This window comes from Triturus cristatus, chromosome 6 (assembly GCF_964204655.1).
Source record: "Triturus cristatus chromosome 6, aTriCri1.1, whole genome shotgun sequence".
NCBI classification, from domain to species: domain Eukaryota; kingdom Metazoa; phylum Chordata; class Amphibia; order Caudata; family Salamandridae; genus Triturus; species Triturus cristatus.
In genome coordinates, this window is record NC_140589.1 from 1268121937 (window position 1) to 1268698652 (window position 576716).

Below are 576716 nucleotides of genomic sequence, written 5' to 3' on the forward strand. Positions count from 1 at the left end.
AATTTAAAACTAATAAACATTTTACACAAACAAGGCAATAAGAATCATAAGTATCAGGACGTGCTCCCCGGGGTAGGAAAGTCCTCCTCATATAGTAATCATGAATGGTATGCGACAGAGGAGGGGGGGGGGCCCCGGGAGTGGAGAAAAAGTCAAACTGTAACATACTCATGCCATAGCAAAATAGGAATGCTCAGCTAGGGGGACAAAGGAGCATCCAATACTATCGCAAGAGGAGGGGCGCAGATGTCTCCGCGATAAGAATTCCCCGGACCCCACACCTTAGACCATTTCCTGGGCTTGCCTCTCGCCACATACACCGTCTTTTCTCTAAACATGCACCAGTCCATATTCTCCTTCCATACCGAGAGCGTGGGTGACCTCTGAGAACCCCATAACTGTGCGATGTCGCGTTTAGCCACCATATTCCCCAGAGTTGCCCACTGCGTCTGCGCCACATCATAATCATTTGGCTCCCACACGTTCAGCAGACACATTCTAGCTTCTGGTAACAGAGCGACGTGGGTGACCTCTTCCATTACCGCATGCACCCGACTCCAAAAGCGAGCCACCTCAGGGCATTCCCATATGACGTGAAGGAAAGTACCCAGCAAACCACAGCCACGCTTACACAGACCATCCACGGAGAGACCCATGCGCATCAGGCGGGGTCCAGTGATATACACTCTGTGGAGTATCTTCAATTGTACGAGCCGAAGGCGAGCCGGAATTGCCACCTCCCTCGGGGAGGCCACCGCCGATACCCAGTCCTCATCGTCTAATACCAAACCGTCAGCTACCCAGACCTCCCTCAGGTGGGTCAACAGGTCCGCCCGGTCGTTGATAAGCTTTTTATAAATCAAGGAGATTGTGCTGTCAGGCAGGTAGCCATCTAGCACCCTGTCCTCCAACGGGGAATATTCCGGGATAGCAGTAGCATCAGTAAAAACCGAACACAACGCATGGCGGACCTGCGCATACCGGAAGTACTCCCTATCGTTCAGCTTATATTCCGCTTTCAGCATGTCAAACGTTTTAAACTTCCCTTTCACCCAAAAGTCACTCACCTTACATATGCCAATCATATCCCATTTCTCAAATCCTTTTGTTTTCCACAAACAGCCCAGCTTTTCTGAAGCATACAGCGGGGTCGCTCGAGTCAGGCGGTCCTTCCTTCCCATCGCAGAATTCGCAGCATGCCACACACGTACGGCTATCTTTGTTGGGCCTGTCAACTGCACACCAGGAGACTTTGAGTAAAGTGCCCTATTGTAATCCCCACCAGGAAATAACATTTTATCCATCGCAAACGCCGGGTTCAGGGCCGGTCCGTACATCCCGTGATTCACCGCCGCCAGTTGGGACGCCCAATAATATCGCTTGATATCGGGGAGTGCAATACCCCCATCATACCAAGGGAGTGTCAATTTTGTGAGAGCGATTCGCGATCGCCAGTCCCAGAACAATTGCCTCTGCAAACTCTCCACCTCACGGAAATAGCGGGCCGGTATAACGTCAAACGTGTTTTGTAGGGCGTACAGGAATCGTGGTAGTGACATCATTTTAAACAACGCCGCACGTCCGAGCGGCGAGAGCGGAAGCCGTCGCCAACCCAAAACGTCGGCCTTTAGTCGCTGAAGTGGGGGGAGCAAGTTCCGCTCATAACGGGCCACCGGGTCTAATGTTATGAAGACTCCCAAATATTTGAACCCCGATTGCGAAATCTGGATAGGGCAGCCACGCGGGAGGAGAGGAGCATCACCCGAGAGTACGTAGACGCATGACTTAGTCCAGTTAATGACCAAGCCGGAGTTACGACCAAACGAGGTTAGAACATCGACTAATACAAGTAAAGACTGCCGGGGAGATGTGAGGTACAGGAGAATGTCATCCGCGTAAAGAGAGATGCGGTCCTCAAATTCAGGCGTCCACCGAATGCCCCGCAATGAGGGTTCCCATCGGAGCCAGGCAGCCAAAGGCTCCAAGGCGAGCGCGAAGAGAAGAGGCGACAACGGACAACCCTGCCGCGTGCCTCTTCCCAACACAAAGGGTGTTGACACTCTGCCATTCACTACCACCTGTGCCAATGGTTCACCCAACCGATAAACCCAGGGCCAAAACCAAATTTCGCGAGTGCCGCCCAAAGATACGGCCATTCTAGTGTGTCAAACGCCATTGTCGCATCTAGAGACGCCAAAAGGGCCGGCTCACGTATATGCGCCGCTCTGGCGAGCACTCCATGGAGACGCCTCAGGTTCAGAGCCGTGTTACGGTGAGGTATGAAACCAGACTGGTCCGGATGGATCAAATCGCCAACGACCCTGATCAGACGATTAGCTAAAACCTTAGCAAGAATTTTGGGCTCCGCATTCAACAGTGAGATTGGTCGATAAGAGATACATCGATCCCGCGACTTCCCCTCCTTGTGAATCACGACTATTGTGGCAAGACGCTGGTCATAGGGGAGGGAGCCCACTTCTCGTGCTTCAAGGAACATTGCACGTAGATGAGGCGCCATCTTGTCCGGACGCAGTTTATACAGTTCGATGGGAAGGCCATTAGGACCCATGGCCTTGCCGGAAGCGACCGAGCGAATGGCCAAAGCAATCTCATCAGGCGACAACGGCACGTCCAGCAGTATCCTATCCTCCTCTGACAAAGACGGCAACGCAATATCTCTCAGCAGTAGTTGAGAGTCATCCTCAGAGCGATCCGAGACTGGAGAATATACTTCGCGGAAATAATCCGCGAAACATTCAACAATTTCCAAAGGGTCAGTCACACGCGCGCCATCCGCTCTCTCAATGACCGGTACCACTCGACTCGCTCTCTCTTTCTTGTCCAACCATGCAATCAACTTTCCAGCCTTATCCCCCACATCTTATAAGCGCCCTTGTTGCTCTCTACTCATCACCTTGGCAGCATCAGTGACCAACGCTCTGTAGTCCAACTGCCTGAGACTGAGAACGTGCAACTTGTCATTCGTAACACCCCGCTCCAGGTCCCCTTCCAACTCAGCTATTTCATTCTCAAGGCGAACCACCTCCTCAATCTTGCGTTTCTTGGTGTGGGAAATTAGGGAAAGGGCTTGCCCACGGATCACCGTTTTGAAGGCTTCCCACAACGAGACAGCAGATGATATTGACCCCACATTTTCATTAAAATAGTGTTCGAGAGACTTAACCAGTTCCGCCCGGATTTTAGGATTACGCAGGTACCAAGGGTTAATCGGCGCTACCCTCCCCTCAAGCCCGGGGGCGACCTCCCTATGCAACAGTAGCGGGGAGTGGTCAGAAATACCCCGGGCCAGATGTCGTACTTCCCGAACCATCACAGCTTGGGCCGCCGGCATAAGGACATAATCAAGTCTCGATAGACTTCCATGAGCCCCTGAGTGGAAAGTGTATTGCGCCTGTCCCGGGTGCAGTAATCTCCAGCAGTCTATAAGTCCGAGGGTATCTATAAACCCACTCAGCCAGGTCTGCGCCCCAGGGAGATCCCTGGGAGGGTGACGATCCGTTCTACCGGATACGACAGAATTAAAATCGCCCCCCATCACCAGAACCCCCCCCCGGGAGTCCCAGGACCATGCGCCCTAAATCAGCAAATGTTACAATCTGCAGTCCTGGTGGGACATACACAGAAACCAGCGAGACAGTTCTGCCCTCCCACCGTCCCACCAGTGCAGCATACCGCCCTCTGTCATCATGGATTATATCGTCCACCTCCAGCGGGAGAGAGGCTCTAACCAAGATGCCCACCCCCCTTGAGCCAGAAGTGAAACCGGAGTGAACAGCGAGACGATATCCCCGCCTATTCATAGCATGGCAAGAGTTCCCAATTAGATGCGTTTCCTGCAAAAAGACAATGTCCGGCGAGAGCCGTTTCAAAAACTGCAGCACTACCCCACGTTTAATCCTGTCCCCCAATCCATTCACATTCCATGAGAGTACTCTCAATTCCCTACCCCCCATCCCAGCCTCGCGCACGACCCCCTCCCCCAGAGAACACGACCCCAACCACCAGTCATATAGCGTTACGTTGCCTTGTAAAACATTCAAACATTCCCCAACCCCCCCCTCCCCACCAACATTCCCGTTACAACTCCCCCCTCCCTGCACCCCTGCGTGAGCCCATGTAGCCCCCCCAACTTGCAGTGTGCCTGTTGCCCTACCATTGACTAATCTACGAAAAGAAACCCCAGAGGAGGAAAGAGTCTCACTAAGCACCCCACAACCCCCGGGCATAAGAAACAGCGAACCAAAGCAGTGAAGTGTCATCGCAATGTTCAGTCACCGGGAACCTTCTGCCCCGTCAAGCCCCCTCCGTTCTCCTCAGTCTGTTCCTCTCGACTGCGTCGCTGGGGCAAAGTATCAAGCCAATCTCCAACCACCTCCGGCCGATCGAAGAAATGTGACCGATCCTCAAACTCAACACGAAGCCTGGCCGGAAAGAGCATCGCATATTTCAGCTCCATGTCCCTCAGGCGCCGCTTAACACCCATGAATCCCTGTCTCTGCTTTTGGACCGATTGTGTGAAGTCCGGGTAAAAACTTATATTAGTGTTCTCAAACTTCGTCGGCCCACTCACCCTCGAGGCCTGCAGGATAGCGTCCCTGTCCCTGAAATTGAAAATTCTGGCAATAATAGGCCGTGGGGGAGCGCCCGCTTTCGGTTTACCACCTGGAACTCTATGGGCCCGCTCGACCGCAAAACATTTACTCAGCCCTTTGGGTGCGAGATGGTTGATCACGAGGTCTTCCACGAAGAGGTCGGCCGCAGGAGCCTCCGATTTCTCCGGCACCCCTATTATGCGCACTTTATTCCGCCGAGCCCTACTTTCAAAGTCCTCCAGCCGACGGACAAATAAATCATTGGATGTCCGCTGATTACGGACCTCAGTTTGCAGATCGGACACGTCTATTGTCAGGCTCGACGATTTCAGATCCAAGGATTTGACCTTTTCATTCGTTTTGGAAAGGTACGCTCTGATTAGATTAACATCGAGCAAAACCGTGTCCAATTTATGGGCCAAGGTGTCAAATTGCTGACTAACCGCAGCTTTCATCTCGTCGATGGCACCCATGACATCCTGCAACGTTAATGCTGTGGACGATCCCGGGTCCTCCTTGGATCTCTCAGGTGACTTATGCAATCCACTAGGGGATCCTTTTGACTGAGCATAGCGGTCCATGTTATTTGCTTGGGTATAGCCTCCCCGCCTAGTCGTCTTGGATTTAGGTTTATCTCCGTCCGATCTAGTTGCCATTGTCTGAAGGCACCAAGGTTGTCGTCCACCAACACAATGAGTAATCTCCGGACAGCCGATCTGATAAGCCTCGGCGATCACGAAGTGTAGGCCAGGCTAGTGTCCAAGATCCAGTCAGGATTCCCGACCTTCCCACCATCGACGTGTCGTTGACAAGCCAGGGTCGCTCAGCCAGTTTCAGCGAAGAGACCCGAAACCGAAAGTGAAAGTGCGGGGTACCCACCAGCCCAGGTCCTGCATGCCGTTGTTGTTCACTTTCTGCCCGGGCACCACGCCAATTCGAATCCGGGGGCAAGGCCAGGAGTAGGCCGCCAACTTGAGGCCACTGCTATCCCGGTTCCTGAAGTCCGATTTAAATTTGGACAACGGGGATCACCTCCGCTTATGTTCGCCTGTAGAAGCCCGTCGATAGAATCAGGATTTATTCAGGATAGACGTGAGAGGTTGCGGAGGCCCTCGGGAGCCCTGTGCCTACGCGGCCATCTTGGTTGCGCGCTAGGCTCCTCCTCCAAGCTGTGATATTCTTAACTGAAATTCTCAAGTGAGTGCTGTGGCAATTAACTTTGAGGAGCAGATTTACAAGCCCCTTGCATCATCTTTACGACACTGTTGCCTCACTTCTGTGACACAGCGGCATCGTAAACAATGCGCCACTATGCAACAGATTTACAATGTGTTGCATTTAGTGAGATGAGTTACGTTGTAAAGCCCTGCGCTACATTATACCTGCGTCAGGTATAATGTATGCAGGGTGGGCGTTCCGTCGCACGGAAGCCCCTTAAAAGTGATGCAGTGAAATCTACAAGATTTCACTGAGTCACTTTTACGTCCATGCTGCGTCAAAACCTTACACCTGCTTGAAGCAGGTGTAAGGTGTGACGCAGCATGTTAGGTATTGGGTGCCCCTGAGCATTTCTGCAGTTGCATCGCGCTTGCAACACGACTCCAGCAATGCGCTGCCCTTACACCAGAAGATGCGACACGCATCTGACTATCCTTGCGCCACGATGCGTCGCATTGTAAATTCAACGCATCCGTGGTGGCGCAAGGGTATTCCGGTGTGTCGCATCTTTACTGGCGCATCCCTGCTAATATGCAGGGATGCGCCAGTCCTTGTAAATCTGCCCCTGAATCTTTAATACAATAACCAAATGAATTGAATTGTTGTCTGAGTCTATTATTGAGTATTGTTGGGTCTTCCATTTAAACTGTGCTATTCTAGAATTTTTTTTAATGTGTTGTATGGAGAATCAGCGAGCTCTGACAGAACATCAAGAGTTACTTCTTTTGTTTTGCGCTGTTGTGCAGAGCTGTTGGTCTGCATAATCATAACTCGACTTAACTTCTTCATGAGGTTGGGTCTTCCTGTTGCTATTCTTTATTTCTACAATATGGTTTTAAGAGTGGTGTACCTAAATATGATCTCAAAGTTGTGAGTCGGCTGCCAATTGATGATCCTCATTGGACAGCTAATGTGGTGTTTAGACAACCTGATTTCCACCCTTTTTATCGGCGGAGAAAGATTTGTCAGAGGAGCATTGACTCTGTGGTAAATGGAAGTGCTGCAGATTGTCTAATCGTAAAGGGCCCAGTACGGTTAGAATAGTAAGGAGAGTAAGGGTTACATAAAAATGTTGCCATGCTTGCACTGCAACATTATGTTCAACAAACCCAAGAAATTAACTGAAAAAAACACAAAGGTTAAATAGATATAATAGTCAAGTATAATAGTGTCCCCTAACAGTAAAAAACAAAATATAAAACAGAAATTCACTGGAAAAACGAAAGGTCAATGTGTCTTTATAGTTAGGTAATGTAAGGTGCAGCTTAGTTGTTGGGTCTACATCGTGTGTATTTGAACAGCCTACAAACCCTACATATCCCCATGGCCAGAAGAGTCTGTTGGATGTACCGGTACATTGTTTTTGTAAATTGCTCATTGCGACAAGAGGTTACAGTTGAAAACGTTGTCACAAATAGCTGGTTTTTCTACTCATTTTCATAATTTTTGTATTTCAACAGTTTATTTGGGTGAACATTGAGGGATCTACACACACGACCCTTTGCTGAACAAGAATCTTGTCTACTTTTATATTTTTTTACGAAATGTATAGCTTTCTGGGATCACCCGTCACACCTGTTTCCACAACAAACTACAATTAGGCTGAACCACAAAAAATAGAAACAAGCATTGGCATAGCCAATAGGTCTCGCCTTTGGGACCTTATAAGTATTTAGTTATGGAGCACAATATCCTTACTGCGACAACATTAACTGTTGCATGGCTAAACACTTATAAGGTCCCAAAGGCGAGACCTATTGGCTATGCCAATGTTTAGGAATTATACAAATGACTCTGAGACCAAAGACTGCGTTGACAGGGATCCCTTTTCTTCTGCTGACACATGAAGCTGCACCGTGGAAAATGTATGTGAAAACTTCGCAATATCATCCAGACTTATCCCATCTGCCCTACTTAGGAGCACCAACCGTTTGAGCCAATTGCTTCTAAAATGAATGTCTTCTAAATAATCAAGCCATAATTTGTTCCAGTCTATCATCTGAAGCCCAAAAGAGAAAACATATTAGCCTGACACAATAAAAGAGATTGAGAAATGCCTGTTTTCCTCAGCGACTTGCCATTCACTTTCCGTGGCGCAGATAGCCGTTTGACCACACTTTGATAATGTGGCATGCTAAAACCCAGCAATTTGTGTAATCCTGAATGTGATAATACTGCCTTCTTCACAAAGTGCCCCTGTAGTATGGTGCTCTTTGTGACTATAAATAGCATTTGCATAAAAGCTGCATCCCTTGAAACTAAGAGGGCTAAAAGCACTCAGGCTGTGCACAACAACCATATCTTTCAATGTGGTACCAGTACGACTCATGTCCCCTGCTAAATGTACTGCCTTGTCTTTCTAAGTCACAGCATCCGGCCATAAGAGGTGCAGCCAATGACAAAAACCTTTACCACAATATCCTATCTCTACCTGAACTTGCACCCACTTCTCAGATATGGGCAGACAAAAGGGGAATATATTGACTATTGACTGAGATGCAACTGTTCACTTTTGCACATGCTGGATAAAGCATTGTTGCAGTGGACTGTGCGCGGTGGACTGTGTAGCACACAAACCAAGAGCGGCACACTCAATTCAGTGAGAAACACTACAAACGTGTTCAGGAAATGCACAGAACCTATTTACATCAGTGCAACCACTATGTCCTTAAGAACTCTTCCCTGTGATTGCTTGGTGGAAGCAGCCCCAGAAGGAATCATGAGCTCTGCCACTGGTGTGCATTCTTTAGGCACCGTGGAAAATACCAAAGTCATGTTGGGGGGCAATGATGTACCTCGATGGAGTAAGTGCAATGAAAAACAATCTATAATGTGTTTATAAGGACAGCAGTACATTGTCTCGTATTGCAGGCTTGACTACCTATGTAATATTAGGTAGGTTGTAACAAGACAACATGATGACACTGAAAGTTGCAAAACGTAAACAATGCGAGCACAGGGTAGTAATAGCGCTGTTTTCAAAGTCCAGATGTCAAACACCCGGTGGGAAACCCGAGGGCCGCCGAAGCCTTGTGGAGACCTCAGGAAGTGGTCCTTGAAAGGTGCTGGGATCGCACGGCTTGCAAAAGTCATGCAAAATGCTGGCTGCACTCTCGTGCCCAATTTGCATAAGTTCTTCAGTGCGCAGAACGTCGCTCTATGTAATTGAACTGTTGTTTTTGCCTCTATTAATACTTATGCAAATGAGTCACTCCAGCAGCTGAGGTATTAATCATATTTGCTTCTGTCTGTCTGCCCTGCAGGCTCTGGGTCGCAGGAGAGTGGGGGTGGGAGGGGGCCACGCTAGTTCCCAACCTACAAGAAAACTCACTCATGTGATCTAAGAAGGCCTGCTAGCGAACAGCGGGGCAGGACAGCAGAGAAGGCTCTTACAGTCGGCACAGACAGCACCGGCCCTCACTTCAGAAGCAATGCTGAACAAGCGCGCGCACCTCGCGCTAAAGGTGGGAGGGTAGAGGGGAGTGCGCCCGACAGCACACAAAGCGTTTCCCTTGCGGGAGCGAGCCAGGGGCACCAGTGTTTTTAAGTTAATTACAAACATATGGTCTCAAGGAAATCGCCAAACGTGCACGCGTTGCCATTGAAGGCAATGGAACGTGTGCACATTTGTGGCTGAAAAGCCGAAGCGATTGCTAAAGGTCTTTTGCCTATGCAGCGCATGCAGCGCATGCACGCTGCGTAGGCGAGACCTAAAAAAGAACTATCTCTTAGAAAAAGGCAAAACCTGTGGTACATGTTTCATACAGGTCTGCTTATTCCTAAAAGCTAGGAAGATGGTGATCCTAGTACAGCAAATCTTTATTTGATGCCCTTTTTGCAAATAATACCATATGCTTTCTTACACAGCACTTTTTGCCCATTTTCCCATAAAAAAACAAAATTCACCTTTAGAATCTTCTGCATGTTGGACAAAATAAAGCACATTTGATGTGGATACTTCTTGTTGAAAAAATATGAAGATTTAAAACACGAGCTACCCCTAAACCAAAATAGCCGATGGTTAAGGAGCTCCCGGGCTATGGATCTCCGTTCATCGTACACCCCCAAAGAAGCCACCCCCCCATCATTCCACCCCCCCATCTGAAACGCAAGACAATGACCTTGCGATCCTGCACACCTGAAAGCAGCTGTTAACAGAGCCCAGAACAGTGTCCAGGATGACACAGTGAGATGGTGCGGATCGGAGTGAAGACCAGCAGTGATGAAAAAGCCAGTGAGATTTTCCCCGCTGGGTGCCTACGGATGGCCAACCTGCTGTGCTGTTGCGGCCCGTTCCCTCTCAGAGGAACGGCAACCCGAGCCTGAATCCTGGACCATTGGCAGGGGTTTACTCACACTGCACCAGTTTCTCCCTTTCCCGCTTATGACTTGCTGGAGCGGGTGATAGAGAGAATGAGCCGGCCATGATGTTCCCACAGCTGCCCTCCTCTGCTACCAGCCTCCCTCGGCCTGCGGTGCTGAGCTGGCACCCGGTGCTGTAAACTGTTCTCAAGGTCCCAGGAGCATTGAGGCAACCAGTACCACAAGTGAGAAGGGCATCTGATCCCATTCAGAGCGTCCGGAAGAGCAAGGTGACGAGTAAGTGGAAAAGTGGGAGGCATGGAGGGTGGAGGAGCAAGAGGTGAGCCCGACGCTGCACTCCTCTATCTTGGATACTGCCGGATCTTGACTGAAGAAGGTGATAGATGAGCGTGCAGCTCATCTACGATCGGGCTACTTTATCAGGGCTGTCTCTCCTGCCTCATGCCTCTGATACTATCAGCTGCCCGCCCCGCCTTTGTGCACTACCCAAGTCCCTCTGCATTAACGCCTTCAAGTGGCGCACCACTGGCTGGCTGGCTCCTGCTACCCCGGTCTCTCTTCCACAGCACTGTCGCCCTGCCAACCGATGACTGTCTCTCTTCCATGTACGAATTGCCCTGCACTGGCTATGGAGCCTTCTTGCCCTATAGGGCCGAGCTACTCCTCTTCCCACAACTCGGCACCCAGTACGAGCTTAAGAACAGTCCTGGGTGTCATGATAGGCCAATGATGCCAGGCCTATCCTAATATGGACGCAGGACACAGATCTAACTTTGGATCCGGGAAGGGATTTTCCCGACAGACGGCGCTTCAGGTGTACAGACCAGTCCCTTATTAAGAAGGACATGGCGGGACGCAGTGATATTAGTTTAGCAGTCACGTTGCTCTGCTGATGACATCACTAACACTGACGCATCACACACTTTACCGTTCAACCGACACTTTGGGATACAAATGATAGTAGATCTCTGTTAGCTCTCAACGACTATACGCCCTGATGAACGAAAAGCGTTGGCTGAAGCTCATGTTGTTTGATGACGTTTGAAATAAAGGATTGCCTTACGTAAAGGAATTGGTCAGTCTTTGTTATTGGAAAAGACTTTCTGGGAGTGCACCGCTCCACGTTTGTGCGGACACAGATAGCACCAGAAACATAGAGGGCTACGCACCAGAATCCCGAGCGATTCCTAGCACCTTTACTTAATACCTCAGGCCGCGCCCGGTCCCTCAGCTGTGTGTCGATACAAATTATCATAGTGGCCGCTGGCTCACTACATCCCTCCTAACCTTGAGGGATGAAATGCAAAATCTCTGAAACGTAAAACAAAATGAACTGGGCTATACTAAATCAACCAAAAAGGTGCAAGCAGGATAGTTCATACCGCTGGTGTCCACATTCTATGACGCCCTGGCAGTACTCGAACAGATGCTTCATTTTCTTTAGCATACAAAGTCTCTTTGCCGTTGACTTGGCCTCAGATTAGGTCTTAGGTTATATGGAAGTCCTCTCAGGGTTTCAGATCCTTCCTCCGGTCGTGGTACACTGTCAGCGGCACTTCTTTCCGGCTGATCTGATGGCGGCTAGAAATACTCTCCACCGTCATATTCTTCTCCATCATTCACATTTTGCTCCAATGGCACCCTCTGAGAATTATTGGACCTCCTCTTGGGTCCCATTCTTTCCTGAGACTCTAGCATGCCCGTGACCTTCTTGAACCAGGATGCATTACATGACACCCTTGCACTGCCCCTCTTGACCGTAATCATGGTTCCTTTGACTTCAACCACCACCCATATGTCTCTTTCAAATGGAGTCCTGAACTTCCATCCCGGGTGCCAGTCTTTAATCACCACGGCATCTCCCAGTCGCAATGCAGAATATTGTGCATGTCTCTTTTTACTGGCCCACACGTTGGCAGCCTTTCATTTGTTCTGTGCAGCTTTAGGTCCAGTGGGGCCGGTACCCACTCAGAGCTGACAGGCAGCAAATCCCTCACCTGTATCTTCATGATAATCTCACTTGGGGCGCATCCTGTGGTTGGATGTGGCGTTTGACGAGATGCCCTCAGAAATTGATGTAAACACACTTCCAAGTCAGCCCCTTGATCGACACCTATTCTCAGTTTTTAATTCAGTATCCTCATAAATCTTTCCACTTCCCCATTCACCTGGGGCCACTGGGGAATTATTTTTCTGTGTCGAATGTTTAGATGATGCAAGTACTCCTTGAAATCCAGGCTGTGAAATGGTGGCCAATTGTCATTTTTCACTTCATCTGGCAGTCCCAGCATCGCAAATATCTTCTCTAAGGCCGGCTAGACACACTCAAATGTGGTGGACCAGATGAGTTCAACCACGGGGAACGTTGTGATGCTGTCTATCATCACCAGAGAGACCCTTCCATCGGGGAAGTTTCCAAAGTCCATGTTGACCTTGGACCATGGTTTATCACAAGGTTCCTCTGTGATGACTGGGGTAATGGCTATGTTGGCTCCGGTGATAGTGCCCGAATGGCAACACCTCACTATTTCTTCTACCATTCTGTCCACCCCAGGAAACCACACTTTCGACGGCAGCCGGGCTTTTGTCTTAGCTAAATCTGGTGTCCTTGATGGGCTAGTTCCACTGTCCACCTCAACAAGTTCCTAGGGACTACTATATGTTGTCCCCTCAGTAAAAGTCCTTCCGCACTTTCACTTAGTTCGTTGCGGCATCTCCACAGGTCCAAACTTCTCGCTCATCCTCGATGAGCCGGCTCACACCTGTCAGAAACCGTGCTACCCTTAACATGGCTTACGTTATTTGTCGCCAGTCTCACGGTACTATGTTAAATCATGTCTTTATACCTTCCTCCATCTCCCTATAATCATGTTTTCACCCTTGGTTGTACCAATGCTTAGTGTACACATTCCTTGTAAGCATTGTACACTTGGCTGTACCAATGCTTAGTGCTTTCTTTGTATTGGCACAGGTGCTTGATTCATTTAAATACTTGCGCGAACATTTCTTGAAAGCGGCTCGGCATGTTCATGCATAATTCATGAATCACCGTGAACGTTTACACGTGCTGGCACCATGCAGCGCGTCAACGCCCAGTCAGCTATAAATAGCTGCTCTTTGTTGTCAACGACGCTTTGCTTTGTTTCCTTGACTTACCCGTGACCGCATGTGCTGCTCAGGACTCCGGCTGTATTTCCAACGCTGCTGAAGCCGTTTCCTGCAAGCGGATTGTTTCCTGCTGCCTTTCATAGAGGAACCTGAACGCAAAGGAGGCAGCTAAGTGTTTTCAGCTGTTTTCTTCATTCTTTTTTGGGACATTGCGTTTTTGGACATTTGAGAGACTGTGAATAATGCATTAGTACCAATGCGTATTTAGGTGCAAGCGCTGTTATAAATGTGTGTCATTTAATGCAAGCGCTCCAAGTGTTAATTTGCATCATTTGTTCTGAAGCATTCCCAATGTTTAATGATATTATATGTCATTTGATGCAAGTGTTCAAGGTGTTACTTTGTTTTGTGCATTTGCTTTGAGTGTTATTACCATTGTGAAATCCTGTTATGCAAAGGAGCAGAGACTGTCTCTCAGTTGTTGATTGGTACTCAGAGACTGCGTCTCCTTTTTCAGTTGTTTATTGGAATTTTGAGACTGAGTCTCATTTTCAAGGTTGTTTGTTGGCGCTTTGAGATTGTCTTCATTTTAATGTGTTTATTGAAGCTCTGGGACTACACCTTATGTCCAGGTTGTTTCTTGATGCTCTGAGACAGTGTCTTATGCCCAAGTTGATTCATTGACGCTCAGAGACCGTGTCACATTGCAAGATTGTTCATTGGCATTGTGTATAAGCACTAAGACGTTGTTCCTGGGTTATTGAAAGGTGAGCTTGAAGCTAGATAAATCCACACCTTTAAGTACTAGTATGGGGATAGCGTTCTAACCTACTCTTTGTTGTTCGTTTAGCATTCATGAGAAAGAACCAAAAGAAATACATTCACGCACGAAGTGCCAAGTTCCAATATAGAGGTATATGATGTTATATAATTAAACTGCTTATTGATGTTTAATGATAGGGTAGATAGAGCAGCGGTTATATTTCCTCCTTGTTATTGTTTTGTAGGCACACCTCGCAAGTTCCGAACAAGCCGTGGCTGGTCCAGGTGAAGGAGCTGTGCAGAGTCTTTTTCTTGTTTTTCTTTCTCTGTCCAATCCCCTTCCCCCTCGGGGCACCTGCCAGGGCTTCTGTTTAATCAGCAGCACTGAGAGGTGTTTCAAAAGGGTTGGAGAGCTATCATCACCCCTGCAGACGTTCCTGGTTTTCAGGTGAGTGCTTTGGCATACTCTAACAACACCCTTCAAGAAGTCTTTCCACCAATGACCTCTTTGAGCCTCGTTTGCTCTGCCAATGCAGGTGTCTTCTTTCGTAGCTTCCACCAACTCCTCTAAGGACAGAGCACCAGGGCACGCACTCTCTGTAACAAGCCTTACAAAATCTTCCGCTCCTCCATCTGATTGTTTTTGTGTCTTGCGTTCTTCAGTCAGCGTTTGTCTTGAAAGATAGTCGGCTGGGTTGTTTGACCCAACCGATAGGCGAACTCGAAGGTGTATTGTTGTAGTTGTACCGGCCACCTTTCAATGCGGGCGGTCCATTTCTGGCTGATTCTCTGAACAGTGGTACTAGAGGTTTGTGATCAGTTGAACTTGTGGCACACAAATAGATGTGAAAGTGCTGACACGGCCATCTTATGGCATGGGCCTCCGTTTAGATTTGGGCATACCTGGTTTCCACGGCCATCAATACTCGGCTGGCATATGTGATGGGCAACCATTCGCCCCCTTCGTGTTGTTGCAGGAGAACAGCCCCAAGTCCCACTGACTGGCATCAACAATAAGCTCTGTCTTGCCTCCAGGTTTGAAGTAAGATATGGTAGCTCCTCGAAGCAATGCCCCCTTGATGTCTTTGAATGATTGCGCGGTCTCACACGTCCACTCCATGGTGTTTCCTTCTTGGTCAGCGTACGCAGTGGTTCTGAAATTGTTGCCAACTGGGAAACGAAACGTCTGCAGTAATTTACCATTCCCAGGAAACTCTGCATTTCCGTAGGGTTCTGTAGAATGGCCGCTGCCTTTATGGCCTCAACTTTAGCCGGATCAACCTGAGGCCCTCCTTGAAGAAACAATATCTAAAGAACTTGAACTTGTTGGAGTAGAATGAGCATTTGCTTTTGTGGAGAGTGAGCCCCTGATCCACAAGTCACTGTAGAGTAGCCCTCAACCTTTTATGATGTTCCTCTAATTTGTCTGAATAAATCAACACGTCATCGCTGATATTGATGACTCCTATTAGTCCCAATAGGATGATTCTTATCGCGTTCTGGGACACCTCCCCTGTGGAGGACACTCCAAAGCTGAGTCTTTTGAATCTCCTCAATCCCACGTGTGTGGAGAAGGTAGTTATGTAAAATCTGTCTTCTTCAAGGAGCAGTTGATGACACCCTGAGTTGAGGTCAACTTTTGAAAACCATTTGGACCCATTGATGTCAGCTACTATCTCATCTATTGTTGGGGTGATGTGTCTCTCTCTTTTAATGGCCTTGTTTGGCAACCTTGTGTCCACGCACAATCTGATAGCTCCAGGCTGTTTTGGTTTCGGGGATATTACCAAGGGCAAAACCCACTGGGTTGGCCTGTTACTTTCTCAATTACTCTAGCTTTTTCCGGTTGGTCTAGTTCTGCTTCAACCAGAGGCCGCACGTGAAATAGAACTCTCTGGAGTCTCAGCGCTACTGGTCTCACTGTTCTGTCAATGTGTAATCTTACTTTGACCCACTTTAGACATCCCAGTCCTTCAAACAACTGGGGGAACTCTTCCATGATATCTTCCACATGTGACAGGTGTATTTGCCAGGCAAAAAGCACGAGCCCTAGGTCTTCGGCTGTGTGACAACTTATCAAGGTGCCTGCACTCTCATGCATGATGTAGAATCTCATATTCAGTTTAGTGAACCCATGACTCACTTCTACCTCTGCGACTCCTTGAAGCGGTATGGTCGTGGCACCCACATCGTTGTAAATTCTTGCGTTGGTCTTTGTCAGTTGCGGACACGGGTTCAGCCGTCGATACTGCCCTGCATCAAGGATGTTCACTGACGCCCCTGTGTCAATGAGTGCTGTTATGGGCGCACCACTCACATGGAATTTGTACATGGGTGAGGGTCTCTTCTGATTGTGTCACCCTGTGGACAACACAGTAAGTACTTTGCCTTCATCGTCCTCCTCTTCTTCTAGATTGAATCACCATGGCTGCAGCACCTTGCTCTTCCTCTGCTTCCGACACCAGTCTGACTCTGCCGAACTGCACGCTGCTCGAAAGTAATTATCAAACCTCCCAATCCACTTTTGCCACCTTGGCGCTGCCGTGGCTGGGTCAACTAGCAGGCTGAAGGGAACTAGTGCTGCTAGGGCTGACTGAGAGCAGTGTTTATGGGGACTCTCTTGATCTCCATTGTCTTGCACTGACATCTCTGATTGCATGTCTATATACATGTGTCATGTGCGGGGCCTGCACTGGCTGACTACCTCTCTCTTTCTGTGTATTGGTTTAGCTTATTTTCTGTCTTCCTTATTGACAACAGGATTTCCTACTTTGTTATTTTTATTTCTGGTGGTCCTTTTATCTCTATTTTAATATTATTATTATTATTGTTTGCTATCTGTATTTCCCTTTTGTTTGTGGCCCCCCCCTTCTTCACCCTTTTTTTTTTGTTGGTTTAAGCAGTGACCATTTCTCCTAGCTCCATGTGGGGTTAGTTCTCCCCCTCCTTAGCTGCTTTTCCTATGTGGCCTCTTCGCGTTCATTTTCGCTTGATATGTGCTTGCTTCCAAGTCCCTTCACCTTCACTCGGGCCTCCAATACTACCCCGCGCTGACGCTTTGCCTACCATGTTCTGCACTGAGGTGCTTCCCGCTTCTTCCTCTGCCTGCCACGTCACCTCACAGCTTTGTCACAGCTCCATGTGGCCTGCAGGTGTCCCACCACGCTGCCGCTTCACTTCTTCGGCAGCGCTGCGATGTCTGCGCCAGCTGGGCTCACAGTCCGTCGGCACTCTCCGACGCGGCTCCAGCTCTCTGTACCTCACGACCTCCTGGACACGTGCGTATTCTCCGGTGCTGTTCCTTCTCCGCATAGCTTGCTCGACACAGGGTAAGTACCCCCTTGTCGCCAATGTCGTGAATAGCCAACAATGCCAGGCCAATCCTATTATGGACGTAGGACACAGATAGCATCAGACACGTAGAGGGTTATGTGCAGGACCGGACTGGCAACCGAAACCGGCCTTGGCAAAGTTCTCGTCCGGCCCCCCGGGGGTTGGGGGTGCGGCCGAGCTGTTTGCCAGGGCCGGTTTTGGCTGATTTTGTTACAGGGGCCGATATTGCAGCTATGCTGCAAAAACGACCTTGTAACAAAAACGGCCTCCCAGGGGCCCAAAACCGGCCCCCACCATGGCGGCCCACTGGGAAAACGACCGGTGCCCGCTCAAGCCAGTTCGGCCCTGGTTACATGCCAGAATCCCTAGCGATTCCGAGCACCTTTATTTAATACCTCGGTAGCGCGTCCGGCCCCTCGGCTGTGTCTCGATACAAATTATCATACTGGCCAGCCGGCTCACAACACCGGGGTCCAGCATGCCACCTTCGCCCACCACACCTGGTCTTTTACCCTTACAGCCAGTACCAGTTCTAGGATCCCTCCAGGCCAAAGAATGCCACAGGCGAAAGTACCAGCACCCTGAAGGCCTGGCTGAATGAGCCCCAGCTAAGGTGAGAAGATAATGCTCTGTTAATATGCAATATATATTTGTCCAACCCTAATCACTTTAACTTTTCTTAATATTCACTGAAAAAACCATAGGTTTCACACATGTTATAGTTAGCTGGACATTTTACTGATAAAAAACCAATGAAATTCCCCCGTTAGAGTTACTGTAGGCAACTATAACTCACGCGACCGCAATCCTCTGCTGATGCTAATACTGTATTTAGACACTTATTTGCCCATGTCTTCTTCCATTAAATTTTAGCTATACATATATTACAAATATTTTTTTTTCATAAAGACACATATGTCATCAGCAGAGGATTACGGTCGCGTGAGTTATAGTTGCCTACAGTAACTATAACGGGGGCATTTCATTGTTTTTTTATCAGTAAAATGTCCAGCTAACTATAACATGTGTGAAACCTATGGTTTTTTCAGTGAATTTGCAAGGTTTTTTAAATGCTAATTCCTAACTATAACGTGTGTGAAACCTATGGTTTTTTCAGTGAATTTGTACGGTTTTTTAAATGCTAAGTTACTTTACGCCATTTGTGGCGTGCGCGCCCACTTAACGCAGTTCGTTCCGTGCGCGCACGGTGCGCTTCACGCACCGTGCGCCCACAGTGAGCACGCGGTGCGCTTCGCGCACCGCGTGCCCACGTTACGCTAGATGGGCCATGAACGCACGATGCGCTTCGCGCACCGTGCGCACATGGAGGACATATGATGAGCATCGTTGTGACAGGTAAAATATATGTTTTGTTTTGCTGTAATAAGCCATGCACAAATGGTGCTCTTCGGGCACCATTTGCACACGGGGTGGGGAGAATGTGGATATATATTTTTTTTTTTTATTATTTATTACCGTACGCGTACGGTAAGCGTAATCGGCGAAATTTTCGAAAAAATTAAAATTGCCTTTTTTCACTTGGGGGATCGTTGGGGACTCCCTCGACATGGCTAGGTGCTTGGGAGCTGTCTAAACAGCCCCTTTACATGTTTTTGCACTTTGTTTTTCAACCCCCTGTCAGAGTGCGAGAGAGAAAATGGCGGCCGCCGCTTCCTGGTTTCGACCGATTCGAATGTTTACTAAGATCTAACGGCCAATCAGAATCGCGCTCGCGCACGTCACCGTACGCGTACGGTAAGCGCACCGTAAGCGCACCGTAAGCTGGCTCAGATATATATATTGATTTAAAGGCTATTTTCTCAGAATCTACTGAACAGATTTACACCAAACCTACAAAAGGCACTTCCTTGACCTGAGGACTACCTCTCTGCCAAATTTCATTAAATTCTGTTCAGCCGTTCGGGCTGTAGCTCTGTCTAAAGGTCCTATGGAAAAATGCATGGGAAAAACGCGTTTTGGGACCCCCCTTTTATCTCAGCCCCCGCTTGACGAATCCCCCCGAGACTTTCAGGGTAGGAGCGGAGCTCAACGCCCCACCTATTTTGCAAATTTTGCGAGGATTCGTCGACCGGCGCCAAAGTTATTCAAAATAGAATGTTGCGGATTTCCTATGGTAAGAGGGTCCTAACTATAACTATCTACTGGCGACCGCCAGTAGATAATGTAATCTTGAGTGAATTTGCAACTTGTATATCTGTAACTCTCACTATGAGTTACTGTATCTGTAACGCTCACCACGAGACGATATACGTATTGTCACTTACTACAATATTTTTTGAGTATAGACGCACGTGTCTCGTACCTTATATGTAATTCATGTACTCTGAAGTCCTTATATAATGTAACTGGATCTATTGTAAAGTGCTCTGACACCTTCGGGTAAAGCACGCGCTATATAAAAACGCATAATTAAATAAACAAACATCAAAAAACATGGCTTCGCAACAGGGATAGAAAGCCCTAGCAGAGGTTAACGTGAACTAAAGATATCTGCATACAAACTTATACATCGCCGCACCCCTTTATCAGCATAGACGCGCCCCCTTTTCTCTCCTGCTTTGGCACCTGCGCAGTGACAACAGGGGAGGCAGCAAAATAAAGACGCCTGTGCGGGCGCCATATTGGGTGTACTTTTGGAGAGGCGGGTGTTTTACTGGTTGCCTCGCCACTCCCTGCCTTCATGGGCTGAGCAGCTGGTATGGCGTCTGCTGAGTCGCAGGGAGATACAGCAGAGCCCACAACAGTGTACCCCGACAATACCAAGGACAAGCTGCTGATCGTGAAAGGTAAAGAGCACGAGTAAAGGCAAATAGGAGAGAGTAAGGTTGTCAATTGCGCATTGTAATTTCCTGTGTGTACACAGTACGACTTGAGTAGGAAGCGTGCACAGCGGCAACGAACTGCCTACGGCTTACATTTAGTGCTGCGCTTGATGTGCGCTTCCTCTTCCGGATTCACCTGACTCCGTCACCATCAAATACTTAACAAGTTTTGCAGGTATTTTGCAAACTGGGTTTCTTTGCGTTCATCTAAACAGAGGTCGGCGAGGCTCTCTTGTAATTCCCAAAAAGCTAGTTTTTTCCTGAAATTGGACATCGAGTACGAGGTATTTCTGTGGAAGGTTCAAGATAAACGTTACATGTAAGAGCAAGCAATGGCAAAAGCCAATGTGTTCCGGCAATCCGAGAGTTGTTGGCATTGTCAATGTCAGGGGCGGCTGATGACATTTGAAAGTGGTGAGGCGTAAAATTATTGTCATACTGCACCGAGTAAGCGTAGCGAGCCGGAACAACCTATGGAAAGCTCGGGGGTTCTACCCCCGAGATTTTTTTTTTTTTTAAGTGAACAAATGGTGCATTTTCAAGCAAATTTGAGAAAGCAGGAAGGTTAATAAACCAATTGTGAAAGTGCAGTCATTACATTAATAAAGAGATGTCACTAATTCCCCATATGGTAAAAAAATACTAGTTCTACTATATGAGGGGGCCTAAAGAAACCTTTATCAGCAACAAATAGACCACCAGAGACTCAAACTAGCAGCAGTCAGGGACATAGTGAATTCTGGTGATCTTTCACGACTTTTTTAGGTGAGACAGACCTACAACTCTTTTGTACTTTATCACTAGACAACACAATATTCATATTTGCAGTTGTATACAAAAACCGTGCCAGGATTATCGGCACAGCAAGCCAAAATGCATTTTGTTCTTGGCACCTCCCTACCAGCAAAATAGTCACATATACAGCTCCCAGATGCAACGCAGTACCCTTTTGCTATCTGTTAGCACTGTAAGGCACCTGTCTTATCTCATCTTAAGGACGGTCTTTAAGTAAGGCAGGGCCTGCCCTTAAGCAGCAATGGTGGCATTCCGCTCTAACACAATCTAATATATTGCTTTGCCTGCTCATTATATGACTTGAATACATTTCAATGACTGTAAACAAATGTCAATTTCCAGATTACAACATATAAAAGGGCATTCATTGCAAAGAGTATTTTTTTGCATGCGTTAAACGTGGCTGAAAATAATGCTTACTTGACAACTGCTTTTTATTCACTGCACAGTAAAAATAATTCTAGGCCTCATAGCATATGTAGTTTCGCCTTTCTAAAAACATTCTTATCCATCAATGTTATTTATCGCTATCGACTGATTCTAAATACTTTCTTCTCTCTGGTAAGTATGGGAGGCCCAATTCTGACAGCAAGGTCAGCTCTCTGCAGAGGTGACTAAAGATTGTACATTTGTAAATACAGTACCTGGAACAGCTTTTTCCATCTCAGGGTCAGGGTGCGAGGGCTAAATCTTGTCACACGCACCATGCTGGAACTTGGTGATACTCTATCAGAATGTGGCTTCTGAGTCTAAAATGTCTAAAGTGCAGCAGACTCCAAGTTTTAAGCAAAGGCCAAGCCTGCGAGAACCCAGGAGAGCTTTCACTACCTAGGTATTCAGCAGAGGAGCTCCGAAAGCCAAGCACCTTGAGGCACTCAGCTCTAACTAAGCAAGCACTATACAAGAGTAATTTGCTGCCCAAAATAAAAATCCAAAAATGCAAAATCCTGGGCACAGCTAAAACTCTAATGGAGTGAAAGATTCAGTAAAAGATGTGAAATAAAAACGGGAACTAAATCACTGCCATGGGTCACCTGGATACTTATTACATTTATTATTGTTCACAAATTGTCAGTGTTTTTCACAGGGACCCGTTCTAAAATGCTACCGGCCCATTCAATGCCCGGCAGTGTTACTCACCAGAAAACGTTAAAATAGAATATGCTGAAACAAGGCACCGTGATGTGTTATCGATACAGCAGTGATGGTAGGTTGTGCGAATTTTGCCATACACCGTTATTTGCATTGAAATATGAAGCATACCATGTAGTTTTATTACAATCAGCGCCACTAGAATTATGCAAATTTGTACCCACTGTGATTTTCGCATAATAATTATATATTTGCCACAAGCGCATAGAAATGTGTTTCTAGTTCAAATGGTTCAAAAGTTACAAACAATACAGAAACGCGAGTTACCGCTCCGGGTAAGGCCCTTTGCCTGCGGCTCTGAAAGTGACAGCATGTAGGAAAAGGGACGGTCAGCAAGCACTATGTGAGCTCACACTCACTGCCTTTAAGAGCAAGCACTTACGTGATGGAAGTGCATCCGTAAAGGCAGCATGTGTCATCAGGGCCGAAATGTTCTGCGCAAGTTCGTAAAACACACAAATGTACATGAACTGAAAGGGTGGTGTCCGGTTTGTTGCTGCGTGTATTTAAAGTATGCAATTTAAATAAGTGCACAATTCTTTGCTGTCTTGCCTATTTAAAGCAGGCGCTTTAAATTACAGCAGCAGAAAGAAGACCCTTTGGGTTCATTTACATATGTGTTTTATGAACCAGCACAGACCCAGACAGAAGTGCGTCCTGGAGGCCGGTGTCACAGTGTGCAGTCACGGTGGCCTTAAGGTGGTCGCCACAATTTGCCCCACCACCAGTAAACGCATTCCTCGTTGCCCGGGAAAGGTCGAGCGTAGAAATACTCTGCATTCCTGCGGCAGGTCTGTTCACATGTCCGGGTCTGCGTTTACTGCCCCTGGACCGAGGCGTGGCATCATGGTCAACGAGATTAAAGGGGGGGGGGTGAGGGAGTCTGAAATATCCCAACAAGCAACAGAGCGTACCCCACAAACGGGCATAAAGGAAGGCCCTGATAATGGAGGCGGTGACACTGAGGACCACTTGTACAGATAGCAGAGAGAAGTGCTAGGTGGGCAGGAAGAATGGCACACAGAAAGACCGTACACGTATTTCAGCTGCTACTACTTCACGCCTTCTAAAGGTTGCTAATCTGATAAAAGTAAACCAACCAACCTGCTGTGCGCTCGTTTGAAACCACGGCTGCAGGCGGCGGCGTCTTTCTTTTTCCAGCAACCGTGTCCCGGAAATAGGAGCTGCCAAGTTGCGTAGCCACTCCCCTAAGGTCGCCTCGGCCATACCCAATTAGGAAGCCTAATTAACGGAGGCGAAAGGAGTGCTGAAACTGTTACCACCCCCTGCACTGTGCGTCAGCCCTGCCCCTTCCCATTATCCTGAATGGCACTCCACTGATCGCGCCCTGGGCCAATTCCTTAGCGCCCCATTTGAAATACATGCACTGCCGCTTTATGCAGCTACTCCCTCAAGGCTGATGTCACCAGCCTCCTCGCTTGCCTCGAGGGCGAGGACTATTCCTCGCCCTGCTTTGCATATGCGCAGAGGAAGACTCTTCGAGATCGAGACAAGCACAAAAAAAAGATTTTACATGGTTTCACTGAAACTATGTAAAATCTTTTTTTTGTTTCGTAGCAGTGAGCACTTCTTTTCCATGGTGTTCATTCTCTAATCTCTCCCTTTAGTTTTCCCAGATGCTGGTAGGTACACCCCTTAATACCAGCCGCCACTGGTCAATGTTATTGTATTTTAGCCATGTGTTCTGCAGTGGCATAACCTGTTGGCTTTGATTGCAAAGACGAGTATAAAAGCTTTAACAGGATGTCTAAAACAGGCAGCTCGCAAGACAAACTTAACATGTGCTCTTCTCACAGTCCAGATAGAGGAGGCAACATGATGTTATCTGTTCTTCACTGAGTGTGCTCCGCTGCACTACGCCTTGAAACAATTCACGATTGTAACTGCATTTATTTAGTGCTTTCTACCACAGATGAGGTGTTGAAGCACTTTATACTGCAAGAAGTACTCTGCTTCAGATCCCCAAGGTTAGTGTTTAATCCAGTGTTTATTAGTTAATATTGGTTATTGAAATTAGTATTATTCCAGCAAAGAAACTTCTCCATGCATTTATTCCAATTTCTTTGTGCCAAGTACAGGATTAACAAATGGTTCCTGTGACAATTAAGAGTAGCAAGATAGAGTACTTTACGTAGACCAACAAATTACGTGCATACATTGAAACAAAGCACAGTGAATTTTTACAACTATCATTCCATATGTATTGTACCATGCAGTATTTGTTTGTTCGGAGCTTGTGAGGATCCCAGTAGGGTTCCAACTCGTAGGGTAATTGATTTGAGTGATGCTTGATGTAACAGTAGCATGTAGTGGGGGTTACTGGAATAGGGGATGCAGCTATGCATCAAATTTGAGTGTGCATAGAGGTGGCTTTTAGAAGGCGTATAAAGATGAATAGTATACCCTACTATGGGTTTAAAATGTAAGAAGGGGACCTGCTGTGTCATCAGCCCTCCGAGGAAGTGAGCCCAAACCAGTTTATTGAGAGCAATTGTGCTCACCCATACAGACCACATGTTCTGGAGATGTGGCTCTGTGGAGAAAACCAAAAAGGTGCCAAAACCATAAATAAAATAAACATTGGCTTAGACATAGTGGAAAATTAGACCACAACCTGCATCAAGTCCTAACAGGCCATTGGAAAAAAAGAGTAACTGAAGATCATGAATTAGCCACGGCACAATAGAGCTACAAGAGGAAAAAAGTTGTTCAGGTGGAATGAGCACATGCATTTTTTCTGTGTGATTCTGTTTATCTCTGTAGCATTAGAAAGTAAAAGAAACACAGCACACTCCCATACACAATTCTTTGAAAGCTGCTCTTGTCTAAAAGCTTGCACGTTCATTAGGCTGAAAACAATTCAAACACTGTCACCTTCTGAACATTGCTCCTCAATGTTACGGACAACATCTTGCACAAAGTGAGGACATCCCCAAAGGAAAAAAAGCAATGACATAACAATTGAGCCACTCCGAAACCATTCTCAGCTGGCTGAGTCACACACAGAAATAAGTACTGAGCAGCCTGCGACAGAGGCGCATCATAGAACAATCACTGCCTGCAGACACGGAGAGAAGAGTCACTGTGCAGTTAACTCACGAGCGCAGACTGCAGTTTTAGACGCCAAACTGACGGTAGTGTTTGTGTGTGGGATGTGTCTGCAGCAGTCACATATGGATAGCACCATGCAAGAATGTGTCTCTGAAAGCGCTCGGCTCCAAACAATACTGTGAAGCAAAGAAAAGGTGGCATGGCGCCTGAGTTTAGACAAAAAGGAAGGCACGTGACAATATTAGTGCACTCTAATGTATCTCCCCACAATAGTGCACGCGGCAGCGAGTGCTGGAGACTAGTGTCTGGGGAGCTGCCGATCTCTTGCAAAAGAAATATGGATGGCTGGCGACATAAGTATGCCATACTTGTCTCAGAATGCAATTTTATCAGGCAGAAAGTGACTGCGGCAAACCCTGTGAGCAAGATTGAATAACAGGCACTTTGAAATGCCTGTGAAACACGAGCATTGAAATATTTTTCCAATGTAGAATTAAAATGTCTTTCTAAAAAGGCATGGTAACCAGACAAATAGATGTTTATTGTTTATGTTAAGCATTGCATGTTGGTAAAATTATTGTTTTGGGTTCTTTAGAAACAGCTGGATAAAACCAGATTATCGCAACCAAGCAACAACGGGTTATTAAGTAAACATGCGCCCTCAAACTGCGTCTAACATCTGAACTCTGTCTTTGATTGCACAGCCAGTTTGATGAAATAAGAACAATATTTACATGCTTCTTTACAGAAACGAATCCGTCAGTGAAAACACCAGTGCTTGTGTAAAGTGCTCGTCAACAAGGAAAAAAGTAGTTCCTAAAATAGTACCTAAAATGGGGGCAGTGGTTGGATAGTAATAATTGGTCCATGTTCTCTGGTAGGGCTAAAGCCGGGAAGAGGCAGAAGGAATATAAAGGTGACCTTGGAGCCAGCAAATGGGTAGCCAATGGGCGGGCTGAAGCCCACAAAGTATATACAGCATGTCTCGGAGAGACAGCGCAAGTGCTGTCTAGCCGAGACCTAATACAATCCTTGGGGAGAGACTAACCGGTTGAAAGTGGTACTAAACCGCCACTCTCCAGGAAAAATAAATTGGACTATGCATTTTAGCATGGAATTGAAACCCACACGGCTCAGGTGGCCACATTTTTAATTTTCTGAATCTGGAGTAGTGTTTAATGATCTTCACCAATATGGAAGTTAATTACCATTGAGATTCGAATTGATGGCATTTTCACAAACACTGTACATACTTTGGGATATGAACCTTTTAATTTGCACCTTTGGTAGGTTTTGGTAATGTGATCAAAACTCCTTTCGTAAAACACTTTGCAAAATGTTCATGTTGCTAGGCAATCTCACTAGTTGATACTGAGTTGCTTTGTAGGATCAGCACCAGTTGATAACCTAAAACTATGCCTCGTAGAAAAGCAGGTGTTATGCATGGTCATCCATGTCAAGAAAACAATTCTCTTCAGTGGCGGAGTTAATAGGGGAGTGAAGGGGCCATGCTGTCCTTTAACTTGCTCATTTGTTCCAGGGCACCCCTTGCCTGGTGCCCTATACCATCAGGATACTTGCATGCATTTTACAATCGAAATGCAAGTGCTTAATTTGCTTAAGCAAAAGACACACAATTGATGGACAGAATGCAGAACAAATCAAAACATTCACCCCCAGTCAAAAGATCTGGATTAAGTCCATCATTCGTTTGCTCACCATGCCACCCCCGTTTAGACCTGGCCATATGCAAATCAGTTCTTCACCCTGTGCCTCATGGGAACAGTACAGCCCGAACTGCTAAGCCATGTCCTCCCTGGACCGGAAACAAGCATCTTAGGACCGGTTTCGTGGTTTCACCCCTCTTCAGCCAGGATAGCTTGAATCCAGTGGCACAGTGAGCCTGGGACCCACGTCTGGGCATACCCGGCGCACTTAGGGCGAGGAAGCAAAAGACACACAATTGATCGACGGAATGCAGAACAAATCAAAACATTCACCCCCAGTCAAGAAATCTGGTATAAATCCATCATTCTATTGCTCACCATGAGGCACAGGGTCAAGACTGCTTTGGATATGGCTGGGTCTAAACTGGGGTGGCATGGTGAGCAAAAGAACGATGGATTCAACCCAGATCTCTTGACTGGGGGTGAATGTATGATTTATTCAGCTTTCTGTCCATCATTTGTTTGCGTAGTAATTTGCTTAAGCACCACACCGAGTGGCAACATTTTTCAAATGAATTATTTGCATTTTAACCCCTTCAGCGCTGCGCGGATTCCCGCGCAGTGCTGAAGGATCTGAGCGCGGGCGGGGCCATGACGGAACGGTTCCGTCATAAGCACAGCTGTTCTGCTTGGGTCTTCGGATCAGATAGAACCCGCTCAGCAGAGCCTCTCTAACCCAAACCAGAACGTTACCCCCTCCCTAGGGCCTATTTACACCTAAATAACCACATATATGTACCACCTAAGGACAGGGAATTCCTACTATATATACCAAGACCTACAAGTCACAGCCTCGCGGTCCCAAACGGACCCAGGACTTCCTGCCCAGACGGCAGCCACAGACTTCCTGCCCAGACGGCAGTCACAGCCTCGCGGTCCCAAATGGACCCAGGACTTCCTGCCCAGACGACAGCCACAGCCTCGCGGTCCCAAACGGACCCAGGACTTCCTGCCCAGACGACAGCCACAGCCTCGCGGTCCCAAACGGACCCAGGACTTCCTGCCCAGACGGCAGCCACAGCCTCGCGGTCCCAAACGGACCCAGGACTTCCTGCCCAGACGGCAGCCTTGGCACAGCCTCGCGGTCCCAAACGGACCCAGGACTTCCTGCCCAGACGGCAGCCACAGACTTCGTGCCCAGACGGCAGTCACAGCCTCGCGGTCCCAAACGGACCCAGGACTTCCTGCCCAGACGGCAGCCTTAGCACGAGTTCATCCTATAATTACCACGAACTATATATCAGATCACACAGAGACAGCTAGTTGAGCACAACTTGTTCCCTAGTTCGAAGGGCTCCTTTCTCCCTTACTCAGTTACCACCTACCTGATCAGGATTAACATCTGTTCATGTCAAGTCACAGCTGACTAGAAGAATAGGTTACCCTCTTACACAAGAACACGTAGCACATATTGCTTTACTACAAACTGAATACTTTATTTAGTTATTACATGCACACTCACGGAACATAATACATATCACATAACCTGCAAAGAAAAGTGAAAGATTAAGTTGTACACTCTAATAGTAAGGGGTTGACATCACCTTGGTCGTATGTAGCCTGCACTCAATGGTCATCTAGGTTCCCTTCTCGTCTGCGCCTCGGCTTCGCCTGGAAGTCACACCTCCGCAATCACGGGTTTACTCCCGTCTCCCTCTCCGAGTCACTGGGACCTCCTCCTCATCGGCTACTCTCTTCTCTTTGGAATATCTATTTCTCTGTTTTTCTCCACCTCCAAGTTTGTCATCTGTCTTCCCTGGAATAAGTAGCAGCTTTACTACTAACGGCCAGGTGCCGCCTATGGACTAGAAGCAAGTGCCAGTATCTGCCTCAAACTTTCACTAATATAGACGTGTATTTCCTCATGGAAAATTCCAGCCCGTAACCTGCCGCCCACCAAATTCTTGTACCTCCCCGTGCCAAGGACACGTTCCCAGCCGGCCGGCCTGATGTAGTGTCTTCGGCATGAAGAAAAATACAATCCTTCGATAAGGGCCGGCCTGAACCGGTTCTCTCCAAGCGAATAACACCTCATAACTAAAACATAACTCTTGACCTAGAAGAATCCCAAGCTGCCGGAGCAGAAAGAAAGATGGAGTCTCTCCCGTTTGAGGCCTACCAGGCCTGCATTCAGCACGGCTCCATGAAATACCCTCACTACAGGACAGGTTATCCCTAATACTAACGAATCTATCCCCTAGGCTATATGTGCCAGCCCTGATCTATGGGGAAGAGCACAGAATCATGTCGAAGTGCCTAGTAAATAGGCTCCATTCACTACTCTAACCCTTAGACTTGAATGGAAAGAGACTGAAGTCACCTAAATCACCCTTCAACACGATAAGACCGGAAAAATCGAGCAGTACAACAGCCCAACCGACGTGCATGACGGAACCGTTCCGTCACAAGCGTCGAAGGGGTTAAAAGAAAAGTGCATCACCATTCTTGTTGCCTGACTTGATTGAAGGGGCCGAGGCAAGAAAACAAAACAAGGGGGCAGATTTATCAAGACTTGGCATCACCACAAAATAACACAAGATGACACAAAGCCACACAACGTGTTGACTAGGGAGATTAACTTGGCCAGTTGATTTTCAAAATTCTCAAAACTATGAGCTATGTAGCACTGCGACTTAGAGTCCATTTGTCCCCCCCCCTGTGAGCTCCAAGACTCAAGAGCTGAACACTCCCATCAATGGAGAGTGTGTCTACCGCACTCTGCCCTGGCCATGGGAGACAGTGATTATGGTCAGGAGAGACATGTTTTTCTGTTCTGCATAGTGGTTTCATCCCCATGCACATTTCTTTCCAGACCTTCCTTAACTGGAGTCCTTTACCTCCATCATGGATGGAACATGCATGCAGGATTCCTCCACACACATTTACGTATGGTTATGATCAAGTGTGAGGGGTTTAGGTATGCTAAACCATGTGCAATATGGAGTCCGTTACTCTTCTCATGCGTGTCCTTTGAAATGGGGACCGGCTTTGTGCACTGCTGCCTAGAGTCTGTGTTTTGCATTCTTTCCCCCTGTCCGTGCGCATTGTTCCAGTTGGCTGGAAAGAGAACTCGTCACCTTTTTAAATTACCTTGATGTATCTGCCAGAGTGACACAATACCCTTCTCATCTTCCCACCTCACTTTGTATACTTTTAGTTCTTGCCTCGTGTCTGAGACTGATACACATTCTATTGACCATTTCAAATGAGGACTAGGCTAATAAGACTTAAGTAACTTTACCCTGACACTGGACTCTGTCAACTGTCCCCTAAAGTAATTTTGGCTGTTATCTTGAGCTAAATGCACATGTCACTCTCCAGTCATAGAGGTACACTGGCAGTTCTGAGGGTCTGTATAGGTTTCATAGCAAGTGCTCAAAACCATATCTGTGCTTATCGAAACTCTCACCCGTATATGTATTCACATGCAATCAAAATTGCCTTCATTTTATTTGCTCTGAAGAATATTTTGCAAACCCTTTTCTAAGTTGTTTGCATTGCTGCAGTTTGAGATACTGCCTGCAGCCCTATACCACATACTCAGATGGTATTGTGGCCCTGGCAGCTGGCCCATGAAGCTTTGTGAACATTGTGGTGTAATCAAAGTCTGGAAGCTGTGGAGTATATAATAGGTAGGATTATTGGATCATAGTTACAAGTAAGTAAGATGATAGTTAAGACCCTCCAGGAGCAGCACCATGCCGCTCAGCCCATAGCCAACTGACACTCTTCCACCAACACCCTACATTCCAAATCACCGCACACTCTGGCTGAGCATCAGGGGCATAGACTGGGGAGGATGCATAGCAACCAAAGCAAGTCACACCCCTCTAATGAAACAAAACGATCAACAAGTCCCACAAATTAAAAGGAGAAAAGATGCCACCATGCAAAGGTGCATATAACTCAAAAACTGGGAAAACTACCCATTCCTCACACACAACATGCACACTGGACCAACCTGTATCCTTCATAACACAACACTGGGACAGGTAGCGTTGGGCTAAAAATTACCCTTCACAACAATATAACTACACACCCACTCCTCCTGCATCACGGACAGGACCTGAGAAGGGTGGTCACACTTCACAACAATGCAACTACACACCCACTCCTCCATAACAGGACATGGGACAGGTGGTGCAATGGACTAAAACAATGCCCCTTCACTCTTAACCCCTTAGGAAGGGTGGTAACTTTGTGCTAAACAGAATGCCCCTTCACCCATAACCCCTTAGGAAGGCTGGAACCTTGAACACGGAACCTCTGCAAAAAGGGCGTCATTAAACCCATTACATTCCCCTCATACTGGGAATTTCAGAGAGGTGCAGCAAAAGGTATCTTTCAATCCATGTGTGTATCTCACACAAGGGTTCAAAGGGAAGTGTATGCTACTAGATAGACCGATTAGTCCTATACAGCTTCCAGGAATTATTATGCTCACACAGAGTATAGAGTAGCGCAAAAAGAACAAAAGAAATGGGAACAGAAGGTGGGGGCACTCCAGGTGTTTGGACCAGAACCCTCACTCACACGAGGTTGACATGTTTCATCATTGGGTTCCTCCACATACTGGGACCGCAAGGTTCCCAGTGTGGGCTACAAGTTTCCCGCAGGGAAGGAGCAGGAGTGTTTTTAATAGCACGTCTTTATGTTAATCCCTCTAGGGTAAGAGTGAGCGGCAGAGTGTAACAGAAAAGTGGCTTAAAACTATCTCAATGAGGACAAAAAAACTTTAGTCCCATCTCCTAATGGATAGAGGTTAAAAGCATAGTGAGACAGGGTTATGGATATTCACCCTGTATACAGTCAACATGTTTCTGCTATATATGACTTAGATGTTCCAGATTTTCTTCAGGGCCATAATGTAGTGTCGCTTTGCTACATAAACGTGTGTAAATTATAATACAAATATATCCAAAATATACTCCAGCCTATATCCTACCCAACAGTGCACAGCGGCAATGAGTTGATGAGTGGGTCAGATGGCCCCAAGGACAATGTTTAAGGTCCAACTCTGCCTTCTGCCTAGTCTCTTCACACGTAGAGCTCTCTTAAGTTTGGGGATCAGGGATCTGTGCAGACTCTGGCCGTCTGTACTGGATTCAATAGTACTGGAATCATTTGTCCAGATGGAAATCGCACATGGAGAACAAGCGCACAGCTTGCACTGAATAAGGATCATATCTGAATAATTACATTCAGGCTCTGTCCAAGAGCTGGATGAGTTTACCACCTTCAATGGCTGTCTATATGCTTTGCTGCCAGTCCCGAAGAAGACCCTCTGTGATGTTTTTCTAATAACACATACTTCCTCGGTCGAAAGGTCAACGTACAGCTGTCACATCTTTAGTCACTCCCCCCCCCCCCACCCCCCCTTCCCCCTGTCCCCCTATCTAAAACAATTGTGAAAGCAGTATAGGGTGGGAGTTAAACCACATTGAAATCTAAAAAAGACTGATCACCATGATTTTCGAGAAACTTTTTTATGTTGTTATGAAATAGGATCATTTTGCACGTTTGTCACTATGTCGCACATATTTGTTTGGTTTGTCTAAAAAAAAAAAGTACTTTTCAATGTTTGTTGTTATGAATTTGTTTGTATAGCAGCCATATTTATGGCAAGAAGTTCACATAATATATATATATATGTTGGTACAAGTATGTTGTGAGGTGTATCTTTGATTCATTTTTGATGAAATTGAATACAAATTACTATTGTTACGAAGTAATTGTGAAACCCGACAGAACCAATTGTAGCACGAATCTACTGTACCCAGGTTTTGAGGGACACAGGGTTGGCCCAGTTATGTAATGGTACATTTTCTATGCATCAGATGTGTGTGGTGTTTTTACATCTTGCATATGGATCTGTTACATTCCTTATTAATGTGTTATTTCATGTCCATCTTGCATTTGTTATCCATGCATTACCTTTATGTGGTATGCCCATGTTACATCCATTGATGTTTTCTTTTATTTTTCTGAAGGGGGAAGATGTGTTGTATCTTGTGTGCTGCAATACATTCTTCCCCAGTGCTCTGTTTCTTGCTGCTCAGCCAGGGTAAGTGTGATGTGTTCCTGGTTGGGTGAGAGGGGGCTGAGCAGCAGGGAGGCTGCTCCTGGTGGAGCGTACTTTCCATCTTACCAGTTATTTGGAACCAACTGTGAATTAATAAACCTTTCTCATAACCTACTTTACTGCCTACGGGATTATCTACATGCAAGGATGTTACTTCCATTACAACACATTGCCATAGAATATAGTTTGGGCTGGACTGTTTCCATGAGGAGCAGGGTCGAGACTGGGGTGGCGTAGTGGGCAAAAGAATATGGATTTAACCCAGATCTCTTGACTGGTGATTTACTCAGCATTCTGTCCATCATTTGTTGCTTTATCGCATAGAATAACATTGGCCACAGACTCCATGTTTAACCTGTTTATAGCGCTTATCACTTAAGTACTATAATAGTTTTGAGATTGGCCAGAGAGCGCTAGAGACACTTTTTTTTTTTTTTTTTGTTCTAGACCCTGTTTAGGTTTAAGTAAAGCAGTGACTTGACAATCATTTGTTTGTAAAGTGATTGTTTTACTATCTTGTTGATCTCTAACCTCCAACTCCTGGAGTAAATATTCGAAAAAGGCAGCTGGGTTATAGAGGATTGCACTGCCAGGACTAGTCACAAAGGTAACAAGATATTGCCCACCTCAGATGGTCAGCTGCCACTTGACCACAAAATTCAACATTCATTCAAAAGGGTATGAGAGGCAATATATATTCAAGGTAAATCATAAAGTATGTACAGAAAGCGAAAAAAGGAATTCCACGTTGTTGTTTATGGACCTTTATTATAGATGTACTCGGTTTTCGTAAGTAGACAGCCAACGTGTTTCGCCCAGACATGGGCTTCTTCAGGGCGATAGCAAAAAGTAGTAAGTTCGCCAGGTGGGTAAAATCGGGGCTGCATTTTATTCAAGTGTGTGTCGTGTCGGGACATTGGATGTGTGAGGAATTAACCTCTTGGGTTAGGAGCAATAGTAGTCCAATAGATGAGAGGCCCCGTGTACGGGCCGTATCCGGTGCCGTCTCGTCCTGGCGGGAGAAAGTACTTTCTGTCGCCAGGACGTGATGGCACCAGATACGGCCCGTACATGGAGCTCTTCACTCAAATACTCATTGCCTCTACTACAGATCAGCTCAACAAAGGCGGAGACTTGAGGCCTCTCATCTATTGGACTACTATTGCTCCTAACCTAAGAGGTTAATTCCTCACACATCCAATGTCCCGACGCGGACTTGAATAAAATGCGGACCTGATTTTACTCAAACCTCTATTTGATATCAGGGACCAGGTCTTTAATATAATTTTTATTTACTTATCGTAACTTATAGTAAAAAAATATTTCAAGTAGAACAAAGTTCAGGAATGTATTTATTTTTTCTCTCGCTGTACTATATTCTAGAGTGTTCTCCAGCCAGTATGAAATGTATTTACATCCAAATTTCTTTTGAATGCTTTTCAGGTGGAATTTTCCTTGCTAGTGCGGCCGTGGTTGGAATGGTGGTGGGCTTCGGTGCAACTCTCTCTCTTGCAAAAAGGAAAAGCCCCAGTTGGTTCAACAAGGTCTGTTTTATGCTAATAGTACCGTGCATTCCCTCAGATCTTTCTCCACTGCATCCGCTCTGTCTTCAGTGATTCCCACAAAATTAAAGAAGGTCAACATTGGATGTGTTACACAGAAGAGTTCTGGGGGTGGTACATCATTACAGATATTTTCGAATCTGGTGCACAAATGAAAACCTAGATTTTACCAGCAGTTAAAAACAGACTTCAGATTTTCGTTACTGGCCTGCAACCCAGATATATTCTAAATCACATATAAAGGAAAAATATCCACAGGGGGGTTGTTTGTGATTTGCACAGATACTAATATTTGCACAAATTAAATTTTGTCTGACTCATAGGTGGTGATACACTATTTGTTTGACCAATATAAACTGCAGGACCATAGAGAGGCAACCATTGGCAAACCATAGTGGCAACCTTTCCTGATGCTAATTGGTTGGTCAGTGCATAATTGCTTGCTTTTTTGTGTAAAATATATAGTGACATTTCGGTTCTGACTCACTCCATTCCTCCCATACATACGAACCTCTGAGGGAGTTGAGCTGCCATTTTATTTTTATTAATACCCTTTGTGTCTTTCCAGTTTTGGTGGCTACGATTTTTCTTTAGGATTACACCACTTCATTCGTAAGTGCCTGTCTGATATCTTCGGTAATGTCTCTAGGTTTTCTCTGCCTTTTCTTTACAATAAGTATATAATTTAGCATTTTAAAACTGATTGCTTCTCAAAGAATCCAACACTTTAACTAGCACCACAATCTTTTTTTGAAATGCAAGGGGAATCTGAATAACCTGTAGTGTTTTTGTGTTTTTTAATTTTTTTTTATAAACCTATTTGTTTTTCCTGAATACCTTATGCATTTGGAATTTTCACGTGCTCACGAAGAGCCTTGAACTCTAATCTCCTCCCTCCCCACTGTATTTTTTTAATCACACATTTGGTGACTAAATTGCATATTATCAGACGAGGTACAGTGTGGTCTGGACATTCTGTCTAGCTACAGCTCTGGAATTTCGGGTGGTAAACTTGTGGGTTTTGGGAGGAGTGTGGGGCTAGCAGCCTGTGTGCACAATGCCCAAGTGGTGTCCAAACCTTCCTCCCCACTTCTATCAGACAGGAGTTTCTAAAGCAGAGTTGACTAGTGGGTTAATAGTAACTCTGTTGATATAAAGGTAACTTTTCCTGTTGCTGTCAATTCCATTTTTTGAGAAACCCATTCTAACTAGAAAACAGGTGAATGTAGGTTTCGGTTATTTGTAAATATTCGATTCAACACTTCTTTGCAATCTCAGGCTTCTCTGTTGGACTCTAGGTTCGTGATGCCCTAACCTGGCTTTCATTGCATAGTCTGCGTTTAACTTTGATGAATGCATCCTTACAAATCTCTTGTTTCCGTTTCCTCTAGGATCAGTTAAGTTTTGAAAACTATTTTTCGTCGGATTTTTCTTTTTTTTTTTAAAGGAGCACGTGCCTTGGAGGCATGATGAAGGGGAAACTGACCTATCTATCAGACAGGCTCGTGACTGTGACCTAGTTCTCTAGGAACAGTAGCTTACAGATTCCCAGTTTCATCAATGAGATCGCATTGTCAAAGCTGTTGTGTGGCAGCTGGTTTGATGAGAGATTACTGCAGCGCTTGTCTTGAGGCTTGGTAGGGTTTGTGCAAACATCATCTGACAGCATATTTCCGACGCCACAATTAGTATTGGTACAGAACACCCTAGAGGCGCAGACGTGTGACTCAAGTTAATGTTTTTGCACTCTTTTCAGCCTTTTCTCTTTAGCACGGCGAATCTTAAAGTGGCTTCTTAAGAACAGTTTGCGTTTGTAAGTGCGAATCTACCAAAAGTTTTGGAATTTTGTAATTGCTACTTATAGCATTAAATGAGTGTCCCATACTGTAAACACAGAGCCCCATTGTGCTTCAGCTTATTGAACACTGTCCCTTCAAATGCCCACGTCCTGCAATACAGGAATCCTTTACACATGCTTGGTTTGTCTGAAGTTCTGCTGTTTCTTAATATGTAACGGTTCATGTCACGGCTGACCTCCACTTTAAAGTTGTTTACCCAGTGGTGGCTGGTGACATTTGAAAGTGGTAGGGCGTAAAAAAAGGGTCTAAATGTGTTTTGTGTCATAGCGAGCCTGACTGACTAAAGGGGAACTGCAGGACCCTCACGCCAAGGAAATTTTGAAGAACAAAAAAAAAAGGCCCAAAGGATGCAGGTTAAACCACATTTCAGAAAGCAAGAATATTTATAAAAGTAGGTAGGATATGTGGACTTGAAATAATTAAACACATTTAAAACTGTCCCATATCGTGCTTCATTCCTGCTTGCACCCGTGCCATCCATTTAGCCTGACTGCATTATTTTAAAAGAATAGGGAACATTGGCGTTAGCCGCCTGACCTTATTGCCAAAGAAAGATTAACTATATGTCACCTCAGGTCTCCATTAGGGCCAAAGATTGGGTGGCGAAAACAGTGACCAAGTCTCCATAACCACACTCTCTCAGATGCATTGAATTAGTTATATAGCGCCACTCATACCAGTGCAGGGTGTCTGAGCACTTTGCATCACACGCATATTACACACAGACATTCAATCATACATGTGTAAATCACTGTGTAGGAAATGTTACGTAAGCCAAAGGACTAAAAGTGTAGGAGTCACATGTCATCCATACTGGTAGGCAGCATAGTTTAAGAGTGCTTGGTGTGGAGAAGCACAAACTCCGAGTTGAAAAAGAAACAGCATAGTTGGGAGTTTTCTTTAATAATAAGAATCGATTTCTAGCCAAATTAACCCTTTTTGCAACATTGATCAATGTTCTGTACTTTGCAGAGTGTATGCAGTTCTAGGATGAAAGTTAATACCTCACTATTCTATATTAGGACTTTAAATTATACATTGCAAGTAACCTGCTGATCTGTTTACATCTGTAATCTACATGGTACACGTTCTCTGCAGCAGGCATATTAACCCTCTGCACTAAGTTCACCTAAGTCAAAACCACAACTAAACAAAATGCTGATCTCTCTCTCCAGGAAGATAATTAATCACACGAGTTATCTTGACATTTATGTGAGCCCTGGTAATTGCGGGGTGAAAGAAACGCTGCAGCAGGTGCTTCAAAGGCATAATAAACTTTCAAACACGGCGCCCCCAGGATTCCAGCAGCCGGTGCGGTGGCACCGATCGCACCGCCCTAAAGCCGGCCCTGACTGGCATTGATACGGCACCGGAGGGTCTAAAATAGTAATGAATGTGCATAACTATTTTAGGCCTAAGGAGGGCCTAAAATAGTTTTGTACATTCATAACTTCACAGTAACGGCCGGCATGATGGGGGTGGGGGTCGTCACGGGGGGTGGAGGCGGGTGGGTAAATTAAAGAATATTATAAAACTTACCATCCTCGTCCTGCAACATCTTCTGGATGCGTTTCAACTCCCGCTCCGTCCTGCAACACCGCAGCTTCTGGATGCGTCCAAACTGCCGCTCCCGCCGTCCTGAAGCTCTCGTCGTCATGTCGTCATCAATGAAAGGCAGCCTCCCTGCCTCCGCTCTGCCAATCACAACGCTGAGGCGCAGTGGAGAGCGCCCCAGCCGGGACCATTTTCACTATGTAGAGTGGGTGCCGTGGGCGGTGCTGCTCGAGGGCATGGGGGGAGTGGCTTGCCCACTGTTGTACATACGGACTGTTTGATCGGCCCCAGGGGGAACCAAACAGTCCCTATGCACAACAGTGGGCAAGCCACTCCCCCCTGCCCTCAAGCAGGACCGCCCACCCCCGATCAGGCACTTCTGCTTTCTCGCAGTGCGAGAAGGCAGAAACATAAATGGTAGTTATTACCATTTATGTTTCTGCCTTCTCGCACTGCAAGAAAGCAGGGGGCGGCGCCCAAACGCCCCTATGGAGGAGCCGCCACTGTGTTTACCTTTCTAGGAAAATACGTATTTCTTAACATGTGGGAGGATGTTATTTGCTTTTCTAACACTAGCCAGTGTTCATTATTAATGCCAGTGGGTCCTTTTTTTCCATTTAATTTCACAGATCACATGATTTACAAAATATGTTTACTCTGTATAAGGTTATCAAATGCTACTCACCTTTCTTTTTGCTGTATGCCAATGTATGTTTTTGGCTCATTTTATCTTCCCTTGTGCTGGGTTCTCTTACGCTGCATATACTTTTTTAAAAATAAAACCTCCAATAGATGCAATCTGTATTTAATCGCATCTTTCTGTTAGTGTGGGCAGCAAGCTTTATTTGACAGCTAGCAAGATGGCAGCCATTATTGAATGGTGGTCTGTGACAGAGGCTGGCTTGTGCCGCCAGTGGAGAGGGACAGATCATCATGTCTGTGATACAGTGTCCAAGTAGAGAATAGGACTTCCTCCAGTTTTTTTTTTTTTTTTTTGTTTTTAAAAGTTTTTATTGAACAATAATTCGATTACAAGCACGGGCCTACAACCACCAGGGCCGGCCGCTAAGTACAGAATGAAATATACATTTATCAAAACTGCAGTCGGTTCCCGGGGGTCGGCCCCGTAGTGAGTCCGGATAGTTCTAGAGGCACAGGAGACTTAGATCCAAAAAACACAGAAAACTAAAAGAAAAACAAAAGGCGAGGCATAAAGACAAACGGCGCAGGTCAGGCTTCCTCCGGGGAACTCCAGGTCAGACCATTAAGCAGCACACGAAAGGAAGGAGTACCGGGAGGCTGGGGACGGGGGAGGGGGCCAAGGGAACTGAACGTCCATATGTAGTCATTCCGAAAGGTGCCAGTAACCGTCAAGGGTCAGGGGGACATGGCGATATCGGTGTCCACCAGGGGGGGCGTACAGATACCCCCGCGATATGCATTCCATTGCCCCCAGATTCTGCCCCATGTCCCCGGCCTACCACGGGCAACATACACAGTCTTCTCCCTGAACATACACCAGTCCATATTCTCCTTCCATACTGACACGGTGGGCGGCCGCTGGGCACCCCAAAGCTGCGCTATATCTCTCTTGGCAATCATGTTCCCCAGGGCCGCCCACCGAGTCTGAGCCGCGCTATAATCATTGGGCTCCCACACATTCAGGACACAGCGACGCACCTCCGGCAGCAGCACAACCCCAGTGACCTGTCCCATAACCGTATGTACCCGGCGCCAGTAGTCCGCCACCTCGCAGCACTCCCACAGGATATGGAGAAAGGTGGCACTGAGCCCACAACCCCGCTTACAGAGCCCATCGTCGGAATATCCCATCGAGACCAAGCGAGGACCTGTCACATACACCCGGTGAAGAATCTTAAGCTGTACCAACCGGAGACGGGCTGGAATGGCGACCTCTTTGGGGGACGACAGTGCAGACTGCCAGTCCTCGTCGTCCAATTCCACCCCATCCCCCGTCCAAGCCTCCCGAAGGCGCACCAAGAGGTCAGCCCGATGATTAATCAGTTTCTTATAAATTAAAGAAATAGTGCTGTCCGGGACATGTCCGTCAAGTATGCGGTCCTCGAGGGGCGAGGAAACCGGGATCGTGGTCCCCTCTCCAAAGACCGAGAGCAGGGCGTGTCGAACCTGGGCATAGCGGAAGAACTCCCTGTCCGTAAGCTCATATTCGGCCTGAAGAGCCGCGAAAGTCTTAACCGCGCCCTTATGCCACAGGTCTCCCACTTTGCTGATACCAATCGTGTCCCACTGGTCAAACCCCTTCGTAGTCCAGAGGCTCCCCAGGCGATCGGAGGCAAACAAAGGAGTAGCACATGTCAGTCGCTCACCCCAGCCCGTGGCCGCAGTGGCGGCCCTCCAGGTCCGCACAGCAATCTTAGTAGGACCCGTAAGGGTCCGGCCAGCCGAGCGGGAGTACAGCGCCCTGTTATAGTCCCCGCCGGGAAGCAGGAACTTGTCCATCTCATACGCCGGGTTCAGGCCAGGCGCATACGTGGCATGGTTGATGGCCGAAAGCTGCGCGGCCCAATAATACCTGCGAATGTCGGGAAGCGCGATGCCCCCGTCATACCAGGGGAGAGTAAGCTTAGCAAGAGCAATACGCGCCCGCCCGTCCCACACCAGTCTCCTCTGCAGGCTCTCTACCTCCCGAAAGTAGGCCACTGGGATGACGTCGAAGGAATTCTGGAGTGCATAGAGGAACCTGGGAAGGGACATCATTTTGAACAGCGCGGCCCGACCCAGCGGGGACAGGGGCAGCCTGCACCACCGGGCCGTATCCTCTCGCAATCGCCGAAGCGGACGCAGGAGATTCAGCTCATAGCGAGCCACCGGGTCCAGCGAAACGTGTATCCCCAGATACTTAAAGCCGCTCAGTGATACCTGGATCGGAAGCCGAGGCGGTAGGAGTGGAGGACCACCGGAGATCGGATAGACGCAGGATTTAGACCAATTGATCGTGAGACCGGAATTATTCCCAAAGGAAGTCAGAACGTCAAAGAGGACGTTGAGCGACTGCCGCGGTGAGGTGAGATATAGGAGAATATCGTCCGCATACAGCGAAACCCGATCTTCAAAGCCCGGGGCCCACCGGATCCCTCGAAGCGAGGGCTCCCAGCGGAGCCAAGCCGCGAGTGGCTCCAGGGCGAGCGCGAAGAGCAAAGGGGACAACGGGCATCCCTGCCTCGTGCCCCTGCCGAGGGCAAAGGGCCGAGAGACCCGCCCGTTCACCACCACCTGAGCCATGGGTCCCGTGTACAGAAGCTTCACCCAGCCAATAAATCCTTCCCCAAAGCCAAATTTAGCCAAGACAGCCCAGAGGAATGGCCACTCGATGGTGTCAAAAGCCATCGTGGCATCCAAAGAAACCAGCACGGCCGGTTCGGAGAGGAGCTCCGCCCTGGCGAGGGCGCCATGAAGACGCCGCAAGTTAAGAGCGGTGTTACGATGCGGGATGAATCCGCATTGGTCCGGATGAATCAGATCGCACACGACGCTCAACAGACGATTGGCAAGAACTTTCGCCAGGATCTTAGGCTCCGCATTTAGCAGTGAAATAGGCCGGTAAGAAGTACAGCGATCTCGCGGCTTGTCCTCCTTGGGGATAACGACTATCGTGGCCAAACGCTGATCGGCCGGGAGGGAACCCGCCGCCAGAGACTCACGGAACATGCGACTGAGGAAGGGCGCAAGCTTGTCAGGGCGCAATTTATATAGCTCAATGGGCAGACCGTTGGGACCCATAGCCTTGCCCGAGCGAAGGGAGCGGATCGCGGTCGCTATTTCATCCACCGACAAGGGGGCGTCCAGCCGCTCACGGTCCTCAACAGACAGGCAGGGCAAGGCGATATCCCTCAGTAGAAGGCGAGAGTCGTCCTCATCCCTGTCAGTCACTGGGGAGTACACAGCCCGGAGGTGGTCGGCAAAACATTCCACAATCTCGTCAGGCTCCGTCACACACACACCATCCGCAGCACGCAACTCCGGGACCACACGATTCACTCTCTCCTTCCTGTCCAGCCACGCGATCAACTTTCCCGCCTTGTCCCCGGCATCGTACAGTCGACCCTGCTGCTCCCTATACATAGTTTTGGCCGCGTCAGTGTCCAGGGACCTATATTCAAACTGTTTCAGGCTGAGGGCATGGAGCCCGTCCGGAGTAACATTCGCCTCCAAGGCCGACTCCAGCCCCAAGATGTCAGTCTCCAGCCTCACCACTGCCTCACTCTTGACCCTCTTAGCCACCACTATCTGGGAAAGGGCGTGTCCGCGGATCACGGTTTTAAAGGCTTCCCACAGGGACATTGCAGAAGACACCGACCCCTCGTTATCCAGGAAGTATTGGTCCATAGCCTTAACCAGGCTGTCACGAGTCGTAGGGTCTCGCAGGTACCATGGGTTAATGGGAGCGATCCGCCCTGCAGACCGCGGCCCGGTGTCAAAAACAAGCCACAGCGGAGAATGGTCGGAGATACCCCGCGCCAGGTGCCTGACCTCTCGAATCCGACCAGTCTGCGCCGCGGGCATAAGGAAGTAGTCTAACCTAGAGAGACTCCCATGGGCCCCCGAGTGAAAGGTGAATTGGCATTGGGTCGGATGCATTAATCTCCAACTATCCACCAGGCCGAAGGTCTCCAGCATCCCACCCAGCCATGCCTGGGCAGCGGGGAGGGTCCTTGGTGGGTGACGATCCAGTTCACCCGAAACCACAGAATTAAAGTCCCCGCCCATGAGCAGGAGGCTGTCCGGAAGGTCAAGCAGCATTCGACCCAAGTCAGTGAAGGTGGAGTTCTGGAGGCCCGGGGGGACGTAAACTGAAACCAGGGCAAGGGGCTGCCCCTCCCACCTCCCAATCAAACACACATAGCGCCCTCTGTCATCCGAGACTATCTTAGTGATCTCCACCGGAAGTGAGGTTCGCAGCAGAATGCCCACCCCCCTGGAACCAGTTGTGAAACCAGAATGGGCCACGAGGCGGTATCCCCCCCTGTTCATTGCATGACAAACATTGCCAACCAGATGCGTCTCCTGGAGAAACACCACATCAGGAGTCAAACGACGCAAATATTGCAGTACTACACCCCGCTTGATACGGTCCCCCAACCCATTAACGTTCCATGACATAAGCCTCAACCCATCCCCCCCCATCCCCCCCAATAGATCAAGGGTCCCCCAGCCTGCAGCACAGTTCCCAAATGTGGACAAAAATCAGTACCTCGCCCTGTAAACAAAAAACACACAGCAAAACAAACCCTCCTCCCCCCCCATCCCCACCCCAGGACCAACTCCCCCCACCCTGCACCCCTGCGGGCCAAAAAACCCCCCCAACTTGCAGTGTGCCTGTCGCCCCACTAACCCCATTCTACGAAAAGAACCCAGAGGAGGTAAGGGACCCGTCCCCGCCCGCCCCCCTCACTGGTCCTGGTAAAACACAATATGCAAATGAAATAAGACCCGACTGTACAGTGCAAAAAGGCAAAATCAAGGACCAAAAGTCATTCTAAAGGGGACCCATCACCTGCGGTGCCCGCAGAGGGTCCGGGACGGCCACCTCCGTCCGGCAGAGAGTCCAGCCAGTCACTTACAGCCACAGGAGAGTCAAAAAAGGCTGTCCGATCCCCATGTTCCACTCGGAGTTTTGCAGGGTAGAGCATCGAATACTTTAGGCCCAGCTCACGGAGACGACGCTTCACCCCTTGGAATCCCATCCGTTGTTTCTGGACCAGTTGCGTGAAGTCCGGGTAAAAATTGATGGTCGAGTTCTCATGACGAACCGGGCCGTGGGTCCGTGAGGCCTGCAGAATAGCGTCGCGGTCCCTGTAGTAGAACAGTTTGGCCACGATAGGCCTCGGGGGGGCCCCCGGCCGTGGCCGACCGCCCGGAACTCGATGGGCCCGCTCCACGGCAAATAACTTACTTAGGCCAGCCGAGGACAACTGTTTCAGGATAAGTTCCTCGACCACGAGGTCAACCGGGCGGCCGTCAGAGGACTCCGGTACACCTATGACGCGGATGTTGTTGCGTCGGGCCCGTCCCTCGAAGTCCTCAAGCCGCCGGGCCATATGGTCGTTAACCACCCTGATGTCTCCAAGCGCGGCCCGCAGATCCGACACCTCCGCACCGAGGGTAGAGGTCCGTGCGTCGAGAGCCTGGACCTTCTCGTTAGTTTTGGAGAGGTCGGCCCGGATCAGGGTGACATCGATCGCGACAGTGTCAATCTTACGGGCCAGGGCCTCATATTGCGTCGCGATGGTTTCCCTGATGCCATCAATGGCGCCCATAATGTCCTGCAAGGATAGTTCCGTAGTGGCGGTCGCGCCTCCTTCCGCAGTATCCGAGGGGAGGCCAGCAGCGCCAGAGGGCCCCCTGCCCTGGGTGTAGCGGTCCATGTTATTGCTCTGGACTGCCCCCCCGCGGAGGGAAGCCTTGGTCTTGCGGCCCTCGGGACCCCCTTTGCCCCCCATGTGAACACGGTCACCCGAGGGGACCTCCAATCAAGAGGTGTAAGGCACCAGCAAGAAGACCACAAAATGTCGGTATAGGGGTTCCGAGGCGATAGGCGCTCTAGTGGCAGATGAAAGAAAACCTCATGCAGAGGCCCAGGAAGCACCTCTCCACCCCGAGCGCACCTCCCTGCCGGTCTCCTGAAGTGCAAAACCGAAACCGAAAGTGGTGGATCGGCAGCTGGCACCGCGCTGAAGCCGCTGTTGTTCAATTGCAGCCCGGTCCCTCGGGTCACCTTCACCCCGGTCACCTCCGTCGGGTGGGTCCCAAAAGTTCCGACGACGACAACTCAGGATTCCCAGGTCCGATTTGAGTTTTGAAAAGAGATATACGCTCAGCTGGTCTTTATCTCCCAGATTCCATAAGCCACGTCAGGATATTCTCAGGATAAATTCCGAGGAGCAGAGAGGGTCCGGGGAGCCCTGTGCTCACGCGACCATCTTGGATGCGCGCTAGGCTCCTCCTCCCGGACTTCCTCCAGTTTTAAGTTTTTTAAGAGGCTAAACAGTGAGGAAAAAGTGGACCAGATGTTTGAAAGCTTTCTCAAGAAGTACAGATATAATGAATGACTGAGCCTTGATGTGCTTCTGCTTCTAAAAACTGCCAGATGCAGTGTGTGTGGTGTTTTTTATTTTTTTCCTGGACTCAAGGTCTAGGATGTAGCTGGAGGCACAGCTTGGAAATGTTTTTCATCAAGTCTGTTTTCAGTAGAACCCCCCCGATCTGAAGGGATTTCAAGTGTTTTTTTTTTTTTTTTTTTTAACGTACCCTTGCATGAGTTACCATCAAGTTGATGTGGGTTGCTGAGAGACATTCAAGATGTGGTTGGTGACATGCATAAAAAAAATGATGGAAGGCAGAAAGCACATCAGAAAGCTTGTCCTGCGTGGTAGGAAATGCAGAACCGGCATTCCTAGATCATAAATGTTATATCTGTACAAATTTCCTTTATCCTGTAGCATGTGACCCACATTGAGCGGGCACGTTCAGCATGTTTCACTTGTTAAAACCTACAGGGTGCTTTCTCTGTCTGGCGTTCAGCAGTATAGGAATGTCTTGTGCTTCCTGACTGTAATATGTTCACGTTTTCTGGTGATGCCAAATGTGGGTGCGATAATCTGTTGACTGAACGCCACAACAGTGTTGTGTATAGCATCAGACATTTTTACCTCGTGATGAGTTTAAGGAAATAATTGAAGATGGTGGCCTCCATAAGAATATGCAGGAATTTTGCATCTGCTGTGGTTTCCATTGAGTATATCCTCAGACTTGGGCCTAAGTAATGAAATGCAATTCTACAGCATTGCATCTCCATTTCCCAGATAAATTTGTGAAAACTGGGGTGCATTAGGAGTGCAGTAAGGATTTTCCATTGATTTAGCCTGCAGACTGAGCCTGTGCTTCACAACCCAGAGAGTTTTCAAGACTTAATTTCTGCAGCCACATAACCTAATGCTAAACCTTCTGTGTTTGTGCATAAATGTACGCTGTACGTTGGTGTTTAGTTCTGTGGTCTGTTTATCCACTGTGTGCCTGAATTTTGGTTAGGATCCCACATGGGATGGCTGCATGAGGGGGAAAAAAGAATTTAAGAGGATGAAATGCCCTCAATACGTTTTTCTAGCTGTCCTTAAGGAAAAGGGAAGATTCTATCAAGTAATAAGGATTACGCTTATTCTATTTATTTAATGCTCACTAATAGGTCACCAAGTGCACATGACAGTTTCAGGTTTTAGTAATCAATTGAATAAGTGAGCGTGAGTGGTGCGAGTTTGATGGGGTTTGATTGTGAGTTAATTGTCCTTTCAACATATATGATCTTTTATTAAGCTCTGAGACCTAGGTTGGCTATCAATCTCAGATGAGGATCCAGTGAGTTAGAGAGGAAGGTTGCTTTGATGGTTTTCCCACAATATTTGTCTCTTTTGTGCTTTTTGGGGCAATTCAAAATTGTATTGCTAAATCTAAGCTCCTGGCCTCGTTGTAGAGGGTCATGGTTTTAATGTATTTGAGATCATTTCTTGGAACTTATTACAAAAAGAATCGCGAAAAGTTGAATTATATGCTTATTTGCACCAGTGGTCAATGGAATTCTTTAAGGGCTTAAGTAATCAACCTTCCAAACATTGAGATAGTCTTGTAGATTGCCTTTGTATTCTGTTCCTTTTTTTAATGGAGAGTATATTCCAGTAGACTAGCTAAGATAGGACCATTAATATTGCGACTTAATTATTGTGGTCTAGATGTAATAGACCCTTTCTCAGCCTCAAAACCTTTGACGTTGTGCTTGGTTACTATATTGATTTGTTGACTAAACAGAAGCTCACAGTCTAACTAGACTTCTAGAATGTACTACTATACATATCTTACTGGTTTTAGGGCATTTCTCTGTTCCTTAGGCCAGTTGAAATGTAGGCCAGAGACAGTTATGTTTCCTCTAGTTATAACCTCTGTTTTGAAGCCGCTAAAGCATAAAAAAATTCCGGTATATAAAAATATATATGGCTTAGATTGTTGGAGGGCTCAATAGATTGGTCTTGATTGTTTTGAAGCGAATATGTAAAGATGGAGTTCTAAATCTCTACTCACAAGCCCTGCACAAAGTAGTCTAATAACCACAGGGAAATCTTGTAGTTTAACACTTTTTTTTTCTCCTTTTCAAAACAGTGATGCATGACATGGCTCAACTAACCGTATACCCTTGTCTCTAGTTCTCTTGTATAGCAGTTCAGTTTCTTTGTGCATTAATAAGCTAATCTTCACATTAACCACAAATGATAACTCGAACTTTCACTTCAAGTCCACCATCAGTTGTTCTTGAGTACTTCCACTCTAACTCCTACTTCATTTTAGTGCCTTTGAAAAAGCAATCTGTGGGGGGTGTTTTGCTGAGTATTCAGTACAACTTAGTCATCAAACTTTGTAAACTTGTGAGATCCTCTTTTGAAGTAAATCCTCGGTTGGATAATCCTTTCCTTTTGTATTGTCAAATTTACTTCACAATGGCTCTAAAAACTGTGTTGGGAGCTGAACACAAGTAATATGCTTGATTAATAGCATATTACCTACCAGTAATTAAGCATCACTAATAGGCATGACGTTTTTATGTCTTAAACGCAGAGTATCCAGACGAGTTGGTTGGCATAATAAATGCTGTCAAACCAAGCAATACCTTGGTTGCCTTTTCTCCATCTGCTGTGTTAGGTGTAAACCTAAAAGTACTGATACTGGCCTATTGCATCACCAGCCAGTATAGGTGAGCAAGCAATGGAAAGTTGAGTTTCTCATAGAAATCAAACATTGCTGGTTTGTATGGGATCTCATAAATATTTATTATTGTACCATGCGTTTTAAGATATCTTGGCGCATAAATTATGTTTCATAGGAAAAGTAGGAACAGTACTATGAGTCTCTATCTTTGTCTTTTTCACAATGCTTAACATTGCACTCTCAGATGTGAAAACTCTTCCACTGGTGTACCCTGGTGATGGAACCATAAGCAACAATTGGCAGCAGATAACCTGTGGGAAGCATTTCCATGGACAGTATATACTCTGTGTATGTAAACAACTAGTGCATTACATAAACTAATAAACCAAGTTGGTCTCCTTAAAAGAGGACTATATATTAAGCATAAATCATAGGCAAATAATGCACATATATAGAAGATATCAGTGTGGATTGTCCAAACCACTTTACGGACTAATTTATGTGAACAAATCTCAGCCTAATTGCCATGTTCTCAGTCCTTTCTCTCTGGCACTCAAAATGTAAAGGAACACTTTTCTGGTTGATTGTGGCAGTAGTTGAACTCTGTTAGGTCCCCAGGAGATTTCGTGTGCATGAGTGCACAAGCAAGTGGCCATACCAGCAGTCTCTGTGTCCGTATGTTGAGGGGCTTGCCCGTCGAAGTCCAGCACCCTAAGATGCCTCTCCCTCCTTCCAAAGTTCATCATCTGAAAACTGGCAAATAGCAATGTGAGGTATTTGCAGTAGGCTCCACATATGCCTCTTCTGTACTACAGTTAGAATTGCCATTTTAGAGGTAAATATTACCCAAATACTCATGTGTGGAGAATCTGTAAGAGGTAGAAGAATGAACTTTTATTCATATTTTGTGTATAATAGTCTTTTTTTTTTTTTTTTTTTATTTTTTTTTTAACATTGCATTTCTGGCCTTTGGTTTGCTCTAAGAAGGATAGAGGAATATTTTCAAGAGCTTTAAAATGCCTTTAACAGGGAATTGGTATTTTATCTGCTGTTTTAGGCTTCTGTTTTTATGTTTCAGTTGGAGACAAAGATGTATGCTCTTGCTGGTATTAACATGTCATACCCTTGAATTCTTAGGCATGTAGTTAAACTATTGGCCAGGCAATAGCATTTATGATATTTTCTCTTTAGTCCGTTGATAGTCCAAGAGAGAGAGTGAAAGAAAGACCATCCTCTCGAGTGATGTTTCTTTCTTCCTTAGGAGTGACCAAAAGGAAACCAGCCAGTCCTAAGAGCACAAGCAAGTTTCATTCAGTGGAAAATCGTGTACCACGCCTTGGATCCAGGATGTAGAATTTTCCCTCCCCTAAATCTTCCTTACTCCCTTTGAAACGTCTCCAGTAACATCACTAGCCTACCATAGACCCTTACCCAATGTGGGAAAGGCATCCAAATCTCCTTTGTTTCCATGGTTGTTCACTTCCTGAAGCCTAGCTGTCCTTCCTATAAATCTTAGTTCAAAAGGTGCTGTGATCTGCCCACAGGCAGAAGTGTTCCAGATCAAACCATATAATCAAAAACTGTTACCTTAGCCCCCCCCCCCCACCCCCCTCTTGAGCACTAGTTGACAGACCACCATACTCCCCAGAGCCCTGTCCCACTCTGCTCAGACTTTGGGAATCCAAAGACCTTTCATCCTTGTGAGATAGCAATCCCATCCTGTCTGCCATGCCCTAATTTGGAGATTCAGTCAGAAGCTGGTAATTAAGAGGAACCAGTCCTATCCACTCATTCATGCCCATAAAGATAAACTCTAAAACACAGATCACTGTGACGTGTTTTTGCCTGTACGCGTTCTATTAGACTATTAAGTTACCATGTGGTTCTAACTGTGGATTATTATTGTGCCTCTGCTGCAGTACTATTAGATGAGAGCAGAAGAAATGCTGGAGGGTGCAAAAGTAGTGCTTCATTTTTTTTACTCCTCTGATTAGTCGGTATTGGCACCAAGGCATGCACACACTCTACGAAATAAGTACACTGAAGAGACAAGTTGATTATGCCCTTTCGCAAATATAACTACCTGGCAATGACAGTTAATTCGGTCTTTGTAAAAGGTGCGTAGTGAAACAAATAAGTGAACATGTTATCTCACAGTCCTGTAGCCTATTGCCCCATCCCAGCCTTTGGTGAAGTGTTTTATGCAAATACTGTCGGTGAACTCTTCATTGAATATGCATGACGCACGATAATATTTCCCTCGTAAAACTGGAGACATTATTTATGAGCAAAAGGTAGTCTAGCAATTACTAATAGCGCACATTGGGTCTGCAGTACCTTCCTTCATGTTCAACATCCTATACTGAATAAGTCCGAAATCGTCTTCACTTCCTAATTAATCGAAATGTCGTTTGAAAAGTTAAACCACTTACTAGCTCAGACATGTGACACTTAACAAAAACCTGAATGTTGGAACTTTTGAATTGTTCTAAGCCAGTGTTGTGTTTGCCCATTATGCCACTCCAGCCAGAGAGCAGCCAATTGCAACTGTGGGTTTTTTATTCTCGGAGGAAAAAAACGTCGAACCTGGGCTGCCAGGACACGTTCCATCGAGATGGCAACCTGGGACCGGTGTAGCTGCTTTTTCCCTTTTTAGTGAGGAGAGGTTGAGCCCCATGGCACAGTGAACTCCGAGCCTACAAAACCGTATCTCACTAGTGCATCTGTCTGTATCTTAGTGAAAATGTGGTCATGTGATCAATAGTAAAAACCTATGTGATGTGTGTGACCTGCCTTAACTCCTAGTTGGTCCCCATTGCATGGGTTAAGGGATCCCCTTTTTGTTTTTCCGAGTCGCTCACAGACGTTTAGTTTTGCAATAAACACTTTCTTTAGACTCGTCAAAAATCTAAAGTCTGTGTTTTCTTCCAGACAGTCATGGAAGTGTTTGCAGTAACCAGTACATACAGCAACAAAGGGATGGAAGGAATGCTTGAATTAATCTCAGCCAGAAAGATTGATTCATGCATTCCACCCATGACTCTTTTGCTTTCTTAAGTGTAATAGTATGCCAGACGTGGGTCCTCTGCTCTTCTCTGCCACAGCACTAAACCTATACCTCACTGACCAGGCTTAGCTGTGCCGAAACTAGTATGTTGTTGCTTGTGTTTCCATTCTTAGGGAACCTAGCCTCGGAGTTTGAGCTGGACTGTTGTGGTGATTTGCATGTGGCTGGCATGGTGGGCAAAAAAACAAACAATGGACTGGAATGCACTCTGAGTAACGTCTAGTAACTGAGATTACTCTCACTCTTTTGTTTTCATTAGTAGCCATGAAGTGTAACATGCATTCCCTCGCTAATCACAAAATTTATCACAAGATGCAGTTAGTTGACATTTCATCCCAGTTGGCCTTATATGTGTGGACGAGGTGTGCACTATGCTGCCTTGGGATGGCATGTGATAAAGAATGATAGACCTCTCAGGCGATGTCATTAACAGGCGCTGTTTCTCCTTGAATGACCTTCAGCGTGTAGTGAGGACTCCATGCAAGATTTGACAGCACTCTGAACAATTCTAAAGTTGCGGTCATAGCTCAGTGTATTCGACCTTGACCAGAGAGCGAAGTCTCCAGGCGAAAGACGAGTAGTCTGCAGCAGCGGCGGCCGCCATAAACAAAGGGTGCTGAGGCGGGTGGGGTTGCACAGGGAAAATACTTACAGCGTCACGTTATGTTGCGCGTCCTCTCCTCTTCCTGCCTGGTCCCAGCAGCCCTTGGACCAGGGAGTCTGTGCGTTTGCTCCAGCCCAGCTGCTCAATGCAGTTGGGCTGGAGAAAACCTAAGTGCGCATGTGTGTTTTGTTTGGCCTGAGACGGTCGGCCAAACACACATGAGCACTTGTGGAGTGCACCAGCTCCAATGCCTCGGCCCTGCCCCTGCCAACAACGCTGGCTAATAGCAGGCAATAACGATGCAAGAACATCGTTTTATTTTAAATTTTCTGGCTTTGAGCCAGGCAGTGGGGCGACGCTCCTCCACCATTGCGAAGGAACCGCCACCAGTCTGCAGTTGAAACTGGGATTTTCGTGACCATAATTTAGCATTGTGGTCCACCCTATGCCTCATGAGAGCAGGACAGCACGGTGTGGCTTCTTTGGTAATCAGTAAAGCTCTCTGAAACTTTATTCATAATTGCAGGTCCAGTGACTAGTTAATCTAGTGATTGTTATGTGTCTTTGCCACACAGTATATTAATAGCTTTAAGCATTTAATAGGAAGCTTTCCTCCAAACATAAACTTGCGTTCCCCTGCCTTCTAATATGGTGTGTTACAAGGCTGTGGCTCTTGGCTGTAGTCTTATCATAAGCAGGTTCAAGGGTGCTACCTGGTGGAACCAGATAAATTATTTATGCTATAAACCTATGAATGAAGACCATGGAGGTGGCCAGATCATACATTGCGACACCTTCTTCGATTTTTATTTTCTTGTAAATGGAAAAGGAGGTTAAAAATGGAATGTTAGAGAAGGCCTGCTTTAAGGTGTTAAAAGAAATGTGAAATTGAATTGAATGATCAAGTTACAGTTTTTTTTGATGTAACTGAATCTGCTTCATTTGAAGTAAAAGACTTGTGGAGAATGGGAACGTGCAAGAGATGTATGAAACATGTTTTGCTTTGTTCAAAAAATGTTTTTGATAATTCTAAACTGACTATGTGCCTCCTGATTCTAGGGTATTACTGCTACAGCGGCCTTACCGGAGAGTGGGTCATCGCTTGCTTTACGTGCCCTCGGTTGGGGATCACTATACGCCTGGTGCGGAGTTGGACTCATTAGTTTTGCTGTCTGGAAGGCACTAGGGGTTCACAGTGTAAGTATTGCACCTATGTGTAGGAACACTTCACTCAAGGTTGTACACATTTTTGCATTTGAACAACAGGTCGGTATGATGTTTAAGGACTCATCAATGTTTGCACAGCACTTATGGACCTTGCTTGAAGCTTTATACATTCATTAGACTACGAAACCTATGTCCTCTCTATATTTCACATCCTCATTTCCTCTGGCCCGGATTTGGGGGGGGGGGTGTTTAAATAGAATTATTCCCACCATGCAGAGAGATTTTAAAAGTGTCTATATGTATATATAGTGATGTCATATTTGAGGTCTTAAGTAGTGCATTGCAGGGGCGTAAGTTATAGTTAGCTTGGGTAACTATAACTGCTGAATTTCACTGGTTTTGTGCCTGTGAAATATGAGCATAACTATAACGTCCCTGTAACCTTTGATGTTTTAAAGTGAATTTCTAAGGTTTTTTAAAAAATTTTATTTCCAAACTATTACATTTGAGTGAGTGAGTGCATGAGTGTCTCAGTCGATGTGCAAGTACGGGAGTGTCTCACTGGGTGTGTAAGTAGGTGTCTGAGTGGGTTTAAGAGTGTCTTCATGATTGTGAGAGTCAGTCTGTAAATTAGTGCACGAGTTGATTACTGCCTTACAGTTTGTGTGTTATAAATACTTTACACATGTAATCAACTCTGCTTCTAGTCATAAATGTATCCCCTTTAAACACTGGTTTTGTTTAAATACATTTAGTTAAATGCACATTAAAAAATGCCATGGCATACACCTTATACGCAGATACTCGGAGTATAATAAGCTATTTATTATCATTGTTTTTTTTTTTTTTTTTTTTTTTTGTTTTTTTTTTAAAAGTTTTTATTGAACAATAATTCGATTACAAGCACGGGCCTACAACCACCAGGGCCGGCCGCTAAGTACAGAATGAAATATACATTTATCAAAACTGCAGTCGGTTCCCGGGGGTCGGCCCCGTAGTGAGTCCGGATAGTTCTAGAGGCACAGGAGACTTAGATCCAAAAAACACAGAAAACTAAAAGAAAAACAAAAGGCGAGGCATAAAGACAAACGGCGCAGGTCAGGCTTCCTCCGGGGAACTCCAGGTCAGACCATTAAGCAGCACACGAAAGGAAGGAGTACCGGGAGGCTGGGGACGGGGGAGGGGGCCAAGGGAACTGAACGTCCATATGTAGTCATTCCGAAAGGTGCCAGGAACCGTCAAGGGTCAGGGGGACATGGCGATATCGGTGTCCACCAGGGGGGGCGTACAGATACCCCCGCGATATGCATTCCATTGCCCCCAGATTCTGCCCCATGTCCCCGGCCTACCACGGGCAACATACACAGTCTTCTCCCTGAACATACACCAGTCCATATTCTCCTTCCATACTGACACGGTGGGCGGCCGCTGGGCACCCCAAAGCTGCGCTATATCTCTCTTGGCAATCATGTTCCCCAGGGCCGCCCACCGAGTCTGAGCCGCGCTATAATCAGTGGGCTCCCACACATTCAGGACACAGCGACGCACCTCCGGCAGCAGCACAACCCCAGTGACCTGTCCCATAACCGTATGTACCCGGCGCCAGTAGTCCGCCACCTCGCAGCACTCCCACAGGATATGGAGAAAGGTGGCACTGAGCCCACAACCCCGCTTACAGAGCCCATCGTCGGAATATCCCATCGAGACCAAGCGAGGACCTGTCACATACACCCGGTGAAGAATCTTAAGCTGTACCAACCGGAGACGGGCTGGAATGGCGACCTCTTTGGGGGACGACAGTGCAGACTGCCAGTCCTCGTCGTCCAATTCCACCCCATCCCCCGTCCAAGCCTCCCGAAGGCGCACCAAGAGGTCAGCCCGATGATTAATCAGTTTCTTATAAATTAAAGAAATAGTGCTGTCCGGGACATGTCCGTCAAGTATGCGGTCCTCGAGGGGCGAGGAAACCGGGATCGTGGTCCCCTCTCCAAAGACCGAGAGCAGGGCGTGTCGAACCTGGGCATAGCGGAAGAACTCCCTGTCCGTAAGCTCATATTCGGCCTGAAGAGCCGCGAAAGTCTTAACCGCGCCCTTATGCCACAGGTCTCCCACTTTGCTGATACCAATCGTGTCCCACTGGTCAAACCCCTTCGTAGTCCAGAGGCTCCCCAGGCGATCGGAGGCAAACAAAGGAGTAGCACATGTCAGTCGCTCACCCCAGCCCGTGGCCGCAGTGGCGGCCCTCCAGGTCCGCACAGCAATCTTAGTAGGACCCGTAAGGGTCCGGCCAGCCGAGCGGGAGTACAGCGCCCTGTTATAGTCCCCGCCGGGAAGCAGGAACTTGTCCATCTCATACGCCGGGTTCAGGCCAGGCGCATACGTGGCATGGTTGATGGCCGAAAGCTGCGCGGCCCAATAATACCTGCGAATGTCGGGAAGCGCGATGCCCCCGTCATACCAGGGGAGAGTAAGCTTAGCAAGAGCAATACGCGCCCGCCCGTCCCACACCAGTCTCCTCTGCAGGCTCTCTACCTCCCGAAAGTAGGCCACTGGGATGACGTCGAAGGAATTCTGGAGTGCATAGAGGAACCTGGGAAGGGACATCATTTTGAACAGCGCGGCCCGACCCAGCGGGGACAGGGGCAGCCTGCACCACCGGGCCGTATCCTCTCGCAATCGCCGAAGCGGACGCAGGAGATTCAGCTCATAGCGAGCCACCGGGTCCAGCGAAACGTGTATCCCCAGATACTTAAAGCCGCTCAGTGATACCTGGATCGGAAGCCGAGGCGGTAGGAGTGGAGGACCACCGGAGATCGGATAGACGCAGGATTTAGACCAATTGATCGTGAGACCGGAATTATTCCCAAAGGAAGTCAGAACGTCAAAGAGGACGTTGAGCGACTGCCGCGGTGAGGTGAGATATAGGAGAATATCGTCCGCATACAGCGAAACCCGATCTTCAAAGCCCGGGGCCCACCGGATCCCTCGAAGCGAGGGCTCCCAGCGGAGCCAAGCCGCGAGTGGCTCCAGGGCGAGCGCGAAGAGCAAAGGGGACAACGGGCATCCCTGCCTCGTGCCCCTGCCGAGGGCAAAGGGCCGAGAGACCCGCCCGTTCACCACCACCTGAGCCATGGGTCCCGTGTACAGAAGCTTCACCCAGCCAATAAATCCTTCCCCAAAGCCAAATTTAGCCAAGACAGCCCAGAGGAATGGCCACTCGATGGTGTCAAAAGCCATCGTGGCATCCAAAGAAACCAGCACGGCCGGTTCGGAGAGGAGCTCCGCCCTGGCGAGGGCGCCATGAAGACGCCGCAAGTTAAGAGCGGTGTTACGATGCGGGATGAATCCGCATTGGTCCGGATGAATCAGATCGCACACGACGCTCAACAGACGATTGGCAAGAACTTTCGCCAGGATCTTAGGCTCCGCATTTAGCAGTGAAATAGGCCGGTAAGAAGTACAGCGATCTCGCGGCTTGTCCTCCTTGGGGATAACGACTATCGTGGCCAAACGCTGATCGGCCGGGAGGGAACCCGCCGCCAGAGACTCACGGAACATGCGACTGAGGAAGGGCGCAAGCTTGTCAGGGCGCAATTTATATAGCTCAATGGGCAGACCGTTGGGACCCATAGCCTTGCCCGAGCGAAGGGAGCGGATCGCGGTCGCTATTTCATCCACCGACAAGGGGGCGTCCAGCCGCTCACGGTCCTCAACAGACAGGCAGGGCAAGGCGATATCCCTCAGTAGAAGGCGAGAGTCGTCCTCATCCCTGTCAGTCACTGGGGAGTACACAGCCCGGAGGTGGTCGGCAAAACATTCCACAATCTCGTCAGGCTCCGTCACACACACACCATCCGCAGCACGCAACTCCGGGACCACACGATTCACTCTCTCCTTCCTGTCCAGCCACGCGATCAACTTTCCCGCCTTGTCCCCGGCATCGTACAGTCGACCCTGCTGCTCCCTATACATAGTTTTGGCCGCGTCAGTGACCAGGGACCTATATTCAAACTGTTTCAGGCTGAGGGCATGGAGCCCGTCCGGAGTAACATTCGCCTCCAAGGCCGACTCCAGCCCCAAGATGTCAGTCTCCAGCCTCACCACTGCCTCACTCTTGACCCTCTTAGCCACCACTATCTGGGAAAGGGCGTGTCCGCGGATCACGGTTTTAAAGGCTTCCCACAGGGACATTGCAGAAGACACCGACCCCTCGTTATCCAGGAAGTATTGGTCCATAGCCTTAACCAGGCTGTCACGAGTCGTAGGGTCTCGCAGGTACCATGGGTTAATGGGAGCGATCCGCCCTGCAGACCGCGGCCCGGTGTCAAAAACAAGCCACAGCGGAGAATGGTCGGAGATACCCCGCGCCAGGTGCCTGACCTCTCGAATCCGACCAGTCTGCGCCGCGGGCATAAGGAAGTAGTCTAACCTAGAGAGACTCCCATGGGCCCCCGAGTGAAAGGTGAATTGGCATTGGGTCGGATGCATTAATCTCCAACTATCCACCAGGCCGAAGGTCTCCAGCATCCCACCCAGCCATGCCTGGGCAGCGGGGAGGGTCCTTGGTGGGTGACGATCCAGTTCACCCGAAACCACAGAATTAAAGTCCCCGCCCATGAGCAGGAGGCTGTCCGGAAGGTCAAGCAGCATTCGACCCAAGTCAGTGAAGGTGGAGTTCTGGAGGCCCGGGGGGACGTAAACTGAAACCAGGGCAAGGGGCTGCCCCTCCCACCTCCCAATCAAACACACATAGCGCCCTCTGTCATCCGAGACTATCTTAGTGATCTCCACCGGAAGTGAGGGTCGCAGCAGAATGCCCACCCCCCTGGAACCAGTTGTGAAACCAGAATGGGCCACGAGGCGGTATCCCCCCCTGTTCATTGCATGACAAACATTGCCAACCAGATGCGTCTCCTGGAGAAACACCACATCAGGAGTCAAACGACGCAAATATTGCAGTACTACACCCCGCTTGATACGGTCCCCCAACCCATTAACGTTCCATGACATAAGCCTCAACCCATCCCCCCCCCATCCCCCCCAATAGATCAAGGGTCCCCCAGCCTGCAGCACAGTTCCCAAATGTGGACAAAAATCAGTACCTCGCCCTGTAAACAAAAAACACACAGCAAAACAAACCCTCCTCCCCCCCATCCCCACCCCAGGACCAACTCCCCCCACCCTGCACCCCTGCGGGCCAAAAAACCCCCCCAACTTGCAGTGTGCCTGTCGCCCCACTAACCCCATTCTACGAAAAGAACCCAGAGGAGGTAAGGGACCCGTCCCCGCCCGCCCCCCTCACTGGTCCTGGTAAAACACAATATGCCAATGAAATAAGACCCGACTGTACAGTGCAAAAAGGCAAAATCAAGGACCAAAAGTCATTCTAAAGGGGACCCATCACCTGCGGTGCCCGCAGAGGGTCCGGGACGGCCACCTCCGTCCGGCAGAGAGTCCAGCCAGTCACTTACAGCCACAGGAGAGTCAAAAAAGGCTGTCCGATCCCCATGTTCCACTCGGAGTTTTGCAGGGTAGAGCATCGAATACTTTAGGCCCAGCTCACGGAGACGACGCTTCACCCCTTGGAATCCCATCCGTTGTTTCTGGACCAGTTGCGTGAAGTCCGGGTAAAAATTGATGGTCGAGTTCTCATGACGAACCGGGCCGCGGGTCCGTGAGGCCTGCAGAATAGCGTCGCGGTCCCTGTAGTAGAACAGTTTGGCCACGATAGGCCTCGGGGGGGCCCCCGGCCGTGGCCGACCGCCCGGAACTCGATGGGCCCGCTCCACGGCAAAGAACTTACTTAGGCCAGCCGAGGACAACTGTTTCAGGATAAGTTCCTCGACCACGAGGTCAACCGGGCGGCCGTCAGAGGACTCCGGTACACCTATGACGCGGATGTTGTTGCGTCGGGCCCGTCCCTCGAAGTCCTCAAGCCGCCGGGCCATATGGTCGTTAACCACCCTGATGTCTCCAAGCGCGGCCCGCAGATCCGACACCTCCGCACCGAGGGTAGAGGTCCGTGCGTCGAGAGCCTGGACCTTCTCGTTAGTTTTGGAGAGGTCGGCCCGGATCAGGGTGACATCGATCGCGACAGTGTCAATCTTACGGGCCAGGGCCTCATATTGCGTCGCGATGGTTTCCCTGATGCCATCAATGGCGCCCATAATGTCCTGCAAGGATAGTTCCGTAGTGGCGGTCGCGCCTCCTTCCGCAGTATCCGAGGGGAGGCCAGCAGCGCCAGAGGGCCCCCTGCCCTGGGTGTAGCGGTCCATGTTATTGCTCTGGACTGCCCCCCCGCGGAGGGAAGCCTTGGTCTTGCGGCCCTCGGGACCCCCTTTGCCCCCCATGTGAACACGGTCACCCGAGGGGACCTCCAATCAAGAGGTGTAAGGCACCAGCAAGAAGACCACAAAATGTCGGTATAGGGGGTCCGAGGCGATAGGCGCTCTAGTGGCAGATGAAAGAAAACCTCATGCAGAGGCCCAGGAAGCACCTCTCCACCCCGAGCGCACCTCCCTGCCGGTCTCCTGAAGTGCAAAACCGAAACCGAAAGTGGTGGATCGGCAGCTGGCACCGCGCTGAAGCCGCTGTTGTTCAATTGCAGCCCGGTCCCTCGGGTCACCTTCACCCCGGTCACCTCCGTCGGGTGGGTCCCAAAAGTTCCGACGACGACAACTCAGGATTCCCAGGTCCGATTTGAGTTTTGAAAAGAGATATACGCTCAGCTGGTCTTTATCTCCCAGATTCCATAAGCCACGTCAGGATATTCTCAGGATAAATTCCGAGGAGCAGAGAGGGTCCGGGGAGCCCTGTGCTCACGCGACCATCTTGGATGCGCGCTAGGCTCCTCTATTTATTATCATTGTTAAGGAGGGCAATGGGCACTTAGTAGGCACCTACTTGTGTACCATAATGGTGTAAACATGCGTCTTTATGGCATACAGCAGCAACATGTTTGTGTACTTTGGGGATAAAAAGAGACTGCTCCATGAAACAATGTAAATTATAGAATTACACAGTCTAGCCTTTATCTATGTAGACTTCACATTTATTTATGCACAAAAAACACTTGACCTCGCACGCATTATCTACCTGTACAGTAGTTTTCAGCAATCACATATATAAGGAGAGATTGCTGGCATTGTTGTGACTATTGATTTAAGCTTCTGTCTCATGGTCTAAATCACTGATATTACGTACATTGTTTGCTTCATTTTTTTTCTGGATGAGATAAGTGGAAATTCAGGATGTCCAAAATAAATGTTTCAGTTTAATGTCCAAAAATATCTGCCCTCAGTCACGTGAGCTCAGTTGTCCAACTCCTGAGTCTAAAGGGTGGTATACGCTCATTACTTTACCTCAAAAGGTTGAGGGACTTAAATATTAACACCCATATAAATATTAACACGCATATAAACATTGTGAATAGAATGCTGGGAGGGATCAGCCTATCAGAATGATTGGAATGCTGACATTCTGGGACCGCGTAAACCCTGTGTTGGCCTGAGCTGAGGAAAATAATCCTTGCATTGCATAGAAAGTTCTTAAAATAAAATTGACAAGTTGTGCCCTGGTGCATTCTAGGAGTCAACTCTGCAGGACGTGCGTTTGTCCACTGGTCTTTCTTACAGATATCCGAGCCACTTACCTGAAGTATACACACTATGAAGATTTTGTTAATCCACGGGTCTTCCAGGGTTCCAATTAGTGACCTGCAGATTACTCCTGGATGGTAACTTACTGATTAAACCTAAATCTCTACAGTAGGTACATTTGTACACTGGAATATATCTGTTTTAACCTGCTACAGGCAGTGTTTATTTATTTTCAATAAACTTCAATGGGTAAGGGAGGCCTCACGGCCCCCCTCTCTGGGCCGATTTTGGCCCCAGAGACTCCATCCCTGGGGCTCGACCTCTTGCTCCCGTCTGCCCTGGAGCCTACCCAGGGCAACCAGTGTAGTATGATGGGAACTGCAGACGGAGTCTGAATGCCCCCGCTGGCCCTGCCGGCTCATTGCCTCAAGCGGTAGCAAGCATTGCTCCTGCACGCAGGGAGCTGCTAGAAATGTAGCTTCCTGCATATAGGAGCACTCTTTCATCTGTTTCCCTGCCGGCATGAAAGCGGGCAGAAAAACTAAAGACAACTCAGTTCCCAGCAAGCGGAAGCAGTTTGAGAGCTCCCACTAGCTGGGAGTGGTGTTAGTGTTCGCTCTTTCTTGGCAGGAGCTGTCATAGCCCCCTCCAAGCAAAAGTTAACAGCTATTTACCGAGGGTGGGCTCCGCAGGTGATAGCAGGAGCCTGCCCTAGGGGGTGGCTGTCTCCAGGACCGTTAATGGCTCCAGTAGGTGGGCGTGTTCTCCCCCTCCTTCTGTTTTCATGGGCTTTTTTGCTCTGGCGGTGTCCCTAAGGACTTGGGGGTCAGGCTATTCCTACTCTGCCCCCTTTTTTGGGGGGGACTTAGCTGAGGCTGAGTCCCAAGATGGCTGCCAACACTTTGTGGTTGAAGTGTTGGCAGCCAATCCTATATCAGCACGGGGACTGTCGGATCCTCAGAGGATCTGTGTCCCTATATATGCAAATTTGGATTTTCTTCAGTACCTCCAAAAACTCCTGCACGGATATACACAAATGACAAATGGGGTGCTTTCTTGACCAAGAGCTACCTTTCTGCCAAATTTGATGTAATTCGGTCCCGAGCGTCGGGCTGTAGTCATGTTCAAAATCCCTATGGGAATTAATATGGGAAATTTGAGCACTTTTTTTTTTTGACTGCCCCTTCTTCTCAGCCCCCGTTTGACAGATTGCCTGAAACTTTCCATGCACAGCTAGAATCACCGGGGCACTTTTTAATTTTAAATTTCGTGAAGATTCGTCAAATGGTACTAAAGATATAGGCAAGTCAAAAAACGCTTTTCCTATGGAAACTAGGTCGAACTATAACTATGTACTATCTAGTGGCAGTAGGTAATATGTATGTGATCAGTTTGTCAGCAGCTGGCTTAGCTGAACAATTTAAAAGACAATATAACCTAATGGTTTATTGTGTTCTTTTGGGGTTTTTTCGTCTTCTAGACTTAGATTTTAGATTTGGCTTTGATGAGAAGTTGTGTGGTTTAAGGCACACCTCTTAATCCCCTGTTTCTCATTGGAAATGTATACTGTGCTTTCCCCATGACCTGTTATTTTATGTTATAAATGTATACAGCGCACGAATACTGAACAATGTCTTGGCGCTAGCAGTCTAGAAGCGATTATCCCATCCCATTCTGGTAACATCCTAAAAAACAAGGCCAAAGGTCAAGCGGGTTAAAATTGTTACCAGTACCCCGGAATGGGAAGTTGGACCATATAACACAATCTATATGTATTTTTTTCATAATGCATATTTATTTTAGTGTAGCTAACTTGAAAAAAACTGTTTTCATCGAAATGCAGCAATCAGTGGGCTCTGACTGTAATGTAACATGTCCTACCTATAGTAACAGAATATTTCAATTCTCTGAAGGACACAGAGGCGACGATTATGCTGATACATCTAAATTTTCCTTTTAAATTACCCTTAAACACAGCTGTAAGAACTACCTTTCCCAGAGACCATATGAAAAGGAAGTAGGAAAAATCTTTATCCAGTCACAAGTTTTGGTGTCTCTTGTCAACTCTTTTGCCCCATCCTCCTTCGTGCAGCTGTTGCCACCCCAAGCCTCCTGCTCATTCCTGTTTGGAAGATTCATTTCCTGCAAAGATAAAATACTATCAATGTTCCTTGCACCAGCCACTTGCATATAATTAGCAAAATATTATCCCTAATAACATTTTACTACTTCATGCCTTCCTCCTGTTCCTTACTTGAACATCCATTGAAATCCAACATCCTTAGATAGACATTAGTATTCTATAATAAAGCAATAATTACTTGCACAATATGTTGTGATAAACACTTATTATATATTATCAATCTGTCCTACAAGAGTTGAAATACCTTGATACCTTGATCTTCTGGAGGTATAATACTTGCCTCATGGTCCTTAATAGCATTCAAACTTTCTGTTAAGAAAGCTAGGAAATGGTATATTCTATGTCCGGACCAGAGGCTAGCATTATACTCGTTCAAAGCTTACTCACCACCAAAGTTGTCATGTTTATTACTGGTTTAAAATAAAACCTTTTAAACGTAGAGTCTGAAGAGTCTGAAGACCAATCTGCTGCATCTAATATTTCTTCCAACAGGGCCAAAAGCGAAAATACTTGAGGCCATAGCTCCGTGATCAGAATGTGCTCAAATAACTGACGTGCTAGCTTCCTGCTTAATTCGCCTAACCCACCTTGCTAGTGGGAGTGGAGACCACCTTAAAAGGCTTGGTGATGGAAATAAACGACTGCCGTTTTCCCCGGAGGACAAATCTCCTCAGTCATGCAATCATAGGCTTTAATAAACCTGACCACACACAGTTGGAGTACCACCAAAAGTTGGATATGAGACCACACTTGAATTACATTTGTTCTCCTAGAGACATTGTAAGTTACCTGGTCTGGGGTAAATACTCAACCTATAATATCCAAAGTTCTAATGCCTGAATCCTTCCTGTAGGAGATCAGGCACGGGCATGACTAGCTTACCCCATGATTCTTTTTGAGAGAGATATTAGTTGCTCCTCCAAGAGAGAACACGGTTAAGTACTGTAGTGACACCCCAAAGAGATAAATATCTGGGTTCTTTCGGAATGGATAGATGTACTCCCCTCATCAACTTCATCACTAGTGGATATTCTCCAACCGGAGAACCTTCTTTTGGGAAATGCCCAGCTGTTATGGTCGATTGGAATGTATTTACAGACCTGTAGACCGTTCCCTCCAAGGCTATGAAGGAAAGGAACTTTAGAATGTGAACAACATTTGACCCCACAGGATCAACATCCCTCTGCAAACACCAACCAATCCGGGTATCGCTTAACCATTATGTCTGCCCACGCCTTTGATAGGAGACTTTTAGCTTCTTGGGAAAGTCTAGGGTCTTACCATCATTTCCTGTAATCATCCATGCCATGAACCCTAATTTCCCATCCGTCACAAAGTGGTGTGGATTCCATTGAGGATCCAGGAAAAGTTCTTGAAATAGGTGTGGACTGATGGGAGAATCCCAAGAAAGTTCTATCAGAACTGGATACCATTCTTGTGATCTCATCCATAGGAGTATGACTACCAAATTTGCCTTCTGCCTCCTTACCCGATCTAATAATCTTGTGATCATTGCGAATGGGAGGAAATAACTATTCTGTCTCTTGACTCCAGTCTTCGAGAAAGGCCTCTATCACCGTTCTAGCGGATCCGTTCTCCCGCTGAAATACTCGTCCACTTGGTGATCCACTCTTGAAGCATACTGGTCTAAAGCGAAAGGACCCCCTTCTGTTTTCTATCTTGCTGAATACTCCTGGATCTGGTTTTCCTAGGCTCATGTCCTGTGAGTGCCTGTATAGCCAATCTGCCTTCTTGTTGGCTCTGATCCAATAGGGTTTTTGATCATGATCTCCCAAGGTGGATGATATAAGCAGCAATGAGATGTGGAGGCAACATTGTATCTTCTCTTTGGTCCAGCATTGTATTGCAAAGGTATCTGACATTAGCTCCTGGTAGTAGATTTGCAATTGATGTTCTGTGTTGACCACTTTACTCCTGTGAATGATTAGCCAGATCGGGCTTTACACTGGTTGTCGATTAGCCACGTGCACCTTTGCTGGCGTCATATGATCATATCTGGATTTGATCTGAATATTGCACTCCCTTTCCATACATCCATTCGGATGAGCAACCACCTCCTCTCTTCCTTGGCACCTTCGGTCAGCGGGAATTCCTCTTAATACATCCTGCACTTGTGCATGACCTTTTGCCCTCTAGTGGAGAAGGCCTGGTAATATGGCCTTTGTTGATGATGAAAGTTGGCCCACCACTTAATAATGTGTTCTGGTGTGCCAATGACAATTTCCTGAACACATTGCACGCGCTAGATGTACTTTTGGATATGGGATCTCCTAGACGGTTAATGTCCCGCTTGTACCCACTCTTTAAAAATATAAATAATAGACAGAGCTTCCTGCAGGACTGAGATCAGATAGGGACCTCACGGAGCTGGTGTCGGACAGAGTGGGGCGTGTGGCATGTGTACTGGTTCAGGGAGTACGATTACAAAAAAGGCAGCAGTGAAGCAAGATACAACCGCACACGTACCTCCCTAAAGCTGTTGTCAGTAAAAGAGCAACCATGTTGTCCAGTGCTACCACATATTACACCCCTGCAGCTAAAAGGTGCAAATGAGTCTGCTGCAAAAGCAAATGACTTCTGTAACATATCACTGATACCTGGAGCACATATACATTCAAAATGAGATGTAGTCATTTGTAATTTGAGTCAAAGGAAAACTCATTTGTTGGTACTATTGGTGAAATGCATTAATTTCTAACAATATCATAGTTGTCTTTGAAACTTTGATATTTAGCAAGACATAATGAACACAATTCTTCAAAGTTGCTATTTATCCACAAGCTTTAATAGTTTGGATGGAATAATACCTTTGGTGGAAATCGGCACAGCTAACGTGTTTTGTCTAAAATGACTTTTCAGGGATGTAATCTTGTAGCACCAAAGGTTGCTAACGCATGGAATATGTATACAATTTGAAGCTGAACGTGGATTAAGTAAGTATGTCTCTGAAAAATGAAGACACTGATGTGGTGTGTTGCACCGGTCCAGGATGGAAGGTGTCACAGTTGTTTGCAATTGATGCATGTCACTTGGTCAAAATGCATGTAGATACTGGACAAGTAAGTCACTGAGCAATACATCTTCTGATGTGGTGTGATGTTCCACAAATCCACAGTGAAGGAAATCACCCTAATGAACAGTAATGTAGAGTTCACTGTAAATCCCCTTGATAAGAGGTGTCTTGTTGCTGAATCCACTCGTAAGCCTGGTGCTCAAGTATACTACTTAGGAATAAATTTGTTTTTTCTCTGTCTCAAATGACTACATCTCATTTTGAATGTCTATGTGCTAAAGGCATCCGTGGTATGATTCAGGGATTATCTACTAATGCCTGCGTCGAATCGGCACACTTTTATTTATTGCACTCCGAATACCTCTCAGTGGTATATAACCAGGTGAATCGGATGCATGTCCCAGATGCAGATGAGGCGGGTGTATAATGGGGATGTCTGCATGTAGGATCATACTGGATATCGGGGGAGGAGGTGGCGGGTTAGTGCAACGGTCTCTAGGGAGACATCCATATACAGCTTGAATTCAGTCTCGGGCACTGCTTCTTAGATCTCTTTGCATACATCAAGAAACGTAAAATGCAGTACAACTTGACTCTTCTAGGATTTGTTCTGGTGAAGCGGAGACTACCCTACCCCCCCCCCCCCCCCCCCCTCATGGATCCCACACTGCACCAATGGATAGATATGTTTTTGGATGGGCGTTTGCAGACGAGAGGCACATTCGGGAGGATACGACTGATTTAAAAGGTAGAGGAGGATTGTCCGATGTGGGCAGAAATGTTGCACAGACTGATCCTGCTGGATGATGACCAGGTCTCATTGGCCACACCCTCATGTTACATCCACAGAAAACACTGGGGGCGAGTATGGTACATATAGCCAGAAGTTCCCCAAAACAAGGATTTAATCCCCTGGCAATTCAGTACCACATTCACAGTATATTGTAAATCCCAGAACAATTACATCAGAATGGGCTGGAGGACCCCAGCATGAAGATTCAGACCTTGGACCTGTAGTATTTGCATTCTGTGATGAGAGACAAAGATCTGGAAGGATGGCTAAGTGGCTGTCCAGCAAATCTGTAAAAGGAGAACACCCTGGACCTCTGACCTAGAGGGCCGCCATACCTGTCGCATGCTAACCTGTAGTTCATGCACATCCACCTAATGCATTCCAGTCCACTCCTTAAGAGGTTGTGTTCAGTACAGAAATTATGGGGTGAGGGCAGGAAGGTTGCATTTGAGATAGCTTAGCTTACCTATTCTGTTTGAATTAGCTTACCTATTCTGTTTGAACTCTGAATTCAAAATCCGTTGCTTTTCTAGGTTGTGCAGCCTCTCCCTATTTCACTTTTCAACTCTTTGTCACAAGGGCTTTCTTAATATGTGTTACTAGACCTTTAGAACGCAGTACTCCTGAAATGTAATTTTGGCCTTTGCTTGAACCTTTAGATTTCTCAGTCATGAAACATTCAGTATCAAAAATACAATAATATCACTGATAAAGGACATCTTTGAAATTAACTTTCTTCTTTCTTTTGAACTAGTGATTCAAAGGAAACTTGAACACGTAGTACAGCTTATTAGGCTGATTTTCCTCCATTATAAGGATATTTTAGAAGAGGAAATTCAGACCAGTGGATTTTATTCCGTATTAAGAGTTTTCTCCAGAGATTAGAGGATTTTCATTTTGCTGCAAACTCTATAAATGGGTCTGTAAATCTCACACAAATATGTAGTGGGTGTCCCAGGTTGGAACACCTTTGAAATTTGTTGAACATCCACTCACTTGCATGCTTTATCGGTATTTACTAAACAGTTGCAGGTACTTCAAACCTTAAAAACAATAGGGGATTTTCTCATGATAAAGGGCAGCAGTAAATTCGTTTTCATGGAATTACTCCAAAATTGATATGGGTGCATTGAAGAATTTTTCCCCACGAGATTTCTCCATATGAATGAAAAATAAAACCGCAAAAGTGAATGTTCAATTGTTACATTTATGAATGTGTAAGTGTTTAGGCATGTGAATACACATGGGACGCTGTGACAGTTAACTTTTCAGAAGTAATCCAGAAATTCTTTGCAAGTTCAAAGAAAGTTATATGTTTGCTTCAAACTTAAACATTAACTTTTCAAGGAGTACATTTCTGCTTGCTTTGTGGATCTGGCCATTAGAGTATATAAAAGGTTTAAACTATGGTCATATGCAATTAACCTTTTTTGGGGTGAACAGAACTTATTTTTATATTTAGAAATGGTAGCATACCTGCACTGAAGTCCTCTTCAGTGGGACAAGCATCTACTATAAATATGTTTATTTCATTGAATATAAAGTTCCAAAATGTACGACCTATTATCAGAAATGGTGTATTTCCAAAATAGTCTTTCTGAATTACCCCCCAAAAAACTATGGTTTGCTCTTGGAATACCTCAGTCATTGTACTGCTTCCCCATTGTAAGTGATAACGCGCCGACTATAATCGCCTACCTAGTGACTCATGGCAATCATCATTTTTGCATACAATTGAGAAAATTGGCCTCCCGAACATTATATTGCCATAAAAAGAGAAAAATAGAGGGATCATTGGTCCCCAACCCACCTGGCCGAGTTAACAGGCACTGGAATAGCTACCATTGTGTTGGCGGAGCAAGGACCTTCATAAATATTTGCTTTACGATTCAGTTATTGTCTCAAAATGAAGTCCCTGCTCTTATTGGGCTCAAAGGCTCTGCACCTTGGGCGCAGGTAAGAATTAATCAGAAGCTGCAAATCAAACCTCAAATTACTCACCACGGTTAAATTATCTTTTATTAAGAGTCCAGTATGAGATTTTGATGCGAATTTCAAGGGTTCTGTTTAAATCTTTTAGTAAGTATTTCTTTAGTAAGCAATAATTGTTTATTTTCAGTATACTACAGAACATACAGCATAAAGTGTGTTCCATATAAGCAAAATCCCTATTCTAAATAATAAGACAAGAAAAGTATCTCAAACACATAAAGAGTTCGAAATAGAGAGGTGAAGGCATGAAGCTTTAAGAAATTCAATTAGCACTTCTCATGACCAATAGTTTAGAATATTCAGTCGAGTCTCCTAAATAAAGCATAGATTCTGACAAGGGGAAATGAATGGGTCTTAGCAAGTAGCTCAGTAAAGAACTTAGAAAAGTCTGCTGTAGCGCCAAGCTTCAGAGCGCAGAGAGTCTGGGTGGTCGTAGGAAAGAAGCTTCCAGAGTGTGGAGTGGGAGAAATCTGCCATGACTCTAGTCCAGGAACATGCACTGGAATAACATTTTGATATCTACAACTAATACAAACGTTGCAGAGGTTCAGCTTTTTCATCCAGTAGGGACACATTGACTTCATGGGCATGGAAAGCTTCCATTGTCTACGTTGTCGTCACTGTCTCACAAATTCTAACTTACAAATCTTATTTATGAAGAAACATAGAAGTCAATTTTGACTACATTATTTATCGAACTATGATATTCTATAAGTACGATCTCTATGGGAAGATCGAAAACTATCTTTTTCTATTAAATGATGTTTGTTCAGCACATATTATCATTTAACTCTTTACATTACTAAAAATGTACAACTAAGGTCAGTAAATATGAAAAATTCAAACTGCATTCAGGAACATTTCTAACTGGACTTGTCTTGCTATGAAACGCAAATTGCGATTTGGGATGATAGCGCATAAGCCTGACAAAGGTGCTTAGGACCTTTCCCCTGCAGAGCTTTATAGGTTAAACAGCATATTTGGAATATCATTCATTTCTTTACTGGCAGGCAGTGTAAAGATCTTAGAAGGGAATGGAGGCCGTTCTAGGAGGCTGATTACAAATCAGCCGTGTTTTGCACCACCTGTGATTTAGACAGTAGTGACTCTTTTGCGGAGGCCAATAATGTGTTCCATAATCCAACCGACTCGCCACCAGAACCTGTACCTAAAGTCTTTCTGGCTGTCAAAGGGAGGAATGGCAGAGCTTTCCTCAGTAAAGTAACACTACAAACGGGTTCCTTTTGTGGATAGAACTTGATTTTTCATACTAAGTTCCTGGTCTACCTTAACTCCAAGGTTTTTCATTACTTTGCTTGGAGTAGGGGCCTTGCCTAACTCTGACGGCCACCAATCCAGAGTCCACATATATTGGGCGTTCTCTGTTTTCCCTGGATTCAACTGAAGAAAGTTATCCAACATCCATCCTGCAATAGCTTTCGTTCCAGCCGAAAAGCGTTCCTTCACTTTGTCAATGACTTCATCAAAGGTAATGACCAACTGTGTGTCATCCGCATACGACTAATCAAACCATATGCTTTTATAGCTTTGTCCAGGGGTGCCACTTAAATGTTAAATAGTGTAGTACTCAAACATGAATCCCAAGTACCCCACCCAGCCTACTCTTCATGCCATGATAATCTCACCAAAAAAGGGTGATGCTGAAACAACCTGGTCGAAAGCCAGTGGGTCACCTTATTTTTGAGCTGCTCATAATTTTCTGCATCCCTGCCTTTTAATTGTTGAACATTTGTCATAACAAAAACAGAAGGTGTCAAAGCTGGAGGTAGCTGAAAAACCACCTTACATGGTTTAGACTCCATGAGATCGTTCTGCAGAAGTGAGTGGCTCCCCTCAAGGGGCCAAAAGCAACAGGGGAAGTAGGGTTTGGAAGAGAATAACGGGGGGGGGGGGGGGGGGGGGGGGCGCAAGCAACTATCGACTGAGGATTTGACTGGGGGACTATCTGCTTATGGATATTATGAGAAGCGACCACTGTTAAAATCTTAGGGTTGGGTCATTTGGTCCCCAATCTATTGGGCGAGGGGGGATAGGGGGTAGGGGAGTGAGGTTACGAATCATTTTGCACAAAATGGAAGTGGGTTGAGTTCTTTTCTGAACATGAATAGTTATAGCAAATGGCTCGTATTAGCGTTGCTTCAGTGAACCAAAAATAATGCAAAAGCATACTAACAAATTGGAATGCTAGGTCGCCATTGAAGACAGTGGGTGGTGTAACAGTGGACAGATAGGGACTGATACAAGGATTCGGATTATGCATTCCAATATTATTTTGTTCCTCTATTTGTCAAATTATGGCCTCTATGGGTTAAATGTTCTAATAGCATCTTGTTCCTTTTGATTGCTGTGTTGCTTCTTTAGTGCCCCAATCTGCAACTCAAACCTAAAATTCAAGGAGTAAGCATTTAAGAATTGATTTTCCACTTCATATGATTGTAATGCATCAGTGCGGTGTACAATGCACTGAAGAATACAAAATAGACATTTCAAAGAACAGCAAAGTGGTAATTTCAATTGTAAAGAACAGCAAACTGGTCCTAGTTACTATGGATATAGGAAATTTCGCATCCTGTACATATAAGATCCTTATCTAATTTATATGATGGTGTGTAAGAATAATTGAAGAGGCTCTTCGAAATATTGAACAGTTGTATGTAAGATATTTAAATGACTAGTTCAGGATGTTTGTGTAACCAAGAAATCATCTCACTAAGTTCATTTGAAAACCCTGGAGAATTAACTGAGAAGAGTGTAAAGCAGGCAGTTCAACTCAAAGCGGGAGCAGAGGATTACAGAGCTCACAATAGAGCGGCAGTCTTCAATCTTTGGGGCGCGACCCCCAGGGGGGCCGTTGAGTCCTGGGAAGTTGTTTGCGCATTTCCAGGCCTAACTTCTGCCTTGAATGCAAAATGTGCCTTTCCTTTTGGACAAAGGCCGGGACCCTTCATTCGATCGTTAAAATGCTTTAGCTGAAGTTATTTGACTCTCGTGCTGTAAAATGGAGAGGCCTGGTAAAACAATCCTTCAAGTAAGTGTTCATGCCAGTGTGCCTGCTTGCCTGAATGACATGCAAATATGCACTAGGAGTTAATCTGCAAATGTAAAGGGTGCTTGGGAGTGGTTCTGGCTTTAATTGCTTGAATCACTCCAAGCATTGTGATGGCAAAGATGTGTTTATTTTTTTTTTGCCTGGTGGTGCAAAGAGTTAACAACTGGGCTTTGAAGTGAATGCTTTTAACCATAACTGCATTTACACAGTGCTTAGTACCCCTGGGGAGGTGTTGATGGGACAGGTATGCAAAAAAAAAAAAACCTGATTTATGGTCTTGTATTACTCAAATCTACATTTTGGAAGCTCCATTTTATTTGAAAAATATTTGCACAGTTTGTAGCAGCCTATATTATAATGTGTGTAGTGCAAGTATAAAATAACGACTTGCACATTCACTGTGCTTTCTGTCACAGGCTGTGACCTCATGGCACTAAACATACACAAGTCACTATTCTCCACTGTGCCAACCAAATTTAATTCAGTGTCTATCTGGTGACACACAGACCTCTGCAGTGATTAAATAATAGAGGTTTCATAATGTACTACAGTGCATTTCCCATTGAGTAGATTTATTTTTTATTTAAGCTACCCATTATTTCATATGTAGCTACCTGATGGTGAAAGACCTAAAAAACGAACAAAATGTTTTGGGGCTGATTTATGAGAGGCTTGTGCTGCCGGGGTGTCACTTTTTTAAGCTTTGGCGGCACAAGCATCTCAATCATATCTAGGAGGCGACTCAAAGTCCCCGTGCGTGGCTTTGCATGACCTCATAGTTATGGAGTAACACAAAGCAGCGCAAGTCACTGTGTTGCCTTACACTGTGTCAAGTAGGTGTTCCATAGGCATTACAGTGGGTGTTCTCATGCAACACCCATGGATTTTGACGCTGCCCCCGATTTGTAAAACCATGTAAACCTGGGGCAGCGCCAAAACCATACGCCTCTCCACAGCAGGCGTAACGAGGAGAAATGTTTTGATTTCTTCTTGTTTTTCCTCTTTCTATGTGTGTTCCTCTTTCTATCTGCAGCACACATAGAAAGAGGAAAACCCCTCTCAGGTTTTTTTTTTTTTTTTTTACAGGAAGTTGCCCCTTCCTGCACAAAAACAATCCTGCCTATGTTGGCGTTAGGCGACAATTTGTGTGCCAATGCAGGGGGAAAGGACAGGAATGCTCCATATTTCATATATAAGGTGCATTCCTGCCCTTTGACATTGGCATAGGGGAGCGCTGCAAGAAGACTTGCGGTGCTTCCGTACATCAGTGCCTCATAAATAAGTCTCCTTGTTTTAGCCACACCTTTGAACCCGCCTCCAAGCTCTCTTACTGACCTTTGATTTGCTAAACATGGTTTAATTTATTTCCCCGATGTAAAAATGATTTGCTGTGGGAATAGGGGGTGTTTATGGTTGTCGATAGTTGGCAATGATGAGGAGGACTAAGTTCTAGAAATTGTTTTCAGGAGGGGGGGTCCTTACGCTGAAATTTTTTGACCGGGGGGGGGGTCTCGTCATCAAAAAGTTTGAAGACCTCTGCGATAGAGTATGCTGCAGAGTTCCATTGTGTACATGATGAAATAGAAATGTTTCATGTTACTTTTCCCTATCGCGGCAGTATGATAGATGGTACCTTTGCCCTAGCTGTAAAAAATTGATCGCCAAAGCCAGCCGCTGCTGCCCTGAGTGATAGACTAAGCTGTTTTTTTTCTTTCTTAGCCAGAAAGTATTGAGCGGAGATTCTATGTAGAATGCTATGGAGTCTTTATGGTGCTGTAAGAACAAGCTCTTTTTTCCTATAGCTTTGTATTTGTGCCTCACTCAAAATTCATTTTATGTAGGTGGTTACACTACACTTTGACAATTTAAAATCTGTTATTACAGCTAAAAACTTGGCTGTTTCTTGTCAAATATTATTTATTTGATAAAGCGATAAAATAGGGTTATTTATGCTCCTGTAGGTAGTAACATGAAGATGAATGAACCTCTGATAAGATGTAAAATATTAAAGGCTGTCTCTTTTAAGGAATTTTGCGGCCGTAAAGCCTGTGATTCGTAAAATTACAGGGTTTGTGATTGCAGAATCCCCTTTTCTTATATACTGTAAACCCATTTTGTGATTCAATAAAGTTTTCAAAACTGGGTTAGTAATCGGTACCGAATAGCCAATTGAAAGGGGCATGAAATGGGCTTTCCTTCCGAATTGTGAGATTGTATGGTATGTATCAATGTTTTGTGAAAGCAGTACTGGTTGCAAACCATTGATCAGTTATCCACTCTTAACTTGTGGTAGTAACTGATTAACAAAGAAGGGGGATTCCTTCCCCTTTGACCAGGGTCGGATTGGTAAAGCGGGTACTCGGGCAATGCCAGAGGGGCCAGTGTCCAGTTCCAGCTGTGGGCTGCTTTTCTTTAGCAGTTTGGGGGGCCGATTTGGGTGGTTTCTGCGTTGTTTGTATACTGCCAGTGGCCCAGTGGGTGGCTGAGTGGCGTTTCTGGAGGTAGATGGGCATCCATTACCTCCCTTTTATCAACGAGCAGAGGTGGCACTCTCTTCCTCTCGCCGGGCCGGCCAATTAATGTGTGTATACTGAGCGGGGGCAGGGGCGCCTGAGCAGAAGTGGCCTCACTTGTTTTCAGGTCCGTTTCACCAGTGTAAACTAATCTGCATCACCCCCCCCCCCCCCTAATTAAAAAGCAGTGTTTTGCGGAAAGACCATATGCAAATGTGGGCCACTGTTTTTTTTTATTTTTTATTGTGCCCGGACCGATTTTTAATCCCAATCCAACCCTGCCTTTGACTCGTTTAGTAACCTCGGGAGTAATGGGTGGGAAGGCTGGGGGCTAGCAAGTGGTGACCCATAGGACCACTTTGTTCTCCTCCCAAAGTTTTCCCAATAGCAAACCTTTTTTTAAATGTTTTTTTAAAGCAGCCCTGTTCCTTAAAGGAACACGGGCTGCATTTTTTGAAAAAGAAAACTAAAGGGATGATGTTGTGCAGTCCTCTGCATTCCACATTCTGGTGATTGCAGTCGATCGCAAATTGCACCTGCTTGATGAATATTGATCTGACTTATTAGTACATGTCAGTTCGAAAAATGTGATCTGATTCACAAATCATCTGTGCATATTTTGCGGACTTTTATTTTAAATCGATACTTAGTTTATCTACTGTAAGCCCTATATGGGGAAACGACCTAGATTTTTGAGAATTGCTCTTTTTTTTGCCACTAGAGGGCAGTAGTGCCATTGTGAATCAGCGGACATTTCCGTTGTTAAGAATTCTGAAGTTATTTCCCGAATGCTCATTATTCTAGTGCTTAAGGTTTATGATTCTCAAACCCCAATCCAAACTGAAAAGAACATTAGGAATACTTGTGGACAGTGGCTTTTCAACAGGTGCAACTACACTAAAAACAAATGTACATTAACAAAACGCAAGACTCTCTTATCGTTTAAAAATATTAATTCAAATGGCTAGGTTTCCACTTGAGAGCTATTTACAGTAGGCACGCTCATTTAACCAAATGCAAGATGTATACATTGTTCTTGTGAGTGGCTGTACAAATTGTTCTTTACTGTTCTGTTGACACTCTTGCCAAGTTTAACATTATGGGTATTTTGCCACTTCTCAGCTCACCCTTATGTCATTTAGCTTGTGACATAAATAATGCTAGCGGAATAACGCATTAAATCGCGATACCGAAAAGCAGTAAGCGATGGACCGAGCCAGTCCAAGGCGAGGACCGAGAAGGGTGTGCGAGTAGCTGGAGACATCAGGGCAGCATCCTCCCTGTCTTGTTTAGTTTGACTACGCTAAAAGCGTTTTTATTTATTTTTAAAGGTTATATATAGCCTCTTCCTCACCTCAGATTGCAGCCGGCCATGTGCATTTCTACGAGTAAAACAATATACAAAATAAAAAAAAAAGTAAATGAAAGTTTCGACCCAACCAACACGTTATTTAGCCTGCAATATTTAAAGTAGCCACAGGAGGGTGCCGTTGCTCTGTGAATTTCAAATTGTTAAACAAAACTGAATGCAGCCGCTTCACTTGCGACACATTGTTTTTTAACGTACCTGAAAATTGAGAGAGCCGTTAACTTGGGTGCCACATTAAAGCGGACTTGCAAGGCCCTATACAGATCAACTAAAGTATTAGTGCACAGTGTGCGCTTGGTCAAATAGCAGTAGTCTAAATAACAACACCCCAAATATTTTTCTTCCACAGTCTGCGGTAGTGGATAGTGAAAACGAATTTTTCTTCCTTTTAAGAACTTAGTGGGGGAATGAGTGTGTGTGTGTGTGTGTGTGTGTGTGTGTGTGTGTGTGTGTGGCTTTGTGTTACTATCCTTGTGGGGACTTGGGTGTGATAACACACTCACGCTGTGGGGACTTGATTGCACTGTGGGGACCTGAACCCAGGTCCCCACAAGGCAATGTCCTTTAAATGATAGAAAATGGCTTCAGGAACATCTGTGTCAATTTTTACAACTTTTTAAAAAATTGTCTTGTGGGGACCTGTGTTTCATAAAGTGTGTTTATATTTCTGCTCAGCTCTGCCCCTGTAGACAGGAGGCGGTACTGCAGTCTTAAACACACTTTGCATTTAAACACACTTTGTTCACCAGGAACACAAGTTAGCAGCAGAAAGCACAGATATTTCAAAGGAAAAGCTGCAAAACCCTGTGCTAAAAAATATTTTTCATGCAAAGTAACATTTTCCCCATTTATTAAAGTAAAACTTTATTTACATGAAAATTTTGAATTTAAACTATTTGAGTTTAGAAATTGTTAGTGGTTGTATAAACATTGCTAAAAGCAATTTGGGCACGTTTTAAATCCCAGATTACGTCACTATTGCAGTTTGATCCTTATTTGCAATTAAAGAATGATGGTGCATTAAAACATGATACAATATAAACTGATCTGATCATTTTTTGCAAATTTGATCACATATTAATATTCACTTTGGAATATGTTCTTCAGATGATGGCTAGATGAGTGAGTTCCTAGAGTTGCATTGTGCTAACAGCTACGCTCTCTCAGACGCCAAACTGCAGTAATGTCATGCCCACAGCATGGGGAAGTTTAATTTTAATAGAAAAAGCATGTTCTTAGAACATTAGCTACATTCTTCGAAAATATATTCAAATGTTGCCATAAGATGAAGTTACATTTAAATCCTTTGAATTGCTTAATTTCCAAACTATTCCCAATGCTTTACAAATTAAAGCAGCTTCATTCCCAAAGATGGGTGAAGAACAGTCATATAACAAGCATTGGCAAAGCCAACAGGTGTCACCTACGAGACAGCTACTGGCTTTGACAGAGTTTTTTTGACCTGCTGTACAGCAGCGTCCCTGCTCTGCCACATGGATGCAATTGAAATTAAAACAAATTAAAAGCACTATAATGCAGCCAAAACAGACCACATCATGACACTTATTTTTATTGCTGGCAGGAGGGTGGGTTGTGTAAGGGGTCAACACTATCAACAGAGGAGGTGGGTAAAAGAAAAATCACTGATGCTGCCACTACTGATCACAGTATATAAAGAAGTTGTCAGAGCCTCCTTGGCCTTATTCAATTATAAAATGCAGGCTCTGATATATATGAACCTTAACGAAGTAGGTGCAGAGACACAGGGTCCTGGTTCACCCTAATTAGTGGCTATGTTTTAAAAGCCAAAACAGGGGAGGTGGATAGGACACCAAATCCCTATCTTGCATTAGGGCTCACGGTGCCCTTACTACTGCGTTGGCACCCACACTTATTACAGTTTGGACTTAGTGCTTCAGTTAAGGTGCAAAGTTCTGCTGTAAAATGGGCCATCTCATGTTGGTGTCCACTTCGATTTGCCCTTCCTGTGTATTTAAATATAGTTTGCCTTCCAAGATCATACTAGTTTAACTACAGCATACTGCAGTAGCATAGGCTGTGCTCAACCACCTGCCTTATGACTGAGAAGGTCTTCAAGCCGAAAGTGTGGAGAGGATGTGGCGTTATGCTAGAGCTGCAAACTTGGAACTCGATTCTTGACATTGGCTTGACATCCTGTGATTCTGGTCAAATCACTTTATCTCCCTGTGCCTAAAGAAATTGTACATGACTTAACTGGTGCTCATGTAAAGTGCTTCAAAGAGGAGTGACACAAGCACAGCACTGGTGGGAATGAGGGATTACAGAAGTATGTGAGAAGTGGCTTTTATTGCTTCACCATAAGAACTTTTGTGTGGGTCAAGCCTACTAATGCATTCACAGCTATGGGTGAGGGTGATATAGACTACTGCTCAGGTCTCGAGATCTGTCATGAGGTAGCTGCAGCCTGTGACACATCACTACTAGACATACTGAGAAGATGAACTGCCTGTGTGTTGATATTCCTTCCTCTTTCCTTCAATTGGCAATGTTACTATCATCTGCCTTGAGAAGAAACTCAGGCAAAGCTTCAGGGCAATGACCCTCACACATAACAAATTTCCCATTAACAAGTGAATACGCCGGTGCACCTGAACCTTCTTAAGTTGATTCTACTCCCATAGTGGGAGATGGGCCCTGCTAGTAAGAGCACACCTTCGGGAAGAGAAGCAGTATGTGTTGTGCCTGACCTAAGACCTTGAAGGCAACTAGGCAGGAAATGAAGGATCCAAAACAGAGGGCTTCACTGATCAAAGACATTTGCTCACGGCATTACCTACATCAATATCAAAATGTTCAGAGCACATAATGCTGTACACAGATGAATCATATTAGCTACTCAGAGCCCTTACTATGACTATACACTTATACTGTATAAAAAAAAATTACTCAATCCTGGAGAGCCTCATACTCCACCCAAGAGAAGAAAGGCTTTCACCGCAGACATCGGGTGCATAAAGAATGGACAAGTATATCACATTAAGGGGGTGAAAAGTCTCTTGTTTAGAAGTGAATTTTTTTTGGCATAATATGTTGTGTATGATCATATTGGTCAGCAGTTGGGAGCAGAGATTGTGGGATTCGCTTAACTGCAGACTATAAAGACTGTTTATAACATTTGGAGGCCTACCTTTAGCAAGGAATCTACCATACTTATATTGGAATTGAAGCATGAATGTTGCTGTAAATAGACTGTCATTTAAGGAGGGCAGCACGTTTTAATATTTTGGGTAAGCCTAGAAAATTATTGGTATACATCTAAGAAGAAAGAGCCATAGCATGGATATGGGTGCGGGCAGAAAACAGTAGATGTGTGTCTGTTTTGGAATGCAATTGCACTACTTTACCTACAGCCCATACCCTAGCATGGAAATAGTCTAAGTTAGTGGCTAAGCTGTAGATAGTATATCATATAAATCCAACCATGATTTATTCACATTTTGATCATGTACTCATGTGGCATTGAGAGGGATTCAATCAACTTTGCCACATAAAATGATTTTTGTGTCAAACGTTGACGTGAGTGCAGCACCAAATTCTCTGCTCTGTGGTGCACAAACCCACTATCAGTGTGGGAACAGTTCAAAGACAACTGGAATACGCACAAAGCCAGATCTACTCAACTAATGTGTCCTGCCTTTGCATGAAGTTATACCACCAAATGAAACCAGGAGCAAACAATGGGTATACGGAAAAGCCTAGGATATTTCCTGACACACATGTAATTTCTGCAAAAATATCCACTTGACACAGCTTACTTGACATTGTGTTAAAATTTGTACTGGAGAGCTTCATTATATATAAATACACAAAAGGCACTACTAGCTTTCCTTATCACTGTCATGCAATGCTTAGAATCACACAAAACAAACATCATTGGCATGCGACTCTTTGAAAATATGGTGCTGTACTATTTTTACTGTTTGTCCAAGGGAGTGCAATGAAAGATTACAAATGTTTTATATAGCACTGTCCCATGTTTAGTTTATCTAGATCACTGGGTGGCACCACAGCTCCATGTTTCTGAACTAGAGAGTAGCCAGAAAATGAATATACTTCCCGATTTTGAACTAAAGCTTTGATGGCATCAAGTAAGTGAGCCCAACCCGCCTTAGCTGAGCTCCCTTGTTACCTCCATCCAAGCATCCTTTCACCCTACCACCTTTTGATATCCACTATTTCACCTTTACAATGTGTCAGTCATTCATTCTTTCATCCGTCATTCATTCTTTCCCATTACATCCATCAAGCCATCCATCTATCCAGTCTGCCATCCATCTATCCACTTTGCTATTCATCCACTCTGCCATGCATCCATCCATCCACCCACTCTGTCATCCCTCTCTCCATTCTGCCATCCATTCCTTCATCCACTCTGCCATCCATCCATTATCCACTCTACCGTCCATCCATTCACTCTTCCATGTATCCTCTCTGCCATCCACCCATCCACTCTACCATCTATATACTCACTCAGCCATTCATCTAGCCATTCATCATCATCCATCCATCCACTGTGCCATTCATCTACCCACTCAACCATTCATCATCCATCCATCCATCTATCTATCCACTCTGTCATCCATCCACTCTGTCATCCATTCAGCCACCCATTTACTCTGTCATCCATTCACTCATTCATCCACTCTGCCTTACATTAACTAAATTCATCCACTCAGCGATCGATCTATCCATCCATCACTTTAATCTGTCATCCTTTCACCTGCCCATCTACCTATTCATTCATCCATCCAGCAATACCTTTACTTTGCCATCATTTCACCTGTCCATTCACCTCTCCATTGCTTTACGCTGCCATCCATCCATGTCTTACCTCTGCCATCCTTTCAGATGTTCATCCACCTATCCATTCACTCTCTCATCCATCCAGCTATTTACTCTGCAGTTCTTTCACCTATCCTTCCATTTATCTATCCATCCATCACTTTGCCATCCATCCATGTCTTACCTCTGCCATCCTTTCACATGTTCATCCACCTATTAATGCGCTCTCTCATCCATCCAGCCATTTACTCTGCGATCCTTTCACCTGTCCATCCAACTATCCATTCATTTCATGCATCCTTTCACCCACTCATCCATCAACCCACTCATTCATCCACCTACTCATACACCCATCTTCCTTCCTTTCACCCATCCTTCCTTTAAATATTCCTTCTTTCTTTCCTTTTCCTTTTTTACTCATCCTTTGTTCTTACTTTCTCCTGTTTGCTTTTCTGTTGAGGCAGAATTCCTTTATTGCATTAATTACGACATTTAGTGTGCTCAGGACAGAATAGGAGCAAAATGACTACAGCTCCCGCTTTAGCTGCTGAAGCAACACAATGCCCCTGTTTCTGAGCAGTGCTAGCTCCAGCTTATTCACTAACTTGTACTTATCAAGTTATTGCATGCCCACATAGACATTCTGGGTTAATTCACAACAGGCACACTGCTCCCTTCAGCATGATATGCTTTCTGGACTCTTTAAGCATGTAACTTGAGTAAGAAGAGTCTTAGACTGTCCACTGAACTGTGATCATTCACAACAGGTGTGTTTGTGGATTTGCAGCCAGTCAGGGAAGACTTCTCAAGAGTGGCTGAACTTCCCAATAACTACACCTTACCTCTGTGGGGACTTGAACATGTTATTAACTACACATTATTTATGGGGAGATTTGAACATTATATTCACATACTTTCTTTGTGGGGACTTGAATAAGACACAATCTGTGTGAGCTCTTGAACCGTCCTATAATCACACACTATTTGTGTGGGCACTTAAACATCATAATCTTCACACACAATAGTTGAGGTGACTTGAACATGATTACCTTCACACACAAACTCTTTGAGATCTTAAACTTTCCTATAATCACACACTATCCTCATTACGATGTCGGTCTGAAGGCGTCTGACCGACAGTCGGATTCCCCTAGACCGTGTTGGGACCCATCCGTCCAGCTCAGTCAAACAATTCTGACGGACCGATTACGATGCCCGCGATCGAAAGGTGACTTCTGAATCTGTTCCGACCAGCATTTGGAGAATCCAAGTCGGTCGGAACTGATTCTTACAGTTCAACTGTCAGCGTTTCTGCCTGACCAATTACGATGTCAGATTCCAACAGCCTTTCCGACTAGGTCTGTCTGACCCAAAAAGGCTGTTGGAAACTGACTTTGGGGGCCCCTAGCATGCCTCCCTTTATCCTGAGTCCTCCGGTTTGGGCTAGAGGGGATATCCAAGGGACCCCCTGAGAAACCATGCACAGTGTGGCAGGCTCCATGGGGTACCCGCAACAGGGAGCAAGGTTTTCCACAGACACCCATTTTCCCAATAGGAGCCTGTGTTGTCAGTCGGAACACAGGTTCTCATTGAAGTCAATGGGAGTCCTTCCGAACGGTGTCTGGAAGCATCGTAATTGGTCGGGCAGAACCACCGACCACGAGTTAGTTAGAACCGAATCCGTCAAGGAGTCGGGTAGTGTAGTTTCCGACCAACATCATAATGAGGCACTGAGTATGTGTGGGGTTGAACATGCCTATAATGCATGTTTGAACATGAACAATTGTACCTTCACAGGCTATCTATGTAAGGACATGAAGATCATCTTTAAACACTGTCACTGTGGGGACTCGAAGACTACTATTGTTGCACACTATCTCTGTAGGGACTTGAACATAATAATAAACACACACTATCTTTGTGACTGCTTGAACACCCAGTAACCACATACTATCTCTGTGGGGAGATTTGACTATTATATTCACATACTATCTTTGTGGGGGCTTGAATATGATTAACTTCACACACAATCTGTGGGAGGCCTTGAATATTCCCATAATCACACATGTCCTGATTCACAAAGGTAAACTTACATTTTTGTGTATGTTTATGACATTTTGCAATTCACAAAGCAATTTTACAAGTAGTATCTTTACAACTCCTTATCTTTTTATGTGCAGAGTCCCTGCCACGAGTTTAGAGACTCTACAGCCGTAAAGATACTACTCGTAAAATGCCTTTGTGAATTGCAAAAATTTGTAAGCTTAAACAAAAGTTTAATTTGACCTTTATGAATCAGGACCACAGTATCTCAATGACACTAGAACAGCATTTTAGTGGAGACTTGAGCATGATCATCAACCGCTATCTTTGTGGCGACTTGAACATGATTATCTTCACACACAATGGCTGTGAGGTCTTGAACTTTCATGTAATCGCTTAATTTCTTTGGGGACTTAAACATCATTATCCACACACAGTATTTTCATGCTCTTTCTTTGTGGGAATTTGATCATCATTACCTTCTCACACCGTCTCTTCGAGGTCTTGATCGTACCTATAAGCACACACAATCTTTGGAAAACTTGAACATCCCTATAATCACACACTATGCATATGCAGATTTGAGGTTCACTGATGAAATATCGATGTACAAAATATCGATATACAAAAATATCGATGCAAAAATATAGGGGCCAATTAGGGTGGCGGGTGGATCGCCCCCGCTGAGCCCGCCATCTATACCTGAAAGACCCCCCGCCATATTAGACCGGCGGAAAAGGAGCATAACATGGTGGCCGCGTCTGCAAGACACTGCCATCCCTATTACGATGCTGGCAGAAAGCAGCCTTTCCATGGCGGCATTGCCGCCATGGAAAGGTAGGCCGTTCCTGCTGTTGGGGGCCCATTGCGGGCCCCCAGGGTGTTGGGGGGTGCACATGGGGGGTACCTATGGTACTCCCCTACATATGCATGCACAAGGTGGCAGGCACCGGGCGGTGCCGGTCACATTGTGCATGCAAATGCACAACATGCCTTTTTTACATTGCGGCGGGTGGCGCTTACAGCACCGCCCGCCGCAATGTAAAAAATGCGGGATGCGCCCGCCAGTGTGGCGGGCGCATCCTAATTTGAATGGCGGGACCGCCGCAACATCGGCGGTCAGTCCTGTGCCCCGATGCGGTGGCGGGCGGACATAGTCCGTCCATCGTAATAGGCCCCATAGAGCACAAAAATATCGACTCCCTATATTAAAACGGGTAAGTACAAGAATATCAAAGAAAAAATATTGTAGTAAAAAATATAGATGTACAAAATATCGACTTAAATATATATATTACATAAAATAAATATATCACATATTATTTTTAACAAAATAAATTTAATATACATTTTAACTAAATATAACAAATAAATTTAATTAAAAACATATAAACACACAAACATAAAAATGTCTACATATACATATATTTACTTAAATATTTATTAACTATTATCTTTATTTAATTTTTTAACTTTTAAATATAAAAAAAATATACATATATCAATAATTTAAAATAAAAAAATACCCATTTTACAATGAATTCAACCAGTTAACTAAAAATTACTATTCCCACTCCAGTGAGTGCAACAGTTGGGAAAGTGCTGGATAGCGGATGAGTAAAAATTACTATTCCCACTCCAGTGAGTACAACAGTAGGAAAAGAGCTGGATAGCGGATGAGTAAAATTACTATTCTCAGTCCAGTGAGTGCAACAGTAAGGAAAGTGCTGGATAGCAGAGGGGTAAAAATTACTATTCCCACTCCAGTGAGTGCAACAGTAGGGAAAGTGCTGGATAGCGGATGGGTAAAAATTACTATTCCCACTCCAGTGAGTGCAACAGTAGGGAAAGTACTGGATGGCGGAGCGGTAAAAATGACTATTCCCACTCCAGTTACTGCAACAGTAGGGAAAGAGCTGGCTAGCGGATGAGTGAAAATTACTGGTCCCACTCCAGTGAGTGCAACAGTAGGGAAAGTGCTGGATGGCGGAGGGTTAAAAATTAATACTCCCACTCCAGTGAGTGCAACAGTAGGGAAAGTGCTGGATAGCGATGGGGTAAAAAAAACTATTCCACCCCAGTGAGTGCGTGCAACAGTAGGGAAAGAGCTGGATAGCAGATGAGTAAAAATTACTATTCCCGTCTCCAGTAAGTGCAACAGTAGGGAAAGTGCTGGATGGCGGAGGAAGAAAAATTACTATTCCCACTCCAGTGAGTGCAACAGTAGGAAAAGAGCTGGATAGCATATGAGTAAAAATTACTGTTCCCACTCCAGTGAGTGCAACAGTAGAGAAAGTGCTGGATGGCGGAGGAGTAAAAATTACTATTCCCACTCCAGTGAGTGCAACAGTAAGGAAAGTGTTGGATAGCAGAGAAACAAATTAATAATATTTAAATATTTTTAAAAATGTAAATATAAAAAATAAACAAAGGTAGAACTATTTTCTAAAATAAATACATTTATAAACAATATTTATTTAAAATAAGCAAATATGGAACATACCACATGATTTTGATTGCGGATTCGCTAAGACTGACTTTTGTGCACAAATCACTTGAACTTTCATTGAAACATTTATCATGTGCATAGGACTCTAGTTCACAGCATTGTGCAGGATTCTTTCCTTCACATACTCAGGGGTTATAGGGTGCTTCCCCTACCTTTTTACACCCCACTTATTTGATATCCAGCACACTACACGCAGAAGCAGCTAGGCGCCATTGCTTCCTATACCACTAACACCCAACATTAGAGAAGTAATGTGAATAGTTTGTACATACACAATGATTATTTTTCTCAAAATGTACTGACATATCACAATTGAAGATAAATTGTAAATAAAAAGGAAAATGTGGTTGACATAATAATATAGAGGAAATGAAATGTTATGAGACGTGAAATGCATAACCTCTAAAACTGTGCAAAGATGGCTGTCGTATATTCACCATTAGTAAAAGAATGATCAGTTTCCTATTTTGCTAATATACATTGCCAACCAATTGAAATGGCGAGTATAGGTTGAGTATGTTATGAATGCCGGTTAACCCGACAATGACAAAGGCTTATAGCCGAAACACGTTTGTCGGAGCAATTTTCATCAAGTTGCTTATTAAAGAATATTGCAACGATTTCCCTCGAGTGTGTGATTCTTTTAAGGTTAAATGAAGATGGCATGAAACTCCGCCTCACGAATCACGGTACCATCCGTGTCAAGTGGTATATATGTATCTCAAGCTGTGGAGGATCTGTGGATCCAACAGATAAAAAGATATGTCCTAATTGGCTGCCACCACATTAACAAAGATGTGGGGGCAACCCTGTCTCCCAAGGCCTGGTTGTGGGGTCCCAGAGGGACCAAGAGCTTAAAATATTAGTGTGAATTTGTGGATGATCCGTGGTAGCTATTGTTTAAAAAAAGGGCTGACTTTTTGAGAAAAAAACCCACCGGGATGGGCTAGGGCAGATTTTTCAAAATAGTTAAGAGCATGCGACTTCCCTCTCCGAGCTGCTTTCTGCCCCTGGGCCCCAGGAGCCTGACATTTATTTGGATGGGGAAGCATTGGGGGGGGGCGCTGTACTGGACCGCTGTGCGTAGGTGACCTTTCATGTTTAATGAATGAGATGTGTGTGACCAAGCCCCTACAGTGCACAGCCTTCACTTTGTACAGAAGTCTTCATGGATCACCAACTCCCTCCAGACACTCTAGTCCCATTTGGTGTCCAAAACCCTACTAATCAGTCTTTGCCCTGTACCAGACCCTTTTTACGTAGACAATCTCTTGTTCATAATCAATGAGACATGGCTGGCCAACCCCCGCTACAACACACAGCCTTGTTTTTTTTGCGTAGGGGATCTTTCATCCGCAATCTATGAGATGTGGTTTGCCTAGCCCGTAGAACGTAAAACCTTTGCTTTGTTCAAAGGTCTTCACAGAGTCCACTCTCTCCAGACACCCAGACCGCTATTAGGTGGCAAAGTTCCAAATAGGCCCTGTCTTCACCCTAAAGTGAACCATTTGTAGGTAGACGACCTCAATGAGAAGTAAGTGGTCATGCCTCTACAAAACTGGCAAAAAATATACTTTTGTAAGCTGTGGTGCATCACTCACAGAGCAATAAAAAGCAAAGAAATGAATTTCCTCTGATCAAAATACACCAAATATTTCCATCCAGGGAGCTTACATCATAAGCTGGTACTGTGTTTACTAATGCCTGCCCAGAAGAAAAGTGTAGGTGATGCTACCTTCTCCATTCAAGCCACCAAATAATGGAACTCCCTTCATGAAATGATTAGAGCTGCTGAGAATCACATAGACTTCCAAAGAGTGGTTAAGATTGAGGTTTTCCCAACATAATAAATCAGAGAAACTATATGATCTCTTTCACAACGAGTACCCTCATACATTCTGACCACTCTGCCTATAAACAGACGACACTGCAAGACCCTTTAAAATTAAGGGAGAACTAAAGCACAATACCTTTATAAACACCCCCCTTAGTAACATCAGGGGAGAACCAGATCACCCTACAAATATATCAGTCATGTGTCCGTCTCAAAAATACATAAAGAACAATAGTTGCAAATCACAGAGATCATCCCTCCTCCAAATCTCACCTGACCAACCCAAGGTATAAAAATTGGGCATAACACAGTACCTCACATTAGAAAAAGGGAAGCATAAAGTTGCAAACAAAGGAAATATTCATTCCGCTTTCCATTAACATGAACTCACATTATTGATCACACCTCCCTCCTAATAACTTAATCTACCACAAAACACTGGAGGAAACTCATGCAAGAGTTTCTTGAGAGCACAACACTAGCCGCACTAATCAAAAATAACTAACAATCCCTAATGACCACCAGACTAACCACAGACCTTGAGTACTGAAATAGTGTGCTACCTGCACAAAACACTTCAATATCTCGTCAGTGGTAGTAAGAGCTATATAAAGCAATTGAAATACAATAAACTGGCTTGGATACTTTTTGGCTGCAAGTTACTAACTCCTTTATGGTGTACTAAATTCCATACTACAGATTTCGTTGTAATACATCATGTTTGCAAGCAGATTATCTTTTATTTGAAAGAGTAAGATAACGAGAATTTAAGTGGTTTGTGAGACGAGTGATGGTGTGACCATGTATTATAAGCCATAAAGTCCTCTCTGCTGTATGTTAAAAGGATATTGCAAATCACCTTGTAATTTGAATGGCTTACAAAGGAATTTGGATTTTAGCCATATTCTGCTAAACAGGATCATGGAACTCCTTACTGATTTCCAATATCCTCTCCATGTACAGCAGCAGTGACTTTAACCCATTTAAAAACATTTTTGGTGTTCCCGCCCGACCAAATAAAATACTATCTCCTTCTATATTTCATTGCTTATCTTATGTATTTCTGTTCTATTTATATTCCAGTTAAATAAAGTCCTTTTCTTTTAACAACATAAAGTACAGACTGGATATTGATGTTATTAAGCGCTGTTCACTGTTACATACTATGGAGCCGATTCCGATCCGGACCGGAAGGGCACCGAACACGATCAGGACGGAAAAACTACGAGCCGTACGCGTGTTTTCCGGCCGACTCGTACAGCTGTACGAGCGAGCAAGTACGATGCGAGCTACATGAAATTCACCGACCGAGTCGTTTCCGGGTCCGAACCACTCCGTACGTCTCGGTCGTAAGCTAACCGTGGCGTGCAATGGATGCGATTCATGACCGAGCCAGTACGATGCACGCGTCGGACAGCCTGTGCGAGCCGGAGTGTCCGGCTCGCAAATTGTCCGGGTGGTTGCCTTTGAGGGGTCCGCGTCGGACACCCTGTCACCCGCAGCCCTATGACTCGGACACAGGGGGAGACCCATGGATCTCCCCAACACAGGCATGTACGGTGCGGATGGCACCGAAGCGTACCCACTGTAAGGGACGCACTTGTCTGCGACGTACCCATTCAGTCAATGGGAGCCCATGTACGCGTCGTATGACCGGCTCCCATTGACTTCTATGGGAGTTCGACCGAACCGAGTCCAGCAGCATACGGCCGCATCGTACTCGCTCGGTCGGACTGCAGGACTCCGGTTCGGTAGGAAAACACTCCGGATCCGGCTTAGTCGTAGTGCTTTCTGACCCGGATCAGAATCGGCCCATGAGTCTAAATTATAAAGAATGGAAAGTCCATCTCCAGTGGCAAGACTTAATTCGATTCAGGTGCTTTGCACAAATGAGCCTCTAGATTTACCCTGAGGTAAATTGAGAGAAGGTGCCCTGTGCCCTCTTTTGAATGAAACATATGTGACAGCCCTTCAGGCATTTTTTTTTATAGCAATATCTATTTAAATCACTCTAGGTGGTGTCCCAATGCCATTTCTGGTATATCAACAGTTCCTACATATCCCTTCCAAAAGGCTTTTCAGTGCTGTCTGCTCTGAGGGTATTGGAGCACTTTACATGAGCACCTGTTACATTATACAAAGTTGTGGGTCCAATACACACTGCATCACTGGAACCAAGCTATACCTGTCTGATGATCCCTTACTAGAGCGAAAACTGGTCCTGGGTTGCTTGTGTTCCCGGGTCACGAAGGGTCTGGGCCTAGCAGTTTGGGATAGACTGTTCCCATTGGAGCAGGGTCAAGGCTGATTTGCATATGGATGTGTCCAAGGTGGCATAGTGTACAAAAAATCCATTGACTGGGATGCGGCCAGAGTAATTACCAGTGGCTGAGATGAATTCAAATATTCCATTCATAATATTTTGGTATACGCTAGTGTGTTGCCCTAAAACTAGTCATAGTATGGAATATGGGAATATTTTCATTTGGCAACTTTCATGCAACAGAGTCTAGGAAAACTCTATACATATCAAGTCAGAAACTGAGCCTTAAGTTACTCAAATAATACCCATTACGGGAAAATATGCATCCTTCCACCACCTCTACCCTCCTCCCACCCAGAGAAATGCAAATTGAATCGTATCTTGTCTTGATAGTTTTCATTTGCTTGTGCTACTTTAAGGGCCTTATGTACAAAAAGTAATTTTTCCAGTTCCTATTTAGAAATAGCAAAATGTTATGTACTATGGGTCCAGAGTCTTAAATAGAAACTTTTATGATTCGTTATTTAAGAATATTTGGGGGTATATTTACTAAGATTTAGAGCTGTGTTTGCATCTCAAAAGTGATGCAAATCAACGCTAAATCTTTCCAGGGCAAATCTTGTTTTGCACTGGAAAATCACTTTAAATTAGTGCAAAGCAGCTTATTTATTGGCAATGGAGCATTCCATTGGTGGTGCATGGGTGTTCCCATGCAACCACCCAAGGTTTCTGACACAAAACCCTATTTACTTAAAAAAGTAGAGAGGGTTTTGCGTCGAAAAATAGTGGCCACTTCAACCAGGTGCTATCACTGAGAAATGCTTTTATTTCTTTTTTTTTTTTCCGACTTTGCATGTTTGCTGCACTGTACAGCAAACATACAAGGTGGAAAAAGTTTTAAAGTTAGTCTAAGCATAGTATTTTGTACTAAAAGGGTATCTTTCTAGTACAAAACATATGCTAGACTCACGCAGACACCCTTGCACTATGGTGCAAAGGTGTATGCATGGTGCACAGAAGCATATTTCTGCGCTGGTGCTAGGGAGAGTGCCATATTTCTGTAAATGTGGTGCTCTCGTGCTCGCTACTGCTCGCGCAATGCAGCATTTGCAACTGCTGCACTGCGCCGCTTGATAATTTATTAAATCTGGTAAAAGGGGTTGCAGTTTGCACATTGAATTTCACCGAATGCATCTGTATTTTGCGAACCAACCAATGTACTAATAGGTCAGTTCACATCATACAGAATCACAGTGGGTTGCAATTTGACCTACCTTATTAGTATGTATGAGCTAGGTCGCAAATTGCAACCCATTATGATTGGCTACAATCACAGAGATGGTGGCCTGCATGTGCATTTAAAAATGTTGTATGTAAGGCACCTCTTACCCATTTCACATCATCCCAAATCTATCCATCTGAACTTCCCTACATATTCTTCATGCCATTCCTGTAATTCTCTTCCTTCTCTAAAGTTCCACTAAAGCCTTGTACATATTTCTCTAATTTTAGACAGTTCTTCATATTTCTACATTTTATCCCTCTTCAAAAAGCAATCCTCAAACAGTCTGTGTCCTTCTTACGTCATGCCTCTCCGTGGTCTCCCCTTTATATGTTTTATTTTGTAGCTCTGTCACTTTCTCCTTCCCCACATCTCTCCATTTCAATTAAATGAACAACTTGACAAAACACAATTCCAAGTGTTCACTTTGTGAAGGGCTCGAGATATGAGGCCCTTTCCTCCTGCACAAAGTCATGGCAGAGATGCAGCTATTTAATTACAAATAAAATAATGTGCACTTTAAAGTTAGTTCTGGCCTTTAAAATAATAAACGCTGCGTGGAGTTTTGTCTAGCCAGGCCCTAGCTATAATTAATCTGAATACCGCCATTGTCATAAATAGAAACTCCTTAACTTCATCACTAATTCCATCATGACCTATTCCAAGCAGAATCCAGCCGGGAGAGAGGACTATCCGTATCCCAAATGCCCTATCCAAGAAATTCTCTATATCCCGAAGAAGGGTATGGAGTTGGGGGCAAGTAGCAAACATATGTATTATATCAGCCTCAGGTGCGTTGCAACGAGGGCAGTTTATCCCAGCACTGCCCCCCCATTTAGCGATTCTAGCTGGTGTATGGTAAAGCGAAAATAGAGTTTTGTAATGTTGGGATTGCAAAGGAGCAGAGCGCAGGATGGTACATCCCAATTCAAGCGACTCCTGAAAGTCCTCCGTTTCTCCCCCAAGTTTCTCAGCCCACTTGCGACTATGTTTATCCAAGTCATCTGCTTTAGTTTGAATTAATAATGCATACGCTGACCTGATTGTATGTAGACCCCCATTAATTAATATCTCCATAAAATCATTGGTGTTATATCCTGCTATACCACCACGTTTGTCTCCAAGAAAACTTCTAACCTGTAGGTATTTAAAGAAGTCTTTTCTAGACAAGTCATGCTTATTTACAAGAACTTCAAACTGTACCACTCGCTCAGAATCTCTTAGATCCCCAATTTGTACAATTCCTTTTTGGTTCCATGAGGCCATAACTGAATCTGAAAAGATTTCTGAGGGAAGCATCTTATTATTATATAATCTGACATATCTATTAAATCGGCAAAGTCCCATCCGCTTCTGAAAAATCTTCCAGACATGTATAGCTGCATTAAGAGTCCTAAACTGTTTCCCTCTTAAATACGCAAGATCAGTGTAATATAAGAAGCAATTTTCTGTCTCTTGTCCTAATAAAATTGCATATATGTCTGTAGATGAGGAAATAGCTTTCTGAAGATGTCCCACTCCTCCGATTAACCCCTGCATATATTGAAGAACAGATGCTACATAATATAGTCTGAAATCCGGGGCTCCCCATCCGCCTCTATCTCTTGGTAGAGTCATGAATCTGTAAGCCCTACGAGTTTTCCCATGGGACCATATAAATTTGTTAAATATGCCTTCCAAAATATTGAACCACTTAGTTTCAAAAATTAGCGGAATTGCTCTAAATAGATATAGAAATTTTGGTAAAATACTCATTTTAAGTACATTGGTGCATCCAACTAGCGAGAGATGTAGATTATTAATTCTCTCTAGGTCTAGTTTTACTTTCTCAACCAAAGGGCTTATATTTAACTCAACGAGAGTATCCAAGTTTGCAGTTATTACTATCCCAAGATAACTAGCGGAAAGGGCAACTCTAGTGTCAGTACAAAGAACATGTTTATTCTTAACTATCTGGGTTTTAGACCTGTTCAACCTATAGCCCGAAAATTGCCCAAATATACCAGCTTCCCTTTCAACCTCGCCGATAGCTAAATCCAGATTCGAAGTGAGTATGGCGACGTCATCTGCGTATGCCAAGATTTTGATTACCCGGCCATTTAAAACCATTGGGGGGATTTTATTGTTTCTCTCCAACCTGCGTAAAAAAGGCTCGAGAAATAGTGCGAAGAGCAGGGGAGATGAAGGACATCCCTGTCTCGTACCCCTAGAGATTACCACTGTGTCTGAATGGCCCCTGTTTACTCTAATTTTGGCCGTTGGACCTACGTACAGAGCTTGTAGAGCAGTTCTAAAACCATCTCCAATACCACACCATTTCAGAACCGCCCACAAAAATCCCCAGGCGACCCTATCAAAGGCCTTTTCGGCATCTAAAAATAGTGCTGCGATAGGGTCACCCAAGAACCCTGCGGCGTCAAACATAGTTATGGCCGTCCTGACGTGCAAAGTGGTTCCCTTGCCTGGTATGAAACCATGCTGCGAGGAACTTACTAGCTGCTCTATGTTTCCTCCAAGCCTCGTCGCCAGCATTTTAGAGTAAATTTTTATATCAGAATTCATAAGAGTAATGGGCCTATATGATCCTGGGAGTGTTGGGGGTTTACCCTTTTTAGGAATAACTATAATATCTGGCATTCCCCAGGACTCTGGGGGTGCCCCCCCCGCTGTGTATGAATCATAACATTAAGCATATCCACCGCTATAATATCCTGGAACAGTTTATAAAATTCAACCGGGATTTGGTCTGGCCCAGCAGCTTTTCCCGAGGGCAGGCCGTCCAAAGATCCCTTAAGTTCCTCTAGATGAAATGGCGCATCGAGCTCATCTCTGTCTTGTAGTGGCAAGAAAGGAGCTGTAATGTCCCTAAGATACCGATCCATTTCCATTTCTACTGACGTACTCCCCTCTTCCCCAGTGTAGAGATTAGCATAGAACTTCCGAAACTCCTCCCTAACAAGGACGGGATCAGTGACTAAGTTGCCCTGACTATCTTGGATTTCCTTAATGTCGGACATAGCTATGCGCTGTCTAGTTCTGACAGCGAGGATGTGTCCAACTCTCTCACTCAGCTCGTATGAGTCTTGTTTATGCGCTAAGTACTTTTCCGCGGCTTTTGAGCTAATGCCTTCAGTGGCGTCCCATTTAAGGAAAGTAATACTAGCTAGATATGTCTCTAGAGGAAGCCCCTGTATTATAGCTCTAGCAAGATTATCTTCCGCTGTCAATAATCTAGCCCTTATATCCTCCATATATCTTCTTTCACATTTCCGTTTAGACAGCACATAGCTCAATGTTTCTCCTCTGATCCCAGCCTTAAAGCAATCCCAGACCACGCCAGGAGGGGCAGTATCTCTATTGATCTCCCAGTAGCTCGTTATCCATGATTCCATTCGCTTCTGATAAGCAACATCCCTTAGCAGTATACGCTCAAAAGTCCACTGAGTTTTTGTAACACTTATCTGTGTAGTATTTAATGTTAAAACTAGGGGGCTGTGGTCTGAGATAATTCTAGGTTGTTTCTCAATTTTTACCTGAGTGATTAAGGAATTAGAAACTAGAAAGTAATCCAGCCTGACCAATACTTTATGCGGGGCCGAAAAATAGGTGCTACCATCTTTAAGGGGATGCAGCTTTATCCATGGATCAGTAAGGGAGTTGTGTAGAATCATGTTAGAAAGGGCTTTAAATGTCTTCCTCTTTCTCCCTAAATACCGTCCCCCGGATTCTAAAAAAGAGCTATTTGGAGCATGGATATTAAAATCCCCACAGCAATGGCGGTATTCAGATTAATTATAGCTAGGGCCTGGCTAGACAAAACTCCTCCCTTAATGCAGGTATGGCTAGCAAAACTTATTGCGACATTTAATTTGGAAAAACCTATATATGCAAAAAAGGGGAGAGTAGGGAAGGCTCTGGGTAAAAGAATATGGGAACCGCTAGCAAGATGGAGAGAGGGGATAGGGTAAATTCGTAGTATGTAAACCATCGCTCGGTTAAGATTTGGTAAGCTGAACTTTATTTGCTTTAAAAAAAGAAAGAGTAGGAAATTATGTTGTACTATTGTCTACCTGCATATATATTTTGTATAAAATGTGCACTGTTTATTGAGAAAATATTAAAAAGAATTAAAAAAAAAAAAAATAATAATAATAAACGCTGCGTGATTGTTACAATTGCAAATTTATTTGGAGATGGAGTTTCTGCTCACAGACAGCCTTTGTCTGCACGCCTCAGCCCCATCCTGTCTGCAATCACGGCCGAAGGCAGGTGTGTTAGGAGCAAACCCATCCCCCAGTCTGGGAAGGTAGCAGACTTCAGGGGTTTTCGGCCGCAGGGGTCTCTTGCGATGCTAATGACCCTTTTGTTATGCACAGAGACGCGCATTTGCAACTCTGCCATTCTGAAGTTGAGTTTCTGTCCAAGGCAGAGAGTATTCCACTTGATGTCTGGAAGGAAGGCCTTTCTTTTATCCTCTTCAGGATGCAACACAACATTAAACACTTTCATGCTTTTCACTAAAGGCGCGAAAAGCGTGTTCTTTGTCATGAACCTGTTTGGTTTTAAATCGACAAACATTCTCATGTTTGCATTACAAGCATTTTCCTGAAATCAGGGGTATTTCACTGCCACTGTTCTAAACACAGTACTTTTTTCAACAGGTCTCATATTTTAGAATAACCGCAAAAGCTATCTCAGATGTATTCAGCGCCTGAGTGCTACATTGAAACACGTTAATAATAATAATTACATTTTTGTACGGATTGTCAGGGCTTTTTTCTGATGGAAGGAGGTGCTTCCAGAGGCCCAATAATGTGAACACTTACGACACCCAAAATTGAAAACACAGTTTAAAACAAAAAACAAGACATTCCGATAAGTACACTTGTGCTTTTGTGCTTTTATTTTCTTTTTAATTCAACATTTGTTTTACACTAGCTCCTTTAATGGGGAGGATGTGGCCTATGGCCAGAGCTGCTAACGTTGGAACTGGAGATCGTGGTTTGAGTCTCAGCATCAGATCCAGTGATTCTGGGCAAATCACCTAATCTCCCATTGCTTGAAAAAAAAATGTGCTTGTGTAATGTAAGTGCTGCTCATGTAATGCGCTCCAATACCTTTGGGTCGATTTTGCGCTGTATAAAAGTTGCCAAAATAAATGTAAGAGCTTCAATGAGCAGCATTCATAAAATGGTGTTCTGGGGCATCCATGCACAAAATACACACTATTATGCTGGTAAATAATTTTATTATCACTTACTGAACTCGTTTCTTAAACCACTGCACCTTCTGCAACATTGTAATTTGTATCAATGTATGTTAAATGGTAAAAATACTAGAAATAAAGCCTCAGAATCTGATGCAAAATTTCACTTTAGATGCATAGTTCACACATATTTTGTACTTGTGCGCATAATTTGCTTTTTTAATTTCGTGAAGGCGGACATTATTTCATAGGCTGTGAGTATGCCATTTACAATGTATTCGCTTGATTCTGCAAAGTACACACATTCAATACTGATGTGGTATGAGTTACAAGAGGCGTTACACACTCTCATTAAGGGGCACATTGATTAACAAATCATGCGATGCAACGCAGCAAGCCACCTTGCTGCGCTGCACTGCTTGATAGGGAAAGGGCAGGAATGCGCTGTACTTAACATTATACAGGGCATTCCTGTCATTTCCCAGCGCTGGCGCACGATGGACTGCCTAGCACCGGCAAAGGCACCCATGCACCATCGTGCAAGGGTGCCTGCATTGTAAGCAGGATTGCTTTTGTGCAGGAAGAGGCACCTTCCTGCACAAAAACAATCCTGAGAGTTGTTAGAAAGAAGAAAAAACAAGGAGAAATGAATATATTTCCCCTCATTGCGCCTCACCTGGGGAGAAGTAGAATTTTGACGCAGTCCAATGTTTATCAGTGTTAGTAACTCCTGGAAAGTGCCAAAAGCCATGGGTGAAACCTCTGGAAACAGGTTTCGTTCAATGAACAGACTTGACACATTGAGGCCTCAACTTCCTTCTATACCCACCAATCCTGTCAGGGCTCAAGAAACTTTCTGTGTATATCCCCTCCTCGTTGAGTGTGCATCTCAGGTATCTACATATAGTTATTAGGGACAGACTTCGATTCCTGGAGTGTTATGAGATTTCCCTCTGCGAAGAGCACATCTTTTTTTGCAACATCTATTGGCATGTAAAGTCATTGTTCCTTTTGAATATTCCCAAATTTTGTGCCAGTATGTGTGAAGGGCTGTACAGAACCATAGAATATGTACAATGCCGCAGTCTATTGGTTACAAAAACTGGGGGGGGAGGTCAGGGGGGGGGGGGGGTTGGCCCAAAAGGACCAGAGCCAGGTAGGGCCGTACTAAATTGAATACAAAAAAAGGGGGAACCTGGCTCGGTTTGACCTTCTGCTCTTATTATTTTCGAGCAACAAACAGACCACTATCTTTTTTGCTTGAATGGAATTTTTATTAAACCATTCCTATTCTTTGCAATTATTTGTTTATCAAAAAGATTTTGATTGCATGAGAAGTGACACACATTTTTCAAATTAACATACAAAACATGAAAAATACATATAACAATTCACAATAGACAACGCATGAAATGCTTATATACAAACACATTTATATACAATAACGGACTTTTGCATCATAACATAAGAGTGATCCTATGGCTATCTTGCTTTTGGAGCCAAACATGTGCCAAACACGGGAAAAATGTAGAGGGTGGGCGTACGATTTAATGCAAAACCCTCACGTCACAAAAAGTTTATTCAAATTCCTCCGTGTTGAAAAAAAAAGTGCCGACGCATTTCAAGACCCAGTCCTCTGGTACCGGGACTCTCATCAGGGCTTCATGTTAGTGGTCAGCGATTTTTGATTGCCTGCTTCTCAGATAGAGATGCTGCTCTTGCTCCTATCTGCGTGATGACCAGGGACGGAAATCACCGCAGTGCGCTTCATAGTTAATGCTGGGGGAATTTCTTTCAAACTTTCACGGGTCCCTCAGAGAAAGGGATATTGCCACCACAACGTAACTTTCAGTGACGTTGTGATGGCGATAGGGATCTGGCCTTATAAATAAGGAACCCTTTCATGCTGTATTCAGCGTGACAGGGGAGGGCAATGGGTGTTACTGTGGGCGTGCTACCACAACACTTAATTGATTTTGATGCTGCCCCCTATTTACAGGGGTAGCGTAAATTTGAGGCAGCATCAAAATTAAGACCAGGGAAAACCTGGTCTTAAACAGGCGAAATGGGGAGAAGTTATTTATTTCTGCTAGTTTTGCTGTTTGTGTAGCACACATAGAAACGGTGAACTGCCTATGATTGTTTATGTGCAGGAAGAGCCCCCTTCCTGCAAGTAAACAATCATTAAAATAAATTGCTGTTTTGCAACTTCTATGTGTTCTGTATTAAGCAGCATGCATAGAAGTTACAAAAAGGCATTTAAAGATTGTTTAAGTGCAGGAACGGGGGACTTCTTGCACATAAACATCTTCCCCCTCAACACAGGCTCCCTTGCACTAGGATGCAAGGGTGCCTGCGTTGGCACTAGGCAGCTAATGTTAGCACAGTAGGCAAACGCAGGGCTGCACCATATTCTAGTAAATATGGTGCAGCCCTGCGTTTCTAAACTGATGAAGATTGTCATTATCCTTCTTGACTAACACACTTCGCCACTTTATTGTAAATATGCCCCCGCAAGTCAACAAAATGCAACTAGCATTAAGTAGACCCCGGCTCCTGGCATTTCATTTTTACCTCCATCTGGATTTATTGATTTGGGACTTAACTATTTAGCCTTCTGCCTGCTCTGAGGTTTTTAGGAATTAAACCCAGCAAGTAGCACTGCATCTCAATAAAACAGATTTATGTGTGTTGACATCCAGCATGGTTATTTTCCCTTGACGTTTTCTACTATCTCTTTCAACATTTATTCCACAGTTGAGTGTAATTTTACTCAAACTGTGTTTTTTTTAAATCACAAATCAAGAAACAGCACTGTCACTTCGTACGTATTGCTGAAGCACAGCCTGCCTAAAGAACATAACAGGTGAATGCAGGTTTCCCACTATTTGAACAAGCTCTCAGCAGGTGCACCTTAGACTATATGGTAAACCTTTGCAAACTGGAAACCTTTGACCAATGGCCCATTCACTACGTGGTCAGTCAACATATCCTGAACATAAAACAAAAGAAATCTTCCACCATGTCAGGGCCATTGATTTTTTGTTTTGCTGAAATAACTCTCGTCATTGATCATTTGTTTTAACAAAACAAAAAAACAAATTACTTTTAATTATGCAAGCAAGGAAGTTACCGAAAATTTGGAAAAATTATTCCGACTACGCCGGCGTAATTTTTCCAGGTGGAACTTCAAAATGATTACACAACATCCATGTGACAACATTAATATATTCACACCTTGTCTTTGCTTGGACATTCATATGAATACACACTATCCCTGTGGGGGTTTCTATATAATCACACACCATCCCTGTGCGGCCCTCTGTATGAACATACACTATAACTGTGAGTGAGTACTTCAATATGATCCCACACCGTCCCTGTGGAGACTTGTATATAATCACACACCAGCTCTGTGGGCACTTCAAGATGATAGCACAGAACCGTGAGAGTGTCTCAGTATAACTGGACACCATGTCTGTGATAGCTTCAATGTGATTACAATTAATCATTGTGGGGGTTTTACTATGACACTTCCACCCCTGTGCGGACTTCAATACAATAACACACCTTGCCTGTGAGGACTACAATATAATCACACGATATTTCACAGACTTCAATATAGTCACACCTCATCTCTGTTTGGGCCTTAATTTGATCACACACTATCCCTGTGGGAAATGCAAGATGATAACAAAGGGCCCTTCAATATGACCATACTCCATGCATGTGAGTGCTTCTTTATGGTAGCACACCATCTCTGTGAGAACATCATTATGATAACACAAAATCCTCTAAGAGTTCAATATGACCACACACCATGCATTTGAGGACTTCAATACGATTAAACCTCAACCTTGTGAAGATTTTAGCATGAACCCAAAACATTCAAATTAAGGTTTCAATATGATCATACATTATCACTGTGAGGACTTCAATATGATCACACACTGTCTCTGTGGTGACTTCAAGATGATAACACAGAACCCAGAGAGGATCTTATTATAATCAGACACTATGCCCATGAGAGCTTCAAAATGATTACACATCATCACTATGCGGTATTCACTACGACACACCACCACTGTACAGACGTCAATACAATAACGCACAATACCTGCGAGGACTTCAATATGATCACACAACATCCAAGTGACAACATCAATAAATTCACACCTCATCTCAGTTTGTGCCCTAATGATCATACACATACCTCTTGGAATTCCCTGTAGCGTAATCAAGCAGACTTACCAAAATATTATGCAAGATCACATGGAAATACGTGAGAAGAGTAATTTTGCATGTGTCCGTTTTCTCTTGGAGCTAAAATGCCCCCTCACATCCAAAAAGGACATAAGGATCACATTTTGCACTAAGAAATAGCTCTAAATACAACAGAACATGAATAGTGAGCGTGAGCATCTACTTGCTAAATGTGCACTTGGGGTCGGCTTTTCCCCCAAATTACTACTGGTATTTAGCACAAGTTTCTTAGCACAAAATAAACCCTCATGTCCAAAATGGAAAAGGATGCATTTTGCGCTAGGAAAATAGCTCTAAAATGCCCTTGGTCATCACCCTTAGCAGGACAATCAGATATCTATCTAGGTGTGGGCACCACCCAGTGACTGTCCTCAGGTGACAACAAGCAGTACACTCTCCATCTATAGTGTAACCTTCAATGAGGAGCAAAATAGGCATTGAATATAGAAGAGTGGTGAACTGGGTCACAACCATAGAGACACTTACACAAGGCGGGTGGGAGGACGGGTATATACATTTTGTTATCTTTTCCTTGTATTACCTTTTCTCTTTATTGTTGAGTGAAACTTAATTTTAAGAGGTGAATACACTGTACCTTTTGCTGTACTGTTAGTAGACAGGATAACCAAGGGGACCAAAACGTGTGTCACTGGCCCACTATGAACAAATACTAGATCCCTATTAGGCCAAGCACCTGGTCTTACCCAGGAGTTGGGCTGTGCGGGAGGGCGGGGACCCCAATGTACATATATCCTGGGGATATGGGACCACAATTGATTGCATAATATCTGACCTTGGTCTCCTAACACAGAGTTAAAATAATGTATGGTAGATGAGTTAACTATGTAAATCACACCAGCATCTTGTAACATGCAGTAGAGATTTTTTTAAAGAAAGGAAAATAGCTTGAAATGCTACAGAACATATCTAGCAGCGTGAGCAGCTGCTCACGCTTGCTAAATGTGCTCTTGTGGTAGGATTTTCCCCTCAAATTACTCTTAATTGCACAAGCAGGTGTATTTACATTATTATCTGTAATTCCACATAAAGAGTAATGAGGATTTATCAAAATTACTTTGATTACTGCGGCGTAATTAAAATCATTTCCAGATGTAACTTCTATATGATAACACAACATTCAAATGACAACATCAATATATTCACATATTGTCCTTGCTTGGACCTTGATATGATCACACACCATCCCTATGGAGACTTCTATATGATTACAAACAGTCTCTGTGGGGACTTCAATATGATAACACAGAACTCTGACAGGATCTCTGTATTATCATACAGCATGTCTGTGCTAACTTCAGTATGATTACTGTTAGAAATACTTTGACACATGATCACTGTGCAGATTTCAACACAATAATAGCCATGCCGGTGAACACTTCAATATGATTAAACAACATCCAAGTGACAATGTCAATACATTTATATCTCTTCCCTGTTTGGGCCTAAATATGATAGTACACTCTCACTGTGAGAAATTCATAATGATAACATAGAATCATGTAGGCACTTCAATATGAACATGCACTAATTGCAACAGAATATGAACGGCATGAAAGAGCAGCTGCTTGTTAAATGTGGATTTGTGGTAGGATTTTCCCCCCAACTTACTGATGGTATCTATCATGAGTTAGTAAGCACAAAATAAACACTTGCATCCAAAATGGACACAGAAATGCTTTATGTGGTTGAATGCTAAATGCAACACAATATAACCAGCAGTGCAAGCAGCCACTCACACTTGTTAAATGTGCTCTTGTGGTAGTATTTTTCCCCCCAAATAACTCCATCATGCTAGCATGCTAGCAGATGTAATCGCATTATTATTGCTAATTCCACATCAAAGTGTAATGCGGATTTACCAAAATCACTCAGATTACTCCAGCATAATTAAAATGACTTAGAGACCTAACTTCAATATTATTGTACAGCATCCTTGTACAGGTTTTAGTGTGCTCACACACCATTTCTGTGGGAACTTCAGTATGATCATACACCATCTTTGTGGTGACTTGAAGATGGTAACACAGAACCCTGAAAAGACCTCAGTATAATCAGACACTATGTCCCTGAGAGAGTCAATATGATTGCAAATCATCACTAAGGGGTACTTACTATGACACATCACCACTGAGCAGACTTCAATACAATAAAACACCATGCCTGTGAGGACTTCAATATGATCACACAACATACAAGTTTCAACATCAATCTATTCCCACCATATCTCTGCTAGCTTAATATGATCAGACACTATCCCTGTGGAGGGGCTTCTAAATTGTCTATGTTGGGACGTCAAGATAATAAAACCGAACCCTGCAAAGAACTCAGTATAATTGGACACCATGTCTGTGATAGCTTCAATATGATTACACATCATCTTTATGGGGTATTCACTATGAAACACCACCACTGTGCAGACCTCAATACACTAACACACCATGCCTGCGAAAATGTCAATATGATTACACAATATCCAAGTGACAGCATCAATATATTATCACCTTGTCCCTGCTTGGACCTTAATATGATCACACACTCTCCGTGTGGGAGCCTCGATATGATCACTCACCATCCCTGTGGGGACGTTTATATGGTCATTCACCATATCTGTGAGGACTTCAGAATGATCACACAGCATCTCTGTGGGGACTTCAAGATGATAACAAAGAACCCTGAGAGGATCTCAGTATACTCGGACACCATGTCTGTGGTAGCTTCAATTTGATTGCACAGCATCACTATGGTGTATTCACTATGATACACCACCTTTGTGTAGACTTCTAAATAATAACACACCATGCCTGTGATGATTTTACTATAATCAAACAACATCCTAGTGACAACATCAATATATTCACACCTTGTCCCTGTTTAGGCCTTAATATGATCACACAGTATCCCTGTGGGGCATTCAAAATGATAACATAGAATCCTGCAGGCACTTCAGTAGGAACATACCCCATCCCTGTGAGGACATTATTACAATAACACAAAACATTCTGAAGATTTCAGTATGATCACACACCAACCCTGGGGGCTTCAATATAACCATGTCATCCCTGGGCAGGTTTCAGTTTGATCACACACCATCCCTGTGGGGGCTTCTATATGATCACACACCATCCCTGTGGGGACTTCTATACGATCACACACCATCCCTGTGGGGACTTCTATACGATCACACACCATCCCTGTGGGGACTTCTATATAATCAAATGGCATCTCTGTGGGGACAGTATGATGACAAAGCATCCATGAAAGGCTTCAGTTTGATCACACAGCATCCCTGTGGGGATTTCTCTATAATAAAATTGTTGCACCTGCCAAACTGGCAAGTGTCCCTCAGAATGCACTGCCTGAAATTCAAATGGAAACATTTTAATCCATTTTATTTCAAGACATGAGGGGTTGTGCTTTCATTACTTCATGCAATGTAGTTTTCTTCTGTGTGTATCCACAATACAAATGTTTGAGAAACAACAATTGTATGTTTATTTAGCCCCAATTCATTTTGGGCAACATCCTGCCCTTCGTCGGGGGGGTTATTTCTAGAAAAAACTAAATGAATGGTGCAATGAGGCGACAAACGTTTCCTAAAACCATATATATATAATCATGTCACATTTCCAATTGCTTCTCTGGAGGATCTGGATGGATGGTGCCTGACTTGGAGCATATGTGGAATGTGCGTTTTTCACCGTCTTGGTACGGCGAAGGACCTATGAACTGCAAAAGGTGACAATATATCCCACTTGCAGAACATGAAGCAGGAATCCACCCAGCTCTCTGTGAGTGATGCTTGACTGCCTTTGGTGCTGTTTGTACAGAACTTCCATCTTCTGCTGGAACTCACTGCCATGCTAACCGTAAATTTTCTTTTGCAGGACCTGTGGCCTCGGATCTGCACTCACTAGTTTCTCCTTTTGTTGACTTTTGGTCTGTGTGATACATTGGGTTGCGAAGGCATCCACCACGGTATATACCACTTACACTTCCTGACCCGGTCCCACCCCCCCACATTCTAGGCTATTCTCCACTTGAGGTACCACCTCTTCAGATTTTGATGGGGTTTCTAATCGATCCACGGATGGAGAACGTCAACATGTTGGGCCCTGTTGACCCAGTGGTTCTGTTTGGGTTTCAGGTCCGCTTAACACATTCTTCTACATGTTCATATGTTGAGAAAATAGTATGTAAAGAGAGGCTTGTGTTGGGGTTGAAAGGGTTAAATTTAAGAAAAAGATAGTACTAGCTGAACCACTGAGGAGCTGTCGATAATGTTGAATTAAAAAAATAGGTAATACAAATTGGCTAAGTAAGTTTTTTCTCCATTCAGCCATTTGAATTCACAAAGAAAGTTAGAGGATCCGAAAGGATTTGTTTGGCTGCCACAAAATAAAAGAAAATATTGTGGCTACCGTTAGAGGACTCAGGGCAGATGCATCAAAGGGTTTTACCCATTCTATGTCCATGGGAAAATGCTCTAGTACAATCAATCCATACAGTGCGCTCCTTCATTCCCCCTGAAGCAGTAAAAACGCCTTGGCTAAACTAGACTATGGAAATGCACTATACTTAGGCCTTCAGAAACAACATATGATTAAACTTCAGCAATCCCAGAACGCTGCCGCCAGATTGCTGCTAGATGTTCCCAAATTCCAAACCATCTCCGAAGGTTTGGAAAAACTCCACTGGCTTCCTGTCTAGAAAAGGATAGACTTTAAAGTACTATGTCTAGCATACAAAGCGGTCCACGGAAATGGGCCAACGTTCATGAAGCAACACTTCACCTGTTACCATCCATCAAGGCACCTACACTCAGCACAGAGCAAACTCCTCCAAACACCAATATTCAAGAAATTAAGCTGGGGAGGAAGAAGCATTGTCCTGGGTACTGTGAGGCTGTGGAACTCGCTTCCGTCAAATATCAAAAGCTGCCCAACACTGCTTGGTTTCAGAAAATTGCTAAAGACATGACTTTTTTTAAATTAATGCACTATCTCCGGCAATCTCCTCCGCAAAGTGCCTAGACACTGCCGGGCAATCGTGTGCTATATAAATTCCAGAATCAAATCCAGAATCAAATCATACATATGGCCCTCAATGACTTGTCCCCAAATCACTGAAAACTTTCAAAAGGCAATTTATAACATGCACACATTTTTAGAATGTGTCTCTACCCCTCAACAAAACTGTAGCACCACTGCCAAGCTAACTTTCTCTGTACTTGCACATTGTGACATTAGCCACAGTCAAGACAATTGGGGCCTCATTACGATGAGTCTCATCGCGAGTTTAACTTTCGACTGCCGCATTAAGATGAAGGCAGTCGAAAGTGAAACTGGACAGTCATTACAGCTGGATTCTGATGGGCTTTAGGAGCCCATCGGCCAGTCGGAGGCCTGAGCGTAATCCCTATGGATGATGTTTCCGCCGTAGGTATTGCAATATCAGTTTCTGAGAGGCTTTCCACGTTGGGCTTTCTGACATGGAAAGCCAGCCAGAAAGCAACTTTGGGGGGCCCTAGCAGGACCCCCCATTAACACTGCGGCCTCGGGTTGGGGGCTGAGGTGCCCCCTGTCAATATCTGCACCATGTGGCAGACACCTTATAGCCCCTTCACGACCACGCTGATCACCTCTTTCAATGCAAGTTTCTCTAAAGGCTGCCCTGATTTATACTAAATAATGAAAAGCAAGCTTTCACTGTAAAGTTCTAACTTTTTTGCCGAATTTGGTGTAATTCAATTCAGCTGTTTTTTTCTGTATCAATTCCTAAAACATCCTATAGAAATTTACATGTTTTAGGACACTTCATTTCTTGGCCAAATTTTTGTGATGATTTATCAGCAAACTCCAAAGTTAGTTTCAAAACAGGCAAGCATTAGCAAAGACAATAGGCTGCTAGCCTTTTGGCTATTGCAGTTCTTATGATTTATGATTTGTAAAGCGCACAAATACCCGGAGGCGTCTTGGCGCTAGACAGAACTGTAGGGAGCAAACAAAAGCAAAATGCGCGAGAATCATTTATTAAATAACCAGATTTTAAGGCTTTTCCTTAAAACCATGAGTGAGGGTGCCATTTTCAGAGTGGCAAACAATTCCACTGACGGGCTGTAAGCCTGAAGAAGCTTCTTCCCCCCCCCCCCCCCCCCCCCCCCCCCCCATGCAGCACGCTTAAAGGAGGCAACCTTGAACAGGTTGGCGGAGCCAGATCGCAGTGCTCTGCCTGGAATATACTGATCAAAATTCTTCGTAAAGAAGGCAGGGGCTTTTCCATGAAGAGTTTTATAGGCTAAACAAAGAGCCTTAAAAGTGATCCGATGGCAGACCGGAAGCCTATGAAGTTGTCTAATAGAGGCCCTGGCTGATGTTTAGGGATTCCCAGAAGAAATCGGGCTGCTGCATTCTGAATGGTCTGCAATTTTTTAAGCAGACCTTTTGAGAGGCTAATAGGCTTTAGCAGTAGTCTAGTTGCGATGACCACTTCTTTCAGTAAATCAGGCGGAAAACATTTTCTTTAAAGTTCAGAGACAACAAAAACAAGGTGCGGTGATTTGGTTGATTAGATCTTTGTATTTTAGTTCACTGTCTAAGATGAAACCTGAGGTTTTTAAATTGGCTGGGGTGCAATACCCATAACGGATGGCCACCAGAGGGGAGACCAAATGACTGAATCGTTCCCAAATTGGATTACTTCGGTTTTGGAGGAATTAAGCCTCAAGCAATGACAGGCCATCCATTTGCTCACTGCACTCATACAGTTGGTAAATGTGGCGCCAGCAGCACATCTTTAGCCAGGGACACTATAATCGGAGTGTCATCGGCATAGGACGCCGATGACAGCCCAAAATATTTTATCAAAATGGCGAGTAGGATGAAGTAAAGATTAAACAAGGTGGGGAACAGGGAAGATCCCTGAGGGACCCCACGTGGCAGGCAAAAAGATCCTGAGTCAGAATCACCAAGTGGCACAACTTGTTGCCATCCTTAAAGGAAGGATTTAAGCAGCGCCAATGCTAGGTCTCCCAACCCTAATTCCCTCATAAGGTTAATCAGTAATTCATGGTTGACCGTATCAAAGGCCGCAGAAAGATCCAACAGAATCAGAACTGCATTGCCTCCGATGTCGAGAGATGAGCAAATTTCCTCAGTGGCTGGAAGCAGGGCAGATTCAGTGCTATGATTTGCCCCGAAACAAAACTGTGTGTCACCAAGGAGATGATTCTCCTCCAAAGAGGAGGAGAGTTGGCGGTTCAAGACTTTTTCTGCTACTTTTGGTTACAGTTCTTGCTTTGTTCTGTCATGGTTTGTGCTGAACTTTATTATTGGGGAAGCAGCGGGGCTCTCATCAATAATCATCATTGGCTCAAGGGAACAATTTTGGGGGGTTTAAAAAAAACACAAATTACTATAGTAGCCCCTGACACAGAAGGGGACTGCTTTGTGTGTTCATCTGTTCCTCATGAAAGGGCAGCATGCTGTATCTCACAGTAAAGTCAGCCCAGCCAGTAGCTGAAGTGTGCTGGCCAATTGCAACATGATGCATAATTTAACAGTGGATGAAAATGTAAATGACACAACAATAGACTAATGGCTGAAGTCTGGTTGAAACCTCCTATAAGTAGCTATGTTATACATAAACTTTTAGAAACACCAAAAGGTTTTTTGAAACATTCTTCAAATAGAGAGACTTATAAAGACAGACAGATAAGGATGCTTGCAAAGCCAAATGTATAGACAGGCTTGCAAAGACAGATACATAGGGTTTGATAGATTGATAGAGTTGTATAAATGTGTATTGTTAGATAGAGTTGTATAGAAAGAGCTGTGTATATATAGATAGGGTTGTATAGAGAGAGAGAGTTGTATGGACAGGGTGGTATAGATAGATAGATAGATAGATAGATAGATAAATGGAGTTGCATAGATAAATAGAGTTAGATAGATAGATGGACAGAGATGTCTACATAAAGTTTTATAGCTAGAAAGATATATAAAGATATAGGGCCAGATGTACGACCATTTTATTTTGCGCCTCGCAATTCGCGACTAATTACAATTCACAAATTGCGAGGTGCAAAATAAAATGTACAACAGTGTGTTTAACACTATTTGCGATTCCCAATGGGGTCGCAAATTGAGAGGCTCATTAATATTAATGAGCTTCTCGCAATCTGTGAGCCCATTGGGAATGACAGGCCCTCCCATGGTGGTGGCCTGCTGGGCTCAGCAGACCACCGTGTCTGGGACTGCTTTTAAATAAAGCAGTTCTTTTTAAAAATGCAGCCCGTTTTCCTTAAAGGAAAACAGGATGCATTTGAAAAAAAATGAAATGTTTTCGGTTGATTTTTTAAGGGCAGGCAGTGGTCCCTGGGATTTTTGCATGCATTTGCAAAGGGGAAGGGGTCCCCTTCCCATTTGCGAAATTTACATCCTACTTGAAGTAGGTGGTAATTCCAGTGTTTTGCGACCGCAATTGCGGTAGCAAAACATTAGTACATGGTTTTGAGACTTGCTATTTGGAAGGGAACGCACCTTCCAAATAGCGAGTCGCAAAACCAATTTAGTGAGTCGCAAATAAATTGTGACTCGCTAAATAGGCTTTGTACATGCCCATGATGTTTTTGCATGTGCAAACGGGTTCGCAAACCCATTTGCGCATGCAAAAATGGGTCGTACATCTGGCCCATAGTTGTATAGGTAGATAGAGTTGTATAGATACAAATGGTTGTATAGACAGAAAGAGTTGTATAGATAGATTGAGTTGTATAGATAGATAGGGTTGTATAGATGGATCAATCCATAGATAGATTTGCATAGGTAGTTAGGGTTATATAATTAGATAGGGTTATACAGGTAGATAGATAGGGTTCTACAGATAGTCAAATAGAGCTGTATAGATTTGTATTTAGGTACACAGATAGAGTTGTGATAGTGTTGTATACCTAGGGTTGTATAGATAGAGTTGTATAGATAGATAGATAGAGTTGTATAGATAGATAGGATTGTATAGATAGATAGGGTTGTATAGATAGAGATGGCTAGATAGCTAGATAGATATTCATAGATTTGTATAGATTGAGTTGTGATAGAGTTGTATAGACAGAGTTTGTATATATAGATTGGATTGTATAGATAAATGGATTTGTAAAGATAGAGTTGTTTATATACAGATAGAGTTGTATAGATAGTTTTATGGATAGAATTGTATAGCTGTATAAAGTTCTATAGATATAGTTGTATAAATAGAGGTGTACAGGTACAGTTATATACAACAATAGAATTGTATATATAGAGTAGTAATGTTGGAGGTTGATAAATGAATAGAAAGATAGATGGATAGATAAATAGATTTGTATGCAAAGAGTTGTATAGATAGAGAGCGTTGTAAAAATAGGGTATTTGTAGTTAGAGTTGTATAGATAAAAAGAGTTGTATAGGTAGAAAGCTCTATAGATAGAGTTGTATGTATAGAGTTACATAGATAGATATAAAGAGTTGTATAAATAGATTGAGTTGTACAGACAGATTGCTAGATAGGGCTGTATAGATAGATCAATATATAGGAGGAGTTGTATAGGAAGATAAGATTATATACTTGGATAGGGTTATACAGGTAAATAGATAAGGTTGTGCAGATAGATAGATAGATTTCCAAAGACAGATAGCTAGATAGATTTCCAAAGACAGCTCGATAGATAGATAGATAGATAGATAGATAGATAGATAGATAGATAGATAGATAGATAGATAGATAGATAGATCGATAGATAGCTGAGCAGCCCCCCCCAGGCTGATTTTGGCCCGGGGACCCTATCCCCAGGGCCCGGCCTTTACATTTAAAAATAAAAAAGAATAAGGGGAGGAGAGGCCTCCCGGGGAACGCATCCCCCAGGGCCTAACCTCTAGTGTGAGTGCCCTGGTCCCCTCCACTGTCCCTGCCAGCTACCCGCCTCCTGCGTGGAGACGGCATTGCTTTTACTGCTAATATGCAACTCCCTCTCTGTAAAAGCAGTTGTGCTCTACTTTGAGCAAGCGACAGCTGAAATCCACTTGTTGCTGTTTTAGTTATCTCAAGTTACTAAAACTCATGACCTAAAGTAACTATGACTTGAACCCTCGTCATGCACAGTTTTGTTATCAAGTATGTCATTTCAGATATCATTAGGGATATTATCAATGCAGTCATTGAAAATGTAATCAGTGATGCAATATGGAAGGGTAGAAGGAGTGTATGAAGGTGTCATGAGTTATAGTTACTTTAGGGTAAAAGTTACAGTTAATTTAGATAACTGCAACTAGTGGATTACTGTATCCACTCTAGTTATAGGAAGGGTTACTAGAGACAGGAATTCCTTGGATTTTGAACATTAATAATTGCTTCCATTTGATGAATCTCCGTGAAAATATGCAGACCTATTCCTCTTTCCCAATTGGTGGAGTATGAAACGTTTTGCAGAGATTCATCAATAACGTGCGAAGAAAAAAGGAGGGTCTTGAAACGTGCTTGTGCACCAATGCATTTTCCATAGACTCGTGCATATAGTGAAGACGGCTGGACGGATTTGAATTAAATTTGTCAGAATTACACATTATTGTGCACAGATGATTCTTTTGGGGACTACAGGTATTTATGGGAAGTATGTTTTAAGTTGTAAGCTATTTTAACTCAGTGATATCTGCAGTTGTCGTATTTTTGAAAACATTTTGCAGTATTTTGTAGAAGTACTGCGGTATATAATGATGACAAATCATTATATGATAGGCTAATGATTGTCTTTACAAAAGTTAAAAGATGCCATATTGTTTTTAGGTACACTTTGGCTGTCCATCAGATATAGGCAAGTATTAGGTTTGATATTTCCCCTACCTATTACCACTTTATGAAAGTGGCCATAGGTAGGGAAAAATATTTATATATTACAAAAAATATTTACAATGTTACCATGGTACTGTCTCAGGAGTGCAGCAGTACTTAAAATAAATTTACAAAAATAAAAAATACACAGTAATACACTGTATTTTACAAATGTAGTGTATTATAGTGTATTTTATATTGTTAAAATATTAAAATATGTGCAAAAACATCTACACAGTACTGTGGTAATACCTACAAATTACTGCATTGTAAAAAAAAAAAAGTAAAACAATGTGCAGTGCTCCCTTAACCCTTTGGGCGCGGTCGGAATTCCCCCACTGTGCGGGTGAATTCCACACGTGCGTGGTTTGGCCTTTTATCTTTGGTAAACACAGGCATTAGCCAATCACATACTGACTTCTCATCCGCATGTACCATGGTATGTCTCAAACTTACCTCGGTAAACCGCAAACTTACCACGGTGTACCCTCGGTAAATAAATAACTAATTTTTATAAAACGTATAACTTTAACACTACTTACACTATTCATACATACTACCAAAATGTACCCTTTACACCTCACAAAGTGTATTCCACACACATTAAATCTTCATCTGTTTTCACACGTTCATGCTATGTCTGTTTCAGTTACCAAACTCCCCTCTATGCCACTCCACTGTACATCACTCCACCCTACACTCTACGCTAATCCAGTGTACGCCACTCTACTCCACCCTATGCCACTCCACTCTACACCACTTCACTGTATGCTCTTACACTCTACTCTACACCACTCCATTCTATCACACCCCAGTCTATACCACTCCACTGTATGCCCCTCCACTCTACACTACTCCACTATACTATATTTCACTGTACATATTGCCACTCTACAATACTACAGTCTATGCTGTTGTACTCAATGGCACTTCACTGTGTGCCACTGCACTATACACCACTGTACTGTATGCTATTCCAGTGGACGTCACTCCACTTTATGCCACTCCACTGTCCGCCACTCCACTCTGACAATCCACTGTATGATGTTACATTGTAAACCACTCCATTCTACATCACGCTACTCTATGCCACTCCACTCTATGCCACTCTACTCTACTACACTCTATGCTATTCCACTGTACGACACAACAATCCACTCTACGCCATTCTACTTATTCACTATATGCCACTCCACTGTCACTACACTGTATGCCAGTAACCTCTAAATTTTTCTACTCTACACCACTCCACTGTACACTACTCCATTGTATGTCACTCCATATCACTGTTCTCTACATCACTGTACTCTATGCTATTCTATTGTACAACACTCCACTCTACCACACTTCACTCTAAGCCACTCCACAGTACGGCATAGCACTGTATGCCACTACAATCTACCCCACTGCACTTTACCTCACTCCACTCAACTGATTTCCACTCTACAACACTCCACTCCGTCACTCATCTATATGGCTGTGCCCAGTGCTAGGAACCCTGGTACAAACACCTCCCGTAGCTACACTGCTGGCAAACTTCACCTTCTCAACCCTGTACGCTGCTACGAATGCTGCTGCCGAGCTGCACCCCAGGCCACAGGGGGCCCCTTTGCCTGCTTGCATCACCACTTCACCTGCCTCCACACACCCGCTATCACCGCCACACACATACTGCACCCCTTACCAAGTCAGAACAAAACAAAGTAAGTTAAGTCCTATTTGGGATGTGGATTGAGAGCAAAGGCATCATAGATGGGAGGAGAGCCCATGCTCTTGATGGTAAAGCAGAAATGCAAAGGTGTGAGCGTGACCTCGAGGGTGTATCGAGCTTCTGAAGTTGTGACCCTATGGGTGGGTGCCTGAGACCCCCAACTGGGACCCTGGGGTTGTGAGGATAAGCACTGGGCCTGTCAGTTAGAGGAGGTTGTCTGCTGTTTGGGATGTAACCCTGGAATGCGACTCCATCTCCTGTAGGGGCATATTTACAAGCCCCTATCGCCACCAGGAAGTCACTTTTAGTGACGTTATGGTGGTGATACGGGCTTCGCCTTATTTACAAGGCAGCATTAAGCCACTTAATGTGGTTTAACGCTGCCTTGTAAATAAGGCACCGGTTCACGCTATGCTTAGCGTGAAAGGAGTGGGCAATGGGTGTTGTGGTGGGCATACCACTGTAACACCCATTAATTTTGACGCTGCCCCATATTTACAAGGGTGGCATAAATATGTGGCTGCGCCAAAATTAACACCAAAAACCTGGTCTTTGCCTGGCAAAACAAGGAAAACTGCTTTATTTCTCCTTGTTTTTGCTGTTTCCATGTGAGCTGCGTTGTGCTGCACACATAGACACAGTAAAATGCCATTGATTGTTTATGTGCAGGAAAGTGTCCCTTCCTGCACATAAACAATCATAAAAAAACTGACTAGTTGCAACTTCTATGTGTGCTGCCTTAAACAGCATACATAGAAGTTACAAAACACGAATTAAAGATTGTTTATGTGCAGGAAGGGACACCTTCCTACACAGAAATAATCATTGCCCTCAGTATACCATTTCAGTGGGAACTTTAACATTCCTATAATTACGTACAACCTGTGTGTGGACTTAAACACCATTTCTTTTAATACTCTCTGTAATGAGATCTAAGCTTTGACTTTACACATTATGACGGTGGGAACTTAAAAACAATCATCTTCACACACTATCTTGGTGGGGACTTGAGCAACACAATAGTAGCACACTGTCTTTGTGGGGATATGATCATCACTATAATAGCATGCCATCTCTGTGGAAACTTGAGGTTTACTGTATTACACACAACATCTGTTTTGACATGAAAATCATTAGCTTCACATTTTTTGTATGGGGATTTAAGCTTTGCCTTTACACAATATTTTAGTGGAGACTAAAACACAATCATCTTTACACACTATCTATGTGGGGACCTGAACATCACTATAATAACACACTATATCTGTGGGGACTTGCACATCACAATAATAACTTACTATCTCTGTGGGGACTTGAACACTCCTCTAATTACACACAACCTCTGCGTGTACTTGAACATCATTGGTTTCACACTCTTTATAATGGGATTTAAGCTTTGAATTTACACACTATTTCAGTGGGAACTTAAATACAATCATCTTCACACACCATCTCTGTGGAGATCTGAACATTACAATAATAACACAGTATCTCTGTGTAGATCCGAACATTACTATAATAACACACTATCTTTGCGGGGACTTGAACAACACTATAATAACACACTATCTGTGTGGGGACTTGAACAACACTATAATAACACACTATCTGTGTGGGGACTTGAATATCAATATAATAACACACCATCTCTGTGGGGACTTGAACATCAATATAATAACATACCATCTCTGTGGGGACTTGAGCACTCCTCTAATTACACATAATCTCTGCGTGGACGTGAACATCATCATGTTCACACTCTTTACAATGGGATTTAAGCTTTGAATTTGCACACTATTTCAGTGGGGACTTAAACACAATCATCTTCACACACTATCTTTGTGGGGACTTGAACAACACTATAATAACACACTATCTTTGTGGGGACTTGAACATCATATTCCTTGGTCCCATATGTTAATTTAGTTATGTGTTAGTTCCCTTGTCTCCTAAGATTTTAAGCACTAATAAATGAGTTAAATACAGTCTTAATTGTCTTTGGGTAATCATGATGTGATAAATTCTGACACATTAACATAATCTGTTTTTTGTGTCTACCCCTAGTATACATGCAGAGATTCATATATGAATAGATTATAATGTTGTTTGTGTATTATGTTGATAAATTAAACATTTAGCCATGTGCCATTGACTGTATTCAATCACAAATGGTGGTATGGACTAGGTCCTCACAAGGATGGTAGCACGTGTTCAGGTCTCCACAAGGATGGTTCTGTGCGCGTGATTAAATAACAATATATTTGCAAATCTGAAGCAGGATCCTGTATCATGAATTTTTTCTTGATACTTTTCTGTTATTAGTATGTTTTAAAAACATTGGGAAAGGTTAGTCCCCACAAGGCAGGTATCCACACATAGTCCCCACAAGGATGGTAACACGTGTATGTGTGTGTGTGTGTGTGTATGTATATATATATATATATATATATATATATATATATATTCCCTGAGAAAACAAAGGTCAAAGTGACGTCATAGTTCTGTGACTACGTCAGTGACAAGATTAATGTTTTGAACTAAAGCCGCAGAAATTAACTGGTTTTAGTTAGACGAGCTGACTATACCTTCCGTCCCCGACATCCACTTCTTATGACCACGCGTATTGCATCACTAATGATCTGTTCTATTACATCATTTATGACCTCACTAATGACATCACCGATGACAACACTGATTATTACATCATCCAAGCATTTGTATGCATTACTCTATAAATGATGATGGCAATAGAGATGTGGAAGTAAGTACAAAATAGCTCCCATTAATTTTAAGCTTCATTAATGCCACTCTCTATGGAGAGAGTTTACTCTGTACCACACTGTTTGCAGACAGCGAAACTCTCATGAGACATACATCACAGAGTATTAAAAACTATATAATAAGAACAGTGAACACTTTATACTATACTTGTCAAAAAAGTTACTATTCATAAAAAATAAAACAAGGTATGAAGGCGCTAAAGGTCATACTACCTGCAGCCTTCATACTAATTCCGTTTGAATTCTCATTCCGTAGGCCTGCACATATGTGAAGTCCTAATGTCTCGCACACTAAAGGTAAAGACCTGGAGTCTATAAACCTCTAGCCTTTATTTAACACGCCTGACCCCGAAATGGCGCCTACAGAAGATAGTCGCCAGGGTTAAAAAAAAAAAGCAACACCCCAAGAGATGCCCCCTTAAGCACCTACAGCGCAGTGGCTGCTGAATAGATGGTAAAAGCAGCAACAGCTCCAGCCTCTAAGGAAGACCACGATCAGCTTTATGATCAACCGGGAGAGACACCGGAGGTGCCCCGCCTGATCCTAAAATGGGAGCTGTGTCTTCCCTGGCAGCTATAACTCGGAAATACTCTCGTCCTCGGGAGGCATGCGGACACTGGCTCTGCCCTCAAGCTGCTCCTCTGCACAACAAACTCGTCCGTCCAAACCCCCCCCCCCCGGATTGTTGAGCGAATTATAAAGATGGGGAACGGCTGAATGTAACATCATTGTCCGGACCCCTTGCCCGACCCAAAGATGGCTGCCACAGTGGTCCCTTCCACGTTGTGCTACTACTATGGGACAAAAAACTTGACATCCACCAGACCTCTAACCTTTTCCCCCATCCGGCCTACCCATGAGGACATGGAATCTGTGAACTTACCCCTGACCGTGAAGACCTAGCTTTCTGGCTGATGCCTGGTGGAGCTACCTGATGGCTAAAGAGGCGATGGGCTGTGGACTCACCCCCCCCCCCCAGCTGTCACTGACCCTGCCGGACATTAGGCAGACTTTCCTTCGTCTCTCCATCATATTCTCCCGCCTACCCCTTTACCCTACCCCATTACCCCTCTACGCTCTATTTATTTTGTCCTCTATGTTCTTTAAATCTTTTCCCGTTGAGACCTAGCTATTTGGCCGATGCCCGGTGGAGCTACCTGATAGCTATAGAGGAGATGGGTTTTGGCCGGAGTACTTTTGAAATGTCTTTCTGAATGGCTTTAGTGAGTTGGACAGTGAGTGACTGAAGCTGTGTGTTGAGAGTTATTTGTTTCTAGAGGCTATGTGTTTATAAATGATCACTCTAAATAAAGTACTTCACAGTCCTTTCAGTCTCTTCAAAGCACTGAAAGTCATGGCAGAAAAATCTGCTTCGGGCACGGTTGGTGAAGGTACTGTCTGATCATGCAAAGGGGGATCGTTGTCCGATAGGTCTCCTATGTTTTCCTCTGTCAGCAGTGGACAGTGAGTGACAGGACCCGTGTGTTGAGTATTATTTGTTTCTAGAGTCTGTGTTTATTTATTTACATTGATCATTTATAAAGTGCTTCACAGTCCTTTCGGTCTCTTCAAAGCATTGAAAATCATGGCAGAAAAGTCTGCTTTGGGCACGGTTGGGGACGGTATTGTCTGATCGGGTGAAGGGAGAACTTTGTCCAATTGGCCTCTTATGTATTCCTCTGTCACTGAAGGGAGGGGGGGTAATAATTCCCAATTTCTAGTTGCACTCCTCTCTTTTGGTCTTTTCACACATCGCTAGTTGCCAGACACAATTATTTTGTGCAACTGCCCATAAGGGATAATCTGTTGCTACAGGGTCCAATGTTGTTGAAGGACTTCGTGCAGGATGCAATTACCTTTCACCATTTGGTTCACTATTGTATATTTCTTGTGGCTACCTTCTAAATACCTTTCTTACCTTTTTCTTATAAATACAGAGTAAATCTTCAACAATAGTAAGTCCGTACTTTTTAATGGTAATTGCAGTACAATAAAATCTGTCTTGAGATGCTGCTGTGAAGAGGTGTCATTGACCTAGAAAAGGCTAACAGTATACCAGGACATTCACTTATTTAAAAGAATAAATAGCAAGTCAAGAGTACTATAACATTCTGTGTGCAACTGCATCACTAGATTATTGAACAGCCTATTAAAAAAGCAGTCCAGTACTTTCCAATGGTGGAGATGTCACATCCCTCCTTCCCCCAGGCCTCTATTCATCAGGGACCCGTCTCCAGAGTTTTCCACTCAAAGCAATGCTTGCACCATATGTTTACCAGAAAGCCCTTGGCCCACCCTCAGTCCCGCCCCCCTGGGTATAGGAGCACTGGACATAACAACAACAAAATGCTCCCATTTGTCAGGTAGAGGGGAAATAATGAATAAACGGGGACACCGTTGGCATCACTTCATCTTGGCGCAACTAAAAACAAAAAAGTTTACCTGACAATGTCTAATGTAACTGGTGCTTTTGTAAAGCACTCCAATACTTTCGGGTCAGACAAATTGGCACTCAATAAAAATGACCCAAAAATTCATCTGACCTTGTGTTGTGTAACTAACACTCATGTCAAGCGCTTCAACACCTTCGGGTCACTTGAGTTCACAATATATAATAAAAAATGTCTCAAAGTCGCTGGGGAGCTGCAGTGAATGTGCTTTGAAATTAGAACTCTGAGAGGAAGAGGACGACGGGAAGAGGCCTCGGGGTGGGCATGCAACTACATGAGAGGAGATGAGAGAGACAAATGCTGCTCCCATTTGTCTGGTAGATGGGTCACTTGAGTTCACATTATATAAACAAGTGTTAGAGAAAATGCGACGAGTTGCACAAGCCTTGCCCTTAACTATGCTGCAGGGTTAGGCTGCTGATGGTCAGGTGACCGAGGTTCGCTAAAGAACTAGCAGCGAAGCAGAAGGAGTTTGGGGGAATCCTTTCACTTTGAAGTCGGAGCAAATTAAAGAGGCGATTTCGAAAACCGCTTCTGAATCATCTGACATTTCATCTCCGTATTTGGACTGGAAGATTAAGTGACAGGCGCCGAAGCTGAACCACTGAAGACAGGCAAACCGTGACACAAGCAGAAATCAAAGAAAAATGTAGTCCCCCCAAATGAAAACATAAAAACAGAAGCGTAATGTTAACAATAATTGGGCTGCACTCTGTTGGAAGAAACCAAACGCAAAAAGGAGGAACAAAGAAGAAGGATTAAACGCTGGCAAGCAGCATTTTTGATTGACAATCGAAGGGATGAATAAAAAGGCAGTGGCCGGGCTGTATGCCTACAGAGTGAATACAGCATGCCTCGAAGAGACCACACATGTGCTGCCTAGGCTTGACCTTAAAAGGGGATACCTAAAAGGAAATTTCATGCGAACTATAGCAAGCCAGGTAAGGGTTGTCGCTTTTAGCAGTGCCTTCCATGCAGCCTCAAACAAAGCACATGTGAGAGGCAGATGGTATTGAACTCTCCTCCCCTTGTATGCCCAGTGTGTCTGTGTTCCCCTGATTGCACTGCTGCTCTTATATTGCCAGATTCAGCAATGGGAGAGCTGTTGATGAACCTGTCACTCTCCTCCAAATCTGGTGGTGCAATGGCCCCAATACCCACCCACTTCTGCTGGATGAGTAATCAATTGTAATGTCTGATTTAAATATTTTGAATGTAATATTGTAACATGGGGGCATATGTATCAAACTCGCCTTTAGCGAATCTCAAATTGCGAGATTTTGCGATTCGCAAAAACAGATTCGCTAAACGGGATGTATAAAATAAATCGCTAATCATTTGCGATTCCTTAAAAATCGCAAATAATTCGCAGAATCCCGTATTGCGATTTCTTAATAGCGAAATTCGCTAAATAAGAAATCGCAAAAACGGGAATCTGCAAGCCTGGTGCAGGCTGATGACATCACAAACAGGAAACTGTAGTGATTGCCTGCACCTGCTCACCTGAGCCACACCCAGAGGCTGCTTGTGGAGTGTGAGGAGGCTTTCCTGGAGACAGCAACCAGCAATGGATCCCAAACAAAACCAGCAGGGCAAAGATGCAGAAAAAAGAAAGAGAAAGCACAAGTTTTCAGAAAAGGAGCAGGAGGTCCTCATTGAGGAGATGGTCTGCAGCCATGAGCTCCTGTTTGGGAAGAAGGCACTCAAAGTCCCAGAGGCCAGGAAGAGGAAAATCTGGCTGGAAATACAGAGCAAGGTGAATGCTGTTGGAGTCACCACACGCACCATCGAGGAGCTGCGCAAGCGGGGGTATGATATGCGCCAGAGGTCCAAGGAGAGGGTGGCAGCCAGACTCAAGGATGCCACTCAGACTGGAGGAGGACCATCCACTGCAGAGCAGCCAACCCCCCATGAGGAGCTCGTGGAGTCAACCCTCCTGCCTGAGAGCGTTGGTGGTGTGGCTGCAATCGACAGCTCCGACCCCTCATCCAGCAGACAAGGTAAGATGCATGCCAAATCACCCTGCACTCCTCCCCATCCCTTGCACACTCCCCCAAATGCGCATAGTTAACTCCCAACATGCCAATCCAGCCCAGGTCTTACAGCACACCCAGCAATGCATCATGGTACTCGTAGTACTGTGTCTGACTGTGTGTCCATGACACCATCACAAGTAAATGCAACATATGTGTTTTGGGGATCATTGAATAGAAATGTGTCAGAGGTTAGCCGTCAAAGATTTGTAACTTTATTGAGTGCCACATGCAGACAGTAACACAAACTCATATAGTCCCCTTTACATCCACAGCACACGCCATGCCACAAGAAGACAGCGCTGAGGGAGAGGAGCCTGCAGACCCTGCGGACTCCAGCGATGAGACAGAGCAGCAGCCAATTCAGCGCAGGAAGCGTGCACATGTGCCCCCACTGCCTCCATTTGAGGATGAAGTCCCAGCAACAGGCGATGACACCGACAGGAGAGAGGGGAGTCAGGGTGTGACAGACATGCCCCGTCATGACGCACCAACACCAAGGCAAAGGGAACAGGCCATTTCCAGGTCAAGGCCACGGAGCAGCACTGCAACAGAAGGAGAAGGCACCGTGTTCTCCGGCTTGGAACAGTGCATGTTGCAGGAACAGCGCCTGCAAAGCAAGGCAATGCGGTCAATGAATCGCCAGCTAGGCCGCCTACATCAGGACAATCGCAACATGGTAGCGGCAATACGAGAGCTCTGTGCCACTTTGAGGGACACCCAAGCTGCCAATGACAGGGCTGGACGACGTGCCAATGCACGGCTACACAATTATACCAAGGCAGTCAACCGCCTCTGCACCACCACCAGCGCACTCACACGCAGATACCATGCAGGTGGACATGGCACATTGCTGCCAGGACATAGCGCGAGGGCTGGCGCAGGTGACCACTGCTGTGGAACAGCTGCAGACAGCCAATGCAGGTGGCAGCGCACTAATGGCCTCTGCTGAGAGTGAGGACACATCGAGTCGCAGCAGCATCACTCCAACCTTGCCAGGTGAAAGACGCCGCAGTGGCAGACAGGTAGCAGGCCAAGGGCGCACCATGGGGGTCAACCACCCTGGACGGCACCGACGGAGGTGATCATCTGCGGGGACACTGACTGCAACACGGGTGCATTAACCCGCTAAAGGCTGTTTGCCCTATTTCTTGTGCCTTCTCTGCACTGTGTGTACAACATGTGCTGGGGACAATTACAATTTCTTTCATGTTAAGTGTGATTAAACACTTGACACATCATCAGGCTTTGTAGTCTCATTTCCTCAATACTCACCTAAAAGTAGTTTTGTGTGATCTCAGTCCGTCTCTGGCGTCCAGCAGCTGCCCCAACTCCTGGTGCTGGTCTGGCAGGGGGAGCAGGGCGCTCGTCATCCGATGTGTCTGTATCGGTCACATCAATTGTGGTGCCTTTCCTCATTGCCATGTTATGTAGCATTGCACAGCTTGCCACGATTTTACAGCAGGTCTCAGGGCTGTATTGCAGTGCGCCTCCACTCTTATGCAGGCACCGGAAGCGGCTCTTCAGGATTCCGAAGGTTCGCTCAATGACACAGCGTGTAGATCTGTGTGCCCTGTTGTAGCTCCTCTCACTTGCATTTGCAGGATCCAGGTATGGGGTCAGGATGAAGTCGCGCACTGCATAGGCACTGTCACCTGCATGGAAAAAAACACAATAGGTGAGTCAATGTCCCCCCCCCTCAACTGATGTAGTGGATGTATTGATGTGTGCAATGTATTTACCGAGCAGGTACCCCTCCCCAAACTCTCCAGCACTCAGACGTCTGTGTATTCCACTGTGTCGGAAGATGAAGGAGTCATGTGTACTGCCGGGGTATTTGGCTACGATGTCGGTGATGTGATACTTAGCGTTGCACACAATCTGTATGTTGAGGGAATGGTAGCATTTCCGATTCCTGTAGACATATTCAGTTTCTGCTGGGGGTGTGATGGCCACATGGGTCCCGTCAATGCAGCCGATGACGTGGGGGAAACGTGCAATCTGGTAGAAGTCCAGTATCGTTTGTTGTAATGCCTGTTGGGTGGTGGGGAAGTAAATGTGATGTGGGAGCCTCAGTAGCATTGCATCTAGGAAGGCATGGAAGAAGCGCGAAAGTGCACTCTGTGACACCCCACCAACCTCCGCTATGACCCGTTGAAAACTCCCTGACGCGAGGAGGTGCAGGGAGCACAGGACCTGCACATGTGTGGGAATTGTTTGTGTCCTGCGAGTAGGGTGCTCCAAGTGGGGTTTCAGCTCCTCAATCAGGTCCATTATGGTCTGTGGGTGCAGTCTGTACTTGTCATAGATCTCCTCTTCAGTGTTCTGTAACAGGGTGATGCGCAGCCTGAAGATACGTTCCTGTCTCATTCTCCTGTGTGCAAGGGCCCGAATACGCAGCCTCCTGGCTATCACGTACATAGCAGCCATTGTGGGTGTGTTTGTTGCATTGTGGGCTGGTTTTTGTACCTTGCACCAGTTTACCACCTGCAAGCAATTGGTGTTAATAGCGATTTCTTAATTAGCGAATTTCGTGAAATCGCAATTTGAGATTTTTTCATACATGTGTTTGCGATTTCTTAGCTAGCGATTTCTTGTTAGCGATATTCGCAACGCTAAGGAATCGCAAATTAGGTATTCGCTGGGAAATTCGCAGTTTTCTTGTTTCGCAGCCTAAGAAATCGCTAATTTAGCGATTTCTTATTTTTCAGTTTGGAAGTGTGTCATACATATGAAATAGCGAAAAATCAGTCGCAAACGCTGTTTTTTTGCGAATCGCAGCGTTTGCGACTAATTTTTGCTTTCATACATATGCCCCCTAGATCTTTGTACAACATATCAGATCTTAGCCTTGTTCTAAAGATGGCTGATGTCTAATGTCTACTTGGGCCTTGTTCTTGTTATATGTAAATAACCAGTAAATTAAAAAAAAAAAATTCTGTACAGTGAACGGAGTGTAGCTGGGCATAAGATGCTGAGGGGTAGCTAAGAAGTCAAGGATGGAGCCAAAGGAGGTGATGTAATCATTACAGGGGCAACAAACAACCAGGGACGAAAGCTGAACAAAAGGAATGAGATGATGATGAGTCCTAAGTGAACCAAGAAGTCAAGGGATGGGGCCGCTGTGAGAAGCCTCGGACCCAAGGAGAGCAAAGTGCTAAAAGTAGAAGCTTCTTTTCCCTCCTGTGCTTCAGCTTATCTTGGGGCCTGGGGTTTGGTTTCGCTTAGGCACTGGGAATATGCATGAACACAGGATTTTTTTCTGAAGCCACCTTTGCACGAACACCCTCGTATCACCAGGCAAAGTTCACTGACGGGGAAACTTTTTCTTTTGTGCGGATAAACTCACTGGTCCCCCAGCCAGTCCCAGCTGATAGTTTCTGGTCATTTAAAGGCCATCATGCATTTACCACAGTAATGGGATCAGTTTCAGCCATATTGATTGGTTGTGAGCACCAGAGTTCCACAGCTCTGGGCCTGCTTACATTATTTCAATGTGTTTTAGTCTTTTTGATATAATAAAAATTAATACTTGTAGTCCCTAATGATAAAAAAAAAATATTCAAGTCTTGGGTGTCAGACATTTGAATTCCACATACTTACCAGAGTGACACAATTGTCTCTGAAGTTGGAGTTAGATCACCGGTCCTAAAGTCAGCAATTTAGTCACTATCCTGATTATATGCCAATCCTTTGACTCCTTGATCATGCACATCTCTAAAGATGGGAGTTTATTCAGTGTGACTTAGTGTGCACATTTTTCTGTACCCTTTTGAGTATCTCTCCATTAGATTTTGCATTTGGGAGAGCATTCGTTATTGCCGTAGAGGTAATGTGTAAAACGTCCTGCTCCTTTTAAATTTTTTTTCTCCATTTTAAAAAGACGACGGCATCAGCAGCCTTAGGTAGGACCTATGAGCCGATGGGAAGACGTTCTAGGTACAGGAATTCATGTTAGTAGCTGTACATTTTACTTTGACTCTATATAACATAATATAGTGTTAGTGTGGGGCTTTTCTATCCTTTGCCAACTATCTTGCATCTCGTCTATTCCCTTTTCCTGTTTAAGTAATGTGTATATGGCAGTCGCCCATACTAGTCAGAATTGTCTGATGCCGAGTATAGTTTTGGAATGGGTTGAAGATGATTGGTTATAATCTTCTACCTGCTAGGCAAATTATTGTAAAATTGCAGCAGAAGTAATGCTTTGGGATACTGTTTACTTTTGACTCTTCTAATGTATTGCTTTACTTTTTTTTTTTTTTTTTTTTTTGTAGTTGACTGAATTTCGGGAGCAAATGCAATCAAAATTTCCAGCAATTCCAAAAAATCAAGAGCAGCCTGCAATGCCAAACTCCTTTGATTGGGACGAACTATTCAAATCTAAATAAACAGTGAAGAAAGCTTGTACACCTCTCTCATTAAAGCAGCATTGGAACGAAAACTACCAACACAGTACTGATTTCAGCTGTTCGTCTGTTTAGCTGAAACTTTCTGAAGTTAAATCTGCTGGCAAAGAAAAATCAAAAGGGAAGCAGTGATGCGAAATCCACTGACGGAGAGATTAACATAAGATTAAAGAAAATCCATGAAATATTGGACATCTATGTTTGTACGTTGTGGTGCATAACACCTTTGCCAGTCATCATGGACAGAAGATGCTATGGTTGTGCCTCAAAGTTTACTGTCTTCAAGAAAGAGTGTGGGTGCAAGAACTGTGGCAAATCATTTTGTTCTGGATGTATTGGGTTTAGTGCAGTTGTTCCTCGCTGTGGGAACACCCAGCAGAAAGTGTGCAAACAGTGTCACGTTGAGCTAACTGGAGGAGTGTCTCAAAAGAACAATACGACAAAATGGTCTCCACCAGCGAACTATAAAAAACGGGTGGCTGCTTTAGAAGCTAAGCAAAATCCGCCAAGTGGTCCACTGTCTGGTCCAGTGAGAGCCCCGGGAGTACTGGATTCAAGATATAAAGGCCTTAGCAAAGAAGACAGAGCTATTGCGGAGAGGCTGGAACGATTGAAAGAGGAAACCAAACCCAAAATAGCTGTGTCTGATGCAGAGATAGAATCCAGGCTTGCCGCCCTCAGAAATAACCCTCTAAAACCTATTCCCACCACTGAGGAAATGGAAGACAGGCTTGCTGCATTACAGGGGGTAATTCCTCCATCGAAAGTTCTTAAACCAGTGCACCAGCCACCAGATAGCAGAACTGAAGCACAAAAGGCTGCAGACCTTTTAACACAGCTCACAGAGGAGGTGGCCATTGATGGAAGATTTGAACCAGCTACTAAGCTTGATGGTGCCGCACTTCCAACCATGAACAATCTTAGCCAAGCAGGTGGGAATGAAGTTTGGAAAAACCTTTCTGTGAACCTAGATCCAGAGCAGCTACAGGAGGAGAAAGAAAGATTACTAGCTGAGGCTGCTGCTGAACTGAAGAATGAAAACACCAGGGATGAGAAGATCCTAGAAATTGGAAAGAGACTAGCAATTCTCCGAGGTCAAAACCCTGATGATGTAACCATAGATGACTATAAGCTGCCAGACAGTGATGATGAAATAGAAGAAGCAGCCATTCAAAGAATACTTAAACAGCTTACTGAGGAAGCAAATCTGGATGAAGCTAGTGGCTTCAATATCCCAGCAGATAACACCAGCATAACAGATCCTGCAAAACCGAACCCTTCTAGAAGGACAAAAGCGAAGGCCCCTGTCCAGCCCACTGCAATTTTTACAAAAAAACCTGTTCAGTTGAACAAGGCAATGGACAGTGATGATGAAGAACTGCCATGGTGCTGCATTTGTAACAATAATGCTACTCTTCGATGCCATGGCTGTGATGAAGACCTCTATTGCCAGCGATGCTTCCTGGAAGGGCATGATAAGTTTGACCGTAAGGAACACAGAACATCCAACTTTCAGCCTCCTCGTAGGCAGTAATAAGACCTTAATCTCTCCTCTTGGAAGAATCTATAATCTGGCTATGAGGGAAGAAATGTTCCAAATCTAGGTATGATGGGAGTTCACTTGAACTGTTCATGAAAAGGTTACAATGCTGCTTTAATACCTCTTCACGCTTTTATGTTTGCTTTTGTTGTGTATGCTTTTCAGGGTCTCAATTACTAGTAGTCTTTCTCTAACTGAATTGTAAAATTCAAGGAAAAACGCTACTTGGTGGAAGACTTGTAAATGAATGCTTAATCACTGATTACTTGTTAACCATGTACATTTTCCAGCATGATTTAACATGGAAGTGCACACGCATTTCCTAAAAAACGCATGTGCACATGGACATGCATGGCATGTCCTAAGTTGTTTTTTCTTGACGTTTTGGTTGGGAGCTCCAGTGCATATGACATAAAAATAAACACGGCACTGAGTACCTTACACCCTTTCCCCAAGTGCAATAATCTAGCTGGATGTGCAAATCACAAGTGGGAAATGGAGCCCGCACTTTTTCTGGATTAGGATATTCTTTTGAATAAAGTTTATTGAAATATTCATTAACATGATGTTATCTTCTGTTCCATTGAAAAAGATGAAGTTGGCTCATTTAAAAAAAAAGCTTTGATATTGGTTAAAAAACATAATAAAATATCATTAAATGGAAAAGCATGGGAAATTAAAATGAGAGGCAGGACTGAATGAATGAGTTGTAAATTGCACAATAGAGCACTATATCTAGGGCACGCTTGATCTGGTGCTAGAAAAGATTGTAAAACGTGAGTGCAAGTTTCAAAGACCACTTTCCTAATGCGTTGAGACACTTGGGCGTGTCTACCTTGCATTTTTGTACCATTTGAGTATATTGTCGTTTCAGTTAATTGGTATTGCAAATAAATTGGCTCTGATTCATGTAAATCTTTTCCTAACTAAAGACTATTTTGCAGACATAATATGATCACAGAACACACTCTAGCATGTTAACACCTTCATTCAAGATCAGCTTTGAGCCAGTTATTACCAATGTACAACTTTCGTGTAGGAAGGTTAGAAATGTAATGCTCCTTTTTGGAATGCCACAGCTTCACTCTCCCTAGGAGACTTGCTTGGTTCTTGTACGTTTTCACAAAATTATTCTGATAAAAAGGAGCCTTGTTATTTGTGAGTAAAGGTGCCAAAAGTATTTTGTGAATTCTCTCACAAGTGTTTAAGACTACTGTGTGTCTTTTCAGATATACTATTGTGTTAACATACATCATATGACCTAGTAATGTGCTATCAACCTATAATAACTATCCGTATACTTAGTATACATGTAAATGAAAACAATAAACCGAATCATGCACACTAAGATACATACATATAAATGATAATGTGCACACAAATAAATGCATTGAGGGTTCAAAAAGGAGGCAAACAGCAAAGCACAAGACCCTCCTGGATTGTTCACACAACACTCAAGTGAATATATATGAATCATTCTAGCACCTGCATATATATGATTATGCATATCCAGGTGCATTGGTAAATGATGAAGCTAAACAATAGCCAGGAGCGTAATTTGACTATGATAAAAATAAAAAATCTGAAAAGGATCAAAAAGCAACCGATGATACAGAAAGACCGGTAGAAGCAGCTGATCTTGTTTCTCATGTTTAACTGAGATATTTTCATTCTGTTAGTGATCGCATATCAAAAGGTCAGACTTCCAAGCACAATAGTGTTGAAGAAGGTAGACAAGATTAGAGTTGATTTAGTGATACAAACCATTTTGATACCAGAATATGCTGGAGGAATTAATTGCTTTAGTAAAATCATTGAAGTTGATGAAGATGCAGCACAAATAGAGAAGTCGTAGACGGTGCAGGTGAGACATCAGATTTTGCTTCCGGTCAAAGTTGATGGTGCAGCAGTCACAGCGAGAACCAAATGTGAAGAAAAACTTGGCACTTCTGTGAAAGGCGAAACCAGTGATCTCGCATACAGTGGTTGTGACACATGCATTAGATACTCAAACGAGCACGGAGTATAAACAATTGCATCACATAGCAATATGCTTCATGATGCAATACTGGCTGATTTAGCTCCTAATGGTCCACAAGTATCATGTTTTTTTCAGGAGAAGAGTCCAGATGACTGTGATTGGAATTCATGCACTGAAGGGGTGGTCTCACATAAGGTTGTTGAATCTTATGAAAGCACGGAGTCCAATGTTCATTACGATGGGAAAGCAAGTCTCCACCCAAATAAAAAGCGTAGCCTGGCAGATGTGATGTTCAGTTGGATATGCTATGTTGATATTCATGCTTATAAAGATGATTTTTACAATGACACTACAAATTTGAAAACAGTGCACCCAAAAATGCAGGTATAATTTTAAAAATTGCTTTAAATCCAGCCAATAATCCAGAGCCAAATCTTTTGCTTATGTGTGAAACACTAATTGTATTGGAAGCATGAAACACAGAATCAATCAAATAAGCAAAGTCACTTGGGAACTGAGTGTACAAAAGCTGCTGTGTTTCTGATGCAGAGCGTGCAGATTGAAAGGCAAGTTTCTACAACAGGGGCTATAGGAATCTCTTTTTATGTTAGAATTGCAAGAAGCGTACTCAATTTATTGACACTTACATTCAGGAAATTGACCCTTGGCCATGTAGCAATATCAGAAGCTTTTCTTGGAGTAGGATACAGTGTGACTCCACAATTTTACAATTCTCTGAACACGTATGAGAAGCATGTCTTGGGCTGAGACCACTAGAATTAAGCTTGTGTGCAAATAACAGCTACCGTTGTTTAAAAGAGTGTGGTTAAAAATGAAGAAAAATGCAGGTGCATCAAGTAACTTGAAAGTACAACTAGGATTGGAGGAGATGCAAGCTCCATGACTAGTGATCTTGTTCCAAAGAAGTGCCTGTCCCAAAGAATTAGTACAGGAATATGAAGTTCTGAATAGAACATTCCCTTCGGTGAGACAATGCAATTCGAAGGAAGTTAGCAAGAAGTTTGAAGAAATGTATTGGTCTGGGTTGCAAGTTTCCGCTGTGGTATAATACCCACATGCTTCTGCACCTCCCGGCTAACCGATTTAGCTATTTTCATAAATATTTTATAATCCTTGTATAGGAGCGTGATGGGGTAGTATGAACTGCATTTGAGTTTTCACACGCTTTTATAAACACACAAGGAGGCTTTTATTTAAAAGAATTTGGCAGCTCTCCATTTCTTGAAATATGGTTGTACACTTCTGGCAGGTAAAAAGCTTATAATTTGGAGACTGGTTTACCTAGCACATAACAAGATGATGGACGGAGTGCTGAAATGTTTCAAACACTCACCCAGTGCCATATCTGGGTTAAACCCATCGTTTTTTTGCTCACCATACCACCCCAGCTTGAACCCAGGCATTTGCAAAGCAATCTTGACCTTGCTCTCCTTGGGAACACTCCAGCCGGAACTGCTAAGCCAGATCCTCCCTGAGGTTTTATCTCTCACAACACATAGCACCGGCCCTGAAATGTTACCCATGGGTAAATCAGAATTCTATTTATTCTGCCTATAAGATTCCTTTGAAGAAGGACATGGCTATGAGCCCTGCTTATCCTGCCCCATAACCCTCTCCACCATCTTCTCCACAGTTAATAATCGAGGATCCCTTACACATTACACCTCGGGGATCTTCACATACAGATCCAGATGGGGATCATATTGATGCAGACACTCATTTGCCTGTAGATCCATGGAATGATTACACCATTGACCTTCCATTAGATAATGACCCCGACCTTTACCCTTCAAAGCCATAACCACCAGACGATAATATGGCTCAACAACTCCTTGCTAGAGCAGCTGAGTATCATGAGCTGGCCTTGCATAAATAGTCTTTAGAAGAAAACTTTTTATTTTAAACACTTGAGTCCACACACATGTCAAGTCAAACACTCCCCATGCTTAAAGGCATGATGAGGCATGCAGAGGATATCTTCAAAGACCCTGTAAGAGCAGGTATTTTAACTCGCAAGAGTGGATACAAAATATAAACTCTCACCATCCGATCCTGTGTTTAACAAAGGACAATTACCTCTCGACTCCCTAGTAGTGTCCAATGCTTGCAAAAGAGCTAATTCACATACCTCTGGTGATGCACCTCCCCCAGACAAAAAATTTAACATTATAGATGCCTCGGGAAAACAAGTGGCTGTTCAAGCCGCCAACCATTGGAGCATCGCGAATACACAGGGCCTACTAGCTAGATACGACCGGGCACTGGGATGAAATGGAGCAGCAGCTCTAATACCTCCCAGAAAAACACAAAGCCAAGGCACAACAGTTAGTCGAAGAGGGAAAACTCTTCTCTAAGTCCTCAGTCAGATGTGCTCTAGAGGCAGCTGACACCGCAGCTAGGGAGATCAATACCAGCATTCTCCTTAGAATGTATGCATGGTTTAGGATTATGGGGTTTAAGGCTGACGTTCAACAGTTCATTTTAAACACCCCCTTTGACAAAGAACACCTTTTTGGTCCTGTAGTCAACCAGTCCTTCGAAAAAATGAAAAAAGATACTGAAGTGGCAAAGTCCATGGAAGCGCTCCAGTCCCCATCAAATAGGGGCTCCTTTCGCTGCACCTTTTACAGAGCAGGGTCTGAAAAAGCATCCTCAGACCCAAATGCTCCTCTTATTAAAAAAAACAATGGATCCTCTACCTCTAGAGGTTTCTATAGAGGAGGACATAGAGCAAACAGTTCCAAAGGTATCGGTAAAGGTGCCACACCGCCTAACACCCCTTTTTCCTAACAAACAGTGACTTGCCCACACTGAGCCCCCCCCCCTCCCCATCACTTAACACCTGTCGGGGACAGACTTCTACAATTGCTCCCCATTTGACAATTCATAACAACTGACAAATGGGTAATCAATATTTTCCGACATAGTTATTGCCTGGAGCTTACCACCAATCCTCCAAACATTCCACCATGCAATCACAAGCTGTCGTCAGACCATTTACAGTTACTCAAACAAACAGTGCAATCTCTCCTAGGGAAAGGAGCCATAGAACCAGTTCCATTACAGTGCCAAGGTTCTCTATTTTCTAATCCCCAAAAAGGTCGGCTCCTTAAGACCAATTTTGGATCTCAGAGCGTTAAACTACTACATACTGTCAGAACACTTCCATATGGTAACGCTTCAACAGGTCTTTCCTCTTCTACAGCAAGGCAATTTTATGTCTACAGTAGACTTAAAAGATGCATATTTTCACATTCCCGTTCATCTAGCTCATCGCAAATATCTCAGAGTTGTGGTAGCAGACAAACACTACCAGTTCAAAGTACTCCCATTCGGAGTAACTACAGCTCCCAGAGTATTTACCAAATGTTTAGCAGTAGTAGCAACTCGTCTCAGAAGACCACAAATTCATGTCTTCCCATACCTAGACGACTGGCTCATCAAAGCCAGCGCACACCAAAAGTGCCTAGAACATGCTACACCTACTCTACCAATTGGGTTTCACAGTCAACATGCAAAAGTCTCACCTACAGTCTTCACAAATACAATCTTACCTAGGAGCCACTCTCAACACTCACACGGCTCTAGCCTCTCCCAATGCAGCCTGAATTTGCAATATCCATACTCTATTGCTGCAGCTCCAAACCTAGCCAGCCAGGACTTTTGTGTGGCTACTAGGAATGGTGGCTTCAAGCAAGACTACACATGCTTCCACTCGTCCACTACAAGAATGCGTAGCACGTCAGTGGAATCAATCACAGGGTCAATTAACAGATGTAGTGTTGGTAGACCGCCGCACCCATTGCGCTCTGCAGTGGTGGAACCCACAAAATGTATTAAAAGGGTGGCCTTTCATTGACAATGTTTCCCAGATCGTGCTAATAGAAGACGGACTTCTCACAGGTTGGGGTGAACATCTCCTTCATTACACAATTCAGGGTCTCTGGGACGACAAACACAAACGTCTCCACATCAACTATCTAGAGCTTTGAGCAGTATTTCAAGCACTGAAAGCTTTTCAGTCTCATCTCACAGGCAAAACGGTCCTAGTCCGCACAGACAATATGACAGCGATTGTACTATGTACAAAAACAGGGAGGGACACATTCTCTCCAACTGTCACGCCCGTCTTGGACAGTTTGGAAATGTGCAATCCATCACAAAATTCACCTTCTGGCAGAACACCTTCCAGGTGTGAACAATCAAATTGCCAACCTCAGCAGATGGATGCAGCAAATACACGAGTGGGAACTTCAACCCCAAGTTCTCCTGCCATACTTGCAACAATGGTGATACCTGCAAATAGAAGCCCAAACTTCGCCTCCAGGTTCCCAGACCCTATCTCCAAAGGCAATGCCCTATGAATGAATTGGTCAGGGGTATTTGCCTACGCTTTTCTGCCTCTCCCACTCCCTCCGTTTTTGGTTCTGAAACTCAGGCAAACATCACTCACGCTGATTTTGGTAGCTCCCACATGGGCCCGTCAACCATGGTACCCCACCCTGTTAGAGCTGTCGATAGTTCCGCATCAAAAGCTACATCTCACATCCAGTCTTCTCACTCAGAACCATGTAGAAATCAAGCATACAAATCCCAAGGAGCTCAACTTAATGATTTGGCTCCTGAGGTCATAGAGTTTTAATATTTACATTTGCCACCAGACTGTATGACTGTTCTGAGAGAAGAAAGAAAACCTACGACCAGAGCTTGCTATGCTGCAAAGTGAAAACCATTTGTTGTCAGCTGTAACAACAACAAAATTATTCCTCAACATGCATATGCTCAGAACATAATCTGTTACCTTCTGCACTTACAGCAATGTGCGCTAGCTTACACATCTATTAGATTCCACCTGGCAGCAGTAGTTGCATTTTTGCAGAACAGACAGTTTATTTAAAGTTCCTGTCATTAAAGCCTTTGTGGAAGGCTGAAAAAGATTAATACCACCAAGAATCCCTCCGGCACCAGTATGGAATCTTGACGTTGTACTTAGACATATGGGTCCACCCTTTGAACCATTACACAATTGTCCATTACAGTTTCCTTCATGGAAGGTTGCTTTCCTCATTGCAATTACTTCATTAAGGAGAATCCCAGATTCCTGCCCAAAGTAGTACCTGTGTTCTTTCCTCAAACTGATTCAGTAGCACAACGTGCTCTTCACACTCTTGATATCTGAAGAGCTTTATTGTATTATATCGAAAGGAAAAAAGATTTTCATAAGACAAAGCAACTGTTTGTTTCATTTGCACCGTTACGCAAAGGCAATCCTATTTCTAAATCTACAATTTCAAGATGGATTGTTAAATTCATTCAAACCTCCTACGCAAAAGCTAAACTAACCTTATCCATACCCCTAGAGCGCATTGCACTTGCAAAATAGTACATCAATGGACTTTTTAGGTAACATTCCTATAGCTGACATTTGTAAAGCAGCAGCATGGTCTACACCACACACATTTACCCAACACTATTGTGTGGATATACTAGCACTCCAACAAACCAATTTAGGGCAAGCAGTGCTAAAGACACTTCTTCAGACAACTGCAACATCTATTGGTTAGCCACCGCTTTGGGAGAGTGTTAGATCTGGGGGTCTCTAGTTGGCAGGGTAGGTACCACTGTCCAAGTAGGGACCCTTGCTTCTAGTCAGGGAAAGGGGGATACACTGTTAAGATAACCCCTGCTCACCCTCTAGGTAGCTTGGCCTGAGCAGTCTAGGCTATCAAAGGCAATGTGTAAAGTATTTGTACCAACACTCACAGTAACACAGTGAAAACACCACAGATTTACTCCACACCAGTTTTAGAAAAATAATGTATCTTTACTAAAAACTTCACAAGACCAAATACTACAGACAAACCAACATATAATTCAAAAAGGTTACTTCAAAGATAGTTCAGAGTTTGCAGAAAGTACTCCAGGATGTAAAAGTCAGTGTCCTGCACAATGCGACTCTCAACGCACAAAATGCGACACTTTCGTGCCCAACAGTACCTGTAGTTGCGATAAGGTTCCCAAAAGCTATAACAAGGAAGCTTGCAAAGGCGATGCGATACTCCTGAGATCCTGGGGAGGCTTTGCAGCAGCCCTGCTTCACGCAGCAGAGGTGGATGCGCCGGCTCCGATCTGTAAGGGGAGGATGCGATGACTTTGGCCTTCGTTGCGTAGGTTTCTTAGGGGGAAGCTTCACGCACAGGTTCGATGCGACACTCTTCGATGTGGTGCGATGCGTGGCGCAGCGTTGCCTTTTGGCGCCGCAACTCTCGATGCGCCACGGAACGGGACTCTGCGTCGACGCACGCAGCGACTGGAGTCTTTCCCGCACCGGCAGTGGTGCGGCTCGCAAACTGGTTCTGCGACGACCCTCGCAATGTCAGGAATCTTCACGCTTCGGGACGATGCTCGACGCACTCGGCGATGCGGGGACCCTGCGTGTTGCGATGGTGCCGCGATGAAATTTTCCTCGCACTCTCGTCTTGCGACACGCAATCGGATGATGCGTTGGGTACCAGTCACTCTTGTTCACGCTTCTGCTTCCCAGCTCCCAAACACAGCAAAACGACCTCCTGAGGCCCCAAGACTGGGCAAGCACTCCAAGGCAGGTCAGAACTCTCTCAGCAGAGTTCCAGGGGAGCTGGTGGTGAAGTCCTTTTGTTCCTGGGACTTCTTAACAGGGAGCCAGCTCTTCTCAGGCCCTTGGAGATCAGAATCAAAAGAAGGGGACACAGCAAAGTCCTTCCCCTCTCCTTGGCAGCAAAGCAAAACAGCAAGCAGGCAGTCTTCTCCTCTTCAGTCCTTTCAGCTTTCTCCTTGGCAGAGGTTTCTTCTTAGTTCCAAAGTGATCTAAAGTGTAGGTGTCTGGGGTCCTCTTCTTATACCCCTCCAAGCCTTTGTCTCTCTTTGTCCCAGTGGGGGGATTCCCCTGCTCAAACCGGTTCCTGGGTGTGCTCTGCTCTGGAGCACCTGGTTCCTTTCAGAGTGAGGGGCAGGGTCGTTAGACGCTCAGCAGGAGGTGGAGCCTTCTTTGTGCCAGCAGAGGCAGAGTCCTCAGCCTGGCCAGCAGGGGGTGGAGCCAGCTTTGTGTTTGGCAGGGACAGCCCTATTCAAACCCAGGGACTACTCCTCCCACCCATCTAAAGCAGATCTCCCTATTCACCCTGCTGCTGACTCATCCAGGCTCCTGGAGCCACCTAGCCCATCACATGACACCAGTCAGCCAACCAGCACACAGGCACACAGGAAGGTTAAACAGGAGAATAGCTACTTTCTAAAAAGTGCTATTCTCACACAGTGAATTTAAAAACCATCTTGCTAAAAAGATGTGTAATTACATTCTGAACACAAAGATACCAAACTTGGATTTTCTATCTTGCCCCTATGGGAAGATAGGCATGTAAACAGCCTTCCCCATTCTATCCTATGGGCAAGATAGCCTCTCAGCAGTGAAAAACGAAAATGGCTGTAATTCACTACCAGGGCATGTTACACACCTCAGTACATGCCCTACCTTTCAGATACACTGCACCCAGCCCAGGGGGGTACCTAGGGCCACCATAGGGATGCCTGACATGTACAGAAAGGGAAGGATAAGGCCTGGTCAGTGGGTGCACTGGCCAGGTCGACATGGCAGTCCTGGACTGCACATAGGCACTGCAAGCAGGCCTAAGACATCATTTTAGCGCTACTCCTGTGGGTGGCACAATCAGTGCTGCAGCCCACTAGTAGCATTTGAATCACCAGCCCTGGCGCACGCAGTGCACTTTACTAGGGGCTAACAGGTGAAACAAATATACCAATCATGGATAACCAATCAATATCACAATTTATACAGAGAGCATATGCACTTTAGCACTGATCAGCGGGGGTAAAGTGCCCAGAGTCTTATTGCCAACAACCACGGGTCAGAAAAAATGAAGGAGGAAGAAGCAAAAAGTTTGGGGATAACCCTGCAAAAAGGGCGGTTTCCAACACGACCCCCTTCCAGCCTAAAGCCAGGGTAGACCAAGCGATACCTCGATGGGAATCCCTGCTTAGGGCGATAGAACACGGAAACTGGCCCAAACAGCAGGGCACTATTCCTGTTCTACGCCTTCCTGAACCCGGTTGGGTCTCTCCATCCATACTCTCAGGGTCCACCACGCCAACCCATGTGGAACCCTTCTCCTCACCTGTGGACACCACCTGTGCAGCACCTAGCCTTAACTTGCTCACAGGTGTGTCCCAACAGACAGACAGCAAGCCGCAGTGACCACTGACAGTGGTCAGGGATGAGACCCAGGCCTTATGCCTCTCATGGTCCTCAAACCCCTGTGGCGTCAGAAGGTGGGGGGCAGTAGCCCCAGGTGCTTGGCACCCTTTGTCCACTTCCTTTCCTGTCAGGTCGGATCTGACAACCTGGCACTGGCCCACCAGCCCCGGGCCTGTATCCGGTGGCTGGACAGGAGGCTGGGGTAGGCTTTTCCATACCCAGTCCTCCTCTTCCTTGGGGCTCTGTACCCTCCCACCTGGAGCGGTACCCCCTTCTAGAATAGTCAGGGCACCTGTGGCAGGTGTCCTGCACCATTCGCCCACCAGTTCAGGGGTTCTATCCTGCAACTGGGATCCCAGGTCAGGGGGGACACCCCGGACCTGGCCCTCCAACCTAGGGTCTACACCCTTCAGGTGAACCGGGGTCAGAGGCGAGGACTCCGTCCCTCTGCACCCCCTTCCAGAGTGCTGCACCCTCCCCACTGGAGTGGTACCCCTGGAAGCCAAACCGGTCAGGACACAGATTACAGATGTCCTTCCCTCCAGGTCAGGCAGATCCTGAACCTGGCCTCCCAACCCAGGGACTAAACCCTGCAGTTGCACACCTGCCTGGCATGCCAGGACTTCTGGGGACTCACACAGTATCTCCCCGAGGGTGACACATGACTCATGTGTCTCGTGACAGTCTGCCTGGCGCAGACCTCCCGGCACCTGTCCACCTGACAGTGCGCGAAGATCCCCCAGGACAAAAGTGGTGTCACCATGGTCACTCCTAGGGGACTCAGCCCTTCTGGCTGGTCCCTGACCCACTGGTTCTCCCACTGGGGATCACATCCCCCTCTCACCCCTCAGTCTGGACTTCTGCACCCTCCCAACTGGAGCGGTACCGCCAGATACCAGAACCACTGGAGCTCTGTTTACAGAGGCTCCAGGTTCTCCTGACACTAGGAGATCCTCCTCAAATGGCCTACTAGCACTGTCTAGGCCCCCAACCTGGTGTTCCATTAAGGAACCCACCAGGTCCTGAGACTGGGTTTCAGGCACCTTGGGACCCACAGTCCCACACTCACCCCTTCTCCACTGAGACAGGACGTGAGCCCCTACACCCCTCCCACTACACTGGGACCTAACCGGGCTACACTGAACCTCTTCCACTTCACAGGTCTGGAAGATATCCGGGCCTCTCCTTTTGGGATCACTCCCCAATGCCTCTCCAGACCTTCTGGCATCCAACCAAAGGTCTGCCTCCAACGCAAGCTCTCTGGAACCAGAGAACTCACACTCCACCGGGTGTTGGCATAGCTCTGGAAAACAGGGACTTAAAATATGCTCTCCAACAAATGAATCACACAGACCCCCACAGTTGTTAACCAAGCTACCGTTTGCCTCAGCCTCAAGTGCCTCACACAAGTACCCCACACCACTCTCCTGAGATTGGCAAGACAGTACCTGACTGTCTCTGTCACACAACTCACACTCTTCTGGGCGGTCTCCACACTCACACACCAAGGTTTCTACCATGGGGGAACCCCTCTCCCTGTACCTCTCATCTAGGGTCAGTAGAGTGTCCCTCCCACCACTAGGAATATGGTCCCCTGTGCCAGTTCCCCAATCTACTTCAGGGACACTGCACTCCACTGGAACTACATCATAAACCTGAACCCCCTGGTGTATGTCAACCCCCTCCTTCAAGTTAGGTGCCACATCTCTGGGTGTTTGTACCTTTCTCTCAGCACTAGAAACTAAAATCTTGCTGCCACCATCTGAGCTGGACTCCACCTCCAACTCAGCAAAGCTCACTTCTTGAGCTACCCATTTTTCTTCTTCAGCTGAGACCCTCATGGCCTCAAGCCTCTCGAGCTTCAAATCAAGCTCCCTCATCCTTAGTTCATGTGCCAAGGTTAATTTCAATTCTTCCAGGGCATTCTTTTTCTCCTCCTTTGCCATTTCCATTTTCATTTTCATTTTCATTACTTCCAGCTCATGTTCTCTGATTCTTTGATTTTCTTGTAACTCCTCTGCTGGAATGGTGGCTCCCCGCCCTGCTGGTGGGGCTGCCCAATGGCAAATCATCTGCCCCAAACCCATTCCCTTCATCCTCATCATCTGTTTCCTCAGCCTCTTTAGCCTCCCACCATGTTTTCAGAACCTTCTGTAGCTCTTCCTTTCTGAAGCTGCTTTTTATGGGACAACCAAAATCCTTGCAGAACTGCTGGAGCTCTACAACTCCGTATGAACACAGATCCTCAATGGAAAACTCCAATTCTGCCTTCTCACTTGTTGCCACCTGAGACATGATGCTCTTGAAGAGTTACTCAAAAATAGAATCAAGAAAAAAAAATATAGTATGTGGTTGTCTATTGGCCTGCACTCCTAGTGATGTACACCAATTACTGTGGGTCAAGTACAAATACAAGTTCAATCCTCACCGCTGACCACCAATGTTAGATCTGGGGGTCTCTAGTTGGCAGGGTAGGTACCACTGTCCAAGTAGGGACCCTTGCTTCTAGTCAGGGAAAGGGGGATACACTGTTAAGATAACCCCTGCTCACCCTCTAGGTAGCTTGGCCTGAGCAGTCTAGGCTATCAAAGGCAATGTGTAAAGTATTTGTACCAACACTCACAGTAACACAGTGAAAACACCACAGATTTACTCCACACCAGTTTTAGAAAAATAATGTATCTTTACTAAAAACTTCACAAGACCAAATACTACAGACAAACCAACATATAATTCAAAAAGGTTACTTCAAAGATAGTTCAGAGTTTGCAGAAAGTACTCCAGGATGTAAAAGTCAGTGTCCTGCACAATGCGACTCTCAACGCACAAAATGCGACACTTTCGTGCCCAACAGTACCTGTAGTTGCGATAAGGTTCCCAAAAGCTATAACAAGGAAGCTTGCAAAGGCGATGCGATACTCCTGAGATCCTGGGGAGGCTTTGCAGCAGCCCTGCTTCACGCAGCAGAGGTGGATGCGCTGGCTCCGATCTGTAAGGGGAGGATGCGATGACTTTGGCCTTCGTTGCGTAGGTTTCTTAGGGGGAAGCTTCACGCACAGGTTCGATGCGACACTCTTCGATGTGGTGCGATGCGTGGCGCAGCGTTGCCTTCCGGCGCCGCAACTCTCGATGCGCCACGGAACGGGACTCTGCGTCGACGCACGCAGCGACTGGAGACTTTCCCGCACCGGCAGTGGTGCGGCTCGCAAACTGGTTCTGCGACGACCCTCGCAATGTCAGGAATCTTCACGCTTCGGGACGATGCTCGACGCACTCGGCGATGCGGGGACCCTGCGTGTTGCGATGGTGCCGCGATGAAATTTTCCTCGCACTCTCGTCTTGCGACACGCAATCGGATGATGCGTTGGGTACCAGTCACTCTTGTTCACGCTTCTGCTTCCCAGCTCCCAAACACAGCAAAACGACCTCCTGAGGCCCCAAGACTGGGCAAGCACTCCAAGGTAGGTCAGAACTCTCTCAGCAGAGTTCCAGGGGAGCTGGTGGTGAAGTCCTTTTGTTCCTGGGACTTCTTAACAGGGAGCCAGCTCTTCTCAGGCCCTTGGAGATCAGAATCAAAAGAAGGGGACACAGCAAAGTCCTTCCCCTCTCCTTGGCAGCAAAGCAAAACAGCAAGCAGGCAGTCTTCTCCTCTTCAGTCCTTTCAGCTTTCTCCTTGGCAGAGGTTTCTTCTTAGTTCCAAAGTGATCTAAAGTTTAGGTGTCTGGGGTCCTCTTCTTATACCCCTCCAAGCCTTTGTCTCTCTTTGTCCCAGTGGGGGGATTCCCCTGCTCAAACCGGTTCCTGGGTGTGCTCTGCTCTGGAGCACCTGGTTCCTTTCAGAGTGAGGGGCAGGGTCGTTAGACGCTCAGCAGGAGGTGGAGCCTTCTTTGTGCCAGCAGAGGCAGAGTCCTCAGCCTGGCCAGCAGGGGGTGGAGCCAGCTTTGTGTTTGGCAGGGACAGCCCTATTCAAACCCAGGGACTACTCCTCCCACCCATCTAAAGCAGATCTCCCTATTCACCCTGCTGCTGACTCATCCAGGCTCCTGGAGCCACCTAGCCCATCACATGACACCAGTCAGCCAACCAGCACACAGGCACACAGGAAGGTTAAACAGGAGAATAGCTACTTTCTAAAAAGTGCTATTCTCACACAGTGAATTTAAAAACCATCTTGCTAAAAAGATGTGTAATTAAATTCTGAACACAAAGATACCAAACTTGGATTTTCTATCTTGCCCCTATGGGAAGATAGGCATGTAAACAGCCTTCCCCATTCTATCCTATGGGCAAGATAGCCTCTCAGCAGTGAAAAACGAAAATGGCTGTAATTCACTACCAGGGCATGTTACACACCTCAGTACATGCCCTACCTTTCAGATACACTGCACCCAGCCCAGGGGGGTACCTAGGGCCACCATAGGGATGCCTGACATGTACAGAAAGGGAAGGATAAGGCCTGGTCAGTGGGTGCACTGGCCAGGTCGACATGGCAGTCCTGGACTGCACATAGGCACTGCAAGTAGGCCTAAGACATCATTTTAGCGCTACTCCTGTGGGTGGCACAATCAGTGCTGCAGCCCACTAGTAGCATTTGAATCACCAGCCCTGGCACACGCAGTGCACTTTACTAGGGGCTAACAGGTGAAACAAATATACCAATCATGGATAACCAATCAATATCACAATTTATACAGAGAGCATATGCACTTTAGCACTGATCAGCAGGGGTAAAGTGCCCAGAGTCTTATTGCCAATAACCACGGGTCAGAAAAAATGAAGGAGGAAGAAGCAAAAAGTTTGGGGATAACCTTGCAAAAAGGGCGGTTTCCAACACAACCCCCTTCCAGCCTAAAGCCAGGGTAGACCAAGCGATACCTCGATGGGATTCCCTGCTTAGGGCGATAGAACACGGAAACTGGCCCAAACAGCAGGGCACTATTCCTGTTCTACGCCTTCCTGAACCCGGTTGGGTCTCTCCATCCATACTCTCAGGGTCCACCACGCCAACCCATGTGGAACCCTTCTCCTCACCTGTGGACACCACCTGTGCAGCACCTAGCCTTAACTTGCTCACAGGTGTGTCCCAACAGACAGACAGCAAGCCGCAGTGACCACTGACAGTGGTCAGGGATGAGACCCAGGCCTTATGCCTTTCATGGTCCTCAAACCCCTGTGGCGTCAGAAGGTGGGGGGCAGTAGCCCCAGGTGCTTGGCACCCTTTGTCCACTTCCTTTCCTGTCAGGTCGGGTCTGACAACCTGGCACTGGCCCACCAGCCCCGGGCCTGTATCCGGTGGCTGGACAGGAGGCTGGGGTAGGCTTTTCCATACCCAGTCCTCCTCTTCCTTGGGGCTCTGTACCCTCCCACCTGGAGCGGTACCCCCTTCTAGAATAGTCAGGGCACCTGTGGCAGGTGTCCTGCACCATTCGCCCACCAGTTCAGGGGTTCTATCCTGCAACTGGGATCCCAGGTCAGGGGGGACACCCCGGACCTGGCCCTCCAACCTAGGGTCTACACCCTTCAGGTGAACCGGGGTCAGAGGCGAGGACTCCCTCCCTCTGCACCCCTTTCCAGAGTGCTGCACCCTCCCCACTGGAGTGGTACCCCTGGACGCCAAACCGGTCAGGACACAGATTACAGATGTCCTTCCCTCCAGGTCAGGCAGATCCTGAACCTGGCCTCCCAACCCAGGGACTAAACCCTGCAGTTGCACACCTGCCTGGCATGCCAGGACTTCTGGGGACTCACACAGTATCTCCCTGAGGGTGACACATGACTCATGTGTCTCGTGACAGTCTGCCTGGCGCAGACCTCCCGGCACCTGTCCACCTGACAGTGCGCGAAGATCCCCCAGGACAAAAGTGGTGTCACCATGGTCACTCCTAGGGGACTCAGCCCTTCTGGCTGGTCCCTGACCCACTGGTTCTCCCACTGGGGATCACATCCCCCTCTCACCCCTCAGTCTGGACTTCTGCACCCTCCCAACTGGAGCGGTACCGCCAGATACCAGAACCACTGGAGCTCTGTTTACAGAGGCTCCAGGTTCTCCTGACACTAGGAGATCCTCCTCAAATGGCCTACTAGCACTGTCTAGGCCCCCAACCTGGTGTTCCATTAAGGAACCCACCAGGTCCTGAGACTGGGTTTCAGGCACCTTGGGACCCACAGTCCCACACTCACCCCTTCTCCACTGAGACAGGACGTGAGCCCCTACACCCCTCCCACTACACTGGGACCTAACCGGGCTACACTGAACCTCTTCCACTTCACAGGTCTGGAAGATATCCGGGCCTCTCCTTTTGGGATCACTCCCCAATGCCTCTCCAGACCTTCTGGCATCCAACCAAAGGTCTGCCTCCAACGCAAGCTCTCTGGAACCAGAGAACTCACACTCCACCGGGTGTTGGCATAGCTCTGGAAAACAGGGACTTAAAATATGCTCTCCAACAAATGAATCACACAGACCCCCACAGTTGTTAACCAAGCTACCGTTTGCCTCACCCTCAAGTGCCTCACACAAGTACCCCACACCACTCTCCTGAGATTGGCAAGACAGTACCTGACTGTCTCTGTCACACAACTCACACTCTTCTGGGCAGTCTCCACACTCACACACCAAGGTTTCTACCATGGGGGAACCCCTCTCCCTGTACCTCTCATCTAGGGTCAGTAGAGTGTCCCTCCCACCACTAGGAATATGGTCCCCTGTGCCAGTTCCCCAATCTACTTCAGGGACACTGCACTCCACTGGAACTACATCATAAACCTGAACCCCCTGGTGTATGTCAACCCCCTCCTTCAAGTTAGGTGCCACATCTCTGGGTGTTTGTACCTTTCTCTCAGCACTAGAAACTAAAATCTTGCTGCCACCATCTGAGCTGGACTCCACCTCCAACTCAGCAAAGCTCACTTCTTGAGCTACCCATTTTTCTTCTTCAGCTGAGACCCTCATGGCCTCAAGCCTCTCAAGCTTCAAATCAAGCTCCCTCATCCTTAGTTCATGTGCCAAGGTTAATTTCAATTCTTCCAGGGCATTCTTTTTCTCCTCCTTTGCCATTTCCATTTTCATTTTCATTTTCATTACTTCCAGCTCATGTTCTCTGATTCTTTGATTTTCTTGTAACTCCTCTGCTGGGGAGAGACCCCTGCTGGAATGGTGGCTCCCCGCCCTGCTGGTGGGGCTGCCCAATGGCAAATCATCTGCCCCAAACCCATTCCCTTCATCCTCATCATCTGTTTCCTCAGCCTCTTTAGCCTCCCACCATGTTTTCAGAACCTTCTGTAGCTCTTCCTTTCTGAAGCTGCTTTTTATGGGACAACCAAAATCCTTGCAGAACTGCTGGAGCTCTACAACTCCGTATGAACACAGATCCTCAATGGAAAACTCCAATTCCATCTTCTCACTTGTTGCCACCTGAGACATGATGCTCTTGAAGAGTTACTCAAAAATAGAATCAAGAAAAAAAAATATAGTATGTGGTTGTCTATTGGTCTGCACTCCTAGTGATGTACACCAATTACTGTGGGTCAAGTACAAATACAAGTTCAATCCTCACCGCTGACCACCAATGTTAGATCTGGGGGTCTCTAGTTGGCAGGGTAGGTACCACTGTCCAAGTAGGGACCCTTGCTTCTAGTCAGGGAAAGGGGGATACACTGTTAAGATAACCCCTGCTCACACTCTAGGTAGCTTGGCCTGAGCAGTCTAGGCTATCAAAGGCAATGTGTAAAGTATTTGTACCAACACTCACAGTAACACAGTGAAAACACCACAGATTTACTCCACACCAGTTTTAGAAAAATAATGTATCTTTACTAAAAACTTCACAAGACCAAATACTACAGACAAACCAACATATAATTCAAAAAGGTTACTTCAAAGATAGTTCAGAGTTTGCAGAAAGTACTCCAGGATGTAAAAGTCAGTGTCCTGCACAATGCGACTCTCAACGCACAAAATGCGACACTTTCGTGCCCAACAGTACCTGTAGTTGCGATAAGGTTCCCAAAAGCTATAACAAGGAAGCTTGCAAAGGCGATGCGAAACTCCTGAGATCCTGGGGAGGCTTTGCAGCAGCCCTGCTTCACGCAGCAGAGGTGGATGCGCCGGCTCCGATCTGTAAGGGGAGGATGCGATGACTTTGGCCTTCGTTGCGTAGGTTTCTTAGGGGGAAGCTTCACGCACAGGTTCGATGCGACACTCTTCGATGTGGTGCGATGCGTGGCGCAGCGTTGCCTTCCGGCGCCGCAACTCTCGATGCGCCACGGAACGGGACTCTGCGTCGAAGCACGCAGCGACTGGAGACTTTCCCGCACCGGCAGTGGTGCGGCTCGCAAACTGGTTCTGCGACGACCCTCGCAATGTCAGGAATCTTCACGCTTCGGGACGATGCTCGACGCACTCGGCGATGCGGGGACCCTGCGTGTTGCGATGGTGCCGCGATGAAATTTTCCTCGCACTCTCGTCTTGCGACACGCAATCGGATGATGCGTTGGGTACCAGTCACTCTTGTTCACGCTTCTGCTTCCCAGCTCCCAAACACAGCAAAATGACCTCCTGAGGCCCCAAGACTGGGCAAGCACTCCAAGGCAGGTCAGAACTCTCTCAGCAGAGTTCCAGGGGAGCTGGTGGTGAAGTCCTTTTGTTCCTGGGACTTCTTAACAGGGAGCCAGCTCTTCTCAGGCCCTTGGAGATCAGAATCAAAAGAAGGGGACACAGCAAAGTCCTTCCCCTCTCCTTGGCAGCAAAGCAAAACAGCAAGCAGGCAGTCTTCTCCTCTTCAGTCCTTTCAGCTTTCTCCTTGGCAGAGGTTTCTTCTTAGTTCCAAAGTGATCTAAAGTTTAGGTGTCTGGGGTCCTCTTCTTATACCCCTCCAAGCCTTTGTCTCTTTTTGTCCCAGTGGGGGGATTCCCCTGCTCAAACCGGTTCCTGGGTGTGCTCTGCTCTGGAGCACCTGGTTCCTTTCAGAGTGAGGGGCAGGGTCGTTAGACGCTCAGCAGGAGGTGGAGCCTTCTTTGTGCCAGCAGAGGCAGAGTCCTCAGCCTGGCCAGCAGGGGGTGGAGCCAGCTTTGTGTTTGGCAGGGACAGCCCTATTCAAACCCAGGGACTACTCCTCCCACCCATCTAAAGCAGATCTCCCTATTCACCCTGCTGCTGACTCATCCAGGCTCCTGGAGCCACCTAGCCCATCACATGACACCAGTCAGCCAACCAGCACACAGGCACACAGGAAGGTTAAACAGGAGAATAGCTACTTTCTAAAAAGTGCTATTCTCACACAGTGAATTTAAAAACCATCTTGCTAAAAAGATGTGTAATTAAATTCTGAACACAAAGATACCAAACTTGGATTTTCTATCTTGCCCCTATGGGAAGATAGGCATGTAAACAGCCTTCCCCATTCTATCCTATGGGCAAGATAGCCTCTCAGCAGTGAAAAACGAAAATGGCTGTAATTCACTACCAGGGCATGTTACACACCTCAGTACATGCCCTACCTTTCAGATACACTGCACCCAGCCCAGGGGGGTACCTAGGGCCACCATAGGGATGCCTGACATGTACAGAAAGGGAAGGATAAGGCCTGGTCAGTGGGTACACTGGCCAGGTCGACATGGCAGTCCTGGACTGCACATAGGCACTGCAAGCAGGCCTAAGACATAATTTTAGCGCTACTCCTGTGGGTGGCACAATCAGTGCTGCAGCCCACTAGTAGCATTTGAATCACCAGCCCTGGCACACGCAGTGCACTTTACTAGGGGCTAACAGGTGAAACAAATATACCAATCATGGATAACCAATCAATATCACAATTTATACAGAGAGCATATGCACTTTAGCACTGATCAGCAGGGGTAAAGTGCCCAGAGTCTTATTGCCAACAACCACGGGTCAGAAAAAATGAAGGAGGAAGAAGCAAAAAGTTTGGGGATAGCCCTGCAAAAAGGGCGGTTTCCAACAGAGAGTACTGCCATAAAGTCTATGCAAAGCATGTGTATCTACAGCACACATGCCTCAAATGGATTATGCTACGTACCCAGTAAGCATTTGTTCTTGGCACGTAGTGCTGTAGATTCACTTGCGCCCTCCCACCTCCCCGGGCACCTGTAGTTATTGCAGTGCTCATTATTTACATTATCTACACATGAACATCTCTTACTACACTGACTTACTCCATCCTCACCCTATTGAGGGAAAACAATCTAACAATGGAGTTGATGCCCATGCTCATCACCGAAAGGAGGAGTCACCTTACCTTGTGACTGGAAAGACTTCTTTGAAGAAAAACAACTTGCAAACATCCGGACCCAACACTAGATGGCAGGAGTATGCAAAGCATGTGAATCTACGGCTCTACATGCCAAGAACAGATGCTTACTGGGTAAGTAACATAATCCTTCTGAGTTTTTTTAATCTTGTCGAGTCCCCCGATTCCCAGATATCTGCCCCGTACAGCGCTTCGCCCAAAGCCACTACTCTAAATACCTCAGTTACTGCAGAAACCGCTGTGTTGACCGATGTTTTATGTTTCCGGGTGATTGCCGCTCATCTATAGGATAAGAGGGTTTGGCTTTTTTGGAGTTGCATGTCCCAAGTTAGTTTCTCCATGAGCCTAATACCTAGGCAATCAAGGCTCCTGACTTGGTCTAGCTTGGACCGGTCTACCTTCAAGCTGTTTCTAAATAGACTGTGTGGGTTTATAATCATGAGCTTTGATTTACCTGGATTGATCTCCAGACCCCTAGATTTGGTAAAATCAACAACGTTGTTAAGGAGATGCTGGAGGCCCATTGGCGTGCGAGATAATAACAAGGTATCGTCAGCGAATAGCCATACAGGGATGTGAGCACCACTTTCATGCTGGCAGTTGGTCAACACTTCCACCACAGTAAACACAACAAAATTGTACGGTGTCTATGATGCACAAGAAACAAGGGTATATCTAGAGCCTCAGAATATGGGCTCTGGTGCAAGTATGCCCAATTTTGAGCAGAGACCTCTGATTCCTAACTTATTGGGAAGTCATCCTTAATAGAAGAGGAAACCTCACACAATCACAAAAACCCTTAAATGCGAGAATGGATACAACCATCTATAATTTTCATTTACGAATATGAGCCTTTTCTTTTTTGTAAATATAACATACGCAGCATTGATGAAAAGACCTAATATGTAACTAAGTTTTGTTTACATAAGAAATCATGTAATTGTAATGTTACTATGCAAGTTTGTGGCCATAATGTGATTTTAACTTAAATATGGTATCAAGGTCAAACGACAACACGGGAAATGCGAAACTCCAAATACCAAAATGCAATAGACGGCCTTAACAGGAAGTTAGGTCATGACTGTTAAAAATTGCGGAAATGTAATGGCGCTCTGTGTTTGTCGATTGTTCCCCGTGAGCAAGGTCTCAGCTGAGACTGAAATGCGTTGGGATTGTGTGTTGGCAGCTTTTTGAAAATTAAAAACACCCTTGAAATACCAATGGACGAGCGATGATTCATTGCTTTACATAAGCAAACGGAGCAGCGAGTGCGATGAGGTAATCCCTTTTCAAAGGGATAGTGTGGCGATATATATTTAAAAGAAGTCCCACATGATCACGTCCAACACGATGACCCATCACATGGCAGAAATTAAAGATAATTATTGAGAAGGTGAATAACAATAGACACCTGGCGATATCTCACAGAAGACGCTGTGATACCAGACAGCAATGTAACCAGTGCCTGTCTTTAATGTACTAATAACGTTTTTTGAATCCAAAATCAGGATAACAAATGTACGAGCAAACCATTAAGCTTGAACATGACTTATATCATGACTATCATTTGAAAAAAAGCAGGAAAGCACACGAGGTTAAGAACATGGTTTTGTGACCTCAGTTTCCCTCATTTTTTATCCCGGTTGGCATATCCACCAAACATGACTACTACTCCCAGAATTCGTGAATTCTTCCCCTTGATTCCTATGTGATGACGAGGTCGGGGCCAGTCGATGCAGACACGTGAGCGGAAGCGTCTTCTCATATCGCAGCCCACCATAGCGCCAACCTGCATTTCGGAGCAGAGCGGGACAAAGAGAGGTACAATGGCCCTGAGGTACCTTTTGATGAAGTAAGTGGGGGCCACCCAAGCGGAGGGGACTGTAGTGAATTAAGTTCAAGTGTGACAGAGAAGCTTTACTCCCGAACACCTAACAAGTCCACAACTCATAGATTCGATTTTAAAAGTGAATGCGAGATGTGACATAATGATGAGCAATCTAAATTAGACAATCGTGAGCGGCCAGATTTGCGTGAATTTATTAACTAAACTTAATGCATTTATAGCGCTAATTTACAGATGCCTCTTCAAATGTCGGGAGAGAACTAGGAAACTACCACCACACAACCACGTAAATATGGGGAGAGAAAGAATAGCGCCGATGAGAATAGTACTGTCTGTGGCATCACGGGCCTTTTTTTAAATAGTAATCATTTCATTTGCTGATGTACCCCATTAACAACAGGATTTATGGGACATGTTACACACCAGAGCTCTACTAAGACAGTGAGCTCTTAAATTATTAGCACATTTAACAGCCGAGTTATTACTGGTCACGTCTGGATGAGTGGGAGCCCTACGGCTACAGGGCACTATAGCCAGAACAAGTAGAAATGTTGTGCTTTCTCTCCCGTTCTCTTTCATTTTCAATTTTAATTTCTCGATGTCAGTGCACAATAACGGTTCACTAGATTGCATTTGTTTTTTTTTGTTTTCTCCTTATTTTCTGTGACAGTGTTTGACTACAAAGGGCCCCCGCCCTCTCTGTGTCCCTGAGGATGTTAGTACCCTGACTAAGGGGTAATGGATATGTGCTTGTTTTTAGACTAGTGATACTAATCACGATAAAATATTAGAAGTGGTGACACATAGGCTAGCGGCACTAACACTATAGAGCACGAAGGATTTATCCTTTTTTTCTAAAAAAAATCCAAAGTCTAACAGAATGTAGGAGTGGTCCCCTAGTGATAGCGACCACAGGCATCACACAGACCTTAGATGTCCAGAGCCTAACTAGACACAAACGATTAGATGTATGGTTAAGGTTTGAGAATTATTAATGTACCTTGTACTGTACTGTTCTTTACCTATTGCAGAAAACAAGAACAAGTGTTCCACATACTGGCAGGTAACTATGATAGGACTTAATTAGTACTCCACCATATCACTATCCAATGACTTCCAATAGGAACCTAGTATAGGTATTTCCCTAGGGATCCGGTGCCCTGACGAATGCCCCAAACCGCTTAGGCTAATTTTAGTGGGCAGAAGCATGTTGGCAATAGTTTGGGGGTGAGACATTGTGCTCCAATACTCAAATGTATTTTTTGTTTTTAATCTTACCTAGTGTCCCACAAATAAAGGTAATATTCCACTGGGAAACCTAAGGTATTTTTAAAATGTTCATCTGGATCCCATGTTTTATGGAGTTGTCCAGCAAGATTTATGCAAGAACTCCCTCCTAACTACGCAGTCTTCGAGGAGGTCGAGTCTGCCCAGGTGGCATTGTCCCACCAGGGTGGGGAGAGGATTCCTATGATGAAGCATGACATGAATAAGTATGTGATGTTTCCTCTTCCATTAAGGATGACTTCCCAACAAGTTAGGAATTTGAGGTCTCTGCTCAAAATTGAGCATACTTGCACCAGAACCCATATTCTGAGGTTCAAGATACACCCTTGTTTCTTGTGTATCATAGACAAGTACAATTTTGTTGTGTTTACTGTTTGAAAAGGGAAGTACGGTATCTTACCCTTCTTTTCTCCTAATTGTGTTTTCAACACTTCCACCACTCAATTCATAACCAAGGCAAAGAGCGTGGGAGGTAAGATGCAACTCTGTCTCACTCCCAGTTCAGTTAGGATCCGGGAGGATAAACCGTCTTGGTCGTTTCAACTGGCCTGTGGATACGTGACTGTGTGTAGCCTGACCAGAAGATGGTGAAGGTCCTGGGGCAGCCTTAGGGTATGTCTCAGTACCAGATCAAATGCCGCTGTCATGTCCATAAAGGTGACATACAGATGATCTTTCATAATGATGGCATACCTCCAGGTGATGGTCATGAAGTGGAATGTCTGGCCAATTGTTCCGGTGTTCCTTCCTGTAGATGAGCCAAAACCTTATGCTCCTCCATCCACTCCTGCAATCAAGATAGCATTTATTTGCAGAAGATATTTTGAGTGTTATCTATTAGGCTGATTAGCCTGTAATCAGCAGGGCTATCTTTAGTCCCCTTTTTATGGATAGGAACAATTATGGCCCCCCTTGCCATGACTCCGGTATTGAGTGGACTTTTGCTTCAGCAATAGTTAACATATTTAGGTACAGAACCTAGAAATCTGACTCTGAGTGGAATAAGTCCACCAGTATACTGTCAGAGCCAGGTGCTTTTTCTTACTTCATACGAAGTAGAGCAGATTTAGTTTAATCCAAAGTGAATGCTAATTAACTATTCCCAGTTGGAGTTGAATGAGGGGAGGCCAAAGGATATAACGCTGCAGGGATCACTTCTATGGTGGAATCTGGACACATGTTATCAGTACTACTATACAGGGTTTAAAGTGTTCAACCTAATAGTCTACTGAGACAAGCACTTCGGGAGTAGAGTTCCCCCAACCACTACCCACGGCAACAGTTTTCCAAAAGGTTCCATATTCATGCCAAACAAGAGCCTCTAGCATCTATGCTCATTGTTCCTCCCCCCAATCTCTTGCTTACTTGTTTTGTACTTCTTCCTAGCCAGTGCTATATCACTTTTATAACCTTATTTAATAATCTTTATCAAACTTCCATTGGCGGCTGACAGCTTCTGTATACCGGGGCATAATGTGGTTTTAGCCCGCGACTCAGTTGCTTCCTTTGTGAATAAAACTTTAAGAGATTCAAACAAATATGAGTGTTTAGTGCTAAAATTAGGGATGCTTACATTATGTTGTAAGATAGATTCAACGATTCGACCGGCCGGGCCAGGTACTACAACTACAACTCCAAGGTGCCCCTGGGCTAGGACGCTATCCTGATCACGCGCTAGGCGGCGCATAAAGCCCCACCTGGTCCCTCTCCCCGCAAGGACGCGCGCGGGATGTGCCGGGCTAAGCTCGGGCAAAGGGCGGGCCGTCTGTGGCTGGAAGTGGCTGGGCTGGGCTACCTCCCTTTCTTCGTATCCATTAGACCAGTGAGACTTTCATAATATATGTTAATTCAATTGAACAGCCGTTTTTGCTATTCTGCTTTTGATCTATGGTCTAGGTGTTCAGTGTTTACAAACTCCAGTGCCACCTATACATTTAGGAATACTTTATCATGGCGCTGCGCCTTATAAATGGGAGGAAGATTGTACCAAACAGCTTCGGGGGGTCTGTATCTGGAACTCTAGATCGGTTCATTACTAGAGCAGCAAATGTTCTTGAAAATGAAATTTTATCTACAGAAAAAAGGCTGTCCCTAGAGCTGTTGTCCAAACGCTCCTCCTTGGGTACCATCATGACCGCAGTCACCCCAGAGCAACCCCGGTCACTTGACGCCACTAGCTTAGGATCACGTGTGGAGCGAGTAGGAGTGGGTGGGTCCACCATCATATCAACCAGCAATTCTTTCGACTCAATCTTAGATAGCATATCTATACTTCCAAATAGTCCTACTGACCCCAACACTTTGGCTGCCCTTACCCTGTCCCATATAAATGTACCAAATTCTCCCCAAACTGGGAAAACCAAAACCAAACAACCCCAATGTACCGCTGGTAAAAGAAAGCGAGGGGGAGGGACACAAAAGGGTAGAAGTGCCAAGCTAACTAAAACTATTACCGTAAATACATCCCCCATCTCTAAAACGCACTATAGATCTGCCACCATTGCCTCAGGCATAACGTCACCTAAGTTAACACACTGTTGCCCTGCTGAAAACCAACCCCCAAATGGTACTCTAGAAATTCTAGAGCAACTTCTAAGATATATGTTGCTTCCCCTATTTGAGAGGGTTAAACTTATAAATGATTCCATGGCTAAATTGGAAAGTGCCGCAGCGGCAAACTCTGCGACCCTCAATAAAATAGTGGAGCTCTCACGAGCTACCGGGCTAAAACCATCCCGGAGTGTGATCACTGATCCCCAGAGTGCCATAATAGGAACTCCCGTGGAGGTATTAATTAGCCCAAATACTCAATTACATCCCAAACTTTCTATAAATGCCTCATCCCAAACCCTTTCCATCGGTTATATCAGGGAGGGCGCAGCCAGAGAAGATAGAGAAGGTGGGGAAAAGTCAGCGCACACAGTATGCGGTGGTCGCCCATTCTCTAGAGAAAACCGTGAACCTGGGGTGGAGGCACAGCGAGACAAGCTTCCTTGTATAAACCTCCCCCCTGAATCTGCACCCTACACCGTTATCCTGGCTAATGTCCCTGAGATCCAACATGATAAAACAGAGACCCACGGGGAATTGAAGAACAAGGTGATCTATTGGCTAAACAAAAATCGTCCACTCCCACAAGAAATAAACGCGGAGATTTTGCATGTGAGAAGGGTGAGCTGGCTGGGCAGGAGATATAGGGACCTAAATGGCGATTGTATAATTGTCAATTTCAGGGATCCTAGAGTGGTTAGGCATATTTGTTATGAATGGGAGATGCAGGGCAAAGTGGGAATCCAATCTCTAAGCTTGAGCTATTTTTTCCCAAGTTCACACTACAGTCATCTTCCTGTCATGCACAATGGGTGGGATACAGCACCTAGATTCCAACATATTGCTTCAGGCAAGGATCTCTTACCCCCCCGGGCCAACCGTCCTGAGTTCCCTAGTGGCTTGGAGGGGGTTGATTGACTGGGCTCAAGAAATAGGAATGGTAGTGCAGGTTGGCAAAAGGTCAACAAGATTGTGGCTCATGCAGCGTCAACAATTGATATTGGTAATAGTACTAATTGGGTACTTTTGGGGGATAGCTACGTGACACCCTCCACAGCACCCGTTCTGCACCAACCTATTGCTCTAAGAAAGAATCTTAAAATTACTGCTGCCCCTATTGTGGGTCCCAGAGTCCCAACCCCCTCCGACTCACCTACACCGTCCCCCATGGTAGGGGCATCTGTTCAGACTGTGGAGAAACCCCATGGAGCACGTACGATTGAGGACACTAGTCATCCCAAACTAGGTTGTTGTAATTTGAACCCATCTGGTACTAATGTTTCCCAACTGGCATTGCCTCTCTCTTCTACTATTTTCGGTGGCGGCACTTATTTGCACTCCCTGGTATCCTGGAATATCGCAGGTCTAAAGAGTAAAATCTCCACCGCAGAGTGGATTGATCTGGTGGACAAATACGACACCTTGGCATTCCAGGAGACCTGGGCTGCAGAATCAGTACATCATATGGGGTACCTTAATTTCCACAAAGTTGCAGTCTGTGGGACAAAAGGTAGACCGTCAGGAGGTTTAACCATTTGGATCAAACAATCTATGAATTACCTAATCAAGGAACTATATGTTGGTAGCCCAGACATCCTTGCCCTAAAGCTGCACCAGTTAGATGGTTCAGAGCTCTATATTATCAATGTGTATAACAGAGCTAAGCCGGCGGGCGTGGCTCTGACACTTTTCCAATATTGGACTCCTTTCTGGACTCCCTTAGACCCAACAGCAATATAATAATTGTAGGCGATTTAAACTGTTTGTTCGAGCCCCTAAACTCGGACGGGGAATTCCTTACGACGGAGGATGATGTTGTGTGGAGCATCCCCCAGTTAGACCTCACACCCATTAAGAGATAGACAGAATCAGCTCTGCAGCGGATGGGTCTCCGCCTTGAGCGCGGCTTTAGGGCTGCCAACGGGCGATCTGCATCTGATAAAATGGGTAGGGCCACCTTTGACAATGGCCGCTACAAAAGTAGAATTAATTACGCCCTTATAAAAATCGAGTACTGGCCCATACTAAATGACATGGTGATTATGGACCGCCCAGAGAGTGATCATAATCCTCTTATACTGGGACTCCTGTTAACGGTGGCAAGCACAAGCCTACAGCTAAGGTTGCCACCGCTGACGCCCTGCTTACTAACAACTTACGCAGGGTGCGTTGGGCTAAGATTGCCATTGACCCCGAGGTTTTGGGCAGGATTTCTATTAGGCTAACTAGGACTCTGGGGGTTTTGCATTCACTTCCAACTCAGGTAGATATAAACAGAGAGATAATTAATCTCCATGAAGATCTTTTTAGTGACCTCAGATTGTATTTTAAAAAACCTGACATACTAAAGAAGACTCTTGGTAATCCACTGTGTAAATCATGGTATAATAAGTCGTGTAGGGAATCCTATAGTAGATTGGCTCTTGCTATCAAAACCAAAATAATCTCTAATATTAGGATAGCAAGGCTTAACTACCATAAAGCAAAAAAGAAGGCTAAACTTGATTGGAATACCCAACATTGGCAGGACCTTTTAGCAGCCAGTAATCATAGAAATATAACAAAGTTTTGGCATTTAGTCAAATGGGGCAATGGCAGTGTTTCACAGGTTCCTGCTAATCATGTACCGAGAGAAGTCTGGGTTGAGCATTTTGGGTCCCAGTTTTCTGGGGATAACTTGACTGATATTAGTATCATTCCCATTCCTACCCCCGAGGACACTGCCCATGATTTGACTTTTGCAAGCAGTGAAGTTGAGGCGGCGCTAAAAATGATCCCCAGCGGCAAGGCACCAGGTATCGATTGTGTCCCTGCCGATCTCTTTAAGCACGACAAAGAAAACTGGATCCCTTATATAGTCTATCTGGGCAATGCAATAGCAAAGGGGGCTAAAATTCCTGATTCTTGGCGTGGAGCTGAGATTCTCCCGATTTATAAGAAGGGGGATCGTTCCAGCCCGGGGAACTACCGACCGATCAGCCTGATTGATGCCATACAAAAAATCATCGCTAGGATGGTTTTGATACGAATCCAGAGTTGGATCGAACTGGAGGATATATTATCACCCCTACAGGCAGGGTTCAGGTCTTGTATTAGTACAATAGAGCAGGTCCTTAGGTTCCAATTGCTCTATTGGAAAGTTGTTAGTTTAGGCGGAGGAACTATTTACGCTGCTTTTGTTGACCTAAAATCAGCGTTTGATTTAGTTCCCAGGGGTAAATTGTGGGGGGTGCTAAGGGCTCTGGGGATGCCCCCGGAGCTCTTGAATATGGTAATTAAGTTGCATGAAGCTAATTTTGCTCAAGTCCTTTGGGGCAAGCAAGGGCAGGTCACTAGAAGATTTGCTGTGTCCAGGGGTGTTAGGCAGGGCTGTGTACTAGCACCAACCCTGTTTTTGTTATTCATCAACGGGGTGGTGCAATACTACTCAGCCCTTCCGACCGATGCCCCCTCTCTGGGTGGTATTAAGTTTCCGCTACTCATGTTTGCGGATGATACCCTTCTGCTATCGCAGACCCAGGTAGGCCTACAAGCGGCACTGTCTACATTTGAGAAATTTTTGTCATGACCATGACTTGCAGGTCAATATCTCGAAAACTAAACTTATGGTGTTCACCAAGAGCAGACCCGCGGTTGGCCATATTAAAATGAACAACATCAAGTTAGAACAGACAAACATTATGACCTACCTCGGGATTGTTTTGGAGAGTAAAATGAGTTGGAAGCCCCAGATTGAAGCCTTGTCGCTCAAGTTTGCCCAGCTCACGGGGTGCTTGATAAGAGAACAGAGAAAGTCTGAGACCAAGAGGATAGGCCCAGCCATGAAGATTTACAACACTAAGATAGGCTCTGCGATCCTGTATGGTGCGGACCTCTGGGGTTTTGCTGACCTGTCTGTTCTGGTAAAAATACAGAACAAATTCTTAAGAAAATTGACAGGTCTCCCCAGCTCTAGCCCTAGGATACCTTTATTAATGGATCTAGGTTGTCATGCAATAGATGACTTAGCTCACTATAAGCCATTGGCTCTGTGGAGGAGGCTATGGACCACCCCCGAATTAGCGGCTTATGCCAAGGCCACTATGGATGTAAGATCCATCCTGGGTAACATCCCTTGGTTCAAAAATCTCAAATTATCACTTGAGTCAATGGGCTTGGGTAATCTGTGGTCAGATCCTGTCAACAACCTGTTTCCCCCCAAAAAAGTTTATAAAAACATCTATTGGGCAATAGTTTACCAGAAACTCGCCTGCCAAATTCCATCAACATCCCTGTCAGGAATGTTTCTGGATCTCAAATCTATTCCGGCCCTAGAAGAATATTGGGACACAGTAACAAAGCCCAGTGATAGAAAACTCTATCACCAGCTATGGGTTGGCTGCCTTCCAACGAGACTGTTTGCAAAAAAATGGAAAGGTCAGGAGTCTGATCGTTGTCGTAGATGCCCAGAACGCAAAGAATCGATTGCCCACATATTCTTTGAATGCCCTGTTTATGCAGCTCCTCGGGCCAAATGGCTCAAACCAATTTGTCGTAACTTGTCAATAAGGTTTGGGTCTGAGGCACTAAGACTTCTTAAGTCGGATACAAGCGAACCGATTGTTATGGCTGTATCAAAATTTTTGGGCTGGGTGTGGATCCTGAGGGCTAAAAAGGACCTAGTGGTAGGTCTTCCTAACGATCTGTTCTGATGGCTCAGAAACTAATTATGGTATTTTATCCTACTTTTGCTGTAGGTTTTAAACTCTATTTTTATTGCTGGTTTTTATTCAGATTTTATATTGGTATTTGTTTTAAAATGAGGTTTTAAGCATGGTAATGTCTTTTATGATGAAAATTTCGAAATAAAGACTTTTTGAAATTGAACTTGATTCAACGGGTTCAAACTTGGTCACTAGAGATTATTTTTTAGATATCGGCCTTAGTAAGTTAGATTCTCCTAATAGTAACCCATTTTATGACCTTACAAATATTTGTAAGGTCTAATGGGGTTAAAAAAAGACCATTGGTCTGTTTAAGGGGCTTTCCTAATAAATCTCCGGAGAACTCTGCAACAAGGGCGTTGTGATCACTATCTGGTTTGATTAACATATCTATCAGATAAGACCAGAGTCTCAGATCCAACAATATATAGTCTATATGATTAATGTACAAACCTCTTTTGAAGGTGGGACATGGACAGTGGTCTAACTTGGTGCACACATTTGCGGTTTTAAGGCCGTGATCTCGGCAAAATGAAAAAACCGGGAGGCCACTTTTGGCCATTTTGTGGCCGGTTCAAATGCAAGATTAGGAAGGCCCCACTTGGTATCCTCCCCCTTCGTTATGGCGGAGCGTGAGTCGAGGGGTTCAAATTTAGTGTTGCAGTCTCCTGCAATTATCATAAGCCAGGTGTGGTGTAGGCTGCTCTCAACTAAGTGGGCTAATGCATGTAGAGTTGGTTAATTGTTATCTTGGACAGAACAAATATATATGTTCAATACCACTATCTGTTTATTTAAACATCCGGTAATCAGATATATACACAGTATTATATCTGATCCCGTATCAAGGACCTTCATCTTAAACGTACAAGCTTTTTTAATCCAAATTATTAGGCTCCCAGAGGCACACCCAGATTTAACTGGGACGATATTCATATAAAAGGTGAGATAACTGGTATATATATGGGGTTTCTTGCCCATGTTTCCTGTAGCAAGATTATTTGGTGAGCATCAATCAATTCTCCCCTCTCTAGATCATTTAATTTAGCCTGCAATCCAGCCACATTCCAAAACATGAATCTAATTGGAGGCCTAGGCATGGAAATGTTTGCAGCAGTAGATAAACTCAAAGCCAGGTTGAATGGGGTCATGGAGGGATTTGTGCAGAGATTTGTTTGAGCAACAGTAGTATTGCTAATAGCTCTTTTCTGCATGGGCACACGTTGTTGGCAGTTTGATTCTGTTGTTTCTGGGGAGTTTTGAGATAAATCAAAGTCAACCTGACAAGTTAGATCCACTGGTTGGCAGAGTCAATCTAGCTCTGACAGAGCCCCGGAGCTTGTCCTGACTTCTTTCTGCTCCAGTGGATTTCTGGAAAGGATATCAGATCTTATGATGGTGTTACAACCAAGATAAGCTTCCAAAGTTGATGTAGTTTTGATACGTATGTTAGTGGTATGGTGCAGGGAGGCTCAATGTTCCAGGGCAATTGGGCCTTCATTTATTTTATTGTTGAGAAATCTTTTGCCAAAGTAATCTAATTCATTGCAATTAGAACAATATCGTCTGACTACTATGAATTTGTTCCTAATTACTGACCTGCAACCACAAGCTTTGTACACCCAATGGATAACTTTATTAGTAAGGGTCTCTCTATTTAGTTGATTGAATACCTAATATGTGAGGATGGAATGTTTACTTTTTGCTTTCTCCTTCTTCCTTTTTAGCACCACGGTGGACCCCTTCCTATATTTGGGCCACCTTCTTGGCTTCTGGATCCTTGATGGGCCAGTATTAAGATTTACTTAAAATATTTTCTTTGAGAGCACGTTTTTACATAGTGACTGAAACAACTGAAGGTCCTGATGAATGCCCTGGAACCCCGTGAGGGGTCCGTAATTGGGCAGAAACATGTCGACCATGACCACTAAGAGGGTTTTATTTGTTAGAAAACCCTAGTCCTCTTTTTTAACCTACTCCTTTGGACCTACCTAATAAAAATATTTTGGCCCCTTGGGAGTAGTTTTATCCCACTTAACACATCACATTTCTTGAATACACTCTGTCCCTCACTTACTCTATATCCATCGCTCATCTGAAAACACCTCTGCTCCTCCCATTGTGGGAGTTGTAACCCACACCACAGACCTTGCAGTTCGGGTGTGAGGAGAGGACTCAATGATGAAGCATGTCACCTTCGGGTGAGTGAGGGTTCTCGTCCTTAAAATGGACTCCTTCCAAAGAAACTACCTTATCACCTCACATACCATCCTAAGAACTCTGAACGGATATATCTGGAAGTAAGAAACGATCTTTCAGCCCTCAGCTTTCTACCGTACTGGACGTACTTTCGTGTGAATTTGGTGCTGTTTGCAACCATCTTTTCAGCATGTAATTCTTTAGGGTTTTTGACTCACCCTGCATACAGACTATTCATGCACAAGCAATTTTGTAAGCAGTGATGTGAAATGTAATGTCACTTTCCCAGGCACAGAATTATATTTATTTTTCTTAGAGTTCTGTATCACACGGTTTTAAGGAGACTGAATGTTCCCAAGCCCTCACATATTGGGATCCCAGTGATTTCTCATATGAACTTGTCCTTGTAGGTTATGTAGCGCCATTTGTATTAGCAATTTAGGTGCCTAATGGCACCAGGGATGGGAGCTGGTAAATGCGAATCTGTGGGATAGTGAATAAAAATATGATTTCACAAACTGTATTGTTCGTTCTATAACTTGACTGGTTCAAACTATGTCACTCTTGCACAACTGTATGTATAACTTCCATTGTAAAACAAAATATAAAAGAAGCCCTTTCATGAGGGTGTGTCATGAGCTTAAGGAGACAAACTATGTCTGTCTGACCTTTCATTTAGGACTTATTTAGTTGAGTTGAACTATATTTTGTTATGCTATTGTTTTTGCATTTTGTTCTGAGCTTCATGCTATTTTTTGATTTAAATGACTAGTTGACTGATTCTAACCATTTATTTGACCCTCTGTTATGATTTAAACCTTTAATAAACCTTCAATGGTTCTATTTTAATAGTTGTCTTGTTTTCATTGTAAAACCTAATGCTTTACTATTTTACATTGCAATTTATATTGAAATTTGTTGACCAGGCCCAGTTGAGGACCCTCAAAATACTGGGGGATTAGCACTGCTCTCGTTCCGTCAGAAGCACTTTACATTTTACATTATCAGAAAAATCTCTATCAATGTACATGCGCTGGACCTCTGTACTGCGCTAATGCACCAGACATGTGTGCAGTGCTTAATTTGTAAAATATTAAGTGCGAGGGCCCTGACCTGGAGGCCACTGCAGCTTGCACCACCCATCGCCCTTGTCATCGCTGCCAAAACAACTACTAACCCTCTCTCTAGGATGTAAATGCGACAGTTCAGAATATTCCAGGTCCCCAAAGCTAAAGGAATGGCTGGGGAATCAGGTATTAGTAATTTTGTAATGTATATTGGTTTCCTTAACAACTGACATACTTCTCATCTCTAAATTACATGAGCAGTGCCACCTTGTGGCAGACTGCCCTAAGTGTGGTATTGACAATTAGGTGCCGAGCACCGGAAACCAATTAAGTGCCGGTGCTCAGTATCGGAAAGCTCCGGCTCAAATTAAGCACTGCATGTGTGCAATGGAATGTCAGAATACCAACCTTCGTCAACAGTAAGTGCGGCTGCTACCAGTGAGTTTTTTTTGTTTAAATTCCTTCTTTAAGTTGTTCCACAAATAATATTTTCACGTACAATTTTGTTTTTCTTTCTAATGCAGAAATGAAAGGGATAACAAGCGTATCCCATCAGCACACTGTGGAGACTCCCATTTTAGCTGTTGCAGTACTGCACATAAAGTCCTGCTAAGCTGCAAATGAGTTTGTTCCCAAACTGTGGGTTCCAGTTGCTATGGCTGCAGCTCTTCACCCCACTCCAGAAAGGTTACAACGCTCAGATCAGTTGCCATAAATAATAATTCCTTTAGCAGCCCCAGGAGAGTAAAGCAGTAGGCCTCCCTCAGTTCTCCCCAGCAACTGTCACCCCACAGAATGTTCCTACACCAGACATCTAAAATGAAACTCATTTACAAGGGAGCTATCATAGCTCTTATAGTCCATACTAATTCAAGAGAACACAGTACTAGAATACCCACTGCGACAGATTACTGGCCAACCATCCATAAAGAGCTTTATTATTCATGTACTTCCTTCCGCATTTTCAATCTTTTTTCAGGAAAAACATTATCATTAAACCATTTAAGAAATTTGGACAATATTGCATAGACCTCCCCCTCCCAAACAATTCTAAACGTGGGTGATATATCACTGATAAAATGTATTCCACCTACTATGAGATTGAGGCTATTGTGAGATAACTAGTATCCTTTCAGTTCAAAGATTCTTCTTATTTGGAAATATGACCATATAGCCTACTATTTAGGGCTATACTAGTTGTTAGGGGTCCTGTACCTGACTGGCGAGGTTCTATAACGAGAGATTAGAGCATTTCATCCAGATGGGAGAATGTTATAGGTTATAAAAAGGAGAAACGCAAAGATGAGCATTGGAATGTTGGGGCAGAAGGTCTATAGCAGCCTTTGGTAGCCCTGAGCCTCTCAATTCGCTTCAATGGAACTGTCAACATTCCAATGTTCTAATCTGGAATAATACTGGCTTTGCCAGACATTACCATGTAGTCGAGATGGCCCAGGATTCACAACTGATTGCAGGAAGCTACATAACAAAATAAAATATATAAGTTAATAATCACAGCTACAGCAATCGCGTAGAAATGATTCAGAAAAGGAGACATGCCATAGGAGGTCTAGACTCCTTTTTAAACACTACAAATTTGGTGTTTGGGGCGAGATAATAGAATGAGTCTCTGAGAGTTCCTTGTTGGGGTTTTATACAGGCTCTCGCAAATGTATAATTTGAGAAATGTGAGAAATGATCACAGAGAGCCTTGCTTATTGAATTGTCTCTATATTTGTATCTTTTTTTTGTTCAATAAACTTTATTCATTTTTTATAAACATTGCTATTGGGTGCTCCAATGCAGACTGCCCGGCAACAATCTCCTTATGCGTTACCTGCTGGTTTAACACATGCTGTCAATGATGCTGCTGAAAGACTGTTTACAGCCATCATGTTCCAATTACCCTTAACAGTTGCTGCAGCAAATTTGATCTGCTAATGAAAACGCTTATATTAGTAACCTGCACAAGTTAAGAATTAAAATAAAACACACTAAAATGAAATTTTTGTAGGTGGTAATCACACTTGAATGTTGTTGGCCTGCACGTAACTAAAGGGCAGAATTAAGTTAGCCTAACTGTCAATGTTAACTGGAAAATAATGCATTAACACAGAAAGGCCTGTTTTCATATTAAATAAGTTGTTTGTACAAGATGTTTTTCTTCTCTTGCTGCAGATGTTGCAAGCTCAGAAGACTACTGTTAGCTAGTGAGTAGACATCTGTTTTGTATTATACATCTGATTGTGAGCGTCTCACCCAGAGGAGATGAAAACTACAGGAAGGCTTATTCATGGGAAGTAGTTTTGGTCCACAAGAAATACCACTGTAACCTTTCAAGGAGTAATGTCTGAAAGTCTACTATGCTCTGGTGGGATCATCAATCAAACAATTAATCAATCAATCAATCAATCAATTATGTGGCTTGTAAAGCATAAATACTCACCCCTAAGGGTCTGAAGGAGCTTGGAGGGGACTGCTAGTCTGTTGAAGATGCTGTGGTTCAGTCGAAGAGCCAGGTCTTGAGGTCCTTCCTGAATTGAGGCAGTGACAGTGATTGCCTGCGGTGGAGAGAGAAGGTGTTCCAGGTCTTTGATGCGAGGTAGGAGAAGGATCTTCCTCCGGCCGTGATATTGCAGATACGTGGGACCGTTGCCAGGACCGGTTGGGAAGACCAGAGGTCTCTGGTGGGTGCGTGGAATGCAAGGCGGTGGTCATGGTATGGAGGCCCCATGTCATGTAGGGCTTTATAGACATGTGTGAGGAGCTTGAAGGTTATTATTTTTTTTTTACTGGAAGCCAGTCGAGGTCTCTCAGGTGGCCGGTGATGTGGCTGCTGCGGGGGATGTTGAGGATAAGAATGGCGGAGGCATTCTGAATGTTCTGCAGTTTCTTGAGGAGTTTCTGGGTGATGCCGGCATAGAGTGCTTTGCCATAGCCAATTCTGCTGCTGATGATTATGTGGGTCACCCTCTTTCTGGACTCAGTGGGATCCACTTGAAGATCTTTTGGAGCAGGCGTAGCGTTTGGAAACAGGAGGATGAGACAGCGTTGATCTGGTGACTCATGGTGAACGAGGAGTCCAGGATGATTTAGTTTTTTTCGAGTTGTCTATGGCGGGTTCCAAGTTCTGCGGGCCACCAAGAGTCATTCCAGGTGGAGGGGGTGGAGCCCATGATGAGGACTTTGGCCTTCTCTGAGTTGAGCTTGAAGCAGCTATTCTTCATCCAGGTGGTGACAGCATTCATCCCATCGTGGAAGTTCTTGGCAACTGTGGGTTAGTTGGTGAGGGAAAGAATCAGCTGGGTCTCGCATGCATAGGCATAGGATGTTGAGTCCATGGTTCCAGACGATGGCTGCGAGCGGGGCCATGTAGATGTTGAAGAGAGTGGGGCTCAGGGAGTAGCCCTGAGGCTCTCTGCAGCCGATCTCTTTGGGTTCAGAGTGGAACGGTGGTACGCTGACTCTCTGTGGTTGGCCGATGAGGAAGGAGCAGATCCATTCCAGGGCTTTGTCGCGGATGCCTGCGTAGTGGAGTCTTGTGCATAGGGTACGCTGAGAGACTGTATTGAAGGTGGTTGAGAGGTCCAGGAGGATGTGGGCTGCAGTTTCGCCTCAGTCGAGGAGGGTGAAGATGTCATCTGTAGTGGTGAGGAAGGCAGTCTTGGCGCAGTGGTTGTTTTGGATGCCGAATTGAGGTCCATTATGTGGTTCTCTTCGATGAGCTCCGAGAGTTGGACGTTGATGGCCTTCTTGATTACCTTGACTGGGAAGGGGAGAAGGGAGTTAGGTCTGAAGTTCTTGAGGTCGATCGAGTCGGCAGAGGGTTTCTTCATCAAGGGGCTGATCTCTGTGTGTTTCCAGTCTTTTCAGGAAGGTGGCCGAGTTGATGGTGCAGTTTATGGTGCCGCAGAGTTCATGGGTGATGTTGGTACCGGCTCTGTTGAAGATGTGGTCTGGGCAGGGGTACGAGGATGCCCCAGAGTAAATACTTTTCATGATCTTGAGGGTGTTGTTAGCGGTGAGAGGAGTCCAGCTGAGTAGGGTCTGTTGGCGTCCGTTGTAACTGGGTGTGATGGTTTTGCTGAGGGAGGTGGTGAGCTGTTCTTCGGTTACCTTCTGTGAAAGTAGCAGTGGGCGTGGTGGTGTATGGTGGGTTTGGTGAAGGAGAAGTGGACGCGTCGGTGATTGGTCCACAGTAGCTCAGGGTGTGGCTGATTGTGTTGGTGTCACTTGCGGAGAAGATGGGGGTCAACCGAGTGTCCTGCTGAGGGGTTTTGGGGAGTTGTCCAGTTGTTTGAGTCAGGGATGAGGAGTTTTTGTTGTTGGAGTTGTTCAGCTGAAAGTTGAGGTCGCCAAGGAGGATGCAGTCTGTGAATGTGGGATGTGATGATGTCCATGACTGAATCGCTGAAGGGTGGGCAGGGGCTGGGGGGGGTTCTGTAGATGAGGGTGCAGTGGAGGGTGGTGTTTGGGTTGATCTGGACCTGGAAGTGGAAGTGCTCCATGGTGGTCGAGTTGTCGTCCTTGTGGGTGGTGAGGCAGAGGGTGCTTTTGTGTACGATGGCGATGCCTCTCCCCAGTTTGTTGATGTGGTCCTTGTGAATGATCTTGTAGCCATCTGGGATGGCAGTGGCTATGTCCAGAGTGGAGGTGAAGTTCATCCAGGGTTCCGTGAGGAAGGAGATGTCGGGGTTGACGGAGTCAAGCAGGTCCTAGATCTCCACGACGTGTTTGTGGAGGGAACGTGTGTTGAGCAGGATGCAGTTGAGATGGTCCAGTTCTGTATTTGTTGGTCATGCGGTGGGTGGGGCTGGTTGGTGTGTGTTGGCAGCCGAAGGTGCAGCTGCAGTTCGGGCATGAAAAAGGGCCCTGGGTGTCATTTGCCGATGTCTGGCGACAGGTGGTTTGGCATCCGGTGTTGAGGGCATAGAGAGTGCTGGCGTCGTAGTGGTGGATGGTCTGAGGACAAGGGTCTGTGGCGCGGCCACCTTAAGTAATGTGAGGGGAGGGCTGGACAGCTGGGAAGCAGGAAATTGGGAAGCGGCACTGGAGGGGGGAGGGCCACCGGAAACGAGCATCGGCAGGGACACGGAGGGAAAAAGGTGCAAACAGTGGAAAGAGGCAAAAGGGAAAAAAAGTGAAAAATTGAAAAAAAGAAAGTGAAAGGAAGGAAAAAGAAAGGCAAAAGGCAGAGAGACTGAGGGCAGAGCAGAGCAGAGAAGCTCCCCACTGGACCACCAGGGGTGAGGGTGGAGGAGGGCCTTGAACTGAGACCAGCAAGGGGCAGCAGCTACCTAGACAGAGCTGTACGGGAAGGGAAGCAGTTCACTGACAAGGTCAGTTAGATTGCTCCTTTCACTGTGCAATAGCTGCCATAAGTAGTGTGAGGGAGAGGGCTGGACAGCTGGGAGGTGGAAAAGCAGGAAGCGGCACTGGTGGGGTGGGCCATGGGTGATGAGCATGGACACAGGCAAAAAGGCACAAAAAGTTGAAAGAGGCACAAGAGAAGAAAACGGGAAAAAAGTGAAAAAAGCAAAGGAAAATGAAAGGAAGGAAAATGAAGGGCAGAAGGCAGAGATACAGAGGGCAGAGCAGAGAAGTTCCCTACTGGCACACCAGGGATGAGGCGCAGGCAGGTGCCTGAGGAGGGCCTCAAACTCAGACCCTCAAGGGTCAGGGGCAGCAGCTACCTAGGCGGAGCTGTGCGGTTCACTGACATGGTCAGATCATGGGGAGTGATCCTGTCCCCGAGAGTCTGCGGATATTCTATTGGTGGATGAAGAAGAAGAAAGAAAATAATGTTGTGACATAGACTTTGTTTGTTTATTTTAGTGCGTGTTCTTAGAGTAGGCAGGCCAGATCTTACAGATTCCTTCCTTGACTCTCTGTCGGAAACTATTCTTTTGAGTTTCTGATGCCTTTCTTCATAAGAGGCTGCTTTCTTAGATTTTGTCATGAATTGTCTGCTCACTCAAGTCCCGCTGCGTACGTTTGAGCTGAGAATACTTTCCAGCTTATAATACTAAAGCTTTATGCTTATACCCTGATTTTGACATCAGTACTCTTTATGGGTATCTGAACTGACACCTTTTCTCTCCTAATCCCAAACTAATTTACAATAGGTCGTTTTTACTTTATGAACACACTTTTTGTATAATTTTTATACTGACTGTGATTTTAGGCAATATTTTATTCTATTTTATAATCAAATATTGATTAATGGATTATATTAACTTTTACAATTGAAATGTATTTTTAATGAATAATTAGATGCTCAACTAAACGATTTGAAAATCAAATATTTTAAATCACACTAACTCTCTTTATTTACTGAATATAAAGTCTTTAATGATGTGTTTATGTAGATGATTGCGCCTCATTTTTTGTCGTTGACCGTCAAAGATCCATATGCCCACTGGCAGGGGCTATTTAATGATTACACCCGAAGGTTGAGATACAGAAAACCCTTCTCCATCACAGTGGAATTCATACAGGAAAAGCCCAATAAAGAATCCTGTTGGGCAGGGAAGTCTCAAGCATGAAAACAATGAGTCAAAAATCTTACCAAGATTCAAATTGATCTGTCTCCCGTTTTGCTTGATTTGGTCATTTTATCTACTTCAGTTTTTCAGTTGTTTAGTGTTGTGATACAGAGAGCCTTTTCAGGGATTGCAGCAGATAATATTCCACCACATCAAAAAACCTAATTAGGCCCTTGACTGGAGTTGAGTTAAACCAAACAGCTTATTCTATTTCGCATAAATTAAGACAAAAATGAATGAGACTCAATTGAAAGAATCCAAATTAAATTTCACACCAGAAACATCTAAAGCAAAAGTAATATCTTCAGAGACTTCTAGTCAATGCAAAGTGTGGTAAACCAGTGGGCGAAGGTAAAATGTGCTCTTTCATAGATGGAATATTAAGGTTTGTGGTTATGTTGCTGTGTCAACGGGAAATATAACTTGAAAGAGATCTATGCCACTGACTCTGGCATATTGTGTCCTAAATTATTCTATATTGTACGTCGCTAATGAGGATGAGTGTATGGAGGAAATGTAGGCCAACATAAGACAACAAGATCAATCCACTACTACCGCAACACCAACTGAAGCAACCATTATAAGTTTAATAAATGGTGCAAAACATTCAGGAGCACTAGACCCGGAGGTTAGTGACCCCCCCCCCCACCCATTTGATAAATAAGGCGGTTTGTGACCAATAAAACGTTTTTCTAATGTACTAAAATCATTTAGCAATTTGAAAAGTTTTTTCGCCAATTACTAAATTGCTTTAAAAATTATAGCTGATTCATAATTTGAAATGAGTATGTATAGGGTGTCCCTTCCAAATTGTGGATCGGGTAACCTACGTATCAATGATTAGTTATATAAAGCGTTATTGTACAGTTAATAAAAACCATTACAAAAATTTGAAATACCTGAATTTAAAAAACAAAAAATGAAAATTCAACAGCAAATAGACAGGTAATGAATCATAAAATTTATAAAAATTAATCTCATCCTTAATAAATTGCTCTGTCTAGGACAGGGAGAAGGTTCATGTTTGATGTACGAGTTCATGATGGGGATTAGGACTTTACCAGAGTTCCTCTCTTTTTCTCAAAATTATTTATGAATTGGACTACTCTGCAAATTAGTTGAGGGTCCACGGAACACAATATTTGTGTTACAGCGGACCGACAGGTACATACAACAATTTCATTGAACTTCACCTTTAGTCTGCTCCGACGTTCCAAATTCATGGCGGGACAGATGCAGATCAAATGAATTAAGTCCTATTTTCTTGCTCCACACAGTTCGCACCCTTTATTTTCTTGCATCCGCCATTTTGGTTGATCAAAGTTTGTTGGTAAGTTACCGAGCCTCAATGTGAGATATCTAGATTTTTTATATGCTGAGAAGGCAAGTTGTAAATATGCTGCTGGAACCAGCTTTTTATATGATTGTATTGTCATCCAGGCATGTTCACGATGACTCAGGGCTGACTTATCGTTAAGTAACGAATGCCTGCTGGCCGCCTTCTTTGCTGTTTGTTTAAACAATGATACCGGAAGCCTGGTTTCCCAAAGTGGAGCCAATTGTGTTGATTCTAAAGAGGTTTTTACAAATTTGGCATACTGAGAGTTAGGACTATTATGAATTGCTTCCCACATGGCACAATAAATCTCTGTTTCCTGGTTCATCCAGACATTGTACCAAAATTTGACAGTCTCATATTTTTTTAGCAGTACTTGTGATTGCAGGCCAAATTCAAGTCACACTTGTGCGGGTGATGCATTAATTGGCAAACCAAATACACGCTTGTAGATTTTTGTTTGTATTTTTTCTATGAGCTGTGCACTTATCCCGTGATGTAATATGCTCCCGTAAGATATTGTTGGCAATAACTTTGCTTTCATTACGTTTAACTCCTTCCGTGCTCATGACGGAACCACGCCGTCATGAGCCACGGTTGCCGTGTGCTCATGACGGAGTGGTTCCATCATGCAGCGGCCGTTGGCGGCCGCGCCGCCCACGCGGCGCTAATTCCCCGCCTGTGCGGGCGATTAGCGCTGTGGGCGGAGTCATGACGGAACCACTCCGTCATGAGCACAGCCCAACCGTGGCTCATGACGGCGTGGCTCCGTCATGAGCACCGGGCCACCGCGCTGCCCCCCCGCACCCCCAGCGCTGCGGCGGAATTTCCGCCGCAGCAAAGGGGTTAAGAGCGGATTGAACATTGGGCCTTTAAGTTTGGTTGCTAGATTGCTAAAAGCGTCTAACAAGGCAATCCCCTTCTTTTCGATGGCATTCAAATGCGTTACAAAGTTTAGGCGCTTGTCTAATTGTACCCCCAGGTACTTATAACTTTCCACCACTTCCAATTTGCTCTTATCTATTGCGAAAGCTGGTGGCACTTTATGCCGGCGAGTTATAACCATAATCTTTGTCTTCTTGCTGTTTATTTCTAATTAGTTTGCTTTTGTGTATCTGGTCAGTTCTTGCAATAGGCATTGTAAGCCAATTTTTGTCTGGCTAAGTAAAACCACATCATCGGCATAGGATAGGTGTGTAACGCGCAGGTGACCTAGCCGTGGTGGATGGGCATTGATCTGATCCAAGTTTGTTGTTAACCCCTTCGGTGCTCATGACGGAATGGTTCCGTCATGACCCACGGTTGAGCTGTGCTCATGACGGAACCATTCCGTCATGACCACGCCCGCGCAAGATTCCGTCAGCACAGCGGCGGAATCTGCGCAGCATCGAAGGGGTTAAATCAGCCACGAATAAATTGAAGAGATGGGGTGCCAGCACGCAGCCTTGTTTTAAACCATCATGGGTGCTGATCTTTCGAGTTAGCCGCTGGCCGTCGTCAATCTTTACCTGCATCCAGGTGTTAGTGTGCATGTCAATGATTGGAATTAGGATTGAGTCAGACAGGCCCTGCTGCTTCAGTTTGCACCAAAGTAAATGCCTGCTAACACGGTCAAAGGCCGCCTTGAAGTCTACGAAACAGGCATAAAGTGCTTGGTGATTTTGTAAACTTTTTTCCGCGATTAGGCTCAAGGCCATTATGTTTGCCATCGTGCCTGTACCGCGGTGAAACCCTGTCTGGTTTGTCGGGATTTTATTGTTGGTTTCAGACCATTTTGCAAGATCCGCTAATACTAGGGATGCGTAGTATTTAGCTAATGCATCAATGAGAGCTATCAACCGGTAATTGGCCGGATTTTTGCAATCTCCGCCTTTGTAAATTGGATTAATAATTGCTCCCCTCCAACTTTCTGGGAGCTGACGTGTGTTGTTTATGGATCGGAACAGGTGGTTAAATTTACCAGCCCAATATTGTGGATCCTCCTTGTAGATTGCCTGCGGGATGCCATTCGGTCCTTGTGCACTGTCTTGCCTACTTCTTCTGATTATTTGTAATATTTGAAGTTCGTCGCTTGTCCGCAATGATTGGACTAGACTTTCCTGTTGGATTTTGTACTTGTTTGGCCAGTCATAAGGCATGTCTTTCAAGGTAGCTTCTGGCAGCTGCAAGATTGATCCTATTGAAAAGGTCTCAGCTATGTGTTGGACCCATGCGCTTTCGGTTAAACAAGTCATACCTATAACTTGTGTCGATCTGCTCAGAGAGTTGACTTGCTGCCAAAAGGCCCTGGTGTCAGATTTTTTTGTGTTATACAGAAGTTTGGACCAGAACTCATTGGCTTGATGTTTTTTCTCCGTCCAGATTAGCTTCTTATAGAGTTTCCTGATTCTCCTAACTTCTTGCCAAGAACTTGAATTTGCCTTTTGGCCTTGTGCTCGTCTTGTGGATTTCCGCAAGCGTCTTCTCAAAGTAAGTGTGGCTTTTGAAAAGGCAGCACTGTATGTTAAATTACCCTTCTTTTTGGTGTTGATAGTTGTCCTGGGTAACTTGTTTAGATAATTAGTCCAAGTCTCAGAACACAGATCTTTGTCTGAAACTAAGGATTGGAGTTCCTTCTTGGCATCCAGCGCTATTTGTGGCAGAGTGGTACTTGTCCACCTCAATCGCTTCAGATTGATTGTAGATACTTCGCCTACCATTGTTTGTACTTTTTGGTACCTTGAAGGTGTCAGTTTTATTTCAATATGCTGCATTGAATGGTCACTATCTAATGAACTGATTATTTGAATTTTTTTTATCAATCTTAGCAATGGTAGTGTAACTATAGTGTAGTCCAAAATTGAGCTTGTTCCGTGACCTATATAGGTTGTAGAAGGTGGTTTATCTTGCTCGTATCTTCCATTTAACACCCTTAACCCAATATACTCAAGGTCCCACATCAAGTGCCTACCAGCTGTATCCGTCTTCTTTGCGGGTGGAATCTCCTGGGGTTCTACACACCACTGCTCATTTGCTATAATGATGTGATCCTCTTCTTCCGGACAATGCAGAAGATTGGCATTGAAATCGCCTGTCAAGATAATGTCCCATTTTGGTTGTTCAAGGTGAAAGTTGGAGATGACATTATTGATGCGTTTAAAGAGCTCTTTTTTAGATGCGTATTTCTGGTGGGCTTATACATTAATTAAAATAATTGTTCCAATTTTACTGCGGGAAATCCCATCCAGTTTAATAATTTGCATATCTGCTGATGATGGGGGCAGTTGAGTGGCCTTGATCTTAAGTGCGGTGGATATGTATACTGACAGTCCCCCCTTGGCACGCCCGTGTCGCTGAGTGTGGGTCGCGATAGCGTGGAAACATAGTCTACCTGTTACATCAATTGGCTCCATTAGCCATGTTTCCTGGAGGGCTATGATGTCATACATGCCCCAAGTGATTGTTTTTCTAGTATCATTTAGAATGGCTTTTGCTCCTGCAATGTTCCAGGAGAGGAGTTTGATCGAATTTCCCTCTACTTTGTCTGCCGGGTAACAGATTCAGTCGTCATTAATGCGCTGTATCGGACCCCGGCTATCATTGTTGTCATTATCTGCTCCCCTAGCACCATGTAGTACAGAATGAGTGAGTTGACTTGCCTGTGTGTGATCTTCTCTTTTGCCATGTTTCCTTAGGAGGGGAGATGGATATCCCGGTTTTGCTTCTTCTTTCAGACTGATTCCCCACTCCTCGAATTTGGTGGTTTCAGCAAGAATGCTCTTAACGATTCTCTCGTTACTCCATGTTGTCAATGTGCCTTCCTTTGCTACATTGTCTCTGAGGGAGATAAATTCTATTGAAAGTAGATCAGCTGTTGTTATTTGACTGAGACTTGTGATTGTAGATATCAGATGAAGAATGTTTCCTAGGTTTAAATAGTCTTGTGTACCATGTACTTTATGATTTGGAATGAAAAGTAGCCTTCCTACTGTTGCGGTTTTTGTGTCTGGTGTTGGTTCGTAGGTGAGGCGTGTTTTATCGATTGGCCCGGTACTTCTTATTTTTTGACTTCCGTGGTCCTTTGTGTCAACACGCGGGTGTTTTATAATTTGCTTATTAACATCCTTCTGAGACTGTTCGATTGGTGTTCTGCCCTTGGAAATTCCATCCTTGCAATCTCGGGTTTGGCCGACAGTTTGTGTATGGTACCCTTTTTCCATAGCAACAGACATGGGTCTGGGTCCAAGTTTTACTACATTTGTTGGTTCAATGTTTTGTTGTGATTCTTTATTCCCTGAAGTTAGTATTTCTTGTAATTATTCATGACGGCCCTTATCAACCTTGGCTGTGATTGTCCTGATGTTTTTGTTATCACTTTTGCCTGACCTGCAATTAGCATTTGGAATAGTGATCTGAATGGGCGATGCCTTCTTGTTATTTTCCGTGCCTTGAATGACCATCCTTTGGCATCCCTGATTGGTGGCCTCGCGCTTATTTTGATCAGGCTCATTAATGTTGAGTTTTTTGCGCTTCTGCGATGTATACGGTTTTTGATTAGTGGTGATCATCGTATGATATGAATCACTTTGTGGACTCGCTGTGTTCTTTTGTTCTGCTATGTCATTGTCCACTTGTTCCATGGTCCAATCCGCACTACTTGAGACAAAAGATGAGGTCGTTAGGTCGATTGTGGTACCTATAGTTTGTGGTTGTGCAATCCCCTCACAATTCGTAGGTATTTTGGATGACACCCTATGCATCTGGTCAGTTGATCTTTTGGGCGTGGTTTTAGATCTCTCTTTTTGGGGTGTATGCTTCAGGTCTTTACAATCGATCTTTGCCTTTGTTGATGGTATCTGTACTCTCAGGTTTGGATCGGTTTCAGTTTTAATTTTTGTTTTTACACAATTGAAAATGGGGTAGCTAATCAACACCTGCTTCTCGGCAGGTAGAGAATTTGCTAGATGATTTCTGTTTTTCTTGCTCGTTTCTTTTGTCGCTTCGTTAGACCTTTTTGATGGTGAGCAGTCTATATATCGACTTTTTAATATCGAGGGACATAAATATCGAGTCAAAAATATCGAATGTCCAAAATATCGAAATAGCTAATATCGATGTGAAAAATATTGTTTTTTTTTTTGACTTATATGTCGATGTAAGTAATATCGTTAGTAATAATATCGACATGTGAAAATATCGTCATTGTGTGTTTAGTAAATATTTTGAAGTTGTTTGTATAAATAGTTAAAATGTATATAATATGAGAAATATTTATATTGTTTTAGGGGCGGGATGTTGGGTTATAGGGGATAAGGGTGGGGAGTGTTTTAAAAAAGTTAATTTATTTTTTTAATATATTGTAAAATTTAATTAGTAAATTTTATTTAAAATGTGAAATGTATATTTATTTTAGGAGCGGGATGTTGGTTTATAGGGGATAAGGGTGGGAAGTGTATTAAAAATGTTTATATATTGTTTAATTTAAAAAAAAAAAAAAATTAGAAATTGTAAATTAAATGTAGAATTTTAAAAATAATTTTAGGAGCGGGATGTTGGTTTATAGGGGATAAGGGTGGGAAGTGTTTTAAAAATGTTTATATATTTGTACATTTTTAAAACTAAATTTTTAGAAATTGTAAATTAAATTTAGAATTTAAAAATTTTTTTTAGGGGATAAGGGTGGGAAGTGTATTAAAAATGTTTATATATTGTTTGATTTTTTTTAAAATTTATTTAGAAATTGTAAATTAAATTTAGAATTTTAGAAATAATTTTAGGAGCGGGATGTTGGTTTATAGGGGATAAGGGTGGGAAGTGTTTTAAAAATGTTTATATATTTGTTAATTTTAAAAAAAAATAATTAGAAATTGTAAAATAAATTAAGAATTTTACTAATAATTTTAGGAGTGGGATGTTGGTTAATAGGGGATAAGGGTGGGAAGTGTTTTAAAAATGTTTATATATTGTTTAATTTAAAAAAAAAAAAAAACATTAGAAATTGTAAATTAAATGTAGAATTTTAAAAATCATTTTAGGAGCGGGATGTTGGTTTATAGGGGATAAGGGTGGGAAGTGTTTTAAAAATGTTTATATATTTGTACATTTTTAAAACTAAATTTTTAGAAATTGTAAATTAAATTTAGAATTTTAAAAAATTTTTAGGAGCGGGATGTTGGTTTATAGGGGATAAGGGTGGGAAGTGTATTAAAAATGTTTAAATATTGTTTGAATTTTTTTTTAATTTATTTAGAAATTGTAAATTAAATTTAGAATTTTAGAAATAATTTTAGGAGCGGGATGTTGGTTTATAGGGGATAAGGGTGGGAAGTTTTTTAAAAATGTTTATATATTTGTTAATTTAAAAAAAAAAAAAAATTTAGAAATTGTAAAATAAATTAAGAATTTTACTAATAATTTTAGGAGTGGGATGTTGGTTAATAGGGGATAAGGGTGGGAAGTGTTTTAAAAATGTTTATATATTTGTTAATTTAAAAAAAAAAAAATTTAGAAATTGTAACTTTAATTTAGAATGTTACAAATAATTTTAGGAGCGGAATGTTGGGTTATAGGGGATAAGGGTGGGAAGTTAATTTAAAATGTTTATATATTTTTTAATTAAAAAATAAAAATATTAGGAAATTTAAATATATTTTAGAATTTAACAAATCCCATAATTAAATATAGATTTCAGTCAGAATATTAAATTAATTAAGTTCACTGTCCAGCACTTATCTTAATGAAATATAGACTGGAGTAGGAATAGTAAATTCATTAAGTTCATTGTCCAGCACTTACTGTAATTTAATATAGTTTGGAGTGAGAATAGTAAATTAAGTTTGTTCAGTGTCCAGCACTTATCTTAATTAAATATAGATTGGAGTGGGAATAGTAAATAAATTAAGTTCACTGTCCAGCATCTACTCTAATGTAATATAGGTTGGAGTGAGAATAGTAAATTAATTAAGTTCAGTGTCCAGCATTTATCTTAATTAAATATAGACTGGAGTGGGAATAGTAAATTAATTCAGTTCAGTGTCCAGCACATACTCTAATTAAATATAGGTTGGAGTGAGAATACTAAATTTATTAAGTTTAGTGTCCAGCACTTATCTTAATTTAATATAGACTGGAGTGGGAATAGTACATTATTTTAGTTCAGTGTCCAGCACCTACCCTAATTTAATATAGGTTGGAGTGAGAATAGTAAATTAATTAGGTTCAGTGTCCAGCACTTATCTTAGTTAAATATAGTCTGGAGTGGGAATAGTAAATTAATTAAGTTCATTGTCCAGCACCTACTGTAATTTAATATAGTTTGGAGCGAGAATAGTAAATTAATTAAGTTCAGTGTCCAGCACTTATCTTAATTAAATATAGATTGGAGTGGGAATAGTAAATTAATTCAGTTCAGTGCCCAGCACATACTATAATTAAATATAGGTTGGAGTGAGAATAGGAAATTAATTCAGTTCAGTGTCCAGCACTTATTTTAATTTTATATAGACTGGAGTGGGAATAGTAAATTAATTTAGTTCAGTGTCCAGCATCTACCCTAATTTAATATAGGTTGGAGTGAGAATAGTAAATTAATTAAGTTCAGTGTCCAGCACTTATCTTAATTAAATATAGAGTGGAGTGGGAATAGTAAATTAATTAAGTTCATTGTCCAGCACCTACTGTAATTTAATATAGTTTGGAGTGAGAATAGTAAATTAATTAAGTTCAGTGTCCAGCACTTATCTTAATTAAATATAGATTGGAGTGGGAATAGTAAATTAATTCAGTTCAGTGTCCAGCACATACTATAATTAAATATAGGTTGGAGTGAGAATAGGAAATTAATTAAGTTCAGTGTCCAGCACTTATTTTAATTTTATATAGACTGGAGTGGGAATAGTAAGTTAATTTAGTTCAGTGTACAGCACCTACCCTAATTTAATATAGGTTGGAGTGAGAATAGTAAATTAATTAAGTTCAGTGTCCAGCACTTATCTTAATTAAATATAGAGTGGAGTGGGAATAGTAAATTAATTAAGTTTATTGTCCAGCACCTACTGTAATTTAATGTAGTTTGGAGTGAGAATAGTAAATTAATTAAGTTCAGTGTCCAGCACTTATCTTAATTAAATATAGATTGGAGTGGGAATAGTAAATTAATTCAGTTCAGTGTCCAGTACATACTCTAATTAAATATAGGTTGGAGTGAGAATAGTAAATTAATTAAGTTCAGTGTCCAGCACTTATTTTAATTTAATATAGACTGGAGTGGGAATAGTAAATTAATTTATTTCAGTGTCCAGAACCTACCCTAATTTAATATAGGTTGGAGTGAGAATAGTAAATTAATTAAGTTCAGTGTCCAGCACTTATCTTAATTAAATATAGAGTGGAGTGGGAATAGTAAATTAATTAAGTTCATTGTCCAGCACCTACTGTAATTTAATATAGTTTGGAGTGAGAATAGTAAATTAATTAAGTTCAGTGTCCAGCACTTATCTTAATAAAATATAGATTGGAGTGGGAATAGTAAATTAATTCAGTTCAGTGTCCAGCACATACTCTAATTAAATATAGGTTGGAGTTAGAATAGTAAATTAATTAAGTTCAGTGTCCAGCACTTATTTTAATTTAATATAGAATGGAGTGGGAATAGTAAATTAATTTAGTTCAGTGTCCAGCACCTACCCTAATTTAATATAGGTTGGAGTGAGAATAGTAAATTAATTAAGTTCTGTGTCCAGCACTTATCTTAATTAAATATAGAGTGGAGTGGGAATAGTAAATTAATTAAGTTCATTGTCCAGCACGTACTGTAATTTAATATAGTTTGGAGTGAGAATAGTAAATTAATTAAGTTCAGTGTCCAGCACTTATCTTAATTAAATATAGATTGTAGTGGGAATAGTAAATTAATTCAGTTCAGTGTCCAGCACATACTCTAATTAAATATAGGTTGGAGTGAGAATAGTAAATTAATTAAGTTCAGTGTCCAGCACATACTCTAATTAAATATAGGTTGGAGTGAGAATAGTAAATTAATTAAGTTCAGTGTCCTGCACTTATTTTAATTTAATATAGAATGGAGTGGGAATAGTAAATTAATTTAGTTCAGTGTCCAGCACCTACTCTAATTTAATATAGGTTGGAGTGAGAATAGTAAATTAATTAAGTTCAGTGTCCAGCACTTATCTTAATTAAATATAGAGTGGAGTGGGAATAGTAAATTAATTAAGTTCATTGTCCAGCACCTACTGTAATTTAATATAGTTTGGAGTGAGAATAGTAAATTAATTAAGTTCAGTGTCCAGCACTTATCTTAATTAAATATAGATTGGAGTGGGAATAGTAAATTAATTAAGTTCAGTGTCCAGCACATACTCTAATTAAATATAGGTTGGAGTGAGAATAGTAAATTAATTAAGTTCAGTGTCCAGCACATACTCTAATTAAATATAGGTTGGAGTGAGAATAGTAAATTAATTAAGTTCAGTGTCCAGCACTTATTTTAATTTAATATAGACTGGAGTGGGAATAGTAAATTAATTTAGTTCAGTGTCCAGCACCTACCTTAATTTAATATAGGTTGGAGTGAGAATAGTAAATTAATTAAGTTCAGTGTCCAGCAGTTTTCTTTATTAAATATAGAGTGGAGTGGGAATAGTAAATTAATTAAGTTCAGTATCCAGCACCTACTCTAATTTAATATAGGTTGGAGTGAGAATAGTAAATTAATTATGTTCAGTGTCCAGCACTTATCTTAATTAAATATAGACTAGAGTGGGAATAGTAAAATATTTAAGTTCAGTGTCCAGCATCTACCCTAATTAAATATAGATTGGACTGAGAATAGTAAATTAATTAAGTTCAGTATGTAGTGGGAGTAGTATGTTAATTAAGTTTGGTAAATAGCAAATATTAGAATTAATTATAGAGTTGAATAGGAACAGTTAAATTAATTGGATTTAATTTACAAAAAATCTGTAGATTTTAGTTTTGGTTGGATAAAAGATAGAAGTTATATCAGAATGCAAATTCCAATTTTTTTTAATTAAACAGTAGAAAGGAAAATAATATTTATTTTATAGTTGTTGGAATGTATATTCATTAGAGAGAAAATTTTGTTTATTATTACGCATATTCTAATAATTAAATCATTGAAATAAACATGTAATAAAATAATTAATATTTAACATTTGTATTATAGTTATAATTTTTTTATAATGGATATATATTTGTTTAATGTATATTTTGGACATGAATATATGAACACACAAAATAAATAAAAATTAAAAAATCAGATTTTTATAGCTGTATAATATTTATAAATTTATATTGTGTACTCTGAAATTTTTTAGAATTTATTTGAATTTATAAGAAATTGTATGTTTTGAAATATATGACTAATATATTTTAATTAATAATATTTATATTATATATTTAATATTGAAATTGTTAACATTTTAGAATATGTATTTTTTAAAATATTTTTTGGGTATGTTGTAGATACAATATATTAATTATATCATGTTCATCTATTTATTTTGTTAATATATACTGTTTTATTGATATATTAATAAAAATATTTTATTTATTATATTTATTTTTATACGTTAAAGAATTTTCACGTAGAGACAAAAATTAGGTATTCTTTTTGAGTATTGTATTCTAATGTTTTACTAATTTTTAAAGTAATGTGTAATGTTAAATAAATAGTTAGGCCATTTATTGGTATTTTTTTAGTTGTTATGTTTGTTTGGGTCTTTTATTTTGTAACCGCTCGCTGTTGTTTTGGGTTATTTTGGTCGAATCCAGGTCGCGGTCCGGAGCTGTTTCGCGTTTGAGAAGGTAAGAGTTATTTTCTTTATTATTAAATAGTTTTAAGTGTTTTGTGGAAGTAGTAATGTTGTAATAAGTGTGTATTGATTGATGTTTTAGAAGTTAGGGTGTTAGTAATAGTTTGTATACGGTTTTATAATTTACGTTGTGTTCCGTGTTTGTGGCTTTGTTAGTGTTTTGTTATTTCGGTGTGTTAAAGTTTTATAGTGTTTGAATAACGTTTGTAGTGATGTTTTTAGGTGTGTTTTGTGTGTTTGTGGGTGGGTGGGAATGTTTGTTTCTCTTTTGTAGGTTTTACGGAGAAGATATTTTCATCGGTTTCAAACACCTTATTTTTTTTAAAGGAAGTGTGTATTAGTTGTGTTTACTAATGTTTATTTTACACTTCCTTTATTGTTCGGGTTTCCAGGAGCGGTTATTTACCTTTTTAATATTTTTCGGGATTTTTATGGTTAATGGATAGTCGTTTTTTTGCGTAGACGTTGTATTTTTACATTTTATTGGGATTTTTTTTTGGGATACCTATGGATTTTGAACTCCCTGGATTTATTTGGAAGGAATGTTATTATCCCATTGGAGCAACTACACAGGTAAGTTCATTTAAATATTTTTATTGTTGGTGGCCAAACCTTATATATTTAATATTGTTGTTGTGTACTTGGTTTGTTTAATTATGTTGTCTAAATATATGTCCATATAATTGATGTATATATTTTAGACCACATAATTAAATATGTGATATAATAAAGTGGTTTATTTATGTTGTGATAGTTGTTTTAGTAGAATTGTGGGTTAATATTTAGGAAAGGGTTTAGAAGAGAGTTTGAGCTATTATATTTAAGTACTCAAGTCCTCTTGTGGATGGGCATAGCTGTACCTGTTGTTGTAGGTAATTATACATTTGAGTAGTTTGTCTAGACTGTTTTGGTTTTAATTGTAGGACAGATTGTTGCATTCTTAATTCTTGGAAACTTTGTTCCTTTTGTATGACAATTAGTAGTTTTTGTAGTGTTGGAGTTGTTCTCCCAGTAGAAGTTAGGAATGCATTATGCCAGCCCTCGACGGCGTTGTTAGTTTTGGCTTGTTGGTTGAGTGTACTTACATATACATTCCACCAAGGTATTTGGAACTTGGGCTGACGTCTATGGCCTGATCTGTGTAGTCTCCCCACCCAGGTATCCTCAAAATAATCTAAGAGGGGAGATAACTTTACTTCATTTTGTTTGTAGAATGGACTTTCTAATAAAAGATTGTAATGTTCTGCAACATCTGTGGTTGGTACATAAGCTAGGGCTGTTAGAAGTTTTATTTGATGTGCAAAACTTATGTTAGTGGCATATTCTACACTTAGGTGCCGATCACGATCCGGTAAAAAATTCCCCCGTGCGACTCGTATCGGGTCTTTTTACCGTACGAATCGTACAAGTGCCGTACGAACTGGCAATCACGATTCGCATGGTAAAAAGTCCATACGAACCGCACTGGGAATCATTCCCCACACGTCCCCGGGTCGGAAAATGTGTCCGACACGTCCTCGGACGATTTACCTTACAAACGTGAAAAACCAAGTCCGACCTAGGAATCACGATCCATCCCGTGCGTCCGAGGTTACAACTGTATGGAAAAAACACCGTCCGCACCGAACTCCTACAGCAACCATGGAGACATGTGCCCGCATACGCGCCCAACACTCCCCCCAGCCCCCGTACGTCCGACACGTACCCCCCGTATATGTATACCCCCACCCGTCTAGGTACACCCCAGTACGTTCCAGTCGAACCCCCACCCCAGGACGTGTCATAGCCCCGTCTACCCACACCCCAGTATGTTCCAGTCGTACCCCCACCCCAGTACGTGTCGTACCCCCCGTGTACCTACACCCCAGTACGTGCGAGCCACACCCCCACCCCAAAACGTGTCATAGCCCCGTCTACCCACACCCCAGTACGTTCCAGTCGTACCCCAACCCCAGTACGTGTCGTACCCCCGTCAATGTACACCCCCCCACCCCAGTACGTGTCGTACCACCGTCCATGTACACCCCCCCACCCCTGTACGTGTCGTACCCCCCGTGTACCTACACCCCAGTACGTGCGAGCCACACCCCCACCCCAGGACGTGTCATAGCCCCGTCTACCCACACCCCAGTACGTTCCAGTCGTACCCCCACCCCAGTACGTGTCGTACCCCCCGTGTACCTACACCCCAGTACGTGCGAGCCACACCCCCACCCCAGGACGTGTCATAGCCCCGTCTACCCACACCCCAGTACGTTCCAGTCGTACCCCCACCCCAGTACGTGTCGTACCCCCGTCAATGTACACCCCCCCACCCCAGTACGTGTCGTACCACCGTCCATGTACACCCCCCCACCCCTGTACGTGTCGTACCCCCCGTGTACCTACACCCCAGTACGTGCGAGCCACACCCCCACCCCAGGACGTGTCATAGCCCCGTCTACCCACACCCCAGTACGTTCCAGTCGTACCCCCACCCCAGTACGTGTCGTACCCCCCGTGTACCTACACCCCAGTACGTGCGAGCCACACCCCCACCCCAGGACGTGTCATAGCCCCGTCTACCCACACCCCAGTACGTTCCAGTCGTACCCCCACCCCAGTACGTGTCGTACCCCCCGTGTACCTACACCCCAGTACGTGCGAGCCACACCCCCACCCCAGGACGTGTCATAGCCCCGTCTACCCACACCCCAGTACGTTCCAGTCGTACCCACACCCCAGTACGTGTCGTACCACCGTCAATGTACACCCCCCCACCCCAGTACGTGTCGTACCACCGTCCATGTACACCCCCCCACCCCTGTACGTGTCGTACCCCCCGTGTACCTACACCCCAGTACGTGCGAGCCACACCCCCACCCCAGGACGTGTCATAGCCCCGTCTACCCACACCCCAGTACGTTCCAGTCGTACCCCCACCCCAGTACGTGTCATACCCCCGTCAATGTACACCCCCCCACCCCAGTACGTGTCGTACCACCGTCCATGTACACCCCCCCACCCCTGTACGTGTCGTACCCCCCGTGTACCTACACCCCAGTACGTGCGAGCCACACCCCCACCCCAGGACGTGTCATAGCCCCGTCTACCCACACCCCAGTACGTTCCAGTCGTACCCCCACCCCAGTACGTGTCGTACCCCCCGTGTACCTACACCCCAGTACGTGCGAGCCACACCCCCACCCCAGGACGTGTCATAGCCCCGTCTACCCACACCCCAGTACGTTCCAGTCGTACCCCCACCCCAGTACGTGTCCTACCACCGTCAATGTACACCCCCCCACCCCAGTACGTGTCGTACCATCGTCCATGGACACCCCCCCCACCCCTGTACGTGTCGTACCCCCCGTGTACCTACACCCCAGTACGTGCGAGCCACACCCCCACCCCAGGACGTGTCATAGCCCCGTCTACCCACACCCCAGTACGTTCCAGTCGTACCCACACCCCAGTACGTTCCAGTCGTACCCCCACCCCAGTACGTTCCTGGCGCACCCCCAACACAACCTCCTAAGTACGGAGCGCACCCCATGCCCCAACATCACAACCGCATGTACGAGTCGTACAAAGCCACACACAAGGACATAATCGTACAACCAAATGGCCCATGTACACACCGTACACACGCTCAAAACGCACGTACACAACAAGGACAAAACAAAACAACACAACAATACACCATTCGAAAGGCACACAGCCACTAAACATGGCCAACAACCACTAAAATAACACAATCACTGACCTGCAACTGTCAAAAACAAACAGAGGCCCAATACACCACCACTCCTTATAACACACCCACCCAAAATTCAAACACTGCCACACCCACCCATGGACCAATGAAAAGGGCCCACACACACAAACCATGAGCCTTTGCAACAGACCCACTGCTGCCAGACACCACAGAACCAGACTACAAGCGACACCACATCTTACACTTGCACACCTTCACACGACCACCCTCACAAACACCCTCTCATCACATTCACACACACACACAACCATCCACACCCCCCCCAACATCCACACCCCCCCCACACCCACACCATCCCCACCCACACCCCTCACCATGCCCACTACCAAGAATCCAAAGTTCAGTCACCGAGAGTTGGAGGTCCTTGTTGATCAAATCCTCAGAGTCGAGCCACAGATCTTTGGAACATTGGTCAGAAGCACCAGCCAGGCAGCCAAAACAGCCATGTGGCAGACCATCGTCGATGCTGTGAATGCTGTTGCGGACACCAGGAGGACCAAGCAGGATTGCCAGAACAGGTGGTACGATCTGCGGAGGAGGGTCAGAGCCAAGAGACAGGAGGAACACGACCAGGCCAACGCCACCAGAGGAGGGCCCTCCCGCAGAGCCGTACAGTACCATCCCTGGGAGGAGAGGGTGATGGCCATACTGCCGGTGGAGGCAGTTGAAGGAGTAGAAGGACTCCGAGACCCGGGTGAGTACACAAACAACGCACCTCACATGGGGGGAACTGCAACCACAACCAAAATTAATAACAGGCACGCAACCACCACAAGCCATCGCATTACTCAACCACACTCCATGAGCAGGCACATGCCACTGCTGCCACCATGCCCCATGCACCCAGCTGGACAATGTCAAGTCACAGGCCACAGAAGACAACAACACATGACACGGTAACCCGGATGGCGGGAGGCTGGGCACCAAGAATCACATAGTGCGACTCCAAAGCAGACAACAATGCCCTCTGCCCATATGGCCTAGGTCACAGCCAGACAAACACTGTGTCCCAACACAGGAATGACTTGCCAGCAAATGGCGGACGCCTTGCATCAACACATGGGGGTGAAGGCACTGTTTTGCACATGCCAGCAGCTAATGAACAGCCAACAGTGTGAAAGAGTGGCAGCACACACCACCACAGCAGCAGCGCACAGACACACAGCAGACAAAATGGGTGCCTGGAGATCAGAAACAAACTCACATCAACAGGCCAAGGGCCACTCAAAGATCTGCTAACAGTGTGTGCCCAGGAAGCTGGGCCAAGGTGACAGAGGGTGACACACGGAGGGAGGGAGAGGGGGACACAGAGGGAGGGAGAGGGGGACTGAGAGGGAGGGAGACGGACAGAGGGAGGAGGCTGACACACAGAGGGAGGGAGAGGGGGACAGAGAGGGAGGGAGAGGGGGACAGAGAGGGAGGGAGACACAGGAAGATGAACAGAGGGAGGAGGCTGACACACAGAGGGAGGGAGAGGGGGACAGAGAGGGAGGGAGAGGGGGACAGAGAGGGAGGGAGACACAGGAAGATGGACACAGGGAGGAGGCTGACACACAGAGGGAGGGAGAGGGGGACAGAGAGGGAGGGAGAGGGGGACAGAGAAGGAGGGAGACACAGGGAGAGCAAATCAGTCCTTTGGTGTGTGGGAATGTCTGCTCGTCAGCAGGTGGACTGCGTGCATGTAGGCAAGGGTGGCCAGTGCCAGAACCCCCCCTCTTCATCATGGCAAAACGCAGGGCCATGTCACAACCTGTACACGAGCACAAGGACAGCCACCTGCATCATATAAGTGTGTGGATCCACTCCATGTGCACATGTACAGTGCTACAAGGAAGGCGCAAATGCATAGCTCGGCACACATGCACACTCCACTGCTGAGTGCAGTCACACTTGACGCAGCAAGTAAGACTGTGCCACACATAGTTAAAGGGGCCAAATTGGTGCCCAAGGGACACACACATGCACAAGTGCACTGTGAGTGGAATGCAAGACAGATCCTAATTCCAAGAGGAAATGTGCCAACTTTGTAACGGATGAAACATGGATGTTGCATGGATCCAAATTAACATTTTCTCTCTCACACACAGGTCAACGTCGTGCTGCACCCCCCAACACTGGGGGGGAACACTCACAGGACCCGGATCTGCAGGAGACCGATCCCACCGGCAGCGACCACTCTCACCACTCTGCGGACGACCCCGACCGACCTGGCCCCTCTGGTGTCCAACCACCTGCAGCACCTGCGTCAGGTACAACCGTGCCAACCACCACCCCCACTCCTGCCACATCCCAGGAGACACCCAGGATCCCTGCCCCAACACCACAATGCAGCCAGGCTCGCCAGGAGGGACACGGTGTCCCGGGCACCCAGGAGGAGGCAGGCGACAACGCCAATGCCACCCCTCAGGGGTCCCGGAGACCCGATGTGCCCACAAGTGCAGGCCAGACGCAAGTGGGCAGGGGTGGTGGGAGAGGAGGACGGCGGAGGCGCGAGCCTGACCAGTTGGCTGGGGATCCGGTATTTTCCCATGTCCGTAACATCCTGGACTCATACCGGCAGGACACCACGGGCATGGCCCAGGTTGTGTCCGTCCTCGAGGGGATCAAGGTCCAGCAGGCCCAGCAACATGCGGAGCTAATAGCCTGTCTACAGGTACACCAACGGAGGATGGAGGACAGACAGGCTGAGCAAGTGACGGCGTCCCAGGGGATTCACGCTGAACTCCGTCGGATGGCCGACACCATGGCCGACCCTCCCTGTGCCAGAAGGCGGAGAACATCACCACCCACAGGGAGGGATCATGAGGAGGAGGAGGAAACATCCGACGGAGCATCCCAGACGTCGTCACGGCCTGCTGCTGAGGTTCCCCGCAGGAAGCCGGGTCGTCCACGGAAAGGACCGTGAGGGTGGCTGCTACATCACCATCTCCCAGGACACCTGGCCTGGCACCTGGCCCACTGGAGCAACAGCATCACAGCATCAAGAGACATTCTCTGCCACATGGCCCTGCTGGTCACTGGCTGACCAATGTTGACAAAGACTGTGGCATGGACTCTGAGGATTTCCAATGGCAAGGACACCAACTCCCCTACTGAACTTTGGATTCCCTAATCCCGGAAAGCCCCTCACTTTGTCCCCCCCCCCCCAACAATAAATCACACTATTAAGAGTAGATGCCTGCTGGTAGCATTATTACCTAACATGTGTCTTGTACAGTCTAAACATGCCTGAGTCATCTGTTCACTTCAACCAACCACACCCTGGGGCCTGAGTCTGGCACAGGACACATGGGTCACAGTTTTTTAGGCAAGACAGACATGGAGCACCATACACACCCGTGATGGTCAGAACCAGCTGAGGGGGTGGCCGAACAACCGTGCTGACAGACACATTGAGTACAGCAACAGTCATGCGCAGAGGTCAGGGATCCTGGCCCGTGTCCTGGGGGGCACCCAGGTATGTGTAGACAGGTGGCAGAATCATGTCCTGCAAGCTTGAGTCCGGTGGATGCAGAGAATGGGGTCATGGACAACGTTGGATGCATGGGGATGGCACATGTCACAATACCCACACAGTCATGGACATCATGCCCAATACACAGTCTCAGCACACACACACAGCTTGCATCTTGCCACTCGACACATTGACACATAGCCACAATCAGGGAATACCATGCCAGACATGCAGGATGCACCGTGGCAACACACCAGCATTGACTGAGAAGAGGCACCTTGGAGGCATAGGGACACCTTTAATAGTCATGTTTTTGGGATTGCAGAGGCAACTTGAAGTACACATGAACACATCATGTGGAGTAACATGTGGCTCCAACACTGGCACCCCCCTTCTGCAGCACAAATGCGTGATAGCCATGGAACTGGCACACAAGTGTCGGCTAACAGCTAAATACCCACAGCTGCTCACGGAGAGACTGCCATACACCATACATCCGCTGATGTGGAAGTCCCACGCCATGTCAAGACAATGTTAACCGTATGTGTCCGAGGGCAGTGTCACACACATTGATGCCTTAATCACAATCCACTATCCCATCACTGATGACTGACAACCAGGCAGCCCATCTATTCAGGTGTACCCAGCTGCATGTCGTGTCCCATGGGGATGCCACATGTCTGCAGAGGAACCAAACCCCGACCGGGGCAGTGTGCACACATCGTGAACAACTGCCACACCCAATACACCCCAGATGCATCCCTTACCCCATGGAGACTTCCAAACGTGTCCGTGCCTGTAACGCTGAGTCAGCCCACGATGCCATGTCCATGAGGAATAGCAGTGCCACAACAATGCAACCAGAAGACGGCATGCGCAGGTACCTGGGGAAGAGAGACACACAAGAAGTCAGCCACAAAAAGCACAGCCACTTGCATGTGCATTGACTCGACACATGTATGGATGACAACATGCTAGGTCACAATTATGAGTGGGGAAATACTACCATCACTGCCACCATCACTCCAGTGACACACCCACACACACCTCTGACTCACGTGCCATACATGCAGGTGGAGACACGCATCACAACACATGCCACACGGGGACCAAGGCGTGCACACTCAGACACTGGTACTCACCACTAAGCAAAGAAGTCGCGTATGAGCCGAGTCCGGATGTCCTCTTGCGGCTCCACATCCTCCACATCACTAGCCCCATTGCCAAGCCCTTCGTCCTCCATGGGTGGATGGTCCTCGTCATGTTGATTCAGGATGAGTGGCACAGCTCTTTCAACTGCCATGTTGTGCAGCATGCAGCAGACCATGAAGATCTTGCAAACCTTTGCCGGGGCATATGGGAGTGCGCCGCCGGTCTTGTGGAGGCACCGGAATCGGCTCTTCAGCATGCCAAACGTCCTCTCTATCACTCGCCTTGTCCGGCCATGGGCGGTGTTGTAGCGGAGCTGGGCCGGCGTGATGGGGTTGCGGAGAGGTGTCAGCAGCCAAGGCATGTTGGGATAGCCAGCGACCCCTAAATGGAAAGCACATGGATATCGTTAGAACTGGCGAAGCGGTAGTGCTGCTCAGCCAAACAGAATACAGGACAGACAGACTGTACCCACCAACAACACATGCCCGTTCGTTGCGCAGCTGCATCATCATATCAGGCATCCCGCTACGCCTCATGATGTAGGCATCGTGTGCTGATCCTGGGAAACGAGCACAGACATGTGAAATCACCATGTTGGACAGACACACCACAAGGGCATTGATGGAGTGGTAGTGCTTCCGATTGCGGTACGCCACCTCCCGTGCGTGTGGTGGTACCAAACCTACATGTGTCCCATCTATGGACCCAATGACATGGGGCATCCCTCCCAGGGCATAGAAACCACGCTTGACCTCAGTCATCTGTTCAGGGGTTGGGAACTTGATGAAGTCATCCAGGTGAATCAACATGGCCTCCAAGAAATCATGCAGCACACCGCTGAACATGCTCTGGGACATGCCACCAACATGAGCTATGGTATTTTGGAAGGTACCCGTGGCAAGGAAATGTAGGGCAGCCATTACCTTCAGCTGGGGTGTCAGTGCCGTAGGATACCTGTGCTGCGGTTGCAGGTGTGGTGCCAGTCTCGCCGTCAGCTCCAGAATCAATGGTTGGGTGAAGCGGTAGAGCCGGATCCTGTCATTCTCCTGCATGGTGGCCAAGTCTGGAATTCTTCGGGCAACAGGAGGCGCTCTGCAGTAATTTGGAAGTGACAAGGAAGAGTGAGTGCACTACGAGAACAACTCATGTCTACTGAGCACATGTAAATCTGGCAATACACACATGCCACATAGGGAGTCAGGCATGTGCTACATGCCCAGGACACGTATGGATGCAAGGTGACACTCCTTCCAAGACCCAGCTACACACGGTGATTGAGAACCTCCCCATGCCACGCCATGGAAATAGCTGTGTCCCAGTGCAAGTGCACTGCCCGACGCAAGACAGGAGTGACATACACCCACACATCAGCAGAAGTGTGATGCCGATTGCAGAGACTGGCAGCGGAACACTTGAGCCACAGGTCACATGACATTACACTAGTCCAGCCCACACACCTTGCCATGAAGGTGCACATGTCATGACTCACCACACATTCCTTGTGAGTTTGCTGACATGGCCTTGTCACGCTACTCCGTGTCCCTTGCATACATGTGCACCTCACATCCGATAACACATGTGGCATGGTGTTGGGAACAGTGTGCAATGACAATCTACACACAGCCACATGTTGGTTGCTGCAACGGCTGCAGCTTTTGAGGGTGCTACAACATCAACCTGATGTAAATCCCGGACACATATATGGCATAGTCACATTGTGCACTGTGGGTAGTGACAAGTCATGTGTCATGACCCCTGTACCGGGCATCATGGGACACTTCCGTGTGTTGGTGTCCGTGCCATGCCAGTGACGCTCACCCCAAGTGCGCAGTCCCACATGCACACATGTCAAAGGAGTCAAGGGCATGCCTGGCACACATTGCACCCTCACACAGTACACATGTACACATCTCATCATACATCTGGTGCCTTCTCCACTCAGGAGGCATGTTCCACATCACAGCCTGTGACACCTGTGCCCCACACATGTGGTAATGCACAGACGATGCCTTGATGTCCATTCCTGGACAAGTATGTCCATCCATGGACAAGTATGTCCGCACTATTCCTACATGTGTGTCGCCTATCACCACAGTGATGTGTAAAATCCGCCGTACTGCTGCTGAGAGGGCCTGTGCATGTTCCCAAATCACTGTGGGAGTGCTGCCGTATGTGTACCCATCGTGATGGCGAGCGTAGATGCGAGTGTACGGTCCGTACCACTACGGGTACGCATACGCGTGCAGACCCATAGTGATAGTGAGCGTAGATGCGTGTGTACGGCCCTATCACTATGGGTCTGCACGCGTATGCGTACCCGTAGTGGTACGGACCGTACACTCACATCTACGCTCACTATCACTATGGGTCTGCACGCGTATGCGTACCCGTAGTGGTACGGACCGTACACTCACATCTACGCTCACTATCACTATGGGTCTGCACGCGTATGCGTACCCGTAGTGGTACGGACCGTACACTCACATCTACGCTCACTATCACTATGGGTCTGCACGCGTATGCGTACCCGTAGTGGTACGGACCGTACACTCGCATCTACGCTCACTATCACTATGGGTCTGCACGCGTATGCGTACCCGTAGTGGCACGGACCGTACACTCGCATCTACTCTTACTATCACTATGGGTCTGCACGCGTATGCATACCCGTAGTGGTACGGACCGTACACTCGCATCTACGCTCACTATCACTATGGGTCTGCACGCGTATGCGTACCCGTAGTGGTACGGACCGTACACTCGCATCTACGCTCACTATCACTATGGGTCTGCACGGACCCATAGTGATAGTGAGCGTAGATGCGAGTGTACGGTCCGTACCACTACGGGTACGCATACGCGTGCAGACCCATAGTGATAGTGAGCGTAGATGCGAGTGTACGGTCCGTACCACTACGGGTACGCATACGCGTGCAGACCCATAGTGATAGTAAGAGTAGATGCGAGTGTACGGTCCGTGCCACTACGGGTACGCATACGCGTGCAGACCCATAGTGATAGTGAGCGTAGATGCGAGTGTACGGTCCGTACCACTACGGGTACGCATACGCGTGCAGACCCATAGTGATAGTGAGCGTAGATGTGAGTGTACGGTCCGTACCACTACGGGTACGCATACGCGTGCAGACCCATAGTGATAGTGAGCGTAGATGTGAGTGTACGGTCCGTACCACTACGGGTACGCATACGCGTGCAGACCCATAGTGATAGTGAGCGTAGATGTGAGTGTACGGTCCGTGCCACTACGGGTACGCATACGCGTGCAGACCCATAGTGATGGAGAGCGTAGGCATGCATGTACGGGCCGTTGCCATGCATTTGGGGTGCCCTAGGGCCCCCACACGCACCGTACCTGTGTGTGATGCTCCAAATTACATAGGGGACAAGTATTAAGGCCTACATGCATGCTGGTTGTCATGGAGACCAGGTTCAAAATTCGAAATTGTTCTGGAAGGTGCACAGCAGAAGTCAGTTGGAATTTGTCTACTTTGTTGCAATGTGTTTGTGGGGCTGACATCATGCAGGAGAATGAAACCGATAGAGAACCCACAGACTGCTAGGTTTGAAGGGATTGGTGGAAACATAGGATGCAAATGTGAGTGACCAATCTCTCTGTACTCCTGTGCATGAGACTGGGCAGAAGGGCACATATAAGGCAGCCAGGTCCCATGAGGGAGCACTTGCCTGCACATCTTTGCATTCGTCGACCCAGCTGCTGCTACTGATTCCCTGGAACCATGTCAAGGGCTGTGGAGAGGACACAGCCATTCACCCTGGAGGAGAACATGGCTCTGCTGGATGTGATCCTCCCACAGTACTCCATGCTGTATGGGCGACCAGGGTATCAGGTGAGTGCATAGGCCACTGCCACAGACTGTCCCTATGTGGTGACTGTGACTTCTGCCATTGCGTCCAGGTGTAACACACATGCCATGTACTGTCGGGGGGGTCCCAGGGGGGGGGGTGCCTGATGTCTCCCAGCAGTGCCCTGAGACAGGAGGGGTGGGGGACTATCACTCACAGCAGTGCCCTGAGACAGGAGGGGTGGGGGCCTATCACTCACAGCAGTGCCCTGAGACAGGAGGGGTGGGGGCCTATCACTCACAGCAGTGCCCTGAGACAGGAGGGGTGGGGGACTATCACTCACAGCAGTGCCCTGAGACAGGAGGGGTGGGGGCCTATCACTCACAGCAGTGCCCTGAGACAGGAGGGGTGGGGGACTATCACTCACAGCAGTGCCCTGAGACAGGAGGGGTGGGGGCCTATCACTCACAGCAGTGCCCTGAGACAGGAGGGGTGGGTGTGATGCACAGTGTGAGCCTTGATCATTGATTGTGACATTGCCATCATTCCACCTGTGTACCCACTGTGGCACGTAGTGCTTTTTCCCTCACCAGGGGATGATGTCCCTATGACAAAGGTGCAATGCGTTGGCTGCATGACATGCCTTGTTGTAACCAGCTAATTTGTACCCATATGTCTCTCTGTGACATGTGGCTGGTGTATTGATGTGGTGTCACTTGTTCCTCCTCACAGGTAGGCGCCACTGCCAAGGAGCAGATCTGGCTGACCGCCGTCAGTGCCGTGAGGGGTGTGGATGGTCGGAGGCGGAGCCTGCCCCAGGTGAGGAAACGCTGGCAGGATATCCGGTGCTGGACGCGGAGGATTGCACGGCTCCTGCTGGGGGACTCACCTGAGAGCCACAAGAACCGCGGCCGCCGCCGTCTGAGCCACCTCCACAGGCGTGTGCTGCCGGTGGTCTTTCCAGACCTGGAGAGGCGCTTACAGGCGATGCAGCAGCCGGAAGGGGGTAGGTACATGTGTGTTTGTTGTGTGTCACCGGCATTTGTAAGGGCACAGTAGCATGAATTCACTGGCAGGGTTTAAAGGTGCTGTGCAGATCCTGTTTGCCCCAGTATAGCGCTGTGCCCCTGCCACCCTTCCCCTCCTTGCAATGTGTTCCCTGGTCTGTGTGTAGTCACTCCTTCACAGGGTAATGTAGGCTGGCGCTTTGTCCACGGGAACAATGACTGTAGCATCATGTGTGGGGGTGGTGTGTAACAGGTTGTGGGACCTTGCCTGTGCACTGTCAAGTTCACTGCATGTGGGTTCCATGTCAGTTGGCACTGATGCTGACTCCAGACATGGGAGTTGGTCTCTCATGTGTCATGCCTTACAGCGCGCATGTCCCATGTAGTGGCCTGTGACATGATGTGCATGAGTGTGCGATACACATAGTGCAGGGATGGTGACGTGTGTTGCAGTCATTACCATTCAGTAGCATGTAGTTGCGTGCCCACTACTGTCCCCTGGGGCACCTTTTCCTCAGTGGTGTATGTGTCATCATAAACGTGGCCACTGTCAGTGTCTACAGCGTAAGTTGTGCTCTGTGCCATTGTCCCCTGTCACCATGTATATAGACGTGCTATTTTGTACAGGTGTCCACTGTGCAGCCTGACCTGATTGTCCTTCTTCATACTCACAGTTGCCAGTGCCTGTGTGTCTTGTTATACTCATCTGAGGATGGGCACTGGTACCTCATTATTTGTACAGGCGCACCTTGGCTGTTTGGCATCCAATCTTGCTTTTTGCCTGCCCCTGTGTGTATCACCCAGACTATGAGATGTTGGTGCCACCTGTGTCTCAACAATTTGCCTCGTGTAGGGTCTTGTTGGGGCGGGCAATGCCTATGTGTTAAATCCTGATTACCACTTGCTGGGTCTGGGCAGTGTGTGATGTGTCTGGACACACACGCAATGTGCAGTGACCGAGTCATGTTGTGCATGTTTTCAGCATTACCTATGCAGCATGTGTCTCAAGTTCATGGATATGGTCCCTGGTCATCGGTATTTTCGCCAACGCTGTGTGGTGCAGATGCAGTGCTGGATTGTCCCCAGGGCCTGGGTGCTATGTCAGACTCCGTTTCCTGTGTTTAGCTATTGTCTCATGCTCTCCATGGTATTTCAGTGGCATGGTGGCTCAACCAACTGTGTGTTTCATGCCCTACATCGGTACCCTGTTCAGTAGATGTTAGGTGTTGGACAGGCCACACAGAGGGCTTGCTCCCTCCCCGCACGACAGGGCCCGAGCTCCGGCCCACCAGGAATACCCCCGCGACAAGCACCTGTACCCCGTCTCCCGACGGATCTTCTGCCCTCGGACCACTACTCATCACGGGGTCCAGCCCCACCGGCTTCCCCGGCCGGGTCAAGCCTCCATCTTGGGCCCTGCACCACGCGGCCGCGTGGCCTCACCCCGACCCCAACCCCGGGCCTGGCCGGCCCCGACATCCCGGCACCACCATCCACCCAGGAGGTGAGCGGACCACTTGGCAGGTCAATGGGAGAACGAGGTGTCAAACGCTCTCCCCCGCCAGGTGCCGATCGCCCCCAGCTCCCCCAGGCACTGGCTCCACCCCCTGCTGGGTGTCTGGACACCTTCATCCCGGACCCTCCGACCTCCAAGTGCGAGGGTCCGGACATCAAAGGGCACCAGCCCTATAACTGGGGCAGCTCCGGAGCAGGAAGGCAGTTGTATCCTGGAGTCGAGAGACACCGAGTGAACTCAGCCTTGACGGTCTACTGGCGCTGCCGTAGCCCGCTCTTGTGACCCATCGTTCTGCCTGCTGGCGCTGCCGCGGCCTTCTGCAATCTCCATCTTCCTGGGACCTGCTGGCGCTGCCGCGGCCCGTTGTAACAACCATCTTCACCGGGACCTGCTGGCGCTGCCGCGGACCGTACATCGACCATCTTCCTGGGACCTGCTGGCGCTGCCGCGGCCCGTTGTAACAACCATCTTCACCGGGACCTGCTGGCGCTGCCGCGGACCGTACATCGACCATCATCACCGGGACCTGCTGGCGCTGCCGCGGCCCGTACCACCTAAACCATCAAGCTCGAGGATTGTGAGCTCATCATCTCATCCGAACTACCTGACTGGTAAACAGACTGTCCCGCTACCCCCTTTCCTACCTTGCGAGACTCGAATCGAGGGGACCCCTGAGTCCAGACCTCCTTGTACCATTCAACCGTACCTTAAGAAGTGCTTATAAAGAACACTGAACCTTATCCGTGTGTGGTATCTGTCTGTGGGGGGGAAGTTACTTGTCTGTACGATCGCTGGAGACGGTTCTCCCCGGAGACCTCTCCTCCTGACCCCGGCCGACCCTCCCGGTCCGTCTACCTTTTCTAACATTGGTGGCCAGCGGCGCGATCCGAATCAACGCGTAACCGTACAGAGAGTAGCTCACCCCACGACAAAAACACGATGTCGACCAAAGATAGCAGCCCCACCGAGAAATTCCAAATGGAGGAATTAGAAGAATACAACCACCGCGAACTGAGACAATTTTGCATAGAACTTGGCATTGCTACCACCGGCCTAAGTACCAAGGATGATCTAAAGCGCGCCCTTGAGTCATGGACAGAAACTGGGGTCGCAGGACCCTCCGACCAAAGCAGCGTCACACCAGACCAAAACAGCATCACACCAGAGGGGAACGCCACAGCTCCCGAGGAGCGGGGAACGGGCCTCTCACAGGAGGAGATCCGAGAAAGAGACAGAATCAGATTACACGAGTTGGAGATGGCACGACTCAAGATGGATGGGGAACTCAAGTTAGCTGAACAGAAACTCAACCTCGAGCACATGCGGCTCCGAGATGAACGAGAAGAGAAGCAGAGACAGAGAGAGCTGGAGGAGAAAAAAATCACGCTCGAGCACGAACGCCGACTAGCGGAGATAGAACTGCGAAAACAGAATAAGGAACTGGGGGTGCCTGAGCGACCACACACCCCGGGGCCAATTGAGAAAAAAGTCCATATCCCCAAGGATGTTGTCCGCGAGTATGTCCGAGAAGACGACATACAGCAATGGTTTAAAGCCTATGAGATCGCCATGACCTCCCACCGGATCGACCGGAGTGATTGGGGAGCCGGACTTTGGGGGAGGTTTATCAACGAGGGTCGCGATGCCCTACTGCAGCTCCCAGATCACCAAATGTCGTCCTACGACCACATGAAGGCTGCCCTCCTCACCCGCTACGGCCTCACACCCGAGATGTACCGCCAGAGGTTCAGAGATTGCACCCGGATCCCAGGTACAACTTGGGTAGAATACGTGAACTATTTCAGCCGTGCCTTCGAGGGTTGGATCAAGGGGAGTCAGGTCACCACCTACGAACAACTCTTCAACCTTATGGTATGGGAGCACCTGTCAAACAACTGTTTCGTCGAGCTCAGGCAGCACCTCCTCGACAGTAAGCTGACTGACCCCCGGCAGCTCGCCGCCGAAGCTGACCGATGGGAAAGCACCCGAGTGGGCCGGAAAGGGCCACACGACCAGAACAGAAGCAGCCAAGGCCAGCACCGTCCTCGGGGAGGAGGAGGGGGCCAGGGTCGAGGGAGAGACGCCTTGCCAGCAACACCCGTGGCCAGCACCCCGCCTCCGGCCGGCCGGGGCAACCCCCCGTTGCGGCCCGGGTTCCGAGCCAACGTCACGTGCCACCGGTGCCAGCGACTAGGCCACTACGCCAATGACCCGAGCTGCCCGCTAAACCAAACACCCAAGCCCCGCCAGGTAGCGGCCGCCGCCCTGGGGGAAGAGCGATTATCGGAGGAACCCGAAGAGTATGAGCCGGCCCAGCAAGGGTGGGAACCGGCCGCCATGGTCCTGGCGTGCTTAGGGGGAAGAGACATGGTCCCGCGGGCTCCCCTACCCGCCAACACCAGGAAATACGGTCAGTGGGTGACCATTAATGGACAAAGGGCCGAGGCCCTGCGTGACACCGGCGCCAGTGTGACGGCCGTCCGCTGTCACCTGGTGAAGCCCGAGCAGATCCTGCCGAACATTCTCTGCCCCGTCCGCTCGGCAGATAACTCTGAGAGTATGTGTAAAATGGCCTGCGTCCCATTCGAATGGGGAGGGGTCTCCGGCCTGCTGAAAGTGACGGTCCGGGACGATGCCCCCGTGGACTGCCTCCTGGGGAATGATCTCGAGAGTTCCCCGTGGGCCACCGTCGAGAGAAGAGAGCACCTGGGGATGCTGGGCCTCCCGGACTGGGCCTGCATAACCACCCGGTCCATGGCCGCCCGTGCCGCCCCCCGAGCAGAAGAACCCGAATGGCCAGCACCGCCGCCCCCGGTCGCCCCAGTAGAGGGCAACGGCGAGGCCGGCCTCCCGGACCCGACGACCGAAGAGGACGCGCAACCCCAGGACCTTCCGGATCTGGCTCAGTGGCGTCAGGAAGGGGGGCCCACCCAAGAACAGTTCCGCCAGGAACAAAAGACCTGTCCCTCCCTCGAGGGACTCCGCCAACAATGCGGGGTCACCTACAGATTCACGACCCCCTATCACCCCCAAGGGAACGGACTAGTGGAGCGTTTTAACCGCACTCTCAAGGGGATGATTGGGGGATTGGAAGAGCCCCTCCGTCGCCAGTGGGATGTACTACTCCCGTGCCTCCTCTTCGCCTACCGGGAAGTTCCCCAGAAGTCCCTCGGTTTTAGCCCTTTCGAACTCCTGTACGGGCACCCTGTGCGAGGGCCCCTCAGCCTAGTCAAGGAAGGTTGGGAGATGGCCCCCCTAACAACCCCTCCAGACGTCTTCAAATACATCCTGGCCCTACGAAACCAGACCCGGCGCTTCAGGGAGATGGCCAAGGCGAACCTCGAGGCCAGCCAGGAGGACATGAAGAGGTGGTATGATCACAATGCCTCCTCCGTTGAATTCGAGCCTGGTCAGCAGGTATGGGTGATGTCCCCCACCGAACCATGTGCCTTGCAAGATAAGTGGACGGGGCCCTTCAAAGTGGTCGAGCGCAAAAGCCCCGTCACTTACCTCATCGACATGGGGACCTCCCGGAACCCCCTTCGGGTCCTCCACACCAACCGACTCAAACCACACTTTGTACGCTCAGAACTCAGCCTCCTGATGGCTACGGACAGTGGGGCAGAGGAAGACTCCGAACCCCTCCCGGATCTTCTGAAGACTCGGGAGAATGACGGCTCCGTGGACGGGGTCCGGCTCTCTGACGCCCTCACTTCGGAGCAACGCCAGGACTGCCGGAACCTCCTGCTGCAGTTCGCTGCCCTGTTCTCCCTCACCCCCGGGGTCACCCCTTGGTGTTTGCACGACGTAGACACCGGGGACAGTCCCCCTGTCCGACACCGGGCCTACCGCGTACCAGATCGGGTACGGGCCTGCATACAGGAGGAAGTGGCCAAAATGCTCACGATCGGGGTCATCGAGCCCTCGGACAGTCCCTGGGCCAGTCCGGTTGTATTGGTTCCCAAAGCCGCTGCCCCCGGCACCGCACCTGAACTGAGATTCTGCGTCGACTACCGGGGCTTGAACGCTGTCACCCGGACCGACGCTCATCCCATCCCCCGAGCAGACGAGCTGATCGACCGGCTGGGGGCCGCCCGCTACCTTAGTATCTTTGACCTAACAGCGGGCTACTGGCAGATCGGCCTCACACCCAGGGCTCAGGAACGGTCAGCCTTCTCTACCCCCGATGGCCACTATCAATTCAAGGTCATGCCCTTTGGCATGAAGAATGCCCCCGCCACGTTTCAACGCCTTGTGAACCAGGTCTTGGCGGGGCTCGAGGAGTTCAGCGCTGCCTACATGGACGATATCGCTGTATACAGCCGCCACTGGTCCGACCACCTCCGTCACCTCCAAGAGGTCCTACAAGCCCTCCAGCGGGCCGGCCTCACCATTAAGGCCGGCAAGTGCCAAATTGGCCAAGGGTCTGTGACCTACCTTGGGCACCAAGTGGGGAGCGGGCTGGTGGCCCCCCTACAACTTAAGATTGCGGCCATCCAGTCCTGGCAGCCCCCCGTCACCCAGACCGAGGTCCGAGCCTTCTTGGGGCTCACCGGCTACTACCGGCGGTTCGTGAAGGACTACGGCAGCATCGTGGGGCCCCTCACGGGTCTCACGTCCAAGAACCAACCGAAGCGGATTAACTGGACTCCTGATTGTCAAGCGGCCTTCGAGAAGCTGAAGGCCGCCCTGTGCACCGCCCCTGTGCTCCAGGCCCCCGATTACAGTCGGGAATTTGTGGTGCAGACCGACGCCTCCGACCACGGCATCGGGGCCGTCCTCTCTCAGTTGAACCCCGAAGGTCATGACCAGCCGGTGGCCTTCATCAGTCGACGTCTCCTGGCCCGAGAACAGCGTTGGAGCACCATCGAGAGGGAGGCATTTGCAGTAGTGTGGGCCCTCAAAAAGCTCCGACCCTATCTCTTCGGTACCCACTTCCGGGTACAAACCGACCATCGACCCCTGCAATGGCTGATGCAGATGCGGGGGGAGAACCCAAAACTCTTGCGCTGGTCCATTTCCCTGCAGGGAATGGACTTCACCGTGGAGCACCGACCAGGCCAAGACCACGCCAACGCGGATGGCCTGTCCCGCTTTTTCCGCCTCGACGAAGAGAGTCCCCAAGGAGATGGGTGACTCTCCCCGCCTTCAGCTGGGGGGGACGCATGTTGGACAGGCCACACAGAGGGCTTGCTCCCTCCCCGCACGACAGGGCCCGAGCTCCGGCCCACCAGGAATACCCCCGCGACAAGCACCTGTACCCCGTCTCCCGACGGATCTTCTGCCCTCGGACCACTACTCATCACGGGGTCCAGCCCCACCGGCTTCCCCGGCCGGGTCAAGCCTCCATCTTGGGCCCTGCACCACGCGGCCGCGTGGCCTCACCCCGACCCCAACCCCGGGCCTGGCCGGCCCCGACATCCCGGCACCACCATCCACCCAGGAGGTGAGCGGACCACTTGGCAGGTCAATGGGAGAACGAGGTGTCAAACGCTCTCCCCCGCCAGGTGCCGATCGCCCCCAGCTCCCCCAGGCACTGGCTCCACCCCCTGCTGGGTGTCTGGACACCTTCATCCCGGACCCTCCGACCTCCAAGTGCGAGGGTCCGGACATCAAAGGGCACCAGCCCTATAACTGGGGCAGCTCCGGAGCAGGAAGGCAGGTGTATCCTGGAGTCGAGAGACACCGAGTGAACTCAGCCTTGACGGTCTACTGGCGCTGCCGTAGCCCGCTCTTGTGACCCATCGTTCTGCCTGCTGGCGCTGCCGCGGCCTTCTGCAATCTCCATCTTCCTGGGACCTGCTGGCGCTGCCGCGGCCCGTTGTAACAACCATCTTCACCGGGACCTGCTGGCGCTGCCGCGGACCGTACATCGACCATCTTCCTGGGACCTGCTGGCGCTGCCGCGGCCCGTTGTAACAACCATCTTCACCGGGACTTGCTGGCGCTGCCGCGGACCGTACATCGACCATCATCACCGGGACCTGCTGGCGCTGCCGCGGCCCGTACCACCTAAACCATCAAGCTCGAGGATTGTGAGCTCATCATCTCATCCGAACTACCTGACTGGTAAACAGACTGTCCCGCTACCCCCTTTCCTACCTTGCGAGACTCGAATCGAGGGGACCCCTGAGTCCAGACCTCCTTGTACCATTCAACCGTACCTTAAGAAGTGCTTATAAAGAACACTGAACCTTATCCGTGTGTGGTATCTGTCTGTGGGGGGGAAGTTACTTGTCTGTACGATCGCTGGAGACGGTTCTCCCCGGAGACCTCTCCTCCTGACCCCGGCCGACCCTCCCGGTCCGTCTACCTTTTCTAACATTGGTGGCCAGCGGCGCGATCCGAATCAACGCGTAACCGTACAGAGAGTAGCTCACCCCACGACAAAAACACGATGTCGACCAAAGATAGCAGCCCCACCGAGAAATTCCAAATGGAGGAATTAGAAGAATACACCCACCGCGAACTGAGACAATTTTGCATAGAACTTGGCATTGCTACCACCGGCCTAAGTACCAAGGATGATCTAAAGCGCGCCCTTGAGTCATGGACAGAAACTGGGGTCGCAGGACCCTCCGACCAAAGCAGCGTCACACCAGACCAAAACAGCATCACACCAGAGGGGAACGCCACAGCTCCCGAGGAGCGGGGAACGGGCCTCTCACAGGAGGAGATCCGAGAAAGAGACAGAATCAGATTACACGAGTTGGAGATGGCACGACTCAAGATGGATGGGGAACTCAAGTTAGCTGAACAGAAACTCAACCTCGAGCACATGCGGCTCCGAGATGAACGAGAAGAGAAGCAGAGACAGAGAGAGCTGGAGGAGAAAAAAATCACGCTCGAGCACGAACGCCGACTAGCGGAGATAGAACTGCGAAAACAGAATAAGGAACTGGGGGTGCCTGAGCGACCACACACCCCGGGGCCAATTGAGAAAAAAGTCCATATCCCCAAGGATGTTGTCCGCGAGTATGTCCGAGAAGACGACATACAGCAATGGTTTAAAGCCTATGAGATCGCCATGACCTCCCACCGGATCGACCGGAGTGATTGGGGAGCCGGACTTTGGGGGAGGTTTATCAACGAGGGTCGCGATGCCCTACTGCAGCTCCCAGATCACCAAATGTCGTCCTACGACCACATGAAGGCTGCCCTCCTCACCCGCTACGGCCTCACACCCGAGATGTACCGCCAGAGGTTCAGAGATTGCACCCGGATCCCAGGTACAACTTGGGTAGAATACGTGAACTATTTCAGCCGTGCCTTCGAGGGTTGGATCAAGGGGAGTCAGGTCACCACCTACGAACAACTCTTCAACCTTATGGTATGGGAGCACCTGTCAAACAACTGTTTCGTCGAGCTCAGGCAGCACCTCCTCGACAGTAAGCTGACTGACCCCCGGCAGCTCGCCGCCGAAGCTGACCGATGGGAAAGCACCCGAGTGGGCCGGAAAGGGCCACACGACCAGAACAGAAGCAGCCAAGGCCAGCACCGTCCTCGGGGAGGAGGAGGGGGCCAGGGTCGAGGGAGAGACGCCTTGCCAGCAACACCCGTGGCCAGCACCCCGCCTCCGGCCGGCCGGGGCAACCCCCCGTTGCGGCCCGGGTTCCGAGCCAACGTCACGTGCCACCGGTGCCAGCGACTAGGCCACTACGCCAATGACCCGAGCTGCCCGCTAAACCAAACACCCAAGCCCCGCCAGGTAGCGGCCGCCGCCCTGGGGGAAGAGCGATTATCGGAGGAACCCGAAGAGTATGAGCCGGCCCAGCAAGGGTGGGAACCGGCCGCCATGGTCCTGGCGTGCTTAGGGGGAAGAGACATGGTCCCGCGGGCTCCCCTACCCGCCAACACCAGGAAATACGGTCAGTGGGTGACCATTAATGGACAAAGGGCCGAGGCCCTGCGTGACACCGGCGCCAGTGTGACGGCCGTCCGCTGTCACCTGGTGAAGCCCGAGCAGATCCTGCCGAACATTCTCTGCCCCGTCCGCTCGGCAGATAACTCTGAGAGTATGTGTAAAATGGCCTGCGTCCCATTCGAATGGGGAGGGGTCTCCGGCCTGCTGAAAGTGACGGTCCGGGACGATGCCCCCGTGGACTGCCTCCTGGGGAATGATCTCGAGAGTTCCCCGTGGGCCACCGTCGAGAGAAGAGAGCACCTGGGGATGCTGGGCCTCCCGGACTGGGCCTGCATAACCACCCGGTCCATGGCCGCCCGTGCCGCCCCCCGAGCAGAAGAACCCGAATGGCCAGCACCGCCGCCCCCGGTCGCCCCAGTAGAGGGCAACGGCGAGGCCGGCCTCCCGGACCCGACGACCGAAGAGGACGCGCAACCCCAGGACCTTCCGGATCTGGCTCAGTGGCGTCAGGAAGGGGGGCCCACCCAAGAACAGTTCCGCCAGGAACAAAAGACCTGTCCCTCCCTCGAGGGACTCCGCCAACAATGCGGGGTCACCTACAGATTCACGACCCCCTATCACCCCCAAGGGAACGGACTAGTGGAGCGTTTTAACCGCACTCTCAAGGGGATGATTGGGGGATTGGAAGAGCCCCTCCGTCGCCAGTGGGATGTACTACTCCCGTGCCTCCTCTTCGCCTACCGGGAAGTTCCCCAGAAGTCCCTCGGTTTTAGCCCTTTCGAACTCCTGTACGGGCACCCTGTGCGAGGGCCCCTCAGCCTAGTCAAGGAAGGTTGGGAGATGGCCCCCCTAACAACCCCTCCAGACGTCTTCAAATACATCCTGGCCCTACGAAACCAGACCCGGCGCTTCAGGGAGATGGCCAAGGCGAACCTCGAGGCCAGCCAGGAGGACATGAAGAGGTGGTATGATCACAATGCCTCCTCCGTTGAATTCGAGCCTGGTCAGCAGGTATGGGTGATGTCCCCCACCGAACCATGTGCCTTGCAAGATAAGTGGACGGGGCCCTTCAAAGTGGTCGAGCGCAAAAGCCCCGTCACTTACCTCATCGACATGGGGACCTCCCGGAACCCCCTTCGGGTGCTCCACACCAACCGACTCAAACCACACTTTGTACGCTCAGAACTCAGCCTCCTGATGGCTACGGACAGTGGGGCAGAGGAAGACTCCGAACCCCTCCCGGATCTTCTGAAGACTCGGGAGAATGACGGCTCCGTGGACGGGGTCCGGCTCTCTGACGCCCTCACTTCGGAGCAACGCCAGGACTGCCGGAACCTCCTGCTGCAGTTCGCTGCCCTGTTCTCCCTCACCCCCGGGGTCACCCCTTGGTGTTTGCACGACGTAGACACCGGGGACAGTCCCCCTGTCCGACACCGGGCCTACCGTGTACCAGATCGGGTACGGGCCTGCATACAGGAGGAAGTGGCCAAAATGCTCACGATCGGGGTCATCGAGCCCTCGGACAGTCCCTGGGCCAGTCCGGTTGTATTGGTTCCCAAAGCCGCTGCCCCCGGCACCGCACCTGAACTGAGATTCTGCGTCGACTACCGGGGCTTGAACGCTGTCACCCGGACCGACGCTCATCCCATCCCCCGAGCAGACGAGCTGATCGACCGGCTGGGGGCCGCCCGCTACCTTAGTATCTTTGACCTAACAGCGGGCTACTGGCAGATCGGCCTCACACCCAGGGCTCAGGAACGGTCAGCCTTCTCTACCCCCGATGGCCACTATCAATTCAAGGTCATGCCCTTTGGCATGAAGAATGCCCCCGCCACGTTTCAACGCCTTGTGAACCAGGTCTTGGCGGGGCTCGAGGAGTTCAGCGCTGCCTACATGGACGATATCGCTGTATACAGCCGCCACTGGTCCGACCACCTCCGTCACCTCCAAGAGGTCCTACAAGCCCTCCAGCGGGCCGGCCTCACCATTAAGGCCGGCAAGTGCCAAATTGGCCAAGGGTCTGTGACCTACCTTGGGCACCAAGTGGGGAGCGGGCTGGTGGCCCCCCTACAACTTAAGATTGCGGCCATCCAGTCCTGGCAGCCCCCCGTCACCCAGACCGAGGTCCGAGCCTTCTTGGGGCTCACCGGCTACTACCGGCGGTTCGTGAAGGACTACGGCAGCATCGTGGGGCCCCTCACGGGTCTCACGTCCAAGAACCAACCGAAGCGGATTAACTGGACTCCTGATTGTCAAGCGGCCTTCGAGAAGCTGAAGGCCGCCCTGTGCACCGCCCCTGTGCTCCAGGCCCCCGATTACAGTCGGGAATTTGTGGTGCAGACCGACGCCTCCGACCACGGCATCGGGGCCGTCCTCTCTCAGTTGAACCCCGAAGGTCATGACCAGCCGGTGGCCTTCATCAGTCGACGTCTCCTGGCCCGAGAACAGCGTTGGAGCACCATCGAGAGGGAGGCATTTGCAGTAGTGTGGGCCCTCAAAAAGCTCCGACCCTATCTCTTCGGTACCCACTTCCGGGTACAAACCGACCATCGACCCCTGCAATGGCTGATGCAGATGCGGGGGGAGAACCCAAAACTCTTGCGCTGGTCCATTTCCCTGCAGGGAATGGACTTCACCGTGGAGCACCGACCAGGCCAAGACCACGCCAACGCGGATGGCCTGTCCCGCTTTTTCCGCCTCGACGAAGAGAGTCCCCAAGGAGATGGGTGACTCTCCCCGCCTTCAGCTGGGGGGGACGCATGTTGGACAGGCCACACAGAGGGCTTGCTCCCTCCCCGCACGACAGGGCCCGAGCTCCGGCCCACCAGGAATACCCCCGCGACAAGCACCTGTACCCCGTCTCCCGACGGATCTTCTGCCCTCGGACCACTACTCATCACGGGGTCCAGCCCCACCGGCTTCCCCGGCCGGGTCAAGCCTCCATCTTGGGCCCTGCACCACGCGGCCGCGTGGCCTCACCCCGACCCCAACCCCGGGCCTGGCCGGCCCCGACATCCCGGCACCACCATCCACCCAGGAGGTGAGCGGACCACTTGGCAGGTCAATGGGAGAACGAGGTGTCAAACGCTCTCCCCCGCCAGGTGCCGATCGCCCCCAGCTCCCCCAGGCACTGGCTCCACCCCCTGCTGGGTGTCTGGACACCTTCATCCCGGACCCTCCGACCTCCAAGTGCGAGGGTCCGGACATCAAAGGGCACCAGCCCTATAACTGGGGCAGCTCCGGAGCAGGAAGGCAGGTGTATCCTGGAGTCGAGAGACACCGAGTGAACTCAGCCTTGACGGTCTACTGGCGCTGCCGTAGCCCGCTCTTGTGACCCATCGTTCTGCCTGCTGGCGCTGCCGCGGCCTTCTGCAATCTCCATCTTCCTGGGACCTGCTGGCGCTGCCGCGGCCCGTTGTAACAACCATCTTCACCGGGACCTGCTGGCGCTGCCGCGGACCGTACATCGACCATCTTCCTGGGACCTGCTGGCGCTGCCGCGGCCCGTTGTAACAACCATCTTCACCGGGACTTGCTGGCGCTGCCGCGGACCGTACATCGACCATCATCACCGGGACCTGCTGGCGCTGCCGCGGCCCGTACCACCTAAACCATCAAGCTCGAGGATTGTGAGCTCATCATCTCATCCGAACTACCTGACTGGTAAACAGACTGTCCCGCTACCCCCTTTCCTACCTTGCGAGACTCGAATCGAGGGGACCCCTGAGTCCAGACCTCCTTGTACCATTCAACCGTACCTTAAGAAGTGCTTATAAAGAACACTGAACCTTATCCGTGTGTGGTATCTGTCTGTGGGGGGGAAGTTACTTGTCTGTACGATCGCTGGAGACGGTTCTCCCCGGAGACCTCTCCTCCTGACCCCGGCCGACCCTCCCGGTCCGTCTACCTTTTCTAACATTGGTGGCCAGCGGCGCGATCCGAATCAACGCGTAACCGTACAGAGAGTAGCTCACCCCACGACAAAAACACGATGTCGACCAAAGATAGCAGCCCCACCGAGAAATTCCAAATGGAGGAATTAGAAGAATACAACCACCGCGAACTGAGACAATTTTGCATAGAACTTGGCATTGCTACCACCGGCCTAAGTACCAAGGATGATCTAAAGCGCGCCCTTGAGTCATGGACAGAAACTGGGGTCGCAGGACCCTCCGACCAAAGCAGCGTCACACCAGACCAAAACAGCATCACACCAGAGGGGAACGCCACAGCTCCCGAGGAGCGGGGAACGGGCCTCTCACAGGAGGAGATCCGAGAAAGAGACAGAATCAGATTACACGAGTTGGAGATGGCACGACTCAAGATGGATGGGGAACTCAAGTTAGCTGAACAGAAACTCAACCTCGAGCACATGCGGCTCCGAGATGAACGAGAAGAGAAGCAGAGACAGAGAGAGCTGGAGGAGAAAAAAATCACGCTCGAGCACGAACGCCGACTAGCGGAGATAGAACTGCGAAAACAGAATAAGGAACTGGGGGTGCCTGAGCGACCACACACCCCGGGGCCAATTGAGAAAAAAGTCCATATCCCCAAGGATGTTGTCCGCGAGTATGTCCGAGAAGACGACATACAGCAATGGTTTAAAGCCTATGAGATCGCCATGACCTCCCACCGGATCGACCGGAGTGATTGGGGAGCCGGACTTTGGGGGAGGTTTATCAACGAGGGTCGCGATGCCCTACTGCAGCTCCCAGATCACCAAATGTCGTCCTACGACCACATGAAGGCTGCCCTCCTCACCCGCTACGGCCTCACACCCGAGATGTACCGCCAGAGGTTCAGAGATTGCACCCGGATCCCAGGTACAACTTGGGTAGAATACGTGAACTATTTCAGCCGTGCCTTCGAGGGTTGGATCAAGGGGAGTCAGGTCACCACCTACGAACAACTCTTCAACCTTATGGTATGGGAGCACCTGTCAAACAACTGTTTCGTCGAGCTCAGGCAGCACCTCCTCGACAGTAAGCTGACTGACCCCCGGCAGCTCGCCGCCGAAGCTGACCGATGGGAAAGCACCCGAGTGGGCCGGAAAGGGCCACACGACCAGAACAGAAGCAGCCAAGGCCAGCACCGTCCTCGGGGAGGAGGAGGGGGCCAGGGTCGAGGGAGAGACGCCTTGCCAGCAACACCCGTGGCCAGCACCCCGCCTCCGGCCGGCCGGGGCAACCCCCCGTTGCGGCCCGGGTTCCGAGCCAACGTCACGTGCCACCGGTGCCAGCGACTAGGCCACTACGCCAATGACCCGAGCTGCCCGCTAAACCAAACACCCAAGCCCCGCCAGGTAGCGGCCGCCGCCCTGGGGGAAGAGCGATTATCGGAGGAACCCGAAGAGTATGAGCCGGCCCAGCAAGGGTGGGAACCGGCCGCCATGGTCCTGGCGTGCTTAGGGGGAAGAGACATGGTCCCGCGGGCTCCCCTACCCGCCAACACCAGGAAATACGGTCAGTGGGTGACCATTAATGGACAAAGGGCCGAGGCCCTGCGTGACACCGGCGCCAGTGTGACGGCCGTCCGCTGTCACCTGGTGAAGCCCGAGCAGATCCTGCCGAACATTCTCTGCCCCGTCCGCTCGGCAGATAACTCTGAGAGTATGTGTAAAATGGCCTGCGTCCCATTCGAATGGGGAGGGGTCTCCGGCCTGCTGAAAGTGACGGTCCGGGACGATGCCCCCGTGGACTGCCTCCTGGGGAATGATCTCGAGAGTTCCCCGTGGGCCACCGTCGAGAGAAGAGAGCACCTGGGGATGCTGGGCCTCCCGGACTGGGCCTGCATAACCACCCGGTCCATGGCCGCCCGTGCCGCCCCCCGAGCAGAAGAACCCGAATGGCCAGCACCGCCGCCCCCGGTCGCCCCAGTAGAGGGCAACGGCGAGGCCGGCCTCCCGGACCCGACGACCGAAGAGGACGCGCAACCCCAGGACCTTCCGGATCTGGCTCAGTGGCGTCAGGAAGGGGGGCCCACCCAAGAACAGTTCCGCCAGGAACAAAAGACCTGTCCCTCCCTCGAGGGACTCCGCCAACAATGCGGGGTCACCTACAGATTCACGACCCCCTATCACCCCCAAGGGAACGGACTAGTGGAGCGTTTTAACCGCACTCTCAAGGGGATGATTGGGGGATTGGAAGAGCCCCTCCGTCGCCAGTGGGATGTACTACTCCCGTGCCTCCTCTTCGCCTACCGGGAAGTTCCCCAGAAGTCCCTCGGTTTTAGCCCTTTCGAACTCCTGTACGGGCACCCTGTGCGAGGGCCCCTCAGCCTAGTCAAGGAAGGTTGGGAGATGGCCCCCCTAACAACCCCTCCAGACGTCTTCAAATACATCCTGGCCCTACGAAACCAGACCCGGCGCTTCAGGGAGATGGCCAAGGCGAACCTCGAGGCCAGCCAGGAGGACATGAAGAGGTGGTATGATCACAATGCCTCCTCCGTTGAATTCGAGCCTGGTCAGCAGGTATGGGTGATGTCCCCCACCGAACCATGTGCCTTGCAAGATAAGTGGACGGGGCCCTTCAAAGTGGTCGAGCGCAAAAGCCCCGTCACTTACCTCATCGACATGGGGACCTCCCGGAACCCCCTTCGGGTCCTCCACACCAACCGACTCAAACCACACTTTGTACGCTCAGAACTCAGCCTCCTGATGGCTACGGACAGTGGGGCAGAGGAAGACTCCGAACCCCTCCCGGATCTTCTGAAGACTCGGGAGAATGACGGCTCCGTGGACGGGGTCCGGCTCTCTGACGCCCTCACTTCGGAGCAACGCCAGGACTGCCGGAACCTCCTGCTGCAGTTCGCTGCCCTGTTCTCCCTCACCCCCGGGGTCACCCCTTGGTGTTTGCACGACGTAGACACCGGGGACAGTCCCCCTGTCCGACACCGGGCCTACCGCGTACCAGATCGGGTACGGGCCTGCATACAGGAGGAAGTGGCCAAAATGCTCACGATCGGGGTCATCGAGCCCTCGGACAGTCCCTGGGCCAGTCCGGTTGTATTGGTTCCCAAAGCCGCTGCCCCCGGCACCGCACCTGAACTGAGATTCTGCGTCGACTACCGGGGCTTGAACGCTGTCACCCGGACCGACGCTCATCCCATCCCCCGAGCAGACGAGCTGATCGACCGGCTGGGGGCCGCCCGCTACCTTAGTATCTTTGACCTAACAGCGGGCTACTGGCAGATCGGCCTCACACCCAGGGCTCAGGAACGGTCAGCCTTCTCTACCCCCGATGGCCACTATCAATTCAAGGTCATGCCCTTTGGCATGAAGAATGCCCCCGCCACGTTTCAACGCCTTGTGAACCAGGTCTTGGCGGGGCTCGAGGAGTTCAGCGCTGCCTACATGGACGATATCGCTGTATACAGCCGCCACTGGTCCGACCACCTCCGTCACCTCCAAGAGGTCCTACAAGCCCTCCAGCGGGCCGGCCTCACCATTAAGGCCGGCAAGTGCCAAATTGGCCAAGGGTCTGTGACCTACCTTGGGCACCAAGTGGGGAGCGGGCTGGTGGCCCCCCTACAACTTAAGATTGCGGCCATCCAGTCCTGGCAGCCCCCCGTCACCCAGACCGAGGTCCGAGCCTTCTTGGGGCTCACCGGCTACTACCGGCGGTTCGTGAAGGACTACGGCAGCATCGTGGGGCCCCTCACGGGTCTCACGTCCAAGAACCAACCGAAGCGGATTAACTGGACTCCTGATTGTCAAGCGGCCTTCGAGAAGCTGAAGGCCGCCCTGTGCACCGCCCCTGTGCTCCAGGCCCCCGATTACAGTCGGGAATTTGTGGTGCAGACCGACGCCTCCGACCACGGCATCGGGGCCGTCCTCTCTCAGTTGAACCCCGAAGGTCATGACCAGCCGGTGGCCTTCATCAGTCGACGTCTCCTGGCCCGAGAACAGCGTTGGAGCACCATCGAGAGGGAGGCATTTGCAGTAGTGTGGGCCCTCAAAAAGCTCCGACCCTATCTCTTCGGTACCCACTTCCGGGTACAAACCGACCATCGACCCCTGCAATGGCTGATGCAGATGCGGGGGGAGAACCCAAAACTCTTGCGCTGGTCCATTTCCCTGCAGGGAATGGACTTCACCGTGGAGCACCGACCAGGCCAAGACCACGCCAACGCGGATGGCCTGTCCCGCTTTTTCCGCCTCGACGAAGAGAGTCCCCAAGGAGATGGGTGACTCTCCCCGCCTTCAGCTGGGGGGGACGCATGTTGGACAGGCCACACAGAGGGCTTGCTCCCTCCCCGCACGACAGGGCCCGAGCTCCGGCCCACCAGGAATACCCCCGCGACAAGCACCTGTACCCCGTCTCCCGACGGATCTTCTGCCCTCGGACCACTACTCATCACGGGGTCCAGCCCCACCGGCTTCCCCGGCCGGGTCAAGCCTCCATCTTGGGCCCTGCACCACGCGGCCGCGTGGCCTCACCCCGACCCCAACCCCGGGCCTGGCCGGCCCCGACATCCCGGCACCACCATCCACCCAGGAGGTGAGCGGACCACTTGGCAGGTCAATGGGAGAACGAGGTGTCAAACGCTCTCCCCCGCCAGGTGCCGATCGCCCCCAGCTCCCCCAGGCACTGGCTCCACCCCCTGCTGGGTGTCTGGACACCTTCATCCCGGACCCTCCGACCTCCAAGTGCGAGGGTCCGGACATCAAAGGGCACCAGCCCTATAACTGGGGCAGCTCCGGAGCAGGAAGGCAGGTGTATCCTGGAGTCGAGAGACACCGAGTGAACTCAGCCTTGACGGTCTACTGGCGCTGCCGTAGCCCGCTCTTGTGACCCATCGTTCTGCCTGCTGGCGCTGCCGCGGCCTTCTGCAATCTCCATCTTCCTGGGACCTGCTGGCGCTGCCGCGGCCCGTTGTAACAACCATCTTCACCGGGACCTGCTGGCGCTGCCGCGGACCGTACATCGACCATCTTCCTGGGACCTGCTGGCGCTGCCGCGGCCCGTTGTAACAACCATCTTCACCGGGACTTGCTGGCGCTGCCGCGGACCGTACATCGACCATCATCACCGGGACCTGCTGGCGCTGCCGCGGCCCGTACCACCTAAACCATCAAGCTCGAGGATTGTGAGCTCATCATCTCATCCGAACTACCTGACTGGTAAACAGACTGTCCCGCTACCCCCTTTCCTACCTTGCGAGACTCGAATCGAGGGGACCCCTGAGTCCAGACCTCCTTGTACCATTCAACCGTACCTTAAGAAGTGCTTATAAAGAACACTGAACCTTATCCGTGTGTGGTATCTGTCTGTGGGGGGGAAGTTACTTGTCTGTACGATCGCTGGAGACGGTTCTCCCCGGAGACCTCTCCTCCTGACCCCGGCCGACCCTCCCGGTCCGTCTACCTTTTCTAACATTAGGGATCTTCCTTTTCAGGCCATGCAATGTTACCTCTGTAGATTGGACTCATGTGACAGATGTGTACAGGTGTCTGATTAATTTCTGTCTCTCCACCCTGCCCACAGCATCGTCGGGGGACACAGAGGGAGACATGGACACAGACCAGGCGGAGGGACCGAGCACCAGTGCCAGCCGTGACATCGGGTCTGGCACATCGAGTGGGACAGAGGCGGAGGAGAGTGTGGCCGAGGACCTGTCGACTGGCACATCAGACTACGAAGCTGACAGGTCCGGGGACGATGTCTCCGAGTGGGCGGAGGCTGCACCAGCAGCTGACAGCGGAACAACACCTCGCACCGCCCCCTCAGTTTCCACCAGCCGCCTCCCACTTGCTCGTGTCCCTTCCCAGCGTGCCCGGTCACAGCATGTCTCCTTCCTGCCAGGCACCGCACCCCCTGCCCCTGTCTCCACTGCTGCCGCCAATGCAGAGTCTGTGGACATCCAGCGGCAACTGCAGGTTGGTCAGGCTGCGATCCTTAATGTCCTCCATGCCCACGGCAAAACCCTCACCAACATCGAGGCTTTCTTGGAGGGCATTCATTCATCGCAGGCTGACCAACGCAACTTGCTGAGGTCCATCGACTCCACACTGACTGCAGCAGTGGGTCTCCTGCAGCGCGACCTCCCCCCACCTACCCCTGCCCCATCCACACTTCCCACTCCCATGCCTGTCACACGTACACCCAGACGTCGGCATGCACCCACATCAACGGACACGGGCACCACACCAGCAGGGAAGGTCCACCGCACTCCTCCTGACACGCACACACAGGGTGAGGTAGGCACACCCACTGGGTCGGGGGGCAAACGTGTGACACGCAGCCATAGTGGGAGTCCGCATTCCACCCAGTCCACTCCCTCCAAATCCCCTCCCCTCAGCTCTCCTGGCCACATCTCCCCCAAGGACTCCTTCATGGCCGCTCTGTCCCTGAGCCCCACAGTTACACCACCACGCAAGCGGTCAAGGAGGTCCCCGGTCAGGGTGGTTGAGTCTCCCCCCCTGTCTCCACCCTCCCCCGGTGGCGCTGCGACCCATCCCTCTGACCCCCCCCCCTCCTTGGGGCCTGAGGTCCCTTCGGGTGCAGGGGACTCCCTGGAGGACCTTGCAAAGGTGTGTAGTGCCATCCTGGCCTCCGCCTTTGGCACTGACCCACCCCCTGTGGTGGAGTCCTCCATCCCTGCACCCACAACGCCGCCCCTTTGCCCTGATGTCCCTGCGGTGCCTGTTGCTTCCCCCCCCCTGATGCCCTCACCAGTGTGGAAGACGATGCCATTTGACTGTGCAGGCAAGGTAGGGGACACGCATCCCACTGTGTCCCCCATCCAGCTGAGAATCATTGACTGCCCTATGGGCTTTGTGAAGATTGAACTGCCTGCGATCCACGGACATTGTGCTCATGCTGAATAAAGCTTAATTTTGTTTTCATTATCACACTACTGCTATGCTGGTATTGGTGTTGGTGGGGCTGCTACATGGTTTTGGGTGGTGTGTGAGGGTTTGGGTGTGTGGGATATGTAGTAGTGTACTGCTCATTGGTGGGACCCTGTGATCTGTGTGCCATCACAAGGTGTTGGCTAACTTTCTTTGTTCATGTAAGCAGTTACTGCATGGTGCACTTGTCCCAGGGTGTATTCCTTCCTCTGTGTACCCAGCTTTCTTCCCTGCAGGGTGTTCCCAATGTTTAGCGCAGAGCTGTGTCTACATGAGCTGTGTGTGTGACGGAGCCCTTCTACTTTGGCCATGCATGCAGGGCCATGTCTCCACCTGCAACAATCGTGGCATCCTTGGTGATCACTGTACTTGTGTGTGGAGTCTGTTGACATGAGTTCATGGGGACATGTTCCCTTGTAGCCAGTATGCATGTGGATAATTCTGGCCTCACACACATGTGTTACACCCCTCCTGTCTCAGGGCACTGCTGGGAGTGATGGGCACCCACCCCTCCTGTCTCAGGGCACTGCTGGGAGGACTCTGCACACACCCCTCCTGTCTCAGGGCACTGCTGGGAGTGATAGGCACCCACCCCTCCTGTCTCAGGGCACTGCTGGGAGGACTCTGCACCCACCCCTCCTGTCTCAGGGCACTGCTGGGAGGACTCCACACCCACCCCTCCTGTGTCAGGGCACTGCTGGGAGGACTCCACACCCACCCCTCCTGTCTCAGGGCACTGCTGGGAGGACTCTGCACCCACCCCTCCTGTCTCAGGGCACTGCTGGGAGGACTCTGCACACACCCCTCCTGTCTCAGGGCACTGCTGGGAGTGATAGGCACCCACCCCTCCTGTCAAAGGGCACTGCTGGGAGGACTCTGCACCCACCCCTCCTGTCTCAGGGCACTGCTGGGAGGACTCCACACCCACCCCTCCTGTGTCAGGGCACTGCTGGGAGGACTCCACACCCACCCCTCCTGTCTCAGGGCACTGCTGGGAGTGATAGGCACCCACCCCTCCTGTCTCAGGGCACTGCTGGGAGGACTCTGCACCCACCCCTCCTGTCTCAGGGCACTGCTGGGAGGACTCCACACCCACCCCTCCTGTGTCAGGGCACTGCTGGGAGGACTCCACACCCACCCCTCCTGTCTCAGGGCACTGCTGGGAGGACTCTGCACCCACCCCTCCTGTCTCAGGGCACTGCTGGGAGGACTCTGCACACACCCCTCCTGTCTCAGGGCACTGCTGGGAGTGATAGGCACCCACCCCTCCTGTCAAAGGGCACTGCTGGGAGGACTCTGCACCCACCCCTCCTGACTCAGGGCACTGCTGGGAGGACTCCACACCCACCCCTCCTGTCTCAGGGCACTGCTGGGAGGACTCCACACCCACCCCTCCTGTGTCAGGGCACTGCTGGGAGGACTCCACACCCACCCCTCCTGTCTCAGGGCACTGCTGGGAGTGATAGGCACCCACCCCTCCTGTCTCAGGGCACTGCTGGGAGGACTCTGCACCCACCCCTCCTGTCTCAGGGCACTGCTGGGAGGACTCCACACCCACCCCTCCTGTGTCAGGGCACTGCTGGGAGGACTCCACACCCACCCCTCCTGTCTCAGGGCACTGCTGGGAGGACTCCACACCCACCCCTCCTGTCTCAGGGCACTGCTGGGAGGACTCTGCACCCACCCCTCCTGTCTCAGGGCACTGCTGGGAGGACTCTGCACACACCCCTCCTGTCTCAGGGCACTGCTGGGAGTGATAGGCACCCACCCCTCCTGTCAAAGGGCACTGCTGGGAGGACTCTGCACCCACCCCTCCTGTCTCAGGGCACTGCTGGGAGGACTCCACACCCACCCCTCCTGTCTCAGGGCACTGCTGGGAGTGATAGGCACCCACCCCTCCTGTCTCAGGGCACTGCTGGGAGGACTCCACACCCACCCCTCCTGTCTCAGGGCACTGCTGGGTGGACTCTGCACACAACCGCCCGATTTCAGGATATGTGCGCTTGGCACATACACGGTGGGGGTACGCTCAATGCATTCGAGGTGAGGGTACGAGTCTACTGACACTGGTGTGGTGGGGGTACGCTCCGTACGTCCGCGGGTGTGGGTACGGGTCGTACTTACACTGTTGGCATGGGGGGTACGCTCCTTGCATTCGCGGGTGGGGGTACGGGTCGTACTTACACTGTTGGGCTGGGGGGTACGCTCCTTGCATTTGCGGGTGGGGGTACGGGTCGTACTTACACTGTTGGGCTGGGGGGTACGCTCCTTGCATTCGTGGGTGGGGGTTCGAGTCGTACTTACACTGTTGGCATGGGGGGTACGCTCTATGCATACGCGGGTGAGGGTACGGGTCGAACTTACACTGTTGGCATGGGGGGTACGCTCCTTGCATACGCGGGTGGGGGTACGGGTCATACTTACACTGCTGGGCTGGGGGGTACGCTCCTTGCATTCGCGGGTGGGGGTACGGGTCGTACTTACACTGTTGGGCTGGGGGGTACGCTCCTTGCATTCGCGGGTGGGGGTACGGGTCGTACTTACACTGTTGGCATGGGGGGTACGCTCCTTGCATACGCGGGTGGGGGTACGGGTCGTACTTACACTGTTGGGCTGGGGGGTACGCTCCTTGCATTCGCGGGTGGGGGTACGGGTCGTACTTACACTGTTGGGCTGGGGGGTACGCTCCTTGCATTTGCGGGTGGGGGTAGGTGGGGGTACGGGTCGTACTTACACTGTTGGGCTGGGGGGTACGCTCCTTGCATTCGTGGGTGGGGGTTCGAGTCGTACTTACACTGTTGGCATGGGGGGTACGCTCCATGCATACGCGGGTGAGGGTACGGGTCGAACTTACACTGTTGGGGTGGGGGTACGCTCCGTACGTCCGCGGGTGGGGGTACGGGTCGTACTGACACTGTTGGCATGGGGGGTACGCTCCTTGCATACGCGGGTGGGGGTACGGGTCGTACTTACACTGTTGGGCTGGGGGGTACGCTCCTTGCATTCGTGGGTGGGGGTTCGAGTCGTACTTACACTGTTGGCATGGGGGGTACGCTCCATGCATACGCGGGTGAGGGTACGGGTCGAACTTACACTGTTGGGGTGGGGGTACGCTCCGTACGTCCGCGGGTGGGGGTACGGGTCGTACTGACACTGTTGGCATGGGGGGTACGCTCCTTGCATTTGCGGGTGGGGGTACGGGTCGTACTTACACTGTTGGGCTGGGGGGTACGCTCCTTGCATTCGTGGGTGGGGGTTCGAGTCGTACTTACACTGTTGGCATGGGGGGTACGCTCCATGCATACGCGGGTGAGGGTACGGGTCGAACTTACACTGTTGGGGTGGGGGTACGCTCCGTACGTCCGTGGGTGGGGGTACGGGTCGTACTGACACTGTTGGCATGGGGGGTACGCTCCTTGCATACGCGGGTGGGGGTACGGGTCGTACTTACACTGTTGGGCTGGGGGGTAGGCTCCTTGCATTCGTGGGTGGGGGTTCGAGTCGTACTTACACTGTTGGCATGGGGGGTACGCTCCATGCATACGCGGGTGAGGGTACGGGTCGAACTTACACTGTTGGGGTGGGGGTACGCTCCGTACGTCCGCGGGTGGGGGTACGGGTCGTACTGACACTGTTGGCATGGGGGGTACGCTCCTTGCATTTGCGGGTGGGGGTACGGGTCGTACTTACACTGTTGGGCTGGGGGGTACGCTCCTTGCATTCGTGGGTGGGGGTTCGAGTCGTACTTACACTGTTGGCATGGGGGGTACGCTCCATGCATACGCGGGTGAGGGTACAGGTCGAACTTACACTGTTGGGGTGGGGGTACGCTCCTTACGTCCGCGGGTGGGGGTACGGGTCGTACTGACACTGTTGGCATGGGGGGTACGCTCCTTGCATACGCGGGTGGGGGTACGGGTCGTACTTACACTGTTGGGCTGGGGGGTACGCTCCTTGCATTCGTGGGTGGGGGTTCGAGTCGTACTTACACTGTTGGCATGGGGGGTACGCTGCATGCATACGCGGGTGAGGGTACGGGTAGAACTTACACTGTTGGGGTGGGGGTACGCTCCATGCATACGCGGGTGGGGGTACGGGTCGTACTTGCACTGTTGGGCTGGGGGGTACGCTCCTTGCATACGGGGTGGGGGTAGGGTCCGTACATATCCGTCCCCACGCTATGTGATGTTTGTGCGGCCCGTACCCAGGCCTTTGCCACGTGGGTGCGATCCGTCCCGCCATTGTTGGGGTGACGTGTGTGGGCGTGGTCCGACTCGTACCCACGCTCTTCAGGCGTGGGTACGGGACGTACCTGTCTGGTTGTGTTGCCGGTTCGCGTGGTGACGGACTTCCGTTGTGGCGGTCGCTGGCTTATCAGGACACGCCCCCACCCCCTCGTGGTGACCAGGGCATGTGAGTCAGGTATGTCCAGGCCATGTGTGGTGTGTGACTTATGTGGTTGTTTTGTGGCCTGCCCTGGTCGTGCCACCCCCACCCCACCCCACTTTCCCACCTCCCTTAGTTATTCTGACCTTCTGCGGCGTCTGCGTCGTAACCTGTAGAGGAGGTGTACTGCTATGAGGGCAGGGATGACTCGTAGGTTCGGGTCCATGTCTGTCCGTCGCGTACTGGTACTCCTTGCTCGCGTCGTCCTGTCGCGTACGGGTTCTCCTTGATCGCGTCGTCCTGTCGCGTACGGGTCCTCCTTGGTGGCGTCGTCCTGTGTGTCCGTCACGTACTGGTCCTCCTTGTTCGCGGCGTCGTCTGTCCGTCGCGTACTGGTGGTCCTTGTTCGCGTCGTCCTGATTTCCCGGCAGTTTTTGGCTGCCGCAAAATATTCACCGTGCGGGGTGATGTCGGTGCGAATCGTGATTCCTGGGTCGTGAATGGCTGGCTGCGAGCGTCCCGACGTCAGGTCGGCGCTTTCCCGGATCGCATTGGTAGGTGTTTTTTGTTCGGTCGGGCTTTTTTACGAATCGTACGGTAATGGTGTACCCGTGCGAATCGTAATTCCTTGTTTGTAAAAATTGACGACCGGGTACGCGTCGGGCGGAGATTATGCTCCGTCCGACGGTTCGTACCCGGTTTTTGCCGGATCGTGATCGGCACCTAAGTGAAGATTTTTGTAAATGTCTCCATATACATTGGTTTAGATGGAAGTAACATCCTTGGATAGCTGTATGGGGGTACAGTTTTTTTTTTTTTTGATAAACAAATTTTTATTGTGTTTTGCGGCATAAAGAACAGTATCAAGAATGATATACAGCAGTGCATTAAACAAGGCATCAGTAACTTCCATCGGGGAAGCATCAATAAACAATTGCAAAGACCCTCCCATCCTCCCCCATCCTCCGTCCCCACCCTCTGCGCCCCCACCCCTCAAACCAGGCCCCCCAGCCATTTCCCCCATATCTTGCGGAATTTTTTGGGGCAGCCCCGTGCAGCATATAACGACCGCTCCTGGGCCGCACACCAATCCACCCCTCTACTCCAGGTAGCCACTCTGGGCGGGTCCGGCTGTGACCACACTGCCGCTATATCTCTCTTAGCCACCATAAGGGCAGTGGCGAGGAAGTACTTCTCGTTACGGGACCCGTCCATCCCGTCCATGATGCCCAGCAGGGCCATTCTAGGCTCGTGGGGAACCTCCCATCCCAGGACCTCCGCTAACTCGGCTTTGATCGCTGCCCAGTAGTCCTCCAGACGGGAACAAGACCACACCATATGGAAAAAATCCGCCGGAGCCACCCCACAACGAGTGCAGGAGGTGTCCACACGGAGGCCCGCCCGATACAGGCGGTCCGGAGTCAGATAGGCAGTGTGGAGGTAGTAGATTTGGATGAGCCGCAGCCTAGCGGAGGTGGTAAGCGACCGAGGGCCCATAAGAGCGTCCCTCCAGTCCGCCTCATCCAGGGGCCCCACCCAGGCCTCCCATCGCTGTTTGAGCCCGCTCCAGTCCACCGGGGTATTGTTAATCAGGGATTTATAAATGCGGGATATACCCCCCTTCCCAAGATACCCCAACATCACCTGAGCCTCAGGTGGGCTATGGGAAGGCAGCCTGGAGTCTAGAGGGACGTGAGCCCGGACCGCGTGGCGCAATTGAAGGTAGCGGTAGAATTGGGAGGGCTGCAGCGAGAAGCGGGTCTGAAGCTCCTGGAAGGAACACATGCGGCTCCCACGCCATAAATCGCCCAGACAGGAGATACCAAGAAGATCCCACTGCCGAAAGCCCGCTAGTCCCACCACCTCCCGCAGCCATGTCCCGTGCCAAAGCGGAGTGAGTTGCGTGGACGTCCCCGACCATCTAGTGTGCCGCAGGGCCGCGCGCCACGCGAGAAAGGGAGCCCGCACGACGCCGGGGAGTGACAGGGGGACCGTTGTGCCATAGAGCATGTTTTGGATGGAGGAGAACCCGAGGCAGTGCACTTCGAGTCGATAAGCCAGCCCCCCGAGAACCAATCATGGATCACCAGTAGCTGGGTGGCCAGATAATAAAGATAGAGGTTAGTCATGCTCAGGCCGCCGTCATAGGAGGGGACCCTGCATCGATCCAAGGCCAGCCGAGGCCTACCGCCGCCCCAAAGGAATTTGGTCACCATTTTATCCAGTTCTCGGAACCACGGGCGCGGAAAAGGGCATGGAGTGTTTTGTAGCATGTAAAGAAACTTGGGGAGGATCATCATCTTATATAGAGCGACTCTCCCTAGCGGATTCAATGGGAGGGACTGCCACCGGAGCATATCTGATCTGGTTTTGTTGACTACTGGAGCCACATTGAGGGCCCAGCAGAGTTCCGGAAGGAGGGTGACCCAAATCCCCAGGTACTTAAAGGAGAGTCTCCGGAGGGGAATATCCGATTGCCAGTCGAAACATTCCCGCGACGGGTGTAGCGGGACTAGAACGGATTTTTTGGGGTTCAGATGAAGACCCGACGCTTGGCCAAACCGATGGAGGATCTGGCGGACCTGGGGTCCCGAGGTCGCTGGATCCGAAAGATAGAGGAGGACATCGTCCGCGTATAGGGCGATCTTGTCGGGGGCCACATCTGGCCATTCCCATCCGCGAAGAACGGGATCCGCGCGAATCAGCACCGCCAGGGGTTCCATCGCCAGAGCGAAACATCCCTGGCGCGTCCCCCGACCTATGGGAAACGGGCGAGATAGAGCCCCATTGACCAACACACGGGCCCGCGGGTGCGCATATAGGACCGTTACCATGGCACGGAACCGGGGACCGAAGCCCATACGCTCCAGGACGTCACCTAAGTACGCCCATCCCATGGAATCGAAGGCCTTTTCAAAGTCGACCAAGAGGAGGGCCAGATAGGGGGAAAGGCTGGGAATAATAGTCAGCGAACGCCTGGGCTATCGCCACCGAGGCCGTGTGGACGCCACCCACAGGGTCCGCGATGGCTGGAATGATCCTGCCCGCCCGGGGATAGGTCGCCAGGCGGTGGAGAAGAGTGCCGTTTTTGTCTCCCCAACCGTACACCCGGGCCACCGAGGAGCGCCATAGAATCTTCGCCGCCTCCAGGGAGTGTAGGCGAATCTCTTCCCGCAGGAAGGTCAAGCGACGAGACCGTGCGGCATCATCTAAGTCCCCCAGACTACGCTCCAGTTCCAAGGCTTGGGCCTCGCATTCCGCGAGCTTCTGGGATTGAGCCCGCCGTTGGCGTTGCAGATGCCCTTTAGCGGCGCCCCGAACAGTCGCCTTGCCGGCCTCCCACAGGACGGCAGGGGAGATGACAGAGCCCTCATTGTGAGAGTAATAGTCGGCTATCTCGCCCCGACCGCCTTCCGAAAAGCCTTGTCGTGGAGGAACCAGGCGTTCAAACGCCACATCGGACGGGCAGAAAGGGGGGGGGGCCGAGAGCGAGGAGCACTGGCGAGTGGTCCGAAAGGCCCCTCGGGAGAATGCGCACATCCCGCACCCCCGCATGGGGGTACAGTTTTAGAATGGAATTTATCATGGCTTGCTCAAAGTCTATGATAATTCTTTGAGGGTAAAAATCATTTGATTCTTGTTTTAGTTTTCCTAGCATTTCATTATATGTTGTGTTTTGTTTGTTAGGTAATAGTGCATAAATTAAAGGTATGGAAGTGTTGTGATATTGACCGTGTATTGTGTAAAGCTGGTAGAATGGTTTTGGGCATATTGTAAAGGTGCCATCCATCATCCATGTTTGGCATTGTTGCAGTTTAGTTATATTGTTTGCAGTAGCAAACATTATGATTCTTTTTTCTGGGCTTTTGTTATCAAAAAAAATAAAAGGTTCATTATTGTGGGTGATACTTAATTCTGGTGGAATGATGATCTCTTGAAAAGTTTTAGGGGATGGTATAGTTGTCGTGGTTGCTTTTTTGGTCCTAGCAATAGTTCTTTTTATAGAAGCAATTGATGGTAATTGGCCTCTTGCTTCTTTGGGCACTCTAGGTAATAGTTCTTTTAGGATTACACTTGTAGCAGTTTGTGAACCTGTGCTTAATTCTTTGATATTTTCAAGAGTTGATCTGACTTCTATTTCAGAGAGATTGGGTGGATGGTTATGCTCTCTTGTATATAGTACAGATGTTTCTCTTGTTGTTGCTCGTCCGTAGCATTTGTTAGAATAATATTTAGTACACTTCCAGTTCACTTTTCGGTCCGTCTGCTTTTCTTGGGTGTATGTGTAACCCATGTAACACAATAGGAATTTTCCTTTCTGCGAAGTTATAAATTGGGCTTCTTCTGTCATCGTGATGTGTTACAAATCTGGAAAAAATGTATATTAAAATATATGCAATAGTACTTTATATATTTAAATGAAAATAGCAAAAAAGCATTTTTTTATATATACTTACCAAGTGTTTTTGGTTGTATTTGAATGAAGATGTTGTTTGTAGACAAAATGTTGTTTAGTTGATGTAGTCTCTGAAAGTTAAAGAACATTTATTGTTGTGGTTGGTTTAGTTTTTTAAGTGGGGTGGTATTGCTGTTTGGTATAGACTATATTTTTATTGTAGAAACGTATTTTATTGTTTTACAAATTAACAACTCAAAAAACATTCCCCCGCCTTCACCTGTCCCGGAAGTACCACACATTTATCATCAAGACCAATTATTCAGGAGAATGAACAACCTTTCCACCCAGTTCTCTACCCCCCCCTCCCCCACCACATGTCAATGTACCCCCGTCCCCTATCCCTCTTACTATGTGCCCCTCCTGCCTAATAAATAAGATGCAGTAGCCTAACCTCTCCCTAAGCAAACAGAGCCTACCCTCATGCCCAGTGGTATAGACTATAGGTGTTAATTTATACAGGTTTTTAAAAATTTAAAAAAGAGAACATGGATTTGTTTAGGGGTTTAGGATGTTTTGGGGTTTGAGTAGGATTTAATTAATATTTTATAAAGTATTTTGATAGTATACTTACTTTTTAGTGAGTCTTTTCTGGCAATCTTCAATATTTTCTTTAGCTGTTTGGAGTAATATCTGTAGTGGAAACATAAAGAGATGGAATATATAAGTTAGTTATTTATTTGAGTAAAGATAAATTAGTGTTTTAGTTTAATTTGGCAGTTTAGTTAGAAAAGAATATTTACTTACGTTTTTAGAATAGTAGTAGGATGTAGGTTTCTTCTGTTTAGTAGAGTTTCTTCTTCGTTCAATGCTTTGGTTTAAGGCACAGTAGAAGACTTGTTTTAATTGGTTTATATAGTGGTTTCAAATTGTTTCTTGAATGTTATTGGTTGTTTTCTGTATGTGGCCTTTCTATTGGATGGTGTGAATTTTTTTTAGTTAATTGGTTTCCTTTTATGGAAAATGCTAAGTAAGAGTATATTTAGTTTTAAAGGAGGAGAGTTTTAAATCATTATATATAAAAAGATTGTTTATAATGTGTAGTAATTTTATTTAAATGTGTTCGAAATGCCAATGTGATAATTATTTCAGTGTTTTTTTATTATGTTGTTAAATATTGAGATCGCTATAAATGTTATGTTTATGTTTAAGTAGAATCTCATTTGAAAATGTATGTTTTGGGAAAATATTGTCTTTATGTTGTTGAAAGTATTGGTTTTATTAATATTAGAATTGTCGATATATTTAAAAAAAATGATATTATTGATGTCTATATTTTGGTTATCGATATTTGTGACATGTGTCATATTTATTAACTCATGTCGATATTTAGTATTGCGATATTAATGTGTGCGATATTTGTGTGATCGATATAATTGTATTACGATATTGTAGTGTCGATATTAGTGTAGTTTTTTAAATAAGTATACAATGTCGATATTTTTGATGCGATATTTGTGTAGTTCGATAATGTGTCTGTCGATAATATGTCAGAGATCCCTTTTTGATTTATCTGATTTTCCATCCCGCCCAGCTCTGGTTGGTCTTTCTCAATTGGTTTATGACAGTTGGAAAGTCCGACAGGGGATTTGGTTCGTAAATGTTTTTATTCTCTCTGATGGAACATCATTTAGCTTTATTAATTCATCATTTTTAATTCTTTGATCCAATATTTGTTGTACTAACACTTCTGTTTTATTTTTATTGCTCTTTTTGGGTGTGACTGTATCCTTGATTAAAGGGTTTATACATTGCACAAAGGAAATTAGGTCACTTCCATTTAGTGTACTGGTGGTACTTTGATTGGCGAGCTTGCATTCTTCCAAAATATCCTTCAGTATGGATGGCAGATCTTTCAATTTTTCCAATATGGGGTTGCAACTACATAACTTGGATGATCCCCAAGAACGGATTTGCTCCTGGATCATATCAAATGTGATGACCATAGTATCTAGTTTTTTATTTATAGTGGATATGTATTCAGCCATGGAGCTCATTAGTTGTATTTGTATATCTAATTTGTCAGACTGCATGTTTAGGGTTTTAATTGAAGTTTCCAGTATACTTACCATTGCACTGTGTAGTGTGATTATTGATTCCAGATTTTTATTTAATTCTTGCCTTTGTTCTTGCTGGCATTGGTTCACTTTATTATGAGTTTTGTCAGATTCCCAAAATGCCTGATCTTTGGGGTTCCTAACTGTTTTCGGCTCCTCGTCTTTTTTGTGTGATTTGCCTTGACTTTTTGATGTAACTAGATCAATCCCCGATGAAACACTTGAGATTTTTATTACAGATGTTTCCTTAAAGCCCTTTACACTGTGGCTTACGGGTGGGTGTAGGGACACATCCGCGTCCTCAACGTCTACACAATGATTCTGCCTACTTGATATCTCAATTACGTTTGTATTTAGGGTTTACATGATTGATATGTTATTTACATCTTTAAATGTTGCTCCCTGAAACTCCACTTTCGTTGCTAATAATTTATTATGGTGTTGTGTTTGCTCCGAGTTAAGTACATTTAATTTATCATCAGGCTAAACATGTGTATTTGTATAATACTTTTATTATCCGTGGGCTCCCCCCAAGGTAGTTTATGGTGCTTTCTCTCTTTATTGAGATTTATCGCTCCCAGATTTGGGTGTGGTTCGTGCCTTGGGGTTGAGTGACTGTTAGGATATTCATTGTGTACTTCGTTGTGGGCACTGGTGTTACACTGCCCATCATTACTGCGAGCGACCTCTTGACTTTCAACCATTAATTGATCCAGATTTATGTCTGATGTTGGTGGAACAAATAACATGATTGTACTTTCATTTATGTTCTGTGTTTTACTTGTTTCCATTTTGAAGAGGTCCCTTCGCTTGCATCGTCCGTAGTTCTATTATTTGCTCTTAATGATTTTTGACGTTTTACTTGTCCTAAGTCTGTGTCATGATTTTTATTTTCCATGTGCACTTGCGCTTGTAATTGTATCGTGTGTTTTGTTTTTCCCCAAGCCGTATGTACGCAGTTACTTATTTCCTCCGATCCATTTTTCCTCCCTGGAGTCAAGTTAGAACAAGACTGTGATGCCTTTGTGTCTGGTATCTTTGTTGGTTTGCTTGGAGACATTGGTTTTTGAAGACCATTCAGTGTTGCTGGAATTGTATACATTGCGGATACAGGGTCTTTTAAAAATGTGAATTTGCCGGTAGAATTCATTGTACCGAAGATGGAGTAGACCGGGGGTATTAAAGTAGTCACCGTGCTATCCTCTGTAGAGGAAGTAGAGGTTTTTGTCTTGGCTTTCTTTTTTTTCTTTTTTGCTATTTGTGGGGGGTTTCTTCGTGTCCTCCCCGACCTCATCTCTTAGCCGTTGATCCCTTTTTTTTTTCTCCTTTTTTTTTTCCTGTTAGTATTTTACTTTGATTTGTTCTGTGATTTGTTCGTTGGTGACACCTTATGTATGAATGAGGGCTTCTGAGGGCTTCTGAAGGCTTCTGCCCCTTCTTTGTTCTTCTTCCTTGACAATGATATTATTTATTGTTGTTTAGTGCAGTCTGTGCTACTTCAGCTACTTCAGCTCACAGCTCACAGCTCATTAGCTCTCTGGCACACTCGACTGAACACACTGTCTCTGCCCTTCCTGTCCTGCTGAATGAGTCCACAGATGCCGTGAGTGCAGTGGTGGGCAATGTGGGCAGTGGGATGAGGTAGTGCTCCGCGGAGGGTGTAGTGTGCGGATATGGGTATGGGTACGGGTACGGGTACTTGTACTCGAGGTGCCACTTCCCCCTCCGCGCTCCGAACACCAACGAACACCAAAAAAAACCCCCAAAAAAACTTGCACCAACTCACGCCAGCTCGGACTCCGCTCCGCTCCACTCTGCTCCACCCACTCCGCGGGACGTGTCGCGGCCGAAAGCCGAAAGCGACCGAAGCGACCCCCCGGGACCGAGTTGAATTTTGATCGCGTCTTGGTCGGGTCTTTCGCGGCTCACCACTCGCCACCCTGCAGCGTCTCACCTCACGTCTGGCGTCCTCCCGCAGTAAGGCGGAACCGGAAATTCAACCTCCGTTCACCAAACAGTCCGCAACTAGAACACTCTTGATATGACTCAGACTAGTGACTCAGTGTACTACGTATCAATGGTTTGTGGCAGGAATCCCGGACCTAATTTGGGGTGGTAACTGATTCACATTTGCACCTCTTCCCCTTTGACAATCATGGTGGCAGGTTCAGGGGATCAGGCAGTGATTTCACCAAAGCTTATCAAAATGGAAAACCTTTTTGTTTTAAGCAGCCTTGTCTTCTTTAAGAAATTCATGCTACTTAAAATATCAATTTTGAAATACGTGCACTTGGAGGGTGAACTGCTGTGCCTTGCGGTCCAAAAGCTTGAGTGAAGGTTACGTTGTTGTTCACTCATTGAACCTTTTTGCAATGGACCAGACCTCATAAGAGACACATAACCACGAACATTGTAACATTTGAGCGCATAGCGCTTAGCCACTTGGCAACAAAACACTCTTTACTAAGATGGTTTGAAACATAACTATGACATTTGATCCCAAAACTTTAGTCATTGTGGATCCATGACTGAAGGCGGAGTAAAGAGGAGAGGGTGAAGTAGCATGGATCTTTGTATATAATACTCTTTAAGTTACTCATTAAACCTCTTTGTAATGGTCCAGACATTGTAGGAGCTACATGACCATAGAAACACCAAGGCTTGAACCCTTAATTTTCACACTGAGGGGCATATTTACAAGCCCCTTGTGCTACAGGAGCGTCACTTTTTTGATGCTCTGGTGGTGCAGTGTAATGACCCATATTTACAAGGCCACACAAAGCCACCCTGCGTGCCTTTTCATGGACTTGGAAATATGGCCCCCTTTCACGCCTTACTATGCGTGAAAGGGGCATTCCATTCCATGTGCAGGAAGGAGTCCCTTCCTGCACAACAACAATAATCCCTGCTATGCAGGCACCCGTGCAAGGGTGCCTGCATTGGCGCCAGGCCGACTATTGTGTGCCAGTGCAAAGGAAAGCACAGGGATGCATCGTATTGTAAATATGACACATCCCTGCACTTTCCTAATAACACAGCTAGGTGCCACAAGATGGCTTGCAGCGCTATGCTGCGTCATTAGCTTGTAAATTTGCCCCTTGCTTTCCAGCACTAAACTTGTTTAGTGCTAGAAAATCTCTCTGAAGTAGTGCACAGCGCTGCTTTGTATTCATTAGCGCCAAGAAAGTGTTTAGCGTGAGAAAGTAGAACCCATTTTAAATAGGCGCTATGAAGGGGAAATGCTTTCATTTCTCCTTTCTTTTCCGGTGCACTACACTGTACAGCACACATACATAGTGGCAACATATTTAAAGTTAGTCTAAGCTTCGTATTTTCATACAAAACCTATGCTAGACTCACAGAGACAACCTTTCACTATGGTTCACAGGTGTGTTTGCGTCAACAGCATCATATTTCTGCACCACAGCTATGGGGAGGAAAGCAGAGTGACATATTTCTGTGAATATGGTGCTCTCCCCTTCTCATGCACCGTAGCATTTGCATCTGCTGCACTGCACTCCATGGGAATCAAGTAAATCTGCCCCTCAATCACTCAGGGAGACCAAAATGCTGCTGCATGCCTGATTTTGGATCTAAAACATGATATTCTATGAATTGGCTTTGATATGCAAGAAAGCCAATTTCTTGTCTCCTTGGTGCACTTATAAATAGCTGAATGGCCAAGCCACTGTCTTTTTAGCAGAGAAAATCAGGCTGTATTATTTGTCAGGTGCTTTGCTCGCTACAGAGTTGCAGGTTTTCTGTGATCTCCAAAACAAGATGGACAACCAGGCACATTCCCAAGTTTACAAAACCTTGTCAATCTGGGTATGCGTCAGGTTTCCATGGATGTTGCGTAGGAACACCCACAGCAACACCCATGGAACGCCCCCTTCACGCAGAGTAATGCGGTGGGTCATATTTACAAGGGCATGAAAAGCCACACAGGGTGGATTTACGTGGCCTTGTACATATGGACAAGCACACTGCGCGCAAGGGGCTTGTAAATAAGCTCAGAAGTCCCAGACCCCGAATGAAGAAAGAAAACACAGACTGCAATATTCACCTGTGAAGCAGCAATGCCCAAAACCCTGCAGGATTGGTTCATGGGCTACATCAGGCACAGCTTAAAGCAAGTAAGAAACAACATCTTTGTTTCAGAAGCAGAAATGAAAACAGTATTGGGCTGCAGCATAGTAAAAGAAACTCACTATTCACATAGACTTTTTACGGCATGTGCAAAATGGGTAATCGCCTAGGGACCCCGCATTCCAAGAGGGCCCCTGGGAAAGTAAACTGTTTCTCTTTTTTCACATTTTTCCTTATGTTAATGTCTCTGTCTTTAGCTACACAGTGTCATAATAAGGATTTTTGTGGCCTAGGCAAAATATTTTGTATGACCCTGTTACCAAACGTTTAGCATATGATTAAGCGTAGATTAGCATCATAAAATTCCAAGTAGCTCCAGACTGGGCCCTCAATACCTTAAGACGTCACTGACTATTCATCATCATGGGGCAAAATATCAGTCTGAACATCAACCTCTTACATGAACCTATGGCAACAAAGCACAAGAGCATTCCTTCTCTGGACCCAGAACACATCACAGTATCATTTGTGAGATACTGACATGTAATTTATAGTTACACGAACATGTTTATTCACTCTATAGGACACAAAAAATTTTTAAGACGAAGGGGCTTATTTACAAGCCCCTTGCGCCGCAGGTGCCTCACTTTCTATGATGCTCCAGCGGCGCAGAGTGCAGACCCATATCTACGAGGCCACGCAAAGCAACTTTGCGTGGCATTTCATGGCCTCATAGATATGGTGTAAGGCAACGCGGCGCAAGTCGCTGCATTATCTTATACTGCATCAGGAAGGATTTCCATGGGCGTTGCAGTCGTTGTTCCCACGCAACACCCATGGGTATTGATGCATTCCCAGATTTACAAGGATCTGTAAACCTGGGAATGCATCATAACCGTACATCTCCCCAGGGCAGGTGTTACGGGGAGAAATATGTTTATTTCTCCATGTTGTTTCCAGTTTCTATGTGTACTGCATTTTGCAGCACACACAAAAAGAGGACAACGCTTCCACGGATTGTTTTTGTGTAGGAAGGTTTTCCTTCCTGCACAACAACACAGCTGCGGTCCGTGCAGATCACAGTGGTGGGGCTGGGTGGTGGGGGGGGGAAATTTCGAGGGACGATGCTGAGGGAAAATTAAATAAATAATACATTTTCCCTTGGCATCGTCCGTTGGAATCCACCCCCACCCGGCCTCACCGCAGTTACCTGCACGGACCGCGGCTGCAAAAACAATCCTGCCAACAACACAGCCTATATTGGCTCTAGACACCATATTGTGCCGGCGCTGGCTGGTATCTCGTAAATACGGTGCATTCCTGCCCGTTCTATTTTGGCATAGGTCAGCGCAGCAAAAACACCTGTGGTGCTGCCCTATGCCAAATCATTGTAAATGAGGTCCTTAGTACTTTAGCGTAGATTGCGCTTTCATCGACAACAGTTACACTAAGTAATTGGTTATTCGACAACATTCACCAATCGATCGCTGCAGTTTTTTACCTCTGAAACTCCCAGCTATGCCACAACTCTTGACCATGCTGCTGATTATGAGATTGTGATTTGATGTGGATTTTCACAGCTCTCTGCCAAGCCTGCATGCAGCCTGATGGGCATTCCACTGTTTCTCTGCAAGACATCTATTTCAATTATATTCATATAAAACAAATGTAGCCTTTAGGGGCCATTAAAAAGTAATTTCCTTAGCTTGGGAAAGAAGAGCTCAAGGTTTTCACGAGACTGCGAGACCAAAGGCTCCACGTTTCATAAACCGAGGCAGCTCCTCGCATAATGGCGCTGGTTCACCTTTCAGAGGGAAAGGCAGCTGCCTGGGAGCGATTTTGATTGGCATATAGAAAATACATTTGGAAAAGCAACGGTATACACTGCTATTCCTATTCCGCAAAGTGTGACGAATTAAATCACACCTTTTATTTTCTTCTTTGACAATAAGATTTAAATATTACGGATTATGTTGAATCCTGGGATTGTGCTGTACCCTAAGACCTAAAGCCCTCAATATTCGTTCTACCCCTTCTGGGGAGCTGATTGGGGGTTTTACCCTCATTCCACCCTACGGGGTGGGGGAGAGCAGCATGGCTGCTAAACATCATGACAGTTAATCTTTACATAATAAAAGGATTGGGGGCCCACATGTCCAGTCATTGGGTCCTTAACACCACTCCTAAAGACAAGAACAGTCTTTCTGGCAGAAGGCCTAATAAATGCCAGGATATTTAAAAACAAAATCAAGAATGAGGTCAGTGCCAGCCCGTCCTGACATCAATCAGACCGTAGCCCCACTCCTAAAGTCACAGAAGCCTTTCTTCTCTCCTTATGGGAAAATTAGAGCCATGCTCTCCATCCCTAAGGCACCAGCAGTCTGTATGACCCCCCCCCCCCCCGCCAGGGTTGAGGGGGAAAAGCCCACTGGATGACAGAGATTTAGTTTATAAAATCAGGTTGGAGCACACCTGTCCTGGCATCCATCATACTTCCCACTCCTCAATCCCCAACAGTCGGTTGCTCTACCCCATGGGAAAGGCCGATATGAGAATTGCCCTCAGTCAGTCCTCTCCAGGGGTGATAAAGCCAACTTAATGACAGGAATTGACTCAAAAAATGGGCATAGGGTCTGGCCCGTCCTGGAATCGGGAAATACCCCCATCAATGCAGCCCCAGCATTCTTTTTGCCAACACTGAGGCCTAGAACCTGAATACTGTAGCCAAACCCATGACGAGAAAGAGGAAAGTTGGGTTCTTTTGCATTTAATTTGACATAACAGTGAACAGAGAGGGGTTAACTCTCTGGTGGGGGATGCCGTTTAGTGCCAGAAAGGGCAAGCACCAACCCCCTTTTTGTTTCTCACTCTTTTCTCTGATGGCCTGGTGGGCTTTCTGACTCCCCTAGGATGGGTAGCTAGGTAGCAAATGCTCTGGTATGCCCACCAGGGGCGCTGAAAGAGTAGAGAGAAAATGTGAGAAGACTAGAACTGGGTACCAGGACATCTTGTCATTGAGCACCAGGTAGTTCTTCCTCCATGGAAAGCAGATGGGGAGTTTTACCCTCTCTCTTCCAGCCCAAATTTCAAAACTAAACTCAAAGAAATCCCATTTTCCCCTCATATGGAATGGCTGCACTATTCGGGCTCTGAGTCAGCCAGCATCTAGGGAACTGCACCAACCTCAAGGGAATCCAGGGTGGAGTGGCTTGGATGGATCCCAACACATTTTCCAAACCCTAGAACACTGTAAACGTAAAAGTACATTGAAAAAAGGCTATTTTTCCCAGTTTAATGTGCCTGAAAACTCAGAAACTTTCTGCTGATGGCCAGAGACATACAGTGGAAGAGGTGTGGCTCAGTGGCCAGGACGACTGCCTTCGGATCCTGGGGCTCACGGGTCGATTCCTGGTGCCAGTGGCAGATCAGCCCAGCACCATGTGACTCCGGGCAATAGCTTGCTTAATCTTCCCGACGGCCCCCAGCGCCGGGACACCTCTCCGGAGATAGCTGTGCGCTTTACAAATACTGGACATTTACATTTACAGCTATGCTTTCTCACACTTCTCTTGATTGTAAATTGCTTCCTATGTGTGGGGGGACCTAACGCACATCATAGGAACACACCAAAACTGTAATCGTTTGAAGACCGTATTGAAACCACATTGACTTAACATGGTCCAGGTTTTATCTGGTTCCTGGTGTAGGCAATAGGCCCCCTACCTAAGTGGGGAACCGTTTGTATTAGGAGAAGGGTGGAAACACTGGAGGGTAGGAAACCTGTAGATCCACACACAATCTAGAACTTTCCCTCCCAGAAATGTGAGGAAAATGTTTGATTCTAGCCATATTCTGTTTATTTTGCATTATTATTAAGAAATAGGAGTGGGATCCATACACGTCACATCACCTCAGTCTCAGCTTGGTGTCTACTTATGAGAAATGTCTGGGCTTGGTAGATTTTCTAGGGTGCCAATTGAGCCTGAGCCCTAATACTGCACTACCCACATCGCCAGAATGAATTAATTTCAAAAGAAAAATCTTGATCTTTTAACATTGCATTTTAGGGGCATTTCCTGTCGCAGGCAATAGGCCCAGCTACACAAGTGGGGTACCATTTTTATTGGGTGAAAGGTGGGAATGCTGGATGGTAGGAGTTTTGGGCAAACACACAGAAACTGGAATTTTCCCTTACAAAAATGTGAGGTAGATCCATGTTTTTCACCAACGTTTGACATTTGCAGGACATTCTGGGTGAGAAAACCAAGTAGGTTCAACACAGGTCAAACCAACTTGGACTCCCCAGGGCATTTGTTTATCAGAAGAGTCTTGGCTGGTAGGTTCCATAGGTGATGGCCAAGTCCATGTCCAAATGACACAGCTACCCTCATTGCCAGAATGAGAGAATTTCGAAGTAGAAATTGTGATGCCTCCACTTAGCATTTTGGGCCCTTTCCTGTTATGGGCGATAGGCTCACCCTCAAAAGTCGGGGACCTTTTTAACAGGTGGTGTCTGGGAACTCTGGTGGTAGGAATGCTGGCAATTCACTGAAGGGGGAGTTGGATCCAGGACTTGGCTGCGAGGTAGGAGAAGGAACGGCCTCTGCAGTGGCTCTGGCGGATGCAGGGGGTGTGGGCCAGAGCAAGGGAGGAGGAGCGGAGCCCCCTGGTGGGATGATGTAACGTCAGGCGGTGGCTTATGTAGGAGCGGCTGAGGTTGTCGAGGGCCTTGTAGGCATGAGTAAGGACCGTGAAGAGACATCTTTTCTGATTGAGGAACCAGTGGAGGGCTTTGAGATGGTGGGTGGTGCTGGATCTTGTGGGGAGGTTGAGGATGAGTCTTGCTGCGGTGTTCTGGATGGTCATTGTTAGTTGGCTGTCTAGACAGATTCCTAGGTTGTGTGCCTGGTTGGAGGGAGCAGGTGCAGGGCTGAGAGTGGTGGGTCACCAGAGTCATTCCAGGGGGAGGGATTATTTCCGAAGATGAGTACCTCTGTATTTTCTGAGTTGTGTTGTAGGCAGTTGACCCTCATCCAGTTGACAGTGTCGGACATGATGCTCTGGAATTTGGCTCTGGTGGTGTTGGTGTCGTCTGTGAGTGAGAGGATGAGCTGTGTGTCCTTGGTGTATAAGATTGTGTTGAGTTTGTAGGTATGGGTGATGTCTGCTAGAGGAGTCCCGTAAGTGTTGATGAGGGTGGGGCTGAGGGAGGAGCTCTCAGATGATGTTCTTGGATTCGGAGGAGAAAGGTGGTAGGAGGATCCTCTGTGTTTGGCTGGAGAGAAATTTGTGATTTCATTACATTTCCAGCAGGGTTGGGTCGGATGTTTGGTCAGAGGTACTGGGGAGCTGGATAAGCCGGTGAAGTGGACAATGCTGTGGTACATCCAGGTTAGTTCTGTTGTGTGGGAGTACTTGATTCTGTTACTGGAGAAGAAGATAGGGTCCAGTGTGTGTCCTGCGATGTGCTTGGGAGTGTAGACCAGCTGAGAGAGGCCGTGGTTGCTCTTGGTCTCTTGAAGGGAGGTGGAGTTGGTGTTGTTGGGGTTTTCGAGGTGGAAGTTTAGATCTACCAGGAAGATGTACTGTTAAGAGTCGATTGCCAGGTGGGCTATGAAGTCGGAGATGGCGTTGCAAAAGCTTGGATGGGAGTCCGGAGGCCTACGGGCGAGGGTTCCTCTGATGGTGGTTTTTGTATCGAGTCTGATCTGAAAGTTGAAGTGCTCCATGATCAGCGTGATGTTGTCATCTGAAGCTGTGCATTGGAGGCTGTCTTTGTGGATGATGGTGATGCCTCCGCTGTGTCTGCCGGTGTGGTTCCGGTGTAGCAGGGGGCATCGGGGTGGCAATATCAGGTGCCAATGAGAGGCTGAGCTAGGTTTCAGTGGTGAACATGACGTTGGGGCGAGGGAGGTTATGGTGTCCCAACGTCCCTGGTGTGCTTGCTGAGGGATCGGACATTGAGTAGAGTGCAGATGAGCTTTGGGTCCGATCAATTGAATTTCTCTCTTCTTTTGCCTTCCAAATATATCAGTGTGTAACAAACTGCATTTTTTAAAATGCCCTCTGAACCACATATTATGGGTAACTCCAAATTCTAGTTGCACAAATAACTACCATTCCTAATCTCAATACCTTGAGGACATTTCAAAAACACATCCCTTCATTTTCTTTCATAAGATTTAATCGTTCAAGACAATGTGCAATCCGTACACAATGAAAAATCATTATAAGCTGCGTCTCAGTTGTTGAATTTGGGTAAAGTTTGTTTTTGAACAATTAATAAACACTATGGGCCTGATTCACACACTGCACTTTGTAGTACTACTAAAACCTGGTACAAATTGCAATTCACAAATTACGTGCAGAGCTTTAGGCCTCCGTGTTACCTAGACCTGTGTGTGCAAAGTTGTTTGACCCCACTGTGGAGTCTCTGGAAACGTTAGTATAGATTTTTGGAGTAAATGTGGGAGCGAGCTAAAGCAGTGGCTTAAAGAAGGGGCAGATGTATTACAAAAAGGGAGGAGATTAGGGAGAAGTACAAGGTGTTTAGGGAGGGTCAGAGAGAGGTTTAGGGAGTAACATCACCCATCCACAAAAGAGTAAGCCAATAGCAATACTTGGGGGGTGAAGACATGTTATTTTCACTTTTCTAATAGGTTTACACTCAGAGTCTATGAATAAGGAATGGAGTAAACTTTCTCCAAATTGTGAACGTACTCAAAAATGTAAGTTACCTTTTGGAATCAGACCAAATATATCCTTGTGACTGAAACAGTGTCAAGGATGGTACTGTGTATTACTTTAGTAGATTGGCAATCAGGGCAAAAAAAGTACAGATTAAAAAATTGCTTCAGATTTCTATTTTTTCCTACTTACTTTCAGTTATTTTTTATTTCAATTGATATTTTCTGTGGGAAATCACGAGTGATCTTTGTGGATGCACCCCTGTTTTTCATACCTGTTTCCACATCAAGCTGCAAGTTGCTGGAAATCATAGAAATAAGAAGAGTTGACTACCACTTGGCGAATTGCAAAAACTGCAAACAAATATATTTTTTCACAACTCTGTCTGTTTATTTACATGTGAGTAAATTTACACATGTAAACCTTCTCTTACATTTTGTAGTAACTTTACTACTTTTGGCAATTCATCATTTCTGAGTGTAAAGTTACTTTCATGTCCTACTGAAATAGAGAACCTAATTTACAAGTATAAAGGCACTAAGATGAACTTTTCACATGAAGTTGCATATCTCAGCCATCGGGGCAGAGGTTTTTCTTTGATAATGTTTAAAGAAAAGTTTAGATCGCTCAGTAAAAATATTTTTTATGTTAAATATTATTTTTTAAAGATTAAATAAAAAAATTCCCACTAAGGGTCCGATTCCGGTCCGGGGCGGAAGGGCACTGAACGCAATCCGACCGGAAAAACTACGAGCCGTACGCGTGTTTTTCGCCCGACTCGTACAGCTGTAGGAGCGAGCAAGTACGATGCGAGCTACATGAAATTCACCGACCGAGTCGTTTCCGGGTCCGAACCGCTCCGTACGTCTCGGTCGTAAGCTAACCGTGGCGTGCAATGGATGCGATTCACGACCGAGCCAGTACGATGCACGCATTGGACAGCCTGTGCGAGCTGGATTGTCCGGCTCGCAAATTGCCCAGGTGGTTGCCTTTGAGGGTTCGCGTCGGACCCCCTGTCACCCGCAGCCCTATGACTTGGACACAGGGGGAGACCCAAGGGCCCCCCCCAATACAGGCATGTACGGTGCGGATGGTACTGACGCGTACTCACTGTAGGGGGCGCACTTGTCCGACGTATCCATTCAGTCAATGGGAGCCCATGTACGCGTTGCACGACCGGCTCCCATTGACTTCTATGGGAGTCCGACCGAACCGAGTCCGACAGCATACGGCCGCATCGTACTCGCTCGGTCGGACTGCAGGACTCCGGCTCGGTCGGAAAACACTCCGGTTCCGGCTCGGTCGGAGTGCTTTCTGACCCGGATCGGAGTCGGCACCTTAGAGTAAAATACAATATTTATTTATTATTTATTGAAAAATACTAAAATATTATCTTTAAATTAATGTAATTGTTTAAAAAATTGGTTCATACATTTTAAAATGAAAAAAGTTTAGTCAAATATTTTATAATAAAATATTAATTAGTTATTTTTAACATTAAATTAAAGCAATCTTTGCTTTTAAAAACTCTATGTAAATTAATTTCTTTTAGCATTATTTCTAGCACGTAATTTACTTTCGCATTATTAAGCAAAATTATTCGAAAATGCATGTAATTACACAACGTGCAAATCTGTCATTTCCTACTATATTGTAGACCAAAATATATCCTTGTGTTCAACTTTTGGACACAATAACACATTTAAACAAAAGTCCTGCGACCAACACCCACTCACGTTCTGTTGTTCCAGTGCATTTGTGGTGAACTTTTACTATGAATTGTGCATTTACAGTAATTTTTTACAGTGAGTGGCAAGTAGTTACATAAAGTGGCATAATGTCACAATTTCGGGAATTTCATGTAACAAGTGTAACACCAAATTCCTGAAATTATGCAAATTAAGCCAGCATAATTTAAATTTCACTTGGGCCTAATTATTCCCTAAGGTTTTTGTTATAATCTCAATGTAATTGTTTTCCCCTGGTGGTACATTCTGTTCCCCCCCTTCTCTGCCCTGTTCCTTAGAATCTTTCCTGGGAGTTCAAGATAGAATATTGATGACAGTGTCTGAACTTATGAGGAGAGTGGATGATCAGAATAAAGGTTCTTGTTCTTACCTGCCTTGGAGTCTGCCCATTCTTCTTGGACTTCAACACTGGTGGCGAACTGCGAGGGGGCAGCTGATCATCTCCCCTTTGTGTATGCTCTCCTGGTGCTTGTCTTTTTGCGGAGACCATGCTTCTTCTCTGACCATCTCGAGTACCTGCTGGATCCTGTGACCGTTCGAGGCTGTGGGAGTGCCACCCGCGGTGTTCTCTTTCTGGCGTTCCTGTGATGTTTCGGACAAACCAGAGAATTGTTTCCCAGGACTTGCTTTGAACTTCTGCCCAGCGTCTGCAGGACTTTTGAGGTGGTATCCTCTGAGGAGCTTTTCAAGACTTGCCTTGTCCCCTGCTGTAGCAGGACACTGCTGGAGCCTATTGTTGAGATCTTTTCTCAGGTTGTTGTGAAAGAGACATTAGAGGCATTGGAAAGACGTCCCTTCTGGGCTTCTGTGGCCATCTTGTTTGTCTGCTGCCTCACGTCCCTTTTTGCGGCTGGATCTGTATGGCGGTGCCTCCTTGTCGCCTGCTTTGAATTTGCCTCAGGCAGTGACTTTTCATGGTCCCGCGTGCCCAAGTGCTGCCGTGAACTCCCTGTCTTGGGGCGCCAGCTTCGGAGGTGTCTCCTGCTACTTCTGCTTCCTCATCTCCTCATGCCGTGGGGCTTTCTCCTGATCCCTTCGGGGCTCGGCCGCTGGTCTTCAGCTGTTTGGACTCCCTCTTCTTGGTGGGGCCTGCGTGGCTGCGCCGGTGTCGTCTGCCTCGTAACTGCCTCAGGCGGCGACATTTTCTTTGGACTCGCACGATCTAGAGCAGCACCATTCCTCAGCCTCCATCAGAAGTGCTGCCTCCGGGGTGCTTTCTTCATCGTGTTGCTCTGGTGTTCCCCGGCCAGCGGGGTGTACTGCTTCTGTTATCTTCCTTCCTGTCCTCGTAGGCTACGGCGCATCAGCAGGCAGTGGGCCGGCCTTCCCCTGGCAACTCCTGTGCATCATCAAACAAGGGGCTGTCCTTCCCCCGGAGGCTCCGGCGTATCAGCAGACAGAGGACCGTCCTTCCTCCAGTGTTTTCCCTCGACACCCCAGCCTCAAGTAAGCCAGTTCCTGGCTTGATGTTGATTTCCTCCTGTGTGCACTGATCGTCACGGCGGCGCTTCACCGGCACTCAGCGCTCCAGTGTCACAGGGGCCGGATGTTTGGTTGTATCGTGCTGTCAATTAAGATTTATAGTAAAGTACTTTCTGGGGCCAAGATAACTGCATGCTTGTGCATTCCTTATTGCTCTTACTCTGTGACACGCTCACACCCTGCGTGCCACCCTTTTCATTTCTCTATCAGACTATTCGGTTTGCGCTGTTTAGAGGTCCTCCCTGGAGCATCCACATTGTGCGTTACACTCGGTGATGCACACACCTTCTCTTCAAGTTTTCCCTGCGTCAGTTCAGGACATCGCCTAACTCATTTATCTACTGTTAGTTTCCTTTAATCCTGTCTTCAATATCACTTTTAATTGTTCCTGAGATCCTTTTCTCACAGTTTCTCCCACGTGCCATACTTTTCAACTCTTCCATCTTTCAACCACCGTCCTTCTTGAATGAATGTAGTGACCCCAAAATCCACTGGAAGGATTGAACTAAATTGTTTGAATCATACCTGATCGCAATGGGAGGGGAGAAATTCCCAGCGTTGCGAAAACAACATATACTGCTGCATAACTTGGGTGTTCATGGGCGTAAGGTGTATGAAACTCTACCTGAAGTGGATGATGATGACGATTTTGATGCGTATGATATCACACTCATGAAGCTAGAGACACACTTTGGGGACAAGGTCAACGTGGTGCTCAAACGCCACAGAAGAATGAATCAATAAATAATTATATCGCAGCTTTGAGAGGTCTCACCCAGTTATGTGAGTTCGGGGATCTCAATGACTCTCTCATAAGAGACCAACTCGCCAGATGCACGAACAACAGCAGGGTTCAAGAAAACTACTCGCTAAAAACCCCACACTTAGAGATGCCATTTCTATAGCACAGTCGATTGTACATACGGCGAAGTGTGTAAAAGAAATGAAAGTTAAAGAAGAAATAGTGGCTTCTGTACAAGTAGAGGCCACTAACAACGAAGTACTTAAAGTATCTAACAATGTGGGCACTGGGGAGGAGCCAAGATGGCGACCGGGACGGCAGCGTAGACTCCCGGCTCCGTGAACCTCCGCATCCCGCACGGATATCCTGCACGAGATCCTCAACCTGTGCTACGCGGTTGTGTTTCTGAAGGAGAGTGGCACCCGACTGTGTGACTCTGAGGTTTCTGGCTGCGGTATTGCCGGAGAAACGAGCATTTGAACTTTGCGGCCTGTGCGGCCCTGGAGCCGGGACCTCAAGTGGACGCCGTGGCCGGGTGGCAGTTCAACAACAGCGGCCTGTTGTGACTGGGCGGAGGCGGTCCACCGGAGCGGTGCCAAACTCGGCCTACATTTCGTCGTGGTCGTTTCTACTGTCAAGTGTAGCGGTCCGGGTGCATGCCCGTGGGTGCAATTCTCAGATCCTCCGGTGGCTGCCCCTGCCTTTGATGGTGAGCTGCCCGGCTGCCGCCCGTATCCTGCCCTGATCCTTGCGAGCCGCCCCCGGCTTTTTACGGGAGCGGGTCCGTAGTGGGGACGACTGTTGCCCGTGACCACGCAACGGATAATTTTTCGCCTGCCCCCGGAACCCGGTCACCAGCGACGTGGCCATCGGGACGCTTGTCCCAGGGTCCCGGCCCCGGTGGGGGTCGGGCGTACTTGGCGGCCATCTTGTTGCGATGAAGCCTACCATCCTGTCCGCTGGGTCGCAGCGGGATTGTGAGAGTGCGACTTTTGGGAGTGTGGCGGCGCGATCGCAGAGAGCTGTGCTGGGGTACGGCGACCTCCTCGAGGCCCTTGGTGCTCTTCACTCCTCCTTGATTCATGGTGTCGGGGTCTTGGGGAGTAAGCTCGACGGTGTGGCGTCGGCGTTGGGGCAAAGGCGGCCCGCCTGTCCGCACGTACATAGGGCCTACCCACACTGCGCACAGGGGGACACTTTGGCGGCCACCCCTGAGGTTAGTGCACGGCTGGACACTCAGGCCAGTATGCTACAGTGTGTTCGTCCAGCTGAGGGCCTGATCTGTCCCGGAGGCGTCGGACCTGAGTGGGGTGTGGTAGCCTCGTCCCGTACGTGCCCTCCTGCGACCCAGGGACAACTCCAGCAACTATTGTCTGCTTTGGCTGCTTCTGTCTTCCTGGACCTTGAGTGCAGTGCATATCCTGGGGCAGCACTGGGAAGCCTGTTTCTCCACGCTGCGGACTGTGTTGATGCTCAGAGACTTCCACCCCACCTGTGTGTGTCGCTTCTCGGACGTTTTTGGACAATTCTCTACCCTGGAACGTTGGATATGGTGCTGGGTCGAGGGGTAGGCATGGGCAGAATTCCAAAGAGTGGTCAGGGATAAGGCTGATCCTTCAGGGGTGGTCATCTAGTGGACGGGCGGGCTCAGGGGTTGCGTGCTCTCCTGGCATAGCTAACAGCATAATAGGTGCATAGTGCTCCCCATCTTGTTTTGAGAAGATCGCTTTTGTGCTGTTTATTGTCCACTTTGGGGGAAACTTACCGTGCGGGAGGGAGAAGCCGGGGGTATGTTTTGAAGGCCCTCCTCCAGTTTATTAATACTTTCTCCACCCCCCCGTCTGGTGGGGTTCTTTTCCTACTTCTTTTTCCCTCTTCTCCTATATTTCGGGTCTGGTTCCAGGGCGACAGGCACACTGCTGGGGGGGGGCCGTACTCATCTGCAGAGGTGCAGGGTGGGGGGTTGGGGGAGGGGATTCTTTCGTCTTTTATCTCTTTTTCCATGGCCTCCTTTTTCTTCTCTGATTCTTTTTGTTTTTTCTTTTTCTGGGATCAGTGTGATACACCTCCTTTGCTATGACTCGTTGCCGCTCCATGTGTACCACAATTTCCGGGGTGCTCTCCGGGAGTTCTGGCCGGGGACTGCAGGCGCAACTGCTTATGATACTCTTCCTCATCCTGATGTTCTTGTGTTTGCGCCATTGACCTAATAGATTGCTGTAAATCGTTTACTTCTATTACTCTGCGTACCTGTAATTGCTGTTTGAAAATTGTCTGGCACCTGATCCTTCTGCCTTGTTTCATTATAAAACGAAAACCTTTTTCTCCTGGTGCCCTACCTACGCTGTTCACAGTATTAGCATCACGATTCTGCTCCCCGATGTGCTGCCTGTGTTTATACTTGCCTGTTTTTGCTCTGATTGCTTAGCGGCCGGCCCCGGGGGGTTGTAGGCCCATACTTGTTCTCTATTGAACTGTCAATAAAGGTTTTAAAAAAAAAACCAAACAAAAAAAAAAAAAAACAATGTGGGCACTAAAGACGTACCGTCCACTAAATCTACTAAAGAGGGCCATGGGTTAAAATGTTTTAGATGTGGCAGCAGCAACCATCTTGCCAACAGCCCCTTTTGTACTGCGCAAAGTGTTTTATGTAAAAAATGTAATAGGAGAGGGCACCTAGCTAGAGTGTGTAGAGATGGTGTTAGTAATACTGTCAATATGGTCAATACTAATGAAGAACCACAGGCTAAATTTGTGTTTCAATTAAAAGACAGTGATGCAGACTCCAAACCTAATTACCCCAAGTGTGTAGTACTCTTTGACAACAAACCATTAGAGGTATACGCTGATTCCTGTTCCCCGTTCACGTTGGTAAATCTTAAGGACTTCGAGAAGTCTCTGGGCCGTAACAAAGCTACGTTAAATCCTCCAGATATCTCACCAGAAGGTTACACCAGAGACCCTATTCCTCTCGTGGGCATGGTAAACAGCCACATAGACTTTGAAGGTAGATCCACGGTAGGCAAAGTATATATAGTTGAGAGTGGAGCGAATCTTCTGGGATGGCAACATCAGAAAGAGTTAGGTATCATTTTGGACCCCAATGACAAAAACCAAGTTATCTTAGTTGACATTCCCAACAACAACAAGCCCCTGCAGGAGGCATTTCCTAATCTTTTCACGGATAAGCTAGGTAAATTACGAGACTTTCAACACAAAATCAAAGTTAGACAAGGTGCCAAGCCCATGGTGCACAAGACACGACCAATACCCCTACGCCTTAGTGAGACTCTCATAATGGAATTGGATCGATTGTGTGTAATGGGTGTCATCCAACCCATAGAAGCTTCAGAATGGCTAGCGCCATTGGTTCTTGCATCTAAGGCCAATGGACAAGGTATTCGCCTTTGTGGACCTCCGCTGTCTCAACGAAAACATCTGGGTAGAGAGATTTCCTCTCCCCAACATAAACGAGATGTTAAGTACCATGTTTTAAGGCATGTTTTTTTTCAGTCATCGATCTATCGATGGCCTATCATCAGGTAGAACTTCACCCTGAGTCAAGACCGCTGACAGCATTTACCTCACCTTTTGGGGCCTATATGTTTGTAAGAATGCCGTTCGGCCTTGCCTCAACGGCTTCCATTTTTCAAAAAGTAATGCAACATATTCTTAAGGGCGTCAATAATACCCTCTGTTTCCAAGATGATATACTGTTGTATGGGGCGACGGAGGAAGAGCATGATGTCACCCTCAACACGGTGTGCCATAAACTCTCTGATGCAGGGTTAACGGTGAAACTTGACAAATGTAAGATCAAAGTGACGTCAGTTGACTATTTGGGACATACCATTTCCAAGGATGGTTTTAGGCCCAAGTACAGCTTAATCCAAGCTGTCAAGGATGCTCCGTATCCATCGAACAAAGATGAACTCAAATCTTTTCTTGGACTAGTGGAATATATGTCCAAGTTCGTAAGGAATTTCGCTGATCTATGTGATGGATTACGTGATCTCCTCAAGAAAAACACTGTGTTTGAATGGGAAGAGAAACACAATGAAATGGTTGAAATGATAAAACAACGCATTCTGGATTCTCCTGCTTTAGGTACGTTTGACACTCGAAGACAAACCGTACTAACTACGGATGCATCTGGTAAAGGGTTAGGAGCCATGCTCTCTCAAAAAGGAGAGGGTGAAGAAACGGTCCTAGCATTTGCATTCCGGTCCCTCAGCGCCTCAGAACGGAACTACTCAGTCATTGAGAGGGAGGCTTTGGCATGCTTTTGGGCAGTGCACCATTTTAAATTTTTCTTGTGGGGCATAAAATTTGTTATACGCACTGACCACAAGCCGTTAACTTACATGTTTTCATCCAAACATACCCAAAATGTGTCTCCACGGATAAACAAATGGGTCCTAGGCCTTGAGAACTTCTGCTTTAAAGTAGAATACCTACCAGGCCCTGAGAATGTGATCGCAGACTATTTATCTAGGTCACCCCTCACGTGCAACCACAGCGAGGAACCACTAGATGTCCCCATTTTTTCGTTGCATCTCCCCTCACTAACAGAAGATGAATGGGACGAGAATATGAAGAAAGATAAAGTCATGGAGGTACTCAAAGACTTCATCATCAATGGATGGCCTAAAAACCTTTCTGAAGTTCCTGATATTGTCAAAGATTATTGGGAAGTGAGACTTGAAGTATTCCTCATGTCTGGTCGGATACATCGGGGTGATAAAGTCATTCCACCCATGGATTTGAGGAACAAAATAATCGATCTGGCCCATGAAGGACATTTAGGTAGGAGCCTCACAAAAAACAAGGTTAGAAGTTGCTTTTGGTTTCCTAAAATGGATTCGATGATTGAACTCAAGGTCAAAGAATGCACCAGCTGTGCTAAAAGCGACAAAAGCAAAGTCCTTCACAAAGCTCTTCTATCTCCTGTTCATGTTCCGATGGTACCATGGACCAAACTGGCCATAGACATAATTGGTCCTATGGAGGCCCTGGGTCCCCAGAAAAAGTTCATGTTTGTTCTCGTCGATTACACCTCTCATTGGGTCAATTTCATGTTTACGTCATCCACCACGACAAACAATCTCATCTCTTCCAGCAACCCTCGTAACAGACAATGGAGTGTAATTAGTTTCTGAGACAATGAGAGAATTCTTGGAAGAACTAAACATAAGACACGAGAAGACTGCACTCTATTGTCCGAAAGCCAACGGTCTGGTAGAGAGGGTGAATCGCATGATGAAAGAACACATTCAACTGGCCATCACCAATGGATTCAATGTCGAAGATTCCCTTAGAGAGTGTATATGGGCATACCACACCACACCCAACTGCGTCACTGGAGTGTCTCCCTTTGTGTTCCTGAGAGGGAGGGAACCTAGCACAAAAATGAACCCCAGTTGGTTGGAGGGTGGGAAAAGTGTTTTGCCTGATCTAGACCAGAGCAAGGAGAAAGTATATCTACATCAACAAAAATACAAGATTTGGTATGACAAAAAACATGGAGTCAAAGACCTTGATTTCAAAGCAGATACTCCAGTTGTAGTCAAGAAACCCACTCATGTGCAACCCGGGTTGAGCAAGTACTATTCCCCCCTACGAGTGGACAAGGCAGGCAAGAATGTAGTTCGCCTGGAGAATGGACAGACGTGGAGTAATGATAGACTCGTGGGCATCTCATAGAAATGACTCTGCCTCACTTAATGTTCCCCTATATAAGGAGATGTGTTGTAATCTCAATGTAATTGTTTTCCCCTGGTGGTACATTCTGTTCCCCCCTCCTCTGCCCTGTTCCTTAGAATCTTCCCTGGGAGTTCAATATAGAATGTTGATGACAGTGTCTGAACTTATGAGGAGAGTGGATGATCAGAATAAAGGTCCTTGTTCTTACCTACCTTGGAGTCTGCCCATTCTTCTTGGACTTCAACAGTTTTTGAAAAAATTCTCTGCGACTTTTATTTTATATATGAGGGAGTAATAACGTGTTGTGCTAAAATTACTTCAGCTCTGAGCTGATTTAACGTCTCAAATTCCCAGTTACCTCCGATTTCATGCCCTGCCATCATAGCCCATGAGGTAAGCTGTAAATACTTGAATCTCGCGAGCCTACTACCTGTCCTAATATTTATATATGAGACCATTGTGCCTTCTGATGTTAGATCGCCCCATTTTTCAACTCCTGCCTGTTGTAGAGGTAGACTCAGAGCATTCTTGAGACATTCCAGTGTCCCCAAGGAGTTCCATATTTGAGCGAACTCTGAGAAGTACCCAATTTTGAGAATTCATTTTATTGCCACCCATAGGCTTAAAGCAGTTCTCAATACTTTCAGTCTTACTTTTTAAAAATATTTCTGAGCTCCAAATTTATATAAAAAAGCTCCATCAGTCTCTTTAGTCATTTCACTCAAGATTAAGCCCCACGTGGTAGTCTCTGGTTCTCTGGCCAACATCCGAAGGTTCTTCCATTGAAAGGCCATACAATATAACCAAATATCTGGTAATGCCAGTCCCCCTTTTTTTAAAGATCTTCTAAGTTTTTTCCAGGACAGTCGTACTCCCTGTGAAGCCTAAATAAATCTAGTGATCTTCCCTTGGATTTTTATGACTTCTTCTTTTGGGAAACTTAGTGGAATACCGTTAAAAAGGTAGGTTAATTTTGGCAGAACTGACATTTTAATCAAATTAACCCTACCATATATAGAGAGTGGTAGGTTTTTCCATCTGGCCAAATTCCTTTCTATTTCCTTCATCACTCGCTTCAAATTCACCCGGGGGATCTCTTCAATCTTCTCTACAATTAATATCCCTAAGTATTTTATCTCCGAGGAAACTCTGCCACCCCATCCATCCATATTCCAACACATTACTTCAGTTTTTTCTAAGTTTACAAAGTACCCTGAAAGTGAGCCAAATTCAGCAGTCAGTTGTTCTAATGTTGCCAATGTTCGCGTTGGATCTAAGGTATATACTACCAGGTCATCCGCATATAATGCTATTTTACTGTGGGTCGGGAGTTGGTGTATGGGAATGATCTTGTAATCCAACCTTAATTTATGTGCAAGAGGTTCCATATATATATCGAAAAGAAGGGGGGACAGGGGGCACCCCTGTCACGTCCCCTCCTAATTTCGAAACCTCTTGTTAGTACCCCATTCAGCAGGATTTTCGCCGTGGGCTGTTCGTATAGTTTTTGTACTGCACCAATAAAGTTGGAACTAAGTCCCATTATGTCTAACGCTGCCCACAGAAATGACCAGTTAACCCGATGAAAAGCTTTGGCGGCATCTATTGTGATCACCGCCAAAGGAATTGATCTTTCGACCGCTAAATCTATTGTTCCAATTAATGGAAGTGTCAGATCTTGTATCTGTCGCTTGAGGACAAAGCCTTTCTGGTCGGGATGTATCAGTTGTGCTGCCACCTTTGCTAATCGCCTCGCCAGTATACCAGTATATATTTTTAAATCCACATTTAATAAAGATATTGGGCGATACGAGTCAGGGTTTTTTGAGTCCTTAGCAGGTTTTAAAATTAACATGATAATAGCTTTGTTTCAAGACTTTGGAATTTTTTCCCCCTCCTTATACATAGCATTGAAAAGAAGCATCATTTCTGGGACTATCTCTTCTGTTAGTAACTTATAGACCTCAGCCGGAATTGAATCCAGGCCTGCCACTTTTCCATTCTTCATATGTTTTATTTGATCCCTTATTTCTACCTCGGAGAACGGAGTCTAGCCTGTCCCTCCTTTCTGCTGTTAAGACTGGCAAACCGATGTTACTCAACCAGCTCTTTAAAACCTCTGCATCTGGTCTTACTGGCTCAGAATAGAGTTCTGTAAACAATGTTATCATTCTTTCCTGCATTAACTCCTCATTATTAGATACATCCCCTCAGGAGTTATAGCCAACTCTCTAATGTGATTTCTTTCCCTTTCTGCCCTTGCCTTCCAGGCTAAGAGAGCCCCTGCTTTTTCCCCATATTCAAAATGTTGCTTACAGCTTGCCTCCCACCTTTCCCTACCCGTAGTCTCCAATTACAACCTATAGCATATTCTGGCTTCATCTAGGTTTTTACTGTCTCATCTGAAACTACATCTTTCTGCACTATCCTTTCCAGGGTCTCTATCTCCTTCTCCAATTCTTGCAATTCCGCTCATTCCTCTTTATTTTTATATGCAGCCTGATTTTGCAATACCCCCCTAAGATATGCCTTGTAGGTGTCCCATATAATACTTATTGGAGCTGAGTTGGAATTCATTATAAAGAATTCCACAGTTTTTTCCTTCATAGTGGTGGCAACTCTTGGATCTAACAAAACTTCTCTCTTCAAGGTCCATCTGCCCCATTTCCTTACCGAAATCCCTTCCAGTGTGATACTGACCAAAGTATGGTCCGATATATGTCCAGGAGATATATGTACATCTTTTATTTTCCCTGCCCATTCTCTATCTACCAGTATGTAATCTAACCGAGAGAAGGAGTGGTACTTCTCACTATGGAAGGTGTCGGCTCTTTTACCCTTCCTTAAATGTCTCCATGCATCAACCATTCCTAGCTCTATGAGCAGATGTTTTAGAGCCTGTCTTGTTTTTGAAGTTTGTACCTGTGTCCCCCTTCTACTCTTCGAACTGTCTACTGATGGATCTAACAATGTATTAAAATCTCCTCCTATCACTATAGGGAATGATTTCTCAACTAACCTCATATGTAGATCCACTAGATATTGGGGGTCATCCATATTTGGGCCGTAAAAACCAACACATATAAACACTATCCCTGAGCAGTCTAGCGTTGCCATCACCCATCTCCCTGAGTCGTCCGTACTTGAGGCTTCTAACTCCACCCCTGATCCTTTCCTTAATAATATAGCAACTCCTTTTGTATAGTCAAGGAGATTGGATGTTGTGTAGCTTCCTATCCAATTATATTTCGAAAACACCCCTCTACTCTCATCTGCTGTTACATGTGTTTCCTGTATAATACATATTTGAGCTTTTGATGCTTCTAAGTGACCCATTACCATCCGATGTCTTCTTTTTGATCTTAGTCCGTTTACGTTCCATGTTATAATTTTTAATTCATTATCCTTGTGACGGTGCCCCTTGTACCAAAGGGATTTTTGATTTCTCAGTAACCAATTGGACCCATATAAGCTATATGTTATCTCTAATCTGTCTAATGAGGACTTATTTTTTATTTTATCCCACCTCACCCCACCCCGTGCAACCTTGCCCCCCCCCCCCGAGAACCCTCCCCATACTTCTAGGCATAAAGCCCTACATTCGAACCGTCGGAGGGAGACGCTCAGTCAAAAGAAAAAATATATAGTACCTCCCCCCTACCCCCCAACTCACAAAACGTAAGTGATACTAATATTCTCTCATATTGAGTATTTTTTATGTGCGTAAATACTATGAATGTTTTGAAAATGTTTTATGTGCGTAAATACTATGAAAGTAACGTTTAAATCTAACCTCATCCCTACTTAAACTTTTTTATTCCCTATTGTGATATTTTAGACATATTTTATGCATATCTGAATTTCGTCCAATGAGCCTCACAAGATTAACAGGCTTAATATTTTGATGTCTCTCCTCCCCTAATGTTGTTTATTGGCCTATCTGCTTCCTCTACTTATATTGCTCATTTGATTATTCCACATTACCCTCAATGTGTCCGGAAATTTTAACTGAGCTTTGGCACCCAATTTATTCAGTTCCCCCATTTTATTTCCAGCTCCCACTGTCTCTGGGCGGTAGTATGGCATATATCTGATGGCGAACTGAGTATCTCAAAATGCATAGGGGCCATTTTTTAAAGCAGATGTCAGGATAGCCTCTTTAACCAAATAGGAGAGGAAGTTTATGAGGATCTTCCTTGGCTTTAGGCGCTGAGGATTTCTCTTGAAGGGGTCTCTATGGACCCTCTGTATTTCTGTATTTAGGTCTATATCCAATCTGCCCTTCAAGACTGTCTCAGATAACAATTTGATCATATATTCTTTAAGATTTGAGCCTTCTTCTGCCTCCGGTATATTCAGGATCCTCAGATTGTTCTTCCGGGAATGATTTTCTAATCTCTCCAGGTCATCCCTGAGACTCACATTCTCTTTTGTCAGAGCTTCTACTCCCTTGGTATTCTTTAGAACCTCACTCTTCAGGGCGCCAATTTCTTCTTCCAAGTTACCTGTTTGAATTGCCACCTCATCCAATTTTTGGGCAAGTGCTGAACATGATGCCTGTATGTCGGCCTGATTAGCCTCAGACACCTCAAACCACCCTCTCAGCTCCTTTTTCATTTCCATTAACAATGTAGCTAATATTGCCCCTGAGTTTTCTGGCGGCAATAACTGGGGCTCCACTGTGCCCGTCCCTGATGAGCTTTCTGGGTCTACTTGTGGCTCAACATCTCCAACTCGCAGTGCCTGCTCTTCTTCCCCAGGGTCCTTCCCTTGTAGGGCATCAAACATGTTCTGAGTTATAATTTGGAAGCACGGTGCGATGATACTCCCATCTTGAGATTCTTTATTTCCTTGTGTCTCTCCACCCTTCAGGGATTTATGGGAGCTAACCACGTCCACCGCATCCTCTCCACTCCCATTCTGCCCATTCTGTCCAACATCCCCAGACGCCATATCCTGTGATAATACCCTGTAATATGCTTTTAAGGAGGGGTTATCTTCGTTAATAGGGGTGAGATCTTTTTACTTCCCCCCTCAGGCTCTTTACCTTGTTCTTTTTTTCCTTCCCCAACTTTTGTGGATTTTGAGAGGGGTTTACTGACCGAGAGATGCCCTTCTGTACTGATAGGAGTAGAGGTAAAGCTTAAATTTGCCCCTTTGAGGCTTTTCACAGCTCCTGGGGCACGAGTGTGGAGGGTATACCTCGTAATTGAGTTAGTACGCGCCACCGGAGCCCCCCCCCCGGTTCTTACCCTCAGGTGGGAGCCAAATCTCCTGCTCCGAGAAGGGCGGGACTCCACTTACCCCATCCCCCTTCCTTCGCTGTCCACAATTCTCAGTGAAATCCCTTTTGCTTGTCCTTGAGGAACCTATCCTCCGATAGAAACAATAGGAATCGAGCGCCGCATTGAAGCTTGTGTTTCCTCTACCGCGCTGTGCGCGTGCTCCCCTCTGCCGCCGTACTGCCGCTCCAGCCTTACGCCACGTTGTCTCCAGCGTGCCCCGTCCAGCCCGTCTCGCATAGCCCGGAAGCTCCATCATACCTTTCAATCCTTGGCTTCTCTCCCCTTCACGGGGCGTCGAGACACTGACTCACCATCTCAAGTGCAGCTCAAGCACAGGTACTTTGGTTGGGGCTGAGAGGGGGTGCGGGGGGGGCACAGACTCACTCTACAGCAGCATCTCCTCTCCGGCGGTCCACAACCGTTTACCTCGCGGCCGCCATGTTCCCCCCCGGCAAGCCAGACATTGAAATATCAGCAGACATGTTCTACCCCATGTTTGGAAGGTTCTAGGAAGAGAAAGAGGAAAAGGTGCTATCAGACTGGAAGAGGGTTATAACATCAAGATCCCCAAGAAAGGTGACCTGAGTTACTGCTCAAACTATAGAGGGATAACTCTTCAATCAACTTGGACTGGCCGCCTGTGAGGAGAAACACCGGTCCAAGAAAAATCAACGTGACAAGCACCAAAGTCAAGCATTGTCCAAAGATCAGACTAAATGTCAATGCTTGTTCAATACCTTTCACTAGCGACAGTGGTGCATCAATAAATATTATTCCTGAGGAGAAATATAATGAACTCTATCCATTGTCCTGGTTTTCGCAACAAAGCGAAAGTGTGTACGTGGGTTGCATCAACACCACTAAAATGTCAAGGTCCATTTGTAGCAACAATGAGCAAGTCAGTCATTAACTTTATTTAGATCAGCCAAGAATCATAAAAGTACAAAGACATATTAAAACTATCCAATCAATTTCGGTGGGTGTCATAGAAAACAAGAGTCTCAGTATTAATGTTGTACACTTTGAAACACGTTATTTCATACAAGGCATTATTCAGGTTGCCCTATTCCCCATAACACAATACAAGGCCTGCATGAATAAACAATGGCTTAGTTCAAAACACATAATACCAGCATGGAAGTATACCTAGGAGCAAGTTGGTCCATCCATCAAAAAGGTAATGTGTGTGGAAACAGGGTTTGATATGTACAACCTATCCTGCTGGACCTAGACTCATCTATACACAGTAGTATGATTGTTTGAATATAGTGCTATTGCTTCTCATGTACACATATGTCCCCAGTGTATTTGACCTTGTGGACTCAAAATAATGTGCAAATTAGTAGGCCACTTTGCAGCAAAGTGCAATTTTCTGTTTGGGCTCTTCATCAGACATGTGGTACAGTACCACTAGAATAGAGTTAAAAAACAATTAAAAAAGATTACAATTAAAATTAAAGTTAAGAATACAGCAAATCCATAAGTAGTACAAAAGGTTAAAATAAATAATAGATTATCCAAAAGTAATATAACAATATTTGACAAGAAAGGAAGAAGGCGTGTCTACGGCTTCCCACGTGATTATCATGACAAATCTTGTTCACTAGTTCTGACATACTTTGAGCGCCCAGTCCAAGCAGCCAAGAGGTATCTCACTACAGCGAATACCACCAGCCTCGAACTGTACCTCCTCTACATCCTAAAAACCTTCATTTGTCTCCTAGTTCCCAGATTTCTGCACAGGGGCAATAACCATATTTTCTTCTGGTGGACATAAGCAGGACAAACAAATAAAATGTATGGTTGGTCTCCGAATACCCCCTGCACACTGGACACTCATCACCCGCATATTGTACTTTTGCCCACTTAGAATAAAAGGTTCTAGTGGGAAGAGACTGATGAATAAATTGCAAAAACAATTTCAAAGCCAGAGGGGGAGTGATTTCATAAATTGTCTTTTTATACACAGGGAGCCTTTTGAAATTAGCAATTTTGTGTTAGCGTACCTCAGCTGCTGCAAATAATTTTCACAGATACACTGATTTAAAGTCTCTTTTAGATATGGAGTTAGATTCCTCCAGCCTTACCCAAAGCTTCTCCAATCCCAGCTTCCTTAAGGTAGTTCTACTGTGCATGAGCCGTGGGATTTTGAGGGCAACAGGTGTGGCCACAAGATCCCTTAGGGGTTCCCGAAATGCTTCTACAGCAGATGAAGTCCAAAGTTTATACCAGTAAAGCAAAGGCCTATACTCAGTTTTCCTAGAGAATTTCCTAAATGCCATGTGGAGATGTATTGGGGTTAAAGGCGAGCTCTTAGGAAGAGGGATGCACTGAAATTGTTTTTTGCTAGTGTTACAATATTACAGTTGGCTCTCGGAGCCATACAAGACAGCTTCCAATGATTTCGCATTTTAGATCTCAGTGGCAAGAGCAGCTCTCTTTGAGCTGTGTTTGTGTGAATCTTTAGCATTCTTTTCTAGTAGTGACTCAAAGAGCAGATATATTTTTGTACTTCCATTAATCAATCAAGGTTTGGTGTTAATCGTGTGCCTAGATAGTCAAAGGTGGAAACTAGCTATATTAGGGTATTGGAATACAACTTGCATTTGATGCTTACATGTTTTCGGGATTAAATATAATAAATTTCATTTTGGAGCTAATAAGCTCTTGCTTACGCTCTTTACTAAAGTGATCAAAATTATTCAGGAGCTGCTGTAGACCTTTGAGTGATTTAGCACACTGGACACTCATCACCCGCATATTGTACTTTTGCCCACTTAGAATAAAAGGTTCTAGTGGGAAGAGACTGATAAATAAATTGCAAAAACAATTTCAAAGCCAGAGGGGGAGTGATTCATTAAATTGTCTTTTTATACACAGGGAGCCTTTTGAAATTAGCAATTCTGTGTTAGCGTACCTCAGCTGCTGCAAATAATTTTCACAGATACACTGATTTAAAGTCTCTTTTAGATATGGAGTTAGATTCCTCCAGCCTTACCCAAAGCTTCTCCAATCCCAGATTCCTTAAGGTAGTTCTAATGTGCATGAGCCATGGGATTTTGAGGGCAACAGGTGTGGCCACAAGATCCCTTAGGGGTTCCCGAAATGCTTCTACAGTAGATGAAGTCCAAAGTTTATACCAGTAAAGCAAAGGCCTATACTCAGTTTTCCTAGAGGATTTCCTAAATGCCATGTGGAGATGTATTGGGGTTAAAGGCGAGCTCTTAGGAAGAAGGACGCACTGAAATTGTTTTTTGCTAGTGTTACAATATTACAGTTGGCTCTCGGAGCCATACAAGACAGCTCCCAATGATTTTGCATTTTAGATCTCAGTGGCAAGAGCAGCTCTCTTTGAGCTGTTTTTTGTGAATCTTTAGCATTCTTTTCTAGTAGTGACTCAAAGAGTAGATATATTTTTGTACTTCCATTAATCAATCAAGGTTTGGTGTTAATCATGTGCCTAGATAGTCAAAGGTGGAAACTAGCTATATTAGGGTATTGGAATACAACTTGCATTTGATGCTTTCATGTTTTCGGGATTAAATATAATACATTTCATTTTGCAGCAAATAAGTTCTTGCTTACGCTCTTTACTAAAGTGATCAAAATTATTCAGGAGCTGCTGTAGACCTTTGAGTGATTTAGAAATCAGCTGAGTGTCATTTGCAAAAATGACCCTGCCTGACCCCCTGCAGAATTCTTATGGGGTCAGTGAGTTGCCCCTGCTCCCTCCTCCTGACTCTTGTGTAGTTGACTTCGTGAAGCCAAACAAGGATTGCTAGTAGGTTTGGCAAATGTCCATCTTATCTGGAGTTAGGAGGATTGCCCTAGGGACTAGGTCAAAAACTGCACGCAAGTCAATAAAGGCGACAAAAAGCCGACCCCTGTTGACTGCTATGGCCTTCCAGAATAAGCAGTTGAATCAGAAGATCTGATTGACTGTGCTAACACCACATCTCAGCCCCGCCTTTAGTTCAGACATAACATTATTCTCCTCAATCCAGTCCAAGAGGTGCGGTAAAACGTGCATACAAAAGATCTTCTGTGAAGCATCTATTAAACTAATTGGAATATAGTTACTCTGCACACTGAGTTGGCCCTTCTTATAGATTGGAATAATCTCAGACGTGAGCCAGGTGGTGGGGATCTTCATAGCCTTTCAAATAGAGTTTGAGAGATGATTCTTATATGGGCACCGAACTTCCAGGTGGGAGTTGAAAAGCTCATTTGGAATCTAGTCGGGGCCTGGAGCTTTTTGCTAGGGGACTAGATCTAATTGCCTCTACGGTCTCCCTACATTCAAATTCCATGGGATTTTGGTCTTTTAGCTTGGGAGCCAACAAAGGATTGATATCCACCCATGTTGGATCCTTGCTACAGGAATACAAATTGCTAAAATGGGACACCCAATCCTGAGGTTGCACATACATTTCTACTGCCTTCCTACCGCAATTGTCTCTCAATGTCAGAGTGTATCAGAACCGTGCATTGTCCTTGACGTTTAAGGTGGAGGACAGCTGGTCTCAAAGAGCATTTTCCGAGTTCCTCTTGGCATTTGTCAGTTCCTTTTTATAATTTGCCTTACACAACACAAGCTGAGCTATAGCTGCTAACAGAAGCCCTATTTTAGCCACTTTAAAGGCTTTGGTGTACCAAGGGGCATCCTTCTGGGTCGTCGGCCTGTGCTTATTATCCTACACCAAAAGATCTCTTGTATTGGTAAAGAGCATTTCATAGGACTTTTCCAAACTCGAACATCTCTCCTCTGGGGCACAGGCTATCGAATATCTCTACCTACTCCTTAACCATAGTAACCTTAGGATCTCCAGGTGCTTTTCAACACATCCCCACCTGATGGCTTTTCCACAGTTTGAAAACGTAACATCCCAGAACTTGGGCACAACTTTGGGTACAAGGGGCATTGGCTAGGGTGCCCAGCAGCAACAGACTAAAGTCATTATTGTCACTATCAGCCCTATCAATGACCAACATGTTTTCACAAATACCCATCCCTTTACTACTACTAGTGTGACCTGGTCTGTTGAATGTATATCTGCCCTAAGTGTCTGACATAGTTCTCCCGTTTGCTGCTCTAAGATGGAATTTTTTGAATTAAAGCGAGTAGCTGTGCTGCCCTCAGTGTCCACTTCACTGTAGTAAGGTCAATGATGAAGCATAAGAAAACAAAAGTACAAACACCCATTTGGGTACTTCAAGGTACGGCGTCAAGTGCCTGTTTACTCAAATTCAGCACAGCTACTGATATTGGACTGATATCTGTGCAGTATAACATGAACGCTCATCAGAAAATAACAAGTCAATTACCTTCGTTTTTTCATGCGTTGGGAAAACACAAGACTTTGAAAATCCAATTACACATTGATAAGGACATCCGTCTTATTGCTCAAAGACAAATTACCTTTCACTTACAGGAAGCTGTTGAAAAATAACTTGAATCCTAATTCAAACACTATATCACTGAGCTTTCAATCAGTCCAACTCATAGGTTTCTCCCATAGTGGTATTACCCAAAAAAGGACAGTGAAGGAGCTGTACGCATCTGCGTGGATATGAGTCAAGCCAACAAGACAATTGAAAGAGAACGACATCCAGGCCCGCTCATTGCTGCCATGCTTGGACTACTGAATGGTGCGAAGGTATTCTCTTGCTTGGATCTGAATAAAATATATCAAATCCAGGCCCGCTCATTGCTGCCATGCTTGGACTACTGAATGGTGCGAAGGTATTCTCTTGCTTGGATCTGAATAAAAGATCTCATCAGTTGGAACTCAAGGAGAATTACAGATACATTACAAGCTTATTTACACACGTTGGCCTGTTCCATTACAAGAGATTATGTTTTGGTGTGTCATCAGCTGCGGAGCTATTCCAAGATGTCATTCGATGTATCAGACAGCTTGTCATGAATGCTTTCAATTATAGTGATGACATATTGATTTTGGGAGCTACACAGAAGGAGCAGGACAAACCTCTCACACAAGTGTGTCCTTTGCTCATTGACGCCAGGTATAACTTTGAATTTCACTAAATGTGAATTCCATAAGACAAAGTCAAAATTCTCTGGCCATATCTTTTCTGATGAGGGCATGACACCCAATCCAGCTAAAGTGCAAGCCCTTTCAACAGCCAGTCTCACGCAGGATGGTTCCATGTTACGTTCATTCCTTGGCATCGCAAGCTGTTGCTCCAGATACATACAACACTTTGCCGCTGTCAGTGCACCATAAAGAGACTTGACAAAAAAAATGTTTCTTTTATTTGTTCACATGAATGCGAGCAAAGCTCCCAGAAAATCAAACAAGCTATTGAGAACGCTACTGAAATGGCATATTTTGATCCAATGCTTTACACTGATGTTGTTGTTGACGCTAGCCCTGTCGGGTTGAACGCCATCCTTGTCCAGCTCAGTAGACACCCAAATGCTCCGAAACGTATTGTGACGTATTGAAACATACTTATTCACAACAAGAGAAAGAAAGCTTGGCAGTGGTGTGGTCTTGGAAAATGAAAGCCTATGCAGACAAGCCTCAACATGCAAAAGATGTCATGTTTACTAGAGGAGATCGAGTGCTTTTTCATCAACATAGAAAATGAAAGTCTGATGCTCATTTTGATGAGAAACCATTTCATGTGGTGACCAGCAAAGAACACATGGTTCCCAACCTGCTGGGAAGTTCATTACGTGAGACTCCTTGCATTTTTGATGCGTGGCTCATGGATCTGCAGGCACTGATGTCATTGTAGAGACTTGGTCTGAAAGGACAAGTGAAGAACCCATGACTGCTGCTGTTTCTCCATCACCACCGCCAGTCATGGACATTTCTTTTTTTTTTAAAGAAATGTATTTGTTTTAGATAGGCAATCACTACAGTACAAACATTGTACATTGTATTGACACATTCCAGCCTTCATCCCATATATGTCCTAAAAGCAGCAGTAATTCTAATAGAGGGACCATTCATGTACAGAACAGCACAGTAGGATAAATCACATGTTGTTCTTTCTCGCCCAGATATCTGCCCCCCACACCACAGTTGCTCTAAGAGGTTAATCCTTTGATTCCTGTCTATTGTGTGCGGTACTTTCCTCAATTTCACCAAAGGTAACAAAAGTCTCTGACCATCTTTGCAAATCCTCCTGTGCATGGCCATCTCTCCTACACTGACAGAGTTGCACCTCTTCGGCCACTGCCCATTGCTTGACATCCTTGATCCCCCCTGTTCCCTAGGTCCTAACGGGTTCGCCCATGAGATGGCAACTCGCCATTTTGCTTATAGTATGGCCAGGCGCGTGAATTTCCATTCCATTTTCCTACCCTTGCTTTTCTTGACCATCCCCAAGAGACATGTTGCTGGGTCTAGTTTCACGTATATGCCCTGAATTTCCTCTAATCGTCTGACCACCAACTCCCAATAAGCATGCACCAGGGGACAGTACCAGGCTAAGTGAAGAAATGTTGCAGATCTACCTTGACACCGGAGGCATCTGTCAGTTCTAGTGGGGTCAATTCTATGTAGGAACACCAGGGTAACATATGTGCGGTGTATATAATTGATATGCACTAATTTGAACTGCGCAATGCTCGTCCCTTGTTAACAAGTACGCAAGCACCTTTCCAGTGTGTGTCTTCTAGTGGTGCACCCAATCCCTCATCCCACATCTCTCTAGCCTGAAATATGATCCATGGTTTGTCCGCATTCATGGCTCTGTATAAATGAGAAATCAGGGGGCATATTTACAAGCCCCTATCGCCACCCCAATGTCACTTTTAGTGATGATGTGTTGGCGATAGGGGCTTCACCTTATTTACAAGCAGCGTTAACCCACTTAACATGGCTTAACACTACCTTGTAAATAAGGCACTCTTTCCCACTGGACATAGCGTGAAAGGGGAGGGCAATGGATGTTGCGGAGGGCGTTCCACCGCAACACTCATCAATTTTGACACTGCCCCCCATTTACATGAATGGCGTAAATAGGAGGCAGCGCCAAAATTAAGATCAGGGGAAACCTGGTCTTAAACAGGCGAAAAGAGGAGCAATGCTTTATTTTTCCTCTTTCTTTGCTGTTTCTATGAGTGCTGCCTTGTGCAGCACACATAGAATCAGCAAATTGCCATTGATTGTTTATGTGCAGGAAGGAGACCCTTCCTGCGCATAAACAATCAAAACAAAAAATTATGTTTTGCAACTTCTATGTGTGCTGCATTACAAAACGCCATGAATGATTGTTTATGTGCAGGAAGGTAGACCTTCCTGCACATAAACAATTGAGACCTTCCTGCACATAAACAATCATTTCCCCCAATGCAGACACCCTTGCACTTTGGTGCAAAGTTGTCTGTGTTGCTGCTAGACAGTTGAACTCAGCGCCAGCGCTAGAGGGAACGCAGGGGTGCACCACATTCTTGTAAATAGGGTGCATCCCTGCGTTTTCAGAATGAAGAAGTGTGGCATTAGCAATGTTTTCTTAACTCCACGCTTCTCCATTCTTTTGTACATATGTCCCCAAGTGTCTACCTCCACCATATTCTAGTAGCATTCTAAACAGTTCAGAGGAGGGAGGGATGTTTAGGTATGTGGGCCAGACCTTTTGCACTATGTCCACAATGCTTGCATAGGTTAAATACTGGCCTTTCCAACTCCAAAGGTGCCCTGCGCTGCCTCAAATGTGATAAATGTGTCATTGGGGTAAAGGTTACCCAGAGTCAAGCACCCCCCAGCACTCCTGGCGCTAGTATCAACTGCGCCGGATAACATGGGGAACGCTGGTAGATTCCAAAAGCAAAACTCGCATGCAACGAGGGCACGTCTGAGCACCACATTCACCGCCCTCTCCCATAGCGATGAAGTATGTGTAATTAGATATGGCAGCATGGGGTCAGCCCTCTCAGCATGGTAAAGCAACTGTGACAAGGTTTCTTTTCGTAGGTTATCTCTGAATAATACCCTTTCATAGTTTGCCCCATCAGCCAACCAGTGTGCTGCGTGTTGTAACTGAGATAGTAGTTTTCCATATTGGGCAATGCCAATCCCCCTTCCTCTAATGGGAGGTGCAGAACCTCGGTTGCGACCCTGCTCCGACCACCCGCCCTCACTAACGTTATCATTAAAGAGTGTAGGCGCTTTAAAACTGCCTTAGGTAGTGTGTCTAAAGAGTGCTGTAGAGTGTATAGACAGCATTGGAGGATCACCATTTTCTCCACTGCAACACGTCCTGTGAGCGAAAGGGGGAGGGAGTTCCCAGGGGAAATAATAAGGATTTAGCCACATTAAGGCGCATTCCGGAAATGTCCCCGAATATGTCAAACTGCTCTGATAGTGACTCTCTCAGAGCCATCAGATATGATCTGTAGCTTCCTCTCGAATTCCCCATCTTGCCATGTCTCTCCTGAGTCTCAGAGTCAATGGTTCCAGTGTCATCGCGAAAAACAGGGGCGACAATGGGCACGCCTGTTGCGTGACCTTAATGACCGTGAGAGGGATGGAGTAGTGCCTACCCAACCTAACCCTAACTGCGGGCTCGGTGTATAACAGGCTCACCTATTTTCTAAATCGGGGACCCAACCCCATATGTTCCAGGACCACTAAAAGTATCTTCAATTAATGGTGTTGAATGCCATAGGCAATGTCAAATGACACCAGAGCCAGCTCCACCCTCTCTGTCCTCCACTTCATGTAGGTCATGCATTAACCGTCGAATATTCATGATAGTACTCCGTCCGGGGAAGAACCCACACTGGTCTGGGTGGGTCAGCCTGCCAATTTCTGGGGCTAGTCATAATGCAAGGACCTTACACAATATTTTCCTAGTCATGGGCATTTCTACAGCCTGTCCCCAGTTTCTGAAGAGCTCTAATTGTATATATTGTAAAAAAAAAGTTCTTTTTTAAATAACAGAGGGGGAAAGGTAGTGTCGTTTGAGTTTGTAATGACAGAATATTTCTGGCTCCTGATGGACTCCATAGACTGGTGATGTAAGCAATAGAGCATAGTGAAGTGAATGCAGGTTTAGAATGCTGAGTTCACAGTTACATGCAGAAGAATAAAGACGTGTTATACTAAGCTCCGTGAGTGGCGTAGTCATTGGCGAGTACCCGGGTTGGGGAGGACGCTACACAATCTATGATGGCTGCTAGATGCAGATCTCAGTAGACTTCTTTCAAACCAACCTGAAGAGGACAACCTTCTTTTAAAAAAAAAAAAACTTTTTATTGACATACATCAGCTTATCGATTGCAGTACAGAGGAAGTGATCTCCGGCATCACAGGAGACAATAGGTAAGATCAGGTACTTCGATATACACTTGGAAGATATAGGGGGAAGGGGGGTCATCATAACTGACATTGAGAGGCGGTTGACAGATATCCCCCCGATAGGAATTCCACAAACCCCATATGCGGGTCCACTTCTTAGGGCACTTCTGAGCCACATACACTGTCTTCTCTCTAGACATGGACCAATCCAGGCCCTTCTTCCAGTTTCCCACTGTAGGAGGATGTGACGCTCCCCATAACTGTGCGATGTTTCTCTTAGCGATCATAAGCCCCAGAGTGACCCACTGTGTCAGGTAAACATTCAGATCAGTTGGTTCCCAAATATTCAATAAACATCTACGAGCTTCAATGCCGAGTTGGGTGGAGAGAACTGTGTTGATGGTGTCATGTATCTTACGCCAATAGGGTTGAATGATGTCACATTCCCAAATAATGTGCATAAAAGTACCCAGCTGACCACATCCCCATCTACACTCCCCCCCATCTACTTTACCCATTCGCAGCAGCTGGGGTCCCGTCAGATATACCCTATGAAGGATCTTAAATTGTACTAATCGAAATCGCGCTGGTATCGCCACTACTCTTGGCGAGGAAATGGCCTCCTGACATTCTTCGTCATCCATCTCAATACCATCCCCTGACCATTTTTCCCGGAGTGAGTGAAGAGGGTATGGCATATTATTTATCAATTTTTATAAATCAGAGAGATAGTTTTATCAGGGAGGTGTCCATCTAGTACCCTATCCTCCAACGGGGAAGACTCGGGAAGTATGGTACCACGCGGCAAATGGGAGCGCAAAGCGTGTCGGATCTGCGTGTAGCGAAAGTATTCTGTGTCAGCTAGTTCGAATTGTTGTTGCAGGGTGGTGAATGGTTTGACATCCGACTTTTCCCATAAATCACCTATACGTGTGATACCAATAAGGTCCCATTTATCAAACCCCTTAGATTTCCCTAGGGCACCCAGCAGTTCTGAATCCCATAACGGAGTTGCAAGCGTAAGTCTGCGATCCCAGCCAAGGCGTTTAGTGGCAGTGTGCCAAACGTGTACCGAGTGTTTAGTGGGGCCCGTAAGTTTAGAGTGCTGAGGTTTGGAGAAAAGGGCTCTATTGTAGTTCCCACCAGAAAGAAGCCATCTGTCCATCTTATAGCCTGGATCTTCCGGCTGGGCGTAGGTACCATCGTTGATGGCAGCGAGGTGGGCCGCCCAGTAATACTTTTTAATATCAGGGAGGCTAATGCTCCCATCGTACCAATTCAGAGTAAGCTTACTGAAAGCAATACGAGGCTTTCCATCCCACAGCAAATCCCGCTGAAGGCCCTCTACCTCCCTGAAATAAGACGACGGAACAGGATCTAGGGAATTCTGCAGGGCGTACAAAAACCGAGGCAGGGACATCATTTTAAAAAGAGGCGCTTTACCCAGGAGGGAAAGGGGGAGATACTTCCAACTATTTATATATTTCCTCAATCTGGTCAAAGGCGGGAGCAGGTTCTGAGTGGACGGGACGAAACTAAGGAGAGAAAGATCCCAAGATACTTAAAGCCCTCCGTGCGTATTTGTATAGGGCACCCCTGCGGTGGGGTAGGCGGTTCTCCCGCTAAGACAAACAGCAGGGATTTACTCCAATTGATAGAATACCCAGAAAATCTACCGAATATAGCCAGGATGTCCAAGACGACAATCAGGGACCGTCTCGGGGAGGACAAATAAAGTAGGATATCATCCGCGTAGAGTGAGATGCCGTCTTCCTACTCTGGGGACCAACGCAGTCCCCTTACCATCGGGTCTCTGCGTATCCAAGCGGCTAATGATTCCAATGCCAAGGCAAACAGGAGGGGGCAACGGACATCCCTGCCGGGTCCCTCGGCTAAGCTCAAAAGTGGCCGACTTCTTATTATTAACCACCACTTGTGTCAGAGGTTTAGCGTATATAAGCTGTACCCATTGAATATATTTCGGGCCAAACCCCATTTTTTCCAAAACTGCCCAGAGATATGGCCATTCAATGGTGTCAAAGGCCATGGTTGCGTCAAGGGAGACTATTATAGCTGGTTCTTGGATGGAGGTTGCCCTGTCTAGTACCCCATGCACCCTACGCAAGTTAAGAGCTGTGTTGCGATGAGGAATAAAACCAGATTGGTCTGGGTGGACCAGAGACCCAATAACAGTGACCAGGCGGTTAGCCAGAAGCTTAGCCAGGATCTTGGGCTCGGCATTCAAAAGAGATATCGGTCTGTATGACGCACAGTCAGTTTTGGGTTTCCCTTCCTTGTGGATAGTGATTATAGTGGCTGTCCTCTGATCAGCTGGAAGGATCCCCCTGCTCCTTGATTCTTCAAACATGGATCGGAGATAAGGGGCCAGTTTGTCCGGTCGAAGTTTGTACAGTTCGATCGGAAGACCATTAGGACCGGACCCCTTCCCTGAGTTTAAGGACCTGATTGCTTTCGCTATTTCGTCGTTGGATATGTCGCTATCTAGAAAGTTACAGTCCTCTACAGGGAGCTTGGGCAGTGTTATGTCAGCTAGGAGGTCACGGGAGTCCTCTACAGAATAGGGAGTGACGGAAGAATAGACAACGCGGAAATGGTCCGCAAACATGTCCACAATGCCTTGCGGATCCGTGAGAGGAGTGCCCACCCTCCCCATACAGTTCCGGTACTAGCCTGCTCGCCCATTCTTTTTTGTCCGACCACGCTAATAATTTCCCTGCTTTATCTCCCAGATCATATAACCGTCCTTGCATAGCCCTCCCCAAGGTTTTGGCCTGTTCAGTCGCTAATGCCCTATACTCCTGCTGCCGGAGCTGAAGATAGTGAAGCTTGTCTTCCATGACCCCCTGATTTCAGGTCAGTCTCTAGTCGGCTAATCTCAGACTCAATGGCCGCTATCTCTTTCTGGTGCTCTTTCTTTGTTCCGGAAATCAAAGATAAGGCTTGACTCCGCATCACCGTCTTAAAGGCCTCCCATTGTCAGTAAAGTAAGCATCTATGGCTGTGAGAAGTTCCTTGCGAATTTTAGAATTCCGGAGATACCATGGATTGATAGGGGCCACCCTTCCCACCTGTTGATAAGTAAGAATCAACCGAAGCAAAACCGGTGAATGGTCAGAGATACCCCTGGCCAGGTGCTTAATCTCGTGAATATGTGTGGCCTGAGATGCAGGGTTCAAAAAGTAGTCTATGCGCGAAAGGCTCCCATGGGCCCTCGAATGAAAGGTGTGCTGCACTGTGTTTGGGTGATAGGCCCGCCACCCATCAACCAGCCCCATGGTCTCAAGGAATTCAGGGAGCCAACACGCTGTTGAACCCAGCGCCCGGGGGGAATGACGATCTAGCTCGCCCGAGACTACCGAGTTTAAGTCACCCCCAAGTATTAGCAGGCCCTCTGGAATAGCAAGCAAAATAGTCCCTAGGTCCCTGAAGGTGGTGGCTTGTAAGCCAGGCGGTATGTAAACCGACAGAAGCGTGATGGCGTGCCCCTCCCTTGTGCCCGAAACCCCTATATACCTACCCCGGTCATCTGACCAGGTGGCCTGTACCACCAGCGGGAAAGATTTTCTCATCATGATACCTACTCCTCGCGAGCTGGAGGTGAATCCCACATGAGCCAACATGGTGTAACCCCCTCTATGCATGGCTTTGCATGCATTTCCGATAAGATTTGTTTCTTGAAGCAATACAAAGTCAGGGGCCTGACGCTTGATGTATTGAAGGACAACACTGCGTTTGATTTTATCCCCAACCCATTGACATTCCAGCTTAGGATTTTAATCCCTCTGTCCCCTGTGTAGCCATAACGGGTTAGAAAATGCCCCTACTTCCTCTAAGAGAGTTGCAGTAAACGTTGCTGATGCAATAATTACAACAAAAACCAAACAACACGCCCCCTCCCACCGACCCCCCACCCCGCTGGAGGGGTAGAGCGCTCCGCTTCCCTATCCCCAACAGACTCAAGTGTACTTCCCCAAGTAAGTAGATATGTCAAGTCCGTAGGTGTCCACCACTGCAAAAGACCAGAAACAAGATAACCCCCTTCCCGAGCCCACCCCGCTCCAGGCCCCATTTACTCAGTTCAGGTGCAGCTGCAGGCTTGATCCCATCCTCAGGAAGTCCGATTAACTTCACCTTTCCTGTCTTTGCGGTCGGTTGGGCTTCTAACACCCCGATGTTCAATCCAATCTGCCACTGCTTCCGGATGTTCGAAGAACCAAGCTCTCCCCTCTGCTTCGACCCGGAGACGTGCTGGGAATAACATCGAATATTTCAGGCCCCTTTCTCGTAGATCTCGTTTCACTGCGAGGAACGATCTCCTCTGCTTTTGTACCTTCTGTTTGAAGTCTGGGAAAAAGGTTATGTCTGCATTTTCGTAGCGTAGGGGGGCCCCCCATCCTGGCATTCTGGAGGATAATATCTCTGTCTCGGAAGTTCAGGACTCTAGTTAACATCGGTCGTGGGGGAGTACCCGGCTTGGGACGGCCGCCCGGGACCCTATGAGCTTTTTCAATCACAAAGAATTTGCTGAGGCCTTTAGGCTGCAAATGTTTCAGGATAAGGTCTTCAACAAAGAGGTTGGGGGACTGTCTCTCCGACTTTTCCGGAACTCTCAAAATTCGCAGGTTGTTGCGCTGAAGGCGGCCTTCATAATTGTCCAGCTTTAATTCTGTGAATTTGCGGAAATCTTGTAAGTCATGGACTTCTCCTTGGAGCTGCTTGACATCCCCGACAAGACTGGTGGCAGTGATTTCCACCTGTTTGACTTTCTCGTTCAGTTTAGCCAGATCAGCCCTGATGAGAGTCACGTCCATTTTGTGCTCTAGGGTGGTTTTGACTCCAGTAATGGCGACCATGACATCCTTCAGTGACAATTCCTGCTCCTCTTCTCCCAGGTCGCCCAAGGAGGAGGATAGTGTGTCTTTGGGTACAGTGTAGCGGTCAGGTTTGTTGGTGTGCGCCGCCTTGATCCCCCGGGCCCCTGAAGCCTTGCCGCGATCCATTGTGCTGCCAACCGTTGACACCGACCCTTGCCAGGGTCAAACAGGGCAAGTGGTGGTCACTGCACCTCACCGCACTCCCACGGTCGGCGATCCTGATTGTTTACTGACCCCAATGTCCGGATGCAAGGTGAACCAACCCGATTTCTGTCCCTCCCAGGGACTCCTGCCGCTGTTTGACTGGGCCTCCAGCAACCGACGTAAACTGGCACTCAGGTCTAGGCCTCTCCGGACCAGGCGGGCGGATCTCTGCGGGTGCCCGGCCCTGTCACAGCACGGTCTGCCCGGCGGGGCCTCTCGCACATCTCCCAGCGGCGATGGTCCTCCAGGTCCCGCTGCACCACGGGAAACAATCCGCCAAGCCACGTCCCTTCCTTGGCCTCCGGCAAGACTGTGGGCCCCGGCTCCATCACGAGGAGTAGGCCCCGATCCGCAGATCCCCGCAACTGCACCCCCGACTTCGGCTGCGGGTGGGGGGAGCAGAACAAGGTGCCACTTAGTCCCCAATGCCCAGCACCACTGTCAGCTAAATTTGTGCCAATAGGGTGAGGATGGAGCTCAGGTCCGGGTCCCTCCTGCCCAACCGGACCCTCCTCACCGGAGTTTTGCTGGTGCTGGGTCGCGACATGTCCTGATGTGTGCGAGGAGATCTTGCACTCCTCCCGCGATGGCTATCACCCCCAGGGTCCCGCGTCACCGCGGGAAACCATCAGCGTGGCCGAGTCACTCCCTCGGTCTCCGGCGGCACTGTGGGTCCCGGCTCCCGCTCCACAAGTAGGCCTCACCACGCCGGTCCCGGTAGCTTCGGCCCCAGATGTCAGCTGCGAGCCGGGGTGGCAGGGATAGTCGCTGCTACTTTTCCAATGCACAAAACAGCCTGCGGGAAAGTCGGATTATGGATGCGGATAGACGTGGGGAAGATTAGGGTGACGGAGCTTCACTCTACGCGGCCATCATGATTCGATGCTTCGCCACGCCCCCGAGGACAAACTTCTTGATACTTTGACCAAGGCAGCGGAACAAGGACTTTAGGGGCATTCTTACTAATATATGATGAAACGCTGTGCTGCATTGTATGAATGGGAGAGAGCTGAACAGTGCCATATTTACCAAGATATGGAGCTGTTCAGCTCCCTCTATGTGCTGGCGCATGTGTGGCTGCCTAGTGCCAACGCAGTGACACTTGGTGCAAGGGTGCCTGTGGAATGGGCTTGATTGATTTTGTGCAGGAAGTGATACCTTCATTCAAATAAACAAACCTCAGAGGCATATTCCTCTTACTGAAGGCAGCACACATAGAAAGAGGAAGTAAAGAGGAGAAAAGAAGAAATTTATCCTCATTACGCTTCTCTTGAGTAGGCACACAATTTTGGCACAAACCCAGGTTTACACGTCTTTGTAAATCTGGCTTTGCATCAAAATATATGGGTGGATGTATGGGAAGGCTCCTGCTCCACCCATGTAACACCTACTCAACACAAAGTAACACAAGGCAGAGCTATGTGCTACTTTGTATTTACTAAACCGCTCAAAGCTACGCAAATCTACTTTGTGTGGCTTAGTTAATGCCAAAAGGAATTTTGTGTTGGGGCTGCGTCAGTACTAAAAATCTTAGTAAATCTGGGCCTACGTTTGGTCTTTTAGAACCCGCCAAGATGATCGTCGACAGCACACCACTGGACTTTGTGGAACCAGAAGAACTGGGTCATTTTCTTGATCCACTGGAATCCAACCCACATATATGGACACTCAAGTGTTGCTTGATACACCCAAACCTCCTCAAAATAAACATGACCTCTTCTGTTTGAATCACCATCTGAGATAGACTAATCCAGTGCAAAGACGCTGTGATAAATACAGATTACATTGAGTCAATCATGGATAACCCTAGGTGCTTCAGATATGAACAAGCAATTGGGGACTGGATGCATGTGGTGTTCACATGTACCCACCTAATGAATTTTTGGAAAAGTGTCTTTACGGAAATAGGAAGAAGCCTGTCATTCAATCTCTGCTTCCCTTTTAGGGAGAGTAGAGGGTTGGGAAGAGCTCACTTTCGGTCACCGACCGTTCATTTTTATTGCCACCTTGGTAGCAGGATCGCAAAATCTTGCCAACTGGAAATCGGAGACCATACCGACAATCTCCCAATGGTTAATTAAAATGCAAAGGGTTTTTAGGTGGGAAACTACATATGCAAAAAGGGTGGGCTCAGTAGTGAAGCTGAATAGAATACGGAAGGATTGGAATTGATTAATTTTAGCGCTGGGTAAAACACTTTATGATTAGATAAGAGGAACTTAAGCACTTTACTACCCGTGATGAATTGTGTATGCACTTTTTACGTTTATGCATTACTTAATAGTATGAATTTCAAAGTATATTACACTTCATGTAAAATTGTCTCATAAAAAACGAAAAAGATAACTTTTTTATTGAAGAAGGAAAAGTTATGAATTATGCTACATTGAAAATAAAGATTTAAAAAATCATGGATAACCCTTATGTATGACCTGTACTCTTGTTATCTTGACTTTGGTAACTCTTTACACCCCCCTCTTGGAGTTTATTGAGCACTCTACACATATCCAAACACCATGATCCACACCACCAGCCTACTGAGGATATCCACCCTGCCCCCTCAGAGAAAGATTAACTTAACATGATGCCCTGAATGTGCCTGATACAGTAAGACCTCCATTGTTAGCCCACTGAACTATCTAACCTCTTCTGGTGCCGTGACAGCTGTGGGCCCGAGCTGAAGTACAGCTCGATGATTTTTGCAACAGCATCTATCCCTTGGAATGAGTTCTTTACACTGAACTTATATACCCTAATCAGTGAGGCAGTGAAATAATTGTTGTCCCTGTTGATCTGCTGGTTCATAACATTCAATCTGGAGTAAGGCCACTACTCACTCCAAGGGGTCTATTTACTAAATTCTCACTCAACACAGCGCAGCAGCCAAAAATGCTACGTTACATCCATTGAGAAGGAGAGAGCAGGAAAGTGCCATACCTGCACAGGTATGGCACCCTCCTCTCCCTAGCATTGGCGCAATATCAGGCTGCTGAGCGCCAAGTACACAGCTACCATAGTGCCATGGTGTCTGCATGAGTCTGGTTTATGTTTTGTACTGTAAGGATATCCTTCCAGTACAAATGTCTATGCTTACAGTCACTTTTAAACTTTTCCTACATTGTATGTGTGCTGTACAGTGCAACACATAAGCAAGGTCAGAAGAGAAAGGAGCAATAGAAGCCTTTCTCCTTGATAGTGCCTATTTCAAAAGGGTGTTATTTTTTCATGCAATGTCTTGTCTACTTTTTTTAAGTAGAGTTGTGCATCAAAACATAGGGGTGATTGCATGGGAACACCCATGCACCACCAATAGAATGCACTTTTGGCACTAAGTAATGCAAAGCAGCGCTGGAAGGGAAATTGGAAACAAAAAGATTTTGCATCGATTTGCATCACTTTTGTGATACAAACAAAATGCAAATTCTTAGTAAATATACCCCAAGGTTTCTGTTTTATTTGTGACATTTTCCTCACTTCCTACCCCTCCCCATACAGTTTCACCTTACTAGTGATAGTCTAAAGAAAATTTCCGGATTTTAGTGATACCTCTCCCTATCCTTCGCCCCGCCCCTACCACTTCTGCTGCAAAGACCCTCAGATTCATACTCCATTGCACCTGGACCTATACATGGGACTTTCATTACATATGTCCTAATTGATATCTGTACCATCCTCTGGACCCTGACACACCCTCTAAATATCATTTCATTGAACGTTAAATGTGTTTCACGCTATTTTAAGAGACGGAAGATCTTTAAATGCCCATCTATCAACACACAAACATTGCAGGAGACACAACTTACACTATGGAAGCTGAAAAATGTAAACAAGAACTGGTTGGCAGAGTCTTGGGAAGGTGCCTCACTTAATCAGACTAGAAAATCTCTTAGGCCTTCCAACGCTCTAACAGGTTTGTGGTACCTATACTCATTATGAAATTCCTTGACTTACAGAGTGCTCCAGACCTGTCAGGATCAACAGGGTAGGCATACTTTTGTGAAGATAAAAAGCTCCATTAACACAGCATAGATTTTGTGTACACCCTTAACTATACAAAAGCACCTTTTCTAGTGTCCCTTAACAGACTTCTGGAAGAATATGGATACCCAAAGTGATGATGGGGGAGACAGTAATCTGGCCATTGACCCAATCTGGACAGGACTAGCCCCTGGACAAATTGAACTCCTCAGATAGGGCACTCCTAGGGGATATCTGAAAAGACCTGCCCTGGTTGACATCTGGAGGCCAGAGCCTACATTTACAAAGATTTTGCTTCACCCATGGTGCAAGGGTACTTGCAGGAAGATAGCTGAGGAGCGCCATATCTTAATAGAACATTGGTATGTTGAGCGCTCCATTGCAAACAGTTGATTGCTCCGGGCTTCTAATGGCGGGTAGAAGCCCAGAGGATTAACATTCTAATGCTTAAAAAGGCCTCATGGAGCCCAATGGGATTTTAACCCTCTCTAACTCTGTGAAGCCTTTGTTTTGACAAATAAGAACATTCTGCGCTCTAGGGGTGGAATGTTCTAATAGCCTTAGAGCCCTTCGGGTGGGCTCTACCGGACATTAAAGGTCCGCTCCTTGTTAAAGCGGGTCTTTAATGGCTGGTAGACCTCACTACGGCAGGCACTAAGGCTATAATAGATATGGCTCTTTTCTTCTCTCCCATTCAACCAATGCCTTCCTCTGTCACTTTGTTTGAATTCTAAATAGTTCTGCCCCTATTTCACCCAAAAGACAGGGTATACTTTGACTTTGACTTTGGGTTACACTGTATGGGTTTTTTTTTGTATACAGGCTCTTTGAAAAACGTATATGTGTCTACAGAGATCTAGTATGCTGTGAGTAGTCTATGGTGAGATGTTGCTCACCGGAGCTACACCAGTCACTATGAGTTTAATGCTGTGACTACACAGTTTTTTAATTTCCTTTTTCTTGTATATTGATGTCTTCATGGATGTTAGTATATGAAATGCTGTTTTTTTTCTATTTATTGTGCTATGTTGCTGGTTGTTTTGATTTCTTTCCCTTTCGGTCTCATGATGTACTTGTTATCCACTGATGCATGGTTATATGGTGCGCTCCTTTTGCTGTTGTGTTCTATTAAGTGCGCCGGGTATTTATGCTATGGAATTTAGTTAGGCTATCATTGATTTCTAGCCTATGTGTATTGTACTGTGTTTGGGTGCTGAATTTCGTTGTGTTAAGGGTCTTGCTCCCTGGTACTGCATTGTGATGTTATGAGCTTGGTACTGAACTATAGAGTTATGTATCCTTGTGCTGTGAGTAGGGTTGTGTACTCCGAGGTGTTTTGCCTGAGACTTTAGGTCCTGTCACGTGTACAGCGTAGTGTATGCATTATAGAGTTGATTGCCCTAGAGTTTACTGCATAGTGAGTGCGTTGCCTGAGACTACTGCTGTATAATAGAGTGTGCTTTGCCTGAGACATTTTGTCCTGTCAGGTGTACAGTGTAGTGTATGCGTTATAGGGTAGGGTGCCCTAGAGTTTACTGTGTAATGTGTGTGTTGCCTGTGACGGTAGTTCATGTCAGGTGTACAGTATAGTGGGTGGTGTGCTTGTATCTTTGCTCCTGTGCGGAAAGGGGATGGGTGAGAGCGATTTCAAGGTATTTATCGCTCTACGGAGTAGTGCTTTTTTATTCTTTTCATGATTTAATGCCTTTTCATAATTTAATGCATTCATGAATTCAGGAATGTCTATTTATAAGTTGGTAACTTTATTGCATTTAATGTTTTAGCAATTTTATACTTATGGTTTCATGATTTTAACGTAGTGTTCTACCAGTTCTTTTCATGTTTTAAAACTAATACTACCATTAAAATACCCTTACAACTTGATGGGTTCACTACCATAGCCTTTAGCATTGATGTCAGGCTTATGTAGTACCACTTTGGCTCTCAAGTGTCCATCAAATACCACTCTGGGAATTAGTGTGATTTTCGCTCCAGAGTCAAACAACATCCGCACTGGAATTTTCTAGATGAGTACTACATCGAACAGGTCACTTATTTCTCCCTAACTAATTCTCAGAATGATCTCCTCTACATCACACTCTTCATCACACACTATTTCTTGGACTTTCTTTTTTACGTTGCCACTGCAACAACACTTTGACACATGACCTCTTTTTTTACACTTTTTTCATGTGGTCTTCCAACCAATACATTCTTTAAAACTCGCAACATGACCACACTCGCCACATCTATAACACGTTCCCTGGAACTTTCTAGAGGAACATTCATTTTTACTACTACCACCTCCTTTATTTTGTTGCAAACTCCCACCACCACTTTTGTTCTGTTGAAGGAACATTGTGCTGCTTTGTTTATCCTTAAATTTTGAACCATTTGTACATTACCTTCCTTCCACACCTCATCATCTTTTCTTTTTAATTCTTCCACACATGCTTTGGTATGTGTAGCAGGTAAGCACCCAAACGAAATATAATCGTAGAGAAAAGGTTTATTGTAGATCAGGTGCTGCGCAGCAGCCTGCTGAGACAGCAAACAACAGCAACTCAACCACGCAATTTCAAACAGAACATTCTATATTCTAAAGCAGAATGCCCTCAGCCAGAACATCATGGAATGAGCATTCTGACAGGTAAAGTATAAGGAGAAGACCGCTGCATTATCCTTCTCCTCAGAAAAGAAAAGAAACAAGAAAAGAAAAAGAAAATAGAAAATAGAAAAAATGAAACAAAGCAAAAGAAAAGAACAGGAATAAGAAAAGAGAACAACGAGAGAACAGGGTGAAACATAAGAAGAAGGAAAGGAACTAATGATATCTGGCAGGAACAAAACATTGTCTATTACTCCTGTGCAAACTCTCTGCCATAGAGTCTCCCGAAGGAGAGTCATCAGCTTCTTCTCTCCGTTCACAATGCAACTTATTACTAACACAATTACCAGGAATTTTTACAACTTTTGATGCATTCCACCAATGTTTGGTATTAACCCTGACAGCATTACCACAAACTTTATCCACCACCAAAGGATCAGTGAACTTCACGTCACCCTTCCTGCTGTGTACGGGGATCTTCACACGTACCACATCACCAACAACAATTGAATGAGGAATGGATCTTATCTTAGCATCAAAATATAATTGTAGAGAAAAGCTTTATTGTAGATCAGGTGCTGCGTAGCAGCTGGCAGACAGCAAAAAACAGCAACTCAACGGCTCTATTTCAAACAGAACATTCTATATTCTAAAGCAGAATGCCCTCAGCCAGAACATCATGGTGTGAGCATTCTGACAGGTAATGTATAAGGAGAAGACCACTACAGTAGGTTCACACGATTTAGCTATGGTGATAACGTTAGAGAGAGATGGATTATCCTTCTCCCAACATGCTTCTTCACCCTTGTCCAAAGTGCAACCCAACATAAATTGGTCTCTTAATCTTTCCTCATAGTTAGCCCCAAAATTCCAAGCAGAGGCTAACTCTTTAACACAGTAACATATTCTTCAGCACTCTTCCCCAACCTTTGCATTATTCTCCCAAAATTATGCCTTTCTAACACTGTTGATACTCTAGGTAAAAAATGCAAGTCAAGTTTCTTAAGACAGATTTCGTAATCATTCAAATTGTTTACGCATTAGTTCGAATCCCATCCTCGTCCCCATTGTAAAAGATTACTCCAACAGCAAATGGGTAACTTTAAATATCCTTTATTAAGATGGTCTTCACACCGCAGCCTGCTAATCCAGTTCCAGTTCATCCAACCGTCCTGTCTTGAATCATAACATTCTAGACATGGAGCTTGGACAACCAGAGTTCTGTCAAAGGTAATGACAAGCACTAAACATTCTACCCAATAACCTTACAATAGCTTAAAGGCATATGCACAGGATACCACAGTGTGCTCCTGACTTACGTACCCGAACTGTTGGACCACTGTTTGTTCTGCCTACGCTAGCCAGTTTCACCTTAATCTACATTCACAACTTCTTCAGTACAAACAAAATTGAGGACATTAGAACATTGGAAGCTTGTATATAATCTGTGCAGTCCTCTATTTTGGCCACAAAAACCAACAATGCACAGAGAGCCGGCAAGACCATGTGTTGTAGGGCACAAAGAGTGTGCCATGACAAACCTTGTTTCCTATTTACAAGATAAGGAGAGAGGAGTAAGACGATTGGGCCCCAAACCCAGGAAGGAGCATGAGGGGGGCACAAGGCCCAAACCCCTCAGTACAGGGAAGAATAGCTAGCTATCTGGAAAGCCACAAAATTGCAAGGAAAAACGTATTCATCACCCACACCCATGACAATCATGAAGCACAGGCCATGCATCATAAGAGCCAAGTGGGAATTGAGACCCACACCAGCCAACAGAAAGCAATAAGACAGAAACATCTCAAAAACCCCAGGCAGGGGGCAGAGTAGGAATCTCATTCAGCCTGGACCCCAGGAGAAAAAATAGGGAGGGGGCTCAACTTTTTTCCAGCAAAGGGGACTCCAGAGCTGCTCAGCAGATAGTACACCCAGGACCAAAGCGCCACTGGGACCAAACACAAGGAAATTCCCACAGAGCCCCACTAGCCGGGCTTTGGGGGATCCACTTCTACTTACAGAGGCTCAAAATATCACCAGGAAGCATGGTAAGTGTAGATTAAACATCATAACAACACCACACTACTGCAGGAAAGCTAAGCAAGGTTGGCAGAGTACACCAGAGCTGAACAAGAGATGGGAGAAGAAAATAAGGCAACACAACACAATGCCCCAAGTCCAGCAGGAAGCATTGTGGGAAGCATATGTATGGTACTCATCTGTCTTCCAGTCCCTAACAGTAGACAAGTTGACCTCTACCCAAAATCTAGCATGGAACACTCACAGGGAAGGACTATACTCAGCCCCACTGCCCTGAGGTAAGGTAAGGTAAGGCAAATTTTATTGTTTAGTTAATTAAAACCATCACAATATTAAAAGTAGACGCCAGATTCTGAAAATAAAGAACAAAAAAGCTTAAAAGACAATTCATCAAAAATTAGTTTGTTATATCAAACTAATCCAATTAATATACTTAAGCTGAAAAACTATCGCAAAAACCTCAAAAGCAAAAATGACATTCATGCATTGTTACAGTTAAGCGTGGTCAGGATAGCATCTGAAGGTGAATTGAGTGTGCAGGATAAGTCATAAAATACATAATGCTTGATAGAAGTATAACACAATCATCATTCCTATGGTGAAACTTAAAAAAGAAAGATGCTTAATATTCAGTTTCAACTTGCAAAATGGGCAAGGTGATTCTAAAATTCGTGGTCCTGGCTTCTCTCCTAGATTAATACCTAATGAGTGTTTCATCGCATGATTGATGCAATATGCCAAATGGACAAAGAAACATATATTTTGTTCATGAAATGCGTAAAGTGCAATGTGCTGTTCAGAGATATCATGCCAGTTTCATTCTTATCTTAAAATGTAAAACTTTATCAAAAAAAGTTTTAAATATGCGAAATTAAACAGACTAGACCCACACTTCATTCTTAAATTAAGACATAATAAATACCTCCTCTGAAACTGATTAAACATCCACAGAAAGGATTGGTAACTCCTCGTTATATACAGGTGTAAAGTGCATTGTGCAGGCTGGAAATATTACGGCCCTTCTGCTCTGTATTCCATTGGCCGACCAACCAAATAACAATCTAAATACTATTAGAACGTAAAGCTCTAAAAAGGTAAAGATTGTCCCAACTGAGAACTCTCAGTACTTAGGGGTTGAAAAATGACAAGGCATTCATGTGCATAACTTTGTAGGCGCCCTTCAGATATTTCAGAAATCTTGTGGTTAGTTGAGTGTGTGTCCCAATTAGGCATGCTGCAATTGCGTTTTGACATTTCCTGATCCTTAAAATACAAAATACAGGGATTACCCAATAATGCTTCAACTCAGTTAGTTCTTTGCAGAAGCAAACCACATGCAACAGAGATTCAAAATTGTAGTTATGTAGCCTGCAGGTCGGGCCCTAAGTGCCATTCAGACGGCCATATTTGAGGCTTTTAGGGATATAATGCAGCATCTTAATCTGATTAGTTATTGCTGCCGCCATTACTTTCATTACCTCAAGCTGTGCATAGTGCAAGTCATGCTGGTTAAAGCAAACGCCTAGATATTTAAAGCTAGCCACCTGCTCAATATTCACCTGAACCAGGGTAAATTAGATGTTTTTAACTTTATTTTAGCTGTAAACCATTTTTTGCATTTGAGGCATCGATAGAGATCTTATTTTTATTACAGTAGTATAACAACACATTCAACGACCTGTGTATGATCGAATAGGATAGTATTGTCAGAATATTACAGACATTGTATGTGTCAGCCCGCAAATTTTGGTGGAAAGTAATTTGCTCCTGCTAATGTGTTTTTTAGGTCGGCCAGATGAAGATTAAATATTAGAGGGGTTAGTATGCATCCCTGTTTCAGCCCTTAGTTGGTCCAGATCTTTTGCATCACTCTGTTGGTGGAAAGCTTGACTCTCACCCAAGTTTTAATGTACAGGCTCATGGTGGCCCGAAACAGCAAAGATGGGATACCCCAGTTGTGAAGCTTTTGTCAAAGCCTTAATCTGTCAATTTTATCAAAGGCAGTGGTATAATCAATAAAGGCTGCATATAATGTAGGTGCAGGGGGTTTATTTGCTCCCTCAATCAAAGAAGAAAGGATTTCCTTATCATTAGTACTACAGCCCAGCCTAAACCCAGATTGCATAATTGGTATTAGTGCATTTGCTGTGGCCCATTCCTCAAGTTTTAAATTGAGGGCTTTCGTGTAATATTTACTGTCTACATCAAGGAAGGCTATTAATCTAAAGTTTGCTGGCTGATTAGTCGGACCTTTTTTATGTATTGGGGATAATATTGATCCCCTCCAGCTGTCAGGTATCTTGTTTGTAATTAAACATTGCTTTAATAGTGGGCAAAGATGGTTGATCCAGACATCTTGTGAGCTTTAAATATTCTGGTGGGAAGCCCATTAGGACCTTGGCTCCTGCTGATCTAAGGGAGCTAACAATTGATCGCAGATTACCCATTTTATCCTGGTCACACTCCCATTTTTCCTGCGTGCCAGTGGGGAAGCCCGCACCCTGAGTCCAGGCCTCTTCATGATGACTGTCTATGTTTGTAACATATAGGCTTGAGACCTAGTTCACCCAGTTATCAAAAGAAAGAGAGGCAACAATAGTAATCAACCATTCATAAAAAGGAAGGTGCTTGAGTTTTCAGTGATGTATATGAGTTCTTCTTTAATATTCTCAATCCAATACATGTGCAGCCAACGTGTTTCCTTCTAAACAGGGCTTCTTCAGGGCACTAATAGTATCACTTGACGATTTTCAGACTGGTGTAAGGAGTCATCCAAAATAGAAGGAAATACCTGAAGTATCAATCTTCCTTTACTCATTCAATCGTTCACGCCCACTGTATGGATCTGACCTATGTAATAACAAGGATTACGTGTCCAAGAGTGTGGTCGAACAATAAAAAATCCAATGGATATTTAATTGGGCATCATGAACTTCCTCTAGTCTGAGAGATGTTCTCAATGATCTGAGCCATGTACAGCTCTCCTCTCTTTACACCCACAACTGATCTTGAACGCCGTCAATGGACTTTGATGACGTTCCATATCAGTTGCCGGAGTAAGGAGAGCAGTTCACAGCTCAGATCATTGAGAACATCTCTCTGACTCGAGGGAGTTCATGAAGCCCAATTAAATATCCACTGGATTTTTTATTGTTGGACCACACTCTTGGACACGTAATCCTTGTTATTACATAAGCCAGATCCATAAGGAGGACGTGAACTATCTAATGATTAAAGGAAGATTATAACTTCAGATATTTGCCTTCTATTTTGGATGACGCCTTACACCATCCTGAAAATCGGTGTGTGATACTATTAGTGTCCTGATGAAGCCCTGTTTAGAGAAAAACGCGTGGACTGCACATGTATTGGATTGAGAATATTAAAGAAGAACTCATATACATCACTGAGGACTCAAGCACCTTCCATTTTATACATGATTTATTACTCTTGTTGCCTCTCTTTCTTTTGATTATTGTATGTTATATTGTGTGATCTAAAAGAAGCAGACCATAGAGGCGGGCAATAGCTTATGAAGAAATGATTTCCTGTTATATATTTGAGTGACCAATTGGGCTGTGCGGCTTTGAATCCTTGACTGCTTCTTGAGAGTTTAGTGTAGTTCACCCAGTAGGCTGCTGATATAGAAGGCTGTGCTTTTGGACTGTTGCCTCTTGACCTCGGTTGTACCAGCCTCCAGAATTTATTAACATTTCTTAGCCTTGAAGCATTGTACAACCCCACCTACTGCTTTTCTTCGTTCTCTTTACTCAGCCCCATAGCTTTGACTTATATGCCACTACCCTGAGGGAAATCCACATTCATGTAGGGCTAATAGCAACATCCAGAAGAGCTGACATATCCTCAGCCCAAAACCTAGTAAGCAGCTAGGGAGGGGCATGAACCAGTACCATGCAACCCTGAAAAGGCTCAGCAAGGAGATCTGGTTGCTCAGAAAGACAGAACAAAACAGAATGCCTGCCACGTAGGGGCCAGGAACTCAGCAAGCAGCAAAAAATAACCAACAGCAAGCCAATAAGTTAAGCAAGAACTTTGATTCAGAAATAGGAAACACAGGGTGACAGCTTCACAAAGGAGGTAGGTAGAGGTGTTCCTTCATGGATACACTTGAAGGGTAGGAGTTAATTTTTTTTCTTTTAGTTGGACTGGAGGGTACCTCCCATGACATAACGACTGAACCCAGAAAGTGATGAGTAGGTAAGGAGTCTTCTGTCCTAACTGCACACCTGACGCCTATGTCTAGAAGACCTAGGCATAAATGGTGCAGAGAGAGTGGAGATGTAGACTGAACATCCAATATTTTGTAGGGCTGTATGATAAGGGATTCGTCCATTTAAATAAATATTTTCCATGTGTAGAAAAAGCCTGGAAGGTGTGTGCAAATTATCATTTTTTCAAGCTGTACATCTGTGGAAAGTTAGGCCGGCAAACAGTTACTATTGAGATGCAGATTCAGGAGAAACTGCAACATTTTATGTTTTCCCTTGACCCTGTGTCATTTCAGAATTGGGAGATGTAAGAAACGGGATTAATATTTGTCGAGGGTGACTGCTATGCTACAGAGCCATTTTAAGTTTTAACTTAAGGCAATGTTTAAATTATATATTCAGAACTACAACAGTAATAAAATAAAAACACAAAGCAATAAAAATCTGAAAACTGAATTAGAAAAATAAAATAAAACTTAATGAACTAAATGACAGCAAAACAATGAAAATACAAAAAGTAAAACCAGAGATATACATTTTAAAATGTTCAAGTGAAAATAACAGCAAAAAGTGTAAAGCTCCAATAGTAGTTAATGTTGCACTATACCGGGGCCTTGGTGCAATTAGAGACCGACTCTGATGGAACCAGGGTTAGCAATAGCAACCAGGTGTTGAACGGTTGGAGATTTTACCTCAGAATGTTTTTTCTGGAAGTCAAAATCCTTCAGCAGGGCAAGGCAGCAGGCTATATCCAAAGAAATTTTCATGAAGTCAGATAGGTGTTGGGTGAGGTACTAAATACCCAATGAATTTCGGGGTGTACCCTTCATCAGGGGCCTCTAAAATACAAACAAATAAGCAACCATCAACACAGTGATATTTCTTTCATTATGCAAAAAAAGCTAAAAGTATCTTACAGTCACTTATTTAGTCAATCTCAGAGTTCCTGCAAACCTCATTTCCAACAATTGTTCAAAGCATAAACTGTATTCTACCCCCCTGTTTTCCACACCAAAGTATTTCTCCCTTTCTCACATCCCACAGTTCTCAAACCTGAAACCTGTGTCTGATCAACAGCACTGCGATGTGGCTGCGTGCTTACCGTGACATATATGCCTCTGCTTATGAGTGAAACAATGTTATTGAATTCGCGCCGGTTTCTGTTTTAAATTAATAAAATCGTGTCATGCGGAAACATTGCATACTCCTGTGTTTTTGAGGAAATGGATCAAATAAGTTGAAGAATGAGTAAAATAAATTGATGAAACATAAAGTAAAAGAGAAAAGTTTATGGAAAAAAAAGTGGATGAAATGAAGAGATACACAGAAATGTAAAAGGCCATGGACAGCCCAGAGGTCAGAGTGCAATGCATTTGAAAAATGGGACTTATACTCTTAAGTTTATGTCCTAGTAGTGAAATACGTTTACATTCCTTTTTCACTTCTGTAGGGTTTATATCTCCCATAGGATAACATTGGGATTAACTTATTACTTTTTATAATTGTAATTTCCAAATGGTAAGATATGACTGCTTCACGTTTGGTGTCTCTGAAATCCAAATTTAAAATCCTAACTCGTGGTGAATTCGGATTTCAAATTGCAAGTCTGAAATGCCACTTTTAGAAAGTTGGCATTTTTTGCCTTAGCCATTTGGTGCCTGCAGCCTGTTTCTGGTCACATGACTGGGTGTAGTTGGCAGTTGTGCTTTGTGTATTCCTCGTAGACAGCCACATACAATGGGAGCTTGGGTGTGACTGAGTTGGCCATCACGGGCAGTATGGGAAGGAGGAGCTGAACCCAGTCTCACGTACATCTGAATAGGCTGTGTCCTGTTCCACACAAAGGGCTGCATACCCACTGTAGTTAGTCTGGAGCCAGGACAGGGAAGGCAGGACATCTGTGCACTTCAAAGGCATGCTTCTACAAGCATCTCTCCACTTCAAAAGCACCATTGTGTATAAAAGAAGGACCTCAGACACCACCACTTAAGCACACTTCTGGACCTGTGGATACTCTGCCAGGAAGAAGGAATGCTTTGATGCTGAAGACTGCCACTCTGCTGGACTGCACTCTGATGGAGTCCTGCTTTGATGATCTGCTGCCTTCTGCCCTCTTGCCTCGTTGAGAAGAATTGGACCTTCATGTCTTGAACCCTGAACTCTGAATGACATCAAGGGTTAGTTGGTTGGTCTTCTGATCTGAACCCTCAGGGATATAACAGCCTTCCAACCTCCTGCACCTGTACTCCGCCATCAGTGAGTTTACCTTGCCAAGTGGTGCCATCCCAGTCTTGGACCCTTAAAAGTGGGCCTAAGATGCTGGTCAATGGAACCAACACTTCATTTTTTGCTCAGCAACGCATTCCCGGGCAGAACCAATACATCACTGCTGCTGTGTGGATTGGACCCATCGCAAAAAACCTGCATTGTAGCCCTGCAAGTTTTTGGAACCAGCGCCTGGCTCCTGTGTCATGGCACATCCCCAGCCCCGGTACTCACATCTCTCATTGACAGCAGCCTCGAGAATGATGCTGGACTCTGGATCACTGCCTCGCATGTCCTTGGAACTGATGCATCCCGGGCTGCGCTCCGCATCTCTGATGGACGAGACCCTCGGCGTGGTGCAACAGGACCTCGCACCGCAGCCTCAATTTGGCTGCGCGGTACATCTTCAATACAGATACATACAACATTCCGCAATTAGGATTTAAGGTACTCTGTTCAGCGGACCTGACTGGCTCCCTGTAGGCGGCCTGCCCTCTATTGCAGTCGGCCTGAACTTGTGACTTTGTCCTGGTCTGGCGTGACCAGATAGCCCCAGTAGTGCTTTGTGCTTTTAGGAGCTATTTTCCCTATAAACTTTCAAATTCAATATCTCCAGTTCTACTAATTGAACTTTTGTCATTTTGTGTCGGGATCCCACTGGTTCCGCTCCTCAGGATGACGCTGAAGCTTAAAGGGGTCCACCTCTCATCTGCCCCTAGTCCGGCGGATGTGTAATACACTCGGACGAAAGGGGTAGGTGAGCGAGGGAAGGACGGAAAGGGACGGCTGGGCGCGAAACCTGTGAACAGACAAACACACAATGAGTGATGGCTCCCTTCACCCGGCCCCCAGGCTTCCCCTTGGTGTTACTCTCTTACCGGTCGTCTCTTTCCGGGGGAGGAACAAGAGGGGTGTCTTCTCCTCTTTTCTGAGCGCACGAAGTTCTCCAGCACCGTTACGTCACGGAACTGTAAAGAACCTAGCAGTGTCGATCAGAGTCGCGGAGATGAGTTGTGTCCAGAGTCTGCGCTGCTACTCTAGGCTCAGCAAGGTCTCGAGCCGAGGAGCGCGATTCTGTGGGAATGCTGGGGCCCGGAAATCCGTGGGCACTGCCTGCGGTGTTTCGCTGTGACTCAATGCTCCAGGAGGAGCCGGGAGCAGAGGAGCGAAACCCCCAGGTGGAGATGCCCGGAAATCCTTGGGCGTTGCCTGTGGCGTTGCGCTGCTACTCAATGCCCCAGGAGGAGCCGGGAGCAGAGGAGCGAAACCCCCAGGTGGAGATGCCCGGAAATCCTTGGGCGTTGCCTGTGGCGTTGCGCTGCTACTCAATGCCCCAGGAGGAGCCGGGAGCAGAGGAGCGAAACCCCCAGGTGGAGATGCCCGGAAATCCTTGGGCGTTGTCTGCCTTGCTACTCACAAGCTGTCCAGCGAGGAACAATGAGGCGTCGAGGCGTAGTCGGCGTCTCTCGTGGTCTGGAGGTCAAGTTGCAGAGGAGGACCTTCCGCTCGGGTCTGGCGTTACCGAAGGCTTCAGAGAATCATCGGCACTGCTTCTCCGGGATTGGCTGCTTTTCAACGTTTCCGGCAGCGTGTACTGTCACGTGGGACGTGACCTACCGGGAGCTCTGGGGGATGTAGTTCTTGCGGTCGCCGATTGCTCGGTCGTAGTCCAGGGGTTGAGGAGATGCGTCACTCAGCGCCACCCGAGCGCGGATCGTGACAGCACATCCCTCCTCACCCGTCACGGGGCGCTGAGGGCAGGACCCGGCTTGCCAGGACACCGGCGATGGAAAGCCACCACCAGGCGAGCCGCATGGATGGAGGAAGCGGGCTCCCAGGAGTTCTCCTCCGGGCCATACCCCTTCCAAGCCAGAAGGTACCAAAGCCTACCCCGAACAGTCTTGGAATCCAGCACGCGTTGCACCACGTACTCGCGTTCGTGGTGAACCCATACGGGAGCGGGTAGCTTACGCACCGGACTGAACGAGGGCTTAAGCAAGGAGACATGGAAGACTGGGTGAATGCGTAGCTGGTTCGGGAGCTTCAGTTGCACCGATACCGGGTTGATGTGCTTCACCACGGGATTAGGACCTATGAACTTTGGATTAAAGACGCTGGGACGTTTGAAGGGGATGTTTTTAGTGGATAGCCATACCCTATCCCCTTTATGGTACACAGGATCGGGTCTGCGACGTTTGTCTGCCTGAAGTTTGTATCGGGCCTTGGCCAGTCGCAGGTTCTCACGGGCCTTGGTGAGGGTTAGGCGAATCGCCGAAAGCCTTTCCTGTACCTCAGGAACGCTGAGATTCGTGTGAGGGAGTTTAAATGGGGAGAATCGAGGATGGTACCCTGAGGAAAGAAAGAAAGGTGTGTGTCGCGTGGATGTATGGACGGAGTCGTTGTAGGCGACCTCGGCAACCCATAACCAGTCCACCCAGGCATTCGACGCCTTGTCCACATAACACCGGAGAAATTGTTTCAGGGTTTGGTTAAGTCTCTCGGTCTGCCCGTCGGTCTGGGGATGGAAACTGGTGGACAAGGATGAATGAATGCCCAGTTCGGCACACCAGACCTTCCAAAACCGCGCCGTAAACTGGGACCCTCTGTCTGAAACAATGCTGCTAGGGAGGCCATGGAGTCGCACCACATTCACCAACAGGAGTTTTGCCAATGCCCCTGCCGTGGGTACTTGCTTACACGGTAGAAAGTGTCCCATTTTGGTAAGGTAGTCGATCACCACCACGATAGCGGTACAGTTCTGGTCTTTGGGCAACCCAACGATGAAGTCCACCGAGATTCTTTCCCATGGTGTCTGGGGTGTAGGAAGGGGTCGTAGGAGGCCTTGTGGTTTACGATGGTCTGACTTCATTTGGGAACAGATGTCACAGCGTTTTACCCATAGTAACACATCTGGTCTTACTGATGGCCACCAGAACTGCCTCAATACCTTCTCCAGGGTTTTCGTTCCTCCCGTATGCCCTGCACAGGGTAGTTCGTGGCACCAATGAAAAACGAGCTTCCGCAGAGGAAGCGTGGGGATTAGCATTCTGGGGCCACACATGGGGACGCCTTGTCGAAGGCTCCATTCTTTGTGTCCTTTTAACCAAGATCTCCAAGAGAATGTGGCGAGTCCGCGCTTCACTGCTTTCAGAAAGGTGTCTGTTGACACCCCTCCTACCACTTGACTTGGGGACAAGATAGCCCGTTGTGGTTCCGCTGTTGGCATGTTGGTCGTACCTTGCCGGGAAAGGGCATCGGCTTTTTGGTTTTGTGAGCCAGGCTGGTAGGTGACTATAAAGTGGTATTCTGCGAAGAACAACATCCACCTACGTTGCCGGGGAGAGAGATGTCGAGCAGATCGCAGGAACTGGAGGTTTCTGTGGTCCGTGAAAACCGTGACTTGATGCTGAGCTCCCATGAGCCAGTGTCGCCATTCCACAAACGCCTCCCGGATCGCAAGTAGTTCTTTTTCGGACACAGAGTAGTTGTGTTCCGCAGGGTTCAATTTCCGGGACATGTAGGCCACTGGGTGTAGGTGGCCGGTATCTGGATGGCGTTGGGATAGGACCGCTCCCACGGCGACGTCGGACGCATCTGCCTCCACTATGAAGGGGAGCTCGGGCCGGGCGTGTCTCAGGATGGGTGCGGATGTAAAGGCCGTTTTGAGCTGGTCGAACGAGTGTTGGGCCTCGGGAGACCAGTGGAACGACACGTTCTTTCGTGTTAGTCTGGTGAGAGGTGATACCAGGTGAGAAAAGTGGTGAATGAACCGGCGGTAAAAATTTGCAAAGCCAAGGAAGCTTTGGACTTCCTTGACTGACTGGGGTTGGGGCCATTGTTCCACCGCCTGCACCTTTCGGACGGACATGACCTGTCCTGTAGGGGTTAGGTGAACTCCAAGAAACTCCACTGTTGTAACATGGAACTCGCATTTGGTGAGTTTACAAAAGAGGCGGTTGGTTTTCAATGCTTGTAGCACGAGCCTGACATGAACGATGTGCTCCTCCGGGGTGGTGGAAAATATTAGGATGTCGTCGATGTACACCACGACGAACCTATCCAGGAATTCACGTAGTACCTCGTTGAGGAAAAACTGGAAGGCCGCCGGGGCGTTACATAGTCCAAATGGCATCACTAAGTACTCGAAGAGTCCGAACCGTGTTTTGAAGGCGGTTTTCCACTCATCGCCCTCTCTCATTCTCACCAGATGATACGCCCCTCGGAGGTCCAGCTTGGTGTAGATGTGCGCTTCGCGGACTTGTTCCAGGAGAACCGGAATCAGTGGCAAGGGGTATCTGTTCTTAATCGTCAGCGCGTTGAGGGCGCGGTAGTCGATGCAACATCTCAGCTCACCACTGGTCTTCGGGATGAAGTAGAGCGGGGACGCTGCGGGCGACCGGGAGGGACGGATGAACCCTAACCGGAGGTAGGTGTCTAGATACTCCTTCAAATGGAGAGTTTCTGGCCCGGTGAGGGCGTATATCCTCCCACACGGAACAACCGCGCCTGGCACCAGATCAATGCGGCAGTCATACTCTCGGTGCGGGGGTAGCTCTTCCGCCATCTGCACGTTGAACACCTCTTTATAGGGTAGATACCAAGTAGGGAGCACCACGTCCTTTTCCGCGGCAGTTGCCACATGTTGGGCAGAGGTTCGGATCGTGTTCGGGTGTGGGTTTGGGCTGATGCACCGTCGGAGGCATGAGGCAGAGTGGAACGAGATGGTGTTGGTGGACCAGTTGATAGTAGGTTCGTGTTTTCGTAACCACGGCAAGCCTAGGATCAGATTGCATCGGGGAGCTTGTATGATGTTCAACTGCAGCCACTCGCCATGGTCCCCTCCTATGGTTATCCAGAGAAACGGGGTGACGAATTGGATGGGTCCCGACTCCAGTTCCTTCCCGTCGACCGCAAAAACGAGTTCGGGCTGTTCCTTGGGCGTTAGTTGAATCCCCAGCCTTTCAGCTTCCTGTTGGTCCAGGAAACATCCGGTAGCCCCGGAGTCTATCATGGCTCTTATGGTTTGTGGTTGCTGGTTGATCACTGCTTCCAGGGAGATGAAGAAGTGATCGGGTTCTCGAGAGGTATCTGATTCCATGGAAGGGATGGAGTGGTGGCTTGGAGGCTTCCCTTCCGGTACCTTCAAGCTCTGGAGTTTCCCGCGATGCCTTCTTCTGTGGCCATAGCTGACTGTCCGGGGCGTGTTCTGCTCGTCTTGGGCCTTACCGGACATTCTCGAAGGAAGTGCCCCTTCTTCCCACAGTACAAACACAGGCCTTGTTTACGGCCGTGATCACGTTCGCTCAGGGTTAGCGCGGCTCTCACCGTTCCGATTTCCATGGCCTCGGACTTGGAGGCCGTCTGTTCCGAAGCTTGAGCATGATCATAGGGGAACGGAGTTTTATCTTTCCGCCTCTGGTCCCCTTTTCGTTCTCCGAGCCGATGCTCCAAACGAGCGGCCAATTCCACCATCGCCGAACAGGTCTGGGGTTGGGGATCGATTTGGGCGATGACGTCCTTGAGTTCGTCCGTTAACCCTCCGTAGAAGATGGCAGACTGTTTAGTTTCTGGCCAGTCGGTTTCTGCCACCAACCGACGAAAGTTGTTGAGGTAGCCTAGAAAGTCATTGGGGTGTTGCCGTAGTTTCAGCAGGTCTCGGTCCGCCGAGAAGGTATCAGCTCTGCGGTCAAAGGTTCTTTCAAAGGCGGTGTGGAAGGCATCCCAATCGTATAACAGGGCTTCGTCGCGACGGACTATGGGAACCGCCCATTGAGCCGCATCCCCTGCCAAGTAGGAAATGAGAAAGGCTACCCGGGCTTGGTTGGTATGGAAGAGTTTTGGCTTACAATGGAAATGCAACAGGACTTGGGTCATGAAGACTTGTACCTTCTGTATGTCCCCATGAAAGCGTTCAGGAGGGGCCAACGGGACGTGTGTGGGCATTTCTACCACTACTGGTTGGGTCGCAGACGGGAACGGGGTCCCTGCATCGAAGGGGTTCCTTTGGAGCCGATCTATCCGTGTATGTAGAGCGGCTGTGTCTGAACGGGAAGCAGCTAATTCTGCTTGCACTAGGGCAAGAGCGGCTACCACGTCCTCTAAGGTTGTCATGGTCTACGACAGCGTGATCGGGAGGAGATAATTCGTGGGCCGATGATTCTGTCGGGATCCCACTGGTTCCGCTCCTCAGGATGACGCTGAAGCTTAAAGGGGTCCACCTCTCATCTGCCCCTAGTCCGGCGGATGTGTAATACACTCGGACGAAAGGGGTAGGTGAGCGAGGGAAGGATGGAAAGGGACGGCTGGGCGCGAAACCTGTGAACAGACAAACACACAATGAGTGATGGCTCCCTTCACCCGGCCCCCAGGCTTCCCCTTGGTGTTACTCTCTTACCGGTCGTCTCTTTCCGGGGGAGGAACAAGAGGGGTGTCTTCTCCTCTTTTCTGAGCGCACGAAGTTCTCCAGCACCGTTACGTCACGGAACTGTAAAGAACCTAGCAGTGTCGATCAGAGTCGCGGAGATGAGTTGTGTCCAGAGTCTGCGCTGCTACTCTAGGCTCAGCAAGGTCTCGAGCCGAGGAGCGCGATTCTGTGGGAATGCTGGGGCCCGGAAATCCGTGGGCACTGCCTGCGGTGTTTCGCTGTGACTCAATGCTCCAGGAGGAGCCGGGAGCAGAGGAGCGAAACCCCCAGGTGGAGATGCCCGGAAATCCTTGGGCGTTGCCTGTGGCGTTGCGCTGCTACTCAATGCCCCAGGAGGAGCCGGGAGCAGAGGAGCGAAACCCCCAGGTGGAGATGCCCGGAAATCCTTGGGCGTTGCCTGTGGCGTTGCGCTGCTACTCAATGCCCCAGGAGGAGCCGGGAGCAGAGGAGCGAAACCCCCAGGTGGAGATGCCCGGAAATCCTTGGGCGTTGTCTGCCTTGCTACTCACAAGCTGTCCAGCGAGGAACAATGAGGCGTCGAGGCGTAGTCGGCGTCTCTCGTGGTCTGGAGGTCAAGTTGCAGAGGAGGACCTTCCGCTCGGGTCTGGCGTTACCGAAGGCTTCAGAGAATCATCGGCACTGCTTCTCCGGGATTGGCTGCTTTTCAACGTTTCCGGCAGCGTGTACTGTCACGTGGGACGTGACCTACCGGGAGCTCTGGGGGATGTAGTTCTTGCGGTCGCCGATTGCTCGGTCGTAGTCCAGGGGTCGAGGAGATGCGTCACTCAGCGCCACCCGAGCGCGGATCGTGACAGCTTGGTCTTGTTTCAGTCATCAAAACTGACTCAAGTTTTCTAAATTTGTTGTGGGCTCCATTTGTGGTGTGTTGTCACTGTTTCACTGTTTTGAGTGTTTCACTAATACTTTACACACTACCTCAAAGTTATGCCTGACTGCTCTATACCAAGCTTCCGAGGAGGCTAGCACAGGTTAATTTGGGATTTGCTTGTGCCTTACCATGACAAAGTTTGTGGTTTCTGCTTGACAAGGGCTTGCACCCTAGTCAACCAACAACCCAATTTCTTACACGGGGGTAGTAGGAGAGGTCCAGTTAGACACTGCCATGCAATGTTCCCTCTAATTTCTTTCTTCCTGTGCAGAAATGCAGTGTCAGTGTGCACACTTTTCTGACCTGTGTGAGCAACAGAGTCTTAGCAGGAGTCACTATGTGAGTGAGCATAGTGTGCTGCCTCTATAAAGGGTGAAAGGCAACAGGTCTATCATTTTCGGACAAAATGGGAGGAAGGGTGCATTTGGGAAAGCTTTTTTAAATAAGTGCTATGACACAGCCTGCGTTGAAGGCATCATATCTCTTCTTTATTTGTTGTGGCAAGTGTAGGGGGCTACATGGACAGCGAGAGGGAGAGAGGGCACAAGCAAGAACACAGACAGCGGTTTGGGGCAAACAAGAACACTGACAGTAGTTAAGGGCAAGCAACAACATGGACAGCAGTAGTGGCAAGAAACAATATGGACTGGGTGGAGGCAAGTTACAACATAGACATCTAGAAGAGGGTGGGAGGGGACAAATAACGTCAAGAAAGGGGGGATGGGACCGGGAGCCGTTATTTAAATAGGTCCTGCACACAAGGCTCCTAGTAAACTGAGCTACAAGGGGTATGCAGTTCATAGAGAGGACAAGGGAAAGACGGGTCTTTCTTCGTGATGCCCTCACACACCCTGAAGGATGTCATGCTTCATCATTGGGCTTTGCTCCTCATCGGGCCAGCGCTGCAATGCCCGATGGGCTCACCGTAAACGGGGCTCTTTGCCGGAGATCTTTTTGAAGAAGCCGTGGGGTGTGTGCGGGTAAGAGGGCAAGGATAGTGTAGTGCACTGGAAATGGATGTTCAAATAAGTCTGGAGCAGTCCTATTCAAAAAACAATTTTAATGGTTCCGGTAGTTCCAGCTTAGTTAAAAGGTGTGTGGACGCCCTATGTGGATGCAATGTTCCTAGAGGGTTATCGCTGTGTAATGGGTCGTCATGTTTCGTGCCCTTGTCGCTCCTAACGAGTCGTATGGCACTTCATCAGGACCTAAGTGAATGAGTGGTGTGCTACTAGAGGTCTGGCTCCTAAAGTATAGGGTGGTAACCAGACACAATAGAGTGAAGCCCTGGTAGACCTATACTGGGCAGTAGAAGACTTGTGGGGGGGGCAAGGGGAGAAGGGGAGAAACAGACAAACAACAATGGAAGTTAAAAACTGAATGAACAAGGGGTGTCTCTGTAAAGTGTGAGACCTCACATATGGCTAAATAGTAGTGGTGCTTAAACATGCACGGGTGGTGGTATTTAAAAACATGCCAGCGTTAATGTGGTGGGAGTATAGCAGCATTGTACTGCACATAAACACTAATGGTATTGGTGATGATAGTCCTAGTCATAACCAGTACTAGATACTTACATAGTACGTCATGTGGTTTGGTCAGAAGAAGGAGGAAGGAGCCCGAGTGGGCCGTGTGCTTGGTTAGGTTAGGTTCATATACAAGTAGAGGAACTCTCCGTAACCAACGTGCGATTTGTCTTAAATATGTGTGTGCCATGCTGCAGAACCAGCAAAACTGGGATGGTCCCACGTACTCGGTGAGACAACTATGTTAGCATGTAGGCAAGAAGGTGCTGGCTCGCCGGGTTACATATGCTTAGAAACATTGCACAGACGTAATTGGACACACCCGTGTGGTGACCCGTCTTTCCCTGTGCTCTCTAGGAACTGCATACCCCTTGTAGCTCAGGGGACAAATAAAAGCACAGAGAGTGGGAGGGAGTAAGTAACAACACAGACAGCGAGAGGAAGGTTGGAGAGGACAAGCTACAACACTGACAACGGGCAGGAGGGGGCAAGCAACAACAGAAACAGCAGGAAGGGGGAGAAGTACATGAGTGAACCAGATTAAAAAGACAAGCATTGAAAACCGAGCAATGTGGTTCTTAGGTAAAGCACAAATCAAAGTCCAAATGTTGATTAATAAAGTAGTCCTTTGTCAGTTCAAATGTTCATATCTTGTCTTTATTCCAAAGTGCAGTCTTCATTGAGTGCCCTCAGGCCAAGCCAACACGTGTTTCGTCCCGACAATAATAAGTCATGGACTTCATCAGGGCTAGAGGCAAAGAGATAACTAAATTTGCAATTAAATTCCAAAGGATACACGGATTCACAATGATAATGTTAACATAAATTAATCACAGTCGTCTAGGAAAATGGTGAGAAGACCTCTAAATTAGTTATTGATTAGTTAAATGAGACTAAACAGTCATAGAGAAGGAAGAGAAAATAATTAGTACATGTCACCGAAATAAAAGTGAAAAGTACCTGGTATTCTAAAGGGAAGAAAAAGGGGACTACACCGAGGAAGCCATAGTGAAACCCCACAACACACGTGTAAAACTACTAAAAAATAGGTCTAAATGGTCCATGAAGATACAAGGTAAGAACGTGTACACTACGAGTTACAAGCCGTAATCAGGTTTAAAGTGAGGAAAGCTAGTATAGCTAAAACAAACCCTATCTGACAAAGGGCGTTAAGGATCATGCAATTTAAGCCTAAACTTCTAGTGATAAGTGCACTTACCAAGGTTAAATCAAATCTCAAAATTATGAAAGCGCAAATATAAAAATATATATACGCAACATCTGTAATCACAAAAGGAAACACACTAGCTTTAATAAGTGGGTCAAATGAGATAATAGTGAAAATAATCAGCGTCTAGCACAAAAAATAAATAATTTATACAAATTACGAAAACATACCTAATATAATGGTAAATTCTTATTGACATGAACGTATCTGAAAGGCTCTCAGTAGGTCAATTAGGAGTAATCTGGAGAAGTGTAAGCCATGTTACCTGTAACATAAGATGAAAGCTAAACTCAGTAGGGTACACGACAAAAGTGAATATAACGACCGGGTCTGACTATGAAAAAAAGAGAAAAAGTACACGACATCTGTCAGCATGTCTAAATTCACGGTAGCCCGTAGTTAGTCGAAAGTGGCAAGATACCCTCAATAAAATGTAAAAAAAACACACAACAGTAGGGAAACAAACCTATCTATACTACGGATTGAGCGAAAGCTAACGCTGTAAGTAAACAGTCGTCACTGCGTTGACTGAAAAAATACCTATTCACGTTAAACAGACCAATCGTACCAAAAATCGTAAAAAGTATAAAATTAACAATCTATCAAGACGGGGTCATATAAATAAGCAAAACGCTTCATAAGGAGAAACATGGTAGTTGAAAAAAGAACGGAGCTTACCTATAGTAAACCTGGTCTGTTCCTTAAGCAAAGCATTCCGTGATAGCTTTAGCGTCTATGACGTGCGCCATCTTGGGATGGGAATTTAAAGCAAAATTAGAAGGCGGATTACGTGGTCAACCAAATTCACCTCCAGTCAGCGCCATTTTGAAAGGGTAAAGAAACCCCTAAAGTAATCTAAACAATCATCTCCTGATTGAAAATAAAACGGATTATCGAAGGGCTACCGGAATAAAAATTAAAACAAAAATTACTTGTCCTAATAAGTGAAAAGAAATATATATATATGCCATGTGCTACTAGAGCCAATAAACTAATGCAGGATCGGGTAAACTCATGAGGTATGAACACGGTGCGAAATGTTATACAATTATCAAATCACATATTACCAGTATGCCAAAACTAAGTGCGTAATGTATGCTGAAAGAGTATTATAATATACATCTAATGTGGCATAGAAGGTGTTAGTTTAAAGTAGAAAAGGAAGCGCAAAGAGCGCAAGGTGACAGGAACCATATCAACTAACAGAAATCATGAGCTAAGATTATTTTCACTATTATCTCATTTGACCCACTTATTAAAGCTAGTGTGCTAGTGTGTTTCCTTTTGTGATTACAGATGTTGCGTATATATATTTTTATATTTGCGCTTTCATAATTTTGAGATTTGATGTAACCTTGGTAAGTGCACTTATCACTAGAAGTTTAGGCTTAAATTGCATGATCCTTAACGCCCTTTGTCAGATAGGGTTTGTTTTAGCTATACTAGCTTTCCTCACTTTAAACCTGATTACGGCTTGTAACTCGTAGTGTACACGTTCTTACCTTGTATCTTCATGGACCATTTAGACCTATTTTTTAGTAGTTTTACACGTGTGTTGTGGGGTTTCACTATGGCTTCCTCGGTGTAGTCCCCTTTTTCTTCCCTTTAGAATACCAGGTACTTTTCACTTTTATTTCGGTGACATGTACTAATTATTTTCTCTTCCTTCTCTACGACTGTTTAGTCTCATTTAACTAATCAATAACTAATTTAGAGGTCTTCTCACCATTTTCCTAGACGACTGTGATTAATTTATGTTAACATTATCATTGTGAATCCGTGTATCCTTTGGAATTTAATTGCAAATTTAGTTATCTCTTTGCCTCTCGCCCTGATGAAGTCCATGACTTATTATTGTCGGGACGAAACACGTGTTGGCTTGGCCTGAGGGCACTCAATGAAGACTGCACTTTGGAATAAAGACAAGATATGAACATTTGAATTGACAAAGGACTACTTTATTAATCAACATTTGGACTTTGATTTGTGCTTTACCTAAGAACCACATTGCTCGGTTTTCAATGCTTGTTTATGTTTGAGGTGGACTTAGTTCATCGTTTACGACGTCAGTGGTCGTCGTACTGTTAACCTTGCAGCAAGGGTTCTAGTTTGATATCAGAACTAAGATTTTCACTTATCTGCGCAATTTGTCCCAACCACTGTGCTTTGTTGTGTATCGTTTCTTTTGGGGCTGCAGCAGGTAGTGTGCTACCAAGCTTAGAAACTTTGTTGACATGAGTTCAAGGAGTGACAGAAGTAAAATAGCTGAGGAACTCTTCAGAAATTTACATGCAGGAGTTTCAGTTAATAAAGCAGTGATACAAGGTAGTGTTAAGACCAATGAAGGACTTAAGGCTAAATTTTCTCGCCTAGAAAGACTAAGAAAAACTGAAATAGGAAAATGGTGGGATGGTGCGACTTTAAAAGAATATATTAGATTGGAAAGAATCCCACGTGGCCTACGATCTAACATTTTTCCAACCTATGATGACCTCAAGGAGGATTTACTCCTCCTCTGGGAAAAAGAACTCACTGGTAACTCTATGCGTCTCATGAATATTCTCATAGAGAACGCAGATAGGAAAGTCCTTAAGGCTGCAGAAGAAGCAGACTTATTAGAAAAAGAAATTGCTGATATCAATTTACCAGAAGTAGCTAAAAAGAATTACGCTATCTTGGAAGGCATTTTGAATAAGTTTGAGGATGAAACTAAAGAAAAGAAGGCACGCAAACTAAAACGGGATGAAATTGACTACCGTAATGGTAGGGTTTTTACCTTTGCCAAAAAATTCGACAATTTAGTTAGACAGGATCAACAACTAGGTAGTAGTAGATCATCCCTTTTAAGTGTAATAAGTTCAGCGTCTTCCAGTAACATTTTAGTATCTGGTAATGAGGTAACCACTGAAGGAGCCCCTAATGTATCCCCTGGCAACAGTTTTTTTACGAGAAGTTCAACGCATAAGGATAGGCAACAAAGAAAACAACAACAGACAGAGAGAGGATTTAAGAGGAAAACCAGGAGAGGCTCAAGGGGGGGTATCAAACCCAGATGCAAGAGAAAGAGTGAACACCAGATCTTGGAGCAAGGTGAAACAATAAATAATGACCCTAATAGAATTCAGGTCATCAACCTATCCTCAACAACTTTGTCCACAGATATGATTTCAGTTCTTAGTAAGGGTATGGGATTTTGCCCCACCCCAACATGCGATATGACTGATGTGAAAATAGATCTCTTTAAATTCACAAGAAATCTCAAATTGAAAAAATATTTTGCTTCCAGCTTTTTTTCAAATAAACAAGGTGTTTCGGATACAATGGTTGGTGACTTATCAATTCAAGATATTAGAGACAGAGTACTATTATTGTCTATTACCGAAAATGAGCAGGATCCTATTACTATGCATAGGGTCCTACAAGACCTTGACTATACAACTAACTTAAGGGAAGACAGTGGCCTTAAACTTAAATCTAAATGGGTACCACACCTTGCTTCAGGTAATAACATAGATTTATTCCATAAGATGGTTGAGAAAGATCTTGATGTTCTAGAAACAAGTATGAATCACCGTAAATACTCCCCCCATGTTGACAACTTAACATTTAAAGAAAGACTAGCACTCAAACAACTTAAGGCTAATACATCTATCACAATAAGAGAGGCTGATAAAGGGGGTAACATTGTTGTGATGTCCACAGAATACTATGTTAATGAAATCCTTAGTCAACTTAATAATGGTGCATGGTATAAGAAACTTCTCAGTAATCCCATCTCAACAATAAAAACTAAAATCAATGAGCAACTTAAAGAGTGGAACACAGTGGGTTTACTTAGTGATGATGAACTTCGGTATCTCCTCATTGATAGACCAAGATTTCCCTGTCTTTACTCAGTGCCAAAAATTCATAAGAATGCTCTTGCCCCTCCGGGTAGGCCTATCGTATCTGGAATAGGTGGGCCTACTGAACGTATTTCTGAATTTGTGGATACCTTTTTGCAACCTTATGTGAATAATCTTCCCTCAACCATCCGGGATACGAAACACATTCTAAATACTATCACAGACATGGCCTGGGATGTATCTATGACTCTGGTCACACTTGATGTGGTGTCGCTTTACACCAATATCTCACATGAACAAGGTTTGTCAGCATTACGCCATTTTCTGTACAAAAGACCGGTTGAACTTTTAGAACATTCTGATATGCTAATAACTATGTCTAGAATGATTTTAGAACATAATGTGTTCTTATTTGGGGGAGAATGGTACCAACAAACGTGCGGTACTGCGATGGGTTCCAGATTTGCGCCGTCCTTTGCCTGCCTCTTCATGGGGTGGTTCGAGGCGACGCACATCTGGGGCCCAGCTGGAGCTAATTGGCAAAATCACATTATGTTTCTTGGTCGATACATAGATGACTGTTTCTTGATTTGGACTGGTGATATGGATGAACTATATGGTTTCTTTGAATACCTTAATAACAATCCATTCAATATGAAATTCACAATGTCTCATAGTCAAGAAAAAATAGTCTTCTTGGATGTGGAACTATTTATTGAAAACAAGTGTATTCATAGTCGCATGCACAGAAAGGAGACTGCTTGTAATGCAGTGTTACACACAGCGAGTGCTCACCCCAAGACGCAAGTGAATTCCATCCCTTATGGGGAATTTTATAGAGCGCGTCGCAACTGTAGCAAAGACTCTGATTTTCAAATGTGTGTTAAGGATATTGAACAGAGATTTATCGATAGGGGCTATGACAAGGTAATTATCGGTCAAGCAAAAAAGCGAGCTCGCACACTCACTAGAAATCAAACACTTGTTGCTAACTCAACTATGAATACCAAACACGAACGACCAGTGAGGATGATTACAAACTATCACCCCTGGTCCCATAAAGTGTTCAATATTTTTAAACAACACTGGAACTTACTTACTTCAGACTCTGATCTTAATAAATATTTGACCAACCACCCAAGCCTTACCTGTCGTAAGAGCTTAACAATTCGCAATATGGTAAGCCCTAGTTACCCTAAGACAAATCAGGGCACAATGTCGTGGCTTCACAGAAGCAACTTGGGTTTTCATAAATGTGGTGACTGTAATATGTGCAAATATGCTGTATCAGGAATTAGAGAATTCATGTACAATGGTTCTAAGAAATTTTACATCAACCAGTATATCAATTGTAATACTAAGTTTGTGATTTATATCATTGTATGTAAATGTTCCATGATATATGTGGGTAGTACAATTAGAAATCTCAAAGCCCGTATCTTAGAACACTTCAGAGCCTTGAAAAATATGGATGACAGGTACCCTATAGTACATCATGCCTTGAAATGCCCTGAACAGAGCAAACACCAGTCTTTCAAATTTCATGGCTTAGAAGCAGTACCTTGTGAAATCAGAGGTGGTAATCGTGAACTTAAACTGCGACAGGCAGAAGCACGTTGGATTCTGAGATTGCGTGCGGTTGATAAGGGTATAAATATTGATAATGAGCTGCAATATTTTCTGGGAACTTAAGTACCCCTATCCTGAGACTGTCCCTTTCCGCCTTATACGTGGATAAGTACAAGTTGACACACAATATACAAGGCTAACTGTGTACTGATGTACGACCCTTTTTGAGCCTTCCTTCAGTTCCTCTCCTGAGCAACTCCTCTGTATGGCCATGACATATATTCTGTATTTTTCTGCCTACACTGCTTTTTCTAATGAACTTGTATATAAGATGTCTGTTGTTTAGTGTAACACATATCGACTTGACTATGTGAATTGGTTACTTTTCATACTATTGTATACTTCCCTTCAATAGGATTGCTTGTCCTTTTGGCACTTACTATTGACATATTGACTTGTCTCCTCTTATTTTTCTTTGCTCATATTCTTAATCTTAGCTCATGATTTCTGTTAGTTGATATGGTTCCTGTCACCTTGCGCTCTTTGCGCTTCCTTTTCTACTTTAAACTAACACCTTCTATGCCACATTAGATGTATATTATAATACTCTTTCAGCATACATTACGCACTTAGTTTTGGCATACTGGTAATATGTGATTTGATAATTGTATAACATTTCGCACCGTGTTCATACCTCATGAGTTTACCCGATCCTGCATTAGTTTATTGGCTCTAGTAGCACATGGCATATATATATATTTCTTTTCACTTATTAGGACAAGTAATTTTTGTTTTAATTTTTATTCCGGTAGCCCTTCGATAATCCGTTTTATTTTCAATCAGGATATGATTGTTTGGATTACTTTAGGGGTTTCTTTACCCTTTCAAAATGGCGCTGACTGGAGGTGAATTTGGTTGACCACGTAGTCCGCCTTCTAATTTTGCTTTAAATTCCCATCCCAAGATGGCGCACGTCATAGACGCTAAAGCTATCACGGAATGCTTTGCTTAAGGAACAGACCAGGTTTACTATAGGTAAGCTCCGTTCTTTTTTCAACTACCATGTTTCTCCTTATGAAGCGTTTTGCTTATTTATATGACCCCGTCTTGATAGATTGTTAATTTAATACTTTTTACGATTTTTGGTACGATTGGTCTGTTTAACGTGAATAGGTATTTTTTCAGTCAACGCAGTGACGACTGTTTACTTACAGCGTTAGCTTTCGCTCAATCCGTAGTATAGATAGGTTTGTTTCCCTACTGTTGTGTGTTTTTTTTACATTTTATTGAGGGTATCTTGCCACTTTCGACTAACTACGGGCTACCGTGAATTTAGACATGCTGACAGATGTCGTGTATTTTTTCTCTTTTTTTCATAGTCAGACCCGGTCGTTATATTCACTTTTGTCGTGTACCCTACTGAGTTTAGCTTTCATCTTATGTTACAGGTAACATGGCTTACACTTCTCCAGATTACTCCTAATTGACCTACTGAGAGCCTTTTAGATACGTTCATGTCAATAAGAATTTACCATTATATTAGGTATGTTTTCGTAATTTGTATATATTATTTATTTTTTGTGCTAGACGCTGATTATTTTCACTATTATCTCATTTGACCCACTTATTAAAGCTAGTGTGTTTCCTTTTGTGATTACAGATGTTGCGTATATATATTTTTATATTTGCGCTTTCATAATTTTGAGATTTGATGTAACCTTGGTAAGTGCACTTATCACTAGAAGTTTAGGCTTAAATTGCATGATCCTTAACGCCCTTTGTCAGATAGGGTTTGTTTTAGCTATACTAGCTTTCCTCACTTTAAACCTGATTACGGCTTGTAACTCGTAGTGTACACGTTCTTACCTTGTATCTTCATGGACCATTTAGACCTATTTTTTAGTAGTTTTACACGTGTGTTGTGGGGTTTCACTATGGCTTCCTCGGTGTAGTCCCCTTTTTCTTCCCTTTAGAATACCAGGTACTTTTCACTTTTATTTCGGTGACATGTACTAATTATTTTCTCTTCCTTCTCTACGACTGTTTAGTCTCATTTAACTAATCAATAACTAATTTAGAGGTCTTCTCACCATTTTCCTAGACGACTGTGATTAATTTATGTTAACATTATCATTGTGAATCCGTGTATCCTTTGGAATTTAATTGCAAATGTAGTTATCTCTTTGCCTCTAGCCCTGATGAAGTCCCTGACTTATTATTGTCGGGACGAAACACGTGTTGGCTTGGCCTGAGGGCACTCAATGAAGACTGCACTTTGTAATAAAGACAAGATATGAACATTTGAATTGACAAAGGACTACTTTATTAATCAACATTTGGACTTTGATTTGTGCTTTACCTAAGAACCACATTGCTCGGTTTTCAATGCTTGTTTATGTTTGAGGTGGACTTAGTTCATCGTTTACGACGTCAGTGGTCGTCGTACTGTTAACCTTGCAGCAAGGGTTCTAGTTTGATATCAGAACTAAGATTTTCACTTCTCTGCGCAATTTGTCCCAACCACTGTGCTTTGTTGTGTACAGATTAAAAAGATACTCTCTCGTAGAGTGCTTAAACGTAAAGAAAAAAGTAGCACCTAATTAAACGAGCAGTGGAAGGACACAAGTAATGCAGCAATACTCCAGGGGAGGGAAAAAACACATGGAGAGGAAGGAAACCTATGGCAGCTGACCAATAAGATGTAAGGAGGGAGAACATGGCGGCCACGTAAGCACGTAGGTCATAGCTCCAGAAGCTCCCGATCGAGCCGAGCCATGCATTGTGCCTAAAAAAAAAAACTTACTTAATTACCGCATATTCGTATACCCTTCCGCTCCTATGCGCCTCGAACAGGGGTTTTACCTGAGTCCCTTGAGCCCTGTTTCGCCCGGTATCTTCCGGAATACGGATAGCGGTCCGCGTTGTTTTTCAGCCGCCCTGGAGCTCAGGAAGAGCCTCAGGGCAGCAGCGCGAGGCTATCCCGGGACCAGCAGTGGCAGCGTCAGCACATACCCGGCAGTTACACATCTGAATCGCTTGGGAGTTTGAGCTTCCTCGAGGCAGTTATCGGCCATCTCCTGCACCAAGGTGGAAAAATTACAGAATGCGGAAGGTAGGCGACCTAATGAGGAGAGATTGTTTTGCAACAATGCTAAAAAGGGCCCCTTAGCAGAGGGAGGAGAGGAGGATCAAAGTAGTCAAAGTGAGTGTACTGAGAAAAAAGGTGGGCAGATCTTAGAATGTGATTCAGCCTCCTCGAGCCTCACTACTGCGACTACTGCGACTTCTGAATACCCTCAGAAGGGGCTACCCAAGGGTAGTGCAAAGCAAGACACTAAAAAAAAGGGCAAAAAACAAAAGAAGAGAGGGGATTATATAGAGCCTAAAATTAAGATCACACCATCTTTACGCTCTTTTTTTAAAGTCCAGCCTTCAGTACTTGCCCTAAAAAGACCTTCACAACCTACATTAGTAGATTTAAAATTAAGGTCTAGTACAACTGCAGCGACTAGAGTTAACATGGCTACTAATTCTACTCCCGTTGTTATGAAGAGTGGTGTGGAGAACAGTATTAATTCAGGACAGGGGAGCCCCAAGGAGGATGTTGTAAATAAGGACCTCACAAATGCTGAAATACCTGAACCCCCTCATGAGGTGATTAACGCTACTGACAGCCCGAATATAAGCTATGGGGGTCATGTTAATGTTAATGTTGAAAACGGGCAAGATACTAACATTCTGCACATTACAAGCTCAGACATCGATTCAGCGATCAATATAGCTCCTAGCAGTAGAGATCTGGATATGCAGCCATGCATGCCTCTGGTTAACCCGCTAGAGACAATGATGGGGAGTTTATCGGTGGAAATAAGGAGCGGATTTGCAAAGTCAGAGGCAAACCAGCGTGAGATTTGCGGGTTTTGTGAATCTCTGGAGAAAAAACTAGATACATTAGCAGGCAGGACCGAGATCCTGGAGGGCACAGTAGAAGAGTTAAAAAAGGACCTCGTCAACAATAAAATGGAACTCCAAGCATTGCGCAAAAAGGAACATGGGCTTTTGGAGAAGGTTGAACAGTTGGAGAATAACTCAAGAAAAAACAATCTGAGGTTACTTAACGTTCCAGAAGGAAAAGAGAGGGAGGACCTAAAAACTTATGTAGTCGCTCTCATAAAAGCAGCAGTTGAGGTGGAGGAGAGCGAGATGGAGATTGCCAAAGACATTCAAAGAATACATAGGGACCCCTTTAAAAGAGCCCCGGGGAGAACAAAGGCAAGGAAGATCTTGATAAACTTCCATACGTATGCTCCTAAAGAAAAAATATTGATAGCCGCGCTAAAACTCAAAACCCAAAGGGGTCCCGATTTTTCTTTTGAAATACGATCGGATTTAGCACGAGCCACATTAGATAAACAGTGGGAACTTGGGAGGCGCATGGACGACTTTAAAAAAGTGGGGGCAACTGTACAGCTCAAATTCCCAGCCTCTCTACGAGTTATGTTTAATAACAAAATGTATATGGTTAGGAGCATAAGAGAGGCTGAGGACTTGCTAGGAAGTATTAAGGGGGGGGAATGGAGACGGAGGGAGTAGGGGAGGAAACTGAGAAGTGAGGAGAAGGGAGGAGGAAAGAAGAGTTGGGTTTTTTAGGCATTTATATTGAATATACACTATAGGTACACATATAGGAGGCGATTCCCTCTCTTTTTTTGTTCCTTTTTCTTTCTTTCTTTCTCTTTGCTAAAATTTAGGCATTTTCATACACTTAATGAGACTTGGCGAGACTGGGGGGCCAATGGAGCAAAAATCTAACTTGGACTAACATCATGTCCAAGAGGAAGAAGCAGGGGTGGGTTCTCCAGGGGAGGGTGGGGGAGGGTATGGGGTCACAGGGTGGGGAGCATATGGGTAAAAATATAAAAATAAAATCCTCAGACACCTCAGTATTAGTGCTTATATTTAGCATTAAATTATCAAAGATATGTCCATACAGATATTATCCTGGAATATAAATGGGTTACGGGTGAAAGGTCGAAGGGCTAAGCTACTCCAATATCTAAAAGACTCCCCCGCACAAATATTGATCCTACAAGAAACGCATCTATTGAAAAAGGAGTGTTTAGACATCTTTGGAAAATGAAGATGGGTACAACAAGTGTTTTGCACGGACCAAAGCGGGAATACCAGGGGGGTGGCCATAATAGTAAAAAAACAGACAAAAGTCTGGGTAACACGTACAAAAACAGATAAAGGGGGTAGATGGATTATTGCAGAAGCTAAAATCGACGACAGATCATTGACGCTAGTAGGCTATTATGGACCGAATTATGATGATTGTGAACCTTTGACAAACCTATTCTCTAACCTCTTAGATTTCACTGGTCCGATAATTATAGGAGGGGATTTCAATGTTGTGCTAGATTTAAAATTGGATAAATCAAGTAAAACTAGAACCATTCCAACCCCAAACTCACGTACATTATTAAAAAACTTGATGACTCAACACACAATATGTGATCTTTGGAGAGAAAGAGCAGGGTTTCAACAGGGAATATCATTCCATAATAAAAAATATGGCAGTAGGTCAAGGATTTGCTACTTTCTTGTGGACTGGGGTCTTAGAGAAGATATTTTAGACATCAATTATAAGGCGGCTCATTTATCAGACCACTCGGCAGTACTTTTAACTCTAAAAAATAGTAGTGAGTGTGAAGAAATTAGGTGGACATTGGATAGAACTATATTAATGGATACCGAAGTAATGGAAAAGCTTAAAGCTGGCGTTAGAGAATTCATAGAGATTAATATAGGCTCGGCATCAAATGGAATAGAGTGGGACAGTCTAAAGGCCTTTTTAAGGGGTAAAATCTCCAGTATAATGATCCATACAAATAAATAATACATAAGTGAAATATCGCAACTAGAGGAAGAGATGGAAAACATAGAGCTACACATAAGTGAATCTGAATCAGAAGAACAAGAGGAGCTTGGGAAGCAGCTACTATCTAAGAAAAATCAATTATTAGAGATTCTCCAGTTAAGAGTTAAAAAAAGGTGGGAGACCAGTAAGTTGGCACACTTTGAGTATGGTGAGGGGGCGGGAAAACTTTTAGCTTGGAAAGTCAAGTCAGATCGGAGCAGGAATAGGATTAAGGAGATCAAAGAAGAACGATCTGGAGCCATACTTAACAGGGAAACGGAGATAAGAGAGACTTTTAAAGACTTCTTTAGTGATCTATACACAGAAGAAAAAGAGGATATTGTAGGAACTGAGGTAGAGGATTGGCTCAATGAATCTACTAGTCCTATAGATATTAGTCAACAGAATATTTTAAATCAAGCAGTTAGTAAGGAAGAAGTAACTAAAGTAATTCATTCCAGTAAAGGAGGCAAGGCGGCAGGGCCAGATGGCATTCCAACAGAGATGTATAAGATCTTAGTCGACGAGATATCCCCACTCCTAACATTAGTGATAAATGAGATATTAAATCAATGAATACAATTACCAAAATCATGGAATGAGGCGACAATTACCCTTATTTTGAAACCGGGTAAAAATCCTGTATCTTGTGAGTCTTATAGGCCTATATCACTCTTAAATTCAGATTATAAACTTTTTACCAAAATGTTAGCTGACAGACTAGCCAAAATTGCGGGATATATCATCCATGAAGACCAGAGAGGTTTTGTGAAAGGAAGATATCTACATGAGCTTTCTTATGAGCTTGTTGGGGCTATCGATTTTGCAACTTGCCTTAATACACCGTTAGCTATAACAACTTTGGATGCCTCTAAGGCATTCGATAAGGTTTGATGGTCTTACCTGTTCTCTGTATTAAAAAGTTATAATCTGGGTGATAATTTCTGTCAGGCTATAAAACACATATACAAAGATCCGATGGCAAGAGTATTAGTTAACGGTAGATTATCTTCCGCCTTCAAGATCTTCAGAGGCACAAGACAGGGATGCCCCCTCTCTCCTCTTCTATTTAATTTATATATGGAACCCTTGGCCTTTAGAATTAGACATTCAGCTGACATTCCACCATTTTGTCAGGGTAACTGGGTTAAAAAAGTCGCCCTATATGCTGATGACCTCATGATATACTCATCTAATTTCGATGCTGCTCTGCCTATTATTATGCGTATAGCGACAGACTTTGGAAGAATATCGGGATACTCTGTAAACGAACTTAAGACCGAAGCTATGATATGGAACCAGGTTAGCTCTAATCCATTAGTTAAAAAGGAGATACGGTATCTTGGTCTTAGAATAGTCCAGGATATTAATCAAATTGCTGAAACAAACTTAAGAAGAGTGTCCAAAGAGATTGAACAATTAATGAAAAACTGGATATATCTCCCATTAACTATTTTAGGGAGAGTCAGCCTGGTAAAAATGTGTATCCTGCCAAAAATCACTTTCATATTTAATTAATTACCGTTACATTTTAACAATGCTACTATACACAGTATCCAGCAAGCAATTAATTCTTTTATTTGGGCTAATAAAGGGATTAGGATTTCTTGGAAGAAGCTACGCAGAAGAAGGGAGAAGGGGGGTTTAACTTTACCCGACATTCAACTGTATGCGTGGGCCTTCCAATTAAAAAACTCCAGAGTGCTTCTGAAGACCCCCGATAGATCTGTAATAGGTTCAATGTTTACAGCTATGCTAAAATAGCAAAAAATTAAACCTGATGGCTTTCTTTTTAAATTTGGAGATCCTAAATTCTTCAAAAAAGTTAAATTGAAGGTACTACACTCGATGGCATCAATGTGGTATCATATACGACGCTCGTTGAAAATGGATTATTATTCTTATTTTGCCCCGATCTGGGATTCCCCAGGGACCCCTGAGTGTCTTAATGATAAATTGGCACTATCAATCAGAGAAGCCAAATTAAACATCTGGGGGGACCTGTTTAGAGATGGACATTTGTTATCTTGGTATCACTTAAATGGATTGATGATGGGCTCCCTCTCAAAATTTAAGTATCTACAATTAAAAAGTTGGGCGCAAAGCAAGACATCGACATTGGGTACTAATAACATCCTGGAAGATCAACTGATAAGTAAGCCACCGGGAAGCAAAGAAATATCTCTCTGGTATTGGTACCTTCAAGACAGCATGGATGGAGAATTCACTTTGGCGGAGAAGCTGTGGGGAAAATACTTGCCTGGCGACCAGTTACAGAATATTTGGCAAGTATCTATGCGCACTCTTTATAACACAGATAAACCCGCCTTTTTAAGAAGAAACCACCTTTTTTCACTTCATAGGGCTTACATATCACCAGAGAAACTTTCCAAGATGGGGAAAGGAATCCAATCAAGTTGTGCGAAATGTGGGTTGGAAAAGGCAGCCGATGTCCATATGTTCTTTTTATGTCCAGAAATCAGAGAGTTCTGGAACAAAGTAGAAACAACCATGACAGGCATTTTGGGTCGGCTAATAAAGGTAAGCCTCTCTCTGGTTATTTTTGGAGTGGATGATGAGATAACAGGTACTTCTAGAGATTTGCTGTTTTATGCTGTATTATTGGCCAGAAGGGAAATCTGTCGTAAATGGGTAAGCAACATAAACCCACAGCATTCGGATTGGTTGGAATCCCTAACATATATGTCTCGAGTGGATCTCTCTGGGAAAATGTCAAGAAGAAGGCTTTCTGGAATCTATTAACTGTTTGGCTGGAAGGTGAATGAAGAAATGGTTGGGGCTATATTTTACGATATTAGTATGATTTCACGTCCAATGATTACACCGGCTAACACTCCTGTACTGCTTCAGGGCCTGTAACGTTTGTTTTCTTGCAGTACCGGTATAATACCGGGTATGAGACACAGCCGCAGAAAAGTTGGTGTTTATTGGAGTATGCCCGTTAAGAGGTTGGTAACCCAAACAAACGATAAGGGCAGAAAAAATGGACATCTTTCTCTTTTTCTGAGGTGAATGAGGACTAAGAATAAATAAATAAATAAAAAAATAAATAAAAAAATAAAAATAAAATGTAAGCAAAAGAAAGTGACAGTTAAGCCAACCAATGGTACATAATAGGTGGCCTCCAAGCCCACTGTGTATAAAACAAATGATCTTGCATGCAATGTCTTAGGCAAGACCTAAAAAAGGTAACTTTTTCTGGTACTCATAAAAAGCGCCAAGGCCCTTGGGCCAGGTTTGCAATGTATAAAATTGCTGAAAGGAAATTGTTTCTAGGTGTGTTGGCTCAAATGGATAAACCCATGTAAATCAAGACCATAACTCCTTGACTGCACAGGGCTATTAAATGAAAATCCAGCTTTCAGCATTTTAATAGGATCTACAGGAATTGAAAACGGTGGACATTGAAGCCAGACAAGAACAAGGGCCAGGTATGCAAAGGCATTTTCTGGTCACAAAAGGTCTGATTTACAATATCAGGCTGCTTAAATACTGCTTTTGGGTATGCAATTGGTTGCAAAAATATTGGTCACAAAGTGCGACCAGTATTTTGCGGCCAGGGCTCTATACGTTTGGACCCAGATCTTTAGTAAAATTACTTTTTTAGTGTTGTTCTTCTGCCATCACTTGTACCTAGAGTGCAGTGCTTCCCAAATGTTTTAGAACTGCGACCCACTTTTCAGTACAACCAGCTTTTGTGGTCCACCTAGCTTTAATGAACATGAGATGGGGGATTTTGTAATGAAATCAAAGCATGGTGTGTTAGCTCATTGTCATTTACAGAGAGCATATTTCCGTTGTCACTAAATATTTACACAGACGTTCAGTTTTAAACTATATTGCACACGAATGATAATGTGTGGAAATCGGGTATCAGTCAATATTTATTATTTGTGAGACACAGAGTGAAGGATCTTGATTTGTTCTGATCACATTAACATCTTTGTTTCAATCACACGTCAGAATTATACAGAAACTTGCTTTATTTTATGCTTTTCTAACTGCTGAATATTTTTTACAGTTTATTTAGAGGTATTAACATTTTGTTGTGTGGCCATGAAAAATATGACATCCTGAAGATTTTCCTTTTTTCACACTTCATATACCCCAGAAAGAGTGGCCCATAATTTACTTTTTTTCTCCCACTGCAAACTGAAAGGAGTGTATAAACACCAGTTGTGTTAAAAAACATAAGAAGCAGAAGACATAGCCTGACTTTTGACCGATGTGTTTGAAGCGCAGCAAATGTGACAAGATAAATACATAATTTAAAGGCATCTTTGTTTATAGCTTGGACATACCAGCATAAATCAAAGGTTTGGAAAACATTGGCCTAGCTCTAAAATTAAAGGAATGTCTGTAAACTGTAAAATGTAGAGAGGTGTAAAGAGAATATAGTCTATGCAAAAAAAGAAAAAAAGTCACTCTCTGTAATGCGTATATACTTTAGATTTACAGTGCTCTGCTTATTCGATTCTGTAACACAATAAATGCCACGACAGTCGCAGCCCACAGTAAACTGTCTTGAAAGGTCAAAAGTGAGCCATTCTGCTGTGATTTAACTAAAGAGATTCATGTACACCACTGCCCACTGTTGTTCTTTTTATTGCTGACGCCCGTGTCTTAGTTGTTTTTCAGTTGTGTGTTGATTTTCAGATGCTTGGAAAGAGCTGTCCTGCTGATAATCACAAGAACCCTTAGTAATGCGAGCTCTGGAGGGCCCCCTGCGTTGCAATAATGACAATGTGCGCAGCCGCAGCATTCGGGAGTGGACACTCACTCCCGCAGAGGCCACCAGGGCATGTCCGGTTGGTACTGGTCAGCTGAGAGCATCAGGAAAAGGCCTTTTGCAGCTTGGTGTAGCAGTATAGCCACACAGAAGGTAATCTAACTGACACTTGGAGCCCACGTCTTTGTACTGGGTACAAGAGAGAGGAAGACCAGTCTTCTATGGCTCCTCTCAAGTCACAGACAGCTGGCCCAGTCCTCTTTTGTTTTACTTCTGGTCCAGAAAGGGTTCCGAAGAGAATGCTTTTCAATCCCACATTTTTTGCTGGACACTAGCTAGTGGGGTGGGGTTATATCGGGCTCCTCTCGAACCAATGGGGTTAAAGTTCTAAAGGGTAACCTTACCCATTTCGAAGATGTTCCTGTTTGTCCTACTACAATAAATCCCACCATGCCCCTCACTCCCAAAATCCAAGATGGGGAAACCCTTCTCTCCCTGTGTAGAGCCTGTGTGCCAACCCAGAGGTGTAATGAGCTGTCCCTTCCTCTTTGGCACTTTAACCCAGTTCTGGTGGCAACTTTCCAACCACTAGGGTTGGTGACTGCCTCACTTTGAGGACAAAATCTGGGAACTGTCCCGGTATCACCTAATACTTGCTTTCTATGTGGGAAGCCCCTTGGAAGAAAATAAAGTTCCTGGGTACAACTCAACTTGCCTCCCTGCCAGGGGAAGCAAAAACTGCTCCTCACACCAAAACCATTGGCTCTGCTCTGGGAGAAATTTCCAAATCTCATGAGGGCTTAATTACCCACTGAAATACTCCTGGAGAGCTAATGCAGATTACCTTACAGGAGCTTCAGGCAAGAAAAAGGTAACTTTCTAAAAGCTACCTTTCCTTTATATTTATCAAAAATCTAAATTTACCATTACGTTTTTTTAAATAAATATTAAAATGAGTGGTTTCATAATAATTCTCGCTGTTCCCAAAGCAGAGATAGCAGATTTAACAATTATTACCACTTCCCCAGGGCCAGCCACAGCTTTCTTACAGTGAAAATAACTTGTGGGAGCCTGTCACTGTACCGACATGTTAACATAAGATTTCTACATGTCCTACTTTTAAATACCATGTATCCCATCTTGTGGGCCGCAAGACCTACATATGAGTAACTTATTATTAATATTTAAATGTAAGGGTTTCTGTTGAAAAGGGTTATTTTGACAGGTTGCATTTGATGTTTGATGCTGCAACAATCAGGCTACAGACTAGGCATGAAGATATGTTTACACTGCTACTCTAGTGGATGACACAATAGGTGTTGCAGTCCATAAGTGGCATATGACCTCCAGGTCCTTGGTACACTTTCTTACCATATACTAAGGACTTATAGACAAGTTAGGGTTTTGAAAAGCAGATAGTACAAACATCTATGGGGACATCAGACAAAAGATGGTCATTTTTAGTGGAGATTTGTTGAAATGTTTGTAAATCGTAGGGGTAAATCATAGAATGGGCACAATTGTGCATGTTTGTGACTCTTCTCCTGAGAGATTATGGACTGGGATAATATGGATAAAAGTCTAGGCAGTCAGAGCAGAGTAATCTGTCCCATTTTGTGTTGGCAATTATTGTACTCCATTGGTAAATAGTAGCATATCTACTAAGGCACATTGTACAAATTGTAACAATGTGTTTGCTGTGCTAACAACTTGGTCAGAGAGGAAGGCAACCAAAAGCAATAAATGCATGGTCTCTGTTGTACACCTCCTATTTATCACACAACTGTTTGAAGGAAGAAGCTGGATAACTGGCTGTGGAGAGATTTCATGACTCCCCAAGGTACTGCCATCTTCTTGACATTTCAACCATTTTTTTTTTCAGGGGTCAAAGTCTCATTGACACCTGCTGTAAGTGTGTTGCATTTTTTGTGGACAACTGGACATCTACGGATAAACAAGAATTGGTAATGGCAGTACACATGGACATGGCAAGTTGGTGCAGTGGTTATTTATTTATATTTTTGCCACAAAAAATTAATTTTCATCATTGCCTACAATTTTTAACAAAATAGTAAAGGCTCTTCATTTCATAGCCAGGGCCTGGTTGGAAGTATGCGCTTTTAGGGGCCAAAGTATTTTGGCTTTTAGAATTTTTTTATATATATATTTTCAGATTGTCCTCCAACATTTTTGGGGGAAAAATCATGACCAAACAAAACAGGCACTGAACAAAATAAACACTGACAAAGTCAAAAGGAGGGCAGCAAATGCCAAACCTGTTGGTTTTGCCAGTGCTTGTTTATTTGTGTGTATATATATATACAACGACGACACTGCAAATAAAATAAAAGCAGCACTTAACTGAAGGTCCGTGTCCGCTTGGTCTTTGGAGTCGAGGCATTTTACTGTCATCTTCAATCGTCTCAGCGGTATTTGGATATATATATATATATATATATTCACTTAAAAAACCATAGGTTTCACACAAGTTATAGTTAGCTGTACATTTCACTCGTAAAAAACCAATGAAATTCCACGTTATAGTTAGATCAGGTAGCTATAACTTGCGCACCCGCAATGCACTGCTGATGACGTCACATATTACATCACTTATGACATGGTCAGTGACATCACTCATGACATCAATGATGACATCTCAAATGACACATTGTGCATTGCGGTCGCGCAAGTTATAGTTACCTGATCTAACTATAACGTGGAATTTCATTGGTTTTTTACGAGTGAAATGTACAGGTAACTATAACTTGTGTGAAACCTATGGTTTTTTGAGTGAATTTGCAAGGTTTTTTAAATGCTAATTCCTAACTATAACGTGTGTGAAACCTATGGTTTTTTCAGTGAATTTGTACGGGTTTTTAAATGCTAAGTTATGTATTTATTTTTAATTTTTGCACGCACGGTGCGCTTCACGCACCGTGCGCGCGCTGTGGGCACTCGCATTTCGTACCGTGCACGCCTCACCATTTTTTACAAAATATCAATTGTTTTTTTCTCCCTTGGGGGTCCTTAGATATATATATTAAATGTGATTGTTAATTCTTGTTTTTTTTTTTTTTTTTTTTACCGTAAATTATTAAATTTATTTTTCATACTTTTTGGTCCTTCGTGAACCCCCTGACGAACGCTAGGGGGTCTGCAACTCTCTTCGTTGCCCCCTTTTCATGTTATCAACCTTTGTTTTTCAGTGCGAGAGACAGAAAATGGCGGCCGATACTTCCTGGTTTCGACCGATTCGAATGTTTACTTTGATCTAACAACCAATCAGAATCGTGCTCCCCCCATTAGTTTTGAAAAATTCGCGAGGATTCGTCAACCGGCGCCAAAGTTATTCCAAATAGAATTTTCAGATTTCCTATGGAAACACGGTCCTAACTATAACTATCTACTGGCGACCGCCAGTAGATAATATATTATCTACTGGCGACCGCCAGTAGATAGTTATAGTTAGGACCGTGTTTCCATAGGAAATCCGCATCATTCTATTTTGAATAACTTTGGCGCCGATTGACGAATCCTCGTGAAATTTTCAAAATAGGTGGGGCGCTCCGCTCCGCTCCTTCCCTTAAAAGTCTCGGGGGGATTCGTCAAGCGGGGTCTGAGATAAAGGGGGGGTCCCAAAACGCGTTTTCCCCATGCATTTTTCCATAGGACCTTTAGTCCAAGCTGCAGCCCGAACGGCTGAACAGAATTACTTGAAATTTGGCAGAGAGGTAGTCCTCAGGTCAGGGATGTGCCTTTTGCAGGTCTGGTGTAAATCTGTTCAGTATTTTCTGAGAAAATAGCATTTAAATCAATATATATATCTATGGGCGCGCTCCGAGCGCGTACCGTAAGCTTACCGTACGCACACGCTGCCGTGCGCGAGCGCGATTCTGATTGGTTGTTAGATCTTAGTAAACATTCGAATCGGTTGAAACCAGGAAGTGTCGGCCGCCATTTTGTCTCTCGCAGTCTGAGGGGGTGAAAAACAAAGGTGGATAACGTGAAAAGGGGGCAGGCTGGACAGTTCCTGACCCCCTAGCCTTGGTCAGGGGGTCCCAGAAGGACCCCCAAGGGCAAAAATGTTTTTTACGAAAAATCGCCGAATGCGCGTAGCGGATGCGCACGGTAGAAACGGAAAAATTCCGCGAACTACGTAACAGCGCGTGCACGGTACGCGCAGCGCACCGAGCGCGCACGGTACGCGCACGGTGAAAAAACTTTAAAAAAATAAATAAATACATAAATTAGCATTTAAAAAACCGTACAAATTCACTGAAAAAACCATAGGTTTCACACACGTTATAGTTAGGAATTAGCATTTAAAAAACCTTGCAAATTCACTTAAAAAACCATAGGTTTCACACATGTTATAGTTAGCTGGGCATTTCACTCGTGAAAAACCAATGAAATTCCGCCGTTATAGTTAGCTCAGATAACTATAACTCACGCGCCCGCAATCCAGTGCTCATGACGTCACATATTACATCACTCATGACATGGTCAGTGGCATTACTCATGACATCACCGATGACATCATCCTTGTGATAGAGTGGCGGTCGCGCGAGTTATAGTTATCTGACCTAACTATAACGGCCGAATTTCATTGGTTTTTCACGAGTGAAATGCCCAGCTAACTATAACATGTGTGAAACCTATGGTTTTTTAAGTAAATATATATATATATATGTTTTTTTAATCCATTAGGTCAGGGCTGGTTCTAGGATTTTTGGGGTTTGAGGCAGAAAGGGAATGTGGGAGGCCCCTCTAATTTGCATGCAGTGTGACACGTTCAGGGCTGTTTGCATCTCAATAGACGCCCTTGCTCCTGAAGCTGCTATGTGCAGACTCCTCCTGGGCTGCAGTCCCTCCCTCTCAGCCATCTACAAGCATCTCTCAACAGCTCATAAAGGCCTGAATGTGTGAGTAATGCTTATTGCCAGAGACTGTGTCCTAAACAGCAGGACAACAGGCATTCTGCAGTGCCTCTGTGTGGGTAGTAGGGGACAGGAGGCCTAATTGCAGGACAAACCTGCAGAATGTGCCTCCTTGTAACTGGGAGCGGGCCCCCTTCCCCGGTGCCCCATCTCGCTAAAACATAGGATGGAGGACATAGTAAGCCCCCCTACTGTGGACCCCATCGCAATGAGACAACTTTTTTAAATTGGAAAGGCAGGGGCAAAAAAGGACCTGTGTGTTGTGGCCCATGGGCTGCTGTGTTGCGCTTTTGCGGGTCCCAAATTGGTGGGGTTAGTGTGGGGCCTTGGTCAGCTGCCCACACTGGCCATGCTTAGATCCCGCCCTGAATGAGGCAGTTGAGAAATTAGACTCCTGTGCACATTTACAGGCTGACCTAGAGCATTATAGGCAGGGGCACTGGAATTATGTGGCATGGGAGGGTCAAATTGAGGGGGCTGTGTAAACTTTGCGGCACATTTTGTGATGGAATTACTTCATTATTTTGACATTTTTACACTTGTCAACACTGTCTGGGCATTGGTTGCTCCTCATTAGAACCAGTTTTTCACCCACATATAGCAATAAGCAACAGAATGGTGACCAGTCATCCTTTGGAAAGGGTCTTCCACTGCACGGCAACATTGTTTGCTGCGTTTTTAGTAAATTTTGAATCGTTTGAGCAGAAACAATTTTTCTGTTGTTTACAAAATCTGATGATTATGCAGCAGATGACGGATTATGTGGCAAATCTACAATTATGTGAGAAGGCACCATCACATGTTTACAGCGGCCCTGATGATAGGAGGCGCAATGGCCAGGGCTCTAACTGTACAATTGAAAGAGGACCAAACGACATCAGCACATTAACTTTTGATGATCTGTTTTTGTTATGTAGAATGCTTTTATGGATATACTCTTTTATATACCGAATAAAGCTTGTTTTGACTTTGACATCAGCACATACACGTTTGTAGGCGCTTAAAAGAACAATACCCATATCTAACAACCATTCTTTCTCACTTTAACCGTCCTGGTCAAAGAACTAGCTTCAACTTCCATCCTTCCTTTATTGAATTCCGAAGGGGACGCTTCCCTGGGCCTTCCGCAGACCGGTGTCGTATATTTTTGCTGACAACATATACTATGTTGTGCTCTCAAACCTCTCGCTCACTGGTCGTCCGCTCTCAAACGTTCAGCAATAGCATGTTATTTCGCTCCTCGATAGGATTATAATTTTTTTATGAAATGCTTCTGTGGGCCCTCTTGCTTATCAGAACAGCAATCTGAGGCCGTTTGAATGAAGATGTACTATTTATTGAACAGCTATCATTCTATAAGACGCGCAATGGAAAGTAGCAAAACCAGGTTTTTTGAAAAAAATTCTCAAAAGAAAATCATGCTGTGGTACTATACTGACATTTGCCACTGGATGGCAGCATTGACTGTAATATGGCAGGGCATAAATATTGCGTCCATTGCCTTGAATTTTTCTAATTAAGATTAAGGCCCATGCCTTCTTTTCAGACTACTGAGATATTGTATTCTTTCGCTGTCTAACATGTCTCCAAATGACCTTTCCATGAAAATGTAATTCAAAAGTCCGTGATAAAAAGTGAAAGGTGGGTTGAATGATTGCTAAACCATGGTATTTTCCGTATGCAAACGCTACTATATTGCCTAATTAGTATCAAACAGCCATCCTTTAAAAAATACGTTTTATTCTTATAATATCGAATTTCACATTCGTAAAAAAAAATGTCTTCTTGCACATCAGAAAAAACTCGCCTGCGCTATTATAACACTATGCCCTAGGCTCACTGAAATTCGTGGCAGTAAAGAACGGAATTAGGCGTAGGCATGAGAAATGTACTTATTTATTTATATTTTTATATGTATTTATTTAATTAATGTATTCATGGCGGTTCTACAGAGCAAATACAAGGGCTAACGGTGTTAGAGCGCTTTTACAGGGACAGAAATACATAGATAATAGTAGTACGAGAAAAAACACAAATAACCCATGCTGTAACCAGGTCGAACACGTATGTAAATACAATAAATAACACCCTCAAGCAGGGCCGGATTCAGGGCTGCCCCCTTCCGCCCCATAACTTCCTCCTAAGATTCCTAAAGAACCACCCGTCAAAAAAGCCCCTCATCTCTCCATAGCTCCTCTCTCACATACATTAATTTGTTTTAAAGCCTGGTAAAGGCTGGCTTTACTAATGCACTCAGCTATCCGCTTTAAATACAGATCTGTTCTTTGCAGCAGGTATATTAACCCTCTGCGCTACCTTAAGGCAAGTCAAAACGCATGAACATTAATCAAAAGAGTTATCTCGACATTTGTATTGCTGAATGAAATCTGGATGCAAAAGGAACTCTGCAACAGCTGCTTTTAAGCTGTAAGTTATTGCTAAACACAGCTCCCCACCCTCCAGGTCAGCGCCCAGTGCAGCTGCACCCTGTCCTAAATCCGTCCCTGTATGCAAGAGATGACAATAAGCGGATAATGAAGCCTTACAGAAGTTTTAAAGGGAGGCAACAGCAAGGTAAATGGAGAGTTGCATCAAAGCATCATGATAGTGGAGAGAGAAAGTTGTGGAAAATTAAGCAAATTGCAAATTTCCTTTTTGAATGTTCATAGACAGGCCGGACTTTGCACAGTCCGCGCCCCGGATGGATTCAAATTGACCCCCACCCACCGCCTGATCCGCATTTCATCTTAACTTTAGCCTACAACTTGCTATAAAATATTTTTTAAAAAGTGTAAACCATTTGCTGCATTAACTTTTTTAATGCATGTTTTCTTTGCATCCTAGTGCTTGCAGGCCTGCAATAATAGCGAGAAAACACAAAACTGCAAGTACCAGAATGCAAAGAGAAACTGTAGAACTTAATGTAATACCACTAAATATATCATTTTCGGGGGCTTATTTACAAGCCTCTTGCGCCTCAGGTGTGTGACTTTTTTTGACGCAATGGCAGCGCGGTGGGCTGGCCCATATTTACAAGGCCACACAAAGCCACTCTGTGTAGCTTTTCATGGCCTTATAAATATGCCCCATTTCACCCATTACTCTGTGTGAAAGGGGCGTTCTGTAAGTGTTGCTGTGCCTGTTCCCAAGCAACACCCATGCTCCAGCGCTGAATACCAAAATTCCCTCGCTACGTCACAGACCACAGATCTTCTTCGACAACCACATTCATTCACTCATTCACTGGTGGGGCCCATAACACCAATCATTCATTCTACTTTCAGATCAATGGTCTTCGAGAGAGAGGGGGGAAAATCCTTTCTCTACTTCATGCGCTGGAAATGGGAGGAAGATTGCACCAATCACCTGATGAGTAATAACATCATCATAATCTTTATTTCGGTCACTACGGACCATAAAAGAATACAACAAAATTGCATAAAAAACTTTACACACTAAAAAAACATTTGAATGAGATAAAAAACATAAAAACAGTCATATTTAAAAAACATTCAATTGATCACGTGCTCGTATTAGACTTGATATGACGATTTCTGGCAAACCACATTGCTGTTAGAAATTTAGCAACTGCAAATACGGTAGGAGCAGATAAGTCTGTCTTTAAAATTCTGTATGCAGGAAGGTAGTTCCTAAAACCTAAATTTTTCAGGAGTGGGATAAGCCAATACTTCCGAGATCTGTTATATGCTGGACAGAAAAATATAATATGCAGGTCATTCTCACGCGGATTTGCACATGCTGGACATTGAGCCGTGGTGTAAATTTTAGCCCAGTGTTCAGTATGTGCCCTCAAGGGAAGGGTACCATATCGCCACTGCATGTATAGTTTCCTTGTTATTGGGGGGCCAACATCATCTAAAATGGGCTCTAAACTATACAGGTCTTTTATAGCAAGGAAGTGGTTGGATAGGGATCCCTCGCGTGTAGTCTCCATTGTAACACGTAACTTGTGCTCAAAATAAGCGTTTGCTAAAAGTTTACGTGGAGTCCTACAACATACATTCTCCGGGTTGAGCCACAGATCCGGTCTTCCCAAAGTTTCAAAAGTATGCTTGACATATTTTAACCACAGTATTTCTGTCACTTTTGGGAGATGCAAAATCTCAGCGAGTTCAGCCCTATAGTTTGATAATTCCGGCGAACTCCAGATCCTGCGCCAGAAAGTCAAGGGTTTAAGTCCCAACTCCTCCGTAATTGGTCTTAGGCCCAAGTCAAGTCTTAAAGGGATAAGTGGGGTGTTGGATGGTAGTGCTGCCAGTTGTCTTATAAAGTTGTTCTCAATTATCAATAATTTCTGGTCAGCTGTGTACCCCCATATCTCGCCCCCATATGAAACTGCCCCTCTAGCCTGTGTTTTATAAATTTGGAGGGGTGGGCCAAGTGGTTTATAGGTTGATCTGGATAATGTCCTAGATATACCACCCGTTAGCTGCGCCAGTTTTAAGTGTACCTTAGTTCTGTGCGAGTCCCAGGTCATAGTTTGATTGAGCGTTATCCCCAAATAATCAAACGTAAAGACCCGCTCTAGTCTAACAGACCCTATCATGGGGTTTGGGCGAGTGACAGGGGGCGGGTTGAAAATCATGTACTTAGTTTTGGACGCATTGATTTCCAAACCGCGCTCACTGCAGAAATTCGAGAACCCGTCCAACACCCGTTGTATGCCCATAGGGGACTTGGAAAGCAGCAGGGTGTCATCTGCAAACATGATTGCAGGCACCCTGCTACCATTGAGCTTGGGGGCATCGATATTATTTATCCCGGATAGATGTTTAATGACCCCGTCCACAAAGAGGCAGAACAGGGTTGGTGCAAGCACACAGCCCTGTCTGACCCCCGTGTCTACGGGGAAACCATCCGATAGGGCTCCCCCTCTGCCACACCTCACCCTAGCAAAATTGCCGTGATGTAATCTAATCAACATTGATAAAATGTCAGCAGGGAGTCCTAAGTCGTTTAAAACAACCCAGAGTTTATCCCTGGATACCAAGTCGAACGCCGCACGTAAATCCACGAAGACCGTGTACAGGGTGCCACCCTCAATTACCACGGTCTTCCAATATTAGAGATTGAGGCGAAAGATCTGGTCTGTGGTTGAGACACCCTCTCTGAACCCAGCTTGATAGGGGCTCAGTATATCCCGTTCCTCGATCCAATTTTGGAGGCGGTTAAGTATCAGTCTACCGAAGAGCTTTTGCGGAACGTCGATAAGACTGATGGGTCTATAGTTGGATGGGAGCAGAGGCGAACCCTTTTTAAATATTGGGACGATCTCCGCGCCCAGCCAAGTATTAGGCACCTCCATACCTCCTAAAATAGAATTGAATAGTACCAGTAAATAGGGCGCCCAGACATCGGGTTCGTGTTTGAATAAATCGCCCGGCAAGCCGTCTAACCCGGGTGCCTTGGCTGATGCCAAGCGTCCTATAGCCTCACGAACCTCTGATAGTGTAAATGGGGCCCCCTTGAATTCATCACTTCCAGAGTAAACAAGATTAGATCGCGCACCGAGGGGTGCACTATAAAGGGACTGGAAATGATTTTTCCACACCATAGGTGAAATATTGGGCTCGATTGCAGATGGCAATGCTTCTGAACCTGTATTCACAAAGCGCCAAAATGCACGGGAGTCACCACGTGCCAGGGCAATCTTGAGTTTCTCCCATTTGTCATGCTCCCATTCGCTTTTTGCATGACTGGTCAGGCGCTTATAGGCCGATCTCCTGGCCCTAATCTCGTCGCGCCCCTTCCCCTCCTTTAGTGAGGCCAATAGATCAGTTTTAGCCTGACGGCATGTAGTATTATACCAGGGGGGGGGCGCAGGGAGCGTCCATTTACCCCTCTTGGGGTGGTGAAAAAGCTTCCTGACACTGCCTGGATAAGATCCTCATGAAGCGAACCCCACAATTTATGCGTGTCCTGGATATTGTCTTGTTCCAATGATTCACAGGCTTTTGCGAGTGTGGGGACTACCCGGGCATAAAGCCTGGATAACTTCTCTGGATTAGATACTAATCTCTCCCACTTCACTCTTCGTCGGTTGCTTGTAAGACATAATCCCATCTCAATTAGCGGCAAATGTGCGCTCCTGGCCTCAAGACCAGGGAGGGTATATTCCAGTTCCAAAGCGTCGTGGTCACTATCCCCCCTTGGGAATACGCAAAAATCTCTAATATGTGACCACGATGCCATAGGAACGAGAATGTAATCGAGCCTAGATTCCCTACCCCCTCTGTTATATGTATGTTTCGGTGGAATATCGGATTTTATCCGGCCATTACAGTCCCGTATGCCGTATTTTAATGTTAAAGAAGTAATTTGGACAACTAAAGATGTCCATGCTCTAGGGCCCGGTGCCTCCAATGGGGGTATAGACCAGAGCGCATCCTCCTCTTGGGCTAGACCGTCCAAGGGGCCAAAGAGCGGCTCATAGTGACACTTTAAATCACCACGATTAAGAAGGGAGTGCCATCGGGAATTTCACTTAAAACATCCGCAAGCTCCGCGATAGTACGTGATTCTTGCATACCAATTACTGGTCTGGAATAGACATTAACCAGCAGAAGCCTATTTGAGTTTGGCCATACCAGCAATACGACAAGGATGTCCTCCTTACTAAGGGGGAGTAAAGTAGCCCTACATCCCAAGTCGGTAGCCACCCAGATTGCGAGTCCACCCGAGGGACGTCCCTTGCCTCCCCATTTCGCGTTAATGGAAAATGTGGCGAAGCCATTGTGTATCACCTCTTCTCGTGCCCAAGTCTCCTGGAACAGACATATATCTTTGGCCTCGATATATGAATTCCAGTCTGGGCAGTGCAGTTTATTAGGCAATCCCGCCACGTTCCAGGAAAGTAGCTTCAGTGAAGGGGAGCTGGCACTATTTGGTAATACATTTAAGAGTGGACCACTATTAGCGTGTGGCTCCAATGGAGTGTTAATAAGTGTATTACTAACTTGAGACTCCTCCATCTCCCTTATGAAGGTTGGGGGGGGAGCACGCGGGATTGCTCTCTCACCAATAATAGAGCTCTCCTCAATGTTGAGCTCCACTATGGGAGGGGGTGTACAGGTTTGGAGGGGCGTTGGGCCATCGTCTCCACTATTCTCCCCGCTACCCGTTTTACTCAGTCAATCTACCATATCTAGATTACTGTATCTATTTTGAGTTGGAAAGTAGTCATCATGTTGTATTCTTGCGTAATGGGGAATCCTACTTTCTCTGTTGCCCCATTTGCCCCTTCTTCTATTTACTAATTCCCATCCTTCCTCCACCTGATCTAATCTTGAGGGTGGGTAAAAGAAAGATAGTGGTAACACTTGGATTGAAGTCCCTTTGTCGCAATATGGCCAACTACATAGATGGGAGACAGTCCAGGGGTCCCTAAAGTTCACCAGGACGCAGTCTCCAGGGATGGATTTCCTGGTGCCACCGAGCCATGGTACTCTTCTTACCATAAGGACCTCACTCCTTGTGCCTTCGGGAAGGGGTCTATTTGTGGAGAGCCAGTTAATAACCTTGTTTTTAAGAGATTCCACAGATTCCCGCGAGGATTGCTTTAATTCAGGGATGCCTGCCAAAATGATTGTATATGGACTTGCCTCTGGTGGTAAATGTATTATCCTGTGATTATTGTCATTAGCATTAGACTGGCTCTCAATTCCGCATGTGTTTCCTATCAAATCCGGGGCTAGCGGATTAGTATTTGAGGAAGAGGGTTGGGTTTGAATGGGGTTTATCACAGGGGCCATTTCTTTGGCTGGCGGGGCTAATTTAACCATCTCGCTAGTATGGCTCAACCCTGTTTCTAATGGTTGGGTATCTTTAATCCGGGCAGCCGATAAATGTACCAAATCTTTTTCGATGTTCAGAAGACAAATTTCCATCTTTGTTAATCGTGCTTCCAAAGGTTGAAGCACTATCCTCATCAAGGCGCGGATATCAGAAAGAGTGATGTCCTCCTCCTCAGAATTGGTGTTAGTAGTAATGTTTGGGGAAATCTGCCTTGGTGTTTTGGAAATTGGTGTTTTTTTTATTATTACTGGCGTAATTTGCCCTTTCTTAGATATACACTTTTTATTTCCTTCATTCGGGGTGGGATTCTTAACAGGTTTCGGCTTTCTCCCTCGAGAACTCTGTGCCCTCACTTTACTTTTTGGAATAGCTCCCTCCCTCTCTCTCTGCCCTATCAGCTTATGCTGGTGAGCCCCTATGATAGTAATTCCCTCCATCGAAGACAGGGCAGTGTTAGATGTAGTTAGTGGTGAGGGGGCCATTGGTGGTGGCAAAGGTTTTGTGCTGAAATCTACCGGGGCCAAGATATCACACTCAATATCAGGGACAATAGAGCCATTCAGTCCGACTGTATCAAGCGTAGCGTCTACACCCCTACCCCCTACATCTAATGATGTATTTTCGAGTCTTTGTACAGGGGTTGTTGCATGGGCGAGAGGGCTCAGGGACGATCTCCTTACCCAATCTATTTCTTGCGAAATACGTCGTTCTAATGTGGTAATTTCGTCAATAAGGAGTGACCCAGCCTTTGCAAAATAAGTATCCAAAGTACCTTGTGGCTTCCCTGTGGCCATCGTAGTCTTGCTTCTTGTCTCTCTTGAGGTCATTTTCCAAGTACGGGAGTAGAGTGTATGCACGGGGGCAGTAGAAAGCGGAGACCTGGGACAATGGGCCGAGGCCGTTCACGTCCGTTCTCGAACGGCCTCAAACGGCCCGCTCTTTGCCCGGTCTTCGCCCCGTTCTGCGACCCACGTGCGTCCCGCTAGCGCGTATGGGTGAGGCCTTGCTATTGAAGGAGAGGGCAGGAGGAGGAGGAGTCGAGAAGAGGAACCAGGTGCAGCAGGTGAGTTGTAAGCCGGGCACCCTGGTCCTCGCAGTCCTGAGTAGAGTAGATTCAAAAAGGCAAACAGCTTCCCCCTTAGCGTAGCGTCCTCTGCAGCCGTGCAGCGAGACCAAGATGTGAGCCCAGCCGGTTGTAGTCAAAGTTGATCCTTACGAGCGGCTCCCGCGAAGCGGGGGCCGCGAGGCGTCAAGTAGCTGCTGTGGGAGGAGTCGGGAAGAGGAACCAGGTGCAGCAGGTAAGTTGTGCGCCAGGCACCCTGGTTCTCGCAGTCCCGAGTAGAGTAGATTCAAAAAGGCAAACAGCTTCCCCCTTAGCGTAGCGTCCTCTGCAGCCGTGCTGCGAGACCAAGATGTGAGCCCAGCCGGTTGTAGTCAAAGTTGATCCTTACGAGCGGCACACAGTTCTTTAAATGAAATAATATGTTTATCTAATTAAAGCATACGGAAAATCATATAGCATTCAATATTTTGGTTCACATATTTACCTAATCTGGCTAAATGGCGTCCTCTATGTCAATTCAGATCTCTCGTCTCTATGCCCATAAATCAAAGAATCAGTTTGTAAGTTAATTGGGCATCTGATCAGTCCATCAGAGTCTCTGGTAAGCAGATGTCCAGCAGTGTCACCGTCCTCTCCGTCAGCATAACGTCGGGCAATCTGGTAAAGTAAAGGAGTGCGAGGATAAAGTCCTAGCCTCTCTAGTCTACTTTTATAGTAAAATTTTGACAACAAATGTTTCAATACATGTTTTAGAACAAATTCGATTGGTTGAACCAGGATCCTTCTTCCTGATTCCCATACATTAAATGTTGCATTAGATGTAGTTCTCACTTTAATAAAAATGGTAACAGTTTCTAGTCCATTCAGGGCATGTGGATTCCCATGCGGGTTTGTGTCCTTAGTGTCATCAATTATAACAGTTCATAGTTTAAGGAAATTCTTTGTTTGAAGCTTGGCACTCCTCCCGGTGCGTCCTTCACGAGTACAGTCTGCCTGGGGTCAGGACGAGGTTATTGTTGCTCATCTTTTAGCGCAGGCGCACTTCATTCAGTGACTTCTGTATCTCGTCAGAATAGGGATGGCAGCCATTTTGTGGCCACTCCAGAAAGGTCAACTTAAGCAAAGAGACACAAAACGTAATTAATACTTTGAAATGACTATTAAAATGTTATTCCCTCACTAAACCCTCTATGTGTGTGCATTTATCTAGCAAAGCAACACGCATTGCGGTTTATACTCACAATTTAAAGCACGATTCACAAATCACATCACAAAAGCAACATTTAACATGCAAATTCTAAATATCCGACATTAGTATGCGTACGAAATTAGTTTACGTATCAATCAGGCCATGCAAATGCGATTCCCACGTGTATTTTCTAATTAGTAATATTGATTAATTAAACACACAGCAAACCATTAATACTATTAATATTACTCAGTTATTCATTTTAATTCTAAATGATAAAATGGAGGAGGTATGCAATTCTTAGGGAAAACCTCGCTCCAGCAATCCCCCCTTTGGTGATTTTATCACCACAAAACACCCAAATTTAGTACCCTTTTACGGAAATTTTGAAATGACTTCTTACTCATAGCTCAAAATTCAGGGTCTTCATATTCATCTCTTTTTGCTTTCTTATACATATTGTCTTTCCACTCATCTAAGGCTATCTCTTCAAAATCTTTTTCTGGATCTTTTCCTTTTCTCTTAAGTTTATCTCTTTTTATTTTATTATTTGTTTTCTTTTTCCTGCAACACATACACCCTAATCTTATCACTAATACTGCAACTATCACACATGTTAATGGAAACAGAATTTTACCTATAACAGTACTACCTATTTTAGCTAAGAAATTCTTAATAGCAGGTATTTTCTTTCCCATTCTTGTCCATACATCTTCAACCTCCAGTGGTACAAGTTCATCTTGCAATTCAGTAATATTTTTAATGTAAACCTTTAGATCTTTACTTTCGTCTGGAATGTAAGTGCAACAATGTTGAACTTTCAGCATTCCACATACTCCACCCTCTTTTGCCAATAGAATGTCAAGGGCAAGTCGATTTTGCATTACCATAGCACGAATGGCAACCATTTCAGTAATAACCAATAAGAATCCATGAGCAGTGCATGTTGACAAGCGATCCACTACTGTAGATAATCTTCTAATTTTATTTGCAATCAGAGTTATTCCCACTGCCGGTATCAATGCACAAAAGATGTCACCCACAATCTCTGCCCAAGATTCTCTCTTTCTACGCACTAAATGACTATTTAAACTATTTACACCTTCTTCTCTGTCCATGTGAAAGATTTTTGGAAATACCAGGCGTACATAACATGTGCCATACCAATGGTCTGGCAAACGATAATATGCCCTGTTCCCACAGATAAAATATATTCCAGGAAATACTGGATCTCTTCCACCTTTGAATCCCCATCCACCCATGATTCGGTATGTATCATGGCACTCACTGTTATCTACAAACAAGTTATCATATGCAGTTTGATTCCTTCTTATACAAAGTTTTCCTTTCTGAGGCCTATCTAAAGCTATTGTTGGTGTTGACTCTCCTTTTGTCAGGTGTTTCTCCATTTCTATGTCCCAAGCTGTTTTCTCAACCTTTCCTTCTGATGCCTTTTTGTGCATCTTATGCCTTCTTTCCTCAACCATATTCAAAAATGTCTTTTCTTCTTTCTGCAAACTGCATGTCAAATTATATTTAAACACAGCTTCTAATGTTAGTTCACTAGTCTCTAGGAAAAATTCACCTAAAACCTTTGCAGGTCTTACCTTATTTAACTTATTATTAGTAGGCACTAATGCAAAAATGTTATCTACATCTGAAAAATAATACTCTAATTTCCCTATCTCATAAAACAAACTAGCTATTACACTACATGTTATTCCATAAGTAGCTGGAAGGTGATGATAAGTCACTCCCTCTGCCACAGAAGCAGGTAACTGCATGCAAACGTAGCAGTCCCTTACGTCCATAGTCTTTACATATTCATACAATAATTTTGAAAATACATTATTAGAGAAATCGTTAATAGACCTATCTTTATGCAAATGAATGTTTGTTTCTATAGTTGGTACTACCTTTGAAATTTTACCTATTTTAGTTTTGTTTTGACCATTTCCTTCAATTGTATCTATTGTGACTTTAAATGATATTACAAGAGCTAGGATGCTCCATAAAAGCATTAATAATCCTGTACAACAGCAACATGTTTTACACCATCTTTTCTTGAATGTACATCTACTTTTACTACCATCTGTCTTAGCCATTTTTACTAAAATAGACCGTGTCTTTTGACTTAGCCTCTTCTACTTTATGACCAGTTTCTACCCCAAAGCTTCTAAGCTTCTACTTGGTTCTACTAGTTTTCTACTTCTTCTCTTTTATTATCGTTCTCCACATCAACAGCTTCTTTGATTATTCAGTTTGGCATCTCATTGTCCTTTGCCTCCTTCACCCAATCAGGATACAGAATTTCCTGAATCTCCGCTTCTTCTTCTACAATGTCGGACAAGAGAACTCTCAGGATTTCTTATTCTTCTTCTTCTTTAACCACTTTCAGTAAAGCCTCCTCTGGATTTCCTTGACTATCTGCCTCTTGGGATTCTTCAGGCAGGGCCACATACGTCCATTCCGGCGACTTATACTTCTGGTTAGGTTTTCTTGTTCTTCCAGATTCTTTTGTTACAACTGTTTCTTTTTCCTTTGATTTTACCTGACTCGTGACTTCATTCACCTGTTCAGCTCTTGGTGATTTTACTCGAGACAGTCGATATCTTAGTCTTTTTATTTTGTTCGGCCAAACTTCTGGTTTTACAGTTCTTCTCAATTTACTTTCTTTGACATTCTTTTCATTCTTTTCTTCTCTCCAAGCTCTCTTTCTCAGAACTCGACCTTCAGGTATTTCGTTCCCACTCTCTTCTGATTCTGTCCCAACTTGCTTTTCCCTTTCACCAGTTTCTTTATCCACCACTTGTTCTGGTTTCCCTACTTCTTTCCCTCCTCGGATCTCTGGCACGCATTCTTCCTGCTGACTACTTGTCCCTTCACCTGGCTGGATGTTGCAGTTCCCTACACCTCCTCGGGGGTCTTCCACAATCTGTCCCTCTCACTGTCCCTTCTTCATTCAAATCTATCAATTCAGGTGGAATTTCTCTCAAATGTTCATCTGGGATTTGTTCCTTTTGACTTTCTTTTACTGCTTCTTCTTTGTCTTTTCCTTCCTTCTTTTTAGGTTCTTTACTGGGACCTTTCTTTCTCTGTTCGTCCTCAGAATCTGAGCTGTCAGAAATCTGCAATCTTCTTCTCAGAGAGACACTTCTGGGGACCAGAATCTGCTTTGGTTTGTTTTCCCCCCTTTCAGGATCTTCACGTGTTTTTGGTTCTTCGTGATCTGATTCAGTACTGGACTCTGATTCGTCATAGTACTCCTTCTCCTTGCAATCCACCGGATTTGGTATTCTCAAGGTATGGCTGGCATGGATCCAGTTTTTCAGTCCAGCAAACTTCACAGCTGTTGTCGTGGTCAGAATGACTTGTCTTGGTTTTCCCCACCTGGGAACCAAACAGTTTCTTCTTCTGTGGACCTTCATCCTCACCCAATCTCCTGGGCTTAGATCATGGGCTTGCTTCTTTTCAATGGTGGTGGCATCCGCTCCAACCTGATGAAACACAGAATGAACTGCGTCAGCCAGGCCTTTACAGTACTCCAACACCATGTCATCAGAAATTGTCATCAGCTTGTTGACTGGTATGTAAGCATGCCTCATCGCACGTCCCATGATTATTTCATGAGGACTTAACCCTGTAGTTCTATCTGGGGTTGCACGTATGGTCATTAAAACTAGAGGCAAGACATCAGGCCATTTCATTCCTGTGGCTAAACACATTTTCCCAATTCTGTTCTTGCTTGTATCATTCATTTGCTCAACCACACCATAAGCCTCTGGTCGGTAGGCACAGTGCAGTTTCTGTTGTACATTCACTGCTTCACTGACCAATTTTACAATCTCATTATAGAAGTGCCCTCCTCTGTCTGATTCAAGGGTCACTGGGAACCCAAACCCGGCAATTAATTCTCTCAAAAGCAGCTTTGCTACTGTCAATCCATCATTTCTCCTTGTCGGGTATGCTTCTACCCACCTGGAGAATAGGCAGACTATGACCAGAACGTACCTCAATCTGTTACATGTTGGCATCTCAATGAAATCTATTTGCATTCTGGTAAAAGGCCCTCCTTCTCTGCCTATAGTTCCTAGGCTCACCACTGTTTTTCTACCAGGATTGTACTGCTGACAAATTAAACATCTCTGACATAAGCTTTCTGATATAATTCTGAATTTTGGGTTGTACCAGGTCTGCTTAAATGTCCTGATCATAGCATCTCTCCCTATGTGTCCCTGGCCATGATACATCCGTGCCATGGTAGACAACATGCTATCAGGCATGACTGGTCTTCCATCTCAATAGACCCACACATGATCCTTTTCCCTTGGTGCACATCCTGCTTTTACCCACTGCCTTGTTTCCTCATCTCCTGCTTCCTCCTGCAATTGTCTCACTTCTTCCCATGTCCCTACAACGTTAGTAAACATTAAGGAATAGGAAGTCATTTCTTTCTCCTTTGCCCGATTGACTGAATAATGATTTCTAGCACAGTACTGTGCCATGTCATTGGCAGAACGATTGCCAACAGTAACTTAATCCTCCCCTTGGTTATGGGCAGCACATTTCACCACAGCCAATTGTTTAGGCAGCTGTATCGCCTCAATCAACTTTCCAACCACTTCACCATTCTTTATAGGAGTTCCACTTGAGGTCAGGAAACCTCTTTGCAGCCACAACTGGCCAAAATCGTGGACAACTCTGAAGCCATACTGGCTGTCAGTTATCACAGTCACTCTCACACCTTTCCCAATTTTGCATGCTCGAGTCAGAGCCACTAACTCTGCTACTTGGGCAGATTTCACTCCTTTTAAATAGGATGCTTCCATCACTGTTGAAACTGTACACACTGCATATGCTGCACTCAACACTCCTTCTTCTGTTCTCAAACATGACCCATCAACAAACATTACATAATCATTTTCTGCCAAAGGTACATCTTTTATGTCTGGTTGTGGTTTCGTACAATACTCAAGCACATCCAAACAATCATGATCTGCTTCATCTCTCACTTGCACATTCTCACCATCTGGTAACAATTTTGCTGGATTCACATTCACACATCTTGCAAGGCTCACATTCGTTGCACCTAATATGACTTTCTCATACTTAGTCAGCCGACTATGTGTCATATACTGAGTACGACTTCTTGTTAAAAGAATCGCCACATCATGAGGTACAAACACTTTCAAAGGATATCCCATCACGATTCCTTCACTCTGCTCCAAACTTCGACATGTTGATGCTACTGCTTTCAGACAACCAGGTAAGCCTACAGCTACTGGATCAAGCATCGATGAATAATATGCAATCGGTCTCCTCAATCTTCCATGCTTCTGGATTAACACAGAGAGTGCACATCCATTTCTTTCACTGCAATATAACTCAAATTCTTTTTCGTAATTAGGCATACCCAATGCTGGGGCTTCACACAATCCATCTTTCAATCGTTTGAATGCTGCCAATTCTTCCTTGTTTAATTCAAGGGGATCTTTTACATCACTCCTTGTTAGCCGTACCAGAGGTTTTGCAATCAGCGAAAAGTTGCTGATCCACTGGCGGCAGTACCCTACCATTCCCAGAAACATTCTCACTTCTCTTTGAGTCATGGGGGCTCTCATTCCTTTTATGATTCTGATTCTGTCCATCGTTATTTTCCTCAGTACTTTTTCAATGTTATGTCCCAAATACTGTACTTCCTTCTTACAATACTGCAGTTTGGCTGGGGACACTTTTAGTCCTCCATCTGCCAGGTGATTTAGTAAAGCTATAGTAACTACTTCACAAGCTTCACGAGTTTTCGACGCCACAAGGTGGTCGTCGATATACTGCACTAGTACTGAACTCTCGGGCATTTGCAGACTTTCCAATGACTTTTTCAACAATTGATTAAATATTGAGGGGCTTTCTGTATACCCCTGTGGGATTCGGCACCATGCCAAAATACGGTCTCCAAACCGAAATGCAAACATTTGCTGACTGTCGTGATGCAATGGAATGGAAAAGAACGCATGACACAAATCAATTACTGTATACCATTCTGCATCATGGGGAATCTGATACAAAATTACTGATGGATATGGTACAATGGGACAACATGGTACAACGATTTTGTTTACCTTTCTCAGGTCTTGCACTATTCTGAACTTCCTATTTGGCTTTTTCAGGCCCATTATGGGTGAGTTACATGGACTGCTCAAAATTTCTCTCAGAATTCCTTGTTTGATCATTTTCTCAATTATTGGAGTTACTCCTTCAATTATTTCAGGTGTCAATCTATATTGAGGAATGTTTGGATAACTAACTCCATCTTTGACAGTAATTTTTATGGGGTCTACGTTTCTCATTAGCCCTACAACTTCTCCGGTGAAATCCCAAACATCTGCTTTTACAGACAGTTTCAATTCTCTAGGCAGTTCATCTGGATTAAATACTGCATATGTTCCAATAGTTTCACATTCTCTGTTAGCTATGGTCATTTTATACAATATATCCTCATCTGGTGTTTCAAAAGCTATTCCATCTGGAGTACAAAATATAGTGCAGTTTATCTTGCACAGCAGGTCCCTACCTAGCAAGTTCACAGGACTGGTCACACACCACAAATCGGTGCATTTCAGTAAATTTCCCTATACGAACCTTTACGGGTTCTGTAAGGTACGTTTTTAACTGTTGGTTAGATACACCAACTACTTGGATTGTTTCATCCGAAAGAGGAAGTTTCTTAACATCTGCTGATCTAACAGTAGATCGAGTAGCATCAGTGTCCACTAGGAATTTTTTTTTATCATCATTAATCTTTCCATCTACAAATGGTCCTGTCTGGTCTACTTCTAGAGTTGCGCCAAGTACGCACTCTTCTTCCTCCCTTCGGCACCGTCAATAATCCATTTCTGATTCAATCTCATCATGTTGCAGCCAATACTGCGAAACAGTGCGAGCGCGTAATGGTTTATTTACCTGTTCTTCATTGTAGAATCCCGATTCTTTACTATACTTCTGTGAGTTTCTGTTCTGTGGAAAAGGTGGTTTTGGCACCTGATTCTGGGAAGTAACCACCTGCTGCTGTTGCTGCAGTTGACCACCCACCTCTTTCCGCACCTGTGGATTCAACGATCGATTTTCAATATTAGTATTTGGAGGGTTCTTACACTCGGATTTCCAATGCCCTAACTCCCCGCAATTGTGACATGGGAATTTCTTTTTGGCTTCTTCTATATTACCTTTCCCTTTCCCTGTACCAAATCTTGGTCTTACTCCTGGATTGTTCGCTTGTTCTACCAACTGAGCTTCCTGTCGTTCGGCTACCGTCACCTGTGCCCACATTGCCTTTTCTTTCAGTTTTCGCTGTTTTGCCTCAATCTCATCACTGAAATATTTTGCATGTCTCAAAACTTCATCTATTTTCTTATTTTGCCAATCAACTGTATGCTGCTTTATCATATCACCAATTTCTGGTCGTAAACCATATACAAACCTGTATACGAAATGACTCAAATCTTTATCACTCAGGTTCTCATCTCCACTGAACTGTTTAAAAGCCTGAATTAGTCTCTCATAATATGCATGTACTGACTCCTTGCTTTCCTGTTGGGTTCTGTCAATTTTTACCCAATCAGTCTCTTTAGGGGGTACCTTATTTTTTAGAAATGCCATAAACTCCTCGTATTTCTTCATTACCTCTGGGTCGGGAGCTCCCGTCTTAGGGTCCCTGATACTCCTGAGTGGGCCAATTTATCATCAGCTTGCACTCTGTCCACAAATCTGCTGGTACTATTATATTGAATAGACTATTCAAATCTATCCATAATACCTTTGCCAATTTTACAAACCTGTCTACCTGCCGGTACCACTCGACGGGCTTTTCGCGTAGTCGAGGGAAATCATTTGTGAAAGACAAAATGTCCTGTCTTGTCCATGGAACATGGACATACCCTCCCCCTGGAATCTCTCTCATGGGGTATTCTGTTGTTACCTTTTCTTTCTCTCTAACGGGAAATGCTGAAACTGTCTTTTCTGTGATATTATCACGTCTTCTACACCACTTACTTCTCCATCTGTCAACATCTCCCCATTTTCTCAACAAACCAATTATGTCCTTAATTTGACCTATCCTTCCTGTGGTATTCATGTTCTCTATATCCTTCTCAGTGAAATCAACTTGATAGGATTTTTGCAGTGCTTTTACTGTGTCAAAATCTATTCCCATTTCATTTGCAATTTCCTCTAATCTCTCATGCAGATTTTTCGCTCTCCAGGTTGCACTCTTGCAGAGAAACAACAATTCCTCATCCTGGTAATTTTTCAATTTTTCAGTAGGGATAGTTCCTACTATTAATTCTTCCAATACCATTCGTAATTTGGCCACATCTATTGACTGGGATTCTTGATCCTTTTTCTGCAACTCTCTGAGCCATTCACATAATTCATCTACAGAAGGTCCTACTGGATTGTTTACATTATTTTGTTCTGGGGCTTTTTGTGGTTCTAATAATGTTTCCATTGTCAATCTGCTCTTTTCAGCGTAAATCTGATTTACAAATGGATTATTTGAAACATTCGGTTCGAACATTTTTATTGTCGGTCCCCACGGATTGTCAATTTGACTCCGTTCAGCATTCTCAACTGGATTTTGGCTTCTGTACGGCACTGTCAAACAATGTTCAGTATCTTTTTGTTTCTCAAAAATGGGCATTACTGGACCTATTGTTACTGGAACTGTTACAGCTTCTAGATTCTTGGTCAATTCTCTTATTTTCTCAGTTAATTCTAGGGTAGTTTTGGCCAGTTCTACTTTTAGTTTTAATTATTCGTAATGTTTCTCTCATTGGGGCACTTGGTGTCAATGCTTCTGGTTCTGGTCGATACGGTGGTGGGTTTTTGTAAAATACTTCATCAAGAACATCATCTTCTGATTCATTCACTTCATACCCACTCGAATCCATATTCCGCCTTTTCTCAGTGCATTTTCTCCCTTCATTCTCTCCTACCATTCTCACAGGATACATACCATCAGTCATACTTGCATTCCGCTACCTTTTCATCCTGTCTTCATGTGTCTCATGTCCGTATGATCTACCAAACATGTATCGATAACCCCTACCACTTCTCTGTTTTTCTTGTTCATGCATTTCGTCTTCCCATTCCGTCAATGCCTCAAACTGCATCGGTCTAGGTCTTGGTTCTAAGTTCATCATCTTGTCTTGGAGATTTCTCAAAACAGCCAAATTAAAGGAACCATGTTCTGGAAACACCAGGACTCCATCGTCCTTGGTGTATTTTACCCAATTATCTAACCAAATACAAGTATGATACCCATATTTTGCAATCATTGTAGATGCAGGTGTTTTCGGTGGAGGAAGTAACTGTCCTTCCCTAGTCTCAACTACTTTATCTTTCTTGAACCATCTTTTAATTTTCCCAAACCACGATTTCTTTTTTTCTGGTGGTTGGTAATACATTTTCTCGTTTTCCATATACCGTTTAGTCCTCTTGCAATGGTACCGCTATTTTGTCCACTCACAGCACGACTCTTACTAACGCACCAATCAGGATCGTCCACATCACTATCACAATCCCCCAATCTCAGCGCGACTCACACTAACGCTCCAATCAGGGAGCGTTCACGTTACACTGTATTCCTCCACTCCTAGTGCGGCTTTACACTAACGCACCAATCTGGAGCGTTTTACGCCTCCAATCTACTGTCCAATCCCAGCGCGGTCGTTCTGACGTCAGCAGCCGCTGCGGCAGCTCTGCTCTGCTCTGCTCTCGTCTACCCCTCCTTTACAAGACCGCTCCATGAACTCTTACTGTAAATTTTACGATTCGATTAGTAAAAACACTAAAACATCTCCATTGTCTGTTTCGCTAACCAAAGAACAGCAAAGGACCTTTCTCACAAGAATTCCGTCTGTCCCGAGAGCAGCGCTTACCTCTGCCCTACTACGGAATCGTTACTTCCGTTGATAAAGTAGCACATCCCTCTACTTCACCCTTCTTGCAAGCATTAGCTAATTGTTTCTCTGGTATTTTAGAAATAACCTAGAGTTTCACAATCAACCCGAATGCCTTTACATTCACACTCGTTCATACAAGAAAATGTAGTACATACGCACAGAATCCTGTCTTTCCCGAGAACAGCGAACAGTCTGTCCTACCACAGAATTATGACACCCGTTAACAAAGCAGCGCTTCCCTCCGCTTTGTCCTTCTAACAAGCTCAGAGAACACCTGCTACCTTTTCAGTGATAAGCGTTATCGGTATGCCAATTGGTTTCCTGGTACTTAAAGACAAAAATTTCACAGGTAACCTTCACTATCATACACACTCCTCTCACACAGAAAATGTCTCTATTGGCAACACACGATGATGTCACCGAATTGAACCCAGACAATGCGCCGTGCAACTTCACTTGTTACACGTTTCCCCTGTGTACCTACAGGGCTACAACAATCCCGTCTTTCCCGAGAGCAGCATCTACCTCTGCTCTACTACGGAACTGTTAAAACTTCCGACTTCCTACATTCCAGAAGCCGTGCAAACAACATATAACTCGACGCAACTCAACCTAGATTATTAGTACATAAACCAATACCAATCAATAATCAATAAGCTATTTACAAGCAATCGTCACTAAACCCAAAACAATAGCTAACCATAATTCTGCTACCAGAAAAACTGCTCCAGCGCTGAATACCAAAATTCCCTCGCTACGTCACAGACCACAGATCTTCTTCGACAACCACATTCATTCACTCACTCACTGGTGGGGCCCATAACACCAATCATTCATTCTACTTTCAGATCAATGGTCCTCGAGAGAGAGGGGGGAAAATCCTTTCTCTAATTCATGCGCTGGAAATGGGAGGAAGATTGCACCAATCACCTGATGAGTAATAACAAGTTTACCTATTCCTCCCTACCTCACCAGGGTCTCAATACATTATAACCTAGCAATTCCTCCCATACTATTGGCCATGGATCAGCCAGTTGCTGGGAATAGCAACACTTAACTCTTCTAAACAATATACATCGAAATACTTCAAATAATAACCCAACGCAGTTCTTTAAATGAAATAATATGTTTATCTAATTAAAGCATAAGGAAAATCATATAGAATTCAATATTTTGGTTCGCATATTTACCTAATCTGGCTAAATGGCGTCCTCTATGTCAATTCAGATATTTCGTCTCTATGCCCATAAATCAAAGAACCAGTTCGTAAGTTAATTGGGCATCTGATCAGTCCATCAGAGTTTCTGGTAAGCAGCTGTCCAGCAGTGTCACCCTCCTCTCCGTCAGCATAACGTCTGGCAATCTGGTAAAGTAAAGGAGTGCGAGGATAAAGTCCTACCCTCTGTAGTCTACTTTTATAGTAAAATTTTGACAACAAATGTTTCAATACATGTTTTAAAACAAATTCGATTGGTTGAACCAGGATCCTTCTTCCTGATTCCCATACATTAAATGTTGCATTAGATGTAGTTCTCAATTTAATAAAAATGGTAACAGTTTCTAGTCCATTCAGGGCATGTGGATTCCCATGCAGGTTTGTGTCCTTAGTGTCATCAATTATAACAGTTCATAGTTTAAGGAAATTCTTTGTTTGAGGCTTGGCACTCCTCCCGGTGCGTCCTTCACAAGTACAGTCTGCCCGGGGTCAGGACGAGGTTATTGTTGCTCATCTTTTAGCGCAGGCGCACTTCACTCAGTGACTTCTGTATCTCGTCAGAATAGGGATGGCAGACATTTTGTGGCCACTCCAGAAAGGTCAACTTAAGCAAAGAGACACAAAACGTAATTAATACTTTGAAATGACTATTAAAATGTTATTCCCTCACTAAACCCTCTATGTGTGTGCATTTATCTAGCAAAGCAACATGCATTGCTGTTTATACTCACAATTTAAAGCACGATTCACAAATCACATCACAAAAGCAACATTTAACATGCAAATTCTAAATATCCGGCATTAGTATGCGTACGAAATTAGTTTACGTTTCAATCAGGCCATGCAAATGCGATTCCCACGTATATTTTCTAATTAGTAATGTTGATTAATTAAACACACAGCAAACCATTAATACTATTAATATTGCTCAGTTATTCATTTTAATTCTAAATGATAAAATGGAGGAGGTATACAATTCTTAGGGAAAACCTCGCTCCAGCACCCATTGATTCTGATGCATTAGCAAATTTACAAGGTTTCATAAACCTAGGAATACGTCAGATTCTAATGTCTCCCCAAGGTGTTAAAGAGAGCACAAAGAGGAGAAATGCCATTATTTCTCCTTGTTTTTTCCTCTTTCTATGTGTGTGGCATTCTGCAGCATACATAGAAGGAGGAAAATGCCATCAATGATGGTGGCAGGGTGCCTGCATTGGCGCTAGGCAGCCTATTGTGTGCCAGTGCAAAGGAAAGCACAGTGATGCGTTGGATTGTTGTAAATACGACGCATTCCTGCACTTTCCTAATGACATAGCTCGGTGTAGCAAGATGGTTTGCAGTGCCGCCCTCCATCAATATCTTGTAAATATGCCCCCAAGTTTGCAAACATTATTTGACCAGAAAGATGGAACCGTTTATAAGTTTACAGAATAATAATTAGTAGCTATGGTTCAGCTGCTCCAGCCTGAGACCATCACAGCCTGCTTCCTGTTGTCCTGCCCCACCTCATCTTCCTCCCTGTTGCTAAGTAAAATTTGACAGCACTGACCCTTTTGTATTCATTGCGCAGGCTGTGGCTTATTATGCCCCTTCTGAAGGTCCGCGCCCTGGGCGTTGGCCCAGCTCACCCATGCTAAAAGCCAGCCTTGTAGGCAGGAAATGGTGCTTGGGCAAGAGAAAATTGTCTCCAGAGTCTCGTTGTACAGTCAGAGAAACATTGAGACATGGTTATTTCTTTCTTGAAGGCCGGCGACTCAAGTAGCAGAGAATTTGAGCTGTGCAGGAGCCGTTGTCCACCAACAACATCAGCCTTTCTGTGGGTTGCAGTGTGGTGGACTTTGTGGGTGATACAGGCTATCTTGAACTGAGTTCTTGCTCCATGGGAAGCCACTGGGGGGTGAAAAGCACTGGAGCTATCATGCATTTGAACTTTTGACACTTAGAGACTAGGCTGCTGCATTATAAACAGCTCTGAGAGTGGCTGGGTAGGCTCTGGGCAATACTGTAAGGAATTAGTTAAAATTATTGAGTCTAGAGGGAACAAGGGTTTGAACTAGGGGTGCCCGAAATTTGCTTAATTTGCTTTCATTTTCATTTTGTGACATTTCTACAAAATTGTGCGAAATTACATATAATTATGCAAAATGCATATCTACCATTCAGAGCTTTATTTTAGTGTGAAATGCATCCTGGTGTCAATTTTTGACATAAGAACGCATTTTGCGCAAAAAAATTGTGAAAATAAAAAAAAATCAACAGAAACAACAGCCATTTGCATACTGTTGGTTCCAAGCCTTCTTAGACATTTGTTTTACCGCAAATAGCACATTCAAAATGGCACTATTGCATCATTTTATGTAACAAGCCTACACGAAATCCTGAGGTTACACTAACGTAATTTAAATTTCACCCAGGCCTAGCGTGACACAGGGACAGCAGATCCTGCTCAGAAATTAACTGTAAGGCAACCCCAAAGCGATCTGAGTTGGTAGTGAGTACTCATGGTCATTGCATTCATTTGTGACTTGTGCTTAAATCTGTTAGCAAGGAGAGCCCCTACAATTATCAACAATAGTGGGGTGTCAGCGTTGGGAAGTGGAATGAGTTAATTCAAGATTAGATATCTATGGTGAAATTCGCAGAATTTTTTGAATGGTGTTGTTTCAGTTCATAGGTGAACAACCATCTTTAAAGAGGTTTGGAAAACCATTTTATGAATGAGTAAAACAATTATGAGTTTAAATGTTGAGGGGCAGATTTACAAGAAGCTGACGCATCTGTAGAGATGCGTTAGTTTCCCTGCACCAGCCTGCGATACCCTTGCGTCACCAGGGATGTGCCGTATTTACAATACAGCGCACCATGGCGCAAGGGTTGACAGACGAGTCAGAAATTCTGACGCATCTGTTGGCCCAAAAGTCAGGCATTGCTGGAGTCGTGTCGCAAGCACGACGCAACTCCAACAATGCATGTTGAGGCCTACACTTATTGTTCAGCATCACTCCTTATGCCTGCTTCAAGCAGGCGTAATGTTTTGACGCAGTGGCATCCTAGAGGTGATGCAGTGAAAACTTGTAGCTATCACTGAGTCACTTTTACAAGGCTCAGTGGAGAAACCCAGATAGTTCTACGGAGTCGGGAGGTGGTGGAGCCATGTATAAAGCAGTGTAATAGTCTTGGAATGGCATGTTGATCCCCAGTTGTGTCACCACCAAACCCTGCCTGGTTGTGTTGATTGATAAGATATGCGCCGGAGATGGTTCTGCATGAATTAACCAGGCCTGGAGTGTGCCGGACCTGTCAGCCTCTGTGTGTGTTCTTTTAGTGTAGGCTCTCTGGTCTATCAGTCGTAGGTGTTCTAGCAGCTCAGCATGTGTTATTCTGGCTTCCTGCAATATACTGCAAATCATCGTTCTTGATTGCCTGCCCTTCCAGGGGGCCTAATTCACCCTCTAAGAGTCTGTGTTCTCTAAGGACCTCATGCCTAGCACCCACCACAGCTCCAATCAAGGCGCCATGCACTACCACCTTAAAAGCTCCCCATTCCACCAACGGTGATGAAGCTTTACCAGCATTGTCAGAGAAATGTGTATCAATGGTCAAAGCCAAAGTTTCCCTAAACACAATGTCTTCAAACAGATTTGGCTACAGGGCAGGCACCCGGTTGGTATACGTGAAGGAACCCGTCCCCATGAGAGTGTAATTTCCAGTAGGTTGTGATCTGATTCCGTCTTACCCAGATATGTTGCATGTGTAATGCAAAGATACAATTATTGAGGACAGAGGAATCTGTCAAGGTGAAAATCAAGGGCATGTGGGTAAGAGTAAAAGGAGTACTCTCACAATCCCATGTTATGGTTACACCATACATCTGACAGACCCCACCAGTCCACTCATTGTTGCAACTCCTTAGCCTGGCGCACCAAACCTGTACCAGGTAGGGACGGGTGAGAACGATCCAATACAGTTTCTAAACCTGCATTAAAGTCCTCTCAACACCCAAGGGTATTGAGACCAATTCACCAATGCGGCTGACAGGTGAGCAAGGAAGGAGTCCTGCTAGGTATTAGGCACATATAGACATTCTAGCACTAATGGTTCTCCGTCCAATGTACCCCTGAATAAGACATAACTACTTTGTGCAGCACCTCTTGAAAAAGAGTAGTATGAGGTATGGATAGTTGGCCTCTCCAACGTTTATGCAACTTCTGAGCTTCAGTAGACACAAGGTGGTTTTCTTGTAAGAATACGATCTGTTCGTGGTGACTGTGTAACTTGGCTAATATTCTAAGTCTTTAGTGCACTAATCCCATACCTCTAGCATTCCAAGTGATAGAGCACGAATTTTTGAAAATAAAATGAAATCCACTTTAATGCATGCATTTTAATAATATGTGCAAAACTACTAATAAAACACGAGAGTGTATAACGTGAAATGTGCACAAGGCAATATAGTTTGATTTTTCTTAGCTCAAATAATGAGAATAATTTTTACTGAAATGTTATTCTGTCTTCCTAACTGCAGAAAATAAATGACAAAATAAAAAGCTTTATTCTTCATGAAAGTATTATAGGCTTTTAGAAATTAATCTCTGTTTTGCTAAAATAATGTAGGCCTCAAAATGATTAGAGGATGTACTTTCCATGCTCCTGTCCTTCAGATGTTACCAATGCTTCCTTAGAGTGCAGATATTTAGCCTGTTTCTAAAAGTCTTTTAGAAATACTTTCCTATCCAGGTGAGGGTTGTAGATTACATGAATGAAACCATTTCAATGTTAAAATACATTTGTAGCCAGGTTCTTTTCCTCTTCCTCTCTTGGAAGTTATACAATATTCAGACAAAGATCGTTTTAAAAAATAGTAGTAAAGGCACTGTCAGTAGATTGTCATACCATCATGAATAACCAATAGAGAGGCTTGCTGAAGAAAGAGAATGCAACATTTTAATGGACGAAAGAAAGTAGCGTACTATAAAGATTTCTTTGAGAAAGTGTTCCTCAGCGCGTTCACAAGATTGGTGAACTGTCCTGCATTCGTGGTATGCTGCATGCCGTGCTGATTCCTGATTCTCTGGCTGGCAATACCTGCTGATCCTAAGAGACTTTGTACATCATTGGCTGATGGTGCTGCTCTTGCTATACCATAACGGCCATGGGGTTAGCTTTTCAGACTAATTGCACACTGTGCATTAGTATTTCATTTCGTAAGTGAACTGTTGTTCCGCTGATTTATTTTCTCTCTCTCTCTTTCTCTCCTCTATACCTGATGTTCTGATGTTTCATGAATGAAATGAAATTAATATTGTGAATCTATTCTGCATTTTATTAACCAAGTAATGAGATTCTAATTTGTATTTGTTCGTGACCATTTATTTTATGAAATAATAAGAAATGAAAGTAACAATATATACTGATAGCCAGTATGGCTTCGGGGTGGTTCATGACTTTGGGCAGTTGTGGTCTCAACGTGGATATTTAACCTCTTTAGGTTCACCAATATGAAACAGAGAGTGTGTAAAGGGTTTACTGATGGCACTACAATTGTCGGCACATATTGCGGTGGTGAAATGTTCAGAACATGGTTGTGAATATGTCACAATAGATATGCTGATGAGATTGCATGATTTTATGCTTTGAATACATATTCGATTAATTGATCAAATTGGCCAAACAGAATGCAGTTTGAGGTTCTCATCTGTTGAAACTTGAGATGAGGTGAGAGAACTACATGAAGAAGCATGTGATTCAGAAAAAACTGGGTGAATCAAATCAGGATGTACACGCAGATCAGATGATGAAGTGTGGATCTACACAGTCAGGAGACAAGTAATGCCAGATAGTCTGTTATCACAGATGGCAAGGGTCTACCATGGTCCAACACACATAGGTAGAGATGCAATGATCAGGTTGTTTTGTCAAGAATGGTTTAACCCAAAATTCAGGGTTATTGCAGAAAGTCTCTGTCAAAAATATGATGTTTGCCAACAAGAGAACGCAGGAAGAACGTCAGTGGTTAGTAAGGGACAAAGTGGCAAGGCTGCAGGTCCATTTACAAGGATGCAAATTGATTTTATCGAAATGCCTCCTTGTCAGGGACTAAAATATGTTCTTGTGGTTGTTTGTCTGTTTTCTCGTTGGGTGGCGGCATATCCAACAATACGCAATGACAGTTTAACTGTTGCTAAATTGCTTCCTAGAGAGATAATACCAAGATTCGGTTTCCCAGTCTCTTTGGAATCTGAGAGGGGAATACATTTTAATAATGAAATAATTTGGATAATTTGTGCAGCATTGCAAATTAAACAAAAGTTGCACTGTGCCTACCGACCTGAGGCTTCAGGTAAGGTTGAGCAGATGAACGGCACAATAAAATCTAGATTAGCTAAGGTTTGTGCATCCACAACACTGAAATGGCCTGATGCACTGCCATTGGTGTTGAGGAGCTTGAGAAGTATCCCTGACAAAGGAACAGGACTGTACCCACATGAAATTGTGATGGGTAGGGCTATGAGACATCCGACAGTCCCAGCAAATCAACTTATGAACATTACTGATGATTTGGTACTGGATTATTGCAAAGGATTAGCTGATGCGCACGTTCTGTGTCTCACCAGGTTGCAGAAGTTGCAACAACAACACAGCAAGAACAAGGACATGATCTGTGACCTGGGGACTAGGTGCTTGTGAAAAAGCATGTGAGGAAGTGTTGCCTAGAACCAAGACGGCATGGTCTCTATCAAGTAATACTGGTGACAACGACTGCTGTTTGTGTGGAGATTTGCCAAATTGGATACACGCAAGGCATACAAGAGTCCCAAGTCCACTTGAGAGTGAAGAACTTGCAGAAGAAGAATGGCAAGAACAAAAAAAGTTCCAAGGTGAGTTGAAAATCAAGTAGAGTGGGCAAAAGTTACTGGGACTGAAGAAAATGATGCTGTGGTTGTTACTGTTGAAAATGAAGTTATTCCTATAAGCATCAATAAAGACAAGCATTGGCATAGCCAATAGGTCTCGCTTTTGGGACCTTATAAGTGTTCAGCCATGCAACAGTTGCATAACTAAATACTTAGAGGTCCCAAAAGCGAGACCTATTGGCTATGCTAATGCTTGTTGCTTGCTTGCGTGAGGAAGAGAAGTAAGAGGGGAACTTAGCATCTCACTAAATTCTTCCGTGCAGTAAGGAAGGGGGAGGAGCGGGTGAGAGAGGGGGAGGAAAGACGGCCATGCGAGTAAAGGAATGCTAGAAACCAGCGTAATTTATTTAAAAAGATTTACGATTAGAGTCTGTAAATAAAAGAAAAATAGTAACTAAATAAAGGTACTATGGTACCATGTAAAGTGATTGAACAGCTCTTTTTGCTTGCGCTTGCGTGAGGAAGAGAAGTAAGAGGGGAACTTAGCATCTCACGAAATTCTTCCGTGCAGTAAAGAAGGGGGAGGAGCGGGTGAGAGAGGGGGAGGAAAGCCAGCCATGCGAGGAAAGGAATGCTAGAAACCAGCGTAATTTATTTAAAAATATTTACAATTAGAGTCTGTAAATAAAAGAAAAATAGTAACTAAATAAAGGTACTATGGTACCATGTAAAGTGATTGAACAGCGCTTTTTGCTTGCTTGCGTGAGGAAGAAAAGTAAGAGGCGAACTTAGCATCTCACGAAACTCTTCCGTGTAGTAAGGGAGGAATGGACGAAAGAAAGTAGCGTACTATAAAGATTTCTTTGAGAAAGTGTTCCTCAGGGCGTTCACAAGATTGGTGAACTGTCCTACATTCGTGGTATGCTGCATGCCGTGCTGATTCCTGATTCTCTGGCTGGCAATACCTGCTGATCCTAAGAGACGTTCTAGAGACTTTGCAAATCATCGGCTGATGGTGCTGCTCTTGCTATGCCCTAACGGCCGTGGGTTTCACTTTTCAGACCAATTGTACGTTGTAGATTAGTATTTCATTTCGTAAGTGAACTGTTGTTCCATAGATTTTTGTTTCTTTCTCTCTCTCCTCTATACCTGATGTTCTGATGTTTCATGAATGAACTGAAATGATTATTGTGAATCTACTCTGGATTTTATGAACCAAGTAATGACATTCTAATTCATATTTGTTGTTGACCATTCATTTTATGAAATAATAAGAGAAACTAATGAGAAAAGAATAGTGTTTCTCCTTATTACTGAGTCACCGAGCTATTTGAATATGCTTATAATGACCAATGTTTAGCGTATTTCTTCATTGTAGGTCCTCGTGGAGAAACAGCATTTCATCTTTCATTATTTAGTCCCTTTTAGCTCTACCAAAGATTCATAAGAGGACCTTTGATATTGCTAATTGAGTAATAATGATTTATGGGCCCGTCATTAGAGTTACCCTTCCGAATATTATATAATGGTTGGTGTGGATAAGTGAGCAGACAAAAATCCCCCAACGGTTCCACTGCTTCACAAGTGATAATCTTATAATCTTTAGCAACCGTCAACATGATTGAGCTCAGAAGTTCGTAGTAAATATAGTTCCCCACATATCACTATCCCCATCTTCCACAAATACATCAGATGACCATATCAAACGAGAAAAACATTTCCACAATACTAGGTCCAGCGATTCTCTATCGTTCGACCAAACCTTAGAACAAACAAGAAGAATGTGAGCTAAGAAAAACCATGTGCATTCGCCATCGGGGTGTATATTGTCTTCTCCAGAAGGAGGTCTAGGTGTATGTAGAGTGTATATGAAGTGATCAGGGGCCAGGGCCCCAGTAGAAGAAGTATCAAGAGGCTGGGCTGTAGCTATTTCAACGGAAAAAACACACATTGCATATAGATTCACAGAAGAGCAGGTGAATGCAAATATAGGTCCTGTGTGGGGTAAACCCTGGCAGGCGATACCGTTGCTTCAGATACAGCCGGAGTTCGTTTTATATATATAAACCCGACCCATGAGATCTACTCGAGTGGACATGTGTATACTGAGAGTACTCACTGTAGGCACACCAAAAAGTCCTTCATTAATTGTTTGATAAGTGATCATTGGAAACAGTGCCATGCTGCCATGTGGCCATTTGATTCTTAGTCTGATGCACTGTCCTGTGATGTGCTGGAGCTTACGGGCAGGCAAGTGGTCCTCAGAGTGGACGAAGACCGGATCCCCTGTTGCGGGGAGGGGGTTCCCCCTGTGCCGGGCATTGGTTCCACGCCATAGTTGTCGAGGTGCACATTGTGACTTTGGAGGAGTAGGACCCCCCAGCCGCATCTTGCATATTCTGGAAAATGTTGTTCCAACCATTCCCAAGCCCTCTCTGGATTAAAAAAAAAATTAGTATGTTGTTTGTAGATTACTTTAAGTTTGGCTGGGAATAAAAGAGCATACGTGAGGCCAGCAGTACATAGGTGTCATTTTATTTCCTGGCCTGGAAGGATGCACATTGGCATTGCACAGCAACTGTGTAATCCAGGAACAGGGAGATCCTCAAATAGTTGATAAGAATGTGTGCTTTTAAACATCCCGGTCTTTAAACATGAGGATTGTGGCCACTATAGGTTGTGGAACAGCGCCGGGGATCGGTCTCCTAATGGGGACCTGGTGTGCCTTCTTGATGGTGAACAGTTCAGAGAGACCAGTGGGAGCTATCTCTCTCTGGAGCCAGTCCTCAATGTATTGTGTTGCACGAGGGCCTTCTGTTCCTTTAGGAATCCCCATGATCTGTACATTGTGTCTGTGGACCCTCCCTTAAGCATCCTCCATTTGTTCCTGGAGATGTTCCACCTTTCGACACAGTTGCGTAATCTTTGCAATGTGGTCCCCATGTCTCGGGGGCAGAGTGGCTAGTGTTAGTTCATTAGTTGTGACTCTATCTGCCAGCTTACGGTGGTTATTTTTCAGCAGGCTACTATTGGTAGTGATTACGCCCAGCCCCTGTTCAATAGTGGCTCTTGGAGTCTCGAATTTCCTGAAGGATAACATCTAATTTGTCTATGGAGCTGCTGTTAATTGTTGCAATCACTCGGGGATTGGGTCGGCGAGCATTCAATGGGCGTGGAACGGGATTGCACGTGGGCCACAGGACTACAGTTTTTGTTTTTTGTACGCCCCATTAATGCTTCTCAGGTGTCAACCATCTCAGCCTGAGGAATGGTCAGACTCGATCCGCTGCTACTGCATGTAAGGTCCTATTGGTATATAATTTATGGTCTCAGGTTACAGCCTTTTGGGGTCCCTGTGCTGCCTACAGTTACTCCTGTATGAGTACAGATGTTGGTAAGGAGCGAAGACGTAGGTGAGATCCAGAGGAGCGGCGGCTTAGGTTGTGTAGGAGGAGGGAGACCAGTATTTAGTACACGGAATAGTGAACTCCACCCCCCTTGCTGCTAGTCTAAGAGAGGAGATGGTGTGGCTGGGCCGGGAAGGTTTAGCAGCCAATTACTCGGGTGCTCTTGCTGGTCCCATATGCTTAGTGCTGTCCTAAAAGGGTCTGATCTCAAAGCAGCACACCCCATACATATCCCAGCCCAGGGTACGCAATCACTAGTCTTGTCAGTGATCCAGCTGCATCATTTCACACCATTGGATCGTGCATGCCTCCTGCTTATCAAATGGAGTTCTCTTGGGGCTCCAATTGCGTTCCCTGTTAAATATTATGGGCTGGATGCAGGCTCACTGCACATCTGTAAGGGTAGCCGGCGTCTTCCGGACGCTGTGCTGCGGCCACAGACTGTCCTGCCCATAGGCCAATCGAACATAGTCATTCCGGGGGCCCCACGAGGGTCATCTTGGGCTGTTGGCCATGCTCCCCTTTGTTGCACCTCTTAATTGCAATTTGTAATGCTCTGCAATTCTCTTTAAAAGTCGAAAAGTCATTTCTGACTGATAAAGGGGTTTAGTAACTAATAAAAATTAATTTTGCTGCCACAAACCTATGATTTGTGAATCACAGATAATCTAACTTAAAAAGGGCTTTGAACATCAGTCTCATAATTCAAGAAGAGAGTCCACATAGAGGTCACATTTTGGGAGGGAACTAAAGTATACAGAAGAGAATTGGACAGTAGCAAAGTTCATAAGAGCACAGTATAAGTAATACACAAATGGTTTTGATTCACCAAGATGTAATAGCACACTAAATAGAAATGTAGTTTAGGGAGAAAGATTGTGCAATGGAATATAAAATTATAGGTTAGATGCCAGGCAGCAGTAGTGGAGGGGCTGAGTGAGGCCATATGGTTTGAGGATAAATAAGTCAAGTGGCATGAATTCGATATTGCATATGACCAGACAGGAAGTCACAAGAATAGGATCCCGAAACTTGTGCACCTGACAAAGAGTTTATATGTTATGAGCTTTGTGCCGTTAGGCTCTTTACTGATGCAAGTAAATGACTCCAAACATGTTATTTTAATATTTCTTCTTGGGGGCACTGTGATTTGAAACTGTTTTCTCTCCCACAGACTTTGAGGATGGATTTTCTGGCCCAGGTCCAGTCAGGGAAGTCTCTATGCCTCCCTACATCATCTTCTGATGGTAACTTCTCCTTCCTTCGTGGTCCTTTTAACCTCTTAATGTGTGGTGGCCAGTCATATTATCAAGGTTATTACTAGGGAGCTTAAGGATGCCTTTCAGTGGTTCCTTCTCTATTTGGAACTGTGACGGCCTGGAAAGCACATAGCACCAGCATTTCAGTCCTAGCGAGTCCGACCCCTTACTTCTTCTGGTATGTCATGTCCTACTAATTTAATGATGTCATTGCCACATGACTGCCGTTTTACAACTCTTTTTAGTTGGGCCTTTGCCACTTCTGGGTGAACCATAGGGACCTATTACTTTGTTGCCTCTTGACTTTCTTGAGTTACATATCACTGTCTCTGTGTTATGGCATCAACACCCATTCCTGGACCCCATTGATCCACTACTGGTGTCAGAGGATTTCCTAAGTACACACCACCACTGCTTCTGAATACACTCCATGAACTTACTGCGTAAGTGCCTATGGGCTTACCTATGGTGTGTCAAGGCTGCCTCCAGTGGACCCCAAGCAATTTGGAACCTTTTCACAGACTGCACTTTATAGTACATTTAGTAGCACTACACTAGACACGTAGTACAAAATGCTTTTTATGAATCTAAGGGCCTCATTTATGAGGTTTTAGAGTAGGGCAGCACCGCGAGGAAGCTTACTGCCTTGCCCTACATCAAAACAGAAGGTCAGGAATGCACCGTATCTATGGGCACCATGGTGAAAGGGTGCCTGCATTGCGGGGCTGATTGATTTTGTGCTAGAAAGGACACATCCCTGCACACAATCAATCAATTCAGGCAATTTCCTCTTTCTATATGTGCTGCAGTATGCAGAAAACATAAAAGAAGGAAAATTTCTCCTCGTTACACCTCCCTAATGCCACCCCTGGGTTAGCGTTAGATTCTGACGCATTCCGAGGTTTATGATTTCTTGTAAATCTGGGAATGCTTCAGACTCCATGGGTGTTACGTGGAAATACCCACAGCAACACCCATGGAACGCCCTTTTCACACAATGTTCTGCGTGAAAGGGGCACATATTTATGAGGTCATGAAATTCCACGTAAAGTGGCTTTACATGGCCTTGTAAATATGCCGGGGCACATTGTGATACCGGAACATCAAAAAAGTGACGTTCCGGTGCTGACAGGCCTCATAAATGAGGCCTAAGTTGAAGACCTCGTCCTCCACCTCTCTTTTCTTTTCAGTACGGAGGTCTTCATCAGGGACAGTGGGAGGAACCCGGGGAGTGGCTGGAAAATGTAGTAAACCTACTAAATGGGAGTCGATTAAGATAAATGCGCACCAGCTGATCACACTGTCCACCTCTTAATCTTCAATGCCGACCATGCTCCCTCCCCCTTCCTTCCAGCCCCCACCATTCCTCTCCTGCCGCTTCCTCACGGATTTCGCAACACTTTCGTTGTACCACCTTCAAAGCCTCATTTTTGATTGTTTCAAGTTCCTTTGTTTCTTCTTGTTTTTACACTATCTCTTTTTTGTCAGTATCGTTTCCCTCAATGGCATTCGTCAATAATGCTCTGACCTCCAGGTTTACGATGTACAATTATACAAATATAATGTTCCTTTGCCACCTTGATTATTGTATTTGCTGCTTTTCTTAATGTTGTACACGCACAAGTGGCTCACATGTTTGTAATGCAACATTACTTGTCGAATTGCTGATTTACAATGCAGTTCATAAGGAAACAGGATGTATGTACAGACTGTACTACATTGTACCTATTATACTGCACTAATTGTATCCGTTTAGAAAGTAATTGTTAATAAAAATGAGAAAGAAAAAAAACGTTAATGCACAACAGCTCAGCCTTGGAGTATGTCTTGCACCACACCTGGGCACTCACAGCTACTGCAGCACACACCCATAGAAAACAAAGGATGCAGGTACTTAAAATAACACCTCATAGGAAACAAAGATAAATACAAATGTATCAGTTCAATATTAAATAATGTATATATTTTTAAAATGTTAAAAGTCATATTCATTTTTAAATAATTGTTTTAAAATTCAAATAATTAATAGGTGTTTGTTTCCAAAAATTTAAATACAATTTTTATCATTCTAATAGCAATAAAACTAATTAAAATCAAGTAAAAAATAAGTGTATATACAAATTACTAAATAATGATTGCCTAAAAAAAAAATAGTGAGACTAGAATTTTAAAAATATTTTAAATAATAATCATCATAAAACTCAAAACAATATTAAAAGTACTATATTGTAATTTAAATATTCCTTAAAAATTTAAATTGATGGGTTACTGTGCTATAGCATGTTACTTTATTAGTTCTATGTTGATATTGATTATTTTATATATATATATATAATATATATATATATATATATATATATATATATATATATATCAACAAACAAAGTACCTAGCTTGGAGAGCCACCACCCGTCGTCACCTAGCTAGGTCCTCACGGCAATCCTGCATCGTGGTCCCCAGACGTGCAGCATTTGAAGCACCAACAAATCCCTACGCGTTTCAAGCGTCTCTGCGCCCTTGCTCACGGGTGCTGGCGAAGGTGATTAAAGCATATCATGACACCTGGCTCGCTTATTTATCCTCCCTTGTGGGCATGTCAAAACATAATGCATGCTGGTCAGGTGAGTTTTTTGAAAGTTCTCTTTATTTCCATTGATTGCCACAATCACTTTAAAATAAAGTGATTGTGGCAATCAATGGAAATCACCTTCGCCAGCACCCGTGAGAAAGGGCGCAGAGACGCTTGAAACGCGTAGGGATTTGTTGGTGCTTCAAATGCTGCACGTCTGGGGACCACGATGCAGGATTGCCGTGAGGACCTAGCTAGGTGACGACGGGTGGTGGCTCTCCAAGCCAGGTACTTTGTTTGTTGATATATATATATATATATATATATATCACACTGAAAAAACCATAGGTTTCACACACGTTATAGTTAGGAATTAGCATTTAAAAAACCTTGCAAATTCACTTAAAAAACCATAGGTTTCACACAAGTTATAGTTAGCTGTACATTTCACTCGTAAAAAACCAATGAAAGTCCACGTTATAGTTAGATCAGGTAACTATAACTTGCGCGCCCACAATAAACTGCTGATGACGTCACATATTACATCACTTATGACATGGTCAGTGACATCACTCATGACATCAATGATGACATCTGAAATGACACATTGTGCATTGCGGTCGCGCAAGTTATAGTTACCTGATCTAACTATAACGTGGAATTTCATTGCTTTTTTACGAGTGAAATGTACAGCTAACTATAACTTGTGTGAAACCTATGGTTTTTTAAGTGAATTTGCAAGGTTTTTTAAATGCTAATTCCTAACTATAACGTGTGTGAAACCTATGGTTTTTTCAGTGAATTTGTACGTTTTTTTAAATGCTAAGTTATGTATTTATTTTTAATTTTTGCGCGCACGGTGCGCTTCGCGCACCGTACGTGCGCTTCACGCACCGTACGTGCGCTGTGGGCGCTCGGTGCACTTCGCGCACCGAGCGCTCACGTTGCGCATTTCGTACCGTGCACGCCTCGCCATTTTTTATAAAATATCAATTGTTTTTTTCTCCCTTGGGGGTCCTTAGATTTATATATTAAATGTGATTGTTAATTCTTTTCTTTTTTTAATTTTTTTTTACCGTACGCGTACGGTAAGCTTACCGTACGCGCACTCCGCGATTTTTTTTAAAAATTATTAAATCTATTTTTCATACTTTTTGGTCCTTCGTGAACCCCCTGACGAACGCTAGGGGGTCTGCAACTCTCTTTGTTGCCCCCTTTTCATGTTATCAACCTTTGTTTTTCAGTGCGAGAGACAGAAAATGGCGGCTGATACTTTCTGATTTCAACCGATTCTAATGTTTACAGTCATGTAACCACCAATCAGAATTGAGCTCGCGCACGGCACCGTATGCGTACGGTAAGCTTACCGTAAGCGCACGGAGCGCGCTTACAGATATATATAGAAAAAAGGGGGGTCCCAAAACGCGTTTTCCCCATACATTTTTCCATAGGACCTTTAGTCGAAGGTACAGCCCGAACGGCTGAACAGAATTACTTGAAATTTGGCAGAGAGGTAGTCCTCCGGTCAGGGAAGTGCCTTTTGCAGGTCTGGCGTCAATCTGTTCAGTAGTTCCTGAGAAAATAGCATTTAAAAGCATATCAATATCTATAAGCGCGCACCGTGCGCGCACCGTGCGAGCACCCTAACGTGCGCGAGCGTAATTCTGATTGGTGGTTACATGTTAGTCAACGTTCGAATCGGTCGACATCAGGAAGTGTCAGCCGCCATTATGTTTGTTTTCAGTGCGAGAGTGAAAAAGGAAGGTGGCGAACGTGAAAAGGTGGCAGGGTAGAGAGTTCCTGACCCCCTAGCCTTTGTCAGGGGGTCCCTGAAGGACCCCGAAGGCAGAAAAAAATGTTTTAATTTTTTTTTTTAAATCACGGGGGTGCGCGCACCATGCGTGCATGGTGAAAAACCAAAAAAAATTAAATACGTAGTTTATTGTAAAATAAATTTATAAAAAAAATAATAATACATAAATAAATTTAAAAAAGCATTTAAAAAACCGTACAAATTCACCGAAAAAACCATAGGTTTCACACACGTTATAGTTAGGAATTAGCATTTAAAAAACCTTGCAAATTCACTTAAAAAACCATAGGTTTCACACATGTTATAGTTAGGTAGATATTTCACTCGTAAAAAACCAATGAAATTCCCCCGTTATAGTTAGTTCAGATAACTATAACTCGCGCGACCGCCACTCTATCACAAGGATGATGTCATCAGTGATGTCATGAGTGATGCCACTGACCATGTCATGAGTGATGTAATATGTGACGTCATGAGCAGTGGATTGCGGGCGCGCGAGTTATAGTTATCTGAACTAACTATAACGGGGTCTAAGTGAGTGATTGAACGTGTCTTACTGAATGCATGGGTTAGTGACTAAACTGTGTGAAAGTCTGTATTAGTCTCTCAGTTGGTGTGTAAGCAGCTGCATGGGTTGGTGAGCAGCTACATGAGTGTCTATATGGGTTATTGATTTGTTGTCTGAGTATCTGTATGGGTGCCTGAGTGTCTGTGTGGGTGGGTGGGGGGGTGTGTGACTGTGCATAGATGTCTGTGTGGTTGATTCACTGGTTGTATGTATTCAAAAGTGCATCTCCGAAGGGCTGTATGGGTGAGTTAGTGTGTGTATGGGTGTGTTGGTGAGTGAATGAATGTTTCAGTGGTATATGTGTGAGTAAATACATATGTTTTAAGACAGTATATGTGAGTGCAATATATAAATGACTATACGTGAGAGTAAGTTATTTGAAGAGTGGGTGTATAAATGAGTGTCTGCTTGTATCAGTGATTGTATAAGACAGTAAGTATGTGTTAGTATCTGCATAAATAAGTGATGTGGTGTGTGTATAAATAACTGAGTTGGTGTGTATAACTTTATACATGAGTAAATGGGTATGTGATTGATTCTTTGCATGACTGACTAGGTGTGTGAGTAATTCTATGGATGAGTGGCAGAGTGTGCTGTATGTCTAGGTGTATGAGTGCATATTATAGTACTGTATTGATGAGTAACTGCATGTATAAGTGACTGGATGTGTGTGTAGAATAGTGGGTGGCATCACATATTACATCTACTGGATGATGTCATCAGTGATGTCACTGACCATGTCATGAATGATGTAATATGTGACATCATCAACAGTGGATTGCGGGCTCGCAAGTTATAGTTAGTAGAACTAACTATAACGGAGGAATTTCAATGGTTTTGCACAAATGAAATGTCCAGCTAACTATAACACCCCTGAAACCTATGTTTTTTTCTGTGAATTTCTAAGGTTTTTTAAATGCTAATTCCTAACTATAACATGTCTGAAACCTATGTTTTTTTCAGTGACTTTCAATTTTTTTTTAAATGCTAATTTATAACTATAACTTGTCTGAAACCTATGGTTTTTTCAGTGAATTTCAAAGGTTTTTAAATTCATAATTCCTAACTATAACATGTCTGAAACCTATGGTTGTTTCAGTGAATATATATATATATATTTTTTGCTTGGAGTCGTGCACCCAACGCGTTAGAATCGTGCATCCAACGCGTAGAAGGCATGCCCCAAACACGCTGGATTCGCGCACCCTACAGGTTAGTAGTCGAGCATCTAACGCGTGCACACCATGGGGCCGCGCTGAGAGCTGCGCTGGATGCGCGACTCCTAATTTTACCGTAAATACAAAATAGCCCCTATCACTAATTTTTATTATCCCCGGGGACCCCATCCCCGGGGCTTATAAAAAACGTTGGGGACCCTGGGGGGAGCCCCAATGCCCCCACGGTCCCAGCCGGCTCCCCGTGTCCTTCAGGAGCCGGCATTGCTTTTCCACATGGGGAGCTGCTGACATGCAGCTCCCCGTGTGGAAAAGCACTATGGTTTGGATTTTGAAAGAGAGAGCAGGTTTCCCTGCTCTCTCTTTCAAAATCCAAACCAAGTTTGCTATGGCAGGGCGGGAGACTCCCGCCCTCTCATAGCAAACAACAGTGTCCTGGGGTGGGCACCCAAGGACACTGCAGGAGCCGGTCTGGGGGGTGGCGGTCCCCAGGGCCCTCGAGGGCTCCAGGAGGGGGGCCACGCAGCCCCCCTCCCTCAATACATAAAGCCCTGGGGGGTGGTTGTCCCCGGGGCTTGGGGGGGCCGTTGAGCCCCCCCACAAATTATACTGGAAGGGGCTTTCGAGCCCCTCCCAATTTATTTTGTAGCCCTGGGGGGTGGCGGTCCCCAGGGCCCTCTGGGCCCCCATTAAATTTTATCATTTTGCCCCCGGGATTTTGCCGCCCCGGGGGCTAATTATAAAAAAAAGCTCAGTTTTATTTATATATTTTTTTACGGCAGGATCCACACACCCTGCGCACACTTTGCGGTTTTTAAAATAAAAATTGGGGGGCCCTGGGATCCTTCTGGGACCCCCTAAGCAGGTCTAGAGGGTCAGGGTATTTCTACCCGCCCCCTTTATACATTTTGCACACTTATTCCACAGACGTCTTCAGCCTCGCTTCTACCGAGGCACAAAACGGCTGCCAACAGTTCCTGGTTTCGAATGTTGACAACCACTTGATAGCCAATGAGCATTCAGCGCGTGATCGGGAGGGTGTGCTCAGGGTGCGCTCAGGGTGCGCGGATCCAGCGCGGCCAGAGATATATATGTACTTTTAACTGTACTTTTCTCAAGAACTACTGAACAGATTGACACCATTTAAGCAAAAGGCACAAGTCTGAACTGAGGACTACCTCTTTGCCAAATTTGGTGTAATTCCGTTCAGCAGTTCGGGCTGTAGCTGCGGCTAAAAGTCCTATGGGAAATTGCATGGAGAAAACACGTTTTGGGACCCCCCTTTTTTCTCGGCCCCCGCTTGACAAATCATCCCGAGACTTTCAGGATAGGAGCGGACCGGAGCTGGCCAAAAGTTTTGAAAATTTCGCGAAGATTCGTCAATCGGCGCTAAAGTTATTGGGAATAGAATGTTGCCGATTTCCTATGGAAAATAGGTCCTAACTATAACTATATATATGTATGTCCCAACGCCTTTCAGCTTTACTTCCAAACCTTGCTCACGGGAATATAAAAGTTCATGCTTCCAGAAATGACCAAGTGTTTTAAAGGCTCCTTAATTTAAATGCAACATTTGCACGGAGGGATTTGCAAAGCTGCAGAATACATAAACAGGCTGATTGATGTTCTCTGCGCAAGTGCATGTAAATGACACTTAGACTCCACAGAACACCTAATTAAGGAGCCTTTAAAACACTTGGTCAGTTCTGAAAGCATTAACTTTTATTTTCCCGTGAGCAGATGGTTTTATTCACCACTATCACCACCAACACGTTTCACCATATAAGCTTGTTCACGATTCAACAATTTGCTATGGCAATATATATGTATCTATGCATGTATGTGTGTATATATATATTCACTGAAAAAACCATAGGTTTCACACACGTTATAGTTACGAATTTGCATTTAAAAAACCTTGCAAATTCACTTAAAAAACCATAGGTTTCACACATGTTATAGTTAGCTGGACATTTCACTCGTAAAAAACCAATGAAATTCCCCCGTTATAGTTAGTGCAGGCAACTATAACTCACGCGACCGCCACTCTATCACAAGGATGATGTCATCAGTGATGTCATGAGTGATGCCACTGACCATGTCATGAGTGATGTAATATGTGACGTCATGAGCAGTGGATTGCGGGCGCGTGAGTTATAGTTATCTGAACTAGCTATAACGGGGGAATTTCATTGGTTTTTTACGAGTGAAATATCCACCTAACTATAACATGTGTGAAACCTATGGTTTTTTAAGTGAATTTGCAAGGTTTTTTAAATGCTAATTCCTAACTATAACGTGTGTGAAACCTATGGTTTTTTCAGTGAATATATATATATATTTTTAATAGATATTAAACTCTATTTCTCTATTTTGTCCCTGTACTTTAACATTTGGAGATCTCCACCCCACTGGCAGAGACCTCTGCCTGAATGTGAAAAGGTACTAGCAGTAGTAACTACACAGTGATAAATCCTGTTCTAAGAGGCTCCACCTCAGTTTGGAGGGGAATAAGACATGTGAGGCTGCACCTAGTAGTAAACTTGCACTCCGAAATGGTCAATAGCCAAAACTAAGTTACTACTAGATGTGGTAGTATGTTTACAAGTGATAAAATCTACACATGTAAATTAAAATTTTGGAACAGGTCCCCTTATTCTTATGGTATCTGTGGACTTTTGTGGGTTTCACCAAGGCCTCTTCTGGGCTAATCTTTGCTCCACCTAACCAATTTTACAGGTTCACTGATGGACACGGGCTAATGTTGGTCCCTAATAACACTACATTTCTGTGGCCACATTGCTGCCCTTTGGCAAATACACAGATTTATGAGATATACATGCATTTATTCCCTGGCAATAATAAAGGGCCTCAAAGGGTTTGGCTTCTATCACTCCAGCTAAGACCCAACCTAGTGTATAGTTTGACTAGTTAAAAGTTCTCCTTGAGAGCTGACCTTTCTTGCTCTTTTTCTGGGTAGCTCCATATATTTTCAGATATTTGTCTTACAGTGCTTCCAGCTTTGCTGTGTCTTTCACTCCAGGATATAATTGCAACATCAAATGTACACTGAAACTCAGATGCACATATCAAACAAGGTTGTAACTGAAGTAACTGAAGTGCCTCCCTGGCGTAGAATATCTTAGTAGTGTTACCTCACCACCACACACATTCTACTTGAAATCAACCTCTGTTTTTCAGGCATGTTCAACTTCCTGGGTTTGAGTTCAACCCAAGTTTTGCTTGCCAGATAGGAACACATACCTGGCTGTGATGGTGTGCTCTTCGTAAAGAAAATAGTTATTATGGTGTAGGATGAATAGTTCACCCCAAATCCTCAGTTCTTTTGAGGCTCATTAATGACCCTTCTCTCCTGTACACTTGATGCTGCTTGCTCAATCAACTTCAACAGGTTTCTTTCTGCAGTATGTTCAGGGGGGTGTTCCTGTGGAAAAGTTGTTTTAAGGGTGTTTTACACAGCCCTACAAACTGTATAGGGCCACTCACATCATCCTGTAGGTATGTCCATGTGAGAAGTATCCCAACATATACATGAATGTGGATGCCAACTGCTAGAAATTGGTAATTTGGGAGGTGAATTTCCCTACCAACTTACTACACATGTTCTGGTTAGGGCACAACACAGTTCAATGGGAATCATATATGCTTAACCACTGGTAGCTACGGTACAAGCGGGATGCAATTCCCCAGAAAAATGCAGAAGTTCAAGAACTTGCAAACATTAAAATAAGGAACACCACATAAACAAATTACCAAAACAGTTTAGAAAAATAAGAACCAATTATTAAGCAAAATGATAGCAATGTTTAAACTTGTAATGCAAAAAGCACCAATAAATGGTAAAATGTCAATCATTGTCAATGTTCTCGGTAAATGGGGTCTAAGGTGGACATAGAGTCTCATCGAGGGGCAATTTTATCAAAGGTTTTGTTTCACCCTTGCGCCACACAATGGGACACTGGGTGACGCAAAACCTAGAATGAGATTGACCAAGCCCTGAAAGGCCACCTTGCTTGGCCTTGTTTGTCTTGGTAAATCTGGAGTAACTCAAGGCAGTGTAAGTCACGGCCTTGCATTACTCTGCCCCAGGGAGGTGCTCCATGGGTGGTTTGTGGGTGTCCCCATGCATCTACCAATGGATTTTGGCGCATTCCCAGATTTAACATGAATGGTAGACATGGGAATGCATCAAAATGCTACACCTTCCCAGGTAAGGTGTTACTAGAAGAAAGCTCTATTTCTATTCCTTTTTTCCTCTTTATATGTGTGCTGCATCCTGCAGTACACGTAGAAAGAGGAAACAGCCTAAAAGGATTGCTTTTGTGGCCAGACGGTGTCCCTTCCTACACAAAAACAATCCTGTTTGCAACGCAGGCAGCCTTGCGCCATAGTGCAAGGGTGCCTGTGTTGGCGCTAGACAGGCAAAAATGCACCAGATTGATAGATATGGTGAATTCCTGCCCTCTCCCTTTCACCTAGGTGTCTTGCTGCATTGAGTTGCAGAAAAAATATAAATATGGCCCTGAGAATTTAGCGTAGCAGGAGAACCACTGTAAATCAGTTGTATACCCTGGCCACTCTATTTAGAGTTATAGACAATGTAGAGCCTCGGCTGGTTCTGCTGGTGTAAACCTCTTATCTGGCTGGCCCGTCCACCAAGAAGCTGTTGGTTATACAGAACAGGCCATCTTGCTGTCTCGATGGCAGGATAATAGTCATTCATTTTCCCTGCTTGTTTTCGCCAAGCGAGAACATGAAGAATGGCCCCCACATGCAATGAGACAACTCCTGGTGCATCAGGAAATGCATTTTTTGTTTAGAGGAAACAAACCCTCCCTTAGGGAGAAGAGAGTCACCAAGGCTGAGGCACCCTTCACAACACAGAGCTCCCCACCACACAGTGGGGAACTTCAAATAGGGCAGAAGGTCATCCACCAGGGTGGTAGAGGACAATTCATTCACCCTCCTAGTGCAGACTAAGGCTCTTACTATGTTGGGTTTTTAAATCCCCCAGCAAGGCATGGCTTAATGGTATATACGGGCAGGACTCTACAAATCTAGATATCTTCTCCATGAGGTCCTGATGAATCCTTTTTCTTTGTGGCAAAAAGCTTCAAGTGGATCAAACCTAGCAATCCTGTCTGCTGATGATATTTCTTTCTTTGGTAGTCTCAGCACCATGTCCCATTCCGACAGAAACTCAAACAATAACTGAAGTCCTAATAGTTTCTATGTGCCCTTGTAAATTGTATCCTGTCTTGCGCTTCTCTCACAATACCAGAGGCTCTCCCATCTGTGCCTCTGCACCCGTCCATGTCTGGTTAGGGCCAGAGGCCTGTTACAGTATCCTTTTCATTCCACACAAACCCACTGCAAATGGATTCCCTATACCTAAGAGGAGCTTTTTGCTCTCTGGAACACTTCTGTCAGTTAATGGCTGTTACCATATTTAAACTTCTGTCTCTTCATAGACTTCAAGGCTGTCCCCAAGTAGTTGAGTGGATCTCTGGATCCCTGGATCTCAATTACTGTCCCTTAAAAGCTTAAATCTACACCATTGTTAACAAATACATTGACTGCTCTTATGCACAAAACGAGCTGAACACATCTGGCACAGTAATTGTGACCATCAATTTGAGCAAATATATAAAGATTCCCTGAATAAATATAAATCTGTCATCAGGAAAGTTCATACCCAATACTATTCTGTAACAGGTCTTGGACTCCTCTTGTTTCCTAGCTGCATTCCCATACTAAACATCCGGTACTCTTGTAAGAATCCAGGTCTTTCACACTATACAATGTCCTGATAATTATAAATCAGGATGCCCTTTGTGGGCCAATTCCAGTGTGCTTTTTGCCTCTTAAAGACATTCTACTCGCTCCATCGCTAATTATTCTGAATTCCTCATTGAGATCTGGATCAGCCCCTGATTCTTTCAAACGTGGTGCAGTAATCCATGCACTAAAGGACACACTTGATCCCTTGTGCTCAGCCAGTTTTCCTACCATTACCCATCAACCTACAGTGGCTAAAATCCTCAACTTTTATTCAAACAAATGTTCGCCTTTCTTAAATCTCATAATTTGCTTGATGAAACCCAGGCCTGCTTTCTTTACCAGAGAAGCATGGAATTAGCATTTACCACTATCATGGATAACCTTTGCCTTGCCTCCCTCTGCTGGCTGCATTGTCAATGCCCTGATCATTTTAGTTAAGTCAGCTGCATTTGGCATTGTTGACCGTTCACTACTTCTTTACGATCTTCACAAGTTGGGCATAGGCGGTAAGTCCTATTCTGGTTCTGTTCCTCCTCTTTTATTCGGTATCAAACTGTTTCCCTTGGCAATTACACATCCCTACGTATGGTATTCCCTTGGTGATGTTCCCCCAAAGATCAGCACTTTCACCAAACTTGTTCAATCTTTTGTCTGTTCATTGGCCAACCTCTTATACGCTCTAGGCCTGGATGTTCACACTTATTGCAATAGCTTGCCTATATTCACCCAGATTGTTTATCCCTTCTATGTGGCCAGTTATTGACACTATGACAGAATTCCTGCTCTTCAATGGGGGCTGCATTGTCCTTCAGCAGGACAGCAGTTCACTTTTAATTGGAATGATGATTACAGTTACTGGAGGAAAGGCAGTTTTACAAAGCTCTTAAAGAGCACCGAATCAATTAAATGCTATGGTTTCTTGCCATGTTCTCCTGAAGAGGTTTTAAACCTTCAACTTATCCAGGGCACAGTAGTGATCTCTGCAGACATACAATTTGGTAAAATGGGTGGTATGGAAATGCAGTGTGGCTATCATTCATAATTTCACATCAACACCGTTGGTGTATTTTCTGCACAAACTCACCATGTACTCATTAGCAAGTTAAACAAACAACTGGGTTTACCCAGTTTTATAGACCATGTTTAGGGACAGAACACATATGCAGAAGCACTTCTAAACCATTCTGCAATGCAGAAAGTTCTAATACTAGCCACTAGTCAGTACTTAAAAGGCATACAAAATCTGCAAAAACCAAACAGAAAAGGTGAATTGGCTACATTAGAAATTAACTACTTAATGTTTATGTTGTCAAACATCAATTGTCAATTTCATGGATCTACTCATATCCAATGCAAGCATCACAAATGAAATAGTTGGACTGTATTCGGCAATATTTCCTCATGTCTGCACCATTTAGTCTGTGGTCAACCGTACATTTAGGGCCTTATTTGGAAATAACTGAATAAACTACATTTTTTGAAGAAACTGTAAACATAGAGTACAACCCACCATCTAAATTTTCTCCACCATCACAATATTATGGTGGAGGAAGTTCAGCTGATGGAATCTACTCCATTTTTAGAGTTTTTTCCAGAAATTGGAAGATTTTCAATTTCCTCCAAACTCTAAGGGCCTCATTAGGTTGTCGGGTAGACCACAACTCACAGGCCGTCAGTGGCGGTCCGCCCAACATCCAGAGAAATTGTCCGACCTCCGGATTAAGATACTGGCAGTAGGAGCGCAGCAGACAGGGGAAATACCCCTGTCTGGGGGTGGGGGCTGTCGGACCATAATCCCTACAATGAAGGCAGTGCCTGCGCAGGCGCTGCCGTAGGGCTTACAATGTTTATTTCCCACAACCTTTCCATGGCGGTCCTTCCCCATAGAAAGGTTACCGAAAAGGGACTTTGGGCGTCCCTGGCAGAGGTGTGGTCAGGGGGTCACATGGGGTGCTCCCCCAAACATCCATGAACCATGTGCCAGGCACTACATGGTGCCTGCACATGGTATATGGATGTTTAAAATCATGCCTTTTACTACTGCAGCTTGTGCTCCGGCTCTTTTCCGGGCCGCAGCAAAAGCTGCAATAGTAAAAGGCATGTTTCCGACCCCATACACGACTATATTACATCCATTGCTGCCCAGTGGAAACAACTGCTTAATCAGGCCATGTGTGTGCATTCAATAGTGTCAAAGACACTCACAAATGCAACACCTAGTAAAATGATGCAACCAAACACCCTGCTGAAGCAAGGTAATCCCTGTCTCTAGACTATGTGTCCACATGTAAATCCCATGGTCATGAGGCATGAGATGTATCCCAAACCTGTGAAACGGAGAAATATTGTCATATATGAACCTCACAAGATCATGCCTACCATGCTACATTATAGCACTCACCATATACAAACATCACATCCTATGTGAACACTGTTTTGTAGCGCACAAACCACTCTATCATTCCTCCAAGGCCACAGACTATGCAGCAAGGTGCAGTCTTAGGCACAAACTACATCTCCCATGACAGCCAACAACACAGTAATCTTGGAAATAATGTGCCTGTCTTGGAGCAATGCTGCACAGGTTCTGCAAGAAAAGCCATAAAACCCTGGACACTGAATCATGTGGAAAATATAGCCTACACTGTCCACAAACAATGTGGCACTGTAGTGCAGTTAGTCTAGCAGTTGCACTGTACAGTGCACGATTAACACATATCTCTAACCCCTTGTACTGTCACCATAGTGGACACTGTGTACTGCCACGTTGATATCCCCTCACTATCCTTCCCATGACAGTACACATTGAATGACATTTACTGCAACTCTCAATGCCCAATATGTGTGACTGAAGTAAGCCACATCACCTGCTCCAGTTACATGTCATAAAATCAGCCAGGTATCAGTTCAGGTATGGCAATAGTAGCCAAGAATAGACACAATAGAGGAATGTGAGGCATGTGCCTGCTCAATGGCAAATTCACACTCCTTACTTGAGACAAACATCACCTGAATGACATTGGCACTCATGAGTATGACAAATAGTAAGTGAATTACAGAGGACAGCACACATGGAGGGGGCGTGGATAGTTGGCCAAGATGGCGGCTGCACATTGAAGTGGCTCGGCATTGAGGTCCTCTTATCCGGCAACATACATACACCACTGATGCCATCGTAACTGCAGGACCGGCCTCCCGAGTAGCTGGCATTGGCATACATTGTACTGGTGAGCGTGCAGAGAGAGGGGTGAGACGTGGACCTGGTGCGGTGACCGGACCGCCACTGAGCACAGCGTGGACCGCGGCCATCTTAGCAAACCAGCGGTCGCTGCTTCTCTCTGGCGGTGGCTGGTGGCAACAATGCCGCTCGTAGAGCAGCCTCGCAGGAGAGTGACCCGCATGGTGATGCATTGGAAGGGCTAATGGCAACATCGATGACGGATGCCCAATCCACAGTGGACCGCCGGTAAGAGGCGAGTGCGCAGGGGTGCTGCACAGACCGTGGCCATCTTAGTAAACCAGCGGTCGCTGCCTCTCCCCCGCAGCGGCTGGTGGCAACGATGCTGCTCGTACAGCGTCCTTGCAGGAGAGTGACCTGCATGGTGATGCACTGGGAAGGGTAATGGCAACATTGATGACAGACGCCCGATCCACGGCAGACGACCGGTAAGATGCGAGAGCGCAGGGGGGCTGCACAGACCGCGGCCATCTTAGCAAACCAGCGATCGCTGCCTCTCCCCGGCAGTGGCTGGTGGCAACAACACTGCTCATAGAGCGGCCTTGCAGGAGAGTGACCCACGTGGTGATGCATTGGGAAGGCTAATCGCAACATAGATGCCAGACGCTCAATCCACGGCGGACTGCCGGTAAGAGGCGAGAGTGCAGGGGGCTGCTTTGAAAGCACTGCCAAGGCCCAACTGTCCAGAGCTTTGCGAGGGAGCCGCACAGCATGCCGCTTCACCATAGACCGGCCTGAGACTGGGAGCTTGCGTGATGGCTATGTGGACTGCATGGCAGGGTTCTGGGGGCTGAATCGAGCCCAGGCCTGGCAGTAGACAGCGCACAAAGAAGTTGGAGCTGGCAGGGTTGCTATAGCGGTCAGCGCAGAGAAGTGGCGAGGTGCAGAAACAGCAGTGCAATACCTGCAGCCCAGATTTGCCCTGTTCATGTAACTGCTTCGCCCAGCAGCAAGAGTATTGTATGTGCCTGATACGTCTGTAGAGCTGATCTGTGGAAAGCACAGTCCAGCAGCACACACAAAGCACCTGCGGGAGCCGGAGGGCTGTGTTAAGGCTGGGCCTGAATGTAGGCGAGGCAGCTAGGAGTGCTGGCACAGTACCCGGTATATTACAGGATGCAGAAGTGCCCACTATAGGACAGCTGTTTGAGCCCCCAGCGGGCTAGTCTGGCGGGTGAAGACCAAGTGCGTAAGGCTGCGGAACGAGGTGAGAAGGAAACAGGAGCATTGTGCACACCGCACGGCTGTCTGTCAAGCACATACTTTTGTCTCGCCACTGTTGGGCCCCCTGAGTGGCCCTGAGATGCTCCCCACACCAACCTGGCCAGAAATTGAAGATTCGGCCCACACCTTGAGCCTAGGCAAGGAGCAGAGGTGACCAGGACATAGCAGCACATACTGCCAGCACATCAAACATCTGGGGGGGGCCGGGGGCTATACTGAGCCTAGACCCATCCGTAGATGAAGTGTCTGAGCGCATTGAAGCCGGCGCCTGTTATGCACCTGCTACTCTAGTACACTCAACGAAAGGTTCACTAATCGACCCAAAGTAGTGGCCTAGTTGTATACCCAGTCTGAAACACAAGGGAGTGACTACATCACTAGATGCAACACCCAGCTAAGTGCGGAAATAGGGCGTTCTACGTAGACTCACTCTGTCATACAGTGGCTTCATAGAAGTGAGTCAACTTGTAACTGGAACGGGGAAAAAACGCGCTCCATCTTACATTGATGTCTGAGGAGTACACTCACTGCTGTCCCTAACAATGGGCAGAAAGTGGGCAGCAACAAACATGCCGGCCACACAATCTGCAGCACCTCCCAAGCAGCTAGAGCAGGAACATGAATTGTCAGAACCCTCGGGAACCCCATATTGGAATCCAAGATAGACTCAGTGCTACAAGCAGTGATGCAGATTGGGGTTTCTCTTGCACAAACGCGCAAGTCCCTAGAAGGGTGCATAGATAAGATCATGTCAGACTTTACTCTATAACATGCAGACCATTGCAAATTAGTCGAAAGGGTTGCCGAAATGGAAGCGGAATTCGGAGAAATCCTTCCAGTCACCAAGGCCTCCACCGCCGATATTCGAGAACTTACGACTCGAGTCCATGCAATGGAACACAGAGTGGATGACACGGAAGGGCTCTCCCATCGCAACAACATTCATGTGGTGGGCCTGCGCGAGGGGACGGAGGGTCAAGATGCAGTGTCATATGCAGAGAAACGGCTACATTCCCTGATGCCAGCATGCTCGCTCTCCTCCTTCTTCACAGTGGAAACAGCTCATTGAGTCCCAACGGGTCAACTACCACCAGGGGCCGGGCCTCATCCATTCCTGTTCCGTTTTGTAAATTATAAAGACCGGGACGTGATACTTCGTGAAGTGCGCAGGATGGAGGGGATCAGAGTTGACAATTTCCCGGTCCTCTTTTTCCAGACTACGCCCTTGGGGTGCAGAAACAAAGAAGCACGTTCATAGCAGTCAGAAAGAGAATGTGAGAATTAGATATTAAATATTCTCTTCTTTTTCCTGCCTCCGAGTAGCCATGGATAGCTCTACGCACTTTTTTAATACAGCGATGGAGGCATGAGACTGACTAGAAGCTCCAGGACATCATACATCGCCGAGCAAACGACACACTGCTGCCAGCGCTGGATTGGGTGCTCAAAAAGTCAGCGCAGAAGCCAGAAACGTGCCAAGAAATTCCCAAAACAGCTCAGGGCATTCCCCAACCTAGAACAAATGCTACAAGGGCGACGCAACGCCCTGCAAACGGCAGCGACTATTAGTGGTCACCGAAGTGGCAGAGACACAGATGCATCTTCGGAGCGTTCCATAAGTGAAGAAAGTTCGTCTGCAATGTGGCCGCTGGCCAAGGACTCCCAGAAGCTCCCAGAAGGGACGCCTCAAATGGCAGATGACATAGTGTAACAACTGGAAGGGAACAGCAGCAACTTAAGTGTAGAACTGTGCAACCACACATAATATGCATCACCCTTATATGCACATGTGGGGAACACCATGTCAATAACCCCAACCTCACAACACCAATCATCAACCAGGTCTGCCCCCTACCATTGAGGCACTCACATATAGGAAAGGCGAAGTGCAGTAAGCCCAATTGTGCAAAAATATAGGGCCCAAGCCCACTAACCCCTTGTAGTTCCAGCTCAAACTCCCCCCTTATAGAAAAGCATGCCACGAACAACCGGTAGTTGCCGTATTGCAAAGTTCACAGTTTGGGCAGATACATGTTGTCTCCCTGCCCTGCCCCAGTTGCACAACACACTGTTAACTTCCCTACTTTATGCCTCACACACAACAAAGACGGAACTGCAAGCAGCACTGACATGGTATATGCCTGGTACACTCGCACAAACTTACCACTCTGCCTGTGCGGTGCTGCGCCTCCTGCCAGTACAACTGTCCTACCTAGCTGATACATGCCGCCTACTACTATAGTTACTTCAAATATCCGGGGTATTTACACGCCAGCGCGCCGCTACAAAACCTATGCATATTAAAGTGCCATGCGACCCACATAGCGCTGCTACAAGAAACACACTTAGCACAGCCTGAGATACACTGTTTGCAAAGAAAGTGGAGAGGGCACATATTTTCCTCAGGGTACTCTTTATACGCAGGAGGTGCCCTGATATGGGTCAGGCCCGGTACTTTGTAGGCTCCTGAAGAAACAGAAATAGACGTACATGGCCGCTTTGTACCAGCAAAAGGCCGCCTCAACGGGAGACAAATAGTGCTGGGTTCCATATTTGCCCCTAACACAGAGCACGCACCCTTTCAGCGTGCTCTATCGTTAATACTGTCAAGATTGCGTGACATCACTTGGCTGCTGTGAGGGGATTATAATGCAGTGCTGACACAAATTCAGACAGGTCCTTTCTGCCTTTACAACATACAACTGCCGCATCTAACGCTAGGATCCTAGGTGAGTGGCTTCACCGTTGGAGTCCAGTAGACATGTGGAGGTCCTTAAACCCACAAACACATCTCTATTCACATTATTCACATCCACACAAATTGCATGTCCACACAGACCGTTCCGAGGGCAGCATTGCACTTCTCGCAGATTGCGCAAGCGTAGACTACCTTGGTCGCATGCACTCAGATCACAACCCGCATGTGATGCAGCTACGCAGGGACCACCCAGAAAGCACCACTCGGTTGTGGAGACTGCAGCCTGCGGCGCAAGAAGACCTCCCTTCCAGGACTCGGTGGGTACAACCATAGCAACATATTTTGACAAGAACACAGACTCTGTGACTGATAGGGGTATAGTATGGGACGCATGCAAAGCTGTGGTCAGAGGTCAATGCTTGGGCCTGAGCTGGAGCAATCGCTGCTAAGTGGTTCAGGAGGCAAAACTCATTGAGGACCGCTCATTTGTCTAGAAACTGACCTGGCATGCAATGCTGGCACCCAACAAGCACTCGCGGACCAGAGGCATAAACATGCTGAGGTCATGGAAAGACTGAGCTGTCTAAACTATGTTGCACACTGAGCACGCACTCATTCAACTGCTGACAGAGCGGGCAGATTGTTAGTGAGGATGATTAAACAGGAGCATCCACAACAGTCAATCCTGCACCTGCGGTCCACGATGGGACAGTTGTTAACTCACCAATACCACGTTCATTGTGAGTTTGCCGCCCACTATGCCTCAATATATAAGTCAACGGTACAAACAACACCAGAGGCGCTGGACTCGTATGTGTCCCAACTCGCTATGCCCTCTTTGTCTGCAGCACAGAGTGCTGGATTCGATGAGCCACTCACACCGCTGGAGGTGCATCTGGCGATCTGGGTGCTGGCTACGGGCAAAGCAACTGGCCCTGATGGACTTCCAGTGGACTTCTACAAAGCGTACCAGGATATCTGCAACTGCTTACATTATATCGTAGCTCGCAGGAGGCAGCCATTCTGCCAACGATGCTCCGTGAATCCTAACTTGTCTCACTGCCTAAGCCAGATAGAAACACAGAAATGCTAAGCTCATATCGTTCGTTGGCACTATTGAACACGGACTACAAAATATTAGCCAAACTGTTGGTGAGCAGGCTGGCCCCAATGGTGCCGCAACTAGTACACGCAGACCAAAATGGGTTTGTGCTGGCGCACTGCACATCACTGATCCTGAAGCATTTCTTACGAGTAGCCCACTACTCCAGGGAGCACTGGCCATACTCTGGCTGCTTAGTACTTGACCTAGAAAAAGCTTTCAACACACTCAAATGGGATTTTTTTATTTGCCGCTCTGCCAAATATGGCTTAGGCGCCGGCTTCTTAGGTCTCGTCAAACTGCTATATACACAGCCCACAGCTAAAATTAAGACAGGGCTATATGTATCTAAGCCAATACCAATCGGACGCAGAACGCGACAGGGATGCCCTCTCTCCCCTTTATTGTTTGCACTGGCCATTAAGCCACTAGCCGAGTTCCTGCATAGAACTGGGGCAGACTGGGGTATCCCACTGGAAGATGACACACATGCCATATCCTTATGAGCGGATGATTTGCTGATATAGCTGCGGGATGTCCGAGAGCTGTGTGGAGCAATAGAAAGAGCGTTGCTGGAATTTGCTTCTTTATCGGGACTTCGTGTAATCTGGGGAAAATCATGCCTGTGCCCATTCAGCGACTCAATCCCCGACCCTGTGCTGTCAGTTAACGGCACATCAGTGCACTGGCAAAAGACTGCATTTCGTTACCTGCGAATCCGAATCTACCGAGAACCAGCGGACCTCCTAGATGGTAATTACACCCATGCTGTAACAGCAGTCAGGTCGCAGATGTCATTTTGGATCACGCTCTCCCTTACCACCATGGGCAGATAGCACTCTTAAAAATGGTGGTGCTTCCAACGCTCCTCTATCACTTCACACACTTTCCTTTATATATTAGACCAGCACTTTTCCGCATGTTCGAAGGCGATATGCGTCAGTTCATTTGGCATGGTACCCACAGTAGGGCAATGTTGGCCAAAATCTACTTGCCTACCGACCGCGGTGGGTTGGCCATGCCCAATATGGAACATTATTATTCAGAAGCGCAGATGCAATGGGTGGCCCATAGGCTTAGTGGCCTGCAGATTGCTGACACCGCTTCACAACAATTAGGCTACACTCATCCGCAGATTATAACATTATTCCATCCCGGCAGTAGGAGGGCGGTGCCTACACAGCTGCTGGTGAAAGTAGCTTACACCTGGTTCGGTTGTAGCCTACACCTCACGAAGGTTGTCACCTCATATGCAACTTCCCTGCCTATACTGCGCACGCCCAAACAACAACAAGCAGTAACCGCGGCAGAGCTCCGCACATGGGAGGAGGCAGGAATTCAAACTATGGGAGATCTATACCAAGACGAGCAATTGATGTCATTTGATGCACTCATAGAAGAGTACAACCTGCCGCAGGGCCAGTTCTTATTACACGCTACATTGACAAGGACACTACGACAATCTGGGGCGACATAACACAAGAACCAGAGACGCAACTCACGGTTTAGTACCTACACATAATGGGCAAGGGACGACATCTTACTAAATGGCTAGCAGAATCGCTGCGAACGCACGCATCAACCCCACTGACAGCACTCAAATGCCACTGGGACACAGACCTACAGAGGCAAAGCACTGAATGTGAATGGGTAACCATTTTAGAAGGGCCTACATACATCCTGCAGAATACTAGGTTCCGGCTCATACAATATTACATAACCCAGAGAGCCTATATGACACCAGCCAAGATTAACCAATTCTTTGGCAGATATGATGCCCAGTGCCATAGATGCAGACTAGTGGGGGAGACCTCCTACATATGCTATGGACATGTACGGTGCTTACCCCCTACTGGGAAGCAGTCACAGCACACCAGGCACAGTCCACCAGTCGCACGATGGAGTGGTCTTGGGAGACATGCCTCCTAGATTTATATTGGAGGCTTAAAACGTATAAGGTGACAACCCGATTCATAGACCTGGGACTCATAGAAGCCAACTGCCTTATCACCAGGCGCTGGAAATCCCCTGGACCTCCGGCAGTGAACGCCTGGTTTCACTCCACTGTGTGCTGGGCTCAGGTGGAACGTGTGGCACTTAGGCGCAAAGACGTTACTGGGGTGTGCAGACTGCCGATGGCATCAGTGTGGGATGCAATACTATTAGACCTCTGCAATACCTGGCAGGCGTGCCTAGAGGCACAGAGAAACCCCCAAGAGGCAAGCATGGCGCAAAAGCAAACAAACAACACAGAACAAAGCCTGATATCCTTATGTGATGCTAATCCAGAGTAGCTATGCAGTCTCCAAGCGTGGTGCGACCCAGGGACACATCCAAGTGAAAGTGTGGTCACACACACAGCAAAGATTGGCAATATGCAGCTTTAGTATGCAAAGAGGAGACATGGGCAGAGATGGGTTGTGTGGCAGTGCGAGAGCGATGTACTGACACAGACGACTGTTCTAATCCTACTAAGTTGAAGTAATGAGGCCTTTCCCCCTCCCACAGTTCATCCTTCAGTATCAATACATTGTTATGCATGACATTCCACACACTTCACACTAAAATATTGTGCAATATGTCAACTGACTAATACTGTTGGATCTATGATTTAACTTGGAAATGTATGTATACATAAGATTATCATTGATACACGTTGAAATGTATGTAAAGAAAATTTTATAAAAGAAATTTAAACAAATACAGACGACAGCACACATGTATGTGTAACAGAGTGTCAGTCATTTCCAATCCCTTCTCGCGTGTATGCTACACAATGTCATAGCACGTCTCTTACAGTAAGCAAGGCGTATGATCAATCAGGATGCATACCAGAATGTACATGAGTCTTGGGTCATCCCTTGTGATGATTCTTAACTAATTGTACACCTCCTATCTTTGCAGTGGACCTAGGATAAGCTCTGCAGCCGTGGGTCATGGCACCTCAGAAAAACTTACAAACTGAAGCCCAGTGGAGCTACAATTATGCCCTAAGCAGCACCGAGTCCAATATTGAGCGTACATTTGGATTTTTAAAATCCTGCTTCAGGAACCTTGACAAATATGGTGTGCAAAATAATATTAGTGTGCTGCATATTGCACAACATATGTGAAAGGACAAATGTGCAATGGAATGATGGGGAGCAGGAACTGCCGGATGACGAGGCGGAAGTGGAGGAGTCTCATCGAACTGTACCATTAGTTGCTGCAACACAGAGGAGGGACCACCTCATCAACAATTTATTCACAGAATGAGTGATGTACATGATACATCATTAACTTTGTTAATCTATATGTAAATAAATGTATGAGCACTACCACTGTGTATGCATTTTGATTCCAGTAAACACCTAAACATTTGACATGCTATTAATTGTCACTCACAAAATGTCTTTAGCTATGTGCAACAAACAGCATTGAACATCATCTGGTGCGAATGAAATAGTGTGCATGCCAACTACCTGTAGCAGATAGTCCTTCATGGTCAGCCACAATTAACATGTAGTGGTAACGTAGATAGTGAGGGATGACTCTGAGGCATATTCTCAAGGACTTATCGCTGAGTTATCGGCACTTTGGCGCCGCAAAAGTGGCAAAATAGTAATCGCCCCATTTTCAAGCTGGTGCAAACTGCCGAAATCACCAGTTTTCCAGCGATAGCTCCTGCAAAAAACATCGCCACAGATGAGAGCGCCAACTAACGCTAATGATATGCAGAGTAGCCGTTCCCGTGCAAAAACACACGAAAACACCACTTCACGACATTCTCAACGATCAGCTAGATTGGCAAATCGATCCAAAAACAGGCGATAAGGCGCGTTAGCAGCAGGGAATGAACACCTGCCTGTTACTGGTGTTAAGCAGGATAACAGCCTGCAGTATAAAAGGGAGCCCAGCCCAGAGCCACATCAGCAGACCAACACATGTCATGGAACTACTGATCATGCAGCTCGGAGACACAAGAGGCTCACAACACCCACCGCCACCACCCCCAGGCCCCCCCCAAACCCCCTCCCCCTGGACTACCACCAGGGCAGCGCAGAATAAGACAGCGGTCCTTCCGAAAATGCATCAGCCTCACAGACTTAACGCCAGCCGAAATCATTGCCCACTACAGGCTCAAAAGGACAACCATCCTCCGCATCCTGACCCTCATTGCCCACATGCTGACGGTACCAACACAGCAGACAAAGCTGCTGGCTGTGCTGCATCTGTTGGCCTCTGGTACCTTCCAACAAGCAACCGCCAGAGTCGGAGGAGTCTCACAGCCAACCCTATCAAAGTTCATCACAACTGTCCTGGATGCCATCATCAGCTTGGTACCCCAGCACCTTCACTTCCCTCACACTGCGCAGTAACAGCTGGAGACCAAGCAAGGCTTCTACACCATAGCTGGCTTCCCAAACGTGTTGGGGGCAATTGACTGCCCACATGTCCTACCTGTGCCCCCTGCCGACACTGCACACAATTACCGCAACAGAAAGCACACACATTCCATCAATGTGTAGGCAATAGTAGACCACCGGGGACTCTTCACCAACATCATCGCCAACAACCCAGGCAGTGTGCATGATTCCTACATCTTCGGACAGTCCATCATCATCCAGCACTTTGAGGATGGCACCTATGGAAATGCACTGCTCGTTGGGAAGTACCAAATGAACACACCACACACCTCAACTCCACAATCATGCAACTCACAACTGTGGGAATGCACATTTTACAACATCACATACAACATGCCCACCTACCAGACACGACAACACAAGGAACTATGGTAACAGGGGCCAGCCATGTAGACAAACCATCCACGTCATGGCACCTCTGCCACACAATAGCAGGATGTGGTGAGAGGTGGGGACCAAGTATGTGCGAAGGAGGCAAGTGACCCATGAATCAGAATGAACACAATGCCAAGTAAGGCAGTGACGTGCTGGACAGACTCAATTATGCAGAGCACAGACATGTCCATGTGGACATATACTTCTGGTGTATGTAGTGTCGTAGACAGTGGACACAACAATGTCGTCCCCCCTGTAAGTGTAAGCAAAGTGGGCTGGGCCAGTATAGGAGTGGAAATTAATAGCCCGGGGCTCAGGGCATGGTTCACTTCCGGGATGGCCACCAAAGCAACTACTGCGTGTGTCTCTGTGTCCGCCATATCCTCACCATAGGCCTACACACACGTGGCCGACCACCTTCAATGGTCAATATCACAGTGTCATTGTCAGGCTTGTCATGCTCAGATAGTCATGACAATGGAGTGTCTTAGGAGTTCAAGTGATGCAAGCGCGCAGCGTACACAAGTAAATAGGCTCGGGGGAGTGAGGAGCAGCTGAGATGCAACGTAGTACAGATGGAAGCCGCTCATTTGCCACATACAAGACATGTCAAACATGAATCCCAAAGTCCCACACATCACACACCAATATACTGATAGGCCCGCCAACACAGAATGCATAAACACAGATTGGCACATCTTTCTCCCCTGTCACAGGTGATCAAGGATATGCACTCTGCCCGTGGATAATGACACCCCTCCGAGCCCCGAACACCCAGGCCCAGAGGCAGTACAATGCGGTCCACAAACACACCAGGGGCATTGTGGAGCGCTTATTTGGCATGTTGAAGTCATGTTTCAGGTGCCTGGACATCACAGGTGGAAGACTCCTGTACAGCCCGCAAATAGTGTGCAAGATGATTATTGCATGTTGTGTGTTGCACAACATATGTGTACGCACCAATGCCCCATGGATCCATGTGCCAGATGCACCGGACGATGATGATGAGGATGAGGCAGGTGGACCACACCCCAATGCAGCAGCAGCAGGAATAGCCCGATGGGACACTATCATTAACAATTTCTTCACATGAGCACGTCACATTGGGACTGTCCTTAACAATCATGTGACAGGGCAAAATGCGCACAGGCACAGCATGTGCAAATAAATTAGTTCCAATACACATTCCCTGTGTGCTTGTCACTCCTCTGCATTAGCACATCACGAGTGTAAGTGCAACATTTAATTCAGACAATTTTACCAATGGCAATTAGATGGTGGCAGTGTCACCTCCGTTATCGGGATCATGTATTCCTCCGGACTGAACCGCATCATCCTCTTCTTCTTCTCCTTACCCTTACCTGAACCCCGGGGTCCCAGGCTGGCCCTCCGTGGGACTTGTGCGGTTCTGGTTGTCCTCTGTACTTGCTCCGGCTCCCTCCATGGTGCTTCGCAGTTGTATGTGTTCTGTTTGTGTTTTTTGTGGCCGCTTTTGTACTGATTTTTGCAGCCTGACTTGTGGGACTTGCAGGCCTGGCGCTGCTTTTTGCTGACTTTTTGATCTCAGTTGGGCCCAATGCAATTTTATTCGCGTTGGGCTTTGGAATTGTATCGCCATCCCGGTAGTGTTATCGTGGACATTTGACGCCTTACAAGGGAAACTATCACATGTTACCGCCGTGTTGAGAATGTGACGTTGACACAGAGTTATTTACCCGCGATAGACTGCGATGTGTGACATTGCGGTAGCCTATTTTGGCGAAGATTATCGCACGTTCTTGAGAATATCCATCTGTGTTTCTCCTATACTAGCTATTTATACAACCTCATTGTGAGAAGTTGGCCTGATATATGCTGTCCACTAGTTATAGTGGGCACCTTGTATCAGTCCAATGAACCACTTATGGTGATAGGTTAAAGACAACCTTTATTGAAAGCTATCCTAGTGGTAGCTATGGAGAGCAGCCTTCAGGCTAAGTCTTGACGAAATGTAAAGCAGCTTGTTTTGCCAGTCTATGATCTCTTGAATGATCAAATGAAAAGACAACCACACCAGGCATATAATTAAAATATATGTATTTAAGATAAAACACATCCCTGTAGTCTCTTTATGAGGCTGGAGTTTGAAGTACTTAAGTTACAAGTCAGTATTCAACAGTAAAAGCACACATACACGTTTGGGCCCTAGGGGCGTACCAAACCATATACCAATAAAGTGGTATAAGAACCACGACTGAACTAAACACAAGGCCTAGAGCCTGTAGAAGTGCTTGGACCACAAGGAACCACCCAAGGTAGTGACACAGGGAACCCACGGGGGATGCGTGCAGTGTGAGAAAACAACCGCGAATCGCCGTTAACTTCTATGGGGAAAGTCGTGGTTGGAAATTTTGAGTTTAAGGACACTTAGAGGATGACTACGAGCGAACCCTTTTGGACTTAGAGGTGTCTAGGGCCAACACCCACGGGAGCACCGGAGTACTCGAGTTACCTCACCCAGGTAAGCCGGGTGCATAGGTGTCAAATGGTGTCGGGTCGCGTCGCGTCGATGTTTTCAATGGAGGCTGCTCAGGAAGCGCTGCTGCCGTGAAGAGGAGAAGTGTCCGGAGAGATCCAAGCCTGGACCTAGGATGGAAGGAACCTAAACGCAGAGGGGACAGAGTCTGGGTCACTTACCAGTGACCAAGGGCACGATAGTCCAATGCCCACAGATGTCGGGTGCTTCAGGTGAGTTGACGGCCAGATTGGACCCAACAAACCTTGGCAACGGCAAGTCACTTGGAAACAGGGAAAGGACGTCAGGGCAGACCAGCAAGGTCTGTGGGACTTACCCAGTGAGGGTAAGTCGGGGCACATCTGGAGCAACCAGGAAAGCCCAATCAGAAGAGGAGTTGCCTTCGTGGGGACCTACTAGCCAACGGGCTAGCGATCGCGAAGGGGCCTCGAGCGGTCGCACTGGAAACTGGCCCATGGGTCACTCGTGCAATCTTCAGTGCAGGATGTGCTCAAGGCTGGGGCTACTCAGAGCCCAAAGCACAACTTCGAGGAAGACCAGGAACATGATGGAGCTGCAAAAGTTTACGGTGTCCAGGGGTCACGGTTCCACGTCACCCACGATAGCCACGGGCCTCAGCTTTGCTGTGGACTCAGGGTAGCCTCGGGGAAGTTTGGAAATCCACCCCTGGGGATGCAGAGACTTCGGGGTCCGGCGGGAGCTTCAGAATTGCAGACCGTACAGCTGCTTCTTTGGTGCCTGCCGAGCAGGGGAGTCACTCCTTGACCCCAAGGGAGATTTCTTCAGTCTTCTAGTTGAAATAGAACGTTGAAGGTCCAGGATATATGTTGCAGAGTTTCGTCCAGGGTAATCTAAAGTTGCAAGGACTGGGTTCCCATACTTATACAAAGTTTGGGGGTTGGACATACTCTAGGGACCCACCGATGGGAGGGTTTGGAAAGAGGGGTGGTTACACCAATTTCTTTCGTCCAGTTTCGCACCAGAGCATGGGCAGGTAGCCTCTGCAACCGGTTTGAACTGAACTATGCACAGGATACCAAGTGTGCCCCCAGTGCAGGACTTCAAAGCACCAGAGAGTATTCCCGCCCAGCCCCAATACACAGCTGCCTGTCTGGGGAGGTGGTTACACCTCCCTGGGACAGGAAACCTATTGTCCAGGCCTCCCCTGCCGGAGTTTCGGTCAGCAGCAGGAGGCCAGACCCGTGTTCTGTGGCAGTGGCATCTATTTTGTGATGCCAGGGCTTTAGAAAGTCTTTACCGGGTAGACCAGTGTGAAAATGTCTCTCTCTCTAGAAGGGTGGAATGCTACCCCCACCGCCAGAACTGGTGGGGGGGGGGGGTGTAATCCAAAGCGTTTGACACCAAACACGACATGTTTCCGTGCAGCCAGTCCAAAGTTAGCATTTACCGCGAGGTTATAATGCACTTACGAGTATATGGTCAGGCTGCATGTTAGAAATGGGATTTCTGGTTGGCTAGGGCTTGCGCCAAAGCCAGGCAGGAACCACTACTCTAAGTCAGGGCTGGGGAGTTACATGCCAAAGATAGCCCCTGCTCACACCCTTGGTAGCTTTGCACGAGCAGTCAGGCTTATCCTGGAGGCAATGTGTAAAGCGTTTGCGCGCGCACACAGCAACAACACCCTAGGCCCACCACAAAAGAAACTCCACACAAGGGTTTATATAAAAATAGCCTTTGTATTATACCAAAACACATAGAACCAAACACAAGGCTAGCGGTGGCCCTCTAGAACAGCACCGGTTTTGAAAATTACCCAATATCAGTTATGGTGATATAATGAAATCACCGCAAGTGTGCAAACTTGGTAGACACCCGCCAGCACAATGTCGTTCCAAAAACTGGAAGATACATGTACAATCACCAAACCAAATGCACCACTTAAACACTGTAAATTAAATCATATTCAGATTCTTGAGTAGTTTTATGTTTTTACAAAAGATCCACTTTTATTTTGCGATAATTTTTACACTTTAAAAGTCAAAGTTTTCCAGAACAGCCGGAACAGCCGACGCGTTTCGTCCATCAAAGGACTTCTTCAGGGCTGTAACAGATATATACAAAGACGTGTTGAAAACTTTGTTTTAACAAACAGACAAAAAACACAAATTGGCACTACAAAAATGCTTAGGATAGCATCTAAGTGTTACCAGGCACATATAAAAACATTTTCTTAAAAAGGCTATTTAAACCCACACGAAACAAACATGACATACTTGGAATGAGCCATTACAAGTGAAATTTTATAAGTTTACAATATGCAACAACAATTTAAATTAAAGAGAAATGCATAGAGTCAGTATACATATAATCATCTGTGTAAAGTTTATGGTCAAGAAACATTTTTTATGTGTAAGAGCACTCCTCCTAAAATGTCTTGATCCCAGTATGGTTAAATTGTCTGCCAATACGAAAGAAGAGACGACCAATGGGAAGAGAATGAAAAATCATAACAGAAGTGAGTATGGAAAAAATCTGAAAATGGAAGAGGAGAGAGAATAGGGAGGTAGCAGAGAGGTAAAGCAGGAGAAAAAAGCCAAATGTTGAAATATCCAAAAGGCCAGGCAAGCACGATGAAAATATAAAATATATACACACCAAGAGAAATAAATCAGTGTGATGAAAAAGGTATCTCAATCGGTAGTTCTTGATCTTATGTTTGCATCACTAGTGCCGATATCCCCGGTGATGAGTTATAGCGTCAAAAAATCTAAGGAGACAAGTACAATATATGTACGACCATAATTAGATCAGATGCCCGATAGAAAAATGCACAATCAAAGTGTAATCATGTAACTCAGGCGAACAGTACTTACTTTATATCTGAGAGATCAATGTTATGGTGATAAAGCCAGTTAATATATGGAAAAGCACATATCCAAATTTGAATCAGAAAATGAGGATCGGTCAAATTCAAGTAACGTCCAATCAGTTAGGCTTATGTAGATAAAAGAAGATACCTATGGCGAAAGACAGACAACATATATGTATCCTAACGTGACCATGAATATTAATAAACAAGAAATAATAATTAAATAAAAAGTTTTGTCAATTGGTGAAGATGCATATGCTCTGAATAAGGGAGGGGAGAGGGGAAAAGGTAGCAGAACAAACAGGAGATCCCTAATGCTGAGAACGCCATCCTAACACAATCTATGGGATATATAACGCAACGAAAGCGGTCCTAGTATAACGGCCGCCATCTTGGAATAGTATACGATACCTATGTCAGTATATCTATAATCTAAATTTTACCTCATGTTAAACTACATATAGCGCCTCCTTTAGGGAATATGCAAAAAGGTCGACAGGGGCACAACCGGGTAGAACCTACAAACACCACCTATAAGCCCATGCGTACCCTAATAATGTTAACAAAAGCGCGCTAAGGGGCTGGGGTTATGTCAAACGCTATGACAGCGTAACGTGTAAAAGAAAGTCGTTGCCTATGGCTACACAAAAACACAATTACTCGTATACTCATTCCAAAACGTCTACTCCATTTTGGCTGATAAGAGTTCAGCCGAACGTTACTTTTAATGGAATAATTGAAAAAGTAAATCCTAAACCATCATACATCCAGTAATTGTAAATAAAAAAATATCTACTAAAAAAACGATCGCTTACCAGAATCCGTATCTTAAGAGGAGGGTCAAGCATCCACCCATCCAATCATGTAGCCGTTAGGTCTCCAATGGGAGGGTTCCATATATATAGGCCATGTAATTGGGCAACAGTGAACGCACCTGGTTATTCAAAATCCCACTCCGAGGTTGCCGGGCGACGAAAATAGCATAGAAGCCACCAATATCATGGGCGCCATCTTAGAGATATCGGAACGTAATGAAAGGGGATTTGTTTGTTACGCAAATGTTTAAAATTATCCTTTCCACAAAAATCCACACTCCATCGGGAAGAATTTTATTGTTAAAAACGTAAGTCAAACGAAGTGAACGTACCCCCAGTGTGTTAGCTAAACAACCAAAAAGACCCCGTTAAGGCAAACCACAGCGCGCGATATTATAAACAGTAATAACTAAGCGATGAAGCCAGTTAATATAGACGTATGACTGGAGATGAAGAAGGAAAGAGAAATGGATAATCATTCGTGTTGATATCTCCATAATAGAGAAGGTCTGTGGACCCAACGAAAAAAATCCCTAAGTTCATGCCGTCATCTTGGAATGGCCAGCGGGTCCCTTTGGATAAGAATGTAGCCCGTGTTGTATTGCCCCTCCTTGGCCCCTCAATTTGGCAGGGTCCAAACTAGAATAGACCATATCCCTTAATGCAAGAAGTTGCGGTGTATCCATGAAAATGCTGAAAAAGAGCGTGATGATCAATGTGTAATAATGCGAGATGCTTGGTGACAAGAGTATATATACGACGGGAGTGTCAAAACTAGGATAAGCAGCGTGACCCATCCCCGCATAACTAATGTAGTATGGTCAGCATAGGAAAAGTTCGAAACCCAATATCTCATCAGATCCACCCATAACGATAGGATTACTTCCTAATGTGTTTAACGGGGTATTCATGAGAATGCTAAGTCAAAACGTCATAGTCAATGTGTGAAGATACGTGATGCCTGGTAACAAAACATATCCATATGTACGACGGAGGGGTCTAAACAAGGTTAATCAGCGTGACCCATCCCCGCTTAACCAATGTAGTAAGATAAAATTACTACCTCATGTAAAGGAAGAAAAAGAACCCCTCTCAAAAGGAGAGGTGAAATAAGTTCTTGTAAGGACAGGTAATAAAGCGTAAAGAAAGTGTGAGAGGGGGTTGAATTAAAGGGCGAAAGAACAATATAGGGGTCCAAATGGTACGCGCCCCATAGGTGTGGAGGTAAATATCAGGTTGCAAAAAATTGCATGGGGGTTCAATAGTAATTACGATAGAAATCAGGGAATGTGACATGTAAAGAGAGATGCTCTTTAACAATATAGAAACGATCCATGTTTTTTTAAAAAAACACACCAACCCACTGCAAGAGAGTGTGCAGACATATCACTCTTACATATATCCTAAAGGGGAGGTGTACCCAGAATAATGATGTCCAAATATGTGCTCCTAAATCCTCTTGAGATGTTAGGGTAGAGGTGTCTCCAGAATGAACAGAAAAGGTCTGAGGGCATTCAGAGGAAATAGTGCATCTCTGATTCGCTATTATGGCCCATCTCGACACAGCGGAGTTTACAAATCCAGCCAGCCTCGTTCCTTCTCAGGGCAAGTTCCCTGTTTCCTCCTCGGGGTGACACTGGTATGTGGTCTATGCCAAAGAACCATAGTTCTTTGGACTTATGTTGTCTTTCTTGGAAATGCAATGTAAGGGGGTATCTGGAGTCACCGTTGTTTATTGCCCTTTGGTGTTCCTGGATTCGAATCCTAAGTTCCCTTTTAGTGCTGCCCACATATATTATGTTACAAGGGCATCCTAAAATGTATGTGACAAACGTGGTTCTACATGTTATGATGTGTCTGATCTCATATGTCCTTTCACTGTTGAATTGGAAAGTGCGCATTCTGTTTTTTCCAATCTTGCAGACACAGCATTTGGTACACGTGTAGAAACCCCCTTGGCCCTCTCTCATCCAGTTAGAATTGTTTGGCGATCTGATCAAGCTCGGGCAGAGCATATTTCTCAAGCTACGACCACGCCTGTAGGTGATTTTGGGGTTTCGTGTGATCGAGTCCCTAAGGCCTGGAACATCCTCCAGGAGTCTCCAGTGTTTACGGAGGATGTTATAGACCCTACTGCTGTCTCTGTTATACCCCGTCACCAGGGCCACGGGCAAATGTTCCCCCCTCTTTTTACGTGGAGTTCTTTCCTCTAGTGTACTCTCACGGTTGATGTTCAGTGCCCTCTTCTCTGTTTTGTTCATGAGGGTCACTGGATAACCCCTAGCCAGGAATCTTTCCTTAGTTTCTGTGATGTGGTGCATGAATGAGTCTTGGGTACTACAGATCCTTCTCATTCTTACCATCTCCCCGAAAGGGATGTTGTTTACCACTTGTCGGGGGTGGGCGCTTTCATAGTGTAAAACACTATTACAGGCGGTGTTTTTTCGGTGGACTGTACTGTGGATCACATTGTTCTGCACAAAAAATTGGATATCCAAAAAATCTATTTTCTCCTTGTTCCAGTTTAAAGTGAACTTCACATTATACGGGTTATCATTAAGGTAGGTGTAATATTCCAGAAGGTCTGGGACAGGTCCATTCCAAATGATAATGACATCGTCGATGTACCTGCCCCAGAACAAAACATGCTCAGTCCATGTGGTGGAATGTCTACCCCAGGCATGCACCCGCTCATACCAGCCCATGAAAAGGCCGGCATAAGCGGGCGCAAACCTGGACCCCATGGCCGTACCCTGTATCTGTTGATACCACCTGTTGTCATGGAGAAATTTTTTTTTTGACAGGATTATGTCTGTCATCTCCATGAGCAAGTCATTGTGAGCCAGGTGGTCAGCCGTTCGCTGACCCAAATAGAACTCCAATGCCCTGACACCAAACTCCTTCTTTATGCAGGTATAGAGACTGGTCACGTCCAGTGTGACAAACACCATTGAGTCCTGCCACTCCAATCCCTCAAATTTGGAAAGAATGTCTTTACTGTCTTTGATGTAAGCAGGTAGTCTCTGTACCAAGGGTTGCAGAAAGCCATCCACATATTGCGACAACCTCTCAGTGGGGGAATTGATCCCAGAGATTATGGGTCGCCCTGGTGGAAAGGGACCACCTTTGTGAACTTTCGGTAGGACATAGATGCATGGAAATGTGGGCTCCATGACTGACAAATATCTATGTTCCTTTTCGTCCAAAAGCCCAATTTCCCGCCATTCAAAAAGTCTGTTATTAATATAATCGCATAGTTGTTTGATGGGGTTAGTGGTTAATCTCGTGTAACATGTGGTGTCCGAGAGTTGTCTCCCTATCTCCCCCATGTAATCTGTTTTTTCCATGACGACCACATTACCCCCTTTATCGGCCTCTCGGATGACCAGTGAGGTATTTGCTTTTAGTTCCTTAAGAGCCTGATTCTCAGCCAGAGATAGATTAAATGTAGTCTTGTTATTTCTGGTGTGTGCAGCCTTCATGTTGTGTAAGTCGTGACATCACGACTTACACAACATGAAGGCTGCACACACCAGAAATAACAAGACTACATTTAATCTATCTCTGGCTGAGAATCAGGCTCTTAAGGAACTAAAAGCAAATACCTCACTGGTCATCCGAGAGGCCGATAAAGGGGGTAATGTGGTCGTCATGGAAAAAACAGATTACATGGGGGAGATAGGGAGACAACTCTCGGACACCACATGTTACACGAGATTAACCACTAACCCCATCAAACAACTATGCGATTATATTAATAACAGACTTTTTGAATGGCGGGAAATTGGGCTTTTGGACGAAAAGGAACATAGATATTTGTCAGTCATGGAGCCCACATTTCCATGCATCTATGTCCTACCGAAAGTTCACAAAGGTGGTCCCTTTCCACCAGGGCGACCCATAATCTCTGGGATCAATTCCCCCACTGAGAGGTTGTCGCAATATGTGGATGGCTTTCTGCAACCCTTGGTACAGAGACTACCTGCTTACATCAAAGACAGTAAAGACATTCTTTCCAAATTTGAGGGATTGGAGTGGCAGGACTCAATGGTGTTTGTCACACTGGACGTGACCAGTCTCTATACCTGCATAAAGAAGGAGTTTGGTGTCAGGGCATTGGAGTTCTATTTGGGTCAGCGAACGGCTGACCACCTGGCTCACAATGACATGCTCATGGAGATGACAGACATAATCCTGTCAAAAAAAAATTTTCTCCATGACAACAGGTGGTATCAACAGATACAGGGTACGGCCATGGGGTCCAGGTTTGCGCCCGCTTATGCCGGCCTTTTCATGGGCTGGTATGAGCGGGTGCATGCCTGGGGTAGACATTCCACCACATGGACTGAGCATGTTTTGTTCTGGGGCAGGTACATCGACGATGTCATTATCATTTGGAATGGACCTGTCCCAGACCTTCTGGAATATTACACCTACCTTAATGATAACCCGTATAATGTGAAGTTCACTTTAAACTGGAACAAGGAGAAAATAGATTTTTTGGATATCCAATTTTTTGTGCAGAACAATGTGATCCACAGTACAGTCCACCGAAAAAACACCGCCTGTAATAGTGTTTTACACTATGAAAGCGCCCACCCCCGACAAGTGGTAAACAACATCCCTTTCGGGGAGATGGTAAGAATGAGAAGGATCTGTAGTACCCAAGACTCATTCATGCACCACATCACAGAAACTAAGGAAAGATTCCTGGCTAGGGGTTATCCAGTGACCCGCCATGAACAAAACAGAGAAGAGGGCACTGAACATCAACCGTGAGAGTACACTAGAGGAAAGAACTCCACGTAAAAAGAGGGGGGAACATTTGCCCGTGGCCCTGGTGACGGGGTATAACAGAGACAGCAGTAGGGTCTATAACATCCTCCGTAAACACTGGAGACTCCTGGAGGATGTTCCAGGCCTTAGGGACTCGATCACACGAAACCCCAAAATCACCTACAGGCGTGGTCGTAGCTTGAGAAATATGCTCTGCCCGAGCTTGATCAGATCGCCAAACAATTCTAACTGGATGAGAGAGGGCCAAGGGGGTTTCTACACGTGTACCAAATGCTGTGTCTGCAAGATTGGAAAAAACAGAATGCGCACTTTCCAATTCAACAGTGAAAGGACATATGAGATCAGACACATCATAACATGTAGAACCACGTTTGTCACATACATTTTAGGATGCCCTTGTAACATAATATATGTGGGCAGCACTAAAAGGGAACTTAGGATTCGAATCCAGGAACACCAAAGGGCAATAAACAACGGTGACTCCAGATACCCCCTTACATTGCATTTCCAAGAAAGACAACATAAGTCCAAAGAACTATGGTTCTTTGGCATAGACCACATACCAGTGTCACCCCGAGGAGGAAACAGGGAACTTGCCCTGAGAAGGAACGAGGCTGGCTGGATTTGTAAACTCCGCTGTGTCGAGATGGGCCATAATAGCGAATCAGAGATGCACTATTTCCTCTGAATGCCCTCAGACCTTTTCTGTTCATTCTGGAGACACCTCTACCCTAACATCTCAAGAGGATTTAGGAGCACATATTTGGACATCATTATTCTGGGTACACCTCCCCTTTAGGATATATGTAAGAGTGATATGTCTGCACACTCTCTTGCAGTGGGTTGGTGTGTTTTTTTAAAAAAACATGGATCGTTTCTATATTGTTAAAGAGCATCTCTCTTTACATGTCACATTCCCTGATTTCTATCGTAATTACTATTGAACCCCCATGCAATTTTTTGCAACCTGATATTTACCTCCACACCTATGGGGCGCGTACCATTTGGACCCCTATATTGTTCTTTCGCCCTTTAATTCAACCCCCTCTCACACTTTCTTTACGCTTTATTACCTGTCCTTACAAGAACTTATTTCACCTCTCCTTTTGAGAGGGGTTCTTTTTCTTCCTTTACATGAGGTAGTAATTTTATCTTACTACATTGGTTAAGCGGGGATGGGTCACGCTGATTAACCTTGTTTAGACCCCTCCGTCGTACATATGGATATGTTTTGTTACCAGGCATCACGTATCTTCACACATTGACTATGACGTTTTGACTTAGCATTCTCATGAATACCCCGTTAAACACATTAGGAAGTAATCCTATCGTTATGGGTGGATCTGATGAGATATTGGGTTTCGAACTTTCCCTATGCTGACCATTCTACATTAGTTATGCGGGGATGGGTCACGCTGCTTATCCTAGTTTTGACACTCCCGTCGTATATATACTCTTGTCACCAAGCATCTCGCATTATTACACATTGATCATCACGCTCTTTTTCAGCATTTTCATGGATACACCGCAACTTCTTGCATTAAGGGATATGGTCTATTCTAGTTTGGACCCTGCCAAATTGAGGGGCCAAGGAGGGGCAATACAACACGGGCTACATTCTTATCCAAAGGGACCCGCTGGCCATTCCAAGATGACGGCATGAACTTAGGGATTTTTTTCGTTGGGTCCACAGACCTTCTCTATTATGGAGATATCAACACGAATGATTATCCATTTCTCTTTCCTTCTTCATCTCCAGTCATACGTCTATATTAACTGGCTTCATCGCTTAGTTATTACTGTTTATAATATCGCGCGCTGTGGTTTGCCTTAACGGGGTCTTTTTGGTTGTTTAGCTAACACACTGGGGGTACGTTCACTTCGTTTGACTTACGTTTTTAACAATAAAATTCTTCCCGATGGAGTGTGGATTTTTGTGGAAAGGATAATTTTAAACATTTGCGTAACAAACAAATCCCCTTTCATTACGTTCCGATATCTCTAAGATGGCGCCCATGATATTGGTGGCTTCTATGCTATTTTCGTCGCCCGGCAACCTCGGAGTGGGATTTTGAATAACCAGGTGCGTTCACTGTTGCCCAATTACATGGCCTATATATATGGAACCCTCCCATTGGAGACCTAACGGCTACATGATTGGATGGGTGGATGCTTGACCCTCCTCTTAGGATACGGATTCTGGTAAGCGATCGTTTTTTTAGTAGATATTTTTTTATTTACAATTACTGGATGTATGATGGTTTAGGATTTACTTTTTCAATTATTCCATTAAAAGTAACGTTCGGCTGAACTCTTATCAGCCAAAATGGAGTAGACGTTTTGGAATGAGTATACGAGTAATTGTGTTTTTGTGTAGCCATAGGCAACGACTTTCTTTTACACGTTACGCTGTCATAGCGTTTGACATAACCCCAGCCCCTTAGCGCGCTTTTGTTAACATTATTAGGGTACGCATGGGCTTATAGGTGGTGTTTGTAGGTTCTACCCGGTTGTGCCCCTGTCGACCTTTTTGCATATTCCCTAAAGGAGGCGCTATATGTAGTTTAACATGAGGTAAAATTTAGATTATAGATATACTGACATAGGTATCGTATACTATTCCAAGATGGCGGCCGTTATACTAGGACCGCTTTCGTTGCGTTATATATCCCATAGATTGTGTTAGGATGGCGTTCTCAGCATTAGGGATCTCCTGTTTGTTCTGCTACCTTTTCCCCTCTCCCCTCCCTTATTCAGAGCATATGCATCTTCACCAATTGACAAAACTTTTTATTTAATTATTATTTCTTGTTTATTAATATTCATGGTCACGTTAGGATACATATATGTTGTCTGTCTTTCGCCATAGGTATCTTCTTTTATCTACATAAGCCTAACTGATTGGACGTTACTTGAATTTGACCGATCCTCATTTTCTGATTCAAATTTGGATATGTGCTTTTCCATATATTAACTGGCTTTATCACCATAACATTGATCTCTCAGATATAAAGTAAGTACTGTTCGCCTGAGTTACATGATTACACTTTGATTGTGCATTTTTCTATCGGGCATCTGATCTAATTATGGTCGTACATATATTGTACTTGTTTCCTTAGATTTTTTGACGCTATAACTCATCACCGGGGATATCGGCACTAGTGATGCAAACATAAGATCAAGAACTACCGATTGAGATACCTTTTTCATCACACTGATTTATTTCTCTTGGTGTGCATATATTTTATATTTTCATCGTGCTTGCCTGGCCTTTTGGATATTTCAACATTTGGCTTTTTTCTCCTGCTTTACCTCTCTGCTACCTCCCTATTCTCTCTCCTCTTCCATTTTCAGATTTTTTCCATACTCACTTCTGTTATGATTTTTCATTCTCTTCCCATTGGTCGTCTCTTCTTTCGTATTGGCAGACAATTTAACCATACTGGGATCAAGACATTTTAGGAGGAGTGCTCTTACACATAAAAAATGTTTCTTGACCATAAACTTTACACAGATGATTATATGTATACTGACTCTATGCATTTCTCTTTAATTTAAATTGTTGTTGCATATTGTAAACTTATAAAATTTCACTTGTAATGGCTCATTCCAAGTATGTCATGTTTGTTTCGTGTGGGTTTAAATAGCCTTTTTAAGAAAATGTTTTTATATGTGCCTGGTAACACTTAGATGCTATCCTAAGCATTTTTGTAGTGCCAATTTGTGTTTTTTGTCTGTTTGTTAAAACAAAGTTTTCAACACGTCTTTGTATATATCTGTTACAGCCCTGAAGAAGTCCTTTGATGGACGAAACGCGTCGGCTGTTCCGGCTGTTCTGGAAAACTTTGACTTTTAAAGTGTAAAAATTATCGCAAAATAAAAGTGGATCTTTTGTAAAAACATAAAACTACTCAAGAATCTGAATATGATTTAATTTACAGTGTTTAAGTGGTGCATTTGGTTTGGTGATTGTACATTATACCAAAACACATTAGATAATATTCACACAATTTACACTGTGCCAACTGGCACTGGCAGAATTTACAGGGGACTATTTACACAAGACTGGGCCACATGGACCACTGTCAGAATTAGCACAAATCCCTAATTGTGGATGTAAAACATATATCAACTGTAACACAAATTATCACTGTAGAGCACAACCAGTAACTACTGGTAAAAGGTAAGTACACCCTACGCAATCCTAAACACCTTAGGCATATATCACGCAGGGAACCATGAACTCACTGGCACAACCTATACTAGGAAAAACCATCTCCTACGCATAGACACAGTTAGAAATAAAAATAAGCATAAAGGCAATGCACATTAAATGTAGAACAAATCAGGAATGTAGCGCACAACCAGTAATTGTAGCACAAATAATAAATGTAGAGCATGACCAGTCACTACTGGTAAAATAACGACCTAAGCATTAGACACCATCCTAACATACCCTGGCCTAATATTAGGCATACAACACATTAGACCTATAAACCATTAGCATAACCACATTACGCACTAACCTCATAAACATCACTAGAGGCATAGATCAGGGCATACAGGCATTGTACATAAAATCAGCAATGCAAACCTTTGGGGAAAAGCATTAGGCATAATCATGATCAGCAGTGCGCACATTAGCATCATAGAGACAGCCCCCCCTCTCCCTATGGCATATACATAATGCAACAACCAGTAACTACTGGTCAAGGATAGCCTTCAGGCGCGCTAATGGAGCCAGTTAGGCAGAACATTATCTGCAGTGGGCGTTATCAGGCTCACCTGGGGCCTAAACCTAATCGGCAGCCGGGACCCGTAGTACACCTACCACAGGGTTGCAGTCCCCCCAGTCAGTGTTCTCTACGCGGGGGCCCTGTCCTGGGCTCACCCCGTAATGCCACCTCAATCCAATTGCCCCCGATAGTGCGCCGCCACCCGTGATCATGCGGGTGGCTGAACCTGGCGGGACGAATGAGGGAACATCCTCGGTGCTCCTTTTGCACCCAAATGAGGTAGGCCAGTAGCCCTTCAGAGCCGAGATAGCGATCACGCGGCTGGGAGTAGGAAGTGCCTGGGTTACCCCCCCCCCCCGGGCACTCAAACTGCACCAACAAGCACCATTCCAGCCCCACTCACCGGGGCTTCTCGGGCTGCTCCTGTCGCGGCGGGCGGCTGACACGGAGCATACAACACTCCGACCTCTCTGGGGCAGCGGGGCTCTCTCAGCTCACGAGAGCCCCGGGCAGACTTGTCGGCTTCTTTCCTTGGCTGGCCTCGTGGTGTCTGCGGGGCTCCCTTACACGCCGGGAGCTCCGCTGGTGATTGACGCACCTCTCTGGGTCCCTCAGCTTCCGGCTCGGGGAAAGCAGGCCACGCCCCCAACCAGGCACGGCCGTCGGACTTCCTCCGGATCGGTCTCGGCAATGTGGCGGCTTTTCCTCGCCGAAGTGCGGGGTGGGCTCCCGCCTTCGTGTAAATTAAATATATTGGCGGGGTGAGCACCCGCTCAACGTCGCAACAATGCGGGGTAGGCATCCGCCGCCAATTCAGATCAAATGCGGGGTGGGCACCCGCTTGCACTACAACTTCTGGGGCAGCATAAACAGCGTGGTGGGCACCCGCCTCCAAAGGCACAAAGCAGGGGAATCCCTACATCGGGATTCCCTCAGAAATTATCGCAGCTCAGCGCTGCCGTTCCCCACACAGGCGCTCCTCAGTCCAAAAACACAGCGCTTCTTGGCCATGGGAGACACAGCGTTCCCCCAAATAAGGCAAGGCTCAGGAACAAAGTCTTTCAGGAGGCAGGGGGGCAAGGGCTGGGCCCGGGGGCCATCTCACAGGGCCCTCCAGGCAGGGCCCTGTCACAGCCCCTTTTTATATCCACATTTCCTTTGTTCCCAAGGTACAGGGAAGGGGTGAACCAGATACAACTGGTTCCTGAGCACTTTGTTTTGCTCAGCCCCTCTCCCTATTCACAGGACAGGCTAGGGACATCAGTCGCACCACGGGGGGCGGAGTCAGCATTGTGTGGGGAAAGCCCAGCCCTATTCAGGTCCCAGGTGTACTCCTCCCACTCATCAACATGCAGATCTCTCCACTCACCACTTTGGCAGACCCATCCGGACTCCTGGAGCCAGGCACACCAGCCAATCACAAGCCAGACAGTCACTTCACATTTATTACACAGACATGTCAGCTTCTAGAAGTGGCACTTCTACACTAGACACAGTAACGCCGCACACATCATCGCGCAGCATTCAATCTCACGAGTTCGCACATACCAAACTCGACCCTGCACTCCCCACACATCAGGAACTACCATGGACACACACATTCCCCATGCATTCCTATGGGAGGGCAGGTCAGTCTCACTAAAGACATACACAGCGCGCACGCACTCTCCACAGGGACACAGTGTAAAAGCGCCTAGAGGCCTAAAACCACTTACACAACATAGGGAAAAAGCGAGGATAATTGCAAAAAGTTTTTGGGTGAACCTGCCAGAAGGGCCAAGTCCAACACTGCACCACAAACAGCATCAGAGGAGGTACTCCGAATGCTACAGTGGGGCTCTGCTCATGCAGGGGCACCCTCTCACATAAAAACCAAGCACTCTGCCTTCAGGATTGTTAAGGCCTGCCAAAGGAGTGACTTATAGGTTTTTTATATATGTCCAATGGTAGTGATATAGGTATCCTGCTTCCCAGGGGAGGCATAACACATGCTTCAGCCCCTGGTAGTCGTCTGAGGTACCTATGCCCTAGGTACATAGTATACCATATACTAGGGGCTTATAAGGCACTCCAGAATCCAATTAGAAATGTACCTAATGTACATGGAAACCATTTTAGAGAGGAAGCAGCTAGGCTGGGGTCCTGATTAGCAGGGCCACAGCCAGACTAAGGTCGGAAAACAGTGAAATACCAGCAAAAAGTGGGGGTACCCAAGTGAAACAGTTCCTACTCTCCTACACAACCCCCCCCCCCCCAAACACAGGGACATTAAACTAACCTTGACCAGTTGAGTCTTCATGTTCTAAGTGGAAATACCTTGAGAGTCCATCTGCATTGGCATGGTTACTCCCAGGTCTATGTTCCACGGTAAAGTCCATCCCCTGTAGGGAAATGGACCACCTAAGCAGTTTGGGGTTTTCCCCTTCATTTATTTTACCAATAAGAGGGGCTTATGGTCTGTCTGAACAAGGAAGTGAGTACCAAACAAGTATGGCCTCAACTTCTTCAGAGCCCAAACCACAGCAAAGACCTCCCTCTCAATGGCTGACCAACGTTTCTCTCTAGGGGTCAGCCTTCTGCTTATGAAAGCTACTGGCTTATCCTGACCTTCGTCATTCAATTGTGACAGTACAGCTCCTACCCCCAATTCAGATGCATCTGTTTGGACAATGAACTTCTTGGAGTACTCAGGACTCTGTAGAATGGGAGCAGTGCACATGGCCTGCTTCAGGTCATCAAATGCCTTTTGACAGCTAGCTGTCCACGGAAACTTTTTGGGCATTTTCTTAGAAGTTAAGTCATTCAGGGGTGTCACCATTGATCCATACCCCTTGACAAATCTCCTATAGTACCCACTCAGGCCTAAGAAGGCTCTCACCTGAGTCTGGGTCGTTGGAGCAACCCAGTCCATGATGGTTTGGATTTTGCTCTGCAGTGGTTGAACCTGGCCTCCGCCTACAAGGTGGCCCAGAAATGCAACCTAACTCTGCCCTATCTGGCACTTGGTTGCCTTGATAGTGAGGCCTGCCTTTTGCAGGGCCTCCAAAACATTCCTTAGGTGGACCAGGTGATCCTCCCAGGTGGAGCTAAAGACAACAATATCATCTAGATATGCTGCACTGTAGACTTCCAGACCTGTGAGAACTGTATTCACCAACCTTTGGAAAGTGGCAGGTGCATTCTTCAAACCAAAGGGCATCACCACAAATTGGGAGTGCCCACTGGGGGTCGAAAATGCTGTTTTTGGCTTTGCATCATCAGCTAACCTGATCTGCCAGTAACCAGCTGTCAAGTCAAAAGTGCTAAGGTACTTGGCTGAGGCCAAAGTATCTATAAGCTTATCTGCCCTTGGAATTGGATGGGCATCAGTCCTAGTGACTGCATTGAGACCCCTGTAGTCCACACAAAACCTCATCTCTCTTTTCCCACCACTGGTGTGAGGTTTTGGCACAAGGACCACTGGACTAGCCCAAGGGCTATCTGAGGGTTCAATAACTCCTAAATCCAACATTTTCTGGACTTCTGTCCTGATACAGTCCCTGACATGGTCAGGTTGCCTATACATCTTATTTTTAATAGGCAGACTGTCCCCAGTGTCCACTTCATGAGTGCACCAGGTAGTCTGACTTGGAGTCAGAGAAAACATGTTTCTGAACTGATTGAGCACCTGTCTGCAATCAGTTTGCTGCTGGGCAGTGAGGCTGCCTACCAAGGCCGCACCATCAACTGACCCATCATCAGGGTTCTGTGAGAGGAGGTCAGGGAGTGGGTCACACTCTTCCTCCTGTCCCTCATCAGTAGCAATCAGCAAGCCCATGTCAGCCCTGTTTACATATGGTTTTAGCCTGTTGACATGGAGAACCCTGTGGGGACTCCTGGGAGTTCCTAGGTCTACTAAGTAAGTAACCTCTCCCTTCTGTTCAACAATAGTGTGGGGTACACTCCATTTGTCTTGGAGAGCTGCTGGGGCAACAGGCTCCAACACCTATACTTTCTGTCTTGGCTGGTAAACAGTCAGTGCAGCCTTTTGGTCATGCCAGGCTTTTTGCAGTTCCTGGCTAGACTCAAGGTTTTTAGTTGCCTTTTTCATGTACTCAGCCATCCTGGAGCGGAGAACAAGTACATAGTCCACTATGTCTTGCTTTGGGGGCTTGAGAGGTAACTCCCATCCTTCCTTCACCAAACACAATGGACCCCTGACAGGGTGACCAAACAAAAGTTTAAAGGGGCTGTAGCCAACCCCTTGTTGTGGCACCTCCCTGTATGCAAACAAAAGGCAGGGCAAGAGAATGTCCCATTTTCACCTAAGCTTTTCTGGGAGCCCTTTAATCATGCCCTTTAAGGTTTTGTTGAACCTTTCAATCAAACCATTGCATTGTGGGTGATAGGGTGTGGGGAACTTGTAAGTCACTCCACACTCCTTCCACATTGCCCTTAAGTAACCAGACATGAAGTTGGTACCTCTGTCTGATACCACCTCCTTAGGAAAACCCACTCTTGAGAAAACTTCCAACAGGGCTCTTGCCACCACAGGTGCTGTAGTGGTACTAAGGGTATAGCTTCTGGGTACCTGGTAGCATGATCCGCTACCACCAGGATAAATCTGTGCCCAGATGCTGTTTGGGGATCCATGGGACCAACAATGTCAACCCCTACCCTTTCAAAGGGCACCCCCACCACAGGTAGTGGTATCAGGGGGGCCTTTGTAGTGCTGAGGAACTTCGATTTCTGATCGCGATCGAATCGACCCGCCATTTTGTGCTCCACCGCCATTTTGTGTTGCCATCACTCAGGCAGCACGGCGAACAAAGTCTATTCTGCTTTTCCTGCAGCCCGGTGTCGAAATACGCTTTCTGCTTCTGTTTGCAAAGCTGATGTTAGGACTGGCCGAGTACACTAATCCCTGTCTGGCTTTTCTAATCCCTGTCTCAACTATCTGTTGGTTCACACTATTCTTTTCTGACTTTATGTTATCGTCTGGCCTTCACTGTCTTCTGCTAGCATTCTCTCGTTTCACAACTGTCCTCCAACACACACAAACGTATCTTGCCACCTGCAAGTTAGTTACGAATCCGTTAATGAATTAGTTGGAGGGAGGGGTGACAAACATAGTTGGAGGAGAGGTTTCTTCGAGTCATCTGACACTTTGTTTTCCAAACTCTCCTATTGGTTCTGTCCTGTTTTCCAACTTTCCTTATTGGCTCTTTCTTGTATACTCTGGGTGTATATTTGGTTAATGTATATGTTTCCATATAATATATAAGATTGTGCGCCACAGAGTGAAGTGGCAGTCTCCTGAGAACCTACCTTGTGTACTTCTGGGATAACTGTACTAGCTGCAGCTAATAAAACCTGATCTTCTAACGCCGACAGAGTGTCCCGTGTCTCTGTGTAGCTGAGCAGGTGAATCCAGGAGACTAGGGCGTACCCTGCGCCGCCAGGCCCAAAAGGTTCAGGTTCTTCAATTGGCGCCCAACGTTGGGCGGCTTCAGTGGTACCGGTTCTGCCCGAAGGTCGTGAGGAACCCCGCAAGAAAATTCCGGAGGGTTCGCGAGCCACATTAAGCGACCCCTGTATGTAGAAAGTGGTCCGAAGGTCTTTTGCAGCGCGGTTACTCCTTCCTGACGGCTACTAACGACCGCTGCCCTGACTGCCGCCCTGCCTTGGCCCTTCCTTTGATGATGTATGGTAAGGCGAGATGATAGACGGGCCTCTGTTGGTGTGAGAAGACGTCCTTAGTTAAGTATCTTCGTGGGTCGCGCCCACAATTTTTTTGTCCTTTGTTTCCTTAGTATTTATGGTCCTTAGATTCGACTATTGCAATAGCCGAAGCCGAGGGTAAGTGCATTTGTGCTGCGTAAACTGAGTTTTACCCCCTTGAAGTTTGTGAACAGTCCGGTGATATCACGAGATGCCTGGTCTGACTAAGTTTGGAAGAATTTGTTGCTTTGGTTGTAATAGGGATTCCCGACTTGAGGACTCTTGTCCGATTCCTTCGGTTGGAACTCCCACATATGAGCTCTATTCAAAACATGGTATTGGCCCCATTGCCTTTAGCGAGGCATGGACCCGATACACGAAGAAAGATGGTGTTCTAAAATGGCCAGAAAATGGTAGTTTTGATCCTGATGTGCTAGACAATTTAGAAGTAGTTTTATTCAAAAGAAAAGCCCGGCCAGCAATGTTTGACTCTTTCCGCCTTTAGCGTAAGGAAGCCAAACAGAAAGAAATTAAGCAAGCAAAACGAGACAGAAAAGCACAGGGTATGACAATTATACAGGCTGCCCAACAGTTTAAAAACGATGAAATTGATAAGGCGACTGAAATCTCAGAAAGACAGCATCGTATGGCGATAGATAAATGCTATCCAGTGTTCCCTGTTTCCCCTTCTGATAATAAGATAGATATAGAAGAAGATCCTCTAATGTCCCACTTATTAAGGTTGCCTCCGCCCTATGCACAAAGTGCCAATGCACCTCAGCCGTTACAGCCTGTTCAGCCGCCAGCGGTACCTCCGCCTGTTCCGGCTCTTCCGCATTTGCCTCCTCCAGTATTACCGCCTTTGCCGGTTTTACCGTTAACTTCAACTTCTTTGCCCTCATCTCCTGATCTTAGATTTCTCTTGCCTTCTGCTCCTCCTGCAGTTATCGATTCTCCTTTTGTCAGTTCTCCTAATACTTTGTCTCCAATTCTTATGTCTAATTCTCCGTCTGTGCGTAAGCGTCTCGCAGACACAGTCACTGGTATTCTATCTCCTTTCTTTGAAGCTTCAAATGTGTCTCCGGCTTTTGCTCGAAGACAGTCTCGTAGTCAGTTCCCAGATTTTGAAGAACGAGAAAGGTTGGACTCTCTTGCACGTAGATGGATCAAAAAGGGTCCTCAATACAGTGTGCCCAATATTATGTCTACCTTTTCACAATGGAATGCGCCTAAGCAAAGATATGTTTTTAATACAATGTGCGACACACTCATTAAAGAATGGGAAGATGTGAGTTCGAGTCCGATCCCACAAGATCTGTTAGATGTTCAGACTGATTTTGATAAAGGACTTATTGTGGGTTCTAAGGTTGAGAAAGCTGTAAGGACACTTATTTCTTATAGATCCTTATTGTCCTCTCAGGCTTTCCTTGATTCTGATCCGTCGGTTAAACTGACACTGAAAAATTATCCTATGAGAGAGGTTCCTCCAGTATGGAAGGAGGAGGTAGCGGGAGTAGGTGGTAATGCACCTATCCCTGCTCATTTCCAACGTATATGGGTACATGTCCCTTGGAAGAGATCTGAAGTTTTGGCTCTTAAGCAGACTCTACCGGATCCTCGTAAAAACCCTGCAGGTTATTATAAGGAATTATCACAGACAGTTGATGCTTGCATTATGAACCTAGCAGATATCGACATGTTGATGGGAAATGTAGTCCCACAGACAATATGTGCTAAGATTTGTAGAGAGGATCACGCGCAGGAATTAGGTGCTACTTGGGATGTTATAACTACCACAGATAGAGATCAAGTGGGTGGTGCAAAGCCTGACGCTTTGATTTCGGAACTCCCCGGTAGGATTATTACATTAATGAAAACTATGATGCCTGCATTGAGAGTAAATTGGGATAAACTAGCAGCATGCAAACAAAAGAAAGATGAGAATGTCTCTGATTTCTTTACTCGATTTGAGGAGACATTTATTGATCATAGTGGTCAAGATATGGCTACAGAGGGTGGACAGCGATTATTTGTGGACAAATTCGTATTTAATTTGCTTCCCGAGCTGTCATACAAATTGAAAGATTCTGAAAGTTCATTGGCTGTTTCTTCTTCTGCCCAGATATTGGCTACTGCACAATATTATGAAAACAGAGATAAAGAAGAAAAAGAGAAGCAAGAGAAAAAGACGAAAGAACTAAAGACAAAGGTTCTCTTGCAACAATCTTATCCTCCTCGTTATACTCAGCCTCAATTTCAACAGCCTCCGCAGCTTCAGAGGTTGTATCAAAAACCTGAGCCATACATTCCGCGACCTTTGTTAGGACCTAATCAATGTGCCTATTGTAGAGAGGAAGGTCATTTTAAGAGTAGTTGTCCGGTTTTATTGCAGCGCAATGGAGCATTATCTGCTCCACGAGGTCGTGCTGGCCTCCAGTCAGCAAACAGAGGTAGAGGTCGGGGTGTGTTGACTCAAGAACAACGTGCCCTTCCTTCTCCCAATTCCGTGAACTACTTTGATCAGCAAAATGTTAGGTCTACACAGTATTACAATGAAGACCATTATATTGAAGGCGAGAATGAAAGTCTTCATGCTAACTAGGACAGCCATGGACAAAGTAAGGGAGTTGTGTCGATCCCAGTAGATCAGAATGGACCTTATGTTAACGTCACTACAATGGGTGTTTCAGAGCCATTTCTTCTAGATACTGGGGCAATGAGAAGTTCTATCATTCATTCTAAACTCCCTGGGGCACCTTTGTCTGGCTTAACAAATGTTTCTGTAGGATTTTCTGGTGCCCCTGTTCGTAATCCGGTTTCTTACCCTTTGCCTATTTCAGTTGGTCCTTATGATTTGGAAGCTCCACTTCTGTTGACGAATGGTTGCGGTGAGAATCTGTTGGGTCTAGACCTATTGAAAAGAATGCATGCCACGATATATTGTTCTACTTCTGGTGTACACCTTACTTTAGGGCAGAAATTGACTTCTCCAATGTATTTGTCCAAAGATCAGTTTCCACCTGAATTGCTTTCTCTTCCAGCAGCGCTTTGGGCCACGGGTCCGAATGATGTGGGTTGTCTTGAGATTCCACCTTATGTTGTCACTCTCAAGCCCAATGTTGAATTACTGCGCATCCCGCAGTATAAAATTTCCACTGAAGGTGAAAAAGCGCTTTTAGAAATCATTCATGATTTGATCCAGAAGGGTGTGGTTGAAGAAACAAGAGGTAACACATGCAATAGTCCTATTCTTCCTGTTCTTAAACGCACTGATCCTTCTCAGCCACCTGTATATCGTTTCGTAATTGATCTGCGGGAGGTAAACAAAATTGTTGTACCACAATTCCCTGTTGTTCCAGATATCAATGCACTGTTGACGATGATACCTTCCACAGCGACTTGGTTCTCTGTTATCGATCTAAAGAATGCCTTCTTCAGTATTCCCATTGCAGAAGAGAGTAGGGACATTTTTGGCTTCTCTCTTGGAGGCCGAAGCTTCCGGTTTAAGCGTGCACCTCAGGGCTATTGTGAAAGTCCCTCCATTTACAGCCAAGCTTTAAAATGTCATCTTGATACTTTTCATTTGCCGTCTGGTGCTGCTCTTATCCAATACATGGACGACTTGTTAGTCGCCGCTGATTCAGAAGATATTTGCAAAGATGTCACTGTTGCATTATTACGCCATTTGTTTAATCAGAATCATAAGGTTTCACCTTCCAAATTACAATATGTCTGTCGAGAGGTTACCTACTTGGGTCATCTCCTATCAAAGGATGGACGACGATTGACACCAGAATGAATTCAGGCGATTGCGCAAATGTCTGTGCCATCCACACAAAGGGAGGTACGTGCCTTTCTGGGTATCACCTCTTATTGTAGGCAGTGGATCCCTAACTTCTCTTTAATAGCCAAACCTTTGTTGGCACTCACTTTAAAAGATACGCCTCAGCCCCTTCCTTGGACTGATGAGTGCCAAAAGAGTTTCACTGATTTACGTACTGCTCTGTGTTCTGCTCCTGTACTAGGCACCCCTGATTACACTAAGCCTTTTTCGCTCTATGTTCACGAGAGAGAAGGTTGTGCATTGTCAGTTTTAACACAGCAATTTGGAGACAAACAGCGGCCATGTGCCTATTTTTCGGCTACGTTAGATCCTGTAGCTAAAGCATTGCCCAGTTGTCTCAGAGCAACAGTGGCAGCAGCAATTTCTATTCGACAGTCTGCTGGAATTGTGTTGGCTGACACTCTCATTATCATGGTACCACATGCAGTGGATCCCTTACTAAACAGAACAAAAACGCAGCATCTTACGAGTGCTCGTCTAACTGGATACGAGCTGACGCTTTTGTCTAGTCATGTACACATCAAACGATGTAATACCCTAAATCCAGCTACTCTGTTGCCCCTTCCAGATGAGAAAAGTGTTGAGGAGCAACATGATTGTTTCTTCCGTACTGAGGAAGAGACAAAAGGAAGAATTGACTTGAAAGACACACCACTAGAGAATTTGGATGGAACTCTATGGGTAGATGGTTCTTGCTTAAAAATGCCTAATGGAGATACAGTTTCAGCCTATGCTGTAACTACTTTACATACAGTTGTGGAAACTGCACGCATTAGACACAATTCAGCGCAAGCAGCTGAATTGATAGCATTAACGAGAGCTTGTGTATTGTCAAAGGGGAAGAGAGTGAACGTGTACACTGACAGCCAATATGCCTTTGGCGTAGCGTTTAACTTTGGGCGTCTTTGGAAGGAAAGGGGTTTTCTGACTTCACATGGCACCAAAATACAACATGGTCAGTTAGTGACTGATCTTCTTGAATCACTTGCTTTACCCACCCAAATAGCGATTGTGAAGTGTAGTGCACACAAAAAGATTACAGATGATGTTGGTCGAGGAAATGCATTTGCAGATGAAATAGCGAAAAAGACAGCAAAAGATGTTACAAGTCGGATGTATGTGGCGGGTCCTGCAAATTGGGTCAGAGAGAGAGGAATGTATGAGAATACAGTGGAAAGTGTAAAAGCGATTCAGACAGAGGCTTCAGAGAGGGAGTTAAGCAAGTGGAAAGACAGTACAGGAATGTTGGATGAGATGGGTTGTAGGGTGGAATTATCTGAACACCAACGTTGGCTGTTACCAGATGCCTATGTACTTCCAGTGAGTACTATGGCACATGGTCCAGACCACGTAAGTGCAAAGGGTATATGCAAACTTCTGGCTCCAGTATGGCAGAATGAACAAATTCCAAAATGCGCAGACAATATAGTGAAACATTGTATTGTTTGTATAATGTACAACCCGGGAAAGGGAACCCCAACTCCAGCAGGTCATTTTGCTCCTCCAACATATCCATTTGAGGTGTTGCAAATCGACTATATTCATATGGAACGATGCAACAACCTTAAATATGTTCTGGTGATAGTATGCGCCTTTTCAAGATGGATAGAAGCATACCCTTTAAAAGACAACACAGCCTTATCCACAGCTAAAATTCTATTAAAAGAGTTCTTCCCCAGGTTTGGTTTGCCGCGCATTGTCTGGAGTGACAATGGGAGCGAATTTGTTGGCCAAGTCATGCAGAAAGTTTGTGCAGGTCTTGGTATCAAGCAAAGTTCCATGCGGCAAATCATCCACAGTCAGCGGGTTTAGTAGAATGCTACAACGGAACCTTAAAATTAAAACTAGCAAAGGTTCAAGCGAGTACAGGACTCAATTGGCCAGATGCTTTGCCATTAGCCTTGTTATCCACCAGAACTGCAGTACACTCTCGTTTGGGACTTAGCCCTTACGAAGTGGTTTTTGGATGCCCGGCTAATGTATGGGGAGTCCCTCGCCCTAAGAAATACTCAGACTTGCCATATCCAATGTTGATTGACTACCTGCATGATCTAACGACTAAATTGCGTGTTCTCCATCAACAGGTTCAGAGTGCTCTGCCGGAGGCCTCCACAGACCCAGGTCATTCCATCCGACCAGGTGACTGGGTCTGTACCAAAAATTTCCAAAGGACGAGAAATTTGGAACCGAGGTGGAGAGAGCCCCGAATGGTTTTGCTAACCACGAGAACAGCAGTTAAAGTCGAAGGAAAGAAAAATTGGATTCACGGCGTGCATTGTAAGAAAGTGCCTTTGCCTTTACCCTACGATCAATGGGTGCGCAGGGGTATTGGTGACTCTGAAAGTGAGAAGGTTCCACAATTCGTGCCCTTTAGTGATGCACACCTAAATGGGACACTGTCTGAGAAAGAGGACGACGAAATTCTTCAAGAAGCAATACCATCACATTGTCGCTTGAATACGACTAATCCACAAACATTGTTCCAAGATCAAACCACGTCTGGAAAGGAACACTACAATCTAAGACTTAGAACAAAGAACTCTTAAGATTTCTTTCTTGTGTAGTATTCTGTCCCGGTTGCAGGGTCACGGTAGGAATCTTAATTGCGACCTGAGTAGTGGCAATAGGCCTGCAGGACTTGCAGTGTCATAGGACGGCAGACAATCGTAATTAAGTGATCGAGGAAGATTGCCGTGAGCATCCATTAGAAAGATGGAAACTACACTAGGGAAAAGCGAAAGAAAAGATGGAATAAAGAAAGAATCCTGTAAATTAATGTACAGTCGTTTTAATATAACCTTATGTATTATTATATCATTGTGTATTGTTTTGGCGTTTATAGGTTGGATTATTCATGCTCTGCAGCAAAAAGTTGTCTCTCCTTCTTCCTCTTCATCTTCTTCCACTGTCTCTCCACATCTCTTTCATACCCTTCCTCAACATGAGCTCATTAGAAGAACTGAATATTATAACAATTCCTTTATTCAGTTATTACATCAACATCAGTTAGTGGTCAATACGACTGACTGTTGGGTGTGTGGACTTATGCCACATACCTCAGAGAAAGGAATGCCATATTTAGTTCTCCCGTTTTCTTATGAGGGTTCTGCTTGGGCTTATTTTGTCATCTTCTCCAATGCTTATCAAAGCAAATTCAGACGATCCGTTAGTTCACATGTTAGTGATCCGGATTTTAGTCATAGTTCTTTGATTAAGGGAATGGTAGCTATGGCTAAAATCATGGAAAATAGTAAAATCTCCATTGACGAAAGAAAAGCGTACACTAACTGGAATGTCACCCAATATATGTCTAGTCTTAGTGATAAAGTTAAGAAAGGAAAGTCTTCACCAATTTGGACTATACCACATCAGGGCAATTTCTGCTTACAGATAAACGATCTCTCTTCTGACACCATACAAAGGAATAACTTCTCCTATACGTACATTTATTCCTCTCAAAACTCGCCTCCTCTAGTGCCATCTCAAGGCACATATTTCATCTATTATAATAGAGCTTACACATGGTTACCAACGGGTTTCTCCGGTACTTGTTATATAGCTTTCCTTCTTCCCCCCACATACACCGCTTCCGCAAATCATCATCGAAACAGATACGGCAGAGGGATTATTGATTCAAAAGATACAGCAGGACAAGAGGGAGGAGATTTCCTTAAGGGATTTCTTCCTTTTTGGGGTCCAATGGCCAACAGCAGAAATATAAGGCAACTGGTTCATGTCGTAGAGACCACCATAGACATCACTGTAGGAGCCTTAAGTAATACCACGGCAGAACTACAGGTGGATCGTCTTATGACCTTACAGAACCGAGTTGCCTTAGATTTTGTTCTTGCCGATCGTGGTGGAGTGTGCAAATTGATCAGATCAAGTTGCTGTATTTTCATACCAAATGACGCTCCAAAAGTATACCAAGCTATCTCCAAGTTGCACATAATCTCTGAGTCTATTCATCAGGACGAAGGAGATTGGTCTTTTACGGAGTGGTTTTGGGGACTACTGTCCAAATGGGGTTGGAAAGCGTTGACATTTCTTGGAATAATTCTGACCATTATTTTCTCCTGTTGCCTTTGTATGCACTGTGGTCCCGCCATTTGTGACCTATGTGCTACTATGTGCATCCCAAAACCCAAACCACAAGTAACAGAAAACATAAGAATGATGTTACAGCAACAGCTCGATGACCTCATGACTATCGACATTGACTCAGATTAGCATGAGTCTATCTTGCCTGAGTTCTGGCTAAAGGAGGGACTGAGGAACTTCGATTTCTGATCGCGATCGAATCGACCCGCCATTTTGTGCTCCGCCGCCATTTTGTGTTGCCATCACTCAGGCAGCACTGCGAACAAAGTCTATTCTGCTTTTCCTGCAGCCCGGTGTCGAAATACGCTTTCTGCTTCTGTTTGCAAAGCTGATGTTAGGACTGGCCGAGTACACTAATCCCTGTCTGGCTTTTCTAATCCCCGTCTCAACTATCTGTTGGTTCACACTATTCTTTTCTGACTTTATCTTATCGTCTGGCCTTCACTGTGTTCTGCTAGCATTCTCTCGTTTCACAACTGTCCTCCAACACACACAAACGTATCTCGCCACCTGCAAGTTAGTTACGAATCCGTTAATGAATTAGTTGGAGGGAGGGGTGACAAACATAGTTGGAGGAGAGGTTTCTTCGAGTCATCTGACACTTTGTTTTCCAAACTCTCCTATTGGTTCTGTCCTGTTTTCCAACTTTCCTTATTGGCTCTTTCTTGTATACTCTGGGTGTATATTTGGTTAATGTATATGTTTCCATATAATATATAAGATTGTGCGCCACAGAGTGAAGTGGCAGTCTCCTGAGAACCTACCTTGTGTACTTCTGGGATAACTGTACTAGCTGCAGCTAATAAAACCTGATCTTCTAACGCCGACAGAGTGTCCCGTGTCTCTGTGTAGCTGAGCAAGTGAATCCAGGAGACTAGGGCGCACCCTGCGCCGCCAGGCCCAAAAGGTTCTAGTTCTTCAGTGCCACCCGCTTTGCCACTGGCTTGGCAGGTTACACAGGAGCGACAAAACTCCTTTGTGTCTTCAGACATGTGGGGCCAGTGAAAGTGAGGGACAAGACTGTCCCAAGTCTTGTTCTGGCCCAGGTGACCTGCTAAAGGGATATCATGGAATAGAGTCAATAGGAAGTTCTGAACTTCAGAGGTATAACAACCTCCTGGTGGCACCAGGCTTGGGGTCTCTACACTCTGAGTACAGGAGTCCATCATCCCAATACACGTTATGGGTACCACTAGCAGTCCCAGGGGTTCAAGAGAGGGGTAGCTCTGCTGCTCCTGGCTCAGATTTGCCCTGGAAGGGCCCCCTGTCCCCAAGAACTCGACCTGATCAGGCTCAAGCTCCTCTGGGATAGTTCCTTCTTCAGGACTGTGATCATCTCCCTCAAGAGACTGATCCTCCTTCTGAGTCAGGGGGAAGGCTCAGCCTTAACCCTTCTGCTCCTCCTCTTGGATGGCACTTGGTCAATTTTTCCAGAATCAATGGCCTGTTCAGTTTCAGACATTTTGGCCTGTGACCTGGTCACAGCAAACACATCTGCAGGGATGCCCAGCATTTCTGCATGAGTCCTGAGCTCTACTTCTGCCCAAGCTGAAGTCTCTAGATCATTGCCAAGCAAGCATTCGACTGGTATGTCTGCACTCACCACAACCTTCTTAATGCCAGTTACCCATCCCCAGGAGAAGTTAAAAACTGCCAGAGAATGGTCTGTTCTGACATTGCTAGCATTGGTCACTTGGTACATTTCACCAAGTATAATCTGCCCAGGATCCACAAGATCTTTTGTCACCAAAGTGACACTTGCTTCTGTGTCCCTGAATGCCAAAGCCTGTACTCCATTGATTAAAGGCTGTTGCCTGTACTTGCCCAAGTTACTGGGACTCACAGAGGGGGTCATATCCATGCCCCCATCACAGACAAGAACATCCTGAGTGGTTTCTCTGACTAGGCCAGAGCCCAACTCAGTACCCAGGGTCAACCCTACTAAACCCTTGGCCTGTGTATTCCCACCACCAATTGTAACTGCACTAGGGGGAGCAGGTGCCTTAGGGGCATTGGTGGGGGCTTGAGTATTCTCTTTGGACTCGGTGCAATCACTGGTCCAGAGTGTCTTTTGCTTAGAGACTTTGCACCATGGTTTCTTTTGGCCTTTCCCTTTGTTGGACTGTGAATCACCACCTGAATAAGATTTTTGGGGCCCTTGAGAAGACTTTTGGTCTTTACCCTTGTCCCCACCCTTGTCAGAGTTTTTAGAATCTTGCTTCTTTGGGTCACCACCTTGGTTCTGTACCTTCTGCCTCAGCCTGGTTCTGACCCATTTGTCTGCCTTCTTTCCCAATTCTTGGGGAGAGGTCAGATCAGAGTCTACCAGGTACTGGTGCAACAGCTGATTTTGACAGTTATTAAGAATCTGCTCCCTCATTATCAGATTGTACAATCCTATGAAGTCACACACTTTACTTCCCAATAACCAACCTTCCAGAGCCATAGCAGCACAGCCAAAAAAGTCCACCCAGTCTTGATTTTGGCTTGTTGGGTATCCCTGAACCTTAACCTGTATTGTTCAGTGGTTAGGCCATACCCATCTATCAGTGTACTTTTCAAGACCTGGTAATCATCCGCATTCTCTTCTCTTACCACGAGGAGCTTGTTTCTACCTTTGTCTGCAAAGGAGAGCCATAAGATTGCTGCCCACTGCCCTTGGGGGACCTTCTGTACTTTACAGGCCCTCTCCAAGGCAGTTATCCATTTGTGGATGTCATCCCCACTGTGGTAGGGAAGGACAATCTTACTTAGGTTTCTATGGTCATAAGACCTCTCCCTATCTCTAAGGAAATTGCTGCCACCAAGGGACTCTAGACCCTACTTTTTGCTAGCTCTGTAGAGCTCTAGGGCTTCCCTATCTATGGCCATCTGCTGCTTTCTGAGGTTGAACTTATCTCGCTCATACTTCAGCAGTCTGTCTCTCCTCTCCTGGGAGGTTTCCCTCCCTCTGTGAGAAGAAACAGAGGTCCCTACAGATGAGGTTGACTGGACAGACTCCCTAGAGAGAGATCTATCCCTTCTAACCCTGTTTTCAACTCTTCCTGAAGGGACAAAGAGGGGAGCATTGTTGTCATCCTCCTCTTCGTCATCCAGGGGAGCTGGGTTCACCAGATCCTGATCATTGTCATCAGTCTGGTCAGCAGTAGAGGTGGGGTCAGGGGAGTTTCCACCCCTAGGCCCACCCTCAACTGCTGCACCACCCACTCTGCCTACCCCTTCAGGCCTACTAGGCCCTGAGAGATCATCCATCCTGAGTATCTTTAAGAGATGCTGGGTGGTTGGGCTTTTGCCTGTCTTCGGCTTCCTAATGGAACATAAGGCCCTAAGCTGTGCAAAAGAGAGATCCTCATATTTATAGGGGAGAAGCCCACTGGCTTCTGGCAGGGACCCACTGGTTCCTGGCTGATTAGAGATTACTAGTGTGGTGTGGTGTATTGCACTACCTACACTAGTATGGCCTGCTAAACTCTCTTGAGTTGTAGAAAGGGTGTGCTATCCCTTAACACACAACTCTAAGTTTAGTAGAACTTACTGTATACTAAACCTGATATTATATGTACCTAAGGTAGCTTTTAGTGGTTTTCAGTTGATCAATTCAATTGAGATTATCTGGTAAAACAACAGCAAGCTGGAATCCCACATGCTGCCACCAATGTGAGAAGTTGGCCTGATATATGCTGTCCACTAGTTATAGTGGGCACCTTGTATCAGTCCAAACAACCCAATATGGTGATAGGTTAAAGACAACCTATATTGAAAGCTATCCTAGTGGTAGCTATGGAGAGCAGCCTTCAGGCTAAGTCTTGAAGGAATGTAAAGCAGCTTGTTTTACCAGTCTATAATCTCTTGAATGATCAAATGAAAAGACAACCACACCAGGTATATATTTAAAATATATGTATTTAAGATAAAACACACGCCTCTAGTCTCTTTATGAGGCTGGAGTTTGAAGTACTTAAGTTACAAGTCAGTATTCAACAGTAAAAGCACAAATACACGTTTGGGCCCTAGGGGCGTACCAAACTATATACCAATAAAGTGGTATAAGAACCATGACTGAACTAGACACAAGGCCTAGAGCCTGTAGAAGTGCTTGGACCACAAGCAACCACCAAAGGTAGTGACACAGGGGGACGCGTGCAGTGTGAGAACACAGCCGCGAATCGCCATTAACTTCTATGGGGAAAGTCGCGGTTGGATATTTTGAGATAAGGACACTTAGAGGATGACTACGAGCGAACCCTTTTCGACTTAGAGGTGTCTAGGGCCAACACCCATGGGAGCACTGGAGTACTCGAGTTACCTCACCCAGGCAAGCCGGGTGCCTAGGTGTCAAATGGTGTCGCGTCGCGTCGCTGTTTTCAATGGAAGCTGCTCAGGAAGTGCTGCTGCCGTGAAGAGGAGAAGTGTCCAGAGAGATCCAAACCTGGATCTAGGATGGAGTTAACCTGAAAGCAGAGGGGACAGAGTCTGGGTCACTTACCAGTGACCAAGGGCACGATAGTCCAATGCCCACAGATGACAGGTGTCTTGAATCTTCAGCCACAAGGTCCAGGAGGTGTCAACAGCAACCAGGAGCTGGATACGAGCTGTCCCAAAAAGTCTGTTGAGTGCTGCGGTGTCGGCAACCAGATTGGACCCAACAAGCCTTGGCAACTGCAAGTCACTTGGAAACAGAGAAAGGACGTAACAAACACTGGAATATACTTACCTGCAACAACTTTAAGTGGGAGAAACCCCTGTTTTCCTTCAAAAAGGGATGTAGTCTCAAAGACAACCTAGTTCATACACGTCCAAGAGAAAATCCGGTGAGAGATTTCAGGATCACTGAGGCTTGGGGCCTACCCAAGGTCACAGGTCATTATCCCTGTGCTTCCTGTAGTATCTGCCATCTCACCAAACACACAAAAACTCTCAATCTTGAACAAGGAAAGACTTGGACACAGCGAGCCCACACAAATTGTAATTTCACAAACGTAGTTTACTTGATCACTTGCCCGTGTGGACCACGTTATGTGGGTATGACCACACGCAAAGTGAAACTGCGTGTGGGCGAGCACCGGAGCAATATCTGGTGTGGTTGGATCACTACCAAACTAAGTGACCACTTCATACAACACAATCACACTGCTAATGATCTCAGGTGGACAGTAATTGAGCAAGTACAATAAGAACGCAACACCCAGAAAATCCTCATTGAGAAGGAACAGAGGTGGGTGTACCGGCTGGACACTCACCACCATGGTTTAAATGACAATATCCCCTGGGCAGCAGTTTTGCAACACTAATTGCCTGTGACTGGGAGTATTCTCCTAGAGCAATATTCCCCATCGACCTTTCTTGAATACCACCAGGTGATACCTGGCACTTGGTACCAACATAACTAAAGGGGCACTTATCCTTATTCCTTTTTCTCTATTAAAACCTTCCATTCTTTTTTGCTTTCTATGTTTCTAAACCAGGACATTGATTCTTTTTTCAACCGCTCGCCCCCCCTCCCCCCTTTCTTTGGACCCCCTACTTCCCTTTGATATGTGGTAAGTGTCATTATAAACCTCCTATCAGCAACCCTACGGGCATAATGTGTACCGTACCCCGCATGGTTGTCCCAAAGCCCTGCTACCCGTCCGTTTTCCATACACTAGTTTTTTTCTTTATGCGAACCCACTGAGTGGAGCATGCTTAATGAATTAGCTCAGAGCGGCAAGTTTACCGGCTCTACGCGCACCCTTTAACTTTACGGGCACCCAGCGATTCACTTCGGCACAGGGATTCCCATGACGTGGCGATTTGTATCGTATCCATGACAGTGAGCACTCCTTTGGGTTCCCACTTGTGATTGGACACACAGCACTACAGCGTGATTGGCCACTAAGCACGACTCCAGTTTACTGATTGGCGGTGAACTGATACGCCATCGCGTACCACGTGATGACACGCCCCCCTTTTGCCTCTCCTCTCGAGCGCGAGTTTCCTGTCATTTCCTTATAAACATGCCGGCTTCCCCTTTCCACTCACCATCGGAGTCCGGTTATCAAGGGATCACATAGGTGCCAAGCGGGTGCCTAGCTGAGCGGGCGTGGGAGTCCTACAACAAGGCAATTCAGTTAAGTTCTGGAGAATTTCTCTGCTCTTTTTAATCCTCCGCCCCCTTTTTTCTTTCCCCCTACCTCCTTCTTTATCCTCTATCCCTAGGGTGTGCCATTGTAGCTTCCACCCCCCTCCCGAGACCCATGGTGTAGATTCTGACTACACCCCAAGTGAGACTCAATTTTCTTTCGTGTATTCAGTGCCCAACCAACACTGTGTCTTTCTACCGCGCATAGTGTTCTACCACCTAAGTTCTTGGTTAATGCTAATGACCGTTCTGGGCTCTCCATATTTTTTTATTGTTTTTGCATCTAGAGATCGCATTTGCGTTGTTGTATGCACTTTTCTGTCCTCACAGCAGCACAGATGGCCAGCGTTACCAAATAATTGCACCACGCAGAGTACAAATATCTGTATGTCCGACGATGACAAACCCATATGACTATGTCTAATCATTGCCTGTTTGTCTCTTTCCTTGTTTGTCTGTGTATGTTTTTTTCTTCTTACCCAGAATAAACTCGGTTCCTCTCCAATGCGGGAGTCACCATAATTTCTATATTTTCACACTTATAACCTCAGGTTAGGGTGGGCCTTAGCGTGCCCATACGGCCGTGGTTCTCACGCCATTTTTGGTCTTGACGAATGCCGGTTTAAAAATAACACATAGGCAGAAACATGTTGACCATATCATAAGGGACCTGGCTGAACAATCTATTCAGCTTTTACATCCCACACTTTGTTTTTATACATGTCTGTTTGGCTTTTAATAAAGTTTATTTTTTGACACAAACAAGACATTTTTAACAATCACTTCCACTACCCACCACACACACTACCAGCTCCGCAGTAATTCTGGCGTCGAAGCACGCCCAATGATGAAGCATGTCACCAACCAGGTTGGTGAGTGAGAGCTTTATTAAGAAACCTAGTGGGGTTCTACAGTTGTGCTCTTTCAGTAAATTCCAGGCACACTCTTTCGTTGTTTTTGGTTATATTCTATGCAAAGGGACACCAAGTGTGCCCCCAATGCAGGACTTCAAAGCACCAGAGAGTGCTCCCGGCCAGCCCCAATACACATCTGCCTGTCTGGGGAGGTGGTTACACCTCCCTGGGACAGGAAACCTATTGTCCAGGCCTCCCCTGCCGGAGTTTCGGTCAGCAGTAGGAGGCCAGACCCGTGTCTGTGGCAGTGGCATCCATTTTGTGATGCCAGGGCTTTAGAAAGTCTTTACCGGGTAGACCAGTTTGAACATGTCTCTCCCTCTAGAAGGGTGAAATGCTACCCCTGCTACCAGAACTGGTGGTGGGTTGTATTCCAAAACGTTTGACACCAAACACGACATGTTTCCGTGCAGCCAGTCCAAAGTTAGCATTTACCACGAGGTTATAATGCACTTAAGAGTATATGATCAGGCTGCACCACAAACAGCATCAGAGGAGGTACTCCGAATGCTGCAGAGGGGCTCTGCTCATGCAGGGGCACCCTCTCACATAAAAAACAAGCACTCTGCCTTCAGGATTGTTAAGGCCTGCCATAGGAGTGACTTATAGGTTTTATATGTGTGTGCAATGGTAGTGATATAGGTAGCCTATACCACAGCAAGGGGTGCAAGCACCACCTTACCCAGGCTGCAGTAGCAGACCTGTGGTGTCATTTTGGAGTGCTTCCCAGGGGTGGCATAATACATGCTTCAGCCCCTGGTAGGTCTCTAAGGTACCTATGCCCTAGGTACATAGTATACCATATACTAGGGGCTTATAAGGCACTCCAGAATCCAATTAGAAATGTACCTAATGTACATGGAAACCATTTTAGAGAGGAAGCAGCTAGGCTGGCGTCCTGATTAGCAGGGCCACAGCCAGACTAAGGTAAAAAAAACTGTGAAACACCAGTAAAAAGTGGGGGGTACCCATGTGAAGCAGATCCTACTCTCCTACACTCATACTTGCAGACGATAGTAGAGGCCACTCATAGTATGATGACTGTGACGTGTTTCACATAGTATGTGCCTGTGCACACAGTCCCAAAACTACAGTCTACAAATGCTTAATCAATAACTGTATCCACATCTGAAATTCTTAAGGTGATCTCATAACACATTCAAATGCTACATACTATACTTTGCCATTGCAACTGTGTTGGATCTGAACACCCGCTGCTATGCACAAGCAACACTGCCTTGATCCAGAGTGTAGTTATGGTGTGATTTGCGCAGCCTTCCTGTCAGCAATATGTAGGAGGTCACGCCAAGGGATCCATTGGGATCTAACATAGCACCATCAGCATGAGTAAGAAACATGTGGCCCACAAGTAATGACACTGTTACTTATCTATCGAGTATGACCTTTGGATATGAATTACAGCAAACAAATGATGGACGGAATGCTGACAATTCAAACATTCTCCCCAGTCAAAAGATCTGGGTTAAATCCACCGTTCTTTTGCCCACTACTCCACCCCAGTTTGGACCCAGCCATATGCAAATCAGTCTTGACCCTGTGCCCCATGGGAACAGTCCAGACCGAACTGCCAGGCCAGGTCAGGTCCTCCCTGGACCGGAAACCAGCATCCTGGGACCGGTTTCAGGGTATGTCACCCTTCTTCAGCCAGGCTAGCTTGAATCCAGTGGCACAGTGAGCAAGGGACCCACGTCTGGGCATACCCATCCCAATTAGGGCGAAAAGAGTTACAGCAAACAAATGATGGACGGAATGCTGACAATGCAAACATTCTCCCCCAGTCAAGAGATTCGGGCTAAATCCATTGTTCTTTTGCCCTCTACGCCACCCCAGTTTGGACCCAGTCATATGCAAATCAGTCTTGACCCTGTGCCCCATGGGAACAGTCCAGACCGAACTGCCAAGCCAGGTACTCCCTGGACCGGAAACAAGCATCCTGGGACCGGTCTCAGGGTATGTCACCCTTCTTCAGCCAGGCTAGCTTGAATCCAGTGGCACAGTGAGCAAGGGACCCACGTCTGGGCATACCCATCCCAATTAGGGCGAAAAGAGTTACAGCAAACAAATGATGGACGGAATGCTGACAATGCAAACATTCTCCCCCAGTCAAGAGATTCGGGCTAAATCCATTGTTCTTTTGCCCTCTACGCCACCCCAGTTTGGACCCAGTCATATGCAAATCAGTCTTGACCCTGTGCCCCATGGGAACAGTCCAGACCGAACTGCCAAGCCAGGTACTCCCTGGACCGGAAACAAGCATCCTGGGACCGGTCTCAGGGTATGTCACCCTTCTTCAGCCAGGCTAGCTTGAATCCAGTGGCACAGTGAGCAAGGGACCAACGTCTGGGCATACCCATCCCACTTAGGGTGAAAAGAGTTACAGCAAACAAATGATGGACGGAATGCTGACAATGTAAAAATTCTCCCCCAGTCAAGAGATTCGGGTTAAATCCATCGTTCTTTTGCCCACTACGCCACCCCAGTTTGGACCCATTCATATGCATATCAGTCTTGATCCTGTGCCCCATGGGAACAGCCCAGACTGAACTGCCAGGCCAGGTACTCCCTGGACCGGAAACAAGCATCCTGGGACCGGTTTCAGGGTATGTCACCCTTCTTCAGCCAGGCTAGCTTGAATCCAGTGGCACAGTGAGCAAGGGACCCACGTCTGGGCACACCCATCCCACTTAGGGCGAAAAGAGTTACAGCAAACAAATGATGGACGGAATGCTGACAATGCAAACTGGGGTGGCATGGTGAGCAAAAAAATGATGGCTTTAACCCAGATCTCTTGACTGGGGGTGAATGTTTTGATTTGTTCTGCATTCCGTCCATCAATTGTGTGTCTTTTGCTTTCTTGCTCTAAGTGAGCCAGGTATGCCCAGACGTGGGTCCTGGGCTCACTGTGCCACTGGAATCAAGCTATCCTGGCTGAAGAGGGGTGAAACCCTGAAACCGGTCCTAGGATGCTTGATTCCGGTCCAGGGAGGACCTGGCTTGGCAGTTTGGGCTGGACTGTTCCCATGAGGCACAGGGTCAAGACTGATTTACATATGGCCAGGTCTAAACTGGGGTGGCATGGTGAGCAAAAGAATGATGGATTTAACCCAGATCTCTTGACTGGGGGTGAATGTTTTGATTTGTTCTGCATTCCGACCATTAATTGTGTGTCTTTTGCCTTGGATATGAATGGCAAATACTCAAACAATGAAATGGCACCATCCATATATCCCCTTCCAGGTGGGTGCAGCCAATCGCTGCTCACTACCAAATTTCCCCACAGCCGGATGCATCCACTGTGGAACACAGAGCTGTTTGGCAGTCGGCTGCTCTGTCGTAGATGTGGGTGCACTGACCCCATGGCAGTGATAGTCTGTTGCATCCCAGCGGGAAGATATTACGATGTCAATGGGCGCTAATACTAATTTAGCACACAGGGCACCTCTGGTAAGGTGCGCCCTTGTGATACCACAGTGTTTGGGCACTATACGTAGTATGATCTCTGAACAGAATGAACTCACACATATGTTCACTGTCAACACACATAGTAAACACATGCAAAGGCTGTAAACAGGTCAACTCCTCCACTATTCACATCCAACACTACAGTCCCTGTACATTATTACATGCATTGCACATCCTAATACACCAAAAAACACACTTTTGCCCTATTGCGTACAAAAAAATTATGGTAGACCATTAAGCAGGATTTTTGCAACTACTGTATCTGCCAATATTGACGCTTCCCAGCCGATGCGTACAAAGAACCACATTGTTCCTTGCCAGGCCTTGTGTGAGATTGACGCATTGACTGGTAGCGTAAAAAAATGACTCGTCGGCTGAAAACATGACACATCCGCCCAGGAAGTGAAGTAATAAATAAAGGGAAGTGATGTAATGGATCCTGCATACCGCAAACCAGGAATTGTGAAGTTACTTTCATTTTCACTTTATGTCACAGTTCTACTGTCTAAGCTTGGGAGGGGTTGCGTTTTGGCTGTGCTGGGGAGTGTTTTGGTGTGTTTGGAGCTAGTTCGTCGTGTCTGCTGTCCATGTTGTGTCCCTCAAGTCCGTTTTGTGCTTTATTGTTGTATATTGTTGTGTATTGTCCTGTGTGCTGTCAGGTGCTCACCTTTTGTGGTATATTTGTTATAGGTGTAGTAGTGGTTTTGTTTGGGAGGGGTTCTGTTGTGTTTGTGTGGTATTATTTGGGTGGGATCATGCCTGGGAAGAGCCGGTCTCGCCCCAGGAGTTTGTGAGTTCCCTGTGGCTGGTCACACATTATCTGCCTGCCATGATAGCCAGTGGGAGTCTTTTTTATCCCGGGCTACCCTGTGAAGGTCCACAAACAACGTTGGGAGAGTGTTCGCCTTCAGGTGCTGAGGGTGTTTGGAGTGGACCGCAATGCCCAGCAGCTGAAGCATTGCTGGGTCGATGTGGTTGGCAGGGAGTCTGACCTACTGAACTATGTTGGCATCAGCATTTGTGGAGCAATTTGTAAGTACACATGATTTTGGTTCTTTCCTATGTGTCTCATGTACCCATTAATGATACGTAATAACATTAAGTGTTAGTGTCCCTGTACTTGATAAAAATGAGTCCCTGGGAAGCATTGAGCTGATGCACATGCCCATAGCCAAACCAGACAACTCATAAGATGGCAGACCAGGTAGTGCAGATCAGTTTTTGAGATATTCTTTCACAACAAGCATTTGACGGGTGCAGTTGTGATAGGCCCTTACAGACATACCTTACACATAAAGTGGCTCATTTACAAGCCCCATACACTGGTGGGATATCACCTCTTACATTATCAAAAGTGATACACCGGCTGAGCAAAGGCCTTGTAAATAAGCCCCATAGTGATGTGCGGATGATCCGCCTTGGCATACATCCCCTGGCAAGTCAAGCATTAATGAGGCCTGCCATGGCTTACACTGCTCAGCTAACCTGTGAATGTGGCAAACCACATACCATTGATCTTGAACAGCATTTCCTATGTAAAAGGTATGGCTCCTTGATGTCCACTATGGCTACGCCTTGCTTTGTACTGGCTTGCATGACTCCATTCTTCTGAATGGATATCAAATCCCACATGCTGCCTGTGCATGGCCTCATGGAGATGTTTTTGAGGCCAGAACCACTGGAGCTATCCTTGCATATGAGACTCCCATTGGGCATGCCTCTTGCATGAGAGGCCCAATGTATGTCAGAGGGGAGCCCACTCACATGATATTGTATCCAAGGGTATGCCAGCCTGAATATGACACATCTCAACCTATCCCATACGTATAATTGTTCAGTTTTGCTATTAAAAATGTAGGGATGGATGGAACCTGTTGGAACAATATCTGGTACTCTGCAGAACGTTCCAGGTACAGAACTCACCTAACTTAAGGAACAAGTACGCATAATGTGTGATGTACATAGCGTACTCATTTCCTGGTGTCTAAATTTAAGATGGGCTTGGTATTACAATGGCTTGCTGAGTATGGTATGTGAGTTTTGTAGGTGCAGAGAATCATCAAAGTCAGCTACCAGAGGAAAATACAGTAGTGATGAGGTTAATTAACTGGTTCCACAAATGTATTTATTAGGTCGTAGGCTTCGCTGCATGAGAACAGAAAAGGAGGGAGTCTAAAACTGCTGTGTCTTAAGCCTTTTCTTAAAGGAGAGGAAGTCAGGGCAGTAGCGAAGGCTAAGAGGAAGTTTAAAGTGATAAGGGCCAACAGATGCTTGTTGTGGCACATCTTATGTATGTACACTTCACCTGTCTTACCGATGTGTATCATCTAGGCATGTCAACTTTGTCATTTGATTACTTACAACCTGAAGGGTTACATAGCCGATAGTTATGCATTTGTACTGTTCTTCTGTTTCATATCAAATATGTGTTCGAAGTATACTGATATGTTTTACATGTCTTGGATTGTAGCTGGATCCCCAGCATACACACATGGTGAGGTGGATAACTTCAAGGACCCCACCTTCACCAGTGAGTGCCTTCATCAATGCTAAATGTGTAGTGCAAGGATTGAGTGTGATGTCAGATGCTGTGTGACTAGCCTGATTCAATGTGCATCCCTATAAAAATGAACCTTTGAATGGTAATTAATAGGTCAGGAAAAGTGGATAGTAAGCGCTGCATGGATTTCAGTCTATGACTACTGTCGAGGTGAATACATTGCCAATCTGGGATGGACCACATGATAGAGGCTTGACAGGGGAGTAATGTTCACAGTGGCAGACTATGTGTAAATATGTTGTAGTGAATACACATTTGAACATGGCTGTGAATGTGTAGAATACAGAATGTATGTCAGTTGAACATGCTATGATTTAGTAGCATGTAATGAGCAGTAGCACGGTCCACCATGGACTTACAACAGTTCAGATAGAATGAGGTTTCATATGCCTTTGTGTGAAACAAGTTACTTCTCCTGCATCCTTTATTACATGTCATTCCTGCCATGTGTTCAGTAAAGTTAGCAATGTGTCCTGATATGGATCCACTTTGGAAAGGAACCTAAGCATTCAACAACAGAAATATATAGTAAGAGTCTACCCACAAGAAATTCTGGAGAATGCAACAAAGCGTCTTGCTAAGTACAATTGAAACGATTTGTTGAAACAGGAACCAAAGAAAGGTACTGAGAGACAAGTGTTCATCTCTAAATTCTCAACGAGTTCCCAGAAGATTAAGAGTATCATAAACCATTGATGTAAATTGTTGCAGAATGAGACGGATTTTAAAGATATCTTCAGAGTCAGACCTCTGTTTGCATATACACGTTCGAGGAACTTAAAAGAAATATTGATGGCTCCTTCAAAAACCCAAGGCAAGATTATAAGGAAATTAGTAAGTGTCTAAACTGCATTCACACTGCAATAATGTCATATGTGGTGCCAAGTTACATCATACTCAAACAGGAGAGACTATCAAATTACTCCACAATTCGGACTGTAATACACAAAACTTAATTTACTGTATTAAATGTCCTTGTGGCAAGCTATATGTTGGAAAAACTGAACAAAAGATAAAAACACGTATATTAGAAAATAAAAGTAAGATCAGGACCCAGAACCTAAATAGTAGTTTGGCAGCCCATTGGATGGAGGCCCGACACAGTATAGCTCAATTACAATTTCTAGTCATTGAAAGAGTTGCAAAGATTCTAACCAGATCCGTGTTGCAAAGGGAAACCTATTGGATTAGAAGGTTAGATACTCAAGATCCAAAAGGTATGAACGAAAAAATTGATTACACTTGCTATTTATAATGTCATCCATATACTGTGTAAGCAAGTTGTTGGACTGCATTTAATATTCGACCATGTAATCACCTTCTCTGATTTAATGTTTATTTTGATTATGGTTTCGTTTAGTTCTTTTTTGTGCACATCTATTCTTCTGTCTTGAGTTATCTTTCCATTGATCATAGCATTGAAGTGATTCACCTCTGTCTTTATTGAGTATGTTCAAGATAACATTGCAGGCTTTTGGGAGATTAGTTACTGGCTTTGGGATTGAAGGGACTTATATTTGTTTCCAGATGGTTTTTTCACGATAACATTGCAGGCTAATTGGAGTTGAATTTGTCGTAACTGTCGTTGACGACCTGGTTTTTATGATGTGGCATAATAAAGGGTAATAGGTTTCGGTAAGTATTAGTCTGTAGTACAGTGCGTTTGTAGAATAGAGGCGACTTTTAGAGATCTTCCAAGATGGCGCATGCTGAGGTTTGTTACCTTGTAGTCCGTCATTTGATCTGTCGGTCACAGTTAAGGTTCACTTCCGGTAGAGCGTGGGTATAACGCGCTGATGAACGTTGTGGACGTTATCGCATTGTAGCACCCGGCATCTGCCCCGAAGGATTCAGTCGTGAATGCGAGTACCCAAGAGGTGAGATAGATTTGCATATCAACTGACCTGGAGGTTTTGGAAATATCACCGTTGTTCAGTAGTTGAGTTGTTCTGTTCTTATTGTTTTGTAGAACCTTGGTATACCGCCCATATCCTCAGTGAGTCACTTCTGCAAGAGATTGAGCAAGGTAGGTAGCATTTTGAGTCTATTGGGTCAGTAAATAAGGGGTGTAGGATGATGTTTGATGTTTGTTTTATAGTGCCATTTGTTTTTGCTTTTAGAGCTGGTTTATAGTGGGATGATTTCCAATCTTAAGTATAGACTGGTTGGTTTACTCAGCACGAAGTTCACTAGAGTTTCAAGCACCGGTGGTGTTAGTATAGTTAAGACTGGCTGTTTGGTTGTTTACTTGGTTCTTAACCTTCATTTTGTTCCAGTACCTATCCTCACTTTTGACCTATCATTTTCTTTGATTTACACATTAATTTTTGTGATTTGTTTATTTTTGGATTCAGAGAAGTGGTTAAAAGTAAGTTTTGTGAAGCGCTTAACATTGTATTTGTTTGAATTTGAAACTAAGATCTTCTTGCACATAACAATTGTTTTCTGTATTGGAATTAAAATGTCATACATTGATTTCATTTATGTATTTTGTAGATTCAAGGCCCCAGAAGAAGGACCCTCGGCCCGAAATGCATTGGGCAACAATGAAAGATTGGAATGAATTTTGAAGTGTTTGTTTTCATATGATTTTGAACACAATTATTCAAGAATTGAATTAAATATGTAAAGCTGATGTCAAGGGGATCGTACCTTGAGCCACAGCCAACGCAGCGCCACGCAGAAGTTCTTTCCTGGCTCCAGGGCTGGGGGACAGAGCCGCTGGTAGTCTCCCTCGCCGCCTCCTACTGCACCGAGGCCGCTGTGGAGGAGGACTACAGCCCCCAGCAGCCCTCCAGTGACCCGCCCACATCCGCCGGAAAGCGCGCCCGGAGGCGCTACTTCAGCCGAGGTTCCCCCGGTGGAGCGGGGGGATCGTACCTTGAGCCACAGCCAACGCAGCACCACGCAGAAGTTCTTTCCTGGCTCCAGGGCTGGGGGACAGAGCCGCTGGTAGTCTCCCTCGCCGCCTCCTACTGCACCGAGGCCGCTGTGGAGGAGGACTACAGCCCCCAGCAGCCCTCCAGTGACCCGCCCACATCCGCCGGAAAGCGCGCCCGGAGGCGCTACTTCAGCCGAGGTTCCCCCGGTGGAGCGGGGGGATCGTACCTTGAGCCACAGCCAACGCAGCGCCACGCAGAAGTTCTTTCCTGGCTCCAGGGCTGGGGGACAGAGCCGCTGGTAGTCTCCCTCGCCGCCTCCTACTGCACCGAGGCCGCTGTGGAGGAGGACTACAGCCCCCAGCAGCCCTCCAGTGACCCGCCCACATCCGCCGGAAAGCGCGCCCGGAGGCGCTACTTCAGCCGAGGTTCCCCCCGCGTCGCGGGACGCGCGCGGGCGTCGCCGGGCTGAGCCCGGGCAGAGGGCGGGCCGTCTGTGGCCGTCAGGGGCAGACAGTGGCAGGGCCGGGCCACCTCCCTTGATTTGCTGTTCGGACAAGCACTCTCCTCATCTGGAACAAAGGTTAGTGTGTGCATTTATTCTCCATGGGGAAAGCATCTGCAAACCCCTCTGGTCCAGGCCCTAGGAGTCCTCCCATCATCACGTCGGCCCTGGAAAGCATGATAGAAGATGCTTTTCTGTTGGTCACGTCGGAAATTGAGGCCACCGAACGGAGACTCTCACTGGGTCAAAATACCCTTATTAACGAAACAGTCGATCTACCTATGTCCCGTGGTGCGGTTAATATTGACTCTCTGACTCCTGTGCCGCTCACACCTAACATAATAGTTGCAAACCCCACTCAACATAAAAGTTCATCTGGACTTATAGAGGTCAATCAGTTTGCTACCCCCATCATTGAAATAGCTGACTCACAGCAGGAAATGGATGCTGTTCCCATCACCGCTAAATCAGCCCCAGCTTCCAAGACCACTGGGGGAAAAAGGAAGAGTGGCATTACTAAAGCACCTATTGCCAAAAGGAAACAACCCCCACGCAACAATAAAACCCAACCCACCCCTTTGAGTTTGTGGACACGTGGGAAATCTATAGCAAACGCGGGATCGGTTAACGTAAGCACACACTTACAGGGCCCAATCAATAGTACTGATGCCTCATCGACCATTACCGCAGCCACTAACTCATCGTGTATACAAACACAAACTGAGCCAACACTTGTACATGGCATGCCGGGACGGCCAATTGAAAACTTAATTGATACTATTGTGGACTCAACTTTTTATCAACTGAAAAGTCTAATGGATAAACAATTTAATCTTATTTTTAAACGTCTGGATAGACTGGAAAGCCTAGTTAAGAAGGAAGATGCAAAAAGGAAAGGAACTTTTATCATCGATCAATGTAGGGGGGAACGGTTACTGAAAGACATGGAGGCCACCAATAAGGGGACTCAAGAAGGAAGTGGCAAACGCACCTTAACTGCAGTAGATAACATATGTGATAAATGTGATGGCAGTAGGGCGTGCTTGCCCAGCAATTCTGCATCAAGCAATTTGGTTAGCACACTATCTTTGTCATCAATGTCTGTGAATACCAATCCCCCCCGTCTCCCCCCACATCCAATAGCAGCCGCCCCCGAGATAGTACCACCCAATCTAACTACACTTACTAACCATGAGTCAATCATCCCTACCCGGCCTATAAAACATGCCACCCCGGTACTTAATCTACCGCCAGAGGCATGTCCTTACGCTTTAATTTTAGCCGGAGTACCACCTCTAAAAGAGAACCAAAGTGAGTCTTGGGATCAACTCAAGAATAAGTGTATTGATTGGCTATGTAGGTTCAAGGGGGTGGGCATGGAGTCTGCTAATGCAATCTTGATGGTGAGACGGGTGGGATGGGTTGGTCCCCTGACAAAAAATATTGTGGGTGACTGTATTGTCATAAATTTCAGGTACCCCCCCTTGGTAAAAAAGATTCTAAAATGTAACATTATCCACCCTAATATTGCAACGGCTATAACTGCCTTACCACTGGGCTTCTTCTACAGACCACCTCAAAGTAATCATCACCTTATTTTACCAACTTATCCCGTACATAATCGGTTCGATGTTCTGACCGACTTGGAGGGTCAGGATTGACTCTCGTGCAAATTTTCAAACACTGCATCACTGCCTCGGGAGGTATCAACAGTTAATCGGGCTATGTCCAATCCCAGTCCCACCGAGAACCCTCAAATGGCTAGCTTGGTAGAGCGTATCACCTCAAGTACTTCCAATTGTACTCACATGCCCTTTGCCCAACATCTAAAAATATTAAGTTGGAACATTGCTGGCCTAAAATCAAAAATGAACATAGTAGAGTGGACTAATATGGTCAGCAATTTTGACGTTCTAATGTTCCAGGAGACTGGTGCACCAGCAGCTTGCTACTTGAGGGTTTTGTTTGTCTTAATAGCACTGCCCCAATCCCTGAAGCTGGTCGACCTAGCGGAGGCTTATCCACATGGATAAAGATTACCGCAGGATGCACCACTAAATCCTTATGGACAAACGATAGTCATCTCCAGGCCACAATATATTCAAACGGGATTACGTTATGTTTTATAAATTTTTATAATAATGATTTTAAATCACTCCCGAATAAGAATTTTATCATTTTATTTGATTTTATCGATGATTTGCTAGCAGGCAATAAGTTTGGGAAATTGGACGGCATCTGCTTAGGGGGAGACTTTAATGCACACTTATATAATAGAATGGAGAATACCACAGCCTCATCCCACGCGACTATTTCATGCAAAAGAGGGGAAGAACTGTTTAACTATTTATCCTCCAGGGATCTAACCGATGTAATGGCAAAAGCCGGTGGATCTCCCGATACCAACCAGTTGCCCACCTATACAGGTCGAGGCTGTTCTTCCACCATTGATTATGTTTTTATATCATCGGCCCTTGAGAATTGTCTTGTTAAAGCTGAGGTCTTATCAACTTGTTACAGTGACCATAATCCCATTTTGACAACGATCAAATTTGTCAATAAATTTACTAAAAGGAAAGAAATTGGGGCAAGGGATTTGGCCGTATCCACCGACAAATGCAGAGTAATTTGGAAAGGCATTAACAATAAAATCTTACTTGAACGAATCATAAAATCTCACCCTACAACTGTGGAAACATGCTTGTCCAGCGATTGCCAGGACACAGAGATTGTTGAGGCTTTTGTTGGCCTATGTTCTGCCATCAAGCAGGAAATTTCTAAGCCCATTAGACAACACCATAAGAGCTATAGATGGTTTGATGGGGCTTGCTCACGGGCCAACCGGGACCTGCGTAAGGCACTTGCCGATAAACCCCGGAAAATGACACTGGTTAAGGCCTTGAGAAAAAGCTATAAACAAGCCACAAAATCACGCTTAGATGAGATTTTAAAGGAGAGGTGGGATTCACTGGCACGTACCGCAGCACTGAAAGATGTGACTGGGTTCTGGGGCGAAGTAAAAGCTCTGAGGTCCATGGGATCCAACTTAACCCCCATCAACTGTAATATACCAACTAAGTCATGGGAGGAGCATTTTGCTAAAATATACACAGCCCCAGTAACAACTACAGATCCTTTCTGTACAGATATCAAGATTGCTATTTCCATCTCCGAAGTGGAAGATGCCATTAATCAAAGCGCAGGGAATAAAGCCCCTGGTCCTGATGGACTATCAATTGATTTGATTAAATCTGAACCAGATTTTTGGTCCCCTTTGCTGTGTAATGTCTTCAACAATTTGTCCAATACCAAAATTCCTGATACTTGGTCAAGTAGTGTCATTGTACCCATCTTTAAAAAAGACGACAGATTAAACCCTAGTTGTTACCGCCCCATATCTTTAATAGATAACACACTGAAGATTTTGGGCAGGGTGATTTTTAATAGAATCAGACTTTGGGCAGAGGAAAATTACATTCTCCATCCCTGCCAGCTGGGATTTAGAAGCAATGTGGGAACAGTTGAACAATGCTTGAATTTAAACCTCATCTTAAGTAAGTACACCGTCGCTAAAAAAGTCCCCCTGTATTTGGGTTTTATGGACTTATCGTCAGCGTTTGATTTCGTAAATCGTTCGAAACTCTGGGATATTCTTTTAAATTATGGATTAGATGAGTCACTAGTTCATTTTCTGGCACACTTGCACAGAGACCTAAAAGCACGAGTTAGGATAAATAAGGAGGGAGAGGTCTCCGGGGATATTTTAATTGGCAGAGGGGTCAGACAAGGTTGTGTCTTGGCCCCTCTACTTTTTATTCTGTATATAAACGAATTAAATAAATCCCTGTCTAATCTCTCATGTGATGTGCCGAATATCAATGGCAACTTACTCCCAGTACTTTTATACGCTGACGATGCGGTCTTGATGGGCCGCACACCCAAAGCACTACGCACTTTAATTACGGGATTTGTCTCTTTTATGGCTGGTTTGGATTTGTGTACCAACTTTAAGAAGTCATATATTATGTCTTGCGGGCCTAATAAATACCGTATTAATCACATAGTTTCTGGTGATAACATCTTAAAAAGCACAAGCACTTTCCCGTATTTGGGCTTGATTTTTTCAGAAACGGGCTCTTGGTTGGCACACGCAGCACACGGCAGAAACAAACTTGCCAAGGCAGTCAATTCAATTATCAGCCTACAACAGCCAAAGAGGGCTGAGGTTATGTTGCCCCTAATACAAATTTACAAATCTCAATGCTTACCAACCGCAACCTATGGTGCCGAAGTGTGGGGGTACGCCAATAGCAGTGGCATCCAAACTGAAGAAAACAGATTTTGCAGGAAGGTTCTGGGGGCCCAAATATCTTCACCCACCTACATCTGCCACAAAGAGCTAAACCTGCACTATGTTGAGGATTTCATCAAATCCCGGCCAGCTCTTTTCTGGTTGAAGATTTGGCAAAACCCGGCAGCAACCTTAACACAGAAAATAATCAGTGATTGCCTTAAGTGTGATAGGGGCAGGTCTATACCATGGTTGAATGCTGTAAAAGAAAGCTTATCTAGTGTGGATTTGGAACACATCTTCTACCATCACCATAATGCAGAGAGCATGAATATCAAGACAGTGAGAGAGCTACTATATGACTCATTCCGAAGGGATCGAGAACGCTCAGAGTTTCTTAAACCATCAATAATTAGATATATTTCCATTTTGTCCTGTCCGGGATATAACATAACTTCCCCACAGGAATATTTGAAAAGGAATATCGGTAGATGGAACAGGAGCATTCTCTTTCGCCTTAGGGATGGGAGCATAAAATACTCACTCTGCTTTCCACTTGGTTTTAATAAAAATCTTGAATACTTGCCCTGTCCCTGTGGTAATGGTTTAAAACAAACAATTTTACATTTTCAGCTTTTTTGTCATTTTTACATTCGATACACAAAACAGTATTTTATCCCCTATTTCAGGTCACAAGCTATCACTGACCATAAACTGGCATATACCGAAATATTACAGTTAGGAAGCGATGAGATGATTTTCAGAGCAAGCTCATTTTTGCAGTCGGCGATACGCTCGCGGAATACGATGGTTACTACATAAGACTGCATCCATCAGCTGTCCTTGTTCATCTATGGCCATTGTTAGATTACCACATGCCTGGCACACCTATTGATATTGTTAGTCTGTACATCTCTTCATGACCCTGATTATATGTCTGGATAAGTTTGATTTATTCAAATTTGGGTGGACAACTTGCACTAATATATTTAGAATATGTTTTTGACTGTTGCTTGCCAAAAATGATATAACTGTTGATGTTTACATGCTACACGCATTGAATATACTTGCACTTTATTTGCTCCTCCTGTACTTCTGCCCATACCTGCACTTAGAATTTTGAAATTGCTCTTGTTTTTATCACTGTTTTTAAGCTGTATTTATATTCTTTTGGTGTTGATGAATTGTACTTTTATGGATATTTTTATCCGAATAAAGACCATTTGACTTGACTTGACTTGATGTCAAGCCATTGAGATTGAGTTGAGGTTTTTGAATGAGTTAGCTCTTGAAAGCATTGTGTGCACAAAAAGTTCTGAATAAATTGTTGTATGTATTTATACAAATTAAACATATGGTTGTAACTACTTTGAGCAATTGTGCATAGTGGTCAAGTCGATGAGACTTGAGTTAGGTCTGCTGATATGGGTCCTTGCCATATCAATTACATTATATTGTGAGTCAATACATGTACTTTGCAGACATTGCACAACTTAATGGGCAAATGCCTATGGCATAAAGGCCATTGCAGGATGCAGAAGGCACACTAATGTTCAGTAAAGGTGATGTGTCCCATTCCATGGGTACCAAATAGCATTTTTCCCAAGCATACTAAGCATTGACATGGTCATACCTAGCTGTGCCAAGGTGTTGCAATTGCATTATGCAACAATTGCCCTGCCTTCGTAATTTGGCCTTTGTACATATGATGTGATATATAATGGGCATGCGCATGCTCACTCTAAGCTGCAAGATAAATTTAGTCTGTTACCTTGGATGTTGTGAAATTAATATTGCTTCATGATCTTTTTACCTATTCTTAGTCACCCTTTGACTGACAGTTATCCTTATTGCTTAAACAGACAACATGACACCAGAGCAGCTGAGAAAGCATACCCTATGAAAGGAGCGCTACTTCCACCTCAGGAGAGTCGCTGAGGCACACAGGACCATGAGGAAGCGTTATGAGGCAGAGAAGGGAATGGGTAAGTGGACAAGTTTTCAGCTTGGGCCACCAACACTTGACAAGGGGAGCTCTGGCAGAAATGGACATTCCAGCAAAGGTAACCCCAAGGCTCCAGTACCCAGCACCTCAACCAATTGACCATCCCAACCACCTGCCCCACACCTCAGGCCACAGGAGGGCCTAGCTCTTTCGAACTGGACATTGAGAAGGACCTTTCTGATTTGAAGTTACAGGTGAATGTTTTATATTTTTATAAAATGGACCAGGTTTTGACACTCCTGGATGAACTCAAGCAGGTGGTGGGAAGACCCAAGTGACAATAGCCACAGAGAGCCATTCTGACCTTCCCTCTGTAGATAGTTTTAATGTTGTACATAATGTTTGTATAGCTTAGTTTAGGTTAGTTAGTGTTGTGATAGTGTAGGGATAGTGGTTTTTTTTTGTAGGGATGGGTTAGAATTTTAGTAGGTAGGATACTTTGTCCTTATTTTGAGGCGGGGTTGATGTGTTTTATATGCGTATAAAAAACAAAAAAAATACATTTAAAAAAATACAAAAATATATATGATTGTTTAGGATTCTATGTATAGGTAGTTGATATTTAGTTGTAGTTTCTTTTTCCTTGTGTGAAGACGTGTCCTATGGGGGGTGGGGCGGTTGATGTTTATCATGTCATGCTAAACGTGTAGAGTAAGATAGGTTAAGTTAAGGTAGTTTTAGAGAGCATGCAGGATAAGAAAGTTTAGGTTAGGTAAGATTAGTTAGTTAGTGTAGGGTAGGTAGTTTATAGTGTTTAAGATTTCTATTGACATTAAATGTCATTGTTTGCTATACACCGGTCTACATCATTATATACTTTGTAGGAGTTAGCATGTGTGCTCAGGTAATGTTATGTTCATGCATTTGTCTTTGCTAACAGTGTTTGGTAACATGTGTGTTGTAGGTGTCTTGTGGTTAATACATTTGGCCAAATTGTAGGATTTTGGACTCACACACTCATGGCTTCCCTGTACCCACTCACACTTGCAGCGTTTACTTGTCAGCCCAATGTTGTTTGCTTGCTAGTATCCATGGGTAGACCTAACACTTGTGGTGCGACTTCATTCACCATTAACATTGCCTGCATGACACCAGTAGAACTTCATGCTTGAAACCTTAAGTAACCACTTGCTAGTCAACACAAACATAGATGTCACCAAATATGTTTCACTCTCACTGCCTAGCATTGTCCCTGACTCCAAACAACACATGTCCCTTTTGCAAGTAGTTGGTGTCTTTGCCTCACAGAATTCACAATGGTCAACTTGGTCCTTACTCCAACAGACAGACAACACACAGGTAGTACTAAGTGCATTTATTTACATGTGCAAATGATGAAGTGGCTGACATGTTAAATTCATTGGAAAACACCCCCAAAAGATGATTTGAGCCAGTGGATATCCAGACAGAGTTCATGCGGGGAACATGGCGGGGAACATGTCATGGTACATGTGGAGGAGAGTAGTGCTTCAGTGAGGAGGATGACCACAATGGCATTAGGAAAGATTGGCCACATTGACAATCCACAAATGGTCATGGTAAACAGGGTGAAATCAAAATGAGGACAGTGGCAGCTGTTCATAAGCCCAGGGCAAAGGAGAAACTGGGTATGTGGCATAAATGACTGGAAACGTTTTCATTGGAAAGAGGAACTGTCTACATCTCCCTCCTCTGATGTGTGCGGTGTCTGCTGTGAGGGTGGTGTTGTAGGTGGGCCACCCAAGGGAGGCCCACACACACCAGGGACAGAATATGTGGAGCCAGTGCCTGCAGCTGAATTAATCTGTGCCGATACATCTAGGCAGCACAGCAGCGAGAAGGATCTGCTGGTTTTGCAACACAGCAGCAATGTCGCGGTGGTAGGCAGCCATGGCAGTAAAGTGGGAGTCCTGCTTCTGCTCCATGGACTCAAAGAAGGTTCTTATTGCCCCGAGCTGGTTGTCCACCTTGCTGGTGCCACTTTGGTAGGACATTTGTCCATGCCTCTGCCTCAGGATACCAGCGATGTCAGCGAGGGACTGCTGGAAGCAACGTATGGAGAGTAGATTTCTCTATTGGGACTGAGGCACCCATGTACTTCCTCTAGTGTGGCTGCCATGGTCTCCATCCCCACCCGCACCTGCTCTACCAACTCCGCTGGACTGCTACCGCAGTACGATGGAAGGTAAACAGTGGGTCCTCGGAGTCCAGGGGTTTGGGTGGGGTGGCAGGTGAGGCCTGTTGGTTGTTAGGCAGGGGATGTGGAGAACCCACGATGTTGTTATCCCTCCCCGTGAAATGTTGTCCCAATGGAGTCCAGGAGTTCTTGGAGGGTGTCCTGGTCGATGGTTTTCTGGCTGTCATCATCCCTATTATTGTTGAAGTCTGGGACAGGTTGATGGCGAGGAGGTGAGGTTTCATCCTCTACAATAAGATGAAGAAATGCTATTGCTGATCTCTCTTAGATGTTGACATGAGTAATCCAGTTGACAATCAAAGTGCAGTACATTTCCCTTTAAGTTCCCCATTGATGCGTAGTTCAGCTGTTAGGCAAGGGTATGGATTGCCAATGGCACTGTATTTCCCTTTCAGATGACTGATTCTCAGCATTGTTCTCACTACCACTGTGTGCCTACTCGGAGTGGATGGGCCCTATCATACTAGTCAGATTACAATCACTGACGTTCACCCAATTTCATCAAAACCAGAGTTGGTTATCTCGCAGGGTCTCGCACGTCATTTTAATCAGACCATACACTTGTATGTTTACATGCCTCCTCTAGCTGTTGCGATTTTGGTCCTAGCAGTCTGCTTATTGCCACACAGTAATGACACCCTCATCATACATTGACTTTCATGTGCCTTCAACACCTACATCATGCGTGACCATATCCAATAGACTGGCATGGCAGGTTGTTATGGAGTGATATGTGTCAGGCAGCACCCCATATGGTAGTAGTGCTGGGAATGGTGACATGCACCTACCAAGGGGTATATTCACATTGAAATTGCATAACACAGCGGTGCAAACTTAGCATAGCCACCCTGCGTCATTTAAAAAACACAGGGATGCAAAGTATTTACAAGAATACGGCGCACCCGACGTGTTTCCTCTTGTGCTGCTACTGTAAAAAACAGCAGAGTGCCAACTCTGACACCCTTGCGCGATAGTGCCAGGGTGTCTGCATTGGCGCATGGCCATTCCTTTCGCACCAGCGTGCACACGGGTGGCATATATTCCTGTAAATACAGCCCATCCATGCATTTTTGCAATGACGCAGGTCAGCACAGCTGATTTGTTTGCATTGTCGCTGGAATACCACCTCCGGTCTCCATGGCTGCCTTGAAATTCGTTGCCAGTTTCTCTTTTGTCTTGCGCTTACAATCATGCCAGCGCTTCTTACAATCACTCACTGTTCTCTTGACTTCGGCAATGCTGTTCACCTTGCCCACTATGGTCTGCCATATGGTCTTTTTCCTCCCCAGTGGCATTTTGGAGCTGATGAAGAATTGGTGTTAGTGTTCCGTCACCTCCGTGATCAAGATCTCAATCTCCTCCTGACTGAACTTGCACTTCCTCTTCCTTTTTCCTGGTCATCCTGGCTGGCAGTGAGGTTGCTGGGTTTAGTGTCCAGGCTGAGCGCACTCCTGGCTGCTCCATTGCTGCTTTCAGGTAAGTGTAAAACATTTTTTTGCACACAGGTTTTTTTTTTGTGTGCTCACTAAGCGCATTAAAGGGACGCTAGGACGGCTAGCGTCTATTTTCTAGCCACTAACTGGCCAACCGTCACTTTTGCAGCATTAGTGTGAACCTTTCTTACAACATGGCGCACACAACAGCATCAGTTTTTACGACTGCTATCTCTTGCTAACACCATGGAAAGCCTTATTGTAAATACGACGCTAACATGGCATTAGAATCAGTTGTACCACTGCGGTAATGTTTTGGGTGTACCTATGTGGAAAAACAGCAGTGTGCCAGTTCTTGTAAATATACCCCTATATGTTTACGGCTCGTGGGATGTTTCAGTGTTTGGTGAAGAGTGACAAATTAGATGTTGTATTTGGGGATCATAATCCCCTGGTAGCAAGCTTCACTGTACCACTGTATTTCGTCATGGTGTCAGAGGATAATTCTATTCAGCCATTGTCCAAGCATAATGGGGTTAGGTTAGTCTGGCATTTGGATGATCCAGCTACATTTTTGGATTGTTTAATTAAAACTAATTTAGGCATTTTTGGGCTTGCTTGAAAGATAATGATTTGGGGGATAATTTAGGAACTCAGTATATGGTTTATGAGATTTAATTAAAAAGTCTTACTCAAGCCAGTGTGCAGACTTGTTTCAGATACCCAATGCTGGTTCGATAGTTCTTGCTCTCGTGCAAATTGGAACCTGTGTAGGGTCTTGACCACTACACCCAGGAACCCAATTGAAGTTTTGAAGGCACATACAAATTACAAAGTGCCATGAAAAAAAAGAAACATTGAATTCCAAAGGGATATTTGGAATCGTTTAACCATGGCTGCCACTTTTAAATACCCATGTGCGTTTTGGAGCGAGGTTAGTGCACCTTGAGCACAAACATTTCCGGTTTCCTTTATGAGTAGTCATATCACTGGTGATCATTGGGTGGAACATTTTAATAACATTTACTGCCCAATTCCTGATAGCAGTCCCACCATTGATCTTTCCAGTAACAGCAACATATTTAATAGACTATCCTTTACTGTAAAATAACTTATTTGCCTTAACCAGTATTCTCCTAATAAAGTTCCTGGGCCATATGGGGTGCCCACAGACACTTTTAAATGTAGAGTTAATATTTGGGCTCCTTTACTGGTCTTGTATTTACTAACATAGATGCAGCTGAACTCCCTCCTTCATCGTCTAGTTCTCTAATTGTACCGGTTTTAAAAAAGGGATCCATACCAATTATCTGATGTTACAGACCCATCTCCCTGATTAATTCAACTTTTAAAATTATTGGTAGGGTTATTTTTCGGATGTATGATGTTACAACGCATGCTTTTACAACGCATGCTGTTACAACGAATTTTTTACAACGCAAATGCTGTGACAACGCAAGTCTTTACAACGCAAGTCTTTACATCGACTTGCAGTAGATGGCGTGCTAACATTAAAAAAGGGTAATTTACTATTCTAACTCCAGTCCACGTTGCAGTAGGGAAGGTGTTTGGATAGTAAACTACACTATTTTTAATGTTAGCACGCCATCTAGTGCAAGTCGATGTAAAGACTTGCGTTGTAATGGCATGCGTTGTCACAGCATTTGCGTTGTACCAGTTTCGTTGTAATGGCTGTGCGTTGTAAAAGTTGCGTTGTAATGGTTGTTCACCTTATTTTTCACAGATTAAGGGAATGGGTGCGTAACAAAAACTTACTATCCCCCTGTCAGTATAGGTTCAGAGAGAAGCTACGTACAATGGAACAGTGTCTACATGTTCACCTCCCTATAGGTAAATATACCATATCTAGGCACTGTCCATTGTACCTGGCCTACGTGGGTTTATCCTCCGCCTTGAGAGGGTTAATCAAGTCAAATTTTGATAAATTTTACTAGAGTCAGGGAAAAGGATGGCAAGGAGGTCCAAGACAAGAAGGCCCGGATGGAGGAAGAGAAGGACCAGAAAACCAAAACCAGGAGGAGTAGGTGAGGAAAAATAAGAAGGTGTAGTGTAGACCAGGGAAAAGAAGGACCATGAGAAGGAGTTTGACAAGGAAGACCATGAGAAGTAGAACTAAAACAGAGGCCCATGATTAGCTCCACCAAAAGGACCAGGGCCAGGAGTACCAGACCAGGATTATCTGGACAGGTCAGTAAGGCTTAGATGAAGAGGTCTTTGAGGTCTTGCAGAAGGATGACAAGAAGGACCAAGGCGAGGATGACTAAAAGGATTACCAGGAAGATTAGAAATAGGAGGATTAGGGTTTCTAGGAGTAACACCACCAAAAAGGCTGGGGCAGAACCACCAGAAGAATCAGGAAGACCGGGGACAGGAGGAGGACACGGAAGAGGACAACAAGCAGAAGGGCCGCCACGAGGACCAAGACAACCATGAGGCCCAGGATAAGGAGGACCAGTACTAGCAAGAGGATCAGGTGGAAGAGATCCATGAGTAAGAAGAAGATCTTCAGGATAGCCAAGACCAGTAAAAGGAAGTGCTCCAGGAGGATGGCCATAAGAAGTACCTGGGGAAGAGGGATGACAAGGAGGATCATAAAAAATAAGAGAACTAATTTCAACCACCCAAAGTTCATATACCACCAAAACTAGGACCACAGGTCAAGAAATAGGGGAACCAGATGACCAGGAGAGGTATGCTATCAGAATATTGAATCTTTACTATTGTACTGCGATATTATTTTAGCAAAAATATCGTCAACCAAAATATCAGCAAAGTAAGTATGTATATATAAACAAGTATAGGTTTACTGTACATAACTCCACAAATATGTACATTATTGAAATATATCTTCAAAGTATGAAGATGTAGAGTTGGGAATAGTAAATCTCGATATTTCGGCCATCAATATTTGGTCCGGATGTATTATATTAAAAACATGACATTCGGACATATAATTCACTGGCGCACCAATTTGAGAAAAACTATTAGGTTTTGGACTAGTAGGACAACAGAACCAGAAGACGGAGAACAAGGATGAAACACTGGAAGACCAAGTTGAAGAAGACAGAAATAATAGCTAGAGACCACAAGAAATACCTGGATGGTCCACTGGATGGATCAGTAAGGCTAGGATCATGAACACCAGGATCAGAGGTCCAGAAGGAGAGGAAAGACCAGATAAAAGGGACAGCAGCAGGAGCGGCCGGTCCATTGGGGCTGAGGGTCGACACCCCTCCACCTTTTGCCCCTCACAAACAGAGTCTGTCAGGCTGCAGAAAGGTCAGCCTGACAGACACAGTTCACTTTCAGTTCAGGCAGCCTGGAGCCAGACATGCGCAAAATGCTCAGGCTCCTGGCTTCCTTAGCTGATTTTTGCTGGGCTGAGGAAGTCACAGCTTCTGTGGGCGTAACGTCCTCAGCTTAGCAAAGGTCCCTCAGGCCCTCCCCTCAGTGATGAGGGGTAGCGTTACTGATTGCCTCGCATCTGAACGCTTCAATTTTAAGCCCTGAAGCGCCCAGGGTCGAGTGTCAATCAGTGACACTTCATCACAGAGTGGGGTGGGGTCAGCTGTTTCACTGACCCCATCCCACTCTGTGATGACGTTGGGACTGCTGCCTTCCTTCATTGGCTGACCGTACCAAGCCTCCTGGAACCTCTGAGGCAGAGCTGGCTGCAGGTAAGTGTGTGTTTTGTTTTCTTTTAAATTAATGTTTGGTGGGTGCGTGCATGTATGTATGAATGTTTGGTAAAGAGTGTTGTGAATGGATGTGTTTGTGTGTGTGTGTGTGTGTGTGTGCGTGTGTAAATGCCTGGCTGTGAGTGTTATGTGTATGTGTGCATGTGCATGTGTGTCTCCCGTCTGCCCCCCTCCTTCCAAAACTTTCCAACCGCCACTGTACAGCAGGAAACCAAGCTCCACCCTGAGGACCTGGACCACCAGAAGAACAAAGATGAGGGCCACCAGGATGGCCAGGATAACCAGGATTAGGACAAGGAGAACAAAAGGTGAGGATGGAGGCGGTGACTAAGAAATCTGGGGGAGAAGGACCTAGATGAGATTAGGTTGACCAGGATCACCAGTAGAACCAGGGAGTGGCGGTGCGTCCATTAGGGCACTGGGGCGTTGCCCCACCAGTCGCCCATGCCCGCAGCTCACTCGGCGTCTCTAAACTTAAGTAAACTCTCAGTTTACTTACGTTCAGAGACGCTGAGGGAGAACTGACAATGCATGTCAGTCAGCATGACGGTTGACCGCCCACCCCCTTCAGAGTCTGAAGGGGTGGGCGGTCCGGGGTCATGTTGACTGACAGGCATTGTCAGGGGCAGGCAGCAGCACAAGTGCGCATGAGTGGGTCAGGTCTGAGAATTTTTCGCCAGTGCCCAGTCATGCGCACTGGTGTCTGCTCAGGCTGGCGCATGCCCATTAGGAGAGCGAGGGTTGAGCAAAGGCTCAAAACTCGGTCTCCTAATGGGCAGGCGGACGAGTAGCAACCGTGCCCTAAACCAATCCTGGCCCTGCTCCAGCACCAGGATTGGCTGAGAGGGGTTGCCATTCACTTGCTAGCACTGCGCAGTGATGCGACTGTTGAAGGCGCCAACGGACCCGAGGCGGCGCGGACCAGGTAAGATTATTTTTATTTTTTTTAAACACACCCCGTGCGACCACCCTCCCCTCCGTGAGCCGCGACTGAGGGGAATAGGCCATATACCAGTGGAAGAGTAAAGAGAGTGGGACCCTAAAAAAACACAGAAGAATCACGGCGCATTGAAGCAGACAGGGGGGACATGTTCAGACTGGATGGGCATGGATGTCCCAATGCCGGCAATGCCCAAATAAGTAGAATAATTAGCTTTTTTACACTCTGTGGCTTCCTGGTGTAGTCGATGATTAATGTGGAACACATTCTATTTGTTGTGCACAACTGGGAGTTGTGACAATGTTTGTGAAAAACGCCCCCAGTTCTAGCCACTGCCCTGCAATTAAAGAAACTTTCTTTAACTTCCTTGATTCTGCTTCTGCATGGCACCATTTTAGGGAGCTCACTCTAGCTTTGTGGGTAATATGTGATGTCACTTGTGGTAGAGCCAATAGTCCTGCTGGCACAATGTAACAGCCAACAACACATTACTGGTGCTCAAGCCTGTCCATACTGCAGTAGCGTTGCAGTTCGAGGAGCTTTTTGCTGAATGTGGAATAAGAGAGTCTGTGTTGTAGAATACTGTAATAGAGTCTGCAATAGCCTGGGTCATAGAGCGCTATTAGAGGGTCTTATCAGAACGTCCCAGTCATCCTGGTCATAGGTTTGCATAAAAGAGCCTGGGCTATAGCACACTATAAGACAGGAAGTGTCCATTAAAAGAGCCTGGGCCATTGTGTGCTATCTGAGAGTCCCTGTCATAAGGTGCTAGCATAATTTGCACCATAGCACTCAAGAAGCTGGCTTGTGTCATAAAATGCTTGGCTAGTGTCTGAGCTGCAGTGCGCTGGGTCATAGAGCGCTAGAAGAGAGCGTGGTTCACAGTGCCATGTTAAAGAGTCTGGGCCAAGGGATGCTACAAGAGAGTGCCATCGATTAATAGAAGAAAGTTTGTGTCATGGAGTGATTGAAGAGGGTCTGTGTTATACAGCACTAGAAAAGGGTCTGGGGTATAAAATGTTTAAGGGAGTCTGGGCCATAGGATGTTTCAAGTGATTCCTGGTCATAAGGCTCTTTGAGAGGATCTGTATCATAGATTGCTAGAAGAGAGATTGTGTATTAGAGTGCTTTCAGAGGTGGTATGTCATATGGCGCTATGATAATATTGGGGTCATAAGGGCGCAGATTTAAAAAAGCCCTGGTCATGCTCGTTGCAGGCAGCAGACCCCCTTCCATCTCTATAGCTCCCACCGTGGAGAGCGGCCAAGGACAGTTATCACTTCTCTTCCACTGCTCCAATAATCCCATGAGCACCTCAGGGTTTTTCAGTAGAGACTTTTAGCAGAATGCCCCAAGTTGGTGATACCCATGTGTCTGACAAACCTTTCTTCCTTTCCGGAGTGAGGACCCGGTTTCCGGTGTGCGTGTACAGTGCTAAACATTCAGGGGCAGATTTATGAGTCCCTTGCGCCACTTTTGCGTCACTTTTAACATGGGAAAAGTGACGCAAAAGTGGTGCAAGGGGCTCATAAATCTGCCCCTCAGATTCCAGTGGACCCAAATGAATAATCTCCCGCGCTTTTTGTGCGCCCTCAATTACATCGCACTACCTCCCACTCAGTAATAACGTGGTGTGGGCAGTAATATGGTTTATGCTGTTGCATTACCGCAGTGCCTAGGGGCCTTTGCACACTGCAGAGAAACCTTAAAGCAGGTCAGTCAAAGCTGCACACTTACTTGGCTTTGTTCTAGAAGAAAAGCTATTGCATGACGGTGTCATCTTCTTTCATAGTCAGTCGTGCAGCATTCTGTGTCCTTAAAGTTCGGACAGATAGTGATAGCACCTTCATGGTTAGTGCCCACCCAGTAGGTAGAACTACCTACAAATTAGTGGTAATTTGTGCATTTCTGCAATGTAGACCTCGCATTTTCGGCACACCCATTCATTTAACATCTGCAGTCAGTATTAGTGACCGTTGCTAACAGAGTGGAAATACACACTAAGAAGCTAATTGTCATGTATACATCGCTCTGCTGTCACTAGTGTGGCCTCGAGGAGCTGCCACCTTGCGAGGGCAGTCACACACAGATGAGGAGGATGCTGGTGTGACCTAACTGCAGTGACTTGGGTGATGAGTGTGAGGGGTGGAGATTAGAAGTGCTCGGTTGCCTCACGGAGTGTGGTGCACCGCATAGATAAGTATTAGAACAAATATTCCCTTTCCTTCTTCAGGCGGCGCTCTCGATTTTCGGCATGGGGAGTTCCTCTGCTGGGACTGTTCTCCCTCGGCATTTTGTTCCCTTGCGCAACACCAGTAGTAAGTACACGCAGGCTCGCCTGTTCAGGACCAGACCTGGTTTATACAAAAGGAGAAGGCGCTGCAGACCACAGGAATGCACGGGATCCGGGCAGCATGGCACAGACTCATCGGTCGCTCCAGTCAGAATGTCGATGGCAGGGCTGAAAATCAATTCCAGGTAGGGTGGCCTCGGCCTGCAGATGCTGTCTGTCCTCTGTAATCTGCCTGTTGTCCTCTGGCATCCCCTGCATGGAAGGTCGCCTCCTCCACTGGCGAGCTGCTGCTGTGCTCGCAGCTGATGAAGTTGTCCCTTGTTCAACTTGAGCTTGAAGGAGATTTGCTTTGGTGCATTGCTTGCTGCCAGGGTGGATGCGCAGAGATCTGGTTGTCCTTGCATTGGAGGTACCGTGTGTGCTATAGGTGGCTGTGCGCCACATGGCACGTCAATGGTATCCACTAAAAGGAATGGGGTCTAAGGGGTAGAAATGTGGTGTGTTTGGTGCTTTTCTTGGTGTGGTTGGGTGTTTAGTAGCTAGGATGGTACCTATGTTCTTATATGACATCTCTTTATTAATGTAATAACTGCACTTTCACAATTGCTTTATTAACCTTCTTGCTTTCTCAAATTTGTTTGAAAATGCACCAATTTCCCAATCTTCTTTCAAAATGTGATCGGGGGAGAATTCCCCCCGAACCCCCTTTAGGTTGTTTGGGCTCGCTCTCTGCACGCCCGTGCCGTGGTGCACTCAGACACAAATTTTACGCCCAAGCACTTTCAGATCTCACCAGCTGCCCCTGGAACCAGGACAAAGAGCACAAGGACCAGGCTCAGGTGGGCAACGGCGAGGAGAGCCAGGACAAAGAGCACCAGATGCCATATTATGTAAAGGGTGCACTGTTCTTGGTTGCACTGCGACACACGTTTAAACAGGTGAGCCGGTCACAAAATAGGGACTGTCCCCAGGCAGCTGCAAACTCACGCTGCCCCGGGGCAGCGTATTCAGCAAAATATAGAGTTGCTGCTTCAAAGCCGCTCCATGTTTCACAGTCAGGTGGCAACCTGCTTGCACTTTAAGGCAGGGAGAGAACTCCCGCTGGAGGCAGGTGTGGTGAGTGACTGCATCAGCCTGCTGGGAAATACCTAGTGTGGGGATCCATGAGACTCCCTTTCTTCCCTCTAGAGGGCTGCCTTTAGGAGGCGCACTGACGATGAGCCACCTTTTGTGACGCACTGTGAGTGTGCCTCTTAGGGGCCTGCGTCTTTGACATTCTCTATAATCCGGCGCGGGTACAGAGTCAAAAAGATTACGCACATTTGCATGGGGCCACACCACCATGCAAATGAGGGAACACCCTCTCGTGAGACTGCTGATACTACATGTGCACCGGTGCTATCATTATTATAGAAGGTGAAGCATAACCATCTGCGGCCCCTTCTGTAATACCTTTGCACCCCGTGGGCATGCAAAGTGGACACACAGGCCCTTTGTGCCCCTAAGGCACAATGTATAATATGGCCCCAGGTTTGATCCAAGACCACAGAGGCCAAATCTCTTATATTAATGTCTTAGTTATTCTTACCAAGCCACAATTCATATTGAGACCCCTCGTCTTTTTCAGCTCACTCACAACACTTGGGTAAAGGAAGAGAGTTCCAAAGAAAGAAGCCATGAACCTGGAATAATTATCTGCCACCATATGACTCAGGGAGAATTCTCTATCATTTGAGAGCACCTCTGAACTGTGCAATGCCTCACATGTAACGCCAGTCCTACAGACTTATGATAAAAAAACACATGATGTTTAACTGTAATAACATTAGTGATGGAATGAAAATGCTTATGTGTATTTGAGTGAAATATAGCTCAAAAACCACTTAATTTTCCGTCCTGTGAGTGATCTGACTCCCTAATCACCCAACTCTGTCTATCCGAAATGTCAAGTCATGTGCGCATTCAGGAAACAAATAATGAAAAATACAAAAATAAAAAACCTGCAAAAACAAGTACCGAATTAAACGGGGAGGGTAAACTCAAATATTGGCACGAGAATACTGCTAAAAAACTACTTTTAAGGTACTGAGTAAATTAAACGCTCAGAAGGCGACCAGCTGCCATTAAAGGGAATATTGAAATCTCACAAAGGAGCAAAAAATGATTCCAAGCAGGGCGGGAGAACGTATGTGCTCATCTAACTGTAAAGCCACTGCAGAGGCATGCATGAAAGTCCACACAAGTTTTTTTTTAACTCAGCATGGAGTGTGGAAATCAGGAGGTGGCATGTAACTCTCTAGCTGACCTCGCACCATTGCGTTTACTGGCAGGCCTGATACCTGATGTCTCTTTCTCTCATCTTGTCAGATAAATGATGAGACCGCGAATCAGTCGCGTGGCAGGAGCGCACCCCTGGGGGTTGATCGCTTTGTCAGAACTAATAGGCCCTTTCTGACAAAACTGCATGGAGCCCCTCTGCGCGCGCCGGCACCGCGGCGCGCGGACAATGAGCGGCGCACACTTCTCCTGTAAAACAAATTGTTCACTAACGTAGCTTGACAAAGCAAAGATACGATAACGGGACGTGGCGAATAACGCCTGAAGTTAACCTTTACATTTCTTTGCTGTGGTCATAAATATTCATGCAGCCTCAACACTGCCACAGGCCAGAAGAGTGATTTAAATCTTTGCAATTACGTTTTATCTCCGTTGTATTCATCTCTGTCGTAAAGAGTTTAGTGCCTTTTTAAAGGCAATCAAAATATTAGTTGTAAACATAGCATCTCACGTTGTTTTGAGAGATAGGAAAACTTCGTATTACGTCACTTTTTTCGACGATCCGGTGGCGGAATGCTCTGCACCGTATTTACAAAGTAGCGTTAAGCCCCTTTGCATGGTATAACGCAGCTTTGTAAATATGGTACCCTTTCACACATTTCTGTGCATGAAAGGGGCGGTCAATGGGTGTTGCTGTGGGACCATTGCTTTTTGACCGTGCCCCAGATTTAACAAGGATGTTTAAATCTGAGGCAACACCAAAAACTAACGCCATGCAAAAGTAGGTGTTAGATTGGCGCAACGAGAAGAAATACTTTTATTTCCCCTCGCTTTTGCTTTTTCTATGTGTGTTGCATTCAGTGAGCACACATAGAAGTAGCAAATTGCCATTATTGACTGTTCATGTGCAGTAAGGGACACCTTCCTGCACATAAACAATTATCCCTGCAACGCAGGCCTTGCACTATGGCGCAAGGGTTCCTGTGTTGGCGCTAGGCAAAACATTAAGCGCCAGCGCAAGGGAAAAAAAAGGGGTGCGCCGTATCCTTGTAAATACGGCCCATCCCGGCAGTTTTGAAATAACGCAGCACGGTGCTGCAAAATTTGCCTCAGCACTGCGCCCTCTCCTTGTACATATGGCCCATTGTTTTTTAATAACCTTGTGTGATTTAAATGTAAATCTTCATACAGTGTTCAGAATTGACAAGTGGGGACAGATTCTGAACACTGGGGCATACTTACAAGGGGATTGCGCCACGGGAATGTCACTTTTTTCGATGTTCTGGTGGCATAATGTCCTGCTCCATATTTAGAAAGCTGCGTTAAGCCACTTTGTATGGCTTAACGCTACTTTTTAAATACCGTCCTCTTTTACGCAAGTATCTTGGTGAAAGTGGCGTGCAATGGGTGTTGCTGTAGGCGTTCCACCGCAACACTCATTGCTTTTTGACGCTGTCCCCGATTTACAATGATGTGTAAATGTGAGGCAGTGTCAAAAACGAATGCCACTGAATAGCAGGCGTTAGATTGGCCCAACAAGTAGAAATACTTTTATTACTCCTAATTTTTGCTCTCTCTGTGTGTATTGTATTCTGCAGCATACATAGAAACTACGCAGCGCTACTGAATTGTGTGCAGCACCACACAATTTCCTTGTAAATATGTTATGTTATGTTATATTGCGGGGATTTATATAGCGTACGATTACCCAAGGGTGTCCTGGCGCTTACCCATTATTCCTGAACGAGGGGACAGAAGCTTTAACACTACCCATTGAACAACCAGGTCTTCAGGCTCTTCCTGAAGGCCAGAAGATCAGGGCACATTCTGAGATAGGGCGGAAGGGTGCTCCATGCCTTGGTGGCTCGCAAAATGAAGCTTCTTCCGCCCCAGGAAGCCTTCCTTATCCGTGGTACTATGACCAACTTGGCTTCCATTGACCGTAGCGTCCTTTTAGGGCAATACCATTGGATGTTTTGTTTGAGGAACTCCGGGCCAATGCCCTCAAGTGCCTTAAACACGATACAAAGGGCTTTAAAACAGACCCGCTTCCTAACAGGAATCCAATGCAATTCACTAATTTCTTTGGAAATAGGCGCAAATTTAGCTGTACCTGACAGTAGCCTAGCTGCCGCATTTTGAAGCATTTGCAATCTATTCATATGGCATTCCTGTAGGCTCAAATATAGGCCATTGCAGTAATCAATCTTAGCCATCACGAGTGAAGTAACCACTGTACGTTGACTCTCAGGCGGTAAAAAGGGAGGATCTTTTTGATCATCCTAAGGGTGAAGAATGTAGCCGATAAGATAGAGTTAATCTGGTCACCAAAATTAAGCTTGGCATCTATCAGGATTCCTAAGTTTTTTATGTTCTTTTTAGACGGTGTAAGAAGAGTACCGAGAGTGGTAGGCCATAAATTAGGAGCTCAGAAATTTACATCATTCCCAAACAGGATAACCTCTGTTTTACCTGAGTTCAATTTAAGGCAGTTATGAGACATCCACCTTCCCACCGCTTCCATGCAATCATCTACCTGTTTTCCAACTTCCATATCCTGACCTGGCTGTAGTGACACAACAATCTGCGTGTCATCGGCATGGGAGGTCAGTTTAAAACCAAATTAACTAATCAGTGAGCCAAGAGAGGAAACGTAAACATTAAAAAGTAGGGGACTAAGAGATGACCCCTGAGGCACTCCACAAGGCAAAGAGAAAGGCTTAGAGTGAAAATTGGCCAATGCTACTGTCTGTGAACGATCTGATAAAAAGGACTTTAAAAGCAGCCAGGCTTTACCTTGAATACCACAATCTCCCCCTTTGTCATGCAGCGCAGCCTCCTAAGACACTGCTCTGCGTTGCTTGACAGGGAGAGAGCAGGAGAGCGCTATATTCACAGAGAAATGGCACTCTCCTACCCTCTCCCTAGTGTTGTCGCAGATTTTAGCTGACGTGTGACAGGCACGCACCTTAGCGGCAAAGACACTAGAGTGCATGCCCGAGTCTAGCATAGGTTTTGTACAGGAAAGCTACCCTTACTGTACAAAATGCCTAGATATGTCCAAAAGCATTTTCTACTTTGTATGTGTGCTGCACAGTGCAGCACGAATGCAAAGTAGGAAAGCAATGGAGAATTGTAACATTTCTCCTTTTAACGCCTTCTTTTAAGCTGTGGTAATTTTTTAGGCACTAAACTATTTCCACTAATGTTAGTGAATTGGGTTTAGCATCAAAAGGCATGGGTGGTTGCATGGGACCGTCAATGTACCACCCATGTAACACCCCCTTAATGCAAAGTAATGCAACCAGCGTATCGCGCTGCTTTGAGTTACTTTTCTGTACAAACCAACACAAATATTTATTTGCGTTGGTTTGTCACACCCAAAACGGGTTTAGCATCAGGTTAGAATTAAAAAAGTAATGATAACCTGACGCTAAACCTTTTAGAATTTGGGCTGTGGCGTTGGGTTGGGTCATATTTAATGCATAAGGCCTTGAAGACTAGATTGACTTAGAGCTGCAAGTTTGGATGTCGCAGCAGAGAATGGGTGGTCTGGTGTAAGCAACAGAGTATTTCAGGAAGGCTTATTTTAATCTGTTAATTTTTATTTTGCTTATAGGTCTATGCTGATAGAATTCTTACTCTGCTACAAATTACCTATTGCACTAGTAACACGTAACCTACCGGCTATGATTAAATCTCAGCAGTACCTGCATTATCCTGCAGCTTTCGTTCACGAGTATTAGAACTTGTGACTGACGTGCTCAACACATATTGCTGCAGAATGATAATTCAAATAATTTTATTTTGTTGCAGGTTTACATTAGCGCGAACTAGACCTGAAGGTATTGGAATGCTTTACATGAGCACCAGTTACATTACATAAGGACACATCCATATTCGTTGTTCAGGCATGGGGAGATAAAGTGATTTGCCCAGGATCACAGGATGTTGAACCGATGAGGAGACTTGAACCTTGTTTTACCAGTTACAAAGTCAGCAGCTCCATTCATAAATCCATGCCCTCTAACCTTCTTCCCACCTGAAGTATAAACTATGACCCCCTGGTTGCAGATGGATTTCTGCAGCAGGTGCACTCTTGAGGCTTTCTGTTTGACATTTTTCTACAGAGCTGAATACTTAAGCTGGAACTTTCACGTCCTAGACATCCTTAGCTGGCCGTCCCCACCCTGGATTTTTTAAATGTTCCTCCTTGTTGTGGATTATTTATATTTTTTTAACCTTTTGACTGAACTGGTAACTGCATGAGGCCTTCATTATGAGTGCCTTGTAATTTTATGACAGTGTTGCATACACTAGTTAGCACATGCATTGTAATAACAAGATATGCAGGGGTATATTTACAAGAACTGGCAGACCGCAGTTTTTCCGCAGTGGTGTGCCAAAATAATGACTGCTGTGGTACTCCTGATTCTAATGCCATGTTAGCGTCATATTTAAATTACAGGGCTCCATGGCATTAGGAAGAGGTAGGGGTCGTAAAAAACTGGTGCTGTTGTGTGCACCGTGTCGTAAGAAAATTTCATGCTAATGCTGCAAAAGGGACGTTCAGCAATATAGCGGCTAGAAAATAGATGCTAGCAGTCCTAGCGTCACTTTTGTGAGCTTAGCTGGCAAAAAAAACCAACCCGCTATGTGCGGAAAGAAAAATTACACTTATCTGAAAGCAGCATTGGAGCAGCCAGGAGTGAGCACAGCCCAGGACAACAACCCCAGCAACCCCAGAACCAGCCAGAATGACCAGTCAGGGTCCTAGAGGAAGAGGAAGTGCAAGTTCAGTCAGGAGGAGAATGAGATCTTGATCACTGAGGTGACGGAGCAGCAGCACAAGCTCTATGTCAGCTCCAAAGCGCCATTGGGGAAGAGAAAGACCATATGGCAGACCATTGTGGGTAAGGTGAACAGTGTTGCTGAACTCAAGAGGACAGTGAGTGACTGTAAGACACGCTGGCACGATTGTAAGCACAAAAAAAGGAGAAACTGGCAACCAAATTCAAGGTAGCCATGCAGACCGGAGATGGTAGTCCAGCCTCCCAGGAGGAGCTGGATCCCTTGGAGAAGCAGGTGTCTGCTGTCATATCCCAGGAGTCGGTGGTTGGAGTTGTGGGACAGGACAGTTCTGGCTATGACGAACTACAAAAGCAACAAGGTAAGCCACAGCAAGGGGCAATGTGGGGAACTCCGTAATGTCATGCAGTGCTGGCAGCTATGTCCCAGGGCTCTGCAGCACTATCTACAGGCCAAAGGGTAGGATACTGACTCATCTATGTTGAAACAGGACATCAATGGAAGGCTCATGGGAATTTTGAAAATATGTTGGTGTAGGGCAACGCCACAAGCCTACTAACTGTGCTACCCTACTTCAAAAGCAAAGAGCAGGAATGCTCCAAATTTACAAGATATGGTGCATTCCGCTTCTCTGCCAGTGCACAAACAGCAGACGTCCGCACAATGGTGCAAGCATACTTGCATTGCTGCCAGGCAGCTGAATGTGCACCAGCATAGAAGAAAGTACAGGGATGCATTGTATTTTTGTAACCACAGCACAACTGCACTTTCTTAATCACACAGCTTGGCGCAGCAAAGTGGTTTGTGGCGCTGCACCACATGTCTATAAAATATGCTCCTATGTCTCAGCTGGGCCTATGCATATTAATCTAGCCTGTAAATCTACAGCATAGAATTGGTATTTTAGAGGAAAAACAAGACACCTGATGGGTCAGGGATGTGTGGGCCATGGGTAGTACCTACACATAGGTACATTTCAAGAGTCACGTCCATAGTCGCCTAGATTCAACTACATTGTAGCACAGGTGGCAGCTGCCATGGTAGGGACCACCTGAATTCCTCCCATCCACTGGGTGTGTGGGTGAATGCAAGTGATGTACAGCAGAAGACCATGGGCCATATTTACAGAGAAATGCCGCACTGCCCCGATTTTATTGATAACGTTTTAAAATAGCGCGAACATGACCTGTGAGGGTATCAAAGCACTTTACAGGGGGGAGGATTGAATAACCAGTAAAGACACAGTAATAAAACGCAGATACAACATAAATACAATCATAGAAGAGTAACAAATTGAAGGACGCAACCTCCCTAGGAGATCAGAAGGAAGTAGTCGTGATCAACAAAATAAGAATACACCAGGTAAGATAAATCGATATAGGGTTTGAATTCAATTTTAGGCCAACCATTCGTTCATCAGAAACGTTTTCACTTCTATTTTGAAGGAGGCGGCAGAAGGAATCAGACAGATTTCCTTAGGCAGAGAATTCAAAATTTTCAGTGCGATGCCCGAAAAAGTTCTGCTACCTGTTTTTTTTTTGCAGAAAATCTGTGATTTCAGCAGGAGGGAGCTGGTACTTCACGATGATCTACATCCGACGGATAATTCCAGCTTTTGTGCCAAATATCTGGGAGTATTGAAATGTAGAGCTTTATGAGTCATGCAAGCGATTTTCTAGATGAATTTGTGCTTCATAAGAGAGCCAGTTTAGGGATTTCAGATCAGGGGCCATGTGTTTGTTTCTTTTTGTTCCTGTGACTAGTCTGGCCGCAGTGTTAAGAGAGGCCCGTAAAGGGGCAACCTTGTATCTGGGCAGGCCAGTGAGCGTAGCACTTCCGTAATCGAGCCTGGGGATGACTAGGGCCTGGATTGCAGATTTAAGGTCTTCCAGGGGGAGGAAGGGATTTAATTTTCTTTAGGATACTCATCTGGTAGTTCGCTCCTTTGGTGGCGTCACTGATGTGGCTCTGCATATGCAGATGTTTGTCTAGTATAATACCCAGAGATCTCGCAGAATCTACAAAGTGAAGTGTACAATTGAGGGCAGTTAGGTGCTTCATCCAAAGGTCGATCTTGAGATTGTATCTGGTTGGGGTAATGAGGAGGAATTCTGTTTTGATGCCGTTAAGTTTGAGATGGTTGAGAGCAAGCCAGTTATGAGTATTTGGAAGGATAGTGTTGAGGGTAGGGAAGTCATCATGGGAGGAGATTTTCAGGTAAATTGTGTGTCGTCTGCATACATGTGATAATGAAAGTTGGAGGATGACAGATTATTCTAAAGGTTCCTTGAATAAGTTGAAGAGAATGGGAGAGAGGGCAGATCCCTGTGGGACTCCCAGGGTGACCGCGGAAGGCTTGGACAGAAAATGGTTGACCTTGACTCTTTGAGTTTATTTATTTTATTTTAAAGATTTTATATAGCGCTGGCTAGACCCGGAGGTATCAGAGCGCTTTACATGAGTTTAAGATCATAGTTGCAGGTTACATCGTTACAAAGGTTACACAGTTGTTAGAGCATGGCAACATAGTTACTTGTAAGGTCGAGATAAACAATAAGCACATATACGTAAGGGAAAAACCAGGCAAGGGGAGAGATTCAGGGGAGGGGGTTAGGAGCAGGGGAAGTAGACAGAGAATGAAGGAGGGAAAGAGGAGGGGAGGGGCAGAGACACAGCGTGGAAAGAGGAGGGGGAGGGCGATGGGGATGCAAACCGGTAGACGAGTCAAAGCTGCGTCCAAAGTCCAGTAAGCTGTGATCATAGGGGAAGTGGTATCATTTCCCCATCTCTGTTGCGAGAGGCTCCCTTTACGCAGTGGACTCTCTCAGAGGGGTCTCTGAGACTCCAAGGCCTACATACTGGATCCTTCCCCAAAAAGGGAAGAGGGAGTGCTTTGGCAAGGGGGGCCATACCATACCTCAGTTGTGAGTAGCTCCCTTGGCGCTGTGGACTCTCTCAGCGGGTTCGCTGAGACTCCAGAGTATAAATATTGGATCTTTACCCAACAAGGGGAGAAGGAGTGCTTAGTCAAAGGGCACAAAGGACAGGGGGCTAGGCGGTGTAGCAGGTAAGGGGAGAGATTCGGGGGAGACGGGATAGGAGCGAGCGTTTCACATGAGGAACACTAATGTTGCAATTTTACATCAGTGACAAGTTAACATAAGTATCAAGAAAAGCATTTAAAGAACATAAGGGACAAGGTTAATGGAGCAAGGAAGGGTAAGGGGATAGGGTAAAGGGGTAGGAGTTCTGTTATGGAGGATTAAAGTAAACCAATGAAGGATGGCCCCTGATTTTTTTTGGTTTACATTTGTTTATTGATTTTTGAGTAATTAGCGGCATCATACATGTGCACATATCAGCAAAATATACACTCAGAATGCATTTGAATTTTAGGTTAGGATGATGCTGAGTAGCAATATATATCAAATCTTCAGTGATTGTCTGATTACTGAATGCGATGAAGTGTCAATTGTTCAGTAGTGTTTCCAACAAGGATGACATTGTGTTCCTGATGTTGGTTAGTCACATATCTACGTGCAGCATGTGTGGTGCAAGCAAGGAGGGGTAGGTAGGGGGAGGGTGAAGGTTCAGGGAAAAGGGAAGGCATGATCAGGGTGTGAACAATATTAACTTTTGCCCAACTTGGTTTTCTATCGCTCCCCAGCCCTTATATTTCATTTTAGTGATTGGATCAGATTTATGTACCTCCTGTTCCATCAGATTTTGTGTTCTCGGAATATATTTGTCTGATGTTAAGGTATTAGGTCCTGCAAAGGTTCGTCTATTGGGTCGTACTTGTGTTCCTACTATGTTTCATGGTTCGCGGTGGTTAGTGCATCACCATTGTCCATGATGAGCACCTGGGGTTCTACATTTGCCTGCCAAGCAGTGCGGAAGTCTAGGAGAATTGTGTTCCATGCGGTCACCATCGGGTGTTTACTAATCTTCAGGGTATTTTCACGATACAGAGCAAAACTCCCCGCTTGTGCCCAAGTAGTCAATGAGTAAAATCAGGCTATCTTGGACTGGGGCTCTGTGCTTTTCCAGCGTTAAGTGATCAAGCGCATAGCTATGAGTAGTCCTAAGTCTATAAACCTGGACATTATTTTGTGCTTTTTGGATTTACGATAGAGGCCCAGGAGACATACCTCCCAGGTGTTGCCTACCACGACCAGTGCAGTTCACAAAAGAGTGACTACATCTTCTCAGTATAAGGTGAGGACCGTGCAATTCCACATTATATGTAGTAGGTCTGCATCTACCTAGCTACATCTGTGGCTGAAGGACAGCCACTGATAACCCCTTCCTTCTTTCAAGTAGGTTTAGAAGATTGTTGTGTTTCCCAGTATCAAATGCTGATGATAAGTCAAGGAGGATGTGAAGAAAAACTTCATTCTGATCCAACATTGATAATATGTCATCCACTTTGTGAGTAAGTGCTGTTTCTGTGCTATGGTCTTGGTGGAAACCAGACTGGTATTGGTCTAGGAGTTAGTATTGATCTATGTGGTTGCAGAGTTGTATCTGTAAACATTTCTCAATAAGCTTTGCCTGAGTGGGAATGTTGGTGATTGGATGGACATTGTTTTAAGTCTGAACAATCTGCCATTGTTTTTTTAAAGATGGGGTTACCTGCCCTGCTTTTAGACAGTTAGGGATAGCGCCTTGAAGGAGGGAGGCATTTACGATCTTGGTCCATAAAGGGAGGAAAGTCGATTTAATCTCTTTAAAGATAATCAGAGGTAAAGGGTTGATGAAGGGATGGTTTCAGCACTATAAGCGGTGAATGTCACTTTCCATGAGGGAAGTGAATGTGTGCCAGGAGACACTGTTTTTGGGGGAATGCTCGGGGTGAACCGATAGGATTACCAAACTGTGATGGATGAAGAATGGTGAGTAAGTTAGTTGGTATCAGCTCCCTTGTTGTATGTAGCTCCTTTTCAATAATGACCATTTTTTCCATTAAGAAGGACCCAAAGTCTTTGCAGTTTGGAAGCTTCTTGGATCCAATAATGGGAAGGCTGAGTTGGTTGTTGGATTGTTGCTTGACAATTTGAAAAAGTTTTCTGGGGCAATTTCTGGCTTGGTCCATTTGAGTTTTAAAGAAATTGGTTTCGAGTTTCTAATTATTTTGTTGTAAGTGTTTCTCACTGATCTTAACCTTTTCAGGTTCTCCATGGAAGGTGAGGCTCCAGGCTCTTCCGGCTAGCCCTAAATTGCATCTTTCAGTATTGAGGTTTTTGTTGAACCAGGGTTTAGAGACTTTGATGGATACATTTGTTGTTGTAGGGGAGTCGAGGATAGAGGTATTGTAATGCTCTGTAGGGTCATGGAAGCCCACCATGTCCAGGTGGGGAGTAAGATAATTGTGACTGTGGGCCGATAAGTCATTTTTGATGCAAACAAATCAGCTGCGCTGAACTGCGTCATTGCAAATAGGCATGGATGAGCTGTATTTATAGGAATATGTGCCACCCCTGTGCACACGCCTGTGCTGGTGCACGAAGGACAGCTGTGCACCAACGCAGGCACCCTTGCACCAAGTGGCAAGAGTGTCATTTTTGTTGCTTGGCTGTTTTTTACAGTGCAAGAGCAAGGGGAAACATTGGTGCAACATATTAGTGTGAATACGGTGCAGCCCAGTTTTTTTTAAATGACTCAGGGTGCCGCTGCTAATTTCTTGCGCCACTGCGTTGTGCCATTTCTTCCTGAATATGCCCCTCGGTAGGTACACGTCACCATTCCCAGCACTACTACCATCTGGGGTGCCGCTTGACACATATCACTCCAGAATAGTCTGCCATGTCAGTCTATTGGATATGGTAATGCATGATGTAGGTGTAGGCACATGAGAGTCAATGTATGATGAGGGTGCCATCACTGTGTGGCAGTAAGTCATCTGCCAGGACCAAAATCGCAACAGCCAGAGGAGGCAGGTACACATACAAGTGTATGGGTCTGATTAAAACGATGTGTGACAGCGTGTAGATAACCAACTCTGGTCCTGATGAAATGGAGTGATCATCAGTGATCATAATCTGACTAGTATGGCACAGCCCATCCACTCAGAGTAGGCACAAAGTGGTAGTGAGAACAATGCTGAGATCCAGTCATCTGAAAGTGAAATACAGTGCTATTTGTAATCCATTCCCTTGTTCGACAGGTGTCCTAGGCATCAATGAGGAACTTAAAGTGAAATGTATTGCACCTTGATTGTCAACTGGATTACTCATGTCAACATCAAAGAGAGATCAACAATAGCATTTATCCATCTCATTGCAGAGGATGAACCCTCACCGCTTGGCAAGCACCCTGTCCTGGACTTTAGCGATGATGGGGATGAAGGCAACCTGCAAACTATCGAACAGGACAACCTCCAAGAACTGGACTCCATCAGGACACCATCTCCAGACACGGAGGTTCAACAGCATCGTGGGGTCTCCACATCCCCTGCCTAACGACCAACAGGCACATCCTGCCATCCTACCCAGACTCCTGGACTCCGAGGACCCACAGATTACCTTCCAATATACTGTGGTAGGAGTCCAGCAGGAGTTGGTAGAGCAGGTGCAGGCAGGGATGGAGACTGTGCCCTCCAACCTAAAGGGCGTCCATGGGTGCCTCAGTCCCAATAGAGGCACCTTCCCTCCGCTCCGTGGCCTCCAGCAGTCCCTGGCTGATGTCACTGGTGTCATGAGGTAGAGGCATGAACAAATGCTCTACCATAGTGGCACCAGTGAGGTGGCCAACCAGCTGGGGGCAATAATAACCATCTTGGTGTGGAAGCAGGGCTCCCACTTTACTGCCATGGCTGGCTACTACCACCACGTTGTGGTTGTGTTGGAAAACCAGCAGATCCTCCTTGCTGCTGTGCTGCCTCATATGTTGCAGGCACGGGATCCACATCTTACACTCCTGATGTGTGTGCCTCCCTTGGCTGCTTCACCTACAAACATCACTCTCATGGAAGACACCGCACACATCACTGGAGGAAGATGTGGACAACCCTGTTCACCTTGACCATTTGTGGACTGTCAATGTAGCCTATCCTCCCTAATTACATTGTGGTTATCCTGTTAAATGGTAGCGGCAGTTTCAGTCGATAACCTTTCAAGTATTTGCCCGGCGGTAATCGCCTCTCATACCACTCGATAATTTACCAATGAAAGAGGCAGGCGCCGGAGACTGGAAGGCAGGAAACAAAGTTTTATTCCGTCGGAGCAGAACACATCAGATCAGACAGCAAGGTATCGTCACGAGGTGCTCTAACCGCATCTCTGAGACCTGGTCTCTTATACACCGGTTTATTGCTTTATTACACATAGTACATTCTTGAGATTCTCTTGATGCATGAGAGAACATCCCCTGAAGCCCCGGCTCAGATCCGATCCCACACATAGTTACAGTAGAGGTTCCCACCTTACCCGCAGTGGGAGATGGCTATCGCGCAGCAGGGAATTCCGCCAATTCCCGGGGGTGTGTGCGACCGGCCGGGTCTCAGGGGGTAGGGGCTTTGATCCACTGTAATCCCTTTGATGTGGGGTGTTTCCCTTACAGTAGGGGCAATAAACTGCATCCGCAGGGCTAGGTGATGGCCTGGGACCAGTTCGGACAATGGGGCGCAGAGGAAGGGGGTTATCAAAGGAGCGGCATGACCATGTATGGGATGTCGGTCGGATGTGGTTCCGTAGCAGGGTCGCGCTGAAGGAGAGGGTTTATGGCCCGTGTATGAGAGAGCGGGGGTGGCCGGCGCGCGGGGGATGTTCGCAGCGCCAGGGGAAAGCGCTGGTGATCGAGAATGAGCGGGGAGAGAGTGGGGTGCCTAAAATGGCGGCCGTGCATTCGCTGTGCGTGGCGCTGGGGAGAGGCAAGATGGCGCAGATAATGTTCAGTTTGCAAGCTAAATTTCCACAGTCCTCCCTTTTAACATATCTCGCCAGCTTGCCTAGTTTGGATCTATCCCCATAATACCCCGTACTTCCACCTCATTCAGAGCTTTCATTCGCTCTGTTTCAAAGTCCAAAGTCTTAGGGCAGATGCAGTTCATAAAAAGCGAACATAAAGGTGGCAGACACTGAATCCCCAAGCAACATCCACATAGTATCACAATTGGTATGAGGATAAATGAAAACAGCCTCCATCCCCAACTTTTAATAGTGTCCCAAAACCAACTCCCCAGTGACCATTCTTCTTGCTCTTGATGGACCTCTGTGGACAGTCTGTGGAGGTGTTCAATTGCTTTGTAGACTGAGGGTGAGTTATCCGGTACGTAGGTACAACAGCTGGACCCAATGATGCGGCATGCTCCTCCACGATCAGCCAGAACCACATCTAGAACGAGGCGGTTCTGAAGAGCCACCAAGCGGACGGCCTGAAGCTCAGCGGTGTTGTTGGCGAGGGCGCCAGCTGTAATGTTCATCGCCGTCTCGACTGCCTGGGTTAAGTGGCGGATGGCACGGCTGTTTGCCATTGGACCCCAGAGTGGAACAAGGCCTTTCACTGCGTCCATGAACTGTGCTCCGGCGGAGTCGGCTTGCACAATGTCTTTGGCCCGCTTCTGTCGGTGGTGGTTTGCTGGAGCCACATATGTCGGAGGAAGGACAAAGGCGATGTAGCAGGTGCCTCCCCAACCTTTCGGAAGCCAGGTGTAGGCCTTAGTACCACAGACGATGTACATATTCGGGGAGGCAACAAAGGAGGGTGGGTCAACTGAGTCCAATGTTTGGGTGATGAGGCAGGAGCTGTGGCCCACCAGCTGCGTCCCCAGGCCTTCGAGGCACACAAATCCAGTGATGTTGATGACGGACAGGGCCACTGTTAGGGTGGCGGCCGTCCGTTTCCGGAGGTAAGAGAAGGTGGGTCTGGCTGGGTTGTTGAACACCTGCATTTCAACTCGTTCTTTGGCAGGGATGTCCATGTGAAAGGAAGTGTTCGATCTCAGAGGGCAGAAGAGGGCAGAAGTTCTTCCAGTTTTGTTCAGCCAGAACCCATGGTAGAAGTGTGACATGGTTCTGCCGGAAGTGGCATTGTCCTTGTAGCTTTCTTGCAGGAGGATTAGCCAGGCGAGGCAGGAACCATGGACAGAAAAAGGTGAAGGGATGAAAGGGATAGAGTGTCCAGTGGCATGTGGCAGCAATCCACAGATCCAGCAATTGGTGGCGTTGGCAGCAAGATTGTGTTGGTGGAGCAACTGCACAAAAGAGTTATTCCAGAACTCCTTACGCCTTTCTCGGAGTTGGGGTGAAAGTGAGATCAGATGGTGTTCTTTCGTGGCGGTAGGTTGAACGGTGGTCAGCAATATCTTATGAGCGGGTGTGCCCTCCTCCATGATCCAGAAGGTGACCACGAGGAGAAGGCAAAAGAGAAGGGTAATGAAAAGTGCGATAGTCTTGAAGCTGTGCATTCGGTCAGTCTTTGGGTTTTTGTAGTGGATCTTCGGACGTCCGGTTGCTTCCATCATCTTCATGTCGGGCGCTTCCATCACCTTCAAGAGACTCGGTAGCGGGCAGAACCACAGACTTCGCTTAGTTTCTCTCCCGGTGGCCTTTGAGGTGACTAGGCTACCGCTCTGAGATTTCCACTTAGCCTGTGGTCTGCTTAGCCGAAGTTCTCTCCTTTCGTCGCAAGTTATACCCTTCCTTGGATGGCACGGTGGGATCAGGATATCTTACTAACTCGAGTGTCTCTGTATCTGGGCAGCGGCTCAGGGATGGTCGGTCTTTGTCCAGAAGTTCTTCTTGGGCGGTGATGTTGTCCGTGGTTGTCAGGGTCGGTGATACCTTCTTGCAGTGGTGTGCATGCAGCCAATTGCGTTTCCCCTCCACTCGAAGAGCTGTTCGGGTGGTGATCAGGACTTGCAGGGGGCCCGTCCACCGGGGCTCCAGACTCTTGGTGCGCTGGAAGTTACGCACTAAGACGAAGTCACCGGGTTGGATGTCGTGTCCCGGGCCCCTGGAAACATCGGGAATGGCGTGCAGCACCTGCTGATGGATAACAGACAACGTCTTAGTTAGGTTATACAAATAGTCAGACATGAGGACGTCCGGGTCGTCGTGGATGGATGTTGGTTTTGGTGCAGTCCAAAGGTTCATGGGCCGCCCAAAGACGACCTCGTAGGGGGTTAAGTGGTGTTTGGTGGGGGTGGAACGCATTGATAGCAATGCTAGTGGGAGAGCGTCTGGCCATCTTAGTCCTGTGGTGGCGACTATTTTTGCTATCTTAAGCTTCAATGTGGCATTGTGTCGCTCAACCAGGCCTGCAGATTGGGGATGGAAGACCGCATGGAATTTCTGTTTTACACCCAACCCCTTTAAGATGAGTTGGATAACTTCGGCTACGAAGTGGGGGCCGTTGTCGCTCCACAAAATTCGACAAAGGCCGTATCGGGGGAAGAATTCCTTCAGTAGTACTTTTGCAGTAGTCATAGCGGTGTTGTCGTGGGTTGGGTAGGCTTCCACCCACTTGCTGAAGGCACACACAACGACAAGTACGTACTTCAAACCTTGGCACCTTTCTAACTGGACATAGTCCATTTGTAGGACTTCAAAAGGGTGATTGGGGACCCCGAACCCTCCCCGGGGTACAGCAGTTCCTTTCCCAGGGTTGTGTTGGAGGCATACTAGGCATTGTTGGACCAGACGTTTGGCTGAGTCTGGGATCTTGTCGTTGTGCCAGACTTTGGAGACGAGTTCGATCATGGGGGCAGACCCTATATGTGCAGGGGAGTGTGCCATGGTCAGCATGGGGATCAAGTATGAGTCTGGTAGCAACCATTTGTTCGAGTCCTTAGTCCGCCAGCAACCATCATCGTCCTTCAATCCCACCCGTGCCCATTCAGCTAACTCGTGTGGTGTACTGGCTAATTGGATGTCCCTAATCGTTTCCCCAGCATCCTTCCATTTCTCAGCTTGTGACCTGGTCACGTACATACGGGTCGTGGACCTATTCTCGGCTGTGGTTCGGGCAGTAATGTCAGCTAGTGCATTTCCCTGTCCTATAATGTCTGTCACTTTCTTGTGTGCTTGGCATTTGATCACAGCCAGCCGTGTGGGGAGGAGGACCGCTTCGGTCAGGGCAGAGACTAGATCTCCATGCAGGATGGGTGTGCCATGAGAAGTCAAGAATCCCCTCTCTTTCCATAAGAGCCCAAAGTGGTGAACTACCCCGAAGGCGTACTGACTGTCTGTGTAGATGTTTGCGGTTGTCCCTGCTGCCAGGATGCAGGCTCGTGTGAGAGCAATTAGTTCCGCCGCCTGTGCGGATCGCTGTGTGATGCGGGCTGTCTCAACAACTGTTTGGGCTGTGGTGACTGCATAGGCAGCTGAGGTGGTGCCATCGGGGAGCTTGATGCATGAGCCATCCACCCACAGTTCTCCGTCAGGGTCCGGGAAGGCAGTATCTCGGAGGTCGACCCTACTCTTGGTCTGTTCGTCGGTGAGGGTCACACAGTAGTGTATAGGGGACGCATTGGGATCAGTGTCAGGGAGAGGTAGTAGGGTAGCTGGATTCAGAGTGGTGCATCGTTTCAATGTGATGTGGGGGGCAAGCAGAGTCAGTTCGTAACCGGTCAGTCGTGCGCTAGTCAGGTGTTGAGTCTTGGTCTGGTTCAGGAGTGTGTCAACCGCATGGGGTACCAGTACCGTGAGGGGGTTTGAGAGTACGATCCCCTCGCTTTGCCGGATAGAGATAGCCGCCGCGGCTACTGCTCGAAGGCATGCGGGCAAAGCTCTGGCTACAGGGTCAAGAGTGGCAGAGAAGTAGGCACAAGGGCGTTGTTTAGGGCCTATGGACTGGGTTAGGACAGACAACGCACATCCCTCCCTTTCGTGGGTGTAGAGGGAGAAAGGTTTAGTGTAGTCTGGGGTTCCTAGGACTGGGGCCGAACAGAGGGCGTCTCGTAATTCTTTGAAGGAGGATTGACATTCGGGTGTCCAGGGGAGGGGGAAGGGGACATCTTTAGCCAGCAGGGAAAGCAGAGGTTTTACGATAAGACTGAAGTTTGGCAACCACTGTCGACAAAAGGAGGTGAGGCCTACTAGGGACCGCACTTGCTTCTGAGTTTTGGGAACAGGGGTTTCTAGGATGGTCTGAATTCGGTCAGGGGTAAGTTTCCTCCCGTCTTTGGATAGTAGGTGGCCTAGATACGTTACTTGGGGCTGGCATTATTGCAATTTCTTTCTGGAGACCTTGTGACCGTTCTCCGCAAGGAAGCGGAGGAGGTGAATGGTGGCTGTGACGGCAAGTGGAGTGGTGTCGGCCGCCAAAAGAATGTCATCGACGTACTGTATCAACACCACTCCATCGGGTAGTTGGACTGCATCTAGCTGTCTCTTGAGGGCTTGGCTATAAATGCTGGGACTCTCAGTGTAGCCTTGGGGTGCCCTACAGAATCTGTATGAATGGGCTTTTAGGGTGAAGCCGAAGAGGTAACGGCTGTCTGGGTGGATGGGGATGGAGAAGAATGCGTTTTTGAGATCAATAACAGTAAAGGTGGTGGCAGTGGATGGAATCAGGGTGAGGATGGTGGTGATGTCTGAGACCACGGGGTACTGGGGTATGACTACTTTGTTAACCTCTCGCAAATCAACAATGAAACGGTAGGCTTTCTCATCTCCCTCGCCTTGCTTCTTTACAATGGGTAGGATAGGGCTGTTGCAAACATTACTGACTACTTCTTCTACCACTCCTGCCTCGACTAGGGACTCGATGATTTCCACCAATGCCTTCTCGCCTTCGGGTGATATCCGATACTGTGGAAGCTTTGGGAGCACTGCGTCTGGTCGGACGGTTATGTGTACTGGGTCAATCACCATGCGCCCTACATCTGAGTCGGTTTTAGCCCATAGATGTGAAGGTAATGTATCGAGTAGGGACATGTCAGCATCGGTTATAGAGAGCATACGCCGTGTGTGACAGGGTCTGGACAGATCTGGGTTATCGTGTAGGATGACTCGAACTCCGTCTGGGGAGCATCTGATGGTAGCTCGAAAATGTTTTAGCAAATCAAGTCCCATAATAGCATCGGGGGTTTTGGAGGAGAGCAGAAAGGTCGTGTCAGTGGTGTTATCTTCTAAGTCAAAGGAGATTGGTGCTGATAAGGGGTTAGTGGAGGGCGTTCCATCGAAGCCTATTGAGGTTACATGTGAGCCAGATAAGGGTGCCCTAGGGATCAGTCGTTTGGATAACGCACTACGTGTCGCCCCAGTGTCTACCAGGAATGGAGATTTTGTGCCCAAGACCTTAGCAGTGACGTAAGGACCTTGCTGGTCAACACGGAGTTCGACTGGATCCCTCCCTTGGCCCTGGCGGTCCTATGCGAAGTCATGGGTGCTTTCGTAGTCGGACTGCTGACACTGGTTTTGTCGGGGGCGATCAAAGGTGTTTGGTTTGCCTGGCCTGACGTTGGTTGCGTCGTTCGTGTGCCCTCGTCCCTGTCCTCTGTTTTTGGGGTCATATGCTGTGTCTCTGGGATCCCTATTTTTGTTTAGTTCCAGAAGGACCGGGCACTGGAATTTCCAGTGTCCGAACCCTCTACAGAACGCACATTGGTTCCCATCTAAGTCTCTCCGTCCGTTGTAGGGTGCAGGTGTATGGTCTCTAGGGGGTAGCTTTCTAGGGGCGGTTGGTTGGTAATTCTCTTTCGGGGGTTCCCTTCCTATGGTCACCCCTTGCAACTGCGCTATCATTACCCTCTCCTTCAGTTCCTTTTTCTTCTTCTCTGACGCCCTATCGTTCTCGTTTTTCTGATTTTCGTAGTATTGGGCCATCTGGAGAATTGCTGCGGGTTTGGAGGCTGCCCAACTACTCTCGCTGGTCTGTAGTTTCTGGGAAACTTCTTGTGACAGACCCTTCACATAATTCTGGACAAAGAGGTGATGTCCGGTTGCGGTGGTCATGTCTTGGCCACTGTAATCGGAAAACACAGTCTCGAATCGGGAGAAGTATTCAGACACATCCTCCTGGGGTTTCTGGCGGCAAGCCGTCACTATCGACCAGTCTACCTTTCTTTCTGGGATTAGAGTCTTCAGCTTTAGTACAATCTTGTCTGGGAGCTCTAATATGGCTTTCGGGGTTTCTGTCCTGGTTCTCGCTGCTTATCTATGGTATCGAGTTGTACCCAGGTATATCCGAATGGCTCAGCGTGGTCAACTTTCCGGATTTGTTTCCACACATCAGCCGGCAGACATAGCCCAAAGAACAAGTCGATATCTGCTAAAGTCATAATCGTAGAACCTAAGGCTGTACCCAGTTCAGTGTAGAAGGCAGTCAGGTTCTTTCTCAAGTCGGGTAGAGTTTTTCTAAAGGTCAAAATATCTTGCCGGTCCCACGGCTGGTAGACCCAGTTATATACAACCCTCCCCTTCGCATCTTGGTGGTTGATGTCGTCATGTGTTCCCTGACCTCGTGGGGGGACCCAGTAGGGGGCAGCTTCTTTGATGGGCATCATGGCATCAGCCCTTCCTTCCTGGGGCTTAGTCGCTATGGGGGTTTCTGCTTTGGTGGTCTGCCTATGTTCTTTAAGGTGTCGGTAGACCTCGAGTGTACGAGTAAAGAGGTTCGTCACGTCGCCCTCTCTTTCTTCTCCGATGTCTACCTTCCTATATAGGGCCGCTAAGCCTTCGGGACCTTTATCGTGGTATCTATCCTCATATGCATTCAGGGCGTGATAACAGAGCCGTACGACAAAGTGTCGTCTGCGGCTGTCGGCATACGAGTTATACACGTCTGTTATATACTCCTCACTTTCTTTTCGCTCCACCAGTGTCCCTACTATCTTATCAATTCCTGCTCGTTCATCCTTCATTAATCGATTCATTCTGGTGGAATCTTTCTTTCCCATCTCATGGTCATCTAGCGTTATTGCCGACGTTGTGTTCAGCACAGGAGGCTCGGCCAGCGAGGAGGCCGTGAGGACCGAGGCCCCTGTACTGCTTTCGCTCGTGTTCGGGGGTTGTGGGTGTTGCACCACTAACTGGGAGGGTGCATATGGAGGGGGCATGTAAATGATCGGGGGACCTAACAGCAATTCGTCATTCGTTCGCTGCTTGGAGGACAACTCAGGGTAGAGCAAAGAAGGGGTCCTAACAGCGTACTGGCCTGATGTTTTGGGCTCCTGTCTTAGTTTAGTTTCCCTTCTCTCCTTTATTTCTTCTTCTAACTTTCTAGCGGCAAGGTGAGCTGCCTTTCGTAATTCCTTTTCTGCTTTTACTTCTTCCCTCTTTTTCCGTTGCGTTGCTTCTTTGCGCCACATGCCAATACTGTCAAGCATAGTAGGCGTTGTCTTATTGCTACGCAGGGCTATTTCTAGCACTTCTATCTTATGGTCGTCGAAGGATCCCATCAGTGGCCACTGACTCTCGGGGTCCTTCTTTGTATATTTATGCCATAGCTTGGTATAAGCTACGGCGACTAGTCCATATTTAGTGAACATGTCCTTATTAGGGGTGCCCTCCAGTGGAGCCGGATGGTTCACCTCTAATAAGCGGTCCGGGCAGAACCAACTACCAATCAGTGGGGAGAAGATAGGCATGACGGGTTTCAACGGGGACAAAAGTCAGCACTACCTATCTTTTCACTGCTTGCAAAGATAGAATATCTCTATTCTTCGTTATTTGTAAGCAGAGAATACCTCCAAAGAACCAATATCGAACAACTAGTGTTCGGACAATCAATCAATCAATCAATCAATGGGAGATAAAGATAGGCATGACGGGTTTCAACGGGGACAAAAGTCAGCATTACCTACCCTTCACTATTTGCAAAGACTAGACAGAATATTTCTATTCTACGTTATTTGCAAACAGAGAATATCTCAAAGAGCACTATTCTTCAAAACAATCAATGTTCGGACAATCAATCAGTGGGGAGATAAAGATAGGCACGACGGGTTTTAACGGGGACAAAAGTCTGCGTTACCTACCCTTCACTATCTGCAAAGGGAGAGAGAGAGAGTATTTCTACTCCTCCCCGTTTGTAGACAGCGAATATCTCAAAGAGAACAATCAATGAGCACAATCAATGAGCAATACTAGTATTCAAAAGCTTCGGACAATCAATCAATTATTTCGCAATTTGTCGTGTATCACGACCTTACCCGGACCGCGTGGACAGTTTCTCGTCTTCCGCCTCCAGCGCCCGATCGTCCTCTACTCTCCGTATTTGCCGCGGCACTCCTGATGGTTCCCAGTCAGGACCGTAGATCACTCGAGAGAGGTCTGCTCGGAACCAGTGAAGTTCGGATGATCGGCTGCCAGACGAGGGTCTATTGGGCAGGTGCTCTCCCGATCGTTGCAGTCGTTCACTCTGTCGTCGGGACCTCTCCCACTGGATCCACGTGTCGCTGATGGGCCCCACGTTTGGGACGCCAATTGTTAAATGGTAGCGGCAGTTTCAGTCGATAACCTTTCAAGTATTTGCCCGGCGGTAATCGCCTCTCATACCACTCGATAATTTACCAATGAAAGAGGCAGGCGCCGGAGACTGGAAGGCAGGAAACAAAGTTTTATTCCGTCGGAGCAGAACACATCAGATCAGACAGCAAGGTATCGTCACGAGGTGCTCTAACCGCATCTCTGAGACCTGGTCTCTTATACACCGGTTTATTGCTTTATTACACATAGTACATTCTTGAGATTCTCTTGATGCATGAGAGAACATCCCCTGAAGCCCCGGCTCAGATCCGATCCCACACATAGTTACAGTAGAGGTTCCCACCTTACCCGCAGTGGGAGATGGCTATCGCGCAGCAGGGAATTCCGCCAATTCCCGGGGGTGTGTGCGACCGGCCGGGTCTCAGGGGGTAGGGGCTTTGATCCACTGTAATCCCTTTGATGTGGGGTGTTTCCCTTACAGTAGGGGCAATAAACTGCATCCGCAGGGCTAGGTGATGGCCTGGGACCAGTTCGGACAATGGGGCGCAGAGGAAGGGGGTTATCAAAGGAGCGGCATGACCATGTATGGGATGTCGGTCGGATGTGGTTCCGTAGCAGGGTCGCGCTGAAGGAGAGGGTTTATGGCCCGTGTATGAGAGAGCGGGGGTGGCCGGCGCGCGGGGGATGTTCGCAGCGCCAGGGGAAAGCGCTGGTGATCGAGAATGAGCGGGGAGAGAGTGGGGTGCCTAAAATGGCGGCCGTGCATTCGCTGTGCGTGGCGCTGGGGAGAGGCAAGATGGCGCAGATAATGTTCAGTTTGCAAGCTAAATTTCTACAATCCGCCTCCCCTCCACATGTCTCATGACATGTTCCTCACATGGACTCTGTCTGGACATCCACTGGCTAAAAACATCTGTTGGGGCCGTTGTCCAATGAACTTTAATTGTGAGCCACTTCATCAGTTGCACATGTAAATAAATGCACTTAGTACTGCTTGAGTGTTTGTTTGTTGGAGTAAGGACCAAGTTGACAATTGTGCATTATGTGAGCCAAAGACACCAACTATTTGAAAAGGGACATCTGTTGTTTGGAGTCAGGGACAATGCTAGGCAGTGAGAGTGAAACATATTTGGTGACCTCTATGTGTGTGTTGACTAGCAAGTGGTTACTCAAGGTTGCAAGCATGAAGTTCAACTGGTGTTATGCTGTTAACGTTAATGGTGAAAGAAATCACACCACAAGTGTCAGGTCTACCCATGGATACTATCAAGCAAACAACTTTGGGCTGACAAGTAAACACTGCAAGTGTTAGTGGGTATGGGGCAGCCATGAGCGTGTGACTCCAAAAACCTAAAATATGGCCACATGTATTGAACACAATATCCTTCCAAAGCATGTTTCATGATGTATCCACACAGAGAATTCATATGTGAACATGTGTTGCACTGTGTACCATTTCCTTCATGATTGCCACATGAACTGCTCAACAATGTATGTAGATAGACAATGTGAAGCCATGGCCTACCTGACAGATCCCTGCCCATAGGTAAGACACCTACCCACACATGTTGCCAAACACTGCCAGCAAAGACAAATGCATGTACATAACATTACCTGAGCACACATGCTAACTCCCACACAGTAAATCATGATGTAGACCTGTATTTAGCAAACAATTGCATTTAATGTCAATAGAAATCTTAAAAACAATAAACTACCTACTCTACACTAACTAACTAATCTTACCTAACCTACACTATCTTATCCTGTATACTATTTAAAACTACCTTAAATTAACATATCTTACTCTACAAATTTATCACAACATTATAAACACCAACCCCCCCACCTCCCTTAAGACATTTCTTCACAAAAGGACAACAGAAACTACACCTAATTTTTTGTACACATATAAACAACATCAACCCCACCACTACAAAAAAAACACAAAATACCCCAACCTGCTAAAATTCTAACCCACCCCTACAAACCTCCTAAAACCACTATCCCTACACTATCACTACACTAACTAAACTAAACTAAGTTAAAAAAACATTATGTACAACATTAAAACTATACACAGGGGGCAGGTCAGAAAGGCTTTCTGTGGCTATTGTCACTCGGGTCTTCCCACTGCCTGCTTGAGTTCACGGGGGAGTGTCAAAGCAAGGTCCATTTTATTCTCTGAAAACAGCCACCCGCAACTTCAAATCGGAAAGGTCCTTCTTAATTTCCAGTTCAAAAGCAGCTAGGCCCTCCTGTGGCCTGAGGACTGGGGCCAGGTGGTTAGGAGGGTCCCCTGGTAGAGGTGCTGGGTACTGGTGCCTTGGAGGTACCTTTGCTGGAATATCCATTTCTGCCAGAACTCCCCTTGTTAAGTGGTGGTCCAAGCGGAAAGCTTGTCCAATTACTCATAACGCTTCCTCATGGCCATGTGCACCCTAGTGACTCTCCTGAGGTGGAAGTGGTGCTCCTTCATAGGCTATGCATTCTCAGCTGCTCTGGGGTCATGTTGTCTCTTTAAGCAATAAGGATAACTATCAGTCAAAGGGTGATTAGGAACAGGTACAAAAACCATGAAACAATATTAATTTCACAACATCTAATGTAGCAGCACCTAAGCCTAAATTTATATTGCAGCTTAGTTTGAGCATGCACATGCCCATTATCTATCACATCAGATTTACTAAGGCCAAATTACGACGGCAGGGCAATTGTTGCACAATGCAATTGCAACACCTTGGCACATCTAGGTATGACTGTGTCAGTGCTTAGTATGCTTGGGAACAATGCTTTTAGGTACCCATGGAATCTTTACTGAACATTGGTGTGTCTTCTCCATCCTGCAATGACCCTTATGCCATAGGAATTTACCCATTAAGATGTGCAATGTCTGCAAAGTACATGTATTGATTGTCTCACAACGTAGTGTAACTGATGTGGCAAAGGCCTATATCAGGAAACTTTGCTAACTTTACTGAACACTGGCAGGTATGACATGTAGCAAAGGACATTGGAGAAGTAACTCACATCACACAGAGGCATATGAAACCTCTCCTATCTGAACTGTTGTGAGTCCATGTTGGACCATGCCACCGCTCATTACATGCTCTCACATCATACCATATGCAACTGACATGCATTTAAAATTTTTTACATCCACGGCCATCTTCAGATGTGTATCCTCTACCACATATTTACACGTAGTCTGCCACTAGGATCATGGCTCCCCTGTCAAGCCTCTATCACGTGGTCCATCCTAGATTGCCAATGTATTCTCCTTGAAAGTAGTCAGAGGCTGATACATATGTACCACTTAACATCCACTTTTCCTGACCTATTTATCTTCATACAAAAGTTTATTTGTGATAGGGATGCACATTGAATCTGGCAAGTCACACAGCATCTGATATCACAACCAATCCTTGCACTACACATTTATCATTGATGAAGACACTCACCGGTGAAGTTGGGGTCCTTAAAGATATCCACTACACTACGTATGTATGCTTGGGGTCCAGCTACAAAACAACACACGTAAACACATCAGTAAACTCTGAGCACATATTTGATATGCAATTGAAGCACAGTACATATAAATAATGTATTAATGGCTATGTAACCCTTCAGGTTGTAAGTAATCAAATGACTCAATTGAAATGCCTGGATGATACACATAGGTAAGACAGGCTGAAGTGTACGTACATATGATGTGCCAAAACATGCACCTGTTGGGCAATTTGTAGAACCAGTAATTAACCTCATCACTACTATATTTTGCTATGGTAGTTGGCTTTGATGATTCTCTGCACCTCCAAAATTCGCATACCATACTCAGCAAGCCATTTCAATACCAAGGCCATCTTAAATTTGGACACAAGGAAATGAGTACACTATGTACATCACACATCATGCATACTTGTTCCTTATGTTAGGTGAGTTCTGTACCTGTAGGTTCTGCAGAGTACCAGATATTGTTCTGACAGGTTACATGCATCCCTTTATAATAGTACAATTGAATATTAATAATATTTAGGGGATAGGTTGAGATGTGTCATATTCAGGCTGGCATACCCTTGGATACAGTACCACATGAGTGGGCTCCCCTCTAACATACATTGGGCCTCTCATACAAGAGGCATGCCCAATGGGAGTCTCATTTGTAAGGACAGCTCCAGTGGTTGTGGCTTCATAAAATCACATCCATGAGGCCATGCAAAGGCAGCATGCTGGATTTGCTATGCATTTAGAGGTATGGAGTCAGGTAAGCCAGTGCAAAGCACAGCATAGCCATAGTGGACACCAAGGAGCCATACGTTTTACATAGGAAATGCTGTTCAAGACCAGTGATATGTGTTTTGCCGCATTCAGAGGTTCGCTAAGCAGCGTAAGCCATGGAAGGCCTCATTAATGCCTGACTACCCAGGGGAGGTATGGCAAGACAGATCATCCACACACCATTATGGGGCTTATTTATAAGGCCCTTGCGCAGCCGATGCATCACTTTTGATAAGTGACAACCCAGCAATGCAAGGGGCTTGAAAATAAGCCCCTTTATGTGTAACATATGTTCTGTAATGGCCCATCACATCTATACCTGACAAATGCTTGTTGTGAAAGAAGCACCTCTGGAGCTGATCTGCATTACCTGGTCTGTCATCATATGGGTTGTCTGGGTTTTTGAGCATGTGCATCAGCTCAGTGCTACCCTGAGACTTATTTGCATCACCTACAGGGACATTAACACTTTTGTGGCCCACTCAGTGTCACATATAGCACTAATGCACAGATTGTGCCTGCGCTATTACCGCGGCAGTTCCCTCTTTTGCATGGGGCATGGTTACTTTGAGCCGAAAGTCTTGTGAGACATGTTTAATGTTTCCGCATACCATCAATGGGTACATGAGATACATAGGGAAGCACTCAAATCATGTGTACTTACCAATTGCTACACCAACCTCAATGTCAGCATAGTTCAGTATGTCAGACTCCCTGCCAACCACATTAGCTTAACAATGCTTCAGCTGCTGGGTGTTGTGGTCCACTCCAAACAGCTTCAGCATCTGGAGGCGTACACTCTCTCACTGTTGGTTGTGGACCTTCACAGGATAGCCCTGGATGACACGTCCCACACTGGGTACCATGGCAGGCAGGTTATGTGTGACCAGCAACAGGAAGCTCCCAAATTCCTGCTCAGTCATGGGGCAAGACCAACTGTTCCCAGGCATGAGCCCACCCAAACAATAACACCCAAATACAACAGAGCACCCCAAAACACCACTGGTACGCCTCTAACAAATATAGCTCAAACGATGAACAGCCACTAGCACAAAGAACAATACTCAACAATATACAACAATAAAGCACAAAAAGGACTTGGTGAGAGACTTGACAGGGACAACAGATACGACAAACCAGCTCCAAACACACCAAAACACTCTCCAGCACAGCCAAAACACAACCACTCCCAAGCTCAGACAGTAATACTGTGATTTAAATTGAAAATAAAAGTAAATTCACATTTCCAGGTTTGCAGCATTCATGATCTATTACATGACTTCCCTTTATCCATTACCTCACTTCCTGGCTGGATGGGTCAAGTTTTCAGCCGATCCGTCATTTTTTTTTTATGCTACCACTCAATGCGTCCATTTCATAAAAAGCCTGAGAAGTTTTTTTTTTATGTGTCAGCTGGAAAGCGTAATTTTTGTCTGAAGTGGTGGCTGCAAAAATCAATCAGTGGTTAGGCGTCATTTTGTTTTTTTTACGCAATAGGGCAAAAGTGTGTTTTTGGGTGTATCGGGTTGTGCAATACAAGTAATAATGTACAGGGATTGCAGTGTTGGGTGTCATTAGTGGAGTTGACCTGTTTACAGTCTTTGCATGTGTTTACTATGTGTGTTGATAGTGATCATATGTGTGAGTTCATGCTGTTCAGGGATCATATAATGCATAGTGCCCACACACTGCAGTAGCACATGGGTGCACCTTACCAGAGATCCCCTGAGTGCTAAATTAAATTTAGCACACATTGACATTGCAATAGCTCCCACCAGAGATGTGACAGACTACCACTGCCATGGGGTAAGTGCATCCACATCTATGACAGGGCAGCCTACTGGCAAACAGTGCTGTGTCTCACAGATGAAACAAAAACCAAAGGAAATGATGGACGGAGTGTTGAACATTGCAAGCACTCACCCCCAGTCAACTGATCTGGGTTTAATCCATCACCGTTCTTTAGCCCACTCTGCCACCCCAGTTCAGACATGGCCATATGCAAATCAGTCTGACCCTGTGCCTCATGGGAACAGTCCAGCCCGAACTGCCAAGCCATGTCTTCCCTGGACCGGAAACAAGCTTCCTAGGACCGGTTTCTGGCATTTTAGCCGTCTTCAGCCAGGCTTGCTTGAATCCAGTGGCAAAGTGAGCAAGGGACTCACGTCTGAGTATACCCTGCCAACTTATGGGGGTGAGTGCTTGCAATGTTCAACACTCCGTCCATCATTTCCTTTGGTTTTTGCTGTGTCTCACAGATGAGGCATCAGTCTGTTGGGAAATTTGGGAGTGTGCAGCAATTGGCTTCACCCACCTGGAAGGGGATATTTGGATGGTGCTATTTGATTGTTTGAGTATTTGCCATTCATATCTAAAGGTCACACCCCACGGGAAAGTAACAGTGTCATCATTTATGAGCCACATGATTCTCATTCTAATGGGGCTAAGGTAGATCATCATGCATGCCTTGGCATGACCTCCTACATATTGCTAACAATAAGGCTGCATAAATTACACCATGACTACACTCTGCATCAAGGTGGTGTTGCTTGTGCATAGCAGTGGGGGTTCACATGCTACACAGTTGCAATGGCAAAGTATAGTATGTAAAATGTGTATGTGTGATATGATATCATCTAATGGATTCCACATGTGGATATAGTTGTTGATGTAGCATATGTAGGCTGTGACTATGTTCCCATGCACATACTACGTGGAACACTTCACAGTCATCATACTATGAGTGGTCTCTACTATCGTGCACAAGTACGAGAACGTACTAATGGCTAGCAACAGGAGAGACACAGTCATTGCATACTATCAATGTTACCACTCCATGTTAATTGTGGCTGACAATGGAGGACTGTTTGCTAGACGCCAGTACAGTGTGGCAGGACACGCTTCCACTTTCTGCCTCGAATTTGGAGGTCAGGAGCCTGTTAAAAACGAAGATTTTTGTCGAGCTGGCTGTTACACTATTTGCCAACCCGCCTTTCAATGCTCTACTAATAAGAATTGCTACTTAGAATTTTGGTCAGGAGCCTGTTAAAAACGAAGATTTTTGTCGAGCTGGCTGTTACACTATTTGCCAACCCGCCTTTCAATGCTCTACTAATAAGAATTGCTACTTGGAAATTTGGTCAGGAGCCTGTTACAAACGAAGATTTTTTTCGAGCTGGCTGTTACACTATTTGCCAACCTGCCTTTCAATGCTCTACTAATAAGAATTGCTACTTGGAATTTTGCCCTGAGTAAGTCTTTAGGAAAATTTACCTTAGACGAAACACGTGTTGGCTGTATGCTTTTAAGATTGAATGAATTAAGAACAGAACCTTTGCTCAACACAAGTGATTCTAAGAAACCTTTTTTTACGTCTGGATTTCGAAAATTGGTCGTCTTGAAAATCAAGCTCTTGCTTAAACAAGTCTTCTAAGGATATTAACAGAAGCTGTAATAAAGACTGTGGATGAAGATTGGACAATATTTCCAGTTATTACATAAAAACTTTTGGGTTTGAGAAACTTATATTATCTGTGATTGAAAACTTACTCTTTTGAAGAATGCTCAGGGAATCATTATCTTTTTTCATATTTACAATTGTTTCAATTGTAAGCTAACAGCGTTGGGTGGTGGCTGTTTTTTTTCCCTTGATGCATAGTTGTGACAATTTTGTTCTCTTACTGCTTTAACCACTAAATTCTTGCGCAGGTTATACCTCACCACCTATCAATAAGCCGTGACTGTTTGCTACAGGTAGTTGGCATGCACACTATGTCATTTGTTTCCAGATGAAGTTCAATTGTGTTTGTTACACATAGCTACGTAAATTTTCTCTGTGACAATTAGTAGCAGGACAAATATGAATGTATAGGTGTTTACTGTTACTATGCAATCAAAATGCATACACAGTGGTAGTGTTCATAATTTTTATTTACATATAGATCAACAAAGTTAGATCTGTCATCATTGTGTGATATCATGTACATCACTCATTCTTCTGTGAAGACATTTTTGCTGATGTGATCTCTCCACTGTGTTGCTGCAACTGATGGTACAGTTCGATGAGGCTCCTCATCTTCCTCCTCAAAGGCTGACCGTTTTTGCTCCCTATTGTCATCAGCCCATGACACATTTGTCCTTACACATATGTTGTGCAATATGCAGCACCCTAATATTATTTTTCACACCATAGGTGGTGAGTACAGCAGTCGGCCCCAGATATGTTAAGGCTCCTGAAGCAGGATTACACAACTCCAAATGTCCAAATGTCAATGATGGACTGGGTGCTGCTTAGGGCATGATTGTATCTCCGCTGGGCTTCCGTTTATGGGTTTCTCAGAAGAGTCATGACCCACAGCAGCCAAGTGTATCCTTGCAAAGACATGAGGTGTATAATTATTTAAGAGTCATGAAAAGGGATGGCCCAACGTTCATGTTCATTCTGTTATGTGTCCTGATTGACTCACACATTTTGCTTAATGTAGGAGACATGCTATGACATTGTTTGGCATACATGTAAGTAGAGATTGGAAATGACTGACACTGTGCTACACATACAGGTGTGCTATCCCCTGTAATTTACTTACTATTTGTCATACTGGTGAGTGCCAATGTCATGCAGGTGATGATGTGTTACCAGTAAGGAGAATCAATTGATTCAGTGTCCAGGGTCTTGTGGCTGCACTGGTAGAACCCGTGCAGCACTGCTTCAAGACAGGCACATTATTCCCAAGGTAACTGTGTTGTTGGCTGTCATGGGGGATGTAGTTTGTGCATGAGGCTGCAGCTTGCTGCACAGTCTGGGGTGTTGGAGGAATGATAGAGTGGTCAGGGTGCTACACAACGGTGTGCAAATAGAATGTGATGTGCGTATATGATGAGTGATATAATGTAGCATGGTAGACATGATCTTGTGAGGTTCGTATATGACAATATTTCTCAGTCTCAGTTTCACAGGTCTGGGATACATCTCATGCCTCATGACCATGGGATTTACATGTGGACACAGTCTATAGACAGGGATTGCCTTGCTTTAACAGGGTGTTTGGTCGCCTCATTTTACAAGGTGTTGCATTTGGGAAGGTCTTTGACACTATTGAATGCACACACAGCCTCATTTAGAAGCTGTTGTCACTGGGCAACATTGGAAGTAATAAGCCTGCGGTGACCTGCATCCAAAGTGAAGGGGTGAAATGTGCCTTTTAACTAACATACAGCACATCCACAGTTTGTCCTCATTCACACCATCACATAGTAGTGACTAGTGCCATTACCCCTCCCTTGCACCATGGTGCATGTGTGTCAGCTTAGTGTCCTCACATGGCGTCATGCTTTAAGGGACACATTCCAGCACCACAAACACACAATCTATGCAATTTCCTCTTTCTATGTGTCCTATGCGGGACACATAGTAATTGGACATGACAGAGACATTTGATTATGGATCCTATTTGCACATAGTTCCAGGTCACCTGAACATAGGAAATGTGTGAGATCTTCATTGATGTAGCATGTGAGGGCCACCTCAAGGCCCATGGTACACATCCTTAATGTAGGGTGAAGTAATGCTGTGCTTTGCTGTGGCTTGCCTTCCTGCATACCTATGATGCCATGCAATGTCATTCAGATGAAGGAAGTGACCTGAAAAGGGTCACCCAGGTTATCTACAACCACCTAATCACCTTCCAAGCAAAGGAAGAGTCAGGCGGACAGAAGAGAATGCAAACAGTTATTTATTAGTAATACTCTGCAGAGGAGTCCAATTTGACCTGCACCCTAAGATGTATTCCGAGGGACTGGCCCCCAACAGCCTGCAACGCATAATCATTCCTTCAAGAACCCTCAACCACGCCCACAGTGGAAAGTTACCAGCTCAAGCCGAACATGAACAAAGGAGGCACAGAAAGATGAGCTACCACCTGCTAGATGGGTACATGTTATCATTGCCTCAAGGTTGCCGTGCTGGGGCTCGGCGTCTCCTAACGTGGGAGCGGAACTACACACAGGGATAGGTATGTGAGGGCAGAATGGCCTATTCATTAGTAAGACAGAATCCAACCTTGAACAGGAAATAAAAATAATACTGAATACAGGGGCAGATTCTCAAGAACGTGTGATAACCATCGCAAAAGTTACTTAACCCTACAACATCGCAGTCTATCGCGGGAAATTAATGCCATGTTAACCAAGTATTCACAACACGGCGATACCATGCGATAGTCACCAGATAACGCGCCAAATGGCCACGTTAAAATCAATGCCACACCGCAAAAATGCAAAGCACAAACGCCTAAAAAACTGCGATGAGGCCAAGCACGATACGAAAAGCTGAGAAAAGCAGTCACAGGCCTGCAAATCCCACGCGGCCGGCGGGATAATGCACCATAAAAAAGCAGAACAAGAAAAACACACCAGAAACAATCCAAAGTGCGCAGCATCATGGATGCACCCTGACCCAGCGCAGAGGCCAACGCTAACCCCACAAGCCCCACAGACCACCAAGGTACAATGGGGTTGGGGAAGGCAAGGGAGAAGAGGGAGAGGAAGACGGGGTGCAGTCCGCAGGAAAGCAAGACAAGCATCACGGAGGTGACAGAACACTCCCAGCAACTGTCCCACAATTAGAGTACCTGGAATGCAGCCGGAGTGTCGAGGAGGCCAATGGAGGAGGCCAAGAGGCGCTGGCATGACCTGAAAACCTAAACCAGACACACAGATGCTGCCAACAGGAAGGCAGCAACGGCGACAGGAGGTGAGAGTCCTGCGCCACAAGAGGAGCAGGAGGAAAGGGAGGCCAGTTATCAGTGTGGAGACTGTGCAAGGAGGTGGGAGTACGGACACAGCTCGAGAGGACCTGACACAACAACAGGGTAAGTAACCACCAGGGACTGGGGGGACGGGGGAGATGGGCACAATGGCACACATGCACAATCAAGTATAGCACAATGCACACCGACAATGACCCAGGATCATGTTCCTCATCCTCGTGGCACACTGCAGCACACACACATAGCAATCCCAGCACATCCCATGACAATGTGGCACCAAGTGCAATACCCACACTGCAGAACAGGGGACACAACTGGGTCCGCTTATGCCCAGAAACAGGCCAATCACATTGGACAGAGCTGGGAACTGTGAGATGCATATGCACGGGTACAACCTCACATCCGTCATGTAGTCCCAATGTCCACTCTGCCCCCAAATTGCCAGCACCACCCAAACAGTACCAATGTACATTGTCACACAGTCTGCATGTTAACAAGAACAATGCCCAAACATAAATGTCAACACGATGTTAACATGATCTCCCCTTCACATTGCAGAGGGACAAAAACCACCTCCAGCAGGTCAGACCAGACAACCCATCGGTGATGCCGGAGATGACCACCACACCTCCGACACCGACGCCCTACGACAGCTCATGGATTTCTCAGCTAACCCACTCCCAGGAGCAGGGCAGCCAAGCTACATAGAGAAGACCCCAGCCCCTGCACAGACCACACAGCAGGAAGCACCCGCTACCAGGGCTGGCTCCCAACACTTCACCGAGGCACACATTGCATTCCAATGCCAGGTGTCAGAATGCCCAAAGGAGGTGGCCGAACAGGTGCGGATAGGCTCAGAGCTCATGGAAGCCGAACTACAGCACATATGTGGGTGTGCAAGTCCCATCAGAGAGCACATACACCCCACAAAGGAGACACACACGGCACAGATACACATGCATGTGCACATGTCCTGCAATGAACCACGCCCTGAGCCATGGAATCATCATACACACACCCACGCTGGACCTCCGTACGATGGCCCAGTCCACTCTTCATATGCATTGAGTGGCTGACGACAAAGCTACATGTCCAAGGTCTCAGCCGCTGCCTGCGGTGACATGTCTGCGTCTGCTGTACACAGCACAATGTAATGTCATAGGGCCCAGGGCCCTCATGCATACAACAAGACCACAGGGACACACGCATATATCATGTTGAACTGGCTACGGGCATATGCGCCCGGCCCCTTTGTTGGCAGTACAGTGACGCCTGTGCTGGATGTGTGTGGGGTGAGTATAAGCAGGCCCACACGGAGGGCTTGGTGCTGGCAAAAACTATAACACTGGCCACCAGTGCAATGGAAACAAAACACCAACATAACAGAGTCAACTGCTGAGCAACATGGAGGGAGCTGGAGCAAGTACAGAGGTCACCCAACATACAAATAGAAGTGTCCGTGAGTTGCAGTGCACTGAGGTTGGGGCACTAGAGATGAGCACGCTCATGTGAAGAAAATGTCAAGGATTGTGTCCCTTCGGGTTATCCCTGTGGCAGCTGCAGAGGGGGTGTCACACATGCATCATCTTCCTCATCATCGTCCCCTGTCTCCGGCACTGCTTAAGGTGACATTTTTGCGTGAGCTCTCCACAGCACATAACCAAAACAGTAATGGAAGATCATTCGTGGTGCACTGAGTTAGTGGCACCTGGAGTGCTGAGAAAGGGATCGGGCAGATGATGGCATCCATGACAGGCCTGAGCAACTCCGTTAGTATGCCAGTACCACTGCTTCGACTCTGGCAGATGGTGGATGGAGTTGGCCCTTCCGATGGTGGCGTGTGCCTCCTGCGGTGATGCGACGTCCGGGCCGTTCAGGACTCGATTTGATGTGTGAGTCCTGGTGGTCCGCAGTTGAGGCTGGAGGCAGCGGACAGAGCAGGGCCACATGTGCATGGCATCGATGACCCCAAGACCACCGTCACAAAGGTCATCCAATATATTCATTCAAACAGGGTCCCTGACGTGCGCTGCACAGATTTAGTGGCCCCAGATGCACAGCGGTTGGCACAGGCACACCGCCACGGGACAGTGACTTGCGGTGCACTAAGGTAGGGCCACGTGGACTGGGCGGGTCATCAGCGATGACCGAGGAGAATGGGACGGAGGGTTGCGGGGGACAGTGGAAGGTGCCCTCCAGGCCATGATGCAAAGGTCTGATGTTATCCCGAAGCAGCAAATGTAAAGCGACAGCCTCGTTGCCAACACCAATTCGGTGACAGCCACATGAGGATGAAAACTACCCCCTAGTCCATAGACTCAAACTGCACCAATGTATGACCAGAGAGTGTCCATGTCTACCGGGGAACAGACTTAGTGGAACCGGGGGTGGGAGGGGTTGCAGTCTGCGATGATGCCGGTACACTGATATGAACTCCGCCATCGCTAAATCAACACTGTGTGACCTACTGGACCACAGTGTAGGCCGGAGGTAGCGGTCAGCAGTGGCCCACAGCCATGTGCATTGGCTCGCGATGCACAGAGTTAGTGACATCAGGACAGTTGTCGGTAGTGTCCGATCACCTCCATACGATGATCCTATTCCCTCCGGACTGCAACACGTCATCCTCTTACACTTCTCCTTGCGTGCAATGATATGTATTCGACCTCTGAATGATCGATGTTCAGTTCCAAATCTATGACCTACTCGTGCGCAGCATAGGCCGAATGCAGTAGTCCGTGTGGGCCCACAGACACGTGTGGTTGTAATGCTATGCACAGACTTGGTGGCACCACATTGAAGGGAGTATAGTGACATAAACTCTGCCTTCAATAATGTTCACTGCCATGGTGTAATCAAGACTCAGTTCCAAATTTGTGACCTACTTGTCCGTAGTGTAGGCCGAAGGCAGTAGTCAGCAGGGGACAACAGACATGTGTCATACGAATGCCATGTGCAGAGTTGGTGGCATCACATCGAAGAGAGTAAACTTATATAAAATCTGCAATGAACATATGTACTCTGCCATCATGTAATCAAGACTCAGTTCCAAATGTGTGACCTACTTGACCCTTGTGTAGGCCGGAGGCAGCAGTAGAGTACGTCAACAAAAAAGGAGTAAAGCGGGCCTGTGTCGTGGAGGCCTGGATGGTCTGTGGAGTCTAGGAGGTCCCAGAGTTCGATGGCGTGCTTGCGAGCGGAGCGGGTGTTGAGGAGAATGCAGCGGAGGTGGTTGGGTTCTCTGGCTGGTGGTGTGGAGGGTTGGATGCTGGTGAATCTGCAGTTCCGGCAGGTGAAAGGCCCCTGGGTGCGTTTCTTGGTGGCCCGGTAGCAGGGGTGGTCTCGTCTGGTGTTGAGTGCGTGGAGGGTGCTTGCGTCATAGTGCAGTCTGGCGTTGCGAGGGGTGCGGGGTCCAGGGGTTCTGGCGCTGGGTGCGGTCCAGGCGCGGACGGGCGCAGACGGGCTTGCTTTAGGCGCGCCTTTGGCGCGCCAGCGGCGCACCCGCTTCGCGGCCTCCATATGAGGGCAGACGGAGAGAGGAGCAGCTGGGAGGTGGGAGCGGGGCGGCCAATGAGAGTGAAGGGGGCGGGGCCGCAGGGGTTCAGCAGCGGGGGAAAACCCGGGGAAAAAACGGCGGGAAAAGACGGCGGGAGAGGGACAACTGTGGAAATATGGATTTTTCTGACCAGTTATGTCCCCTATCTTGGACCCCAACGGTTTCATGTATGAATCACAAGTACATGTATGCTCCCTCCAGTTCCAGTTATGAAGACGCAAACCCATGTGCGTCCACCGTCAACATGTCCTCTTTCAGATCCGCCATGAATAGGCCGGATATTCCATTCCTAAGTATGAAAGGCCACCGGCTTTATATGGTTCACTTATGCCATTTTACAGTCCAGGCAAGTAGGCCCTGATTCTGTCATCAAGCTTTTCTTGCTTTCTGTCTCTGAAAGCTCCAGTCTGAGCCTGCATCTGTGACCATGAACTTTGTCTCATTTCTCTGCGCGGCTCACGAAGCCTGACATCAGCTTGCTGCCTGCCAAGAACTGTATTTCACCTTCGAAATTATCTGCTCCGTTCCCTGCCCGATGCATTCCTGTCTAGCAGTTTAAGTAAACATTCTTCCAGCTACCGAGCAAAGGCTCGGCTTCTCTGTCTTTATGCAAGTAATTCATAGCCCTATTACTACGGAAGATTCCTGCCCTCGCATCTAGTGTAGACACTTAGACGCTTGTACACGCACTAACAGTCAGTATAGTCAGTATAGAATAAGATTCTACTCGAAGAGACCTCTCTTTTGGATAACTTAGTTCTTTAAACATAGGATGTTAGATATGATTTGGGATTAGGTTGACTTGACCCTCCAGACTTCTGTCGCCACATGTAGAGCTAAATGTCAAGTCCCCTTCACCCCCTAGTTGCACGTCAATCACACGTCATGCTGCTGCGCGCGCATTTCTGACAAGTATTTCTGCTGACATTGCGAAATTCTTTCATGTAACCACCCTCTTATGACATCACATCTGATGACGTTCTTTAAATCACTCCCAGTTACGCCTATTTTTGCTACGTACGAATATATTATCACCACTATCAATTGTTACGCCTCTTGTATTTGCTTCACTGTAATGCCTATTGTATAAAAGTAATTGATTGTCAATAATGTATGTACTTCACTTCCTGAACCTTCGTGGTGATGGAACCTGGAGCAACCGATTATAATCGACCACTGGAATAAAGCCCATTCCGAACCTCTAATACCACGGATTCTGCCTCTTATTTACTGAGCTATTTTATTATGTTTCTGTATCAAATTAAGTCCCGGTAATTAAATTATTTACCACATGAATGGCGCCCGAACAGGGACACTTTCTCATCTCACGCGCCGGCGGTGCGTTGCAGGCCCGGTCTCCTGCCACAGCTGGACGGACAACGCGTACCAGCAGGATTTCCTGTATCTCCCTCCGGTCAAGCGGGGGCGACTGAGGCTGCGATCAACACCCAGACGAAGCGGTGAGAAGTGCGAAGTATCCCGACCAGAGCCTAGCTGAGAGAGCAAGATCCGAGGTATACAGAGGCCCACCAGTTTCCGAAGTCCTGAGTCGAGTCCAGTTTCCGAAGTGTTCGAGTCGAGTCCAGTCCGGTTCAAGTTCAGTTCAGTTTCTGAGGCCTTCCGTTTCCGAGCTACCCGGTGAGTACCATTACTGGGGAGGCGTTCTGGCGTGCACATAAGTTGTGCCGGTCCAGACGGGTTTGGGTACACAAATCCGGTCTGCACTGTTTCAGCAGTGTATCTGTACTGTTTAGCAGTATATCTAGTATATCAAGTATATAAATTCAGAATAATCCAGTTAAAGTCGAGTATTATGTTTAGTGATTAAGTTTTCCTTAGATCGTCATTATCATCGTTGCTCAGTTAAATGTTAAATGTTAAATGTTTTAATAACGTTCTGCATATTGTGGTGTGAATGACTGTTCATTATTGTGTTTAATGTATTAAGTTTGTTCAAAATCAAGTATCAGATCAGTTCTCAATATGCCGCTCTTTTCGAAATTAAGACAGATCACAACAAGAAAAGGGGTACTCGAAGAAGCCGTTCCTATTCCTCCTAGGGACACTCCAGGGTACTTCATGTATCATAAACATGGCTTAGACGCTATATTATTTCTTGATTTATGGGTAGACTACACCAAGGAATTACCAGAAAGTCAGAGGTGGCCCGCGGCTGGGACCTGGGATGCAGAGTGCATCGTGAAAGTAGAGGAAGAATTATGGAAAAAGAAAGCTAGACAATCACAGAAAGACGCCATTGAATTATGGCGTAAAGAATCGTATAGACGTACAGAAAAAGCACGTAGACAGGAAGAGAAGAGTAAAGAGAATTCAAATGAAGTCCGAGAAAATCTATTAATTGAAGAAGGTGCACGAGTGAAATCAGAACAAGTAGACAGACAAAGACATGCCCTTATGAAGGGTATGTATCCCCTTTTGGCCGAAGGATTACCTAAGGCTACTCCAGAGATACCAAAAGACTTGCCAACCCCATTATTTCCAATAAAGATACATCCCAAGGGGCATCCTAGAACCGCAGAAGATGTTTTTCTTTCCTCATATTTAGATGACGCAGCTCCCGAGTATGCTAATCCCGCCCCACATAGACCGCCTGCCAGGGAGGTTCAACGCCAAGATCCAGTACCCGTATCCCTACAGCAACAAGTTCTGACACAAGTTCCGGCAAGCACATCTGTTTCTGCATCTGTTCCTACAGCTACTTCCATAGCTGTGTCCACACCTATAGTTGCTGTATCGCGTTCAACGAATCCTTTCACGCCCGATACCCCAGATGGGGCTACCGGAGGTGCTACCAATATTTTTTCTACGCCACCTAGAATAAATAAACTTACTTTTCAAGAATCTGCACATTCACGTACCCCCAAACTCATAAATGCCCGTACGCTTAAGGAACTTCTTATAGATTGTAGATATGACCCTGTGCCCGGAAAAGAGGACGAAATGACCCTGGCATCATTACGTATCAGACGAGCCGCGGTGTATTTAGGGAAGTTACCAGGAATGACTGCGCATCTAGATAATATATACCATTTTGTCCAAACAGGGCGAGATTCTGAATGTATTAACAGAGCTATGGAATACCAGAAAGTGGAGATACAGGGGGAACTGTTACGTTTCCTCATAAATTGTGTGATCAGAAATCAAGACCGACCGGGGGTAGACCCGGAAGCAATGCAAATTCTTACCAGATGGAGCCAGAATATATCAGAAGGGAGACATGATAAGCAAAATTGTATAATAGCCATGTGCCGAAAGATCCGTAAAGAAATAGAACGCCTACACGAGGAAATATTAGCGGTAGACCAGTTCGAACAAAGCGAGGAAGAAGGATTAGGACTGCCCACAGGACAATCAGAAACCATAGCCTATGTAGGTAGAGGAAGATCTTGTAATAGTACTAGATGTCTTATTGACCCGATACGTCCGATATGTCCAGATAATAACAGGAATTTCCAAACACCAATAATAAATATAAGGTCTAACGAGCATTCATTCCAAGCCGCTGACAAATTACTCCGAGAACGAAGGGGTTATCATTTTCTCGATTCTATGGATGAACAAGAATTAGCCAGGTCAGCTGTCCATTGGGTTGACAGTCCCGGGAAGTATAGTGATGATACAGTAGCACACACATTTTTGAATCTCACCCCAGATGAACAGCGTTTAGCTGGGATTTATATGATTCAACAACTTCTTATACTATATAAAAGCCAACATTCAGATCCTGGTCCCTTACCTGATATATTGACTGAATTACTCACGAATAGATGGAGAGGTTCAGGTACTAAGCTAATTAAAGAAATACTAGAATCAAGAAAGCAGTACATTCTTTTTATATGCCCAGAACATGTCTCACTGCCCATTAAGGAAAGAACCACGTATTACATGGACAGACAGAATCCCTTACGAGAAGTACACCCAATAAAAGGCGAGGACAATGAGTTTAAACGTGTATTTGTATATACGCCCATATCGAAAATAGAATTGTTAGAAATGAAGAAAGTGGTACCCAGTCATGACAAAGACCCAGCGGGTTTCCACCGAGAAATTAAAGACATGTTACTCATGGGAGAGTATACCTATCCCGACATTATGACAATATTAAAGGTATTGATGCCTGCTGGCATTTATGAAAAACTCAAGGAAAAAGAGTGGGAGGTGGGAGACCAAAAGATAGACTGGACAGCATTAGAAAATGAAGAGAAGGCCCGAGGTCCAGGTTCGGGGCTTGGGGACAAAACTAAAGCACTACCAGGTTTACTAGTACAGGTACTGCCACGTTTATTAACCACGAAAAAGGAAGACTGGGGTGCAATTTCAGCCTGTAAACAAAAGCAAGATGAAGACACTAGTGATTTCTATGCACGATTTGAAAAATGTTTCGGTATAAATAGTGGCATAAAAGCAAGTAGCGAATCATACCCACATCTGTTTGTGACAAAATTAGTTGAAAATTCCTTGCCCCAAGTGAAGAATAGAGTATTAAAATTCGAGAGTACCTGGCAAGGTAACACCCCATCACAAATGTTACAAATGTTACAGTATCATCACAATAGAATTAGAGAAGAACAAGATCATGAACAACGACGTATGAAAGACACGAAAATGAAAATGCTAGTCTCCCAGACAGTTCCAGCTGAAGGACATAAAAAGGGTACGACACATTCCGGTGATTCAGCAGGACCTGTAAAAGGGACATGCAACTATTGTAAACAACTAGGTCATTATGTACACGATTGTCCAGTCCTGAAGCGTAATATCGCCACAGGTATTACAAAAGAAAGACCACGGCCACTTAGACAGGATCAGAATGAACAAGGAGCCTTGCAGCATGCACAGTCCATGCCAGCTCCACAACAGTCTATACAGTTTGTGCCAGCTGCACCTGCGCTGCCTGTTGCTGCCACGCAAACCACGACACGACAGCTGTACCAGACCGCACAGTATGACTATCCTGATTATCAACGATACGCATGAACGAGCCTAGAGAGGGAAGTTGACTTACCCCTTATCGAGATCCCTGTAGATCAAGAAGGACCTTATGTACATAGTGAATTATTAGGCCATGACAGAAAAGTTTTACTCGATACAGGGGCAAGTCGAACAACTATAAAACGTAGTGAAGTTCCAGGGGCACCCCTCTCAGGCTCACAGAATATTTCCCTTGGTTTTTCAGGAAAACCTATTGTTAATGAAGTGTCACAACCTCTTCCACTTACGATAGGACCTTTGACCCGAACTACAGATTTATTGCTTACTAAATCATGTCCAGAAAACCTGTTAGGAATAAAAACACTGAAAGCTCTAGGAGCTATAATATGTTGTTCTCCGGAAGGAGTAAGATTGTTTTTACGTGATTTTAAAGGTCATTATGTGTCTAGAGACATGGATCCCCGATTGCAGACTTTACCTACACATCTATGGGCACAAGGCCCTACTGATGTTGGTTGCATGAATATTACACCATATCGAGTCACACTGAAGGCAGGAGTGGTACTACCACGAATGCGACAATACAAGTTACCACCAGATGCTGTAGTGGCTTTGCTACAAATCATTGACGAGCTCATTGCCCAAGGAGTGGTTGTGGAAACAGACTCCAATGTATGTAATTCACCGATAATTCCGATTCTCAAACGAACAGATCCGAAGGCCCCGCCAGTATATCGATTGGTTATTGATTTGCGCGAATTAAACAAATGCATAGTGCCACAATTCCCTGTGGTCCCCGATATCTCATCATTACTGACAGCTATTGATTCCGAAGCAACATTCTTTACTGTAATTGATCTCAAGAATGCTTTTTTCAGCGTCCCAATAGATCCGGAAAGTCAATATTTGTTCGGATTTAGTTTAAATGGACGTAGCTTTAAATTCTCCCGCGCACCTCAAGGATTTACAGAAAGCCCCAGCATCTATAGCCAAGCACTAAAACGAGAACTCGACAGTATCCGCATGCCAGTTAACACTGCTCTGCTTCAATATGTCGATGATCTGCTGATCACCGCTAGAAGCGAACCCGAATGTGAGAAAGCATCACTGACAGTTTTACAATTTCTAGCCGAAAAGGGGCACAAGGTGTCCCCTTCTAAGCTGCAATTCTGTGTCCAGCGAGTTGTTTATCTTGGACACTCGCTGTCCAAGGAGGGAAGGCAGCTTACACCCGACCGCATTCAGTTAATAGCTAACATGCCAATACCCAAGACACAAAAGGAGGTACGGGCTTTCATAGGCCTCACTTCATATTGTAGGCAGTGGATCCCTCAGTATGCATTTCTAGCAAAACCACTCATTCAGTTGACAACACAGGAGGCAGCCACATCGACTGTTCTCCCTTGGACTCAGGAACATACACAAGCTTTTGAAAGCTTAAAGAAAGCTCTATGCCAAGCACCTGTTTTAGCAACACCATGTTACAGAAAACATTTTACACTCTTTGTTACAGAACGAGAAGGTACTGCTTTGTCAGTACTCACACAGGAACAAGCAGGAGCACACAAACCATGTGCTTATTTTTCTAGTACATTAGATCCCGTAGCTCAGGCTTTGCCTGCGTGTCTGAAATCAGTGGCAGCGACAGCTTTAGCAATCAGACAAAGCGATGCCATAGTGTTAGGACATCCATTGACAGTACAAGTACCACACGCAGTAGAGGTTCTTGTAAATAGAACGCAAACACAACACTTGACTATAGCGCGACTTACAGGGTACGAACTAACACTGTTTCAGCCACATATAGAAATCAGACGTTGTAACACATTGAATCCTGCCACACTTTTACCTGTAAATGGAACAGACCCACTAGCCCATGACTGTATTGAAGTTATTACAATCACGACGAAACCCAGACAAGATTTAACCGATGTCCCATTATCAGACCCAGACCTGACGTTGTATGTAGATGGGTCATGTATGAGAAAAGGTACAGGAGAATTAGTGGCCGCTTACGCAGTCACAACAGACACTGAAATCATTGAAACAAATTGCATAAATACCTTGTCAGCTCAAGCCGCAGAGCTCATCGCTCTGACACAAGCCTGTATTCAAGCCACAAATAAAAAAGTCAACATATACACTGATTCACGTTATGCATTCGGAGTTGTACATGACTTCGGCGTGCTGTGGCGAGAGAGAGGTTATTTAACTTCTCACGGTGCCCACATTCAGCACGGATCCCTCATTCATGCCTTATTAGATGCAATACATCTACCAACTGCAATATCAATTATGAAATGTAAAGCTCATACGAAAGTTACTGATATCATTTCTCAAGGTAATGATCTAGCCGACAGAACAGCTAAACAGACTGCTCAAACTCAAACATCCGACATGACAAAGACAATAGTCCCGACGCCAACACATTGTATGACGGTTAAAGATCCTACTCTTGACGTAATTGACATACAGACACATGCTACACCAGACGAAATAAAGAAATGGACTGAATTAGGAGGGATCCAAACGGATCAAGGATGGATGATGAAGGAAAAGTCTGTGTGGTTCCTTCCTGATTCAATGGTCCAAGTTATAATTAACACTGTCCATAGTCCAGCGCATCTAGGAGAGAAAGCTATGCTAGACAGCATTCAACATATCTGGTTTAATAAACATTTACGAGCTGCAGCCAAACAAAAAGTTCGTACCTGTATGATCTGTTGCCAGTTCAACCCAGGAAAAAGCGTTCCCGTAGAACAGGGTGGATTTCAGCCTCCTGATCACCCTTTTGAAGTCCTCCAGATGGATTATATCCAGATGGAACGATGTAGAGGATTCAAATATGTTCTCGTAGTTGTTTGCGCTCTTTCCCGTTGGACGGAGGCATACCCGGTTTCAGATTACACTGCCCCGACTACTGCCAAACAGTTGGTTCGAGAATTCTTCCCACGATACGGTTTACCACGTGTTGTTCACTCAGATAACGGCCAGCCGTTCTCATCCGAATTAATGAAACACGTTTCACTTTTGTTAGGCTATCAGTGGAAATTCCACTGTGTCCGACACCCCGAAGCAGCAGGTCTCGTAGAAAGACATAATCAGACTCTGAAAATAAGATTGTCCAAAATATGCAGAGAGAAAGGTGTCGACTGGGTAGTAGCATTACCAGTTGCACTCTTTTACACAAGAATGGTAGCACACTCTCGAACAGGGCTATCCCCGTATGAAGTGATCTTCGGCAGACCACCAAATATGTGGGGGACGCCTATACCACGCAAAATAACGGATATTGACTGTAACATGCTGACAGATTATTTGGCTTCCTTGATGTCTGCACTACAATCTTGTCGTTCACAGGTAGCTGCAGCTTTTCCTGACAACACTGAGGTGAAACCCCATGACGTAGTTCCGGGAGACTTGGTCCTCGTGAGGAACTTTGATCGAAAGACTCAGCTGGAACCTAGGTGGAAGTTGCCTCAGCTGGTGTTGCTCACCACAAGGACAGCCGTGAAGGTCGAGGGCAGGAAAGGCTGGATTCATTCAAGTCATATCAAGAAATTTCATGGACTACCAGCAGATGTGAATACCACACCTCGTGTGTCTTCACCCATAGACTCAAAACTCCCTCTTGTTGAAAGGAGTAACTCTGAACATTATAAACTGAAACTCAGGCCCAATCAGTCGAGCAATTTGATTGTTTAAGTCCTCTCCAAGGTGAAGCGGTTGAATTGTCTCTGACATGTATCCCTTGGAAGGGATAGAGAAAACACCCGAAAAATGTTGAAACGACAGGCGTACTGTAAATCACTGCGTAGTCATTGCATAGTGACATTAATAATTTTGTTTTTCTTAAGTCTTTTAATAATTACTGCAAGTATATTGTTGCACATATATTATCCTATTTCTAGACATGTTTACAATGTTACTGCCGAACATTCTTTTAGTGAATTACCTCCGCTTGAGTTGTCTTATAGATTTGCGCTGCGCAATAACACGTTTATTAATATGTTACATCATTCCCATCAGGTTAGCAATGCTACAAATTGTTGGATATGTGGCCGACTCCCTCCCTATCAGAATTATAAAGGAATTCTACCTCTCTTTCCATACCCGTTCACACACAACGGCTCCTGTGGAGCATGGTTTAGCTTAATCAATTCCCTAGATTCGAATTCTGCAGTTTATCAAGATAACTGGGTATGGGGAAATTTGAATTTAGTTTAACTTAAGGTCTGCTACCCTAACAAGGAGGGACTTCCCCAGAGAACAGGAACTGATCTCGAAAATGAAGTGTATGGATTAGGTAATTTTACGCTTAATCTTATGATCCTAAATGTCGAATCCGAAGCTACTCCAATTTTGCCCGCTATGTCAATATTTCCAGTAAAAGGTGAATTATGTGTAAGAAAGAATGGTTCCATACATATGGGCCATAGTAGATGCACCACTGTAGTAGAATTTAGTGATCAAGGCAAGTCTACATTTAGAGCTTCCCGCCATTCCTATTTCATATGTGGTCAGACGGCATATGTACGTTTGCCTCTAGATTGGGATGGTACTTGCTATATTGGTTTCCTTTTGCCACCTGTTTTTCTAGCTCCTCCTGATTATCACAGAAATACTCATTTAGTATATAATAGAGTAAGGAGAGATCTCCCAATAGTCGATTACACTGAAACAGCATGGGAAAAATACACAGATTTCAATAAAGGTCTCTTTCCCTATATAGGTACCGTTACTAATAGTAAGCTGATACGTAGATTAACTAGAACCCTTGAAGCAGTAGTGAACGAAACTATTTCCGCCTTAGGCAATTTAACAGAAGAGCAGTCTGCTATGCGGATTGTTGTGCTTCAAAATCGTCTTGTCCTTGACGTCATCCTGGCCGATAGGGGCGGAGCTTGTAGGGTCATCGGATCAAGCTGTTGCATTTTCATACCAGAAAATTCGCCATCTGTATATAAAGCCATAACTCGCCTTCATAAGATTGTAAGCCAGATACACCAGAATCCAGGCACCTGGACTTGGTCCGGTTGGTTTTGGAATGTATTATCTACCTTTGGATGGAAGGTCCTATCTTTCCTAGGTATTGGCCTTCTCATACTATTCAGTTGCTGTCTATGTCTACAATGTGGACCAGCGATCTGTGGTCTGTGTGCCACATCGTGTATTCCACCACCAAGATTTCATTCGTCCCAGAAGAAAAAAGAAGAACAAATGATGCTATATGAACAGATCAATGGATTGATGAAGATTGATATCTCTTGACGGGCAAGTAGGGGACAAGGAGGGAATGTGGAAATATGGATTTTTCTGACCAGTTATGTCCCCTATCTTGGACCCCAACGGTTTCATGTATGAATCACAAGTACATGTATGCTCCCTCCAGTTCCAGTTATGAAGACGCAAACCCATGTGCGTCCACCGTCAACATGTCCTCTTTCAGATCCGCCATGAATAGGCCGGATATTCCATTCCTAAGTATGAAAGGCCACCGGCTTTATATGGTTCACTTATGCCATTTTACAGTCCAGGCAAGTAGGCCCTGATTCTGTCATCAAGCTTTTCTTGCTTTCTGTCTCTGAAAGCTCCAGTCTGAGCCTGCATCTGTGACCATGAACTTTGTCTCATTTCTCTGCGCGGCTCACGAAGCCTGACATCAGCTTGCTGCCTGCCAAGAACTGTATTTCACCTTCGAAATTATCTGCTCCGTTCCCTGCCCGATGCATTCCTGTCTAGCAGTTTAAGTAAACATTCTTCCAGCTACCGAGCAAAGGCTCGGCTTCTCTGTCTTTATGCAAGTAATTCATAGCCCTATTACTACGGAAGATTCCTGCCCTCGCATCTAGTGTAGACACTTAGACGCTTGTACACGCACTAACAGTCAGTATAGTCAGTATAGAATAAGATTCTACTCGAAGAGACCTCTCTTTTGGATAACTTAGTTCTTTAAACATAGGATGTTAGATATGATTTGGGATTAGGTTGACTTGACCCTCCAGACTTCTGTCGCCACATGTAGAGCTAAATGTCAAGTCCCCTTCACCCCCTAGTTGCACGTCAATCACACGTCATGCTGCTGCGCGCGCATTTCTGACAAGTATTTCTGCTGACATTGCGAAATTCTTTCATGTAACCACCTTCTTATGACATCACATCTGATGACGTTCTTTAAATCACTCCCAGTTACGCCTATTTTTGCTACGTACGAATATATTATCACCACTATCAATTGTTACGCCTCTTGTATTTGCTTCACTGTAATGCCTATTGTATAAAAGTAATTGATTGTCAATAATGTATGTACTTCACTTCCTGAACCTTCGTGGTGATGGAACCTGGAGCAACCGATTATAATCGACCACTGGAATAAAGCCCATTCCGAACCTCTAATACCACGGATTCTGCCTCTTATTTACTGAGCTATTTTATTATGTTTCTGTATCAAATTAAGTCCCGGTAATTAAATTATTTACCACACAACAGAGCACAGGGGTACAGAAAGCAAAACACAGGGGCACAGAATGAAAAAACAAAGTGGCACAGAAGCCAAGCGCAGGGGTACAGAATTAAAAAGGGGGCGAGCAGTCAGGCGGCAAAAGCGGCAACGGAGGTTCAACCCACAGGGGGCTACGTGCGGATGGGGGGAGCGACCTGCCTGGTGACAGGGTCAAAGGTCGTATACTTAAGGAATGGCATAGTCAAAAACACAAGTGCAGGTACAATATTTTGTACACTATGCATGCACACCTCTAACCAGCTACAAACTATTGATACGCTTGTCTAAATACCCAGTTAGTACCTATGCAGTGTAGGAATCCTCCTGTCTGTCCCATGCATTTCTCCAATCACCCATCCAGCAGTATATACTTATCCTATTACTCCACCAATACCTAAGCACTTATAAATTCACTATACACTCTGTTTGTAATACTGTAATTATTCTAGTTACTAGTCATGAACTTATGGAATGGCCTAGCTACTAACACAAGTACATATATAATATTTTGTGCACTATCCAAGCAGACCTCTAACTAGCTACATACTATTGATATATACTTCTAAATACCCAGTTAGTACTCATGCAGTGTAGGAATTGTCCAGTCTTTCCCATGCACTTCTTTAATCACTTATCTACCACTATCTACTTATCCTATCACTCCACCAATACGTAAGCACTTATAAATTAAGTGTTCACTCTGTTTGCAGCCAGTTACTAGTGGTATTCTTATAAAATGACCTAGGCACCAACACAAGTACACATAAAATATTCTGTACATAATCCCTACAAATCTCTAAGCAGATACATACTATTGGTCCACTCCATTAAATACTGAAGTAGTACCCATGAAGCGTAGGATACATCCTGTCAGTCTCATGCAATTCTTCAATCACCCATCCAGCACTATGTTCTTATTGTATCAGTCTGCCAATACCTAAGCACTTATAGGGCAGATTTACAAGCACCCTGCGCCACCAGTACATCACTTTTTGTAACGTAGTGATGGCGCCAGGCACTCCTTCATATTTACAAGGAGAGGAAAACCCACCCTGCGTGGTTTTTCCTCTCCTTGTAAATACGACCCCTTCATACACAGAACTTTGCATTGAAGGGGTGTCCCATAGGTGTTGCTGTGGGTGTTCCCACGCAACACCCATAGAACAAGACACATCTCCAGATTTATGAAAAATCGTAAATCTGGAGATGTGTGTGAATGCTGCGCCATCCTAGAGTTGGTGTAGCAAGGAGAATTGTTTTTATTTCTCCTAATTTTTCCTCTTTCAATGCATGCTGCATTCCACAGCATTCATTGAAAGAGGAAAATGCCTTTACTGATTGTTTTTGTGCAGGAAGGTGTCCCTTCCTGCACAAAAACGATCTCCACACGACACAGACATCCTTGTACCATGATGCAAGGGTGCATGTGTCACCGCATTGCTGCAGTTTGTGCAGCAGTGCAGAGGGAAGCACAGAGTTGCAACATATTCATGTACATATGTCACATCTTTGTGCTTCGGAAGTGCCACAGTGCAGTGCAGCTAAAGAGCTTGCAGTGTCACGCTGCAGTACTTCCTCATAAATCTTCACCTATAAATTCACCATACACTACTAATGCATTCTTTCAGTCAATCATGCTGTATACATATATTCAACCAAACTTTCACACATTACCTTGCAATTATAGTTCTTTCTTTAACCAGATAAGGTAGTTCTAATAAGAACTTTTTTTTTCTTTTAAATTTTTTAAAAAAAATTTGAACAATTTTGTATTTTTTTGGTTTTTTCAAAAAATGAACAAAAAAAGAACGAATAAAACAGGAAACATTTGGAATTACTTATCATTCCAAAAAATTAACAACGATGGTTGCGTTGCGCAGCACAAACTGCATCCACCGACTGCTCACCGAAGCTTATAAGTTTCTTACACTTCACACAGTGTTGCTTTAGAAAGGCGAATTCTGGCCTAATGTCCATTGCAGGATGAGGATGCTCCAGATGTACTTGCCACAGCAGGTGAGGGGTTCAAAGCAACTCGCCTCATTTCCTCCCGAGCAAGATTGAGAGGATGTGTGGTCCGGAGATGCTTGTACATAGAAGCAGTGCCACAAGAGTATATTTTTTTACTGCCTCTTGACAGGACTCAGTCACAAATTTTGCACGTCACCTTTCTCGCATTTACTTTCTTCTCTCCAGGTGGAAAAGTGAAGAATTTCCACACGACAGATTCTGGCCACTGTGGACGTGGTGCCTCCTGCAAGAATTCTTCTTCAGAAGACACTTCCTCCTGCTGCTGCTGCTGTCCAGATGCCATTTTGTTTGATATTTTTTGAAAAACACCAAAAAAAACAGAGCAAAAAGGGTTCTTGTAGGAAAAGAGATGTCTCTCTAAAGATGCTCCAACAAGAATGATTAAAATGGGTGGGGTACTTCAATAGTTACAGTGGGAAATGTTATGAACCAATGAAATCTTTTTTTTTTAGGTTACATGGGATCCGCGCACTCTGCACTCACGAAGCACGCACCCTACGTGACTTCGCGAAAATATATTTAAAAATAATATAAGTTTATTATAAATACAAATATATTATTTTTATGAATATCTTAGATAGTCTCTTGCCCTAATATGTATATTAAACACACATACAAATCATTTTAGAACATAAAAAGAATTTGCGGGAGTCGCGCACCCAGCGCGCCCCAGCACGTACATGACATCACGCGGGACTCGCCACCGTGCAAGCGTCGCATACCGTAATGCACATGTGTTGCGAATGTGCGAGAGCAGGAGTCGCGGACTGGTCGCATACCAATCGCGCACATCACGTAATATTGAATGTTTATGATGTAACTGAAAAACACGCAGCCGTTGCACACCGTACGCAGATCCTTCACGACATTTCTAAAATGGCGGCTAGAATCCACGCACCCACCATGATGTGTACGCTTTGGGTGCGAGACTTCGAAAAAAAATTGGCAAAAAAACCCTTTGAAATTCACTGAAAAAACCATAGGTTTCAGAGACGTTATAGTTAGAAATTAGCATTTAAAAAAGCTTTGAAATTCACTGAAAAAAACATAGGTTTCAGAGACGTTATAGATAGAAATTAGCATTTAAAAAACCTTAGAAATTCACAGAAAATACCATAGGTTTCAGGGGTGTTATAGTTAGCTGGACATTTCACTCGTACAAAACCATAGAAATTCCTCAGTTATAGTTAGTTCTGCTAACTATAACTCGCGCGCCCGCAATGCACTGCTGATGATGTCACATATTACATCATTCATGACATGGACAGTGACATCACTGATGACATCACTGATGACATCTCAAATGACATCACTGATGACATAATCTAGCGAATGTGGTTTAGTTTGAAATTTAAATATGTATAAAACTCCCTGTCTGCCGATGACAGAACAATCAGGCAGGGACCTCAAATAAACTTCCAGAAAGACTTGTTGTGGAGAAAGCAGTGTCGTTTATTCCAAATTAAACCACAGAATTACACAGGCATAATGACTTCCATGACGTGTTTCACTCGACACAGCGAGCTTGATCACATGATATGCCACGTATCCGTGGAATTCAAATAAAAAGCTAAAACGTGCACTAATGATTGTAAAAACAGCATCAACAAGATACTGAACATAATAGACAAAGTGGATGGCAACTCAGTGAGACTAGTCTACGTCTAAACTGGACCTCGGTACATACGTTTCAGAGTTAGTATGTGTTAACCTTTGTAACAGTAATATCAAGGGGCAATTATGCGAAGTCTAAAGTGCAATAATGCAATTAGGAATGCAAACAGCAAAATATACTGTAGAATACATCTGTAAAAGGCAAGTATATAATATGGAAACATAGGAAAACAAAGCATAATGATAACAGCTTGTTGTACCGACATCAAATAAAAATCAATTGATATGTGCAAGTAGGCAGAGTTTAAAGAATTGGTTAAAAGGCTTGTAAAAATCATGATGAATCACAATAAAAACCTTCGTGATTTAGTATATATGTTTAGACAAGCCCAGCTAGTTTATAGTCAACGTGAACAATATCACTTTTGTGTAACATACTGATAACCACATAGTGTGTACGGATGCACAGTATTACATCTGATAATGGTCAAATAAATTAAATGACACAATTATAAAAGATGACACAGGAAATAACTAATAGTATAGATGTTTCAAATGATATGTTCACATAAGAGATGGACACAGTCCAATGATTCGTAATGTAAAGTGCTAGTACAAATGTGGTCCAAACTTCTCAAAATATATTCTCCTAAGAGAATAGTCTAAAGGCATTACCAATCACTAAAGTTACAGCCTATAAATATGCCTATGTTGTATAAACTCTAGTCTATATCACTGACTGTCAAAACTAAAGTGCAAAGTGTAAGGAAAAAGTGCAAATAGTGATGTGTAAATCACAAATTCGATAGCAGCTTGAGGATTATTTAGGGCTAAATAATTCTAAAGTGAAAGTGCTAACAATATAGAAAAGTTTACAAAAGAGTAAAATCAAGTCAGACTAGCAGTCTAAGAGAGTGGACCCGCTGGCAGAAATCATTTCATACATGTATATTAAAATGCAACTATCTCTAACAACCACAGTCAAAACTCAAGGATTTAAGAAGTTTGACTGTATTCAAGCTTGGAGTAAGTGAAGAAGTAAATCTAACAACTAACTGGCGTCTACCTACAGGAAATTGTGCATGTCTTCGCTCATGTTAACGCCATTGGGCATTCTTGTGTCGAGGGCTAAAATGAAAAGTGTTTCGCGTTGACAAAAGATTTTTTCTCGATTCCCTCCCCCGTCCGGGGATCGGTACAGCCCCTAACACTGTATACTCCAAATCTTTCAATTTGTTTTGATGGACTAGTTTAAAATTCCTGGCGACTGGATAGTTCGAATTGGAATTTACAATAGCTCTCACATTCTGAAGAATTTGCTTATGCACAGGGAGCTTAGTACTGCCTATATATTCAAGGCTGCACGTACATTTTAATTTGTATATGGCAAATTCCATGCGACACGTGAGATGTTCCTTGATTTATATATATAGGCAGGGCAAACCTGATACTAACCTGGGGAAATGCCCAGCAAAATACAAGAATGTGTCTTTTGATGCACAAACCACCAAAAATCCACATGCTATGGCCATGCTCATTTTGAAGGATGAAACTTTGAATTGGTGGTAAATATCACATCCGTTATATTCTAAACCTGAGGGTATCGGATTCTAACAGGTGCAACAATTATTGCATCCAGGGCACTCACTATTGAGGCCTGAGACCAATAACCCTGGCCACATTCTCATTTAAAGTTTTACTTCATTCAGAACATAGGTGTTGAATGCAATAAAATATATTATGCAGCAAAAGAGGCCTTGTATAGTATAGGGAATACCACCATTCTATCTAGGAGTGGAAAGTACAGTCACAATGCTACTAAAATTCTATCAGGTATGTAAAATTAAATGTTTCATGAAAAGCCCCATAATCATCCGACTTAAAAATACTCATGTATACCAGAAGAATCAAGTGCACTGGGTGCAAGAAAATCACATGACAGAAGTGCTTGCACCCTACCCAATTCTTCCACATAAGTCATACTACAACCACTCACCTCTTTGACCAATCAGACATGTCCGGCTGTAAGCGACCTGGGCGGTGAGAGTGCCACACAGAATAGCATAGCATAGCATAACAAAACATAACGTAATGTAGCGTGAGGTAATGTAATGTAACGTAACATGACATAATATTGGGTTGGCGACAATGGCCTCCATATTACTCACAGCTCTCTGAAGTGTGTACAACAATACACTGATATATCCAAACAGTTTTTTACCAACAGTGGTCCCCAATGAAGAGTACAGTGGAGAAGGAGACGAAAAGCAGCAGTAGCGCAATGGTACCAATAGAAGTCCTTACCGAGGAGTACAAGGCAATGTAGATGGAAAACGTGTTGCACTCTACAGCCAACAGAAGTCCTTGCAAAAAAGTACAATGGCGATGAAGATGGAATGTTGCAGTTGTGCTACATTACTAATAGAGGTTGTGACAGAAGATTTCCATGGAGAGGAAAAGCTACATATTGTACTACCAACAGAGATCTTCACAGAAAAGTACAATAGTGAGTGAAAGTTGCAGTTGCACTATACCACCAATAGAGGTCTTCACAGAAGAGTGCAAAGTAGAGGGGAAACTGTAATTGTGCTATACTACCAACTGAGGTTCTCCCACAAGAGTGCATTAAAGATGGAAAGCTACAGTTGCGCTATATTACCACCAGAGGTCCTATCAGAAGAGTATAATTAAGTTGGAAGCTAGTTGCACTCTATCACCAACAGAGGTCCTCACAAAATAGTATAATGGAGATGAAGATGGAAAGCTGCAGCAGCACTATACTATCAATATGTTATGTTATGTAATGTTATATTGGTTTGTGGAGTGCATTAATCACCCAAGAGGGTATTCCGGTGCTTGGGCATCTGTGTAGGTTTGTGGTCCCTAAGGTGCTTATACAAAGAGCCAGGTCTTCAGCTTCTAGTGGAACTCAAGAAGTGAGAAGAAGACTCTGATATGTTGAGGGAGGTTGTTCTATGTATTGGGTGCAATGTAGGAGAATGAGCGACCTCCAGTTTTTCTTTTGCGGATGTGGTGTTGTGGATGGTCTGGAGTCTGTGAAAGAGTTGTTTGGAGATTCCGGTGTAGAAAGTGTTGCCCTAGTCAAGCCTGCTGATGATGAGTGCTTGCCTGACGGTTTATCTGGTGTTCTGAGGTAACCAGTTGAATATGGTTTGCAGCCTGCATAGGATATAGAACAGGAGGTGTACACTGCTTTAACTTGAGCTGTCATTTTCGAGCTTTTTGCGTAGGATGATCCCTAGATTTCTTGCTTGGTCTGTGGGTGTGGATGTTGGTTCTAGCTCTGGCAGCCACCAGGTGGAATCCCAAGGAGATGTCTTGTTGCCAAAGACCGGTACTTCCACCTTGCCAAAGCTGAGTTGCACGCAGTTCGCTCGTATCCAGTCTGCTACCATTGTCATGCAATTGGTGAAGTTGGGCGTCATCAGCGTAGGAGATCACAGTGATGGCTTGTAATCACATGATGTTGGCAAGTGCTGTCATGTAAATGCTCAAAAGGGTGGGGCTGAGGGATGATCCCTGTTGGACTCGGTATATCAATTTATTGGTCTCTGATGTGAAGTGTGGCAACCTGACCCTTTGGGTTCTTCCAGTGAGGAAAGAACAGATCAATTTGAGAGCAGATCCGTGTATGCCAGTCTCATCAAGTCTTCAGATCAGGGTGTTATGGGAGACAGTGTTGAAGGCCACAGAGATATCGAGCAGGAGGAGGGCCGTTGTTTCTGGTCTGTTCAGGATGATTTAAAGGTTATCAGTGGCCATGATGAGTCCTGTCTCGGTGCTGGGCTTCTTTCTGAAGTATGATTGAGTGTTGTTTAAAAGATGGTGAAGTTCGAGGTGGGTTGTGAGTTGCTTGTTGAAGGCTTTCTTAATCACTTTGGCTGGATAGGGAGGAAGAAAGGAGATGGGTCAGTTCTGTTGATTCGGGTTGGCTGTGGTGTTCTTGAGGAGGGTCTTGATATCTGCAAGTTTCCATTCATCCAGGAAAGTGGCAAAAATGATAAAAGTGTTGATGATGTGGGTCAGGGTGGAGTTGATTGGTCATGTTCCCAGGTTGTAGATGTGATAGGGGGGATTGGGTCTGTTGGGGCCCCCCAGAGTGGGTGGTCCGCATGACTGCCACTGTGTCATTTCTGGTGAGGATTGTCCATTCGGTCAGGTGGCCTTCTTGGTTGGCGGTGGATAGGTTAGCAACAAGTTCTCTGGGGTTGGTTTGCAAAGTTGCTGTAGATGTTTGCAATTTTGCTGTGGAAGAAGTTGGGTAGGTTGTTGCAGAGTTGTTGAGAGGCAGCAATGTTGGTGACAGGGGTTGAGCAGAAATCCTTAATGATTGAGAAGGTCTCCTTGAAGCTGCTGAAGCTTCTTTCAATGCAGTCCACTAGGGCTTTTTTTCTTAGCGTCTGAGCAGGGGCAGCTCCTCCATTATGACGGAAAGGCGTTGCCCCACTGATTGCATTGTCCACTGTGTCCCAGAGATGAAAAATAAAATGGTAGTAAAGTTAATGTATTAACATTTAATTTTTCAACATCCCCTTCCCGAGCTGAGCATCAGGACGGGAGCGGGCAGTTGCTGACTGGCAGCAGCAAAAAGAAGTTATGGGCCGGGCACTTATGTTTAAAGTGCGTATGTCCCTTTGGCTGGCTGTCTTGTGATGGCCAGCCAGACAAGCACACTTTAAACCTCTTAACCCAGCTGTCTTGGACGGCTGGTTTGATACTGAGCAAAGGCCTCCAGTGCACTTTGGGGTGCTGAGAGAGCTTGCTCCATCAAATCTAGGCACTGCTCTCATGCTGCATGAGAGCAGCACCAGGATTAGTTAGGAGAGTTGGCTGGGGCCCATGCTGGAGAAGAGAAGGAAACTGGATTAAAGTATTGACGTGCCGCAAAGTAAGTGAGTTTTCTTTGTGTAATGCTTTCAATGTATTTAATGTATCGCCAACATGCACTACAATACTGTTTTAAAGTTACAATAATGTAATGCTTGTCGGCAATTTGTTGATGTAGTTTGCGCCACATGCACCAGCACCCATCTCCTATTTGCCCGCCCCAGCACTACGCATAGGTGGCAGCCGCCACGGCGTCTGAGTGCAGCCTTGTAGGTAGTTCTACAGTGTTGTTTAGTGTCTCAGAGGTCTTCTGCAAACCAGCTGACCTGCTTGTATGATCTAATATGCTTGCTGAGTTTGATGGGTGAGAGGGAGTCCTTGCAGTTCTTGATCCAGTTGCTGAAGTTGTTGATGTCCTTGATGAGGTTGTCTGTGAGGCTAGGTTGATCTGTGCTGAGGGTGCTGAGCCAGTCTGCTTCTGTGATTTTGCCCCAGCTGTAGTTTGGAATGCTGAACCAGTTAGGGGTGTTGACTTGAGGTGTGTTGATTTGGAAGTGGATGATGGCATGGTCAGTCCATGTGAGCGGTGTTGTGGAGTTGTATTTGATTCTGTCAATTGTGGTGACAATGGGGTCCAGTGTGTGTTGGCTCTGGGATGAGCATGGTGAGTCTGATGTTGCTTAAGCTCTTGAGGAGTGCAGTGGAGCTGTTATGTTCCATATAGGTACCCTAATATAGGCCCGGGTAATATCATACACCTTCACCTATATTGCCTCCGTTACACTACACAGTAACGAGCCTTTTAGGATTGAACTTTTACCTAGTTCTAGTCCTGGGCTCAGAAGGAGGGCTTCTCTCTGAACAATAGCATCCTATAACTTCATCAATAGACTCACACAGTATGAATGAATATTCATAAGGGTTCTTGGAAACCTGGCTGGGGCTACACCACCTGCATAATATCTATGTACAAGGTTCATCCCATACGTCATCCTCAAATCCAACAATGGCTAACACAAGAAACAAGGGACAAAGGAACCCTAGATACTTTCTGTATAAATACAGCACATCTTTCTAGTGTTAGCCAGAGGGAACCAAGACTTCCAGCCGACTCACTGACCAGAGACGCTTAGACTCCTGCATGCAGACGCTCCAGCTGACAGCGGTCTAACACATCCCTTGCAGGGTGTCCAACTCGAGACCAGGACGGGGTCCCAGACTCTCTCGCTTCAGGTAATGGGGTTAGACTAAATCCTAGAGGGATTCTTGGCTTCACTCCTACTCACATGCTAGGTACACTTAGGTACATCTAGACAGCCATCGCAGGAGTACGCACTTTCTTTTATCATGCATTTTATATTCATGTATGTATTCATGATCATTGCAAGATCGTAGAACTGTACTATCCGTTTATATTCACTGTACTGCTAATCATATATATCTGCTACTGTCTACCCGTTGTTGAGGCACATCTATTTTACACCAGAAGAATAACTGTGCAATAAATTCTTATTGTAACACGCCCAACTGTTTCTTCTGTGTAACTCTCTGAGACCAAATAAGCGAGCACCAGTGACTGAGCGAAAAGTAGTACATTGTTTCCACAATCCTGGGGGTTCAGGGTTGTCATGTTCTAAGGTTGTCAGAAACTATTCTCTCCCCGATAAGAGGAGATTCTAGTGGCACTGTGAGATAGCTAAAACAGAAAGGCTAACATTCTCTGTGGGGGTGCTCAGAGTCAGTCTGCCACCAAACCCACAGTTTATGTTATCCAGAATGCACAGATCTTGCATAGGTAATATAGGAACTACACAACAGAGCATGGGTCGTTTCTGTCTTCCAGGGGAAAGTTGAGGTCACTGTGGAGAATGTAAACTCTGGAGTCAATGATGAGCAGAGTGGCGAAGCTGGTGATGACATTGGTAAATATGGCTCATGCTCTGGGGGAGGGTCGGTAGACGAGGGTTTTATTCAGGGTGAAGTTTTCTGACATTTTCTGCTTGAAGTGCAGGTGTTCTATGAATGGGTTGACATTCTCTGTGGATATTGGGCATTTGATGGATTCCTTGTAGATGATAGCTGTAGGAATCTGGCTCTGTATATAGTACACTAAAATGGAGTATATTGTGCAGAGAGTGCAATGAGACCCAGATTGGTATACAGAGGGAAAAGCTGATAATACTAACGCTCTAATTGTGGTAGTGTGGGTGAGCAGTTAGGCTTATCAGAAGGCAGCGCTGAGCATTTATTGAACTCAGAGGCATAAAATGAGACACACACTCAAGAATAAATCCAAGACCCATTTGCAAAAATCTGGATTTTTTTGTTATTTCTCAGACCAGGAACTTCAGTCTATAGAGTGTACTTTAAAATGTATGAATTTTTATATTTCGCAAAATAGATCGCTTTGGTGTTTAATTACGCACAATTAAAGTCAATAGGGAAAAAGACAAAAAATGAGTATAAAATCGTACAGTCGACTTTCAAGGTTCACTTCTTAGATTTCGGAAGTTAGCACAACCAGGTCCAATGTACCACCAGCGGGTTCTCTGGAGCCTCCCGGATTCAGCCGGTAGCGGGGTGCTGAGGTTGTAGGTAGCTGGTGCGCTACGGAAGAGGGGAGACACTTGAAAATGCACTGCACAAGGGGACTTACAGGTAAGTTCTGGGGGCCCATTCAAGGAAGCAGGTTGCAAGGGACTCAGGACCATGGGAGTGCAGCTGGATCATCGTTACCAGGGCCGATTGGGCCGGGTGAAGAGAACATAGGTCAGACGGGCAGAGTCCATCAAGATGTTTGAGCAGGCAGATTTGAGAGGCAATTTTAGGACAGCTGGGCCACTCACAAAGTGGGTCTCTGGGGTCTCTATGCTCCTCGATAGTTGGTTGCTTCCTGGACAGTTGGAGTCTGCATTGGGCCCTTTATCTCAGGGCAGGTTGCAGGGAATCCGGTAACCTAGGTATTGCTGCGGCATGGCTCCAGTAGGTCTTGGTGTCCTCCAACTTGGTGGGGAGACAGATATGAACCTTCAGTGCTGATGTACCCCTTTTGGTCTGGGTGCTGCACCAGGGAGCAGCAACTCGGTGAGACCGGAATCTGCGGTTCGGTGCCTGCTTTTGCAAGGGAGCAGACCCTCTGCTCCAAGGGAGGTTCTTGGCAATTTGTCGAGGACTGTAGGTTCTCCGGGGTTCTTGGAGTCCTCACAGTGGCAAGGTGAGGCAGCACACCGTGATTGTCGAGTCCCTATGGTAGAAGGCAGCGTTTGGTGACAATTTCTCTGCAGCATGGCTTCAGTTCTCAGGCAGCAGCTTTTCTTGGTCCGTTTCTTCTTTGTGTCCATTGAATCTAAGGTTCAGGGTCCAGGGATGCCACCTAAATAAAAAATGTATGGGCGTTAAAGGGGGAAAAAGGTAGTAGCCAATGGGCTACCTACCTTTCGGGTGACTACACCCTCTATATTACCACTTACCGTGGGAAGGGACACTACCCTAGCCCTCATAGGTTGTTTTCCTAGCATCTCAAGATGGAGGATTTGCAAAAGGGCAGTCTGCATCGCCTAACACACCTTAGGGGTGGTGCTGGCTGAATGTGGGAACACCTCCTCATCTAACTAATTTTCCCGCCTTTCCTTCTGCCAAAGCTACCAGAGGGTTAAGCATAGGCTAATTTAATGACTTTTGTGGATGACCCTGAGAAGGACTGTGGTTGTAAACTTATCATACATAAGCATTTATTGTTCTACATGCCATCTGGTGAAGTGGTGCTATAGAAAAACAATGCAAATAAATAAATAGAACTCAAACTACACAAAAGTTTACATTCTTCCCGTGCAAATGGGTGCTGATTATGCCCACTATCATTACAAAGACCGGGATTTCCAAGCAGTCAGATAAACTTTTTCACACAAGCTTCATTCACTCCTTTACTGTGCGGCTAGAAAATGTGACAGGTCTTACCTTCATGAAACCTGCTTCTAGAAATGTGCTTTAGCAAATCCCAATATAGATTTCCTATGGACCAGGTGGCAGTGCCCGCGAACACACACACTGTGATCTGAAGCTCCCAGCGAGAATCTGAATGTGTCTACAGCTATGCGTACTTATCATGGTGCAAGCGAAAAGGATATTAAGTGGTCCATAAGAAATCTATATTGACTACAATTATTCTGAAAACTAATGACGTGTGGTCTCCAGAGACCTAAAGAGCCGCTTGCTAACAAAACAACAAAGGCAAACAGGATCACTCCTTGTCAGAATCTTAACCATCAATGAGTCGAGATAAACTTTATGCAAAGAACTGCCCTTTAAAAACTAAAATGAAGCCTTGAGAAAGTCCAGGAGCACAAAACATGTGTCTGCTGCTGCCTTCTGTTTTTCTGAATGGAATAAAACAGAGTGACTGGATACATCATATCATATTAACCTGTTAACGCAGTCTCCAGATTCGATGCTTTTTCTTGCTAGCACTATTGATTGTGGATAATAGTGACATTGGTTTGGTGTGCTCTGATGCATTTGTTGGATGTTATGTTCTAGACTGCTTTTTGAGCAGGTCTAGTGGCTTTATACCTAAGGTGGGTGGGTATTTCAGCACCATGGGAGCCGCTTCATAGAGTAATGAACTTGAACATAATTGTGATAACATGAAATACTGATGTATAGATGTGCAGATCTGTCAGCACATCCACTATTTGAATGATAATGTTTTGAACCTTTTTTCCCTTTTTTAGGGCCTGATTTAGAATTCGGGGGACATGGTGCTCTATCAAAAAATGTGACGAAGTACCCTGTCCAAACAAACTGATGGTCCTCCCGCTATATTTAAGGATGTGAGCAGGGCCAGACTGGTCATAGCTGGCATTGGCTATTCCCTGGTGGGCCGGAGGGGTGGGGGCCAGTTTTGTGCCCATGGGGGGCCCATTTTGTCTCAAGGCGCTGCAATTTTGGCCCCCTTTAAGGAAAGCAGGAGCAGTGCTTCTTGCTAGCACCTCCCCCCCTCCCAGGGTTGGTCGAGCAGCAACCTGCCAGGCATGGTTGGTGTTCCCAGTCCGGCCCTGGTTGTGAGGACCAACAGCTTTCCATCAATGGAGCCGACGAAAAACTTCCTCAGAATCCCAATTGAATAAGGGCTGTCGGAGGAAGGGCATTACACCATCCTCCCTTTTTCAGGTGGAAGGATTGATGTTCTTTTTTTCTATCACCTCCATGTAAAACCTGATGGTAAGGGACAGAAAATGTTTTATTATGTCGGCCGCCCACATCTAGGAAAAAGCTCTCTAGGCGAGGGGGTCACTAGTTATTTGTTTTTACAGAAATAAGCTTCTTCTTTGGGAGTTTGTTTTTTGAAAAACAAAAATAGGCAAAGTTTGGTGAACATCTATCAAAACTGAGGGGGGCCATTGAGCAAACTTGTTGTACCAGTGCTTTAAATGGGCCGGTACTCACCGGTACTTAGTACCAGCACTTCTAAATTTTCTGCGTTTGAGTACTGGAACTTCTCCTTGTCCAAAGAGAGTACCGGTACTCATGGGGCAGCAAGTCAAGCTCTGAAATTTGTCATTTACAAAATGAAGCGCGACAGAGGTGGCGAATCGATCCGTTTTGGTGAAGCATTCTGATAATCGAGTGCTAATTTACCCTTTCAAGGTGCTAATTGAGCAGCGGCCCGTATGCATTTATTCAGAGCTGGCAGGGAGTTTGGGAGGGGCCGGAGTCACACTGCCATTATTGACACAGAGTCCACCCAGGCTCGTTGCAATCAATAGCACAGTAGGTGTATGAGCAGGGCTTTCTAACAGTCATGGGCGTGAAATCTAGGAGAAGGCATCCTGCTGGCATAGCAGAGTAGGGCGGCTCTTGTTTGGAGCCAGACTGAGGGTGAAGGTGGAGACAGTGACACAGAAGCAAAGTGGGTGGGAATCAAGGTTAATAATGTGGATATCCATGAACGTAAGCATTTTCTACAAACACATTTACTGAATGTCCCGTCTGTGTGCACAAGTGCTGCTATGTCACTGCGCGTGTGTCTTGCATGAGTGCATAATTTCTGCAGGATCCAGCTCCAGATATATAGCTGCAAGTCTTGAATTACCGAACTCTGCCCATAAAGCGCACGTAAAAGGGTCTGCATGTAGCAAGTGCTGGGCCACTTTCTCTCCAGTACAGATCTGCTTTCTCTGCAGTTTCAGCACAATTGTATTTTGTTTTTCAGTGGCCGTTTTCTCTTGGGTAAAATGCAGAGGCTCTGGGAAGGGTAGAGGTGGCAGAACCAACAAATTAACAAGGAGAGCCCAGTCAGAGCCAAACCAAGAAGTCTGGCTTGGGCTTAAAACATAAGTGGCGGCCTGAAAACATTACTATTGAAATAAAAGTGTATTTTTTACCCTGTGGAAGCATTTCACCTTGGTGCATAAGCTTATATCACAGCATTGAGAGGAGGTTTTGCTCCCATGGTGACGTGACAACACTATACTAACACAGAGTCCGCGGGTCTCATAAATCAAGACTGAGAACTGATGTGACGACACTGCCATTAGCGAACTATGAAGCTAGGTGGTTTTCATGTGTACATTATATATCGCCTAATTTATTTTTATGAATGAAACAACCTTATAGTGTATTAAATCTAACACAAGTTGTGATTGTACAGCACACATCTGGAACTTGTGCATTTGCATTTACTATCTATCATATGTGCTAACGAAGAAAATAGAGGCTTGGTGAGATAATATATTTGTCTGGGATCACAGTTTGGTCATGTGGGGAAGCTGGGATTGTTCCCAGAGCTCTTGCTTTCACTTTGTGCAATTCAGCCTCTAGGAGGCTATATCCTTCTTTCTCTCCTGTATTCTAATAAAGGTCGCTATTTTGTCTTTATTGTTCGCACATGTGATTAGAGTTTGGTTGGCAGGTAGATGCAACATCAAAGTTTAGTTTATTTCGAGCTTAAGGGTGCAAGAGGACCAGCAACTGAGCCAGAGCCAGGCATCCTGGCTCGAGCTTTCAGTAGCTTGCCCGACTCCGGAAACTGGGAATCAGACTTTAGAGCAAGTAAGGAGCTTTGAGGCAAAGCTATGCCATCTGTTTGGGGGGGGGGGTGGCTAGATGATGTCTGCTAGGTGGCAATGAGACAAGAGTGTTAACCATGGTTAAATGTTTCCCAAAAATGTTTAGGAAAATATATTGTGCAAGTCATATGTGATTTAGGCGTTGCACCATGAGAAGCCCACTTTAATATTAAATGTATCTTTTTGTATGTATAAGGGGAAAGGAATACTCAAGATATACCAGAAATGCTTTAGTATCATCATACACATCTATACACCAATTAAATCTCAGTTAAATTAAATGTGTGCCCCTGGCTGGGTCCCATAGCACTGCCCGTGGCCCCCGCCCCAGTAGCCCCACCCCAAGCCCCACCCCCTAGTCCATATCTCAATTTGGTGAGTACCTGCACTTATTTTTTTCCATTTAAAGCACCTTGACAGGACCTGCTATGACGGCGGTGCCTATTAAGGTACAGAGATCACCATTGGTTCTCCACGATCTCTAAGTATGGCCATCGTATTCTGCCACAGTGGCTGATGTAATGTCCTTCGCCATTGCGACTGATACCCTGTCCTGACAGCAGCGGTGCATCCATTAGGGCGTTGGGGCGTAGCCCTCCCGCCCGCAGCGTCGCCCGCAGCGTTGCCCGCAGCGTCGGTGTCTTTGAACTTAAGTAAACTGAATCACTTTACTTAAGTTCAAAGAGGAGAACTGACAATCATGTCAGTCAGCATGACGTCGGACCGCCCACCCGGGGGTGGGCGGTCCGACGTCATGTTGACTGACATGATTGTCCAACAGACCAGGCAGGGGCAACAGGCAGCAGCACAAGTGCGCATGATTGGGGAAGGTGAGCGAATTTTCGCTTCATGCCCAGTCATGCGCACTTGTGTCTACTCTGGCTGGCGCATGCCCATTAGGAGACCGAGGGTTGAGCAAAGGCTCAAACCTCGGTCTCCTAATGGGCAGGCGGGCGAGCAGTAACCGTGCCCTAAGCCAATCCTGGCACTGCTGGCAGTGCCAGGATTGGCTGAGAGCCTGAGAGGGGCTGTAGGCGCCAACGGACGGACCCGAGGTGGCGTGGACGTGCTCAGGACCTCAGGCAGGATAAGGATTTTCTAAAATTTCTTTTAACACCCCCCCGCGTGATACCCCCCCGCGATACCCACCACGTGCGACCCCCCCCGCACGACACCTGCCCCCCCCCCCCGCGAGCCGCAACTGTGCTTGACCCTGGAATTTGTGTACTCCCAGTGGTGGCGCTTTTAAATTAAAATGACAATCCTTGTGTTCTGCTTTACTGTGCCCGGTGGTTGTGAATGCCCTGCTGAAACTCCTTGTGATTTGGTGAGATTTTACAGAGCCCATCGTGTGCTGCAAGGTAGCTGAATGGGCTCCGCGCCTACTGCAGACATCTGTTTACTTTGCAACAGATATTTGCTATGGGCCGCAGGGCACACATTTGCGAAGAGCTGGGCTGCTTTAATTTTCACAGATAGTAACTTAAATGGAGATGCTCATGTTCCGCTTTGCTGTGCCTGGTGGTGGGTAATGGGTTGCCACTAGGGCCGGCTGACCCTCATTTAAGAGTGGGTCTTCGGAACCCGTGCTGTCCTCACCGTCAAGAATGTTATCGTGATCAATATACATGAATGTTACGGAAATAGTTTATTTCCGTGCAACACAATTGCTTTTTTTTTTTTATCTGGTTGCGAACAGATTTCTGCAACAGGCATGGAGCTAATGAATGGGCTACGCATTTGCTCCATAAATCTGTTAGCAACTAGATTGAAATAAAAGCAAAGTGTTCGCACGGAGAGAAACTATTTCCGTAACATTCAAGTAAAATGCTTCGAGTTTGAGTAGTTCAGTTTACCTCTAACTTTTTACTCTTGGCCTAGGGAATGCAGGGTGACCCATTTTATTTATACAGTTACAAGTATTCAATGTTTTAATTGTATTTCATGTATAAACATGGTACAATTATAATATTTTTCGGAAGGAACAGGTTACTTGTTGACTATTTAGATTGTGCATGTGATGGTTTTGGTTAAAGAATCAATAGATGATGAAGAGACAAACAGCAATACCGAACAGTATTGGTCCATTTTATGTTATATATTTAGGAGATAGTTATCAGACCTCACCTATCTGACGTGAAAATGAGTTTTGTGAGCTGGTGCCAATAAATAGTAACAATTGTCTGACTTCTTATGACTCGCCATTATTCTGGAAACTTTGCATTGAGTTTTTAGCTTGCCTGTGCTGTTCCAAGCAAAGACCAACCATCAGTAGATATAATTTGCGCATGTAGATCAACAAATAAACAAATATGTGAGGTACTCAGGCTTGTTATCTCAAAGTCTGATATGAAGTTCTGTGGTTATACTGAATAAGTAGCTACCTGCGTCATTATACGAAATCTCTTTATTGTTGCCATAACCGCACTTTCACAATAGCTTTATTAGCCTTCTTGGTATCTCAAAATCCTCGACAATGCACCATTTGCACACTATTTTTACCCCCAAAAATTGGGAGGTTCTACCTTATGACGGTCGGGCTTGATCGCTGTGCGAGCACACCAACAGCCACTCATCCCAAACCTTTACGCCCCACTAATTTCAAATGTCACCAGCCGCCCCTGCCTGTCCACCAAACTCTACACCGTGCCCCTTACTCTTTCTTTTATTCTTTTTATTAGAATTCTGTTTAACTCCAGATACGTACAAATATTGGGCCCGGAAACTTACAAACATTGGGCCCGAATCACCACACCATTTGCGCATGTAATTCAATTTTACATGAGCCTAGGTTCAGGAACGTAAGAATCGAATGTTCACTTCATAAACCCAATCCACAAGTAGTCCTTGAAGCATGCATGCGCCTGTCACAGGTTTTCTTTGTGAATTTCAAGAATTCATAATTGGCTCTCATAAGAGGTGGAAATATGAATACACTGTTTTATAAATGTCTCTGTGTGCTCTTGATTAAAAAAATAAAAATTTAATAGGCGGGGAGACCGAGATGTGGCAAGATAGAGAGAGAGAGAGAGAGACAGAGCGAATGATGCCACGCAAATAAATGACTGTCTACTGCCTAAGACTAATTCTCACTGAGAAATAAAATGGAAGTAACGTATTAATTTCGATCGCATTGTAAACTCAAATCATATACTGAAAACGTAAATGGATTACAGAATGCGCTTGTCTGAAAAGACGAGATTATCATCGTACAGGAACTTGACAAGTATTAATTTGTTTTACTCAGATCATGAATACTGAAATCCAGCAGATGGCAGCAAATCTCCATGTTTCACAACACAGCCCCGATTAGGCGCTTGCAACAGTCGTTCAACAGAAAATAAAGCATCACACTGGCAAGGCGCGGAGCAGGTTTACTAATGGCTAGAGCCCTAACTCTGACAAGAGGTTCTCGTAGGACAATGGCATTTTAATGCACAAGAAACATTGCAAGAGGACACATCGTTCTTGGACACGGTACCTATGCTGCTTCCAAGGACACAGCATACGGTTTGCACACTTTCCTTGCTGATATATGGTAATCAGCATTCAACCAACAGTGCACAAAGAAAAAACTGTAAACTATGGGCCCAGGAAACATTTTACATTAACGCAAGCACTGCCGGCTTAGTAAACAAGAGCATTTGGCTGCTGAGCCACACAAGACTAGCCTTATATTTCAGGACAGTTGTGACAGCCATTAAGTCAGATTTACTGTCTCCAGTGCCACCTTGCATGACTCAGCGTGGCATAGTAAATCTGGAGTAACTCAAGGCAGCGCATTACTGTGCGTCGGAAAGGTGTTCCATGGGTGGAGGGTGGGTGTTCCCATGCTTCCATCGTAGTTTTTACGCATTCCCAGATTTACTAAGAGGCGTAAACCTGGAAATGTGTCAAAATGCTACGGCTTCCCTGATGAGGGCGTAACGTTGAGTAATATGTTTATTGCTCCTTGTTGTTTCTGCAGTACCCATAGAAAAGGGAAAAAGCCTCTGGGGATTGTTTTGTGCAGGACTGTGTGTCTTCCTGCACAAAAAAAATCCTTGCTGTAATGCAGGCACCTTGCACTAGGGTGACTGCGTTGGCGTTTGGCAGACACAAGTGCGCCAGCCCAGTGAGAGAGAGCAGGAATGAGCCATATGTTAGCAATTATGGGGCATGCCTGCTCTCTCCACTTAACGCAGTTTGGCTCAGCAAGTTGTCTTGCTGCATTGAGGTGCGCCACATAATGATAAATCTGGCCCTAAATTTCTCTCATAATATGTCACGCAGCTCCGATATCTGCTCATAGGTTCCCTAGTTGTTGTGGTGCTGGAGGTGCCTCAACACTTGCAAAATTACTCTGCAGAGTTGAGAAGGTGAATGAGCAAGAGAGCTGTTTTTAAATTTAGTTTTTATTTTGTTGCATTTTCTATGGTTCAAAGATAGAGGTCAAATGGCAGGCAGTGTCTTCTGACAAATTGGTGGTTATTCTTATAAGATAGAAATTGTTTTTTTCTTTCCCTTTGAGAATTCAAGGTGAGAGGTGCAATGTTGTGGGCCCTGGGCCCACTTGGTAATGTAAGATGACACATACAGTGCATATGTGGTTACTGCAACTGGCCACAAGCACGTGCAGCCAGGCCTTTTTTAGTAACAAGGTCACCTGACTGTTAATGCCTGTGTTGGATGGGTGTGGCTTGAGTGAAATCATTGCCCCTAGGGAGGAGCTGCTACATGATGTGTCCAGTAGTACACTACAAGAAGCTTTGTAATGTAAACTATGTTACAATCTTGCTGAGGTAAAGGGAGTGTGAAATGAAATGTCAATTTTTTTCCACCACACAATAACATAAAAATAAATGTAAATGAATTGTACAAATATTTCAAAATATATATGCAGTTAGAAAAGCACAAATGAAGCACATTTATTGTAATTCTGAACTGTGTTGGAAATAGAGTTAAATAAAATCAAAACAAAACAATATACTTCACTTTCTTATGTGCAAATTATAAATATTCACTGAAAGATGATTTCCACACATTATTATTTGCACACTATAGTTATATCTGTAAAACAGGAATATATGTTGTTAGAACGCATGCAATACATTGCATGCCATTACAACGCGGTCATTACAACGACTGCGTTGTTACATCGCATATGATTATATCGCAAGTCGTTACAACGACTTGCTGTAGGGAGGGTGCTGGACTTAGGAATAGTATAATTTACTATTCCTATTACAGTTTGTGCAACAGCAGGGAGGGTGTTGGATTGTAATTCCAATATCTTCTGCCCTCTACAGCAAGTGGCTGTAACGACTTGCGATGTAAAAACACAATCATTGTAATGACCGCGTCGTAATGGCATGCGATTTATCGCATGCGAACTAAAGGATGTCTCCCGTAAAACAACATGTCTGTGAACATTTAGTGACTATTTCAATGGAAAATGTGCTGTCTGTAAATGACAATAAGCTACCACATCATGCTTTATAATATATTTGAGGCAGTGGTCTCCAAAATGCACACCCAGCTATGTACTACACCCTTACTATTCTCCTGCTGAATGGGCATGGCTCATTTGCTACACTTGTTCTTTGTGTAATGTTGGACTTTTAACAATCCTTATGACTGCCAATCCGAACAATATTTCAGCACCACCATACATCTGGTGCAGTTTTGAGTTAACTTGCATACATAATTTACCTCGTGATCATGTGAGGTGGTCAACCTTGTCAACAGCCTAGCACCTTGGGAAACCTTTAAAAGTTTCAATTACACCAGATTAATTTGTAGACCTGCATGTGAAGGCACCTGAAACTTGATGCCTTATGCATGCTTGCCAATGCTTTTCTGAAACTATTTCCCTGACTGCATTAAGGTGGTGCTGCTGTTGTGTGGACATTCATAGTCGCCAAGTGTCCCCATGGGAAAAGTCTAATTTTAAGCCAGTCCTGGCCTTTTAACAGGCATCACATTGTTTTATGGGACTTGAAATGTTGTTGTTAACATTGTAACTATGAATTAAAATAAAACAGCAGTAAAGTGCCGTTAGGTAAAAAGCCAAGAGTAGCTGAATGTATTCCACATAACAATGGGACACCTTGCATCTATGAATTATGTTGGTATGTGGATTGTCTTGTTTCATCACTATCCCATGTGCATGGTGACAGTACTCTTTTCACAGGTACATGTCAATATGCCTTGCATTCAATGTTTAATATCTGGGGTGTTTGGCAGGTGACCTGCTATCAATACAGACTTGTTAGAAAAAGGGGGCTTTGTATAAAAGGGTTTTATCCATTCTTTGTCTGTGTGTAAATATGATAGGACATGTTGGTGAAGGTTCTAATGAGCCTGCCATTTCGCCTATCAGTCAAAGAATTAAACACAGCAAAATGATTAAGTATGAGTTTAATATTCCCGGATTCTCTACAGTGTATACAATATTTAGATCAGACCTAAACACGCTTCCAAACCCTGCACCTTTAATCCAAGAACACAAAACTGGAGGTAAAAAAGGAAGAAGAAACAATATTTTAGTAACATTCCTAAGCAACACAACTCAAGTAGATTAATCGTAGACCAGTATTTCTTGCTGCTAACTTGTATGACAAAGTATTATGTCTTGGCCCCTCAGGAGGAAATAAAAATGATTCCTTGTCTCGAAGTTCCCATTTTTTTTAATCGCATTTTTGTTTGTAACTGTGCAGGGGTTCATCAGTGTTTATATGTTTTCATCGATGAGGGCTATTTCTCTGTTGGTGGGACTTTATCAGTTATTATAGGTTTAAACCTAAAACAGGATAGCCAAACTATAAATGATCCTGAATTAATAAACAGTGAGATAAGTCCACTTAATTTTTTGGGACGCTATCTCTTGTGCAAACTTAACTGCACAATTTAATGCACATCAGATGGTGTCGGTGTTCAGAGAAAAGAAGATCATTCTAAGTTTAAAATAAAATCACAAGAACCAAGAATTAAAATGTAACAAATACTCACAGTAGAAGATTTACCTTCAGATTTAAGGCATACTGTGAAAAAGTAAATTTGGGTTTTTTCAGGAAAATAAACTGGGTTGATTAAAAGTGCACAGCAAGAGGAAATCACTGTAAAACTGAATGCATGGTATCCCCATACTACTCAATACAAGCTGACCCATGAAGGAGAATAGGGAATTTCACTTGTTATTAATAAAATGATTGAGCAGGGCTTGCTAAAAGAAGTGCTATAGAGCCCATGCAACTCACTGGTGATGGGAATAAAGAAGTCAAGTGTTAAAGGGTGGATCGTGCAGTGCCTGTGCAAAATTAATGATATAGTAATCCCATGTTGGCCTGTAGTACCGAATCCTGCAGTAATATTGTTTCAGATTCATGCAGAAGCTGACTCGTTTGCTGTCCTAGACTTGTGTCAAGCATTTTTCTCAATTCCTCTTCATGAGGGTAGTCAATTATCTTTTTGTGTTCAGATTGCGAAATATAATCTTTTTTGGTGTACAATCCCATAGGATATACAGACAGTATATTAATCATTCCCCTAATACTGAAGAAGGATTTGTAAAGTTTACATTTGCCTTGTGACTCATTCCTAGTCCAATAGAGTCCAACAAGAGAGGGCTGTAGAATTGATACAATTGCTTTGTTAAATCCTTTGGCTGAAAATGGGCATTACGTATCTCCTGTGAAACTACAATACTGTCAGGAGGAAGATATTTATTTGGGACACCAAATCGAGAAGGTGTCCAAAGAAGGCATTTCTGCAATTCTGAGCATAAACCCACTAAAAACACAAAGAGAAGTGGGATGTTCCTGGAGATGTTGGCTTCTGTAGTCAGTGGATTTCAATAATGTCTCTGATTGCAAAGCCTTTACAGAGGCTAACCCACAGTGAGGTGGTGGACCTGGGGTCTCTGGACAATGTAAGCCTTCCTGGAACTCAGACACAGGTTGTGTAGTGTCCCTGCACTAGAAATGCCAAATTATGATAAATATTTTTATTCATTTTGTCATGAAAAAGAAAGGTGCACACTTTCTGTTTTGACTCAGCAACATGGCGAAGGGAAACTCCCATTGCATTTCTTTCTGCTACATTAAACCCAGTGGCCGCCATCTTTCCAGGGTGCATGAAGAACAATCCTGCAACTTCTTTAGCAATTGTTCAAAGTTAGACAGTTGTGATAGGGCACACTCGTATTATGCTAGTTCTACTTTCAGTTGGGATATTTCTGAATGGTACATGCACTCAGCATCGTACAAATAGTAGCTTAACTAAGTATGAGCAAATAATTTTGGTGGCAGAGAACATTTCAATTGAATTTTGCCAACCCCTGAATCCTGTATCACTTCTATCTTTGCCAAAGAAGGAGCTTGATAATAAAATAGATGGAAATGACCATGATTGAATTGATGTGACAGTATTTTGTTGCTTTGTATGCATGCCTGAGAAGTTGGAAGAGTGCTTGTTTGTGGAGCGGGAGCCGGTTGACCTCTTTGAAGGACAACGCGATGTGATTGTGGGGTGGGTGGTTGAGGGTGACCCTGTCCGCTGAGTTTTGTATGGTCTGAAGTCTTATTGTCAGTTGAGCATTGATTCCAGCATAGAGTGCATTGCCATAGGCCAGCTTGCTTGTGAGAAAGTGTGTGTGACAGTTCTGCAAGAGTTGGTGGGGAGCCATTTGAAGATCTTCTTGAGCATCTCCAGTATGTGGAAGTAGGACATGGACACAGTGCTCACTTGGCCGATCATAGTGAAACAGTAGTCGATTGCTATTCTGAAATTCTTTATAGGGGTTTCTTTGAGAGGTGTGGATCTGAGCTCAGCAGGTCATCAGGTGGGGTCCCAGAGTGAGGTGTCTTTGCTGAAGATTACTACTTTCATTTTGTCTGTGTTGCGATTGGGGATGTTTGTTTTTATCCATCTGGCGCCTTCGGTCATGAAGGTGGAGATATTGGTCCATGTGTTTGGTGTCTTGTTGTAGAGGGATAGTATGAGCTGGGTGTCATCAGTGTAGGATATGATGCTGATTTCATGGGTGTGGAACAGAGTGAAGCTGAGTTAAGATCCTTGTAGAACTCCACAGATGAGCTTGATGTCATCGAAGGTGAAGGGGGCGAGGATGACTATCAGGGTGCAAAATTTCAGGAAGAACAAATTTCAAAGAAGCACTGGTTCTCGAATGCCAGATTTGTGTAGTGATTGGATAATGATAGGGTGGGAGACGGTGGAGAAGGCTATGGAAAGGTGCAGCAGGTTGAGGGAGGCAGTGCCCCCTCTGTTTGTGATCATCCGGACGTCGTTTGTGGCAGAAATTAGTGCAGCCGCTGTACTGTGGTTATGCCTAAATCCAGATTGAGTGATGTCGAGGAGGTGGTTGTCAAGAATATGAGTGGCTAAGCCTTTGTTTATCATCTTTATCATTACTTTTTGCAGTGTAGTGTGGCAGGGAGATAGTCTCGTAGTTGGCTAGTGTCTTCGGGTGTGCTGAAGGTGTTTTGGGATGGGGGAGTACTGTGGCATGTTGCCAGCAATCTGAGTAGGGATCTTTGATGATTCTGTTGTACAGGCTGCACTGATGGTGTAAAGTCCTTTGATAAAGATGTGCATGGGACAGGGGGAGTGAGGTTGCTCTTGTGTGTATGGGCTGTATGATCGTTGCATTTTTTTGTGTGGTAATGGTGGACCATCAGAGTGGTTCACTGGGAGTTGTTTATGATGGGCAGAATCAAGGATGGAAGGGTCTCGAAGTTGTCATAGATACTGGTGATTTTGTTGCTGACAAATAGAATCAGCAGGCTGGTAATGTCCATGAGTGGGTTAAGCTGATGGTGCTTGATGCCAGATAGCTGAAACCTTTCATTATGGCGAATATTTTCCTGGCACGATTGGTGCTGCTTTTGAAGCGGTTGGTGGGCATGGAGTGTTTGGTGGTAGTCTTTTGCTGATGGTAATTGAGGCCAGATTTGTAAGTGGCCTTGCTAGTGTTGCCCTGAATTTTTCTTCACCTGCATTCAGGATGCTTGCAGTGTCATTAGCCGAGCCCAAGCTCCTTCATGTACCATCTTACCTGTGGTCTTGTTCTCATGGCTTTATTGGCTTTGAAAGGAGCCAGGGTGTCTGTGCAAGTGGCCATCTAGGTGTTGAAGTTAGAAAAAGATTCATGAGAATGTTGTTGTTTCAAGGACAGTGGTATGGGAGTTCAGGAGATGCGTATACTTCTATGAGCTGTTCCAGTCCCTTTGTAAAGGTTTAGCGATGGTGTTTCTGCGGTGGCGTGGGATGGCCATGTGGAAGTTGATGATAGTGTGGTTGGACTAGGTGATTGGTGTGGCCTTGTTTTCTCTGATGTTGCTGAAGCTGGTAAAGACAGGCTCCAGTAGGTGTCCAGTGGCATGTTTGTACCTTCCACTCACTGGGTGAGTCAGTTAGATTGGTTCTCAAGGAGGTTGGTTGTGTTGCTGATCATTGTTGTCTTACAGGTTGGTAGTTGAGGTCTCTGAGACTATACTGCACTATAGTTGAAGATTAGGGGGCGACAAGTCCACAGTGATGCTGCCAAAGTTGGTGCCTGGTCTGGGAAGGCAGTAAACAAGGGTGCCAGTAAAATTGCAGTTGGGGTTGATGAGGAGTTTGAAGGTGAAGTGTTCCATGCACCTGGTGATGCTTTCTGAGGTGGGCGAGTAGTGGATGGATTCTTTGAAGATGATAGCGATTCTGCCCTGGGTCTGTATGTGCTGTTCTGTCTTGTGATCTTGTATCCAGCGGGGTTGCTGTGATGATGGGGACATATCAGAAAGTCAGCCAGTGTCAGTCAGGAACAGCAGGTCTGGTGAGCAGTCGTGTAGCAGATCCCAAATTTCGGTTGCGTGATTAATGAGGGAGCAGGTTTTGAGAAGTAATCAGGACTGGTAGGAGTGCGACATAGTGGTTGTTGAGTGTGTGTGGTCGTGTGTTGAGTGAGCTGGGTGTATGAGGTGTTTGGGGAGAGTGAGGTGGGTGCTGGAATGTGCAAGTGAAATTGCACTTTACTCCTGTGTAGTGGTGTAAAGTATATTCTAGTGGGTGGTTGCTTGTTTAGTGTGTTGGTGGAAGCTTACACAACCAAAAGATTAAACACCCTCACTGTAGCCAAACTTTTATCAAGGGTGTTGATTCCTTTAACTCAGTTTGTAAACTTTTAAAAATTCGAATGAGGTTATGAGGTCTTTTGCATGGCACTGAATGTGGAGCAGAAATTCCATGATGTTATCATCAAGAAGCATCAGGAATTGTAGAAAGCGCCAACGGTACCCAGAAAGCAAAGTTGACCAAGGTATGTGCATTGGAATGGCCGGATTCTCTTAGTTCTGCTGAATTTGAGAAGCACACCCATCAAGAATACAGGCCTGCACGAAGTCTTCATGGGGAGAACTATGAGAATTTCTGGTATTCCTTCAGCTGCATTTGTGAATATTGCTGATGATCTAGTTCTGAATTACTGCAAAGGGTTTGGCTAATTTGGTATGTTCTATATCTCAACAGATAGATTTGATCACATTTTCAGCAAGTGAAGAGCCCCAGTATGACCTAGAGCCTGGTGATTGTGTTCTGGTGAAGAAACATGCTTGTAAAAATTGTCTGGAGCCTCAATGGAAAGACCCATTACAGGTGATCTTGGTGGTTAATGCTACAGTGAAGTGTGGAGGCTGGCCACATTGTATCCACGCATCTAACACAAAGAACGTAGAGTCTGCAGATAAAGAAGATTTGACTCTACTAATTCACAGGGTCAACCTCTAGTTCGCTAAGGGTATTCAGAGGGGGGAGAACAGAAAGTTCAAGAAAAACAAGAACAACGAGAACAAAGAGTTCAAGAAGAACAAGAACAGCAAGGAAATCAAAAACACAAAATTTAATCTTCACAAACTGGACTACTGAAAACTCTAAGAGCAGCTTAAGATCTTACAGTCACAAGATGTGCAGATCAAAAAACAAGTGAAGTTGAAAACTAGCAAACGTGGCTGAAGATGGAAGCTTTATACAAGCTAATTGGCCAGAAGGGTTGAGAGAAGGAAAAAAAGTGATGTAATGTGTTGACGTTCCGAAGAAAAATTGAGAAAATATAGCTGAAATAGAGATTGACCTGAATGACAGAGATTCTGAAAAGGGTAAGAACGCCAAACAAGAAGTATGCTGTTCCAGAATGGGCATATTTGGCAAAGATGAAACCGGAGGGAAGAGACCTTGAGCTGAGAGATTATAAATTTTTGTTGGAGGAGCCTCCATGAATAGAAATGAACTGAGAATGAAAGTGACCAACATTGAATAATGTCCTGATGGAGTAATAAAACTGCGTTTTTGAATCATTGAGAAGAACATTTTGATCTTTGTTTTTTCATAGTGTATCTGCATAATTCCACTAGATTAGAGTCTTGTTAGAGATTTTTATTTATGCCCAAATTTTTAATAGTAATGCCTACCTTTAGAGAAGATTCATTTTGTACCTTCCAGAACCAGCTGAAGGTGTGTGCCTGCAATCAACTTTATGAACTGAACTGATGAATGATATGCCCACATATGCTTGCATCCATTTATTTTTGAAAAACTATAATTACTTACATCAAGTAACATTTTTGAAGATTTAAAACAAATCATATTGTTTAGAGATTTAGGGCCTGATTCACAAACGTAACTTACACTTTTGAGTGAGTTTACTTTGTTGAGCAAGATTACTACTCTTTGGCATTCACAAACTGTACTTTTATAATACTTTACACTTATGTAGTAAGTCCAGCACTTCAAATGGGCAACCACTGATACTGCAACAACCTGCCGTAGAAAACAATGAAAATAATAAAAACTAAGTAAGAAATAATGTCAAATTAAATTACGTTATTTTAAATCCATCTCTAAACACTCATCCACTCAACATATGCCACCAACCAAGGTCTATACCCACCATCTCACACTCTCACTGACACTGCAAATACCTCAGTCACAAGCTCAAACGTACATACAGCAAACATCATGAAAACACTCTTCATTTTGTGATGATCAATGCTCACTTTGCAGTCCTAAAAAGAGTGCAAATAGCTGAGACAGAACTTCAAGGCCATTATCATCACTGAGACGTGGCTCTCCCCAGCTGCCACACATATTCTTGATGTCCTCATCCCCAACATTACAGCAACCAGCATATTGATGACCTAGTGGAACAGGTGGAGGCCTCGCTGTCATCCACAAATTAACATGACACTACAGCTGGTGCAACAACTCCAAAACAGTTACTTTGAGTTACTCTTCCAACAGTTCCTCCTCCTCACATATAAGACTGTCACCTTCCACCTGGGCCCAGCCTCATCCTGCACTTTGAGACCTCTGACCGCTTCACCACAGTCTGAACCAGCTAGTATAACAATATCCAAAAATTAAAGCTACAAATTCAAGCACTGTGTGCAGGTGTCTTATTTCAATATTATTCACTAGACTGCTAAACATCCACCTGGTGACTAGGCCTGGGCAAACTTTTGTTTCATTTAGCGTAGTGTTGTTCATAATTTTTTTGGCTTCTTACATCATGCTTGTTACATGAACTGCGAATTGTCACCGCTATGCCTCATTGTGTAATTGAGGAGTCATTCAGGTAAAAAAAATATTGAACACAGGAACAGTACAAATGAACAGAATGCGAGCAGCTGCCACTCATGTCATACACAATTTTTAGATATTTTTTAGCTCAAAATGCTAAACTGATATTTTGCCTAATTTCTGGGGCATTTAGTATAATTTCCGCAAAGGAAATTGTGCAATTTTTGTCCTGTCCTCCTAGTGCTGTTTATGTTTTTCCTACATGTGAAATAGCAAGCTGGTTATAGACAAGGCCTGGGCGGTGAACTCCGCTCTGTTAGCTGAGTTTGAAGAGTTTTCTACACTTAGGGCTCAGCGGAGCTCACGGAGTGCAGAAAACTCCGCTTTGAATAGTGCAGCGGAGTTTTTTCCCCGCTTGCGCTCGCGAGCGGTAAGTTCGCCAGTGCGAGCTGCCACTCGGATAGAATTTTTACCCAAGCTGCAGGAAGACCAGAGCGAACGGCAATTCGCACTGCACTCCGCCACTTGTGGAACTCAGCGAAGTTTTTTGTCATTTCGCAGAGTTCCTCATAGCAAAACTCCGTAAACTACGCCCAGGCCTGTTACAGACTGAATTTCATGTAAAATATTAAGCTGCAAAAAAATCTAGATCCATGCACAAAAAAGAATGTCTTAATCAGTGCTTATTAAAGCCCCATTTAATATTAGTTGGCCAGAGGATGCCGAACAGCTTCAATTTTCAGTGTTTGTAAGTTCTTTCTGACAATACATTCTATACTGTTTGGCACCACAAAAGCTTGTATTAGTTTAAAATGGGTAAAAGATTGTAAGCTGTTCTCTCAGTGGCGTGGCAAGGTTGCCATGGAACCTAAAGCATGCAAGGAAAATTGACCCCCACCTACACTTTGGTATAAATAGCCTTAGTTAGGGTGCCAATCTGTCGCTCTTTACATCCCTGGCCCCTCGTGCTACTGCACCTGTTCCACTGTTGATAACTTTACCATGGGTTGTTCCAAACAGGGAGCCTCAAAATATGTCTAGCCCGGGGAACAAAAACCCTGAAGGTGGCTCTGGTATCCACTGCTTTGTCTTGGAAGAAACATTCTCTTTCATGTGTCTTCTAGTAGAGAGGAGTAAGTGGAATTTTTTAGGCAGACATATGGACTTGTGAAGAGGTGATAGCAAACTGTGTGAGTAGCCTCTGAATTTTATGTGTGTTAGAGTGATAAAATGTATAGATGTGGCAATTTATTTATTATTTTCACAGGCTCTTTAATTTGATGTGTGGAAGGCACTTTTGTACACACAGTTATTATTATTATTAGAACTTTATTTCAGCCAGAAGGTCAAAAAAGTACATGATAAGAAATATATACAACAATAAAAACAGTTAAAAATCACCTAGTGGTACAAATTCTAATGAACACAGGCGGCATATTTAGAAATCCATAAAAAGTGCCATCGGATAGCGCACAAATGGGTACATGGTGACATGAATCTATGGGGCAATAAAGTGCTTAATGACCTAGGATCGAAGTACAACAAAGTACGCAGTAATCATAGAGGGGAACAATTAGTGTGAGGAAGCATCTTAAACAGTACAAATGCATTGAACATATCAAGGTACAATTGCTATTTGAGATGCCTAGAGTCAAAGCTTCAGATTTAGGCAAGATTCAGTTCAAGTAAAATTCACAGATAAGAGGAAGGAGAACAAAACACTCATTATAGAGTCAGCCATGTGCTCCTGCTAATATGATAGTTATTTCTAAATATCTGTGCTTCACTTGGGGAGAGAAAATAAAGAGAGAGAAAAAAAGTCAAACACAAGCATAGTCTACTGCTGCAGTGGTGACTATGCCAACTATAGAGTATTGGTAATGGTTGTCTAGTTTGCTCATTCTCCATCCCGTAGCATGCATCTTGGTAGATGTCAATTGGTCATAAATACAATGTACAGAAAATACTATGTAAGAAAAGCAAAAATATGTTATAAGCTAGGACATCTAGTTTAGGACAACCCGTTCCTTCAGAGGTGCATTGAATAGAAAATGGTTTAGAACAATAAAGTGATTGTGCACACTTTCTAATATGTCTGTCAACTTTCCTCAGATAGAGACTGGGTAGTTGGAGAGGGTGCTACAAGAGTAGGCCAGCAAGTTTGCTTCTACACTAAACTACTTATTATTATATATTATTATTATTGTTGATTTTGGATTAAGATCCATAAGACATACAAAAAGATCGAATAGCATTCCATGCATGTTCAGCTAAAAACATCCAAATAAATTCTCATAAACACATTAAGGGGTCCATTAGGATGGCGGGCGGACTACAGTCTGCCTGCCACCCTAGCGGTGCTAGGACCGGCCACCAGTGGTGTGGGGGTCCTGCACCGCCAATTAGGATGCGACTGCCACCGTGGCGGTCGCATCCCGCATATGCAACATTGTGGTGGGCGGTGCTCTGAGCAGCACCCGCCACAATGTAGTAAATGCATGTTGTGCATTGGCATGCACAACGTGACAGGCACCGCGCGGTGCCTGCCACCTTGTGTATGTCAATGTAGGGGGTACCATGGGTACTTCCCAAGTGCATCCCCCCACCCCCACCTCCCGGGGGCCTACAACAGGCCCCCAAAGTAAACACCGCATGCCTTTCCATGGCGGAGTCTCCGCCATGGAAAGGCATTAAACCACCAACATCATAATATGGATGGCGGTGCCAGCAAGGCACTGCCACCATATTGCAGGCCTTTTCCGCCCGGTAGGCAATTGTGACGATTGCCTACCTACAAAAAAGCGGCGTACGGTCTTTCCGTCCGCTGCGGTACACCCCGCCATGCTAATGTGGCGGGGGGATTAAAGGCCGTCCGGCTGGGTGTTATGGCGGGCGGATTGCCACCGCTGGTCGAGCGGTGGCTATCCGCCCTCCATGCTAATGGGCCCCTCAGTATTTAAAATGTTTAATTCTATCCCAATTTCATTATACACAGTGACTCATGTATTAAATTCCATAGGTTGGCATTCCTAGCAGTCTGGTGTACATTGTAGCATATGTTACCAAAGCACTTGTTTTGGAAGATTTGGGAGCATGTTAACAAGGAGTTAACATCACCAAAACGTCACTTTTTCTGACGTCCTGGTGGTGTTAACTCATTCGCCTTATTTACAATGTAATACAAATATAAACAAATAACGCTGCCTAGTAAATAATACCCCTATTCATGCAGCAGTTAGCATAAAAGGGCATGCAATGGGTGCTGCAATATGTATTTGAAAATAATAATGGGTATGCAGTTCATCTGTTATCACAGACAGGAGTGTGCAGACAAGCCCGGTTGGGTCACACATACCCTAAGCCATTACTCAATGTCATTAAACAGGTCCAATTGATGGCGCACTGAAGGACATGACAGGTAGACTTACAGTAATATCTCACAATGTGAATTTCCATGCCATTGATATGGGAGTATTCAGTTATTTGAATTGCACATGTCGATTTCTCAAGGTTCATTCACTGACTGGTGACATTCATCAGGGAGTGACATGCAGAAATGTAGGGATGTAGTACCGAGGTCCAGGCTGGTTGTTGTAGTTCAGGAAGTTTTATTGTAGTTTGTTACATGTTCTGTAGTTCAGCTCAGAACTAGCCCCACCAGGAGCAGCCAGAATGCTGCCCAGCCCCTCTCAACTGTGACTTTCCTCACAGACACTCAACATTCCTAAGCGCATCATCACTGCAACATTCCACTGGCTGACAAAGGGGTGAAAATGGTATTTACATTTACATGAACAGGATACTAGGATACTACATATCCCCGTTTCTTATTTAAAAAAAAAAACAATTAAGAGGCTAAACTAAAAGAGAAAACCATAAAAGAGGAAAGGAAAAGAGGAAAACAGAAACAGCATAAACGATGCAAGGAAGTGCACAACAAGGAGAGAGCAGAAAGATAGGTGGCAGTAGAAAAAGCGGAAGCTACAGATGAAAAACATGACTAAACAGATAAATGTAACCCAACCTCCTTTCTATAAATAACAGCAGAAAATAAAAGACAGATAAAGCGAATGGCAACAACGAGAAAGAGAATAGATGTGAAGGCACCAATGACTACTCCCAGACGTACCTACTGGCCAGACAGGAATGCGGGGAGGCAAAGCATTGAAGGAGAAAGAAAGAAAACAGAGAAGAAGAGGAGAGAATATAATAAGATCACTCATACTTCTCTGTAAAAATTGTAATGATGATATAATGTAAACAACATTGCATAGGAAAATTGACAATGTAAAGCAATAAGGCATTACTTTGAGAAAAAAACAGCAAGCGGTAATGAGACCCAAGCCAAACACCCTATGTAAAGGTAAAGATGTACCAAAGTATGCGAGTACGGAACTAAAACCGATAAAAGAACAACCTCATGTAGAGGTCATATGCTATGCACTGTAGAAATGGGACTATAGCCCAAACGAAACACCCTGTGTGGGGTAACAGAACAAATAGTCTGTGCAAGGACAACCTCGTATAGAGGTCCAATGCTGTGCACTGTAGCAATGGGACTACAACCCATACGACACACCCTATGTAGGGTAACAGTTTTAATAGTCCGTATAAGGACAACCTTGTGTAAAGGTCACATGCTGTGCACTGTAGTATTGGGACTAAAGCCCATACTACACACCCTGTGTGGGGTAATAGTATATTAGAAGGCTGGACCTGACCCTAAGACTTACCCCGAAAAGTGAGGGAGGTTAACTATGGTCAGGTACCGTATATGGGTCTGAACCCACAACCTATTTCAACACAAAGGAAGTAAGCTATTGTTAACTAGTATATATGGGTGTGGACCCCTGACTTGTCTCTAAGAATAGAGATGTGTAAGTGATGCAATTAGGACTAACACCTATGCATAAATGCCCTGAAAGTAGGAACCATGAATAGTTCAGAAGGGCAAGAGTACTGTGAGCAAATGGGACTAAAAACACCAAAGTGTGTAAGGGAACCACACTTTGGACCAACCCTCAAATAGGGGTTGGTTAAACTGTGTGTGAATGGGACTAGTACCCATCCCCACGCCCATCCCCAATGGAAGGGAAGTGGTCATAATATCGGCTTTTGAATATCGACATACTATAATATCGTGTTTAGTATATCAATAGTACAAAATATTGATGTTATATATATCGATGACAAAAATATTGATTTTAGGTGTTGTTAAAAATATCGAAGTGTGAAATATCGAATGTCAGAATCTCGTCAAGTCAAAATATCGTTATAGTAATTTATTTTTATGTTTTATGTTTGTTTTTGGTATTATATTAGCAGTGGCGGCTGGTGAACTTTGAAAGTAGTACGGCGTAAAACAAAACCTCTCATACTCATGGACCCTGGTGCCACTGTACCAGTTACACCAGTGACAGCAGACATGCTCTACTGCTGCTGTGTTTTTGTTTAATATTTTGGGGTACTCATTTACCATGCTAAGCCAGGCTTTAGGTGACTTCTGGTCATCTAAATCTATTCCTCATGTTTAACCCCTTTTACTCACCTACTCTCAAAACCCCACAGCTCTCCCTGCTCTCTCCCATCCTCGTGTTGCAACCTTTCCCAGCCTCACAGTCCCTTCCCCTCTACTTCCTCACGTACCCTTTCTCTCTCTCCATTCTTAAAGTCTCTATTGCTCCGACTTCGACGCACTCACTGTGTCACCACAGTCACCATCACTGCTTTTGTCCCATCCCCACAGACTCTATCTTTCGGTCTTCCATCTGCATAGATCTTTTCACACTTTCCCATTCCCAAAGCCCTATAAAGCATGCCCCATGTATGCACATGCCCTGACCGTGTAGACTTGTGGTGTCGCTCTGCAGTGCCGGGTACTCCTCAGGCGGCCCTTCCACAATGCGCACGTGATAAGAGTCATTTGCAAAGTGCGGCTGCGAAATGGACTGGAGACAGGGCTGACACCATTAGCCGCCGCCAGCATGCGCGCCTTACTGCCTTAAAAGCACCGGGCAACATATCTCGGTTCCAAACCCCGGCGCACAGAAAACGCTTGTTAGTTAAACACGTAATTATCAGTACCGCCATTCATCTCGGCGGATGCTCGCAGGCCGGTATTTACATTTTTTAAAAGTCCACCTACAGTTTCAGAGAAAGAGAGTAAGGATTCCCCACCCGGTACCCGGTATGCACGACGCTAATAAAACACGGTAAAGGAGAACTGTTGAATTATAATGTGTTTCCAATGCATGCTGATTCCATTTAAATGTTTCATTTTCATCTTCTTTCTGCATTTGGTAAAAGGCTTCGCGTTAAGCGAGGCAGCAGCACCGCGCAGCATAATTAGATTGTTTTTTTTCTTCTTTGCAAAATGTTGAAATGGGGGGTAACAGACAGAACAGCAAAAAAAAAACAGATCCGCACCAATTAACCGTTAAAATAAACTGCAGTCATTAGAATTCATATTTTCTCCGACCTTTGGCTGCCTGTTTCATCTGTCCCTTTAAAGCTGCTCTTTTAGGGAATGGCTTGATCATCCTATGTTTTCATCACTATGTAAGGCGAGGCAAAGGAAAACACACCGTGCTTTGCCGATGGAAAGGCGTTTGTATAATAGCTACTTGAAGCTGTCTCAGTGAGCGTGCGTGTGTGCAGGCGAGAGGGGTCGGGAGAAAGAAACATTCCTTCTGGGCGCCTTTAGTTGTCTTTATTCAGGCCTGTCCAGCATTTGCATGTCCCCTTTGCCTTGCACAGCTGCTGGACGCTGACCTTGAGTTTGAGTTTGAGTTTAAAAATTCTTATATAGCGCTCTTACACCAGCGGTTTCATGGCGCTGTAACTGGCAGATCTCCTCAATAGGCAAGGAAGGGAGGACGGGTAACAGAGGATTAAATGAAAATTTTGCTGAAGAAGTAGGCTTTAAGTTTCTTTCGAAACTGGGAATATGGGGTTAGGGATCTGAGATCAAGGGGTAATGAGTTCCAAAGGGTTGGGGCAAGGGTCGCAAATTTTGAGCCCCCCACTTTTTCCGGCGAAACCGGGGAACTATCAGAAGGGATTGAGAAGAAGATCGGAGCTCCCTAGTTGGCAAGTAGGGGATAATCTCCGAAGAAATGAATGCAGGGGCCGTACCCAATCGAGCCTGGTAAGTGATAGATGCAAGCTTGAATTGGATACGTTCCCGAACCGGAAGCCAATGTAAAAGTTTCAGAAGGGGGGTGACATGTGAGGGTTTAGGAAGGTTAAAGACCAGCCGAGCCGCCTGGTTTTGGATCATCTGCAACTGCCTGAGACTATATGCAGGTATACCTGCATATAGGGCGTTGCCATAATCCAGGCGGGAGATGACCATCGCAAGGACGATCAACTTCAAGGCCTCAAAGGTGAAAAATCGAGAGACCCTGCGGATGGTGCGAAGAGACAGAAAAGAGGAAGAAACCACAAAACTAACCTGGGAGTGAAGGGTAAGGTAAGAGTTGAGTTTAATACCAAGGGTTTTGACCGAAGTAGAGGGGACCGGAGAGGGACCAAGGGAAGGGGGCCAAAAGAGTGAAGACCAGGGACTGGAACAACCACCCGTCAACACCAACTCGGTCTTATCAGGGTTGAGTTTCAGGTGGTTGAAATCCATCCAGTCCCTGATGAAAATCATAGTGGACTGGAAATTAGAGATAGAGGCAGAAGAAGAGGACAGATTAAAGACAAGTTGGAGGTCATCCGCATAGTTGTATACGGAGACCTCCATTTGTTGTAAAGAAAAAATGAGGGGAGAAATGTAAAGATTAAACAGAAGAGGTGAAAGGGAGGAGCCTTGGGGGACCCCGCCCAGAACTTTCCGAAAGTCCGCAGTGAAGTCACCCAGGCGAACTGCCTGGGTGCGGTCCCTCAGGAAGGAGGACAACCAAACCAGGGCCGTACCCCCGATCCCCGCCGCCGCGACACGGGAAAGTAAGATGGTATGATCCACCGTGTCGAAGGCGGCAGAGAGATCGAGGAGGACCAGTGCCTGGAATTGATTGGTGTCCCTCCCCTCCCTGAGGTTGTCAAGGACCGAAAGAACTACGGACTCCGTAGAGTGTGCGGGGACCTTCAAGTTCTGCAAAACAAAAAAGAAAGAAAGACACCCCTTTTCACATTTCAAGTTGCTCCCTATCTCCCCTCCCACCGTCACCGTCCTATTCAGCCCTGGAGATAACTTTATTCATCTGCACATCCTTGTATCCAGCTCAATGGGCAGGCTGCGTGGCCACGATTCACACGCAAACAAGGCACAAATGTCTTCATTTGGGTCCAGTTGAATTTAAAATTTCTTTTTATGAGTGGGATGTTATGTTTATTGGGGAGAGGTGTGGGGAGTGTTTTAAAATAATTTATAAAAATATTTATGAAAATTTTAGTAATACAAATTTAAATTCATAAATTAATTTTAAGGGGTGGGGTGTTGATTTTATAGAGGATAAGTGTGGGTACTGTTTTAAAAAATATTAATATTCAAAATAAAATATTAAATAACTTTAAAAATATCAAAAATTAGAAATACTTTTTTTTTCATTTAGAATGAAGGTTTGTACGTAGATTTCATTTATATAATATTGTTAATGAAATATTTAAACAACATTTTTAAGTGATATTGTAATTTTAAAAATAATTTAAATATATTGTATTAATATTGGATAATTCTAAATATATTAATATGAAAAAATAAAGTTTATACATATGTCACCATATTTAATATTTCACTTATGTTAATAGTTAAAAATTAATATTTTAGTTTTATGTAAACTATATATATATATATATATATTATCTACTGGCGGTCGCCAGTAGATACTTATAGTTAGGACCTATTTTCCATAGGAAATCCACAACATTCTATTCCCAATAAGTCTGGCGCCGGTTGAGGAATCCTCGTAAAATTTTCCAAACTTTTGTCCAGCTCTGCTCCGCTCCTACCCTGAAAGTTTTGTGGTGATTCGTCAAGCGGGAGCCGAGAAAAAAGGGGGGTCCCAAAACGCGTTTTCCCACGCAATTTCCCATAGGATCTGTTGTCACAGCTACAGCCCGAACCGCTGAACGGAATGACACCAAATTTGGCAAAGAGGTAGTCCTCAGTTCAGACTCATGCCTTTTGCATAAATGGTGTGAATCCGTTCAGTAGTTCCTGAGAAAATTAGAGTTAAAAGTACATAAATATCTATGGCCGGGGAGGATCCGCGGACCCTACCCGCACTGTAAGCGCACCCTCCCCGAACCGAGCGTGCACCCTCCCGATCACGCGCTGAATACTAATTGGCTGTCGAGTGTCTGTCTACATTCAAAACCAGGAACTGTTGGCGGCCATTTTCTGCCTCGGTACAAGCGAGGCTGAAGAAGCAAGGGGAATAAGTGTGTAAAACATATAAAGGGGGCAGAGTGGAAATACTCTGACCCTCTAGAGGTGCTTAGGGGGTCCCAGAAGGACCCCCTGGGCCCCCCTTTTAAAAAAAAAAACACGGCGAAATACACGTACGGTGCGCGCATCCGATCGCGGATCCAAGGAAAAAAAAATGAAATTGTTGGGAAATAAAGATTAAGGTTAAGTGTTTTGTTCTTGAGTGGCTATAAAAAGAGCCGTTGTGTTCATTCAGAGTTTTTGGTACTTATAAGTAAGTACCTATACAGAGTCTAAAGTTGTTGAGGAAGACTCTGTTTCCTTCATCAGTAAAGTGTACTCCATCTCTCCTATACATCTCTTGCATATGAAAGCGCAGATTGTTATTGTAAATGGACCTCATTCTGTAGTCTCGGAGAAAAGCAGAAACAGATTTATTCACATGTTTCCTAGCTTTCTCAATCTGTGGACAAAAATGATCGGACCAGTTCCATTTCTGCCTTTGGCATATGTTAGAATACACAAAGGCAGTTTTAGGGAAAAGTGAAATCAGTTCTGCAAAGGTGTCCTTCATAAGCATTTCCAGACCTACCCCAGTCAAAGTGCCTAGGTCATTGCCACCACAGTGCACTATTATGAGGTCAGGGTGTTGGATTTGCATGAAGGATTTCACCAATGGCATCAATTGGTGCCACTTTAACCCTCTCTGTCCAATCCATTTAATGTCTACATTTGGCAAACCTAGGTCTTTGTGAATGCCTTTGTTTTCTGCATACCTTTGGCTCCAGAAAATGTAGCTGTGTCCCACAATCCACACTCTAAGCATCTTGTAAGGAGGTCTGGATGCACTCAGATGGTCTCTGTAAATGAAATGGCAGTTTGGAAAGTAAGATGTTTCTAAAATGGTGGCTAAGATGCAGTTTTGAAAAAAGAAAAGACATGATTGGTTGTTTGACAACCTTCTACACTGAAAGGTAGGGTGTATATTTCTGTTTTTTAAACGCATAATTCTTATTGGTTAATAAAAACAGATTGTAAGGAACAATATATATGATAAGCTGATATGTTGAGAAGTGAAGCACACTTGCTGTCTTGATTAGCAACATTGTGTGTGCTGAACTTGTGACCTGTGTGCTCAGTACAGTGTTCCATGACCTGTTTCTATGGTAACGGGCAGAAGGCAGATTGGGGGAAGGGTTGAAGTTTATGTCATTTGGAAAGGGTTGAAATGTTTAACCAATAGAAATGTGTGTTTGCTTTTGAATTTATGTGGGAAGGAATGTGATTTGATGTTTACATGTATATGTGTGGAAAATGAGAGGGAAACTTTGCCATTCTTTGGTTCTGCTGACAGGTGCACAGTGCAGAGATTCTGTATAAGAAAATCTGGTGTGTGACTGATATCTGGTGTGTGACTGATATATTTCTTAATCTACAAAACATCTTGAAAGGTGAGTTATTTAATTGTGAGGGGATGTATGTAGACTATTTTTATTTTAATCAGACTAATGTATTTCTTCTGCTAAAGTGTAGGGAGTACATTTTTTTCTCTCCAATCTTATTGACAGTGTGTGTGCATGTATAAACCATTCTGTGATAAGCATTTGTTTTTTTCATGTGTATGTAGACAGATAACTATGCAGTTTTTATATTTTGGTAGAATTAGAAACCAGTCATTGTTTATGAATTTGTGAAATGAGTTATGTTTCTGCACTAAAATGTAGTACTCCTTGTAGATGAAGAAATGTGTTTTGGTATAGTGCAAGGGATAGTGTTGTTTGTCTAGAATCACATAGTGAGTCTGTGTGCATTTGGGAACCACTGTGAGAGAAGCATTTGGTAACATTGTGTATTTGCTGACAGATAACTCTTTTAAAACCTGTCATGTTGTCAAGTTTTAGTAGCATTAGAAGCCAGTCTTTGCTTATGTGTTGATTAAATGAGTGAGGCTTTAACACAAAAGTGAAGTCGTGAAATATGTAGATTGTGTGCAGTTCCCTTACCACTTCTACTGTGTGAGTCTGTGTGCATTTTGAAACCACTGTGAGAGAAGCATTTGGTAACATTGTGTATTTTCTGACAGATAACTCTTTTAAAACGTGTCATGTTGTCAAGTTTTAGTAGCATTAGAAGGCAGTCTTTGCTTATGCGTTGATTAAATGAGTCAGGCCTTGACACAAAAGTGCACTCTTGAAATATGTACATTGTTTGCAGTTCCTTTACCACTTCCATAGTAGTGAATGAGTTTTGGTAAACTCCTAGGGATAGTGTTGTTTGTCTAGAATCACACTGTGAGTCTGTGTGCATTTGGGAACCACTGTGAGAGAAGTGTTTGGTAACATCGTGTATTTGCTGACAGATAACTATTTTAAAACCTGTCATGTTGTCAAGTTTTAGTAGCATTAGAGCCAGTCTTTGCTTATGCATTGATTAAATGAGTCAGGTATTGATACTAAAGTGTAGTTGTGAAATATGTAGATTGTTTGCAGTTCCCTTACCACTTCCATTGTAGTGAATGAGTTTTGGTAAACTCCTAGGGATAGTGGCGCTTGTCTAGAATCACACTGTGAGTCTGTGTTAATTTGGGAACCACTGTGAGAGAAGTGTTTGGTAACATCGTGTATTTGCTGACAGATAACTGTTTTAAAACATGTCATGTTGTCAAGTTTTAGTAGCATTAGAAGACAGTTGTGGCTTATGCTTTGATTAAATGAGTCAGGCATTGACACTAAAGTGTAGTTGTGAAATATGTAGATTGTGTGCAGTTCCCTTACCACTTCCATTGTAGTGAATGAGTTTTGGTAAACTCCTAGGGATAGTGGTACTTGTCTAGAATCACACTGTGAGTGTGTGTGTATTTGGGAATCACTGTGAGAGAAGGATTGGGTAACATTGTGTATTTTCTGACGGATAAGTCTTTTAAAACCGGTCATGTTGTCAAGTTTTAGTAGCATTAGAAGCCAGTCTTTGCTTATGCGTTGATTAAATGAGTCAGGTTTTGACACAAAAGTGCAGTCTTGAAATATGTACATTGTGTGCAGTTTCGTTAACACTTCCATAGTAGTGAATCAGTTTTGGTAAACTTCTAGGGATAGTGGTTGTTGTCTAGAATCACACAGTGAGTCTGTGTGCATTTGGGAACCACTGTGAGAGAAGCATTTGGTAACATTGTGTATTTGGTGGCAGATAACTGTTTTAAAACCTGTCATGTTGTCAGGTTTTAGTAGCATTAGAAGGCAGACTTTGCTTATGATTCTATTAAGTGAGTCAGGCTTTGACACAAAAGTGTTGTCCTGAAATATGTAGATTGTGTGCACTTCCCTTACCACTTCCACAGTAGTAAATGAGTTTTGGTAAACTTCTAGGGATAGTGGTTGTTGTCTAGAATCACACAGTGAGTCTGTGTGCATTTGGGAACCACTGTGAGAGAAGCATTTGGTAAGATTGTGTATTTGGTGGCACATAAGTCTTTTAAAACCGGTCATGTTGTCAAGTTTTAGTAGCATTAGAAGCTAGTCTTTGCTTATGCATTGATAAAACGAGTCAGTGTTTGAAACTAGGGTGCAGTACCATGTACTATTCTCTTCACTGTGGCAGAACTGAAAATTTAAAAGTTTTACCCTGGCACTGTCCTAGCAGTAGTCTGATGATTTAGTCAGTTTCCAAGTACTTATGTTGTGAACCATTCATTATCAAATAGACTGCTTCAAATGTCTATGCGGTATGCATGTAGTCTTCTAACATACTATACACTTGTCTTTTACACCTTCAATTTCCTAGTCAGTATCCACACACTTCCAGGAAACACCCTGTCACTCCCTTTGCAGACCTCTAGTGACCCATTCAGCACCATGTACTAATCCATTCACTGTGCCAAAACCCAAAACTTATAAATTCACCAAGATACTCTCTTTCCAGTACTCTAATGATTCAGTCACTGCCTAAGCATCCATGCACTGAGCCAGGCCTTAGCACATGGACTTCTTCAAACCCCTATCCACTAGGCATGCAGTCTTCTAACCACCTAGACACTTGTCTTTCACACTTTCAATTCCCTAGTCAGTATCCATACAGTTCAGCAAACATCCTGTCACTCCCTTTGCACTCTTCTAGTGACCCATTCAGTACCAAGTACTAATCCATTCCCTGCGCCAAAAGCCTACCACTTATAAATTCTCCCAGGCAGTCTTTTTGCTGTACTCTAATCATTCAGTCAGTACTCAAGTACTCATGCAGTGAGCCAGGCCTTATCACATAGACTGCTTCAAACGCCTATTCACTATGCATGTAGTCCTCTAACCACCTACACAGTTGTTTTTCACACCTTCAATTCCCTAGTCAGTATCCATACACTTCCAGGAAACACCCTGTCACTCCCTTTGCATTCCTCTAGTGACCCATTCAGCACCATGTAGTAATCCATTCACTGTGCCAAAACCCAAACACTTATAAATTCACCAAGACACTCTCTTTGCAGTACTCTAATCATTCAGTCAGTGACTAAGTAGTCATGCACTGAGCCAGGCCTTAGCACATGGACTGTTTCAAACCCCTATCCACTATGCATGCACTCTTCTAACCACCTAGACACTTGTCTTTCAGACTTTCAATTCCCTAGTTCGTATCCAGCAAACATCCTGTGACTCCCTTTGCACTCCTCTAGCGACCCATTCAGTACCAAGTACTAATCCATTCCCTGCGCCAAAAGCCTACCACTTATAAATTCACCCAGGCACTCTCCTTGCTGTAGTCTAATCATTCAGTCAGTACCCAAGTACTCATGCAGTGAGCCAGGCCTTAGCACATGGACTGCTTTAAATGCCTATCCAGTATGCATTCAGTCCTCTAATCAGCTACACAGTTGTCTTTCACACCTTCAATTCCCCAGTTAGTATTCATACACTTCTAGCAAACACCCTGTTACTCACTCAGTGTGTCTCCTTATAGTACTGTAATCATTCAGTCAGTTAGCATGTAATCTTTTAGTGAGGTAAGCTTTAGGGCATGAACTGCTTCAAAGTAGTGTGCACTATGCATGTAGTGTTTTAACCATCGTCACACTTGTGGTTCAGGGCTTTAGTTTATTAGTCAGTTTTTATATAAAATGTGTTTGTACAGTAATGGAATAGTGTAAATTTGAAAACTATTAATATACATTTATTTGTGATTCTTTTTTACAGATACTGTTTTTCATCGTTAAAATAGAGAAATGATGCCAGAAAAAAAAGAAAAAGAAAAGAACAGAGACAGGAGGATTATTTGAAGAAACATCAACCACAAGTATTGAATGAACAAGATAATGTGGCTAAAAGGAAAAAAACTTCTGGTAAGATCACGAAGCAATTTATTAAAAATGTTTGTAGGAGCAAACAGAATGTAGATAATGCTGGAACTTCTGAGAATTTTTCAAGTAAGGAAAAAATTCAAAATAAGAGTAAAAGTAAAAAAGCAAATGTTCAGTCAAAGGAGATAAAGTATGGTAAAAGAAGGCAAAATCAGTATAAGGAATTGCGCAAAAAAATATTTTACAAGAGAGTAGTGCATAATTTGCTGAAAGATGTGAAGAAATATAAAAAGAGAGCTTTATTTTATAAAAAAAAGAAGCATATTGAAAGCATTGTGGAAAAGGCTTTTGAAGTAAAAAGGAAACTGTTTATTTTAGTGTTAAACAGAATTCGATCACTAGATAAACCAATATATGTAATGAAGGCCAAAAGTAGGAGGAAAAGAGTTATTAAAAAAAAAAAATGTTGTGGTGTTTGTTTTGGGAGAATGGAAACACAGTTCTAGTTCAGAGCCTTTTTTTAATGAAGAGAGTTATTCACTGAGCGAAAAATTATTGTATGCAGTTGACAACAGTGGTAGAGGTTATGAGGTTAGTGACGGTTGTCCAATGGAGAAAGAGAAAATGGTTGAAAGAAATGCAGAAGTGATAGCTGATGAAGTTTTAGGGAGACGTGCTAAAAACCCTGTGTACACTTGGGATTGCAGTAGTGTTTGCAGTGTACGACAGGAATCTATTGAAAAATTATGTAGTTTTTTATGAGCCTATACTAAAAAAAGTGTAAAACAAAAGATTAAGCTGTTGCAAGGACTAGACCCTTGCAGAGTGAGAAAACATAGTGGTTTGCAAGGTCATTCTCTGGCTTGTCTTTCTAGGAAAGTTTGTCAAAGTATTTTTCACCATTTCAGAATACTAGCAGTACATCATACTCAAATGCGGAAGTTAGTGAGAAGGTTGTATTATACAAAAAGTCCAGCACTAAAGTTAAGTGAGTTGAACAGTGCTCTTTTGCATGGGTCAGTATCGGATGAGAAGCAGGTCTGTGAGGATATTGAGTTTTGTTACTTTGGGCCTCAGCAAGAGAGTGAAGAAACTGACACATTAGTAGAACAAAATGTTGAAGACAATGTAGAACCCGTAATTACAGAAACATTTGAGGATGAAATCACAAAGTTTAAGGTAATTTCAGGTGAAAGGACAAATGTTGTATTTGTTGTCGGCGAACTCACTATAAAAATCAGACTAGGGGTGTCAATCTGTATTTTAAAAGTGAAATAGAAGATAATGATAAGTGGATGGCATTGCAACATATTTGTTGGTAGAGAATTGTTTTGATTTGGGATGTGAGCAGCGTATTTGCAAATATTGTTATAACAAATTAGATGAGAATAAAATGCCTGCTAGAGCTGTTCATAATAATCTAGAGTTGGTTGCTATTCCTCCAGAGGTGATAGATTTTAATACGTATGAGTCTATTCTCATACAATGTGTTCACCCGTTTCAGGCTATTGTTCGTATGGAGCCCAAAACAAGTAAATTACCTCCGTCAGAGTTGCAAAGAGGATTGAAAGGAAGAGTTGTGTATTTACCATTAGATTTAAGGAAAAATATTGAAACTATTGGTGTAGATCATGCAGAGTCACTAGTCAGTCTAGTTAATAGTGTTCCTACTAAGAATAAGAAAATCTGGCAAGAGTTAGTGGATGTTAGAAAAGTGCAAAAGGCATCATTGTATCTGTTAAAAGATAATGAGTACTATAGAAATGTGTTTGTTGGAGAAGAAGAAATAGATTTAGCAGAAGATACTGAAACATTAAGTGGACAAATTGAAAAAGTGGACATGTCCAGATGTGAAGAGATCTATGAACATTACAGTGTACATCCACTTCATTCCAAAGAGGTGATGGGGAATACGATTGAGTTGTTTCGAATGAAAAAAGCAACAGGAAGTCCCATGAGTGTATGGGAAGAGAGCTTGGAAGCTCGTTGTTTCCTGCAGTTGTTTCCAACAGGAAAAGGTGGACGATATGATGAACGTCCTGTGCAGATTCCTGCATCTGAATATCGGACAACAAGATTATATGCAAAAGATCCAAGATTTCGTCAATGTATCCCGTATATGTTTCATCTTTTGTTTGAAAGTGACTTGTCTGGACTTTCATATGCAGTAAATCACATTTTAAAAACTGGAATGCATCTTCAAAATGTAACTGCAAAGGATTTTATGGATAAAGTGGATCAGAGAGATGATCATTTAGAATCTCAGTTGATTAATCTGATGGCATGTCAGCGTGGGACTAATGAATATTGGTACCGTCGACATGGAGACCTGAAATGTATGCTACGGAACTTGGGAACTCCTCCATGGTTCGTTACACTAAGCTGTACTGAGTATGCTTGGGATGATTTACTTGAATTTCTTCGAGAGGCAAATTCCAATATAAAAAATATTAAATACAAGACACCTGGAGAATTGTGCTCTTTGGATCCTGTCAATGTATGCAGATATTTCAATAATAGATTTGAAGCTATGATGTCTTTCAACTGCAATAAAAAGAATCCTCCTCTTGGAGAAGTTGTGGATTTCTTTTGGAGAAAGGAGTATCAAGTAAGAGGTGCTCCTCACATACATATGTTGTTATGGGTCAAGGACGCCCCCAAATTTGGAACAGATTCAGATGAAACTGTTCTGTCTTTCATTGAAGATTATGCTACAAGTGCTCTTCCCAATAGCAGAGAAGAAAAAAACTTAAAACAAGTCTTACGATTTCAAAGCCACAGGTGTGGAAAATACTGTCGACGAAAGTACTAGTCAAAGGATAAGTTCTATACCAAATGTCGTTTTGGATTTCCATGTCCTGTATTATCCAAAGGAAGAGTGAACAGTTTTATGTCAGCTGTATGACATACCATCACAAGAAAGTCTGAGAAAAACACCTACAACTTAAGAAGAAGCAAAGAATCAAAATACATAAATGACTACAATCCAGTTATTTTATCCATGTGGAACGCTAACATGGATATTCAGTATGTTGCGGACAATTCCATTGCTGTTGCTCGATATGTAACGTCTCACATTACTAAATCAGAAAAGACTGAATTGAAAGAAATGTGGGAAGAGATTTCTCACGAGAAGACTCTAAGTAAGAAATTATACAGTTTCAGTTTGAAGATGTTATTGCATCGTGAAATTGGAGCATATGAATGTTCAGATAGGTTATCATCTGCAAGTCTATATTCCAAAAGTAGAAGAATCATTTGGGTGAGTCTAGGTCTTGCAGGAATGCGAAATCGGGTACTGAGATCTGTTCAAGAAATTGAATATTTAGCAGAAAATGACCCTGAAAGTACAGATATTTTGAAAACCAATTTGTTGGACACATACTATCCAAATAGAAGTTATCATCTTGAGAACATGTGTCTCTATGAAGTGCTGCAAAACTACACTTTTAAACGGAATACTACAGAGAACATCAACGATGGAAAATATGCAGTGATTGGTTCCGAAGGATGTCTGGTGAAACAAAGGAAAGGAAATGTAATTAATCACAGAAAACTGAGTTGCGACACTGCTGACAAAAGGGAATTTTACTATTTAGCCCTTTTGCAAATGTTCAAACCATGGCGTTCAGAACTGGAATTACTTGGAGATTTTCCCAGTTATGAAGATTCATTTAATGCTTCTAAAGATAGCATACAATGTAGTGCTTTCGCAAATTATGTCAAAATATTGAATGATGAAATTGATCAAGAAGCTATAATTGCAGCTGAGATTGCTAGAGACAGTTCTCAAGACAGTCAAAGTTCTGCTGCACTGAGTCAAGATCCACTACGACAACCAATTGTTGAAAAAGCAGCAGCGATTGCAATGAATGAGGTGGAAACAGCAATGTATCAAGCACAAGAAGATGCAATACAGTTAGGAAACTTGGAAGAGGCATTTAAATGTTGAACAGAAACAAATATATCAGCAAGTAAAAGAGCAGATTGACCATGGATTACTTCATGAAAAGAGAGGGTGCTCATGTACATCATTTCCACCTATCCGAATGTATGTGAGTGGTCAAGCTGGAACAGGAAAAAGTTTCTTAATTAAAGTAATTACAAGTTATCTGCAAAAAACAACTGAGTCGCATTTGTCTTGTGTTGTCACTGCTCCAACTGGGTTGGCAGCACATAACATTAAAGGAATTACTTTACATCGTTTACTAATGCTACCAGTAGAGCATGAGAACAAATTGGAATACCACAAGCTATCTGGAGAAGCTTGTTGTGAAGTTTCAAGAGTCCTGAAGAAAATGAAACTTCTCTTTATTGATGAGGTGAGCATGGTTTCAAACTTGATACTTGCCTTTGTGCATTTAAGAATGCAGCAAATTCTTAAAACAGAGTATGACGTATTATTTGGAGGAAAACACGTCATCGTTTTCGGAGATCTACTGCAACTGACTCCGGTAAAAGGACAACCGGTATTTAAAACACTTGCTCATGAAGATACCAGAAAGTCTCTTGGCAGTGTTGGTAATGTGAACATTTGGAGTAATTTTGAATATAAAGAACTGACAACAAATATGCGACAGGCAAATGATGCTGAATATGGAAGTATTCTTCAAGATATAAGAATTGCAATTCTTTAAAAAAAGGGAAAGAAGCTTTGGAGAGTTGATTACTTTGTAATGTCTTTCCAAATGAAAATGCAGTTCCTGCAAAAGTGTACGTGGAAATTGCTAAAAATAAGTCAGTGATTTGCTTAATGCCAACACTGCATGAGTGTTCAATATTCAACGAAGAATTATTAAAACTGGAAAATGAAGAAATTGTAAAAATGGAAGCCATTGATAAAATACTGCATGAAGTAATCACTATTATTTTGACGGGTAAGTTGAGATCAAAACTGGATTGTTTAGAAAAAAAAATATCTAAACTGCTGGTTTAGAAAAGACACTATATGCGTGTGTAAACTGTCGGGTAATTTTAAGGCGAAATTTGGATGTAGAGAAAGGTTTAGTTAATGGTGCAATGGGCAAAGTGGTGGATTTTGTGAATTATCAGAAAAAAGAAGGAATTGAATTTTTAAAAATTTGATTTAATCAGATTGAAGAAGTTAAAGAAATTGGTCGTTGTTCAGTTCGGTTTTTGCTTGTTAAAGATTTATATGTCCGTAGGAAACAATTTCCATTTTCTCTGGCATATGCAGTGACTATTCATAAATCTCAAGGATTAAGTGTAGACAGTGCATTGGTGAACAATGGATCTACCGTATTTAAAGAGGGTATGGCATATGTTGCTTTGTCGCGAGTCAGAACATTATCTGGTTTGTTTTTGATTGATTTTGATGAGACCAAGGTTACTGCAGATGCAAACTGTGTAAAAGAGTATAATAGGTTAAGAAGGGTGTATGCTCCAAATTTAGGTCAATATCCTGTATTTGAAAAGCGTGTGGTTGGTCGAAAAAGAAGGTTAGAGAATATCTGTTCTGAAGGTGTCAAGATAAGAAAAGAAAAGAACAAGATAATGTTGTGATTGCAGGTAAAAATAAATTGGACACTGCTGGAGAGATTGTTGGTTGCATGTAATCAGGAGGGGGGGACACGAGAGCTGGTTATTTAAAGAGGTCCTGTTCTAATGCTCCCAGGGGTCTACGTAGGAAAAGACAGGTAAGAGCAGTTCCTCTAAATGGCCAATTAGGAAAAAATAGTAGTGATTACTCTGATCTGAGAAGGGAAAGTTCAAATTCAGATCTTGTTGCCCTCACACACCTGTTAGGGTGTCATGCTTCATCATTGGGCGTGCTCCTCGTCGGACCGGCGCTGCAATGTCCGACGGGCCTGGTGGCATCTTTATCGGAGATCTTTTGATCTGAGTACGCCGTTTTGTGTGAAGACCATGTGAATGATTGTGGAGGGTAATAGCTCCTAAGAATGTGGAGATTCAAAAAAGATTAAAATAGGCCCTGGCCCCTCGGTAGTTTTAATAAGGTTAGGTAGGGCTGGGACTAGGTAAAACCAGGGAGGCTACTTAGGTGATTCAAGGTATCAGGGTAGCCTATAGTTGACAGGGGTCAACATGTTTCGTGTCACAGATGCTCAAGTTCGAGCGACACTTCTTCAGGACCGTGGGACCAATAATAAGTACGTATACCTCAGTTTCTCATAACGGGGTATTAGAGGTCAACCACATAAAAGCTGGACCTACGTATGGTACAGAATAAATGGCTCCGCCTAAACAGAGGGAGACAAAAAATATATAGAGGACAAGCATAAGCCACCCATTCGTAGCTTAATCAAAAGTAAAGGGTCCAAACGTCATATTGAGGTTTCAATTATCTCCTTCAAAGGACCATCAATTCTACTCAAAATAACGAACTCGTTAGAGAGAGGACAATAAAAGAAGTTATAACTAGTACATATAAAACACAACTAAGTGATCTCAAGCAGTGATACAAAACTCAATTCTCCTTAAAATTACCAATAGAATGGAACAACCAATATTCGGAATACAAATCTTACCTCAGAATGAGGGGTTCAGAGCTTCATAGGTAAAGGAGTAGCAACCGGACCACTGGAACGGTCCCACTGTGGCAAAGATATAAGCATCGCAAAATATCATGCTATACAACATGTGAGTGAAATACTCTATCTCTATCAAGAGCGTGAGATGTGTTTGCTCAAGGTGGTTGATAAGCTACTTTGTGCCAATCGGCTCACTCCTCATAAAGGGCTGTCATGTGAAGTGCTGTGGACTAAGTCGTCTAGTACACTGTGATAGCGGTTGGTATCCAGAAATGGCGGTGATAAGCATGGAAATCCATGGCTGTGAAATAACACGATATGACAAGGACTGCCGCGGTGGAATGGCAAATACTTGTACAGGTTTTTAAAAAATATATATACTCCAGATCGTGACTAAATCTGATCTCTATCGAATACGATGTGCGAGGTTGATAGGAGGTGTGTTTAATGTTGTGGTGGGCCTCCGTCTATACGTGCATAATAATATACTAATTCGTGAGTAGTTGCTCCTTACGGGTAGCGTGTTGCGGCCAAACCGACCCCTAAGACGAGTTCGTAGTGCTCGTATCACCCACGGCTAGAGTTCCGGTAAGGACTCGGAGGGCAAACCGACTTATACGTCGAGTGCATGGTGCTCGTATCACCTACAGCTAGAGTTCCAATAGGGACTCAGTGGCGAACATATTGCAAGCAGTTAGCGTAGTCAAACACTTACCCAAACGCTGGCGGGGGGCAGGCCAAAACAGGACGTGTCTGCTCCTCACCTGAATATTACCGGTGTTGGATTCACTTCCTGTATTTAACCTAAAGTCGATGGCGTGATCTCGCGAGATTGCGGAGGGCGCCATTTTGTCACAGGAGGGTTGCCTGACCTTGGATATCGAACCCTGTAACGAGCTAGTTAATGTGGTACACGGGAGATACATACGTTGAAAGGCAACGTTATGTCTTGGTAGACTATTTAAATCGGGAAGGACACGATCGATGCACACGAATCTGGGTATTGAGACTGGTATATTTTAAACCTAATAGGAAAATGGGTTACTGGATGTTATTGGTAACTGTATAGTCAACAGTGAACCCGCATAGAACCCAGATGGTGCTATCCCTTACAGAGGTTGCAGGGTGTATAATCAGGAAATGTTACATAACTGTCCAGGGCGGGAATGTAAATCAGTATAAAACATAATTTATGTGTAAATAACACAAGGTGTGATTTTGTGATGACAATCAGGGCGTATGAACGTGTTGGTGTATATGTTAGTTCTATGTACATATAGAGACATGGGTAGTGTGGTACCATTGGAGTCCATGCACCACAGTCTTGTAAGTGGAGGTGTGGTGCTGACAGAACCCTGTATAGTAGAAGTATTATCACATAAGTTCTGTCCATGGAATTTCGTCGTTAAGACCCCTTTCCTGTGTCGATAAGCGAAAAATCCATCTCTGTTCTGTTTCAAAAAGTTTTTTCTGAGACCATGAGGGGTTACTTTCAATCATGGTCCAGTGTAGATCATTGTGTCCGTGCGGATGAGTGAGGTAGTGTGTACTCAATTTTGTCGTGGATCTTCCACACCGTATGTTGCTGCGGTGTTCCATAATTCTTGTCTTTACTGGGCGTGTTGTCATGCCGACGTATCTTAGTTTACAGGGACAAGTAATTAGATAGACGCAATTATGGGTGTTGCAGTTAGTATGATTTTTCTGAGTCCAGACTTTGCCTGTTTCAAGAGTGAGTTCTTTTGTTGTCTTGGTAAGATCACACACTCCACATTGTCCGCAGGGATAATGTCCACGTACGGGATCCATATCCCATAGGGTCCTTTGTTTAGTTTGTCTTCCAATCTTAGGACGAGTGTGCACTATGATGTCACGTAGGTTGCTAGTGCGTTTGTTCGCAAATCTTGGAGGGGTTATAGCCACTTTTCCCGTGGTCAGGATCTTCCAGTTCTTTTTTATGATCTTCTGGATCGTATTAGATTCTGGTGTGAACGTAGTCACGCATATCAGTGACTCGTCGGTAGATTTAATTCTAGGTTCCAGCAGAGATTCTCGGTTGTTGTTTAGTGCTCGCTTGTTTGATCTTTTTACAATAGATGTGGGGTAATCGCGAGTCTTAAGTTGGTGACTGAGAATAGCTGCTTCCTTTTTGTAATCGCTGGTTTTTTCGCAGTTTCTGTCCAAAGGGAAGGTTATCCCTTAAGGCTTTTGGATGATAGCTTCCATACAATAGTAAGCTATTCCGATCTGTTGGTTTTTTAAAAGTCTTGGTTGATAACCCACCATCTTGTAAGGTTATGGTCAGGTCTAGGAAGTGGATCTCTGTGGATGAAACAGAACGAGTGAACTTTAAGTATGGGTCCAGAGAATTCACCCATATAAAGAATCTGTCACACGTCTCACTATCGCCTTTCCATAGGATCAGGATGTCGTCTATGTAGCGTCTCCACAATACAATGTTGTCACAGAAGATGTTATTTGTCATGTGAAGATGTTCGAAATTTGCTACATAGAGACAGGCCAGGCTTGGAGCAAAGGTGCTGCCCATACAAGTACCTTGGGTTTGGTGGAAGAACTGGTCTTTGAATTGGAAGTAGTTCTCACACATAGCTATTGTTGCGCACTCCATAATGAACGACACTGGTGTAGTAGAGGTCCAGTCTTCTTTAAGAAGCAGGTCTTCAATCACTCTAAGGGTTTCAGTTTGAGGGATATTAGTATAGAGTGCCTCCACGTCCAATGTCATTAGGAGATCCACTTGGTTGTTAGTATTGAACTCGGATATGAGATTCAAAACATCCCTGGTGTCCTGTAGGTACGATGGTATACGTTTCACCAGCGGACGAAGAAAATGGTCACAAAATTTGCTGAGAGGTTCTAATACTGAACCGATCCCTGATACTATAGGTCGTCCAGGGGGTGGGTTCTGGCCTTTGTGAATCTTGGGAAGCGTATAAAACGCTGGTATGCGTAGTTGTGAGTTCACAAGGAAGGCTGCCTCGTTTTTAGAAATCCAGCTCTGAGTTTCTGCAGATTCCACGATAGATTTTATCCTCGTCATCAGCCTCCCTGTTGGGTCCGCCGTTATTCTCTTGTAGTATTTCTCTTGTGAGAGTTGGCGTAGGCACTCATTGTCGTAATCTGTGGTGTTCATTAAGACAATGGCACCACCTTTGTCTGCTGGTTTTATTGTAATTGTGAGGTCTTCATTGAGGGTCTTCATGGCCTCTCTCTCGGCTTTAGGGAAGTTGTCATAGTGTGACCTTGTGGGAATGTTATTCATCTCCTTCAACACTGCTTGTTCAAAGGTTAACACCTCAGGTGGGACCATCCCATCATGTGGTGTAAATGTTGATGGTGGACGCAAGCCTGAATCCATGGATTCCTGGGGGTTCTTGTCTTGAAAGAAGGCCCTTAGGCGTATCTTTCTAAAAAAGTTGTGGAGTTCTTTGTGTTGGAGAAAGTGGTCCACACGCGGAGTTGGTACAAACCCTAATCCCCTGTTTAGAACTTTTATTTCAGTGGGTGTTAGGTTTTTGTCTGATAAATTGACCACTAGGTTTTGTTGTTCTTCCTGCTCCTCAACTCCATTCGTTCTTGTTGTTGGGGAACGGGTTGGTCCTGCCATTGGACTTGTTTCGATTGACCGTCTCGTCTTCTGCCTCTTCCTCTGCCCCGGCCTCTTCCTAAAAAAGGCTGTTGGTTCTGATTGAAGTGGTACATGGGTGCAGGCATGTGGTACATAGGGTTCCATGGTGGTTGTTGACCATAGAAGGGATTCATTGGGTATCCATACATGGGTGGTGGTGGTTGTCCCCAGTTCTTCTTCAAGCTGGAACGGCTTTCATTGCTTGATGTACTGCTATTAGAGTTGTAGCGTGGTCTGCTCTCTACTGAGCTGCCATCTGAGGAGTCTTCGCCAGTTGGCGCTTGGTAATCCTCCTTTATATAGGGGTACACTTTCTCCTTGTCGAATCTCTTTATATCTTTCTGCAGTTTCGTGATTTTCTGTCGCATCAGATGATTCTTGTGATCGTCTATTTCAGCATTAATTTCTGATAGTCTACTTTTGTAAGCGGTGATGTTAATGGAAGCTTTTAAGTTGTTTTCCGCGATAGTGATTTCAATAAGTAGTTTGTCAGCCAAACGTTTAGCAGTGTTAATAATCAGGATCAACCAGTCCCTGGTGCATTTCCAAGCCACCAGGGACCATTCTTTTCTGAACCCAATGTCTTCCAGGAAGATTCTAGGGGCGTTGGTGACCAGTAGGCCATTCGGGGCGATGTTTGCCCTTAAGTATTCTGTCATCATTGCACCGTGAAGTGCAATCTTGGTCTGTAATTTCTTCTGATTTGTGATTGAATTCCAATCTTCAGTAGTGCTGCAAGAAGGCGTGCTACTGTCAGTTTGTAGTAGGGAGGGAGCCCGTAGGATTTCCGACACCATGTCGTCAGAAAAACTTAGCCCATGATTATCCATGGTGAAGTGTTGAAGGATTTAGGAACGTTGGGAATCGGGAGTATGTATCTACTTGAGACTTAGAGTGAATAATAGTACAGAGTCGAATGTGGGAATAATTCAATTGTATGAATGATTAAGTCCCTCGGCAATAAAGCCGTGCATAAGCATGTAATCAGGAGGGGGGGACACGAGAGCTGGTTATTTAAAGAGGTCCTGTTCTAATGCTCCCAGGGGTCTACGTAGGAAAAGACAGGTAAGAGCAGTTCCTCTAAATGGCCAATTAGGAAAAAATAGTAGTGATTACTCTGATCTGAGAAGGGAAAGTTCAAATTCAGATCTTGTTGCCCTCACACACCTGTTAGGGTGTCATGCTTCATCATTGGGCGTGCTCCTCGTCGGACCGGCGCTGCAATGTCCGACGGGCCTGGTGGCATCTTTATCGGAGATCTTTTGATCTGAGTACGCCGTTTTGTGTGAAGACCATGTGAATGATTGTGGAGGGTAATAGCTCCTAAGAATGTGGGGATTCAAAAAAGATTAAAATAGGCCCTGGCCCCTCGGTAGTTTTAATAAGGTTAGGTAGGGCTGGGACTAGGTAAAACCAGGGAGGCTACTTAGGTGATTCAAGGTATCAGGGTAGCCTATAGTTGACAGGGGTCAACATGTTTCGTGTCACAGATGCTCAAGTTCGAGCGACACTTCTTCAGGACCGTGGGACCAATAATAAGTACGTATACCTCAGTTTCTCATAACGGGGTATTAGAGGTCAACCACATAAAAGCTGGACCTACGTATGGTACAGAATAAATGGCTCCGCCTAAACAGAGGGAGACAAAAAATATATAGAGGACAAGCATAAGCCACCCATTCGTAGCTTAATCAAAAGTAAAGGGTCCAAACGTCATATTGAGGTTTCAATTATCTCCTTCAAAGGACCATCAATTCTACTCAAAATAACGAACTCGTTAGAGAGATTGTTGGTTATCAGTTTGAAAATAGTTCTGGCGTCAACTGCTATGCTAATGTAGTGGTCAATGTTGTTTTTTATCTTGAAGGTTTGCAAGAACAAATCATGAAGAATCGGCAAAAAAGATTTTGTTCTGTGTTGCATTCTGTTTATGAAAAATTGACAACAGATAGAAGTAAAATACAATCTGTTTCAGATGTTCATAGTCTTTTGGATGTGTGTTCTGGTTCTACACAATTTGCACAAAATATCCAACAAGATGCTCAGGAATTTTTAATGTATATGCTTACCATTTTTGAAAAGGAAGGTGTAGAAATAGAAAATATTTTTGGCCTTTCTTACAAATGGGAACATTATTGTGAAAATTGCATGTATACATGTAACACGAATGTAGACACTGAGAGATTTTTGTATTTAACATTACCAGGCTGTAAATCAGTGTCTTTCAATACATTAGTGAAAGGTGCAATTCAAATCATGGAGTGTAGCCAATGTAAATCAGAAATGTTATCCACATTATTCTTAAGAAAATATGGAAAATACATAATTTTAATGATGCAACGTTGTACAGCTGACGGAAGAAAATTGGATACTTTAATAAAACCATTTGTAGCAGCAAAACTATCAATATCAGGAAGGACTTTTGTAGCAATTGCAATAATTTTCCATGATGGTCCTTCCACCACATCTGGACATTACACTGCCTATCTAAAATGTGACAAAGGTTGGACACTTTGTAATGATGCCCAGTTTGTTTTCAAACAACGTTTGCCTAGTGAATTACCAAATTCCTACCTAATATTTTTAAAGCCAAAGTTTTAAGAAGATAATTCACTCTCTGAGGAATTTATTATTATAATTTATTAGGACTACCATTGGACAATTTACATAAAGAAGAAGTGTAAAAATACCATTTGTGTTCAAGGAAAGGTATATTTTTGAATTATGGACTTTTTGGTGGTCATTTATTCGGTGATTATTTTAATGCGGCAACATTTACATTTTATAATTTCAAGTTATAAAATTTTGTAATCTGTAAGCATTTCATATATGTGTGATTTGTATTTACTGGTATTTAACTGAGAATAGTATGTTGTTGTTTTTTTAACAATCTTTCTGATTGTTTTTTTTTCCCGCTGTTAAGTGATGAGTACGATTGAAATCTCTATTTTTAGTGAAATTCAATATATTCTGAGAACAGCGAAAAAGGCAACCAAATTACTTTGTGGAAATTATGCTGTGTTATAAAAAATGTATTATTACATGTTATAATCTTTTTTTTCTTTTCTTTCACAGATCCACATTTTTAAAACAAGCAATTTATATGAGTTTAGATTGCAATGAATATATGAAAAAAATGTATACCATTTTTTATTCCTATTATTGTGAAGGTAAGTTTAACTAAGTCTCAATATGCGGAATGACGAGGTCTGCAAGAAGCTACAAAGTTGAAACATGTTTCTAAAAACACTCTGTTTATACGTATGTAGTTTTCAAATCTGACCATAATCAGATATCATGTGACCTGCAAAAAAAGAGATTTGAGGGGTTCATAATATTTTCCATTGTACCTGTTGAAGGACCACAATCATTTCAATCATTCTTCTTTGAACATCTTTGGAGACAAAACTCTGTGCTTACCTTCTATCATTCGCAAGGAATTTTGAAACCGGAAATATGTCACTTTTTGTAACATAGTTATTGCGCAAGACACTTTCATATTTACAAAGAGAGGAAAAGGCACTCTGTGCAATTTTTATACTCCATGTAAATATAACCTCATCATACACACCACTTTGCATTGAAAGGGTGTTCTATAAGTGTTGTAGTGCATGATTGCACTGAATACTCATAGAACAAGACACATGTCTAGATTTATCAGAAATCATGACTCTCGATATGTGTGTGAATGGTGCACTATTCTAAAATTGGTGTAGGAAAGCACAAGAAAGAGAATTGTTTTAATTTCTCCTCATTTTTGTATTTTCAATACATGCTAAAATGTTCAGCCTACATTGAAGGAGAAAAATGCGTTTTCTGATTGTTTTTGTGCAGGAAGGTGTGTCTACCTGCACAAAAACAAACAGCCCATGACACAGATATCCTTGCACTATGGTGCAAGGGTGCCTGTGTCACCACATGGCTGCAGTTTAAACAGCCGTGCAGAGAGAAGCATAGATTTGCAACATATTTATGTACATATGTTGCATTTCTGTGCTTCGGAAGTACTACAGCACACTGCAGTTAAAGAGGTTACTGTGTGATACTGCAGCACTTCCTCATAGTTCTGCACTTATACATTCACCATACGCTACTAATGCATTAATTCAGTCAATTAGGTACTACACATACATTCAGCTAAACTTTCACACACTAACAAAGAAATGTAGCTCTTTTTTTAAACCAGGAAAGTTAGTTCTTACAGGAACATTTTTTTTCTTTTTTCTTCTTTTATAATTTTTTTTGAGTTTTCTGAACAATTTTTACATTTTTTTGGTTTTTCTGAAAAAAACAAAAAAACAGGAGAAACCAAACAATGAACTTCAGGGAACAATAAAAAAAAAAAAAAAAACTAGCAGATGTGACTTTCTTTTTCGGCGGCAGATCAGATCGATCGACTGCTCACCATAGCACAAAGTTGCATTGCACTTAAAATTGAAATTGAGGACGGATGATCAAGGTTTGGGCTGATGGATGCACTCTTGATGTGCTCGGTTGCGATGAGGTGGATGGCGCAGGACCAGGAGTGTTTCTCATCCGTCGGCACTCTTCTCGTGCAAGATTGTTTGGATGAAGGGTCGTCATGTGCTTCATCATACTTGCCGTGCCGCAAGAGTATTTCTTGTTAGGATCCCCTCGCGACAGGACTCTTTTGCAAATCTTGCACGTGGTCTTATTCTGCCCTTCGGGAAAAGTACAAAATTTCCACACCACTGAAGAAAAACGTTCTTTGGGTGGTGCCTCTGCGAAAAATTCATCCTCAGAAGTATGAGGTGATGCAGGTGATGCCTGCTGCCCTGAAGCCATTTTTGGGTGAAAAAAGTTAGAGCTAAGTGTAAACTTAGTCTAAAAAATCTTCTTCTCTCCAAAGAGATGGTGCTCTAAAGAAGGTCAAAGAAGAATGATTGAAATGGGTGGGGTCTTTCAATAGTTAGAAGAGGATTCTCTTTTTTTGCAGGTCACATGGGATCCGCGCACCCTGCGCTTACGCAGCACGCACCCAGCGCGCATCCGCGAAATTGAATTTAAAAAAATTATATTATTAGATGTAAAAATATATTAGTTTTAAGACTAGTTTAGAGTTTGTCTTCAATTAATATTCACATGAAATACATATATACATATGTTTTTTTAAATGTTAAATATTTTGCGGGATCCGCATACCTACCACGTCATAGACGCAGATGACGCATCGCGGAAGCGCGTAAACGTTGTGTTACATACATCGAACGTGTCGCGTATAGGCTGGGAGTCGCGTACCGGTCGCATTGCAATCGCGTACTAAACACGTACCCAACGCATACCATGCGCGGATGCTATCGCGTAGGGATCGAGAACGGTGCGCGTAGGGTGCGCGGATCCAAAAACAGTGAATTTTTTTTTATAAAATAAAGTTTTGAACATATAGTTAAAAAATATGTTTGAAAAACTGATTAAGTTCAAATAATATTTTTTAATTTTTAAACGAATTAATTGAAAAAATAAGTTTAAAATACGGTGATAAAAAAGTATTATAAAAAAACGTAATTAATGAAATTGACACACTGAATTTGAAAAATATACAAATCCAATCAAAATCATTAAACATGATATCTTCAGAGATAAGTTATACATAGGAATTAGCATTTAAAAAACCTTTGAAATTCACTGAAAAAACCATAGGTTTCATGCACGTTATAGTTAGGAATTGGCATTTAAAAAAGCTTTGAAATTCACTGAAAAAACCAAAGGTTTCAGGGGCGTTATAGTTAGGAATTGGCATTTAACAAACCTTAGAAATTCACAGAAAAAACCATAGGTTTCAGGGGTGTTATAGTTAGCTGGACATTTCCCTCATACAAAACCCTAGAAATTCCCCTGTTATAGTTAATTCAGCTAACTATAACTCGCGCCCCCACAATGCACTGCTGATGACGTCACATATTACATCACTCATGATATGGTCAGTGACATCACTGATGACATCACTGATGACATCACTGATGACATCTCAAATGACATCACTGATGACATCACTTATGACATCCTCCATGTGATAAATTACTGCATCTTCTCACACCCTAATTTAACCGTTGATACACCAACTCCAAATTTCAGACGTCCATTCTGAAAACCATAGATACTCCAATACCAATAACTACATACCCACTCATTAACTCTTAGGTCTACATACACCTCCACTCACTCACCTGTACAGTCACTCATACTTACAGTCACTCCGTACAAGACTATCATATGCATTTATACACCTACATAGACACTCACACACCACCAATCATCCATAGAGGTACTCTCACACCTAGTCAGTCATGCAAATAATTAATCACACTCCCATTTACTTACCTATGCAGTTATACACACTCAAGTTCACTTACTCATAAAAATAGTACCACATTCTTACGCTCTTATACAATCATTGATACAAGCACACACTCATCCATACAGCCACTCTCACAATCACACACTCTCACATATACCCACTTATATACTCGTACACGTATATATACTGCCTTTCACATATGTAGTTATTGACACATGTACAACTGAGATATACATTCAATCCCTAACACACCCATACATACACTCACTCAACCATACAGTTAATCACAGATGTACTGTTAAAACCATGCACCCATAGAATCACCCAGTCACACATCTATGCACAGAGTCACACACACCCTACCCACACAAACACTCAGGCACCCATACAGATACTCAGACAACCAATCAATAACCCATATAGACACTCATATAGCTATTCTCAAAACCATGTAGCCACTTATACACCAACAGACAGGCACATACAGACCTTCACACAGTTTAGTCACTAGTCTACATTTGATGACTCACTTATAGAATCAGTTACGCACCTAGAAAATCATCCATTCACACACTTGTACACCCACTCATTCTTCCACAGGCCTTTCACTATAAATATATAAAACATATTTAAACTTTTCAGAAAAATACACAGTCACTGGATGACGTCATCAGTGATGTCATCAGTGATGTCACTGACCATGTCATGAGTGATGTAATATGCGACGTCATCAGCAGTGCATTGCGGGGGCGCGAGTTATAGTTAGCTGAACTAACTATAACAAGGGAATTTCTAGGGTTTTGTACGAGGGAAATGTCCAGCTAACTATATCACCCCTGAAACCTATGGTTTTTTAGTGAATTTCTAAGGTTTTTTAAATGCCAATTCCTAACTATAACGCCCCTGAAACCTTTGGTTTTTTCAGTAAATTTCAAAGGTTTTTTAAATGCCAATTCTTAACTATAACGTGCATAAAACCTATGGTTTTTTCAGTGAATATATATATATAAATATTATTTGCAATATAATTTATAGGTAATAATACAGTATTAATTGATAGTATTTTAATATATTACATATTTCATAAAAAAATAATATGGAGAATATAAATAAAATAAAAAATGTATGTTTGAAATATATGTGTTTTCAATGTATATTGTTATATTTATTGTTTTGTGCAATACAAAATGTATTCTTATGTTTTATAAATGTTGAGAGTTAATTCAATATTGCAAATATTTTTAAATGTTATTATTAAAGGAAAATAGTTTAATATACAGTGTTTTAACATATCTAATTGAACATTTAGGGGGATTAGTAAATTATATATGTTTGCTAATTATTTTTTTAAATTCGAATTTAGACTAATTAGTGTCGAACTATTAAACTATATATGCGTAATGTCCAGCATCTTCCCACATTTAATACTAACTGGAGTGGGAATATTAAATTATATAGGTGTAGTGTCCAGCACCTTCCCTGACTTAATACTAACTGCAGTGAGAATAGTAAATTATATATGTGTAGTGTTCAGCATCTTCCCTGACTTAACACTAACTGGAGTGGGCATAGTAAATTATATAGGTTTACGGCCCCATTAGTAACCATACCCTCTGGAAACGGGCACGCCTGCTGAGGGTGCGGCGGTCCCGCACTCCCGATTAGTATGCGCCCGCCACACGGCGGGCGCATCGCGCATCTGCAAAATTGCGACGGGTGGTGCAGAGAGTGCCGCCCGCCGCAATGCCACAAAGGCAGGTAGTGCGTTTCAATGCAGGTGCCTGCCACGTTGTTCATTGAAAGACAGGGTGGTACCATAGGTACCCCCATGTGCACCCCCCACCCCCCAGAATCCCTGGGGGCCCGCTACGGGCGCCCAATGGCAAAAACCACCTGCCTTTCGCCACGGAAAGGCAACACCCCGCCTGTATAGTAATATGGATGGCGGTGTCTACCAGACACCGCCACCATATAAACTGCTTTTCGGCCGGTTGGCAATCGGGCGGATTGCCTACCGACGGAAAACCGGCGGACGGTCTTCAGCAGGCAGAGGTTTTTGGCGGGCGGATCACCACTGCCATACAGGCGGTGACGATCCGCCCGTTATCCTAATGGACCTCAAAGTGTCTATCACCTTCCCTGACTTAATACTAACTGGAGTGGGAATAGTTAATTATATAGGTTTAGTGTCCAGCACCTTCCCTGACTTAATTGTACCTGGAGTGGGAATAGTAAATTATATATGTGTAGTGTCCAGCACCTTTCCTGACTTAATTCTAACTGTAGTGGGAATAGTAAATTATATAGGTGTAGGGGCCTATTAGGATAGCAGGCGGCCTTTAGACCACCTGCCACCCTAGCAGTGCAGGGACCGGCCGCCAGTGGTGAGGCGGTCCTGCACCTGCAATTAGGATGCCACCGCCACCGCGGTGGTGGTATCCTCTATTCTCAGCATTGTGGCAGGCGGTGCACCGCCCGCCACAAAGCTGGGAATGCACGTTGTGCATTGTCATGCACAAGGTGACAGGCACCGCGTGGTGCCTGCCACCTTGTCTATGACAATGTAGGGGGGTACCATGGGGGGTACCATAGGTACCCCCATGTGCATCCCTCCAATACCCTGGGGGCCCACAATGGGCCCCCGAAAGCAAAATCTGCATGCCTTTCCGTGGCAGCAACGCCGCCACAGAAAGGCTGCTTCCCGCTCCCATGCTAATATGGATGGCGGTGTCTAGCAGACACCACCACCATATCCAGATCCTTTTCCGCCCGGTCGACTGGATGAAAACCGGCGGATAGTCTTTCCGTCTGTCGGGGTCCCCCAGCCATACTTATATGGTGGGAGGGAAATGGGTGGCGGGCAGGGTATGATGTAGGGCGGATCCGCCCTACATCATAATTGACCCCTTAGTGTCTAGCACCTTCCCTGACTTAATACTAACTGGAGTGGGAATAGTTAATTATATAAGTTTAGTGTCCAGCACCTTCCCCGACATTGGGGCCGATTCCAATCCGGGTCGGAAAGCACTCCGACCGAGTCCGATCTGGAGTGTTTTCCGACCGAGCCGGACCCCTACAGTCTGACTGAGCGAGTACGATGCGCACATATGCTGTTGGACTCTGTTCGGTCGGACTCCCATAGAAGTCAATGGGAGCCAGTTGTATGACGTGTACATGCGCTCCCATTGACTGAATGGGTACGTCTTGAACAAGTGCGCCCCCTACAGTGGATAAACGTCGATGCCATCCAAGCCGTACATGCCTGTGTGGGGGAGTCCCATGTGTCTCCCCCTGTGTGCAAGTCGTACGGCTGCGGGTGTCGGGGTGACCGACGCGGACCCCCGAAGTCCAACTCCGGGAGCTCTTGCAAGCCGGACACTCCGACTCGCACAGGCTGTCCGACGCGTGCATCGTACTGGCTCTGTCATGAATCGTATCCATTGCACGCCACGGTTAGCTTACGACCGAGACGTACGGAGCGGTTCAGACCCGGAAACGACTCGGTCGGTGAATTTCATGTAGCTCGCATCGTACTGGCTCGCTCGTACAGCTGTACGAGTCGGGCGGAAAACACGCGTACGGCTTGTAGTTTTTCCGGCCGGATCGCTTTCGGTGCCCTTCCAACCTGGATCAGAATCGGCCCCTCTCTACTAACTGGAGTGGGAATAGTTAATTAGATAGGTTTAGTGTCCAGCACCTTCCCTGAATTATTACTAACTGGAGTGGGAATAGTAAATTATATACGTTTAGTGTCTAGCACCTTCCCTGAATTAATAGTAACTGGAGTGGGAATAGTAAAGTAGATAGGTTTAATGTCCAGCACCTTGCCTGACCTAATACTAACTGGAGTGGGAATAGTATATAAGTTTAGGGTCCAGCACCTTTCCTGACTTAATTTTAAGTGGAGTGGGAATAGTACATTATATACGTAGAGTATCCAGCACTTTCCCTGACTTAATACTAACTGGAGTGGGAATAGTATTTTATATAAGTTTAGTGTCCAGCACCTTACCTGACTTTATAGTACCTGGAGTGGGAATAGTAAATTATATATGTTTAGTGTCCAGCACCTTTATTGACTTAATATTAATTGCAGTGGGAATATTAAAATATATATGTGTAGTGTCCAGCACCTTCCCTCATTTAATACTAACTGGTGTGGGAATAATACATTATATAGGTTTAGTGTCCAGCACCTTCCCTGACTTAATACTAACTGGAGTGGGAATAGTAAATTTTATAAGTTTGGTGTCCAGCACCTTCCCTGAATGAATACTAACTGGAGTGGGAATAGTAAATTAGATAGGTTTAGTGTCCACCACCTTCCCTGACTTAATACTAACTGGAGTGGGAATAGTAAATTTTATAAGTTTGGTGTCCAGCACCTTCCCTGAATGAATACTAACTGGAGTGGGAATAGTAAATTAGATAGGTTTAGTGTCCAGCACCTTCCCTGACTTAATACTAAGGTGCCCATTCCGATCTGGGTCGGAAAGCTCTCCGACCGAGCTGGATCCAGAGTGCTTTCCTACCGAGCCGGACTCCTGCAGTCCGACCGAGCGAGTACGATGCGGCCGCATGCTGCCGGACTCGGTTTGGTCGGACTCCCATAGAAGTCAATGGGAGCCGGTCGTACAATGCGTACATGGGCTCCCATTGACTGAATGGGTATGTCTCATACAAGGGCGCCCCCTACAGTGGGTACGCGTCGGTGCCATCCGCACCATACATGCCTGTGTTGGGGAGACCCTTGGGTCTCCCCCTGTGTCCGAGTCGTAAAGCAAGCCGGAAACTTTGGCTCGATTTGGCTGTCCGACACGTGCATCGTACTGGCTCAGTCGAAATTCGCCTAATTGCACGGCACGGTTTGCTTACGGACGAGGCGCACGGAGCGGTTTGGACCCGGAAATGATCCGGTCTGCAATTTCGCATTTCTCGCATTGTACTTGCTCGCTCGTACAGTTGTACGAGTCGGGCGGAGAACACGCATACGGCTCGTACTTTTTACGGCCGGATCGCATTTGGAGCCCTTCCGAGCGAGATCGGAATCGGCCCCTAACTGGAGTGGGAATAGTATATTATATAAGTTTAGTGTCCAGCACCTTGCTTGACTTAATATTAAGTGGAGTTGGAATAGTAAATGATATATGTTTAGTGCCCAGCACCTTCCCAGAATTAATACTAACTGGAGTGGGAGTAGTAAATTAGATATGTGTAGTGTCCAGCACCTTCCCTGACTTAATTCTAAGTGGAGTGGGAATAGTTAATCATATTAGTTTAGTGTCAAACACCTTCTCTGACTTTATATTAACTGGAGTGGGAATAGGAAATTATATATGTGTACATTTTTATTAAATACAAAACATTTATATAGCATGTAGTGGGAATCAGTGTTTATTATAATAGTTTAAAATGGTGATTATAAAATGTATATCAATATATTTAAGTAAAGTTATATTACTTAAAAAAAGTATAATTCATTAAAACATATTGTGTTATTATACATAACATATAAATTAAATGATAGACAAATAAACATTTTTTAATAATGTTTATTTTTGGACATTGAGCTAGTAATAGTAAAATAAAACATATGTTTTTAAATTTATATAATATACTTTAAGACACAGAGAAAAAAACATTAGGGGGCCTATTAGGATGGCGAGCGGACTTACGTCTGCCCGCCACCCTAGCGGTGCTAGGACCGGTCGGCAATGGTGCAGCGGTCCCGCACCGGCAATTAGGATGCCACCGCCGCGGTGGCAGTGGCATCCCCCATCCACATCATTGTGGCGGGCCGTGCACACAGCACCACCCACCACAATGCTGTGGCTGCACCTTGTGCCTGCCACGTTGTGCATGCAAATGCAGGGGGTACCATAGGTACCACCCTTGTGCACCCTCCACCCCCCAACACCCTGGGGGCCCACAACGGGCCCCCACAGCCATGTACCGCATGCCTTTCCAACGCCGCCATGGAAATGCACTAATCTGCCTGTATGCTAATATGGATGGTGGTGTCTTTCAGACACCGCCACCATACCTAGCCCCTTTTCTTCCCGGTCGACTGGTCGTTAGCGGAAAACCGGCAGACGGTCTTTCCATCCGCCGTAGTCCCCCCGCCATATTACTGTGGGTGGCAGGCGGTGTATAATGTCGGGCCATATGGGCGGTGGCGATCCGCCCGACATTATAATGGACCCCTAGGTTTGTTTTTTATCCAACATATATTTTTGCAATGTTCATAATTTCACTTATAATTTTCTTTAATTAAACTAACTTTTTACTTTAATTTGAAGCTGGTTAGGTGGTGGGTAGTGTTTGTAGTGTTAGGTTTTTGTAATTTTGTCGAGTTTTGTGTGATTTATATTTTAGCGAGATGTCGATAGTTAGTGTTTGCGGCCTAGTTTAGAGAGGTTTGAATATGTGAAAGTATGTGAAAATATGGTGTTAGAAATGTTATTAACCGCTTCCGTGCTCATGACGAGCCCAGCTCGTCATGAGGCACAGTGGAGCTGTGCTCATGACGAGCTGGGCTCGTCATAACCATCACGGCCCGCCCACACGCGATTGATTCCTCGCCTGGGTGGGAGAATCAATCAGTGGGTGGGGTCGTGACGAGCTCTGCTCGTCATGAGCACAGCTCCACTGTGCCTCATGATGAGCTGGGCTCGTCACTTGCACGGCGCCACCGCCGCCGCCCCCCTGCGCTGCGGGGCAACTACCCCCGCGTGGAAGGGGTTAATAGTATTTCATTATGGTATATGTATATATTTGAGTGTGTGGGATTGTTTTCCTATTTTTTACAGGTTTTCGTTGTTGGAAGTCGCCGTTCATAGAAAATTGGGTTTATTTTTATTAAGAAGTGTGTATTAGTTTAGTAAACTAATATTTTTTTTAACACTTTCTTAATTTTTTGGGGGTTTTCCTGGAGCATTTATTCTTTTAAATAGTTTTTTCTGGTTTTGTATGGTTTATTCAAATTGGATTTATCGAACTTAGATTGCTTTTTAAACAGATGTATTTTTCAATTTTTTTGGGGCATGTTTTGGGACAATTAAAATTATGACATATATGGATGCATTTTTAGGGTTTGGGATATCTTTTGTTTTTCTACGGAAACGGTAACTTATTTATATTTATTATTGTGGGAGAGTAATGTTAAATTATTTTTTTTTGTGTGTTATATTTTCAGAAATATATTTAAAATGTCTATATATATTTATGTATTGAAAATAAATATATGTGACAAATTATTTATATTTGTGAAAATATAATTTTTTAAAATATTTTTTAACTAATTTTGGAGTGAAGTATTTGTAGTTTTGGAGAATTTCTAGGTTATAGTAGGCTTTTCGCTATTGTTGATAGGTATTCTAGGCCTCTTGTTGGATATAATCTTACTTTACTTTGTAGGTATTCAAACATTTGTCGAGTTTCTTTGGTAAGTTTTGGGCTTATTTGGGTTACAGATTGCTCCATTCTTAGTTGTTGGTAGCTCTGTTCTTTTTGGAGAGATTGTAGGAGTTTGTGTAGAGTAGGTGTGCCTCTGCCTGTTGCTGCTTGGAAGGCATTATGTCATCCTTCAACAGCATTGTTTGTTTTGGCTTCTTTATTTAGTGTGCTAAGGTATACATTCCACCATGGAATGAGGTATTTAGGAAGTGTCCTGATCTGTGGAGTCTTCCCACCCAGGTATCTTTGAAATAATCTAAAAGGGGACTTAGTTTTTGTTTGTTTCTTTGGTAGTATGGACTTTCTAGTAATGGGTTGTAGTGTTCAGCCACGTCAGTAACTTGGACGTAGGCCAGTGCTATAAGTTTTTTGACTTGATATGCAAAAGTACTGTCAGTTGCATATTCAACACTTAGGGGTCTATTAGCATGGCAGTCGGAAAACCATCCAGACCGCCATGGTAGCGGAAATTAACCATCCGCTGGCACCACGGCAAAACCGGTGGTCCGATTAGGATCAACCGCCAGAAAATCCCGACCGTGGCAGAATGATGCCACGAAAGACTGCCGGTAGCGGGCGGAGCAGGTGAAAATCTGTCCACGGCGGTCGGATTGGCGGCGGAAATACATAAAATTGCTGCTAGGCCAGCGGAGTGACCGCGCGTAAAATTAGGATTACATTGAGGTGACAGCAGGACGATCCGCAGTTTCCGACTGCTGCGATCACAAACAGTGATGAATGGGAGAGCCGGCGGAAGGGTTGTTGCATACCCACCACCGTGGACGCTCCGTGACAAATATGGCAGTCGACAAAAAAAACACACAACAAGGCCACCAAGTGCACACATCAAACTAGCTCAGCCCCTAAAAACACTTAAAACACCCCAATGACACACCCCCATGGCAACTTAAAAAATACAAATCCCAGGACAACCCACACAACACACCAGACTGCAGTACTCCATTTTGACACACCCACATAGCTGAGTATAAAACCAGCCCCTTCTCTGACCAGAATCCTTTGCACTACTCCAGCCCTGAAGGAACTAAACCCTGCAGCACAGTGGATAGGCAAAACACCACACATCTCACCAGCACAACCCACACACACACTCCACCTACACCACTTCCACCACCCTCACAACTGAACCTCAAACCATTTGCACATCACACACAATGGCACAAAAGAAAATGCCCAAATTCACTGACAGTGAGTAGTCAGTCGTGGAAGCTGACATAATCAGAGTGGAACCACAATTGTTTGGTCGTCTGGTCCAACAGACACCATTAGCCACTAGAGCACAAATGTGAAGAAGGATAATTGACAAGGTCAATGCAGTAGGGACCACCCCGTGCACCAAGAAGGAGATCATGAAGCGGTGGCATGACCTCAAGAGGCTGGTGAAACAGAAGAACTACAAGAACCGTCAGCTGGCTCAGATGGCTGGCGGTGGCCCTCCCATTCCACCAAGAACATTCCCTGCATGGGAGGAGAAAGTGCTTGCCGTATTGCATCCAGAGAGTCTCACAGGAGTACCCAGGGGAGTGGAGGCTGGTAAGTACAAACAAATGTCTACCATTAAACTGCTATGTACTGTCTTGCACAACTACAAAGCTACACCTCCTAGGCTCAAATCCATTCATCTGCACCACACACTACCCAACACATGTCTCACAGATGTAGAATTCACTCCCTCTGAATCACCCCAAAGGTAGACAGCAACATTCCCAAGGTTGCATGTGTACAGGCAGCCAGCACTACAACTCCTACCAGGCCCCTCTGTCCCAACCCTGAGCAGGATGTAGCACTCCACCAAACCCAGAAGCACGTGGCAGCCATTGTATTACAATAACCAAACTTACAGGTAGGTAGCCATCATCCCAGGGAGGGGTGTTTGTGGGGGGAGGCCTGCACCACAACTCCCACCAGGCCCCCAGTCCCATCCCTGAGCAGAATTTAGCACTCCACCACACCCAGAAGCATGTGGCAGCCATTGTATTACAACAACCAAACTTACACGTAGGTAGCCATCTTCACAGGGAGGGGTGTTTGGGGGTGGGAGGCCTGCACCACAACTCCCACCAGGTCCCCTGTCCCACAGCTCAGCAAGATGGAGCACTACCCCACCCAGAAGCAGGTGGCAGCCATTGCATTGTTCACCTTCACATAACAGGTAGATAGCCATCTTCCCAGGGAGGGGTGTTTGGGGATGGGAGGCCTGCACTACAACTCCCATCAGGCCCCCTTGTTCCACAGCTCAGCAAGATGGAACACTCCCCCCCACCCAGAAGCATGTGGCAGCCACTGCATTGTTCACCTTCACATAACAGGTAGGTAGCCATCTTACCAGGGAGGGGTCCCACCCCTGATCAGGATGTAGCACTCCACCACACCCAGAAGCATGTGGCAGCCATTGTATTACAACAACCAAACTCACAGGTAGGTAGCCATCTTCCCAGGAAGGGGTGTTTGAGGGTGGGAAGCCTACACCACAACTCCCACCAGGCCTCCTGTTCCACCCCTCAGCGGGATGTAGCATTCCACCACACCCAGAAGCATGTGGCAGCCATTGTATTACAACAAGGGAGGGGTATTTGGGGGTGGGAGGCCTGTACCACATCTCCCACTAGGCCTCCTGTCTTCCACAGCTCAGCAAGATGGAGCACTACCCCCACCCAGAAGCATGTGGCATCCATTCAACTGTTAACCTTCACATAACAAGTACATAGCTATCTTCCCAGGGAGGGGTGTTTGGGGGTGGGAGGCCTGCACTACAACTCCCACTAGGCCCCCTTGTTCCACAGCTCAGCAAGATGAGGCACTCCCCCCCACCCAGAAGCATGTGCCAGCCATTGTATTACAACAACCAAACTGACAGGTAGGTAGCCATCATCCCAGGAAGGGTTGTTTGGGGGTGGGAGGCCTGCACCACAACTCCCATCAGGACCCCGTGTCCCACCCCTGAGCAGGATGTAGCACTCCACCACACCCAGAAGCATGTGGAAGCCATTGTATTACAGCAACCAAACTTATAGGTAGGTAGCCGTCTTCCCAGGGAGGGGTGTTTGGGGGTGGGGGGCATGTACCACAACTCCCATCAGGCCCCCTGTCCCACCCCTGAGCAGGATGTAGCCCTCAAACATACCCAGAAGCATGTGGCAGCCATTGTATTACAACAACCAAACTTACATGTAGGTAGCCATCTTCACAGGGAAGGGTGTTTGGCGGTGGGAGGCCTGTCCCACATATCCCACCAGGCCCCCTGTCCCACAGCTCAGCAAGATGGAGCACTCCCCCCCACCCAGAAGCGTGTGGCAGCCATTGCATTGTTCACCTTCACATAACAGATAGGTAGCCATCTTCCCAGGGAGGGGTGTTTGGGGGTGGGAGGCCTGCACCACACCTCCCACCAGGCACCCTGTCCCACAGCTCAGCAAGATGGAGAACTCCCCCCACCCAGAAACATGTGGCAGCCATTGCATTGTTCAACTTCACATAACAAGTAGGTAGTCATCTTCCCAGGAAAGGGTGTTTGGGGCTGGGAGACCTGCAATACAACTCCCACCAGGCCCCTATTGTTCCACAGCTCAGCAAGATGGAGCACTCCCCCCACCCAGAAGCATGTGGCAGCCATTGCATTGTTCACCTTCACATAACAGGTAGGTAGCCATCTTCCCAGGGAGGGGTGTTTGGGGGTGGGAGGCCTGAACTACAACTCCCACTAGGCACCCTTGTTCTATAGCTCAGCAAGATGTAAGACTCCCCCCAACCGGAAGCATGTGACAGCCATTGTATTACAACAACAAAAGTTACAGGTAGGTAGCCATCTTCACAGGGAGAGGTGTTTGGGGGTGGGAGGCCTGCACCACAACTTCCATCAGGCCCCCTGCCCCACCCCTGAGCAGGATGTAGCACTCCACCACACCCAGAAGCATGTGGCAGCCATTGTATTACAATAACCAAACATACATGTAGGTAGCCATCTTCACAGGGAGGGGTGTTTGGGGGTGGGAGGCCTGCGCCACACCTCCCACCAGGCCCCCTGTCCCACAGCTCAGTAAGATGGAGAACTCCCCCCACCCAGAAGCATGTGGCAGCCATTGCATTGTTCACCTTCACATAACAAGTAGGTAGCCATCTTCCCAGGGAGGGGTGTTTGGGGGTGGGAGGCCTGCACTACAACTCCCACCAGGCCCCCTTGTTCCACAGCTCCGCAAGATGGAGCACTCCCCCCACCCAGAAGCATATACCAGCCATTGTGTTACAACAACCAAACTTACAGGTAGGTAGCCATCTTCCCAGGGAGGGGTGTTTGGGGGTGGGAGGCCTGCACCACAACTCCCACCAGGCCCCCTGTCCCACCCCTGAGCAGGATGCAGCATTCCACCACACGCCCAGAGAGATGTGTCAGAATTTCCAACCAAATGTGACAACATTACAGGTAAGTAGACAGTGCATGCACCCCACCATTCCTCTCAAAAAGCATGGAGCCATATGACAACACCAGCCCTCACATCCCATCAAAATTGACACAGATCCAATTGGCACTTACAGTGTGCAGACAGCTAAGCTTATGTAACTGTCACATCAATCAAAGTGTGACTCACCAAATCACATGTTGAAGAAATTCAGTGCACAATCATGCACAGTACTGAATGCTATGTGTAAGTGCCAAGGGGGCAGAGCATCAAGGACCATATGAAAACAAAGCAAGCATGGCCTGTTGTACAAATACAGCAATGCACATGACATGACAATGGTATGCATGAGATAACAATGGCTAGTTCATGCTCAGATGTAATGTCTGCCAGGCAGAGTAATCAACAAAGATGCTTCACATAAAGTTGTTGTGCCGCTAGTCGTTAGATAACAACATGTCCTTGTAATCACAAAATCTGCATGTGGCGCATGGTATCTATTGCCAAGTCACACCATGGATAAGTAATGTGTGTACCTCCACATCATGTCATGATGCACAGTGCTGTGCAGACATACAATGTGATAACTAGTAAAATCTGTGGTGTATAACCTGTAAATAAGATACATCCAACACCAAGCTTGAGGGGTGCACTTCAATTACCATTTCCCCTCTGTCCCACAGGTGACCAAGAACTGACAGCAGAAGATGATGACACCAACCTGCAGAGCCAGTCTCCACCCCCGGAACATGGACTCTCTGATGATGACTCCCTGGATTTCGAAGATGAGGAGCTAGAAGTCAGCCCATCAGGCATGCTAGGGCGCAACAGGTCCCAGGACCCCACTGACCCCCGGCATCACATCACCAACAACAACTACGCTGACCCCTGCTGTAACGACCTGTGCTGCCTCCACCACCACCACCACAACCACCACCAGTGCTGCCTGCAACACTCTCCCTGCCTCAGAGGATGACCACCCCACTCCACAAACTAAGGAGGGCAGGGAGAGTACGCGGGTGCGTAGAGTGGTGACACCACAGGTCCGTGACAGCAGGGCAGGTGGGAGGGCAACTGGACATCCAACACATCCGGACACTGAGACCAAAGCCCCGGCCAACATCGCCAGAGTCCTTGGGGCCTAAGAACGAGCCCAAGGACACACGGGCCAGGGTCTGGAAGATTCCCATGAGCTCCACCTGCTGCTGAGGTCCATAGACGCCTGCATGGACCAAATGGTGGCCGTTCTGAGAGACAGGCCTGCAGCCCAAACAACAGCTCCACCTCTCTCAAGTGGCCCGCAGGATGACAGCTCCCCCACCTCTCCTGTGGCCACAGAGAGGGGGATCCTCAGACCCCACTGAGCCCGCAGCAGAGGCCCCCCTGCCAAACGATCCAAGGGCCATCCGAAGAAATCCCAGGGAGGATCCTGTGGCAAAGCACCAGCGAAACGCCAGCCAAGGAGCCATCCATGATGGCACCCCTCTTTACTATTGCATTGACTTTGTTGACTGTCCTTATCCACACTGCCATATTAATGGCATGCGTCTGTTGGACTGGGTCACCACACCAATGTGGTGACTACTCGATTGTCTCATCTACCATCACTGACAACTTATTGATTCCCTTTTCACCTTTTTGTAAATATTCACTTCCCTGTCATATACCCATTGTAAATAAACACTCCTTACACACCTATGTTTTCATGTCAGCTCCATGTTTATCACAGGATGTACAATGCTGACCATGATTACAATGTACCAGGAGCATGGATTGTTTGTAGGCAATGAGAGGCTGAAGGGACCTTGGAAAACACAAGAGAACAATATTCACTTGTCAGGCGATGGCATCACAGCCATTACACAACACTTGTCATCAAGGTACTCCAATCTGCACACATTACTATGAGCAACAGTACCGACATAGACATCCTGTATCTGTGCATAACTACCCTGTCCCAGAAACATGAGCAGCCAGCACAGAGGCAACAACAGGCAGCAGTCGCAAACCTCACCTAGGTCTTTTCACCAACAACATCAGCAGACAATGGCCCCGTTGTACGTTTTCACTCACCTTCAAGGGAAGTAGCGGTTGATGAACTGTTGACGCAGGTCGACACCTTCCTCCTCTCCACTATCCTAGTCACTGGACATGTGTGGGTCTGTGGGGGGGGGGGGCTCGGCTGCTCATCAGCGTCCAGGAGCAGGGGATCTCCTTCACAAGGCCAGGTTCTGGAGCATGCAGCATGCCACTACAATCTAACACACCTTTTTGGGCGAGTACATCAGTGCACCTCCGGTCTTGTCCAGGTAGCGAAATTGTGACTTCAGGAGACCAAAAGTACGCTCCATAAGACAACGTGTCCTCCCATGGGCATCATTGTAGCGGACTTCACCCAGGAACCACTGGATTCCCCAGTGGGCTCAGCAACCAAGGCCGGTTGGAATATGCAATCACCTAGGTGTGAGATACACAGACCGATTTTGTAATATAACTGTGGCAGAGGACAGCATGTCTCACATACAACATGCTACTTGACTCTGCGAACTCACCCACAATCCATGCACGCTCCGGAAGCAGATTTGCCATCAGCTGCGCACAATGCTGTTACGCAGGATGTACGAGTCATGGACAGAGCCGGGAAATTTGCTACAGACATGTCAGATTATCATATCCGCCTGGCACACCACTTGCACATTGATGGAATGGAAATGTTCCCTATTCCTGTAGATGTGCTCACATGCCTGTGGTGGAACCAGGCCTACATGTGTGCAGTCAATGGCACCAACATTAGGGATGTGCCCAAGGGCATAAAACTCCCCCTTCACTGCCGCCAATTCATGCCTCCTGGGGAAATGGGTGTATCTGTCCTTGTAGGTCATCATAGCGGACAGGACATCACATAGCACCATGCTGAACATGGGTTGCAACATCCCACCTGTGGTGGAAACCGTGTACTGTAATGATCCAGTAGCAAAAAAATGCAGGGCCACCATCACCTTAGACATTGGTGTGAAAGCAGTCGGATATGTTCTGTGAGGCCGCAGGTGGGGCTACAACAGAGCACATAGGTCTTGTAGGGTGGGTCGATCCAGACGGAATTTCCGTATGACGTCCTCATCCTCTATGTCCACCAGCACTGGGAAGGGACGATGCACATTTGGTCGCCTCCTAGGTGAGATGAAAGGGGACACATTTACATGCAATCCACCATGAGATGTGTCCAACATCTTATGTTTTGGCTGACACAACGCCAACAATGACTGGCATCACAGTTCAGCTTATAGCACAACTTACATGTAGGGACACCTACAGCTACACTAGTCGTACACTTGTCCAGTTTTCACACAGTGAGTACCTCCAAAACAAAATCTGACTATGTGAATGCCCAAAGGTACATGTCCACATCTTGCGTAACCAGCCCTGAGAGTAATTCATACAGCATATGTGTGAAACAGCTACACTGCTGGCTCCTACCTAGCTGCTGCACCTGCCACGCCTTCTTGCGTAAGTCAAACAGGGCACACACCAAGAACACAATGAGCACAGTATGTGCATTAGGATCAAGTATGTACATGAGCAAAGCAAACTGCACAGTGAAATCTGCACATTTTGTAGTCAGACATTCATCACTGTGTGTTGCTTAGCCAGATCACACATTGACATGTGTACATATTTGAGAGTCCATCACAACACTGATCTGTGTACATGCACAACAATATCACAAGTGACATGTGAGGGAGTACATGCCAATGTTTGCAATCATGTGCACCGACATGGCATGTGTAGTCAGCAGTGGGCTAAATGTTACACTGGCATTGTGCACTATCTTGTGGATACGAATCAGGTGTCTACTGTACACTGTTGAGAACTGGCCATTGCCATTGACACAGCATGATGTGTCCACAGGTGCTGTTAACATGCTCTGCCACCCAAATCACGGTCATAGGCACCAATGTATAGCAGCCATATCGCGGTAGCGACCGCGTGGCCCCTGCGGTGTGTCACCGCCAATGACCATGCCCTTAAAGTCAATTGTACCCGCAATCGTGGTAGTGATATACAGATTGTGAAATGGCGGTTGGCATGCTCCACCACCCAAATCACTGTCATAGGCACAAATGTATAGCAGCCATGTTGCTGTAGCAACCGCCTGGCCCCTGCGATGTGTCACCGCCAATGCCCAAGCCCTTACAGTCAATGGGAACCGCAATCACGGTAGCCTAATGCAATGTTGAAAATCGCGATAGGCTTGCTCCGCTACCGCGGGGCCGGTCATTGGATGTGATTGAAAGATGCACGATCGCGGTAGCGACTGCCTGGCCCCTGCGGTGTGTCACCGCCAATGCTCAAGGCCTTACAGCCAATGGGAACCACAATCGCAGTAGCCTAATGCAATTTTCAAAATCATTGTAGGCGTGCTCCGCTACCGAGGGGCGGTCATTGGATGCAATTGAAAGATGCATGATCGCAGTAGTGACCCCTGGCCCCTGCTGTGTGTTACCGCCAATGCCCAAGCCCTTACAGCCAATTTGAACCGCAATTGCGGTAGCCTAATGCAATTCAGAAAATCGCGGTAGGCGTGCTCTGCTACCCTGGGGCCGGTCATTGGATGCATTTGAAAAAAGCAGACCTGGAACACCAATTGCAGCAGCTTAGAACCACTGAAACTACCCCAGGGGGCTATATATGTTTGGGAGAGAGCCTCGCATTTCCTCTGCTTCCAGACACTCCTCACCACTAACTGCTGCTGCTCCTGTCTCCTGGACCCAGAAACTGCTGCCTGACACTCTTCACCACCAACTGTTGCTGCTCCTGTCTCCTGGACCCAGTGATGGCGAGGACTGAGAACATCAGGGCACGTCCCTTCACCACAGAGGAACTGGAGGTCCTGGTGGACGAGGTGCTCACACAGTATGGGAGGCTATATGGTGCTCCAAATGTCATGGTAAGTGTTTCAGAGTGGAAGTGAGAGTGCAGGGAGTGCACACATGAAGTTGATCTGCTGCAGTATGTGCCTGAGAGTGTGGGTTTGTGTGATACACTGCCTAGCATGCTGACTTCAGGGAAATGGGGTTTGTAGCCTATTTCACACATTCTCCGGTCTGCATTTCAGGATGCTAGGAACATGCAGTCTTTTTGCAGCCATACAGTGACACCGCAAGCATGAAAAGTGGGAGTCAGGACAGACTTTGCCTGTGCTAATGGATCTTTGAGTCCATGAGGTTTTTCACAGGCTCATTTGTGAAATGAGACAGACTTTACGTGTACTGATGGAAGTGTGCTTGACTCTATAATTCCACTATGGATATGTAAGCATTATGCACAAGAGTGAAATGCCTGAGGGTGACACTCTTGGCAAATAATTCACATATGACACATCAGATTGCTGTACTTAGGTAATATCATCCTTCCATTGTTTTCATTATGTGTTCTGACTCGCATGTGTAGGCACTTTTGGCCCTCTCATATTGTACCTGCATGTGACATTTCTGATGCCCCACGTTAAACCTCAGTGTGAGACCCCCTGGCCTGCACAGTCACTGCCCATTTTAATAAGGACCCATCACTGAATGGACAGAGTGAGACATATGGGTTATCTTCTACCCTATCCATCAAAGATCTATCTCAGGCCTGTGGATTGCACAAGACAGACCTTGTTCAAAGGGTGTGAGATTGTAAGACCATGTCCCTAAATGATACCTCCAAGATACAGTGAGCCATTCACAGGGCAAGGACATTGAGGGGCATGCAGTGTTGGACACAGTGAGTCTGCCCTGACACATCATTTCCAATGTAATGTATGTCTTGCTCACTCACAAACTGGATAGCAGATGTGGGCCTCCTTCACACTGCTTTCTGTGCTGGCATTCTGGATGTGTATGAGACGGGCAGGTAATGTGTCCATCCTCATACCTGCATACATTTTGGTATGATTATCCTATGCTTATGTACTACGTGTCATGCTGTATTGTCTATGCTAAACATATCTGCTCCTGTACTGAGAGATAGTGGTACATAACCCAGTGTCACTTAAATGTCCTCCTCTTGTCTCCCATGCCTGCAGCTCAAAGTCTACAAGCGTAAGGCCGTATGGAGGGCCATTGCACGCAAGGTGCGGGCTCTGGGTGTCTCCAACCGACGACACACACACTGTCACAAGAGGTAGGATAACATCTGCCGGCTGAGCAAAAACGTGGCAGAGATGACGCTGGGGCTGCTCCCACGGACTGGCAGGTTGGCGCGCCAGAGCATGACACCACTAATGGCACGTATCTTGGCAGTGACACAGCCAGAGCTGGATGCACGTTTGAAGGACCATCAGCAACAAGCTGGGGGTGAGTATTCTGGTAAGGGTGACTTTGGATGTGAGTGACTGCATGTATTCCAAGCCTGAGCCAGTGTCTCAGAAAAATCCTAATTTTAAGACTTTCGGTATTCACAGAAGGCATTTAGGAGTCCTAAAGTTAGGACTCCTAACTTCTGTGAATACCGAAATGAGTAAGTGCCTTCTGTGAATACCAAAATGAGTAAGTGCCTTCTGTGAATACCAAAATGGTAGTAAGTTTAGGATTTTGTCTTAAGTTAGTTCTGTGAATCGGGCCCTACACATCTGACACCAATGTGCAACTGTACTTGTGCCCCAAAGAATGACTTTGTGGATGGCATGAGCTCATGGCCATTGCGAACTGATATTTTAGAGTCTGTATCTGTGTTGTCCCCTTATGGTCACTCCATATGTGACTGTGACAACATGTTGGGAGGTACATCTTTTTCACCCACAGGGACCTAGGTATGCTCAGAGGGATCTATATGTCTTGTTACACGGAGGCACGGGCAAGCTATTTGGCTGTGTGGAAATCACATGGGTCAATTATGCCAAGTTTGCATGATACCATGCAATTTTTGACTTTTGAATTAACGTTCCACAATGTGACTGCACAGGGTGGTGTGCAACATGGGGGTATCATCATCTTGTTTTGTGCTTTGCTTGCATATGATGTTTGTGTGAATGGCACACTAAACTGAACCTACGTCTCTGTCTCTTGCAGCATCTACTGAGGGCACAGTAGGACAGGGGACGGACACCAGTGGTGAGGCATCAGGCACGACTGCTACACATGAGCACACTAACACTGATGTGACCAGCGCTTCGGAGAGGGACAGGAGTGTGCTTGAGGAATCACAGCCAGAGATGCCAACCTCAACATCATTTGACACCAGCGTGACTCCTCTATGTTGGGGGGCACAGGGAGTGGGAAATCTGCCTCCTCTTCCACCACACATCGTCCAGTGCCCACACTCTCAGCTACTTCCACTAGTGATGCACATGCTCGCAACAGTAAGAAGGGAAGAGTGTCCTTCACCCCAGGCACTGCTGCCCCTGCCCCTGTCTCCCCTGATGCCCTCAGTGTTGAGGCTGTGGACCTTTTGCGCCAGTTCTGTGTGGGTCAGACAACTCTCCTGAATGCCTTCCTATACCATGACGAGAAGTTGGCACAGATTGTTGCCTTCATGGAGGACATTCATTCAGACGTGGGTGGGCTACACAGGACTGTCCACTCTTTGTCCTCCACAGTGACGGCAGCCATTCAGCTGTCACAGGCTCAGAGTCCAGCTCCAGTCCCTTCAGCCACCCCCCTGCCAGTGGCTACATCTGACGAGAGTGACCACACACCACAGCCCTCAGGCTCAAGATACACCACACGCAGCACACAACAGCAGCACCCCAAGTGGGCTAGTGTGCAGACACCATCCCCCAAACAAACCAAAGTCACCCCAGAGCACAAAGGCAAAAGCCCTTCTGGTGACACTCAGGGGCATCAAGCCAAGAAGCAGGCCTCAGACTCACATGCCTCAAAAGCATCCCCATCCAAGGACACTCCCGTCCCAAAAGTGTCTCCCAAAGACAAGCAGACAGTTGCCGTGCCTGCTGTGAAACTGGTGCCTGCTAAAAGTCCACAGAAAAAGCCCTCTAAGGCAGATTCACCCAAACCTCAACTCCCATCCACACCCCTGTGAAGCTGTGAAAGGAGGGCACTGTAGGGGGTTCACCTGGTCAACAGGGGATGGAGGGGAAAAGGCAAGGCCAGGCCAAGCGTACTGCCGGATCCAGCAGGTCCCCAGAGAGAGGGCCACCGCCTGCACCTGATGCACCTTTGGTTGAGAGTGTGGCTGTTGTGCCCGCCCCAAGACCAAATTCCATATCGAGTCCCCAAGAAGTGGAAAGGCACCCCTCCACATTCTCCCTACCATACTGTGTCTCACGGCAGCATGTTTCCTCCTCCACGTGCCACAACACCACCCGGTCCAAGCAGCCCTCCGGCTCCCAAAGCCACTGATGCCTCTACCTCAGATGGTTCTCTCTTTCCCAGGTCCAGTCCTTCAACTGGCCCCAACACTCAGCCAACTTGCAGTCCGACTGACAACCAAGTTTGAGGTAAAGTCCACCTCAGACACCTGTCTCTCCCACAGCGGTGCCTGGACTGCCCATTGTTATCCCCCTAGCTGTGTTGATGACCAACGCAGTGTACAGTCTCACCCATTCCTTGTGCAGGGTTTCATGCACACATGTGCCTACTTTGGATTATGGACTGGCCACTGGCCTTGCTTTTTGTGATTTGTTTGCCCATTCCCTGTGCAGGGTCTCATGCACGTATGTGCCTACTTTGAACTGTGGACTGGCCACTGGCCTTGCTGTTTATTACTGAGTTTACCCATTCCCTGTGCAGGGTCTCATGCACACATGGCCTACTTTGAAGTGTGGCCTGCCCACTGGCCTTGCTGTTCATTCCTGTGTTTGCCCATTCCCTGTGCAGCTTCTCATGCACACAAGTGCCTACTTTAAACTATGGACTGGCCACTGGCCTTTCTGTTTATTACTGTGTTTGCCCATTCCCTGTGCAGGCTCTCATCAAACATGTGCCTACTTTGAACTATGGACTGCCCACTGGCCTTGATGTGCATTCCTGTGTTTGCCCATTCCCTGTGCAGGTTCTCATGCACACCTGTGCCTACTTTAAACTATGGACTGGCCACTGGCCTTTCTGTTTATTACTGTGTTTGCCCATTCCCTGAGCAGGTTCTCATGCACACATGTGCCTACTTTGCACTTTGTACTGACCAATGGCCTTGCTGTTCATCACTGTGGATGCCCATTCCCTGTGCAGGTTCTCATGTACCTACTTTGCACTTTGTACTGGCCAGTGGCCTTGCTGTTCATCACTTTGGATGGCCATTCCCTGTGCAGGTTCTCATGTACCTACTTTGCACTTTGTCTTGGCAAATGGCCTTGCTGTTCATCACTTTTTTTTGTAACATTTTTTTTATTGCCATTGTCATATTTCAGACACTGTACATCATACAAATCTTTCCAATAGTTGCGTCGGATCTTACCGCCAATGGTGTTACATTCCATCTGTATATACTGGTGCTACGTCAGCGGGGAGCATAAAAACAACATACAGGTATAGCATGATGTGTGCACCCTATCGTCTCTGCTACCTGATATGGCACTTGAACTGGGGTGTAACACAGGTATAAACTAGGGGATGGGCATGGAAGATCACATCCAGTTTACGCTAACGGGTGCATTAAACGTCGTACGGGTATGGCCCCTCTGTGATCCATGATGCCTATCCTCTTAGGTTCGACCCGTAACTACAATAGCCTACCCGATGTTGGGGCCTGTTATGAGATCACGTGGTTGGAAGATCGGGAGATTGGTCGGGTGGGGTCTGTGGCTGCATTTGCAGGGCTGACAATGTGGGTGGGTCGTCTGATGGATCGGCGCCCGGGGTTAACTGCCTGAACTGATATAGTAGCATGGCCCATTCCATAGATATAGGGTTCTTGCGGACCCCTCTCACTTCCTCCTCCCGCAATGTCTCCTCCTCCGCTGCCGCCCATTTGTGTGTAGCTCCCACCCATGCCGTCAATGGTGGGCCCGTGGGGGAACGCCAGTGCATGGTGATGCTGCGTTTGGCTAAGAGTACCGCAAGGGAGAGGAACCGAGTCTGCACCCTGTGTTGTTTACTTGCGCGAAAGATGCCTATGGCACTGGCCACCCATGTATTCATGTAGGCTAGCCCTGTGAGGGTACCCAGAGCAGTGTGAATGTGTTGCCAGAAAATTTTGATGATGGAGCAATTCCAGAACATATGTTGGAAATCCGCATTCCGCTCCTGGCATCTGGGGCAGAGGAACTGTGTGTCGGGGTAGAATCGTTGGAGGCGGGCTGGTGTCAGATAGGCCCTGTGCAGGATGTAATATTGAATGTTTTTAAAGCGTGCGTTTCTGGATGCCTTCTTGGGGTACTTCAACGCCCTCTCCCACTCCGTCTCGTGAAGCACGCGCCCCATTTCCGCCTCCCAAGTGGCCCGCAGGGTCTCTAGTGGTTTGTTGGTCAGTTCCCGTATGGCTTTATAAAGCCATGTAGTTAGATGACACCCCGCTCCCATGTGTAGAACCGTGTGGAGAACTGGATGCATGTGTGGTTCCTCCTTGGTTAGGTCCTGATACGGGCAGTAGCTATCTAGGAGTTGGGGGTGGAGCAGGAACTGCCCCGGAGGAAGATCTAACTCCTCCACAAGACTGTGGAACGATCTTAGTTGACTGTCCTCGAAGAGGGACTCCACCTCTGTAATGCCACAAGAGGTCCACGTGCGGAGCGCGCTGTGTGTGTAATAGCGTTCCTGTTTGGGCCATCCCACCAAGGTGAGCAGGGGGGAGTACAATGGAGTCCCCGGGGACATGCTGTGAATTTGCAGCATGCACTTACGGGCCACCGACACCTGTAGAGGGTATGTGCGTTCTGGTTTAGTGCCTGGAAGAAGCAGGCGACGGATCTCCGGGACCGATATCCGTCCTGCGATGGTGTGAGTTTCCACAGTATACCTGTCTGCCGTCCAGTGGGACAGCCACTGCAACTGTGCCACTAAGAAGTAGGCCTCGAACGAGGGGGCTCCCAAGCTGCCCTGCGTGGTGGGCAACTGCAATTTCTTCAGGGCTATTCTGTGTCTGCCAGATCCCCAAATTAGTGCACTGAGAAGGGAGTCCAGGTCCCGAAAAAAGGCTCTGGGTGGAATTACTGGCAGATTGGTAAAGAAGTACAACAATCTTGGGACCATAATCATTTTGGCCAATGCCACTCACCCAATTGAAGCTAGCGGAAGGCTCTTCCAAAATCCGATCGTAGCCCTAATACTTGCCAATGCCCTGTTATGGTTACCCTCGAACATATCTGTGGAAGAGTGATAGAGACGGATCCCGAGGTATCGAGGGGCCTCCGCACTCCAGGGCACACGTTGAGAACCCAGCCTAACCTCCTGTGGGGGTAGATCCGGATGCAGCGGGTATATCGTGGACTTATCCTAATTCACCCGTAGGCCAGAGGCCGCCGTAAATTCCGTCAGAGTCTCCCAGAGGGGAGTCAAGTCGTCAGTGATGTCCCGCACATATATCAGCAGGTCATCAGCATATAAGGACACACTGTGTACTGTGCCTGCTACAGGGATGCCCCATCGCTCCCCCTCCCGCCGAGGTCGTATGGCTAGAGACTCAACTGCTAGGGCAAAAAGTAATGGGGACAATGGACAGCCCTGTCGTGTGCCCCTCTGAACCGCAAACTCCGTCGAGATGTATCGGCCCAGACGTACCCGCGAGGTCAGTCCGGAATACAGTAGGTGCGTATAGGTTAGGAGGGTGGGTCCAATGTCCGCACGCTGCAGAACCGCAAACAGGAACTGCCATGTAAGGGAATCAAAGGCCTTCTCAAGATCCAGGATGAGACAGGCCGCCCGGGGGTATATCCCCTTCACCTAGTCCTCGATGTGGAAAACCCGGCGTATGTTCTGGGACGTGCGTCTGCCGGGTATAAAGCCACACTGATCCGGGTGGACCAAGGAATGTATGATTTGTAGGTACCTATCCGCAAGTATCTTCCCGAGGAATTTGCAATCGGCGGACAGCAACGAAATGGGGCGATAGGAGGCCATTTGCTGCGGGTCCCGGTGTGGTTTCAAGAAAGTCACGATTATGGATTCTCGCATGGATTTCGGTAGCTCACCCTTCTTTAGCGCCGCCGCGAACATCGTTACCAATCGAGGGACTAGGTGCACCGAGAATGTCGAGTAGTATTCTAATGGGAACCCATCTAATCCCGGAGCTTTATTATGCGCTAGGGCATGTAGGGCCCGTGTCACATCTGCCGCGGTTATTACTGCGTCAAGGGCCTCCCTTTCTGTCCTCATAATTTTAGGGATAGGCAGGGGATCGAGAAATCGATCCACAACAGCTTGTGGGGTAGAGGCAGGGTCGCTATACAACTCCGCGTAGTAGTCGTGAAAAGCCCCAAGAATCCCAGCCTGGGAACGTACCAGCACCCCCCTGGGGTCTAATATCTCGGTGATGAGCTTGACATCCGTGTCCTGTCTGGCTAACCATGCCAGGAGAGTGCCAGTTTTGTCCCTCTCTTTATGCATCCGTGTAGCGTATGATCTGAAGTTGTACCTTCTTAAATCCGTGGAGGCAGCTTGATAGACAGTTTTTGCTTCTGCTATACGCCGCGTCTCCCCTTCGGATGTGGAATCCCGTTTAGTGAGAGCAGCCAAGCGCTGCTCCGCCTTGGTGAGGGCCTGTTCTAGTACGCGCTTAACGCCAGTTATTTGCTTCAAGCACTCTCCCCGGGCCACCACCTTAAATGCATCCCATTCCACTAACGTGGATGATGCTGTGCCCGAATTGCGTAGGAAATAATCTTGGATGCTACTCGCCTGCTTGTGCCGGAAGACCTGGTCTGACAGACAGTCCCGCGGCAAGCGCCAGGTGGGGACCGGCGGGTGTGGGGGCCGCCAGTTTAACTGGAGAATGTGAGCATCGTGATTGGAGATGATCCTGCCCAAGTAGTCCGCGTGAGCAATCTTGGGCAATATAGCTGCCGAGCACAAAAATCGGTCAAGACGGACATGTAAATTGTGTGGGATGGAGTGGAAGGAGTACAATCGGGTCAGGGGGTGGCGCATTCGCCAAGCATCGGTGAGCGACCAGTGTGTAATCCAAGCCCGGAATCTGTCTGTTTGCTTATGTGCCGGGGAGTGTGTCGGAGGGGGGTGTGAGCGGTCGAGGTCCAGGTCAAGCGTGCAGTTACAGTCTCCTCCCAGGACCCATTGTATTGAGGCAAATGGGGCAAGGACCCCGGTGAGATGGTCCCAAAACTTGTCTTGCTCTACGTTGGGGGCGTAAATGCTACCAAGAAGTACAGCCTGCCCATCCAAAAGGCCCTCCAGTAGTGTATATCTACCTTCTTTGTCCACTACCCTCTGAAGCTCCTGAAAGGGGGTTCCTGGTCGCACCCAGATCAGCGCCCCTCGTGCATACGCAGAATAAGTTCTGGCGCATATGAGACCCCGCCATTTTGACTGTAGTTTCCCGACCTCTTTCACAATGAGATGTGTCTCCTGCAGAAAGACGATCGGGGTATTGTGACATTTTGCATATGAGTACACCGCATATCGTTTGCGCGGGGTGTGAAGCCCCCTAACATTTAGGGTGAGGATGGTAACATCAGTGTGTGTCGTATTCGGTGCCATGTCTGTGTGTTTGCTCGCCATGCGCGGGGGCTGCGCCTGTTGAGGTGCATAAAGCACGGTCGAACAAGCTGACTAAGGGTGCCTGTATCCACCGACGTTGTTTGGCCATGTGTAGTGGATGTCTGGATCCGTGCCATTCCATGCGGGGGGTAGGGGAAGTGTTGAACTGGGGCAAGCAACTGAACAATTGGGGTCGGGAAACATTCCCAATACCTAGGGCCCATCGCCAAAAACGATGCGTCCAAACCTGTTTACCCAATTTAGGGGGGTACAACAATGTAGAAAGGGGGCGGCGGTGCATGCTTACTGGGCCAGATACGAATCGGGCCTTTAGCAGGATAAATGAACATTGCTCCTACTTTAGAGTGGTGGGACTGATGTCTATACTCGGTGGGTGGGGAAGGAGGGTACTTAGCCTATGCCAGTCTCAGGGGTCCCATCTCATTTCGCTCGAGATCCAGATTGTTCGTCAAGAATGAGGTCCGCTGTCTGATGAGTGACCATGGGGGGGGGCGTCATAGAGTCTTCCCCCGACACCGTTCCATCACTTTCATTCTCTCCTTCCGAGGTAAAGATATGCGGTGGTCGGTCTATGTCATCCGTCGGGGGAGACGCTTGCAGATCGATCACTGCTTGTAGGGCCTCCCTCCGTTCTTTCACAATTTGCTCTAAATCAGGAGAGTCCTGGGTGCGTGCATGGGATCCGCCACCCACTGCAACTCGTGGGCGCCTCTGTGATCGCCTCCCAGATCGTGAAGGCGTAGGATGTAGGTTTCTTCTGATCTCTGCCCAAGACTGACGCCTGCAATGTATGTCCGCCCAATCCTGTGCTTCCGTGGCATTAGCGAAAAATACAGTGGAATCGGCGTGGACCACCCTGAGGCGAGCTGGGAAAAGCAGGGAGTATTGGATATTGTTCTCACGCAGTGGACGTTTAACGTTCAGAATGGAGGACCGTTGTTGAACTGCTCTTGCATAGTCCGGAAACACCATAATCCGCTGATTGTCTACCTGCAGGGTGCCCGCCACTCGTGCCGCGCGTAGTACCACATCCCTGTCCCGGAAGTGGAGGAACTTTGCTAGCATTGGCCTTGGGGGCACCCCTGGGGGTGGTCTGCGGGCCGGGACCCTTTGGGCCCTCTCCATGGAAAAGAATGCTGAGCGGTCCTTTTCCGGAGTGAAGGATTTTACCCATGTCTCCAAGAATTGCAGGGGGTTCGTGCCTTCAATGCCTTCGGGCAAACCCAGTACGCGAATGTTGCAGCGTCTTGAGCGCCCTTCTAAATCATCCGCACGTTCCTCCATGATGGTGAGGCGGTGTAGTACCTCCTGTAGAGTCTGCTGGTGCTTGCCGATCGTGGGCCGTATGTCCTCCATCTTCTTCTCTCCATCTTTCACTCTGTCCACCAGTTTCCGATGGTCGTCGCGGATGAGGCTGATGTCCGTCGCTAGCGTCCCGAGCCGCTCCTCCATCAAGACCCTGGAGTGCTCAATAGCGGCTAGAACCTGGTCCAACTTGACGGAGACCGAGGGGTCGGGCTGTGTCTCCGGGCTTTGGGCATCTTCTCTGGGGCCGTCTCGGGAACCGCCGTTTGTTGGGTCCCCCGAGGTTTCACCATGGCTGCGATCGGGGTACTTCAGAGCGTCGAGCTCGTCCGCCAATTACGCGGGGTCCCTCTCCCCCCCAGGAGATAAGGGGGTCACTGCATTGTCGGTCCTGTCCCCCCCAGCGATCCACACCCCCTCTGGGTGCTTCTGTACTCTTCTGTAGGCCACCTCGAGTCCAGCGGACACTCTGCCGCTCTTCCCCCCCAGTGGGCCACAAGGAGGCTACTGTCCGTCGACTCCGGGGGTGAGCTATCAGGTCGTATGGTAGTTACCCTCCAACCTCATGTCTCGCTGTGAAGCGGGCCGCTTCAGGTCCGGCGGATACTCCACTGCTCGTCGCTCTCCAGTAGAGCACCAGGGGGCTGCCGTCCGTCGACTCGGGGAACGGGTTGTCACTACTTATGCCGGATGACGTCCCAACTTGTGTCTCTCTGTGAGGCTGGGTATCCCAGGTCCGATGAGGGGGGAGCGCAGTTTGTTTCCCGCTGGTGCGGGCTTTCCCTTCCCACCGGTCCGTGCTCCAGGCTCTGTTACTGTGGTGTCCCGTCGGGCGCCATCTTAGAGTCAGGCGCCCCGACCGTGCACCGAAACATACCAGGGCTCCCCTCCAGCACCACACTCACCACAGGCGCCGCGGCTGTTAGGTGTTCTGCATGGGATGTGTTGTCCCTCGCCAGCGCTTCCACGCCACTTCACCTGTGGAGCCCGTCACTGCGCAGGGTGCGCACCGTTTGGAACATGGCCGCCCGTCTCCTTCGTGCCAATTCAGGTTCGCTGGCGATCACTCTTCCGGGGAGCCTCCGGAGCTCCGCCACTTGCCAGTGCCGACCTGACGCCGCTGCCACTTCAAGTGCCTGTCACGGGGGAGATCGCTAGCCACACCGGTTTCTCAGTCGTCCTCCGAGTTCCCTATCGCGGACCTCTGGGATCGCTCTCCGCCATCTTGGGGCTCCGGGTCTCAGCCCGGTACATTATCTCAGCGCCGCTGCTCTTCTCCCCCTCAATTCACCGTGGCAACGTGGCAGCGGATGCCAGAACCACTCCGACACCCAGGGCTGCGTTTATAGGCAGGAGCAACACCTGGTATCAGTCAATCTGCCGGCCCGGACTCGGAGCCCTAGCAAGCTGCAGCCGCCATGGTAGCCGGCTTGGCCACGCCCCCTTGCTGTTCATCACTTTGTGTGCCCATTTCCCAGTGCAGGTTCTCATGTACCTACTTTGCACTTTGTGCTAGCCAATGGCCTTGCTGTTCATCACTTTGGATGCCCATTCCCTGTGCAGCTTCTTATGCTCACATATGCCTACTTTGACCTGTAAACTGGCCACTGGCCTTTCTCTTGTCTACTTTTGATGCCTATCTGTGTAATATGTAATAAAGACAGTTACTCCTGTTGTCTGCTTTGTCGGTGTCCTTTCTAAATAAATAGTTTTCTGTATGGGTATGGTTTAATGTGACACATGCTCTGTATGCCACTTTAACATTGCCAATGGCTTGTTTCTTAGAGTTTGGCAGAGGTGACAGGCACTTCAGTTCTTCTTTACTCTGAGGCTTGGGGTGTAATGATGGTGTTTGTGATGATCCACTGTTATCCTAATCATTCTATGGTCAGGTTTGCTAAATTGTACACATGTCATGTTTGGGTGCAATGCCAGCACAGAGGGGGATTCTATCCACAGGATTGCAGGCAGGCTGGCCAGGGTCTATCAAGTCTGTGTGATCTTTCTTGATGTGTGAACAGCAGTGTTGGTGTATGGTCATCTAGTGATGGCCTGTCTTCCTAGTCACATGGGTACATTTGAATGTGTGCACTTGAGTGGTCATGAAGTGTGCAGTGTGAAGGGGGTGACTTGGTCACTAGTGTTGATGTGTGTGTGCCCCTGCAATGCTAACTGCACACATGTGTCACCCAGGAGCTGAGTGGCTGTTTGTTTGATTTGTCAGCCCTGTGCTTGTGTGCATATGTGGGAGTTGTCCTGGGGGACACCTACTTGTTGTTGCTGCCAGTAGTGAGTATGCAGGGTGTGTGACAGCCAAGTCTGTGTTGTGTTTTGTTTAGTTGATCAGCCATGGGTCTTGTTACTGTTTGTGCTCACTGTGCAGACCTACTCAGCCACACTGACATAGTGGGTGAGTTTTCTCATGCATTGCTTTCACTTGAGCCATTTTTGGCTCCAGTATGGTATGTGGGATGTGGAGTTATACCATCCCGTAGCTTTTCTTCTGATGCCTACCCATTGTGAGTGACTCCTCCATGTATTTGTGTATTGTACACTCCTGATCAGTCCACTACTGACGTACACACCACTTCACTCTCATGTCACCTCTCCCCTTGGGTTGCCATTGTGTGTGCCTCCCCACCACTTCATTTGTTACACTATGCTTTGTGGTGCTGATCTGTGCACAGGACCAATGTGCCACTCATGACAGTTTCCCAAATAGTTATGTTTGATTTTCTTGAACTGGTTTGCAGTCATGGTTGCTCATGTACAGTGCAACTATTTGTGCTGCACAGTCCTCTGTTGATGGTGTTTGCACCTGCGTGTCCTTGAGTTGTGCATCTGCAAGTGTTGGGCTAGCTGTATGTGTTTTTGCTGAGGTACTGCTACCCTGCTACCCTTCCTGAGTGTTTATGTTGTTTGTGTGCTGTGCTGATTTGTGTTCTTGGAGTATATGTTTTGTAACTGAGATGTGTGTGCTACTGATTTGGTTTGTGTGCACACACTGCTTGTTGTGCATGCAGTGCTGTCAGTGTATGCTGCCTTGTACTTGCCTGGTGTGCATCCCCTGATGTCCAGCTAAGTATGCAATGTGATGGATTGGCATGTGCATCTGTTGTGTTTTTGTTGTGGATGTAAGCAGTGTTTGGGCTGTGTTGGCTCTTTCAGCTGACAGATGCTCTGTGTGTGATGTTCTATTTGTATTACATTGTGTGCGAGTTGTTTGTGCATTGTGATACATTCAGATGTATGTTGCAAGTGTAGTGTGCATTACTTGTGTGTCTGTCACATGCAGCAAGGTGGATTCTTGTTCCTGAGCTTGTTTTGAGTGCACATTGATGGTTTGTCCTCCTATTTTTGACCTGTCACTTGTCAGCATTGTGCATGTGCATGCATGTGGTACACTATGACACCATGTTGACTTGATGGGTGGTGTGGTATGTCTGTCTATGTTAGCTTATTGTCCTATTGATCCCAGTTTGTGTCCATGATTGTTTTAAGATGATGCACTTCTTGTTTGTGTTGGGGTATGGTGTCTATGCATTGGTCCTGAGTGACAATGTTGTGTACTCCTGTTCTGCCTGGGGTCCCATTGCCTTTCCACTGTTTGGCTGGCCATATGTGGGCTTGTTTGACTTCTGAGTATGTTGTTTGTGAGGTTCGTGTTTGGCTATTGTTTTTGTGCCAGCATTGGTTCAGGCATCCCTGAGTGTGTGTGTGTGATGTTTGTGGATTCACCCCAGGGACTGTGATTGTTTGTCAATGTACTCACAGGACATCAGTTGCACCATTCTGAGTGTTTAACACTGGTGTTGAGTGGTGCAGGTGTGAGTAGGGTAGAGGAGGGGTATGAGTGAAGGATCCAACTTGTGTTTGACAGTCAGGGAGTGTGACAATGAGCCATGTGTGTTGTGCTGATGATATGAATTTCTTGGGAATTATACTTTGACGCACCTCGCCAGATGTATTTCTATTGCTCACATACTACTTTTCTAGCAAGACTCTATTTGCGTTAAGTTACCTCCTTCACATTTCTGAAAATACTGCTGTGCATCAACGTTTTATAAACCGTGCCTTGAAGAAGCCCATGTTTGTGCGAAACGCGTTGGCTGCGAATTTGGTTGTACCGCATCTTGGAATAAAGAACACTTGAATCTTTCAATCTTTGTGTGGACTCAACATTCAGTCCTCAAACTGTATTAACACAGTGTATTTAGTTTTGTGTTGCCTCTCATATTTTTGTGTACATATGTATCTGATCACTGTTGGACTTCAGACACTTCCTATCATCCATGTGCCTATGCATGGCTTGCCTTACTGTATCCCTGAGTTGTTGCACAGGGGTCACTGTGGTTTAATTCCACTCACTGTGCCAGCCATGTCTGATTTGATGGCCTAAGGGAGTTGTGATATGTTCCTTCTCTTGAATGTGATGTACACATGCTTTGTAGCTTGCTCGATGGCTTTCCAGCACTGTCCACCTCACTTTTGGCTAGCCCATTTATTGTCCTCCATTGCTGCTGACATCTGGTATGTGTATGTGGCTGTGTGTCAGTGTGGGGTGTGTCTGGGTGACTTGACAGGCAGTGTGTACAGTTAAGTGGTTGTTTATATTCAGTGTGAGTGTTCATTTTGTGATTGGACTCAGTCTGCTTGACATGAGTGGAGGGTAGGTGTGAGGAGGCGTGTTGCCCTGGCCCTGAGCTTCTGTGCAGGGTGTTCCTCTTCACCCCCACCTTCTGAGACAGGCTCCCTGGTTGTTTGGTGTGTGTGGTGCAGGGACTGGGTACACCTAGCTGTTTACTTGTGCAGGGGGGCACAGGAGGGGCAACAGCGTGACCCTAATGGGTGTGTGGGGCCTAGTGTATGAAGGGTGGAGGTGTGGCTCTATGATCTTTGTGGACTGCCCAAGCCTGGCGCTGGCGCTGGCCTTGCCTACTACATTGTGCGTATGTTTTCCCGTGTCTGCACCGCTGCGGTGACGTGACCGGGAGATTGCAGTGATTTTGCGGTTGATGGGTGACCTGGATGCGGAGGGGTGATTTTGTGACAGGTAGGGCATGTGTGAGTACACTTGTGGATATGTTCCTCTCCCCACCAGAGTGGCTGGTGTGTACAGGAACCGTATATCAGCCCAGGAGTTGTGTGTTGTCGTTGTGTACAGAGTTGTGTGATTGCGTACCTGTGGCGTTGTCCGCGATGGTGCATTACTTGCTGGTATTGGGTCAGGTACAGCACCAGAAAGGCATGTAAAGCTGGATCCATTGCAGTTGGGACCGGATGGAGGGGACCGGGAGTCTGGTTTTGCGCTCTGCTGTCGTGCTTCTGCCGTCTCCGGTTGGGTGGTTTCTCCGCTGCGGTGTGACGGGCTGTGTGGGGCATCCTGATTTGTGCGGCGGATGGGACGTCATTTTGCACGACTTTGGGTCTCTATTGGCTCCCACCGCCACGGTGGCGGGCTCATTCTTTTGGCAGTTCATGTAGCACCGCGACGGACGGGAAATGGGCTATGTTTGCCCATTGTAATATGGGGGCGTGAGGACCGCTGCTGACGTGCGGAAAATTGCATTTTCCGCCACCACCAGCACCACAGGGGTTTCTCTGCACGCCATCCTAATGAGCTGCTTAGTGCTGATTTTTGTAGGTGTCTCTATAGACATTGATTGAAATGATAGTAGCAACCCTGATTTGCTGTATGTGGGTAGCATTTTAGGATTGCATTTATCATTGCTTGTACAAAATCAATAATTATTTTCTCTGGGAAATAATTATTGGTTTCTAGTTTTATTTTGTTCAGGATTTCCATATAGGTAGAGTTTTGTTTATTAGGGAGTAAGGCGTAGACAAAAGGAATGTTAGTGTTTTGGTATCGTGCATGGACAGTGTATAACTGATAAAATGGTTTGGGACATATTTTAAAAGTCCCATCCATCATCCATGTTACTGATTGCTGCAATTTGATTAAATTATTAGCAGTAGCAAACATAATAATTCTTTTATCTTTGCATTTATTATCGTTATGTATAAATGGTTCATCGTTATGGGTTATTGCTAGTTCGGGGGAATCTCTACCTCTTGAAATGTTTTTGGGGCCAGTGTGGTGGTGGTAGTGGCTTTTTTTGTCTAGCTATTGTTCTTTTTAAGGAAGCAATAGAGGGCATTTGGCCAGAAGCATGTTCTGGTACTCTGAGCAACTGTTGTTTTAAAATGTCTGTGGTGGATCTCTGTGAGCTAGTGCTAGCTTACTTGATGTTATCTAGAGCACTTCTAACTTCAATTTCTGTTACATTTGGGGGGTGGTTATGTTCTTTCACATATGTAACAGTTGTTTCCTGTGTTGTAGCCCTCCCATAGCATTTATTGGAATCGTATTTACTACACTTCCAATTAACTTTTAGTCCACTTTGTTTTTCTTGGGTATAGACATACCCCATGTAACATAGTAACATATTTCCTTTTTGAGAAGGTGATAAATTGGGTGCCTTCAGTAATTGTGGTCTTTTTAATGCTAAGAAAAATGTATATAAAAATTACAAAAACGTATACAGTACATATTTTTGTATTAATATATATATATTGTTCTTCATATCCTAACAATGTTGAATTTGATTAAATATTTAATTCTGATGCCCTTCCTTTGGTGTTTTATTTCAGCTTTGTTGAAGATATTTCTGTTGGTAGAAAAAATATAATTGTAATACTTTTGTTCTATTGTGTACTAGGTGGGGGGGCATTTGGGAGATAGAGGGGTTTTGGGCGGGGTATTTTAGGTAACTGTTTTATATAAAATATTTGTATACTTACTTTATTCTGAGTTTATTGTTCACGCTCTTCTTAGATTGTATGGGTTGAAAAATATCTGTAGAGGAGATATAAATTGAAAACATAGATATTAGTTATTTATTTTTGATAATTGTTTTGTGTTGCAGAGTAGTAGTAGTGTTACATTTTTAATAGAATTGTACTTACTTTGTGCAGTTTGGAATCTTTTTCATTCAATGTGGTTCTGCGTTCTGACAGCAATCCGACAGAGTTTCTCCTTCTTCTTTCCTGTAGGTTTGAGGTGCAGAATAAACATTATTTTTTTGTTGTTTATATAGTGTTTATGTAATTAGTTGTTTTCTGTGATTGGTGTATTTTATTAGTGGGAGCATTTTATTCGTTGTTGTTTATTGTTGTAATTGTTTTGGCGGTTGTTTTCCATCTTTGGAAAACATTAATTAAGAAGTTGTTAGTGCTACCTTTTTTTTAAAAACAGATTTAGTTTGTTAAATGTGTTTTATATTGTATTTGATGTTAAATGCTGTGTGTATAATATTTAATTATGTTTTAAGTAATAATGATTAGTGTGTTTACTAAATATTTTAGATGTTTATATTTTTATATATTTAAAATTGATTGTATTATATTTATTATGTTTGGAGTGCTTGTTTATATTTAGAAAAAATTGATTTTGTTAATATATGTTAGTTTTAATGTTTTTTAAGCTGTTGATATTTTTTAAAAGTCTATATTATTGCTGTTGATATTGTTGTTTTTTCAATATTTTGGACATGTAAATTTTTTAACTACGTTCGATATTCTATGTAACTATATTTGTGTGTTCGATAGTACTGAAAACTATATTTATGTTTGGCGAAATTATGGTGTCGATATTAGTGTATTTATCTAAATAAGTATAGGTCATCAATATTAGTGTAATCGATATTTTGGTGTCGATAAAATGGTAGGTCGATATTGTGACTGTCAATATTATGTCAGTGATCCATGAATGCCACCCAGTAGAGGACTAGGACCTCCCTTAAGTAAGAGAACCTAAGCTGTGGCATCACTAACAAATGTGATGTAATTGTAAATTTTGTCTAACTTAAACTCTGGATAGATTTCCAGTATAGTAACCTAATTGGCTCTGTAAATGAGAAATACATCAATGACTGTAAAAGTTTGTAACACAAGAAAACACGCTGGTGAGCGACAACTCATCCGAGTTTTCCCTTAACACGACTAGGTACACAGTATGAGGTACTGAATCGCAAAAACATTTCATTTCTTAACAAAGACTTTAGTTATTTCCATGTGAGAGATATCTCATGATTTCATATTGCATTCACAAAAAAACCATACTTCTGAGTTCGCATATGTCAAGAAGAAACAGTAGATTGTCATGTGAACAACTTCAGGTAACAGAAGTTTCATTGAACAAATAACCAAACAGCGCTGTCTCAAAGTACCTTTTAGCTGATACAAAACATGTATTCTGCATCGGATTTAACCGTAATTTCCCAGAACGAATCCCACGACGAGACAAGTAGTAAAAAAGCTCCCAATGCTCCCAAAAGGTCGCTGTTATTACTTGATGCTTAAGATGGTGAAGGTTGAAGAGGAGCGTATGAGAAATTTGCATCTCATATTCAACTACGACACAAGGTACTTAAAAATGGTGGCACGTCTTATCACATTTATGCAGAGTGGCTCACAGTACGCCAAGGCTGCAATGCCTCCATCAGCAGTCAAAGAGCTGCGTACAGCATACGACGTCACTGAAGTACCCACAGGGCCCACGCGCAACACCAAGACAATGGTGAGAGGCATGTGCAAACAAATTTAAATTTGAACTTGAAGAAAGCGTTTGTTTGAAAGTAAAGTCCGTAAGCAATATGTAGAGGGAATTAAAATAATCAAACAAACTCACCAAACCTATATCACTGTACATAACAGATGTCCTGTGACAAGTGTTATCCAGTACATGTGGAAGTCTAAGATTCACCAACAAAGTACAGTAGATTGAGTCAAACACACGAAGCTGGTACACGGCAGTAAAAGATACGATGAAGTGCTAAGGTGCACATAGCTGGGTGAAATCGGACAGACTTGTAAAGAGACACCAGCATGAACAGAAGGTTTTCACCCTAACAAAAGTCACGAAAAAGTAGGTCTGTGAGCATTAGTCTGTATCGTTGCTAAAAGGAGGTTGGAACTGGTTACTTGTGTGGAAAACTACCCATATGGCATGAAAGGGAGCAGGACTGGGACGCCCGGGTTGGGGCCGACTGATATACAGGTCACTGTGAATATCAATGTGTGCAGCGATGAGAAAATCATAGATAGCAAGTAGATGTAGAGGTTTACCGTCGAAGAAGGAGCAGCACTTAACGATGTGACCACATGAGATTAAATACAGCACACTTGGGATGGGGCTGTCCGATGTAATGGACACTGGTGGGGTTGCAAGGCGAGCTGTTCAAGTTTGTTTTGTTTCCTTTATGGCTTCATATGTTTCTTAACATCCTCTTGCAAGCAAACTTGCATTGTGTGAGTAGCCTCTGGTGGCCCAGACTTGTTACTGTGCGTTGTCAGCGCTTGTAAAAGTCTTTGCTTGTTCTCAACATGCTGACTGGATCTAGAAGTCATCTTGAGCTTCTTGGACCAACTGTAGAGCGTGGGAAAAGCTTCAACTCATCGCTAAATAAATGCAGTAACGAGGTCCAGGCTGGTTGTTGTAGTACAGGAGGTTGTATTGTAGTTTGTTACATGTTCTGTAGTTCAGCTCAGAACTAGCCCCACCAGGAGCAGCTAGCATTCTGTTTCGCCCCTCTCAACTGTAACTTTCCTCACAGACTCTCAACATTCCTAAGCGCATCATCACTGCAATATTCCACTCGCTGAACAAGAGGTGGAAATGGTATTTACATTTACATGAACAGGATACTAGGATACTACAAGGGATCATATGTGAGTGCAATGTAAGAATGGTGCTCTCAGCAATACGAAGCTGGATTGGGGATGTCCTTAAGCCTAGCTGAATCACTATGCTGTGGATATTTGTAGACAAATCTCCCAGATATATGGGCCAGATTGTCTTCAGTCTGCTTTTCTGTACTGCATGTGATACATAGTGAAGCTACTCAATTACAACTTTCATGAGACTACGCTGACAGTAGACATATGAGGAAGATTCTATTAGGAAGTGTCAACAGTGTGAAATGAGCATTTCCATGTCAGCTTCTTCCTGCTGCTGTACATATTGCTGCAACATAGCTGTATTAGTTGAGCATCATTTCATCATGATGTGGTATTAGGTATATGACCATTTGTAGGGCGTTGTGTGTGATCTGTGGGAATTCAAT

General features: G+C 45.5%; 2 protein-coding genes and 1 long non-coding RNA gene across 3 annotated transcripts; all 3 read left to right on the plus strand.

Annotated features, from left to right (window-relative positions):
* Positions 1 to 19975: 19975 nt before the first annotated feature.
* On the plus strand, positions 19976 to 125675 carry TMEM242 (transmembrane protein 242). Its single transcript, XM_085612224.1, has 4 exons — positions 19976 to 20164; positions 34472 to 34572; positions 52466 to 52603; positions 123443 to 125675. Exons 1-4 carry the CDS (start codon positions 20077 to 20079, stop codon positions 123554 to 123556), a joined length of 441 nt encoding a protein of 146 aa, XP_085468350.1. The 5' UTR covers positions 19976 to 20076; the 3' UTR covers positions 123557 to 125675.
* ZFYVE19 (zinc finger FYVE-type containing 19) lies at positions 123813 to 125675 on the plus strand. Its single transcript, XM_085612223.1, has one exon. The coding sequence runs from the start codon at positions 123813 to 123815 to the stop codon at positions 125106 to 125108; it is 1296 nt and encodes a 431-aa protein (XP_085468349.1). The 3' UTR covers positions 125109 to 125675.
* Positions 125676 to 147388: 21713 nt separating this feature from the next.
* LOC146821282 (uncharacterized) lies at positions 147389 to 365913 on the plus strand. The gene is made up of 3 exons (XR_014962690.1): positions 147389 to 147487; positions 337503 to 337766; positions 365502 to 365913. It is a non-coding gene; the product is annotated as an uncharacterized LOC146821282 (long non-coding RNA).
* The last annotated feature ends 210803 nt before the right edge of the window (positions 365914 to 576716 follow it).

What these genes read in the sequence shown, in the direction of transcription:
- TMEM242 (XM_085612224.1), top strand. Translation starts at nt 20,077, where the DNA reads ATGGCGTCTGCTGAGTCGCAGGGAGATACAGCAGAGCCCACAACAGTG. An exon ending in GCCCCAGTTGGTTCAACAAG is followed by an intron (nt 34,573 to 52,465) that starts GTCTGTTTTATG and finishes TCCTGATTCTAG; the next exon opens with GGTATTACTGCTACAGCGGC. An exon ending in AGGCACTAGGGGTTCACAGT is followed by an intron (nt 52,604 to 123,442) that starts GTAAGTATTGCA and finishes TTTTTTTTGTAG; the next exon opens with TTGACTGAATTTCGGGAGCA.
- ZFYVE19 (XM_085612223.1), top strand. Translation starts at nt 123,813, where the DNA reads ATGGACAGAAGATGCTATGGTTGTGCCTCAAAGTTTACTGTCTTCAAG.